Source organism: Homo sapiens, chromosome 8, assembly GCF_000001405.40.
Source record: "Homo sapiens chromosome 8, GRCh38.p14 Primary Assembly".
NCBI lineage: Eukaryota > Metazoa > Chordata > Mammalia > Primates > Hominidae > Homo > Homo sapiens.
The window spans coordinates 19,300,178-19,876,893 of record NC_000008.11 but is presented as its reverse complement, the minus strand read 5'-3'; the positions used below and the strand labels follow the sequence as shown (position 1 = coordinate 19,876,893).

The window sequence follows — 576,716 nt, the reverse complement described above, 5'->3', positions numbered from 1 at the left end:
TTAATCAAAAAGGAGATTGTCTAGGTAGGCCTAATCTAAGAAATGAGCCCTTTAACAGCAGAAAGTTTTCTCCAGTTGATTGCAAAAGGGGAAGACAGATTCAAAACCCAGGAAGGAACTGACATGCCATGACAGGCTTTGGAAATGGAGGGAGACAGGCAGAAAGGAGCTGAGAATGACCCCCTGGCTGACAGTCAGGAAGCAGGCACCTCAGTCCCACCACTGCAAGAAACTGGATTCTGCTAACAAACTGAACAATCTTGGACGCAGATTCTTCCCCAAAGCCTCCAGAGAAGTGCCCAGCCTGGTGGAGACTTGATCTCAGCCTTGCACTATTCTAACCTGAGAACCCAGTCAATCCCAGTCAGACCTCTGACCTACAGAACAGGTAATGCATCTGATACAGGTAATAAATAGGTGGTAATCTGTAATGCAGCAATAAAACTCTGATACTGGAGGTGATCTCAGGAAGCAGGAGTAAGGGAGTGGAGAGTGAAGAGGGAAAGAGGAAAGCTAATATAAGTATGCCTGATGGGAGGTTGTGGTTGGGAGCAATGAGAGCTTGATGATCCTGTGATCTCCTAAGAAGCATGCAGAATGCCATCCAGAATTATCCATCGAAAGCCGTGAGATGACAGCATCTACCTGCTGGCTCCACCCAGCTCAGACCCCCACCCCTACTTAGGTTAGGGGGACTTAATTACCGGCACTCAAAAGCTATCCTTGCAGCACAGTGTGGAAGTATCCAGAGTGGAGCAGGGGAAAAATGCAGAAAGATTTTTTTTTTCTAGCTGAAGGCTGGACATACAAAATCAGTCTGAGTTTGCACAGAATGTTCTAGAAAGCTGTAGTTGAAAATAGAATTAGGTGAAAGTCTAATGAATAGACTGGTTAAAATAAAATAGCAATAAAAATAAATAAGAAATAAAAATTCTAAAGAGTCAGGTCTGAGCCTCAGAGAGGAGAGGGGTCTCACTGAAAGGAGGCAAGTATGTGGACGTCAGGGTCAGAGTGGCCACTCCAGCCCCGAGATGACAGTGCAGCCTCTCTCCACTGCCCCTGGAGCTTCAGCCTTGTAGGAAACACTGTGTTAAACCAATGAACTCAAGGTGGGAATGCAAATTAGTTCAGCCACTGTGGAAAGCAATTTGGCAATTTCTCAAAGAATGTGAAACAGAATTACCATTTGACCCAGCAAGCAATCCCATTACTGGCTGTATACCCAAAGGAATGTAAATCGTTCTACCATAAACACACAGGCATGCATATGTTCATTGCAGCACTATTCACAATGGCAAAGACATGGAATCAACCTAGATGCCCATCAATGGCGGACTGGATTAAGGCAATGTAGTACTTATACACCATGGAATAATACACAGCCATAAAAAAAGAATGAGGTCATGTTTTTTGCAGCAACATGGATGGAGCTGGGGGCAATTATCCTAAGCAAACTAACACCGGAACAAAAAAACAAATACCACATGTTCTCACTTATAAGTGGGAGCTAAACATTCAGTACATATGGACACAAATAAGAGAACAACAGACACCGGGGCCTACGTGAGGGTGAAAGGTGGGAGATGGTGAGGATTGAAAAGCTACCTATCAGGCACTATGCTTATTACCTGGGTGGCGAAATAAGCTGTACACCCAAAATGTTCCACCCACCTTTTGGGCCACATTATTCTATGTATTATACCAAACTAGAATACAAGGCTGTTTCTACCCTCTAAGTTCATTTCACACTTAAACATATAGTGCTTTCAACTAGAAATAGATTTCAGGGTTATGGTGTACTAGCAAACCAAAATCATACAAAGCTTAGCATTGTTCACAAAGAATTAAATACCAGGATAGCTGGGGAAAGGTGATATTGGGCTGATTACCTGTATTTTCAAGTTTGCGAACTCTCCACAATTCATTTTGAGTAATCTAGAAACTTGTTAGCTTTTCCTCACTTGTGGCATATCTCTCTGGCTTCTGAAGTTGGAAGGGAATAGGAAAAGAATGGACAAAACAATCTGATCCCCAAATTTCTTGCTGACAAGTCTAGCTTCTTGTTCCAGGTCAGTCATCCTAATCTACACCTATTTTTAAAGCAGTAAGTCTGTTACTTCTCTTAATACTAAGCATTTAGACATCTTATCTTGAGTAATTGAACTTACATAGCAACTAAGACTTAATAAAGTCTCTGATAAAGCTTTATCTTTGTACCCTAAAGTGAGGTTGGTAAGCTTTTCTGAGCATCTTATCTTAAATTTGATTTCAATTTCAGTTTCAGCAATTTAGACTTGGTTTTTTAGGTGCTCCAATTACTCTTAAAATAATCTATTCACCATGCTGGGCTAGCATTCTCATTATATTTGAGCTTCATTCTAAGTACCTGGATTTATAACAAAGGAAAACAAGAAAGTGATAGTTCACTTCACAAAAGGTTGAACAAAGACAGCTTAAAATAGAGTTCCATTAAAATGACTTCAAACATTCTGCAACAAAGAACTTCCTGCAATACATCTAAAGGAGTATATTTTATTAATTCAAAGGCATACTTTTTTTAAATGTTTTGGCAACTATGAAATTGGGATGTATCTTACATTGCTGTTGGCCAGAGAGCATTTGTAATGTACAGATCTTTGCCTGTGTATGCACAAACATAAAAAATGCCAGCATCAAAACTTGTGGAGTGACTAAGTCTGACACAGCCTGATTTCTCCCTCTTTCACCACTGCCCTCCCCTTTTGAGAGCTCGCTCCAGATATAGGGGCCTGACTGAGGGTCTAGGTTTGGTTGTGCATCTTTGTACCATCAATTCAGTATGCTTGGAATGCATCTTCCTCCAATATCATTATAATCATCATTCTTATTCCAGTTGTGAAACCTGAAAATTTGAGACCGGTCTCAGTTAATTTAGAAAGTTTCTCTTGCCAAGGCTGAGGACACACACACACCCATGACGCAGCCTCAGGAAGTCCTGACAACATGTACCCAAGGTGATCGGGGCACAGTTTGGTTTCACACATTTTAGCAAGACATGAAACATCAGTCAATATAAGTAAGAAGTACGTTGGTTCCATCCAGAAAGGCGGGGACAACTTGAAGCAGGGAAGGGACTTCCAGATCACCGGTAGGTTGCATTCTTTGAGTTTCTGAGAAGCCTTTCCAGATCAGCATATGCATCTGTCTCAGTGAGCAGAGTGACTTTGAATAGAAATGGGGGGCAGACTTGCCTTGAGCAGTTCCCAGCTTGAATTTTCCTGTTAGCTTAGTGATTTTGGGGGCCCAAGATATTCTCCTCTCACACAATCTCAGCCTAAAATGTCTACTTAAACACATAAAGTAGCTGTCCAGTCTAGTCATTACATATCTGTACTCACTCACCACTATCTGAAATTTTTCTTGCTAGTTACTGATTGATTGACTGACTGACTGAATGATAGATTGATTGATTATCTCCCCTTCCCAGAATGCAAGCTCCTGCTGAGTTATTCTGCCTGCCTGTATCACTGCTGTATCCCTAACACCGAGAGCAATGCCTTGCACATGTGGTGCTTCACAAGCACGTGTGGAAAGTAAGAATATATGTCAACTTTATTTTAGTCCACATAATACATAATACGGGTGTTACCAAGACCAGTTTTTTTTTTTTTAATACTTAATTTTATTGAGTCAAAGGGAAAAAAAGGAGAAAACACAATTGAGCAGACCTGGCTGGTGTGGCAACTTGTGTTGTGTTAGATGTCAAGGAGAGAAACCCCTTGATATGGTTTGGCTGTGTCCCCACCCAAATCTCATCTCGAATTGTAATCCAAATTGTAATCCCCACGTGTGGAGGGAAGGACCTGGTGGGAGGTGATTGGATCATGGGGCAGTTTCTTTCATGCTGTTCTCATGATAGTGAGTGAGTTCTCATGAGATCTGGCTGTTTGATAAGTGTCTGGCACTTCCCCCTTCTCTCTGTCTCCTGCCGCCATGCAAGACTTGCCTTGCTTTCCCTTCACCTTTCGCCATGATTGTAAGTTTCCTGAGGCCTCTTCAGCCATGTGGAGTGTGAGTCAATTAAACCTCTTTTATTTATAAATTACCCAGTCTTGGGTAGTATACAGCAGTGTGAAAATGGACTAATATATCTTTCCCCATTTCCAGTTTTTAAGCCTCTTAATGCCAGTTTCTAAAGCTCCTCTCTGCTCTCTCTGCTTCATGGAAAGCAAGTCCATGTCTCTTTGTTCCATGTCTCAAGAAATAACCAGAAGTGAGCAAAATTCCTGCACACACATTTATTCATGAGTACAAGTGTTTTCGAGTGAATAAACATACACACATTAAGGGAGAGATTTCATAATCCCACCCAGTGACTGTGGAAGAAATGGAATGATTCCAAACAGCTCTATGGACCAGACCCACTTTTGGAAACAGGTGAGTTCTATGTGCAGATCTGAGTCAATGCCTGGGTCATTGTCTCAGAAAGCACAAAGTTCTATTTCTTATCACCATATCATGGAGCCAAATTCCCCCAATTTCCTCTACTGGGACAAAGGATATCCTTATATTTATATATAATGATCCTTTAATCACTGAGTAAATAAGTTCCCTTTTTTTCCAGAAGCTCTTTATTGTGTGCCAATTTAAGGGAATTGTAAAAGCCACATGTTAAAATTACAAATCTTAAAAACAGACAGGAAATCAATATTTCCCCTGGTCCAAGGAATGTGGCTTCAGAAATGTATATTACCATGTCTCTTTTGAGTCCTGAGAAGCCGAGGTTAAAAGAGCCTTGGGGTCACCCATCTGTGAGGAGTAGAGCTGGCAGCGAGGTCACCTGTCTCATACTTCCCTGTTCGTTCTAATTCTAATCCCAGCTGGTCCATATTTAGCCCAGATCTCGTCATTTACACATCTCATTTTTAAAACAGAGGCAAAAATACCTCTGCCATTAACCAATACCAAGTTACTCAGTATCAGCTATTTTTTTTAAGTTATGTTTGTTTGTTTGTTTATTTTGAGACAGGGTCTCACTCTGTCATGCAGAGTCGTGATCATGGCTCACTGCAGCCTCAACCTCCTAGGCTCAGCTGATCCTCCCGCCTCAGCCTCTTGAGTAGCTGGGACTTCATGCGCTCACCACTATGCCCAGCTAATTTTTTTTTTTTTTTTTTGTATTTTTTGTAGAGATGGGATCTTGTTATGTTGCCCAGGCTGGTCTCAAACTCCTGGGCTCAAGCAGTCCTCCTGCCTCAGCTTCCCAAAGTGCTGGGATTACAGGCGTGAGCCACCCTGCCTGGCCTTCTTTAGTTTCTATACTCACCAAATGCTTATTGTAAGCACCATGGTGATTTTCCTTTGTCTAGGTGGTTCACTGTTTTCACAGTATTGACAGCTGAAATGTCACTGAATCCATGAGAATGCCCCAGGCAATGAAAGAAAGAATGCAAAGTATGGCTGAGAGGGGTGGCCACCGGAAAGAAATATGGAAAACTCTGCCTCTGACCCTGACCCTGACCCTAACCCACAGAAAGAGACCAAGACACACAATTACCAATGCAGAGAAAAAAAAAAAATGGACTGGAAGAAAAAGCATCAGATAGTTCAAAGCAGAAATAGACAATGTTGGAAAAAATGTTGTTTGCTAAATGGAGCAAAGAGTAGGTGAGGCAGAGAGAGTGATGTGAGTGGGTGCATTAGAGGAAAGGAGAGACAGCTGTCAGGGAGTGGATGACAGGTGAGCTGAACATGAAGTCCAGGTGGCAGAGCAAGTTGGCAGAGGGAGCCGGGTGAGGAAGTGAGCAAATTGCAGGGGTCAGAAAGGACAGGCATTGATAAGGCAAGTATAGATGAGAGGCATTCAGAAACCACTGCTCAGTTGATCAGTCTTTTTTATTGCTTCAAGATCTAGCTTCAGTATCATGTAGAGCTAGTGGGGATGAAATTAGGTAAAACCGATTCAGTCCTCATAATCGTACTCCTTATAATCAGCATCAACTTAGAGTCCAAATTGTGTTGTCATAACCAATAGCATTTCTGTCTTCCAACATTGGTACTTTGTAATGAAGTCAGGTTAAGTCGGTAAGTAAACAGGGTGTGTCTGTACAAATGTGCTGGTTTTCCTTGAAGGCAAGTATTTATGAAAGCAGGAAGAGCTTACTGAATTCATCTCTGCTTTACAAAAGCAAAATATCAGTGAAAATGTACTGTAGCGGATAATTTGATTATTTCAGTTCAGCGTAGTCAGTATAGAAAGTTTATGGTTGCCTAAAATCTAGAGAAACAAATAATTTTCTCAGTAAAGATTGATCAGTTAGAGCTTCTCTTTCTTGTGAGGAAAGGCTACACAATTCAATGTAATCAGTCAGGTGAGTTTGGAAAAAGAAGAGGAAGCATTTTCCCTCTGAGAGGTAGAAAATGGTGCCACCTGCTGGTGTTCACATAAAACTTCATTTCTTTCCTTAGAGCGCGTAAGGAATAATTTAAAATATATATAAATGTATTTAATTTAAACTTTAAAAAGTAAAGCATAGAGCATATTTTAAAATCAAGTATAACTAAGTAACACATGGCCAAAAAACGTGGGCTATACCGTATCACAGTCTTTTCCTCCCCTTCCCATCTCCTGCTCTCCAGAGATTATCTCTTTTAACGTTTTTAACTGTGTTTTGTTACATTTAGCTTTATACATCATTTTGGTAATAAACTTAGACTGCTGCTTTTGAACTATAAATTGTAGACATTATCTCTTGATTTCATGTTATTATAAATGACTATATAGTTTTCCTTTTCCCCTACTCCCATCAAATTAAATATTCACTTTAACTTGTATTTAAAGCCAGCCAGGGCTTATATGACCACGTTGTGACATTACAGAATTTATTTATTACCTTTCTTTTACCCTTTGCTTTTCCTGAATTGCCTCTTTCTTCTCCCTTGTGTAATTTCCTGTTAACGTCATATTAATGTTTCCCATTGGCTGTATCATAGTCCTGTTAGTAGTTTTTCTCCAAATACATATATTTGGAGAAAAGATATTTTAGCATTGATAGAAAAAGATATTCTATCAATGATAGAAGATATTATGTTATTTCCATTATTGCCTGGAGACCTCTCTCCTTCTGGAACCTTCCCTCTACCTGCTCAAATCGGGACCTGTTGCTCTTGGGCCAACTCAGTTATCTGTCATCTTGGGACCCCTCTTGACCACCTTCCTGCAGTTCCCTCCTGAACCACGTTTTTGTCTTCTTTGAAGTATATCCTCTCACAACTTCTAAAAAAGTGAGACATGAGATGTGAGTTTCTTTGAGTCCTTGTAAGAATGAATATGTAATTATTCCACCATTACAATTGATTGACATTTTGCTGGCCGTACGATCACTAGTTGAAAAAAATCTCCCCAGGATTTTGAAGAAACGCTACCATTTTTCTTCTATTCGTGATACTATAGTCAATGGCTTTCTGTTTCCTGTTGCTTCAAAAGGATTTTTTTCTTCTTCTTTGGATGTGCTTAGCACCTCTCTTCTCATGTTCTGAAATGTCAGTTTGATTTTCTTTGTGTTGGGTCTATTCTGTTGAGCACTTGGTGGGTTCTTTTGATCCGAGGACTCACGCTATTCCATCCTGGGAAATGTTCTTGTATTCTTTTATTAATTTTCTCCCTACATTTCCCGTGTACTTTCTTTTCATAATTCCCATGGATGTTATGTTAGACCTCTTATATTGATCTTCTAATGTTCTCTTTTTCTAATTCCTGTTTTCCATTTTTTATCCTTTTGTTTGTTTGTCTGGGAATGTGCTATGTCTTTATCTTTTAATTCTTCTACCTTTTTTAAAACTTTGGCTACCATATACATTTTTAATTTCCAGGAGCTCTATTTATTCTCCTCAAGTTTCTATTTAATTGCATGCTATTCATAATATATAGATGCAATATCTTCACACATTTATTTGAGGATGTCATAGTAGTTTTTTAAAATGTTTTCTTCTGAGTCTTGCATTCGTCAGGCTTACTAACTTTTGAATTTCACTTCAAGGTCACTAGGCAGTGAGAGTCAGTTTCTTTGGAGAATTCCTAAATGTTTAATGTTTAACCTTTTCTCTTGGTCATTCAATTTCTCTGGATGCAAACTCATCAGTTTCTGACATGTGGTAGGCAGCTGTCATTTGTGGATAAGGACAGGAAAAGAGGTTTGGAAACTCTCACCAGTGCAATATGAAAATTTTCATTGGCTCCTATTATTTTGAGATTTTGCCCCACCTTTTTCCTTACCGTATCTGGTTTTTCCTTATTTGAGAGCCTCGCTAGTGATCTTTACAAAGTCTTCCTGCCTCCTGCAAGGTAGAGGTGGGTTTGGACGGTATCTAGGATGTAACTATTCATAAACAAACTTTCAATCAGCCCTTCATTTTTGGTCAGAACCTCACCTTACCTTCTTGGTACCTGGGTCTCAAATCCTAAGATTTTCACGGGTCTATAAAACACATAAGCTAACTACTCTCTGCATACTTATTTATAGATCAAGTTGTAGCCCTTTTTATTCATCTAAGAGAATTCCCACCACGTTTCTATCCACACCTATCTTCAGTAGATCTATTTAAATCTCATGTCCATTGCTATGCGCTCTTGCCCTTTTTCTTTGCTCTTGTGGGATTATATCTCTAAATCTATCTCTGTCTCTATCTCTATCTCTATCTGTACCTCAGCCTAGTTCTATGTCTGTATCTACCTATTCTTTGCCAATTTACAGGCAGGCCAGTAATGAAGGATTTATGCATATATCCACCCATCAAGTTTAACTAGAACCATTTCCTAAAACTAAATCAGATTAGTCATCTCCCTGATTCGAACCTTTTAGTGGCTTTGCATTCAATTGACCCACAGCCCTTTCCCTGCCTACCTCTCTGGCCTCATCTTTTGCCACTCCCTTTAAAAAATCTGCTACTAGCTTGAGCCCAGGAGTTTGAGACCAACGTAAGCAACATAGGGAGACCCCATCTCTACAAAAAATAAAAAATTAGCCAGGCATGGTGATGTACACCCATAGTCCCAGCTACTCAGAGAGCTGAGGCAGGAGGATTGATTGAGCCCAGGAATTCGAGGCTGCTGCAGTAAGCCATGATTACACCGCTACACTCCAGCATGAGCGACAGAGCAAGACCCTGTCTCAAAAAAAGAAAAAGAAAAAAAAATCTGCTACTGGAATCTTAAAACTGGAAGTCGCCTTAAAGATTAGCCAGTTGAGTTGTTTTTAAACTCTGCCTTGCAGATACCCAGAGATTTCGTAGAGATGCCAGACTCACTGCTGAAGGTTGTAGGTTGTAGGGGGTTGTGGTGGGGTGGTTACAGAAGTAGACAAAGAGTCATACTCTGGTGTCTTCCCTCAGTTGAGTCTGAACAGCTCCACTTTTATCAGTTTTATGAGCCAAATCTCTGCATAAAAAAGCTGCAGGCTGCAGTAAAATTAAAAACACAAAAACCATCCATCCAAACCACTTATTTTAAACATGAGCAATCTGGAGCCCAGGGAGGTGGTCAGATGACTTCCACATTCATGGTCAGTGGGGACAGAGCCAGGGCACTCAGTATGTCATTTGCTCTGTGATGCTGCCCACGAAAGAATCTAGCGGATGATGTGGGCTGCCCAAGCCTGCACTGGAACAGAAGAGGCACATTTATATCTTGATATGTTCACATAAGAGAAGATTTATCCATCACCTGCCATGCCAGCCACTGTTCTAGAATGCAGGGGTGGAGCAGTGAACACAGCACACATGGTGATCCACCCACCTTAGGCTCCCAAAGTGCTGGGATTACAGGCATGAACCACCGTGCCAGGCCAGAATTTTTTTTTTTTTTTTTTTTTTTTAGAAAAGCAGGCTGGGCATGGAGGCTCACACCTGCAATCCCAGCACTTTGGGAGGCCAAGGAGGGCAGATCACCTGACATCAGGAGTTCAAGACCAGCTTGGCCAACATGGCGAAACCCCATGTCTACTAAAACTACAAAAATTAGCCAGATGCGGTGGCACGTGCATATAGAATTGATTATGGTATAGGGCTTATCAGTGGACCAAACCTGGACCACTACTGCTTTTTGTAAATAAAGTTCTAATGGAACACAGCCATGCTCATTTATTAATGGATTGTCTATGGCTGCTTTTGCAACTATAAGTCATTGCACCAAAAATTGAAATTTAGGCTGGTTGTAGTGGCCCCTGCCAGTAATCCCAGCACTTTGGGAGGCTGAGGCAGGTAGTAGATTGCTTGAACTCAGGAGTTCGAGAAATTTGGCAAAATTGTGAAACCCCATCTTTACCTAAAATAAAAAAATAAAATAATAGAATATTAACCAGGTGTGGTGCCCTGCACCTGTGGTCCCAGCAACTCAGGAGGCTGAGGTGGGAGGATTGCCTGAGCCCAGGAGGCGGAGGTTGCAGTGAGCCAAGATTGTGCCCCTGTACTCCAGCCTGGGTGGCAGAGTGAGACCCCATCTCAAAAAACAAACAAACAAACGAAAAACCCAAAACACCATACATGCTGAAATGTAGACCCTCAAAGCCTAAAATATCTCATTATTTACAGGAGAAATTTGTTATATGCACAACATGAATGTATTCCACAAAACAAATGGTGGGTGGAAGAAGAGCACTCCCGTAAAATTCAGAAATAGTTAAAACTAATCTAGCAGTCAGAACAGTGAATACTTTTGGAGTAAGTTAGTGATTCTGCAGGGTGTGCCGAGGGCTTCTGAGGAGCTGAGAATGTTCTATTTTTTTATATGAATGCTGGTTACACAGTTGGGTTAAATTTGAAACTTTATTGGGTCATACGCTGCATAAGATTTGTGCAGTTTCAATATTATGTTTTAAGTTTACTTTTAAAACTCATTTGTTAAGGTGAGGCATAAAATCTCTTCTACTGTCTAAAAAACGGAAGGAGAGAAATTGCATTAAAGGCTAATTAAATATCAAGAATGTAGGTTTCCCAGAAGTATTTTATTTTCCTTATATGACTTCTTTCATGTCTTGTCCTGTCTTGTCCCTTCCTTCCTTCCTTCCTTTTCTTTCTTTCTTTTTCTTTCTTTCTTTCTTTCTCTTGCTTGCTTTCTTCCTTTCTTTCCTTCCTACCTTTCTTTCCTCTTCCCTCCCTCCCTCTTTCTTTCCTCTTTTCTTTTCTTTCCTTCCTTCCTTTCTCTTTCCTTTCTTCCCTTTTTTCCTTCCTTCCTCCCTTCCTTATCTCTCTTTCCCTCTTTCTTTCTTTCTTGCCTGCTTGCTTTCTTTCCTTCCTTCTTTCCTTCCTTCCTTCCTCACTCCCTCCCTTCCTTCCTTCCTCCCTTCCTTCCTTATCTCTCTCTCTTGTTCTTTCTTTCTCTTTCTTTCCTTCCTCCCTTCTGTCCTTCCTTTTCTCTTTCCTTTCTTCTCTTTCTTTCCTTTCCTTCCTTCCTCCTTCCCTCTCTCCCTCCCTTCCTTCCATCCTTCCTTCTCTGTTTCCCTCCCTCCCTTCCTTCCTTCGTGCCTTCCTTCCCTCCCTCCCTCCCTCCCTCCCTTCTTTCTTTCTTTCTTTCTTTCTTTCTTTCTTTCTTTCTCTTTCTTTCTCTTTTCCTTCCTTCCTCCCTCCCTCCCTCCCTCCCTCCCTCCCTCCCTCCATCCCTTCCTTCCTTCCTTCCTTCCCTCCTTGTATTTGGGGTACTAGGTGTATAAATCGATTATGAGAAAGAAAAAATTAACATTTCATTTCAGAGAGCTGTATAATTCTTTGAGGCTATGAAAATAACATATAATAAATTAACGACCCGAGGCAGATGTATTGTAATATAAAGAGTATTTCAGCTTCTAAAGCTCCCTGAAGTTACTTTTATGGCAAATTTCAGCACTTCTATTAAAATGTAATCTTTCTTTCATGCAGAAGAACAGTGAGTTCATGAGCTGCCAAGCAAGCCTTTATGTTTATGCAAATGGATTTGATATACTCTGAGAGGTTACATTTATGTCAAATTAGGGATTAGATGTTTCCTGAGGTTATAGTATTAGGAAAGTGGTTTAACTCCTTAGGTAGGCTTGGTAAATGATTTCCCTAAATCATTAGCAAAAAGAAGAAAACATTCATGCTTTCAATTTTTTGTTGCTTTCTCCTCTTGCTTCCATTCAGTCTTTCCTAACTAATCTCTTTTCTTTAAAGTGCTTTTCTTCTTTTTATTAAATTTTCTTCTGAGGCTACCACTTAACTCTTTCACAGTTTTTACAGTGTGGTTTCACTTGTGTATGTAAGGCTTTCTTTTTTCTTTTTTAAGGAAAAGGGTCTTGCTCTGTTGCCCAGGCTGGAGTACAGTGGTTCAATTGCAGCTCACTGCAGCCCCAACTTCCTGGGCTCAAACAATCCTCCTGCTTCAGCCTCCTCAATAAGTGGGACAACAGGCATGCGCCACCATACCTGGCTAATTTTTTAATTTTTGTAGAGATGGGGTCTTGCTATGTTGCCCAGGCTGGTCTTGAACTCCTGGGCTAAAGTGGTCCCCCTGCCTTGGCCTCCCAAAGTGCTGGGATTATGGGCATGAGCCACGGCACCTGGCCAGAAGACGAAAATATTTTTCATGTTACATTAGCATGTATTTCCTGAATTCTAATTTAATCACTCATTCAAGGAGGAAGAGACCAAAGCTTGGGAAATGCCAGTCAGAAGCATGAGGCTGCTACTTGGCCTTGGGAAGAAGTTAGGTAACTCACCCTAATCACCCACCGAGACTTCAGTTGCTACTGTTTGCCTGAGCCAAGGACATAGCTCCTGTCTTCAGAGGTGTCCTAGCATAAGCTGGATGACCCCTAGGGGGAATGGCATAGACCAATGGACAGTCCAATAGAACTATAATGTGAACCACAAATATGAGCCACATATGTAACTTTACATTTTCTAGAAGCCACATTAAAAACACGGAAATAAATAGGTAAACTTAATTTTAATAATATATTTTAACTCAACATATCTAAAATGTTATTTCAGTCTATAATGAATATAAAATAATTGAGATCATTTGTATCATTTTCTCCATAATGAGACTATGAAACCTAATGCATATTTTATGCTTGGCTCCCATCTTAACTTTGACTAGACTCACTTCAAGTGCTCAGTAGTCACTTCTGGCTAGCAGATGCTGTGTTGGACAGCACAGTTGTAGATTACAACACTGGGAGAAAAAGTGAGACCGGCCACAGGACTTCTAAAATCCTTTCCAGACAAGATTATTTAACCCTATCTACTTTGAGTATGGGGCTATTGTTTTTGTGGTTCTAATTGTATTTTGTTGAGAGAACAGAGTTGTTATTTCCTTGGTCATATGGACTGTCATTGTTCATTTTGTGTTACTATCACAGAACACTACAGATAAAATAAATACTACAGATAAATAAAAAAAAATTTATTTTCTTTCTCATACTGGAAGCTGGCAAGTCCAATATCAAGGTGCAGGCATCTGGCAAGGGACTTCTTGCTGTGTCTTCCCAGGCATCTGGCAAGGGACTTCTTGCTGTGTCTGGTAGAATGGCCAGAGAGCATAAGACAGTAAAAAAGCAAGAGAGGGTTGAACTCACTTTAATAATAAACCTAATTCTGTGATAATGACATTAATTCATTCGTAAGGGCTCTTCCCTCTGCCCTCATGGCCTAATCACCTCTTAAAATTCCCACCTCTCAACACTGTTGCATTGGCGATTACGTTTTCAACACATAAACTTCGGGGAATGCATTCAAAACATAGCATTCCACCCCTAGCCCCACAAATTTGTCCTTCTCACAATGCAAAATGCATTCATTCTATCCCAATAGCCCCCAGAATCTTAATTCATTCGAACATCAATTCAAAAGCCTGAAGTCCAAAGTCTCATCTAGCTCCAAAATGGGTGAGACTTAAGGCACCATTCATCCTGAGGCAACTTCCCTCTAGCAGTGAGCCTGTGACATCAAAATATGTTATCTACAAAATGAGTTATCTCCACTGTAAAATACAGTGGTGAGATAGATGTAGGATAGACCTTCCCATTTCATAAGGGAAGAATAGTCAAGAAGAAAGGGGTAAGTGGCCCCAACTAAGTATGAAAACCCAAAAGAGAAAACAAGTCTTAAAACTCCAGAATGGTCTGCTTTGACTCCATGTCCCATGTTCTGGACACACTGGAGTAGAGGTTGGACCCATAAGGCTCATACCACGCAGCAGCATTCACAGGTTGGAGTCTCTTGCTGTGCCTGCAGGTCTCCAAGGCAGTTCTGGGGTTGTGGGAGTGGTCTCACTCCCATGGCTCCACTAGGGATTGTCCTGGGGGGGCTGTCTGTGGGGGCTCTGACCCCACAGTTTCACTGGGCATTGCCCTCATAGGGGCTTTCTGTGGTGACTCTGACCCTATGACAAGTCTTACCCTGGGTCACCAGGCTGTCTGTGACATCCTTTGAAATGTAGGCAGAGGAAACCATGCCCCCAAGGTTCTTGCATTCTGCACGCCTGCAGAATTAGCGCCATGTGGACACTGCCAAGATTTATGATTCGTACCTTCCAGAGTAGTAGGTTGAGCTACACTGGAATCTACTTGAGCCACAACCAGGGTGGCTGAGGAGCACTGCACTGGAATGTGGAAGCAAAGCTCCGAGGTGGCTGTGGGCAATGAACCCATGGAGGGTACCCTGGTCTGTCCCCAACATTCATTCTACCCTCCTAGAGCTCTGGGCCTGTGATGGCAGGGGCAGCCCTGAAAGTCTTTGAAATGCCTTTGGAGTCATCCTCCCATTGTCTTGGTGATCCCTTTTATCCATATGAATCGCCTTAGCACACACCTGGTTCGCTCTCCTGAGCACACCTTTTCATTCTTTACATGGCCAGGCTGAAAACTCCATGCTGCTGCCCTTCTAATTATGAAATCCATCTTTAAGTTATTTCTTTCCTCTTCTATCTTACTGTATGAGGTTAAAAATAGCAATGCATCCCATCCCCTTGGGAATGTTACGTCATACCTGATCAGGCCACTGACCTAAACTACTGGGCTTGCAATTACATATACACTTATGAGTTAGACAGACACTTTGAGAGCCGAGGTTGTGGCAGGTTTCGCTCTGTCAGCTACTTCTCTGATTGCCGAGAGCTCAGGCTGTGATGGGCCTTGGAGCTTTGAAACATCCCTCCTTCCCCTTCCCACCACCACACTGCTACTGCCCTCTAGCATCAAGGGACCTTACGTCCTTCACGGATTTCCCCCACTGTCTTGGTCAATCCAGCTTCTCTGGAGAACCGCTCCTATCAAAGTACATCTCAAAATTTTATAATTAGGCTTTACTTTTCTTAGAGCCCTGCTTCCATCCTAACTGAGCAATTGGGAACCCACTCAGTATGTGGTTAACATACCTGGTCTATCAAGTGTATTCTCTGGGAGATCTATTTGCTATTTTCCCCATCTTTAACCATTGTGAACCAAAAGAGAAAAAAATCTCTCTATGTCAGTAAACCATGTGATTCCTGATATTGTGCTCTGATATCTCCTTATTTTAATCTCATAGAACACAATTCTACTGCCTTTATAATCAGAGATTATAAAATAACATGTTACCAAAAATGACAGATGTTACCAAAAAATAAAGGTTGAAATGACACATTGCATGGGATATATATTTGAATACATTTTAAAAAACATTTGTGTTAAATAACCACACCCCATGAAATCTGCTATCTTAATCATTTCTAAGTGCACAGTTCAGTGGTGTTGAGTATATTCATATTGCTATGCATCCCATCTCCAGAACTCCTCATCTTGAAAAACTGAAAGTTTATACCCATTGAACTAACAGTTTCCCATTCCCTTCCTTACCTGCTCCACCCAGCCAGCCCCTGGCAACCACCATTCTACTTTCTGTTTCTAGTCATTTGGTGATTCTAGGTGCCTCATATGAGTGGGATTGTATAGTATTTGTCTTTCTGTGACTGGCTTATTTCACCCAAAATAATGTTTCAAAGGTTTATCCATGTCATAGCATATGTCAGTGTTCTTCATTTTTAAGGGTATTTTACCACAAATTAAAATTAGGGGGTGGGGCAGAAGGACTGGATAGCATGGGAAAACCAATGAATCAATCATTCCATCTTAATGGCTTACAATAGAAACTTATTAAGCCATATGAAGGGGGAGAAAAATAGTCTCCCATCTTCTCTACTTAGCTCTTAGCTGATGGATCCCTGTAGCAAAAGACAGATTAACAAGACAAAAACAAACAAGCTTATTAAAATGTATATATCATATACATATGAGAGATACTCAAAAAATGAGTGATTATCAAAGAGGTAGCTTAGAACTCCAGCTTACATAGCAACTTCAACAAAGAATAACAAATGTTTTAGAATTGTGACAAGATAAAGGAAAGGGATTTTGAGCCTCCAGGGGCAAATAAATGGTTGACAAAGGAGAATTAGTAAAGCTTGTTATGTAAATTTCACTGGGTAGTCTCCAGGCTGATAAGGGTTTAAAGGTGTCTCTGGTGCTTAACCTTTGTCATTGGTAGAACGGGAAGGAGGGATACCCTTGTAAATTTATGTCCTGCTTTTAGACAAATAGAAGGAGGGCAGAGAGTTTTTCCTGTGTCTGTTTCTTCTCAATGCCTTCAACTCAAAATAATCTTTATGCTAAAAAGATATATTTTGAAGTGGTATATTCTGGTCTTTTACACATAAAAAGGAATAGAACACTGATACATACAAAACCATGGGTGAGCTGCAAAAACATTCTGTTAAGTGAAAGAAGCCAAACATAAAAGGCCACATGCGGTATGATTCCATTTATATAAAATATTCAGAATAAGCAAGTCGTGAAGACAGCAGACTGGTGATTGCCAAGGTATGGGGCAGGGGTCAAATGGGAAATGCCTGATTAATGGGTATGGGGATTGTTTAATGGGCATAAGCATTTCTTTTTGAGGTGAAGAAAGTGCCTTGGGATTAGATGGTGGTGATAGTTGCACAACTTTGTGAATAGACAAAAAAAATCACTGAACTGTACACTTTTTAAAGGATGAATTTTTATGGTATGCAGATTATATGCTAATTTTTAAAATGGTGTGATGGAAAAAATAGGGACATAAGGGAGACAGAGAAAGAGTTAACGTAGGGCATGGTTATGATTCTGACTGCTTTATTTGCTTTCCCTACTACTAACTGATACAGGCAGGAGGCAGACAAATTCCTAGGCAGTAAAACGTCCTCAGTGAATCCCAACCTTCAAGCTAAAAGACAACCTGAAGCCTGAAAACCAGGCTGCCAGTTTCAGGTAGAGTCCACAACCTAGAGTGAGAATGTCCTTGGTGTCTTTTAGCCAATCAAATGGTGCTTTTTTCTATTTTTTTTTCTTTTTTTAAATATATATATACTTTTATTATACTTTAAGTTCTAAGGTACATGTGTACAACTTGCAGGTTCGTTACATATGTATAAATGTGCCATGTTGGTGTGCTGCACCCATTAACTCGTCATTTACATTAGGTATTTCTTCTAATGCTATCCCTCCCCCATCCCGCCACCCCATGACAGGCCCCGGTGTGTGATGTTCCCCACCCTGTGTCTAAGTGTTCTCATTGTTAAATTCCCACCTGTGAGTGAGAACATGCAGTGTTTGGTTTTCTGTCCTTGCGATAGTTTGCTGAGAATGATGGTTTCCAGCTTCATCCATGTCTCTACAAAGGACATGAACTCATCATTTTTTATGGCTGCATAGTATTCCATGGTGTATATGTGCCACATTTTCTTAATCCAGTCTATCTTTGATGGACATTTGGGTTGGCTCTAAGTCTTTGCTATTGTGAATAGTGCCGCAATAAACATACGTGTGCATGTGTCTTTATAGTAGCATGATTTATAATCCTTTGGGTATATACCCAGTAATGGGATCACTGGGTCAAATGATATTTCTAGTTCTAGATCCTTGAGGAATCGCCACACTGTCTTCCACAATGGTTGAACTAGTTTACAGTCCCACCAATAGTGTAAAAGTGTTCCTATTTCTCCACATCCTCTGCAGCACCTATTGTTTCCTGACTTTTTAATGATCGCCATTCTAACTGGTGTGAGATGGTATCTCATTGTGGTTTTGATTTGTATTTCTCTGATGGCCAGTGATGATGAGCATTTTTTCATGTGTCTGTTGGCTGCATAAATGTCTTCTTTTGAGATGTGTCTGTTCATATCCTTCACCCACTTTTTGATGGGGTTGTTTGATTTTTTTCTTGTAAATTTGTTTAAGTTCTTTGTAGATTCTGGATATTAGCCCTTCGTCAGATGCGTGGATTGCAAAATTTTTCTCCCCAAATGGTGCTTTTTTCAGGCCTGCCCATGGACCAATTAGTATGCACTCCCCGATTCTGAGCCTATAAAACCCTCAGACTCAGCCACACACTGGGACTATCTGCCTTCAGGCTCCCTCTCACACAGACGGCTACCCACCTTGGGTCCCCTCTTGTTTTGAGAGCTTTTCTGTCACTCAAGACAATTCTTCCCAATCTTGCCCACTCTCTGGTGTCTGTATAGCTCATTTCTCTTGGATGCAGGACAAGGACATGGAGCCCACTGAATGGCAGGTGTGAAAAGAGCTGTAGCACTGTAGTCCTCCCACCCTCCACTGGTGCCAGATGGCTGCCCCATGTGACAGGAAGCGGTGACAGCAGAACTTGATCAGCCAAGGAGCCACAGGCCTGGGCAGGGCGGCAGGACCAAACAAGCTGGGACATGACCTGATTCGCCGAAGCTTGCAGATGATGGGAATGAATGAGCTGTAACGCAAATGAGCTGTAATGCTTCCTGAGGGCTCAAAGGAGACTTTGAGCCTAAAGTCCTAGCACTTTAGGAATCCCTGAGGAAAAGGCTGTAACACCCCTTGGGGCTCCGTGGTTGCTGGCATCTTCAAGCTTTCAGGCACTGCTGCATCCCCCTTATCCAGACATTGGCACCCAAGGCAGAAGCCGTTCAAGGCAGCCTGCAGACCAGTTGCAGGCTGAGTGAAGAGCTGGTGGGCATGGGATCCAGGCCAGGAGCACAAGCCGAATACAGCCTGCCAGGACAAGTGGGTGGAGGAAGCCAGGTGGTGAACCCAGAGCTGAGCAAGATCCCTGCATTGCCAGTCACAGAGGTTTCTGGCTGACACAGAGGCACCAAAAGGCTCCTGTGTCATAACCTTTGTGGAGATAAAGATCACCCACATGAGAACAACATTTATTAATCGAGAGCTCGCTCTCTATTGTAAGAGGCAGCCACCACAACAGCTTGTGCTTGGCAGAGACTCAAAGGCAGGCAGAGGAGTAGGAAAGCTTTATGGTAGGAAAAGAGGAGGGTGCATCCTGCTGGGAGCGGGCTGATCTGGGAATGGCTGGAAGCAGACTGACAAGAAGAGGTGCGTTCCACATGATCCATGAGGGTCAGTGTATTTGGCTTCCCCTGTTGACCCTAACTTGGAAGTGGGTGTCAAAAATGAGGGAGGGTCTGGATTCAGTCCTGAGCATTTGGAGCAGATCACTGTGGAGATGTGGATAGGCTCTCCAGGCTGGTGGCTGCTCACGGCCTTCCTGTGCTCACCAGTGAATTGAGACAATTCATTGGCCTGGAAACCCTCTTTATCATCTCTGGTCAACTGAATACCTTTCCTAGACAGAGAAACTTTATTCAGTATTTCTATAACAACTCCTATTGGTAATCATAGTAATAATTACAGTAACGATAAATAGCAATGACAATAATTACTTTTATATACTTATTAATATTTATAAAATTCTTATAATCTATACTTTAATTTACATTTCAGAATTTATATGACATACAGGGCGGGGCACAGTGGCTCACACCTGTATTCCTAGCCCTTTAGGAGGCTGAGGCGGGCAGATCACTTGAGGTCAGGAGTTTGATACCAGCCTGGCCAACATGGCAAAATCCCGCCTCCACTAAAAATACCAACATTAGCTGGGTGTGGTAGCATGTGCCTGTGGTCCCAGCTACTTGAGAGGCTGAGACAGGGGAATCACTTGAACCCAGGAGGCAGAGGTTGTAGTGAGCCGAGACTATGCCACTGAACTCCAGCTTGGGTGACAGAGCAAGACTCTCCCAAAAACAAAAACAAAATTTATATAACATATTTATGTATTATATAATTTATAGATAAATATTTTGTATTTTATATATAGTTTATGTATAATAAAGTTATATATTTATAGTACTTATATAATTATATATGTATTAATTACAATTGTTTATAAATAACAAAAATATTCTCATTACTATAAACCTCGTGAGTCACTCTCACACCTGACTCTGCATCCTGCACCTTCCAGCTGAGGACTCAGTCTCAGTTTTTAACCCTCTAGCTGCCCTTTCGCACCAACCCCGGCCCATTCCCACCCCCATTTCACCAGGCTCAGGTCTGGCCATCTGGGTGACCTTCATGGATTACATAAAAGCAGCCACCAGCTTGTTCCTGGCAAGGGATGCGAAAGTCTGTGTCCACAGAAGCCATCACAGGTGGTGAGGATACCCGGCCTTGGCTCCACTCACGTTGGGTCACATTTCTTGGCCCAAGGCTGGCGGAGAGTGCCCAGCGTGTGCCTGGCCTCCACCTTGGAGCTCCCTGGTTGGAATGGGTTGGAGGGGGCCGACCCCCACAGTCCAGGAGGCCTTGACTTTTTTTTTTTTCCAGAGGGCCCTGGGCCAGGGCCAGCTATGGGTGGGGGACAGTGGTGCCCTGCAAGATTGGACATTCTGAGCCCTGAACACTTCCTCCGTTGCCTCCCATTGGTGGAACCCTTTTGTGGACAGAGAGCTGTACTCAGCGTGTTTATTGCTCTAGCTACGACAACGAATAATCATAACAGCGATAGTTACAATCATGATGAGTGACAGTGACAAAAATAACTTCAGGCCTGGCATAGTGGCCCACACCTATAATCCTAGCACTTTAAGAGGTAGAGGTGGCCAGTTCTCTTGAATCCAGGAGTTGGAGACCAGCCTGGGCAACATGGTGAAACCCTGTCTCTATAAAACATTTTAAAATCAGTCGGGCATAATGGCATGTGCCAGTGGTCCCAGCTACTCAGAAGCTGAGGCAGGAGGATCGCTTAAGCCCAGGAGGCTGCCATGAGCCATGGTCGCGGCACTGCACTCCAGGGTGACTGTTACTCTGGGTGACAGAGCAAGACCCTGTCTCTAAAAAAATAAAAATAACTGTTCACGTTTATTTGTTTTTCACATGGATTTATCATTTATAACCCCTACAATTTATATTTAATGTTATAGAAGACTGTATTACAATTTCTGTGATTTCATATTTACAGATAAATATTTCTAATAACAATAACATTTTTCCCATAAACCTTGGGCCCCACCCCACCTGAGGAATGATTCTCTGTTTTACCCCCGCTGCCAGTCTGGGTCCCCGTGGGCCCCTCTCTAGGTTGGCCCTAGCCTCTCGTCTAAGGTGGCAGCCGGACAACTGGTCTCGACCCAGCAGCTCGAGGCCTTGAGCTAGTCCACTGTCTCAATGGGCTGTCCCTTGGCTACAGTCTAATGGGGACCCCTGGCCTAAGGCAGGCAGGGGCCTATCGATGTGAGTCTTTGGAGGTTGATGGACTGCAGAAGAGAGACCGAGCCTGGCAGACTGCTGGTCAACCCTGAGGATGCAGGGGGCTACCCATCCATCTCTGCTATCCCCACCGCTCCCCAACTTTGTCCCAGCCCAGGGTGCATCCTGGCAGGGTGGCGAGGAGGCGGGGCATTGAGTCGGGTTGCCAGGAGGGTACCTGATCACTGCCGCCCCACAGTGTGGCTCCGGGTCCGAAGTCCTAGGGATCGAGAGGGATGGATGCATAGATGCTTGGAGCCTCCATATGGGTGGACAAACCCTGGTGTCCAGGACTGACTTTCAATGGATTGCAGCGAGGGAGCTGTTCTGCTGCTTAGGAAACCCAGAGGCAGGTCTTACTAGCATCATTTTCCCCAGGAACCTGCATTTGGTGACGAGTGAGGGGCAGGTGTCTCTTTCTGGCAGTTCCCCTTTTCCCAGGAGGGACTCTACATCCAGATGGACCTAAGCGTAGGAGGAGGATGCTGTGCACGCAGGGTGCACCCCGCTGCCAGGTGAGGGGAATGTCTGGGACGAGATATCCAAGGTCAGTCAAGCCTCCTATGCACCGCTGTATCTTCTGCCTGCCTTAAGGTCATCCCGATGGTAGCTTTGCCTCATTCGTTACTCAGACAAGCAGACACCAAAAGCCTGAGCCTGCAGTTCCTTTGTTAGGGAGCAGGATTGCCATGGCAACAGTACATCTCCTGTAGGAGTCTAAATGTTACAGTGGTCCAAACCCAGCTCAAATGTTCCCTGTCACAGGGACTGGGAGCAAGAGTTGATTCCCTGAATGGATTTCAAAAAGCCAGCTCTTGGGTTCTTGAGAAAACAGCTCTGGGGGGTCACTTTGCATCTCAAAGGGCAAAGGATGTGTAATTGCAACCTTTTTAAAGTAACTATTCTAAGCGAGAGTCCAGGGGCCTATCTGCCTATCACCTGGTTTGGTCTGGAATAAATTTTGGTAGCATGGAGCTTTCTCAGGCAGGCATTTTAAGCGGGACTGGGGTCATGGCCTTAAGCTGCTGGTAGCCAAGCTAGAGTTTGGTCAGGTCTCTTAGTGCAGCGATTTGGATGGAGCCATTATGTGCTGAGAGGTCTGCAGTTTTCTCCCAGCTCCTTCTTTTTCTGCAAATTCAGTCTGAGTTTCCATTTTATTCTGTGGCCCTTTCCCTGCAGCCTCTTCACAGAGAAGTGGCACCACTGAATTTTAAAAAAGATGGTTAATCCTCTTTTAGCTAGTACCTACATTTTGGGGTATTAGAAAGTCTTGTTGTGATGTGCACTGCTCCTGAAACACTGAGCTGAGGAAGCTGTTCGTGATGGTTAATATTAGGTGTCAACTTGATTGCATTGAAGGATGCCTAGATAGCTGGTATTGTTTCTGGGTGTGTCTGTGAGGCTTTTGCCAGAGGAGATTAACATTTGAGTCAATGGATCGGGAGAGAAAGACCCACCCTCAAGCTGGGTAGACACCAGCGAGGGTAGAACAAAGTAGGCGGAAGGTGGGATAAGCTGACTTGCTGAGTCTTCTGGCTTTCATCTTTCTCCCGTGCTGGATGCTTCCTGCCTTTGGACATCAGACTCCAGGTTCTTTGGCCTTTGGACTCTTGGACTTACACCAGTGGTTGGTCATGGGCTCTCGGGCCTTTGGCCACAGACTGAAGGATGCACTGTTGGCCTCCCTGCTTTTGAGGCTTTTGGACTTGGACTGAGCCACTGTGGGCTTCCTTCTTCCTTGGCTCGCAGACGGCCTGCTGTGGAGCTTCACCTTCTGATCATGTCAGCTAATTCTCCTTAACAAACTCCCTTTCATATATACATCTATCCAATAGTTCGGTCCCTCTGAAGAACCCTAATAGTGTTAGAAAACCTAAAGGTGAGAGTGTTTAATTTGGGAGCTTTTAGGTGGCAGCACATCCCATCACTAAAAAAAGGATAGCTTATATATTTGTAATAAACTCATATTACACTAATAAACACTGCAAAACAAGCTAGTTGATATTTTTGAGATCAGATGTCTCTTATTTAAACCATCTTATTGATTTTAATATAGCTATAAAAAGGATCTTTATTTAGAAAAGATTTCTAAGACCTTTTATGCAGAGTAACTGCAAAACTTCTTAGCTCTTTCATTCTTAAATACTCCCTTGAAACAAATTTTATTGATGTTTGTCTTCTGTATAATTTCATGAAGAGCAAAAGGAAAATAAAATTAGCCTAATTAAAAAAAAAAATTAGCCTAATAGCTAATGTTGGCCAGCACTAACTACACTCAAGGCCCTCTCCCAAGCATTTCACGTGGAGCAACATTTCATCCTCCCAATAACCAGCAAGGGGAGGACCACTCAGCTCCGTTTTCAGACAAAGAGCTTGAGGCACACAGAAGTTACCTTGTCCACGGTCACATAGCAAGTAAGGGCAGGGCAAAGCCAGGATGCAAAGCCACACAAGGCCACCTGGCTCCAAAGCCCCTGGGTAGAAACCACTGGGCCACCCTGGCACAGCAGCAGGGACTTCCTGGAGCCAGACAGCAATGGGGAGGCTGCTCTGCCACACCTTGCCTCTCACCTCCACTTCCTGTCCTGGGCTTTTCAGCAGCCCTGAGCACCTCTCCTTCAGGGGACCATCAGTGGGAGAGGTCAGGCTCAAATTCATTTTTACATAAATGTTTTTGGTGTTAAAACTTCCCGAATGAGGCCAGGTATGGTGGCTCATGCCTGTTATACCAACACTTTGGGAGGCTGAGGTGGGATTGCTGGAGGCCAGATGTTTGAGACCCACCTGAGTAACATAGTGAGACCCTGTCTCTACATAAAATTAAAAAAAAATAGCTGAGCATGGTGGTGTATACTTGTAGTCCCAGCTACTTGGGAGGTTGGAGGCAGGAGGATTGCTTGAGGCCAGGAGTTTGAGGCTGCAGTGAGTTATGATCGTGCCACTGCACTCTAACCTGGGTGTAGAGTGAGACCTTGTTTCTAAAAAAGAGATCACCTGAATGAAAACGTCTAATATTATGTTGATATGCAATACCGACCAAAGCCTAACTATGGAAAATAAAATCTTAAGGTCATGGAAGACATATGTCTTTTAAGTAAGTATCTATATTAGTAAAATTCATTACTCAATTCAATTATGCTGGATTTTCCCCCTTGCTATATGCTTAGAAAAGAAGAAAAATGCACCCCTGTTCAAAAACTCATAAGAATTAAATTTTTAAAAACTTCAAATTTTAGGATGATTTTTATTTACAAAACAGATTGGTACTTTTGTTTTACAAAAATTACAAAAAATGACTCTTAAAAATAGAAATAGCTTCTCAGACTCTTGGGAACTACTTTTAAGCAACCAAGGAGTTAGAACTCAGATGGTTTTCTTCTTTGTAACAGCAACAATGACCACGGCTCTGTGCCATGGCAATCACTGCTGAGTGTCTTCTCCTACAATTACACAGGCCCGAGCTGTGTCTGGTGGAAAGGTCTCCACTCAGGTCAGAGTCTGAAGGAGCAAGATCTTCTCATTAATGCAGAACCTGTGCAGAACCACCATCAGATTCTCTCCACAGCGGGAGACCTGGCGCTCCATGGCCAGGCGAAAGTCCTCCTTCACGCCTTTGGTGATGCCTCGAGTTACAGTGTGGTGCCTGAGGTCAGCAATAGGGAAACAGACAAAGACCAGGGGTTAGCACCAGCATCGCTGATCGCTGCTACTTGGGTAGGAATAAAGCCTGCCCCATATCTAAGTATAATTTCAGATATTTTAAAAAGAACACAAGAATAGCTGCAACCAACCAAACATTCCAGCCCATTTCTCTTCAGAAAGACTTAAAACTAGACAGACATCTTTCTCACTCTATAAAAGGTTACTTCAAACATTTAATTGTTCAGTAAAATGCCACCTGCTTTGCCTTTGAATCAATGAAGCTCTGGTGTTATGCATCCCTACTGCTGACTGGTACACAATTCAGTTACTTAGGGCCAAATGGGTCCAGTCCACACTGGCTACAAAGAGCTCATGTCCAGCCCGGCCAGCAGACCCTCCAGAGGCAGCAGCAAGGAGGGAGGAGACCTGAATGAGCCAATCACCCAAGTGAGCTCCCACCATGGCCCCCGCAGCTGGTGCTCCCAGAAAGGTTCAGGGCTCCTGCACAGCCGGGGTCACAAGCACGTCTCTCTCCCCAGGACACCAGAATAGGGCAGCTCCTCTAAATGCTGTGCCCATCTAGACTCTCATATGTTGAAGAAAACGCAGCGGGAGGTGGGGTCCTGACACAAGAATGTGGCACAGGTCAGGAGAGAGAGGCAGAATCTCTGAGGGGCAGAGGGAGTGGACTGCGTGGTCCTGCGCTGTCTGGGCACTCAGGGGAGACCTGCACATGTGTGGAAGGGGTGGTGGGGACACAGGGAAAAATGTCTCTTAACTACACCCCAAAGGTTGTGCTTTAGAAAAAGAAATCACACATGAAATCCCAGGAAACGGAAGAAACAAAATGAAGAAACGAAAAGAAAAATCTAGCAAAAATCAGTCAGCTCAGTTAAGAGGAAGGGAGTTTTACCTACTAGTTCAGCAATTTGGTAGACTTAGACAAATAAAAGTCACCTCTGTTTCCCACCCTGATGCCTAATTTCCCTCACACAAAGTTATAAGGATTGAAAATGAAGATTTTTTTATGTTCTGGGCAAGATAAAAGTGTTAAAATTACTCTAAAATGTTTCTGTTTTTAAAAACTTGTATTAATGATCATATCAAATAAGGACAACAGGAGTCACCAAATTGTAAAACAACAGATGAAAAGAAAAAAAAAATCCAGCTTTGTTAGATAAGTAAAGCTATCACAGAACCTTCTAATGCCCATGGATGTTTTAAAGAACTACAGGGGAAAACAGCAGGGCCGTGGGGTAAATGCACACTTCTTTGTGACTATCTCTCGTCAAATCTGGATGGGTAGCTCAGTAGTTAGGACATAGCATCGGTGAGGTCCCGCTAGGATAGATGCAAACCATTTATGCTGCCCTGAGATACTGCTCTTCTGGGTCCCAGGCTGCAGCCTCAAACTGGAGCTGACCCTCTGACCAAGCGGAGGTTACTGGCACTTGCAGACAGTTAGCTAAAGGGCAAACCCTCCTTTTTTTTTCTTTCTTTCTTTCTTTTTTTTTTTTTGAGATGGCATCTTGCTATCTTGCTGTGTCACCCAGGCTGAAGTGCAGTGGCAATGATCTCAGCTCACTGCCACCTCTGCCTCCTGGGTTCAAGCAATTCTTGTGCCTCAGCCTCCCGAGTAGCTGGGATTACAGGCATATGCCACCAGGCCTGGCTAATAAACCCTGCTTTTAATACCACTAAAAATATAACTAAATGCTACATCCTGCAGATCAGGGTCCAATTTGTATTATCTCCATATATAAAGAGTGGCACAATTCAATTATATTTCTATTAGAAGCACTATCACTTTGGTAAGTTTGGATGAAAAAGAGAATTAGTAAGCTTTTGTGGTTTAAGAACAGGATAAACCAGCTAATAAATGTGGCATTTTAGCCTATCAAATATTTTCAATTCAGAAAGGTAAGGTCTGAAAAAACATCAGTAGCAGGAAAAAAAACACATTAGTGCCTATTTAGATACCAGGCAACTAATTGCTAATATGACCATAATGACTGGTCACTCATATGAGTATCCACAAATAAAAATGTACTTAAAATAAACGTCAGCATCCTTAAATATATATGACCGAAAGCCTTAACGTTTTATCAAAAGAGAATCATGGTGCACCTAAGCTAATGTGCACTTAATTGAATACAGATTTATATAGCTTTCATTGTTTTTTCCAGATCCATAATGATTTTTAAATCGAACACAAACACACTGGCAACTTATGGAAAAAAAATAAGAAATGTTACAATATTACAACCAGATGGTTTGCCAAAATGCGGAACAAATTAAAAAAGAAAGAAAGCATGAAAAAGAGCACTGAGGAACGAAGAGCTGAGAACCATGGGCAGCGAACATGTTGACAAACAGCACACTATGAGCGGGCGTTGATTCCACTTGGTACCTGTCAGCAGTCTGTATGCTGGGCTGAAGCACAGGTAAGAATTCCTGCTGCAGTAACCCCATGGGAGGGCTAGAAGGCCTTTAAAAAACAGCAAACAGCAGCATTCAAACACCCACACCGACTCACCCTGCACTGCAAAAACAACACTCCAGAGAAAATACACAAGACTAGAAGCAGACTAAACAGAAACTCATTAACCTCAACAAGCCCCTGGCCGTGGCTGGGTGTTTAAGGAGACTGGGGAGAAGCTAGCCAGCCCTCACTGCACCCGCTGCTGCTGGTGCGTGTCCAGAGGCGTCTCAGTTCCTGGTCCCAGAGCTCAGCCCCCTTTTGAGGTGGTATAAAAAGCGACCAGTGAGGAAGAGGATGATGGAATGCAGCTGAATGGCAATAGGGAGTAGGGGCAGCCTTTGAGAAGACACATTTTCAAAGCCAGCCTCTTTACTTTCCACTCTTCTCACGGTACACCAGTCCCAGCATTCAACCTGGTGATGTCTGGTAACCATCTTTAACAGGACTGAAGCCCCACCGGAGAGGCCCTTCCAAGAGGACTAAATGGTCTGGCAATGTTTTTGATTTAAAAAAAGGGTGAGTTTCAATTTCAAAAACGTATTGAGAACAGATGGGGGAAAATAAGAGTCCGGGACCCATGGCTGTGCAGAATTCTGTAACAACAAAGATTTAGTGTATTAGCTGGTGATCACCTCATAGAACATTATTATCCACCCTATTCAGAGTATAAGTAGGACATTGTTTTCCATTTTAATCCACTCTAATACAACTAAGATACTGCATTTATCAGCACAGAAACATTTCTCTATTTTAAAATACTTAAGAGCAAAAGGTCTGTATAACAGATTAAGAGCTTCTCCCTCCTTTGAGTGAAGCACCGGGTGCCCTCAGTGTTGGTACTGTACCTGCTTGCATCCCAGATGCCACAGCTAGGGCAGACTCACAGCCTTACCCCCGGGGAGAAGTGTACACTGCTCACAACATCTCTGCCACTCATCTGGAGGGACCACCCAAAAGGTCTGTAATGGCTTCAGAAAACTTGTTTGGAACCCAAAGGGAAAAGGAATTCAGATTGTTTAATAAAGATTCCAACCATTCCTCAGTTAGGAAGAGCTCTCTGGCTTAAGCAGTGTGCTTTCTACCATGTTAATTTAGGCATAAGTAATTAACCTTGAGATTCACACAGTGAAGACTGGGCAAATCCCTACGAGGTCAGATCACTAAGGAATAATCCCTATTCCTGCTTCCAAACTGATGAAACTGCAGCCTTCCTAAGAGGCTTGTCTTCTATAGAAAGTTAGAAGAAATTAAGGGTTGTATTGATCAAGGTGGGAGACCCTGGAGTTCTCCCTCACTAGTTAGAAGTGCATGATGGGTATCCTTTACACAAACAACTCCAAACACTCTTCCCTGTGATACTAGCTGGTACCCAACACTCCCCTTGCTCTCATTCCTCATCCTAGGGTTTGTCCACTTGGACTTATGTCACTCTTCAGCTCAGTAAAAACTGGTAGAAGAAGAAAGGTTCAGTACAATGAAGTCTGAGGTTCAACTGTTGATTTTTTGACAATCCATCTCTCACACCTGCACTAACAGTTAGGCATTATCTAGGTAAAGTGATAATCATCTGCAGGTTTAATCCTATGTACACAGACTTCGGTTCCACTATGGCTGTCTCTATATTAACTCGTATAGTGACTGCTGATGGGAATTAACTAAAAAGCTTGATTCAGGGTGTATTTGTATATCCAGTTTCAAAGTCTAGAAAACAAATCACAATACAAAAGGGGTTACCTGGGCTTCCGTATCCAAAGGTAATCTTTATCCCCAAACACTGTTAAGAATATTTTGAACAACATAGTTATTCTTCCCAAAGTTTCGATTCACGATCTTAGAAAAGTAAATGGGGATTGGAAGATGCCAGTCCTTGTCCATCCTGCTTAAGCAAACCAATGCAGAAAGGTCTCGTGTATTTTTAAAAAGAGCACTGTTCTTTTATTTTAAAAGTTTATAATTTAATAACACTTATAAGATGAAGGAGAAAAAACCACTTAATCTTTCCATTCTTGAGAATGGAGTCCACAAGACCCTATTCTTGCTAGACACAAAAAGAAATGTTTGCTACCAGCAAACTACTGAGGTTACAGAAATCTAAAATGAACATTTCTTACTTCTTTCCCTAGGCACTTCTAAGACTATCAAGATAGAACAAGATGTGGATTTTTGCTTTCAACCACTGAAAACTAGTTTATTCCACAACTGAGGGAAAAAGAAAAATGTTTTTAGTTTTAGCAGTACTTTCTTCTCATTCAGGATTCAGTCTCTTGCAGAAACTCTAACACTGACTTACAGACACACTGAATGTGCAGGAAGCAAAGGAGGAAGTATGAAAATAAAACTACACGTGGCATTTACAGCAGAGAGGATATATTACCCAAACTACAATGAGGATTGAAGGAGAGAAGCAAGATTTATGAGCTATTTAAAAATCATAAATGGTCACTAATTTGGCATTTTCATCTGGGCCAACCCGGAATTTTAGTAACATCTTGTGAGTTCAGGGGAGCATGGTGGAGACCAACCACTCCCACCATCATTTCTTGGGACAGGTGTGTTCTTAGAGGCACTATACCTGGCTATTAATACTTCGTTGTTATGTAAGTCATGAGGACTGCATAGGAGGGCTTCATAGGTAGTTTATAAATAAAAAGTCTGTAGTTTTTCCTAAAGAATTTTTCTAACCCAGCACAATTTTAATTAAGCACAGCTGTTTTGTTTGTTTGTTTTTTTTTTTGAGATGGAGTTTCACTCTTGTTGCCCAGGCTGGAGTGTAATGGCGCGACCTCGGCTCACTGCAACCTCCACCTCCTGGGTTCAAGCGGTTCTCCTGCCTCAGCCTCCCAAGTAGCTGGGATTACAGGTGCCCACTATCATGCCCACATAATTTTTTTTTTTTTTTTGTATTTTTAGTAGAGACGGGGTTTCACCATGTTGGCCAGGCTGGTCCTGAATTCCTGGCCTTAGGTGATCTGTCCTCCTTGGCCTCCCAAAGTGTTGAGATTACAGGCGTGAGCCACCATGCCTGGCCACACAACTGTTCTTAATTAAAGGCACTCTGTGACTAATCAGAAACTTATAGACTCACCCTATAAATTTTTGAAAGTAAAAGATATCATGAATGAGACTTTTGTCTAGTGAAAAAGTTGCAAATGTGACAAAAATACCCCAATTTAAGCAAAGTGTTTTAAGAAATGTAGTTAAGGAAATGCAAGTTTTTCAAAAGGTACCCAGAATCAAACTATCATAACAGAGACCAGGTTTAAAGTCCTTTGTATTAAATTTTTGATAGGTATAGACATTTACAAATACTTCATACAAAGACACAAAAGGTGAGCACTCAGCATGGAAGAGCAAAAGAGAACATGCTTACTTGATCAGCATTCCTTGATTGGGTAGTAATTCCAGATGAATTTTCCCACCTTCCTGAGTTCTCAAGTAGGCAAATTCCTCCAGCATATCAATATCTGCAGGCCAGATTCAGGTTAACCACATGTAAAAAAAGGTGCTAGTTTTCTCTGATGAGGAAATGGGGTCTCGGCAGTTGAGTAACTTGCCCATTGCCATCCCACTAAAAAAGGTGCCAGTTCTCTCTGATAAGGAAATGGGGTCTTGGCAGTTGAGTAACTTGCCCATTGCTACCCCACTAACTGCAGACTCCATATTTGAACCCAGATCTGTCTGATGCCAAAACCTGATTCTTATACCCACTAAACTCCCTCGCACAGATAACTCTTGGCATGAGATGTGCCAGGCTAAAGAGCATGAGGACAACATGTTTTCCATATCGATAATAATTAATACTACATGGTCACAAGAGCAAAATTTTTTTGTTTTCTTAATAAGAAATGAAAGAGGAGGTGAAAGTAGGGAGGATTCTTTGGTGTTACAGAACATAAAATTCATAAAAATCAAGTGATTACTTCTTCATAACTGGGGTGCAAGGGTTTATAGATGCATCAGAGGAGGAAGCTTCTGTGAGTCACCCAAATTTTATGCAATATGTCGATGACATTCATGTATGCATTTTTCTAGTGAAAAATTATGTAACTTTCATTAGATTCTCAAAAGATATCTGTCCCAAACCATGGTTAAAAACTATTACTTTGGCCTGGTATGGTAGTGCACACCTGTGGTCCTAGCTACTCAGAAGGCTGAGGTAGGAGGGTCTCTTGAGCCCAGGAGTTTAAGACTGCAGTGAGCTATGATCACACCACTACACTCCAGCCTGGGTGACACAGCAAGACCCCAACTCTAAAAAAAAACAAAATAAAAATAAAAACTATTGCTCTGAGCACCTGAACAAGAATATCATTTATATTCCTTGCAATTCAGAAATAATGTAATAAGATAAACAATGAAGTAAAAACACCCAAATTGATAACTAACCTTTAATTCAAAGGTCTTTCCCTAATAAGCAGTGTGAAATACAGCATTACCTAATGTCAGAAGCAGCTACTGTGCTGTGCAGCATCTCTGGTGGGTACTCATTGGTAGGTAAGACAGCTATGGCAGGGTGCCCTAACAAGTGATTGCAGGGCACAGCCACTGTCCCCAGAGGCTACAGGAGGCATTCTTTTGACAGATGGAAGAAGAGGAACTATTAGTATTATATTCCTTGACTAAACCGGGCAAGCTGGACCTATCAGCAACCTGTAGGCTATTACTGGAGGCATTTTGCGTACCTTCTTAGAAGTCACCTAGCAGTGGAAAATGGAAGAGGGTTGTAAGATTCCCAATTCCTTGAATCATGTCTTTCACGACTTTCAGAAGATCAACTGCCACAGCCCCAGTTTTAATCCCCATTCCTTCTCTTCGCTGCAAAATAGTAAAAATCATTATTTCTATCCAGAATGGTTCATTCTTTTTCTATCATGTATTCATTCTAAAGAAAATCAGAATGTGTTATGCTTAAACAAGAAAAAAGGATACTTGTAACGTAATTGAAAAAATTCTCATATTGGAAATTTCCTTGTTGGCAAATTTTATTGACAGCTTTCAGGAAAAGATTCTCGCCCCGTGGCCACTCTTGCTGAAGCAACACAATCACATGCCCCAATGCCATGTCGTCTCTGTTGTCTGTGAAAGCTCTAAGCTGCAAGACAAAGATTTATACAAGACAGAAGGAAAAGGAAGTCACAGGGTAATCTGAAATACAGCAAACATCACTTTCCAAAAATATGCTGTATATGCAAATGTGTGATAAACGTCATTAGAGTAAGAAGGAAACAAAGGCACAACGAAATGGCTGGTAAACATCACAGCTGCCTTCTAAGGAGGGTGGATTCTAACCAAAGAAGCCTCAGGCTCCCTCTGCACAGCTGCTGGCAGTGTGTAGATGGCAGTTGGACATGGGTGGGCCTGAAGCTTTTGCATATGAGAATCAGGGGCAGAGAACTCTGATTCATCCTGTGTAATGGAGAAATAAATCTGAAGATTTCTTTGAAAGGGAGCAGATGGGAGTAGGTGGGCAAGAGGCCATCCAGGAGAGAACTGTTTGTAGAGAACATGGGATTGCAGAGAAGGAAAGGTGGTGAGCCACAAGGAAATAAGCAGAAGTGTGAACTAAAGAAATGGTCAAAACAGTTTTTGTTTCAAATGAGCGGTTATGCATAAAATCACACTTTAAATTGTTTTTGTTGCCCTAAAAAAGTGATATGGATGATGAGTTAAGTGGGAGTTACTGCACTGAAGTGGAGACCCAATGTTTTACTCTCTGGCCAACAAACCTTCCAGAAACAATGAAGCCTCCCTGCTCTAAGGCTCTGCTCTACCTGTAGCCAAGGGCCTTGGCGTTCTTTCAAGTCCCGGAACTTTCCCAACTGTTGGGCTGTTACTGGTGTTGATCTCAACACCTAACATGCTTAATCTAGCACATCTTTACAATGACAAACTCATCATCCCTCCATGAACCTAACCGCAATTTGTATTCCCTTTCTTTGTAGCTAATATATTTATATTGATAAAATATTTACCAAACACTACAACAGTCAAGGTTATTTGCATATCTGTCCCACTATTACACTTTTTGAGGACGGGGAGAACTTCCTACTTCTCTTTGCCTAGCGCAGTCATTATTTAATATAGATTTGTTAATTAGTAGCCCATGTGCTTTTCTAACTGTTTGGGCCTGCCCTCAAAAGTACTAAAATAACAATCCTTAGCAAGGTTCTCAAGTTCTCGAGTCATGAGAATAATATTTGAAATTACATTTTTTTTCAAGCTAATCAACTTTAAGCTTACCTTAAAACAGGCTAACATTAAATGGAGGCAGTATGGCATGATAGCCTTGCTGGTACAAGGCAGGAGCTTCAGATCCGAACCTAACAGAAGTCCACAATGTTAGGTTAATGTATGTTATTATCAAAGATAACAGCTTTGAAAGGCAACTGTTTAAGATGCTTTCATTAACAACAACAAAAAAGAGAATATGCAACAGTCACACAATTTCAATTATATTTGAAACACAATTATACTTTGTGATGGTGAAATTGGCTTTTGATGGTCTCTAGATTTCATTTATCAATATTCTTTCCTAAACTTGCTTAAATACTTTTTATGAGAAAACATTTCAAATATACACAAAGTTATATAGAGAGAATATAACACTGGTGTGCTCACCACTCAGCTTCATGAAATGTTAATATCTTAATTTTAAACATTTCTAATATCAATAATCACAAAATCAGTTAAAGCCTATTGTGTATCCTTCTCTGATCCCATTCTCTTCCATCGCAGAGGTCGCCATAATTCTGAAGGCAGTGGTTGTCATTCCTATGACTGTTACACACGTAAACAACAATGGATTGTTCTGCATGCTTTCAGTCTACTATATAAATGGTGTCATTTTGTATGTATCCTTCTGCAAATTGCTTTTTTTACTCAACTTCATGTGGTTCAGATTTATCAACTGGTCAATATCAATACACATAGCTCTAGTTCATTCATTTTCAGTGTTATATAGTATTCTGTTGTCTGCATTCCTTTTACAGAGGATATTGACATTTCCAATTTTTCACTATTACAATGATAAATATACATTCTTACATATTCTTGTACATTTGTGGAAATAACTTTAAGCAATAGCTTTCAAAGCAAAATCCCAATCTTTCCTTTCTGGTCTGTGTTCTTTATGTCTGTTATCTTTCTCTACTCAGAGGCAAGATAGCAAGAAATAAATATTTTTCACATGGGATCCTGTACACACATACTTACATAATGTGATAGATCCAAAACAAAAGGTGCATGGAATAACAGTCTCTCTTCTTGTCTGAGATGTCGTCTTAAAATATTATTGAATTCTATCTCATTAAAAAAGAAAATTTCTGGTTGAAACTCATGACCCTGTAAATGAAAACTCACAGCTTGAAAAACACTCATCTAAGGTATACAACTAGGACGCGAGGTACATTTAATAATTAGGTAATGACATGTTCAACTTGGTCATGGGAAGTTGGTTTCCAGAATGGTTGCATGACTTTATACACCTTCCAGAAGCACGTGGCACTGTGTTCCTTCACATCCTCTTCAATTTTTGCATTCTGATGTGTGTGAAATGGTAGTTTATTGTTTTATTCTGAATTGCCCATATGACAAAAGGTTGAGAATCTTTCCAAATAGTTTTTGGCCATTTGGATTTCTGCTCCTGTGAATCTGTTCTTCCTGTCCTTTGCCTATTTTTCTATGGGGATTGGATAATTGCTTCCTATTGGTCTGAAGGAGCTCTTTCAAAACTCTAGATACTAAGTTTTTGTTGATTTTGTGTGATAGACAATTTTCTGGCAGCCTATGCCTTATCTTTTCACTTTGATTGTAACAGCCTTTGTTGGTATTTTAATTTTAATGTGATCAAATTTACTAATCTTTCTATTTTTAAATTTTCTTCTAAAAGTTTGGAAGTTTTGGAGTTTTTGCTGTCACATTTCAACCTTAAAATTTAAAGGATGTCTATGTAGTGTGAAGGAGGGGATCTCATTTTTTTATTGTCGTTTTTTACATTTGGATAATAAATTGTTCTAGTACCACTTATTGAATAAATTCATTCTTCCCCCACTGAATTTTAATGTCATCTATTTCTCAGTTTTCTATGCTGTTCCACTGGTCAACCCCTGTGCCAATACTACCCTGTCTTAAATTACTAAAGCTTTAAAATAAGTCTTGAAGTCAGCTAGGTCAGTCCTATCCACCTAATCAGTTTCTGGAAGGTATATAAAGTCATGCAGCCACTCTGGAAACTAACTTAGCATTACCAAGTTGAACATGTCATTACCTAATTATATGCCTTGCCTCCTAGTTGTACACCTTAGATTAGTGTTTCTCAAGCTGTGAGTCTTCATCTACAGGGTCATGAGTTTCAACCAGAAACTTTCTGTTCTGCAGAAATACTTAATTTTTGAAGAAGTCTGGGCTAGATTTTTTTTTTTGACCATTTGTTATAGAAAACTTCAAACATATACAACGTAATCTGCTCCAGCACCATTGGTTGAAAAGTCTTTCCTTTCCTTATTGAATTACTTTGATGCCTTCATCGAAAATCATTTGATCAAATCTATGCAGGTCTATTTCTGGATTCTCCATTCTTATGTCGATATTTTGTCAACTCTGTCTTGATTATTATGCTTGTATATTAAGTCTTGTTATTATGTAGTATAAGTCACTTAATTGTGTCTTTTTAAAACCTGTTTTGACTATTCTAGATTATGTAATATTTCCACTTACATTTTAGAATCACTTTGTGAACTTCTAGCAAAAAACCACCAAAAACCGTAAAGTCTGCTGTAATTTTGCTTGAAATTGCATTGAATCTACAGATACACGTGGGGAGAACTGGCACCATAATAATATTGAATCTTCTGATATAGAAACATGATCTGTCCATTTTCAAAAATCTTTAATTTTTCTCAGAAATGTTTTCTGATATTCAAAGTGGAGGTTTTGCATATCTTTCATTAAATTTACCTCTAAGTATTTTATGTTTTTTTGATGCTATTAGAAATAGTATCTTAAAAAATTCATTTTCTAATTGCTTATTAATAGCATACAAATTGAATTGATTTTTTATACACTAAAACGTCTTGGAATTTTTTTTTTTTTTTTTTTTTTTTTTTTGAGACAAGGTCTCACTCTGTCGCCTAGGCTGGAGTGCAGTGGTGCAATCTTGGCTCAATGAAACCTCCACCTCCCAGATTCAAGTGATTCTCCCACCTCAACCTCCTGAGTAGCTGGGATTAAAGGTGTGTGCCACTATACCTGGCTTATTTTTGTACTGTTAGTAGAGATGGGGTTTCACCATGTTGGCCAGGCTTGTCTCAAACTCCTGGCCTCAAGTGATCCACCTGCCTCGGCCTCCCAAAGTGTTGGGATTAGAGGTGTGAGCCACTGCGCCCAGCCTTGGGGATTTGTGGAGATTCCCTCAAGTTTTCTACATAGCCAAATATGTAACTGTGTTGGGTTTTTTGTTTTTGTTTTTTGAGACAGGGAAATCTTTCTCTGTCACCCAGGCTGGAGTGCAGTGACACAATCATAGCTCACCACAGCTTTGACCTCCTGGGCTCAAGCGATCCTCCTGCCTCAGCCTCTAGATAGCTGGAACTACAGGTGCACACCACTAAGCCTGACTGATTTTTAAATTTTTTGTAGAGACGGGATCTCACTTTGTTGCCCATGCTGGTTTGGGCTCCTGGGCTCAAGCAATCCACCTGCATCAGCCTCTCAAAGTGCGGGGATTACAGGCATAAGCCACCATGCCTGGCCAAATATGTAACTGTGAATAAAGGTACTCATATTTGTCAGATCTTTATGCCTTTATTCACTTTTCTTGCCTGCTGTACTGCCTAGAATCTCCAGATTATTGAACAGAAGTGGTGAGGGCAGACATCCTTGTATTGTTTCTAATCTTAGTGGGGGAAAGCATTCAATACTTCATAGTTAAGTTTGATGTTAAAAAATAGTTTCCTTCTATTCCTAGTTTGCTAAGATTTTTGTTATCATGAACTGATATTGAATTCTGTATGCATCTACTAAGACAGTCATGATTTTTCTCCTTCTGTCTGCTAATGGAGTGAATTACACTGATTTTTGTTTGTTTGGTTTTTTTTTTGAAACGGAGTCTCACTCTGTCGCCCAGGCTGGAGTGTAGTGGCGCAATCTCAGCTTACTGCAACCTCCGCCTCCCGGGTTCAAGCGATTCCCCTGCCTCAGCCTCCCGAGTAGCTGGGATTACAGGTGCCTGCCACCAGGCCTGGCTAATTTTTTGTATTTCTTAGTAGAGATGGAGTTTCACCATATTAGCAAGGATGGTCTCTATCTCCTGACCTCGTGATCCTCCTGCCTCGGCCTCCCAAAGTGCTGCAATTACAGGCATGAGCCACCATGCCTGGCCACTGATTTTTGTATGTTCAAACGCCTATGCATTCCTGGTATACCTGGTCATAATATATTGTCCTTCTATATTGCTGTATTCAATTTGCTAATATTTTGTTAAGGATTTGACACCTATTATAATTCATGATGGATACTGGCCTTTAAAGTTCTTTTCTTGTGATACTCTTGTTTGGTTTTACTATCAGGGTTATTGTGTCAGCCTTTAAAAATGAATTGGGACTCTTCCTCTATTTTCTGATAAGAGTTTGTGTAGAATTGGCACTATTTCTTCCTAAATTCTTGATAGAATTCACCAGTAAAGCCATTTGAACCTGAATTCTTTGTGGAAGGTTTTTGATAACAAATTTAATTTCCTTAATAGCTAAGGGAACATTCTGATTTATTTATTTTCTTTCTTTCTTTCTTTCTTGAACATTCTGATTTCTTTTCTTTCTTTTTGAGTCTGGTTGTGTTGACCAGGCTAGAGTGCAGTGGTGTGATCTCGGCTCACTGCAACCTCTGCCTCTCAGGTTCAAATGCTTCTCCCACCTCAGCCTCCTGAGTAGCTGAGACTACAGGTGTGTACCACCACACCCGGGTAATTTTTATATTTTTAGTAGAGATGGGGTTTCACCATGTTGCCCACACTGGTCTCGAACTTCTAGGCTCAAACGATCTGCCATCCTTGGCTTCCCAAAATGCTGGGATTACAGGCATGAGCTACTGTTCCTGGCAGAACATTCTGATTTTCTGTTTATTTTTTGTGTCAATTTTGGTAAATTGTGTTTAAGAAACTTTTTCATTTCATCTAAGTTGTTAAATTTATTGGCATAAAGTTTTTCATAATGTATTCCTTTACTGTCCTTTTGATTTCAGTAGGATTTGTAGTGACACTCCCTTTTTCATTTCTGATACTGGTAATTTATGTTCACCTTCCTCCTTATCGATCTTGTTAGGGGGTTATCAATTTTATAATATTTTTCAAAAAAAAAACTTCCAGTTTTATTAATGTTCTCTATTTTGTTTTCTATTTCATTGACTTCTGCTCTTAGCATTATTCTTTCCTGTCATCTATTTTCTTCAAGTTTAATTTATGTATCTTTTTCTAACAAACTCAGATCAGCTGTACATTTCATTTTTCAAGCAACACGAAGCTTGAGCTGAAGCTCAGAATGGTTTCAGAGGGATGTGCTGACAGATACCTCCTAATTAATCATCTACACATTTTTCTAGAATTGTAAAGACAGGAAAAAGAGTTCACTGAAATTTGTCAAAGAGATAACACACTCAGGAAGTGAAGAGAGCTTTGGAAGAAAGACATTTACAGCTGCTCATGAAATCAGAGCCAAGGAAAAACTTGGAAAGGGATTAACTTTTTATACAATTTGGCAAGCCCTGCAGCAGTATTATCTCATTAGGAACTGTAAAACATTGTTCAGCCTTGGGTCCTAAAACTATTTTTCTTTTCTTTTTAAAATTTTTTAAGAGATGGGGTCTCACTACATTGCCCAGGCTGGTCTCAAACTCCTGGGCTCAAAAGCTATCCTCCCGCCTCGACTTCCGAGTAGCTGAGATTACAAGTGTGAGCCACCGTGCCTGGCTTTCTAAAGCTATTTTTACAAAATAGTCATAAAACATGTCACTGTACCTTTTCTAAATTTGGGCTTTACTTTCGAGGGTTCCTCCTGGGATTTGCCTCCATCTTGAATGGGGAGTACCATGTAGCACATCAAATCAAGGACTTTTTCACATGTCATCTAAAGCAGAAAAGACCAAAAAGGAACTAACTTGAAGCTTTCTGAACTGAAATCAAATAAAGTACCAAAATATTTGCAGCATACAATCAGGCAATGTGTACATGGAAGTCTGTATTTCTACCTCTCTATGTGATCATTACCATTGCTCAATAGTGAATACAGAAAGAGTAAAGAATAAGACTCAAAGCTATGTACTAGACTTTAGAGGGAACACTAATCCATTCTTTGCTATTAAAAAAACAAAACTTAAAAATTAACCAAGCATTAAGTACTGAGGTGTTCAACAGCACAGCAGCAGCCAAAAGAAAGATGTCCCTGCCTGAAAGATACTGACTAACTCACTGCATAGAAAAACTAACAATAAAAAATGTAGCAGAGGTCTAAGGAGTATGATATAGAGCATAACTTAAAATGCAGGAGAAAATACACACAGGAGAAACTAGCAAGAAAAGCTTCAGGCAGGAAGGTTATCTTGACCTAAGCCTTAAAGAGAGGAAGGATTTGGAATGCAGAAAAGACGCCTTTCAGGCAGGAGAGAAAGACATGGGGAAGGGCTATATATGGGTTTAGGTGATTTACTTGAGGGCCAGCGGTTTGGTCTAGGACACAGATGAGACACTGGACGGATGCACTGCTGGTGGAGAGGAGCCTCGAGTGCCTCTGTGCAGGCTGCCCTTGATCCAGACAGTCTGCATCACCGCTCCCTCTCTATCTACTCAAATTCTCCTAACAACAGTCAGATTCCATGCAATGAGCCTTTTATCTGTGTCAAGCAAACCCTTTTGTTCTCTATTTTCCAGAGGAGGAATTGGAGCTTTTTTTTTTTCTTCTTTTATGCAAAAGGCCAGAGACATCTCTGGGTCTCTAGGTAATTTTTTATTTATTTATTTATTTTTGTACTTTAAGTTCTGGGATATATGTGCCGAACGTGTAGATTTGTTACATATATGTGTGCCTTGGTGGTTTGCTGCACCTATCAACCCGTCATCTAGGTTTTAAGTCTTGCATGCCTTAGGTATTTGTCCTAATGCTCTCCCTCTCCTTGCCCCCGACCCCCTGACAGGCCCCAGTGTGTGATGTTCCCCTGCCTGTGTCCATGTGTTCTCACTGTTGAACTCCTGGAAGTGGGGATTTAAACCCATGCTTCCCGACCCTTTTCATGTTGTGGCACATCCTGAAAGTAACCTGTGTGTGGCTGCTCAGGGTTGGCAGCAATTGACCTTGGGTGGCCCCAGCAGCCCTAGGTCATGGCTGACTGCCCCAAAAGCTGCAGGATCCATATATTGGCACCTCTAGAACCCACCTATGCCCACAGGGTTGTGAAGCTCTAGTTTAGAGAGATGAGCAGCCTGGTAGTTGAAAACTTGAACTCTGGAGTTGGATAGGCCTGGATGAGGTAACCTACCGATGTCACAGAGCTAGCCAGGACTTGTACTCCAGAGCTATGAGCTGCCATCCTTCGATGCCCATCTCCAGCCAATCTTTTCTATCAATCTTTCCTTGAGTCGTCTTTGGACCCAACAAAGAAAACACCCTTCCCTGAATGCCTATTGTGCCTATGACTGAGGACTATCAACTAATATTTGTTTTTTTCATTGTCTTATACAAACACTTATACTTTTTTCCCTAACTCAAACCATGTGCCCCTGAATTCAGGGTTCCCATATTCCCCACACCCTGCTTCTACTCCCCAGCCAACAGCGGGATTCAACACTGAGCACCAAGAAAACCAATACTTCAATTAAGTAGAAGGATGAAAGCAGTATTTTAGAAAGCAACGATTATAATTTTATAGGGTTGGAAAAAGGGTGATAGGCCAAAAACTTAGTTAAAAGGCATGGATTAGGGTGGTGACAATAGAAATACAAGGTAATATAGCAAAGAGATTAGTATCACACTGGAAGAATCAAAAGGATTCGCTAGAGTAAGAGTCCACCAAGACTTGAAAGTTTTGTGTCTAAGGGCCAGTACTATGGTCTGAATGTCTACATTCCCACCAAAATTTGTATGTTGAAACCTAACCCCCAATGTGAGGGCATCAGGAGGGACAGCCTTTGGGAGGTGAGTAGATGATGAGAGCAAAACCCTCATGAATGGGATTCGTGCCCTTATCAGAGCGACTCTACAGTGCTCTCTTGTCCCTTCTATGATCCGGGAAGCAGGACCTCACCAGACACTGAATCTGCTGATGCCTTCACCTTGGACTTCCCAGCCTCCAGAACTGTGAGGAATGAATTCCTATTGTTTACAAGCCTCCCACTTTATGGTATTTGGTTATAGCAACCCAAGCAGACAAAGACAGCCAGAGAACTAAGGACACTTACATCTGGACATATTGAGTCTGGGCTAAAGATGGGAAGTCAGGAATCAGGTCAGTCTGACACTGCCCATAGGCCTAATAGTGATGTACTCAGAGGTTGGAACTAAGCCCTCAAAGGAAATGAGTCTGTCTTGTTTAAGTTAGACAAGTCTGTCTTGTTCAGTAGTTTATATTCCCTACTACAATGAAGTTAGTATGCAGTATAGCTAATTCTACTTGAGATATGTATGTCGGTGTGAGTAAATACGTGCTGCCTTTTAAGTTCTTAAAAGGAATTAATTAAAACTTAGAGTTAAGTAACTGATGGATAATTATATAAATAATGGTGGAAAAGCATTTTCAATTTTGAATGCTTTACACATTCTCCAATTGTTCCTTTCTAAAGATCATAATGACAAATTAGTAATCATATTTCAAAGTTCAAGTTAAAAAACATTTAGGGATTTTAATCACAAAGTGATCAACAACATATAGAGGGCTGAGAAGAAATCAGTTTGTGTTATGCTGTGGCCTTGAGTTTATACAGTCCTTGCATACACAACAACACGGTTATCATTTTAACTGAATTCAAACACTTATTGTACTGTGGTAGGTGTCATGAGAGTTCAAAGATAAAAACATAGTCCCCACCCTGTAGTAGGAAGGGCTTGAAACCTCCTGGAGGAAACACACCCATTTATAAATCTGCCCCTATTGGGTATTATCACCATTTTTTTTTTTTTTTTGAGACAGAGTCTGGCTCTGTCACCCAGGCTGGAGTGCAGTGGCACAATCTTGGCTCACTGCAACCTCCACCTCCCAGGTTCAAGTGATTCTCCTTCCTCAGTCTCCCAAGTAGTTGGGATTACAGGTGCCCACCACCACACCCAGCTCATTTTTGTATTTTAATAGAGATGGGGTTTCACCATGTTGGCCAGGATGGTCTTAAACTCCTGACCTCAGGTGATGTGCTGGCCTCAGCCTCCCAAAGTCCTGGGATTATAGGTGTGAGCCACCACACCCGGGCGTGTTATTACCATTTAAAGAGAGAATCTGAAGTTTGAGTAAGCTAAATATAAATCTCCATTTCCCACTTAATAATGGCCTTGTGTTTCCAAGTACAACAGAAGAGACAAGAGTGTAATAATAATAAAAAGAAAAATAATAATAAAAAGAAAAATCCTCCAACAAATGGAACAATGAACAAGAAATGTAAAAAGTACTGATGCCTTATTTCAGGGAAGCTGTAGTAAAGAGAAAATTACGTAAAACAAAATCATTGTGATGTTCACTAGCAGATTAAGTAATAAATCTAGGCAGAAAGATCAAATTGAAATAAACGTGCACTGAATGAAAAGCCACGCTAGGGAAAGGAGAAAGGCCAGGTGGCCCCGTGCACCTGCGGCAGGCATGTATGTGTGCAGTACTCACTCTGTACTCCCCTAGCGCAAAGTGGCACGTCGCCAGCTGGATGAGCGCCCTCTGATGCTCCAGGGTCCCCTGCCCTGTGATCTGTGGCTGAGAAATGGATCCCTGGAGAGCTGCTAAGTGATGCAGGCTGGCTATCGCCTTTTTATATTGACCCTAAGAAAGATAGAATAGCAAGGAGGGGAAAAGCATCGCTGTTAAAAAAAGAAATTTAAAAAATACCGTTCCAGGGTTCACGAAGCAACGAGCAAGCAACTATACAAAGACGGTAGCTTGGTTTGATCATCTGAGGAAGAAACGGAGAATTGGCAATAGAATCAAATCAACTTAATTAAAGCCAGGTGGGAGTTCTTTCTGGCGGTACTTTATAAGGATGAAGATTTTTCTTTCTGGTCTTAGGTCTCGAGACTAAAGAAAATAACCAGGCCCTGTGATCCAGCACATTTGGATATAACATTTCTTTAGAAATATTTTACTACAAGCACCACTTCTCCTTTATGAAGGATGGAAGCAGCAACCTGCCCATTCCGACACCACCTCATTCGTGAATTATCGACTATCTCCATTCAAGGTCTAAGATGCTGGAGAACAGTACAGCCAGGCAGACTCCACCAGCAGAGAGAGGAGGGTGAGAAGTAATCCTCTTTTACCGAAAAGTAAAAATCTTACTTTTACAGAGAGGTGTGATTGGATATACCAAAAGTAACACAGAAGGTACAGGCTTGTCATTTTGGAGTTTTTGTTTCGTTTTGTTTTTGAGACAAGGTCTCACTGTCACCCAGGCTGGGGTGCAGTGGCGCTATCATGGTTCAGTGCAGTCTTGACTTCCTGGGCTCAAGTGATCCTCCCGCCTCAGCCTCCTGAGCAGCTGGAACTATAGGCACATGCCACCACACTTGGCTAAGTTTTTTATTTTGTAGAGACAGGGTCTCACTATGCTGCCAGGGCTAGTCTCGAACTCCTGGGCTCAAGCAATCCTCCCACCTCGGCCTCCCAAAGTGCTGGGATTACAGGCGTAAGCCACGACACCCGGCCGATAGTTACTTTGAAAGGAAAATGGACCATACCCCCTCAGCCACTGAAAACAGAACAGGTGTCAGGAGGCAGTGGACTAGCCCAAGAGGGAACATGACACATTCTGCATAGGAAAGCTGGTTTGCCACCATAGCCATGCTGTACAGACACAGGTACCTAAAATATGTATAATACTCTACCTGATAGATGATCATATCAGTGAGGAAGATTCTTAACCAAAGCCAAGTATCCGTCTTCCAGGCCAAGCAAATCCTTGTAAATTCTGAGTAAGAATTCAAGAACAAATTTACCAAATATATGCAGCAAAGAAGCAGAAAACAAACTAACAAATCCAGTAAGAGAGAAGAGAGACAACCTACCAAAAATGTATAGTAACTTTGACTTTGATTTCTAACACACTGCTCTAGAATTTCAAGTAGAGAAGAAACATACAACACTTATCAGTAATACACAAGCAATATTTTGTAGATGCTAACAACTTACTGAGCACATACCAGGTGCCAAGAACTGTTTAAAGTGCTTTTCATGTATTTCCTCATTTATCTTTTAAGCCACTTTGCTTTCCCCAAAACAAGGTCCCATTTTATTTTTATCTTATTTTTAGAGACATTCTCCCTGTCACCCAGGCTGGCAGTACAGTGGCCCTAACATGGGTCACTGCAGCCTCAACCTTCCGGCCTCAAGCAGTCCTCCTACCTCAGCTTCCTGAATAGCTGGCACTACAGACACATGCCATCACTCTTGGCTAAGTTTTGTTTTTGTTTTTTTATAGAGACGGGGTTTTGCCATATTGCCCAGGTTAGTCTCTAACTCCTGAGCTCAATGATCCACCTGCCTCAGCTTCCCAAAGCACTGGGATTACAGGCATGAGCCATCTTGCCTGGCCCATTTTATTTTGACCTAATTAAAATAACAAACATACAATGACACTAAAAGGTTTTATTCATTTTTAAAAAAATCAATTTCTAACTAAAGGAAAGATCCCCTCCAAAATTGTCACATATGTGTTCACAATCCCAAATGTAACAAAGAGAAACTGAACGGTGCTGAATTTACTTAGAAAAGATGACACAGCACATCTGGCCAAGGGCTCTGTATGACACATGACTGCAGCCAGGGGATGAATGTCCACGGGCTAAAAGTAAAATAAGGGGCCCCGATTCCAAAGTGTAGTAAGAATACCTTAGTTAGCAAACAGCTAGTGATTTCTAAGCAATGTCAAAATACCCAGTATACTCAAAGGAAAATAGGCTTCCTATAGTTTTTGGATTTTGAGTTTTTCAGACAATGGAGTTAATGCAGATAAAAACAGCAATATGGCTGGGCATGGTGGCTCACGCCTGTAATCCCAGCACTTTGGGAGGCCAAGGTGGGCGGATCACGTGGTCAGGAGTTCAAGACCAGCCTGATCAACACGATGAAACCCCGTCTCTACTAAAAATACAAAAAGTTAGCCGGGCATGGTCGCACGTGCCTGTAGTCCCAGCTACGAGGAAGGCTGAGGCAGAAGAACTGTTTGAACCCAGGAGGTGAGCGTTGCAGTGAGCCAAGATAACACCATTGTACTCCGGCCTGGGTGAAAAAGAGTGAGACTCCGTCTCAAAACAAGAAAAAAAAAATGCATGAACTACTGTAATCAACTTAATTTGCCGTAAGTGACCTGACATTTGAAGTAGCGTAATGATTTTATATAAAACATCAAACAGCACCAATGACATGCGCTTTCTTACCTTTGTCAAGGAATTCTAGGGAATAGAGCAACTCCCAGCTCTCCCTGGCCAATTTAAAGCTTTCTAACACTTCAGTGGAGTTAGCAAGTTCGGCTTTATTGACTACAATGTGACGATTTCTTCCTTTCGCCGAACAGTCTTCATCGTCTGAACTCTGCTTAAAGAATGTGGAGAACATGGTTAATTCAGTTATAAATATAGTCATATATGGAAACATATTATTGCTGCCAGTTTGGCCCGTGATATGAATTTTATATCAAAGGATACCACATACATACAATTTTTTTGAATTTAACAATTTAGCTTTGAAAATTAATTTTTTTTTGTCTTTATACTCTCACACATTCCATTTTTACTTCTAAAATTGAGTGAATTTTTTTTCTGATGTTAAATTCTTATGTTTGCTTATGGTGGTTTTAGAGCAAAGTTTAAAAATATCAATTTTATGAAAGTCAAAATTTAGATTTTTACATTGAGAGACACAGCTTAAACAGCACCTGTTTATAGTTTACTTTTTTTTCTAATACGTGACATGATTTAATTGGCTTCCAAATAATGGTTTGGCATGTACTGGGATAAAATTAAAGCCTGGGGCCGGGCGTGGCAGCTTATGCCTATATTCCCAGCACTTCGGGAGGCCGAGGAGGACAGATCACTTAAGGCCAGGAGTTTGAGACCAGCCTGGCCAACATGGCGAAACCCAGTCTCTATTAAAAATACAAAGTCAGCCGGGCATGGTGGCACGTGCCTGTAATCCTAGCTACTCAGGAGGTTGAGACACAAGAATTTCTTAAGCCCGGGAGGCAGAGGTTGCAGTGAGCAGAGACCGCACCACTGCACTCCAGCCTGGGCGACAGAGCAAGACTCTGTCTCAACAACAACAAAATTAAAGCCTGCGTCCTCTAAGAAATAATGTCAGAGAATAACTGTTAGTTATCTTTGGTTCACTGCGCATGACTCCCCTGCACTGGTCACCCCTCTCTCGCTCTCCTCCCCCAGTGCAAGGTCCTGGTCAGAAAGTACATTTGTCTGCACTTACCTAGTAAAGCCCTCTGTATTTTACAATACACATTTCTACTTTTCTTGCTCTTCATCTCAAGTAATATAAAGCCCACAGAAAAGAGAAGGCTACAGAGAAAGGCAATTATTGGAAATACCGCTGGGTAGAGTCAGATGTTTTGCCAAAAAAAAAAATGTAAAGGTAAAAGCAGCTCCACTGAATTTTATTTTGCTAAGAATTTTCTCAATCTTTTAATCCACCTAGGTCATTTTACTGATTTAATAACCCAAATGAAATTCTTCCTGCAGATCTTTACTCCACTAAGATCATTTAAAAATATGTGCAACTACATGTATACATATGTAACAAACCTGCACGTTGTGCACATGTACCCTAGAACTTAAAGTATAATAATGATAAAAGAAAACCTAAAAAATAAATAAATAAATAAAAATATGTGCAACTACTGTCACTAAAAGCTCCAATCCTCAAGCTCATCTCAGGTAAGGTGCGCAGGAAGCTGTCAGCACCTCCCTCCACTGCCCACCTTCCTTTCCACTTTCTGAGCTTGGTATCTTCCTGCTAGTCCCTGTTCTTGGTGACTTTTCCCTACCCCACTGTTCTGCTGCATGTTCTTATCCTCCCTAAGTAATGTTTTTGCATTGGGAAAAACACACCTTTTCCAATCAAAACCTGTCTACCAGGCCAGGTGTAGTGGCTTACCCCTGTAATCCCAGCAATTTTGGAGGCCAAGGTGGGAGGATTGCATGAACCCAGGAATTCAAGAACAGAGTAGGCAACATAGAAAGACCTTGTCTCCACCAAAAAAAAAAAAAACCACAACCGTATCTGCCAGGTACTGTTTCATCAGGGGCCTGTTCTTTGCCAAGTAACGGCAACCTAATATCATACACGAACACACATGGCGCGTCTGCTAGTGCTGCAGCTTACAGAAAACATTCCTGCCTCAACACGAGATCAGGAATTTATGAAAGGACCCCAGATGTGGTGGGACTAGTGTGAGTTCCAAATGTTTTTACATTTAAAGAAACTGATTTTGAAATGTGCAAGTACACTCTGAAGCACTGAGAGCGTGCTCTGAAGCAAGAATGCAGCAGGTGGGGGACAGATGCCCACAGGAGAGGCCTGTCCCAGCACCAGCCATTTATGACGTCACATGAGTCTGTGATGTCAGCTGGCTGGAGAACTGATGTGGGCCACCCCCCAACTCCAGTTGTGGGTTACCACCAGGGGCCAGTGTGATCAGATATCCTAATTACAAAAAGGAAGTCAGAAATCTGGATTGTTATGAGAAATGCTAGGTTTCTATTTTATTTTTTTATTTTTTATAGACGGGGTCTCCCTCTGTTGCTCGGGCTGGAGGGCGGTGGTGTGGTCATCACTCACTGGAACCTTGAACTCCTGAGCTCAAGGGATCTTCTCATCTCAGCCTCTGAAGCAGTTGGGATGATAGGTGCATGCCACCAGCCAGCTAGTTTTTTTTTTCATTTTTTATAGAGACGGGGTCTCACTATATTGCCCAGGTGGGTCTTAAACTCCTGGGCTGGTGATCCTCCTCTTTTGGCCCCCAAAGTGCTGGGATTACAGGCATGAGCCACTGCACCCAGCCTGGTTTCTAATTTTTAAATACTAGGTTATTTAAACAAACAAAACACTGTGAGCAAAGCAAGATATATGTGAGCTGAGCTCATGGGCCTTTAAGGTCTGGACCTGCATCAGGTTGGGGCAGACTCAGGGATAGAATGATAATCAGGACAAAATCAGTTAAGACCATGAAAACAAAAATGGATGGAAATTCCGCATTGGGTAGAAGGCCAGGTTATGAGAACAGGGCTTGCTAGATGAGTGCTTGACAGGCAAAAAAAACCGGAAGGAAGAACCGCTGGACCAGGTTTAAACAGCCATCCCATAGCCTGGACACCAAACCCAGGAGGGATCAATGAGAATTCCCTCCTTCACCAGATGCTCACCACACACCTGCTCCAGCCCAGGCACTACTCAGATGCCCAGGGTATGGTAGAGGACGAGGCAGAGAAAATGCTAGGCCCCACGGAGCTTGTACTCTAGTGAAGGAGGGACAGAGACAGTAAACCAGTCAGTGAATAAACAAGAAAAAACAGACAGCAAGGAGGATGCTGCAGAGAATTAAAAAAGAGGAATAAAAAGAGAGAACCAGACAGCTACTTCAGATGGGTGTTCAGGAGAAGCCTCAGAGGGAGACTCGTTTGGGCTGGGACCAAGTGACAAGGACCTAGCCAGGCAGAGATCCAAGGGAAAAGCACTGTAACCACAGAGCACAGCTTCAACGGGCAGAGGCTGGGAGGCAGGGACGGGCTCGGGGTACTGCCTGGTCAGGTTAGAGGACTGACGATTCTTCACATTCTCGGGCTTCTTGCATCTTTGTGCACACTTTTCCCTCTCAACAAAATCTACCTCCCAATTCCAACTGACAAAACCCTTCGCCTTTCAGCACTGATTTCAAATGTTGACCTCCTTCATGAAATCTTTTCTGCATCTGCCCATAGGCTGTTCCTGCTGCCCTGCCCACCTCAGAGCTTCCCATTCCGAGGCCAGTACCCCACACTGCACCCTGCTCTAGAGGTCCAATGCCATTTTGCTTTTGTTGTTTAAACTGAATCGATGCCATTCAGTCAAAACATGTATAAGGAACATATACCATGGGTTCTCCACCTCATCACTGACCTTTTGGGTGGTCCTGTACACTGTAAAGTGCTCAGCAGCAACCCTGGCCCCTCCCCACCAAGCTGTGACAACCAAAAATGTCTCCAGACATTGCCAAATGTCCCCTGAGGGCAAATCACCTCCAGTGGAGAACCACTGACTTAGTAATTATTAATATATCATACAATTTTAAAACCCAGGCTTTATCGATTTAGCTCCAAAGCCATATTTTACAAAGATTCATCTCTAGCAAAGCGTCCCATCCAATCTGTTAATAAGTATATTTGAAAGCCTTACCATGGTTTTTTCTCTTCCTTCAGCTAGTTTCCTCTTTTTATGGATGTGTTTATTACGATCAATTTCTACATCACCATACACATTCGATACATCTTCAAGAAGAACCAGTGGAACTTGGCTCGGGGCATTAGGACCTAAGGACGGGGAAAAACACCAACACTTACCAGTGCAGCAAGGAGGCCAGGCGCGGTGGCTCATGCCTGCAATCCCAGCCCTTTGGGAGGCTGAGGCAGGAGGATTGCCTGAGCTCGGGAGTTCAAAACCAGCCTGGGCAACATGGCGAAACCCCATCTCTACTAAAAATACAAAACATTAGCCGGGCATGGTAGCATGCGCCTGTTAATCCCGGCTACTCGGGAGGCTGAGGCAGGAGAATTGCTTGAACCCAGGAGGCGGAGGTTGCAGTGAGCCGAGATCACGCCACTGCACTCCAGCCTGGGCGACAGAGCGAGACTTAAAAAATAAATAAAATTAAAAAAAATTTAAAAATGCAGCTAGGAAAAGAATTCTTAAAATAAGGGAGAAGCTTACTCAACTGTCATGAGAAACGTCATTAAAAATACGTTCAGTGTGATCTCAATTAGGTAAACAAACAAGTATATGCACATAGAAAGAAAAGACTGTACAGATATATACCAAATTGTTAAAGATTCCCTGTCACTAATAGAATACAAGTGACGGTTCCTTCTTTGTATTTGTTATGTATCTGCACTTTTTATAATGATCATGAGTCATTAAAGTACCATAAAAGACTACCAAATTATACTTACATTATGGTTACAAATTCCAAACAAAATCTAAATATATGTAATATTATAAGGCAATACGTAAAAACGACCGCTGTATTATACTGGAAGGATTGTGGGTGATTTCACTCTTATTTCTATTTTTCAAATTTTCTACAGTATATTTATGCATATACTCTCTATATATAAAATGGATATTTTACTAAATAAATCTTTGCCTCTTGTGATGTCTTCATGAAATCTACTTAAATATGTTGTTACATCTGCTGTTTTTTTCTTTTTTTTTTTTGAGATGGAGTCTTGCTCTGTCACCCAGGCTGGAGTGCAAGGTGCGACCTCAGCTCACTGCAGCCTCTGCCTCCCGGGTTCAGGCGATTCTCCTGCCTCAGGTTCCCAAGTAGCTGGGATTACAGGTGCCTACAATCATGCCCAGCTAATATTTGTATTTTTAGTAGAGATGGGGTTTTACCATATTGGCCAGGCTGGTCTCAAACTCCTGACCTCAAGTGATTCACCGGCCTCACCTGCCAAAGTGCTGGGATTACAGGTGTGAGCCACAGCGCCCAGCCTGCTGTTATTTTCAAAATAGTGGCATTTGATATCTCTTTTTAGTTGTGCAGTACCATTACGCCCTTTGATATAGAAACTTTTAATGAAATATACTTACATAAAAACTACCAATTAAGCCAAACTAAACAAAACTAAATCGCCAACTATAAAAAGGACTGGTACTGCCCCACAGTTATTCGGATCCAGCAATACTGGATAAACACTTTCATTTTCCTTACCATCCCCACAGTATGAACTGGCTTTTTGGACACTCTAAAATTTGTAAACCAACCTTGGAAGAGAGATGGCTGTATGCTGTTGACATACTGGAATGCATTCTTAAAGAAGACCAGCATGGTGGAATACACCACTTGGTTTTTATATTTTGCATGTGCTTCACTATCAAAGTTGTTCATGTATCTGCAGAGATCCTTCATTCTATGCAAAATATCTCCATAGCTTCTAAAAAGGAAGGAATGATGAAACTTATTTGATTACTCTGGGCTGGTCAGCAAGAAGTCTAGAGAAAAGCTCTGGTGGTACCATTACATGTACCAAATGTTGCCCTAGGCATGTAAAACTATTCTTTATTGTCCAATATAAATGGTAACTTTTCCCTTCTGAATTAGGGTGGTGATCAAGATTTCATGACACAAACATGCTAAGTAGCTTCTCTTTTCTCTGAAGTATCTAGGAGACGTTCAAACACAACATCGTCTTAAGAGTTCATATTTCAGTTAGAAATCTGTTTTTCTTTTTTTTTTTCTTTTTTAGAGACAGGGTCTCACTCTGTCACCCAGGCTGGATTGCAGTGGTGTGATCTTGGCTCATCGTAGCCTCCACGTCCTGGGTTCAAGTGATTTTCTCACCTCAGCCTCCCGAGTAGCTGGGACTACAGGCACGCATCACCTCGCCTGGCTAATTTTTGTATTTTTAGTAGAGATGGGGTTTCACCATGTTGGCTAGGCTGGTCTCGAACTCCTGACCTCAAGTGATCTGCCCACCTCAGCCTCCCAAAGCACTGGGATTACAGATGTGAGCCATTGTGCCCAGTCAGAAATGTTTTGATAAAATGAAAAACCATCCTCTTTTGCATTGAGTGTCACAAAATTTGCCCAAAAACTATACCTACGCATTACACAGATTTAAAAAGCATGATTTTGTTTTTATAAGGATCCAAAAGAATCAATAGGCAATTCTGGAAATAAGCTATTTATTACCGTCTTCCTTTATCCATCTGCCATTCACATCTCATTCCAACAACATTCAAAATCTTAAACAACCTCTCCCAAGGGTCCACGATCTGGGATGATTTTTCCGTCAGCCCTTCTATTATGTACTTCTGAGAGCTACGTTTGCTAGGTGACATTAAATCAGATGTATCCTGGGCGCCTGAGATGTAAGAAAAAAGTAGCCTACAATTAACATTATGACTTACTGTTGACATGGTACCTGATAAAGAAAGTCTGACTCCCCATGAAAATGCACAGAGCACAGAATTCCAACATACTTATGTTTTGCTCAAGGACCGACAAGAGGCCACTGGTATAAGCAAGAAGTAATTTCCACTACTTCATCATGGTACATTTGTAATGTTCCATGCAATAACATTACAGCTCAGCCAGAAGACTGTTTTGATCAAGGGGTGGCATTGCTTCCAGAAAAGCCTCATCTTTTAGTATTTTTTTTCTAGATACCATCTTTTGAAACACTCCCAAACTGGTAAGTATCCAGAGGAGAATAATCAGAACATTGAGGGGTTTCTGAATTTTGCAATATTACTAAAGCCTATTTAAGTAAAAGTACAGGGTATTCCTACTTACCTTGATGCTGATTTTCTATTTGAGTAGACCTAGTGACATAATTGATATAAAATTCAGCTGCTTTGTTCAAGTACTTATACAATAAATTGGCAGGTAATCGAACATCATGGTTGTTAATTATTAGAGGAAGGACATCACAAACTGTTGGAGGAGAAAAAGAAGAAATAAATTAATTAGGTTGTCTACCCTAGAGTTCCGATAAATACAAAAGCTTTCAGAGTTCATTTGATGTAGTATCTAAAATATATAGGGGGAAAAATCCCTTATGACTCATGTATTCAAAATGTGCTGTGCAGAGAGACACCAGTGGCTGGAGTCAGGGAGGAAACACAGACACTTTTATGCTGTGGGTGAGGGTCCAGTTCTTCCATTGAATTCAGATGTTTATTACTATGCTTCATACTTACATATACAGCTATGCATATTCTTTCAGAGGTATCAAATCTTACATAACAAAAGTTTAGAAGTTGTTTAAAATGCTTTTTTTTTTTTTGAGACAGAGTCTCACTCAGTCACCAGGTTGGAGTACAGTGGCGCGATCTCGGCTTACTGCAACCTCCGCCTCCCAGTTTCAAGCGACTCTCCTGCCTCAACCTCCGTAGTAGCTGGGACTACAGGCGTGCGCCACCATGCCCAGCTAATTTTTGTATTTTTAGTAGAGACAGGTTTTCACCATGTTGGCCAGGATGGTCTCGATCTCTTGACCTCGTGATCCACCCACCTTGGCCTCCTTAAGTGCTAGGATTACAGGCGTGAGCCACCGCACCCAGCTAAAATGCTTCTAAATTAAAAAAAAAAGAACTTAAATGCCATAACACATAAAGCTCCTTTGCCTTTCATATATGAGCTTATCCCTGAACCAACACTTACCCCAGCATATTAATTTACCATAGAAGTAATAGAGAATACAATTTTCCTTACCAAATAATTTTCTAAAGCAGTTCACTGGAGATTCTTGTTCTTCAATAGTTTCAGCCTCTAATAGTGCCTCCCCAAGGCCAACCTATTTCAAAACAAAATTACTCATTTAAATGTGTTACAGCATAAGTTGTCAGAACTATATGAAGTAATGGGGTATTTTTTTTACTTATCACAGTTTGCATAATCAAACTTATCTGAGAAACAAATAATCACATTTTAAAGACTGGAAAATAAAAGAATGCACCAGCCACACACCCTAGAAGGCCAAATTCACCTGAACATCTGACCACTCTGTCTTGGTTATTCTCTTCATAATTAGCAAATTCTAATTAACGATGAACAAGAATTAACAAAATGTCTATAGAAATGTAAAGGAAGCAATGGAACTGGAGTTCAAATGATAATACAGAGGTAGAGAGATTTTCTAAGAAATAAAGAAACTAAGGTTATTCTCTACATGAAGATGTATCAATATAGACAAAACGTATCACGTTCAAGATAAGTTCTGAGGTGTAGCCAGTCATACAGTCTGGTGTAGAATGGACAGAAAAGTCAGAGTTTTAAGGCTACCTTTCCATTACCAATGCCTTAGCATAGTAGACGGTCCCTTACTCAAATCCACCAAGACACTGGTATCAACTTCCTTGTGACCACACAGGGATGCACCACAGGAGTGGAAAAGTGCGAAAGATTACATCACACAGAAGGTGAAAGGTCAGAGTTATGACCAGAAAGTGTGCTGGGCTGAACAGTGCCCCCCCAAATTCATATCCCCGCAGAACCTCAGAATGTGACCTCATAGACATCTTACCTTTTTTTTTAAAAAAAGTATCTTTGTAGATATAATTAATTAAGATGAGGTCATGGTGGATTAGAAAGGCCCTCAATCCAATGACTAGTGTCCTTATAACATGGCCATGTACACACACCTGTAATCCCAGCTACTCAGGAGGCTGTGGCATGAGAATTGGTAGAACCCAGGAGGCAGAGGATGCAGTGAGCCAAGATCATGCCACTGCACTGCTGCCTGGGCAACGGAGCAAGACTCTGCCTCAAAAAACAACGACAAAAAAGGCCATGTAAAGACAAAGGCACAAAAGAAAGAAGATCATGTGGTGATGGAGCAGAAATTGGAGGAGTGATGAAGCTGCCTGCCAGGGAATGCCAAAGATTGCTGACAACCATCAGAAGCCAGGGAGAGGTAAAGAAAGATTCTTCCCCAGAACCTTCAGAGGGAAAGTGCCTCTGCCAACACCTGACTTTTAGACTTCTAGCTTCCAGAATTGTGGGAGTCCTTCTGTTGTTTTAAGCTACCCAGTTTGTAGTACTTTGTTATGGCAACCCTAGGAGACTAACACAAGCAGGTATGGAAATGATTAACCCGGGCCAGACGCCAGAAAATGGCATGGGAAATAAGCCGCAGAGTATGAACGAATGGAGTGAATGGTTTGAAACCTGACACCTCACTGGCTATGGGAAGTTACTAAAACACAAAATGCTCAGTTTCGTCATCTGTAAAGTGGGATACTATTTACTTCAGGGGATTTAGGAAGATAGGAGATACCTAGCACTTTCCCATGCCTGCCAATAGCACTCGATAATTATTACAGATGAAGGAAAGGGGCAGGAATAGAATGAAAATAGTCTCCATAGGGCAGAAGCACAGGAAAAACGCATCTGTTAAGACTATAAACTCTACGCTAAATTCAAAAGCACATTGTAGAATACAACGGAAAAAGATTACTTTTTACCATATGGATTGCAATAAACAGTACTGTCAGAGCTTGGTGATTTTCCTGATAAAACAGCTTCTCCTGGAAACTTACAAAATATGGTGAAAAGAATGTCCTTTTAGCTTTACTAACAAAGAACCTTCTATTTCAGTTCAATCTTAACCAGTACTCTTCAGAAACTTCTGCTTTGTAGCTCCTCACCATACCGATGAATCTGTTGATGACCCATTGTATTTTATATTAAAAGAAGGGGAAGAATCAAATCTCACCCCATGCTGCACCACCGTTTCAGGGAAGCGCCTCAAAAGTAGAAGCAACATTTCTGATCGTTCTAACGTGTTGAAGCATTGTTCCGTGACCTTTAGTAACATTTCACACTGGACCCGACCAGGAAGAGTTTCAAATAAACCTGTACGAAACATATTTCACTTTTAAAAGTTTCTTGCGGACAGAAAAGACTGCAGCAACAGTGCTGAGTAAGGCATTTTCATGTACAGAACAGTAAACACTACATGTGAAATCAATGCAGTTAAGTTTCACCTACAACCTGGCAGCCTTTTGGAGCCAATAGTATCTGGCACAGGATGTTTGCTGAATAATGGTAAAATATTTGCAAGACTGATCAAATTCAAAAAACAATGATGTATGTGAATGGTCACAAGAATGCCTGTTGCAGGTTGAGATAGAGAGCATGTGCTTGTTGAAGTTCAAATGACCTATGCATCTACTTGCTATTTTATCTAGAGTTTGAAATCTTTGATTGACTACAGCAACATACAGAAGTTTAAAGAGAAAGCTTCTAAATTACTAAAAGCTTCTCTCCTGTTTTGTGGAGAGCTGGTTAATCTATAGCTGCTATCTGGTTATTGTAAAACCTGTTAAAAATATATACAATTAATTCCTCGTCTCACTGATAAATCCATATCCTTTAAAGAAGCTTAAAGGGTTCTAAGCAAGTCAAGGAACCGAGTGACATTATTATAGACTTTGGTTGCCAAGAATAAAACATACATATGGTTACCAATACCCCAGGTGTGACTTTTTTGTGTGTGAAATTACTATATATGATTTGGTATTCCCGAAATGGTAACTTATACACCATTATTCTTACTTCTTAAAAATTGGGTTTGTTTGTCCTGTGAATCGTTCCTTAATGCTGATGTAATAATGCTGATTTCTCTCCACACCACCGGCTGGTCTGGGAAATTCACAAACCTATTTTTAAAATAAATACATTAAATTAAAATGTCAAAGTCTATACAGTATCCAAAAGAAAAAACGTTAGCATTTGGTGAAAAAGTTTCCTTTATTCCAAGTGAATGCTTAGACGTGCCAAAACAAACCAAAATAAAAATGTAAAAATAAGAATTACTTGATTTATAAAAATGAGAGTACTCACATAAGTCTTTAGTGGGTTTTATAGGTGAAAAGACAAGTAACCATAACATAGAAAGAGCTTCTAAAAGTCAACAAGAATAAAACAAACTATTTGAAAGAAAAAATAGGCAAAGGCAAATCACAGAATACACACAGCCAAAGAGAACAGTTGAAACAATACTGAATCTTATTAACAGTATGAGTAGTACAAATTTTTTTTTAAAATAGCAAGATACCATTTTCTCCTATCACAGTGACAAGAACTAAAAAGAGACTAATAATATCCAGTGTTGGGAAGGGTATGGGAAAACACACTCTTTATACACCATTGGTGGTAATGTAGACTGGGATCGCACATTTTGGAGAGTAATTTCATAGCGTATCAAATTTTCAAATGCGCATAAACTTTGACTATGAAAATGTCTTAGAATCTATTCCACAGAAAAACACCAAAATATGACTACAAAATTGTTGACACACTGAATATAATTTCAAATAATTTAAAACTATCTATTTAAATGTCTACCAAGAAGAGAGTGTCTACGAAATACTACACAGGCATGAAAAGGAATGAAGTGGATCTCTACATACTGATATGGGAAGGGGTCCATGAGAGTGAGTAAAGGAAACATGCTGCAGGGCAAAGGTAGTATGGTCTTCTCACTTTTGTAACCCCTTCCCCCCAAAACCTTATTTATGTATTATGCATACATGTATAGATATACTGCCTACAAAACTTAACTCTGGTTCAGTTTAGGATGCACTTTCACTTTTTGTTCTCTATAACAAGTAGTGTTTGAATTTTTGTAATGAGCACATATTATTTCTAGAATAAATTATGAAACAGAAGTTTTAACAAGGATAAAACATAAGAATAATAATTAAACTCTTCTGCAAAAGCCATGTCAGCAATTTATGGCAGGCCTGGACTCCTTACTAGGTTTGCTTTAGGTATCGAAGATATAGATGAACTTGAAGATCTTCCCCCAACTCCCACTTCTGCAGAGAGAAACAAAACCTCATGGAGAGATTCAGTGCAGTAAAAGTGATGTCAAGCGTCCCACTCACATGTCGTACAGCAGCCTCCCGGCGGTGGCGGTCCGCTCTGCATTCCGCTCGATGGTGTACATCTCATACTGCAACACACATCAGGCACCCTGGTCACTCACCCCTGCCCAGAAGGCTCCCAGCTCATCCAGCATCGCTCGTTGGCCCTCCTGCAGGAAGGGAGGGCCTGAGAGTGAAGCTCCGCCTGGTGACACAGCGCCACATACATGGCAGACTTGCCATTGGGCTTAGAGTGTGACCCTGGGGTTCACCTGCAATCTCAGGCTCCCAGGATTAAGTAGGATAATATTTCCAAAGTCGCAGGCCCTGAACAAACTGCTGCCATTATGATGAATGAAGGAGCGAATGGCCTTTTGCTAGTGGCGATCATGTGCTGTCTAGGCCAGATGGCACGCTGAGCCCCAGGGACCTAAGCACACCCGACCTCAAGCGGGATCGGCCGTCTCTCAAGTGCTGGGGAGAGGGCTCCTGGAAGGTGTAGGAGCAAGGCGGGTGAAAGGTGTAGGAGCAAGGTGTAGGATGGGAGGGGAGAGAGGAGGGGGTGGGAGGGGAGAAAGCAGGGGGCCGGGCAGGAGGCGGCAGCCCCCAGGCAGGCGCAGCTCTGGGCCAGGGCAGCCCGGGCGACGGGAGCGCGCACCTCCACGCAGAGCGGCCGCATGCACAGCCGGGACCTCACCTGGATGTTAAAGTCTGCCGGGTAGAGGCTGCGGGCCGTGATCAGCCACGCCTTGGCTGCCCACAGGTCTTGCGGCACCAACTCCCGGGCTCGCTGCACCAGGAACTCGCAGTCCCCCTGGGCAGACATGACCCGAGCGCTCTCCAGCCGCCAGCCCGAAGCGGCCGGAACGTCCGGCTCTGGACTCTCAGCCGCCACGGCAGCCACCGCCGCCGCCGCCGCCACCGCGGGGGAGGCTACTGCGCATGTCTGGAGGCGCACGGAGGCTGGCAGAGTGGATCGGGAAAGCTTTTCCGGGTTTTGCGAGCAGTCTCCTCCCCTTGGCTCCTCGTTACCGCCCGGTCCCCTCCTCTTCTGAGAAGCCAGAGCAGTTGAACCGCTTCCAGGTCACCTCGAAAATGCGGAGAAGTGGATTTTCATTCCTGCGGGCTGCAGCGTGACCTTGGTGAAGTCAGGGAGCATGCGCGGGAGCGGGCAGGCGCCAGGCCTCTTCGCCATTTCCATCCTCTCTGGGTATTGCTCAGTTTGTCGGGGGCGGGGGCGGAGGCGGGGGCGGGGAGACGGGCGGTCCCGGGGAATGGGCGGTCCCTGGGCGTCCCCCCGGCGTGGAAGGTTGAGAAGAAGTTTGAGAGGAACAGCAGAGGGTCGGGGAGGCGGCGGGAAGCACTCTCCACCCGGGCCGGCCTGAAACACCTTCCCCGGGGGCCGCTGCCTGCGACTCACTCCCCGGGCTTCGATTTACGCGAAAACTCCTGGGGCTGGTGGGGGTGATCGTGCAAAGCGTGAGCTCCGGGGTTCCTTCTCTTTCCGAAATCCGTCCACGTTTTATTATTTCACCTTTATGCACCGGTTTCTCCAACAAACGTTTATTGAGCAACGAAGTACTTGGAAAGCGCTTTGGTGGATGCCGTCCGTGGGAGCTGCAAAGATGACTAAAACCCTGACCCAGCAAGGGTTTTATATGTTTTAAATGTTCTGGACGTGAAACCCACAGAAAGATAACTACGCTATTATTATAATTATCTCCTCCAGCCACAATCAATGTCCTTTTCACCAAAACTCCAGATTTGTTTTCCATCTAAGAGATGAAAAACATCTAGGAGATTCTCCATCTAAGAGATTCTCTTGCCTCAGCCTCTCGAGTGGCTGGGATTACAGGCGTCCACCACGACGCGCTAGCCCGGCCAATTTTTGTATTTTTAGTAGAGACGGGGTTTCACCATGTTGGCCAGGCTGGTCTGGAACTCCCGACCCCAGGTGATCCGCCCTCCTTCGCCTCCCAAAAGTGCTGAAATTACAGGCATGAGCCACCGTGCTGGGCTTCGAAGCACTGTTTAATATCTCCTACTTATGCACAGAACAGCATAACTGTATGATTACTTTATGGGCCAGGATTACTCAGTGATACAGTTATTTTGGGTTTGTAGAATAGAAGATGGTAGAAAATTGGATTTAAACGGAGTAGGATAATTTTTATGTTATAAAGTGTACAGCATAAAAGCAGATTGCTAGCTTGAATTGTTAAAATTATTTCATTGATGTTAATATATGAAGTGTAAGAATTTTCAAATGGTAAAAATGACTGATTTGGTCATTAAACTTTCTGGTTTTGGTCTTTACCAAAAATAAAAAAACAACTCCACACTTGTTCCTGAGCCTAGTGTTCTGTGGAATAACAATTGTAAATTAAGATTTTAAATTTAGAGGCTAAATAAGGAAATTCTGTTTTTGTTTGTTTGTTTGTTTTTGAGACACAGTCTTGCTCTGAAATCCAGACTGCCAGTGAGTGCAGCAGCTCGATCATGGATCACTGCAGCCTTGACCTCCCAGGCTCAAGCCATCCTCCTGTCTCAGCCTGTGGAGTAGCTGGGACTACAGGTGTGTGCCACCACATCTGGCTAATTTTAAATTTTTTTGTAGAGACACAGTCTCCCTATGTTGCTCAGGCAGTTCTTGAACTCCTGGGCTCAAGTGATCCTCCTGCTTCAGCCTCCCAAAGTGCTCGGATTACAGGCATGAGCCATTGCGCCCAGCCTCTGTATGTATTTTAGATGCCAACCTTGAGAGGGCCTCTAGACTTTTTGCCAGAATACAACGTAAGGTTTGTGGTTATTTTCTAGTCAGCTTCTTGATTTTGAATGGTCCCCAGCTAAACATTTCTCCTACAGTGTTATGCTGGCATCTCAAAGTACAGAAGGGAGGTAACACACCAAGTGAGTTTACATCTTTTGGCCTCCTTGCCATGATCTTGACTCACTGGAGACTTGAGGCGCCTAGCTCATGTTCTTCTCCATGACAACTTTTTTTTTTTTTTTTTTAAAGACGAGTTTTGCTCTTATTGTCCAGGCTAGAGTGCAGTGGCACAATCTCAGCTCACTGCAACCTCTGCCTTCCGGTTTCGAGTGATTCTACTGCCTCAGCATCCCAAGTCGCTGAGATTACAGGCGCCAGCCACCATGCCCAGCTAATTTTTTTTTTGTATTTTCAGTAGAGACGGGGTTTCACCATGTTGATCACGCTGGTCTTGAACTGCTGACCTCGTGATCCACCCACCTCGGCCTTCCAAAGTGCTGGGATTACAGGTGTGAACCACCACGCCGGCCCTTGACAACTTCTAAGTCACATAAAATGCCCTGCATCCAGCACCCGGCTTCAATTTCCGTGAGCTCAGTTCAGTGATCTGAATTAAACTCTACATTGCTTTTCCCCTTCCACTTCAAAATCTTCAAACTCCAAGTTTCCTCACATAACCTCTTAACTTCCCTGCCCTCAACTCTCTCCTTGGTTCTTTTTAATAATTTCCTCCTTTCCCTTCTCCCTGATTTTACCTTCATGGGCCTCTATCCCCTTGACACCTACATTTTCCCCTAAGTGCATCTGCCACCCTTTGGGCTTATTCCTCTCCCACTCATGCTAAACCCTGTGCTCAGACATTCAATATGTTCATGTCTTTGCCTTCTTATCCTGCCACTGTATCCACTATTTTTTTTTTTTTTTTTGAGACAGAGTCTTGCTCTCTCGTCCAGGCTGGAGTGCTGTGGCGCAATCTCAGCTTACTGCAACCTCCTCATCCTCGGTTCAAGTCATTCTTGTGCCTCAGCCTACCGAGTAGCTGAGATTACAGGCACAAGCCACCACACACGGCTAATTATTGTGTTTTTAGTACAGACAAGTTTTCGCCATGTTGGCCAGGCTGGTCTCAAACTCCTGGCCTCAAGCCATCCACCCTCCTCAGCATCCCAAACTGCTGGCATTACGGGTATGACCCACCGCACCCGGCCCTTAAACTCCAAGTTTGAATACCACAGCCCTATTTATCTTTCAAGACTGTACATCTGGTCATATATGTGTTTTTGTTTTGTTTTGCGTTGTGTTGTTTTTAAACAGTGTCTTTCTCTGTCACTCAGGCTGGAGTGCAGTGGCACGATCATGGCTCACTGCAGCTTCAACTTCCAGGCCCAAGCAATCCTCCCAGCTTAGCCTCCCAAGTAGCTGGGACTACAGGCGTGTGCCACCACACTTGGCTAATTTTTTAATTTTTTGTAGCAATAGGGTCTGATAATATTGCCTAGGTTGGTCTTGAACTCCTAAGCTCAAGCAATCCTCCTGCATAGGCCTCCCAAAGTGATGGGATTACAGGTATGAGCCAGCACAATGGGCCCAGATAAGTATTCTTTTTTTTTTTTTTTTTTTTTTTTTTTTGAGAGGGAGTCTCGCTCTGTCACCCAGGCTGGAGTGCAGTGGCATGACCTCAGCTCACTGCAACCTCTGCCTCCCAGGCTCAAGTGATTCTTCTGGCTCAACCTCCCGAGTATCTGGGACTACAGCCTTGCGCCAACACACCGGGCTAATTTTTGAATTTTAGTAGAGACAGAGTTTCACCATGATGGACAGGCTGCTCTGGAACTGCTGACCTCAAGTGATGCGCTCACCTCAGCCTCCCGAAGTGCTGGGATTACAGGCATGAGCTAACACGCCTGGCCTGTATATGTATTCTTAAAAACCCTTTGATGGTTTATAATTGTGCTTCCATGGGGTTTGCAGCTAGCTCTCTGCCCCATCATTTGCTAGGAGCCTCCACCCAGAAATGCTTTCAGTTCTTCAATGTAGTATGTTCTTTGTCGTTTCCACACATTCATGTGTACTATTCGCTAATATCACCTCTGTCCTGCCTAGAACACTGCCCCCTGCTGGTCTCGTTGGGCTAATTGAATTTCAGATAACACTTCTCAGGGAAACCTATTCTGCCCCTACCTCCCCGTTCCCCCAGTCCTTACGCTGTTTCATAACTGATGGTTTACCAGACAGTAAGCTCCATCAGGACATGGACCTGACCTGTCTTTTATGCTGTGGCTTTCCCAGCCCCTAAAACATGCCTGACACTTATTGATAGTAGGCTAGCAATAAAATTTAGGTGAATTTTAAATGTCTTGGCCCTTCCCTACAAATGTACATAAAGCCTCTAATTTTATACAAATTTCATTCTGTCTAGTTTCAAGGGATAAAGAGTCCCTTTTGTTCAAGGCCAAAATCCTCACCTGTGCTTCTAATCCCATACCCTTGGCTTCCTTAGGGAATCTGTTATCAGTTATCCCCACTCTGTAGTTTCTGTCTATTTCTCCTGGTACCTTCCAGTAGAGTATGTGTTTGTGTTGGATTACTGCTGTTTCCCATTGATTATAGTAGACATTGTATGCCCTGCTCAGATCGCCTTTGCCAGGCAGTACAACTACTCTCTACTGCTGTCAGTATTGGCTGCTAACTGCTCAGAACTGCTCCCTTCCGTAGAGAACTGCCCTTAGCTTCCTGGAGGAGTTAGCCACTCCCAAGGGGGTGATACATAGTAAAAAGGTTAGTGACCCTGCTTCAAAGGGGGCAAATGTGTGACATAATTTGTATTTCAAAGCCCTCCCTGGTGGATGGGGCCAAGGCTGGATCTGCCTGAGACCACACGCATGCTCAGCTCTTTCCTCTTCTGTACCCTTCTTCCCCACTTTGTAGGTTTTTCCTGACGAGCACTTTCTCAATAAATCATGTGCTCCCAGATCCCTGTCTCAGGCACTTCTAGGATGCCCAGAGACGATAGTTATTGCTGGACGGACATGAGGTGCTTCCATGAATCCTCTCTGTTCCAGATATAGCCCCTCCTGCATCGCTCATGTAACAGCAACTTTTTCCCCTTAGTTATCAGGATCAATTGTCTGACCAATAAAGTAACCCCTTTCTTTTGCACCTGTTAGTTCCATAGTATAAGAAGCCCAGAGCCGGGCATGATGGCTCACGCCTGTAATCCCAGCACTTTGGGAGGCTAAGGCAGGCAGATCATGAGGTCAGGAGATCAAGACCATCCTGGCTAACACGGTGAAATCCCATCTCTACTAAAAATACAAAAAATTAGCCGGGCATGGTGGCACACACTTGTAGTCCCAGCTACTTGGGAGGCTGAGGCAAGAGATTCGCTTGAACCTGGGAGGCGGAGGTTGCAGTGAGCCAAGATGATACCACTGCACTCCAGGCTGGGCAACAGAGCGAGACTCCATCTCAAACAAAGAAACAAACAAACAAAAGGAAGCCCAGATGCTCAGGAGGCAGTTTCACTTCCAATTCAATAGAACCAGGACTATGTTTCCTGTGGAAACCCTCCTCCCTTAGGAATTAGAGCTTCTTCCAAGTCTTCAGAGCACAAGATTGGGGAACATTCTGTTAGTGGGTTATTAGTATATTTTGAGAGGCTACTAGCTCCTTCCACCTTTGGTTGATTTAAAGCATGTACTTCTCCATAGGATGGTACCCAACCTCAAAGGATATGGCTTAGCTGACACCATAATTAAGCCTCCAGGAGACCGTATCTCACCATTCTCTCAGGCCAGTTACTTCTGGGTGATGAGAACAGGGTAAGACCAAGGAATTCCTTGAGTCTGTTCCCTTTGCTATATTTCTTTTGCCATAAAATGAGGTCTTAGGTCTGAAGTGATATTGTATGGGATACAATGGGCTATGGTTTGAATGTCTCCTCCAAATCTCATGGTGAAACTGAGCTCTCAGTTAGGCAATGTTGAGAGATGAGACCTATCAGAGGTGACTGGAACATGAGGGCTCTGCCCTTATGAATGGATACATCCATTCATGGATTTATTGGTTAATGGATTAATGGGTTATCATGGGAATTGAACTGGTGGCTTTATAAAAAGAGGCAGAGAGATTCAAGGTAGCACGCTCAGCCTCCTCACCATGCGATGCCCTGCACTGCCTTGGGACCCGTTAGGGAGTCTCCAGCAGCAAGTAGGCTCTTTCCAGAGGTGCCCCCTCAACCACAGACTTCCCAGTCTCCAGAACTGTAAGCAATAAAGTTCATTATAAATCACCCAGTTTCTGGTATTCTGTTATAAGCAACAGAAAACAAACTAAGTCACAAGGTAATGATTAACAGAAAACATATTAAGACACAGTGGTAATGAATAAGGTGTTCTGTACATGGATGAGTGGTGGTGTAACAGGCAGAAGTGTGATGGAGAATTATCTGAATCTATAATAGTATGAATTCCCATGAGGACAAATCATTGCCTCCTCCGCGATGGAAAAGGTCCAGTGTCATCAGCTTTCCACCAAGTGACTATCCAATCCTTCTGGGGAATGGTGCCATATTGAGGGTCTTGTTCTGGCTTCTTCCATTGACTGGGCGCTCAATAGTAGTTTTAGACATGTCATCCTTGGTGAAAGTAAGTCATGCTGAGCCCATACATAGCATCCCTGGTGCCATGGCTATTCTTTCCATGGACCCACTGAGCAAACCCCACATGGCTGGTGAAAGAGACTGACATCACAGGATGAGTCATCCTGTTTCCACCTGATTAATGAGATGCTTCTTTGCTATAGGTGTCCTCTGGGGGGGTTTTACAGAGAATGCAGCTGTTTTCACTCTTTGTGCCCATTTTAAGAGTCCACCTACTCCTCTCCTAGACCTCTTTGACACCAGTATTCCAATTTTGTTCTTTTGACATCCCTGACCTGTCAGACAAGTCTGTCAGCCACTGCCCTTGCCAAGGGAGAGCCATACTTCAGGATGTCTTTCCACAGTGGACCACCCAGATGAACTGCCCAAAGTCCTACCTACTGGAAATATTTCCCTTCATTGTGTTTTAGGGTTACCACTGAAGATGGCTGTCATTCAGAGGCTGCCTGCCTCCAGATGACCACATACCATGCACACCCTTCTGTATACCAGGTGCTCCCAAGAGGCTAAGATGTGAGTTCAGGGAAGGGTGGCGAGGCAGTAGATGTAGCCACGTGGCATTCTGAACCATGTTGATGAAATCTTGTGCTTTTCAGACCTGCTGAGGCCCTTTCATAAATATTGTATTTCCACTAAGTAATAGAATGCTGGTACTATAGTATAGTCGGAAGTATAGTTCCAACTTCATGGTGGGGTCATAAATGATATTTAAGATAATATCAAATTCATGCTGGGCAGCTGAGATCACATGTCAGTTGATAGTCTATGATCAGGGGTTCAGTCTCTACCAGGCTCCAATAACAGTCTAGGTTCTGGTGTTCAAATGGTCATGGTTTGGGTTTGCACTGTGATTCTTCTGTTAGCCATATCAGAGGCTCCAAACAGCGTCCCTGTCTGTCACAAGCATTTTGAATTCTATCGCATCTGTTACAGTAGTTGTAGAGGCTTATCCTGCTTTGAGCCCCACTCAACCGGCATTTGCTAGGGGAAAAGTTACATACCAGGTATCAGGAGCTATATTAATTTGTTTTTATTAAAAAAAATTTTTTTTAATTTTTCTAGAGACAGAGTCTCACTCTGTCATCCAGGCTGAAGTGCAGTGGCACTTTCATGACTGACTGCAGCCTCGAACTCCTGGGCTCAAGTGATCCTCCCACACCAGCCTCCTGAGTAGCCTGGACTTCAGGCACGTGTCACCATGCCTGGCTAAGTTTTAAAAATTTTTATTTTGTAGAGATGGGAGTCTTGCTATGTTGCCCAAGCTAGTCTCAAACTTCTGGCCTCAAGCAATCCTCCTGCCTTGGCCTCCCAAATTGCTGGGATTATAGGCACAAGCCACCATACCCAGTCTTAATTTGTTTTAGTATAAAGATACATATCTCACTTGAGCTCAGGAGTTTGAGACCATCCTAGGCAACATTGGGCGACCCCCGTCTCTATAAAAAATAATATAGGCCGGGGGTGGTGGCTCATGCCTGTAATCCCAACACTTTGGGAGGCCAAGGCGGGCAGATCACGAGGTCAGGAGTTCGAGACCAGCTTGGCCAATATGGTAAAACCCCGTCTCTGCTAAAAATACAAAAATTAGCTGGACGTGGTGGGGCACGCTTGTAGTCCCAGCTACTTGGGAGCCTGAGGCAGGAGAATCGCTTGAGCCCGGGAGGTGGAGGTTGCAGTGAGCTGTGATTGCACCACTGCATTCCAGCCTGGGTGACAGAGCAAGACCCTGTCTTAAAAAAAATAGCAAAAAATTACAAAAGGAAGATACACATCTAAACCAGCATCTGCAGCTGGCACCACCATCTGATTAAGGTTATGACATAGTTGTTCTCCAAGATCCATCTAGTTTTTTCAAGATGAATGCTCTGGTGTGTTAACTGAGATATCATGGGAGCCATTTACCACCCATCTTTCAGGGATCTGATGGTGGCATTAATCTCTGCAATTCCCCTTGAGGATACAGTGTTGCTTTTGGTTTACTATTTTGGCAACAGTGTTTCTACTCTTCTTACATAATAGTTCTACCCTTCCTATATAATAGCTCTCACATGGTTTGGCTGTGTCCGTGCCCAAAATCTCATCTTTAATTGTAATCCCCATAATGCCCACGTGTCAAGGGAGAGACCAGATGGAGGTAATTGAATCATGGGAGCTGTTTCCCCATGCTGTTCTCCTGATTGTGAGTGAGTTCTCGCAAGATCTGATGGTTTTATAAGTGTTTGGTAGTTCCTCCTGTGTTCATTCTCTCTCTTGCTGCCCTGTGAAGAGGGTGCCTTGCTTCCTCTTCACCTTCTACCATGATTACACGTTTCTTGAGGGCTCCCCAGCCATGCTGAACTGTGAGTCAATTAAACCTCTTTCTTTTATAAGTTACCCACTCTCGGGCAGTTCTTTATAGCAGTGTAAAAACAGACTAATACAAGCTCCTATTTTATTAGTCAGGGAATGGATGCGAGGATTCTTTTTGCTAGTTGTGAAATGTGTCTATGGGGAAATAATCACAGGATCATTTCCTGTGAGCATCATCGGACCCACTGTGAGATGGGCTTGGACCAAAACACACTTATCACCTGACCAGTAGACTAATGTGGTCAATATTAATTCAGAGTCAGTGTCTAATAACACGAGGAGGCCTGGGTTTTCCATTCCTTTAATGGCCAGTCACCCTGTTAAATGGCTGGAGGTCCCTCTGTGGAAGGTTTTGAGGATGATGTATGGTATGAAATTGTGATCAAGTTGCAGAGTCTTTCCTAAAAGGGATCTGGCCTCCACCTCAGCTAAGGAACTCTGGGTGTATGAACTGGCTGCAGTCTGGGAATTGGGTTCTTCCTACGATGGTCACTCAAGTCAGATTTCTGATCATTTGGCTTTGACTTTCTCTGATGTTATAAATCAAGTCATACATCTGTAGGCTGCCCATCTGTTGCTTTTGTAGGACCTTTATGATCCATTAGCTACTGCTACCAACTCTGAGAGCCAAAATGCTCTAGTTGCCACTGTATCCCTGTGACCTATTAGGGTTATTGCCTCTGATGGTCAAGTGCTGCCATGTGACTTCTACTATGCAAGAATCCCATTATTCCCATTGAAATCAGGAAGCCCAATTCTATGGCGGTATCTCATGCCAGCATCTCTGGCCCACAGAGGATAGCCAACACAAAAATTTTTATGGATGTTGATGCTTCCTTCAGTAATACATTTCTGGGCCCTCCTGGTGTGTATGGTAGGGGTTGGCTGAGCAGACTGCAGATAATGAATTCCCTCCAGCATTCCCATCTCATTAAGCCAGGGATATGGTTCGGCTCTGTTTCCCCACCCAAACCTCATCTCAAATTGTGATTCCCATAATCCCTGTGTGTCAAGGGAGGGACCTGGCAGGAGATGATTGGATCATGGGGGGCAGTTTCCCCCATGCTGTTCTCATGATGAGTATGTTCTCACCACATCTGATGGTTTTATAGGTGTTTGACAGTTCCTCTTGCGCTCATGCTTGCTCTCTCTCTCCTGCCACCTTGTAAGACATGCCTGCTTCCCCTTCCGCCATGAATGTAAGTTTCCTGAGGCCTCCCCAGGCATGTTGAGCTGTGAGTCAATTAAACTTCTTTTATAAATTACCCAGTCTTGGGCATTTCTTTATAGCAGTGTGAGAACTGACTAGTACAGCCACCATACTCGTTTCTCTAAAGCATGCTAGGAAAATTCCAGCATCTGTGTCTAGGTCATGTTTCAGCCTGGCTTGGAGCCATTTGGTACTCAACACTCATCTCAGGATCGAAGCAAGAGAGAGATCTGCAATTATTCTAACACATTCAATAGAATTCATAGTGTTTGTGACAAGTAGGGGTGCTGTGTGGAACCTCTGAAAAGGTCTAATAGGAGAATCACAGTGTAAGCCCATAGAGTTTGAGAACAAAAGCATGACCATTTGAAAAGCAGTTTCATGCCTGGGTATGGTGTCTCATGCCTATAATGTCAGCACTTTGGGAGGCCAAAGTGGAAGGTTTGCTTCAGACCAAGAGTTTGAAAGCAGCCTGGGCAACATAGCAAGACCCATCTCTACAAAAACAATTTTAAAATTAGCTAGATGCAGTAGCATGCACTTGTAAGCCCAGTTACTTGGGAGGCTGAGGGAGGAGGATTGCCCGGGAGTTCAAGGTTGCAGTGAGCTATAATCATGCAACTGCACTCTAGCCTGGGTAATAGAGCAAGACCTTGTCTCAAACAAACAAAAAACAGTTCCTAGATTGCTACTGGACATACTGAATCTGGAATTCCTGGAAAATGCGCTCATATTGATAAATTTGGCCCTAATTTTATAATTTGTCCCATTTGATCAATATCCTTATTGTCAATTCCAAGGGTCCTGTTAATACAAATTAGCAGAATCCTGCAACTCATTTGGCATACCCTGTACCTCTTCCTGGAATAGGTTTTATACTTCGCTTTCTGGGCTATACAGGAATTTCTTTTCCTTTTTAAAAAAAATTTTTTTTTACTTGGAAATAATTTCAAACTTACAGAAAATCTACATGAATAAAAATTGTATAAAAATTATTTATATACTTGCTATGAATTTAATCATGTCCCCCTCAAAGCAGACAGGTTGAAATCTAAACCCATAGTATCTCAGAATGTAACCTTATTTGGAAATAGGGTTTTTACAGAATTAAACAGATGTTTGACTTGAAGTCATTAGTGTGGGCCCTAATCTGATGTGTCCTTTTTCAAAGGGGAAATTTGGACACAGAGACAGGGAGAATGCCCTGTGAACATAAAGGCAGAGATCAATGTGACATGTCTATAAGTCAAGGAACCCCAAAGACTGCTAGCAAATCACCTAGAATCTAGGAAAGAAGCATGAACAGATTCTCTCCCACAGCCTTCAGAAGGAACCTTCCCTGCCAATGACTTGATCTCAGACTTCCACCCTGCAGAACAGAGACAAAAAATTTCTATTGTTTAAGCCGCCTAGTTCATAGAATTTTGTTATGGCATTCCTAGCAAACAAACAAATACATATCCTTTACCTGGATTCACTTATTATTACCTTTTAATTTCATTTGCTTTATTATTTGTGCAGATGCTCACTCTCTCTCCATAAATACGTATGTATGTATAATATTTATACTGAAAAATTTGAGAATAAATTTTATACATCATAGCTCTTTACTCCTAGACATTTCACAGTATATTTTATAAGAAAATGGATATATATTTATGTGTGTGTGTGTATATATATATATATATAAAATTTTTTTTTTTTTGAGACAGAATCTTGCTCTGTCACCCAGGCTGGAGTACAGTGCCATGATCTTGGCTCACTGCAACCTCCACCTCCCAGGTTAATGTGATTTTTCTGCCTCAGCCTCCCAAATAGCTGGGAGTACACACACCCACCACCACACCCAGCTAATTATTGTATTTTATCAAGATGGGGTTTCACCATGTTGGCCAGGTTGGTGTCAAACTCCTGGCCTCAAGTGACCCACCCCCCTCAGCCTCCTAAAGTGCTGGAATTACAAGCATGAACTACTGCGCCCAGCTGGAAGTGGATATTCTTCTACATAGCCACAATGTAATTATCAATGTCAGTAAATTTAACCTTAATAAAATAGTTTCACCCATCTACCATCTCTATTCCAATATTTTAATTCACCAATAATGTCTTTTACAGCATTTCCTCCTCTAGTGGAGTCCAGTTGTGGATCAGGTGTTACATTCACTTTTCCTTTAGTGTTTTTTCCACAGCCTCTTTTTTTTTTTGTCTTTTATGACTTCGATATTTTTGAAGAATGTAGTTTGACTTCATTTTCTTTTAAATAGAACGTTCTTCATTCTGGGCGTGTTCAATCCTTCCTCATTTTTAGATTCATTTGTGTATTCCTGGCTGGAATACCACATATTTGATATGTCCTTCTTAGGGTATCATATCTGAAGGCATAAAATGTCTATTTGCCCGTCATTGACAACATTTATTTTGTTCCCTTGTTCAAGGTGCTGTCTAATTTCTCCATTCTATAATTACTATTTTTTCCCTGGCAACACTAAGCAAACTACGGGAACACATTCTAAGTTCATACAAATAATCTGTCCTAGAATTTATCTCTTTTTATATGCCTGGAGACAATGAAGGATAATGAGGTGAATCTTGTAGAATAGGTATCCCAACCCTCAGCCACTTACAGCCTAGCAGCAGAGATAAGAAGTTCCTAGGAGGCCATGATAGAAGCTTTCTGATTTCAACCCATGCCTTGGTTGAAAGTTCAAGACACCAAGCTTATCTTTTTCAAAGCTGCCAATCTACTTATTGTTTGTCATACTGATTAAATAAGATTTCCCATGTCTTTTCTGCCCACTGTACTCCATTTCATGCCATGGCAGGCCATAAATTGAAATTATGCCTTTTTAACTTCAATTACATGGAAACACTCTGCTCTTATATGGCTCCTGCTCCACCACCTTTCACTAATTATATCTTTGATTTCACTAAATGTATCTTTATACATCGTATACTCCAAAACATAGACTAATGATTTTTTATGCTTTTGTCTTTTAAATCACGTGGAAATAAAAATTGGTGTTGCAAACTAAAGTTATAATAATACTGGCTTTACAATTAAACCAGATATTTATCTTTACCAGAGATCTTTATTTCTTTATGTGGCTTCAAGTTACTGTCTTTTGTTCTTTCACTTTAATCTCAAGTATTACCTTTGGCATTTATTTCAGGGCATGTCTAATGGTAGTGAATGCCCTCAGTTTTTGTTTATCTGGGAATGTCTTAATTTCTCCCTCATTTTTGAAGGACAGTTTTGCCTGACGTGGAATTCTTGTTGACACTTATTTTTCTTTCAACACTTTGAATGTACCAACCCACTACCTTCGGTTTCCAAGGTTTTCTGATGACAAATCTGTTGGTCATTTTATTGAGAATTACTTGTATTGGATGAATTATTTATTTTTTGATGCTTTTGAGATTTTTTTTATCTTTGGCTTTTGACAGATTATAATGCATTTTTGTATAGGTCTCTGAGTTTATCTTACTTGGAGTTAGTTGAACTTTTTAGATTTGTGGATTCACATACAACATCAAAGTTTTTGGCCATTATTTCTTGAAATAATCTCTCTCCGCCTTTCTCTGTTTCTCTCTTCTATTTCTGTAATTTCCACAATGCATATGCTTGTCCACCTGATGTATTTCCTCAAGTTCCTTGGGCTCTGTTCACTTTTCTTCCGTTTTTTTCTTACTTTTCCTCAGAGGCAATAATTCAATTCTCCTACATTCAAGTTTGTTGATTCTTTCTTCTGCCTGCTCTAGTCTGCCTTTAAATTCATCTAGTGAATTTTCTATTTGAGTTATAATTTTCAGTTGCAGAATTTCTTTTTTGTTCTGCTTTGATTTTTGTCTCTTCATTGATATTCCATACATATTTCTGACTTTGTCCACATCTTCCTTTAGCTCTTTGAGCATCTTTAAGACAGCTGTTTTATTAAAGTGTTTTTCTGGTAAGTCCACCATCTGAACTTCCTCAGGGATGGTTTCAGTCTATTTGTTTTACCTTTGAATAGGCAACACTTTCTAGTTTCTTTTTGTGTCTTTTAATGTTTTCATTAAAAACTGCATATTTGGATTTTATAATTTGGTAACTCTGGAAAACAGATTTTTCTCCTTTTTGCTTTTCTTCTGTTTGTTTTTGTTGGCTGTTTTTAAATTTTTTTTTTCAGTGGGGTATTACCCTCTGTGTGAGATCAGCCTGAGATGTAAACTGAAGGTCTTCTCACATCTTTTCTGAGCCTATGTCTCAGGCATGTTTAGTGAGTTTCTATATTCCCACAAATATGCAGTTGCTTTTGAATGTCCAATCTTAAATGCCTGGCCTCCAAAGGTAGAAAAAGGGGGAAATAAATGAGAAAAAAAAGGCATTGTCTTTGTCAAAGAAAATTTATGGAAGGCCATTATTTGGACTAAGCTTCTGCTCTAGTTCCCAGCAGACCCGGCCAAACCTAAATGGACTCACTCATGCTAAGTGCCACATAATCAAACTGAACTTTGAAAAAGGCCATTTTCCCAAGAAACAGAAGATTCAGAGCAATTAGTTGTACTGAGCCAGCATAATAAGAAAGTTCCTTCTAAACCCTGTAAGGAAAATCATCTGGAAATTGATGCAGGATTTTTCCTTGACCCCTTTGCAGGACTTGCAACAGGGGTGCCCCATTTACTCAGGCTTCCACACTCAACTCCTTGTGGGAGGGAGCACATGAGCGAATGAGTGTAGGAACTGGCTGGCTGCTTTGGCGCTGGCAGGAGCAAACTCCAGGCAGGCCTGCAGCAGCATCCAGATGGGGGTGCCTGTGACCCCAAAACCCCAGAGGGTATGTTACAGTGCTCTCTTAGCTTCACCATCTGAGGACAGCAGAGTGCTATCAGCTCAGTGGTCCCTTTGCCTCATTGCATGGGGTGGCGGCCCTCCACCAGTGAGAGCAAAGGGCTAGTGTGAGCCTTTTTGGGTACTGCACTTGGTGGGTCCCGAACTCTTGTCCAGTACCCAAGAAAAGTGAGGTCACGTGGACAACTGAAGGCTGGTGAATGCGAAGATTTTTACTGAGCAATGAAAGTGGCTCTCAGTAGAGAAGGGAGCTGGAAAGCAGATGGGAAGGGCAGGTCACTCTCCCCTGAAGTCAAGTTGACTTTCTACTTCTCTCCTCAGAAGTCAAGTTGACTCTTCGATGTCCAGCTGCTTCTCTGAAGTCAAGTCACCTCTCCCTGACATCCAGCCATTTTTTCTCCTTACTGACTGAATCTGGGGTCTTTATAGCCACAGGATGGGGGGCAGGGTGGGCCATATGTAGTTCTGTAAAAGGCAACATTCAGTTGGTAAAAAGACACTATTTAGAAAGAACGAATCAGGAGAGAGCAGGCAAATGGGTACAGAAGTTCTCACTTTGCGCCACAGGTTTCAGGCTTTTCGTCTTGAAGGTGGAGTTTCACTGGGGACCTGCCCTTGTTTTCCTAGAGTTTCTCTGCTTTCTGCCTCTATCAAAGTAACCAGTATGCTTTTTTGTTCGTTTGTTTGTTTTTTGTTTTTGTTTTTGTTTGAGACAGAGTCTCACCCTGTCACCCAGGCTATAGTGCAGTGGTGTGGTTTTGGTTTACTGCAACCTCCACGTCCTGGGTTCAAGTGATTCTTGTGCCTTAGCCTCCCAAGTAACTAGGATGACAGGTGTGTGCATTTTTGTATTTTTAGTAGAGATGGGGTTACGCTACATTGGTCAGGCTGGTCTCAAACTCCTGGCCTCAAATGGTCCACCTGTGTCGGACTCCCAGAGTGCTGGGAGGACAGGCATGAGTCACCATGCCTGGCCCAGTCTGCTTGTTATTCCTTGTTTTTGCTTTCAGCCCTTTTCTCCTTATAAAGCCAAGTCTCTCTGCTCAGCTCACCAGAGCATTTATTCTATTTTGTAGAATGAAATGCTTCCTGATTCTAGAGTCACAAGTATAAGCCAATTGGATCTTTAACTCTGTAGTTTTTGTCTTTTAACATCTCTTTAAATCCGCTGGTAGCCACTTTGGCTGGAGTGGTATTAAACAATGGCAGTGGGAGTTGCAACAGTGGCTGCCTGCCTCTGTGTCTGCTTCTCTGTAACCAGAAGCACCAGTCATGATTACAACACAGATCCCCAACATTTGGAGAACAAAGTCCTTATTGCCCACTCCATATCCTAAAAGCCACTCTAGGTACCCTAACACAGCTGCCTGCCACAGAGCTGGGGGTGGGACGATGCATAGTTGCTGCTGCACTAGGCTGAAATTGATCAAAATTAACCACACCTTCCCCTGGAAACTGCAAGCCTTTGAGTGGAGTATAGAATTCCCAAATAGTTTTATCAGACAGATTCTGCCAGTACAATCACTGTCTCTCTCAAGAGACAGATCCCTGGTGCTTCCTGCTCTGCCACCTCCCCTGACATTCCAAGCTTATTTAAACTTACATTCTTGTACAGTTCCTTTTAAATTATGTGTTGAAATTCTAATTTAACATTTATGAAAACTGACTCTAAGTTGCTGTGTGGAATTTAGAAGTGTTGAAAGTCATAGTTGGAAATTAATTTTTAATAACATTTTAAGGCCTTCTTCAAGTGATATTCCAGGTTAGGCAAGGACAAAAGAAGGCATGTTTCTGTGTATAAATAAGACATACATATACCATAAAATCTAGTAGAGAAAGGATTGGGATCCTGGGGAACTAAAGCTTTTGAGACTATTGTAAAACCATCAACTTGCCATTATCTTAAAAATAAGAAGATAATTTAAAAATTTAAGTTTTAATTTAATTTAGATTAAATTTAAGTTTAAATTTAATTTAAATTTAATTTAGATTAAAAATCTTAATTGTTGTAGAGTAGCATCTCTTGTGACAGAGTGATCAAGCAGAGTCCCAATAATGAAGAAAAATTACTTTCTGAAAGTTTAATGTTCCTCTTGTATTAGGCCTTATTTTATGGCTTCATCTTACTTTTAAATATGTTTTCTTTGACTCCCTGCATTATTTATACACTATCATATTTTTGTTATTTCCATTAGCTTGATTTATTTCTCCTATTAGATGGCATTTCTTTGAGAGCAATCATTGTTTTAATTTTTTATGCTATACACTATTGGGTACAGCTATTTGATTAATGTTTGATAATTACTTATTTTGGATACAGGAAATCTAACACCTTGAAACTTGTGATTTATCAGAACAAATACTTTTATTTAAGAAGCTGCTACATTAGTATGAGTTCTGATGAGAGTGAAGGAAGACATTCTTGATATAGAGAATGAGTTCCTAATTATGGCTCAAAGTTCTCTCTTTTGTTTCTTCTTGATCCTATTGGACATGTAAATAATTCACTGACATGTATATAAGTCAATAATTTGGTATTTTAAGTTTGGTACTAAGGCATTAAACAAAATAAATTAAACCATTGAAAATTGGAAAAGGACACTATTATTAAATTTTAGCTGTGGAACACCTTGTAATAGTTTGAGAATCACCACCGTAAATCATCCAAATACAGATTGAGCATCCCTAATCAAAAAATCTGAAATCCAAAATGTTCCAAAATGCAAAACTTCTTTGAGCACCAACATGACACCAGAGTGGAAAATTCTACACCTGACCTCATGTGATGGGTCACAGGCAAAACCTTGTTTAATGCACAAAATTATTCAAAATAGTATGTAAGATTACCTTTAGGCTATGTGTATAAGGTGTATATGAAACATAAGTGAATTTTGTGTTTACACTTGGGTCCTATTCCTGAGATCTCTCAGTATGTATATGCAAATATCCCAAAATAAAAAAAATCTTAAATTTGAAACAATTCTGATCCCAAGCATTTCAGATAAATGATACTCTACCTATATACCATACATTTAACAAGTCAGTATTCAAACTTATTTCCTGGACAGTGTCTTTTGCTAAAACCAATTGTTTTTATTCATTATAATTGTGTAACACTTAAACTTTCTGAAAATAATACATAATCATTATAGGAAATTAGAAAAGTACAGAAAAGCACAAGGAAGAAAATAAAATCACTCGTAATTCCATCATTCAGAAATAGTCATTATTGCCATTAGGGAGGATCCATGCAGTCCGTTTTAAAAATCTTTTTCTCCACTTATATTCTGTACTTTTAAAGGAAAAGACAAGTAATCCGATAGAAAAAATGGGCAAGAGTTTTGAATAGGCACTTCATAAAGGAGTATATCTAAATGGCCAATAAAGCTATGAGAAATAAGGAAAATACGCATTCAAATCTCAACAAGATATTGCTACACAACCATACTATGATTAAGGGTAACAATAACCAGTATTATTAAGGATATGAACAATGGAAACTCTCACTGTGCTCATGAGAGTGACAAATGGTTATAGGCAATTTGGCGATCTGTTAGATATAATCTATAAAAGCTGAAGATCTACATATCACTTCATCTGGTTATTCTACTCCTAATTCGCTCAACAGAGTTATACGCTCCCTGTGTGATGAAAGACATCTAGAAGAATGTTTGTAGTAGCATATTCCCCAACTGGAAACTAAATGTCCTTCAAGAGCAGAGTGAATGAAGACATTGTGGTATATTCATGTAACCCATTAGAAAGGCTTTTTCCATTCCAATGTGTATACAGCAATGAAAAACGATTACTAGGTACAACAAGAGGGATGAGCTTCACAACCAAAATGTTGCGTGAAAGAGCCCAAGAACAAAAGAACGTATATTATATGATTCCATTTACATAATGTTTGAACTCAAACCAAACTAAATTATAGCGTTTACTGATATAAATGCAAGTGATGAAACTATGAAGAATGGAAATGATTACAATCCTATCAGGAATGTGGTTCATTTGCAGAGAAGGGAGGGTATAGAGATTGGGAAGTAGAAGGAGGGCATTTTGGGGATGCCTGAAAGATTTTAGTTCTAGACTTGGGTGGTGGTAACAGATATTCATTTTGTGATAAATCAGCTATCCCCATTTTTTCTGCACACAGTTATTTATGTGTGTTATATGGAATAGTAGAGATGTTTAAAAGGAAATGATAGTATTGCAGTAGACATTGCTTTTAAATTTGCTCTTTTCAAAACCATCTCACTAACGTTTTCGACATTATTAAGTGTTCTACATTTTTACGGCTGCATATTATTTCCTTGAGTTGATAATTTAACAAGCTCCTTATTATATATGACATTTAGTTATTTCTAGTTTTTTAAAACTATATAATAGTTCGCTGAACATCTTTGTTTATACACCTTTTCAAACTTTCATGATAATTTCTTTGGACTAAATTCTTAAAAGTGAAGTCATTTAAGTAAAGATTTTTAGAAAGGTTTTTTGGAAAAAAACTTTAATATTAAATATTGCCAAATTACTCTCCAAACAAGTTATGACAAACTAGATTCCTATCAGCATTGTAGGAGAATGCTACTTCTCTCCATGCTCAACGACATTAGGTATTGCCATTTTATTTTTATCTTTTCCAATATCATCAATCACACTCTTATTTTTTACTTGAACTTGCATTTCCTTGACAATAAGCAAGTTTGAACATTAAAAAATATGTTTATTGCTCAATGTAGGTCTTCTATGAAATATCTTCGCTCATTTTTAAAGTGAGCTAAGTTTTTTCTTATTAATTTTTTAAAGATTATTAAATAAGAATATTAATCATTTGCTAACATAGATGGACTTTTTATAGTGTGCCTTTTAATCTTATGATGTTTTAGAAATAATGTTTTTGTTGTAAAACATGGATATAGATGACCAAACAAAATGAAAACATAGCTTAGTGAATTATTCTAAAGCAAACATCTTTGTAATTACTTCCCAGGTGGAGAAAGAGAAGTTTGTCTCCCACAAAGCCCCTATATGCTCATCTTTATCTCCCTCCTTCCCCCAACAAGTAACCACTACCTGACTTGTATAAAATAACTTCTTTTATAGTTTGAACACCCAAGCGTGCATCCATAAACACTGTGGTTTAGTATTATCCATTAAAAATTAATATATCCCCTTTATTTGTTATTTTGAAAATGGAATATAATTTGCACACCATAAAATTCACCCTTTTAAAGCATACAATTCAGTGTTTCTTAGCACATTCTCGCAGTTGTGCGCTCACAATCAATATCTAACTCCAGAACATTTTCATCACTCCCAAGAGAAACTCTGTACCCATTAGCAGCCACTTCCTATTCCCGTTTCACCCTGGCACTGACAACCATTAATCCTTCTGTCCCTAAGGATGTGTTTTTTCTGGATATTTCATATAATGGAATCATATGAAATGTGATTTTTGTATCTGGCTTCTTTCACTTAGCATAAAATTTTCAAGGCTTATCCATGTTATAATAAGTATTAGTACTTCATTCCTTTTTATGGCCAAATAATATTCCATGGCATGTATATACCATACTCTGTTTATCCATTCATCAACTATTGGACATTGGTGTTGTTTCCAGTCTTTGGCTAGTATGAATAATGCTCCTATGAACATTTGTGTACAAGTTTTTGTGTGAACTTGTGTTTTCATTTCTCTTGGATATATACTTAGGAATAGAATTGCTGGATCATATGAGAACTCTACAGCTAACTTTTGGAAGAACTGCTAAACTTTTTTTCAACAGCAGCTGCACTATTTTATATTCTCACTAGCAATCTACAAGGATTCTAATTTCTCTGCCAACTCTCATTATATTAGTATGTTGTTTAAGGTTCTTTTATTCTATACTGTCTCCCACCCCATTTCTTTGTTTTCTTAACAATGCATTTATTGAAGAAACCAGACTATTTGATCTGTAGAGCTTCTCACGATTTGGGTTTTATTAAATGCATACTTATGGTGAAATTTTAAGTGTCATCTAATTTCTGCAAATTGGCAGCTGTATTCAGAGACTGGGTCAGACTAGGTTTGATGTATTTGGCAAGACTGTAGATGGTTTTATCAAGAGGCACGTGATGTCTGACGGTCTCTCTGATGGTGATGTTAACAGCTGCGAATGCTTTGTGCCTAGATTTAATAATTCACTGGGGATTATGAAATGTTGCTCGTCAAATTCTATCACTTCTCTTTCACTTGTTGGCTAGAATATGCTCATAAATATAATTTTTGTTACTCTCGTGCTATAATTCATATAGGATGCAGCTCATACAGGAGTGGAAAATTACATGCTTGATTCGTGTCCTTTATTAATTAGATCTGCAAGACAACTGGTTTCCTATCAACCTCTGAAAGTGATTAATTTCGGTTTTAAAAATATTAATTAGTTAGTATTCTTTTTTTTTTTTTTTTTCTGAGATGGAGTTTTGCTCATTGCCCACGCTGGACTACAATGGCATGATCTTGGCTCACTGCAACCCCTGCCTCCCAGGTTCAAGTGATTCTCCTGCCTCAGCCTCCCAAGTAGTGGGGGTTACAGGCGCCCGCCACCATGCCCAGATAATTTTTTGTGTTTTTAGTAGAGATGGTGTTTCAGTATGTTGACTAGGCTGGTCTCGAACTCCTGACCTCAGGTGATCCACCCACCTCAGCCTCCCAAAGTGTTGGGATTACAGGCGTGAGCCACTGCACCCAGCCCAATTAGTTAGTATTCTTATGAACTCTCGGGTTTAAATTTATTTGATGGGTTTCAGATCGTTGCAATGATTAACCTTCTTGAGAGCCTATTGTCTTATCTTTGGCCAGGAGAATCCTCTTTGAGTTGGCTGCACAGAGTTATTCTGTCAATACTCTAGTAGTTTTTGACAGCTTCCTTTTTACCTGACGTATTAGTCCATTTTCATGCTGCTAATAAAGACATACCTAAGACTGGGTAATTTATAAAGAAAAAGAGGCTTAATGGACTTGCAGTTCCATGAGGCTGGGAAGACATCACAATCATGGCAGAAGGTGAAAGGCACGTCTTACATGGTGGCAGGCAAGAGAGAATGAGAACCAAGCAAAAGAGGTTTCCCCTTATAAAACCATCAGGTCTCGTGAGACTTATTCATCACCACGAGAACAGTATGGGGGACACAATCCCCATGATTCAATTACCTCCCACCAGTTCCCTCCCACAACATGTGGGGATTATAGGAGCTACAATTCGAGATGAGATTTGGGTGGGGACACTGCCAAACCATATCAACTGCTATAACAAGATATTCCAGAGTCATCTTCTACTGCTTCTCTTTTAGATCTGTTAGCGATTTTTTAAAGATGCCTTTTTTTGTTTGTTTCTTTTTGTATCATTTTGTATTTTCATGGGAACTGTCTTCCAGTGTCCACTGTCAAGGTGTTCTGCTGTTCTTTACTGTGGATTTCTGTTGGCTGTTCTGTGGTGTTGCTGTTCTCACCCTGTCAGATGCCCGGTGGCTTCTCTCTGTTTCTTCCTGCAAAGATGTCAATACCATACAGGTATTGTGGCTGTTGGTGGTTTGTCCTTATCTGCTTGAATTTTGGGGTTTGTGGGCATACCCTCTCACCCAGGTTTATTGTTAATGTTATCCGTGATTTTGCCATTGCTAAATAGTTTCTCTGTCTATTGTTACATGGCAATTCAGAAAGAACCCAAAGCTATGTCACGTCTGCCACTGCCACATTCCCAGAATCTTCTGTGGTGTTTTTGGACTTGCAGAAGTCTTAAATTTTAATGTAGTCAGATTTATCAATCTTTAATGTTATGGGTTTATGCTTCTGCTTGTATGCTTAGAGAGGCTTTCTCCACTCTAAACTCAGATAAGTAATCTCTCATACATTTTTAAGTACTTTATTGGGTTTTTTTTGTACATTAAAAATGTAATCCATCTGTAATTTATTTTGGTGTTTGGTGAGATTTAGGGATCTGATTTTATTTTTCCAAGTAGCCTTTTCCAAAACCATTTATTGGATTATCTCAGAACTGATTTAAAAGGCCTCATTTAATCTAGACTAAACACTCTTTGTAGTTAGGTCTGCTTTAACCTCTTGAATCATTTCCATCAGTCTGTCTTCCACACAGTTTTAACGACCAAACATTATAATTTTCCATGTCTGCTAAGTGTGAGAACCTTTCTTTTATTAATCCTTTCTAACATTTTAAAACCATTCCTTCCCATTTATTCTTTAAGATGAATAGCTGAAAAATTTCATCAATCCCATGGTTATTTTGACTGGAATGGCAAATAATTTGGAGAGAAATAATATTTTCATAACATTAGAATGTTTCCATTCAGGGAAATAGTATATTTCTTCATTTATTCTAGTCTTCTCTTATGGTCCTTGGTAAAATTGTCAATTTATTCCTATAAGTCCTCCAAATCTCTTTGTGAATAGAAAAATATAATCCATTATCTCCTTCTTCTGAGAGGCAGAATTTGTTCCAGAGTCTGGGCTGCTGATTCCCCAAATGGGGTTAAATGTTGCATTGCTCCCCAGCTGGAAACCTGCAGAGACAGAGAATAAACGAGGTATGGCCACTGTGAGCATGTGACTTGCAGCTCTCTAACTTCAGGGAGCATAACTGTGCAAGGGCCGGAGCTGCAGTGCTCTGATGTGCGCTGCAACATTTGCACCAGGCCGTGTTACTCAGAGGTTGCGCCAAGCCAATGACAGGGTGTGGCTGAGATGCTGAGGCAGACTCATTTCTAGGAGACAGACTTCAGCCAGCTGACTTTAGCTTGAGGACTTCTCAAAAGCTCTGCTGAGATTGCCTTAAATTGCATGGCCATGGCTGTTTGGGATGTTTCCACTCAATTTTTCTCCCCTATTTCCTTCACTTGCGTCCTCTTTCCTTGTGTCAGTCTGTCGATCTGGTGGATCTCTAGGCCTTCTTGGCTCCCCACCTATTTTCTCCCACAGGTGTTTTCTCTAATACAAGTCTTGTATGTTTAATACCATGTTTGTATCTACTTCTTAGAGTACCTGGACTAACACACGTGACTTTGCAATTTCGTATTTTAAAATGATTTTACTCTTAAAATTTAATAAAAACATATCATATGGTTAAAATGTTGTACCAGTAAGTAGTTTCTCCACAGTAGAAGAGCTAATAAGTAGTTGAGCTGGGCATCAAATACTAGCTTTTGGTCTAACTCAAAAGCCCATTCTCAGCTCACACATGTGGTTTACACTTTGAAGGGCAGTATTATCGGGTTGGCACAGAGACTCCATATTAACCAGGAGAAGCATTTAAGGTGGGAATGAGAAGTTGGGACTGGAGTCTGGGCAATTTGAGTGCTTGGCTAGGGCATTTAAGGAGCTGTGAATTCTGGGTGAGCAGTGGCCTGTCATTCTACTTAAAGCAGAGTCTAAGTTTGTTGGTGGCAAGGGAATTTAGCATTTCAAAAGGTAGTTTGGAAATACGTGTATACAGAGTGTCAAATGAATGCCTTTTGATGCCGCATTTGCACTTCTAGAAATTTATGTGAAGAAAATAATTAAGAATATACTCAGCTATGGTACTATAATAATGTTCAATAAACTGCTGTTTGAAATAATGCAAAGTTGGAAACAATGTAAATGTCTAACAATAGAAGATTTGGTTAAATAAGTGATGATCTATACAAGTGTGTAAAAACATTTGAAATGATGTTACATGAATGTAACTGCTGATGTGAAAAGTGTTTACAATATGCTTTTAAATGACGTATTTATTTACAGACAAGGGTTTCCCTACATTTCCCAGGCTGAAGTGCAGAGGTGCAATCACAGCTCACTGCAGCCTCGACTTCCCAGTCTCAGGTGAGCGTCCCCCTCAGCCTCCTGAGTAACTGGGACTACAAGTGTGTGCCACCACGCTCTGCTAATTTATTGTATTATTTTGTAGAGATGGGGTTTCTTCATGTTGCCCAAGCTGGTCTGGAACTTTTGGGCTCAAGAGGTCCACCCACCGTGGCCTCCCAAATTGTTGGGATTACAGATGTGAACCACCATGCCTGGGCACCATATGCTTTTTTTCTTCCAAAATCATTGTTGAATTAAAAAAAACCCTTTATTTTGAAATAAACTTATAAAAACATTGCAAAAACAGTAAAGATTTCTTTTCCTTAACCATTTTAAACGAAGTTGCCAACATGATGTCCCGATGGCCCTGAATACTTGTGTACTGTGGTTAGGTGTAGGTCATTCTCCTACCTAATCAACATACAACTATAAATATCAAGAAATTAACATTGATATCTGCATTAGGGTTCTCCAGCCTGGAAAAAACAAGGAAGGATTCTCCCCTAGAGCCTCCAGAGGGAGCTCAGCCCTGCTGACACACTGATTTTGGACTTCTGGACTGTAGAACTGTAGAGAAAACATTTCTGTTATTTTAAACCATGAAGCTTGTGATAATTTGTTACGGTAGCCTCAATAAACAAATATAATGTCCTTTCCTTGCTCTAGCCCTAGTATTAGCTATTTCTCAAGGAGCCCTGGTTCCTTGGTGTAGAATGTGTAATATACATGTACATCCATGAATTCACACTGATCTCTCTAGTTTCTACCTACAATCACAACTTTCACACCTGTCTTCTTTTTTCCCATATTAATACCTTCCTTCTCTAACAGTGAGAAACCACCTGGTTCTCAATATATTATTAGTTGAATCCCCCATATGTATGTAGATTAGCTCCCATTGTTACTGGTGGAGGGTGTCCAGGTTCTTGGTGTCTTTAACAAAACACACAAACAAAGCAAGGAAAGAATGAAGCAACAAAAACAGATTTATTGAAAACAAAACTACACTCCGCAGGGTAAAAGTGGGCTGAGCAAGCGGCTTAAGAGCCTGGTTACAGAATTTTCTGGGGTTTAAATACCCTCTAGAGATTTTCCATTGGTTACGTGGTGTACACCCAATGTAAATGAAGTAGTGGCCCTTGATCAGTCTGATTGGTTGTAGGGGGACCAATCAGAGGCTGAAGTGAAGTCACAAAGTTACACGCTATGCAAATGTCCGATTGGTTGCAGAAAGTGACCGACCAGAGGCTGAAGTACAGTTACAAAGTTATACTTCTATGCAAATGAAGGTTTGGCCTGTGACCAGCCCGATTGGTTGTGGGAGGGGACCAATCAGAGATACTTTGAAATTTTCATCTGCCACAGAGAAAAGGGGTGGTTTGCAAACGGAGTAGCCTCCGGTCCTTTTGTTACTTGGGCATGGAAAGTTAGGGTTTTCCTTTTGGTTTAGTTATAGGAAGTCAGTGTGAATCAGCCGTAGGTTCCCTGCCCCCAGACCCTATTCTCCTGCCTCACCATCACCACCAGTGCCCACCCCCTCACAGATGCTCTTCTCATCCTGCTTAGTCTTTAAATTCCTGTTTGGGAGCCGCCACGCAGCAGGCTGCCCCTCATGGTGGTGTCCTCCTCACTCAGTTGGATTATTTTTTTAATTTTTCTAATTTTTTAGTTAGTTTCTTTCTTTTTTTTTTTGAGGCAGGGTCTCACCCTGTTGCCCAGGCTGTAGTACAGTGGCACCATCTCAGATCTCAGCTCACTGCAACCTCTGCCTTCCAGGCTCAAGTGATCCTCCTACTTCACCCTCCGAAGTGGTTGGGGCTACGGGTGTGTGCCACCACGCCTGGATAATTTTTTTAATTTTTAATTTTTTGTAGAGGCAGAGGTCTCACTATATTGCCCAAGCTTATCTCGAACTCCTGGGCTAAAGCAATTCTCCCACTTCTGCCTCCCAGGGTGCTGGAATTATAGACATGAGCCACCGTGCCTGGCCCCACTTGAATTCTGACACTTTGCACGAGGCTGCCAATGTCACTCTCCACTCCTCTTCTACTCCTCCCCCTGCTGTCTCTGATGTACCCCATGCTGGGCTGCCACAGCCTGCCCTCCCTACCCTACCCTCACACTCAGCCACAGGGTGCCCCCCTCACTTGGTTCCACTTAATGATTTAATGATCTTGGACTCAGTTTTTCAGGAAGAAAAAGAAGAAGGAAAAGAGGAAAATAAAGGCAGAAAGGAAGACACCATCTACATTTTTAAGTGAAAAAAAAAGTCATACTCACATATTTGGGGGAAAATCTGTACAAGCAAAGAGAAAAATCTGGACATGCCTATGCTAAGATTATCCACAGTGACTGTCGCTGGGAGACTAGGTCTTGGGTTTACTTTCTTTCCTCTTTTTGCTGGACTTAATTTTCTTTTCTTCTCTTTGTCGTCCTCCCCCACCTTCTCCTTAAGAGGGGTGTTCAATGAGCACAATTTTTTTTTTTTTTTTTAGAGTCTCTCTCTGTTGCCCAGGCTGGAGTGCAGTGGTGCAATCTTGGCTAACTGCAACCTCCACGTCCCTGGTTGAAGGGATCCTCCTGCCCCAGCCTCCCGAGTAGCTGGGATTACAGGCATGCGTCACCACGCCCGGCTAATTTTTGTGTCACAGTCTGTTTTTGTAATAACTAAAATAACTAAAAACTTTATTTTTGAATATGAAAAACAGGGTCTATAATTAAACTCATTTTTTTTTCTGTCCTGTGTAGAGAGTAACTCAAATAGTATGGTTTTTAGGATTACTTGAGTTTTTCTTTTAACTTGAAAAATGGTTTTTGGAAGCTGGCCCACCCAGAAAATAATGCTGCTTACTTATTGTGTTAATTGCTTGAATCTGAGGGTGTATCTTTTTCTATCACTAACTGATATCTCTGACATTTTCCCAGCTGGTTTATTGATTCACTAAAAGATAAATCATTCATCTGTGCTGGGCAATGTGTAGAGTAAGAGAGAAAAATATAGAAAACAGGATTCTTGTTCTTTTTTATGCTCTCAAATTTAATACAATTTATTAACATTTTCACTTGTGTCAAGTAGAGCTGACTTGAATCTAGGCAAATACCAACCCAACTAAGAGCAAATACCAACCCAACTATAGCTCTTTACATTTCTACTCTGCAGATATTGGTGGGATGTATGTGGTTGATTGTAAGCAACCTGTTTTAGAAAGTTACATACATGCAAAAGCTTTGTGATATGTTATACTAATATAGCTCTGTAATATAGTTCCTGTTGCTCCAAATCTTTGTTTTCTTGAGTTACTTATGGTAGAATCAATTTCACTTTACATGTGGCTGTTGAAAACAGACTCCATTTAGAACGATTTATTCCATGAAGTCATGCTCTTTGCTCTTTGGAGCTTTCACCAGGGAAGTTTTATTTCTTTGTATTAGTGATTTTGGCCCGACGAAGCGTTTCTCCACTCTGACTGGTTTCTGAGTAAGCCACACTTGCCTGGGCCTTTTAGATTCCAGCTGTAGAAATTTTGAGCCTATTGAAAAATCGTTTCCTATTAACTCTGTAAAGGGAACCAAATGTGTAACACCCTTTAGCATTAGGTTTATATTTTTCTAGTACTTTTGTTTGGGTTCTTTTTTATCCTTGTGTCCAGTAACATTATTTGTAATGGTCCGTTTTCAGGGAGATTAATTACATTCTCGGTATATCTGCTTTCCTATTTAAAAATTTTCTTTCTGGAACAGGATTGGAAAATAATAGAAAACAGCTCACGCAGCTGCCTTAGTTACCAAGACAACAAAATGGAGAAATAACTGGCTGGTTGGCTTTTTTCTCTTTTTCTGAACTACCTTCCAAATACAGTCATCTCCTTCGTAAAAGCAACGTATCTGTTTGAAATAACTAGTTTGAGATTACTAGTTGATAGTTACTGTATTACTTTTGTCACAACAGTATTAAGTGCCCTGATTATAGTCTGAGGACAAAACAGTTTGTTTTTCTCCAAGTTTTCCTTTAAATTATTTAAAAAATTATATAGATAATACATTTATACATGTTCAGTATAAGAAAGTAAAACTTTACAGAGGTATAAAGAGTAAAAAGTGTAAGTCCTGCTTTCCAGGTCACTTATCTTGATAGATATGAACATATTGTAGTGAATATGATTTCAATAAATTGACTCTGAGTGAACTTCAGAGCAGTAATGTGTTCAGATCAGTAAGAACCATGTGTTAAATACAGATGTTAAAAGTTAAACATTTAAGAACCCCTGGCAGGGCATTGTGGCTCATGCCTGTTATCCCAGCACTTTGGGAGGCCAAGGCGGGTAGATCACATGAGGTCAGGAGTTTGAGACGAGCCTGGACAACATGGTGAAACCCTGTCTCTACTAAAAATAAAAACAATTAGCTAGGTGTGGTGGTGGGCTCCTGTAATCCCAGCTCCTTAGGAGGCTGAGGCAGGAGAATCTCTTGAACCTGGGAGGCGGAGGTTGCAGTGAGCCGAGATTGCACCATCGCACTCCAGCCTGGGCGACAAGAGCGAAACTCCATCTCATAATAATCATAATAAATACATAAGTAAATAACCCCCCCTTAACATTTATATAAGGAATATATGTTTCTTGTATAAAATTCAGAAAAAGACAAGCAAGAAAGTACAAATTACCCGTAATTGCAATACCCAGAAGTCACCCCCATTCAAATTTAGTTTCTAATTCTTTCAAGAGGATTAGTTTTTATTTTAAAGTCATACCAGATCATTAAATAAAAAATAAATATGTATTGCCATTCATAATAACAAAGCAAAAATAATAGCTGCTCTTATTAATACTTCCTATGTGTCAGCCCTGTAGTAAAAGCTTACATGCCTGTAAACACAACCATTTTGGGGTAACATTTGGCATATTAATTTGTGATCCATTCTTTCCTTTTGAATATAGGCATTTTTTTTTTTTTGAGACAGAGTTTCACTCTTGTTGCCCAGGCTGGAGTGCAATGGCGTGATCTCGGCTCACAGCAACCTCCGCTTCCTGGGTTCAAGCCATTCTCCTGCCTCAGCCTCCCAAGGAGCTGGGATTACAGGCATGTGCCACCACGCCTGGCTAATTTTGTATTTTTAGTAGAGATGGGGTTTCTCCATGTTGGTCAGGCTGGTCTCGAACTCCGGACCTCAGGCGATCCACCCGCCTCGGCCTCCGAAAGTGCTGGGATTACAGGCATGAGCCACCGCGCCCAGTCTATATAGGTATTTTGTAAAAGTATATAGTTATTGTTGTACTGTATAGACAATTAGAAGTCTAATTTTTGTTTAAAATTTTTCTGTGATTTATATATTATTGGAAATAATATATTTTTATATTACATTATCAGATAGCTTTTTAAGCATGCTTTTATTGGTTGTCTAATATTTCACTGAATGCATGTATGATTCATATATAATCATTTCCATGTTGTTGGACATTTATTATTTCTACCTTTTCATGTGGAGCTCTTTTTATATTATTATTCCTTAGAATAAATTACTTAGAATAAATTACTTCTAAAATCGATTTATCAGAAATGAATTTATATTATTATTATTATTATACGTTTTTAATATATTATTCCTTAGAATAAATTACTTCTTAAAATGGATTTATCAGAAATGAAATGATTGGGTCAAGGCTATGAATTGTTTTGGAGCTCTTGAATGTATTGCTAAATTGCCTTACCAAAGGGATACTGATTGATCCTGTCGTCATCATTACATAACAGCATTAGCGACTGTGTTTCCTATTCTTCTAATTTGATAGAAGCAAAATGACAACATGTATTTCGTTAGTTTCTCTTTGATTATGACTGAGTTTAGTTATTTATCCATGTTTACTAGTACTATTTCCTGTTTTAATGAATTTTTTTCTCTGTTATGATGCTGCATTTTATCCTAAAAATGTATGTCTTTTTTAAATCCCAAAAGTAATACACACTTATTTTAAAATTAAAACAATACAAAATGCAGATAAAAAACAGAACTTTCTCTCTTTTACTGCATCTCCTTAATCCAGGAGTGGAGGGGTATGTATATCTACATCTCCAGACCTTTCTCTAAGATAAGGAATTAAACCCTATCCGTTCTTTTTGATAGCGATGGAGGGGCTACGAGTTCGATATGGGTTCCTTTTCAAGCAAAGATAGTCACCTTTGTCTTATGTCCTTTATGTGTATATTTTCCATTTGTTGTTTACCTTTAAAGGTTAAACTAAATATTAATTATAATTCATTTTAAATTTTTTAAATTAGGCTTTTGTTGCTGTTGCAGTCAAATTTGCTCATCTTTTCCCTTGTGTTTTCATTTTTAATTCTTTTCACCTTACAATGGGCTTTTTCACCAAAAGGCTCACAAAATATTAAGTTCTGTCTTCTGCTAATATAAAATTGTGGTATATATTGTAAGATGATCTTCTGAAAGCTTTCTCCCCCCAAATGGTGAGTCATGTCCTCAAACGTTGGGCTGCATAATCCCGGTCTTTCTCAATGATTTGCAGTGCCTCCATCGTTCTATTTTAAGTTCAGAACTCTAAGAAGATCTTTCTCCAGTGTATCTTGTTTTATTGAGTTGTGTCATTTAATGTTATTTTTAAAAAGTGTTACATAAAAATAGGTCTGATATTTTAATAAGAGTAGATTTCCCTTTGTATAAAACACAGAAAAGTTTATGTATGCCTCCCTGGGAAATGTTTTTCCTCCAGAACTTGCCAAAATTTTTAAAAAGTGCTGTTAATATTTTATGATGTACATTAAATATGGATTAACATATAAAAATGAGATTACTCATTTTCTTATTTTCAGTTTAGAGCTTGAGTTCTGCTCAGATGTTTACTTCTCAGTGATGATGAGGCGGGGGACACAGCAGAGAGTTGGTACCTAATCAATACTGCTAATCTTGTTTTGCAGATGAAAAAACTAAGGACCTAACTAGGGTCTGTCTCATATGCATGACTGACTGCTATTATTGAAGAAAATTTGGCTTGCTTTCTTCCTCTGACTTTTGTAAACATCTCTTTTTAAGTATGAGAGTTAGAGCTTCTTGTTTCCTAATTCACAACACATCTTTTTCTCTTAAAGAATGGGTATCTAAATATTGCCATGTAAAAGTTTTAAGAGAATGTGGCATGTAGAGTGTCTAAATCATGTAAGAGCAGAGCTTAACTACAGCCAATTGAATTATGAGTGTTTAGATGTTCACATTCTCGTTCATTGATTAAAAACTTGATTTCAACATTTCAACTTGATTTCAACTGTGCCTAGCTGTGCAGCTAACATCTCAAATTATCTCTTATTATTTTTAAGTTGTGGTAAATATATGCAACATAAAATTTACCACATTGACCATTTTAAGTGTACATTTCAGTGGCATTAAGTATATTCACAATGTTGTACAGCCTTCACCATCATCCATCTCGAGAATCTTTTCATTATCCTACACAGAAAATGTACCATTAAATAAGTAGCTCCTCATTCTCTCCTCCTTAGTCCCTAATAACCTCTGTTCTACTTTTGTCTCTGTGTATTTCCCTATTCCATGTACCTCCTGTAAGTTAAATCATACAATATTTTCCCCTTAGTGTCTGTTTATTTCACTTAGCATAATGTTTTCAGGGTTCATTCATATAGTAGCAGGTATCACAATTTCATTTCTTTCATGGCTGAATAATATTCCATTATGTCTATACACCATATGTTGTTTATCCATTCATCTATTGATAAGCACAAAAGATGTTTCCACCTTTTGGCTATTGCAAATAATGCTACAGTGAACACTGAGTATCTGTTTGAGTCACTGTTCTCAATTGTTTTTATAAAATTTAAGTTCCGGGATACATGTGCAGAACGTGCAGGTTTGTTACCTAGGTATGTGTGTGCCATGGTGGTTTGCTGCACCTATCAACCCATTATCTAGCTTTTAAGCCCTGCATGGATTAGCTATTTGTCCTAATGTTCTCCCTCCCCTTGCCCCCCAGCCCCCAACAGGCCCTGCTGTGTGTTGTTCCCCTCCCTGTGTCCATATGTTCTCATTGTTCAGCTCCCACTTATGAGTGGGAACTTGTGGTATCTGGTTTTCTGTTCCTGTGTTAGTTTGCTGAGGATGGTGGTTTCTAGCTTCATCCATGTCCCTGCAAAGAACATGATCTCATTCCCTTTTATGGCTGCATAGTATTCCATCATGTATATGTACGACATTTTCTTTATCCAGTCTATAATTGATGGGCATTTGGGTTGGTTCCATGTCTTTGCTATTGTAAATAGTGCTGCAATAAACATGTGTGCATGTGTCTTTATAGTAGAATGATTCATATTCCTTTGGGTATATACCAAGTAATGGGATTGCTGGGTCAAATGGTATTTCTGGTTCTAGATCCTTGAGGAATCGCCACACTGCCTTCCACAGTGGTTGAACTAATTTACATTCCCACCAACAGTATAAAAGCGTTCCTATTTCTCCAAAGCTTCATCAGCATCTATTGTTTCTTGTCTTTTTAATAATTGCCATTCTTAGTGGCGTGAGATGGTATCTCATTGTGGTTTTGATTTGCATTTCTCTAATGATCAATGATGTTGAGCTTTTTTTTATCTGTTTGGCCACATAAATGTCTTCTTCTTCTTCTTTTTTTTTTTTTTTTTTTGAGACAGAGTCTTGCTCTGTTGCCCATGTTGGAGTGCAGTGGCACCATCTCGGCTCAATGCAACCTCTGCCTTCTGAGTTCAAGTGATTCTCCTGCCTCAGCCTCCTGAGTAGCTGGGATTACAGGCATGCACAACCATGCCCAGCTAACTTTTTGTATTTTTAGTAGAGACAGAGTTTCACCACGCTGGGAAGGCTGATCTCGAACTCCTCACCTCATGATCTGCCCGACTCAGCCTCCCAAAGTGCAGGGATTACAGGCATGAGCCAGTGTGCCCGGCCAGTGTATTTTTTTTGAGAAGTTGTCTGTTCATATCCTTTGACCACTTTTTGATAGGGTCAAAGGGTTTGTTTTTTTCTTGTAAATTTGTTTAGGTTCCTTGTAGATTCTGGATATTAGACCTTTGTCAGGTGGGTAGATTGCAAAAATTTTCTCCCATTCTGTAGGTTACCTGTTCACTCTGATGCGCATTTCTTTTGCTGTGCAGAAGCTCTTTAGTTTAATTAAATCCCATTTGTCAATTTTGGCTTTTTTTGTTTTTGCCAGGATACATTTAGATGGATACATTTAAGTCTTTAATCCATCTTGAGTTAATTTTTGTGTAAGGTGTAAGGAAGGGGTGCAGTTTCATTTTTCTGAATATGGCTAGCCAGTTTTCCCAGAACCATTTATTGAATAGGAGATCCTTTCCCCATTGCTTGCTTTTGTCAGGTTTGTCAAAGATCAGATGGTTGTAGATGTGTGGTGTTATTTCTGAGATCTCTGTTCTGTTCCACTGGTCTATATGTCTGTTTTGGTACCAGTACCATGCTGTTTTGGTTCTGGTAGCCTTGCAGTATAGTTTGAAGTGACATAGCATGATGCCTCCAGCTTTGTTCTTTTTATTTATAATTGTCTTGGCTATATGGGCTCTTTTTTGGTTCCATATGCAATTTAAAATAGTTTTTTCTAATTCTGTAAAGACTGTCAATGGTAGTTTGATAGGAATAGCATTGAATCTATAAATTACTTTGGGCAGTATGGCCATTTTCATGATATTGATTCTTCCTATCCATGAAGATGGAATGTTTTTCCATTTGTTTATGTCCTCTCTTATTTCCTTGAGCAGTGGTTTGTAGTTCTCCTTGAAGAGGTCCTTCACATCCCTTGTTAGCCATATTCCTAGGTATTTTATTCTCTTTGTAGCAATTGTGAATGTGAGTTCACTTACGATTTGGCTCTCTGCTTGTCTGTTGTTGGTACATAAGAATGCTTGTGATTTTTGCACATTGATTTTGTATCCTGACATTTTGCTGAAGTTGCTTATCAGCTTAAGAAGTTTTTGGACTGAGATGATGGGGTTTTCTAAATATACAATCATGTCATCTGCAAACAGACAATTTGACTTCTTCTCTTCCTATTTGACTACCCTTTATTTATTTCTCTTGTTTGATTGCCCTAGCCAGAACTTCCAATACTATGTTGAATAGGAGTGGTGAGAGAGGGCATCCTTGTCTCGGGCCAGTTTTCAAAGGGAATGCTTCAAGCTTTTGCCTATTCAGTACGATATTGGCTGTGGGCTTGTCTGAAATAGTTCTTATTATTTGGAGATATGTTCCATCAATACCAGGTTTATTGACTGTTCTCAGTTCTTTGGGGTATATACCTGAGAGAAGAATCGCTGGATCATATGGTAATTCTATGTTTAACTCTTTGAGGAACAAGTAACATTTTTTTTTCATAGCAGCTGTACTATTTTACACTCCCACTAGCAATGCACAAGAATTCCATTTTCTTCATATCCTGGCCAATATTTTGATTTGCATTTACTTAATGACTAATGATGTTAAACATCTTTTCATTGCTTATTAGCCACTATGTATTTTTCTTGGGGAAATGTCTGTTTAAGTCCCTTACCGCTCTGTGAATTGGGTTGTCTGGCTTGTTGTTGAGTTATACAAGTTCTTCATACATTGCAGATATTAATCCTTTATCAGGTACACGATTTGCAAATATTTTCTTCCACTCAGTGAGTTATTTTCTTATTCTTTTGTTGATGTCCTTTAAAGTACAAAAGTCTTAAAATTTGAAGTCCATTTTATTATTATTTTTGTTTGTTGCCTGTGGTTTTGGTGTTATAGCCAAGAAGTCACCACCAAATCCAAGTCATGAAGATTGTCTTCCAAGAGTTTTATAATTTACACTCTTCGATTTAGATCTTTGACCCATATTGAGTTAATTTTTTGTATATGCTGTAAAGCAAGTGTCCAACTTCATTCTTTTGCATGTGGATATCCAGGTTTCCCAGCATTGTTTGTTGAAAAAACTGTCTTTTCCTTATTGAATAATAAGGCGTTCTTGTCAAAAAATCAACTGACTACATTTTTAAGAGCTTTTTCCTGGGCTCTAGGTTCTATTCCATTGGTTTATATATATATTTTTATGCCAGTACCACACTGGGTTAATTACTGAAATTTTGTAGTAATTTTTGAAAAAGAAAGTGTGAGAACTCCGACTTTGTTCTTTTTCAAGCTTGTTTTGGCTCTTTGGTATCCCATGAGATTCCATAAGAATTTCAAGTTGGATTTTTCTATTTCTGAAAAAAAAAGTCCTTAGAATTTTGTAGTGTCTTTGTCTGGCTTTGGCAGTAGGGTAACACTGGCCTCATAGTTAGGAAATGTCTCCTTCTCTTAAATTTTCTGAAAGCGTTTAAGAAAGATTGGTGTTAATTCTTCTTAAATGTTTGGTAGAATTCACCAGTGAACCCATGTGGTCCTGGGTTTTTTTGTGTGTAATATTTATGATTACCAGTTGAATCTCCTTAGTATCTATATGTCTATTCAGATTTTCTGTTTCTTCATGGCTCAGTTTTGGTAGATTGTGTGTTTAGAAGAATTTGTCCACCTCATCTAGGTTATTCAATTTGTTGGCATACAATGGTTTATGGTATTCTTTTATCATTTTTATTTCTATAGAATCAGTAGTAATGCCTATTCATTTTCCTGTTACAATTGTATTATGATAAGAGCATGAAATACATTTTAAGGGAAAATTATTGAACTTAAATTTCTTATTATTAAATTCATGAAGTTTATAACTCAGGAGGGCAATCTTGGAACAAAAGTTTTGGAACCAAAATTCTCAAGTATCTTATGTCACAAAATAAAGTGCTTTTGTTGGTGGCTTGAGTCAGGATGAAAGGCTGGCTTTTAGTTTGAATTTTGCAGTGTTTCAAATACAGGAAATTTCTAGGTGTCACAGTTAAGACCCAATCTGACTTGGATGCAATTATATCCAAATGTGGCATTTCTGTTTTAGGAGTGATATCAGATGTGTCACATCCATGGATGTCATCAGTCTCCAGGTGATGAAGTAAGAAGGGTAGCATTTGCATAATTCATTGTATATTTAATTTATTACCCATTGTTTTATTTCTGCACTTACCTATAACTTGAATATGTATGGATACAAAGCCAATTCAATTTTTTTGGTAGTTCTTTAAGGCCTAGACAACAGATAACTGTCAATCAATAGATGTAAGGTCAAAAACTGCAAAACAATACTTTTATCTTTGATCATCACAGTAATAGTTTCTAGAAATTGGAAAGCATTTGAAAGAATTGAGAAAGCCAATATCCTTACGGTGGATGGAGAAAATCTTATTTTCTTAGTAGAGTTTAGAAGAGTCAATGGTATGATTTCAAACCAGTTCACATGATGGTATAAACTGGCATAATCGTTCAGTAAAGCAATATGGCAGTATCTTCAAGAGCTCTACAACTATTCATAATCTTGAGCCAATAATTTTATTGTTGATCAATACATTCTAAGAAATAATGCTAATTAAATATATAAAGATCTTGATATAAAAATAGAAAGACAGCTTTCTGTATAGTATTTTATAGTCCCCATAACATAATTGGTAAAGTTTAAGTAAAAGTATGGATTTGTTCACAGCTATAGAAGATTAAAATTAAATTTCATTAACAGGGCAACACACAGATGTTCAGGTACCTTATCCTCAGTCTACCTCCACAGTATTTTGTGAAGTGAAACATTAAGAAAAAAATAAAATTTATTTATCACTAGTGTTTCTATGTGATAATGTGGTCAGCAGTGTTTTGATGGCAAACTAAGATCTTTACATTAAGGAACAAAACATGAACTTATTTAGCAAGATAGAAAAGTAGAATGAGATATGAAAAAATAATTTCAGTATATAGTCTCTAAGGGTCATTTGAATCGGAAATTCTCTAGAACATTGATTTTGTCACAAGGGACATTTGTCAACCTCAGGAGACGTTTTTTGATTGTCTTGACTGGGGGTGGGGAGTGGGGGTGTGCTAGTGACATCTAGTGGTGGAAAGATCAGAGATGCTTGCTGCTAAACATTCTATGCTGGTACAGGACGGTCATCCACAGCTGCCCTGAATGGTCAGTAATGCTGAGGTCGAGAAACCAGCTCTAAAGAAAGTCATGCATATGCTTATGCTATCACAATTATTAATTTACAAGGATGAGAAGTCTCAAACAGGTAGATTTTGACTATGCTATTACTATGATCATGAGATGAAATTACAAGTGTGCTATATTTGAATTGCAGAAGGAAGGAAGTCCAGTATATGGATAATCAGTTACCAGAGACACATTCTATTCTCTACAAAGACTTCCTCTAATTCCACACCCACCACTAAATTATTCAAAATATAAAATTAGGACAAGTGTACAGTAGTATAAATGAGTTAACATCCATTTGCAAAGAGGTCTACATAAAAATATGTTGTCATAAGAGGTGTTACCCTCTCAGCTTTTTTTTTTAGTTTTTATTTTTTGAGATGGGGCCTCCCTCTGTCACCCAGGGTAGTGTAGTGGTGTGATCGTAGCTCACTGTAACCTTGAGCTCCTGTGTTCAGGGGATCCTCCTGCCTCAGCTTTCTGAGTACGGAGGACTGCAAGTGTGGACCACCACACCTGGCTAATAATTTTTTTTTTTTTTTAGGAGACAGGGATCTCGCTATGTTGCCCAGGCTAGTCTCGAACTCCTGGCCTCAAGTGATCCTCTCACCTCATTGTCCGGAGTAGCTGAGATTATAGTGGTGAACCACCATGCCTGGCACCCCCTCAGCTTTATTAAGGTATGATTGACAATTAAAAATGGCATATAATGTGATGCTTTGATATATGTATGCATTGTGAAATGATTAAATCAAGCTAATTAATATATCCATCACCTCACATGCTTATCATTTTCTCGTGGTAAGAACATTTAAGATCTAATCTCTTAGCAATTTCAAGTATACAATGCATTATTATTATAGTTACCATGCTATACAATAGATCTTCAGAACTTATTCATCCGTCTAACTGAAACTTAGTACTTTTTGCTGTTTGCTCTGAGAATCCTTGCTGGCGGCGTTTGCCCAGCATAACTTTGATAGGAACTACCTCGCTTTTAATTTGTCAGGAACTATCTCACTTCTGTTGTTATTTTCCCATTGCTCTAATATATTGACTTCGGAAACAAAAGACATCATTCTATTTATAGCATCCTGTTTTTAGTACTGGTATTTCCATTTAGAAAATATAGTAATTCTCAATCGCTGAAGATGTCAAATCCTAGCAAACGTAGAATTCCTACATTTGATGTTAACGTGGCTCTGGAAAAGTTGTTGGCTGAAAGAAGATTCATTTAATGAATCTGATTTTTTCCGAAATAGACGATTCAGATGATTCTGATGTTCATTCTGTTGAGAAATAACTCTAAGAACTGTTTTTATATTTTATTTTCACATTGAAAATCAGATTTACTTCAGCCTCAAGGAGCGTGTTTATGTAAAATTATATGAGTGCTGGCAGTGAGCTGCACTTTTTTTCGAAACGGTAAAAGCAACACCTCCCCAGTTCTCCTCCATAAGAGGTGTTTTTAATACCTAATATCATTATATTTGATACATACAATAATATGTAATGATATACACATCAGATATAAATATGTACATGATGATATAAGTAGATATTAGTAATGATGCATTAAATGAATACCCATAGCCTGCCACCCAACTTATGACTTAGGACATTACCAACACTGTAGGTTTCTATCTCCCCAAGAGGTAACCACTGTCTTGAACTTTAGATTTATTATTCCCATGCCTTATAAAAATAGTGAAATCATATATACATATCACTACATTGTATGCTGTTTTTGCTTTTCTTTTCCTATATAAAAATGGTATTAGAATGGAGGTAGTCTTTTGCAACTTGCTTTTCTTACTCAATATTTTTCATTTTATCACATGTAATTCATTCATGTTACTTCTGCATAACATTCCTTTGAGTACTTATTCCAAAATTTGGTTATGTTTTCCTGTTTATTATGTATATTATGTACACATTTAGGTCTGTTCGAGGCTAAATTGTTTTCCTCAAAATTGCATATGTTGAAGCTCTAACCCTCCCCAACCGTAGAATGTGACTGTATTGGAGATGGGACCTTCGAAAAGTTGATTAAGGCAGAATAAGGCGTTAGACTGGGCCCTAATCTAATCTGACTGGTATCCTTATAAGAAGAGGACATTGAGATTCACGGAGACACCAAGATTTGCACGTAGAGGAAAGACCCTGTGGGAACGCACCAAGAAGGCAGCCATCTGCAACCCAAGGAGGGAGGCCCCAGGAAAAGGCCCCTGCCGCCATCTTGATCCAGGACTTCCGCCATCTTGACCCAGGACTGCTACTCTCCCAAGCAGTGAGAAAAATCCATTTCTGTTGTTTAAGCCACTCAGCCTGTGGCATTTTGTTATGGCAGCTCCAGTAAGTGAATACAGGGTTGTATCTAGTTTTTAATGTTATGAACAATGCTGCTAAAAACATTTTAGTTTCTCTCCACATGTACCTCATACTTTCTTCTCCATATGCAAGAGTGGTACTGCTGGGTTGTCGAGTATACATATTTTTCTCTAGTAAGATAGTGCCTAAAAGTTTTCCACAGAAGTGTAAAATTTTAACATAACTCTACAATGTTGCGAATACTTAATATTGTCAGACTGAATTGTTGCTGTTCTTGATTTTTCTAAATTGAATTTTCTTTTTCTTCCTTACCTTGTTCATGGGTTCAGAAGTTATCTACCGTATTTCTTTTATTTTAGTGGTTACCTTTAGTATTTTACCTTACATCTTTTACATTTTTTTTTTGAGATGGAGTCTTGCTCTGTTGCCCAGGCTGGAGTGCAGTGGTGCGATCTCGGCTCACTGCAAGCTCTGCCTCCTGGGTTCACGCCATTCTCCTGCCTCAGCCTCCCCAGTAGCTAGGACTGCAGGCGCCAGCCACCACGCCCAGCAATTTTTTCCTGTATTTTTAGTAGAGATGGGGTCTCACCGTGTTAGCCAGGAAGGTCTCAATCTCCTGACCTTGTGATCCGTCCGCCTTGGCCTCCCAACGTGCTGGGATTACAGGCGTGAGCCACCGCGCCCGGCCAAAATTTTTTTTTAATATTTGTGGGTACATAGTAGGTGTATGTATTTATGGGACACATGAGATGTTCTGATACAGGCATGCAATGTGAAATAAGCACATCATGGAGAATGGAGTATCCATCCCCTCAAGCATTTATCCTTTGAGTTATAAACAATACAATTATACTCGTTAAGTTATTTTTAAATGTACAATTATTATTGGCTATAGTTATCCTGTTGTGATATCAAATAGTGAGTCTTATTCATTCTAATTTTTTGTACCCATTAACTATGCCTTCCTCCCCACCAGCCCCCCATTACCCTTCCCAGCCTTTGGCAACCATCCTTCTACTCTCTACGTCCGTGAGTTCAATTGTTTTGACTTTTAGATCCCACAAATAAGTGAGAACAGTGATGTTTGTCTTTCTGTGCCTGGCTTATTTCACTTAACATAATGATCTCCAGGTTTACTGTACATCTTTTAATCTAAAGTTAATCAGTGTCTTTCCCAGGATCATATAAGAGGCTTAGAACATTGTTGCAATCACACTTTCCCAACTTACATGGTACTGTTGTCTAGTGTTTTGTTTTAATTATGTTGTTTTAACTATGTTGCCCAGGCTAGATTCCAACTCCTGGGCTTAAGGAATCCTCCTACCTCAGCCTCCCAAGTAGCTGGGCCTATAGGTATGCATCACTGTACCTGGCTGTTTTTCTTTTTTTTAAATTTAAATACACACATCTTTCTCTGTTGCCCAGGCTGGAGTGCAGTGGTGTGATCACAGCTTACTACAGCCTTGCTTGAACTCTTGGACTCAAGTGATCCTCCTGCCTCATCTTCCCAAGTAGCTGAGACTACAGGCGTGCACCACCATGATGGGCTAATTTTTCTGTTTTTCACGGTAACTGGGTTTTGCCATGTTGCCCAGACTAGTCTCAAACTCCTGGGCTCAAGTAATCCAGTGCCTTGGCCTCCCAAAGTGCTGGGATTACAGACATGAGCCATCACGCCTGGGCTGTTTTCATTTTTTTCTTAACTTATGAAGCTAGACGCTATTATTCTATATAGGTAATATGTGCTTTAGATATACACATGTTTATCATTTTGTTTCTTTGTTCATTCATTCCTTCTTATATTTCACACTTTGCTCCTTCAGCTGGTTTTTGTTTTTGATTTTCTTTCATTTCTGAACATCTTTTAGAAGTACCATTAGTGAAGGTTCACTGGAGATAAATTCTGTTTTTGCTTATCTGAAAATGCCTTTCAGTTTTATTCTTGAAATACAGTTTTTTGGAGGTCATAATTCGAGGGCCATGGTGGTTTGCTGTCTGTATTTTTTATGTATTATTTGACATTTCAGTTCTCTGACTTCCATTTGTTGCTGTTAAGAAGACTGCTAACAGTCCGGTGATCATTCTGTATATGTATAGGTGACATTTTTTCTCACTGGGTGCTTTTTTTGAGATGGATCTTGCTCTGTCACCCAGGCTGGAGTGCAGTGGCATGATCTTGGCTCACTGCAACCTCCACCCTCCCTAGGTTCAAGCAATTGTCCTGTCTTAGCCTCTCAAGTAGCTGGGATTACAGGCACATATCACCACATCTGGCTAATTTTTTATATTTTTTGTAGAGACGGACGGGGTTTCACCATGTTGGCCAGGCTGATCTCAAACTCCTGACCTCAAGTGATCCACCAGCTCAGCCCCCAAAGTGCTGGAATTACAGGCATGAGCCACTCTGCCCGGCTTTACTGGGTGCTTTAATAGGATGACCTGGTATGTGAGTTTGCCTACGACAGCTGTTTTAAGTCTGTTTTCTTAGAACATCTATTAAGAATGCCCTCATTGACTCCAAAAAAAGTTCTAGTTTGGAGAATAAATAATATGGTTACCTCAGCATTTAAGATCTTTTTTTATCTTTCCTGTTCAGTTTCACTGAACTGTATCTGGAGTTAGGTTTATTTTAATTCATGACCCTTGATACATGGCATATTCTTTATTTCCCTTTTTTTCCTTGCAGCAACAACTTCTACTCTATCCTCATATGTGCTAATTCTCTCTTTAGCTATATCTAAATTGGCATTTTGCCCATCCATTGAGCCTTTAAAGCCAATTGATTATATTTTCAAAATCAATTCATTTAAAATAAATTATTGGCTCATTTATGATATGTTTTATTGCTTGTGCAATGCTCAGTTTTGTCTGTCTTTTATACAATCTTTTTTCTTCTTCATACAGATTTATTTTGTATTCTATATCTGATAATTCCAATATTAAATTCAGTTCTTTGGGTTATAAGTTATTTTTTCCTGGACTTTTTTTCATGCTGGCCTATTTCCTCATATGTTTGATGACTTTGCACCATGAACTTATATTTGATTGACTTTAATCAGTTGGAATCCTGAGGTCCTAAATCATGGAAGCTTTCCTCAGAAAGAATTTGTTTTACTTTCTGATGTGTGCCAGTGGGAGCTGCTAGTCTGGAACCACTTTAGACTGCTTCAAAAGACCCAGCTTAATGTGAGAGTCTCGGGTTTAGCTCCCAGACTTTGTGTTGAGCTCTAGGAATGTGGATTTTTCTGTTTTACCTTTCAGTTGTATTAGTTTCTGCTTCATGTACTTTGAAGTTCTGTTGTTTGATGCATGCACGTTTAGGATTGTTACGTCTTCTTGGCAAATTGATCCTTTAGCATTACGTAATACCCCTCTGAATCCCTGGTAATATTCCTTGTTCTGAAGCCTACTTCGTCTGCTGTTAGTATGGCCACTCTCACTTTTTTTTAGTTTGAGTTTGCATCTTATATCTTTTTCTACCCTTGTATTTTTAACCAATGTCTTTAAAGTTAGTTTCCTGTAGACAGCATAAAATTGGTTCTTGCTTTTTAAAAATTGTTCTAACAATCTGTCATGTAATTGAAGCTGATAGAGTTAATTTTTTCTATGGAATTTATATAGGAGAGGACTAAAATTTTTTGGTAGTATTGAAATAGTCACTTATTAATAATGAGATACATAAAAATTACTAAATTAGTCCACAGTATCAAAGTTCTAAATGTTGTCTAGCACATGATAGGTACTCAAAAAGCATGTATCACATGAAATGCTGAAAATGTTTAGGGTTACCTAGATTCAGCCAAATACATTTATTGAGCGCTTACTGTTTCCTAAACTGTATCAGGCGCCAGCCTAGTTGAAATAAAGAAAATATAGTACTGTGTTGACTTGCATTATTTCACCTTTCTTCCCGTTTCATTCTGAAATGATAGGTAGAAATGGGAGTGATAGAAGCAGTTTCTCAACAGCCCAGAATCTTAGAGGATAATTTGTGGCTGGCTTTTTTTTTTTGAGATGGAGTCTTGCTCTGTCGCCCAGGCTGGAGTGCAGTGGCGTGATCTTGGCTCACTGCAAGCTCCGCCTCCCGGGTTCATGCCATTCTTCTGCCCCAGCCTCCCGAGTAGCTGCAGTGACTGGTGTTTTAATTGCCCACAGCAATGTTTGCCCCTGGTTTTGATTGTAATTAGAAGCAGAATGTACTTTAAATAAATATTGATGCTTGATACGGAAGCTTTGCCTCAAATTTCCCCATTTCCACCCTCTTTCTCATCTCCCTGCTCCCATTTGACACTGCACTGGGACAGCAGCACCCTCATGTTGCTTGGTGTAACCGAAATGGCGGTGGGATTTGGAACTCAGAAGGTAGTTGTTAGAATCCTGGCTCAGCCATTAATTTGTTCTGGGAATTTCAGAACAAGTAGATTCAGATTGCTCAGCAACAAACACATAGAAGGCGCTAAGTCCTGACCCCTGTCCGATTAAAAAAATTATAAATCCAAGGATGATGTGAAACATACTTTTAAAGATAAAAAGAATCTGGATTATTTATTAGTGACTTCTTAGGAAATTGTTATTATGGAGAAATTTTAAACATCAAAAGTAAAGGGAATGGTATAATAGAACCCATGTTCTCATTATCAAAACATTTCGCCAATCTTTTTGCTTATCTCTAGCCCACCTTTTTTTTCCTTTTGTTTCCCAAAGCATTCTAAGGAAATAGATACCAAATAACAGGTACCAGGTCATTACACCTATAAATACTTCAGTATATAAGTAAATCTTTTAAAATTACATCTACTAAACTTTTCTTGGGTCCTACTCCCTCCTTATTAGATTAGGAAACTAAGAAGTTAGTGACTTGCCCAAGGCCATATAATTAAGTGGAAGAACTGGAGCGAGAACGTTAGTGTTCCTAATGCTTAATCCTGTATTCTTTCCCCATAACATGTTGGCTCTGAAGAACACCTATGTACTAACTGTCTTAGACTGTTCAGGCTGCTATAAGAATGTGGCTTACAAATAACACAAACTTATTTCTCACAACTCTGGCCGCTGAGAACTACAAGACGCAAGTGTCAGCAGATTTGGTGTCTGGTGAGGGCCTGCTTTTTGGTTCATAGATGGTACCTTCTAGAGGTGTCCTCGCATGGGGAAAGGGGTAAACAAGCTCCCTTGACCTCTTTTGTAAAGGCACTAATTTTATTCATCCATGAGGGCCCTGCCCTCGTGACCTAATCACCCTCCCTTTGGGTGCCACATCTCTTAATGCCATCACACTTGGGATCATGTTTCAATACAGGATTTTTGGGGAAATACAAATGTTCAGATCATAACACTAGCTAAAAAGAAAATTGCAATTAGATTCTCCACCAGTATCGTGTATCAGAATCATCTTAGACAATATTAGAAATGCAGGTTCCTGAGCCCCATCCCCAAAGGACCTCATTTCTTAGGGCTGAGCTGAAGCCAGCAGTGTGTTAGAGCCAACTTATTTCAGTTCCTGAGAGCCAACTATTAAATTTCAAGAATTTTATGAGCTCATTACTAAAAATCATTACAAATTAAATTGTAGAAGCTCACAGTTACATAAATTATGTTAAAAACAAGCATAATAAGTATACAAAACTCATCACTTCCTATTGACTTTACTACACGTTGCTATTATCTGTGCTTTTGAGGTTATGTCTATTACTTCTGTGTGGTGGAGATACTGATACTGGTGTGCTACTGTACATCTCTTCCCAACTTCACATGCACTGGTAGCTTGAAATTGGCCATGTGGGAATATTTACACCATGGCATTTGTCAAATACAACCAGGCTTGATTTATTGTTTTGTTGGTTATGTAGACAATGATGGAATAAATGTTAATAATGTAGATTAAACTTAAAGTGTGTCATGCCTGTGGTTGTTACATGATAAATAGTATAAACTTAAGGAAATTATTGTCCCAGTCTTCAAAAACTATCTTCCAGTTCATCAAAGAAGTCTCTCACATCATTAATAAGTCATGTGAGATTAAGAAATGATGCTTCATTTTTACTCATTAATGTAAACAAAATTATTATTATGATTTAAGAGACAAGGTCTTGCTCTGTCATCCAGGCTAGAGTGCAGCAGTATGAACTTAGTATTCTCAAGCTCCTGGACTGTAGCACTCCTGCTGCCTCAGCCTCCTGAGTAGCTGGGACTACAAGTATATTCCATGGTGCCTGGAGAAATTTAAAAAAAAAGTTTTTTAGAGACAGGGCCTCGCTACGTTGCTTAGGCTGATCTTGAACTCCTGGCCTCAAGTAATCCTTTCATCTGAGTAAACAAAATTATTACCCAACATTCAATTGGAACTATACTTGTTCATCTCTTGCAGCCATAGGCTGACTGCAGATACAAGAGTTTAGCAAAAGCCAACAAAAGCATTTTGTAAGATTTATTACATTTACAATAAAGAATATTGGATGTATTATTACTTGTAAATTAGGTCCTACACATTCTCTTATCAGTAATATTTTCTAGCATACCTCTATATAAAACCCTGGAAACTGCATTTCAAATTAGCATCTCAGATACACTCATGCATACTAAATTTGGAGAACCACTGTTTTAGTCATTGAACAAAAAAATCAGGATCACTTAATTTAGTCTCCAAAGGTTCTTCCTGATTTTTACTGAAAGCAAGATAGAGAACATGTTCTTTCAAATGCAGAGGCCTGTTTTTTAAATTTAAAAATTAATTTTAAAGTAGTTGTAGAGAGGTATAATTAACATACAAAAAATTGGCACACTTTAGCATACGCAAGTTGCTAAGCTTCGACATATGTATACCCCCGTGAAACCATCACCACAATCAAGATTGTGAATATATCCATCCCCCCTAAAAGTTTTCCAGTACCCCTTGGTAATTCTTTCCTTCCACGCCTTCTTACATACCCCATACCCAAGTAACCACTGATCTCCTTTCTGTCGCTATGTTAGTTTGCATTTTTTAGAATTTTGTATAAATGAAATCATACAATATGTGACTTTTTTGGTATGTTTATTTTTCTCAGCATAATGATTTTGAGACCTATCCTCGTTGGTGAGCGTCTGAGTAGTTAATTCCATTTTCTGATTGAGCAGTATCCCATTTTATTATATGCCACAATTTCTTTATTTACCTGCTAAGGACATTTGGGTTGTTTACAGTTTTTGCCTGTTACAGATAATACTGCTCATGATGCAGGGCAGGCAAATCCCAACACTGGGGCTTAGCGCAGGAGTGTTCTTGGCTTCACCCAGGAAAGTATTCAAGAGTGAGTAAGGCAGTGGTGTTAGACAGCAACTTTTATTGAAATGGCAGTGTACAGCAGTGGCAAATGTACAGCTCCTTGTGGAGCAGGGATACCCCATAGGCAGTGTGACCAGAGTAGCAGCCCAGAGGCAGGTCTGCACTGACATTTATACCCACTTTTAATGACATGCAAATTGAAGGATGCATTATGCAGCAATCTTTAGAAAATGGGTGGTAACTTCTGGGCCATTGGATTGTTGCCATGGAAGGGAGTGGTAACTTCCAGGTGTTGCCATGACAGTGGTAAACTGACATAACACAGTAGTGGGTGTGTCTAATGGAAAGCTGCTTCTGCCTCATTCTGTGTTTTAGCTAGTCCTCAACTCAGTCCAGTGTCCAAGCCCTATCTCTGTAGTCAAGTCCTACCTCCTGAGTCAAGTCCTTCCTCTTACCTCACAATGAACATTTGTGTTTAGATTTTTATATTGAAATGTATTTCCCTTTCTCTTAGATAAATATCTGGGAGTAGAATGGCTGGATCATATGGCTGATATGTGTTTAACTTTTTTTTTTTTTTTTTTTTTTTGAGACAGAGTCTCACTCTGTCACCCAGGCTGGAGTCCACTGGTGCAATCTCGGCTCACTGCAACCTCCACCTCCCCCAGGTTCAAGGGATTCTTCCTGCCTCGGCCTCCTGAGTAGCTGGTATTATAGGCGCCTGCCACCAAGCCCGGATAATTTTTGTATTTTTAATAGAGACGTAGTTTTGCCGTGTTGGCCAGGCTGGTCTCAGACTCTTGACCTCAGGTGATCTGCCCGTCTTGGCCTCCCAAAGTGCTGGGATTACAGGCGTGAGCCACTGCTCCCGGCTGATACGTGTTTAACTTTTTAAGAAACTACCACTCTGTTTTCCAAAATGGCAGAAATCAATTATTTTCTTCCCTGTCTCCCTCCGTCCTTTTCTTTCTTCCTCCTTTCTTAACCCCCACACCCCCGCAACTTATTTCTTTCTTTCTTTTGTGGTGGTGAGAAAGTATGAGTAATTAAGACTTTCATGTGAGCACTCCAAGCAAGCTAGTAATGTAACATAATTTATATCATTTAAGTAATTACTTAACATTTATTTAGTAGGAGTGGGAAAGTATTTTGTAGTAATGAACATTACCTAGAGTTAGAGTCACTTAATTTACTTCATTGGCTGATGATGAATTTGTTTAAATTTGTTTTCCACTTTTTCAGCAGTTCTAGTTTGCCCTTCCATTTCCTTTTGTGAGTTTCTGAACCAGACAACACCTTGGGAGGTATATTAAAGGGTTTAACATTTTGGATAATAAAAGATTCACTCACTTCTGTAAGTATTATGCCATGTATTATTTGGTTTTAGAATTTCAGTTGAAGGCAGCAAATTACTATTTAGCATGTATACATTGCCAAAATATTCAACAGAGTGTGTGTGTGTGTATGTGTGTGACTGTGTGCGTGCATGTGTGTGTGTGTGTGTGTGGTGGGGTGGTGTTTGTCTTCCAACTCCGAAATGCCTGTTTCAAGAGTAGTGAGACAATTACATTTTACTCGGGATAAGTGGGGCTGTATTTCCAATTTATTTTAGCGTTATGTGAGTTCCCCCTTATAGTTTCCTCTTATAGATTGTTGCTCTAAGAAGCTGCCTGGCAGACCTCTGCCTCTATCTGGCTCTGAATGTTCCCTTTGAAGAAAGAAAACCTAAAAGCTAAGACTAGGTATGCTATTATTATACAAGGAGACTTTTCAAAACCCCTAATCTAAACTAGCATAGCTTCAGTTCATTGCCAGTTAATTGTAACTAGAAATTCAGAGCCGCATCAAGGCATCTGCAAGGACATGCCCACAGGGAACCCTGACCAGAAAACATTTTTCTTTGTACGTGTGACAGCTTCTGACTTACTTCAAGATAAGGCATTATTTCCCACATTTTCTTGGAATGAGTTCGTTGGTGGCAGAACTGGAAGAGACGATGACCTAGCCAGTGCTATTGCTTACTGGAGCTTCAGGTAGCCCTCCCAGGAGGAGGTGGTTTCGGCAACCTCCTCCATCCTTGGGGAAAGAGGCAACAGGTGCAAATTCTCCCAGAAGTTACTGGACCAGTGCCCAATTCTTTGATGACTCGGCAATGTGGTGTTATTAAAATTTATTTTGTTATTTTATCTGTAATCACCATATTACTCTGAAAAATGTAACTTTTCATATAGCAGTAAAAGTTTATTATCCACCCCCAACACCCAGCCTTTTCCTGGGTGTTATTTTCCAGTGAATTGCAGAAGTTATGTAAAAGTCTTCAAAAAGCCCTTTATCAGCAAGGGAACAGTCTGTCTTTCTCTGCCCAATCAAGATAAAAGCTGTGTCTGAAGGGAAGCACTGTTTATAGGTCCTGGGACTGGTTGTCTTCCAAGATGCTAGTAAAAAAGAAAAAAAAAGTAGGAAGGAGAAGTATCTGTTCTGTGAGAGGGAAAAGAAACAAACACACAAAGAGCTTCCTTATTTTAGTTCTGTGAACACTGTTGATATGACTCTAGTTATTGGCTTAATAAAATGAGAGTACACAGATGGCACTAATTATCACCCCAATGAGAGTACAAAACATGGTATGATATGAGTAAAGAATGAAGCAAATGACTGAAGGAGTATATGCATTCATCGCCATCTTGTTGGCCTTTCCATTGTGATACTTCCTCACCCTTCTGACCACACATAGCACAGCAAAGGATCACTGGACTGGGAGTTGGGTGGGCAAATCCCAATTCTGAATTTATCTTGTTCTTAGAGGAAATATTAGAGATCAGTGGTTTCCTCCTATTTTCCTCCTATTATTCTTTCCTACCAAGAACCTATTTTTATTATTTCTGCCCTGTAAATAGGATGTTTTGAAAAATATTATTAGTTACCTCTTTTATCTCAGACTGTAAGGTATGGGAACCCCAGAGTTGTGTCCATGGGAAAGGTTGGCCTGAGTTTGAATCCTGACGTCATGGCTTACTAGCTGTATGACCTTGGGAATGTTCTATAACCTCTTTAAGCCTCAGTTTCTCTATAGGGTTGTGGCAAGTATATATTTATGGCTTAGAGCAGCGGTTCCCAATCTTCTTGGCACCAGGGACTGGTTTCGTGGAAAACAGTTTTTCCACGGGCAGGGGGTGGGGGATGAAATCTTCTACCTCAGATTATTAGGCATTAGTTAGATTCTCATAAACAGCCTACAACCTAGATCCCATGCATGTGCAATTCATGATAGGGTTCGTGCTCCTATGAGAATCTAATGCCACCGCAGATCTGACAGGAGGCAGAGCTCACGTGGTCATGCTCTCTTGCCTGCTGCTCACCTCCTGCTGTGCGGTCCAGTTCCTAACAGGCCAGAGACTGGTACTGGTTTGCAGCCTGGGGCTTGAGGACCCCTGGCTTAGAGCAGTGCCTGGAACATGGTGCAAGTCAAACTACAATAGTAATATGATGATGATGATGATGATGATGATGATGATACGGTTATTACTGCTATTATTGTTTGAACTAACCAGGGAGAAGGGTTGGCCCTTTTTAGAGTTGACTAGCAGTCCCACCTACACGTCCAAAAGAATATGGAAAACTGTGGTTTGAGTGGTGTTGCCGTATTGTTTAAGGACGTGTGGGAGTGAGCAACAGGAGTTTGGGTGCAGAGGTACTATTTTTCAGGTTGCTGAGGTCTACACTAATTTTTTGGGGGCTCTCAAGGTCAGAGAAGGGTTAGGGAGCAAAGTTAGAGTATTGCAGGTGGGGGAAAGTGACATAGAAAAAAAAAAAAGCAAGAAGGGGTCAAGGTATAGGTCAGATAGTCTGGGCTTCAAACTTCAGGGTTTGTTACCAGAGGGGGACTCTTACCTGCAGAAAACCATGTCCAACCATTAAAACTCCCTGTAAAACAAAGGTATTACTGCAAGAGAGTGCAGCTGGTGGAAGGCAGACACTCAAGGCAGGTCCAGACATGGTGAGCCCATCCTGCCCATGAACGGGCTGTGGTTCCTAACAGAGGGCACCATATTTGCTTAGGACAAACTCAGGTCTCTGTCATGGCCGATTGTAGGTTAAAGGTCTTGAGAGTCTATAACTGCAGGAGTGGGAAAAGTAGGGCTCATGATGTTTTTCCCATTTTTATTAACATTATTTCTCTATTCCATCTCTGATCCAAATATTTAACCAAACATTTACCGTCATTGAAGTATAATAAGTTTACCTGATATCTGATGGTGGTGATGCTAAAAGACAATCAGGATATGCAAATATACAGGATATATAAATATACAGGATATGCAAATATAGAGATACATATGCACTGTTCACTGCTTCTGCCTGCTTAATTCTGGGTTGGTTTCTAGGCCAAAAAACGCATGGTATGCTGGACACTCTGTGCTCAGTGACTCGGTCCCCATTCACATTCCAGAGTGTCCTGTGATGTCAACCGCGAATCAGCATAGGCTCATTGTGAAATGTCAGTGTAACCACATAGGTTTTATATGATTCTAGTAAAACTTTAATATTTACTTAGCTTTTTCAGCAGCATTGTGAGAAAATATGCCTCTTTTGTTGTTTTGAGGGCTCATAGATAGCTAAAGATACTTCTTGACAAACTCAATGGATACTATAGAATTTTTTTATCTTTTTTTGAGACGGAGTCTTGCTCTGTTGCCAGGCTGGAGTACAGTGGCGTGATCTCGGTCACTGCAGCGTTTGCCTCCAGGGTTCAAGCGATTCCCCTGCCTCAGCCTCCTGAGTAGCTGGGACTACAGGCACGTGCCACCACGTTGGGCTACTTTTTTTGTATTTTAGTAGAGATGGGGTTTCATCATATTGGCCAGGATGGTCTCAATCTCCTGACCTCGTGATCCGCACGCCTCGGCCTCCCACAATGCTAGGATTGCAGACATAAGCCACCACACCCCGCCTCAGAATTGTATACATGGAACCATTACCCACCTCTGGAAACTCTCTGACCACTGAGGCATCTCCCTTACTGGTTCTGGCTTTCCCATCATTCCTTCCCAGCATCCTTTACAGAATCCTCTAATGTAGGGGTATCCAATCTCCAGGCCATGGATGAGTATTGGTCTGTGGCCTATTAGGAACTGGGCTGCAGTCAGGAACAGCAGGAGGTGAGTGGTGAGTGGCGGGCCAGTGAGCAATGCTTCATCTGTATTTACAGCCACTCCCCATCACTCACATTACCACCTGAGCTCTGCCTCCTGTCAGATCAACAGCAGCATTAGATTCTCATAGGATCTCGAACCCTATTGTGAACTGCTCACGTGAGCTATCTAGGTTGTGAGCTCCTTATGAGAATCTAATGCCTGATGATCTGTCATTGTCTCTTGTCACCCCCAGATGGGACCATTTAGTTGCAGGAAAATGAGCTCAGGGCTCCCACTGATTCTACATTATGGTGAGTTGTATGATTATCTCATTATATATTACAATGTAATAATAATAGAAATAAAGTACACAATAAATGTAATGTGCTTGCATCATCTCAAAACCACCCCTGCCCCTGTGGTCCATGGAAAAATTCTCTTCCATGAAACCTGTCCCTGGTGCCAAAAAAGTTGGGGACCGCTGCTCAGATGCTCCCTGGATTGTGCTCTCGGCCACCACCTTGCACTGGATCTTCTCTCTCTAGTTGGTCTTTTCATTCTAATTATTTAAACAATTACATTTTTGTACATGGAGGACCTCCATTCTTTCTAGATCTCTAGCTCTAGCCTATCCTGAGTTCCAGATCTCTATTTCCAATTGATAACCAGACCTCTCCTCTGAGATATCGCACGGATTCCATCAAGGCTCAGCCACTTTTGCCATTGGTTTTTCCTGTTGGCTTAAACCAATCATAATTTATTTCCCTAGCCCTACTCAGAGCTGGGGCAGTGTTGATTCTCTCTTTTAGGGCCTCGTGGAGATGGGCTTTGAGCAAACTTAGGGCTCTTCCAGCAAGAAAGAAAGAATGTTGATTAAGCGACTAACAGTGTCTGCTCACATCCACAGATTTGCACCCTACTAAAATTCATATAATAAATTTTTTTCTGGCATAATAATTTTTTTTCTGGCATTCAAAGTCCCCCATTTCTAGACTCAGAACACTTTTAAAGTCTTGCCTTTCCTTTTAAATGTCCCACATGTTCTGGTCATTTTGGATCCTGTCCTTTGGATCAGGACTTGCCTAGGATTTCCCAATCTCTGCTTCAGTTACTTCTTGGGGACCACCTCCTATTTTCTCAGCCCATCCGAATTCTACTAACCTTTCAAGATCTCTTTCAAAAGCCACTTCTGGCTGGGTGCAGTGGCTTATGCCTGTAATCCCAGCACTTTGGGAGGCCGAGGCGAGCGGATCACGTGAGGTCAGGAGTTCGAGACCAGCCTGGCCAACATGACGAAACTCCATCTCTACTAAAAATACAAAAATTAGCTGGACGTGGTAGTGGGTACCTCTAATCTTAGCTACTGGGCAGGCTGAGGCAGGGGAATATGGAGGTAGACGTCGCAGTGAGCCGAGAATGCACCACTGCACTCCATCCTGGGTGACAGAATGAGACTCTGTCTCAAAAAAAAAAAAAAAAAAAAAAAAGCGTCAGTTCTAACGTGAAGCCATCTATGGACAATTCAGGGCTCTCTCTTTTTTCTACTTTTAATCCCTATATTTCCAGTCTTCTCTACTAGATTTTAGGTTTCTTGATAAAAACTATGCTTAGTCATTTGTGTGGTTCCCACTGTACTGGGCACACAGTAACTGCCTAACTTACTGTTGGATGAATAATGATTTGACTCGAACATTTTCTGGTTGTGTTTACAGAAAAAGCCAAACACATCTCATATAGCAAGGGAGGCATTACTGGCATCATCTGGTTTGAAGGCCAAATTTCTCCTCAATGGGACACGTTTGTGGCTATATACAGTGAATCCCCTCTGTGCAACAGGAAAGGAAATACCCTTGTTTCTGAAATTGGCAAAGCTTGTTTCCCACGTTATTGCCTTTGCCTGTCTTTTTCTTTTCTTGGCGGATAACGCACTTGTTGCTTTTCTTTAGACATTTCTTGTTTTTGGACGTATTGATACTGACTATACTCGCCCTTCCCTTCCTCAGGCTATTTTCCCTGTTCAGTGTTAATATTTTATACAGTAGCTCTTCTAGTATCCTTGAGTGTACCTTTATGCATCTTATTTCTACTATTGGTAATAAAGATTCTTATAATAATGTGTGTTGAAACATATTGTCTTATTAATGGAGAGTTTATCATAGTGTTTCATAGTGAAAGGGCACAGAGTAAGGTATGAAAGTGGGACAGGATTTTGTAGATATTGACTTAAATGATAAATATCTACTTTTTAAAGTGGTGCTAAAAATGCTTGGAAAGAAACAACAGTAATAATTTAAATAACCTATCCATCAGAATTTAAAAATTAAAGGTGGAGTAAAGGTTAGAAGACCTTTCTCTAAAATACTGAATTTTGAGTTATCAAAGGGAAACTATTTGAAAACTAGTTTTCCAATTGATAAATAAAGGTCTGGGTGAGCTAGATATGCACGTTGGTGAATTAGTGTAATTACTGTAGAAATAAAAGACACCGTTTTCAGCAGATCTGTGTTTAGATATCTGGATTTTATGTCAGGCAGATGCAGACCAGATCTAGATTAATCTCTGCTGCCCCACTCATCTTGTTTTCTGTACTAGTTCCCTCTGTTACCCTTTTGTTCTCTTCTATAGATTGGAGAAGTGACGACGCTGAGTGGACAGAAGTAGAATGAAAAACTCAACCTGTGAAGCACCCTGATGTACCAAATGACTTTTTTTTTTTCTTTTTGAGATGGAGTCTTGCTCTGTTGCCCAGGCTGGAGTGATCTTGGCTTACTGCAACCTCCGCCTCCCAGGTTCAAGTGATTCTCATGCCTCAGCCTCCCGAGTAGCTGGGATTACAGGTGCGCGCCCCCACGCCCGGCTGATGTTTGTATTTTTAGTAGAGACGGGGTTTCAACATGTTGGCCAGGCTGGTCTTGAGCTCCTGACTTCAGGTGATCCACCTGCCTCGGCCTCCCAAAGTGCTGGGATTATAGGCATGAGCCACTGCGCCTGGCCTGTACTAGATGACTTTTATGTGAGATCTCAGTTATGCAGTTGAAAGCGTTACACCAGAGAGCTGTGCCTGTTGTGCCATTTGGAGAAGAAAGCTCGGCAATGGTGCAGTGAGAGGGACACACGTTCCCCCTTTAGTCCTCCTCCTGGACTGAGCTGGAGAGAAACAGCACGAACAATGAAGAGTGTAAATTTGAAAATAGTAGGAAACAACTCGCTTATTTTAATGTGTATATTTAAAGGCGTTAATTCAAAACATCCAGAAGAAATTAAAAGCATCCCCTTTTCAGTCAGCAAATATTAACAAAGCCCCCACTATGTTTGAGTTGTGCTTATGGAATGAGGTCTTGAACATGTGTGACCTTTTTTTTCTAGAAGAGCAAAGTTGACCTCTCCAGGTCAAATGTTTATTTTACTCATTTAAAATAAAAAATTCATTTAGAAATATATTTCATATTTTCCATGTTCCTTAAGTAGACTCTATGGAATATAATTAGATCCTAGCTTAATGATTTACCACCCACAATAGTACTGTCTGGCCAGTATTTATGCTTGGGTACAACAATCCTCTTCCGTCTAATGAGCAGTCTCTAACTATACGGCACATTTGCTGTCATCTAAGAAATCAGATAACCCTGATTACTAGAACTGTATTTAAAGTAAGAGTCAACATGACATGAGTACGTGTCTTCGAAAATAATGTAATTGAGTTTTAATGAATGAGTTTCACAACTGTTCTTTCAGCTACTGAATGGCTCTGGGTCAAAGTTCTCAAAGACCCTGGTGAGGCTGAGAAGTCTAACCTTGAACTGTGTGAAGTATTTCTGTACCTAAAAATACCTATTCAAATATATTTGAAACAAGTTATTAAAGATATTAAACATATTGTACGTATCTTGCATTTTATAAATGTAAAAGTTTGCCACTTTATATATTGTTTTAGAATATATATTTTTATATGGGCTGCCCTATAAAAATGATGCCACGATGCCATATATTTTATTCCATTTTTTCCCTAAGGGGATAAAATCACTCTGACACCATGACTTGACTTATTTCCACAACTTTCTATATATTTCCTTACTATTACTGCATTATCAGCACCATATTAAGGTACACTTGTAATGTCCTTGTAAATTAAAATAACATATTTTGATTCTCAAATCATGTTTATGAAAAATGTTTAACCACATGACTAAAGCTAAACTCCATATAGAAACTTTTCTTTTTCTCACGACAGAGTCTTGCTCTATTGCCCAGGCTGGAGTGTGGGGGTGTGATCTCGGTTCACTGCAACCTCCCCTTCCAGGGTTCAAGCAATTCTCATGCCTCAGCCTCCTGAGTAGCTGGGATTACAGATGCCTGCCACCATGCCTGGCTAACTTTTGTATTTTTGAAGTAGAGATAGGGTTTCATCATGTTGGCCAGGCTGGTCTCAAACTCCTGACCTCAAGTGATCTGCCAGCCTCGGTCTCCCAAAGTGTTAGGATTACCGGTGTGAGCTACCATGCCCTGCCTTTTTTTTTTTTTGTAGTAATTATTATTATTATTTTAAAGAGTCTCTCTCTGTTGCCCAGACTAGAGTATAGTGGTGTGATCTTGGCTCACTTCAGCCTTGGCGTCCTGGGCTCAAGCGATCTTCCCTTCTCAGCCTCCCACGTAGCTGGGACTATGGCATATACCACCATACCTGGCTAAATTTAAAAAAATTTGTTTTGTAGAGAAAGGGTTTCACTATGTTGCCTAAGCTGGTCTCGAACTCCTGGCCTCAAGCAGTTTTCCAGCCTTAGCCTCCCAAAGTGCTGGGATTACAGGCATGAGCCACCATGCCTGGCCATACGTCTTAAAAATTGGTTTTTACACGTAGGTTTTGTGTTCAACCTGGTTGTTACTCTCCTTTGGTCTTTGAGGTGTAAAGGAACCCATCCTTCTATTAGGTTCACTGACTTCATTCTGCTAGACATTGTTAGGGCACTGGGGTTGCAGAGATGAGTTGGCCATTCTTTTCCCTCATACTCTGCTGCCTTTTCTAATGACGGACACTAAGTACCACCAATACTGCTTGATAATAGTGGCTTCCAAAGGGATAATCCAAAGGCTATTACACATCTACTTGCTTTTTTTTCCAGAAAAAAGTGTATCTTTTCTCACATTGTGTTACTTGGTTTCATAGTTTTATCACCTTTTCCGCTCTCTTACCATTTCATATATTAATTGTTGTCAAAATGTATAGGGGCACCAAACCCTTAGCTAGAACTGGCTTTATGAATTGATATGTATTGATACATACTGATATCACACATATTGTTGTGCACATTGCTATGCTTTTATATTACTATCCAAATGAAAAAATTTGGAAATGGTAACAAGGTACTGTTATAAGTTATAAGCCCCTAAAAAAGTAATTAATCCTGAAGTGAGCTCCCTCTTTTTTTTATTTGAGACAGAGTCTCATTCTGCCATCTCCGCTCACTGCAACCTCCGCCTCTCCGGTTCAAGTGATTCTGCTGCCTCAGCCTGCTGAGTAGTTGGGATTACAGGCATGCACCACCACACCTGGCTAATTTTTGTATTTTTAGTAGAGACAGCGTTTCATCATGTTGGCCAGGCTGGTCTCAAACTCCTGACCTCAGGCGATCCACTCACTTCGGCCTCCCAAAGTGCTGGGATTACAGGCGTGAGCCACCGCGCCCGGCCTCTATCTCTTTCTTTTAGATAACAGCTATAGAACCAATTGCAGCAACAAGGACGCCTCCTCCACCCTCCCCAAGCCTGTCCACATAGTCTAGAACCTGAGTCCAACCGTGTGTGTCTGTGGTGGGCCCTGGCAGTTACTGCTCAAGTCCTCTGGGCTGTCTTCCAGACCAGATTCCATGCTGAAACTGTATTTTCTAATTCTGCAGATATCACTGAGCAGAAGGACGGGAGATGCTTCAGGAGAGGAAAGAAAATCAATGCTTTGACAACACACCTGCCAATATAGGGAGGTGTAGGAATGCTTCGGTGGCAGTGGGAAGGCTCTGAAGAGGTTACTTGGTTACCCAAAGAGTGCTTGACTGTGAAGGTTCTAACCTTTACACAACTCATAACCAACGCCAGCCTCCATGTCCTGCCCTCCGTCTGCAAAATGGGGAGTATCATGATTTGCCTTAAGAGGGTGCTGTGTGATAATGTGGGAAGGAGCCTTGGCCAATGGCTTGTACCTATGTATGTGTGTACGTATGCTGTGTTAACTATTTATTACCTCCATTATGCAGCATTTTGGGGCAGTAGCAGAATAGACATATTTTTCATTCATTTGGAAAACACCCACTTCCCTGTTTCCCAAGTCTCAATTGAATTGCAGTGGGTATATTAGGTCACGAGGGTGAAGAGTTCACTCAGGGTGTGGGGTGGGGATAGGTCCACCTGGGGAGTCCAGGTGGGAAGCAAAACTTGCTTCAGGGATGCTTCCTGCAGGTAAGCAGGAGCTTAATGGAAACCGAGCTGCTTCAAGACTGTGCCTATAGCCTCAGGACTGCCTACCCTGTGCCCACAATAAAGTCTGGTGCGCCGGAATCTCCCAGATGGAGACTCTGAGCCAGGCAGTAGAAGGAGCCATGGCCAGGTAGTAGAAAGAGCACTGCCTCAGGAGTCATAGGACTGGTTTCCAGCTCCGGTTCTGCGGTGGCTCAGCCCTGGGGCCTCTGCAAGTTGCTTAACCGCATCTGCAGGTGATGACCTCTTCCAGTCTAACTGACTCCTCCTGAGTCCCCCTCAATTACACTGAAAATTGGCGATCCTATTTCCCAACTCCCTCTCCCACAGAGATGCGCTGGAGCACTTACAGATAAAAGGCGACCTGTGGCCCTGGAGGGTGCCTGCCTGTGTGTGCTGGAGGTGGCGGTGGATCTTTTATTACCCAACACTCCACTTGCCTTTTTAGCCTTTCCTCTCCCTCTTCTCTCCTGGCCTCCCAGTGGCCGTCAGGGGTCCCTGCAGACATCGCTTACCCACAGTGGTGCGGTGTGAGAGTTACAGGGGTTCCTGACCTTCGCTGTAAGTAAAAGCTCTCTAGGGGAGGCGTTATAGCTGACCAGGGCAGCAGAGACCGCGACTAAAGCGTGAATTCCCCGAAGTGCGATTTACAAAGTTTTTGCATGGAAGTCGGCGCTCGGCGGGGAGGGCAGCCAAGGGAACAGAGCGGGTGGAGCAGGGGGATGGGGAACTCTGTCCTGCAAGAGTAAGGACCCCATGGAGATTGGACACCTCTCTCCTGCAACTCGGGCCACGCCACAGTGTCCTAGTCTCTAAACTTCTCCGGCTCTTGGTGTCCAGTCACGCGTAAACCGCCCCTGGTGTCCGAGCGCGGCCCCTTCCGAGAGTGACAGGCTTCGGCCAGGGCGCCGCTCCGACGGGCGCAGGGACGCACTGCAGAGAGGCCGTGGGTGACGCGGAGGTACGCGGCCAACCGCGACCCCAGCCCGGCCTTGGCCGCCCCCGCCGGACCTACCCTGCGGCGGGGCGCCAGGCTTGGCCGCTGTTGCGCCCGCCCGCCCGAGCCGCCGCCGCCGCCGCTGCTCCCCGCCCCCGGGGTCCCTGGAGGCTCCGCGGCTGCCGGAGCGGGAGGTGGAGCCGAGTCCGCGGCGGCCGCGCAGGAGGGAAAGTTCAGCGACGGCGGCAGCGGCCGGAGCCGGGCCGGGCAGCTAGCAGGGCGCTTCGGGTGAGTCGGGTCCCCTCCCGGGCCAGCCGGGCGCGGTGTGCCGCGCGGGGGCGTCAGTGGCGCCGGCAGATCCCCACAGCCCCGCGCGCCTAGCTCGCGCCCGCCCACCCCGCGACCTCGGGGTGGCTCGTGCAGCTGCGGAGGACGGTGCCGCGCCTGGCCTCCCTCCGCCGCTGCCCGCCGGGGGCCCAGGGCACGGGCAGGGGCCGGGGACCGGCTTGGCAGGCGGAGGGCGCGGCGCCTCCAGGTGGGCGCGCGGGGACGCGGAGGGAGCTTCCAGGGAGGGTCCGGGGCCGCTGCGCTCCCGGGGTCGGTTTGGCTTCACCAGCGTTTCTCGTGGCCTTCCGCTGTCTGATTGCTTTCTGCAAAACCCACTGAAAAGTAGCCTTTCCACGTGCCGCGCGATGACTGCGGTTATTGTATTATTGTGGCTGGGATGGAGAGGGTGGAGGGGGCGTGACGAGGGTGGCCGGTGGGCAGCGCGCTCGCCTGCCCGGGACCGGGCTAGTGGGGGATGTGGCTGAGGGTCACCGCTGCCCGAACATGCCCAGGGGACGTGCGATCGGTGGGCAGAAGCTGTTCGAGGGCATGATCTTGGGGTGGGATGGGGGCTAGAAGGGCGGGGAGGAGAGGAAAGCTGTAGGAAGCGGAGGCAAAGTTGTTTGTTTCCGTCGCACTTCCTGCACCTGCATTCCTGTCAGAGATTTTGAAGTTATCTTTTCATCGATGAGCAAAGAATGGTGAGAAAGGAAGAGATGTTAACAGCACTGTGCCTGCCAAAACAGTGAGCCTCGGGAAATACTCATAAGTGAAATACTAATAAAAAGCATGGAGTGGTTAAATTTCACAAACTCCACTTTTCTTCTGGTTTCAAAGCCTTGGTGCAGTTTTTACTTAACGTCATTAGATACGTCTAGATAATAAAGGTAATGAAGTGTTCTTTCACGGTTTTTTTTTTTAAACTGGAAATTTAAATTTAATTCTGTAGGATTTCGTCGACATTGTTCCTACAAGAAAGTCAAATTACCTTGGTGTTACTTGCAACAGTGAGCATTAATAAGCCCTGTGCAGTGCTGAAATGTTGCTAATTGGAGGGAGAAAGGTCCTTCAAACTTGGAAATAGACGCAGAAAGGCAAGATGAATTTTTATGTAAGCCTTAGGCATAAAAGGCGACTTGAACACGTTTTGTAATAGTGCATAATACACAGGGGACTAGGTGTTGGGCTGCCGGAAGATGGTCAATTCCTAGAAAGCAAGAGACGGGCCATACCCATTGTAAGATCACCGTACATATTTAATAATTCGTCTGCCTTGAGCTGCCACACCATATGTACTCCACATAATACAATATCAAAATACTTTAATCCTGTTCATCTTTGTGTGCTAAATCTTATATGTCTATTTGTAAAATGTATTAGTGGGTTTTAAAGCAGAATCTCCGACATTTGGATTCATCCGTTTACATTACAGTGCAGTGAGCTTGTGTCTTTGCTGTTCCAGAGACCTGAGCTCCAGGCGGCTTCTTCCACTTATTAATTGCATGACCTTGGGCAAGTTACTTCCCCTTTCCTAGCCTTGGTGTCCTAATTTGTAAAATGCCAATAGTATTCCTCACCTTATAGAGATGTTTAGCAGGAGGAAATTACATTTGGGAACTTATCCTAGTGCCCCGAGCACACAGTATGCACTTCATAAATGTTGTCTTTTTTTTTTTTTTTTTTTTTTTTTGTCTTTCTTTACATTTAGGGATCCCCAACTCCAGCATGTTTCAACATTTAAAAAAAATTGTAAAAATTCCTTCTTCTTTGTAACCCTACTTTCTATTCATTTATCTATTGATTATTTATTGGAGAATCTCAGATACTGCCCAGTATAGGTGTTGAAAATAAGGAGTTGAAACTTTGGGGCAATACTTCAGCTTTTTCTTGTATCTTCCTAAGAATCCATCCTAAGTTCATATGATGATGAATGATACTTACCAATCTTCATGTTGCTCTAGCTCTGTTCTTAATGCCATGTTATTACATTAAAAAGAAATATCAGTAAGGTCTGCAAGGGTCCTCATCTTTCCTCTTTCCTCCATGTCTAACACAGTGCCTGGCAGGGCATAAGGACTAAATAAATATTTGTTGATTTAAAATACAGAATGTAATGAAGTTATTCTTTGGATCACATCCTTCTTTTAATAATTCCTGATGAAAGGACCTTGAGATTCTAAATGTTAGCCCTACTATATATTAGGGCTAATAGAGGTTATTACAGAGGCAAAGCTAGGGTAGACTTTATTACCTATTGATTTTGCATTCATGATGAAGCAGTCTTATAAAACCTATAAAGCCGGGTTGGAGAGGAGCTTCGCCACTAGGGGACCTCTTCAGCATAGTGTATCACCCCAGGCTGTCATTTATTACCATTATCCTGTCCTTTAAGGTAGCAAAGAAATTTAACTTCCTGGGTTCACGACATGGAATACTTTATTAGAAAAGGGCAACCTTGTGTCAAAAGCATTAGCCAAAGGCCTAAAAATAAATTAAAGTGGTCTTAAATGATGGATTTGGTACTGTTTTTAATAATTTTAGAGTTAAGGGCTTAAAAGAGATGTAAGAATTTGGATTTGTATTTTATATATCCTAATTTCCAAATATATGCTTTTTTAAACTTTGAAAATATATATGTATATGGTTTTCATCTAGGTATTTCAGTGGTTTTCTTTGTATGTCTTTGGTACAGCTTATTTTTATCTTTTAATGTGTTTAAAATGGTTTTATTTCCTAAATAGATATTTGTATCATTAACAGCAAAAAAGTTGTTTTTCAAGGAATTTTATCTGGCTAGCAGAAGCTTCTGGTTATCTGTCCTTTTTAAAAAATGTCTCACATCTATAATCCCAGCGCTTTGGGAGGCTGAGGCAGGCAGATACCTTGAGGTAAGGAGTTTGAGACCAGCCTGGCCAACAGGGCGAAACCCCACCTCTACTAAAAATACAAAAATTAGCTGGGCATGGTGGCACATGCCTGTAATCCTAGCTACCCGGGAGGCTGAGGCAGGAGAATCGCCTGAACCAGGGAGGCGGAGGTTGCATTGAGCTGAGATCAGGCCACTGCCCTCCAGCCTGGGCAACAGAGCGAGACTGAAAAAAGAAAATGGAGCCACATTGAATCTCACCTTTAAAAAGTGTTTTATCACATTCCAAGATGCATCACTGAAAGTCACCTTTCTTCTATGTGTTTTTGAGAAGACTTCTTATTTCTAAATTCTAATGTGAATGAAGTTAGTCGAGCTTGAGAATATTTATTGAACAACTCCAAGGTGTTTTTATTTGTTTGTGTTTTTATTTGCCAGAAATAATTTGCTATTTGGTAGAAAAATTACTGACAATGTATATAAACAAACATTATTACTGAAAATATTGCCATATTGTATGTAAATGAATGAGAACATTATATTTTCAGGTTTTCCATGAAACTTAATTCGAGTGACAAACTAAATACCTTTAATCTGTAAGTAAAATTAGAAACAGTTAGACCCAGGTGTGGTGGTCCCAGCTACTTGGGAGGCTGAGGTAGTAGGATTTCTGAAGCACTCAATATATCAAAACCACGCTAGGCAATATCTCAAGACCTTGTCTCAGAAGCAAATGGACAAAACCCAACGAAACCACAACAAAAACTAGCAACAGAGAAAAGTTTAGCCCATTGTAGGTCTTAAATCTTACCAGTGGTTTTCCTGTCTTATCTAGCAGAATGTCTCTGAGTTTGGAAAATTATCAGACATCCAATTCTGATATTTACATGGCAGGATTTTACGGTAAGACAATCTGGTTTTTTTTAAAAAATCAAGGTCTAGGTCAGTAATCTTAGGAGAACAGGGTAAGAGGAATAACTTTTGGATGAAGGTTGTAGAACATTTTAAATATCATTTCCCTCTGATTAAGCTAAATGTTTTGGATTACTTTTAGGATTCTGCGCACATGAAAAGGTTATAGAGATCCCATTTGCACAGACTAATGCTTCCCCAGAACTGCAAGAGTTTGGCTTATCCTCAAACCCCCAGCTAGCAAAGGCCATGGTGTCTCCCTGCCTCTCCTTCATCTTCGCAGACTGAAGCTGAGTCCACGCCAAGATGATAGGTACAAAGCTTTATGCAGGATGGGACAATTTAGTTTGGGCAAGAGCTCCAAGCTGAACAAGGTTATGGATGGCTGAGTTGAGAGGAAATGAATGAGTCTTTAAACTTGGGAGTCATTTTTAGGAACCAGCACTTGGGAGTTGTGCCTGCACAAAAATAATTGTTTGCTAGAATTTCATGTTTTGAACCTATGACTTAGGGAAACATTACTTTGCTGCACAGATAATTTTTATTGCTGTTTTTAGGCAATGCATAAAACATAACATTCAGTTACCCTGGAGTCATATTTGATAATTTGTTTCATTTTCACACACAAAGGACATTTGAGTTGATGGAAGAAAAGAGAAGCAGGAAATGGGGAGGAGGTAGATGTGATTTGTCCATTTATACTGAGGGCCAGCCTTGTTTTTGTATTCTTAAGGCACGTGGGCACACAGCACTGCAGCTTGATACTAGGAACTGGTTACTGGTGATTTTTGTGGTATGTTCATCTATTCTGTTAATAAAATTACTAAAATGGTGGTCTTTGACTTAGGCTGTGTGTTCTCACAAAAGTGACTTTCTACTTCTGTTTCTCAAATATTAGAAACGTGCTAAAGTTAACGCATCAGTCAATAGGTCAACATACGTACACAGGGCTGTGCTAGGAACCCCTTCGTCTGTGGTAGACTGTTCCATGTCGGGTGCTCAGCCTGGTCAACAGAGAGTGGGCTGAAGTTCCTGCAGGGCACACTTTGCGGCACAACCTGCATAAGTTTGTGTGACGCTCTTGTCTGTAAAAGTGGTTAGAACAGTGTCTGGAGCATAGGAAAGGTTATATATGTGTGTGTATATATTTTATATATCATATAAGATATATAGTATATATTATATAAGATATGAATATATACTCATATATGATATGTCATATAATATCATATAATATATAACATTTTATATTATATATAATATAATAATGTATATCATTTATCATCATCATCATATCATATAAAAATATATTGTTATATATTATATAACATTGTATATTTTATCTACTATAGACAATTTTTAAAAATGTTATGTAATATAAATATATAAATATACACATGTATTAGTCTGTTCTCACAATGATGTAAAGAACTACCTGAGACTGGGTAATTTATGAAGAAAAGAGGTTCAGTTGACTCACAGTTCCAAAGGTTGCACAGGGGGCATGGCTGGGGAGGCCTCAGGAAACTTACAATCATGGCAGAAAGTGAAGGAGAGGCAAGCACATCTTCACATGGCAACAGGAGAGAGAGAGCCAAGGGGGAAGTGCTACACACTTGCAAACAACCAGATCTCATGAGAACTCTATCACGAGAACAGCAAGGGGGAAGTCTGCCGCTATGATTCAGTCACCTCCCACAAGGCCCCTCCTTCCATATGTGGGGATTATAATTTGACATGAGATTTCGGTGGGGGCATAGAACCCAACCATATCAATATATAACTGTTGGTTGTTATTAATATTATCATTATTGACTGCATTGCTTTCAGAGTAGATCATTCTAGTAGTCGCAATAATCTGGAACAGAGGATTCAGGTAAACTTAGCGCTTATAATAATGTTTGCAAAGGTAAGTAATTCATTTAAGGTTTCTTGTTTCGCTTCTGTCACAATTCTCTTCCCATGATAAAAACGGTTAACACTGATGGAGCCCTTAAATATGTAGCAGGTACTCTGCTTAGTGTGGTATGTGAGTTCTTCATTTAATCAGCACAGCCACCTTAGGAACTGTGCACTCTTATCATCTGCGTTTTACGGATGAGAACGCTAAGATTTAGGAAGCAAGTCAAGGTCAGCTAGTAAGTGGTGTAGCTGGGCCTTAGTGCACGTCTGCCTGGCTCCAGGACCTGAGCTCATGACTTCTTTGCTGTCTTTTCCAGCATAAATACTCATTGAATTGGCAGCCTGGAAAAGGTCTTTGAGTTCTGACATGCAAACATTGATTTTCCTTACAGTATTGTATTTGTCTCCATTTCTGGGCATGATGGAGCAAGATAACAAAATAATTTTTATCAGAGGGTCTGCTTCAGCACTTTTAATGTATAGGTTTGTGTATGTAGCTTTTTCTAGCAGCTCAAAAATGCAATGTAGAGCAACATCTCTGTTTAACATCTAACTTCCGATCAAGGTGTTTGGCAGGCATGTTACAAGCAGAAAGTATGAATAAGATCGAGTGTGTGGGTTGCAGAATATTAAGGTATTAAGGCTGGAGTCAGCCATTCATGCATTCATCTATCAAACATTTTTATGCACCTGTTCTATGAAGGTACTCTGCCAGACACTGCAGGGAATACCAAGATGTGAAGACAGTGCAGGAGAGAGGAAGGGTTTGAGACTTTGGTGGTGGACAACCTGGGGTTTGAATCCCAGCTCTACTCCTTACTGACTAGGGGGACCTTGTTCCATTACTAAACATCTCTGAGGCTTAGCTTCCTCATGTGCAAAATGGGGATAATAACATCTTATAGGCTTGTTGCAAGAATTAAACGAAAGGTATAGGTAAGGTTCCGAGCCACCAGGAAGTAGTAGGTACCAACCAATAGCAGTGTCCGTTTTCTTCTTCTCATCTGTCTCCTCTCAACCTCTCCCTTCCCTTCCCTCTTCCCCGCTGCCCCCTACTGACAGAGTGGTGGTAGAGATAAAAGTATCTAAAATCCAAGGCCGAGTGTGATCAGTTCCTTTAGAATGTCGTTTTCTGGTTCTTCCACCAGAGGCTGGGACAAACCTGACAGCAGTGTAGGGTCCCTGTGACCCTTTGTTGTTACCTAAGCTGGCCAAAGAGGATGGCCAGGAGGCAAATGGCAGCTTGGAGCCCAAGAGAGGTACCTATGGTGTAGAATAAGGTTTGGGTACAAGGGGTAAGGGAGAAGCTATTTTAAGAAGAAGTCAAGAACTCAGGTCTCATGGAAGTTGGAACAAGTCAGAAATGAAGTTGGAGGTCAGCTGAACAGAAGCGGTTGGGGATCCAGGATGCAGGGGGATATAAGTGACCATTTCTTGAGGGGTCCAAGGCTGGGTCAGAGGCTCAGCTGTGCTGCACCAGCTGGATGGCTTCTGCTAAAAAGCTCAGAGGAGAGCTGCAGCCTGGTGCATCTCCAGATTGGTGCATTGCCTCTTATGGACTTCTGGCTCCCTGGCCTCCCACTGCAGGATTTTTCCAAAAGCAGTACATCCCCTGTCAGTGAGTAGCTAAGTCAAAATTATTAGTTGTCTGGCAATAACTACTGGAGCTCTTTAAGGGGTAGCTATTGTCACAGGAGAAATGAGCCTCTCCCTGACCCCCTCTGAGCTGGGGATTTGGTTAATTACATCCAGGTCTGTTTCACTATGATGCAGAGAGCCAGATCCATGGAGGCCTGTATAGGGCCCTGCTTGCAGTTCTGTAGACTAGCCTGTGTTGTTAGATCAGGGATGGTCTTTAGAGAGATGTTCCAAGTGGTTTTATGATACTGAGCCGCCTTGTTTGGTGACCAGGGTAGATGTGTGTGGTAGGGAGGGAAAGTGGATTTTACAAAATCATTACAGTTCAGAAACGTCTACCTCAGCCAGGAGCAGGAAGCCTTAACTCGTTATTTATTATGCCATGGCACATAGGCATAAACCAGCCCTTCTGTGAATAAGCAAACAGAACCTGCCCAGGTGCAAGAGAAGCTTGATTCAGGCTTTTTTTTTTAAAGCCAAAAATTTAAAAACAGTATCGAATTGGAGAAGAGTTTGTTTCAAGCAAGTTACTGTAATTTTCAAAAGCCCATTTTGTGGAACTAATACAGTGTATTAAAATGAATTGAACAAGCAAACTTAAAAAAAAAAAACACAGAAGGACAGCTTAGTGGGAAGAGGAATAGTCCTTGAAATGAAACCCAAGTTAGTTCAAATGGTTCTTGGGAATATTAGTATCATGAGTACATGCAAAGCACACAAATAAGTGAAAAAATCTCGGAATGAATGAACTGGATAAGGAAACAGCACCCCTGGTGAATGGGCCTGGGAGACGGAGTCATGCACAACGACCTCACTTTTTAACTCTGTGAACTTGGGCAAGTTCCTTAATGTTTTTTTTTTTTTGAGATGGAGTCTCACTCTGTCACCCAGGTTGGAGTGTGGTGGTGCGATCTCGGCTCACTGCAACCTCTGCCTCCCGGGTTCAAGCGATCCTCCTGCCTCAGTCTCCCAAGTAGCTGGGATTACAGGCACTCGCCACCACACCCGGCTAATTTTTGTATTTTTAGCAGAGTAGAGGATTCACCATGTTGGCCAGGTTGGTCTTGAACTCCTGACCTGAGGTGATCCACCCTCCTTGATCTCCCAAAGTGCTGGGTTTACAGATGTGAGCCACTGCGCTCAGCCTACTTAATTCTTTAGATTCCTGTTTCTCATCCATAAAATGGAATAATCATGCTTATTTTACTGAGGGGTTTGCTGAGTCATTGAGCTAATGTACGTAAATGCTACAGCACATGGTAAATCCTTAATATATGTGTCAACTGTTATGGCAGAGAGGGACGGGAAAGAAACATGGAAAAGAAAACGAGTGTCAAGGAGCATTGGGAAGATGAGGAGGAGCATGCTATATTTGCTTTAGGCCTTATATCTCCTATTTCTATTCTTAGTTTTTTAAATGTGTAAGTTCTAGATTATTATAATCAAATATATCTTGAATACCTACTGTGTACCTGTCGCTATGATAAGGTGCTTGGGTTTGGAAACTAATCCCAGAAATCCCTTGATATCTTTGAAGTTCTAGACTGACAGGAATGACTAGAACTTGCTGTTAAAGGATGAATTCCTAATGTCCCCTGGCTACTTTAATTAGTTACCGGAAAGGTAATAGTTTTTCTTTTATTATTTACCATCTGCTCTTTATACAAGAGGATAGGAAAGAAATACATCTTCTTGGACCTCCATACGTATAAGTAACTTAAAATTTCCAGGTTACCTTTGAGCAACTTATATGCATAGAAGTAAGATTTTTTTTGAGTACGTTTATGGCTACATAATGGGTGAACAAGGGAGGAGACTTGTATTTTGCAGGGATATTTCTTTGGATATACCTATGACCTCCAAGTTGTCTAAAGCATACTTTTTGGCAGGGAGATTTCTTTCATCTTTTAACTAAACTTATGGCCCATTTATTTCTGGGCCTGAATAACAGGAATAACAGGAGAAAGCTGAGTTTGAGTCTTTATCTTTCTTTTTTTCTTTTCTTTTTTTTTTTACTTCTCCTCCAGTTGGAGGTGTAGACAAGTTTCTACAGTAGGAAACTAGCTTGGTGGAGACAGAGCTCTGTAGCTGACTCACTCTGTAGCCCTGGGCAAGTTCTTAATCCATAAAGTAGGAATTTAATCAAATGCAAAGCAATGAAATTTGTGGACTGTGAATTGATTCATCAGTCCAGAGGGTGGCTGAAGCCGAAATCTGAGCAGAAAATAGTCACTTTGTTGGATCGAGTAAGCTGGTTCAACATTTTGGGTCTGGGGTGCTCTCAAAAATAGCTTTCCTTAGTAGAGAACATATTATTCACTTAAGTAACTAAAAATCCTGAGGGTTTTCCCCATTAATATATCTGGGTATAAAAAGGAATTTATCCAGCTTCACTGGACTTAGCTTTTTGCATTCTTCCAAGAATGAGTCTGCACCAGTGCTTGGGGCATTATTAGTGTGGATAACAGAGGCCTCAGGGAACGCCTCCTTAGACCCTGTATGTAGAACCAGTATCTTCACGTTTGGTGTTCTAATGGAAAATGAAGTTGGAAATACCGGCTTTTTTTTTTGCTTTCTCTCCTACTCAAGACATTGACCTCTTGAACCAACTGCAGGAATTATTTGCTGGCTAAGTACCAGGACTGCATTTTTCCCCTGTCGTCTCAAGATGATGAATTTTACTGGTGCACAGAGGGTAACCAGTGACTTTTTGCACTTTTCACCAAGGTGGGATGGGATGTGAATGTGGGACCCTTGTAAAATTGTCTGGTTGCTTGAAAGCATGAGGAGGGGCTTCTTTGGCTTGTGGAGCTGGCCACCCACTAAAGTGAAGGCATGTGGGAGGCATTGGCTCTTTAAACCCCTTTCCCTGGTGTCCACAAGCGATGGTTGTGTTATTCTTGGGGCAGATGACATGCCAGTGTGTGAAACCACCAAGTATCGCCCTTGCTCTCCATCGTGTAGGAAAGAAGGTCAGAGAATGAATGGCAAAGCTTTGAATAAAGCTGATCGTGTTTGTTTATTTAATGTACATGAGCTAGAAATCTTTGAAATGGCAAAATCATGCATTTGAAAGAGATACTTCATTTCTGGAGGACTTGTAGGCTTCATTTAATAATCTTGTCAATAACATGTTGGAGTTGGAATTAATGAGAGAACCAATGATTAGCAAAAATATATCAACAGAAATAATAGCATCTCTGAGATCATTTGATCTAACAACAGTATTTTGCAGAAATAATAGCAGGTTTGAGATGACCTGTACTATCTGTCTAATCTGAAGATGAGCAACAGAGGCTCAGAGAGGCTAAGTGACTTATCTAAGATGACCCAGCTACTTAGTGGAATGAATGATGTTGTTGAGAATAGAACCCAGGTTCCTTATTTTCATCAATCTGCACGTGATGGGCTCTGCAACATCATTAGGTACCATGGCCAATAGGCAGATAGTTTTAGGTGCCCCTTATAATAATGAACTACCAAGATGCCTACTCTCAGGTTGTTCAGAATCTAGTTTTGGACTTCTACTGTATGCCTGGCATTGTGCTTGATGCTGGAGTTACATAGATGAACAGACAGTGGATTCTGACCCCAGGAGCTCACAGGAGACTGAAATACAAGGAAAGGAATATATTACTACGCTAGGGCTTACTGACCCATGGAGCATCTGAAACTGGTCCAATTTTCCCATAGAACTGATGTTTATTGCTTCTTTTGAATAAACATAGAAAACTTAAGAAACTTCCATTTGTGTTATCTGAGTTCCTTTCTCAGAAAACCAACCCTCAGGTCTCCCAGATATTATCAAGGAGCTGAAACTTAACCAGATCACCAAGTCTGAGCAAACCCCAGACCATTCATCCATCGTAATTGCCTAAGTGACCACCTGCTTCCTGTTGGCCAACTCCCCTTCCTTACCCCTCCCTAATTCCTGTTTTCCGATGTGTACTTATATTCCTTCCCTGCTATATAAACCCCTAATTTTAGTGGGTCAGGGAGATGCCGTGTGATTAAAACCTTCTTCCCTTGCAATACGCGTTTTCTCTGAGATCGACTTTCTGTGCTGTGAGCAGCAGGACCTGGACATGACCCCCTGGCATTTCAGTCACAGATATTCCCTGGGGATGGTGAGCCCTCACTGCGTACTTCAAGGCAGAGGGATGTATTTTTATTTCCTGTTTATTTTACAACATCAGAAATGGAAATGGTGGCAAAAAGCTTCATGAATCAAATGGACTCTAAATGACCTTAGCTTCATCTGTGCACATCCAGCTAGTGAATTAAAGTTTGAAATCCTTTTTTCTCTGTACTTCAAATCTATGATCTTCCTGGAAACACTTGGTAAGATTAGTTCTGAGGAGTTTCTTTAGGGGCACAAGTGAAAAATTGGATTGTATGCCTTGATTTGATAATTTACACATTGTGAGCATGTATCAAAAACCAAATGTACCCCATAAGTATGTACAATTATTATGTATCAAAAGTGGGATTGTATGTACCCAAAGAGAGATAAGATGTGGATATGGGTATCATTGTATCTAAGTCAAGGGGTGAATAGTTGGTTTTTCAGTTAAATTAAGGCTCGTTTTTCTTCTGGTAATCTGGAAATGGCAGCAGATTAGGAAGTTTTACTATGTGCTAAACCCTATTTGAAGTATTTTATTTGTAGAATTTATTTTTTCAACACATACAAAAATACTTGAAGAACTGAGATTCACATCGATGGAATACTTCGGGTCAGACGACTATGACAGGCTGAACCAGCATTGGAACAAATGTCTGTCTGTCTCTAAAGCTTTTACTCCCAAGATTGCTATGGTACCTTTATGGGTACCAAGAGTAATACGTTACGTGGCAGTGGATGTTTTAGCTGTGTTTACATTGTATTTGGACCAAATTATAGACTCCTGGAGTATAGGGACCATAGTTTACACAATTTTATAATGTCTTCCCAAAAGTGTGGCAAGTATAGTACAGTGTGTAGACACAGAAGGTTCTTGATAAAGGTGTATGGAAAGAGTAAATGTAGCAATTTAATAGTCAACATGGTGAGTAAAAACTGTGTTCGTGAATAGACAAATCACATTCAAGGATCCCCATATTTGAGTGTAAATCTGACCTTGGAGAAACCAAACAGAAAACTCACCTTTAGAAATCTCTTTTATTATAATTTTCAGTTTATAAGCATGCCTGTTTTCAACTATATTCCTACATACTATGTGTTTTCTTAAAAGTTACCTATAAATAAATTATATATTCATACTCTTGTGGCAGGCTGGCTGGATTTAATAGGGGCAGGAAGGCTTCCAACATGTTACGTGTTCTTGAAGGTAATAAAAAGGAGGACTAATTACCTAGCTGAAACGATTATAAGGGACGTGTTGGACATCTGGACTCTCTGGGATTCTGACATCAGCAAAAGTGGTTAAGAAAATATGGTTTTTGAGAAACAGCAAAGACCATCTATTTGAACCAAGTTGTTTTATTCAATCTATGACGTGGGTGTATCTGTGGTCCGCTGAGCATGAGGACAGGACTAAATAATGCATTGAGCTTCTGTGGTTGAAGTGGCAATTTTAAAGAACGTGGCTGGTGTTCACAGTTGGAGTCTGTGAGGTCTTACTTTTAATGATTATACCTTTCCCGTAGCCATCTGTCTTTCTTTTTAATAAGCAATACTCCTTATCGAGCCTGATTTGTGCACATTGATTGCACCATTATACTTGTTAAATATTAAAGAGTTTTTTTTCTCGTGTGAAGTCTAATTAGGCAAAGTATTCAGGGCAAGCCTGGCATTACCATTCAGAATAATAGTCTGGTCATAACATACCTCAGCTTTCTGGATCATTTGTCTTTTTTTTTCCTTTCTTATTAGAGTGCCAGTGTAGCAAATATATTGCATAAAAATTTGATGAAGGATTCAGTGCTATTGGGCCATTAAGAGAAATTATGCTACAAAGATTATGAAACCTCTAAAAAATGTGTGGAGAAATTTATCATCTATAGTTTGCATTTTTTATGAATCAGACTTCTGAAAAGATATATAGAATAGTTACTTGATGGCATTAATTTTATTCAATGGAGCCATCTTAAAGTTGCTTTAAATCATAAAAATATAAATTACAATGATGTTGGGAAGAAGAAAATAGCAATCAATAAGTAGTTACATTTTATACATGCTGATGATGAAAAGAGTATTTTTAGATATCAAACCACCATCACTGAAAGTCCATGTGGTGAACCCTTACTTACTTTCTCAACTTATCTGTTCTGTGCAGTCTAATTCAAAAGTATATTCGCATCGCTGATTTAGCTGCAAGTATTTTGTCTGTATAGGGCCAAAAGTAAGATTATGACTCACTCTAGTATCTTTGATAAGTTATCTGATATCATTTTGAGATGATCATCATAATGAATATGGTCCTTTCTTGAGATGTTCATAGTACTTTCTCATTTGTGCACACACACTCAGGCATACACATACACATGTAATCTGGGCTGACTGTCATGAACCACATTAGGAATAGGACCAGTTTATTGCTGCGTACTCTCAGGAATAAAAGCTTCCACTCCATACGTTTCATGTAATGTATGGTTATCGGACTAATAGATTTTTCCCTCTCAGTGGTTCCAGCAGCTCATGTTGGGGTTTTGAAAGTGGCTTTATCCCTTCACAATTGCAAATAGCAACAGTGTTCCTTTCCATTTATGCATTATGGAAATCAGCGTGTGTGTATCTCCCTAAAGTGAGAGTTTATTGTGAGTTGTTTTTGAATGTGGTCAAATCAAAATGAGATCTGGCTCTGAATGAAAACAGGGAAATAAAGATCAAACAAGGGAAGGGAATGTATAGATCATCTAGTCCAGTGTTTCTGCACCACAGAAGGAGAAGCCAAAGCTCAGAGAGGCAAAGAGGCTTCTCAGAGTTCACGTGGTTGCCAGTGGCAGAAGTGGAACAGGAGCTAGGCTCATTCCCTGTGCATTTTCTACAGTACAGTGGAGGCCCCTGATAGACGATGACATTTGGACCATTTCCCAGTTTCCAGACCCTTCACAGATATAATGTATTTTGGCCTGTAGGTTAGAAAGATGTTGAAGGAAGGATAGTTGCCTACGGCCTGCTGAAGACAGGGTTGGGATCATCTGCATCTGTCTAGGGTGATATTTTTTCATTGGCATATTGTTAGAAGCTGAAATCTCAATGATGAAAATTCCCAGGGCAGCCTTTGAGAATTTCAGGGTTCAGTAGCTAGTCAGAGAGGGCAGCAAACAGCTGTCGTGGGGGATGCATTGGCTGCAGCTGGGCCAGACCAGGTCTCAGCGGAGGAGTTGGGTGTTCTGTTTCAGAGGCCTGGCATCTTGCATATTCAGCCTGCAAGGGCAGTGATCAGGTCTTAAGTAAATCACCTAGCCAAGAGAGGCCCCACGGTTGAAAAGGACCCAAGAGATAAACAGGTTAATTTACCTTTGTAGGTAACTGTCACGGCAACTTGAATATTCAGTTTATACGGCACTGTGGTTTGGCACATTGGGTCTGAAGTCTAAGATGTCTGGGTTAGACCAGCTGCCATTTACTAGCTGTGGAATTTTGGCAAGTTACTTTACCACTTTGAGCCTCAGTTGTTTTGTCTATAAAATGGGAATGATAGCAAACATTTATATTGTGCTCACTGTGTGCCAAGCGCTGTCTCAGTTGTTTTGTCTGTAAAATGGGCATTATAACATTTATATTTTGCCTAGTGTATGCCAGTTGCTTTAGGAGAAAACCCTGTGAGGCAGGCACTACCATTATCCTCTCTTTATAGTGAGGAAACTGAGGCCCAAAGGGGCTTAATGTCTTGCTCAAGGTTACGCAGCTGTTCAGGGTTGAGCAGGGATTTGAATCTTGGCAGTCTGTTGCTTTTTATCACTTTCCTATGCGGCCTGTTGATAGGATTAAGATTATTGTGAGGATCGAATGGGATAAGCACACCAGAAATATTAGCTCTCATCATTATTAATTATAATAAAGCTAGCATTACCTTAATAACAAGAATAAAATCCATATGATCAGCCGTTTCTTTTCCTGTAGACAAGTTCCTTAAGTAAGAAGCCAGATCATAATTAGAAAGTTGCTTTGGCAATTACTGAAGTAATGTGAAAAGAATTCAGAAGCCTTTATTAAATGTCCCTATAGTTCATGGAGCCTTGGTCTAGCCGAGTAGACTGCCAGCAGGATCAGCTCCCCGACTCTTTTGGCTAAGACTCCCTTTTTTTTTTTTTTTTTTTGATGGAGTCTCACTCTTTCGCCCAGGCTGGAATTCAGTGGTGCAATCTCGGCTCACTGCAACCTCCGCTTCCCGGCTTCAAGCGATTCTTCTGACTCAGCCTCCAGAGTAGCTGGAATTACAGGTGTGTGCCACCACGCCCGGCTAATTTTTGTATTTTTAGTAGAGACGGGATTTCACCATCTTGGCTGGGCTGGTCTCAAACTCCTGACCTCGTGATCCATCCGCCTCAGCCTGCCAAAGTGCTGGAATTACAGGCGTAAGCCACTGTGCCCGGCTAAGACTCCCTTTTCACCTCTGAGGGCTTGCAGACTTTTCCTACTATAGGGAGCTCTGGAGTACCAGTGACCAACTCTGTGATGGTTTTCTCTGATCTATCCATGCAGATGATTAAAGTAGATTAGATAGGTTATGGGCATTGTCTGTGCCACTGGACTGCCACTGTAGAATTGTCTAAGAACAACACCCCAGTCTTGGAGGAAATCCTTCAACCTACGCACAAAAGTCAGTTTTTGACTTGCTTCCTCCATTTTGTTGAGTTCATGACCTCATTCTCAGAGTGTGATCTTATTTCCAAGTTGCTTTGCTATGGAGTTTAGATATTATCTTGTGTCTCTTCTTTTGCTTAGTTTTAAATTTATAAATTGTGAATACATATGTGGGTATGTAACATGTGCATCCATTTTAACTTATGATAATAAAGCAAATAACTATCCATAAGCATCTAGAACATTCCTTTGAAACCCTTCACATGTGCTTCCTGGTCATATTTCCTTCCTACCTCCCACTCCCTCACCCCAGGGGTAACTGCTTTTTCAAATATTGTTAACTATTTCCTTCCTTTTCTTTCAAGCTTTACCAGAAATGTGCATCCACAAATAATTTGTTTTTGTTCCAGTTCAACAGGCTGTTGAATGGGAAAATTTGACTAACCCTTCAAGATATATTATATAACAGTTACTAAAATAAGTTGCAAGAAAGACCCCAGTGGAATTTTTCAAATGAAATATCCAAACACCAGGCTCAAGCTCTTGAAAATCCTCCTCACTCTGAAGATACAGTAAAACACTGGTACTGGATGTGTGAGGGGATTTATTTGAAGAAGCCTCTGCTGTGCGCCCGTCACTGTCCTTTCATCCTGGAGGAAGGGTTGTGGGGGTGCTGCCCCCACCCCAAGCCTAGAGAGAGCAGCTGCTTTGAGGCTGCCTGGACAGCAGACTCTGTGTCCCTTGGGACTTGGAGTGTGGCAGGCTGTCATGTGACTCGGGTGAGACACTTTGGTGGCAGAGTGAAGGGGAGCAGCTGGGATAGGGCCTCCCCGCTGCCAAGCGTGTTGGAGAGATTTGTGTGTGCTTCCTGTGGACCAGATGTGGCCCAGGTGGGATGGAGAGCCAGGCTGGAACAATTTGGCCTCTGCCCAGGAGGCACAGGCAGCGGAGAGCTTGTGGAGTGAATTTTAGGGGCTGCAGGGGTAGGGTTGGGGGCAGTACAAACAGAAGACTTAAATGCATCATCCACATCACAGGGATTTTGGTTAAAGGGGCCCAGCAGGGAGCCCCTGGAAAACCTACAAAAGTACCCATAAGAAAGAGAGAACATTGGTTTGAGTATCTGCTGGTCTACAGGATGTGAAGCCATTTGCACTAGTGAGGATTAAGTTTCCCTGCATATAAATGAAAGAACAACGGTAACACAAAATAGGAGTTTACTTCTTTCTTACATAGAATAAGTCAAGAAGTAGGCAATTTGGGAATGGGGTGGTGGTTCCACACAGTTATTAGGAACAAGTCTTCTACTTCACTGCTCCCACATCCTAGGAATAGATTCCTCGTGCTCATGGCGCAAGAGAGCTGCTAAAGCTCCAGCCATCACATCACGTTCCAGGCATAGAAGGAAAGGAAGGGCAGAGGAACGGTCTGCCCCCTCCTATTTAAGGAGACTTTTGGGATGCCCCACCTAACATTTTTGCTTATTAGCCAGGGTTCACTTGTGTGGTCATGCCTAGCTCTAAGAGAAGCCAGGAAATATAAACTTATTGCTGTGATTCTTTTTGTGAAGAGGAAGGGGATATAGTGAGGCAGCCAGCATTTTCATGGCAGTGGCAGTCATGTGGTCTTTCTTCATCATGTGTTTCAAACCCAGAGAGAAGAGTAACAGCAGCTAAAAGGTGGGTAGAAAAGAGAGAAGAAGCCTACAGGCTACCTGTACAGATCCTAGCTGGGGATGCAGCAGGAAGTCTTACTGTTTGTTTGATCTTCTTTAGAGTCAATGTCATACATTGACTTGAACGTTCTATTTTCTGAATCACAATTATTTTTTGTGACTTAAAAGTAACTTTAGGACTTTCTGTTACCTACAAGTGGCCAGAAAATTACAGGGCCTACTAGATTTTTCCTTGAGTAGCACGATAGAAGCATACCCCCTAAATATCATATATATTTCAACTTGATAAGGTCTTTATTGTACATAACCACCATGCTGTTTTCATACCTAAAAATTATCATTCTTTAAAAATTACTGAATACCCAGACCATGTTTAAATTGTCCTTATCTCAAAAAGTATCTCTTTTTGTTTGATTAATGTTGTATAGGAGGGCCTCACATTGCATTTGATTGTTTAGTCTCTGAAGTCTCTTGTAATTGAAAGTCCTCTTCCTCATATTGTCATTTACTTGTTTTGTGTCTTCTATATTTTCTATCAACGTTACTTATATCTAGAGGTTTAATTAAATGGAGGTTCATTTTTTTCAGACAAAAATAATTCATAGTTTATATGAATAATTATTTTTGCTCCTATCGCTGCACAGTGTCTTATGGTTCTGCTTTTAGTGATGCTTGGCCAGCCCTTAACTTTAAAACTTCCTTATGTTTTTATTTTGTGTATTTGTGTCTTAAAATTTTTTTATCATGGTAAAATATACATAGTATAAAATTCATTATTTTTACCATTTTTAGGTGAACATTTCAGTGGCATTAAGTGCATTCATGTTGTTATGTAACCATCACGAATGTTCATCTCCTGAACTTTTTTCATGTCTCCAAACTGAAACTCATACCTATTTAACTATAATTCCTCATTCCTTCATCCTCCAGCCCCTGACAACCACCATTCTACCTTCTGTCTGTATAAATTTGACCAATTTAAGAACTTCATATACATGGAATCATATAGTGATTTGTCCTTTTGTGAATGGTTTATTTCACTTACTGTAATGTCTTCAAGGTTCATCCATGTTGTAGCATGCGTCAGAATTTTCTTTCTTTTTAAAGCAGAATAATATTCCACTCTATGTCTTGCTTTCTTATTTCCCCATTAGGAAAAATATGTTTTTCTTTATGGAGATGAGATCCTGCTCTGTCACTCAGGAGTACAGTAGTGTGATCATAGCTCACTGCAGCCTCGAATTCTTGGGCTCAAGTGATCCTCTTGCTTCAGCCTCTCGAGTAGCTGAGAATTACAGGTGCAAACCATGGCGCCTGGCTACTTCATTTTTTATTGTTGCAAAATACACATAACAAAATTTATCATCTTAACCATTTTTAAGTGTACAGTTCATTGGTAATAAATACATTCATGTTATGCAACTATCACCACTGCCCATCTCCAGAACTCTTTTAATATTGTCAAACTGAAACTCTGTATCCATTAAACAATTAACTGTGTGTTTATCCATCTCCTAGCCCCTGGCATTCTACTTTCTGTCTTTATGATTTTGACCACTCTAAGTACCTCATATAAGTAGAATCATAATATTTTGTGTATCCTTTTATTTTGAAGTGAAAATAGCATTTAGCTAGATTTAGAACTATCTATGTGATGATCTCAGTCTTTAAGTTAGAGCCTTAGTACATTTACATTTATTGTGATTACTGCTACTTATGTGCCTTATTTATTCTACTTCTTTTATGTTTCATTTTCTCTCCTTCTTTTCCTTCCTTTGAATTGAGTGCTTTTTTTTTCTTTTTCCAATTTTTTTCTTCTACTGGTTTGGAAGTTACACATTCTATTGTTTTTCCAGTTGTTCTCTTAGAAATTTTTCCGTATGTGTGTAACTTAACAAAGTCTACAATTAACCACTAATCAATATATTTATGTTTCTTTTTCCTAAAAGAAAGTATTAGAAAACTGTGATCCCCACCTGTTTAGTATTTTTGCCTTATCTATCTTGTAAATTGACAAATTAGATATTATTGCTATTGTACTAAATGGTGAGCATTCATTTGGGTTTAACCCCATTTATGTATTTTTTTTTCCCAGTCACAGTTTCTTCTTGCCTCCTAGACTCTTTCTGGGAGATATATACTTCCCGAAATACATTATTTAGAAGTTCTTTTAGTAAGGGCCTGTTGGAAGTAAACTCTCCTAGTTTTATTTATCTGACAGTAACTTCATTTTATTCTAAGCTTTCAAAGATAGTTTCATTAGGTGTAAAATTCTAGGTTGGAAGTTATTAACTTTCAGTACTTAAAATATAGTATTTAACTGGCTTTTGAGAAGTCAGTTTTAAATTGAATTGATATTTATAGAAACATGCCTTTTTTATCTGGCTGCTTTAAATATCTTTGTTTTTCCTATCTCTACTCTCTCCTTTCTGCTTTTATTTTTAATGTGGTGAGTGAGGATTTTTTTTTTATCCTGTTCAGAGTTTTGTGAGATTCCTGAACTCAAGGATAATTGTCTTTCATCAATCTTGGAAAATTCTCAGCCATTATTTCTTTGAAAATAACCTCTTTCCCCAATGTTTCTGGTGTTTCCTTCTGGAACTCTAGTGAGATGTGCTGTAGAGTTCCTCTCTGTTCCTTAAATCTAGTTCATATTTCTATCTTTTTTCTCCCTCTGTGCTGTTCGCTGGGTAATTTTTTCAGCTCTATTTTCTGTTTTACAAATTCTCTTTTTAACCATGTCCAATACAACATGTAGACCATCTATTCGGTTTCTAATGTCAACGTACAGACATACTGTGCGTAAGAACTGTTCAGTTAATGGCTTTTTGAAAAGTAATGCCACTCTTTGGATGATTCCTGGTTTTATTTTTTTTTTTTTTGGTTTTGGGACCTAATGACTTTCTCAGTCCCAAGCACATGAGATAAAACCCTATAGGAAGTGATATTTAGACATTAGAAATTCAGGAAAAGACATAGTCAGCAGTGTGTGAGAGACTATCCTATAGAAACTTTTTCTGTAAAGGGCTGGATAATAAATAAATATTTTAGGCTATTGTGGGCCATTCAGTGTAAGTTACAACTACTCAAGTCTGTCGTCATAGGAAAAAAGCAGCCATAGACTACAAGTAAATGAATGATATTCTAATAAAACTTTATTTATAAAAACAAGCGGGCTATAGTTTTCTGACCCCTGCTAAGGAAATTTGAATTCTGCTTTGTGTTGGGATGAATTAAAACATTTGCTGTGCACACATTGCAAACAAAAGACAAGAAGAGATGGCTGTTGTACATCTCTTTAGTTTGTTGTGATCGCACTATTTCCGTAAGTTTTGAAGCATTTTTTTGCCTTAAATGTGTTTTCCTGTGTTGCAATATTATTTTTACATGCAGATTGAATGTGAAATACCCATAAACTTACCAAATGTTGAAAATTGATAAAACACATTGATAAAATTGATTGTATAAAAAGAAGAAAAAAGCCTTTATGTACTTTGTATTTTTTCTATGCTATATATTTGTTCACTTTTGAATTGTTTTTAGGATTTGAATTTGTTTTTAATGTTCAATTGACATATTATTCTACCTGTCAAGGTTGTCTGGATGTCTTCCATGGAGATAGAATGTATTATAATTTTTCTCCATTGAAGTTATTGGAACTATTTTTATATTTAACAATTTTTCATGTAAAGTTGTTAAATAAGGGTCAGATCTTCTGTCTTTCAATACATAAAATTTTATTTTTTTAAGTCTATCTGATAGTTCTTCATAGTCTCTTTGTCTTTTGCCATACACTTAAAGATAAAACATTTTTATAGTTTTTCTTTGATAGTTCCAATATCTGCAATTTTTGTGCATGTAATTTTGCAGCATGGTTTTTTTTCTGTTACTTGCTCATGACAGCTTTCCCTCCTGAGAATTTTGTGGTATTTTGATTTGAGCTTATGGTCATTGGAATGTTATCTGTGGGAATGTTAATGTGAGAATTTTTTGAGGCCTATATTTAAAGTGTATTTGTTCAGAGAGGACTTATATTTATTTCTTGGAGGCATCTGGGAGTACTGTCATTCCAAGGTGTTTCAAAATGAAATCTTTGATATGGAAATTTTGGGGCCCCAGAGTGCCAATTTCAGCCTATACCTGTGTGAAGGAGGCCTTATATATATTAGGCATTCTCAGGGCACCTCTTTTTCATTTTTCACCCAGAGCCAATGCTGAGATGGGCAAGCATCTCCACTTGCTTTCTTGAATCATATTTTTCTAATTTACCTCCTAAGGCTGCTGCATTTTGGGGGTTCTCAGTTCTGTGCATGGGATCTCTTCTGGCACTCTGGCCCCAGCATATGCCCTAGACATTGCCCCTTGTCCCTTCTAAGTGGCTCACTACCATTGATTTCCTGGATAGCAAGATCAAACCTGATCTTTCTTATCTGTTTGGATCCATGCTTTCCTGTTATTTCAGGGCTCTGACAGTTTTCCTTATTTACCCATCATCTCAACCGTGCATTCAGATATACATTTATAATGTATATGTATATTTATAATATACATACACACATATATACATATACACATATATGTATATATTATGTGCGTGTTTTGACATTCAGTAACTTTATGTATTTTGTACAGGTTTTCTTCAGCTATCCGGTCTGCCATATTACTGGCAATGGAAGTCTGTGTTTTCTTCTTCCTCAGATTTTTCTGTGACCTCTCAGACATTCAGCCAAGAGTCAACACTAATAGAAGAAGAGAAGAGTACTTCAGAATTCTTCTCTTTCTTGTGTTAAAAGAAAAACTTCAGACAAGTTAAATTTAGTGGAGTTTATTTGTGCAAAGAATAATTCATGAACCAGGCAGCACCTTGAAGTAGTAGAGGTTCAGAGAGCTCAGCCCAGCAATGTGCGCAGGCAATATATATGGACAGAGAAAGGAAGTATAGGCACAGCTTGATTAGTCATGGCTGGGCATTTGTCTTATTTGGGTGCAATATCATGAGGCATTTACCTTATGATCTGATTCATTGGCAGCCTGTGATTGGCTGAAGCTTGGCTGCTGTGATTGGCTGAGACTCAGCTTTTTGTTACAAGAATATTCTCTTAAGTTATGTGGCAGTTTGCTGTGTAAGGATTCAAAGTATTGAAGCAGATTTAGGCCAACTTCATCCAGTTTAACACTTGGTACAAGGTGTAGATTTCAGGTTGTGTACAGGAGGCTGATACTTTGAAATTTTTTATCTCTGATTCACATACCTTGATTCTGAGATGGAAGTGATATGGGGAGTGGCCATTCAGGTTCTGTTATAATTCCCAGAGCCTGGCACTAGCCTGGTCCCTCTCCATCCCTTGATTGAGGAGCCTCAGCGTTCATTGTTGGGGGGTGAACAGATAGCCCTGGCTCCCTGGTGTGCCATGAAGCAGCTGGGTACACTTCTTAGAGTGCATTCTGGCCTCCTCTATGGTTTGGGCTTGCACTCCTGGGCTTGGTCATGAATTCTAAGCTGGAGATAAGCTGTTCCTTCCTTTTCAGTATTCAGGGATGGCAGCAGAGGTTCCCTTCTGGCTACTTTCATGTACAATACGGAAAAAAAAAGGGCCTTAATGACAACAAATAAAACTCATATGAGCAGAAGCAAAATGTAGAATTCTCACCTTAGCTAGTCTGCCTTGGGAAAGGTCAGTGCACATGTAGACGTCTTTCAGGCAAAGAGAAAAGCATGCATAATTTAGCACGGGCATTCTTTTAGCAGCAGAAGGACATAGACCACTCGGCACACAGAGTGCATTGTGCATTGCCTTTGTTACCCTCTGATTAAAATTCTGTCTTAGCAGTTGTGGAGGAGGTGAGCGATAATCCATATTGGCGTAAAACTTCATATGTCACACAGCTGCTGGCTCCTAACTCAGAAAGTTTGAGACAATGGTGTTGATTTGGTAGTTATCCTGCATAGGGAATTGATTTATTCTTACTAATAGAAAATATAGGTTTTTGAAGTAGGCAATAATGGAATCTCTTTTATGCTTAAATAGAATTCCACATTAATAATTGGTGGAGTGTGGGCCTTGGCTGTGATCTTGCAATGTGAACATACCACAAGGAGCAAGTTCCAAATTGACAAGAGTGCTTTATAAAATGTGAACTTGGAATATAGGGATGGGATTTTATTCTTATTTAACTCATATTTCTGAGATACCTTCCATATAAAGCACTGCTATGTAAAACAAAAGAAACAGAAAACAATATTTTGTTACATTGATACTGATTGTTCTTTTCACTTCTGTCCAGAAGTTCTACTCTTTATCAAATTATTTATTAATCCTCAGAAATCCTCTTTCAGCACTGTACCATTTCTAATATAACAGGGTAAAGGGATGAGTTAGTAGTATAATCCTTTGAAATTATAAGTACTCCATTTTTCACCATTTATATTTTATTCCCTTTGTATTGCAAAATAAATTTGAGACATTGACATGTTCTACTTTTAAAAAGAACAAATCAAGAACAACATATCCATTATCATCAAAGTTACAAAATAGATAAATTAGAAAATTATTTGCATTCTAAAAAACCACAACAACAATTAAACTGCCCTTTGTAGGATGCAGCAATGCAAAGTAATACAGAGGGTGATTCATATGGCAAGGGAATGGATTTTGAAATGACGTAATTTATAAAGATCCATATATGTAACTTTTCTGCAACTTGATCTATTGCCTAAAGTGTCTGTGGATACTTCTCACTTCTCTGTATGTTGTTTTAACTCATAAACCTTGATGCTGTTTTCCTGTTTATTTTTTTAACACATACTCATCGAGCCACTACCATGTGCCAGGTGCTGTGCTGGTGATATGGGGTGAAAGTCCCATGAAGACACATATATGGCTGCTTTTTATTCTATTTTCAGGATCAGGGAAGACAATATCAAGTGAAAGGTCAACTATCGGTGAGTCAGAATTTCATGTTCTTGTTTTCAAGAGATGGTCCTTGAACACAGCGACTGATCCTGGTGCATATTTTATGGCAGCTGATAAATAAAGTTAACCACAGTAGACATTGATTGATTTTAATTGGATGTATTTTATTGTAGAAATACTGTTAAGAAGCTCTTTAACTTCTGCATGTCAGGAAATTAAAAATAGTGTTTTTGAGGACAGATTTTTCTTGTTAGTTAATGTTCATCAAAGACAGCAGGAGAAACACAACCGTTATGCTAGTTTATTTGATAACGTGCCGTTTTAAGCACACTAATTTCTAGAAAAAAGGGAGAACTGATTACAGCCAGATTGATTCACATTGCAACTTTAGCTTACGTTACCTAATTCTCTTAACTTGGAGGATTTAGAATTGATTGTAAGAAAGCATTTGGCCAATGACACATTTTTAGAAATGGTCTTGTTTTCTGCGTGCTATCAACTCATTATGCAGATCAAAGCTCTAATGCCATACATAATTGAAATGCCAAAGATAGAGTTGCAGCACGGCCTGACAGCTTGGTTATTATTTGACTCAATATTTTAATTTATGTTCTAAATTATTAACCATGGCAACAGTTTAAAAGAGTTCTCAATATACAATTATAGAGGATGCTGGCAAGTAAGTATCTGCTGTTTCTTGATCAAGAATTAGAGCCTGAGATGGAATTATTTTCTATTGTGGTAAAATATACATAGTGCAACTATTTTAAAGTGTACAGTTTGGTGGCATTAAGTACCTTCAAGTGGTTGTGCAACCATCTTCTATCCACAGATCTCTTTCAGGAGCTTATTTTTATTGCGGTTGTTTGGAGGTGTTGTGTTCAAGATGGAGATGCATTAGGGGAAAGTGGCATCAGTTTCTCAGGTGTTAGTTTGTAAGATGATGTGTCAGTAAACAGCCATATTTATTTATTTATTTGAGATGGAGTCTCGCTCTCGTCCAGGCTAGAATGCAGTGGTGTAATCTCGGCTCACTGCACCCTCCACCTCCCGGGTTCCAGGGAGTCTCGTGCCTTAGCCTCCCAAGAAGCTGGGATTACAGGCATGGGCCACCACGCCTGCCTAATTTTTGTATTTTTGGTAGAGACACAGTTTTATTATGTTGGCCAGGCTGGCCTCGAACTCCTGACCTTAGGTGATCCGCCTGCCTCAGTCTGCCAAAGTGCTGGGATTACAGGCATGAGCCACTGCGGCTGGCCAAGGAGCTTATTTTTATTGCTGGTTGTTTGGAGGTGCTGTGTTTGAGTGAGCCTAATGGAGTTGCATTATGAAAAAGTGGCGTCACAAGTTTCTCAGGTTTTAGGTTGTAAGATGATATGTCAGGAAACAGCCATCTTTAGCAGCTGTTTAGGCTCATGATTCCTTTTCTTTCACAGAGCCTCACACCCCCTAATTCCAGTGGGGATCCCTGTCCTGGTTAATTCTCCATTCTCTGACGCTTCAAGGAGTTCCCCACCTCTCCTCCCAGGGTGTTTGCCAGCTGTCCTCGTGGCATGAAGAATGCAGGAGGACGCATTCTGTTCTGCCCAAGCTTGGGGCAGGGAGAGCTGGTTTCAGCTCTGGCCAGTGGCCATTGGAGTCTGGTTTGCAAGATGATTAGAGTGATGGAACACAAGAGAGCTATTTCAGTGTTACTGACAAATACCAGGGACTTATTAAAGGACATTCTACTCTAAGAACACAGTCAGAGGGATGATCAGGGGCCATTTCGCTCCTATCCAGGAGCCAGGCAACTCCGTCACTGGATGGACCTGGGAGGGGTGGCTGTCACCTGGGAGGTGGGCATCACCCCTGTAGCTCTGCACACAACGACAGACAGCAGGCAGCTGAGAATGATGGCCTAGTTATTCCTTCCGGTGGGTTCACCTTACATACTTTTTTGCTTATCCTTAAGTACATTTTTCTTTATTGGAAAAAGTCCATTCAGAATAGCAGGCCACTTAAACATCATAATTCCAACCTCAGCATGGACATAATACCAGTTTAACAATACAGAACATTTTTAGTCACCTAGCATAAGCAATTTCTTTATTAGCAGCTTGACTAGGAGTCCTGCAGTGTGCAAATTCTGTTAGTGGCCGCATTTTCAAATCCCACCGCAGCCAGCCAGGGAGCTACGTGTCCTATTCCCCGAGTGTTGTTCTATCTTGGTCTTCATGATCTCTTGGTTGGTTCTGAGCATTCTGATTTAGGAACGGGGACATTGAGTGTAAAGAAGGGAGTGTGATGGCTTTTAATGTGATTTTGACTTTGCATTTCTCAAGGAATGAGCTTTCTGCTTTTCTGTAACTCAGGCAGATGAGAGTCGTGATTATAGATTGGGGATCTTGAAACATTGCATGGGCGCTATCAGTAAGATTGTAAAGGTCTCTAGTCTGGTGGGCTCCACTGTCACCCTTTGTCTGAGATCGCTCCCTCTGAACATGGAATGGCAGGTGACATCAGCACCCTACTTCTGCTGGTGAGCTGATTTCTCTTGCTGAGAGCTGAAGGTGCTGGGGAAATGAAAAATGATGCTTTCTCACAAAAAGGTGACAGTTCCCCAGTAAAGGAGGATGGGAACTTCTTCATGGGACCCCGTTCAGCTCTTCCTTCTAACTGCTGTGGAGCCCAGGAATCCTCCAGGCTCAAGGTCATATGGGACCACCCTTCTCTGTGTGGTCAAAGCAGAGGATAAATGAGGGGGAAGGGCATTCTTGTGGCATTCGTAGCATGTTCTCCATGTCTTCTGTGGCAGATTATTTCTGGGCCAGGAAGTGCAGGAGAAAAACAATGTTAGATCAAAATGAAATGAATTAAAGCCTTTCAATTGGCCTTGGTGAGGTCCTAGGCTCTCTAAGTTAAAAGGAACCTGTATCTACTCTAACTAGCCCTCTGATCCTTGAAACCTCTCTACAGCATCCCAGGTTGTCCGGTCTGTGTTTGAATACTCCTGGGACAGCAAACTCACTACTTCACAAGGCAGACCATTCTGCATCTGTATGGCTCAATCTGGAAGTGTTTTACAGCTTCCACCCATTGGTCTTAAATTCTACCCTTAGAGGAATGAGGAACCATGCATAGGAATGGTTGCTAGTTTGCATGTGAGCACTGTCTGCAAATATACACGCAATCACTTAACAAGTAAGCAAGCAAACAAACAAATGAATAAGCAAGTATTAGAGTGAGCTGAGAGTCCTTCTTAACTCCATTATTTAATTCCTTTGGTTTAATGTGCTCAGAGACTTCTGAGTGTATGTATTAATTTTCAAAAGACATGACTTTCTTTCCTTACAACAATGGTGCATTTCAGTCTTCACTTAGTTGTATCTAGTAGGTCACATTTAACTGGTTTATATTGTTAAGGACTTATCCACGGAATATTTTGTGAGAAGAAATAATAGGAAATTTGTGATAATTTCCTTGGGGAAATATATCAGCTTAAAAAACAGTAGGAACCTTTGAAAATTTTCCCTTAGTAAACTTGTTTAGTAACATATTTGTAACCCATAGCTCCTTAGAAATCAGACTGCCTGCTTGAAGGACAATTTTATTTTAATTTCACCTTCTCAAAGGTCTTATGCCAAAGGTGGGTGAGTTACGCCTTTTGGGGGTTGAGGAAAAGGTTACCATTTTTTTCCACAGTGCAGTCATACACACCTAAAAATGTTCGAGAATTTTTGGTAGAAATTCTAAGAAAGTATTAAAACTCGAGAAATGAATTAACAAGCCACCTTTTTATGCAGAGGCAGCGTGCCTCTGCATTGAATGAATAGTACTTTATTCCTACAACTGCATAAATCGTGGGCTGAAATGTGGAATGAACATGTGGCCTGGAAATCAATGAGAGTGTGTGTGCGTGTGTACTCAGATTAGAACAAGTCTGTGCAAATAGGATTATAAGTCTGACCTAAACTCACAGAACCCTGAAATAGAAGAGTTTAAAATGAAATTCTATCTTCAGCTCACACCAGTGAGTTGAAGCATTTCTTTGAGCTTCTCAAACAGATCCTTCTTACTGTATGTAGCATTAATAATTTCTATTGCACAAAGAATGCTTGATATTTTAGCCTGCATTCTTATTCACTTTTTATTTTTAGAGCTGACCTGTAGATGTGTTAATTTTTTCCATAAAAATTGTTAAACCGTGGCTGTGGAAAAATGAGCCTACTTCTTTTGAATCATGTAGAAATTATCATAGTGTTTCCTTTGTGTGAGTCACAGTTAGATTTTACATAGAAGAATTTTCTTAATCCTCATAACAACCCTACGAGATTTTACAGATGAGGAAACGGAGGCACCGAATGTCTAAATGACTTGCCCAGGTCATGCTGCTGGTAAGTGCTGGAGCCCAGATTTAAGCCCTGGCAGCCTGGTCCCTGAGTGTGGGTTCTTAATCATTACATGACACAGCCTCTCAGAGCATCGCGCGTAGAACTCCAGTCGCACTTGGAATGACATCTTGCTGCTCTATTAAGATAAGGCTAGTCTCTTAAAGAGACTCAGCAATAATTTTAGTTGTTTAAGGAAATATATGTTTATTTCCCTCTCATGTGGTCTGAGGGGAGCATTCCAGGTGAGCAGGCCTAGGAGGCCTCAGGGCAGAGGCAGGACTTTTGCTAACTTTCCACTGGAGACAACTGAGGCCCACCTTGGTCCCAGGGTTATACCTACGTGTCAGGAAGGATGGGAAATGTCACCCAGCCATGGTGTTAGGGAAAAAGGGAGGACACATTTTGATGGGCAACCATCAACCATGACCAAAAAGGAGAATATCACCGTCTTGATAGAAACAATTTGTGGCCAATTGCAGTGGCTCACACCTATAATCCCTTGGGAGGTTGAGGCGGTTGGATCGCTTCAGCCCAGGAGTTCGAGACCAGCCTGGGCAACATGTTGAAACCCCATCTCTACACAAAATACAAAAATTTAGCCAGCTGTGATGACACGCGCCTGTAGTCTCAGCTGCTTGGGAAGCTGAGTTGGAAGGATGACTTGAGCCTGGGAGGTGGAGGTTGCAGTGAAAGCCGTGATCATACCACTGCACTCCAGCCTGAGTGATAGAGCCAGACCCTGTCTAAAACCAAACCAAACCAAACCAAACCAAACCAAACCAAATCAAACAAAACAAAACACAATTTTGTAATTACTAGGTGCAGCCTGTCAACTAAAGAAAATAGTTAAAGGGAGAAGTCACTCCTAATTCCACTGGACATTTTTTTTCTCCTTCATGCTGCTCATCATCCACTCCTTTCCATAAGCCCTCTGATTTCCTTTTGGGGAATCACATCTCTTCCCGATAAGGAAAGTCTGGTGTGATTGAAAAGCAGGTCGGGTGCCTTCCCTCAGCCCCAGGAATGGATGTGTGACCCAGGCTGGACCAATAGCAAGCTTCTTCCCAGGGATTTGAATTTTGAGGGGAATAAAAGTGCTGGAGTTTATTCATTCCTGGAAGTGGCACCTTGACTAGTAACTCTGTATGAGGATGTTCCTAAGGTTGCTGTCTAGAAGCTTCTAGAACTGCCTTAGTTCTCACTGACTCACAGGTGTGGCTCCTCAGCTTTCAGTCCTCTGAGCTCTCAGTGTCCTAATAAAACCCCTTTTGTTGAAGTTAGTCAGAATCCGTTCCTGTTGTTTGCCACTAATGATTTTTAACGGATATACTTGCTATCCAGAGGAAATTTCTGCCAAAGTTTGATGTTTTCCTTCCATTGTCTTCTAGTATATTTTTTTCATAGTCAGTATTATATTGTTCATATGACTTTATACTCATTCTAAAAATATTTGTACATGGTGACTATAGTTAATAATAGTGTATTGTATCTTTTTTAATTGCTGAGAGAGTAGATCTTAAATGTTCTCACCACCAAAAATGATAAGCATGTGAGGTGATGATATGTTAATTAGCTTGACTTAACCATTTTACAATATATTCATGTATCAAAACATCATGTTGTACTCTGTAAATGTGTACAATTTTTGTCAGCTATACAAAGGAAAAGAAACAAAAAGTAAACATGAAAACAAAAACATAAAAATGAATATTTTTTCATTTCACAACAGTAGTTGTATAATATTAGATTGTATGAATGTTCTGTATTTATCAAGGTAGTTAACAATTTTTTGTGTCATAAACATGTTTTTTTAATTACGTATCATTTTAGAACCATAGGGCTATTTCATTTATCAAAGGCTCTATATATTATTGTTTTAAAATTTAATGTTAACTTATCTTAAAGTCTGTAACTATTTACAATAACTTTTTTATCCAAATACATGGAGCTTATATTATTTCCAATATACAGGCGATGCAGGCAGAATTATCAGTATTTTGTTAGGAAATTCAAGGCCGCATGACTTTCCCTAGGTAATATGGCCACAGAGACTTTGCAAAAAAATTTAAGCCTTCAGAACACAGAGGATTTTAAGTGAAACTACTCTGAATGATACTATAATTGTGGCTCCATGTCATTGTACATTTGTCCAGACCCATAGAATGTACAATACCGAGAGTGAAGCCTGAATTATGGACTTTGGGTGATAATGATGTGTCCATGTAAGTTCAAGTGTAACAAATGCACCACTCTGCTAGGGTATGTGAGTAATGGGGGAGGCTGTGTATGTGTTGGGGGTAGAGGGTATATGGGAAATCTGTGTATCTTCCTTTCAATTTTGCTGTGAACCTAAAACTGCTCTAAAAAAGTGAAGTCTTTGGCCAGGCTTTACAGGCTTTGGTGGCCCACTCCTGTAATCCCAGCACTTTGGGAGGCTGAGTCATGTGGATCACGAGGTCAGGAGTTCGAAACCAGCCTGGCCAACATGATGAAAGCCCGTCTTTACTAAAAATACAAAAACTAGCTGGGCATGGTGGTGGCCTTCTGTAATCCCAGCTATTAGGGAGGCTGAGGCAGGAGAATCGCTTGAAACCGGAAGGCAGAGGTTTCAGTGAGCCGAGATCACGCCACTGCACTCCAGACTGGGCAAAAAGAGTGAAACTCCATCTCAAAAAAAAAAAAAAAAGAAAAAAGAAAAAAGAAAAAAGGTGAAGTCTTTAATGAAATTCAGGTATTTTTATGCATTGGGTTCCATCTTATTTACCAAGCTACTTTCCAGAGCCACACTGGGTGCCCCCTTGCCTTGGGCAGCCAGGACGCAGATTCTTATAGCTATGCCTTCCAAAACTCAGCCATCTCTTTAGAATGGAGGGTGGGCTGCACTAGCAAAGCGCTCGCCAAGGCTTAGTGCCTTGGACTTCCGCACCTGCCTGAAAATGGACAGTTATCCATAGTGTCAGAGGGAGACTCGGTGCTTACTTCTGATCTTCTGTAGTTTTTTTGGGTAAGGATGAACCCTGCATCAGGTTAAACAGCAATAGTTAGAGATGAGTAGATGGAGGCATGGGCAGGAGCAAGGTTGGAGCTCATGAGTCAGACAGCCACAATGAAGCCAGGGAGGAGAGATCAGGGGCAGCAGGGCTCTCAGAGATGCTGAGGGCGCAGCTCTCTGCTTACGTGGGATGGTGGATAGTCATCCATCACCAGCCAAAGAAGAGAATGCGGGGCCACCAAGCACATGTGGCACTCTGTGTTTCCCACTCCACTCTCCCTGAAAGGTCATGACACATGGCAACAACACGCAGAGGATGCACTGTGTCTGTGCATGAAACCCACAAGGCTGTGGGACTCAAGTATCTGAGCAGAACAGATTTCTATTTGCAACTTGTATTGACTTCATTGCACCTTCGTTGTATCTTGTGAATCCTTATGTATTAGCTGAGGGTGCAACAGCAGGCAGAATAATGGTCTCCCAAAGGCGGCCATGTCCTAATCCTTGTCATTGTAATCTGTTATTATATGCAGCAAAAGGGAGTTTGATGTGATGAAGGGAGGGATCTTGAGATGGAGAAATTATCCTGGGTTATCTGGGTGGGTTCAGTATCACAGACTTCTTGAAAGAATCAGAGAAAGAGAGGTGGTGATGAAGGCAGAGAACCAAAGTGATGCCGTGTGAGAAAAACTCAGCCAGCCATTGCTGGCTTTGGAGATGGATTCAGGAGCCACCAACCACAGCCTCTGGAAAAGGCATGGAAATGGATTTTCTGGACACTGGAAAAAGCAAAGAAATAGATTCTCCTAGAGCCTCCAGAGGGAATGCAGCTCTCCTGAGCCCTAGATTTTAGCCCAGTGAGATGCATTTTGGACTTCTGACCTCCAGCATTTTAAGATGATACACTTGGGTGGTTTTAGGCTGCCAGGTTTGAGGTAGTTTGTAGTCGCAGCCCTGGGAAACTGATACAAATGTGCTGCTGGGCAGCGGTGGTCTTGCTTTCCTGGACAACTCGTGCTCAGCTTATTGGATATTGGAAAATCAGCATGGAGATTTTATACAAAATCTCTACTTTAGGGAGGATTTAGGCACAAATCTGAGAGCCAGAAAATCCTAGGGTTTTCGAAATGAGAGATTTGAGGCCTCCCCTCCTTGAAATAAATGGTAATATGTTACTACTTCTATTGATTGAAAAAAGTTTCCTAATCTTTAAAAATAGACCCTTTGGTTAAGCAGGGAACTATAGGTCAGAGCTCTGTTTTCAAGCAAACTGTTTATATTTTCATTTGAATTTGGGACCAGGACTGTCTACAGATTGTAATATAGCCACTTGCATTTTCCAGAGTGTTTTTAGCATTTTCTCATGTACGGTACCATCAAATGGTGCAATGTATCACTAGACTTCATTATAAGCTTTTCAAAGGAGGCACTTTTTCCAAAAAGTACATCCTAGTGTGGGAGGAACTAGCCATGACCTCTGTGTCCTTGTACCAGAAAGCAAACCTGTTGCTGTGCCTTCCTCTTCATGCCTTCATCTTATGTCTCTGTCCCAGCAACTTCCGTTCCTTAGTGGATCATTTTATAAATTCCATTCCCTTTTTCTTCTTTTGATATCCTGACAACTAACAAAGTCAACTAGTCATGTGGTTTGTGGCAAACACTGATTTATTCTTTTTTCAGAATGGTACCTTGCATTTGAATAACGTGAAAGTGATGTGACATTTTACATGATGTAAGTGTAATTACACTTTCTAAGAATCCGCACCTCAAGATGTTTTGGGTTTCTATTACGGCCCACTTGTCTTTCGTTAGCACGTTAACAATATTAAACACACACATATGATATTGTTTTCATTTATTTGGGTGTATACCCCAAATATAAGTTCCTTCAAATATAAGGGCTTGAAAATAAGGGAAATAAGACTGATCTTAAATTTTAGTATCAATCCGTTGGGTCTTTGGGCCAGAGCCCAAAATAAGGTGAAGATTTCCCAGGACAGAGGCTTGAGGGTAATCTGAGAAAATAAATTAGCATATACAAATAGAGGAGGCTTGCTCTAAAAAGTGGAGATGATTGAAAAGGGAGAATCTTGAGACTTTGGAATCACTTATCTAATCTTTGTCCCTAGAATAAAGATCGGTGGCAGGTAGTAGTGACAGCCAAGGAAATCCAAATAGCCTAGTTGCCCTGAAAACATTTGGGAAATCGTTGTACTTGCTTCTGTTTTGGTTTTCCCAACAACGTTCTGATATTTGCTGGGCTTTACCTGTTGCAGATCTTGCTACCTGGGGAGAATATACTGGTCCCCAACATGTTAATTCCTATTGCAAAAGAGGAGCTGGTGCTGTAGTCATACCCAGCACTTTGGGCTTGGTTAATGTGAGTCTCTCCGAGGGATGACCCTGCCCTCGGTGAGAGTGCAAGGCCAGTGCCCATCCATGACTCTGGTCAATGCGCCAGGGCTGTGAGGTCCCCTGCAGAGTGGCCAGCTGGATTGAATTTGGTGGACCACATGCTCCCATCTGTCCCCTTCTCCAGTAACCACCCATGACCCTAGGCTGGGGAGACCATGTGCAAATGGTGTTGACTTTTGTGGCCAGACCTGGATTTGCATCTTGGCTCTGAAACCTAATACCTATTTGAGTTGACTTTGCTGGGCCTCTGTTTTTGTATCTGGAAACTGAAGAGAACACCTACATTGTAGGGTACCTGGCAGAAAGTAAGCATCCAAGAAATTATAACTATTATTTTAATTTTAATTAGCTAAAGGCATCATAAAACATTGCAAAAAGCTAATCGATTAATTCATTTATTTAAATAAAAAATACTGATGGAGGCCCTTTATGTGCCATACACTATACTGTGTACATTTTAGGGGAGAGAGCAGTCAATGGGAGAGGCAGGGCGGTCTCAAGCGCCAATTTCTTTTGCTTCCTTCTTGGTTTTAATGTTCTTTTTCTCATCTAATTAGGAAAAAAAGATAGATAACTAAATGCTTATTTTAAACAAATTTGAAATGTAAGCAAAAGGTTTCTATTGAATTTAAACCAACATGAATTAATCAGTTTTAAATCACAGAAAAAAAAATTCAATATGAAATTTCTTTTTTTTGCTTGAGTCGAAGACTTACTAGGTATTGGGAGCTGACACAGTAAATGTTTTACTGTAGCAACATTTTAGATTTGAATCTTTACATTGGCTACACCTGGGAATTTGTTTTTTTAGCAATTAATTTTTCTTTTGAAATTAATATGAAAGGAATACATTTAATGATCCATAGAAGTATTGACTTTATGTAAAGGAACAGCTAAAGCCAATTAGCATGTTTTAATTTGCATATATCGTGCAGTTCATTAGGCATAAATGTGTTCTCAGCATAATGCGTGATATTTCTCAAGTATGTGATATGATGAGAAGACTTTGGCGGTCTTTTCAAATTTAACATTTTCCATGACAGACAGAATTCTGTGTTTGTCATGGAATGTGGTATTTTAGTGTGAAGTGGCCCAATTTAAATGCTTTTAGCTAGAAGCCATTTCTCCCTCCTCTGAACTCTCTTGAGCACCCCAGCTATGGCTCATGTGCTTGTCATGGTCCATCAGGCTTTATGATTATTCCTCCGAGTTTCTTATCTCCCCCTGATACATGAGAACCATGTGCGGACTAGGATCGTGTCTCATGTGTTGTTGTCTGTGCCTATGTGTTTTGGGTAAAATATTTTTGAAGTTGCAGATTTCAGAGTGCAAACAGTGATTTCTGTACTTTGTTGATTAGAATCCTTCTATACATGGTGGGTGGAGTAGGCAGAGGGCTTGAGGTCTTGGCTGGGGACTTGGGCTTGTTGCATGGGCCTGGAGATCAGTTTCACAGTCTCCGGGATGTTGTTCACAGCAGGTTTTGGAAATGGTGGTGACAGGACTAGGACTCAAGAGAAAAATCTGGCAGATATCTCCAATGTGGTTCTGGGGTATGAGCCTTGAACTGAGAACCCAATGGGGAACATTTCAAGGTGACTGAATTCCAGCAGAAAAGGAGAGGGCTGGCTATACTGTTTGGTCACTGATTCTTGGATCTCATGTTTATTGTCACCTAGTGTGGTCCGGGAAACAGTGCTTTAAAACCCAGTGTGTGTTTTCTTCTCTGTCCTGGCTGTGCAGCTCCTATAGGAGATGAGATCTGAGGTCTCAGGGCCTCTGCACAGGGCCGTCCTTACCACTTCAGCAGGCCCCCTTGGGGACAGGTATCTGGCTCAGATTCTTCATCAGGGGCTTCGTTGTGATGTTTTAAAACATGCAACCAAAACCCTCCTCTGGGATGCTGCTTGGCCAGGACATTCTTGGGCATGAGCCAGCAGCACCAGAGTCATCCAGAGAGCGATGGAGGAAAGCTTTTTCCCTTTTGGGCTCTGAGAACAAGCAAGTGGATGGGAGGTAGAGGGGAGGGAGGGTGGAGAGAGAGAATCAGCATGATGTCTTCCCATGCCACGCCTGGCACAGCCACACTCCTTAGCCCTGTCCGGGGAAGGGAGCCACTCCTCGAAACTACCTCCCAAGACATGTAATGCATACAGTTCTACCAGGAGAGGTTGATTCTCTTGGATTGAACAGTGTCTCTCCAGGTAGGATAAATGTGATATTTTAGTGTGAAGTGGCCCAATTTAAATGCTTTTAGCTAGAAGCCATTTCTCCCTCCTCTGAACTCTTTTGAGCACCCCAGCTATGGCTTATGTGCTTGTCATGGTCCATCAGGCTTTATGATTATTCCTCCGAGTTTCTTATCTCTCCCTGATACATGAGAACCATGTGTGGACTGGGATCGCGTCTTATTTATCTCTCTTATTATTAAGCACGCTGCCTCCCTACATCACTAGGGATTGACTTTGGCTGCCTGTAATGGAAAACCTAAAATGCTGGCATGAATTGCGGGGTTTCACTTCTCTTGTGCTAGGAGAAGGACAGGGGTAGTGGCTCCAGACTGGCACAGTGGCTCTTCCATGTCACCAGTGCCCTTTAGCTTTCTCCTCTGCCTTTCTCATCATTCTCAGGTTTGCAAAATGGCTCTTGTACCTCTGTGATTACATCCACCTTCCAGGAAGTCTAAAGGGCAAAAAGTGAGGTCAAAAGGGATGAGCCAGCCTAGTGTGCTCCTTCTATTATTAGAAAAATGATAGCTTTCTTGGAAGACCCTAACTAGTGAGCTTCAGCTTATGTCTCACTGGCCAGAAGTATGCCATGTGGCAATACTTAGCTGCAGGGGATCTAGGCGAGGGAGGTGTTTTTTCATTGTTGTTTTCTCATGAGGAAGAATGTATGGCTGCCTGGAGCAAAATTGGGGTGCTACTCATAAAGAAGAGAGGTGAATGTAGGCAGCTGGCATTGTCTGGCATCCTCCCACGTAGAAATGACTCAGACAGACACTTGCAGAATGAGTGGCTTTAACTGTGGACGTGAAGCTTTATACCAAGAGGGGAAGATCAAGGTCTAGAATCCCAGTAAGAAACAACACAGGGATTTTTTGCTGATTTGCTCCTACCATCATCACACAACTATTTTGGACATTTAGCTCCTGGCATCCATTGTCTTGTTGTTTTTTTCTGAAAACGATGGGAGATTCCTACATCAAGACCTTTGTGATGTTTAATGTACCCAGGTTCTGAGGCCTCCTGAGTTTTGGTTGGTCATAACAGAGACAGATTGAAGAATGTGTGCCTATTTCCAGACATACCCCTTAGATAATGACAAATATCGGCATAAGAAGATCCACTTGTCAACCTCGCATCACAGGGAGTACAGGGAGTCTGTGCCAGGCATGGGAAAGAATTCTAGCTTTTTCTCACTCACTTTCATCCTACCTTCCAAAAAAATGCATGCAATGTGGCAAGATAAAATATAAATCAGAAAGACAAATGAGTCCAAGAGAAAACAAGGATGGGAAGTGATAATTTGAGCCAGGGTTGAAGTATAAGTTACTGTTTTGTATAGTGTATGTGTATATTGTATATGTGTGGTATCAGGTCCTGTGTACTTCGTAGAAATAGGGTACAAATTTAGCTCTCAGGTTTTAGCAGTCAGCAGGTGGAGGGAAAGACTCTGTTACACAGTTCGCAGTGTCTACAAGACAGAGATAGATGGTTACTTAAGGGAAGCTTAACTCTTTACAACGGTGAGAGATCTTGCAGGGCGTATGTTAATAGCCATAATACGTCAGGACATCTTAGCATGATGGGGAATTTGGGTTACAGGAATCCAGATGAGAGAGGAAGTTCATTCCTGTGGTCTGAGAGGGCTTCACGGTCGTGGTGATCCTTGCAGAAGAGGCAAGGGTAGAGTGGATGCAAATAAGTCCTGTTTGGCCAGAGCAGAGCTTTGTGTGTGGGAGGCATGGGAGGCAATTTGGGTGGATTTAGAGATGGCTAAATGGCAAACAACTGCAAACTGGGTAATGTTTTGGGCCGGGGAAGTGACATGATCAAAGCAATGTTTTTAAAAAATGACTAAGTGTTCATGATGGGAAAGCATTGCATATAATAATTATCAGTTCATATGAAATAGAAACAGTACATTGATGGCAAGAAAAAAGAAAAGAGAATGTGTTTTAAAAACACAGATTCACTTGCTGCAACTGTGCGTTTTGTTGCTATAGCATAAGAACTGTGCAAATTCAATCTTTGGCTTCTAGTTTTTAAATAGGAAAATGGAGGAGAAATAGAAAGCCTGTGGCCAGGCTCGGTGGCTCACGCCTGTAAACTCAGCACTTTGGGAGGCTGAGGTGGGTGGATCACTTGAGTTCAGGAGTTCAAGACTAGCCTGGCCAACATGGTACAACCCCATCTCTACTAAAAATACAAAAATACAAAAATTAGAGGGGTGTGGCAGCAGGCACCTGTAATCCCAGCTACTTGGGAGGCTGAGGCAAGGAGAATCACTTGAACCTGGGAGGTAGAGGTTGCAGTGAGCTGAGATTGTGCCACTGCCTTCCAGCCTGGGTGACAGCATGAGACTCTGTCTCAAAAAGAAGGCCTGTTATGCTTTGGACCTTTTAGGTATCATAAAAAGGGACTCTGGGCCCCAAGGAGAAAGTCTGCAGAGGCCCCAGCCCATGATGCCCAGCCCTGCGATGGCTTGATGGCGGATGGTGGATGGGGCAGGGGTAGTTATAGGGCATCTTGGCCTGTGGATCCTTGGTGCCTGCCTCTGAGCAGTGCCTGAGGCTAGCCTAGACTAGGTTAGCAATGCCGCAGACTAGTCTAGACTAGGGTTGCAGTGCCTGAGGCTAGCCTGGACCAGGGTTACAGTGCCTGAGCCTAGCCAAGACTAGGGTTACAGTGCAAGAAACTAAAAATAGTCTCTAGTCTTGCAGAACATAACCTACAGAAAAAAGCTATGGGTTCACAGTCACTGGACAACCAAGCTGGGGTTGTTAAACTGAGTCCCATTCAGGAGCTCAGGGCAGTGGGTCCTGGGAACCGGAGACCCGAATAGGGCGTATTAGCTGTTTGATTCTATCTTAATGTCTAAACCACATAAAGGGGCAGCATGAGGGAATTTCTGGAGTGGTGGGACCATTCGTTATGGTTCTGTGGTGGTAGATACATGACTCATTGCATTTGTCAAAACCTGTATAGCTGAACATGTGGAGTCTCAAGGCTTGGTGGTGAATTCACTGCTTTGGAAGGTTACTTGTCTACCACCTTCCTAAGTAACCTTTTGGTGTGGCTATGTTATGTGTCTGTACTCCACAGAAGATATTTTCTGCAGTCATAAGAAGAAAGTAATAGTTCACAGCTACATAGGCTATGTCAGTGGTGACAAAGGAACTTGTTTGCACCTTGCCTCTGTCACACGAGGTTAATGATAATACATATGCCTTTTAACTGGTGTGGCTTCACTAAGATGGAGACTGCAGAGGCACTGAGCATTGTGCGTAGGACTCAGTAAAAGTTAATTCCATTCCTCCTCTCTGCCAAAAGCAACTATTTCTTAAAATGATAATTTTACAAGAAACTAACACCTGCATAGTGCTTATCACATGCATTATCTCATTTAGTTTTCACAGCAATCCTGTGAATTAAATATGAATTTTTGCCTCGTTTATCCCCACTAAGGCTTAGAAGTTTAAGTCCTTTGCCTAATGCCATGCAACAACTGAGTGGGGAGCTGTGGCTCTAGTGTAGGATTGCAGACCCTTAGTCATATATAATTATAACTCTATTTGGAGAACTTGCAGAAAAGGATGAGGTCAACTTTAATTCTCTATGCTATTTGTGTATTTGGAGGTTGAAGGAAGTATAAGAAATTGCAAAAGGGAAATATTAATTTTTTTTTTTTGAGAAAAAGTCTCACTCCGTCACCCAGGTTGGAGTGCGGTGGTACGATCTTGGCCCACTACAACTTCTGCCTCCCATGTTCCCGTGATTCTCATGCCTCAGTCTCCTGAGTAGCTGGGATTATAGGTGTGCACCACCTCATCTGGCTAATTTTTTTTTTTTTTTTTTTTTTTTTTTTTTGTAGAGAGGGTTTTACCATGTTGGCCAGGCTGGCCTTGAACTCCTGGCATCAAGTGATCTGTCTGCCTCAGCCTCCCAAAGTACTGGGATTACAGGCATGAGCCACTGTGCCCAGCTGGAAATATATTTTTTTTTTAAAAAGGGAAAAGTTTGTACTGTATTATCAAAGAAGAAATGGTTTTGGTTGAGATAAAAGATAAACCATGTATAGAACAAATATGTAATAAAAAGCCAAGATTGACAACACAGGAAGATCATATCTTCTATTAGGCAAGATAAAGTATATTTAGAAGTATACTCCCTACCACACAGGATATGCCGAGTGCACAGAGAGAGGTACAAAGGCGGTGCTCAGAGCATGGAGGGAGGGGAGTTGGCGTATGACTTTCCCCCTGTGTCTCCCCTAGAAGACAAAAGCTTTATTTTGGGACGGGAGCAAGATTACAAGCTAGATTCAGGACTGTGTTAGAGGAAAGGGCGGGATTATTGAAGGATTGGCAGGATCACTGAAAATGCCATTTCCTTGGTTTCTGGGGATAAACTGCCTGCCCAAGACTGAGGCTTAATCAGAATAAGAGAACAACCTCCGACCCTCATTCCCTACTACAAGGCTGACAAGCATGGATTGACAAGTAATATGCAGGAAAGAGACTTTCTCTGAGACATGGTGCACAGGAAAGACTGAAGTCTGAGAGTGCAGCAGTCACTGGAAAATAGACTTGGCAATCAGCCCTTGCCCTGAACACAGGGTATCACTAGAGGAATGTGAGGCTGGCAGGTCACTGAGAGTAACCACAGAGACAACAAACCTCCAAGTCAGCCCAACTCCTAGTTAGATCAACTCAAACCCTTACACTAGACACCTAGCAGAACTAGCAGAAGGAAAGATGTGCCCATTTCCAGGCATTAAAATGTATTTACCCCCATCTTTATTCTCCCACACTTTCAATATAAAAATTACTAGGCATGCAAAAAGGCAAGAAAAAGATAAAATCGTTCTATTATAGAGACACATGCACCTAAATGTTCATCACAGCCCTATTTACAACAGCAAAGACATGGAATCAACCCAGATGACCATCAACAGTAGACTGGATAAAGAAAATGTGGTACATACACACCATGAAATACTATGCAGCCATAAAAAGGAATGAGGTCATGTCCTTTGCAGCAACATTGGTGGAGGTGGAGGACATTATCCTAAGTAAACCAACACAGGAACAGAATAGCAAATCCCATATGTTCTCACTTATAAGTGGGAGCTAAATATTGAGTACTGATATGGTTTGGCTCTGTGTCCCCACCCAAATCTCATTTTGAATTGTGCTCCCATAATTCCCACGTGTTGTGGGAGGGACCTAGTGGGAAATAATTTGAATCATGGGGGCAGTTTCCCCCATACTGTTCTCGTGGTAGTGAATAAGTCTCACGAGATCTGATGGTTTTATCAGGGGTTTCCACTTTTGCATCTTCCTCATTTACTTTTGCTGCCACCATGTAAGAAGTACCTTTCACCTCCCACCATGATTCTGAGGCTTCCCCGGCCATGTGGAACTATAAGTCCAATTAAACCTCTTTTTCTTCCCAGTCTTAGGTATGTCTTTATCAGCAGCATAAAAACGGACTAATACAAGTACACAAGAATACAAAGAAAAGAACAGCAGACACTGGGGCCCACTTGAGGGTAGAGGATGGAAGGAGGATGTGGATCAAAAGCCTACTTATCAGGTATTACGCTTATTACCTGGGTATTGAAATAATCTGTATACTGAACCCCTGCAACATGCAATTTACCCATATAACAAACCTGCAGACGTACTCCTGAAACTAAAAGTTAGAAAACAGAAAAAAAAAAAAATATCCCAGGAGACAAAGCAGTCATCGGGACCAGACTCAGACATGTCACAGATGTTGGAACCACCTGATAGGGGGCTTAAAATAACTATGATTAATAAGCTAAAGGCTCTAATAGAAAAGGTAGGCAATGCACAAGAATGAATGAGTTAATAGAAATTACCCAAACTAAAACACAAAGAGAAAAAATTTTTAAAAAGGAAAAACAAGAATAAAACCAAACGCCTCAGAGCTCTGGGGTAAAATCAGTCTAACATATAGTTTATTGGAATTCCAGAAGGAGACTGGAGAGAGAGAATAGAGATGGGAAAATATTTAAAGAAATGGTGGCTGAGAAGTTTCCCAAAGTAATGACAGACACCAAATTACAGATCCGAGAGGCTCAGGGGGTTACCAGGCAGGATAATTACAACAAAAAAAAAACATACCCAGGTATGTTATACTCCAACAGTTGTAAACAAAAGAGAAAGACAAAATTATAATTCAGCCAGAGGAAAGGAAGCTAAGTATAGGCTGCTTTTCAAGGAGAAAAATTAGAGGGCTGGAGTTAGGTTACACAGCAGACAACAAAAGTTTGAAATTATTGGAGCAAGAGATCAACAGGAGTGGGGAATAATTGGATAAGGTTTATAGATGAGAAAATTAGCCTTTGAAAGGAGAAACAGCTCCTTCTTTTAAAAGACAAGATCAAAAGAAGAAGGGTGAAGCTGGAGAGTGCTTTGGGTGCAGAGAGGAGGATGTGGAGGTGAACTCATTCCAGTGCCATGCATCCATTGAGTAAAGTAGGACACAGGTCTTCAGCAGGATCAGAGAAAGGCATTTCCTAAACGTGTTCTGTGGTTTCCTTTCACCACAGCTTGGCTTCTCTCTTTCTTCCAGTCCCCTTCTCCATCTGGGGCTGCCCTGGCAAAATACCACAAACTTCATAGTAGCAAAAACGTATTGAAATTAATTTCAACTGAAATGTGTGGTCTTGCAGATCTCGAGGCTGGATGTCTGGAATTAAGGTGTCCTCAGGGCGAGATCCCCTCTGAAACCCATAGGGGGTCCTTCCTTGCCACTTTCTAGCTTCTTGTCGCTTGCCAGCAATCTTTGGTGTTTCTTGGCTTGCAGCTGCAGCAGTCCAGTGTCTGCCTTTTTCATCACATGACATTCTGTGTGTGTCTCTGTGTTCTCATAAGGATACCATTCACATGGGATCCAGGGGCCCACTTGCTCCGGTATGGCCTCATCTTAACTAACCACATCTGAAGCAACCTTATTTCCAAAAAAGGATGCATTGTGAGCTACTGTGGGTGAGGACTTCCACCTATCTTTTTTAGTGGGGACACAATTCAACGCATAACACTTACTAAGTCTTCATCCCTCTTTATACAATTTTCTTCTAGGGAAATCCAACTCACTCTCTGAAGTGCACTTGAGTCCTGCCTCCTACCTGAAGCCTTTCATAATGGAATTCCCTCCTCTCAGCACTCTGTCATGCCCTTCAAACAAGTTATATCTTTTATGTGGTTCGCTATTCCTGTCTGCCCAGCGCGGCTCACCATCCTGAGAGTGGAAATGATTCAGCTGCTCTGTGCACCCTTCACAGGGTCCAGAGGCACTTCCTAGTGAGATGATTTAGGATCTTGCAGTACAGAGAAAACCATTACAATCAGAGGAAATGGGGATGGAGAGTAATCAGGCAATGTTTTCTGAAAGAGGTGAGATAAAGCACTGGAAAGATGGGAGGAAGAGAGAATATTCCAGGCTGTTTTGTGAAAATAGTATTTTTTCGTTTTGAGGGTAAGATTGTAACCATGCTTCCTTACAATGATGTTTTAGAATGTTCTGCATAGGGTCCACCAGGAGCCTTAACATCAGTCAGGATTGGGTTCATTGTTTCCAACTGCACTTGGATGTTTCTTGCCAAGCTTGGCCCTCTGCACATTTTAGATATTCCATCTCTGTTAACTGTCTATGCCTTTAGCTGCCTCAGTGAGATGCTCATCTGTCTTTAGCAAGGTAACAGGTGCTGTCCATCCATGCATTTTGGTTCTGTTGTGTTCTGGTGCTGTTTTGGCCAGGAAGGCACTGCATTTTAAGAAACGCAGTGGTTGGCATTTCTTTTGTGTAATGGCGGTAGTTAGAGTGCAGAGACTTGGTGGCAATAAGGAAGAGATTTGCAGGGATGATTTTAGGATATGCTGAGTTTGGTAGAAGCACAGCAAGGCCTACTTGGGCCCTTGGAGAACAAGCAGAGTGAATGTTCAGGAAGAGAGTACTCAGTGGCTAGAGGTAGGCACCATGAGTTTAAAATGCTGCCATTATATTCTTTTCCTGGTTCCCTACTACAGACAGCTAAAATCTCTAGGTACTTCCATCCTCCAACTGTTCCTGTGAAGCTTGGTACAACAATGAGCATGAGTTTTAGTGTTGAAGAGCTCTGAGTTCTGGCCAGGCGCGGTGGCTCACGCCTGTAATCCCAGCACTTTGGGAGGCTGAGGTGGGCGGATCACGAGGTCAGGAGATCGAGACCATCCTGGCTAACATGATGAAACCCCATCTCTACTAAAAATACAAAAAATTAGCCGGGCGTGGCGGCGCGAACCTGTAGTCCCAGCTACTCAGGAGGCTGAGGCAGGAGAATGCCGTGAACCTGGGAGGCGGAGCTTGCAGTGAGCCGAGATCGCGCCACTGCACTCCAGCCTGGATGACAGAGCGAGACTCTGTCTCAAAAGAAAAAAATAAAAGAGCTCTGAGTTCTAACCCCGGCTTCACCACTTATTATTTCTGTGATGCTGGGCGTGCTGCTTCCACATCTGTCCAATGGGTTTAGCACCACCTTTAGAGTTAGTGGGAAGGTTCAATGAGATAAGATATTAAGATAATTGAAAAGTGACCATCCCAGTAGTGCCTGGCATGTTGGAGGTGCCACACACTGTTCGTTTATCCTTTCCTAGTTTTGAAGAGTATGGGACACCACGACAAAGAGGAGTGAAGTGGCTACAGGTGGGCATGTCAATGAAGGCTGGAATGGAAGTGAATTATTGGGATGATGCTCTGGTCACCTGTGAGATGTCATATTGAGATTCCCTTCTTCAGCTGCAGGCATCTGCCAGGTGTTAGGCTTTTTGCTTCTCAATGTTCATTCTTTTATAGCCTAAGATCCATTTGGCAAGTACATTTCTGAAATATATTAATTTTTACATGGATAATAATGCTGATTTAGGGGGTTATACTGTAAAAGCTTCCATATAAGTTTGCTTTATTTGCCATGTTCCCTTAAATAGACGCCACGCTGTTGAAATACATTAATTCCTGCTACTTGGCACACAGGGTTTGGTCTCCTATATTTCATCACCAAAGTGAATTGTCTTAAAATTTATTGTTGAACTTGTTACACTCTCTTCCTTTGTCTCTTTTTCTACTTCTTCCTTGCCCCACCCTCCTGCAGGAGGGAAATGTTTTCCACTGCTTTAAAATTGATTAATAAATATTTCAGGATAAAAATATCGGTTTTAAAACTTTCAGCTTCTATCTTTTTTTCCTCCCAGCACAACTCGACTATCACTGTTGATGACTGCTTACTTTCTATTGGGCCTGACTTAGCAAAAGGACTATGAATTATCCTTTAAAGACATATAAAAATCTAAAGCTATGTTGCCTTTGGAAATATATTTATATTTAAAGCATAAATTAAGAAAAAAATGAATATGTAAAGGTTGACCAAACAGTTCTAGAATAGCAGCAGGGGGTGGGTGGGGCAATGAACCACAGGGCCAATCTTCCTTGAAGCATGTGGAGACTGTCTTACTAATCCTTCTTTCAGGCAGTACTTTTGAGGAAAAAAAAAATCAGAGAGGAGCATACGGTAGTGATGCAATCGAATAAAGAAAGAGAATGTGAAAGAGACAATCTAGGCTGTGTTTACCAGCACCTCCTTGGCCTTCATGTATAAATATAACAGGAGCGCAAATGCTTATGATGATTTCAGGAGCATTGCCTCTGAAACTGGCAAACAGTAATGGTAAGAAGTAATTATAGGGTTTCTACTCAATTTCACACATTATGCAAGAAGTGTTAAAGGAAGGATTTTTACCCTTCAAACATGTTCTCATTTCTTTTTTTTTCCATCCAGAAAAGTACAGAGAGTAATAAAACAAGAACTCGTGGACCACTCCCTACCCTAGAACTAATACATATTAACATTGTGCCCTGTTTGCTTCAGATTTGTTTTTAAATGAAAGAAATAAAATATTTCTGACCAATGTACTCTTTGTTCCTCTCCCTTCCCTCCTCAGAAGAAGCCACGATTGTGAACTTGGTGTGTTTCGTGTCACCAAGCATAGCGTTGTTAAGGCGATCTATTTCTTTTACAGGAACCATCCTTTTTTCAGATGATTTCACTGCTTTATCATAGGTGCTATAAAACAAACTAGATGACTGCAGCAATCTTGCTGAACTGACTCTCAGCTGGTAATTAGTTCTTGACAAATGGATTATAGACCCTATTCACTCCCCATATATAGTCATGCTGTGTTAATTTTTAATTATGCGTTTTATGGAATGACAGAGAAAATTATAATTAATTTATGGCTTTTTGGGTTTCTTTTTCTCTAACATTTTGAATCAGAAGTCACAGATAATTTCCAGGGATACGGATGAAACTGGTTTTGTTGCAGTGTTTTCCTAGAAGTATTTCTTAAGGAGGAAAAATTAAGCCTGTGGGGAGTAAATATTTCACACATGTCTTGCCTCCTTCCAAGCTGTGAAATGAAAGTAAGAAGTAATTAGTCATTTACATCTGCTGTGGACCCAACCCAGCTTTGACTTTGCATCTGGTCTGGTTGCAGACTGGAGCAAATGTTCTGTAGGGGCCTTTAGGAGTGGAAGGCACTCAGTCCCAGAGTGCCCTAGAGCTCTGTCCTGCGTCCACTTACAATCTTACCTGACCTGCCTGTCATCCTGCGCTGTGCATTAGACATACCTGGGGGACTTGGAAAACTCCCCATGCCACACCCAGACAATGACATCAGACTCTGGGCGGGGGGGCAGGCTCAAACCTCCATAGTGCCTAATGCCCTCGTGGTGATACCACTGAGTGCCAAGTTGAGAAGCACCACTTGGAAAGCAACAAGCTATTTTGGCCTTCCTCTAGGTTCCAGAAGTCACCAAGGGCTTTCCAGCCTCAGGAGCACTTGCTGTTCCCTCTGTAGGAACCACTTCATTCTCTCAGTTCATTTCTCCTGAGAAAGGCCTTCCTTGATCATCCTTTCTAAAACAGATCCCCACCCTTCACCAGCTAACCCAAAGCATGACATCCTACTTATTTCCTTGCTAGCCCTAGACTTTTGTGAAATCATCTGTTAATTTGTTTGCTTTCTATTGTCTCTTCCTCCCTTCACTAGAATATAAGCCCCTTGAAGGCAGGCCTGATGCCTACGACAGTGCCTGGTATAATATATACATATAACGTATTTGTTAAATGAGAATGAATTCTGATATCAAGATGCATTGAAGGGATACTGAGCATAGGCTTGAGTCCTTTTTCTAAGACCTGGAGAAGAGTTAGCTTCTTTCCAGCATAGCTGTACCCACCTCTTGGCAAGTATGTAATCGGAACACAGGCTGGCAGCTCGTTCTTGAATCCAGCCCTGTTCCTGTTTCCTGATCTTGCCCTCAGCATCTCCAAATGAGTAATAATAATAATAACCATAAAAATACAGACATAAATATGATAATAGTCAGCTTTAAGGTACATTCATGTACTTTATCTAATGTGATCTTTCCTGTGGAATGGGGATGATCATACAGATGGTGAAACAGGCTCTGAGCAGTTAAATGACACGTGCAAGTCCACATATGTGGTACATGATGGAATTAGAATTTGTACCTCCTTGGGACACCATGAGAGGGACAAGAGAGGGCACCAGACCTTCCAGGAATAGGGAGCACTCACCTGCCCCTCCACTCAGTGCTAACAACGGCACTTTTTCCTCCTGAAGCTCTGTGTTCTTGTTGGTTTAAACAGTCCCGGGGAGTGGACAGAACGGCCAGTGGAATGGGGAGAGGATGGAGCAGTAATGAGGAGGAAGTCTTCCCCATCTCCTGCCTTGCACATTTGGAACCTGGTGCTGAGTCCTCAGCTCATATTTGCTGAGTTCTTTTAATGGAAGGGTTCACACATACCTTGAGGATGTGATCTTCCTAACTCGCTGTGACCCAGCAGGCAGCAGGTTTTGTAGCTGAGTAGTTGGAGCTATGCTGCTTTATTTCACTTGGTTGGCTTGTGAGGACAGCCTCCCCTCCACAGTGTGCCGCTGTGAATATATTACTCATAATGGAACCCATGTGACTTTCAGGAAAATATCCTAAAATCTGGGGTAGCTGTTAATCAATGGATCAGTTTTGACATGGCTACTGATGATAGAGGTGAAAATACCTCACGCTGATGGGCATCCCAGGTGATGCAGTGGGCTCCTAGGTGCTGAGTCTGCTGGAATGTCCCATAACTCAGACCTACGTGCTGTGCACATTTCTTTGCATGTAAGAAACATTTGCATAATTTCACCATTAGAATGTCAAAATAAAACAGGGCAATGTGACCAGTTACCTTGACCTCAGAACCAAATTAAACTGCTTTCCTCCCGTTCTCAGTTCCCCCTCCTTAGCACCTGTCTGTGTTCCTTCCTCTGCTCAGCTCATCCTTTCTCAGGGTGGAGCAGCAGTGTTTTTTTGTTGTTTATATCTAATATAGTTTTTCTTTTTTGAGATGGAGTCTCGCTCCGTCACCCAGGCTGGAGTGCAGTGGCGCCATCTCAGCTCACTGCAACCTCTGCCTCCCCCTCCTTGGGTTCAAGCGATTCTCCAGCCTTAGCCTCCCAAGTAGCTGGGACTACAGGCATGCGCCATCACGCCCGGCTACTTTTTGTATTTTTAGTAGAGACAGGGTTTCACCATCTTGGCCAGGCTGATCTCGATCTCCTGACCTCAAGTGATCCACACACATCAGCCTCCCAAAATGTTGGGATTACAGGTGTGAGCCACCACACCCGGCCTTATAGCTAATATAGTTTAGGGGTTTTTTTGTGGATTAAAAAAAGCATATTAGTTAAACATATACTGTTTATCTAGTCTTCCATTGCGTGTAGCTCTTGTAGAGGGTGATTTAATACCCTGATTGGCCTGGGACAATCTCAATTTGTGTCAGTGGTCCCAACAGTTATTAATAGTGACTTCTTTTACTCTAGGCATGTACTGGTTCAAATGATAAATTGTAGAGGATTTCTACTCCAGAATGATTTTCTCCCTAATTCCTTCCTTTTGATCAATGACTTTAAATAAAAATGGCTGCATGTCTGATACTGTATTATTTACATGCAGTTCTATTCGGGGTATCAGAAATAACTAGTAAAGAGGTTGGCTACTGTGGTTTTATCGGGTCCCTTAGTTCACAGAGCTATTAATTGAGATTTAAAAGTTGTAATTTGTTATGCCTAATTATAGAACACTTATGGATGTAGAACTGCTTGATCTGTCAACCAATCAAGAATTTCCTGGCTTTAGCACCAGTATTTCCATGGACACTGTTGGTGTTTTCAAATCCTGTTTACACCCCATGCTACTTTTCTCTTGAGCTACCTTCTGGAGTTACCTGACTTGGATTGTCTTGGTGAATAGATCAGAAAGGCAGTAACCTCCTACTAGATGAATCCCTGGGTGCTGGTAAGAGCTTCCCGGCCTCTCTCCTTCCCCCATCTCACATATCCTTAGTGTTACCAGCTTCCCTTATGTGAAATATTTTTAGCTCTAGGACTGTCCTGGTGTCGATTTTGATCAGATACGAGGCCAAAGAGGTGTAGTTGCTCACACCTGTAATCTCAGCACTTTGGGAGGCCAGGCAGGGAGAATCACTTGAGGACATGAGTTCAAAACCAGCCTGGGCAACATAGCAAGATCCTGTCTCTACAAAAGATTTAAAAAAATGTAGCCAGGCATGGTGGTGCATGCCTGTAGTGCCAGCTACTAGGGAGGCTTGGTGAGGAGGATTGCTTGAGCCGGGAGTGCCCACACCTGATGTCTGGGGTTTGGGCTTCACACACAAGGAGGAGCCTGACCTGCAGATGCTCTGGTAGGTATCCCACTGCCAACATTTATTATTGCTATTTACTTGTTCCCCATTAAAATGATTCCTCTTCTTCCCTTGTGGTTGGAGGCTAAAGAGATGTCCTTCTGGGTGTTTTGTGGACTTGGGGCTAGGAAAAGGCACTCCTTTAAACCTGATTCAGTGTATTCCAGTGTCTGATTTTAGTGCCTGTGTTATTCAATTCCTTGACCTCATGGGCTGCCGTGGCTCCACTGCTCTCTTAGGTTTCCCCAGCCTCCGCCGCAGTTTTCCTTTTAGGAAGTAACACTTCCTTTGAGGATGTGGAGGAAATTCTCTTTATGACAATACAGATACAGATTGAGCCTGGCTTCAGTTCACAAACCACAGGGACAATGACTGCCTTTTTGTAAAATACCTTTAGAGCATGAAGCAGAATTCTCCCTAATCTAAATGAATTAACTATGACATTGGGGAAGGCTTGGTGAGTTCACAAAGACATAAGGCCTCACACAGCTGTCCCCCGTTGTCATCCTTGCATGCTATTTGCTTTGTAAGGGCCCTGTATGATTGGGAGGTGGAGAAATCTATTTTAGTTTTTATTTGATCTGATTAGTATTTTTCCATGTCTGGGTTTATTTGTAGCTACTGCACCTCCAGATTTTTTTGCCTTTGTCTTCATGTTGGAGGGGAGGTTCGGGGATTCAGATAATCAAGTAATACAAGGTAATTGAAGATAATCGAGGAAATGAAAGAAAATGAAAATTAGTCGTGCCCTGTCATTCGATTATTCAGCTTTAACTAGCATCAACATTCTGGAATGTTGCTTTACTTTTATGTTTATGGTTGTATTTATATATTAAACATCTATTCATAATATGTCATGTACAATTTTTGAAACTCTAGCCTTACATTTTTTTCTCTGGATTTTTTTTTGAGACTGGGTCTCGCTCTGTTGCCTAGGCTGGAGTGAAGTAGTGCGATCTCAGCTCACTGCAGCCTCCCCCTCCCCGGCTCAGGCAATCCTCCCACCTCAGGCTTCCGAGTAGTTGGGACTATGGGCATGCACCACCATGCCCGGCTAATTTTTTGTATTTTTTGTAGAGATGGTGTTTCATCATATTGCCTAAGCTGGTCTTGAGCTCCTGGGCTTAAGCCTCCTGCCTCCTGCCTCAGCCTCCCAAAGTGTTAGGATTACAAGTATGAGCCACTGTGCCCAGCCTTCCCTGGATTTTAAAATTCAAATGATGAGCTTTTTCCTTCTAAATATTATTCAAAAACATGTCATTGAATGGATGCATAAAAATGCATTAGAAAATAATTATTGAACATTTAAATTGTTTCCAGTTTTTCCCTGAGTTAATGGAATTCTTGATGTAAGTCTTTGCATAAATAGCTACCCTTGAGTTACTATCCTTAAGGTAGAATTACTGATTTACTTTCTATTTGTTTTTCCCCCAAGTTTATTGAAGTATAATTGGCAAAAATTACATACAGTTAAGGTGTACAATGTGATGCTTTGGTATATGTTGTGAAATGATTACCATAATCAAGCTAATTATCACCTCACATAGTACCTTTTTGTGGTGCAAATACTTAAGATCTACCCTCTTAGCACATTTTAAGTGGGCAATACGTGTATTAACTACAGTCACTATGATGTAGGTTACCAGAACTTATTCATCTTGTAATGGAAAGTTTGCATCATTTAAGCAAAATCTCCCCATTTCCCAACTCTGTTTTCACACAGTAACTACCCTTTTAGTCTGTTTGAGTTCAACTTTTAAAACTTCCATATTGAAATGAGATTGAGCAATGTTTTTCTTTCCATGTCTAGGTTGTTTCACTTAGCATAATGTCCTCCAGGTTCATCCTTGTTATCACAAATGGCAGGATTTTCTACTTTTTTAAGGTAAATAATATTCTGTTTTATGTATATATCACATTTTCTCCATCCATCCATCCATTTATCCACCCATCCATCCATCCATCCGTCTATGGGTACTTAAATTGTTTCCATATCTTATTGTGAATAATGCTGCAGTGAAAATAGTGCAGGTATCTCTTTGAAAAAGTGATTTTATTTCCTTGTGTATATACCCAGAAGTGAGAGTGCTGGATCATAGAGTAGTTCCATTTTTAATTTTTGAAGAACCTCAATACTGTTTTCCATAATGGCTATACCAATTTACACTCCTATCAACAATGTATATGGATTCCCTTTTCTCCAAGTCCTCGACAACACTTGATATTTTTGACTTTTTCATCACAGCCATCTTAAGGTGTGAAGTGATAGATGACTGTGGTTTTGATATGCAAGAAATTTATTTTTAAAAAGTATTAATGGTACTTTGGAAAAATTCAAAATTTCTTCTCCATCTAACAATATAATATCGGCCTGGAAGGGTCTGTGATTCAAATGCCCTGTTACCTTTCTTCTTTCTCCTTTGGCAGCACATTCGTTTAGTGCCTTGTTTTTCCAGGGACTGGGGGAAATGGAAGAGAGGAAAGGAGGGAGAGAAGAGAATAAGAATGATCCATGTAATTATGTAATTAACCATCAAGCTTGGTTAATTCAGAGCATTCTCATTCTTTCATTCATTCAAAACTTTAAAAAGTAAGATCTCCCATGTGCAGTGTAGTGTGTTAGGCTTACTGAGTGGGGCTGGAAGAGCAAATCAGACATAGATGATACCCTCAAGGGTCTGACAGCTCTCAGGAAAGATGTCACTGCCAGATATGCACCCGTACTATGTAAGAGGCTCCTGAGAGCTGCGTGTAGGATAAGGGAGGAAAGCCAGTGCATGGGCAGTTTCCTAAAAAACACTGTTAATTGTAACGTACTTTGTAGAGAACTAAACTTAATCACAAAAATTACTTGGTGTAGAATATGTTGTTCTGAGTGAATGAATCTGATAACTTTGTATCAATCAGGGAGACATGCAGACCATGAGAGGATTTCTTGTATTGATTAAACTTTGTTTTACTGTGGAAGGTGCTGTGCAGTCAGTAGTAACCAACTCTCCAGTTACCTGAAGGTCTGAGGAGCACTAAAAACAAAGAGAGGGCTGGGCATGGTGGCTCACACCCACCGGTAATCCCAGCACTTTGGGAGGCCCAGGCGGGTGGATCATGAGGTCAGGAGATCAAGACCATCCTGGCTAACATGGTGAAAACCTGTCTGTACTAAAAATACAGAAAATTAGCCGGGCTTGGTGGCAGGTGCCTGTAGTCCCAGCTACTCAGGAGGCTGAGGCAGGAGAATGGCATGAACCTGGAAGGCAGAGCTTGCAGTGAGCTGAGATCCCGCCGCTGCACTCTAGCCTGGGTGACAGAGTGAGATGGCGTCTCAAAACCAACCAACCAACAAACCAAGAGAGGTCAGCCTGTTCTTATTATGTAACAACTTCGAGTGGCTCAAATCCCAAGTCACATGCCACGTCAATGGCTCCTTCTGAACAAGGGCTGAGCTGCCATGGGTCTAGTTGAGAAGGAAAAGCTCTCGATTTCAGGGTCTTGGGTTATTTTGGTAATAGATCAGAAGACAGTAGCATCCTATTGGAGGGACACTAGTGAGCACTTCCCAATGACCTCCCTTCTTCCCCTGCCTCAGACATCCATAGGGTTACAGGTTTCCCTTTTGAGCTTGAATTCTGTCCACGGTGATCATGTTGATCAGATGAGATATAAAGGGAAGTGAACCCACACCAGGAAGGGGGCTAAGAGGGGTGTAGGGGAAGAAGTGGATCTAGTCATTGGCCCTGGTCTAAGTGGGGGCTACTGGGTGGGGGGCTGGGCTACACTGATTCCCTTTAGGGGAGACCCTGAAACCCAGAGCTTTTCCTTCTGCACTAGATCCATGGCAGCTCAGCCCTTGTCCAGAAGGAGTCATTGACATGGTATGTGACTTGAGTCTTGAGGACGAGGTCTGGTATAGACACATGGAACTGGGTGATGGATGGGAGAAGATGGGTGTCTGGCCAACAGAGCAGTCTGTGACAAGGACTGAGATGGAGCATTCCAGGTGCATGCAGGGGACAACCAGTGCTTAGTTTGGCTGGAGGGTTTTGCTTGGGAAGGGGAGTGCTGGAAAGGTGGGAAAGGGCTGGGAGCAGATGCAGGTTGAAGAATTTGAATTTTAAAAAATTAATTAAGTTTTTTTTTAGAGACATAGACCCTGACACCTAAACTGGAGTGCAGTGGTGTGATTATAGCTCACTGCAGCCTTCAACTCCTGGGCTGAATTGATCCTCCAGCCTCAGCCTCCCAAGTAGCTGGGACTACAGGTGTATCCTCAACTAATATTTAAATTTTAATTTTATTGTAGAGATGAGGTCTCACTATGTTGCCCAGGCTGGTCTCAGAAGGAATCCTTCTGCCTCAGCCTCCCAAAGCATTGGGATTACAGGTGTGAGCCATTGCACCTGGCCCAGAGTTTGGCTCTAGGGATCCACTGAATACCTTTGGGAAGGGCTGTGAGGGGCTCAGAGCTCCACTGTAGAGAGATTCATCTTGCAATGGTGGTGTGATGGATGGTGAAGAGGAGGGATCAGAAACAAGGGCATCTGTTAGGAGGCTATAATGATGGTTCAAGCAGTATTTAATGTAACAGGTAGGCACTTATGAAGCCAATCAAATGTTTGCCAGACCTGTAAGAATCTCAGTTCCTAAAGGAAATAATTCTCAAATAAAGGAGCAATTTGGGGATGGCATATAATAAGAATTTTCATTAATGAATCAACAAAGCTGCTTTAAGATGAGTATATCTGTGTTTATTCATTTGTGCAGTGTATATTAGTTTGTTCTACTTGATATTATCATCTTGTAGTGGTTAAAAGCATGGATTCTGGAACCAGATTGAGTGGATTGAAAGTCGAGTCTTACCACTTATTAGCCACAAGATCTTGGGTAAATTACTTAAACTTTCTGGGCTTCAGTACGTGACATGTAGGATGCGCTGCATAGATATTAACATTGTCATCATCATTATCCTTGTGATCATCGTCATCATTATCCAGTAACATTTATTCATAACTTAATTGTCTATGTAGGGTCTTTTCAGGATCTTAGGTGTACCCCTGAGGAATTGCATTTGGCTAAGAGTGACAGACCTTCCACTGTGTGGTCTTAAACTCCAAGGGTTAATTTTCAGAACATAACAAGAAGACTGGAGGTACACAGTTGCTGGCACTGCTTTGGTGTCTTAAGATATCAGAGTAGGCTTGGTGCAGTGGCTCACACCTGTAATCCTAGCACTTGGGGAGGCCAAGGTGGGCAGATCACTCAAGGTCAGGAGTTTGAGGCCAGCCTGGCCAACATGGTGAAACCCCTTGTCTACTAAAAATACAAAAATTAGCTTGGTGTGGTGGCACATCTGTAATCCTAGCTAGCCAGGAGGCTGAGGCACGAGAATTACTTGAACCTGGGAGGCTGAAGTTGCAGTGCATGGAGATCACCCCACTGCACTCCAGCCTGGGCAACAGAGTGAGACTCTGTATCAAAAAAAAAAAAAAAAAAAACGGATAATAGATGAACTGAAATTTTCTTGGTCTCCTTCCTTCATGAACTCAAGATGATTGCTGCAGCTCCAGCCATCATTTCTGTCTTGATGGCATAAGAGGGAAGGGTGGAAGGTCAGAAAGGCACCTGCAAGCTGAATAAGCTCTCTTTACATTCCTTCCTGCAAACCCCACCTAAGGACTTCCACTGACATTTCATTGGCTATCCCTGTTTTCAGTGGATATTGGGAAAGGTAATTTCTCCAAAAATTTTGCCCCCTTCAAAAATACAAATGTTCTGTTACTAAGAGAAAGGGAAGGATGGATATGATATGGGAAACTAGGGGCTACTGCCACACTGCAGGAAAGTGACCTCAAGGGTTTCAAAGAATTTTATAGAGGTTGATTGCCTTTTCTTGGACAGACAGATTTTGGTGGTCTATTTGTTTCATTTTTAGCATATGTTAAGATTTGCCTTTAAGAAGTTTGTTCAAGAGAGGAAGGACAATTACAGAAAGAGATAGGAACATCGGATGTTTTCAGTTCAATCAATTGTAGGTGCAGGGATAGAGGGAGAGACTTGGTTCACATTCATAGATACCACCATGGATCATGCACTAAGTCCTCCCTGATTAATGGTGAGGAAGGCTGTGTCATACGGTCCGTATCCTTTCTATCATATTTTCACCCATAACTACTTTGTCAATAATATAAAAACACCTTAGTACCATTATGAGAGGCATAAAAGGAAGGCTATTAGCCTGATTTTGTAGATAGGAAAGATCACTGGGCCAGGTTTATTAATAAGGAAGGACACCATGGCAACACATTATAATGACTTCCTAACCTCAAGTCACAGTCGAAGTTGAAAGCAAACCTGTGAGTGCTGTCTAGGAAGATCACACACCCGGAAATAGGAGGTTTGGTTTCTAGGCCCAGGTCTGCAGTAAACAATTTATATTACTAAAAAAAAAACCTGACTTAACATCATTGTGCCTTATTTCTTATTTTAAAATGGGAAATAATACTTACCTAAGTTTTTTTTTTTCTTTTTTTTTTTTTTGAGACGGAGTCTCACTCTGTTACCCAGGCTGGAGTGCAGTGGTGTGATCTCAGCTCACTGCAACCTCTGTCTCCTGGGTTCAAGTGATTCTCCTGCCTCAGCCTCCTGAGTAGCTGGGACTACAGGCACGCGCCACCATGCCCAGCTAAGTTTTGTATTTTTTAGTAGAGACAGGGTTTCATCATGTTGGCCAGGCTGGTCTCAAACTCCTGACTTCGTGATCTGTCCCCTCTTCGGCCTCCCAGAGGGCTGGGATTACAGGCTGAGCCACCGTGCCCAGCCCCTAAGTTCTTTTAAAAATTTTGATGAAATACACTGAACATAAAATTTACAGTGTTAACAGTGTTTAAGTGTACAATTCAGTGGCAATAGGTAGATTCACATTCTTTTGTAACCATCACTGCCATCCATTTCTAGAACTCTTCATCTTGCAAAATTGAAACTGTACCCATTAAACAAGAACTCCTGTTCCTCATTAACCATCTCCTGGCAACTGTAATTTTACTTTCTAGCTCAATGGACCTGACTACTTCAGGGACCTCATGTGAGTAACATCATATAATTTTTGCCCTTTAGTGATGGGCTTATTTTACTCAGCATCAGATCCTCATGGTTCACTTGTGTTATAGCTTGTTTCCAAATTTCCTTCCTTTTTAAGGCTGAGTAATATTCCACTTCATGATCAGAGCATTTTATGTATCTCTTCATTTGTTGATGGACAGTTGGGTTGTTTCCACCTTTTGGCTGTTGCAAATAATGCTACTATGAACATGGGTGTACAGAAATCTCTTTGAGATCCTGCTTTCAATTCTTTTGGGTATACACTTGGCCTTGTGGGTTCTGCATCTGTGGATTCAACCAACTGTGACCTGAAAATATTTGAAAAAATAAAACAAGAAAAATAGCAATGAGTCATTAAAAAACTAAAAATAAAAAACGAGGCTGGGCGCGGTGGCTCATGCCTGTAGTCCCAGCATGGGAGGCAAAGGCAGGCAGATTGCTTGAGTTTGAGACCAGACTGGGTAACATAGTGAGACCTCATCTCAAAAAAACAAAGCAAAAAAAAGAAAAAAAGAAAAAAGCAATACACTGCAACAATTATTTACATAGCCTTTACATTGCGTCAGGTATTATGAGTAATCTAGAGATGTTTAAAAAATAAGGGAGGATGTTCCTAGGTCACATGCAAATCCTATGGCATTTTATGGAAGAGACTTGTGCATTCAAGGATTTTGGTATCTGTGGGGAGTCCTGGAACCAGTCCCCCATAGATAATGAGGGATGATTGTATACTTAGAAGCAAAATTGCTGGATCATATGGTAAATCAATGATTTTTTTTTGTGGGTTATCCATTCTCTTTTCCATAGCAGCTGCACCATTTTGCATTCCTACCGGTGATTCACAAGAATTCCAATTTCTCCACATCTTTGCTAACACTTGTTATTTTCTGATCTTAAAAAAATAGTAGCCATCCTACTAAGTGTGAGGTACATAGGTAAGTTTTAAAGCAGTATCAGTAGTGCCTCCAGATTAACTTCTTTGAGAATCACTGCTCCTCTGCTTAATTCTTCGGCCTTATTGGGCAAGTTACCTTAGCCTGTGAGCCTCCGTGTCCTCTTCTGTACAATGTAAATGTCTGTAAAAAACAATTGTTATGGGTATTAATGAGATAGTAGCTTGTGCTATGTGCTTATTCAAATATTAGTTTATTTTCCCATGAGAGCAAAAGCATGAACAAGTGTGCATCGTATTCATAGTTAATATTCTCAATGTTCACAGCTGTTGGTTTCCTCCCATATCCTAACCCCAAACACAATGTTTCCAAAGTGTATGATGGAAAGAGCGTTGGTTCTGGGGCCAGAAGGCAAGGAACTGAAATCCAGCTTTCTGACTTTCTGGTTGAGGGACCTTGGACAAATTTCTTATTTTTTAAAAATCTGTATGAAGAGCATATCAAGGGGACCTCATGGGACTGCTTTGTCCAGTGACTTCTCCCTGCTTCCCCAGCAGCCTTCTCACTTCCCATTCACTCTTCAGCCCCCGCAGTGGAGCTCCCATGAATAACACTGTGACCCTTCTCACCATGACTTTCTAATTGACAAATCCGAGGATGCACTTACTTAACTTTTTGGCAGCATTTCAGTGTTTACTTCTCTATTCTTGATCTTCCTCCTTGCTTCCTGGGACACCATCTCTTTCCCCTTTCAATAGCTCTCTTTTGCAGTCGTATTTCTCACCCTCTTCTAATTCACGTTACCCTCTCTGGGTGGGACGTTACCCACCACCTCTCTCTAATGACCTTCCAATCTCTGTTTCTAGGCCTCTTTTTCTGAACTCCAGAGTCCTGTTTACCACTGCCTCTTGAGCTCCTTCAAGTCCACATGTCCCACAGTGGACTCATTGCCTCTGACTCTGCTCGGTCCCAGCAAGGGCCCTGAAGCCGCTGGACCCATAGCATGGAGCTTGCTGGGTACCTTGTACAGGGGGGCTCTGGGCTACTCACTCCCTCACTCCCCAGGTAGCATTTGGTCCAGTCTCTAGATTTTTCCAGCCATTTATCTTGCTTTTCTTCTGTTTTAGCTCTGCCCGGCCCTGAGATTTGGTGCCCAGTCATCTTACAAGGGTAGTGGCCAGACTTTCCCCAGGTGCTAATGTGACTTGTGGTTCTGTCTGGACATTTTCCCTGAACAGCCCCGTACTGTTCTTCTGCCTGAATTTCCATCATGATCAACCCCACTGTTCATCATCTGCCAAAGCCATAGACCTGGATGTCATTCTGGACTCCTTCTTGACCCTCTTGCTTGCAACCCTCAGTTCAGGGTCAGTAAGACCATGAAACTGCCTCTATGGCTCCCAAGTGCTTGCCTCTGATGTGTCTTCACTACCATTTTTCCTCTTCATGGTGGTCATCTCTCTCCATTGCTATTGCCTCTTATTTGGTCTCTTTGTCTCCATCCTTGCCTCTTTCTGGCCATCCTCCACTCTCCTGCTAGATCTGACAATGCTCTTACCTACTTGAAACTCACACTTCCCGTTCTTGTGGGAATAAAGGAGAAATTCCTATGGATGGCACACACAGGCCCTCTGCCATCTGTCCTTACCATCTTTACCTCCTGCCTTGCAACCCCTCACATGTCACTTTTGAGCTACACCAAATCACGTGGGGTTGCTTTTCATGCTAGTATTCATTGGCATGCACTGTTTTCTGCCTGGGAGGCTCTGCCTATACTTGTCTTTCTGGGAAATGCCCACTCAGCGTTTAAGATTCAGCACCATCTAAGCTTTCTCTGTAACAGTGAGAACAGTCGACACTGTGTGTGGTTCCTGTGTACCGACCCCCATTCTAGATGCCCCACATGAACTTGTGTGCTGAAGCCTTGCAACAGCCCTGTGTGGTACCTGTAGGTAGGCACCATTACTATCCCTCTCATTTAACAGTTGGGAAACTGAGGCATAGAGAGGCTGAATGTCTTGCTCGGAGTCACACAGCTAGCAAGTAGCAAGCTGCGGTCTGAAACTGGGGAGCCCCATTCTAGAGTTTGGGTTCATAACCACTGTAGCTACTGTGGTTTTTCAGCCACAGGTGGTTGCTTCCTCCTTGCACTTCCCTGCCCCCACTTCCCTTTATGTACATCTGCATCGTGGTGTTTCATATGCCCTGTTCCAATTATGTATTAAATGTTGTTCTCTCCTGCTAAACAGTGAGCCCCTTGAGGGAAGGCCTGCCTTTAATTCATGCTTATATCCCTGGAACGAAGAGTTGGTTGTTTTCAGTTGTTTGCATGACTTAAAAAAATATGACACACATTATCTTGCTTTACTGTAAGATGCTACAGTGGTGTTTGAGGCAAATTGCATAAAATGTAAGTTGGATTGGGGACAGAATCTTTTTCACATTGTCAAGTTCCCCAAAGTCCTGATGGCAGTAACCTAGACTGCTGGATGTCTAATTATTCATGATGTCCTGGAGAAAGGCAGAATTCAGCCATAGCCGTAAGCATTCCTGCCTATCCAATTTGTTTTTAAAAGACGATTTGTAGGACTATGTCTTCATACATGTTTTTGCTACTGGTCTTGGGTCTTTAAAGTTTTTAAAAATTTATATTCAGAGTGTTTTCCTGTTCATTTTTTATTTGATTAAGAAAGAACTATAAATAAACCTTAACAATACCATCGTTTTTCATGAGCGCTAATGGCTTTGTGACAGGATGATGGCTTGTGTAGTGTAGTGTTTGATTTTTTTTCTTCCTCCAATGTTGTTTGGCTGGATCATTTAGAAATATTACAAAATCTCCTGCGCTGAAGGAGAAAGCTTTTGACTCCTTTTTGACTCCACAAACTCTTAAACAACATGTGCATGATATCACATGAAAGCTTAGTAACTTTCGGAGGCCTTTCTAAATTACCCATGTTCCTTTGTCTTGACATTGTTGCTTTTCTCTTAAATTCACAATCTCTACTCCAATCTGCAGTACAGCCTCTAAAATGATGTTAGAAATCTAAACGCCATGTTTTTATTTCATCATGCTTTAATTTTACTTTGAATTAAAATATGCATTTCTTAGGTTATTTTCCTGGAGTCAATTGGAGCATTTTAGGCTTAGAAGGGATATTTGACAGTATTTAGTCCAACTTCCTTGTTATAGAAGGAAGAAGTTGAGGCCAGGAGAGAGATTGTGAAGTGCACTCTGGCCGCACAGCTAATTAGTGGCAGAGTAGAGATAAGACCCAGGATGAGACCCACAGGCTAAAATTTGCTATTTGAGTTATTTCCCCCTCATAGGCTTTCAGGAATGAAACCATCCAGAAATGAGTGGGAAGACCTAAGAAACGTCCACGTTTTATTTTTTTAATGAAGATCTTACAATTCAAATTATTTCCAGTTCTGTAGAAGCTTGAAATGAAGTCAGTGGTTTTAGGAAAATAATAACAATGCACTGTGAAAATATATTGAATTTCACATTGATGTGAAATTATGTAGGGAGATTTTGTTGGAGCTTAACATTATTGTGAACAATGTTGGGTGCTGTTCAAATACTAGAATCTCTCAGCATCCAAATACAAAGTGAGCAGAGGAGGAGTGAGCTGTAGATGGGGGGCCTGTGCTGCCTCATGACCCCTCAGCATCTGTCTCCGGGGCTTGTTGAATGGAAAGGGTCTGGGCCGTTTTGCAGACATGGGGCCTCTGTGTGCCATCTTTGCTGCAGAGGCAGCATGGAACAAACTTTTGGGGACCTTATGCATTAGTGCATTGGATCATTTTAGAAAATAACCTGCAGTATTGGACCTGTTTCTTTTCTTTCTTCTTTTTATTAATGTGCTTTACCTTCAGGTAGCTGCCTGCATTTCCTTAAGGGCAGACTGGGAATAGCTGAGCAACTAAAGAAGGGCTCAGAAGCCCTTATTAAGGTAGTTGATCAATTCTAGAAGTTTATTTAGCATTAAGGGAACCCATGCCCTTTCCTATTCTAGAAGGCCTCGTGAGCACTAACTGAGTATTTCCAAAAGCTGTAGTGCAGTATGCAACACCTATAAATATAGTGTGTGTAGGCTTAGGAAAGCCATGGCGTTTGCCAGTCCTGGCTCCAATCCTAAGTCAGCAACACTGCGATCTTCATTATGTGCAATTTTCTCTATTTTGTTTAACTTTTTAACTTTTTGAAAAATTAATTAAAGGAATTGAGCTTTCTAAGGTTGGTTGTTAAGGATAATTCAACAATGTATTTTGGAATGCGAGACTTGAAATGAGGGTAAATCTCTCTACAGAACAAGAAGCTTCCAGGGAGGACTGTCATTATACTGTACTTACTACACTTATGTGGGTAGCTGCCAAAAGCATAATCATTTTCTGGAACACTGTGTTCTCTCTTTAGTTTGTACATCTGTTGTATCTTTGTAGCCAAAAGGAAGTGGAAAGTTGTGAAAATATCAGGTGAGTTTGGGCCAGTTAGTTATTTCAAGTCACAAACTTCCTTTTGCCTGATTAAATTAAATATTCACTTAATCTTATAATTCTTATAATGTAAACTCAATAATATAAGTATTATGTATATAGTATTCAATCTTAAAAAAAGATTAAAATTGCTGTATTTGATGATATGGATGAACCTGGATGGCATTATGGTAAGTGAAATAAACCAGACATGGAAAGAAAAAAAAATTCACTTAATGTTATATGGTTGCTCCAGGAAACATTTTTAAATAGAAAATATGTATTGAGATCCTCAGAGTGTGTGTTAACTTATTATGGCAAAAACCGTAATTACTTTTGCACCAACCTAATAGTTACCGAATTCAAGAAGGGGAAGGTAGCAGATACCAGTGGAGACTGGCTTGTCCCGAGAAAGCTGGAGTTAGGTGAATATTGAGTGTGGGTGGTCAGGGCTTGGGTTGGTGTCAGGGCACAGTTGGATGAACTGGTATCAAAACTGGTTGATCACAAACAGGTAAGAACTAAAGCTCTGTATGTGAACAGGGGCTCCCTGTAGACAGGTCCAGAGAAAATCTTGGATAGGGAGCTGAGTCAGTTGGGTGGGCAGCAGGTAAGGCGTGATCAAGATTGAAGACATGAGAGGAGGCTGCATTAGTCATGGCCCATGCAATAAAATAGGAGCACTTTAATGAAAGTACTTAGTTACAAAGATCTTTAGAAGATGCGAAAAGCCAAATAGGGGTGATAAACTCACCCAGATATTAACAGTAGCAGGAAACCGTTACTATGACAAAGGCTGGTAGAACAGAGAGAGGATGGTGGTACCACAGGTGAAGAACTGCATCTGCATGGGGGTGTTCAGAAGCACCTGGGACTGTAGAGGGAAGGTCTGTCTGCTGGGAGTTGGAATCATGGAGAAGAAAAGGCCACTGCTGGAGATATCACCACAAGCAGAGAAAGGCAGGGGAGGAAATTCTCTGGCTTCCTCTGGTCCTCCAGTCTTCCACTTAAACCCAGCTGGAGCCAGTTGGCAAATAAGCCTGGAAAAGGTAGTTTGCAGGTGAAGGGTAGGGAATGAGTCAAAGAGCAAATAGGCAAATGACTGGCACATAGGCACAAGGCTGGGTCAGGGATGGAGCGAGACTCCTGGCAGGTGTGCTGATGGGGGCTGATGGCATCATGGATTTCACCTGGGTAGCAGAGCAAGCCTGCGAGAATGTTGAAGGCCTCAGAGCATCAGATGCATTGCATTTTCCCAGGCTTCTGCCAGTGCCCTCATCTGCCTGAGAGCCCTTCCTGTGCCAGGTGACAGTGCTTATTCTCCAGCCTGTTGGAAGCTCAGCCAGATTCTGGGGAGGTTAAGGATCTAGGCACTCTTTTTTTAGATTTCTATTGCCACGTGAAGCCTCAGCAGCTAGACTTTTGACCAGAGCTCCACCAAACCCTCTTGAAATTGTTGAAACGTTCTGGAAGGAAGATGGAAATTTCCATTACCATGATTATAAAATAAAGTTCTGTATTAAAAAAGCTCATTTTCTGCCTTTATGTCCTGGATGGCCACAGAAGCAACAGCCATGTGAGTTAGTCACATACATTTTTAGCCATGAATGAGGATGTCTTCTGTTCCTTGTCCCACTTCCTGTCACTCGATAAAGAAAAATGATCATTTTCATCCTCCCCATCATCATCATCACCATCTATCTCCCTTACCATGAGCGTAGACATTGAACACACCAGGTAGAACATTGTGTTATCTTCATTGCAGAGAAGGGAGGAGCTATTTGTTACAATGGTAACTATGCTTTAAGACAGTAGCTCAGTGGTTCTCCAACTTTAGTGTGAATTAGAAGCACCTGAAGGGCAGGTAACATTGCAGGAGGCTCTCCCAGCCCCTTAAGTTCTCCCACTCCATTTTTGTTTTAGTAGGTGATATGGTTTGGCTGTGTCCCCACCTAAATCTCATCTCTAATTGTAATCCCTATAATTCCTGTGTGTCGAGGGAGGGACCAGGTGGGAGGTGATTGGATCATGGGGGCGGTTCCTCCATGCTGTTCTCGTGATAGTGAGTGAGTTCTCAGGATATCTGATGGTTTTCCAAGGCAGTTTTCCCTACTCTTGCTTGCTCTTTCTCTTCTGCTACTTTGCGAAGAACTATGTGTTTGTTTCCCCTTCTGCCATGATTCTAAGCTTCCTCAGGCCTCCCCAGTCATGAAGAACTGTAAGTCAATTAAACCTCTTTTCTTTAGAAATTACCCAGTCTTGGGCAGTTCTTTGTAGCAGTGTGAAAACGGTGCAATACAGTAGGTCTGGGTGGGGGCTGGAGATGTGCATTTCTCACAAATTTCCAGATGATGCTGTTGCTGCCAGCCCAGCGACACACTTGGAGAATCACTACTTCAGTGTGTGGCTCTTACAGTGTTCCAGACCCGTATAGTTAGCTCCATCTTACAGCAGAGGAGCTGAGGCTTAAAGAGGCTGAGTCACTAGTTCACAGCCACAAGGCTAGGAAGCAGGCATGGAATGTCATGGCTTGGGTCAGCTGTCGATGTCCCCTAGGCCGTCTGTGAATGAAAGTCAAGCCTGCGTTATCGTCAGGGCTGTGGAGCTGCAGGACTGGGTGCTGCCCCACTCAGTGGGCCAGGCTGTTAACCACCTGTGGAGTTAGTTGTTTGGTCTAACAGGCCTAGTGATTTTCTTAAGTTCTTTTCTAATGAGAAGGCAATTGGTGTTTGTTTTTGTTTTGTTTTGTTTGTTTTAAGAAATTGGGCCCTGTTTGATTAGTGGTATTTTCCCTTTTGGTCCAAATGACCCTGGTAGCTGAGGTTGGCTGTGTTGTCAAAAACAGTGAGATCTAGAAGCCCTGCTCAGCGGTGTTTGGGAGGAGGCCTGTGCATCGTTGGCTGAAATTTATGGGGAACTTCCCAGGAACCCAGCTTGACCCCTTTGCTCACCACCTGCTGCCTGGAGCATTACCCCCACACTCAGACCTATCTGTTTTCTCCTTCGGGCGTGGCCTCTTGCCTTGGCTGACATTTCATTTTATGATAAGCCGCAGAGAGTTTTATTTGTGTTTTTCTTCTTTTCTTTGAGACTAGGTCTCACTCTGTTGTCCAAGCTTGAGTGCAGTGGTGCAATTGCCACTCACTGCAGCCTTGAACTCCTGGATTCAAGCAATCTTCCTCTCTTGGCCTTCCTAAGTGCTGGCATTACAGACATGAGCCACAGTGCCCAGTGCCATGGAGATTTTTAATAAGGCAATCTTTATTAATGGTTGCTGTGGTCATTGCCAGTGACCTTCACAGAGTCGTGAAATCTTTTGCTTATCCCTGATCTCAGACATCTGAACAACAAACTCTAATTTCCCAAATTACCCGTTGAGCAAAGTAGTCCTTAGGAAGACCTAGGCTTGCAGGATAGAAAGGGTGGGATAACACACCCCCTCCTTCCATGCGGAGTTTCAATCACATATTATTAATTCAGAGTATCGTTATTGCTCCATCTGCAAACTGCAAATGTGAATTCCAGCCATGTATTTTTAAACAGCTCTATTATGATCAAGCAAATTTGAACCTCTCATGTAGTTTATTACAAGTGGGCTTTGGTTATAGAGGAAAAAAATCTGTTTTATATATGTTTTCTATTTTGTCATTTTTGGTAAGCTGTAGTCAAACTCTGAGTTAGGAGAAAGATGAGCTCTTTGACTATTTAATAGTTCTATATATCACACTTGTGGTAGCTTTTGTCATTTTTTTTTCTTAGCAGAAACAGAATGTTAAGGCCCAAAGTAGAGATATCTAAGTCCTGGGAGCAGGATGATATTAGAAATACTGATGAATTTATAATAGTATGGAGAATTAATCTGGATAACGAAGATTTTAAAATAGCATTACTTGGCTATAAATGCAGTTAATGTTGCCTTCTGGAAGGAAAAGAGGTAAAATTATATCTTCTGTTACTTTAGCAATTGATTTGAAAAGTATTCATGTATTAATTGTCCACTCAATATTAGGAAATGTATTAGAATATAACTGCTTTGAACCTTTTCCAAAAAAGTTTTATCCAGATTGTAGTAAATTTATACCTGCAGTTGTCTCTACAATATAGTGTTTTATTTGTTGAGTCCTGTTAAAATTCAACACATTTAGTTTGAAACTCAAATTGGCTTTAATGATTAGTGATTCATGAACTGGGCATCATTTCATCTAAAGATGCAGAAAAGGGACTCTGGATCAGGCATTGGCGGTTGGTTTTTAAAAGGTGGCTTGAGCAGGAACAAGAAAACAGCATAGCGCAAAAAAGCAGATTGTTAATATCAGGTTACTCTACGTCACTTTCCTTGTAAGGGTTCAAGCACAGGGGACTTCTTTATGCTAAAACTTGCTGTTTGGGGATTTAACTAGCATCTCTCTCTCTTGATTTCTCAGGTCAGATAAATAGCTTAGTTTTGGTTTGGTGATGTGGAACTTTAGCATGAGTGACTCTATTTTGGTTGGATCTGTTGAAGCCTAGAGCAGGAGCTCAGTCTAAATCAATGGCCTCCTATAAATCTTAATAGTTTAATACATAGAAAATTCTCAGCATCTTTCTCATAGAATTTTTAAGCAGAAGCCAGAATCTTTTATAGTCGTGTGTATCAGTTATTTATTGCTGTGTAGCAAACCTCTTCAAAACAGTGGCTCAAAACAACAGTTATTGAGTTCGGAAATAGGCAACTTGGGCATGGCTAGGCATGGAAGGTTTGGGTTCCATGCAGTGTCAGCTGGGACCGTTCAGGGGGCTGGAGAATCCTCTTTCAAGATGGCTGCTCAAAAGGCTGTTGACCAGAGCTCAGTTGGGGTCCAGGGCCGGGGTCCTGGTTCCTCTCCAAATGGCCCTCTTCATGTAGAACACGCCATGGGCTGCCTGGACCTTGTCATACCATGGTAGCTGGGTTATAAGAGTGATTGTTCCAGGAGAACCAGGTGGAGAACTATAATACAGTCTTTTATGACATCGTCTTGGAAGGCACATGGCATCGCTACTGCTGTGCTGTACTCCTTGGCCCAGATTGCAGAGGACGGGGCAATAGGAGATGGATTAAGAGGAGAATCAAAGATTTTGGTATGTTTTAAAACTGCCATACTCCATTAGAAGCCTCTCATTAACATTTACCCTAGCCAAACTGTGGCTTCTAAATGAAAGACTGATCACTTGTTGCTAAGGTGACACTGCACTGTTATCCATAATTACGTGGACATGCATGGCTGCACGTCCAGATAGGAATCAATTTTGTCCCAGTTAGGCGAGTCCTGAGCAGTGTTCATTATCTTCGGACCATGGTGCATGTGGAGGAGGTTGGCGAGGGCAGTTCTGTTGGGATGGTAGGGATGGAAGTCAGACTGCTGGGCTGCTGGGAACAACTGGGAGATGATGATCTGGAAGCAGCAGGTGTAGACGATGCTCTCAGAGTGCTTAGCTGAGACAGGAAAGAGGGAGAAGGATACAGTGGGCTGAGAGAGCTTTCATATTCCTATCTATTTTATCAGCTTTTTCTTTTTTTAAAATAAAGATGAGAGAATAGGGTGAAGGGAAGGAGTCAATGCAAAGTATAAGGTGGCATTGTTTCTATCATGTATGTGACATAATTTCTGGATTTTAAGTGCAGGGCTCCTGGCACAGCACATATACAATGGGCACTGGTTAAACATTTGCTTTAGAACAAAGGAATTCCACCTTTAGAAAAATGTCACTTAGCAATTGCCCACCACCTGCGTGACCCCTTGCCTTCCCCTTCAGGGTGTGGCCACTTGTCTACCATTTTGTTTTATATTAGACCAAAGAGATTTTTTTTTACAGAATCAATCTCCCATGTGGATGGATGCTGCAGCAACCCTGGTGACGTCCCTATAGGTATGAATTGTTCTCCTCACCCTGATCTCAAAGATCTTACCAATCAACTCCATCTATTTCCCTAAATTACCCATTGAGGAAAGCAGCCCATGGGAAGACACAGGGCTTCAAGAAGGCCCCACCGATGTCTCCAGGGACCAAATACTGATCTAGTCAGAGAGTTGTTCACTCTGGGGGTGTCAACTGGCCATGTGTAAAATGGGAAATGAACACCTACTTCAGAGGGATGTTTTGAGAGGAGGGCTGTGAGATTGATGACTCCTATAAAGTAGATTCTAAACGGTAAATTGTACCTTGCAAACCACAACACGGATGTAAGAAACTGATTATTTGTCATCCTGTAAGTCAGTGGCTGTTTATGTGTTCTCAGAAACTTGATTCTTTTTCCTCTGAGGGTTATACAGTATCTGCTTCAGTCACTTTTCCATTTACTGACTTCTACAAGAAATTGTCCTGGAAGTGTCAGCCATTGAAAAACAGCAATAATTTTTGCTTCATGATCTACAGTTGTAATGGACATAGTAATAATAGTATTGTCTTTATGTAGTCTTTTTCTTTATAAGGAGTAAAGATCAAAGACTAGAGTTGATAATAGGTGAATGGAGTTTCATTTCTGGAACTGCATGTCTTTAAAAGCCAAATTTTCTCTGACATGTGAGAAATGGTTGATATTTCAGGAATTATATTAGTGTGGTAATGGACCAAGGCATACAACATGGACGGAGTAACATAATCCAGTTTATACTTTGTGCTAATTAACTTCTATGTGAAAAGAACTTCCATTTTAGTTAATTTCATTTTTTTTTAGTAATTTGCATCACATCTGTACGGCATTGTACATTGAGATTGTTGTGATATGCACATATATAATATATTTTAGTGGGGCATCTCTTTTGGAGCAGCTATACTCTTTTTCTAAAGCAAAACTTCTGATGGGTCAGAGGATGAGACATTGATTACCTAAGTTTTTCTGCCTAGTAGAGGAAGTGTGTGTGTTTAAGTGATCATAGATAGAGATTGATGGTTAAATGTCTTGCTGAGGAATTTGTCAAGAGGTTGGTAGGATGACCAACTAGAGAAAAAGCTCATTGGTGGTTTTGAGGTCTCGATGTATTGACTGCATTGTGGTAAAACAAACGTCACAAATACACTCTCATACTGTGCACATTTTTTGCAGTTCTTAATGCAAACAAGCCCCAAGACCATGAATAGATCCAAACCGCAATCATAACATTTAAGTTATACAGGGCATTTGAAAAACAGATCTTTGTTGCTTGTGTTTCCTAGCATATGGGCATCTATATTGTGTATGATTTGGTCCTGATGGAAAGCTCTGTGCCAAGGCTGAGAGGGAACCATTACGTTAAACTGTTGGCCATGGAGTCAGAGAAGGAGAGAGAGATGTGCCCCACCAGAAGTCCTATCTCTAGTCCAGCAACCATGATGACTCTGTGACGTCACCTGTTACTTTCCCAGGGCAGTCAGAGGATGGATGGTATCCCTGTCTGGGGTGGTTCTGAATGTTCCCTTCTGAGGTTGTTAAATTTCTGAATGTTCCCTCCCTGTCCAGCTTCTATTATTTTATCCTATCTAGGCACAAGGGAGAGGTGGTGAAAAGCTCCAGTTTGCAGAGGAATTGAAGTTCTATGTGGCCAATGTTTATGCCCAGTGGAGTTTGTTTTTTGGTGGCTATTATTTCAGTTCCTGGGACTTGCCTTCTATGTGTAGTCTTGGTAGGAGGCAGGCATTGGCTCTGCCTAGGCACAGACAAACCCCCAAGGACAGCCAGCTGGGTGCATTTCACTGGAACTTTGAAACTGGAGCGAGCAGTGCAAAGAGGAAGGTCAGTTAGAATGCGTTGGTGGCTGTGGCAGCAAGACTCCTGTAGCTCCTGAGACCTGGTGGGCTTCTTTGAGCCCCCTGAATGCTGTCTCCTATAGATAAAGTGAGAGTGAGCTTTTTCTATTCTTCTAGTTTTTTTTCCTCTAAGCTGGTAAGTGTTCAGTCCATCCGTTGTTATCAAGAGTCCTGGCTGACATGGAGACCACCCTGTGTGTCCCCTGCATGGCCATTTGTTTTTAACTCTCTTTGGCTCTGCTTTTGGGGGGTCCTTGTCAGTCCGCTGGCTGGAGAGCAAAGCAGAACCCTGAAGTTCCCATTTCCATCGGCCAAGGTTGATTCACTGGAGAAAAAGAATTAACTGTGCCCTTGACTGTGCTGTGTAGTCATTTGTGTAAAGGCAGCTATCACTGTAATCTTCCTACTTGAGGAACACGTCACAGTCCACCAAGAGTGTGTACTTACGCGATTGTTTCGATACATGAGTATGGGTAGATGGCACTACCCAAGTTTTACAAGTGATCAGGTGGCCTTAATGAAGTTAAGTCATTTGCCTGAGGTTGTACGGCTATTAACTAGCAGAAGTAGAACTTAAACTCAAGCCTCCTTACTCCAAAACTACCTCTTCCCACTCCTTCTCGTTGGTATGTCAAAGTTAGCCTGGTGGCAAAATGCGCTTCCTTGAAATACCTGCCTGTCAGATTCAGAATATGAATGATGGCCTAGAAGCAGGATCTGTACTGAGGGAGGGACCATCGTTCCATCTCATCTGAATCCATCAGGGGCACCTTCAGCCTGAGAACCCAGCTCTCAAAATCATATTAAGGTTGATAGTTCAGGGCACTGTACTTTGAAACCGTTCCTTTTAAAGAACCATGTAACACTAAGAACTAGTTAATGCTAATTAGGAGCATCCTCAAATAATTTTTTTCTTGTTTTATTTCTTTGTTTCTTGTTTTGTTTTTGGGGCAGGGTCTTCCTCTGTCTCCCATGCTGGAGTGCAGTGGTGCAATCGTGACTCACTGCAGCCTCTGGCAATCCTCCCATCTCAGCCTCCTGGTTAGCTGGGACCACAGGCACATGACACCAAGCCCAGCTCATTTTTGTAGAGACAGGGTTTTGCCATGTTGCCCAGACTGGTCTCAAACTCCTGGGCTGATGGGACATAACTGCCTTATGTGCTCATTGCTGGTAAGTTAGAAAATAGAAATAAAAAGAAGAAAAAACTCCCATTATCTTGCCAACTGGGAATAAGCACTTTAACATATTTGTTCAGGCCTTGCTTCGTCAGGTTTTTATTGCCATGTATTGGGTACTGTTCTTAGCATTTTTACATACCTGATCTCCTCATGCTTTCCCAAGTTCAAATTTCAAAGTTTGTGCTCTTTACCATAGTCATAAATGCACCTGTTACAAATGTATAGTTATTTAATGTGAACTTAATAAGATAGATTGAGGGCAAAATCTGTGAGTGCTGTTACAGTAGAAAGTGTGGGAACAGGGATGGATCCAGGTTTTGTGGAGCCTGAAATTCACACATTTTTTTAAAGAAAGCATACAACATGGATATGAAATTACATACCAAAGTGAATATTTACTTAGAATGAGAAAAGAAAAGTGAACAAATGACTGACACTTTGGAGATTCACGTTCTTTTTTTCTTCTGAGCTCTTTTTAGGTGGTTGGCCAGAAAGGCTTACACGGAGAGGCTTTTTGATTGGAACCTGGCTTTTCTTCCCTTTCCAGAACTCCATGCACTCCCAGGGGCAGCACAGGGAGGGGCCCTGCTGTTTAAGCTTCTTTGGCCTCCCAGGAGGAGTGGGAGGGAGGGTGGCTCGATACCTTCAGGGAGCAATCCCTGGGTCCCAGGGGAGTGAGGAGGGGAGGAGGCATCTGTTCCCTTTTTCTCTTTGGAACTGAGAGCCCTGGGGTTATGGGGAGTCACCCCAGCAGGAGTGAGACAATTCCTATCCCACTGCAAGATAGTATAAAATATTTATTGATATTTTATTCTCATAATCTTATGTTTATTTTTATTAGGTCTACAGTCTCATATGGTGAATGTTTGGGAGCAGAGATAGTTATTTTCCAAATCTTAACCCGTTGCTTCAATACCTTTGTCAATGAACGTACCTTTTCCCATTGATTTGAAATGCCACCTTTACCATATAATAAATTATTTATTCTTAGATCTGTTTCAGGATTTTCTGTTCTCTTGCATTGATCTGCCTGTCTGTTGCTAGATTATTACTGAATCATTGAGCTTTATTATGTATTTTTTTTTTGAGATGGAGTCAAGTTCTGTTGCCTGGGCTAGAGTGCAATGGCACTATCTCTGCTCCCTGCAATCTCCGCCTCCCAGGCTCATACGATTCTCCTGCTTCAGCCTCCCAAGTAGCTGGGATTACAGGTGTGTGCCGCCATACCCGGCTAATTTTTATATTTTTAGTATAGACGGGGTTTCACCATGTTGGGGATGTTGGTTTTGAACTCCTGACCTCAGATGATCCACCTGCCTTGGCCTTCCAAAGTGCTGGGATTACAGGCATGAGCCACCACTCCTGGCCTTACTACATATTTTTATATTTGGTAGAATGTGGTCTTGCCCTCTGTCCCTCAATAGCTTTTCCTTAAAAAAAAAAATACTTTCTTGACTTTTCTTACATTTATTACACTATGAAAGCTTAAGAATCATTTTTGCCAAGCTGTAGAAAAAATCCTTTTGGGATTTAATTAGATTAATATTCATTTTACATAAATTTTGAAAGACTTGAGATCTATATAATAAATTACTTTCCAGGTATATGGTCTGTCTATTCCATTTTCCTTTCATGTGCTTGGTATTTTTTGTGTGTTTTTGGCAAATTTTTAATGTTCAGTTCTAGGTAGTTATTTTTAATATCAGTTACGAAAGGGACTGTATAGCCCTCTTCCACAATCTTTTCTAACTGGCTGCCATTGGTGTGTGGAAAGGCTATTTTTAAAAGAACTTGACACCTTACCAAACTCTTAGTAATTCTAATGGTTTTTAAATTGTCAGAGCTTTTTTTGCCTTGCTTCTACTTTCTGAAACCCATTTTTAGAGTGGTTTCTCATGACCAAGATCCTGATAAAATGCCATGACAACTGGCCCCCAGGCTGTGGGAGGTGGCGAGGGTCATGTGGCTATAGGCAGGCTTCCTAATCACAGTGATCGTGGTTGAGCAAAGTAGAGTAAAGGTGATGCCGCACAGACCTTGTAGAATTTTACACATCGTGGAAAAGCCTGACCAAGTGTGAACTCTGTAGCACAGATTGAACCATAGCACAGATCAAATCCTAACACCTGATCTGACATTTCATTCCATTATGTCCTGTGATCGCACACAGTTGCCTATCTGTTCCCGTCCATCCTGTCTGGCAATGGCAAATCACGGTCTCCAGGGTCATTTAAAGGGATGCTGTGTTCAGGGTGAACTCGTTCTACCTGCTCTTTGGTTTACGAAGGACTGCAGCGAAGTGAACTAGCGATGGATAAGTACAGGTAATTGGGATTTCATATATGGTCATGGGGTTGCTTGACAGCGGTCTGCAGTTGGACCTGTGAGGGCTGCTGACTGCAGTGTCCTGGCCCTGATTGCAGAACAGGATAGTGTTATCTGTGCTGGCCGGAAAGGCTGCTTAAAACCAGACCTCAAACTTGGGCAGACGGGCTTGTTCTGGGATCCGCAGCCTTGCTCAGGCTGTGCATTGGTGTGGCCCCGAATTGCACGGAGGTGAGTAACCCAAGACTTGTGTCAATGGCTTCCTTGTGGTTTTGGCTGTTGTTGCCTGAATATTTTACACAATCTTTGGGCTCTGAAGTCCCAGTGTACATCAGTGAGTGCTCTCCTTAGGTGGAAACCCTGGGAGTAGAGTACTGACAGCAAAGACCGGGAAAGACCATACGTCCCCGGGCAGGGGTGACAACAGGTGTCATCTTTTTGATCTCGTGTGTGGGTGAGTGGCAGAGGGAAGTTTCCTTTATTGGGTGTGAAATTTGCTGCAACTTTCTGTTTGGGGAGTGCTGGGAGCTGTTTTGTTTCTAATTAAGAAGAGCCCTAGGAAGGGAGGTAAGTGAGCTTGCCAACTCATTAGCAAACACTCTGATTAGACCTTCTGGGCACATTGCCTAGCGGCCCAAAGCAGGGAGAGGAGAGACAGGCTCGCTCCTAACACTTGCTGGACCCGAGGCAGGAGTACAAACAGAGGCTCACATTCCATGTGTCTAAGTAGCTGTTTCCAAGTTCTAAGTCAAGCTCTCTAAAAATCAGGTCCTATACTGCCATCCTGGTAAATAAACACGACCTTCACAACAACCTGGAAGCCAGGCTCCAATGTAGAATTCTCAGACTCCTCAAGTTTCTTGTCCAAAATCTTTCTGTGGTACAGGGAGACATCCCTGGCCACAGGTCCCAAGTCTGTCTACACCTCTGCAGACAACCTCTCTTATGCAAACTGGTGAAGTGCTTCACCCTTGAGAAAATGGACACTGGCAGGTAAAGCAGCAGGCCCAGGGAGACCTGGAGTGTGACCCAGAAGGTGGGGTGGTGTCCAGGTGAACATGTCTTGGGGGCCCTGTGAACTCTGCCCTATGACATGGTGTGGCTAGAGAAGGTGTGAGCAGTGCCTTCTGAGCATGGTGCTCAGGGCACGGGCCCAGACTCTGGCCCAGCCTGGCATTCCCAGGGCAGGGGACAGAGATGGGAGGAGTTGAGGGAGCAAGTGGGAACTTGGAAGCACATCCAGGCCAGATGAGGTGCTGCAAGTGCCGAGGTCAGGCACTTCAAGCGTAGGAACCCTTGGACGTACCAAATTATGGTTTTAGAAATGTCTGTTTGTTATTTTTAGATTTGGGCAGTATGTCGCCTGCAGATTTACCACTTACCTGATGCAGACCCAGGAGACTTGTCTTGTATCTGCTCTGACCTCTCTCCTCCCAGGTCCCTAGGTCCCCAGTTCTTCCTTTTAATGTTGTGCTGGTGGCGACAGAAGTCTGCTGTGATGGAGGAGCCAGCGATGGGGATGGGGGCGCGAAGGACAGATGCACCATTTCCCCCTTTGCCTCTCTCTCCCGCTGCATTTATGGATCTGCTGGTCTAGTTCTCATTCTTTGCCTCAACCTCTTACACATATCCAATTCCTGCCTTTCTACTGTTTCCATTCTTACTCTGTTCCTTTCCTTGCTGTGAATTTCTTCCTATTGCTTGGTGTTGGTGGCTTGGCAGGGGCAGTGGGGGCTCTGCAGGGAGGTGGGAGATGCTTTCCTAGTATCCCAATGAGCTTCTATGACCTTGTGATAGTAGTAAGGTCGTCCCTTCATATCTTCAGGGGATTGGTTCCAGGAGTTTTGGGGATACTGAAATCTGGATGCCCAAGTCCCTTGTATAACATGGAGTAGTATTGGTGTGTAACCTACACACATCGTCTTGTATACAGTCTGTACAGTCACACGCAGTTTTCATCAACAAGGGACCACATATACAACTGTGGTCCCATAAGATAATGGGGCATATGTAGAAACCTGACATATGGCACTAAATAGTGGCATTGCAGATCAAGTAGGAAAAATGGTTGATATTCAGTAATGGTTCTGGGATATTTGTTTTTCCATGTGAAAACATATACATAAATAAAAACCTAATACCGTGTAGGTTTGTGTGAGTACATTTTGATGTTCACGTGCTGATGAAATTGCCTAATGATAGATCTCTCAGACCTATCACAGTCATTCGGTGACACATGACTACTTTAAATCACCTCTTAGATTACTTGTAATACCTAACACAGTGTAAGAGCTATGTAAATAGTTGTTATACTGTATTTAAAATTTGCACTATTCTCTTTTTTTGTGGGGGGGGGGGGGGGTGGGGCGAGGGTGCAGATTCTTCCTTTGTTGCCCAGGCTGGAGTGCAGTGGTGTGATCTCTGCTGACTGCAACCTCCACCTCCTGGGTTCAAGTGATTGTCCTGCCTCAGCCTCCCAGGTAGCTGGGATTACAGGCACCCGCCACCACACCCGGCTGATTTTTATATTTTTAGTACAGGCAGGGTTTTGCCACGTTGGCCAGGCTGGTCTTGAACTTCTGACCTCAGGTGATCCACCTGCCTTGGCCTCCCAAAGCGCTGGGATTACAGACATGAGCCACCATTCCAGGCCTATATTTGCACTATTTTTAATTTTTGTCTTTTTAATTTTTATTTTTCCAAATATTTTTTATCTGTGGTTGGTTGAGTCCATGGATGCAGAGGAGCCCATGGATGCAGGGGGCCAACTATACTATTTCAGGTAGTTTACAAGTGAAATAGGCTTTTGGAGGTTGACATAGAAATCTATAACATTATTCCTGTGGGGAAGTATATTTCCAATTTCAAACAAGTAATTTGTTAAGTAAACTTTCAGAACTAAAGTTTGTCGTGGCTATTTTTAGAATTTTGCTACTGGAAGGGTGCTTTGTCCATTATAACCTGTAAATGAATTGAATCTACTCTAAGCCGGTATGTAGGCCCCCTTCCAGCTCAGAAGGTCTATGAATTCAGTGCACATTCCTCACTTTTATAGGGTAGGAAATTGAGATGAGAGTGTGTGAAGTTATTTCTATAAAGCCGCAGGTAAAGTGTTGCCGGGACTCTGGCTTCCTCTTCCACCCTCTTGTATGTCAGAACCTAAGAGTGGCGTTTTCATAACCCAAGGAATTTGGGCACCAGCACCTGTTTGTGGGTAGCTGGTGAATATTGATGGCACATGACTGTCTTGAGTCACAGCAGGTGGTGCCGGACCTTCCTTTGTGCACAGGTTGAAAGGCGATTTGAAGAAGAATAGCGAGTATCCTAGCTTTTTAAAGGTGGCTACAGGGGTATTTGATCAGCATTGTCAGCATCCTGCGTCAGTACCTTAAAATGAGATTGATCTGTATATGGGTTAAGTTGTTGGAATTTTCCCTTTGTGTTTTATTTTATTTTATTTTTTATTTTTTGAGGCAGGATCTCCCTCTGTTGCCCAGGCTGGAGTACAGTGGCATGATCATGGCTCATTGCAGCCTCGACCTCCCTGAGCTCAAGCCAGTTCTCTCACCTCAGCCTCCCAAGTAGCTGGGACTAGAGATGCACATCACCAAACCCCACTAATTTTTGTATTTTGTTTGTAGAAACGGGGGTTTATCATGTTGCCCAGGCTGGCCTCGAACTCCTGAGCTCAAGCGATCCACGTTACTCGGCCTCCCAAAGTGCTGGGATAAGAGGTGTGAGCCACTGCACCCAAGAGGAAGTTTCTTATGGCTTTGCTGCTGTCTTGAATTTCCTTACCTTTAAGAAGAGTTCCTGTACATAGAATAATTATGAAAGTTTTTCAAGTCTTTATGAAATTTTTCTACACTATTGATTGCATAACGTTTGTAAGACTGTTTCCTTATTCATAGAATAGGGATAATGATATCTCCTACTTAATCTTTATGTCAGGATTAAGTGATACCAGAGGAGACAGTCAAGCTCCCAGCATGGGATGGCCGTTAGTGAGTAACCACTAATTGCATTGGTTTCTATTATTGTTGTAGTTACTGTCATTATAATGAGGGCTTCCTGGTCTTACCTGCTTGGTGTCACTTACCAGGTCTTGTCCTTTTGGATGCCTCCTCCCTCATTTGGACATACTTCCTATTACTCCAGACGAATCTGTTTCATGTGCTGAAGCTCTCCCCTTCGTGGGTCAAAACGTATGGAATTTCTGCTTTGTAAAAAAAAATTCATAAGATTTTGATTAGTTACATTGCAGGATCTAGTTGTGATTCCACTCTGCTGCCTTGAGGTCCCACCAGTGATGACTTTATTGTTGACATTTTCCTTTACACTGTTTGTCTTGGACTTTCTTCTCTGCTTAATGAGCTGGGGACACAGGGACATTCCTGGAGCCTATTTACATTTTCTATTACGTGCCTGACTTGCATTTACGTCAGACATAATCAGTAACTGCTTAGCTATGAGGACAAAATGAGTTCTACCTTTCTGTAATAGTTACCCTTCCTGGTGACTTATCCTGGAATCATTTTTGTACTCTGTCGTTGGTTATTTGAAGAATTCTCAGTCTGGAGTCCCAATCCGAAAACTTTGCCTGTTTGTTAGGTTTCAGTATTACATGCTAATTCTAAAGAGCCCTCTATGCAGAGATGTCTGGATACTTCTTGTTAGGCCTTTTTGCCCCGGTATGCTGAGTGTTAAGGTTAATAGTGATTCCCTAAAACTTGGGATTAGTCCCTGAGAAAACAATTTAGGAAACATATTTGCAGTATGACTAAGTAGCATTTAGTGGGGTAATTTTTTTTTTTGTTTGTTTGAGATAAGAGTCTCAGGGTGGCCAAGGCTAGAATGCAGTGGCACGATTCTGCTCACTGCAGCTTCCACCTCCTGGGCTCAAGCATGTCAGCCTCCCAAGTAGCTGGGATTATAGGTGCCCACCACCACATCCAGCTAATTTTTTGTTTTTCAGTAGAGTTGGGGAATCACCATGTTGGCCAGTAATTGTTTTATTGAAAAACAGTCTTCTAATTGTTTTTCAGACAATTTGAAAATTGCAGTCATCTGTGACCTTTAACATTCCCTAAAAATTCCTACCTATGCCCCTGCTGAATTTCTGCTTTACCTATTTCCCTAGTCCAGAAACTCTCTGGCTTTACCTTTCTCCTCAACCTTCAACATCTCACCTTTCCTTAATATCAGCTGGTGACCCTGCTTCTTACTTCGCTGAAGTAAAAACATTATGAAGACAGTATTTACATTCAATACTAAATTTACAAACCTATCCACATCTGAACTTATAGACTGATTTCCTTCTAGCTAAAATGTGCATACTCTGGCCCTGCACATGCCAAAGCCCTGCCCTTTTTGGGTGCTAGCTCCTGTCCTTCTCACTTACTGAAGGTCATTGTTCTAATGTTGGTTAATCTGTCCTGGTACCATTAGTTTTTCTTCTCTACTGTGTCATCTCATCAGCATACAGAAATATCTTTCATCTTACAAAATGTACTCGCGGCTGGGCATGGTGGCTCACACCTGTAATCCCAGCACTTTGGGAGGCCGAGGTGGGAGGATGACTTGAGGTCAGGACTTCAAGACCAGCCTAGCCAACATGGCAAAATGCTGTCTCTGTAAAAGATATAAAAAAATTAGCTAGGCGTGGTGGTGCATGCCTGTGGTCCCAGCTACTCAGGAGACTGAGGTGGAAGGATCACTTGAGCCCAAAAACTCAAGGCTGCAGTGAGTAGAGATTATAAGACTGTATTCCATCCTGGGTGACAGAGTGAGACTCTGTTTTAGGAGGAAAAAAAAAAGCATTCTCAAAGCCACCTCTGTTTAGCTTCTGGTGCATTCTTTCTTCCCTTTTACTGAAAGAATTTTCTACACTCCCTCTCCTTTCTTTTCTTGATCCTCTTTAGTTTGACTTTTGTCTCTAGTCCTCTACGAGACTGGTCTTGTCAATGCTACTAATAACTCTTTCATTGTCAAATCCATTGGTTGGTTGCTCTCAGTTCTAATCGGGCTTCATTTATCAGTAGTGTTTGACATGATGGTTCACTCCTTTCTTCTTGATTTTCTTCCTTTGGTTCCAGTACCGAGCCTCCCAGTTGTCTTCCTGAAAGATCCTTCCAATCCTGTCTGGGTTGATGGTTTCTCTTCCTCTTGCCAATGTCTAAACAGTGGACAATGCTTGTGCGGCTCCCGAGGCTTTTTCCTCCTGCTGCTTAATTTATAGGTGTTCTTACCAAGTTCCATGACTGTTTCTGCAAATGTTGATTTTTGGTCTTAATTTCTTCCTCTGTTCCTTCTTATACTACACAGCATGTATTACATCTTTTGGTATCATTCCACAAGTTACTGAGGCTGAATTTATTATAATCGTTCAGTCTTTATTCTTTGTTCTTCAGATAGAATAGTTTCTGTTGATGTTCAAGTACTGACTTTTCTTGACTGTTACCTCCATTCTGCTTCAAGACGATTCCGTGAATTTTGGATTTCAGATATTCTGGTTTTCAGTTCTATAATTTCCACTGGGTTCTTTTTTATAGTTCCTGTTTCCCTGCTGGGAATGCCCAGCTTTCCATTTATTTCAAGAGCATTTGCCTTATGGAACATAGCTAAAATAGCTGCTCTAAAGCCTTCACTTGATAATTCTAACATCTGGGTCATGTTGGAGTTGGCATCCGTTGATTGTCTTTTCCGTTGGAAACTGGTGACATTTCTCCATTTCTTTGTGCCTTGAGTAATTTTGCATTGTCCTGAACATTGTGAATGTTATCTTGTGTAAACTCTGGTTCCTTTTGTAATCTGGGAGTTTTTTTTGTTTTGTTTTGTTTTTTAAATCAGACAACCACCATCCATCGTGGTTAGGTTCAGGCTGCAAGTAGTTCTGTCTCGATCTCTATTGGTGGTGTTTCCAGTGTGAGTTGAGATTTTTAAAGCCCTGGCTTTCCACTTTGGGTCTGTCCTGAAATTGTATCACCAGGGATTACTTTGAGATTTGGGCCCTGGTGTGAATCTTGGTTCAGTCCTCAGGTCTCTGTTATATCGCTTTGAGTGTGTCCTGCCCGCATGTGACTTGGATGAACCTGAGACCTTGGGCAGAGTGGGGTGGAGGTTCATATATAGAATTAGGGCGCAGGGCACAGTGGCTTACACTTGTAATCCTAGCATTTTAGGAGGCTGAGGTGGATCACGAGGTTAGGAGTTTGAGACCAGCCTGGCCAACACAGTGAAACCCTGTCTCTACTAAAAATTAAAAAAATTAGCTGGATGTGGTGGCACGTGCCTGTAATCCCAGCTACTCAGGAGGCTGAGGCAGGAGAATCACTTGAACTCAGGAGGCGGAGGTGATAGGGAGCCAAGATCGCGCCACTGTACTCACTCCAGCCTTGGTGTCAGAGGAGACTCTGTCTGGGGGGAGGGATGGGAGGGAGAAGAATTAGAGGATCTCTCTCTCCAGCTCTCTCCTCTCTGTGGTTCCACTCATTTTCTGATTCATAAGAATCCCTTTTCCTCTTTGATTTCTGTAAGATTTATCTGATTGTGGACCTCTGTGACTGGTGCCCACCCTTGGGGCAAGGCCGTTAGAGAAGTAGGAGCAGGGAAAGTGGGGGAAGGAAATTAACCCTATCTTAGGTTACTTTGCCAACATTTGACTCCTCTCTACATCCTGCCTGATTTTGTTTTGTTTTCCTAGTTCTCAGGTAGTTGCTGTTTATATTTTGTTGAGAATTTCTAGTTGTGAGCAGAGGAAGAATGGCTGGGCACTTACCATGATAGCTCCATGACTTTAAATACCCTATTGGCAACTCTCAGATTTACCTGTGTTGCCTGGACCTCTCACCAGACTTTTATTTCTTGCCTGGATTTCTTCCCAGAACTCAGTATCTTCATCTAGATGATGTCAATTGAGCATCTCAACTTTGAGTCTCAAGATGGATTCTTGACCTCCTGCCTTGGTCTTCCCCGACTTCAAGATGGGCAATGCCCTGCTTTCATTGTTCAGGCCAGAAACTCTGGATTCATCCATGACCCCTCTCATTCTCTCATACCCAAATCTAAGCCATTAGCTACTTATGATTTTTTTTTTCAAAATATATCTACAACCAGACAACTTCTTCGCGTTTCCAGGGGATCATTTCTCACATACAGAGCCATCACTGCCTCCTAACTGCCCTCCCTGCTCCCAATTATTTCCCTTCAGTCTATTCTTCACCTCACGGTAAGTTAGAAGGTAAGTTAGATTCTGTCAAGCTTTATTTCACACCACTGCCCTCCACCAATCACTGCTTACCTATCACTGCGGATAAAGGCCAGGGTCCTGGAGTGACTTCTGCGGTGGTAGGGTCATCTCTCCCCATTGCCCATTCCTGCCTTTTCCCACTGTTCTTCTCCCTCCTCTGGCTCTAAACACCCAGCTTCTGCAGTCGCCTTCACCTTTGAATCTGACATTGTCCTGCCTCAGGGTCTTTTTCCTTCTTCCGTCTTCCCCCCTGCCACCATATCTGCAGGATTATCTCTCACTCAACTTCTGATCTCTGCTGAGATACCACCTCCATTCCTCTTGATCCCCTCTTATTGTGCATTATTCACTGCATTCATCAGACCTCCCTTAAAATTTTTTTTTTTGAGACACAGTCACACTTTGTGACCCAGGCTGGAGCGCAGTGGCACTGTCTTAGCTCACTGCAACCTCCACCTCCCAGGTTCGAACAATTCTCCTGCCTCAGCCTCCTGAGTAGCTGTCACTACAGTTGTCCGCCACCACACCTGGCTAATTCTTTTTTCGTATTTTTAGTAAAGACGGGATTTTGCCATGTTGGCCAGGCTGGTCTTGAAGTCCTGACCTTAAGTGATCTGCCTGCCTTGGCCTCCCAAAGTGTTGGGATGACAGGTGTGAGCCACTTCCCAACCAGATCTGACTTCTTAGATATCTCTGTGCCTTCTGCCCTTCACCTAAGCTCTTAGATGACAAGTTCTCTGCATTTATCTTTTCAGTAATATATTTTGGGTGCCTAGAATAGTGCCTGGCACAGGATAGGCACTCACTAAATATTTGTTGGTTGAGTGCACCAAAAGACAAACAATATTTTCAGAGTACTTCTTCACAAAAAGGAATTTCATAGGGTTAATTTCTATTCTTTTAAAACTCTGTTTCAAAAGAACGCTGCAGAAATTGTATGGTAACAAGTGTGCTAAGATGTTGACATCCACACACCCACCTTTGGGGTATGGAACATTAGCACGTGGTAGAAGCAGACAAATTCATTTCTAACTCTTACCTACTGGAACTGGGTTGCTTGTTTCCCATCAGATCATTTCTCAGGATAGCGATGGGAATTAAAGATGGAAATACACGTGGCTTTCACTCTTTTCTCCTGTGGTGCATCTTGAAGACAGACAAGAGTGGTGTGTAACAGTGTGGAAGCCAGCTGAGACCACATAGTGCCTAGCAACTTTGGTCTCATTATCCCTGCCGTCTTGGTTTGCTGTGACCAGATCTCATGATGATGAATGATAAAGAGCTGTCGCATGCATCTACAGTCCTGAGCATGAGCAAGTTGAAACAATCGTTGTTCCTAGAGTCTTCACCTTCTCCACTTTCAGTGCCTTTGAAACACAGCCAGGTTAGTTGTGAAGCTGCAGTAGTTACGTAGCACCAATACTCAAACCTGGAATCCCAGTGAAGGCTCTGAGTCCCATATCCCCTTTGTTCCTTGCATCGGAGTCCATTTTTAGTGCAGTGGATGAATGGCTGTGTGGGTCCTTCTCAGAAAGGACAATGGTCACAGCGGGTGTGTGTTCTCACTGCTGGTGTGTGTAAGACGACATTTGCCCCTTGTTCTAAGGCTACATTATAAATTAGGAAATGTTTTGAGATGGCTCTTTGATTTCACTTCGAACTCTGAAAAGAGGGCCTTGGAAAGAGGATGTTGAGACTTCTAGAAGCAGTGAGATACAGTGGTTAAAACTCAGAGGTTTCCATTGGCTAAACAGTGAAACTCTAATCACTCAGTAGCATGAACCCAGACTGAAGCAGCTTCAAGTGATGAATAACTGATGTAGCCTGTTTTTTTATTTTTATTTTTTGAGTGCAGTATTTTCTTGTTCACTAACTTTTCTACAAATCATTTTCAGGCTTTTTCATCTTGGTGTGACAGTATAAAAAATAAGTTTCTTTTTGATAAGAGCAGCAGCTAAATACTATGGTTGGAATTCGGAATGTTGGTTTATGAACTATTAAAAAGATGCTTTTCATTTATGTTACCAGTGTAAGGCATTATATAAATGTCATCTATAAGTGACTGGAAAGAAGGAAAATAATGCAAGGGTTTTCTGCTATTAAGCATTTATATTAGATAGTCAATAGTATTCTTTAGCTGTCCAGGTTGAATGGTGGTTTCCAGCATCCTAAAGGCATTCAGGGAAATACTTTGCAGTCTTGTTAAAGCGATGCTGAATATGTCTGAGATATGACTCACTCCTTACGGTGAAAGGTGGGAGAAGAGAAACATTGCCAGGCATCTCCCTGGCTGTATGGAAGCCAGAGTGTTTATGAACACTCAATTTTTTTTGTTCATTTATTAATCTAATGGGTATTGCATGTTCTTCTCTGTTCCTGCTACTGTGTTAGGCGTCTAAGGAAGAGTTCTCCTCTGATACATAGAGTATTTGATATACAGAGAAGCTGATGGAGAGATGGGAAAGCCGAAGAAATTCCATGAGCTTGATGGAAAAAATTGCCATGTGTGGGAGGCAGGAACCTTGACAGAAAGAGAGGGAGACAAAGAATCTGAGCACATTGCTTTAAGATACTGATGCCCTATGCAGCTCAAGTATATCATGAGCCTTAACACTATTTGTACCAAATTCTATGTAAATGTACCACTTTATGTTGCTTTTAAGGAAATGGAAGCGTTATTTATAATAGCTTTTTTAAAAAACATCTAACTGCCCCAATGAGTAGAACAGTTAATTATGGTGCATATGTGGTACATTCATGAGATGGAATTCTCTGCAGTCATTAAAAGTTATATTGCAAAAGAATATTTAATGGCTTGGGGATATCCTCATTATATAATAAGTGGGAAAAAAGCCAATAAAACAGTAGGATCTCAATTTGGTAAATCTATATTCTCAATTTAGAGCAAGTTGACTCCCCTAAGTTTGTAGCTCCCCCCACCACCCCGCACTCCCAATCCTTTTACCCTGCTCTACTCTTTACTTCGTCCCTACTACCTTTTAACATACTTGACATTTACTTGTCTTTATCAATGACTTTTGTGTTTCTCTCCTAATAGAATATAAGTTGCGGGAGGGCAGGGAAGTTTGTCTGTTTTTCTCACTATATGTCCCAGAAGCCTAGAACAACATTTGGGGTGTAGCAGATTCTGATAAATACTGTACTTGGTGAATAAATGAGTGAAGGAAATGTGGTTGGATTATGATATTGGTGGGTGTTAACTTTATAAATTTTACTTGTGGGTTTTCCATATTTTCCATAATAAAAATGGGTTACCTCTGTAATTGGAGCTTGAAAACAACATTGTTGCCTGTGAATTTGTCGTGTACACCTAACTAGTTCATCCATAGGGAATGGCTGAATAGAGGATTGAAGAGAGCAGAATCAAAGCCTTCCAGTTGCAGGCAGAGAATATTGTCGAGGGCCATCTTAGAACCTTCAGGGTCTGGCATGGGTTCTGTGCTTAGCTGACTGCTGGGTTTTGAGCCTGTCCTTGCCTTTTCTATTCCCCATTCCACCCTGGCTCTTTCCAACACCCTTCAGGCCAGTCAGTTGACTTAACTCTTCCTGCCCTCCACTCTGGGCTAATTCTGGTAATAACCATCTCCAAGTCTGGCTTCTGTCTCCTTTCTAGGCTGCACTTTTTCTGGTCACCATTTCAAATTTTGTTTTCGTCTAATGTCAGTTTGAGTTTTGACTTCCTTTTAAGGTCTTCTGTAACTACTCTGGCCTTGTCCTCCCTTAAGTCCCCATGGCACTTGTGGAGTAGGCCAAGCACACAGTGCAGTTCTTGGAGCTGGGCTTCAGGGGAGTCATATTTACAATGGACATTAACCAAAGGGGCCAAAAGCTACTTGTGCCGGAAGCCAAGTAGAATCTGGCTCAATCTATTTTAGGACAGAAACCATAGAAATGCTTTAAGCACATATGCTGTACTTGTCTCATGTGTTATCTTTTTTCTACAAGCAAATGACAAGCTGCTTGAGAGAAGGTTTCTATTTTCTCTTTTTTTTTTTTTTTTTTTTTTTGTCTTCAGTAGTGCATAATCAGTTCTGGTCTGAGGGTTGATATCACCTACTTATTAGTCGGTTGATCCTTGGTTTCCTGTGTATAAAATAAATGTCATTTCTGACCCTTCAGAGATGGCATAAGAATAATATAGGGGCAGTGATTCCAGCACCTTAGAAGGCATTATGTATGTATGTACATATATATTTAATGACATTTTCTTATTAACATTTAAAAAGCTAATAAACTAAAGTGAAATGTTCAGGATATAACTTGGCTGCAGTAATCTTCTGTTGTTAAAATGGTACAATTTTTATTCAGGGGATACAGATTGATTTTTGGGAAGGAGGATTTTATGTAACAGATTATTCAATTCCACAAAAGCTCACTGAGATTCTACTAGTTATAAGGTACTGCAATGGGCACTGAAGGAGACTGTGGAGGTCATTTAAAAATAGTCCCTGAACTCTCCAAAGTGGGATTATAAGTGCAAAAACAGTGCCCAGGATGAGTAGGAAAGCCACATTACAGATTGAAAGAAGGAAGAAGTTGCATGCGATCTGGGGACAGGCAAATGTGCAGGGAGTAGGGGACATGGCAATGAACTACAGAATTAGGAATTTTGGTAGGTAGGAGTAGGTAGACCTGGGATAATTGAAGAATTCCAGGTGGAAATAATAAAATATAAAAGAAATGGGAAAGGAGGCATTTTGAGGGGAGAGTGAGTTGTTTGTCCACAGGACTGCAGGAGACATGCAGGTGAGGGGCTGGGAGATGAAACTGAAAGGTAAGTTTGAATAGTATCTGGAGGGCCTTCATGCTGCAATAAGCTGTTTTCAGCATGCAAATTAATGTTGCCACAACATTAGAAATGGCTTCTGAAAGACATGGTTTACAGCTGGGCACAGTGGCCCATGCCTGTAATCCCAGCACTTTGGCAGGCCAAGGCCAGTGAATTATTGGAGGTCAGGAGTTTGAGACCAGCCTGGCCAATGTGGTGAAACCCCCATCTCTACTAAAAAAAACAAAACAAAAACAAACAAACAAAAAACTGGCCAGGCATGGTGGCAGGCACCTATTAATCCCAGCTACTCAGGAGGCTGAAGGAGGAGAATCGCTTGAACCTGGGAGGGAGAAGTTGCAGTGAAGGAAGGTCGTGCCACTGCACTCCAGCCTGGGTGACAGAGGGAGACTCCATCTCCAAAATAAAAACCAAACAAACAACAACAAAAAAATTAGAAACGGTTTACAGTTTTTATTTGGTTTGGTAGAGTAACCATGTGCTTTGAATGTTTGTAGTTTTTATGATAGTGTCCTCCATCTCGGGATGAAATTTATTAAGCAAGGGTACATATTAATAAAATTGAAGAGAAAGTTGTTTGCTTCCAGAAACATAGATGGTAGTCATTTTCCTCTTCTGTGGTTGCATGTCTGCTGGGTTAGACTAGTGCTTGCATTTGCAAATCTACTCAAATTCCTATTGGGGAAATGGAGGTAAATTTTCAATGATTAAATTATTTTCTCAAAGCCAAATAGCAAATGATCAACATACTTTTGAATGAAATCCACATGTCTAGACTCCAAGAAGCCTGCTGTATCTGAGACCTTTTGTTTTACACAGAATTTGTTTGAGAGCCTGTAAATATTCATCTGTAATAAGTTGTTTTTCTGCAGAAGCATTTTGGTGAGAAATGAATACTTTGATCACTGGAAATTCATAGATTATTACAGTATTTCAAAAGGTTTCCTAGTATTTCAAGAAGGGTGTTCCTTATCCAACGTGATTGATCCCATTTTCCCATTTTAAATAAATTGGCAGGCCGGGCACAGTGGCTCACTCCTGTAATCCCAGCACTTTGTGAGGCCTAGTCTGGTGGATCACCTGAGGTCAGGAGTTCAAGACCAGCCTGGGCAACATGGTGAGACCCCATCTCCTAATAATCCAAAAATCAGCCAGGCATGGTGGCGCTCGCCTTTAATGCCAGCTACTTGGGAGGCTGAGGCAGGAGAATTGCTTGAACTGAGGAGGTGGAGGTTGTAGTGAGCCAAGATCATGCCACTACATTCCAACCTGTGTGACAGAGCAAGACTTGGTCTCAAAAATGAAAATAAAATAGATTGGCATTTTAGATGTATACAGCTAGGAATCTTTGGGTTTGAGTTTACTCATGAAGTAATTGATCAGTTATTTAAGAATACTTTTTTCTTATGTTACTTAAGGATTCAACTTCTTAATAATTTTTTAGTTTTTAAATTCTAAAATTACAAAAACAAAGGCTCATGTGGAATGATTGCCTTTTTTGATAAAGTTGTGTGTGTGTGTGTGTGTAACCGTGCATGTATGTGCAAGACAGAGATTGAGCTATGAGTGGCTAAGGAAGCTGAGGGGTGTCTGTCCCCAAACTTTGTCCCTGAGGTGACTGCAGAGATGAGGGTGCAATTAAAGGAACAGAGGAAAGCAGTGATGAGATGCTGTGTGATTTTACCATTCCTTTTTTGCATTTTTGAACAAAATATAGGAAAAATCTATGAAAACTATTTTTCATTGTGTAGATGACCATGTTTCATATTTGGGAGCCAGTTGTATTTCTCTCTCTGGAAAAGTTAAAGGATGTAATATATGCTGGTCAAGTTTTTATATTCTTACTTTCTAGCTTCTTCTAATATTTGAATGGTTAGGTTTCCTTCAGTTCAACTTCACTATGCTCATTTTCACAGTTGTGATCTGCGCTTTAATTCTATTTCTTCTTAAAATATTTAGTTGGAGGAAATTCCATGATCGTTCATTGAGTTTAATACTTTTTTATATGCTTTATCAGATTTTTGAATTCTTACCAGTATGTAATACCCTTATAATGAAAATATGTGGATGGTATAATCTTACATTACATTTTCTGTGGCTTAAGTTAGTGATTTATGGCCTATGATTTTTACATTTTTGATCACGAAGCAGCAAATGACCTTTGCAGCTCTTTGAAAGCTCTCCTGATCTGAGGAAGAGACGTTAGTCTTAGGGTTTCAAGTACCTTCTCCTTACTGCCGTTTTGTGGTCATGTTGCATTAAGGGCCTTGACTTGTTCATAATTCATCAGCCTTGGTTCAAAGGGGGTGGAACACGACTGACTCTCTCATTGCAGTTCATTGTTCTCTTACCGTTGTGAGAAGTCATAATTAAATCACTTCACTCTTTAAGCACTAAGGTAGAATAGAAATAATGTCTTGATTTTTGTTTTTTGAGACAGGGTCTTGCTCTATTGCTCAGGCTGGAGTGCAGTGGTGTGATCTCAGCTCACTTCAGCCTCAACCTCCTGGGCTCAAGCAGTCCCCCTAACCTCAGCCTCCTGAGTAGCTGGAATGAGGGGCATGTGCCACAACACCCAGCTAATTTTTGTATTTTTTTTTTTTTTTTTTTGGTAGAGATGGGGTTTCGCCATGTTTGGCAGGCTGGTCTCAAACTCCAGAGCTCAAGCGATCCACCCACTTCTGCCTCACAACTTGCTGGGATTACAGGCATGAGCCTGTGCACCTGGCTGAAATTATGTCTTTTGATATTGTGATGAGATTTCTTTCCCTTTCTTTCTTTCTTTCTTTCTTTCTTTCTTTCTTTCTTTCTTTCTTTCTTTCTTTCTTCCTTCCTTCCTTCCTTCCTTCCTTTCTTTCTTTCTTTCTTTCTTTCTTTCTTTCTTTCTTTCTTTCTTTCTTTCTTTCTTTCTTTCTTTCTTTCTTTTTCTCTCTCTCTCTGTCTCTCCCTTCCTCCCTTCCTCCCTTCCTCACTTCCTCTCTCTCTTTCTTTCTTTCTTTCTTTCTTTCTTTCTTTCTTTCTTTCTTTCTTTCTTTCTCTCTCTCTCTCTCTCTCTCTCTTTCTTTCTTTCTTTCTTTCTTTCTTTCTTTCTTTCTTTCTTTCTTTCTTCTTTCTTTCTTGTTTCTTGTGTTTCTTTCTTGTCTTTCTTTGTGTCTTTTCTCTCTTTCTCTCCCGGGACAGTCTTGGTTTGTCAATTAGGCTGGAGTGCAGTAGCACAATATCGGCTCACTGTAACCTCTGCCTCCTGGGTTGAAGCTATCCGCCCACCTCCTCTCCCTCCTGAGTAGCTGGGATTACAGGCACTCACCACCACACCTGGCTAATCTTTATATTTTTTAGTAGAGACAGGGTTTCATCATGATGGCCAGGCTGGTCTGAACTCCTGACCTGAAGTGATTCACCCGCCTCAGCCTCCAAAAGTGCTGGGATTACAGGTGTGAGCAACCACACCTGGCTGAGAAAATGTTAATAGATGAATTGGGTGAAGTAGCTAAATAGAATAGGAAGAAGTAGAAGAGACAGGGTTTTCTTCATGGGAGCTGGAGCAAGTTGTTTGATTTTGTCTGGGCTTCTATTCCTCTAGTTATAATATGAGGACAATAGATGGTTTTAATTTCCCTACAGCACTCAGATTTTAAGGTCTGACGGTGAAAGTTGTGGCAAGAACACTGTTAGAATACCTTGTTCCTTTTCTAGCATTCAAATCCAGCTTCCGTGGAGCACCCTCCTTTCACCAGTGTTGTACAGGAACAAAGGGAAAAATCTTGAAGTCTGCCTGGATTTAAACTAGACAAACAACTTGAAATAACTCCAAAAAGATTAAAAATAACCCAAATCTGGACTGCCATGTGAGAGCTGTGATGAAGAAAGTCTAAAACAATGAGGAATCTTCAACTAGAAAAAAGATGGAGAAAATAAGAAGCCTGGAAAATCGACAATGTGGTTAGATGAATGTAGGTCCATTGATCTTGTCCTGGGAGGTGAGACTAAGAGGAAGTTGAAATGTTAACTGTAAATGAATAGAGAATGTGTTCTGTTTACGTAGCGAAGAACACATTTTTAGTTATTCATTATCCCAGGTGTAATTAACCAAACCCTTCTATTATGAATTAAGAGAGAGGAATGGGGAAAATTGACGTCCTTTGTCAGGCTTAGAAGACCACATCTTCCTAGGGTACAAGTTCATCTTTGGTTCTGGTCGCAGAACCAAGTTCTGTGCTGGGTGGACTGTGGTTTTGCCCCAGGCTTGCAAGTCAGTGATGACATGGGAAAGTCCGTGGCTTCCTGGGCCTGATGTTGGGAAAAGGCATGGTGAGTCATCCTCAGGGAGATTTCAACACAGGCTGTGAATAAAGAGCATTTATTCCGTCAAATGTTTACCCGCAGCCTGAGTACCTTTGAGGCAGTTGCCTCTTACTCCTTCTGAGTTTTGGCCCCGGACGTTATCTTAGGAAGCAAGCTGTTCATAAACAGACATTTGTAACCACTTAAAATACTGTGTTGGAAGCCCAAAAGAGCCGTGGCATTTAATGTAACTTGGCTGTGAATACTTCTACAAAGAAGTTTGTCTTTTTAATCCCTGGATTTACCTATCAGTATATTTTGAAGCTGAGTAAAAATGGTATTTTTTTCTTTGATTTTGTATAAATTTAAGGGGTACGACACCGTCTGCACTAAAAATACAAAAATTAGCCAAGCGTGGTGGCACATGCCTGTAATCCCACCTACTCAGGAGGTTGATGGAGAAGAATCGCTTGAACTTGGGAGTTAGAGGTTGCAGTGAGCCAAGGTCATCTCAGTGCACTCCAGCCTGGGCAACAAGAGTGAAACTCCCTCTCAAAAAATAAATAGAGTACAAGTGCATTTTTGTTACATGAATGTACTACATAGTGGTAAGTCTGTACTTTTACTGTAGCCATCACCCAAATAGTATACATTGTACCCATTACGTAATTTGTTGTCTCTCACCCCCCATCCTCCCATTAGTAATCTCCAATGTCTATTGTTTTACACTCTGTATCCATGTATATACATTATTTAGCTCACACTTATAAGCGAGAAAATGCAGTATTTGACCTGTGTCTGATTTATTTCACTTGAGATAATTACCTCCAGTTCCAACTATGTTGCTACAAAAGACATTATTTCATTCTTTTTTTGTGGCTGAGTAGTATTCCATTGTGTATATGTGTGTATGTGTGTATGTGTGTGTGTGTGTGTGTTTGTGTGTTTGTGTGTGTGTACATACATCCACACTGCATTTTCTTTAAGCATACGTTGGTGAATACTTAGATTCCATATCTTTGCTGTTGTGAACGGTGCTGGGATAAACATAGGAGGGCAGGTGTCTTTTTAATGTAATGATTTTTCCTTTGGGTAGATACCCAGTAGTGGGATTGCTGGTTCAAATGGTAGTTGTATTTTTAGTTCTTTGAGAAGTCTCCATACTGTCTTCCTTGAAGGCTGTACTAATTTACATTCCCACCAGCAGTATAGAAGTGTTGCCTTTTCTGCACCTCCTCGCCAACGTCTGTTATTTTTTGACTCTTTAATAGTAGCCATTCTGACTGCTGTAAGGTGATCTCATTGTGGTTTTAGTTTGCAAAATGCCATTTATTCATCCTGCAATCCTGTAAAACTAGTAATGTCTCAATTCCATTCCTAGATTTACAGCTTTGAAAAACACGTTCAACATAAAATGTGAGTCTAAGGAACATTTAGGAGAGGATATCAATATCAAGAAGTAATGGCAAATAAACTCTTTCCAGGAGCCTGGGCCGAGCCATTGTGTGGGCACCTGGCAGGGTGTGGAGGGTTTCCTGGCCTACCCCTGGCCCGCGCTTTCACCAGCTGGGAGTCGGCCTGTCTGCTGGTAATTGGAAAAGATTTCTCTGTGAAGATGGTGTCACTTCTACTCTTTGTACAAGAGTGACATTTGTCTGTTTTAAAACTGCCAGGGTCTGGCATCTGAACCCACATCTGAAGGTCATGTTGGGACCATATCAAACATGAAGAGGAGAGAATTGTGGGATGGAGGAGAAGGGCTGCATTATCTATCTGGCTCTTATCTGTTCTCATGCCTGAGATTCCTTCTTGATGAATTGAAACTGTTTGCACAATAGAAATGTAGTATTGCGTTTTCCTCAAGTTATTCCAGGTAATACATTTGTCTCTTTAAGTATGTTGTATGTACTTTTCCCTAGTGTCTGTCTTCCTCCCCAATTGGTAATCATTCCTCAAATCTTTGTACAGGATGTGAATTTGAAGCTTAAGGAGGTACCACTGTACCCAGGCTGTCAGCTCTAGAATTGCCTGTTTCTTCCCTGTGGAAGCATGAATGCTACGCTCTTTGGAACAGAGTTGCTTGTAGGAACCTCTCGTGCTAGGGGGAAAGGAAAATTGGGATGTTAGTCATTGACTGCTTTAAACTTAAAATTTGCTCTGAATATATTTACTTGTAGTGAGTGATTTTTCAGTAAGTTTTATTTTTAGATTTTGGCGAGAAGAGGACTTAAGAGCACCCAAAGAAAACAGGGTTTTCGTAGTATTGTATCCTTCAACCATCGTAGGAAGGGGAGAAAAAAACCTCAGGTACAATTAAGTACAAGCCTGACCCTAGGGTCATGGAAGATGGAAAAATCCATCTTCACAAGTGTAGTTATCTTTTTTAATAGACTGCTGTTCCATGGAAATGTTTCTCCAACTGGGCATGGTAGAGGCAGAGTGGCATGACTCTTGAATGCCACAAAGGGATCTGGGGCATTGTGGAGGCAGTGATCATGACTAATGAGGAACGCAATAGATTGATAGAGAGCATCCTGCATTGTTCTTTGCAACCCCTTCCAGGCATTTGTAGCACTAGCACTTTTTTCCCCCTTTCCTTTTCCTTGCATCATTACAGATGTGCCTGACACTGCAAACAGATGTTTGGGTTTCTGCCTTTGACATAGCCTCATTGTTTCATGGGAGTGGTTGAAGGCTCAGAGTAGCTGGATGTGTGGCATGACCTCCTGAATGGGGGGAGAATAGGACAGCTGTGCTAGTGCCCCAGCTGATGGGTGTGCTGTCTCTCCACTGCTCAGAGTGGATGGTGAAGACAGAGCCAAAGGTGAGCATTACCAGTGTGGACCACTGTTGCCCAAAGATGGAAACAGGACAAATATGTCTTTCAGATTTGTTTACCACACACACCCTAGCATCCACTTAGCAGGCACAGATGTTTCACTTCAGGATTTAAAGGTTTCCTATCAGCAAAGAGGAAATAATAGAATGGGAGGTCTTCCTAAGAAAGGAGTACACTGCTTCCTAGTAAAGCATAGTTAACTATTTAGGTTGCATCCAATTATTAGATGATGTGAACCTTTTTCACCCAAACATCAGCCTAACAGTTTAACTTTGATTCTTACATCAGTAGGAGTGTTAAGAACATAAAACCTTGTTGTAATTGTTTTGGTTGCTGGATTTCAGATATTTTTCTTTCTTTTTTAGAGGCAAGAATCTTTCTCTGTCGCCCAGACTGGAGTGCAGTGGTGTGATCTCGGCTCACTGCAACCTCTGCCTCTGGGTTCATGTGATTTCCTGCCTCAGCCTCCTGAGTAGCTGAGATTACAGGTGCACACTACCACGCCTGGCTAGTTTTGTATTTGTAGTGGAGATGGGGTTTCACCATGTTGATCACCTGCCTTGGCCTCCCAAGGTGCTGGGATTACCAGTGTGAGCCCCACCGCACCTAGCCTCAGTTGCTGGATTTCAATAAAGAGCTGAAGCTGCTGAAGATGCGGGGGGGGGGGGGGGTGGGGGGGGGTGGGGGCAACTGTAATAGTGGGAAAGGGGTTGCTGCTGGTAGGGATGGTTAAAAATACCTCAGCTCTTATCCCAGGATAGTGAACACCAGGAAGGGGAATGACTGCTATGGAAATAGGCTTCACCAAATCTTGAACTATTAGGATGAAGGAGAAGTCTTGGTCAAAATAAGTTGAGGTTATATACGAGGAGAAACTGTTCACATAGAGGCCCAGACACTGGTGAACTGGTGGGAGAAATAGAAAGGCAAGGCATATCCGTGATTTGAAATGAGTGGCACATCTGTAAGCAGCTTCTACTGGAAATGAAGACCTTACCTGACCTTCTGGATTCATGGAAAGGAATGGCCATATCCTCCCATGTGAACAGAATATTCCATGTGCTTGTCCCATTGTCATAAAGAGCATGGCATAGATGATCATGAATGAAGATCTGGGATGGCTATCCTATGTCCCATGCAATCCGGGCCACAAGTCACTTGTATTACTTAAACTCCACATAGCGGGAATAGTACTGTATTACAGAACATTTGAAAGGTCCTGGAGCAGCTATGGGCCAGAATACCAACCCTCATACAAGCACTGTGGGTTTGGTGCATTCCTTAGATTGAAGACAGTTTTTCATTGAGAGTTTTTACCTTCATTTAATAAATCCCTTTCGTCAGTGCCATGCAGGAGAACTTAGGACTTTGCAGCATTCCATTCAGGAACTGGGCCAGGTGACAGCAGTAGGTGACTCATCTTCACATGCTCTAGGCAGAGTCCCTGCCCAGTTTCCAGGCCATTGCAAGGCTGGAGAGATGAGGCTCTGGGAGAGGCCTTGTGGCTCCTGGGTGACAGAACTGAATGGTCCTCCTGGGAGTGGTGGCTTACGCCTCTAATCCCAACACTTTGGGAGGCTGAGGTGGGCAGATCACAAGGTCAGGAGATCAAGACCATCCTGGCCAACATGGTGAAATCCCGTCTCTACTAAAAAAAAAAAAAAAATTAGCCAGGTGTGGTGGCATGCACCTGTAGACCCAGCTACTTGGGAGGGTGAAGCAGGAGATTCGCTTGAACCCAGGAGGCAGAGGTTGCAATGAGCTGAGATGGCACCACTGCACTCCAGCCTGGGCGACAGAGCAAGACTCTGCCTCAAAAAACAAAAACAAAACAAACAAACAAACCTGAACGGTCCTTGTGCCATAGAATGAGGTCATTCTGGAGGTTTTGGGAATGTACACCCATGTAAGAACCTTGTGTTTTCCTGTGTGTAGAGAGTGTGTCCTTTTGGACAAAGGAGCCACTGATGTTCTAGGGACTGGTGATTTTCATCTACCATGTCATTGCCTTTAATATCAGGGATCATGGGGAGGTAGGCTCTGAGAATGTGCCTGTAACAACTGGAGCTTTTGTGAGTAAGAGGGGAGTGTTTCCTTGCTACCTAGTGGGTCCTGCATGGTGGCACACAAATTAACTCAGAACCCCAGACTCTTTAGATGTACCAGGACCAGAAGTTTCTGGTTGGGGCTACAGTTACCCCCAAATCACCTGGCTACGGCAAAGCATTGGTATTCCTCCCAATTTTTGAAGATGATAATCTTCTAGAGGCTGTGGCACCATAGTGTTACAGAGAGGTTACAGGGTTGAGTCTTATTTCTGCCACTCATCAGCAGTGACAGAAGGTATAATTATCCCCAATTTACAGATGAAGAAATTAAGGCTTAGGGGGATTAAGTAATTTGCTTGAGGTTGTGCAGTTAAGATCTTGGACTGTAACTCAAGTTTGTCTGGTCCCCAGACTGCACTCTTTCATCTGCTCCATCCTCTCATCTTTTTTGGTGAGGCAGACATTTATTGAATTTTCTCTGATCCCATGGCAGGATATATGGAATAATATAGAATGCCCTGTATCGATGTGGGTATGGAATTGTGGACAAGAATGTGAACTCTGAAGCCCCACAGATTGACCATTAAGTCATGGCTTCGCCACATCCTAGTTGTAAGACTGGGCAGTTGACTTAACTTCCCCGTGCGTCAGTTTCCCCATCTATAAGACTGGGACAATAATAGTACTACCTTGTACTTCTTAGAGTAGTAAATGAACTACTACAAAGAAAGCGGCTAGAGTCTAGCATATAATAAGTATTCGGTAAATGTGAGGCAGTATTTTTGCCATGATTTGCTGCCATCTCTTCAGGCAAGAGGATAAGTAGGCAATCTGGGATTAGCAGGAAGCAGCGATCTCCCCTGGGAGATGCACTGCTGGAGGGTTATGTGCTTTGGTCACAGTCTGGGCAGACAGTGCTCTGAGCTGCATGCCAGGCAGGTGCTCTTAAGCAACAACAGGAAAAGCTGGATGACCTGCCAGCCTTTAGCCAATAATGTAGGCAGAGATTCATGGGATGTGTATTCTATACTCATATGTAAAAGAGAAGATGAGAATTTAAGCTGATACCTGATTTTGTTGAAAAGCACTTTCGTGGTAACTTATGTGATCCAGGCAGATTCAATTCAAATATTTTTAGAGTCACTTCCAGTACAGAGACAGAAACTCTGGGGGATTCATATGACTAATTTTCTATGCCTGGGAAATAGTCAGTTCTGTCGGAAACACACACAGTTTGTCACAAAAGCCTTTGGAGAAGAGTTTGAATTGGCAATGAGAATTCATGTCTTGGGTTGATGCAAAGAGAGTGTGGACAGCACCTAGGATAAGGGAAGGAGCCCAAGTAAGAATCTGACATAGTTGGGATGAAGAAAGTGTTGCTTGAAATCAAGAGTGACCAATGGGAAATAATGCAAGACACAGGCAAAATGGAGCTGAGTTAGTCTTGCTTTCTAATATGGATCTAATGTGGTGGACAAAGAAATGCTACGTATACTGAGCTTATGTGAGATACCCTGATTAAACTTGGCCAAAATACATGTATCCCTCTAATGGTACATCAAACTTTAAAATGTCAATATCATCCTATAGAAAATGTACATGGTAAAGACATGTAAGGTGGTGGGTGGGTTGGGGGGAGCCCTGCCTTTTCAGTGAGAATTTAACAAGAGATTTCATTACTTAGATGACTGGGAAAAAAAACATTTATGAAGCTGGTTATTCACAGCTCCAACAGGTGTAACTAGCTACCAGGTACTGGCTTTTGAATATCATGCCCCAAAGACCTATTTAACTTAGAAAGATTTACCAGATAAGTGTTGGAAGATAAACACTATGTATCACTTTTCAGCCTCAATTCCCTTAAAGTAGTTGAAGCTTGCTGAATGTCATAGCTAATGAAAATATGGAGAAGCATAGCTGTTGCTTGTGGTGGTGGTGGTGTTTTTTGTTGTTGTTGTTGTTTTGAGACAGGGCCTTGCTTTGTCACCCAGGCTGGAGTGCAGTGTCGCGATCTCAGCTCACTGTAACCTCTGCCCCCCAGGTTCAAGTGATTCTCGTGCCTCAGCCTCCCAAGTAGCTGGGACTACAGGTGTGCACCACCATGCACAGCTAACTTTTGTGATTTCATTAGAGATGGGGTTTCTCCATGTTGGCCAGGCTGGTCTCAAACTCCTGACCTCAGGTGATCCACCTGCCTTGGCCTGCCAGAGTGCTGGGATTACAGGCATGAACCACCATGCCCGGCCTCTTGTTTGGTTTTTGAGATTCCTCTCTTTGACTTTTCTTAGTAACTATTATCTTGAAACATAGTTAAAGTATGGTTGGTGAAATAATAAATTATATTAATCACCTTGGGCTTACAAAATACCATAACAGATGTATTTTCTCAATTTGGGGGTTGGGAAGTCCAAGATCAAGGTGCTAGCTTATTTGGTTCCTCTTGGGGGCTTCCAGACAGCTACCTCCTGGCTGTGTGTGCACATGGCCTTTGCTTTATAAGGGCACTAATTCTGTTATAAGGGCACACCCTCATGACCTCATCTAGCCCTAATCACTTTCCAAAGGCCCCATCTCCAAATCTATCACATTGGGGGGTTAGGGCTTTAACAGGACTTTTTTTTTTTTTTTTTTTTTTGGAAGGAGGGTGAGAGGGCACACATATTCAGTCTAGAGTAATTAATTATTCTATCACTATTCTGCCTGAATAATGATTTCAAGGTTGAAAGAGACCTTAAAATATCAGCTAGTTAGACCACCAAGCTGATGCCTGAGTCTTCTCTGCCCCCAGGCCATCTAACAATGGCCTGGAAACCCCATCGGGGGTGCCCAAGGTGCTCTGTTGGACCCTCCACTTATTTTCCCAGTGGAAAAGTGGAGGTCCTTAAGATTGCCTATAAAAACCCATATAATTTCCTCCCGCATGCTACGTCTGTCCTCATCTCCTAGCACTTCTTGTTTTGCCCCAGGGTCTTACAACACTGTCTAGAACATTCTTTCCTCAGATTTGTTTTGCCCTTATTCTTAAGATGTTTTCTGACATAGTACCAATGCTAGATTGAGATTTACTTTTTCTCTTCACATGGAAGGTATTTTATACTGGATTTTGACTTCCATTGTGGCTCTTGAGAAATGGGGCTGTTGTTCCTTTAAAGATAATCCATCTTTTCATTCTATTTGTGTATTTGTCTTTGGTGTTCTGTGGTGTCTATGATATATTAGGTATGGTGAGTTTGTTATTGGATCTTCTGCAACTTTAGATTGATGTTTTTTGTCAATTCTAGAAAATATCCAACCATTATTTCTTCACATCTTGCCTCTGATCCATTCTTTCCTTTTCTCATAGAAATTCGATTGGATCTGTTAGACATGTTTGACATCCTCACGTCTTTCAGTTTATCTTTCAGTTTATCTTTCAGTTTATCTTTCAGTTTATCTTTCAGTTTATCTTTCAGTTTATCATCTTTCAGTTTATCTGTGTCTTTCTCTGGTTTATTCTGGATTTCTACAGCTCTATCTCCAAGTGCACAAATTGTCTCTTCAGCTGTGTCTAGTTTAGTAATAAAAAAATTCTTTGTTTTAAGTTTTACTTATTTTACATGGTTTTATTTGTTTTCCTTTTTTTTTTTTTTTTTAATGAGATGGAGTCTTACTCTGTTGCCTGGGCTGGAGTGCAGTGGCATGATTTCGGCTCACTGCAACCTCTGCCTCCTGGGAGGTGATTCTCCTGCCTCAGCCTCCTGAATAGCTGGGACTACAGGCATGTGCCACCAAGCTGAGCTAATTTTTGTATTTTTAATAGAAACAGGGTTTCACCATGTTGGCCAGGCTGGTCTGGAACTCCTGACCTTGTGATCCACGCGCCTTGGCCTCCCAAAGTGCTGGGATAACAGGCGTGAGCCACTGCATCTGGCCTACATGGTTTGATTTCTAAAAGTTCTATTTAGCTATTTTTAAAAGCTGCTTATTTTTAATAGTTTCTTATTTCATACTCACTTTATAAATTGCTACTTTTTATTTCTTTTAGACATGATTGTTTGATATTTCATGTTTGATAATTCTAATGTTTGAAGTCTTTGCTGATCTCGTGTGTGTGTGTGGGGGGGGGGCGTAGTTTCTCCTGGTTCTTGGTCACTGTGTGTGTGTGCATGCGCGTACACGTGTGTGTTTTAAGTGTAAATTCAGTTTCCTGAATATTTACCTGTGGGGCCTCTTTGAGGTCAAGATCGAAGGTGGGTTCCTCTATAGAAAGTTTGTTTGCTACTGCTAAGTTTCTTCTGGCACTAGCATCCTGGAATCACCTTAAAATTATTTTTTTTGGCTTGAGGTTTTTCAGGCCATATAAAAATGGTGAATTGGACTAGAGGTCCTATATGAGGGCTAGGTTTTGATTCCAGACTTTTAGGATAGATCTTTTTCCCTCTGTTTGCTCACAGGATTTGAGAGAATCAAATTTTCTTGCAGTTTCTGAGAGACAGCCATGCTGCTTGTTGATGTAACATTGTGCAGATTAGCAAAAGGCAATCCTATCTTCAGACACTTTGTTGCTATTGGTCAGAAACTTTTCATAACATGAGAGTCCATGATGACTGAAGTGAATGGAGTTCCCAGAGTTGTGTGAAGCACAAGTTGCCCTCACCTAGGCTTGTGATGTACCCCCTTCCATTCTGCCCTATCAAATCCTGCTCAACCTCCAAAGTTTAACTGAAATACTCTATCCTCTGAGAAGACACCCGTGAATCCCCCAATTCTAACCCCAAATGGTCCCCTCCTTTCAATTAGCATAGTAGTGGCACATTGATCACAAATTTCTACCTTTTGTTATTATTTTTAAGTCTCCTATTACCAGACTGAGAGCTGCATGTTTTATTCATATTTCTATGTTCCATAGCCTCGAAGAGATAGTTGGAATATTTTTGTACAATAAGTGAAAAAAATTTTTCACTTTTCACAAATTTTTCACAAAGAATTAAAAAAGACTAGCAGCTGGGTTGGTGGCTCATGCCTGTAATCCCAGAACTTTGAGAGGCTGAGGGCAGGTCACTTGAGGACAGGAGTTTGAGACTATAGCATAGGCAACATGGCAAAACTCTGTCTCTGCAAATATATATATATATATATGTGTGTGTGTGTGTGTGTGTATATATATGTGCATATAGATGTATATGTAAAAATTAGTGGGGAATGGTGGCACATGCCTTAGTTCCAGCTACTTGGGAGGCTGAGATGGGAGGATTGATTGAGCCAAGGAGGTCAAGGCTGCAGTGAGCCATGATAGTGCCACTGCACTCCAGCCTGCACAACAGAGTGAGACCCTACCTCAAAAGAAAAATAACACCCAACTAGCAAATAGGAAGGTGCATCGTGACTGTATAGTTGAGAAAGACTGTCAGAGTGGGTAAGAGCCTTCTCTTGAGTGATGGCATACCGTGTCATAAAGGGCTTGGATTTGTTGGTGTCTCAGTGCCTGAAGTGTAGAGTAGCTTGGCAGAACTTTCATCCTATCATCACGGAGTCAGAGATGTCTTCTACAGAGGAAAATCTTTGCACCATTCCAGGAAAATGACTTCTGCTAATCACTATTTTCCAAAGAGCGATTAGGCCATGGTGTTCTACAAAAATGACTTCCCTAACATTTATTGGCTTATTACTCAATGTATTTTGATACCCATTTTTTAAATAAAGGAATGTATGTCAGTCTTTCTTCCTTTTTAATTCTGGTCTACCATCAGGTGATTTTAGAATTTTTTTTTTTAGTAGAACTAGGGGAATACTTTCTTTGAAATCTTGATTACTAATATTTTGCTTTATTCGATACTTATGAAAAATTTTACTTTAAAAAATTACCTGACTTAGGCTGGGCACAGTGGCTCATGCCTGTAATCCTAGCACTTTGAGAGACCAAGGCCGGGAGGATTGCTTGAGCTCAGGAGTTCAAGACTAGCCGGGGCAACATAGCAAAACCCTGTCTCTACCAAAAATACAAAAAATTAGCTGGGCGTGTGGTGCATGCCTGTAGTCCCAGCTACTTGGGAGCCTGAGGTGGGAGGATAGCTTGAGCTCTGGAGGCAGAGGTTCAAGTGAGCTGACATCACAACACTGCACTCCAGCCTGAGTTATAGAGCAAAACCCCCTCTCAAAAATAATTACCTAATTTAAATATTTAAACACCCTACAACATCCTCATTTTAAACATGGGGAAACCAAGGAAAACATAATTTATCCTGGTCACTCAACCATTAAGGAGTTGGGGCTGCTGTGATCTGGATTTAAGTTCACCTGATTCGAAAGCTTTTCTCTTTCCAGTGCGTCACACACATTCAGACTTAATGGTAGGATTTGGGCAGATATTAAAGGTTAAACATTGAGTCTGTTGGAACTCCTTCCCTTCCTATTTGAAATTCAAAGCTTGTTACCATGCTAACTGGACATGACCTTGTAAGAAAGTGATTGAGCATTTCCAGTTTCTGTTGTTTATTTTGAATTTGGAGAAACAGCTGGAAAATGTTATGTTCAGTGACTATTACTGACTTACTGACTCACATCGATGTCATAATGTGGAGGTCCTCAAGCACTCTGAAAGCAGTCAGTTCGTGTGTTTTCAGTGATGATTGAATAAGGCAGCTTTTCATGCAGTGGGCACACCTTAGGCGTTGCAGGATCAGCTTTGGACTTTCAGGGTCCCTGTGGGAGGAGGCTGGGATTTGCTTTCTGTGAACCTAGCATGGTTTCCTTGCAAGGAAGGGGAGAGGGGAATGGAGGCATGTCAGACAGTGAACACCTATAGTCATCCTCCTATACTTTATGATAACTAAGGGGAGATGTGGGTAGGTATTGGATAGAAGGATTTGATGCTCAAGAGAAATGTACAGAAATGTACAGCTGAAGATTTTTTTTTTTTTTAAGACAAGGTATCATTCATTCACCCATGCTGGAGTGCAGTGGCAAAATCACGGTTCACCGATTGTAGCCTTGATCCCCTGGGCTTAAGCAATCCCTCCGCCTCAGCCTCACAAGTAGCTGGGACTACAGATGTGTGTCACCACACCCACAAATTTTTTTAACTTTTTGTAGAAATGGGATCTCACCATGTTGCCCAGACTGGTCTCTAACTCCTGGGGTCAAGTGATCCATACCTCTTGGCCTCCCAAAGTGCTGGGATTACAGGCATGAGCCACTGCACCTGGCCGCAGCTGAAGATTGTGATTTGGTTCTCAACACATATAGATGAGACTTACAGCTATGGGATTGGATGAGGGTGCAGGGTAGGCCCCTGAGGCACACAACAGGCCATGAGAAAGGAGTCTGAGGGGGACAATGGGACCAGTGTCCAAGGAGACAGGAGGGTGGGGCCTCTGAAATCCAGAGAGGGGAGGATTGCTGCCTGTAGGGATACTCAGCGATGTCAACAGCGCTGTGTGCTCAGCCTCCCTTAGAAGGATAGGAGAACTGAGAAAGCTACAAGGACAGGAGGTGACCATCCATTGGGAATGTGGGTTGAAGGGAAGCAAAATCGAGGGGACAGAAGTCTCCTGGTTGGGTTAACTGAGTGGATACTGGTTCCATCAAGAGAGACAGTGATTCTAGGAGGGGGGAGTTGGTTCGAACTGTGGCAGTGGGTTCAGTTTTCATCAGTTCATAATTCACTTTGATGGTTTTCATTACAAGTGTATGCTTATGCCTCCCAAACTTATAAGTAGTTATATATAAAGAGAGGAGGGCAAAGCAGATACTTGGTTACTGGAAAATTTGAGGGTAGAGGGAAAGAGCGTGTAAGGAAAGCTGGAAGGCCACAGAGATCCTAGTCAATAGAAGCTGGGCTCATCTGGTAAACCGAGGATGAGAGGGAGTTTGGAGGAAAGTCAGTAGTTTCCGTTGCTGCGGAGAAGTCAAGTATGTTAATAGCAGAGAAATATCTATTGATTTTGGCAAAGACGATTACTGAAGAGTGGTGGGGTCAAAATTCAATTAACACAGGGATTTTAAGTGGAACAGCAGGAGGTGGGGAAAGCACAGATTGCTGTTTCCCAAAGTCTACTGTAAATAGAGGAGCAGTGGATAGAGAAGGAGATGGTCAAAGAGATGGGGCTCATTATGTTTTGTGGTGTCTGTATGCTGATGGAAAGAGGCAATAGACAGAAGGAAGGCTGACAATACCAGAGAGGATGAATTGAAGGAGTGACCTTATGGAAGAGGTAGGAGGTAGATGGGAAGACAGACAGTTCATCTAGTGAATTAGAAGGGATGGAGGTAAAGACAGGTGGGGATGCATCTATTTCTAGATATGCATCCATGGTCATGGTCCATGAATATTTGAATTTGTATATACTGTCACATAAAGTTATATCAACTCCCCCTCCTTGATCTTGGTCACCAAATATTTACCTTAAGGAAAGTTATTATTAATCAACCTCATACCAGTGAGAATGGCTATTAAAAAGTAAAAAGCAGGCCTGATATGGTGGCTCATGCCTGTAATCTTAGTACTTTGGGAGGCCTAGGCAGGTGGATTGCTTGAGCCCTAAAGTTTAAGAGCAGCCTGGGCAACATGGTGAAACCCCATCTCTACAAAAGAAAAAAATAAATAAAAATAAATATTTAAAATTAGCTGGGTGTGGTGGTGTACACGTGTAGTTCCAGCTATTCAGGAGGCTGGAGCAGGGGATTGCTTGAGCCCAGGCGGTGAAGGTTGCAGTGAGCGGAGATCACGCCACTGTACTCTAGTCTGGGTGGCAGAGTGAGAGCCTGTCTAAAAAAAGTCAAAACAAAACAAAACAAAAAAAAACAGACAGCGAGGTTGTAGAGAAAAGGAAACACATTAATTGCTGGTAAAAATGTAAATTAGTTAACCACAGTGGAAAGCAGTTTGGAGATTTCTGAAAGAACTTCAAAACACTATTTAACCCAGTAATCTCATTACTGAGTATATACCCAAAGAAATAAAAATCATTCTACCATAAATGCACATGCATATGAATGTTCATTGCAGCACTATTCACAATAGCGAAGACATGAAATTAACATAGATGCCCATCAACAGTGGACTAGATAAAGAAAATGTGGTACATACATACCATGGAATACAGTGCATCCATAAAAAAAACAAAATCCTATCCTTTGCAGCAACAAGTATGGAGCTGGAGGCCCTTATCCTAAGTGAATTAATGCAGGAACAGAAAACCAAGTACTGCATGTTCTCGCTTACAAGTGGGAGCTAAACGTTGAGTACACATGAACACAAAGATAGAAACAATAGACACTGGGGCCTAACTGAAGGTGGATGATGGGTGGAAGATGAAGATAAAAAAACTATTGGGTGCGAGCCTTGTTACCTTGGTGACGAAATAATCTGTGTACAGAATGTCTGCAACAGGCTGTTTACCCATGTAAGAGACATGTACATGTACCCCTGAACCTAAAATAAAAGTTGGAGAAAATTAAATAGAAAATGAAAAAAAACAGGAAAGGTATTATTACCCTCATTTTGCCATGCAGTGGCATTGACAAAATCCAGAATTTTGTAAAGTTTTATTGGAACATGATCTATGGCTAGTTCTGTACTACAATGGCAAAACCTGAACTGCCCACCATCTGACCCTTTTCAGAAAAGCTTTCTGACCCCTATACAGTTGATCACATCAAGGCCCAGAGGAAATGTTCACTTCTGAAGACCGCACCTCCATGCTAATCTCTGAGCCCACCTTTTCTTTGTCCCTTGGTGTTCTCCTGATGCTGTAAACTCTTAGAATTATCTGGTGATGCCTCTTTCCAGCACTTTGAACAGTTAAAATTGCTAAGGACACGGGAGCAACTCGTGACTCTTCACCTGAGTCCTGGAAGTGCAGGTTTAGGCCACTTTAGTTTTTAGTCACTTTTCTAAGAAGCCAAGACTCACTTCCTGGCCAAAATCATTACCAAAACCCTCATGTATTCCTCATTCCAAACAAAAGAAATGAACCGGTTTTGTTTCCTTGCTTTGCATTTCCTCAGTGCTTAAGCGTGTTGTTTCAGTCTCACACACACTGTCTGCTATGGCTGGTCTCCTGGGAGCGTCCCCACTGTGCTGGCCTCTGGCATGCTGTCTCCACACCTGATGGTCTTGGGAACCAGGACCACGTTGACCCCGTCATCAGCATCTTCTGTTCGACCATTGCTGAGCATATTGTTGGTGCCCATTGGATTGCATTTGATTTAGCTGAAAAAAATTAAGAGCTTCACTATTGCTCACTTATGCATAAAATAATGTACTAATTACTAGGTGTTCTCTCATTCTTGAAACTAGAACCCCTCCTGGATCTTTTGAAATCGACTTTGAATTGTTGACCAAATTTGAGAGCGTAGTATTTACATCTCTTTATTTCACACTGCTCACAGTTTTCAAGAGAAAAAATCTAAATCTATTTCTTTGTCTAGCTTTCAAATACTTCTGAAGGGGCTAAGATTTTAATAGTTTCAATTTGATTCTACAACCTCATTGATCAGATTATACTTTTATTTAGTTTTATGTATTGCCTGGTGCCTTGCTACTCAAAATGTCATCTCTCCAACAGGAGTATCCTTATTAGAAATGCATAATCTGAGTCTCACCCCAGAGCAACTGAATCGTTTTAACAAGATTGTTGGTGATGCTCATCATACACATGAAAGTTTGGGAAGTACTGTTTTGGCCTGCTGACCCTGCATTTCAGAAAAACATACTGAAATAGGGCCCTACCTCACAGACCTTTTATGTTTTATGTATTATGAAGATGTGGTTTCATATGTTATGGTGAATGTATTCCCTACCAGAAAAATTTTACTGGTTTTCTGTTATTAGAGCTTACAATTAAGAGATACATAATGCCTCCCCCCGTGGTTTTTTTTTTTTTTTTTTTTTTTTTTGCTACTTGGAATGCATTTAATTTCTTCCTTTAATTAGAAATAAAGCCTAAAATTTCTACTCTTTTTAACAAGAGTCTTGGCTAATCTGTAGTAAACGAACAACCTCAACCCTCACCCATGGCAGTAGGCTTGATAGTGGGTTTTGGGGTGTATGGATATTTTATCATTCCCCTTTGATTATTTTGGAAATTGCATGTATTCGTAACTGTGAATTCTGTATAGAATTAAGTTGTCTTTTCCATCTTTTTGAGTACTTGGAAAAACTAAGGGATTAATTACACAAGTAAACACATAGGACTAAGACAACATTTCTTTAAAAATACATGATATACAGCAGCATTCATGTTGTCCTTCTTCCTAATTAATTCCAGAAGGCAGAGTAAAAAAACACTGGATTTATTATTTTTTGCACAGATCACGCTCATGTATAGAATACCAAAGATTCAGGGAGAATAAATCTTCTGGTTTCCATCTTTTAGCCAAGCAGTCCCTTCCTTAGAGTGACTACTCTTAGAAGCTTTCTGTGGGTACTTTCATAGCTAATATCTACACTAGGAGGTTCTTTGTAGTCATACCTAAGAAGATGGCCACCAACTTTGTGATCCTGGGCAAGTGACTAAACCTCCTTGTGCCTCCATTTTTCTCATCTGCAAAATGGGAATATTAGAATCACTGAGAGGAACAAACGAAATAATTGAGATAATTCATGTACATTGCTAACAATTATTGGCACACAGAATACAGTAGGCAAATATCAACTATTAATGTTATATGTGAGTCTGTCTTCACTTTACTGTATGGACATACACAGTAGAGTACTATTATATATTTAAATACTTTGCTTTTTTACACCTACCCATATGAGATCTTCAACACTGTAGAGTCTGATTTATTAGGTATAGAGCTACTGCATTTGTTCTGAAGTCTCTACTGTATTCCGTTTCATGGATATAATTTATCCACTTCTCTGTTAATGGACATTAAGGTGTTCACATTCTTTTTGTTTGTTTCTTTGAGACAGGGTCCCACTCTGTCACGCAGGCTGGAGTGCAGTTGGCGCCACCATGGCTCACTATACCCTCAGTTGCTCCAGGCTCAGGTGATCCTCCCACCTCAGCCTTCTGAGTACCTGGGACTACAGGTACCACCATGCCCAGCTAATTTTAGTACTTTTTGTAGAGACGGGGTTTCACCATGTGGCCCAGGCTAGTCTGGAACTCCTGGGCTCAGGCAATCCTCCTGCCTTGGCCTCCCAGAATGCTGGGATGACAGGTATCAGCCACAGTGTCGAGCCAGGTTGTTTCCATTCTTAGGATTTCATAAAAAGCCTTGGTGAAATCGATGTGTACATGTGGAGATGTATCTGTAAAGGAACTTTCTAGAAATTGAATGTAGAAATGGTCAAAGTGTAGGCTCTAATTTTATATATTGATGAATTGCTCTTCACAGAATGATACACTCCTTCCAGCAGAGAATGAGAGTGCCTGTTTTTGACAGTTTGCCTCTAACATTAATGTTTAAAATGCAGTTTTGTTCAGCAATAGTAAAAATACCCATCCATACTTGGAAATTTGATTAATGTTGCTAGATTCTTTGGAACAGATTGAGTGGTAGGGAGATAACACTTAATGCTTTATTCTTAAGTGTTGGAAGGAGCAAGTAAGTGGTCTAGTGAGCTGTTTTTAGAGGAACTGTATAATATGTAACACATTGTCATTATATTCACTAACTCCCAAAGTATTCTTGAGATATTGAAACAAAACAAAGAGCTTGAATAGAAACCCTGAGCAACAATGTATTTACTTTCCACTTGCAGCAGAACTTGGCCTTTCAGATGCTCCTTGAAGTGCCTTGGCTTAGCAGTACTGTCTCTTGTGCCCAGGGTCTGAGATTGGCACAACACAGAGTGCCTTTCTTTTATTCAAATGTCTCATTATGCAAATTATTGCTGCCAGCCAAACTGCCCATATAGCTTTTGTTTTGGATGTAGGTGAAAGTTTATTCCAAATACTTTCAAATGATAATATAATATCCTAAGTAAACCAGTCCCAAAGCTTGTATCAGCATCTAATATCCTGTATCGTATGACTTGCACTTGGTAATGTTGGGGTAATTGAAGATATTTGCAATTTCTTTATCTGTGTTACATTTTGTAAATTATGCAGCCATTGAATTTTACAGAGTTCCTAATACACCGCTCTGTTGAAAGAAAACTCCGATCTGTGGTAAGAATTAGGATTAGCACTGAGATGCACATTTGTAATCCATTTGGCAGGTGATCACTGGGCTCTCTTAGAGTATTCAGATGAGCTGAGGAATTGAAAGAGGAGGAGCAAAAATAACATGCCAAGATACAGATAAACACATGGCCACTTTTATTTTTTATTTGCTTAAATATTTTTTGAGAGAGGATCTTGCTCTGTCGCCCAGGGTGGAGTGCAGTGGCATGATTCCAACTCAATACATCCTTGAACTCCTGACCTCAAGTGATCTTCTTGCTTTGACCTCTCACAGTGTTGGGAATACAGGGATGAGCCATTGTGTGTAGCCTCGTGTAGCCATTTTTAGTCACTGGGGTATAAAATCAGGAAATACTTGTTGGATAGCAGGTGTAATGGACATGGCACCTGGTCAGGGTGAGAAGCTGTGAGTTGTCAGCTAACCTCTCCCAGCCTGATAGGAAGGCCCTAGCTGCTTCAGTCCTTCAGAAGCTGACCTTCAGGGTGGCCTGTGATGCTGCACTTAAGCGGGCTTCTTATTTAGGGGACCACTAGGCTTACAGGTGCTCGGTGGTAAGCTGAGCCACTCAGCCGTGTAGCTTTCACCATGTTTTACAGGCCAAAGGAGGTCATGCATGTATTCTTGGTGTAGAGCTGAGCACCAAAACTATTTATTCAGGATTGTTGTTATTTCTCCTTAGCAACTTGGCAAGATCTGGACACTGAGGAGGTGTGTCTCTTATCCCCCTCTTTAGAATGCAGGTCAACGCAATAGATGGTGGTAAGCTTCACAGTAGGTACCATTTATGGAGCTCTTACTATCGGCTAGGTCTTTTTGTCAATTGTTAACTGTAATAGGAGATGGATATTTATAGACCCCTTTTATAGATAAATTGAGTCTGAGAGTTTTAAGTATTAATAACATGTGCCAACAAGTAAGGGGGCAACACTGAGATTCATAGACGGGGCTTTCTTGTACTAAAGGTGGCGTTTCCTTATCCACTATGGTATTCTGTCAGCTAAAAATAAAAGTGCCTATACCAATATAAGGGGCTGTCACATCCGTTGGACACTATTGTTTCTTCTAAAAAGGACTCATTATTACTCCTAGTTCCACTACCCTTAATGTAATTATGATCCGTTTTCATGTTGCAAATGATTTTCAGTATCTCTTCAAATTATCTTTGTTACTTCTCTGAAAATCCAGGCTTAATTTATTGACAAGTTGTCAGAATTGCCCTTTAACTTTTCAGTGATCAGCAAAATCACACAGGATCTTTCTTCAGCCTCTGGGGATGGCTGGAGCTTTGTCTCTTTCTCTCTCGGCAAGGTCATTGTCTAATTCTCTTACGATCCAGATACATGCCAGGCAGTGTTCTTATTTTACACACACTTATCTTGTATTTCTAGTATTTTTCTCTTGTCAGTCTACTGAGTAATATCGATTTTTGTCTTCATTAATTCTTCCCATCACTGCCAATCTTCTTCACTCTTTGTGTTCAACATCTCTTTTAAAGTGTCGTTCAATAGGCTTATTCTAGATGTGTTGATTTCTCACTCATTTCTTGTTATTTTTCTTTTAATTAAAAGGCTTATTGTATTTTCTATAACATGCTTTTCCCTCTCTTTGGAGGGCGTATTGTTAGCTCTCTGGTGGGATTCTTTTTACCGTTTACCCATTCCTTTTATCCTCATTTTTTTCTAGGCTGTGTGGAGTTTGGAGTTGGTGTGGGGTGGACAGAGAGAGCCCAGGCCAGCACTGCCCTGGGGGAACCAGTGGGTAATGTCAGGGCCAGGGCTACATTTGATCATCCAGGCTGCTGCCATATCATTCACTTGCTACCTGTTCCAGCCACTTCTGCCAACATCAATCACAGCTTTCCCCCTGTGCTTGCAAGTCAGGCAGTGCCCACAGCATCAGTGACCCAGGAGTCCAGTCTTTCATAATGGACTTACAGCTTCCATTCGTTGGTAGGCAAGCTGCGCTTTGAACCAGGAATTTAGTACCCACGATCTCAACCTTACGCCCACCCTTCGAGGTTCCTTGTTATCTGTGTTTGACAGCTGCGGAAATGGATGCTCTGGGAGGTTAAGAACCTTGCCAAGGAGCACACAGCTTGTAAGTGGCTGCACTGGGATTCTACCTCCTGTCTGTGTGACTTCAAAATCTAGACAATTTCCACCACAGCAGCTTGTTCTCTGACAAAGGGAATTTGGTGCTTGAGTGTTGTTTTATAGCTTTTGTTATCTTCAGTTGGACAGTATTCTCCATGTCTTCATTAGAGGATGTCTTGGCTATGTCCCACTGTTGTATGTTAATACCGTTGCATCATGCTGCCTAAAGTTACTCATTTTTCCCTGTTTGACTTATTAATAATCCAGCACATTGTTCCCTTTGTTCATTGTATTAGAATCAAATAACTGGTGAATCCTGTTGCCCGGCCTCCTGCCTTGGTGAGAGCAGGCCTAAATTAATTATAATGTTTTGCTCTGACAGTCTAATCATATCAAAATCAAGGTTATTGATGATTTTATTTTTAATGAATTGAACTTTGATGATTAAAAGACTTTTACATAGATCCTTTCATTTTTATCAAAACTGGATTTTTACTCTTAAATTTGTTTCTTGGCCAGACAGAGGCTCCTGCTATTTACACAGGAATATTATTAATACCTGGCTGATGGCATGTTGGGATAAGACTTTTATGGATATAGGATATGCCTCAGTTTCATAAAATATTTAGAATGATTTTTTTGTATCTGCAGTACAAGATCTTAGGTTAGGTACCTGAGGTCATTTTTAGTTCTGTAATTCTGGTTTAGAAGAAGCTTTGGCTTGATGAGATGACTAGCTATGTTTCCTCTTTTTTTTTTTTTTTTTTTTTTTTTTTGAGACGGAGTCTCGCTCTGTTACCCAGGCTGGAGTGCAGTAGCACCATCTCGGCTCACTGCAACCTCTGCCTCCCGGGTTCAAGCAATTCTCCTGTCTCAGTCTCCCAAGTAGCTGGGATTACAGGCGCATGCCACTATGCCCAGCTAATTTTTGTATTTTTAGTAGAGATGGGGTTTTACCATGTTGGCCAGGCTGGTCTGGAACTCCTGACCTCAGGTGATTCACCCACCTCAGCCTCCCAAAGTACCGGGATTACAGGCGTGAGCCACTGCACCCCGCCCCTCATTACCTTTTTTTTTTTTTGAGAGGTTAAGAACTGTTTTTCAGGTGTATTTTTTTCTGATTAAGAAATTAATATTTGTGAAAACAAAAAAGAAATATACTAATTATGGAAAATGTAGAAAATCCAGAAATATATGAAGAATAAAATAAGTTACCTATAATTTTACCTACTAGTAACGTTACAATGATGATCACTATTAATTATTTTGGTATATTTGCCTTTAATCCGTGTGTGTGCACTGTGTGCACACATATTGGCAAACTTGAGACTCCAACACATTAACATATATCACAAATTTTCTATTAAAAACTCATAAACATAATTTTAATGTTAGACAATATTTTATAAAATCTATATGCCATAACTTAGCATTCTCCAATGTTAGGCATGTAAATTACAATTTTATGAACAATGCTCCTATGTACACATGACTGCATAGACATCTTTGTCCACATTTATGACTGTTTGATTTAGATTGATTCCTCAAAGTAAAATTACTAGGTCAAAAAGTAAGACCACCTTAAATATACTTCATACTTGCCAAATTACTGCTAAATTGTTTACCCGAGTGACTGAGCCAATTTCCACTGCAGCCAGCAGCAGATGGAAGCCTGGACTCAATATTCTCCAACAGGCATTGTGTGCTATCCTGGTTAATTTGATCAGCAAAAACTAATGTTTTCTCAAGTCTCAGTTCTTTATCAGTGAATTTATTAAACTTCAGAAAATCTGTGTATTAACATTTTCACTACTTTAAAGAAACTTTCCACACTTTTTTTTTTTTTTTAAGATGGTGTCTCACTCTCTTGTCCAGGCTGGAGTGCAGTGGTGCAGTCTTGGCTTACTGCAACCTCTGTGTCCCAGGCTCAAGCAACTCTTTTGTCTTAGCCTCCCAAGTAGCTGGGATTACAGGTGCACACTATCACACCCAGCTAATTTTTTGTATTTTTAGTAGACACAGGGTTTCACCATGTTGGCCAGGCTAGTCTTGGACTCCCGACCTCAAGTCATCCTACTGCCTTGGCCTCCCAAAGTGATGAGATTACAGGCATGAGCCACTGTGCCTGGTGAAAGCTCCCTACTTTTTAATCTATTGAAGTCTAGTATGTTTCTTACAGCTTGTAAAACATCTTTATAGATTAGGAATATTGACACTTTATTATATTAGCTGAAAGCATTGTCCTAGTTGGTTATTATTGACTTTTTAAAATTATTTTTTAATGTTTAATTTGCTGATTTTTATTCAGTATTTTAATTTACTGTATTAATAGTTCATAATATACTATATAACATATAACTTACTATATAAAGGTAAATTTACTAATTCAATTTATTAATTTTAATTTTTAAGTAGTCGTGTATATTTTATGTGTGTGATTCCTGCCATCATTTTAGAAAATCTCCCATCCAGAAGGTTGGTCACAATTTAACTGTATTTTCTTCCAGCTCCTGTAATGGGATTTAAAAACTTTAACTGTATTATTTACATGAAATTTATTTTGAATTATATTTTGAAATGGAGAAAAATCTGACTTGATTTTTCTTCTATAGATAATCTTTTGACTGACCCAGCAATTTTTTTGTTGTTGTTGAATAAGCCTTTGTGTCCCCACCACAGCCATTTTTTTTTTTTTTTGTGACAGGGTCTCACTTTGTCACCCAGGCCGGAGTGCAGTGGTGAAAGCACAGCAGCTCATTGCACCCTCAATCTCCTGGGCCCAAACGATCCTCTCACCTCAGCCTCCCGAGTAGCTGGGACTACAGGTGTGTGTGTGCCACCATGCCCAGCTAGTTTTGTTTTGTTTTGTTTTGTTTTTGTAGAGAAGGCATTTCACCTTTTTGCCCAGGCTGGTCTCAAACTCCTGAGCTCAAGTGATCCACCCTCCTTGGCCTCCCAAAGTCCTGGGATTACAGGCATGAGCCACTACTCTCAGCTTCCCCATAGCCTTTTGTCATCACTTCATCATGTATTAATGTCTTTTATAGCTTAGGGTCTGTTTCTGTGCTATTTAGTTTTGTTGATCTGTTTCATATTTACCCTAGAATGATACTCTGTTATTGTAGCTTTATGTTTTATTTCTTGAAGTTGTATTCTTCCTCCTTACAATTATTTTCTAGAACTTAGTCATTGTAACCGTTTTACTTTATATGAGTCAGAGTCATTTTGCAAGATTCATTCTCTTCTGTCTTCTCTGATCTCTACCCTTCCTACAGCAAAAACAAACAAAATAAAAACTAAAGGGAAACACAGATGTCTCTAAGATTTCTCTTGGAATTGTGTAAAGCTAACAAAATGATTCAGGCAGAATGGAACTCTGTTTTAGTGCCTATTTAACAAGCCATTTTCCTTTCAAACAGAAGCCTCTTAGTTTTCAGTACTCTTCCTAACTGATGTCCAGTTAGACACAGACATCAGGCGTTGCCCAAATATCTCCCAAGGAAGAGGTGATTGGACTACATGGTTTTTACACCTATAAAGGGTTGTAAAATAAACCAAAGAGGAAGATGAGGCAGAAACCTCATGGAGCCCACAAAGCTGAAAATATTTAAGTATCTGTCCCTTCGCAGAAAAAAATTGCTGAGGACACTGTGTAGCAAAGCCCCGGCCAACAACCAGAAGGCATTTGGGGGTCACCTGGTAATTATGAGCCATCACTTTGCTTTCAGTCACTTTCTGCCTCTTCTGTACATTATCTAGGAAGGTGTGTGTTTTGTAAATGCATTTAAGGCAGTCTTATGGGAGGATATGAGTGAATGCCTACAGGTTTTGTTTCTTTCTTTGTTTTCACCCTCGTATTTCAATATGTTTCATACATTTAAAAAGGTATGTTGAGTGTGTGTTGTGAAACATTTTTTACAATGTACTTCTTTTTGAAAGATCGTGTCCACTCCTGTGGACATCTTGTTTTAATGGAGTTTCCCATGCAGTAGGACTGGTATGGTTGCAGCTGTCCAGATAAAAACATTTGAAGAGCTCCAAAATGAGAGTTCTCCCAGGTTCGCCCTGCTGCTCCAAGTCTCAGCAGCAGCCTCTTTTAGGAGGCATCTTCTGAACTAGATTAAGGCAGCTTGTAAATCTGATGTGATTTGGTTTATTATCCAACTAACTTCCATCTGTTATCACTGGAGAAAGCCCAGACTCCCCAGGACGGGTAGGGATTGTGGGCATAGAGGGATTGGGTGAGGCTGGCGTTGTGGTACCTGGAAAAGCTTGAACACTTGAAGGTCTTGTTGGGAGGAGAAGTGAAGGGGAGAGAGAGGGTTGGTTTAAAAAAAAAAAAAAAAAAAAAAAAAAAGACCAGTCACCATTATTGGTAATACAGGTAGATTCCGCATCCCTGGGAGACTTGAGAACTCCATGGAAGGAGAGACCTAATAGAAATGGATTACAAAATGATCCTGCTTTGTGTTTAAGCAGCCTGAGTCTCACAGGATCAGTCTGAACTCTAATGGGTTTCTCTATGGTTTCATTCCTCTGTCTTAGAAAATGATTGTTCAGGCACTGAATCCAGCCTTTTGGATAATCTGAAAGGAAAAAAAAAACAACCAAAACTTAAGTCTTAAGCTCATAATTCTACTTTCTGAAATACAGAGTGTGTTTGCTAAAGATTTCATAATCTTTTTTCAAGTGTAGAATTGTTTAAGAATAGTGTAAGGGCCTGCAGAGTTTGGTTAATAGAATTTATAGCATGCGAGTCAGGCAAAGACCAAATTTCATGGAAAAACTTCTGAAGCAAAGTTGTTAGAAATTCAGATTAGATTCAAGTGTGCCAGATCAACTACTGAGAAATGCTATATAGTGCTTCCCTGTTAGAAGAATCTGCTTAGAATTAATGTTGTTATTTTCTTATGTAGTGGAGAACTGATTTTGAGTTTGAGTCCAAGTACATTTTCCAGATGTAATCATTTTACCTAAGTAAATGAAAATATGGCTGTGTTTGGGACTCAAAGTTACATTGAGAATGTCTTTAGCAGCAGTTTGATGTTCAGTCAAGAATACTCTAGCAGCTGAATTCCAAGGAGTCTGGAGAATTTCAGGAATCAAGGAGAAAACAGTGAGATTTGAGAGTTGGGAGATTTACATGTGTGGGATCATGTGCTTTAAATTTGTTGCATAGTCATTTTCCATACATGTGTAATATATGTAAATGTACATATGTATAAATACATTTCATAAAGTGAGCAAAATATACAAATATTACACTGATGTGTGGCTGGCAAGTGCTAGAGGTTGAGATGGGAGATGTTAATAAGCTATTTGCTCACTACAGTATCATTGAGGGAAATAAAATACCTTATATATCTTTGTTATTTCCCCCCAGGTGCATTGAACATTGAAAGGTCTCATCAGCAGGTGGGATCGTTTACTGAGCTTGGTTGAATGGGCATGGTGGTGCGCCTGTAGTCCCAGCTACTTGGGAGGCCGAGGTGGGAGAATCACCTGAGCCCAGGGAGGTCTGGGCTGCAATGGACAGTGATTGTACCACTGCATTCCAGCCTGAGAGACGGAATGAAACTGTCTCATTAAAAAAACAAACAAAAACAAAACAAAACAAAACTGTTCTTAAAAGTGAGTGTTCCAAAGAGCATTTTAGATAATGCAAATGGATATATCGTTATAAATTCAGGAGACTCCTTAATATTTTGCCATTTGTTTATGATGACATGGAGCGGGTCAGAGCAGTTGCACGTTGTGGATGGCCTGATTAAGAAAAGCAGCTCTCTTCCCCTTGAGGTGGAAGAAGAGAGGGAAGCTTTGTCAAATGTTAAATTACCTGCCCCATCTTCCTGACTCCCAAGACTTGGTATGATACATAGTTTTCAATATTCATTACCCATTTTGAGTATCTCCTCCCTGGTCCTGCTATGGAACTATGTGCCCTGACCAAGAGTGATGGGGGTACCCTAGTTTTGTGACAGACCTGTTTCCACATTGTTTCACATGTGATACAGTAGATTTTAGCAACTCTTTGGCTTCTTCCTGGCAGTGGTTAATGGTGCAATGAAAATATTAGAAAATAAAAACCATTCTGTGGAAAATTGGGAGCAAAATTCTCATTAATCCAAAAACAACAATAGCTAGCATATTTCCCCCAGACCCCATGATGTAGACATGTTTGTCTCTCATTGTTTAAATACAACCCTTCTTAACCAAGGGCAAGCATGCTGTGCCTTTCTCCTCTCCCATTTGGACATAAAGCCTGTTATTGTTGATTGTTCTGTGGTTGGGTCACTTGAAAATGAGATTTCATTTAAGTAGAACATTTTCATTACAGGATAACAGGCCTCTTTAATTTTGTACTTTTAGAGGGGCTAGGGAAACATTCATATTTACTGTCAATTTTCCCCTTCAGAGTCCTGAAGAGGCAGGGGAGGAGTCGTTAGAGAAGAGGTGATCATGATATACCTCTTTATTGGTGAGCCATAAAAAAACAGAAAAAGAACACAGAAAGTAGGCATTTACAGTAGTAAAAGCCTTTTGCAAATTATGTATGTGGTAGTTTTAACTGACCTTGGAAGTTGTAACTTTGATGTGCAAAGTAAGTCTCGGTGTATGCTTTTACATCAGAATGTGGCCTTTAAGAATAATGATCATCTATTGAATTTACAAAATACCTTCCCACAGGCCTAGTTCAGCTCTTTCTTGGTGGGGAGCAAATGAATTGACACTCTGTCTCTAGCCTTAGGGAAGTTACCACCCAGTGACTATAGAACAGGATTCTATTCCCGTTCTGTTCTCACTTATATGATCACTTCTTTCAAAGATCTCATAGAACTATTTAAATTCCAGTTGGGTTAGTCTTTTGTGCATTTCGATTTTATTTAATTATAATACATTTTAAATATTTCTTTGCCCCTTATTGTTAGCCTTTTCACTTGTTCCCTTTCTGATTCATCCAGTTCCTTTTACCTTATCTTAGCAAAATATTGTAATGCTGCTGAGAACCAGAAATAACTAGAACAATTAACTGAGAGTAATCTTACAGGGCAGGAAAAAGAAGGCGAGGTCCAAGGTTAGGTTGAACCCAAAGACAAGTGGGCACCGATGGGTGTGATCGCCACTTGGGGCAGTGCTTTTCTTCCCTTCTGGGTGGGCTTGTCTGTTGCCCATTTTCCGCTCTGCTTTTTGGAGCAGCAGACACAGTTGAGGCAGGGAGGGCAGCCTCTCAAGCCCAACCTCTCTCAGGAGCGGACATTTGAGCTGAGACCTGAAGGGTGAGGTGGATGTGGCTGTCCTAAGGAGGCAGGGAAGGGAGTTTCAATACAAAGGAGGGCCTGGGAAGCTAGAAATGAGTCTCCTAGCTTATTTTAGACAGTCGTTGGTTTCAAGAGACTAACAGTTTAGGTTGGTTGTCAAGGTTTTTCTATACCTTCATCGAAACTTCCTCATATCAGTTGACAAAAGCCAGTGAGCTGCTCAGTGGACCCACTGCTGCTTCCTTCGGTTTAACCAGCACTTTCGACCTGAGATCTGCTCCAGCTGACCTTGAAGGGACCTGTTTAACCCATCCTGTGGCTAACCTCAACTAATATCAGCGCTGGGCACTCACTTCTTCTATGTTTGTTTAAAAAAAAAAAAAAAAACTGGTCAGGCTGATTTCGAGAACATTCTCGTACAACGAGTATAATTCTCAGGTTGTAATTTCCCTTGTCAGTTACGAATGATCCTCAGAAGTCAGTCCTGCAACAGCAGTGACAAACTGATTCCTGGTTATTTGCCAATTACCTTTTTAAAACTTAGGCTCAGTTTTATAATTAGATCAGCCCTGAAGGGAAACTCCTTACTAGATGTGCTGCATTAGACTTAATTTGCATGGAATATTAACAGTATCTGGAGGCTTACTTTCCCTTGTATGCATGTGACCACATAACTGTTCGGCTAACATTAAGTTTTAAGTGCTTTTATTTTAAATATCAGCCTTCGGGGGGAATAATCAAGACCTAACAGAAGGGAAAATTAGGCTTATGACATTATCATACAAAAAAGAGAACATTATAAACCGGAAAGAGAAACAGTAAAATAAAAATCTTCCCAAGTGCATATGGTAAATAAAAAAGAATGATTGCTGTGATTACTAAAACGACCAACTCCAAATTGAGAAAATAAAGGCTTTTGGTTGAAAAGAAGGGGGTGGTTTGATTCCCTACCAACTAGAAAAGGGAAAGTCTCTTGAAGCAGAGCAATTTCCTTGAGACTTTATTTTTATTTATTTATTTATTTTGAGATGGAGTCTCTATCGCCCAGGCTGGAGTGCAATGGTGCGATCTCCACTCACTACAACCTCTGCCTCCTGGGTTCAAGCGATTCTCCTGCCTCAGCCTCCTGAGTAGTAAAGTGAGGGATTACAGGTGGAGACCACCATGTCTGGCTAATTGTTCTATTTTTTTTTTTTTTAGTAGAGAACAGGGTTTCTCCATGTTGGCCAGGCTGATCTCGAATTCCTGACCTCAGGTGATCTGCCTTCCTTGGCCTCCCAAAGTGCGATTACAAGCTTGAGCCACCATGCCTGGCCTCCTTAAGACTCTTTAATGAAAATAGATGATGTAGCATGTCCTTGCTTTCTTCAGTGTGAAACAATTGTCTCAAGGATTTTGATTGACCTGTGAAAGCATCCACATTGAAATGGTATTACATAAGGTAAAAAACGTTACAAAACTCGGGAGAAGGAAGACTCTAAAGTTATTCCTATTGATTGAATAGGGAATTCTAGAAGGATGTTACCAAGTTCTCACTCCATTTGGGGACAGCACTACCGACTGTATGTGACACCAGGGTAGTTTTACTGGTGTGAACATCGATTTTGGAAAGACAGGTCTTGTTCAGGTGTATGAAAAATAATTATGCCTTTGTGGGACTTGTCAACACTTTTCAGAGACAGAGCAGCATAGAATATAAAAAACTGTCCACCATTTTCTATGAAGTGACTCCAATTATATAAAGTGGTGCTGATTATAGGGGTACTATTTTCTCTTGGATTTTGGTATCGCTTACACAGTCGTTTCCTCTTAAACACAAGGGATATGCTCCCAGATTCTCATTGGATGCCTGAAGCCACAGATAGTCCCAAACCCTAATATATATTATAGTGTTTTTTTGAATATATACTTATCTATGATAAAGTTTATCAGGCACAGTTAGAGATTACCAACAATAACCAATAATAAAATGGAATAGTTATAACAATATACTGTAATAAAAGTTACGTGAAACTGATCTCTCTCTCTCTAACTCTCTCAAAATACCTTATTGTATTGTACTCGCCTGTTTACTGACCATGGTTAACCTGAGGTAATGGAAACTGCAGAAAGTGAACCGCTGATAAGCGGGACTACGGCATATAGTTAATGGGAATACTACCGTAAAATCTGAGGAATGGTGTGTGAAGCCTTTGAAAAATGAATGAACAGGCTCATGCCTGTAATCTCAGCACATTGGAAGATCAAGGCAGGTGGATCATCTGAGGTCAGGAGTTCGAGACCAGCCTGGCCAACATGGTGAAACCCTGTCTCTACTAAAACTACAAAAAAATGAGCCGGGCATGGTCTTGCATGCCTGTAATCCCAGCTACTCAGGAGGCCGAGGCAGGAGAATTGCTTGAACCCGGGAGGCAGAGGTTGCAATGAACGGAGATCACGCCACTACACACCAGCCTGGGCAACAGAGCAAGACTCCGTCTCAAAAAACAAAACGAAAAGCTGAAAAGGGAAGTGGAAAGACTTCCTAAATGCCCGCTTTGGATGCCTCACAACTGTGTCCCTCTGCCCATCCCTCCTTTATGAAACAACCTCAATATGCCGAAAAAGTGGAGCTGATCTTGAAATGCCTGTGAATGGTGAGGGGAGGAGCAGTTAAGTATCTGGTGAGACTACAGACAAGGGGGAGGCAACAAGGAAGTTGGACACAGAAGCAGCCGAGGTTCACCCCTAAGCCCCTGACACTAACAGATGCCACATGTATGCGGCGGTTCAGATCTGCCATTTAGGGCAACAGGCCTAGATCAAAGCGTTGAGGAAAAACACCAGTAGGCAGGTAGGACTTGGTGTCTAAAGTGAGGGCAACACACATCAGGAGATGCTGTAGGCAAGAGTAGACACTGAGGAAGTTGGACAGAAAAGCAGCTCAAACACATCCCTGCCCTTGGCCTTGCACGGGCCTACTCGCCAAGGAGTTCAGACAGGTGCCCAGAGGCTTTTCCACCAGTGTGGGCTCAGGAGAGGACGGGTAGCTGTCTTCTCCCTCCCTCTCCTCCTGGTCCCCTCTGCCCTGATGGCCAGGCCCAGGGCACGGCAGTGAAGGAGGAGGTAAACAGATCTTATTTATTATTGAAAGCAAAGGACCATAACCACTTAATTACACAATCATTTAGAAATTTGCTGTACTTAAAACGTACAACATTTACTTAAAACATTTAACATGACCTGTCTTTCCAAAATCGATATGACAGAGTCCTGACTCAGATGGTGTCTGATTAGCGCTACTGCTTTTAAAGTGTTATCATCATTATATTACATTGTGTTCTCACTTAAATATGACAGCTGTCTTAGCTTGGGCTTCCATCACAAAATACCATAGGCCGAGTGGTTATGCAAGAGAATTTTCTCATAGGTCTAGAGGCTGGAAGTCCAAGATGAAGGCGTGCGCCACTTTGCTTCCTGGTAAGGGCTCTCTTATTGGCTTGTAGATGACTGCCTTCTCTCTGTGTCTCCATATGGCTGAAAGAGAAAGCAAGCTCTGTTGTCTCATCTTTTTTAAAAAAAATATTGAGACAGGTCTCACTCTGTTGCCCAGGCTGGAATACAGTGGTGCAATCATGGCTCACTGCAGCCTAGACCTCCTGGGCTCAAGTGATCCACCCATGTCAGCCTCCTGAGTAGCTGGGACTACCGGTGTGCATCACCATATCAAGTTCATTTTTTAATGTTTTGGAGAGACAGGGTCTCATTGTGTTTCCCAGGCTGGTCTGGAACTCTTTGGCTCAAATGATCCTCTTGCCTCGGCCTCTCTCTGCTGGGATTACAGGCATGAGCCACCACACCTGGCCTCTTGTATTTCTTCTTGTAAGGGCGCTAATCCCATCACGAACATCCCACCACATGATCTCATGTAAACCTAGTCACCTGCCAAAGGCCCCATTTTCAAATACCATCACACTAAGGAGTTAAGGCTTCAACATAGGAATTTTGGGAGGAAATAATCCAGTCCATAGCAACAGTTTTTGAGCCACAGACGTTTTATGTGTATGAAAGTAATATGTTTTCAAAATGAACAAATATGACGTAAAGTGTCCTAGGTTTACTTAACTTTTAGGTAAAATTATAAATTTACTAGCTTATTTTGTGTTTATGAAAAATTAAACCAAACAAACTCCCAAGTCCCAGGAGGGGCTTTATGGGTTTTCCGTAGACCTTTAGGCATCATCCCTGGAGGCTGTGTTACTGTTAAGTGAAAGTAGGAAGGCACGAACCCTCGGTTGGGAAAGAAGTCTGGTCCCTGGGGAGGAGGTTAGTGCAGCAAGGTTGGGCCCCAGTCTCAGAAGAGCTTTGCATGCCACCAGTTTGGCATGCCACCAGTTGTCCAGAAAGAAGGGTTTGAACCCCTGTTTGACTCAAGAACCAAGGCATGTGTATCAGTTTCTCAGGGTTGCTATAACAAATCACTACAAGCTAGATGGTTTAAAACAACTGAAATTTACCGTCTCACAGTCCTGGAGGTTAGAAGTCTGAAATCTGAAATCTGAAAGCTAAAAGTCTGGAGGGCAATTCTCCCTGTTAAAACCCATAGGGGAAAACTCTCCCTTGCCTCCTCCCAGCTTCCAACGGTGGGATTCCTTGCTTTGCAGCTGCATCTCTGCAGTCTCTCTTTGCTGTCACATTTTCACATTGTGTTAAGAGGACAATAGCCATATGGAATTAAGGACCTGCCCTATCTCAGTATAACCTTGTCTTAAGTCATTATATCTGCGATGAGCCTATTTTCAAATAAGATGTGAAGTTTTGGGGCTGAGACTTTAACATATCTTCTTTGGGGTACCACCATTCGGCCCTTAATTGTATGGTAGCAAGCTTTATGTCTGTAGTGTGGGTGAGAGTAGTATGGTTGTCAAGCAGTAGGGTAAGAAAGGGAAGGAAAGGATCACAAAAATCAAATGACTCATACTGTATTAGATACTTGGAACTCTCCAGCCTCGAGACTCAATGATAAAGATTCACCGACGACCTGGGGAAGCCCTCTTAATTCGGCAGGGATAATCAAGTACCTCCTGTGCCAGAGGTCCCTCACTGGAAATGTTTAAAAAGTTACATCATTTATTCTTACCAGCCCCCAAACTCCCTTTTAAAAAGCCCTCAGCTGGGCACGGTGGCTCAGCATTTTGACACTTGTGATCTCAGCATTTTGGCAGGCTGAGGTGGGCAGATCCCTTGAGCCCAAGAGTTTGAGACCAGCCTGAGCAACATGGGGAAACCTCGTCTCTACCAAAAAAAAAAAAAAAAGAAAAAAAAATTAGCTGGGTGTGGTGGTGCAAGCCTGTAGTCCCAGCTACTTGAGAGGCTAAGGCAGGAGGATCAATGAGCCTGGGAGGTTGAGGCTGCAGTGAGCTGTGACCGTTCCACTGCACTCCAGCCTGGATGACAGAGTGTGATTGTGTCAAATAAAAGTAAAAGACTCAGCAGAATGTACTCACTCTGCTTAGGTTGAAAGGAAGTTACAACTTTCCTTTCCTGGGGAGAGTTTTCTTAGCACTGCTGAGATGTGAGTATTTCAGTGTTTTACTTGAAGTTTCTTATGTTCGATGTTGCCATATGAAATACAGGGATGGCTGCAGTGATCGCTGTAGATAGCTGCGGGTTAAGAACAGAAGTAATTAAACTTACCGTCCAAAATGCAGCAATTAAAAACCGAGGAAAGGTATTCCAAATGTTATGCTTATTTCTGACGAATGCTTTTTTGATGCTTCCCTTAAATGCTTTGCCATTTGGTTTGGAAGACTTTCTAGGCATCTTTGCCACCTAATTATGGACTATTTCCAAAGCTTTTGAAGAGGTGCCGTAAACGGCAGATAGATAGTTGAGAAAGCGCTTGTTTTTACATGGTTTGATCTTGCTCATTAAGGATTGGAATGTAAAATGGGCCATTTAACAATCTAAGATCCTTGCCAATAATTTTCCAAGGCAGATGTGTTATGTGATTTTGATTATGTAAAGTTACCACATCATAAAGTCATAACTGTGGAAAGTTCACATTTGCAAAAAATGTGAAATTGGGTGATTTCTCTTTCTTCAAGAATTTGGTTTTTGCACTTTGTTTTCCAAACCTTTGTAGAGTTAATGAGCATCAAAAGTATTATGTAAACAAGAAGGTGTAAAATGTAGCTTTGAAATATAGTAAGAAAATATCTTCCACTATTTGAAAATTCAGGCCATAGCAGGTGTAATAACCTACAGCAAAAAGCTTCTTCCTATTTTTCTCTTGTCCCAGATTGCATAAAAAATGTGAGAGAACATCTGGATAAGCTATAGAAGAAGGAAATGCCAGGCCCCTCCCTGCTGCCCTGGCCCACACCTTTTAGTGTCTTAGAAATAGCACAAAGTAATTTAGGACTGCACACTTGTTTAAATCTGAGAAGCTTTGCAAAACACAGTCAAATCCAGAAATGCTAAAGAAAGTGCCTTTATGAGGCTCCTAGTCAACAGAATACAATTTTTATTTTATACTTAAGGTGTCCTCATGCTGTACTAAAAAAGTTCATTTTGGCATATTAGTGAAGGGACACATTTTGACTTGGCTTTTTCAATTGCAAAGTATTTTGGGTAGTAAGTAATATCAGCCTTTCCTTCAGCAATAGGAATTAGTAGTTTTAAAGAATTTTGTTCTCACTGGAGCCCTCCAATTTGATTGGCTGAAGTTTCTGAAAATGACAATTGCAGGCTGAATTCTGGAGGTTTATGAAGACTTGTTTTCTATTTTAGTCTAGAAAAGATACATTTGGGTTAAAATGTAAGCTACAGCTATTAGACACATCCAAGAGACCCGCCTGTTAGAATGTCTGGAATCTAAAACACAGCACCAGCAAGGATGTGGAGCAACAGAAACTCCATTCATTGCTGGTGGGAGTGCAAAATGGTATAGCCACTTGGGAAGACAGTTTGGCAGTTTTTTTTTTCCAAAGCTAAACATAGTCTTAGCATATAAGCGAGCAATCAAGATCATTGATATTTCAACATAAGTTGAAAACTTAGGTGCACACAAAAATCTCATGAAATGCTTATAGCAACTTTATTCATAATTGCCAAAATTTGGAAGTAACCAAAATGTCCTTCAGGAGATGCATGGATAGACCAACAGTGGTGTGGTCATACAAATGGTCTGTTACAAGTGTGCTAACATTAGATACATATCATTATACAATTGTCAAAACCCAGCGAGCTCCAATGAAAACAATGGACTTTAGTTAATAACATGTCAATATTGGCTCGTCAGTTGTAACAAATGTACCAAACGGATACAAGATGGAAATAAAAGGGGGAAACTGTAGGGAGGCGGGTGTCTGGGAAATCTCCATAGTTTATGATCACTTTTTTGGTAACCCTAAAACTGTTCTTAGTCTGTTTTTCAAAAAGAGCCATTAAGGTGTGAGAAGACCTGGAGGAAGCTTGAATGCATATTGTAGTGAAAGAAGCCAGTCTGAAAAAGCTACTATGTAGTTCCAACTATATGACATTCTGGAAAAGATAAAACTATAGAGACAGCAAAATGATCAGTGGTTTTGGTGGTTTTGTGGGGGAGGGATAAAATAGTTGAAGAACAGGGGATGTTTAGAGCAGTAACATTATGCTGCCTGATACTGTAATGGTGGGTACACCTCATTATACATTTGGCAGAACCCACAGAATTGTATACCACAAAGAGTGAATCCTAATGTAAAGTTAATAATAGTGTGTCCATATTGGTTCATCAGTTGTAACAAATATACCACACCAATGCATGATGTTAATAATGGGGGAAACTGATGGGGGTGGTTGGGAATATATGGGAACTCTGTACTTTTTCTCTCACTTCTCCTGTAAGTCTAAAATTGCTCTAAAAATTAAACTCTATTAATTTTTTTAAATTAGCAAGAAATTATATGAAACTCAAGTTTCAGTCTTTACAAATAAAATTTTACTAGAACACACACACATACACACACACACACACACACACACACACACACACACACACACACACACAGAGACGTGGGAACTTGGATGGCTAATCTTCTCTGGCAACCTAACTGTGGCTACCCACAACTGTGCACAGTCAAAGCTGGAAAGTCTTCATTCGGCCCGTGTTGGCCTGGATGGGTAGAGGCCTGCCCAGTTTTTCCACGTTGCTCTGCCATAGCATCCATGGGGCTACACTCATTCTATGTTGAGATCTTTAGGATGTCGGACTCCCCTGATCCCTGAGTCTCTTGTTGACTTACACACAACTTTGATTCTATGCCTGGCCTACTGGGCGTCTCAGAATTTCTCATCTTTAAAATGAGACTCACGTGCTTACTCCTTCTCTGTCATTTTTTCTAATTCAATTTGCATACCCCACAGGGATGCTTTTGAGAGAATGATACATTAGAAGCATAGGTTTCCTTACTGGACAAAATGGAGCTCCTGAAAGAAGGGCTTGATTGAGATGAGTGGATTTGGAGCTGATGTCAAATCAGGTTAGTAGCATTTTGAGGCATAGGTACTTTTACAGCTGGAAAACAACCATAATTAATTATTTGATGCAGTTTTATGCCATTAGGGCTGGAGTAGGGGGCTGGTGTCAAAGTCCACAAATCTCCAAGTTTAACAATGTATATAACATAATGGAAATAATCTGAGTTGTAAAGGCAGATATGCCTCGGTTTGCATTTCACATCTCCAATACCAGGCAGCTGAGTGCCTTTAGGCAGGAGTTGAGCCTCTCTGAAGCTTAGTTTCCATATCTATGAAATGGGAACAGCTATACCTGCTTCATAGTTACCTACGAGGATTCAAACAGACAACACATAACAAATGTCTTATATGGGTCCTGGCATAGCACCAGTTACAGCTTCTGAACAGGTTTCATTTTGAGTACAATGAACTGCCAGTTTTGTTTTTTCCTTCTTGAATGTCTCAGAAGAAAGTCTAATCTGTCCTACTTTTGTCCTAACTCAGATGACCAGGAAAACGTTTTTTAATGTCAAACTAAACGGTTTTTTTCGATTTAAGTCTCTTTCATTTGTCCTGTATCCTCTGGGCATGCTCTCAAAAGTCTTTACAGAAGGTGGCAATTAAACTACTCTCTTGATTTCCCGTAGATTGAATAACTCCAATTACTTGGACCTATTAGAATAAGAGCTGTTTAATATTCCTTTGAGAATGTGCCTTCCCTCTCTCCAGTTTCTCCTTGGTCTCTTAGAAATAAGTGGACCAAAATGGAATACAGTCTTTCCTATGGGACTGACTGACACAGAGGGTGCCAGAAAGATCACTTCCCAGGCCTTTGCATGCTGTGTTTGGTTTACTTTGTCTTTTTGTGTTCTTTTTCTTTTCCTCCCCCCATATTGTTGACTCCTATCCTGACCTTCTGTTTGTCCTGCTTTTCTTTTTTTGTCCTTAAAAAATATTGCTTATTGGAATTCGGTACAGTGGTCATGCATGTAATCCCAGCACTTTGGGAGACTGAAGCGAAGAGATTGCTTGAGCCAGGAGTTCAGGACTAGCCTGGGCAGCATGGCGAGACCCAAAAAACAAAAAAAAAAAGCCTATTGATTAAGACTGAAAGCTCTGGAATTGGACTCCTTGGGTTTGAATCCTACCTCTATTACTTAGCAACAGCGTCCTTGCTCAATTCACTTAAATTTTCTGAAGCTTAGTTTCCCGATCTGTAAAATGCAGTGAACACTGTTGATACGGTTTGGCTCTGTGTCCCCACCCAAATCTCATCTCAAATTGTAATCCCCATGTATCAAGGGAGGGACCTGGTGGGAGGTCACTGGATCATGTGGGCAGTTTCCCTCATGCTATTCTCATAATAGTGAGGGAGTCCTCATGAGAGCTGATGGTCTTAAAAGTGGCAGTTTCCCTTGAGCCTTCTCGCTCCTGCCACCATGTAAGATGTACCTTACTTCTCCTTGGCCTTGCGCCATGATTACAAGTTTCCTGAGGCCTCCCCAGCCATGTGGAACTGTGAGTCTATTAACCTCTTTCCTTTGTAAATCACCCAGTCTTGGGTAGTATCTTTATAGCAGTGTGAGAACTGACTAATACAACAGTATCTACTGCAAAGGTGTAAGGACTTAATGTATTGATGTATGTAAAGTTCTCAGAGCAATGTCAGCACACAGTGCTCAACAAATACTAGCTCCTTTTTATCTTATTTTGAAATCATTTTAGACTCGCAAGAAGTTGAAAAAAATAGTACAGAGAGTTCCCAGGTTCCTTCTCCCAGCTTTCTCCAGTGATAACATCTTTCATAGTTATAGTACTTTATCAAGACCAAGACATGGATATTGTTTCAACACTATTAACTGAACTACTGACTGTATTCAGATTTCACTAGTTTTTTCATCCTGCTTTATTTTTTTAAAGGTAGGAGGTCTTGCTCTGTCACCCAGGTGCTGCAGTGCAGTGGTGTAACCATAGCTCACTGCAGCCTCGAACTCCTAGGCTCAAGTGATCCTCCCACCTGAGCCTCCAACGTAGCTGGGACTATAGGTGCATGCCACCATACCTGGCTAATTTTTTTATTACGTTTTTCGAGACAGGTCTCGCTTTGTTGCCCAGGCTGGCCTTGAACTCCTGGCCTCAAGTGATCCTTCTGCTTCAGCCTCTCTTAAGTTCTGGGATTACAGGTGTGAATCACCATGCCTGGCCTTATGCTTGCTTTTTTGTGTTTGTGTGTGTGTATAGTTTTATGAAATGTTATTACCTCTCTAGATGTGTGTAACTACTGCCAGAGTAGGGATACCAAGTTGTTCCATTTCCAGGAACTAACTTCCTTGTGCAATCTTTTTATAGTTACGCCCTCTTTTCATCCCTAACTCGCTCCCCTTCCAGCAGCCGTGGATCCATCCATGCTCCGTCAGTTTTTGAGAATGCCACATAAGTGGAATCTTAACTTTGGAGATTGATCTTTTTCACTCTCTATAATCTTGAGATCCATCCATCTGGTTTGTGTATTAGTGGTTGATTGCTTTTTGTTGCCAATTAGTATATATGCCATTAAATGGATGGATGGTAGTTTGTTTACTCTCTGAAAGACATTTGGGTTGGTGTCAGTTTCTTGGCTATTACAAATAAAGCTGCTGCGAAAACTGATGTACATTTTATGTGAGAATGTTTTCATTTCTTGAGGATAAATACCCAAGGGTATGACTGCTGAGTCATATGCTAGCTGTAAGTTTAACTTTTTAAAAAACTGTCAAATTGTTTCCGTTAGTGGTTGTACATTTCACATTCCCACCAGCAATGTGTGAGGGACCCAGTTCCTCTACATGCTTGCCAAAATTTAGTATTATCACTATTTTTTATTCTTGCCATTCTAATAGGTGTGTAGTGGTATCTCATTGAGGTTTTAATTTGTGTTTTCCTCTGGCTAAGGATGTACTTACTCACCACCCATATTCTCTTTGGTGAAGGTCTGTCTGTTCAAGTCTTTTGCACACTAAAAAACTTAGATTGTTTACTATTTAGTTTAGCAAGTTATTTAAATATACTGAAAGCAAGTCCTTAGTCAGACATGTATTTTGCAGACATGTTCTCACTTTCTGTTGATTATCTTTTCATCCTATTCCCAAGATACTTTGTGGAAAACAAATTTATAATGAATTGAAATTTTTATGTTACTGATCATGCTTTCAGTGTCATGCCTAAGATTTCTTTGCCTAACCCTAAGTTACAAGGATTTTCTATGTTTTTTCTAAAGGTTTTATATTTTTACATTTACCATTTTACATTGAGATCTAGGATCCATTTTGATCTAATTTTTGTTAAAGGTGTGGTTTAGATTGTAAATTTTTTTTTTCCTTCCCCTTTGGGCCTCAGGATAGCCAGTTGTTCCGACACCATTTCTTGAAAACAGTCTCCTTCCTCCATTCAGTTGCTTTTTAAATCTTTGTTAAAAAATAAATGTGCTGGCCATTCTTACGTAAAGCTATTTCTGGGTTCTGTAATCTGTTCCATTGATCTATGGACCTTTTTCTCTGCAAATACCATGCTGTGTTGATTACTATAGTTACACAGTAAGTCTTAAAACTGGGTATTGTGATTCCTCTGACTTTATTCTTCTTTTTCAAAATTGTTTTAACTTTTTAGTTCTGTTTCCTTTCCATATAAATTTTAGAAGAAGCCTGTGTATATCTACAAAAAATCTTGCTAGGATTATCTGTTAATTTAAATGTTAATACTTTCTTCATCCTGTATGTGTTTTATTGTCTCAGTTTAAAGCTCTTTAAATCTTTGCAAATAACTTTTGAAAAGGCTTTAGAGATTATTTAGCCTGATTGCAACATTTTACTATGGAGAAAATGTAGACTTTTTTTGGGGACAGATTGAGTGAAGTTAGGTGACTTGCCCAAGATTACCCAGGAAACTAACTGGCTTAGGATGAATTCCCCAGCCTCAAACTCCTTGTTCTGTAGGATTTTCCACTTGCCTTAAGGCCCCCTCTCTTAAGCCTACTGAATCTTACTTCTTTTTCGTACATTTTCTAGTTTGTTTAAAGAGATTGTTTAGAATTTCACTGTTGTGTTGCAGAGACAGCATGATCCGCTATAGTATAGAGTCAGCTTGGGAACTTGTTAAAACTGCAGATTCCTATACTCCAGCCCTGGATATTCTAATTCAGTAAGCAAGGTGTGAGGCTCAGGCACCTCAAATTACTGTGATAGAAGTGAGCTGTGGGCCACCTTTTGAGAAACCTGGGATGATAAAAGAGAAACACAGGCCTTGGAGTCAGATAGACCTGGAGTCAACTCCTGACTTTTTAATTTACTTATATAATAGCTCTATGCTTCAGTTTCTTCATGTATAAAATGAGGAGAATGACATTTGTTTTACGTTTTCTTACTGTTTAAACACAGCATGTATGAAGTTTGTAGCATTAAACTTGGTACCCCAAATCAGTGAATGCTACTTCCTTTCTTTTCTTCCTCCTTAATAGACTGCAGTTTAATGCCTATTGGAGGAAGAAACAGCGTGATGTGTGTCACAGACCACCCCACGTCCCTCCTGGTCACTGGGAAGACTATACTTTACAGTCCCTCTCCATCTAGGTAGGGTTGTGATACTCTTTCTGGCCAATGGAATGTGAATGGAACTGACTCGTGTCCCTTCCTGGCTGAGATGGTTCAGTCGTTGATTAGGCTTATCTTTTGTTCCTCTGCATCTACTAGCTGGGTGATAGCAGGATGACAGTGAAGCAAGAAGATGGTGAAACCGGCTGGGTGCAGTGGCTCACGCCTGTAATCCCGGCATTTTGGGAGGCCGAGGTGGGCGGGTCACGAGGTCAGGAGATTGAGACCATCCTGGCCAATATGGTGAAACCCCATTTCTACTAAAAATAGAAAAATTAGCTGGGCGTGGTGGTGTATGCCTATAATGCCAGCTACTTGGGAGGCTGAGGCAGGAGAATCGCTTGAACCCGGGAGGCGGAAGTTGCAGTGAGCTGAGATCTCGCCACTGCACTCCAGCCTGGGCAACAGAGCGAGACTCTGTCTCAAGAAAAGAAAAAAAAAAAACAAGAAGATGGTAAAAGTACAAGATGGAAGGAAGTAGCCTGATCCTCTGAGTCACCATTTGGGGGAGACTCCAAACTCCATTAACACATGAGAGTGATTCAAAAGAGAACTAAAGCTTTGTTGTTTTAAACCACTGAGATTTGGGGGCATGTGTGCAGTACTTAGTGTTAATTACTCCAATTAATATACTGTGTTGGCTATTTTTAAACACTTAAAATTATCTTTTGAATATTATCTTTGTTCTATGTTCTAAATGCTTTATGGTTTATACTAGCTACAGGAAGTACATAAAGACATGTAAGCAGTTCAGTAGGAGATAAAAGCATGATGAGATCTTCACTGGTGGAGAATACAAAATTTTTTAAATCCAGAATATTTTTGTGGGTTTTATGTATATAATCTCAAACATCAGAGGCAGGTCTCTTAGCCAGGTGAAAGTCAAGATAATAATCCCTTGACAATAAGGGCTATCAGGAACCAGAGGTAGTAGATGGTAGATAATCTCAGAGGGGCTACACTGTTGAAGAGGTGGTCCAAATAGTCTAGGGACCGATGGTGGGCATTCTACCACTAGGAGAATGGTGCTGGGCACTAGAAGAAAAGACAAAGGGTTTAGCACGTAATTTACTATGCCACTGCTCATTATAAAATAGAAGATTCTTGTGTTCCATGGAGTAGCTGCCCGGGGACCGGATCTAAAATATTTCGCCATTTGCCTCCAGTGATCTCCTAGACCTTGTAAGATGAGCCTCCTTCATAGGCACAGGCTTAAGTACATGATTCATTAATACAAGAGAGAAATCATCTTAGGTCATTAGATCATTAAGAGGGACCATTATTTCCCCACTTTCAGTGAATAGATGAAAAGCCCATTCTGGCTTAGAGATTTCCCCTCCGAAAGGATTTATTATCAATAGGTCCTAAGTAGTTTCTGATTCATGAATTCTTTAAAAGTTTATTGGTTAATATCCAAACACCTGGGGATTTTCCAGTCATCTTTCTGTTATTCTGGCTCAATTTTACTGAGGTCTGTGAACCTACTCTGTGTAATTTCAATTCTTAGAGATTTGTTAAGTACTGCTTTCTGGCCCAGCATGTAGTTAATTGTTGTAAACATTCTATTTACTCTTGAAAATAATTCACATTCTACAGTTGGTGGATATAGTATTGAAGAGTGTTAATAGTATTGTTCAATTCTTAAAAAATGTGACAGGATATTTTATGCTGTTTATGAGATTGACTTCTCAAATTCAGGTTATAGAGAGGTTAAAAGCAAAAGTATAGAAACATTTTTGTTCAAAATATCTTCACAGATTGTTTTTCCTGTTTCCTCTGTGAACCCCAGAGAAAGGTATATTAAAATATCTATGATTAAGGATTATTATTACTTCTCCCTTTAATTCATCCACTTTTTTCTTTGTCTCAAGGACATGTTATTATATGCATACAGCTTTAGAATTGCTATATCAATCTGATGACAGTGGTTCTTCCCTTAAAGTCTAGTTTGATTAAGCTTTCCCAGTTTCTGTTTGGTTAGTATTTGCATATGTTTTTTAACCCTTTACTGTCAAATATTCTATATCCTTATGTTGAAGGTATGCCTCTTTTTTATTTACTTTACTTTAAGTTCTGGGATACATGTGTGGAATGTGCAGGTTTGTTACCTACGTATACATGTGCCAGGGTGGTTTGCAGTACCTATCAACCCGTCATCTAAGCAGCATACTTCAATTTTATTTTATCTACTGTGTCAATCTTTGTCTTGTAATTGGGGTATCTATTGGCCTTTAATAGAATTACAGATTTAGCTTTCAATCTACCATCTTACTACTTAATTTCTATTTTTCTCACCCATTTCTTGTTTCTTTTTTTCTCCTTTCTTGCCTTATTTTCAGTTAAGTATTACTTTTTTATTTCCCCCCTCTTTATTAGCTTATTAATTACACATTATTTTACATTCTTGTAGTGGTTACATTAGAGAGTGTGTATTTATCTTTGACTTACTAAAGGCTAATTTAAAGTAGTACTTTTACCACTTCCTGGACAATGCAAGGGCTTTAAAATACTTTTAACTCCATTTATACCCCTTTCAAATTTATATGCTACTATCCTGAATAACTTCTAGGTAACAGTAAAATGTAGTAATAGGAATGGGAAGTGATGAATCTTGAATATTTAATCCTTGTTTTGAAATATAATTTAATTATAAGTTCATACGATTTCTTTTAAACAATGGTTACATTTAACAACTGGCTTGTAAAATTCCTGAAAATTTAATAGTTGTCTCTCATGAACCAATAAGATCTGGGTCAAGTACACTATTGAGTGAAGTCATTCCACAGAATTGTAGCCAAGTTTAATAAAGATAGTGCTTGGAATTACATCTCAACCTTCAAACATGGATATATTTAGGATCCCTAAACAATAAAACAACCACCGTGTTTAGTCAAGTTCAACAAATAGGGACAAATTTTAATGATGACCTGGAGGAAGACATTGAGAAGTTTTGTAAATGTGAAACAATGGAGTGCATTATACCTGTATTATAAAAATATTACATAACCGTGTTCCACTGTGCTTTTCTTCCAAATTCTGTTAACCAGTGGCCATTTTGTAGCTTGAAATTGGCCACAATGGACTATTTACTTTATGGAAGTATCGACTACATACCAGGACTTGAGTTATTGTTTGTTGTGTAGGCTTAAGAAAAATGATGAAGAAAATTGAAGATTAAACTTAATAGTATCTGTTGTCTGTAGCATTACATTGTGAATAGCACAAAAAATTGTGGAAAATATTCTCATATCAGAAACAATTATCTGACTTAGCAAAGGAATCACTCTTGCCATTGATGAGTGAATGATGTGTTGTTTTACTCTTTTATTTTTATTTTTTAGAGACAGCGTCTTGTTCTGTTGCCCAGGCTGGGGTGCTGTGGTGTGATCATGGCTCACTGCAGCCTCAACCTCATGGTCTTAGGAGATCCTCCTGTCTCACCCTCCTGAGTAGCTGGGACTGCAGGTGCTTGCCACCACACCTGGCTAATGTAAAAAAATATTTTTTGTAGAGACTGGGTCTTGCCACGTTGCCCAGGCTGGTCTTGAACTCCTGGCCTCAATCCTCCTGCCTTGGCCTCCCAAAGTGCTTGGATTACACATAACAGCCACTGTGCCTGGACATTATTTCTAATAATATATTATTAGAAGAAAATATCAACAAGTATTCATGTTGGAAGTACACTTGTTCATATGCAAACATAGGTTTTCTATAGATACAATAATTGTATAAAAATTAACAAATCAATTGGTTATATGAAATTTAGGATGTGTGACACATGCCTAGCTCAGTAAAATTTATAATAAACTTGTGTACAAAATTCAAGATTTGCAGGGTTTTTTTTCCCCTCATCAATCTGGCTGTTAAACATTTGCCAGCACACCTCTGACCTCACTCCTTCAAAAATGCAGGCAAAAGTTTTATCATTGTGTCAACTGACTTTCTTAAGAATCCTAGAATGAAAATTAAACAGACGTCACTAACTTAAATACAGTAGTTACTTCTTTATCACTTCTAGCATTCATTTCTTTATTATGGTTTTCCTGATAAAGAACTCAGACTAGTTGTTCATTTTTCATTTTCGTAAAAATGACCAAGACCTCTAACTTCTCACAACATTTTTACGGTGTTAAGTTTCTATTTTTTCAGAATGCAAAATAGATGATTCCCACTGTTCTTCTAGCAGATTTGGGGTGTGAGAGTATCTCACAGCCCCCACTTAAGGGATCCATGTTCCCTCTGATGCTCCTGGTTGGACTTGAGAAGGAGCATCTGGTAACTTTCAGTCCGTGGCTACATACCAGAGTGTTAATATTCTTTCTCACCCACTACCCTTAACTGAGGATATCTTAAAAATAAAAGCTAATTTTTTAAAATTTAAAAAAGGGGTTGGGCATGGTGGCTCATGCCTGTAATCCCAGTGCTTTGGGAGGCCAAGGTGGGAGGATTGTTTAAGCCAGGAGTTGAAGACCTACCTGGGCAACGTAGTGAGACCCCCATCTCAACAATACAAAAACATAAATTAGCCAGGCCTGGTGGTGGATGCTGTAGTCCCAGCTCCTCAGGTGGCTGAGGTGGGAGGATCGCTTGAGCATGGGAGGTGGAGACAGCAGTGACCTATGATCGTGCCACTGTACTCCAGCCAGCCTGGGCAACAGAGCAAGACCCTTTCTCAAGAAAAAAAAAAAAAGATTCTTTTCCAGCCCTTGGAAATCCTCTGTACTGAATGATGATAGTGTTTTAATGAGTACTCGTTGTAGGTCAGACACAGTATTTCGCACTTTTTTTTTTTTTTTTTTTTTTTTTGAGACAGAGTCTCACTCTGTTGCCCAGGCTGGAGTGCAGTGGTGCAATCTTGGCTAACTGCAACCTCTGCCTCTCGGGTTCAAGCAATTCTCCTGCCTCAGCCTCCCGAGTAACTGGGTTTACAGGCATGTACCTCAACTCCTGGCTAATTTTTTTGTATTTTTAGTAGAGACGGGGTTTCCCCACATTGGCCAGGTTGGTCTTGAACTCCTGGCCTCAAGTGATCAGCCTGCCTTGGCCTTCCAAAGTGTTGGGATTACAGGTGTGAGCCACTATGCCCAGCCTGCTTTCTTCTTATAGAAGTTTCCTGGTTAATCTCTTCGGGTAGGTCCCATTATTCTCCTCCTTTTAGAAATTAGAGAACTAGAATTTAGAAGGATAATTTGCCCAGCGTCTCAAGTGACCAGGCTGGGATTTGAGCCCGAGTTAATCTGGCACCATGACCACTGCATTATACTGCCTCTTGTCAACAAGTCTGATGTTACTCTCTAATCTCTCAAGTAACTTCCCTGGCCTCTGCCTCCCTTTTTGTTATCAATGTTTATTCAGTATTTGGAACTCAAAGTCTGAGGACAGGACTGTTTTGTTATTGTGACACGAATGTGTTCAACAGTTCAAAACTGTGTTTTGAACAAGAAGAAAGTTAAATTTTGGAAACACTCCTTCGTCTTCCTTACCCTATGTGACAACAATCACTGAGCCCTGACTCTATGCCTAGAATGTCTCTTGAACCTGCCCCTAGTCTGGCACCAGTCCTTCTCAGTTGGGTAACTGCTGGAACCTTCTGCTTGTTTCCACACCTCCAGTCTTCACCTCTCCAGCCCAGCCACATCATGGACTCAGAATGAGCATTTAAAACTATGTCACAAATAAGGTCTTTGCGACTCCATTGCACTTAGGACATGGCTCCATCCCTTCGCAGAGGTTCCCAGCCTCCTCTATAGACTCGCTCCCTTCCACACTCCTGTAGGCATCTCAAATTCCAGCCATATTGTATTCCTCACAGGTTCCAAACTCTGCCATGCTTTCTCATGTCTGTGCTTTTTTTCAAGGCCCACCCCCCCCCGACCCTGTCTAGAATGCTCTTTTCCTGTCTCCCATTTCTTACCTCACCTGCACTCCTACCTGCCCTTCCTGACTCAGATTTGAGTCTGAGTAGTCTAATGTGATTAGATGCTCCTTCCCTTTGCTCCTCTGTAGTGCCCTGTACACGCTTTCTCATAGCCCACTGCCTTCTGATTTATGGCAGGGGAAATAATCTGTGACTTCTCTAAGAGGGCAGGGTTTGTAGCCCCATCATAGAGCCTGACAGTTCTGAGGCACGTGTGCATTTATGCTGGAGGAAGGGGGCATGAGAGATTTGCCTGTTTTATCACCTGCCCTCCATCCCATTAAAATTTCTCTTCTCTTACAGCGGTAGAGAATTCAGTGTGGAAGAAAATGGATGATGGTGATAATTACATTATGTAAATCCAGCAGGAAGGAGAAATTTAGAAGGCACTTAGAGATGCAGCTGTGCCTGGAGAAAGTGCTAGCCCCGGCCTTGGGAGAGTCATGTCCCCCGTCTGAACTGTGGTTTCTAGGACAGGGAGAAGCTGGGTGCCATGATTGCTAAGGTTTTCTTTTCTTTTTTTTCTCTTTCTTTCTTTCTTTCTTTCTTTTTTTTTTTTTTTTTTTTTTTTTTTGATGGAGTATTCCTCTGTCACCCAGGCTACAGTGTAGTGGCATGATCTTGGCTCATTCCCCTTCCAGGTTAAAACGATTCTCCTGCCTCACTCTTCTGAGTAGCTGGGATTATAGGTGGCCACCACTGAGCCTGGCTAATTTTTATATTTTAGTAGAGTTGTGACTTCACCATGTTGGCTAGGCTGGTCTTGAACTCCTGACCTCAAGTGATTCACCCACCTCAGCCTCCCAAAATTGTGGGATTACAGGTATGAGCCACTGGGCCCTGCCAATTACTAAGGTTTTCTTAGGTCTATGCATGCCAGCCCTACAGTCATAGTACATAGTCCTCTGTGTCATAATTTTCAGGGTATATATTTTGCCGAGACATAGATCTTCCTGAGCAACCTGGAATCTGATTATTTCTCAGCAACAATGAGTACAAATCTCATTTGAAGCGTACAGGCATAGCCAGTTGCAGTAATATTGTCTGTAATCACAGTGCTTTGTCGGGGGGGTGAGGCAGAAGGACCACTTGAGGCCAGGACTTTGAGACCAGCCTGGGCGATGTAGTGAAACCCCATCTCTACAGGAAAAAAAAAAATCAGCCGGAAGTGGTGGCAAGGGCCTGTAATCCTAGCTGCTTGGGGGCTGAGGTGGGAGGATTGCTTGAGCCCAGGAGTTTGAGGGTGCAGTGAACTATGATCACACCACTGCTCTCTAGCCTGGGTGATGGAGAGAGAATCTGTCTCTAAAAAATAAAAAAGCATATAGGAATATAATGACTTTTATTAAGTTCCTCTTTTAAAAGCCTATCTATTCTTCCTTCAAGGTATTAATTAAATGACATGTTAACATAAATCAGCACAATTTTATTTTAAGATATCCTAACATGTCAAAATATATAAATTAAAATGAATGCAAAGTAATTCAATGAAAATACTTTGGGAAGCTACTCCCATGAGTCTGCCTTCGCTTAAAATATTTTTGGAACTTCTTGTTCAGAATTATCCTGGGGCACTTGGCACATTCTTTTTTCTAGCAGTGGTAAATGTATATCTCTGTAGGACAGATTTATGAACAAAATGGGTAATTGAACTGTGTTTTGTGTTTATTAATTTACTCTGCTTATGAAAGTAATATATGTTTGGAGAGCATAGAATAAAGAAAAGATGAACACAGTCTATATTCGGGTTAAACATTGTGTTAGGGTGTTCTTGCATTGCTGTAAAGGAATACCTGAGACTAGGTATTTCTTTTTAAAGAAAAGAGGTTTAATTCAGGAGTCCTCAACCACTGGGCCACAGACTCGTACTCATCCATGGCCTGCTAGGAACCAGGCCCCATAGAAGGTGAACGGCAGGCGAGTGAGCGAAACTTCATTTGTATTTACAGCCGCTCCCCATCACTTGCATCACTGCTTAAGCTCTGCCTCCTGTCAGATAATTGGCGACATTAGATTCTCATAGAAGTGTTAACCCTATTGTGAACTGCACATGTCAAGGATCTAGGTTGTGCGCTCCTTATGAGATTGTAATGCCTGATGATCTGTCATTGTCTCTCATCAACCCCAGATGGGACTGTCTAGTTACAGGAAAACAAGCTCAGGGCTCCCAATAATTCAACATTATGGTGAGTTGTGTAATTATTTTCTTATATGTTACAATGTGGTAATAATAGAAATAAAGTGCACAGTACGTGAAATGAGTTTGAATCATCCCCAAATCATCTCCCCCAACCCTGCCCCACCCCCGTGGGAAAAGTGTCTTCCACGAAACCATTCCTTGGTGCCAAAAAGGTTGGGGACCGCTGGCTTAATTGGCTCACAGTTCTGCTGATTGTACGTGGATGGCACTGGCCTCTGCTCAGCATATGAGGAGGCCTCAGGGAGCTTTTACTTACGGTGGAAGGTGAGGCAGGAGCAGATACATCACATGGTGAGAGTAGAAGCGAGAGAGAGAGAGAGAATGAGGGGGGAGGTACCACACACTTTTAAACAACCAGATCTTGCAAGGACAGTACCATGGGATTGGTCCTAAATCATTCATAGCAAATCTGCCCCCATGATCCAGTCACCTTCCAGGAGGCCCCACCTCCAACATTGCAGATTACATTTCAACATGAGATTTGGGGGCGCAAATGTCTAAACTATATCAAATATTAGCCAGTCCTTGGATGAAAATAAAAATCATGGGGTTTTGGAGCCTGAAGGTGACAGGAGGGTCAGGATTCTACAATTTTTTTTTCTATGACCCCTCATCAGTACCTTGGGATGGTATTTGTCTGGGTCTGAGTGTCTGGATGCCTGAATTTGAGGAAGCTGTGTCTTCTAATGCCATGTTTTCGTTTATCTTGGACTTGAGGCTTTCTCTTATTTAAAAATAGCAACAAGTAGCATAAAGAAATAACTAAAGATCTTCCCTAATTTAACCAGAGTATTTCTTTTTCTAGTTTTAAAAATATCTCATATGAATATTTAAGATAAATTGAGGTCCTACTATATACATCTTGTGCCTTTCCTCTTTTGCCTAGTATTGTATGATAACACTGCCACATCATTAAATGTATTTCAAAACTTTTTTTTAAATGGGTGCATTTTATTCAATCTTGTATATCCACAGTGTCTTGGTAATTTTCCTATTGTCTTCTTAAGAGTTGATGATATGGATATGCCTATTTGGCTGTAACATCTATGATAAAAGTATTATAATTAAAATACCTGTTTGATAAATTAAGACTTCTTCATACAAATGAAATTTTTATTAATGAGGTTGACGTTTTTCACATGTTCTTTGTCCTGTTAAATGGTCTTTTGATTCATATTCTGGATTGTTTGATATAAATGTTGTCATTCATCTTTTCTTCTCATTTGCATTTTCTGGATACATCTTGCTCCTCTTCTTGTTTTTGATTGCTGAGTCACTTGACTTTAGATCTGTCTTGTAAACAGCATATAATTGGATGTTGAAAATCTTTGTCTTTGTTAGGGATGTTTAACCTATTCATGTTCATCACATTTCATAGTTCTAATATGTTTTCCAGTTGGAAAAATTTTTCTACTTTAAATGTTTCTTATAATTCTCTATTGCTTTAGTTATATGGCTTATATTTTTGTTTTCTTACGATTTGGAAGACACACATCTGGTACCTATTCTGTTGGTGCTGATTTTGTAGTTTTTAAAAATAAAATTGGTTTGTTTGACTCAAAGTAGCTCTGAAGTTAATCTCAAAGAGAGGGTTCAAAAGAAGTCACGAGCATTCTTGGAATAAGTGTCTGTCCTCCCAGGACGCCACTTGGAAGGGCAAATTCCTTTGGATGGAAATCGTTATTTATCAGTTGATTGATGGAGATGGAGTCTCACTTTGTCCCCCAGGCTGGAGTACAGTGGCACAATCCGGGCTCACTGCAACCTCTGCCTCCCGGGTTCAACTGATTCTCCTGTCTCAACCTCCGAGTAGCTGGGATTACAGGTGCACGCCAGCATGCCTGGTTAATTTTTGTATTTTTAGGAGGGATGGGGTTTCACCATGTTGACCAGGCTGGTCTTAAACTCCTGACCTCAAATACCCATTCGACCTCCCAAAGTGTGTTGATATTTTTACAATGAAAAATAGTGTTTTACATTAAAGTCAGTTTGTTGAGCATTTCTTCACCAGTTTTACCTTTTGGATACTTCAACACTTGTTTAAAATTGAAATATCACTGCAAAACTCTTTAGCTGGGCTTCTTTCTCTGTTACACATCCTGTCTTCTGGTTACCCCTCACTGTGTCTGTAGTACAATGTGTAGAAGTAACCAGCCAGTGGCCAGCAAGGGCAGCACCGTGTAGCAGAAATGCTCTGAATTGTTGTGTCTTTAGTCACTTTCCTTCTTGCCTTCAGTTTGCACATCTGTAAATTGAAGAGTTTGGAACACATAAACTATGTCACTTCTAGTTTCAACCTTCTCTGATCAGAGTTTATTAAACACCTATTTGAATAACTTCAGTACCAGGCCCTATATAGAATGAGAAGCATAAAACCAATCTCTGTTGAAAAAGAAAATATCCTAAGCTGATGAAAAAAAATTTTTTATCTTGATCCATGTGATGGTTATAGAAGAGTATAACATGTAAAAACTCATTGAGCTGTATCTTTAAGATGATTGTACTTTACTCATCTGTGTATTGATAACTCAGTAAACAGGAAAACTAGAAAACTGAACATCCCCAACCCACCAAAAAGAAGAACAGAAACTGGCTAACTGACAATATGTTTAAACATTGTGTTATGAGGCAGGATGGTATAATGGCGAATCCACAAAAAGTAGACAATGAGTTTAAAAGCTAACATTACATATTAGCCTTGGAATTTTGCGTACATTATTTAGCCTTTCGAGTCTCAGTTTTTGATTTTTTAGTAAAAGTAAGATTTGTAATAATGACTTTATCAGGCAGTCAGGAGTATTGAATGAGTTATCAGGCATATAAAGTACTTGGCATATAATAGGTGATCAATACACGTTTTTAAAAGGGGGCATTAAGAGTATTACACAAATGTGACAGATTTCAAAGAACTAAAAGATTCTACATCATTCTTTTAGTAGATTAAAGGCTTTGGGATCTTCCACAACAATGAAACTTGTTAACTTTGACACGGCATTTTCCAGAGTCACTTGATCGTAGAAACTGTTTTTCTAAATATCACCTCTCAGGAATAATTAATGCATTAGTTGACATCTGGGACTTCCCTAACTCAGGAGTCCTCAACCACTGGATGGACACTGGTATACAAGTGTTCTCCCCAAATAAAATCACCCTAAAATAAATACAGCCCAGAAATCTCAGTGCGAAAGAGAATATGAAGAAAAAGCTACGGTCATAATTTTGCTGGTGACATTGCAAGTTGCTAATACCTCTTTTGGAGAGCCATTTATAATAATAAAAGTGATTTATAATAAAAGTCACAGGGGCTGATTATGGTCTTAAACGTGTTAACCCTACTTTTCAGATTATAGCCTAAGGAAAGAGCTCCAGTAGGAACAAACAAAATTTATTTCTTTAAAAATGGTTGACTTGGTTATAATCATGTGTGGAAACAACGAGCTGAAAGATGGCTAATTGAACTGCTTTAGCAAAACAATGGAATATTGTACCATTAAAAATGACAGATATCTGGACTCAGTAGATAAATGCAGACATCAAGCAAAAAGTTAGAAAATAGTGTGCGCATGGTGAACGCAACCAAAGAAAACCGGTCTGTGCGATGATAAAGGTTACTAGTGAATTTGGTAAATATGGTTTGATGTAGGAAAGGGATGATCTATATTTTAACTTTTGGTTTATCATAGAATAATTGCTAAATAACTCAATAAAAACAAAGCACTAAATAGAAACATAAATTATATGTTCTGAGCTAGAACAGGATGTTTTTGAAAATAGGTGAGAGTATGTAAAATACAGAATAGAAATAAAGAGCTGACATATAGGTAGAATTATAGAAAAATAGACATGGTACACCTTGAAATTTTTAAGAGTTTTGTCTCACCAATGTATTGTGAAAGTAGTTATCACACATGAGAAGTGTTTTTCTGGAAAGAATTTTCAATTCAGTGAAAACCCCAAAATATGGATATGAAAATTCATGAGACAAGTTGTTCTTAAAGATACCAAGTTCCCTGTCAGCTGTGCTTTTTTTTTTTTTTTTTTTTTTTTTTTTTTTTTTCCAGCTGCTTTTCCTCTCTTCTTTTGTGATAAAGGAGAAGGTTTTACGGGTGCTGAAATGGTTTACAACTGCCTTATTTAGTTGCTCTCTCGCTTTTATGTCTCCCCAAAGGGTCACAAAATCTATCCGTTTAAAAAGAGAAAATGGTGTGTTTTTAGTGCAAAGAGAGAATAGCCACTTTAAAGAACGAATAAGAATTAGAAATACACGGAATCTCGCAACTTTAGCCACCATGTAGTAGGACTTTGGATCATCTCAGATGTCGGAAGCTACACAAGGAGAATGGAATGAGCTTCTGGGTGGGGGCTGCCTCCTTTTCACTCCTTGAAAGCCCAAATTAACTCTTGCGTGCTTATCACGTGAAAAAGATGGTTAGAGTGCCTAGCAGAACAGGGAAGTCACTGGTTGCGGGACCCTCCTCCTTTTTCTTGGGCCTTTATGGGTGATCCTTGTGAACAGATGATCTTGAGGAAATAGTGAAGAATCTTGCAAGGTATGGCGGGGATGGGGAGGTGTCTGGGTGTTTGAGGGGATGAAGAACACTGTGTATCTGAAATGTATTACGTTCATGGAGAATTTTTTTTTTCAATTAGTTTTTTTTTTTGAGACAGGGATTCATCCTGCCATCCAGGCTGGAGTGCAGTGGTGCGATCTTGGCTCACTGCAACCTCAGCCTCCCAGGCTCAAGCAATTCTCTCGCCTCAGGCACCTGAGTAGCTAGAATTACAGGCATGTGCCATCACGCTCTGCTAAATTTTGTATTTTTAGTAGAGACAGGATTTTGCCATGTTGCCTAGGCAGGTCTCGAGCTCCTGGCCTCAAGTGATCCATCTGCCTTAGCCTCCTAAAATGATGGGATTATAGGCGTGAACCACTGTGCTGGTCTCATGGAGAATTTTTAATCCAAGTTGTAAAATGCAGGAAGTATTCCTCAAAAGAGGACCAGCAGAATCACAAAGCTGGATGGAGTCTTAGAATTAATCAATTAGTTCAAATCCTTAATTTTCACCATAAAGGCAACAGATCCAAGCAGGAGACATGGCTTGCCCACGTTTACAGTCATCAGTGAGGACTTGACCAAAACCGATTCTGCTGATTTCCGGTCATATTTTTTTTCCTCCCATAATTCCCCTTGCCTTCCACCATCACTTTACTACTTACCGTTTCTGCTGCTACCATGCAAAAGATTAGCATTCAGACTTAGAACTGTAGCTATGCAATGAAGAAAGAGTCTTTTTAAGCCATCAGAGGTATGAGTCAGCATACAGGATCCTGTTCATGAAGAAGAGGGCCAGAAGTTTAATTTCAAGAGTTCGACTCTGCATTCAGACCACCTGGGTTTGTATCCCAGCTCCACCACTGGGATGGTGGGTGACACTAAGCAAGTTATTTAATGTTCCTGAATAGTAGGTGTCCTTATCTGTAACATAGAGAGTGAAGATTATATACGTCTCTTAGCTTCTTAGGTGAGAATTAAATAGGATAATCCATTAGATTGGGGCGTGGTTTACAGCAAGTGCCCAATAAATGCTAGCTAGCTATTTTTACTACTGTGAAGGAAGTTATAACTATTTCTGTCAAACCTTAAACCGGGTGTGGTGGTGCACACCTCTAATCCCAGCTACCTTAAAAAAATCTTAAGGAAATAAGAATTATATATTTTGGAGGAGATGAATGTTAACTAGGCACAGTCTTTAAGTGCTCAGAATGACTTTTTCAGTTTTGTGAAACCTGCTGAATTCCCCTGATCCTGAAATCTGCCTCTGGTAGTCTCCTGTGTCTAGTATAGCTTATATTTTCTGTAGCTTTTCATGCAACAGGTGTCTTAATTACTCACAATTTTAACTATGCCTTGTTTTTCTGAAACGGGAAAAGTTCTCTTGTCCCCTTCGCAGGGCGTGCGACAGGGGGAGCGGCTCGCTGCTTCAGTGCCCCGCTGCTCAAAGCTCTAGAGGGGCATACAGACGGGCAGGCTGCGGGGCTCCCGCCCCACGTCTCGGGGTGGACGTTGACAGCTCCGGAAGCCGCAGTGGGCATGTGCTACCATGTGCTCTTTTAGTTTTGCCGTCTGTAGGCGGCTTGTGTTAACCTGCTCGGTTAGATCCTCCACCTTGTCTCAAGGACAGAGGGCTTTCCGTATCCCGGTTTCTTGCCTTGGTGTACAGGAAGAATCAGATCACATGTGGGCTTTGCAGAATGGGTGCAAGGTTTTATTGAGTGGAAGTAGCTCAGCGAAAGTCAGAAGTGGGTAGAGTGGGAGGGCTTTCCTCGGGAGCTGGGCCACTCGGTGGCCTGGGCTTTCCTCGGACTGCCCCAGCCAAACTCTGCATTGTTCTCCTTCTGCTGGTTGGTGGCCTGCTGGCGCCTGCCGGTGCGTTCCTGTGGTTGTCCAGCGCCTGTGTGTTCCTCCACCGATGTGCTCCTCTCGATGTCCACCTGCCCCTGTCTCTGCCTTGCTGGGGTCTCGGGAGTTTTTATAGGCACAGGATGGGTTGTGGCAGGCCAGAGTGGTCTTGGGAAATGCAACATTTGGGCAGGAAATGCCTGTCCTCACCGAGGTCCGTGGGGGTTGGAATCCTAGCCAGGGACCACGCCTTCACCTCTACCCAGCACTTCCCTTCCCCTCTTCTGTATCTTTTTTTTTTTTTTTTTTTTTTGAGACGGAGTCGTACTCTGTCGCCCAGGATGGAGTTCAGTGGCACAATTTTGGCTCACTGGAACCTCCGCCTCCTTGGTTCAAGCAATTCTCCTGCCTCAGCCTCCTGAGTAGCTGGGGTTACAGGTACCCGCAACCACGCCTGGCTAATTTTTGTATTTTTAGTAGAGACGGGGTTTTAGCTGGGGTTACAGGCACCCTCAACCACGCCCGGCTAACTTTTGTATTTTTAGTAGAGACGGGGTTTCACCATCTTAGCCAGGCTGATCGTCTTGAACTCCTGACCTCGTGATCCACCCACCTCGGCCTCCCAAACTGCTGGGATTACAGGCGTGAGCCACCGTGCCCGGCCTCTTCCATGTTATTTAAAAGGACCATGCTCCTCCCGTCCCAGCACGTCCTTTCCGTATCATTTAGATATTTTCCACATTGTATAGCTTTATTAAGGTATAATTAATACACAATAAACTCACGTATTTAAATCAGGCAATTTGATTTGTTTTGACATATGTATACACATATGAAACTATTACCAAAATCGAAAATATATACATCCCCAGAAAAGGTTTCATGTGCCCGTCAGTAATCTGACCCTCCTGCTTCTCTGGGTCCTTCTTTGCCCCTCTCACCCCCCAACCCCCATCCCCAGGTGAACACCGATGTGCTGGAATTGTATATGAATGGAATCATACAGTATGTATTCTATTTGTTGGGTTTCTTTTCCTTGGCATAATTACGATCCATGCTGATATGTGTATCAATAGATCATTCCTTTTTATTGCTGAGTATTCCAATGATGTTTTCTTTGTTAACTGTTTATCCTTGTCTTGCTTACCTGGCTATGGTGTGGAATGAAAACACATTGAAATGATTTAAAAATATTTATTGAGGAAACATCTGTGTTTCCCATCTATATTTTTAAACTTCATTATCTAGTATGCATAGCAAATAATATACAGCAATTGTAGGATCCCTGAGGGCAATATCCATTTACATTCTGTATGCATAAATCTTTTTAAATGACATCTATAAGCAATATTACTATATATTTATTTGTATCTTGAGATTAGAATTGTTTTCTTGCCTCCCTCAATCTCAATATAAAAAAAAAAGCATCCTTCCATCAGCCTAACCCAATGGATTGATTGAATAAATTTAATTATATAAATATTTACACAAAGTTTTCATTTTCATGGTGAAAGATTCATTCTGTTAACGTTAGTCTTTTCTGGAAAATGTGGACAGTATGTTCTCAATTCCCTTGCAGTTGGAGCATAACACAAAATAAACTCAGAAATTGATACAGAAAAAGTAATACATTTGCAAGATAATGAGAGACCATTTGGGAGGCAAGTCCATTTTTGCAGTGACTGTCTACCTTCATCATAGTATCTCTCAACTGTTGACATTCCTGCATCTGGGAAGGAAGAAGATAAAAATTACCATTCAAAATGCCTGTTCTAGTTTGGTGAAAGATTTAATTTCTTCATCTATCACAGTGTCACCAGGCCTATGACTACTATAGATCAAGCCTCAGTGCCAGAAATACAGAGACTTGGCAGAGTACAGGGTAGAATTTAGCCAGAGGGAATTGTAAAGAAGCCAGAGAAAACAAACTTTACTCATTCTGCATCTCAAACTTGTGTTCTGGGCAGTTGTCCTAAGTGTTGTCTTTGCCCGAAAAGGCTGGGAATGTGGTAATTTTAAAAACTGAGCCAGTAATGGAGATGCATGTAGTGACCTTAAAGATGCTGTGGAGATTGTAGTAGCACATAGATGTTTATTAGAATAATAAAAAGTAAGTGCAGTTTCTCTACTGGAAGGTAACTTGGGAGATGGTCTGTTCCATACTTTGATTTTGCAGGTGACTTGCTCAAGGGTCACACAATTATTTCATGGCAGAACCGGGACTGAACTTGGTATTTCTGAACCACACACCTCTGCCCTCCCCATACCGCTACTTCCATTGTTGTGTTGGAGTAGGTGTGTTGGTGTATAAGGTGTGGGAATGTATAATTTGTTATGTTGGGCTGCCCCGTATAGGTGTCCCTGTTGCCTGGGATCATGCATCCTAGACGAGCTATTCTTGATCATTGTATCATCTTTGGGGGTGAGTTTACTTTTCTGAATGAAGGGTTGTGCCTGCCTAACTCAGCCAGCTATGCGATGGAAAGGCCACAATGAGAGGTGACATTTGGCTAATGAAGTAACCATGGTTGTTCTATGATTGTTTAACTACTCTTCATCAGTTAGCCTGCTGAAATCTTTATACTCTGGAAGTCTACAACTTTAAGCATTATAGTAGTTCTCTTTTTAAGCTTCTCTTCCCTAGTCTTAACATCTAAGTCTCAGTGCTGTCTGCATTTTCATCATTAATCGGTGTAGCTTATTACCATCTGTAACATATCTTCCTACACACAGGGATTCTTGGCTAGGAGTGAGAAGACAACAGATAAAGATCATCCTCCCTCACTGAGAATCACAGACTTAGTCCAACCTCTTCATTTTACAGATTGGGAAGTGGAGACTCACAGGAGTTAAGAACTTGCCTAAGATCTCACAGTAACTCATTTAAGATGTAAAGCCAAATTTTGTGTTCTGGACAGGATTAAGTGCAGCTGATATCCCTGAAACACTGTTCAGGCCTCATTAGGCTCTGTGATGGCATCTAGCACCAGCTGAGCAGCTGTAGTGTCTAATAAGGGCAGGGCTAGCCCAGAAGGATTTACTGGAAAAGGGTGTCTAATAAAATGAACAATTGCATGTGGAGTGTAACTATGGCACTGCAGACCGTTTGCTGGAAAATAGCTCTTTTACGGAGGTCCATCAGCTGTCTGTATCTTCACTGATTGAGGAGAAAAATTGTGTTATTGGTCTCACAGCCAATGACAAACAGAAGCAATTTACTTTATTTTCAAGAGACTAGTTATAATGCGGATCCTCTCCAGCCTAAATTGGTCAGTGCTTTTTTATGCTATAATAGCTTATCATTTATATCTCCAGTTAGCTTGTGATGGGAATCACTTCATTGTCGATTATGTTAGTGGTTCCCATGTTGACAATGTGAAAACAGTTCAACTCCAGACCACGCAGGGTCCCTACTGGAGGCACTTGGTAAATCTTTTTTTTTTTTTTTGAGACGGAGTCTTGCTCTGTCGCCCAGGCTGGAGTGCCGTGGCGCGTTCTCAGCTCGCTGCACACTCTGCCTCCTGATTTCATGCCATTCTCCTGCCTCAGCCTCCAGAGTAGCTGGGACTACAGGCGCCTGCCACCATGCCCGGCTAATTTTTTGTATTTTTAGTACAGACAGGGTTTCCCCGTATTAGCCAGGATGATCTCGATCTCCTGACCTTGTGATCCACCCGTCTCCGCCTCCCAAAGTGCTGGGATTACAGGTGTGAGCCACCGTGCCCGGCTACACTTGGTAAATCTTTAAAGTATAAGGAAAATAATATTGGGTATCCTTTAAGGCAATAATGGACTGGTACCTTTTTAAAGAGACTTCAAGTAATTTAGTAGCATAATTTTGTTATCTGAGATTATCTCTATTTATTGAGGTAAGAAATTGAAGTGAAGAAAAGCAGGGTGACCCACTTGAGTGAAAGGATTAAAATGAAAAAGGAATTAAAAATAGATATGTTTCCGTTGAGTCTGCATCCTGTAGTCTTAAGACCAGGACACCAAGATCCTCTTTTTCATTTGACAAAATAACAGAAAAGTAATCTTTTAGGGGAAGAACTCATGACCTTTAAAATCAGTTGTGTTCTAAAACATACTATTTGCAGTAAAATTATTTAATGTAGAAGGAATGTGGTTAAGGATATTGTATAGTAACACACAATTTATCATGTGTGACATCCAAGAGGCCTTTCTTTTCTGAGACATATCTTGAGAAAGATGATAATTTTAGAAGTTGTCTGTATAGTTCCTGACCCTATCCCTGCTCTATCCTCCAGTGCCATAACATAAGGGACTTCACTGATTTAAAGAAATAAAAAAGTTACCATTAAGATTTAAATATAAATTTTGTGTATATATAAAATTAGCCACATATGCACAAAGAAGATCTCACTGGGAACTTCTAGTTGGCAGACACATATCTCATCTCGTGGTGTTTTTCATTTGTTATTTTAGGCATGCTGATGGTGAAGAGGGTTTTTAGCCTTTTTATTTTTCACATTTTGAGAATCAGTGTGTCTGACACAGACATGGTTTAGATGGTCTAAAGATTTAAAGTTTTAAATAGATGCAGGTGAGTAAGCCTTGGAACTTAAGGCAGCTGGATGGATATTTTCACACCATTGGGTCCATTGTGTTTTTGAAGCCCTTTGGACATTAAAATGTGGAGAACTTTCACTTATTAGTTGTACATTAAATAGGATGAATTCCTAGATGGTTAAAATATTATTGATCTCAATGTACTCATTTTCACCATTTTTAATTGCTCTTTTCAGTAGATGATTTTTGGTAGGCTTCTTTTAACATGATTAAAAGCAGGTTTATTTATAGAGGACTGCTAATTGATGTCTGCCAAACTCCATTTCTTTGGGGGTGGGGAAGGGTGGACTTCCCAATCTTTAGAGTCCCAACTGAAAAACTTGCAAAACCAAGTCTAGGATTTTTCCATGGATGGTTTCTCAGCCGCTCTCACGCACATCCTGCCTCCTCTTACTCGGTTCTTACTGTAACTGACACTGGTGATGACACATGAGCTCTTCCATAATGCTCACTCGGAATCCTCACTCTCTGTGCCAAGCTATGGAGAACATACTAGGCATTGGAGGACAGGGGAGGGGACTGAGACCCGGATACAAGAACGAGTGAATGAATGAATTTATTAATTATTTATTTATTGGAGACAGAGTCTCACTCTCTCCCCCAGGCTGGAGTGCAGTGGCACCGTCTCAGCTCACTGCGACCTCCACCTCCTAGATTCCAGTCATTCTCATGCCTCAGTCTCCTGAGTAGCTGGGATTACAGGTGCCTGCCACCATGCCCGGCTAATTTTTGTATTTTTAGTTGAGACGGGGTTTCACCATGTTGGCCAGGCTGACATAAGAATTTAGACAGAGGGATGTCATTGTCACTGTCTGAATTGGGCAAAGCAAGGTTTTGTAACTATTCTAACTGCAGTCGCTTTCCTGGATTTAGTTTTTGCTTTTGGCAAATACTTATTGTCTATTTCTTTGACATTCAGAAAGTGTGAGTTTTTGTCATTATGGTTTCTTATGAGGGAATTATAGGGGATCAGGGTGGGCTGTGTTCCTGAGGCCAACATGGCAGCCTTAGGTTGCTGGCAGCACATATACCTAGCTACCACTTCCATGCAGCTGTGTTATGTAAGCCCCATACTTACTTTTTTTTTTTTTTTTTTTTGAGACAGAGTCTTGCTCTGTCGCCCAGGCTGGAGGGCAGTGGCGCGATCTTGGCTCACTGCAAGCTCCGCCTCCCGGGTTCATGCCATTCTCCCGCCTCAACCTCCTGAGTAGCTGAGACTACAGGCACCTGCCATCGTGCGCGGCTAATTTTTTTTTTTTTTTTTTTTAAAGTAGAGACGGGGTTTCACTGTGTTAGCCAGGATGGTCTTGATCTCCTGACATTGTGATCTGCCCGCCTCGGCCTCCCAAAGTGCTGGGATTACACGCATGAGCCACCGTACCTGGCCGCCCCATACTTAATTTCAAAGAATCATACATGAAGGCTAAGTCCTGTAGGTGAAGGTGTGTTGCAAAGTCAACAGAGCAAAGGCTCGCTTTCCTTTGTAGAGTTTGGTTTTGAAAGTTAGAAAGATCCTGACTTCACCACGTATGAGCCTAGTAGGTTACTTAACACCTTTGAGCCTCATTTCTGTGTTTGTAAAGTGGAAATATTAATGCACATATCCATAGCATTGTTGTGGTTGGAATGAGTTCATGTGTAACATAGCTTGTGTGGTGTATGGACACATTATGGATGTGCTGTTGATGTTCCTTCTCTTTTCTTCCTATAGAGCGTCTGTCCAGTTGAACATACCCACTTCTCATTAGCTGGTAGTATACCTGCAGGTCACCTCCTGGAATTTTCCAAGATGCTATTCCCCTTCCACCCTGATTACCAAGGGGGTCTTGGCAGTGGGTTTGCCTTCTAGTCTCTTCATTTTTCAGTTACTAGCTTGAGATGACTCTTCTCTGGAGGAATATGATGCTTGGAACGGCTAAGGAGACATGTACTTTCCAGAGCTGAAGAGCAGACTTTTAATAAGTACCTTCACTGGAAAAAGAGGGAGGAGCTGAGCCATGCCGTGGCTCCGAACCTGCAGTTTGGTATTGCTAGTACCACACACTCCAGGGCTCGATGTATGTTACTGTGTGTAGATGAGAAAACTGTGAACAGTTCTTCAAGTTGCTGGAGTAAGAAAGTACAAATTAGATTATTAATGATTATGTGGAGGTACCAGCTGACAGTCTATTTGTTTTCATTGTTAAAACAAGTGTGGTTTTGGATTATGTAGATTTCCCCCCTTTTTACTTAGATGGCCAAGGGTATTCATGAAGGATATCCATAAAGACCATGCCAGTGATGGAGCCTCCAGATCTGCTGCCTGCAAGCTAAAACACAGAAAAGAAAATTTAAGTGGTTGGGAATCAGAATGTGAGATGGATTGGAAGCCAAATTATAAGCTTATTTCAACTCTTGGCCTGCAGGCGCTGAAGTAACATTATTTGTTGTCGGGGACAGAAAACAACTCAGATTCGGGTCCAAGTGATTATTCCACTTAGGCATTGCTGCGTTGCTGCCAACTGCAATTTGGTGTAGACATAGATTGATTGGCCAGGCAGAGGCGGAAGTGGGTGGTGGGAGCCGCGCAGGCACCGCAGTAGAGGACCGAGTTGGGGCCAAGAGCTGGCCCTAGGCAGTCGGCAACCCTCTCCAACAGTAAACCCACAGTGAACTGGGGTGAGAGTGGGTGGGTACAAAATAGACTCTAAACCTCTATAGTGATACACCTCACACTTCAGCTGACTTTGTTCATGTCAGTGAGTCAGAGAAAACCTTTGGAGAGGTGTTTGGAGGCCATCCCCATGGAGGAACTGGGGACCAGCTGTCTTTAGACCTGAGACTTAGCAATTTTCCTTTGGCGCTTTCTGGGCCTGTTTTTCTTTTCTTTCTTTCTTTCTACTTTTTTTTTTTTTTAATTCCTGCATGTGAAATGGGAGCAATTCTGTGTGTGTGTGTGTGTGTGTGTGTGTGTGTGTGTGTGTGTATACACACAGTAATAGCAAATTGTATGTTTGTATATATGAATATATTTGTGTATGTATGTATATATATATATAAAAATAGCAAATACATATATAGATGGATATTTGCTGTTATTCGAATAATAAAGACAGATGGGATAAAAATCCTGACAACTCGGGAAGGAGGACTGTGCCTTCGTTAATTGAAGACAACATTATTGACATGAAATTAACTGGAAGGGCTTAGTCCCTTTCCAGAGTATTTTCCCCTTGCCCTTCATTCCAGAGTATTTTGCTTGCACCTCTTTCCCATTCTGCTTTTATCTAGTTGACACATCGGTTTCCTCCATTGATATTCCTAAAAGGAAGGGACGGCTGGGGCCCGTTGTCACTCCCTGCAAGGCGCAATCTCCAGGCAGGGGCAGGGCAGGTCTGGGGGCTTCACGCCCCCCAGGGAGCGGGTCACCCGGTGGGACTCGCGCCCGCCCTCTCCTTGGGTGTCGTGTTCCCTGGGACGCGCCCACCGTTCTCCCTGGGGAGCGGGAGGCTCCAGGCGCGGCTGGGGCGCTGTGGGCAGATGCGCTCGGTCCTCACCAGCGGCGTTGTGCGGCGAACCCTGCGGTGCTTCGGGAAGGCGGTCGTTCCTCCCTGCTCCCACCGTTTTCCAGCGTGTGCGCTCTTACCTTCTCTGGGGAAAAAAGGAAATTTTTTATTTTTTAACATTTCATTTCATGAAACCGTTTTTTTTAAGTGGTGGCGCTGAACACAGTCCTTGCAGAGGGGGGCAGCACTTTCCCTCCTGACCCCAACCTGGAAACCCCAGTGTGACTTCAGCGCTGTCAGAGCATTGGAAGCAGAGCTGCGAGTTAGGAAGCGGCTCGCTGGCAGCTGGGCACGTTTCTTTCCTGCGAGATCGGCTTTTTTGATTTGCTCTTTTTCACATGAAAATGTTCAGCTTCATTTTTAGACACCTTTAGACATGGTTATCACTGTTTAAAGCCTTGATTTTTTTTTAAACAAATAGTTTGCATTTTATTCATTGAAACAGGGAGAGAACAAATACCATCCTGCTTTTTGGGGTAATACTTTCAGATGCATTGTATTTTATATACTAAGTGATTTAAAATGTTCCCATTTTGTAATACCACATACATTTAAGACATGGAAATTTACAAGGGTTGCCTTTTGTTTTTATTTTATTTTAGCTGCCTTCCTATTTCAAGGAAAGACGCCAAGGTAATTTTGACCCAGAGGAGCAATGATGTAGCCACCTCCTAACCTTCCCTTCTTGAACCCCCAGGTAAGTGAGCATTTTCACTCAAGAAACAAACCTTTGCATGGTCTGCTTTGTGTTCAATATTCTGGATGTGTTTGAAATGTATGAAATTTCATTCTACTGTCAATAGCTTGATTAGTAACAAGTTATTACTTCAAGAGAATGATACTTCTTCCAAAATAATACAATTACTTGGCTCCATTGAATCCTTTTCATTCACTTTTTAAAGGCTGTAACATCTACATCTACATCTAACTTTCCCAACTTTTTAAGGATTTATCTCTTCTCAGAGTGGCAAGTGACTTAAACCAATCATAGAGCTGGAAGAGCTACATCTTTTTGAAACAGTTCGCTTACATAGGGACATTTGTTCTCCCATTGGAAATTGGGACAGAATACTGAGCTTTTTAAAATAGTCACCCTGTCATCAAATAGGTACTCTAATTTTGACTTTGCTAGAAAATAATTATTTAAATACCATGGTTTTGGAAATTGAAGAATGAGCTTTCTTTCTGACATATGGTGTCTTAGAGGGACACTGTCTAGAGCTCTTTGAGAATAGTGCCCTTACGGATTGGAAGCTTGGTTTTAGTCCGGGGACAAATGAAAATCTCTGGAATGTTGTTTTAGTTCTGCTCTTGTAACCAGTAATTTTGAGTTTCTATGCAATAAGATGTTTTATTACATCTGATAAGACTAAACTTAAAAAATACAAAATAAAACAAGTACTGTAAAATATCATTAATGTTGACATGCGATGGTATGAAACAGGAAGCTGTATATATGGTTCCAAGCTTCAGCAGAGAGTCTTTTTTTTTTCTAGAAGTAATTCAATAGGCATAAAAATGAAAATAGGTAAGCTGCACTCAGCATATACATATCTTCAGAAAGCCCCCTTCACCTTCCTCCTTCATTTAACAAATGTCTATAGAGGTTTGCTTGATGGTTTTGCTTTTTTTTTTTTTCCAAAAACTTTTGTCACACTATTAAGATAAAATAATGGAAGCCAGAGTAGTTAATGATTTGATTTTGCATTAATGAACTGCCCTGTACTTAAATGAGGGTGTGTGGAGTTTCATAAAGAACTGTATTTCAGTTACTAACAATAGAAAAAATAAAAAAAACCTTGGCTGAAAGTTAATAATACAAACAAAAATAACTGAAGGAGAATTCCTCCCAAATCCTTTCCTAAGTAGAAAGTCAAGTGGTTAAGAGGCTTAAGTAATTCAGGGTCAACTTGAAGGGCGTATGGAACTGTCCTAATCTTGGGCCTTGTGATGTTTAATGTTTTTGAGAATTACTTGGATGATACAAAAGAGAGCAATGTCATTACAACCCCATGTAGACCATAATTAGTAAGACCTTGAGATAATGCCAGAAAACAGTCAAAATAAACTTTACAAAATAGAGAAGTAGGCTGGGTGCGGTGGCTCACTCCTATAATCCCAGCACTTTGGGAGACCGAAGCAGGTGGATCACAAGGTCAAGAGTTCGAGACCAGCCTGGCCAATATGGTGAAACCCCATCTCTACTGTAAATATAAAAATTAGCCAGGCATGGTGGTGCATACCTGTAACCCAGCTACTAGGGAAGATGAGGCAGAAGAATCGCTTGAACAGGGGAGGTGGAGGTTGCAGTGAGCCAAGATGACGCCATTGCACTCCAGCCTGGGCAACAGCAAACTCTGTCTCTAAATGAATGAATGAATGAATGAATGAATGGTGAGCAGCAATTGACCAAGAATGAACCATGGTGGAGCAAGCTCTATGAAGGATATGTTTAACACACAAGGCTATCCCTACTGCACAACTTATGGCCTAATGCTACTAAATGTTTGAATGGAACAATTAACTCCCCTTGCTGGGATCCTGTGATTGCCAAGCATGCACTGGGTGTGGGGTAGGTTTGTCTGCCCAAAAAGAAAGGAAACAACTCATTTGCTGTCTTCTCAATGTGCACGTTGGTTTCTTTCAAGTCTGGTGAAGTTCTGCTGCTGAAGGATGTTCAAGCCCTGAGTCTATAAAAGTAAGGAGCAGTTCTGGGAAAACAAGGGCTTCCCAGGTTCCCCAAGTGTTCCCTGTCCTGCTACTGTGGTAGCTTTAACTTTAGAGCAGAAACATCCTATAACTTTGCATTTGCCCAAGTAGACCTTAATCAGCTTTGGACTACTTATTTATTTATTCTTTCTTTCCTTCTTTCCTTCCTCCTTTCCTTTCTCTCTCTTTCTTTCTTTCCCTTTCCTTCTTTCTTTCCTTCTTTTTCTTTCTTTTCTTTCTTTCTTTCTTTCTTTCTTTCTTTCTTTCTTTCTTTCTTTCTTTCTTTTTCTTTCTTTCTTTCTTTTCTTTTTCTTTTTCTTTCTTCCTTTCCTTCCTTCCTTCCTTTCTTTCCTTTTTCCTTGGCCTCCCAAAGTGCTGGGATTACAGGTGTGAGCCACCATGCTTGGCCTCTGCTCACAATTTTTACGGCCACCTTGTATCTTGTCACTGCTCACTGATATATTTCCTGCCTCTCCCTACCACGAAATGGAACCACATTTCCAAATCCTTAATTGCTTTCCTCCTATCAAAGAAAAGATGTGCTGTTGGCTCTCCATGCTCCTGTCCCCTGATGCTAGCTCTCTGTGCTCCCCCTCCCCTGACACTAGCTCTCTGTGCTCCCCCTCCCCGACCTGTGCTTTTGTCTCCACCTGTTCCTGTCTCCCACCTCTGGCCCTTCTGCTCACTCCTCCCCAGCTGTCACTCCTTGAAGCTGTGTTGGTGTCCACACTCTCTCTACCTAGCATACTTTCTTCTCATCACTGACCAGGGAGCTTCAAACCTCACCTCAATGGTAGTGTGTTCCTGTACTCTAGCTTGAGGACCAGTGCCTGGCTCTTATAAGGCACCAAACAAAAGAATGAATGAGCGAGTGAATGAATGGAAAAGTGAATAAAGGGATGTCTCCTACCTGAAGATGGCTCCACTTAGTCCTCTGGCACCACCCACATTCTTCTTATGGGCACGTGTCATTGCATTGTCATTATTGTTTGCGCAGTCGTCTCCTGAACTCACCCCTGAGCAGGGCGCAGAACTTTCCTTTCCCATTTTGGTGATCCAGCTCCTTCTGGAGCATCTGGGGGTAAAAACTGTTTGTAGACACATAAGCTTATAGGCCCTTTGCAGTTCCGCTAGTCTGTGAAGCATGACTAGCAAATAACATAAAATAGTAGCTGACGCAATCATTTTTGGAAGGAAGCAGATGTTATAAGTAAATAATAATATAAAACTCTAATGTACTAACTGGGCAAGTTGCTCCTATTTGAAAAGCCAGAGAAAAGTAACAGTTTGGATTTTATAAAGTGGCCTTCCTTTGGATGTGTTTTAGACTTTTAAAATATTTTCGTTGAATGGAATGAGGGGTGCCATAAAGTCTGTAAGCTTTTAATCAGTGTCACCTTTCACTGCTTCAATTTTAATTTATACTCCTGGGCCACCATTGGTTTTCTGCAGATGAGGCTACTCCAGGAGGTTCATACTGGCACATGAATGGGTATCCGGTGATGCATGCCTTCCAGTAGGTTTTTATTTCCTGTTGATTGACCCTTAATCAGGTGTTGTTGCTGTCTTTCCCATTCTGTTTTGAGCTCTGCTATTGGGATTCCCTTTTCATTGAGTTGGGTTCTACCTCCAAGCCTGTGCTTCACCTTCTCTCCTCCATGTCTTATTCTGCTGTCCCATATCTGCAGTGCCTTCCCCTTCCTCTTGACCCTCCAGATTCTCACTCCATGCCTGAGACTTATCTTGGGAGGCAGGTAAGGGGGGAGCCTTTGCTGAGCCCCAGGCTGGGATGGGGCTGGGCCATTGTGTGCCTCTCTCTATTGCCTTATTTTCCCTATTGTTCATAATTATTTACTGGTTAGATGTTTGCCCTTTGGCCATCTGGCCCTCAAACTAGGCATGGTCTCTGCATTTTTAGCATCTAGCATATGTATGTTCCTACTTCACAAACAAAGGTTTGAAGGAGTTGCTGGTGTCTGAAGACCCTCATCAGAAGCTAGCAATGTTATCATCATTTGCTGCACATTTGACGGTGTACCAGCCTTTCCCCTACTTCCTTTTAACATCTGTATTTTCTCTGCTGCCTTGGAGGCAAGGGATCGGACTCCGGCACTTTGCCTGCTTAGTTAAATTAATTGTTTAAAAATAAGTGAAGGCTGAGTGCTGTGGCTCACACCTGTAATCGGAACACTCTGGGAGGTGAGGTGGGAGGATCACTTGAGCTCAGGAGTTCAAGGCCAGCCTGGGAAACATAGTGAGAAGACCCCATCTCTACAAAAATAAATAAATAAATAAAATTAGCTAGGCTTGGTGGCTCATGCCTGTAGTCCCAGCTACTTGGGAGCAAAGGCGGGAGGATTGCTTGAGCCCAGGAGACTGAGTCTGCAGTGAGCTATGATCACATCACTGCACTCTAGCTTGGGTGACACAGCAAGACCTCCTCTCCAAAAAAAAAAAAAAAAAAAAAAAAAAAGAAAGAAGATAGAGGCAGCCCCAACCCAATATCCATTAACAGATGAATGGATACACGAAATGCAGTATGTATATCCATACAATGGAATATTTTTCAGCCTTAAAAAGGAGAGAAATTCTGACACCTACTAAAATATGGATGCAGTTTGAGACATGATGCTTTGTGAAATTAGCCAGTCGCAGTATGACAAATACTGTGTGATTCCACTAATATGTGGTCCCTAGAGTGGTCACATTTATAGAGACAGAAAATAGAATGAGAGGTGTCAGGGGCTGTGGGAGGCAAGAATGGGCACTTGTTTAATGGGTACGGAGTTACAGTTATGCAAGATGAAAAAGATGTGGAGTTTGGTTGCATAACAGTGAATGAATTTAGCAGTAGAAAACTGTGACTGTATTTAATGCTACTGGACTGTATACTTAAAAATGGTTAAGATGGTAAATTTCATTACATGAATTTTACAATTAAAAATAAAAAGTCAAAGTGTCTATTTTTATAATGATTATCCTTTAAAAGTAAAAATAATTGAAAGGAATTAGATTTTTTAGAGTTCATGGTTTGAGCTTTATTTTTCCTTTGCTTAGATTTTTAAATCACTTTTTATTCCAAAATGTGTTATGTATGAAAAAATGTATTTACAGTGGTAAGATCTTTGGGACTTAATTTTAGACTTTGTTGTCTTTTTTTTTTTTCTTACAATTTGTGGCCTATATTTGCAGTTAAAACATGATTCAGAATTACTCTCTTTCTCACTTGTTTTTCTTCAGCAAAGATAATAGGATCTTTTTGCTTATCAGAAATACTTGTATGATACTTAAAAATTACTTTTGTGATTAAGAGCAGAAATGTTTGTTCTGTCACAAGCAGAGGGCGTGACACACTCCAGGGTTTGATTTGATTGTTCATAAGAAGCCAACTGCTTTAGGCTTTTTCATTTTCCCCCTCATCACACTAACAGTCCTTTCTTGTGGAAAATCATGACTCTAAAACTGTCAATATCACACTGGTGTCTGAAAGAATGCAATTTCAGAATGTTCAGCTGACACATAGGAAGTAGCTCTCTTTTCAGTCAGTTTCTGACCCACAATGTGATACCTTTCCTGAGGAACTGAAAATGAGGCTGGGCACGGTGGCTCACACCTATAATCTCAACACTCTGGAAGGCCAAGGCAGACAAATTGCTTGAGCTCAGGAGTTCAAGACCAACCGAGGCAACATGACAAGACCCCTGTCTCTATAAAAATATTTTTAAAAATTAGCTCGGTGTGGTGGCATGTGCCTGTAGTCACAGCCACTTGGGAGGCTAGAGTCGGAGGATCCCTTGAGCCAGAAAGGTTGAGACTGTAGTGAGCTGAGATCACATCACTGGACTATAGCCTGGGTGACAGAGTGAGACCCTGTCTCAAAAAAAAAAAAAAAAAAAATACATTAACTGAAAATGAGAAAGGGAGGCAAGAATCTGATGGAGTTGTGCAGAGAAGTCTGGAATAAGAGAGGGAGTGAAAATTAGAGTGGAGGGTAGACAAAGGAAAGAATTATAACCTCTGGAAACAAACAGTTCAATTGTTACTTAAATTTTTGTTTTTGAAACAGGGTCCTGCCTTGGCCTCCCAAAGTGCTGGGATTACAGGTGTGAGCCACCATGTCTGGCCAGATTTTTTTTTTTAACATTACAAATATGATCATATAGTCAAGTCCCCCAGAGAAAAGAAAATTCATCTCTTCCACTGGGCACATATCTAATCCAAGCTGATACTTTAATTTTTTCATGAAAATCATATTTAAGTTCTTAAAATAAATGGTAATTTGAAATATTAGTGTTTACCCTTAAATGTTTTAATAAAGAGTTGTATGTTCTGAACTCACAAACATATATTGAGACTTGTTACTGCGTGTTGGACTTTAAATGTGCTTTGTGGTTACCAAGTACCAATTCTTGGATTGGAATCCAGTCTCTGGTGAAAGTCTCAGTCATCCACAGAGAAATGAGAAAAATAGCATGTTGTTCTCAAAGAGCTAATACTCGCTCTAAAGGGATAACCTTTACTTTGAGGTTCTAGCCTTTTTTTCTTAATAAAATTTAAAACGGGATGGTTAACAAAATTAATGATAGTTAAGTTTTAAAATTTTATTAGTAAAATAAAATGCCGATTTTTATTTAGGATTCTTAGGTACAAGAAACAGAAATCAATGAGGCTTACTTAAGCAGGAAAGGAATCTATTGGAAGAATGTCCAACAGAATTGATGGGGAGCCCGCAGACACAAAATCTCATATACGATAAAAACTTGCAGACAGGGCTACTTCTATCATCAAATGTGTTTTCTAACTTTATAACACGTGTGAATAGCCAACCTTAGGCCAAGCCTGGAGGGTAGGTATATAAAAGGAGTAAAGGTCCTGACAGTAGGAAAATGGATTGAATTAAAATTAAAGTCCGGGTGTGGTGGCTCATGCCTATAATCCCTGCACTGTGGAAGGCCAAGGTGGGTGGATCACCTGAGGTCAGGAGTTCGAGACCAGCCTGGCTGACATGGTGAAACCCTGTCTCTAGTAAAAATAAAAAAAAAAAAAAATTAGCCAGGCCTGGTGGCGTGTACCTGTAATCCCAACTACTTGGGAAGCTGAGGCAGGAGAATCGCTTGAACCTGGGAGGTGGAGGTTGCAGTGAGCAGAGATCACGCCATTGCACTCCTTGTGACTAATTTGAGTCACGACCTAAAGTTGGAATGAAGACGGTGCCTGGGTGTGGACTAGCTAATTGCATGTGGGCAGCTTGAGTTCTTTCTTTGGTAAATGGTCACCTAACTTTTCTTCCTTTGAGGTCCTTGTGTGTTTGAGTCTCAATGTTATTGTTCGTCTCACTGTAATTTGATACCACGTACTTTAACTCATATTTTTAGTATTGAGTGCCGGATTACACATATTAGGTATTCCTTGATTTCTCTCCATCATTTGGCACTTTGACCACTGTCCTTGAGACTCTCACTTCCCTTGCCTTATTTCTATATTGTGACAATAAACTCTGGTAGTTTTTTCATACACCTCTAGCTGTTTCTTCATAATCTCCTTTTCCGTGCCTTAAATACTGATGTTCTCTAGCAGTCCATGTTTTTCTGTTCTTCTCATTCTCTTTCACCTGTGTAGTTGCTTCTGTTGTAAGTGGTGAACTTTTATCCAAACTGCTGACGTCAAATATGTACCCTCAGCTCAAACCACTCCTCTGAGATGCACACTCCTGACCATCTTCATGGCATATTCCACCAGCACCCTCAATTCATGATGTCCCCAGCTGAGTTCTGATATTCTGTCTCCAAGTCACCATTCCAGTCCTTCTCCTTCCATCCTGAAGCAGCCTAGAGGGAGAGACAGGGAAGGAAAATTAAGTTTCAGCACAAGGTTGAGAAGGGTCTTGAGACAGATGGGCTTGTGGAGCAATAAGTGGGCTCTCATCCAGCCCTCAAGGGAAGGAATGTAGGAATCAGTCCCAAAAAGTGATGCTTGAGCAGAATTCTTGGAGCATGTGTAGGAATTTTCTGGGCAGAATGAGAGGAGCTGCACAGTGTCCTTTAACCTCAAGGATCTTTTTCTCTGTACTGAGTCTTCAGCTCATTTGATTTAAGATGAAAACCACCCTTCCTGATGTTATTCATACCCTGTAAAGAAATCTACAGACTTCCTCAAAAGAACAAATCATTGTACATTAATGGGAGCTGGGGCTTCCCAGCATGCAAAGGGTCATCTAGAACCTGCAGATGGCCCTAGTGTAGTCCGTGGGCCATCTGCAGCTATCTTCTGGGGCACTTGAGAGCCATTGGGCCCCAGGCCCCACTCCAGACCTACAGAGCAGAATCATTTGAGGAGCCTAGCTGTTGTGGTGCCCCAGGAGGACCACAAAATGATGCAGACTTCACTTGCATATGGTGAACCTTACCAGTAAGGTCCCTATATATCTTGTTCATTTAAGTTTGGTATCTTCAGTTCTTTTCACTGTTCCTGCACATCACTTAGTGCACAGTCTTCAGCAGGCTGATGACTGAGAACTTGCGTTTATGTGCTTTGGTACCATCACACTATTGATTGACAGTGAACATCCTGTCATTAAGCCCACGTATTTCTGATACATATCGTACATTCTTTAGCTGTGGTGCAGGCATCCTATTTAGTTACTGAAGCAGTTAGCTTCTTGTACTCCAGAGTGCCACATAGACATTTTACTTACTGAAAATATTTGGAAATAATTTCAAATTACAGATGTTCTTTGACTTAATGATGCTGTTATATCTGGATAAGCCTATTGTAAGTCAAAAATATTGTAAGTCAAAAAGCATTTAATACCCTGTTAAACCCAATGTAAAGTAGAAAAATTGTAATTTGAACCACTGTAGTGGGGTATGGTCTGTATAAGAAAGTTGCAAAAATAAGAATAGTACAAAGAACTTATGTGTTCTTTACTTAGATTGACCTGTTGTTAACATTTTACATCATTTCCCTTTTTTTAAATTTTTTTTTCATTAGAGACAGGGTCTGTCTTTGTCCCCCAGGCCAGAGTGCAGTGGTGCAGTGGCACAGTGGTGCGATCTTGGCTCACTGCAGCCTCTGCCTTCCAGGCTCATGAGATCCTCCCACCCTAGCCTCCTAAGTAGCTGGGACAGCAGGTGTGTACCACTACATCTGCCTAAATTTTTTGTATCTTTTGTAGAGACTGAGTTTTGCCATGGTGCCCACGCTGGTCTCAAACTCCTGGGCTCAAGTGATCCACCTGCCTTGAAGTCCTGGAATGCTGGGATTACAGGCATGGGCCACTATACCCTGCTCATTTGCTTTTTATCCATGCTATTTGTCTCTTTGTTCCCCCTCATGTATATACGTACATAAATAAATATATATACTATTTTATCTGAACCATTTGAGAATAAGTGTATACATCATAGCCCTTTCCTGCTAAGTGGTATATTTCCTAAGAATAAGGATATTTTCTTATATAACAAAAGTGCAAGTATCAGCATCAGTAAACTTAACATTTATTTGAATTTGCCTAATGTACTGGGTTCTGGTTTTGTAAATTGACTTAATGTCCTTTAAACTATTTTCCCCTCTAGTACTAACATCAGGGATTGCATTTAGTTATTACGTCTCTATATTCCTTTAACCTGAAGCATTTTCATAGCGTTTCTTTGTCTTTTGTGAAAATGTTTTTGAAGTACACAATCTTTTTTTTTCTTTTAAAGGCTGTTTTTCATTTTGGGTTAGATGAGTGATTCTTGTAATTGGATTCAGGTTATACATGCTGAACAGGAATTCTACATAAATGATGTGTTCTTATCAAGGTATCACATCTATTCCTCATTGACAGTGTTAATTTTGATGATGCAATTAAGGTGATGGCAGATTTTTAAAAATACTATAATATAGCAAATACTGTAATATATTAAATACTAAATATAGCTACATTTTCTCCCTAAAACTAATAAGAATTGCTTTTATCCCTTTATATTATTTTATCTTTATATTTACATTTTTTTTTGTGGAGAGGAATCTCACTATGTTGCCCAAGCTTGTCTGAAACTCCTGGGCTTAAGCGATCCTCCTGCCTCAGCCTCCCAAAGTGCTGGACTACAGGTTTGAGCCACTCCACACAGCCTAAATGCTTATTTTTTATCCCTATCAGTCAATTACTAGTCCACAATGAAATTAGCATTCTTTAACTCTCCTTTCTACAATTAAGATGGTTTGGCTTGTAGCCAAAGTTCCTACCTAATCTTTGTTACACGGTTGGACTTCAGTTGAATAAATTGAAGATGGATGAATATAAACGCCCAAAAAGGACTATAAGTGACTATCACTGATTTTTTACAGTATACTTATATTTTGTCTCATGGTGAATTATTTTGAATAGCTCACACTTCTAAGTTTAAAATGAAAATTGAAGTCTATTGGTCTTTAGCTTATAGACTGTACTTAGGGTGTATTTAAGTAATTCTTCCCTTCTGTCCTTGAACCTCCAGACATAAAGGGAGCAGTAGGCATAAAATGTGGGGAGCTGACCATCTGCCGGTCCGGTCCTGACCTTCCACTAGTAGTGAGACCAATCCAGCTCTTGCTGCTGCTGTGGCTTTGTGAGGAGGTGGGTCCAGGTCCTGATCTCTTCTTCTAAATATCAGCTCTGTGAAAAAGAACCCTTCCTATTCTCTGCCCTATTTTGGAGATTGACCAAGAGGTATAGTTGAGAGGTTCTTCACCGTTCTTGGTTCACGGTGCCATTAGTGTCTCATTAATTTTTCCAGTATCCCTTGAACAAAGGAAATACCTAATGGCTAAAAATTAAGTAGTTAGGGCTGGGCATAGTGGCTCACACCTTTAATCCTAGCACTTTGGGAGGCCAAGGTGGGCAGATCACTTGAGGTCACGAGTTCAAAACCAGCCTGGCCAACATGGTGAAACCCCGTCTCTACTAAAAATACAAAAAATTAGCCAGGTGTGGTGGTGGACACCTGTAATCCCAGCTACATGAGAGGCTGAAGCAGGAGAATTGCTTGAACCCAGAAGGTGGAAGTTGCAGTGAGCCGAGATCGCGCCAATGCACTCCAGCCTGGGCGACAGAGCGAGACTCCATCTCCAAAAAAAAAAAAAAAAAAAAAAAAAAGTAGTTAGGTCCACCAGCTATGAGTATTTATGTCCTATTGACTTAGAAGCTGTTTGAGAAAATAATACAATAAATTGGAAAAAATAATAGTTTGATCTCATTCTCAACCACAGTGAGCAGTGGGATGTGTGCATCTCTTGAGCACTGCGCGATGTCTCAACCTTGGAATTAGATTAGGCACCACCTCATTTTGTGCAGCAATTGCATTCATTACAGAAACCACTAAAAGGGCAGTTGTGCAAAGATAAGATATCGCCAAAAGGAATGTAGCTCAATCTAATGTTGACTGTATGATGTCCAATAGATGTCTACTATTACTACGTTCTGCCACAAAGTTAAAATATCTCAAAGTGCCTCTGTGAATTCCCTTTGATGCCTCAGCGTACCTCAGTGCGCAGTTTAGTAATCATCCATTTAGTTAAAAGAAATTTTCTGGGATGATTTGCAGTCGTGTCGCCCACAGCCACTCAAATATGTGTCTTAATGGCAGGTTAGGGGTTAAATAACTAAAGAGAGAGATGACAACGTCACCAAACTTGGGCAGGAGGCAGAGATAATAAGATGACATTTCAACCTAATTGGTAGGATGTGACAATTCTTTCTTTCATTTATAATATGTCTAACCTAGAGAGGTCTGATTTTAACTTCTTGGGCAGTATTGCATCATGTCTGCTCATCAGTGAAGAAGAGAATGACTGTTTAACTACACTATGTATGTGATAAGATTTTCTTACTTAACCTTTTTGGTTTTTTTCACATATTCTTTCCACAAACTGCCTATTTTCTGTGGATTAATGATTTGGCTGCAACATATTTTGTAATTATCCACTTCAGGCATTAGAAGGATGCTGTAAATCTTCTCAAAACCAGGACTGTACTAACATACCTTTTTGTAACAAGCTACAATCAAATTAGCTCAAATTAGCTAAATCCTAGTAGAAATGAGATCTAGTTGATAAGATTATTTTAATTTCAGTTACTTGAGCTTTGGGTATGAAAAAACTTTCCTAGACTGTGCACGGTGGCTAACACCTATAATCCCAGCACTTTTGGAGGCCAAGGTGGGAAGGTCACTTGAGGTCGGGAGTTCAAGACCAGCTTGGCCAACCCAACGTGATTAAACTCCATCTCTACTAAAAATACAAAAATTAGCCAGATGTGGTGGTGCACTCCCGTAGTACCAGCTACTCAGGAGGCTTAGGCAGGATAATTGTTTGAACCTGGGAGACGGAGGTTGCAGTGAGCTAAGATCGTGCCAGTGCACTCCAGCCTGGGTGACAAAGCAAGACTCCATCTCAAAAACAAACAAACAAAAACCTTCCTAAAAGGAACTGGGGGACATGTTGAAAAATTAGGTAGCTTTAGAATGATAACTAGAAGCTGCCTGCTTTACCTAGTCTGACGTTTTCAGAGGAGAGGATGTTGGCAGATGGTTTTCTCCTCAAAGAAACGCCCACTGCTTTACCCAGCCTACTGCAAATGAATAGAAATCAGGGATCATAACACCCTAGACAATCCTAGAAAGAATGGAATAGCATGGCATATGGGAAAGGACCACAAACATAGTCAGCCGATCTTTGCTGTCAAGAGCTCCGTGACCCTGGGATAGGCTTGTCCTGTGACATAAAGGATGTTCACCATTCCTGGGCCCACTCAGTGATTGTGTCAACCAGAATGCTTCCCCACCCCCACACATTTTCAAACACCCCTCAACTACTATGCATTGAGTAATGTGTCAGGCTCCAATCCAGTACTTAATGAACAGATGAGCAAACTGAGACTCAGAGACGTAAAAAGAGGAGCTAAGGTAGTATATGGAAGTACAGCTAGGATCTGGGTCTTCTGCCCTCTCGCATCCCCCATATCCTGTCTTGAACTCATGTCATGCACAGAGCAGCTGGAATAATTTCTTTCAGTGCCAACCTTGCAAAAAAATTGACAAAAATCCAATTAACTTGATATTTATTTGGATTCCTAGATCTAGAATGAAAGCTTCATGAAGGCGGGGGTTCTTATCTCTTGTTCACTGCTGTATTTCCAGCTCCTGAAATACTGCCTGGTGTATAAGAGGACCTCAGTAAATTTGTCTATTGAGTGCATGGGCACACTGCAATTTATGGGCAATGCTCACGAGTGATATTTACATTTAGGTAATCAGTATTTGTATAGGATATAAATCACTGAATTCTTTCTGAGTTTGCTTGGATGAACTTACTTCACAAGTTACTTGGAATCAAATAATACTCTACAGAAAAAATCATATTTGCAATGAGTTCTCACTGGCTAGAATATGATATTAGGAGTATTAATATGATACTGATAACTTTGTCATTGCCAATTGAATACCCTGCCTATGGCATTTTTCATTGGTGTGTATGTATATATATGTGTTTGTGTGAGTATATGTATATATCTTTTTTTTTCTTTTTTTTGCTGAGGGGATGGGGGACAGGGTTTCATTCTTGTCACCTAGGCTAGAGTGTAATGGTGTGATTTCTGCTTACTGAAACCTACCTCCCCACCCCATACTGAAGCAATTGTCCTGCCTCAGTCTCCCAAGTAGCTGGGACTGTAGGCATGCATCACCTTGCCCAGCTAACTTTTGTATTCTTTATAGAGACGGCGTTTTGCAACGTTGACCAGGCTGGTCTCAAACTCCTGAGCTCAGGTGATCTGCCCACCTCAGCCTCCCAAAGCACTGGGATTACAGCCGTGAGCCACCATTGCTGGACTGTTATTGTATATTTGTAATGCTGATCACAAAGGTATCACAAATATGAAACCCATCATAGCTGGAAGTTTATTACTTGTGTTAAGAATTTAAAATTCTGACTCTCCAAAGGAGAAACAAGAAGAAGAAAGCCTTCCCCTTTGATAACTGTGGCATTCCAGGCCCCGTAGGTTGGAGAGTACCAGTTTCTCTTGTAATGCAGGAGTATCTATGCCCTTGCCACTAGCTGTTCATGTAGAATAATATCATAAAGGGCATCTGTATGTAATAAGGTACTTATAGGTTTGTGGTATTGCTAAGAACATGAAAATGTCTGGTAACCTTATTCCAGGAAATTTAGTGATGTGTGCATAGTCTCATCTTCATTCATAACTTGATAGTTATTAGTCATGACTTAGGTTTGTTTATATTGGGACCAAGTTAGAAAAGGATTGAGATGTTTGGAGCCCCATCCTAGGTGGGGGAGGGTGGGACACAGCATCCTTACCACCCATGACATTTCTCAACTTAGGAACAATGGCCTCACCCAGTAGCCTTTGAGAAGCACTGCATTTGGGGAAAATCTGATTCCAAGTTTTGCTTACAGCTCACTACCAGTCGTAGACTAAGCCAGTGTTTCTGAACCTTTGATTTGGAGCTTTAATAAAACTACAGATGCCCAAGCCTATTCCCAGAGTTTCTGATTCTGTGTGTCTTGGGCAGTGCCAGTTACCTGCAATTTTGAAAAGCATCCCAGGAGATCGTAATGAGTCTGTGAATGGAGTCAGTTTGCAGCGATTGCTGTTTTTGGTCCTGCAGCCCTGACTGTGCAGCCGTGTGCAGTCAGCAAAGCCCTAAGGCCAATAACTCAAACACATTTTTAAGTGAATGTTTGCACCATACTGACCTTCCAGGAAACCTCTTGAAATCATTATTGAAGGACAAGCACATGAGACCAGCGTTTCCCAGAGTGTTTCCTGGAGATTACTAGAGTTGTGAGATATTTTTCAAAGAAGAATTTCGTGATCAAATAAGTTTGGGAAAATACTATGTAATGGATTCCTCTCTGGTAGGGTACGATGTACCTGAGCCTAGGACGATTCTGGGAGTTCTAAAGTAAAGACTTGTTTTGTTTAACCTCTGGGTTCCCAGTTTTCTTCTCCACAGAATCCATTTCCAGCTGGACATTTCTCAACCTTCTTAGGTACAATATCCCACCCAGCAGTCTATGAGAAGTACTGCATTTTGGGAAAAATCAGGAAAACCTGATTCCAAGTCTGACTTACACTTCATTGCCAGTCATAGACTAAGCCAGTGTTTCTCACCCTTTGATTTGGAGCTTTAAAAAAATCTACAGATGCTCAAGCCCATCCCCAGAGTTTCTGATTCTGTGTGTCTGGGGTGGTGCCAGTTACCTGCAATTTTGAAAAGTGTCCCAGGGGATCTTATATGTTTTAGAGGTTGAGAATCACTACATTAGGAAGAGTTGTCTAAGTTCTTCTTCTTCTTTTTTTTTTTTTTTTCTATAAGACTACGGTGCGTGTCTCCACTGTGTTTTTGTTTGTGTTTTCTGAGATGGAGTCTTGCTCTGTTGCCCAGGCTGGAGTGCAGTGGCATGATCTTGGCTCACTGCAGCCTCCCCATCACAGGTTCAAGCGACTCTTCTGCTTCAGCCTCCCAAGTAGCTGGGATTACACTCACCACCACGCCCGGATAATTTTTGTGTTTTTAGTAGAGACGGGGTTTTGCTATGTTGGCCAGGCTAGTCTCGAACTCCTGACCTCATGTGATCTGCCCGCCTTGCCCTCCCAAAGTGCTGGGATTACAGGCATGAACCACCACACCCAGCCCCATTTTACAACTCTTTTTGATGTTAAGCATGTTTCCTAGAGGGAATTGGTTTCATGTTGAAAGAAAACTGAGGTGATATGGGGACTCTGAGGTCCTTAGCCTCCTGGGGGCTCTGCCTGCTGTTCCCAGCCTGGGCATCGGCACAGTTCCATTGCAAATCTGGACTTGCAGGTTAATTTGAGATGTAAAGAAGCGGTAAAGAGGGGCAGCACTGTTGAAGGGGTTTCCTGAGCTCCTCAGGGCAGATGCTACTGGGACCTGGAACTCTGGTTGGAAAATACAAATGATAATTTGGTAACATGGAGGTTGAATTGAAGCTTTCTTGGAGAAACGTTCTTTGTATGGGTTCTTCTCATTTTACACCTCATGGCCTAACACCTTCTAGAATCTCCATTCCTCAGCACCATGCTGTGAGAAGCCAGGCAGGAAGTGGCACAGTAAGATTAATGGGTTTTTACAATTACCAATCAGGGAATTAATAGGGAGATAGTAAAGGGGTGTATCACAGCCACAGGCTTCTCTGATGGTTGTTTTCCAAGAAAGAGCTCAAATGACAACATCCAAGGCTGAGATGAAGTCGGAGGAATCTACCTATGCTGTGGAGATTGTCTCATCACTTGTGGAAAATGCTCAGGTAGCTGTAGGTTTAATCAGAGGCAAGAGAATTAAGGTTGTGCTTTTGTGGCCCATGAGTGCTTTGATGAGGACGTTTGTGTCTTTCCTTCTTTCGGTCCCGTGTGGTCACTCACCTTGCCACAGAAGTTATGCCAGGATTTACTAGAGAGTGTCAACTCAACCAGCAAGCGGCTCCTTCGGCTTAACTTGTGGTTGGAGGAGAGAACCTTTGTGGGGCTGCGTTCTCTTAGCAGTGCTCAGAAGTGACTTGCCTGAGGGTGGACCAGAAGAAAGGAAAGGTGAGCCAAGCACTGTGAGTGTTCAAGCACTATGTAATCTATTTTACGTATGTAATTCTCTCATGTATTCTCTTTAATAACCCTGGGAAGTACTTCTTAGCAGTGCTTTATGGAATAGATGAGACCCAGCGGTTCAGGGAGATAAGATAACTTGTCCAGGGTTACACAGCTAGACAGTGATAGGACTAGAATTCAGACTTAAGTCTATTTGGGTTCTAAAGTCCACTTTGAGGTCCCCCTGCCCCATCCTGCTGTCTACGGTTGGTACCCAGGACAGTGTCACCATCCCTTGCTTCAGAGTATCTACTTTGCTGTTGGTCTGGATGACAAGCCCTTAATTCTGTTAGGAGAAAAATCATAAAGAGATGCTTTATAACTGCCTTATAACTGATGGTTTAATGCTTACTTTGTACTGCTATCAGCCTTGCACTGCAGCTGTCAGCAGTCATTCTAGGACATACTGTGAAAGAAAACAATATCATAGCCAGTTAGAGGATCCCTGCATTCATCTTCGCTAAGTGTATTTAGATTATACTTTTGATTTCTGAATAGTCAATTAATGGTATTTATTAGCAATACTTTATGCCTAGAATTTAGTGGCGTTAGCTAGAATTTTATAATGGCATAAACAGTATCCTGGAGGAAATAGGATATCACCATGTAATACAAAGCTAACATTAGTAAAATAAATATTAATCCAAGGTTAACCATTAGCCTAAGCTTTCTCTTAATTCAAATTCCAAGCTAAGTCTTACTGTGTCAAAAAAAAATATTTCAGCCCAGTTTGACATTCTAATGTGAAAATCACCATAGACTTGCAAAGGCCCAGTATGAGTAATATTAACTGGCTGCATAACTTAATTACAGAGTACCAATAACATTGCCTGGGACCACAGGATTCTAAGCTTTCAGGCTTAGGGATCACAAGATTTCTCAAATGTTAGCTCTGGGAGGTGATTGTTTAGTTAGACTATTACGTTCTGCAGATGAAAAAACAGCAGAGGTAGGTGATCTTTCAAAAGTCACAAGTCTGGGTGGATCACAGAAATGGCCTCTTTACTACTTACTTTGTTACTTCAGTGTTGCCTTTAATTGGAGTATTTTTAAGAAACACTTGGGCTGAGTCTATGAATGTAGCAGACTATTAGATGTGGCCCAGTTTGTGCTTATGTGTTATTCAATCTCAACTGAGCAACATAAACATGCCGCAAAGGCTGCAGGGTGCATAGAGTGATGGCTGTCAGTATTCAGCCTCATTGGTCTGACTTCTCTCAAACCCAAAGTATGAGTATGTGGGCAACAGATTTGGGAAGCATTTGAAATATTATTCTAATTGCTCAGTTACTGCAGAGCAATCATTATTTTTTTGTTGGCAGTTCCAACCCCAAAGTGCAGGCTTTGTGGCTGATGCAAGGTAGCAGTGAGAAGAAGAATGAAGAGTATAAGCTGAAACTTAGTGTTTGAAAATGAGCATAATCCTGAGGAATGCTTGTCATCAGAGTAATGGTTGATGATGTTAATGAAAATTGAATGTACTTCTCTGCTGCTATGTTGTTGTGAATTATACTTGCTTATTAGTAGAAAATACTGAGATTTGGTAGCCTAACACATTTTGGGAGAGTGTCAGTTAGAATGGAATCAAATGACTGTACTTTTAATGCCAGAAGCTGATCTGGTACTATATATAGGCCATAATTTTGCATCAGATCCAATGCAGCTTAGGATTTTTTCTTCTCAAGACATTCCCAGATAAACAAAAACTGAGGGAGTTTGTTACCCTTAGACCTGTCCTACAAGAAATCCAAAGGAACTTCTGAGGGCTGAAATGAAAAGATACTAGAGAATAACTCAAAGATGTACAAAGAAAAAAGTACTATCACTGTAGATAAATACATGGACAATTATAAAACCTAGCATTGTTGTAGCAATGGCTTGGAACTCTACTTTTTGTCTTCTACATGATTTAAGAGAATAATGGATTTTTTTTTAAAAAAAGGTATTGGTTTATGTTTTTGGATACATAATATACGAGGATATAATATTTCTCCTTAGCTTTACTGAGGTATGATTGACAAATAAAAATTGCATGTGTTTAAAGTGTAAAAAGAAAAAGAATTTTTTTCTCCAGTGTATATATGTGTCCCTGACAGTGGTTGTCAGTGGTCTAATTTGGCTATTAGCCCATTCCATTTACTGGGACTTCAAGCTAAGAAATTATTTGAGGTACTTCAAAATGGGACTTGTTGAAATGGCTGTCTTTCTCCAAGTGAGCCTGTCATTTGGTGCTCTTTTTACTACAATTAATAGCAAACCCAGTTCATACTGGCTCTAGCAAATAAGAGAATCTGTTGTTGGCTTATATACATACACAGGGGCTACTGATTTCTAGGATACCTTAGTCCAGGGACTCAGATAGCTTGGCTTTGCTTTTTATGGTGGCTTCCTTTTTAGACAATGATAAAAAAAAGTCTGTAGCATCTCTAAATTTAAGTCAAGCTGAAGAGTGAGCATGCCTCTCTATGTCTTTCCAGCTGATCCCAAGATTGACTCTCATTGGCTTTGACTGGGTCATGTGTCTATCTTTAAACCAATCTCTTTGACAGGGTGGATTGAATTACTCAACTGACCAGCTCTTAGTCATGTGTATCACTCCTGAAGCCAGATGATTTTCTTCACAGCTGAACTACAGAAAATGTTGGTTTTACTAGGTGCTCTCAGGCTCTTTAAATAAAAATACCAGGACTTTGAGGGGAAATAAGCAATAAAGGTTCTTTTCCTCAACTTGGACCATACAGTTTTGCTAATGTACATTGTAAGTTTTATATTATCTAAGTAGTCTTTCATTGGAAGTGTTGATTTATTTTTTCCTTACCAGGTTTGTCTGTTGGTGTCTTTGAATTATCTGTGAATACTTTAATCATGTTCTTCTAATATGCTGCATTCACCAGGACAGTATTTAAAATCCCAGTGAATGGAGGAATATAGTCACTTGCAGTGCCTAGTTATAGCCACGGCCCTCCTGAGAAAGGGCCAAGTTACAGAACGTTACTATCTGCAAGGTGATACATATAATCTGTCTATCTATAAATTATATATTTTTTGTCCCAGCAGTTCTAGGACTCATTTGGGTAACAGAGATAGCTCAGATACAGCCTGGGCTGGTAGGTGATCATCTTTAAGAAAAATTGCAACCTTTACATCTGAATTATTTTCCTGTTAACTAAGATGAATAATTTTCTAAATTGAGAAAGTCAGAATAAATTTGTTAATCCTTTGAAATTATAGTGAGCTCACCATTTAAAAATACCTACAACAGCAGCTTTCCGTCTACATGTTAAGAGACTAATGTAACCATATCAAGATAATCCGTTTTTATTCTCTGCTTTATGGGCCTTGGGTCCCCAGAAAGTGAAATTATGAGTATGTATTAATATGTTGCTGATACTCTGTAGCTGATGTATTTTACATGTTCATTCTAGGAGTTAGAGAAGCCCAGACTTCAATTAAAATATTTTTATACAGTAAGTGCCAGTTTTTTTTGTTTTGTTTTGTTTTGTTTTTAGACAGAGTCTCACTCTGTCACCAGGCTGGAGTGCAGTGGCACGATCTCGGCTCACTGCAACCTCCGACTCCCTGGTTCAAGCGATTCTCCTGCCTAAGCCTCCCGAGTGACAGGTTTTAAAAACAAAACAAAATTTGTGTTTCACAATTAATATGTTGCACAATTCTGCCACAAATATAACATTTTAATTTGGGGAGTTTAAGAGGACATTATTTGAACTTTATCCTTAGTTTTACTAATTGCAAAGTAGGTGAGAGGGGATATCAAAATAGCATAATTGAGTATGAAACTATGAGTCAGGCCTGAATATGCTATTTATATCTGGCAGTATTACCTGCTCTCCTATTGCTCCCCAATCCTAGCTGCTTTTAAGATTTTATATTTGATTTTCACAGTTTTACTGTGATGGCTTTTAGGTATATTTTATTTATATTTCTCCTAATTGTGGTTCATGGAGCTTGTTGGATCTCAGGCTTGATACCTTTCATCAGTTTTGGAAAACTCCTTGTAGCTATCTGTGTAGCCGTTGCTTCTTTCTCATTATTCTCTTTTCCTCTTGGAATAATAGTTACACGTACATTACTTTTTCCTGTCTTAAATGTGACTTAAGCTGTTTCTCATATTTTCAATTCTTTGTTTTTCTCTCTGTGCTTCTGATTAGATTTTCTTCTGCTGACACCTGTTTCACTCCAATAAAACTTTTCTGTGTCTATCCTTTTAAACCTATCTATTGAGTTTTTAATGTAATTATTGTATTTCAGTTTTCCTCTTTTTTATAGAAGCTAGGTATCTGGTAAGATTCTCTATCTTTAATATATTTTCTTGAACACAGTAATTGTAGTTATAGTAAAATGCTATTTTGATGAATAAAATATCTAGATTACCAGTGAGTCTGTGTATTACCAGTTTTGTATCTTGGTTTTGGTCATTTGATCTTGTTTTCTATCAGGCTTTGTAATTTTTTATTAAGTGCCTGATACTGTATGTGAACATTTTTAGGCTCTCTGGATGCTGTTCTATTCCTCCAAGGAAGATCTATTTCTTTTCTGTTGGCAGTAGGATAAAGCTATTCATCTAGATTAAATCAACCATTATGATAATTGGAGTGAAGTTTCAAGTTAGTCTGTTTTCATTTGGTTTGTTTCTAAGGTATAAGCCATTGAGAGTCTCAGCAGAAAGCCTGAAGTATTTACCAGGACTCTGTCCATACTAGGCCCTAAATGTCAACTCTTAAGTTGAGTGCCATGGTCATAAAGTCAGCTTAGCGTTTTAGCCTCTTAGCAGAAGCTTTCTGTTTATTTTCTCCTCCTTTTACAACTCACAGCTTTGGAGTGCAAAGGCTGGAAAGAATGTTGGGTTCATTTTTCTGAAGCTGTCTTTTCTCTCGGATCTTTGTGCCTCACATTCTGGCTGCATTGGAAGTCCTAGATTTCATTTTTCAGCTCCTCATCCCAGTAAGACTGCTCCAGGCTTTGGGCTGCAGCTGTCTGCTCGTCCAGTGCAACCTGGCCAGGAATTAGTGAATGCTCTGAAAAGAGCAAGCAGTAGAAAGGAGGGTCTCACTTCAGGGTGTTTTCCTTAACCCCTCAAGTTTTGTGTGCCTTTATTGAAGACCAAAGTCTGCAAACAGCAAACAGCAGCTATTTCTCCTCCTCTTCCTCCTCCTCCTTTCTGTCCTTTCCCTTCCTTCTTCTTCATCCAGCTTTTGTAATTGTTCTCAGCGGGAGACTTAGTGTGATATTACCATTACTTTTTGTAATTCTTGTGCAATCCAAGTTTTTCCATGACTGCAATACATATGGTAGTATTATCTATTTGTATCAAGGTTTTCCTATGGGAAAAGAGGGTAGGCAAATACCATAACTGTTTTTAGGTTAAAATCATGGTATATGCTATTAGCATTCATCCTTTAACTTTCTGTTTATTCAGTGTTGAACATGCTAGAACCTAAGGACAATGCTGTGAACTAAATAGGCATAATCCCTGCCCTTGGCTGAGGATCTTATAGTATGGTAGAGACAAATACCTATGTGTCCGTCTCTATCTCTACTTAAATCTACATTTTTATATAATTACATGTTATTGTAAGAGCTACAAAGGAAAAGTAAAATGAATTATGAAAGAGACTTAGAAGAGTGACTTAATTTACACCAGGGGAAAGGTTTTAGAGAATGTGCCCCTTTGGAAGTGTTGGCTGAGACCTGTAGTGAAAAGCAATTACCCAGAGCCTTCTAGAAGAAACAGCACATGTGCTGCAGACCCTGTCAGCCAAGAAGTTGGTTCATTTAAAGAACTGAAAAGATGCCAGTGAGGCTTTCAGCAGTGTAGAGGACATGGAGGGAGTGGGAACAGAGGAAAGTGACGTGAGCTGAATTTGGAGCTGGGGCCAGATCAAAGTGGGCCTTTTAGTCCATGCTGAGGATTTTGGAATTTCTCCTAAGTGACATGGGAAGCCGTCGCAGGATTTTGAGTATGGCACTTTCATGGTTGAAAGTTATCACTCTGGACTGGGTGTGGTGGATAGGCTCAAGTTCATTTTTACATAAATGTTTTGGTGTTAAAACTTCCTGAATGAGTCAGGGTGCTGTGACTCATTACTGGATTCCTAGCACTTAAGGATGTGAGGCAGGAGGATCACTTGAGGCTAGGAGTTTGAGACCAGCGTGGTCAACGTAGCAAGAACTCCAAGAGAAAGTATGATGTAAGGAAGGAGAGGGTGGTTTGCAGGGTCGACGTGGTCTTGATATCAGATAGGATGAAGACTCAAAAATGTTGGGATTTGGCAATATGGAAATCAGGGGTGACCTTGGGAAGGACAGTTTGAGTGGAGTGGTAGAGGCAGACGTCAGAAGGTCAGACTGAGTCAGACTGAGGAATCGGGAGAGAGAAAATAGAGACAGCTTGGGTCAGTGCCTTTTTAAGAAACTTGGTATAGGTCTAGAGGGAGGTGGGTAGCGCAGTTTAGAGTAGTATCTAACACACCCACAAATGTAAGTTCATAGCGAATACAGGGATGGTAGGATCTGCAGTAAAGCAGTTCAGAATCTAATCATTTTGCTTGTGTATTAAAGCACAGGCTAAGCTACCCCCAAATACAGTCACTTAAATAAAAGTTAATATTTTTCACTTAAAGTCAACAGAGGATGATTCACTCCACACGCAAGAGAGGCTATAGGAAAATAAATGTCTTCTTCCTCCAGGCAGCAGGATCACAGGTGGCTGATTCCTAAGTACAGGAAGGATGTACACAAAGTCCCAGAGCATGACAAATGGTCACTCCAGTGAGCCATCCTAAAGTCCTCTCACTTGACTTTGTGCTGGCCTAGCTCACATAATAGGGCTGGACTTTTGAGAGTGATAATGCTAGAAATGGTGATAAATATTTATTTTAAATGCAAATGGCATAGTGACTAGCTAGGGGGATAGAATTTGATGATGGCATCATTGGTAGCCCACATGTTACCTTATGCCTCAGGGACGACCTGCGGTGCCACCTGCGCCTGGACCACGAAGGTTGCAGCTGATCTGGAACATGTTCCAGCCCATCTGCTGAGTGAAAGCAAGCTGTGGTGCTGGAGTAATTTTTTCCATTGCTCCAGTCAGTGTGGCTACACCTATGGGATCCAGTTATTCCGCATGCCAACTATCTCTTTATTTTGCTTTTGAATTAACTGTGGCAGAGGGCTGGACTGATGTCTCATGTGATGTGATGCCAATAGTTTGGCTCAGCCATTGGCTGTGAGTGCTATAGGGGACCTGGGAGGCATCTCAGCCGCCTCTCTAACTTTACAGTTTTACAGTTAAAGACACAGTATTAACTCCAAAGTTGCTGCAGCTTCTTACTCAAGTCAGACGGCTGGAAAGCAGCAAGTCCTGGACCCAAACCCATGCCTTGTTATTTTAAACCCAATGGGAGTGTGTCTTATTTGCCCTTATATTTTCGTTGTCTGGCATGCTAACCTGATACCTACTAGATGCAACAGGATGGTTGGAGTTGCTAATTAAAATTTTCCTTTCTTGTCTATTTTTAATTTTTTTTTTTTTTGAGATAGGGTCTTGCTGTCACTGAGGCTGGAGTGCGGTAATGCAATTGCAGATCACTATAACCTTGAATTCCTAGGCTCAAGAAATCCTCTCACTTCAGCCTCCTGGGTAGCTGGGACTACAGATGTGCGCCACCATACTAGGCTTTTTTTTTTTTTGTAGAGGTGGGGTCGGGCTTCGTTGTCTAGGTGCTGCTCTCAAACCCCTGGCCTCAAGCCGTCCCCCTGCCTTGACCTCCCAAAGCGCTGGGATTACAGGCCTGAGCCACTATGCCTGGCTACTAATTGAGATTTTCTTATGCCACACGACTCATCCCCAGCAGTAGAGCTAGTATCGCGTGGAGAACAAAATTATGAATTCTCCAAGGCCAAGCACAACTCTCAGTCTATTTCTAGGTGCAAGAAGGGGCACTGGTTTGTCAGGCTTTGATGAACGACACATAAGAGGAGATCTTCTTTCTTTGTGAATAAATACATGTTACCCTCTCTCTCTTTCCCAAAGGGGAGCAGAGTCTAAGGGGGTTTGGATGTTTCCATGCTTTTGAGGTGGGTGTGGAGGGCGAGAGGGTTGCTCATGTAATTTGCGGGGTGTCTAAGAGGGGGGTAAGCGAGCTGTGTGTTTTCTTATTGGATGGCCAGTGATTGCACTTGCTGACCTGCCCCAGTGCTAATGGAGAGCAGTAAGGTGTGGCAGTATAACCAGTTGCACAGGAAACAAGTCAGCCTCCTCAAATTCATGATCTCTGAGAGATACACTAGTAGGACCCCACTCACAAGCGGGCCCAAGTATTGGCTCTGGCCTGCAGAGGTAAGACTGATGGGGCAATCAGCAGGTGGGTTAGAAAGGCTGTCATATCACAGCAGGGTAGCATGGGGCTGCCTGTCGGGGGTCTGCTGGATAATGTGGTGAGATCTAATGAGAGATCATTAGTGCCCAGAGGAGGGGACTGAGGTCCCTGCCAGCAAGACTCGTTGGGGGTCTCCATCCATATCATCTGTGATGACCACCGAGAAGGTGACAGCAATCTTATCACCACTGCAGCAGGTTCATGTGAAAGATTAGGAATAGGCCGGGTGCAATGGCTCAAGCTTGTAATCCTAGCACTCTGAGAGGCTGAGGCGACTGGATCATCTGAGGTCAGGACTTTGAGACCAGCCTGGCCAACATAATGAAACCCCGTCTCTACTAAAAATACAAAAATTAGCCAGGTGTGAAGGTGTGCCTGTAATCCCAGTATTGGGGAGGCTGAGGCAGGAGAATCTCATGAACCTGGGAGGTGGAGGTTGCACTGAGCTGAGATTACCCCACTGCACTCCAGCCTGGGCGATAGAGCAAGACTCTGTCTCAAGAAAACAAGACAACAAAAAAAGTGTAGGGATAGCAACAAAGAAATGACTGCTCACTACTGAGGGAAACATCCTCTCCAGCCTCTCTGGGCTCTATCATCAGAGGAGCCTGCACAGAGAACAGGGATGGGGTGTGGCTAGCAGACAGCACCCACTCCCGTCTCTCGGCCCACCTACCTCTTCCTGTCTGAGCCATTAGACCACCTGCTTGGCCTGCTCTGCAGAAAGGAAGGGGAACTTAGAATTGGGCATAAGATTGAAATGTGTACCTTTTTTAAAGAAGAAGTCTTTTTATTATTAAAATATCTCAAAAGATAGAAAAGTATGGTACAATGAACTCTCATGAACCTATCACTCAACTTCATTGATGATTAACATTTTTCCAATCTTACTTCATCTAAGCCTCCGCAACTTTTATTTTGTTTCTTGAAAAAAATCAGGGGAATATTTTAAAGTAAATCCAAGCCGTTCTGCTCTTTCACACGTAAATACTTTTGTTTATACTTCTAACAGATGAAAACATTTTTTGATAAGCCATTATACTATTACTACTTCTAACAAAATTTCTCAGTATCCTAGAATACCCAGTGAATATTCAAATTATTACAGTTGTTTCAAAGGTTTTGTTTTGTTTTGTTTTAACACTTGCTTTTCTGATGTTTGTTTGATGGAGGAGCAGGATTATTTTTCCTATTGAAAGTTTTACCTGCTTAACGATTACTTCCAAAAGATGTCTATTTAATGTGTTTCTCTATCTCTGGTATTACCTGCAAGCTAGTAGGTAGATTTAGAAACTTGATTAGATTCAGCTTCAGTTATTTTTAGGCAAGAATACTTAATAGGTGGTGCTGTATATACTGGACTATTTTCATAACCCAAAAAATTAAGTGTTCTGGGATGGACTGAGAATTAAGGTTGCTAACTTCCCAGGAGGAAAAGGCGACAACCAGAGTGCAGCTAGTGGTAGCAATTATTGGAAAAAATAAAACCACAATGTTCAGCCTCTTCAGATACCCTGGTTATAGAGGAGAGGTGTAATGGAATTTTAAAATTGCATTTTGCACTAGAGATCCAAATTCAATAACTGTGTGAGTTGGCAGACAAGGCAGTTTTGAGAACCAGTCCCACAGCTCTAAAACGGTCATATTATGGAGAGGAGAGAGGAATTTTTTTTTTTTTTGAGACGGAGTCTCGCTCTGTTGTCAGGCTGGAGTGCAGTGGCGCTATCTCACCTCACTGCAACCTCCACTTCCAGGGTTCAAGAGATTCTCCTGCCTCAGCCTCCCGAGTAGCTGAGACTACAGGTACCCGCTACCATGTCCAGCTAATTTTTGTGTTTTTAGTAGAGACGGGATTTCACCACATGGGCCAGGGTGGTCTTGATCTCCTCAGGAGACCTCGTGATCTGCCCGTTTCAGCCTCCCAAAGTGTTGGGATTACAGGTGTGAGCCACCACATCTGGCCGGAGAGAGGATTTTAAGAGATTTTAGACAGTCTGCCATCTTATCCCAAACCTTGTGGAATGGCAGTAGGGCTCCTTGAAGCACAGTTCCATGGTGTACAGGGCTGGAGGGCACTGCCAGGGTCGGACTCCTGAACCTCAGGCAGCACGAGGTGGGCTGGCTGTGGCTTTAGTGCCAGTTCCACACCATATGTGTGGCTGCCCTGTTACTGTCCACCTGCTCTGCCAGCATTTGTTGTGCAAAATGAGGCTATGTATTTATTGTTCCTGCATGATAGGTGAGCCTCTTGTGAAAGAGCAGCATAGCTTTTTGGTTCTGTCTGATAAACTGGGCTGCATGGAGGAACCCTATGAGCAAGAGGCTGGAAATGGATGGCAGATTCCAAGAGGCTGTGGAAGTTGTTGCAAGAGACCATTGGCACTAGGTTGCATTTGCTGGGTCTGGAGGACCTGCAGGAGAGATGGTTTCCAGGACTGAGAATCTCCAAGTCCCCAGTAGAGCAGCTCATACAAGAAAGAATGAACTTTAAACATCTGCCAGCTGGGTGCAGTGGCTTGTGCCTGTAATTCCAATAGTTTGGGAGGCCAGGGCTGGAGAATGTCTTAAGGCTAGGAGTTTAAAACCAACCAACCTGGATAGCATTGCAAGATGCCATCTCTACAAAACCAGCCAGGCATCATGGTGCACTTGTATTCCCAGCTTATCTGGAGGCTGTGGCGGGAGGATTGCTTGAGCTCAGGAATTTAAGGCTGCAGTGAGCCGTCATAGCATCACTGCAATCAAGCCTGAGTAACAGAGACTTTTTCTCTAAAAATTAAAATAAGTATCTGCCAGGCCCAAAGAATGGATTGCCAGCTTATGATGGAACCAGTCCTCTTAAGGACTCTTACTCCTTTTCTTCTACCTGCTTTATCCCCAGCACCTTGAGGGAGCTAGCAGTTGTAAAGAGAGAAGCCTTATACATCCCCTTCCTGAAACTAGCCTATCACTGGAAGGAGAGATGGAACTCTTAGGTTTGCAGTATTGATCATTAAGAGAGATTGGTATGGGAGGCCGAGGTGGGCAGAGCACTTGAGGTCAGAAGTTCGAGACCAGCCTGGCCAACATGGTGAAACCCTGTATCTACTAAAAATACAAAAATTACCTGGATGTGGTGATTCACACCTATAATACCAGCTACATGGGAAGCTGAGGTAGGAGAATGGCTTGAACCTGGGAGGCAGAGGTTACAGTGAGCAGAGATCGCACCACTACATTCCAGCCTGGGCAACGGAGTGAGACTTAGTGTCCAAAAAAAAAAAAAATTGGAATATTTCATGACTTAAGTGACTCTTAGTCAACTAAGAGTGAACAGAAAGGTCCTGGCACCTGCCAAGGTTTTCATCCAGTGCCGAGGAAGGCCACCCGCCCACTGCTGGATTTTTAAAGGGCCAGAGGGAGAATAAGATGATTCGTTTGATCACTTTCCAGCAGTTGTGCTTGTTCAACATTCTGGTTGCTATGACAGTCAGTTGATGTTTGAATGAAGAAGTGGGTAAGGGCTAATTTGCAGGGTACAGCTGGATGAGGAGAGGATGAACCAAGCTGACTTAATCTTTTTCATGTCTTGAGATCAAAGTAAAACCTCCGAATGCTACCGCCATGGGAGTGTATCCTTTTAAATGATCTGCTGGCAGGAGGTGAAAAACCCACTTCCAGTTCATTTCATCCTTTGTCCCCTGTGTATTTGTTATTTGGTATCATTTCCACCAGTTGTAACAAGTATAATTTTGATTCTGAATCCCTCGTACTGCCTTCTTGCTTTTCAAATACGATATTTAGGATTTTTGGGACTGCAGCAATTTTCTGGAGAAAGTACTCAATTATATCTCATTACGGATTATTTATCTTCACTGGAACAGAGTGAAAAATAGTCTCTTTTGTGTTTTGTGGATGTTCATGAAAAATCTTACTGTCAATTATCAGTGACCCCAGATAATACACATTAAATGTGTAAACATTTAATAGTGCTGTGAAATGCCATTAGCGTTTGCTATCCAATTTCCACCTTTAGCATGGGAATCGTGCCTTGCAACATTATCCAACCAAAGGAAAAAATAGTAATTTTATTTGCAGGTGGGTAGATAGAATTAGTTTGAACTACTAGAATAATTTATTGTAGTTGCTGAGTTAAAACTTCTTTGTGAGTAGTATGTACCCAGAAAGTGGTTTATTTGCTGGCCAAGGAAGCCTTTCCCTTCATTGGTACGTAAGCCTTGGCCATAGGTAAGGCTAGTTTATCTGAACAGACTCTTGAGTCCTGTTGCTTTTTGCTTTCTTGATTTCTCATGTTAACCTGTTCTGAAAATTACTGTAAGTTTTCTCTTAGAATCAGTGTTAAGCCTCCAATACTGCTGTTGTTTCACTGAATATCCATGAAGAATGACAAGGAAAGGTGAACATTAATGGCACAAATTTCAACATTTTCATTCTTTTCATCTAGGGAGATAGAGTTTGATAGGTAGATAAACATGTAAATCTTCTGGAGAAGTGGCTCTGGTGTTACAGGTTGAGGAGATGGAACTCTAAAAGTTTAAAAAGCATATGAAAACATGATTATTTTAGGGGAAGTATGTAAATATTTTTGTTGTTGTTGCCGATGTTTTTCTGGTTGACTGGCAGACTTTGCTGTTCTCAACATGAGAAAAACACTTGAAGGTGGCTGATGTTTTCTATCCATTGAAAATAGGAAATGATTGGCAAGTTCCATTGATGTGGGAACCCCTCAGAAAGAATGTAATGACTTATTTGATGAAAATGAGGCAGGCAGTTTTAATCCAAATAATTGGAAATAAATCCATCTTATCTTTGTAGGCCCTACAGAAAACTTACAGTAACTTCTTTTAGGAAATTCAGGCATGTCATACATTAGCTTTCCAGGCAGCCCTTGTCTGATAGCAAAGAGGGCAGAGGTTTCTGTTCCCATTTTGCTGAGGGACTGTAGGTTTGCTTTAAAGCTCTGAAAAGTCAGTGGCTGAAATAGCTGAGGCCATTTTTCAGTGGGCTTTGGCTGGGAAAGCTGAAACTAATGCCTTTCTCTGTGACTTTCCAATATAATTTTTTTCAGATATTGGTAACTTTCATCCAGAGTTACTTTCAAAAACCCCTTTCTGCTTTAGCCATTAACTTAAAATATGTGTAGATCCTTTTTAGTATAAATGCCGTATTAGCCATATTAGTTGGGGAGAAAGAGTGGCAGCTGACAGCGACTCTTTCCCTGGTTCTGTTTTTTTTTTTTGTTTTTGTTTTTGTTTTGGTGGGGGGCTACTCTTAATTGCTTTCTGGACTTTGGCCAGATAGGCACCAGGCTTAAGTCAGTAACAATTCTCAGGTGCCCCCCACTCTAGAATTCTAGGACTCCCTGAATCATAGGTGTTTAGGTAGGGACTAGCTCCTGTAGGATAGCAGGTTTGTCAGATGAGTGTCTTAGTTATATCGGATACGGAGTTTCAAAAATCAGAGACCTGTAATCCCAGTGCTTTGGGAGGTTGTGGCAGGCAGATTGCTTGAGCCCAGGAGTTTGAGACCAGCCTGGGCAACATAGCAAAACCTCATCTTTACAAAAAATACAAAAATAGCTAGGTGTGGTGACACACTTCTTTGGTTCCAGTTACTTGGGAGGCTGAGGTGGGAGATCACCTGAGCCTGGGAGGTTGAGGCTGCAGTGATTGTGCCACTGCACTTCTGCCTGGGTGACAAAGCAAGAACCTGTCTCAAAAATAAATAAATACATAAATCAGAGGCATCTCTGTACGTTTTGTTGTTGTTGTTTGTTGTTTTTGTTTGTTTGTTTGTTTTTTGAGATGGAGTCTTGCTCCATTGCCCAGGCTGGCTGCTATGCAATAGCGTGATCTCGGCTCACTGCAACCTGTGCCTCCTGGGTTCAAGCCTCAGCTTGATTCTTGTGCTTCAGCCTCCCAAGTAGCTGGGATTACAGGCACCTGCCACCACACTTGGCTAATTTTTGTGTTTTTAGTAGACATGGGGTTTCACCATGTTGGCCGAGCTGGTCTCGAACTCCTACCCTCGTGATCTGCCCACTTCGGCCTCCCAAAGTGCTGGCATTACAGGCTTGAGCCGCCAAACCCGGCCTGTACATGTCTTAAATTAGAACAACCCTCCCAGCGTGTGCCACTGTCCTGAATGCCTTGGAAACCCTGCAGCCATGGAGTCAGAGGTACCACTCCTTTCTGTCCCTGTCCTCATTACCTCTTGCTCTCTGTTTGTGTCCGGATTAGGTTATGGCTCCTTTTAGGTGTTAATGAGGAGTGTACTATTGAGACAGCTGGAATGGCTTCTGTACCTTTGTAGGGGGAGAATACAATTCTTTGTTGGATTGGTTAAATAATCCTTTCAAGTGTTCAAGCATTCAAATTATAGCCATCAGCAAAAATATGCTTAAAGAAAATTGGCTTCCCATAATTAAAATGATTAAAACGAATATTAAGCCTTGGGAAACAGCCAACACTTTTTGTTTCTTACCTTTCTAATGAGGTATAACTTACATAAAGTACAAAAATCTTAAGTATACAGTTCAGCAGAGTTTTACATATGAATATATCTGTTTAATCACCACACAAATCAAGATGTAGACCACTTCTAGAACCAAAAAAAAAAAATAGGCCCCCAATCTACCCTCCCTTCCATTTAACATCCCCTGCCCCAAAGCGTGCCACTATTTGGACCTCTAATCTAATCAGACATCTTGGATTACTTTTGCCTGCTCTTGAACTTCATACAAATAGCATCATAGAGTATATCTTCCTTTATGTGTGACTTCTTTAATTGTGTCTCTGAGATTGATCTGTATGGCTGCATGTAGCAGTAGTTTGTTCTATTTGGTTGCTGTGAAGTATTGTATGAATATAGTATAATTTATCCATTCTACTGTTGATGGATAATTTAGTTTATCCAGTTTTGGACTATTAGGGATAAAATTTCTAAATATCCTTGTTCGTGCTTTCTGGTGGACATGTCTGTTCTTGACTTACTGGGTCATAGCATAGGCCTAGGTTTATCTTTAGAACACACTGATAAACAGAGTTACAGATTGGTTATATCAATTTCGACTCTACCAGCAATGTATGTGAGCTCCAGTTGCTCCACATCCTTGAAAGCATTTGGTATTGTCAACAACCAACTCGTAATGCTAAAAAAAAGTGCTAGCTCTAATTTAAAAGTAGATTTTTTTTTTTCATCTCCAGAACTCAGATACTTCTTCTCAAGTGAAGTTTTAATTCACCAGGTGGCAATATTCAGTACTGGGTTCAAAAAGCTTTATTGTATCACAAGGTCTATAAAAGGACAAAGCATCACTCCTGCTTTGATGAGTTTACTGTATTTCACTAGGGTGTCAGAGAGAATAGTCCATCAGCAGTGTGAGTCAAGTTATGATCAAGTGCCATGATCAATAGCCTCTCAAACCTATCTTAACAGCAGGATCCAGTCCCCACCCTAAATAGTCAAGCACATTATGCTTGTCTGTAGCATCTTTTCAGTTTTCCTCTAGCACTGTGCTGTCATTAACTGTGTACTTTTCAGGATATTCCCACTACGCCCATCTGGCTAATGGTAGCACTGTGTACTCCATATCTGTCTCCTTAAAAGCTCTCTCATTTCTTTTCTACATTATCAGAATTGATTGCCCCATATCTTGCTTTTGACTCAGGTAAATGAAGTTGCAGTGTTAAAATTGCATCATGGTTCATTTATGTTACCTCCTCCTGGAAGTATTTTTATTTTAATAATGGATTCTGGGACACATAGTGTCTTAGCTACAAGGAATTAGCCTTGATGGTTGGATGTTTGATCTGTTGAGGCTAAGGGAGAATTTTGAAAGGAAGTCTTGATAAATATCCCCATATAAAAAGCTGTCTATTCTACCTACATTTAAAGGTAGCTCTAACAGGGAGCTATGGAAATGGCTAAAAATTGAGACAGAAATTTCAAATTACTGCAATGCGAGGTTGTATTGGCACCATATATCTGTTGGTTTGGACCATTTCATTCTGGATGTATTGACTGAATAGAATCTCATATTTTTTGAAGTTTTATATATATTGCCACTTTAGACTTTAGATTCCAGCAGATTTTTCTTTATATACACTATAAAATTAAAGAATTTAAAGTCCTTTTGTTTTTCACAGTTAATATAGTACTGAGTATGGAAATCCAAATGATTATTTGATGTTTATTTAAATTTGGGATAATCCTGATCCACCATCAGAGCCTATATTGCACCCATCTGATCAGAATTCTTATACAGCCATGCACCGCATAATGATGTCTGGGTCAATGATGAATCACATATATGATGGTGGTCCCATAAGATTATAATACCATATTTTCCCTATGCCTTTTCTATTTTTTGATATGTTTAGATACACAAATACTTACCCTTGTGTTACAATTGTATTCAATACAGTAACATGCTTTACAGGTTTACAGCCTAGGAGCAATAGGCTATACCATATAGCCTAGGTGTATAGTAGGCTCTACCATCTAGGTTTGTGTCAGTACAATATATGATGTTTGCATGATTAAATAACCTAAGAGTGTGTTTCTCAGAATGTATTCCCATTGTTAAGTGACTGTATAACAAATCAAGATATCTCTACATTGCAAAAACCAATGTTTGAATGAAAACATATGGTGGATGATTACATCCAATTTGATTTTTTTTCATTTGTTGAGACTAAAACATATATACATACCTGAGCTACTTTTAGAGAACTCAGTGAAGTTACATCATTTTCATAGTTATGTTTTATACATCTTTCATTAAATTCATTTCTAGGTACTTTATATTTTTGATGACATAGTAAATGGTATCTTTTTAACATTTCATTTTCTAACTCTTTGTGCTTATATTAAAATAGAATTGATTTTTCCACATTGTGTTTTACATCTAACAACGTTGTTAAACTCTTATTAATTCTGATATTTTATATGTGTTTTCATTTGGATTTTGGATTTTTCCTATTTTCTACGTATAGAAAATAGACACATCAGTAAATAATGACATTCTAATTTTGTCTTTTCTAATTCTTATATTTTCACATTTATTTTCCTTGCCTTATTGCATAGGCTTAGATCTTGAGTACAGAGTTTAAGAAAAGTGATGGTAGTGGGTATCCTTATAATCCAGATCGCAAAAGAAGAAGTTTTAACGTTTCCCCAATAAGTGTAATGTCTATGGTAGAGTTGTTGTAAATACCCTTCATCAGATTAAGGAAGTAGCCTTCTATTTCTGGTGGATGATGAGTTTTATCATACACTTTGTCTGTCACACTGCCTCTTAAATGTGGAAAATGGCAGTCCTGACTCACTCTCATTAACATAATATTTTGGATTGACTTTTATTACTTAGGTTGGGTTCTAGGCTGATCCTTCTACTCTTTTTCCTGGCTAACGACTGCTGGAAGAATTGACGTTTACAGTCACCTAAGTCTCCCTCTTTGTACTGGTGTACATGTGGTTCTGAGCAAGTACTGGCTCATGATCAGCTCAGGACATCTGGGGTTTTTGTTTTGCCATTTTTTACTCCATCAGGTCTAGGCTTGAGTCTTTTCAGTTGAACCAATCTGTGCCCTAAGCCTGTGTTTTGCCATTAGCCCTAAAGGTGACTGAGTGTTTGCATTGACCAGTGAAAACTCACGCATTAGGAGGGGAGGAAACCCGAGTATGAGTGAATTGGGGATATTATCTTATCCTTCTGCAGGCAGCACAGAGCTGTGCAGAGGGCTCTGAGCCAGGATCCACATACCTGGAGTCTCCTGGCTTTCTCATGGCAAGGGCCTCACCCTTGAGAACCTTTGCCTTTTCATCCTTAGAAAAAGGGGGGTTGGCTGTAAGTACTCATCAAGGGCTGCTTTTGCTCTAAGACTCCGTGAATCGTTGAGGGGTAGCCTGTTGTTATCCTCTTTTATGTTATCCCTTTAACCCTGAAGGAGTTGAGAATTTTAATCTTGTATTTTCAGATGGGGAACTCCCTTACAGAGACATCAAGCAAGGGGCTTCAAATCCTAACAAGAATGGAGCACCTTGTTTTAGATCTGACCTGCAAAATGGAGATTGAATATATTTAATTATACTTATTTAAAATGCAAAAACCTATTTTCTTAGAAACGGAAACATCTTTTTTGGTAACTAATATTTATTGTACCAGGTTTTTTATAATGTGTAGCACATATTAAGCAGTCCATTAAGTGTGCGTGTTGGTTTCCTGTGGCTGCTGTGACAAATGACCATAAACATAAGGCTTTTAAGCTTATTTAACCTTATGGTTTTAACAAAAAAATTTATTTTCTCATGGTTCTAAAGACTAGATATTCAAATGAAGTTGTCAGCAGGGCCACGCTTCCTCTGAAGACTCCAGGAGAGAACAAATTCTTTGTTTCTTTTAGCTCCTGGTGGCTCTAGATCACATCATTCCAGTCTCTGATCATGGTCACATTGCTCCTTCCTCTTCTGTGTCAAAACTCCCTCTGCCTCTCTCTTACAAGAATACATGTGATGACATTTAGGACCCATCCAGATAATCCAGGATAAATTCCTCCTCTCAAGGTAATGAACTCTATTATATCTTTTTGCCATGCAAGGTAATATTCACTCTTTTTGCCATAGAAGACAAAAGGTTTTATGGATTAGGAGACAGATACATCTTTTTCGAGGCCACCAGCCATCCTATTTACAACGTGGAAGCTGTTACTATATTTTGATGATGATGTAACTCAAGGTAACTAGAAATGGGCATTTAAAGACTAGATCAGCCTTGAAGTTTTTTGTTTTTGTTTTTGTTTGAGATGGAGCCTTGCTCTGTTGCCCAGGCTGGAGTGCAGTGGCACGATCTCGGCTCACTGCAACCTCTGCCTCCTGGGTTCAAGCGATTCTGCTGCCTCAGCCTCCCAAGTAGCTGGGATTACAGATGTGCACCAGGCTAATTTTTGCATTTTTAGTAGAGACAGCGTTTCACCGTGTTGGCCAGGCTGGTCTTGAACACCTGACCTCAGATGATCCACCCACCTTGGCCTCCCAAAGTGCTGGGATTACAGGTGTGAGCCACTGTGCCCGGCCTGAAGTTCTTTAATGTAAGAATAGAGGTGCTCTGTTTTCAGTAGTACAACCAATGAAGCTGGAGAGAATACTTGGCTATCTCTCAAATTTATCCTTTGAACTTCTTGTTTATTTTTATAAAATTGATCATCAGAGGATCTTGAGTTGGAAAGATATCTCTAACTACCTGAGATGAATGAATGTCATAAATATAGGTCAAGAGATTTAATTTTTAAAAATTACATGATAGTTGAGGACTTTATTAGTTTTGTAGTCTGCCAAGTAGGCAGTCCTGCTACACTGCCTGGAGAGGTGACAGTTTATGCCAGAGGAGACTGAGGGGAGTCCTTTATTTTACCTTTACTTACTCAATCTGGGAGTCAGATTAAAATTTTTTTCTATGGTGTTTTTTGACTTTTAGAACTTTTCCGAAAGTTGGATTTTGGAAAAAGGTGGAAAGTGTTTTATGAAAGTTGGATTTCAGAAACACTTCGAAAGTCTGTAAAGTGATACATAATCTGTTCTCTCTATATACAGTAGGAAAAGGATATTTTTCAGCAAGGATGCTTGTAACCTTCAAACTTCGGCCAAATTTGTAATATAGTGGGCACTTTCAGTCCCTGAAATGCAGTGGATTCATTGAGGTCCTTTTATATGCAAAGCACAGCACAGCATGATGGAGCATGATGGAAGTGACCTAGATATGTTCACTCACTTGTCACTCATTTATTCTACCAATATTTACTGAATCCCTGCTGTGTGCCTGGCACTGTTCTAGGAGCTTGAGAAACTGTGCTGAACAACCCAGATAAAGGTTTTGCTTTCATGGGGCTTACATTCTCATGGGGCAAGGTAGCCAATTAAAAAACCACAGAAATACTACAGAAAAAGTGCTATGCAGAGAATTAGAATGAAATGTGCTACAGAGTGAGCAAGGGCGTCTTTCGATTGGATGATCCAAGAAGGCCTCTTGAAGGAGGTGATTTTAAGATGAATTCTGATTGGACACAAAGGAGTGAGTGCTGTGGATGCACTGCACAGGTTGCATAAGCATATAGGGCCGCTCTTCCAGGTCCCCAAGGCAAGAATGAGTGTGGGCAGCTTCGAGGAGCCAAAATGTGGAACATTGTGGCTGAGGAACCTGTGGTGGGAAATTAGGTTACAAAGGACAGTTAGGACCTGTCACCTAGTTCTGTGGTTCCCAACCTGGGCTTCCCATTAGAAATATCTTGCAGGAACTTTAAAAAAAAAAAAAAAATACCTGAACCTCACCTGAGAAAAACGAAATTGAAATTTCTGAGGATGGGACTAGGCATCCATTTTTGTGGCTGTTTTTATTTTGTTTTGTTTTGTGCCCAGAGGGATTCTAATCTAACAGGAAACCAGCATGGGTAATTCAGGATATTGAAAAAGTAGAAAACGTAGATTTTGTTTGAAAATCAACGGGTTGTCTTTAAAGTCCTTTAAAGTAGGGAGTGATATGACCTGGTTTCCTCTTTTAAAAGTTTGCGAAATGTTCTGTGCGTTAAGTTCAGTGAAAGAAGCGTTTTAACTGAAGTTTTAAAGCAGTATCCTGTGGGAGCACCGACAGTGGAAGGATCAAGTCAGGACAGGGCAGTGCTCAGTGGTGGAAATCTGAAGGATTATCTGAAGGAGTAGGTGTGGTGTGGAGAGCCGTGGAGACAGAACGTCCAGCTTCAGAAACAGCCGCAGCGTGGTGTGTGAGTGTGCGTGGCTGAGGGAGGAGGCCAGTGTGGTGGGAGTCTAGGGTTGGGGAGGACATGCCTGGGGGAGGGGCTGAAGGGGAGGTTGGAGGCCTTTGAGTGTTACGCAAGGAAGGCTAGACTGTATGAGTCGCTGGGAGTTAGTGAAGACATTTGAGGCTTAGAGGGATCTGAGCAGACTTGTGTTAGGAGGCTGGATCCGCTGACTTTGAAGGGTGGATTAAAGATCTGAGTGGAGGTGGAGACTGCTTAGAAAGCTACCATGGTAGTCACAATGTAGTTTGTGAATGAGTAACTGAAGTAAGGCAGGGGCTGTGGGAATAGGAGGAAGCAGGCATATTCAAGAGCGGTGATGGTGACCATCAGAATGGGTTCTTTTGACACAGATGTGGAGGCAATGGGTGGGCACTGATAGAGTGGGAGTGGGTAAAGGCGACTCCAGGTCAGCCATGACTTGCCAGTTGTCTCTGCTGAAAATAATATTTTTCTATTTAAAAAATTTTTAAGTTCCAGGTTACACGTGCAGGATATACAGGTTTGTTACATAGGTCAATGTGTGTCATAGTGGTTTGCTGCACCTGTCAACCCATCACCTAAGTATTAATCCCAACATGCTTTAGCTATTGTTCCTGATGCTCTCCCTCCCCCTGACCCTCCTGACAGACCCGATTGTGTGTCGTTCCCCTCCCTGTGTCCATATGTTCTCATTGTTCAACTCCCACTTAGTAGTGAGAATATGCAGTGTTTGCCTTTCTGTTCCTGCATTAGTTTGCTAAGGTTAATGGCTTCTAGCTCCGTCCATGTCCCTGTAAAGGACATGATCTCCTTTCTTTTTATGGCTGCATAGTATTCCATGGTGTGTATGTACCACATTTTCTTTATCCAGTCTATCATTGATGGGCATTTGGGTTGATTCTATGTCTTTGCTATTGTGAATAGTACTGTAATGAACATACATGTGCATGTATCTTTATAATAGAATGATTTATATTCCTTGGGTATATACCCAGTAATGGGATTGCTTGGTCAAATGATATTTCTGGTTTTAGATCTTTGAGGAATCATCACACTGTCATCCACAATGGTTGAACTAATTTACATTCCTACCACCAGTGTAAGAGCGTTCCTGTTTCTCCAAAGCCTTGCCAGTATTTTTTGTTTCTTGACTGTAATAATCACCATTCTGACTGGCATGAGGTGGTATCTCATTGTGGTTTTGGTTTGCATTTCTCTAATGATAAGTGATGTTGAGCTTTTCTTCATATGTTTCTTGTCTTCTTTGAAAAGTGTCTGTGTCCTTTGCCTACTTTTTAATAGGGTTGTTTATTTTTTTGTTGTAAATTTGTTTAAGACTCTGGATATTAGACCTTTGTCAGATGGATAAGTTGCAGAATTTTTCCCCATTCTGTAGATTGTCTGTTTGCTCTGATGGTAGTTTTTTTTTTTTTTCTGTGCAGAAGCTGTTTAATTGAACCCCATTTGTCAGTTTTTGCTTTTGATGAAATTGCTTTTGACATTTTTGTTATGAAATAGTTGCCCATGCCTATATCCTGAATGGTATTGCCTAGCAAAAATAGTATTTTTTTGTTTCTAAGTCATTACTATTCTATGTAAAAGGGCACTTCAAAATGACTTCTTTGCCTTAGCCTGAAGAATTTTTATGAAATAAGCAAGTCAGCTTTCAATGACCATGAAGAGCCTTTTCAAGGTTGAAGATTCAAGATAATATCTTTAAGCCTGGGTTCTATTTGATATAGCCCATCAGGGCCCAAGCCTCTGGTTTGGCTGTGGGGGGTCTGTGGGGGTGGCAGGATGGTGGTGCTCAGAGTGGGACCACAGCAGCTTTCCTCCCCCAGGACCCATACTTGTCAGGTGATGCCTCAGTGCAGGCTTGGTAGGAGCTCCATCCAGAGGGAGTAGGAGAAGGTGGAAGCCACGGTGGAGGATAGGGGAAGGTCAAGGGCATTCTAGAGGTTCAAGGGTGAGAAATGCAGGCATGATCAGGCCGCATGCTGAAATAGCAATCCCTCCCCACCCATCTGGGCCTGGCTTGGGCTCAGGTGTTCCTCTTACCTCTTACCCTCCTGGCCCCACTGACTTCTCCTCTTCTCCCTGTAATCACTGCTGCTTCCACTGGCCTTCCTCACTATTGGTTCACTGCCAGTAGAATTAGCTTCACAGCATATTCCCTTTGTGCTTGTTCTTGTGCTAGTTTCTAGTAACAAGGTCAGAGGGGTAAAAGAATCATTCTCTGTATGCCCCCTGCCCCTTCTGCCATGTACTTGTTTTCCCCTTGTAAAGGGAGAGAAGGCCTGCACGTGGATCTTAATCATCACACCTGCTGCAGGACAGGCCAAGGCCGCCTTTAGCAGCAGGTATAAGCCACAGTTAGATTTGAATTTTTTCACAGGATCTGGGATAGAGCAGAGGGCTTGCAAGTGAAGAGCCTGGTGGGGCCTCGGAGAGGGACTCATACATAGGAAACAACCTCCACCATTATTTTTCATCTGTTTCTTATTCTCCTAGCTTCCTGTGCTTGTTGGTCATGAAGCACTTATCCAACCTATGTCCAAATCAAGCTCTGAAATTTACACGTTTGTTTTCTGTCATTTTCATTATAAGACCAAAAATATGTACAAAAATGTTCATAAACCATAAATGTAGAGGTTAATGAATAATTTGAAAGTAGATACCTATATAACACAGAAGATTGACAGATTGTCCATAACCTTCCATGAGTCCCTTCCTGATCACACTCCTTTCCTCTCCCACAGACACCTAGTCTTCTCATTTTTATGATAATTGCCTTGCTTTAAAAAAATCTCACCACTCTTTTGATAATTATTTATGGTTATCACTGAATTATATATAAATGAAGTCAGCCTTTGTATGTTCTTTTGAGTCTTGCTGCTTTGTTCTATATTAGGTTTGTAAGATGCATTTATTCTGCTGTGTGTAGCTGTGGCTTCTTAGATTTTGCTGCTGTATAGTGAAGTATTTGATTGAATGAAAATATGAGTGTGTTTATCCACCTTAGGGTTGTTAACAGTTTTGGGAATATAGATTTTGCAGCTGTGAATATTCCTATGCCTGCATTCCAGTGCATACCAGCATGCCTTTCTCTATCAACCCAGAAGTGGAATTGCTGGCTCCTGGAATACGCATCTCTGCATCTGTCCTGTGTTCCAAGTGGTGTTACATCTTTGTCAGCACTTAGTAGTGTCATACTTTGTTTTGTTGCAGAATGAAGGTGTGTATTCATATCTCTTTGTGGTTTTATTTTGCTTTTCTCTGTTTGCTCGTAAGGTTGATTCCTTTTTCCTGTTTGTGGTCACACGGATTTCCCCTTGTGTGTGTGAAGTGGGTCATTTTTCCATCGTGTTGTGTATCTATTGAATTGTTTGCAGAATTCTTATGCTTTCAGGATCGAAGTCTTCTGTTGGTTATACATGTGACTGATCTCTTTCCTACTCTGTGGCATGTCTTTTAACTCTCTTTATGGTGGTTCTTAATAAACAGAAAGTTTTTAATTTTGATGTAGTCATATTCGTCAGCCACTTCATAAGGTTGTTGCCTTTTGTGCCTTTTTAAAGAAGTCCTTTCCTAGCTCAAGGTCATGAATATATTTTATAAATTAAATTTTAAAAGCTTTAGAGTTTAATCTTGCAGTCTTTAAGCTTAAAGTCCATCTGAAATTATTATGTGTGGTGTGAGGTAAAGATTGAAATGAATTTTTTTATTTGGATACTCTAGTTCCATTTAGTGAAACCACTTCACCCTCTTTGTTCAGTCCCCCAAGGTCCGTGCAGGTTACATTCTACTTACTACCTATGCAACATACCAAAAATGTTTATAAGTGGGGGTCTATTTCCAAGTGTTCTAGTCAGTGCCGTTTGTCTATTCTATACCAGTAGCACACTGGTTTAATTACTGCGTCTTCTTAAGTGAGTCTTAATATCTGAGAGAACAGCCTGGTACTTCAAGAGAGTCTTAATTATAGTTGGCCCTTTGCATTTCCATATGCAATTTTACAATCAACTTAGTCAAGTTCCACACCACCTCACATAAAGTCTTGGGGTTTTTATTGGCATTGTATTGATTCTATAAGTTCATTTGGAGAGAACCAACATCTTTACAATGTTGTCTTTCTCTACTGAAGTTTTATTGTTTTCTTCCTCAGAGGTTTCTGCATGTCTTTTGTTAGATTTATTGCTAGGCACTTTTTGATACAGTTTCAGATGGTATCTTTTTTTTGGATTTCATTTTCGGTTTGCTTTTATATACATAGAAATTTAGTTTTTCTACATTGCTAATTGGTTTCCCTACATTGCTGAACTCTACTATTCTAACAGCTTATCTGTGAATGTATTTGGATATCATATCATTTCTGAATAACGACAGTTGTTTCTTCCTTTCCAATCCTTGTACCATTTATTTACTTATGCCTTAATACACTGGCTAGGTTTTAATTTGATGTTGAATGTTGAATAGAAGTGCGGATGGTAGGCATCTTTGTCTTGCTTCTGATTTCAAATGGAAATTGTCAGCATTTAAGTATGATGTTTGCGGTAGTATTTTTGTATGGTAGATAATCTAATGGGAAAGAAGTGACCTTCTCTTCTTACTTCTCTAAGAGTTTTAAATCATGGATGTTCAATTTTATCAGCTATATTTTCTGCATTTATTGAAAAAATTATAATCAACTTGGTCATGATATATATTACTGGATTTGGTTTGCTAAAATTGTGGGGCTTTGTATCCATGTTCATGAGAGACATTAGTTTGTAATTTCCATTTCAGATACCATCTTTGTTGTTAAAATAGAGCATTGAAATGTTTAATTTCATTCTGAAGTTCCCTGAGGAATAAAAATTAAGCTTTTTTGTTGTGAAAGCCACAGTTGCTTTGAAATAGAACTGTTTACCTATGCATGTAGTTCAAGGAACATCAAATATTTGGAAATGATCTTCCTTTGGGAAAGTTCAAATTATGTTCAGAATATTTCCAGTTTAGCTAATAATGAGAAAAATTCCTTTATATAAATTGTTTCATGGAAAAAATACCTCTTTGCAAAATATCTTCCCAAGAATGTTGATGACGTGTAGGTAATGGCCTCATCCCTGAAACCATTTTTTTAATAACTGGATTTAAAACTTGTTCAGTATTCTATTTAAATCTCTAAATTAAATGTCAGTGTGAAAAGAATTTTTCTCTCTTGGATAACCCATGACACTAATAGTTTAAGCGTTGAGTCAGTAGTTGAGTAGTGCATTTTCTAAGAATAGTTTTTACTTTTGGAAGCAAAAAATAAGTCTTTTAAGTTTAAAAAGTAAACATCTAGATTAAACCCACATGATATAAAATACAGGATATAATTTCGATTTATGTTAATTAGCTTTCCAAATCCATAGATACTTTTTCTGTATTAACATACCCTTTTCAAGAATGTTCAGAAATCTCCTGGAAACCCTAATAGTATAACTTTCTCAACTATAGGGACCCTTAAATCCCTAACTGTAAAGAAGAAGTTTCTAAAATAGTGTTAAGAAGGGCAAAGAGCCAAGTTCCAGCCATGAAGAGGGTTCCTACTTTGGAGGAATGGCTGAAATGTAAAACATGATACTGGCAATCAAATCACATTGGATATGTTAAAGAGCCATGAATCCACAAAAAAACCCAAAGTGAATGTAAAAGTGTGCCAAAAGGTAGCTTAAATGTATACTTGAGCTGTTAATAACACTTGTAGTAAACATGATAAACATTCATCAAATGGTAGCTTCACAACATTCTGTGGTGGTGATCAGCTGATTCAGGAAATAGTAGAATTTTAGAATGAGATGAGACAAAAGCAGCCATGCAGTACAATTTCCTTGTCCAAGAGATGAGATGAGTGACGTTACTAAAATCAGAAAGGCATTTATTATTAGAGTTGGGACTGTATTTGTTTACTTGTTTATGTTTTCATTTTTACATGTCTTTTGTTAGATTTATTGCTAGGCACCTTTTGATATGGTTTCAAACAGTATCACAAGTTTCTTGAAAAGCTACCACGTGTGAGATACTGTTGTATGTACTGAGAAGAATGGCGTGGTGAACAAACGAAGTTCCTTCCTCATGGGGTTTATGTTTCAGGATAGGAGATTGACAACAAACAAAGAGCTTTATAATAACATGATAGGTATGAAGAAGTGGCAAGAAGAAAAATAAAGCAAGGAAAGGAAACAGAGTTGACAGGGGGTGCTGTTTGGGTAGAATGGTCAAGAGGAAGTTAGTGAGATGACCTTTGAGCAAAGCCTGAATAAAATACAGGAATAGGCCTTGTGGATACTTAGGGGAAGAATGTCCCAGAAAAAGAGAAAGTACAAATGCTGGTGTGTCCCCAAAACAACGAATAGGCCTGTGTGGCTAACAAGGCAGCAGGGGAAGTGTGGGGGCTTTGAGGTGGGAAATGAGGCTGGGTGCAGGGTCTTTTAGGGGCCTGGAGGCCCTGGTCCAGGATTTGGGATGTATTGAATGGGAGACGTTGGAGAGTCTGGAGCTGGAACATAACAAAATCTGACTTTAGTTTTGCAAGGATCCCTCTGCTGCCATATAATAGTCTGAAGAGAGACAAATATAGAAAAGAGGAATAGTAGTGAGGAGGCAACTACAGTTTTAAGGCAAGAGATCAAGGACAAGGGAATTATGGGTAGACAGGGATTCCGGGTAGACCAGGAGATTCTGGGTAGGATGAGGTTGTGACAGCTCAGTGGTTTCCTGATGTGTCTAGAAGAGGCAACTAAATTTACAGAATTGGATCTGGGGTGCAAGGGAAATTCCAGGCACCTCAACAGTGATGCCAATCCCTTTTCACCTGAATAAAGCATTTTAGAATATGTTCCCAAGATTGAATTTTGCTTTTCTTCTCTGAAGGATGTTCCAGTTGAGGTTGAAGACTTTTTTTTTTTTTTTTGGCTGGGCAGAGAGTATGATCCTTCTCATCTGCAGTGGTGTGGTTTGTTTATAGCACACCTGCCTACAGGTGTCTCTAACTTTGTATCTGATTTACTTTAAATGTCTACACCGGGTTCAATTTTAGTTTACATCTGGAAACTTCATCCTGTTGTACTTTAATGTCTGTTGACCTGAAAATTGCTAGGTCTTTCTGAGATTAAATTTGCTTCAAGATACATGGTGCATTAATATGACTCTGGAAGCTCTGGGTGTTGGCACTGGAGAAATTATCCTAGGAGAGAAAAAAAAAAGGAGAATCTATTATAGCTTGTGCCTGCTTGCAGCAGATAGAAGCTTGCATACAGAACAGTCCCAATAATGCTGTGTTCTGATTGTGCCAACTCATTAAATTGACTAGAGCACAACACTATTGGTCAGCAGTCTTGGTTGCCGTGGTGCCGTGACACTGAATATTGACTCTGAATTGATGCCAAAGCCAAATCCATTGGATTTCATTATCACTGATTGTCATCCATTATTTCCCCCTTTAAAATAAAAGGAACAGATGTTAAAGTAGGATTTTGTTCCATAATAAAATCATCTTTTTTTTTTTTTTCTTTTGAGAGATGGAGTTTCACTCTTGTTGCCTAGGCTGGAGTGCAAATGGTGCAATTTCGGCTCACTGCAACCTCTGCCTCCTAGGTTCAAGCGATTCTCCTGCCTCAGCCTCCCGAGTAGCTGGGATTACAGGCATACACCACCATGCCCAGCTAACTTTTTGTATTTTTAGTAGAGACAGTGTTTCACCACGTTGGTCATGTTGGTCTTTTCCTGACCTCAGGTAATCCGCCCACCTCAGCCTCCCACAGTGTTGGGATTACAGGCATGAACCACCCTGCCCGGCCAAAATCATCCTTTTTATGTTGTTTGTTAATGCAAATGTTGCTTGCGCTTGTCATCACAACTTTCAGTGTTATCGTTCTTATCTTCGAGGGTAAAAAAACACACCACAGAATGCCGGTTCCTGATGGCTGTTTTAAAAATGGGACTCGAGAAGCCAAATAAAGAGGATCATTTTACTTCTTCAGTTTCTGTGACTGTGCTGAGTTACCAAGGGGATGAATGTGTGGAGTTGGGGTGTTTCCACGGAGTTGCATTTCAGTCACTCACATACCAGGCTGAATATTTCCCACAAGACAAGCATGCTATATTTTTAGGCACAGGCAATTAAGGTGACGATAGATTTCATTTTATAAGCAATTGTGAGTAGAAATAGATCTCAATAATCCTGGAACCTAACCACCCGTAACATGCTAAGTGAAGTCTGAAGATGTATAGTTGGGAGCAATAAACAGCATTGTAACCACAGAGATGTGCTTTGATGCTCACAGGTGTTTCCAGTTGAGCCAGTGTCAAGTTCTTGTTTTTTTGTTTGTTTATTTTTTTCTAAATATATCGGAATTATGCTTCAGTGTATTGGATATGCTTCAAATAGGTCAGAAAGTACTATGGGAAGCACGTGAAATCTCGAAAAGTTTGGGAGTTATAGCCCTTTAAAGTGGACCTCTCTTACTGCATCTGATAGTTTGTCATTTTCTTTCTTCAAACTCTACCTCCTTCGCCTGCATCACAACAAACATTCCTGGTTCTCTTTTGTAGGCAGTTGCCTCCATTTGATATTGATGGTCCCCCTTAGAGAGCTGCTTTTAACTCCTATAACTGACCCTTCTTTTTCTTTTCTTTTCTTTTTTTTAATTTTTTTGAAACAGAGTCTTGCTCTGTCACCCAGGCTGGAGTGCAATGGCGCGATCTCGGCTCATTTCAAACTCTGCCTCCTGGGTTCAAGCTATTTTCCTGCCTCAGCCTCCTGACTAGTGGGAACTACAGGCGCTCAGCACCACGCCCGGCTAATTTTTGTATTTTTAGTAGAGACAAGGTTTCACCATGTTGGCTAGGATGGTCTCGATCTCCTGACCACGTGATTCACCCCCGCTCGGCGTCCCTAAATGCTGGGATTACAGGCATGAGCCACCACGCCCGGCTCATTTCTTTCTTTCTTCTTTTCTTTCCTTTATCTTTTTTTGAGACAGAGTCTCCCTCTGTCACCCAGGCTGCAATGCAGTGGCGGGATCTTGGCTCACTGCAACTGCCGCCTCCCAGGTTCAAGTGATTATCCTGTCTCAGCCTCCTGAGTAGCTGGGACTACAGGTGTGTGCCACCACACCCAGCTAATTTTTGTATTTTTAGTAGAGACGGGGTTTCACCATGTAGGGCAGGCTGGTCTTGAACTCCTGACCTCAGGTGATTCACTGGCCTCAGCCTCCCAAAGTGCTGGAATTTTAGGCATGAGCCACTGCATCCAGCCTATATAACTGCCTTTTCTGATGTTATCATTGTATCTGAAAATTTTATGCTTACAGTTATTTCCTGGTATATCAGTTTTGGAAACTGTCAGTTTGCTCAATATGGTTGCATCGCATTTTTAGTTCCTCTATTTAAGTAACTTAATAGTATATTTCTATTTTATATCTTCCTTCATTACCCAGAGGTGGCATCACTTGGTCCCTGACTTAGAAGGTGAGGATCTTGGCCCTGCATTATTTCCTGTAGCTCCTCTCACCGTCTGCCTCTGTTATGTGTACCTGACTCTCCAGGTACCAAAAATGATAACACCGATTTGATAAGTTAACCAACTTATTTTCCTTCAGAGCTTTGAAGACATTGCTCCATTGACTTTTGATGTGCAGTGTTGCTGATGATAAATCTGTTACCAGTCCACTCTCCTTCCCTTGCAGATAACTTGTACTTTTTCTTTGGAACCCTTTAGGATATTGTTTTTTTCTTTTGAGTTCTGAAATTTCCCTGTATTATGTTCAGCTGTGGGCTTTGTTTTTTCATTCGTTCTCTATTATTCTCTTACTAATTTTCTCTCATTTTTCTTCTTCACTTTTTCTGGGGCTCCAACTGGATGTTGAACAATGGACAAACTGGAAATTAGATGGTTATCTTTTCTTATTTTTCTCTATTCTGAAAGATATCTTCAGGTTTATCTTCCAAGCTTTTATTGATTCTGGGTGTGTGTGTGTGTGTGTGTGTGTTCTACGAGTTCTTTCTTGTTCGGTGATTATTTTCCTCATGACATTCTGTACTTATTTTGTCAATGCAATGTTTTCTCAGCTCTCTGAGAACAATAATTACATTTCAGAAACCTCTTATTTCCTTTGACCTTTCTATTATCTTTGGGGTCCCATTTGTTTCTCTTTTACATTGAAATTTAAAATCCCTCACTGGTTTTGTGCCTTAATCATCCTTGGGTGTCTGCTCATTCATAAGAAGTAATAGAAAGGCTGACATATTTTTTTATATATATATATATATATGTATTTATATACATAAATGTATTTTTATATATATATATGGTTTGAGCTTTTTGTATATAAATGGTTTAAGCTTTTTGTATATAAATTGTTTGAGCTTTTTGACTGGCAGGCTTTGTTTTGAGTGATAGGAGTTTGGGATAGGCGAGAGAAGCTCTTGCATTTTGGGCCTCCCAAATGCCAGAAGATAGAGTGCTTTCTTATCAGGTACTGATTCCCCACTCACAGGCATTTAGTGAAATTTTGGTTCACTCATATTGGAAGAAGCCACATTTTTGCCCCTCTGTCTTGCCTTTTAGTTCCTTTAGGGTACCATTTAATAAACAGAAGGTTTTTTTCAATTTTATTTTAGTGTGGTTCAGTGGACCAATCTTTGGGGTTAGTGCTTTTTCTGTCTTGTTTAGGGAATCTCTTTTTAACCTGAGGTCATGAAGGTATTATCTTACACTTGTTTTTAGAAATGTTGTTTTGTTTCTCACATAGAGGTCTTCTGTCTGTCTGGAATTGATTCTTGTGTGAGGCCAGGCTCAAATTTCTGTACTAAAAACAAATGGGCACAAAACTATATTTCTTTAACAAAAACGATAACATAAAAATCAAATGCACAGTGGAGGCAGACGTCATGTGCTTGAGCCTTCCTTATGTTCTCCAGGGTGTGTCTTCCATGTATCCTGAGCACAGTCTTCCCTGCCTCTGTTTTTCCCCAGGGCCTCTCATCAGCCACTCTCCTGTTCTTAGTACGTTTTTGAAGGAGTACCTGTTTGCAGTTCACTTGGGAGGGTGAATGGGAAAGGAAAAGTTCTTTACATTCTGTTCTTATAAGCATTCTGTTTAGCTACAGTTAGACTTTCTTTTCATGACACTTTTTACACAAGGAAACTAATACTTTTTAACAGTGCAATCTGTTGCAAAGAAAAATTGAAAACATCAGCAATACAAATTTTCATCTCAGTATTGAAGTGCCATCCACATTTTGAATGTCGTCATGTTTTTAATGTATAAAAAGTCCATCTTTAATTTCCCTGAAAAGTGATGGGAGCTTGCAAGTATGTATCTTGAAACTGAGCTGAGCTTGCTTTAAAAGTCATCTTTCTTATCCATAGAAGGATGTTTCTATTAGACAAAAAAAAGAAACTTGGTCTCGGAGTGATAATTTTCTGCATGCAGGTCTGTTGGAAGGGAAAAATGCAGCTGGAAGGAATTGAGTTGTCAAATTAGCATTTTACCTTTAAGGAGTGGCCCATTTTCACTTTTAATATTATTCCAGAAAAGAAAACTCTACACCCTCTTCTGGTAATATTTAATATACTTCACTGTAAGTAAATTTTCCTTATGTGATATCTTAAGTCCACTTTCTTACTGTGTTTGAAATGGAAACAGAGAAATTAGGCCAACCATCTTGTGTCTATAATAATTCTTCATCTACTCAATGGCCATTATTAAATCCCTCATTAGTCTTCTTTTCATGGTATAATCTAATCTGTTTGTTTAGCTCTTTTAAGCCAGTTTCCAAATCCTCTAATTACTATTTTTTATCCCATCTGAAATCTCTCCATGTCATTTATAAATTATGATTTGTAGACTAAAAAATTGATGTAATTCTTTTGCCAGGGTATGATCCAGTGCTAGTTAACCTAAAGGAATGATACCCTATTTTAGAGAGTTATTCCAACCAAGACTTCTAACCTGAATTTTTTTCATGATGGAAAGATTTTTGAACTTACGGTTATATAGGACAATTGGAACACATTTGTTTATCTCTTTGTCCTCCTAAGACTACTGAACATGATAGGTAAAAAATAAGATATAAATTCCTAGGGACAAAGAAAATGTGACATGAGGCTTAGTGGGTGAGAATGTCAACAAATTTTTGGGAGATGGCAAGCAAATTGTTGAGTGGGAATTGGATTAGCAGAAGGGAGAGTACCGAAAGCCAAGTGCCCACTGGGAGGAAAGCCAACCCAAAGCAGATTGATTGGTGGTCAGAACTAGGAAAGCTTCAGACTTGGAACTGTAAGCAAACCAGACTGGATCTATTTGCTTGCACGCAATAGGAAGCCGAACGCTGAAGCATGGTTCTTCCAGGGAGAGAAGTTTATTGCCAGTGAACCGACAGGGAGACAGGAGGAAATGCTCTAATCTGTCTCACCCTACTGACTTTGCCACCCAATTGAGGGAGAGATTTTGCAAGTGGAGTTTCGGGTCTGCACAGAGATTGGCTTGAAGGGAAGGGGTTGGTAAGGGCCTTTGGGCATGTGCTGTTGTCCTGACATGCTTCATGGGCTGCTTGCTCAGAAAATGGTGGAATGAGCATGATCTGAAGGTGGAGTTTCCGGCTCTCTGAGGTCAAAGGTCACTCATCAATGAGCAAGTCTTTCCTACTCAGACTGCTGTCTGCCATGTTGGTTCCAGCTGGTGTCAGCCTGTTATCCGACTTTGTTGTAAATAAGGGAATTGTAACATACTCTTTTCTTCTTCAGTTGTTTTTTTCTTCATTGTTCTGCAAAACAAACTCTTGAAATTTTGCTGGTTAATAGCTTTTCTAACCCTGGGGCGTGGTTTCAGAACCACAAGCTCTGCCAGAAGACAGATGTGAAGGGTGAGGCCAAAACTGGTGATTGCTGGGAAGTCAGAATAAGGAGTAGTGGGAGCCCATTCTAACCACGTGTCTGGACAAATACCCTTGCAGGTATGTTTTCCAGAAGCCTTGGACTTGGAAACAGTAGATACAAATGAGAGTAGGGGTAAAGCATGCTAGAGAAAATAGGAGTTTTCTGTGAAAATCTGTATGGAATGGTGCTATCTTCCTTCTAAGCACCCAGAACTCTGACAATGGGGCTTATCTTCCACCATGCCAGGATTAGAGGATTCACATCTGAGAAAGACCAGTTGAAGACATTTGAAGGCCCCTGCCCCCCGAAATAAAATGGCTATGTCCTCACCCAGTGACATCACTTAAATGCACAGTTTTAGATTTCAGGGTAGACAGTGAAGGATCACTATACATTTGAGGATCGTCACCAAGATGAAGGAATGAGACCAAATAAATAAGCAGGAAAGACGTCTCAGAGGAAATAAGGGGAAAAGCGGGGAAGAAAAAAACTTCAAAAACCTATAATTGGTATTCTGTGAGACATTAGAGAAGATATTGCATCCATGAAAGAGGGCTTGGAAATGAGAAGCATGATGACAGAAATTAAAAATTCAGTGAGGAGTTGGACTGTGAATGAAATTGCCCAGAAAGTAGAATAAAAGCACAGAGATGGAAAACATGGCAGAGGAGGATACAAGAGGCTCACTTTAAGAAGTCCAAAATCTGTTTTTCTAATGAGTTTCACAGACAGGTGCAGTGCTGTACATCTGTTGTCCTGGCTGTTTGAGAAGCTGAGGTGGGAGAATTGCTTGAGCTCAGGAGTTTGAGGCCAGCCTGGGCAACACAACAAGACTCCTTCGCTTAAAAACAAAAACCTAAAAAAGCAAAGTTTCAGAAAGAGAATGAAGAAAATGCAGAAGAGACAACTACACAAAAATGCTACAGAATTGAAAAATATGAATTTCCATGTGGAAAGAGTACATTAAGTGCCCAGCACAATGAATGGAAGAAAAAAGACCAACTCCAGGACACATCTATTGAAGTCTGAATTAAAAACAAAAAGAGATTTCCCAAAAATGTTTAACAGAGAAAAGGTAGGTCGCATACAAAGGCTCAGCAAACATTCCAGCATCTGACTTCTTAGCAACAGTGGAACCTAGAAGAAATACAGCTGTACTTTCCAAATCTCAGGGAACATGATCACCAATCTGAAGCCTTTACCTGGTCAAACTGTCAGCCAAATGCAACGGTAGAATAGGGATATTTTCAGACAGAAATGCAAGGTCTCAAAAATTAGCCTCCTCTGCACCCTTTCTTGGGAAGTTTCTGGAGAAGGTGAGTGAATACGCCAAAAAAAAAAAAAAAAAAAAAAAAGTAGGAAATTGGGGAAAGTGAAGAAAGTTTCCTGATGGGGAGAAAAGGGGAAGTTTCAGGGTGACCTTTGAACATCACCTGTGTCAGGCCTGGAGAACAGGCTGTCTTGATTGGACCAGGGGATGAAGAGACCAGGAAGGATGGCCTGAGGAAAAAAACAAAAGAAATTGGAAAAAGTACCTAATTGTTTATCTATCAGTTTTCTAGTTCTGTGTTAGAGTGTGGGGAAAATTAATGTTAGATACATAGAGAAATCAACCAAATGAAAAATTGAAGCAGTTATTAATAGCAAGAAAAAACAAAAAGTTGTCTAAGAAAACTATAATGACAGTGCATCATTGGGCTTAGTTAGGAACAATATTTAAGACAAAATACTGTTATATAAATAGTATTATTGTTACTAAAAATTGTAATGGTTAAATTGATTGGATTTTCGAGGGGAGAGGATGGAGAGGAAAAGTGTGTTGAAAAAGTAAGAGAACTAAATCCTGATCTTCCACACTGGGATACCAATTGCTATTAAAAAAAAAAAGGATAAGCAGCTAGTCTTGCTGGCTTATGCGTGTAATCCCAGCAGTTTGAGAGGCTGAGGCAGGAGGACTACTTGATGTCAGGAGTTGGAGACCAACATGGGCAACATAGTGAGACACTATCTCTGTAAAATTTCAAAGAGTATAAGGCATGGTGGCATGCACCTGTAGTCTCAGCTACTTGGGAGGCTGAGGCAGGAGGATCGTTTGAGCCTGGGAGGCGGGAGCTGCAGTGAGCTGTGACTGCACCACTCTACTGTAGAAGGGCAAAAGGGCAAGGACCTCTCTCAAATAAAGGGATAAGCATGGCAGTTGAAGAACGTTACCTAAAATATGAAGATAAATACTAAAGAAAACAGCTAAAAGAGTTGAAAGTGTCTTTTGATCATTTGGACTCAGGGAAGTTGGAGAGGGCAAAAGGCTGCTATTTTTAATTGTCAGTCTTATAGTACCATTTGATTTTAAAATCATGTGCTTGATAAAAGTTAAAATAAATCCATGTATATAAAAGTATATTTACACATGTAAAATTTTAACATATTTCACAAAATGTTTTAAAAATAATATTTGAGAAAAACTAACAGCAGTGAGTTTTTGGAATATATTGAAAAGTAATCTATTGTTTAGTTTCATGTGAATAATGCATTTCACAAAATATTTTTTAAAAATAATACTTGAGAAAAACAGCAGTGAGTTTTTGGAATATATTGAAAAATAATCTATTTTTTAGTCTCATATGAATCATGAGTTTAGAGTCATGGTTGGTTTGATATTTGATATTGGAATTTGTCAGAGCTTTATTATTCACACTTACTGTCTAACTTAATTTTTAATATTAAGCAATTTTAGTGTCTAACTTTATTTTCAATATTAAGCATTAGAAAAAAGTGCCAGAATCATTAGAATTCAGATTTGCTATCCTTGAGGAAAATTCCAGTTGGACTGAAATGGGCAAGTTGCCTCTCCTCTCTTTAATAATTAGTGTTTGGCTGAAATATAATCCAAATTCAATATTTAGTTGAAACATTTAATACTTAATCCAATAATAGTCTACTTCCAGCTTTGGACATTTCCAGACTTTCAACCTCACAGAGTTAATGTGAGCGATGTTACATCACTCGTATGAATCACTTAATACAATGCCGGGAATATGGTGGGAACTTAGGAAAATGGCAGCTGCTCTCTCCTCTTTCCCATCAATAACTACCAACCCCCTGGCAACACACCCAAATCCCTCAGGGTCTGGCAGTGGCCATCTGGTCCTCATCACCTTTTATGTAAATGTTACTCTTTCTTTCACTTCTCAGTATTACTTGCTAGTAAGGAATTTATTGTACAAATCAGTGATCCATCTCCCTTTTTCCAAGTTTTTAACTATTATACTTGATATAAGTGAAAGTTTCTAGAGTATACTTTATTGTATTCTACGGTATTAGTCTGTTCTCACACTACTAATAAAGATATACCCGAGACTGGGTAATTTGTAAAGAAAGAGATTTAGTGGACTCACAGTTCCACATGGCTGGGAGGCCTCACAATCATGGTGAAAAGCTAAAGGCACGTCTTACATGGTGACAGGCAAGTGCAAAGAAACGAGAGCCAAGCGAAGGGGGAAACCCCTTACAAAACCACTAGATCTCGTGAGACTTATTCATTACCATGAGAACAGTATGGGGAAACCACCCCCATGATTCAGTTATCTCCCACTGGGTCTCTCCCACAAAACATGGGAATTAAGGGACCTACAATTCAAGATGAGAATTGAGTGAGGACACAGCCAAGCCATGTCATTCACAAAACACTGAAATGCATTCTGATTCCAGTTAGTTATCAGACTTGGACCATAGATGACCAGTTAGAGCTTTTACTTGTCACTTACTTGGCTGTGTGTTATATTACACCTCAAAAATACCAGCAAAGGAGGAGCAGACTTTTAACAAAACACTGCTGGCATTTTTGCTTTGTCCTGTGGCATCATGGAGCCCTTCGTGTCCTGGCCTTTTTTTCTTGCTGGAAAGACTGAGGATATCACTTTATATTTGTTATATTCTTGGGTATAGAAAACCCAGGAGAGTCTACTGTGAGACACTGGTAAGTTCTCAGACGGTGTTTCTGGAAAATCACTGTCAGGTATTTCTAGAGAAGACGCATCTGATGGATGATTCAGCTACTCTCAGCTCCCTCTGCGAAGAGCATCTTGACAGTGAAGAGATATTGTGAAGCCATAGGATCATTCTGCACCCTGAACCTTATGTGACACTGATCCGGGGACCTCAGTTGTGGTGGCAGGATCTGAGCTTGGTCTAGATTCAAACTCTGTAAAGAGGAGCCTTCCTAGTCACCTGTGTTTGCTTTTTAGGTTTCATCTGAGTTTGGAGGGGTTTCATATAGGTTTTTGTTTATTACATTTCTGTGCTAGTAGCAACAAGAATATTTATTGTACATTTCAGATATTCCCAAGAATGGGTAGGGGGAAGAAACAATATTCATGAGAATACTGACTTGGGAGAGTGGATGTGGCTGTGCAGCATCAGATGGTATTCCAAGTATTTATTTTCTAAATAATTTGATGCCACATTTGTTTAAGAAACTTGTAGTTAGCTTTGTGTTCCATCCTTAATTCTTAGTGATACTTCCCTATTTCATTGAAGAGTAGTGAGGCATAGTTATTTCAATGTTCTATTGAGGTCCATGACCACAAAGTCCTTAATATTCCAGAGAGGTTAATTACCACTTGATGATTATAGTAGGAATAAGATTGACAGATGGGTATTGTGTTGCCATTTTGGAGAAGGGAAAATAAAAGCCGTAATATTGAAGCACAGCCCTCTAGGCATATATGAAAGCCATGTTCAACTTACTTACAAAAACACGATTAATCATGTTTTATGTATTTATATACTTGACAGATAAATATCAGTGAATATGGAAATTGGGCAAAGCATACTAAAAATATATTCTGCTGAATTTATCTGCATATATCTATTTGTGCTATTGAATTGACTGTGTAAAATATATTGAGTCTTGTTTCCTTATAAAACTTCCTTCTTGTTTTAAGTGAAAAGGACTATTAAAATTTGATCTAATGGTATGACAACTGTATGACCTAAATTTTCTTGGGCTATCTGTGGAGGAATCACACACTATAACTATACATGCAGTTTGCAAATTGTGAGCTTTATTTTATTTTTTGTGCATTGTTTTGCTGTTTTAGAAAAATAAACTTATATATGTATACACATATAGCATATAACTTATATATAATATATAGTATATAACTATTATATATACATAATATATGTATACATATATTAATATATATAGATATATAATGTGTGTGTTTACAAATATATATATATATCCTTTTCTCAGCAGGTCTCATTAACGTCATCTAACTTTAGTTGCCTGGAGACTTGGGAGGAAAAGTTATAGTTTCGCATTAACCATTTCCTTACGTTTTTTCTCCCTTATTGTTTTACTACTTTATCTTTTTAGCATACTCATTCATTGACCCAGAGACATTTATTGAATGCATATTATGTTTGAAACACCATACTAGGCATTGAGGAGGAATAAAAATGTAAGACAGAGTCTTTGCTATCAGGACACTTGCCATCTGCTTTTTCATCTGACAGAAATCAATGATCATGTTTTATGCTTTTTCTACATCAGTTATTATCAAAGACAAAAGTTATAGGCATGAGGTGGCTTTGCCAAGATAAGTCTGCAGGAAAATTTTCCCCATCTCATTTTTCGTGAAAGGGTTATCTATGAATTTAAATGTTCAATTAAACGTTAATTGTTTTATAGAAAAATAATGATTTTTCTGGGATTTCATTCATCTCATTTCTGCTCAACCACAAGGACATCCTCATTTCACTACAGTAGGAGATACCAAGTATGGCAGCCACCTAACTGCTATGAACAGGCCTCCCTGGTGACAGGCAAGACTGGGTCAAGTCCAGAGATAGGATTTTAACAGTTTTATTGGAGGAAAATATATTTTCTAGCTTCCAGGGTGACATGGAGTGACTTCACTGTGCTTCAGAACAACTCCCAGGAGTCGCTGTGTCGTCGTGATTTATCCTGGTCTTTGGAGCTAAGTTATTGGAAAAAAAAAAAATGTCTGAAAGGATGGACTGACTGGCTTCTCCCCTGGTTCCCATTTTTTCTTTGAAAACTTCTCCTTTTTGAAAGGAAAGGAACTTCTGGTGTCCTGTGTGTAAACGATAGCCTCTTCCTTTGTTGTCTTCTTGGGGAACTTTTTTTATATCTCAGATACACAGCTTTTACTTGGAGAATGATGATGTCTGTATTTTTCCAGCAAGATAAATGAAAATTGGACCAATTATGCAGTTAAAACTGTACAAAAGAATCATTTAAACTTACAGCTACTAGAGGTTTATTAATTCACCCCTGGAATTTAGCATAGCTAAGCTCAGCATAGGTATGGGGCCCTGTTCCACATTACTTTAAGAATTATAACAAAATATTTGGATAAGGCAGTTTCAAATCCTCTCCAGAATTCTGAACACCAGAGAGGTTAAAAAGCAAAAGGGTCATTCAATCAGGTGGATATCTGTTCGGAGTTATCTTTGGTTTCATTTAATGGACTTTTCAAGTAGTTAAAGAAAACACACGAAATTGTTAGCTTTTTCCTTCAGCATTGGAGAAAAAAATAAAAATGTCATACTCTTAAACATCTAAGTTTCATGTTTAGTATGTTCAGTATTTCAATAATAAAAGTTATTCATTGATTTGTTCCCAATGTCTTTTAAACTACATAGATATTTTTAAATAGTAGAGATTAGTTCTATTAAATTATATTTCCTTAAGATTGGATTAGAGAAAGAAAACTGTGGTCTCAGTGGTGGTGGCACATATTCCAGCTGTCTGCTCAGTTTTATTTTGTTGCCTCTGGCAAGGAACAGATTTGTTATTCAGGCTCTGTCTAAATCTATAGTTTGACAGCCATGTCCTTGTGGTCACCAAACTATTCTTTTCCCATAAACTAAACAGCAGCAAAACAACTTGTTTAAAAAAAAAAAAAAGTTATGTCCCCACAATAGAAAACCCATTACATTAGCAGCATCAGGCTATGATGTATTTCGTGAGGGAAGAACAAGTGTCTTTATGTCTCTCTCCTAAAACTCTAAGCTGATCAGGAAGAATTTAATACTGGCACCGTCTTTTCCTCTTTAGAAAAATTAACAAATGTTAATGATCGACTGGTAAAAGGTCGTATTTTGTTTTTGGACTTGTTTCAGGGGTCCCCAAGGCCATCTACATTTTGAGTCCTACTAGGAGGACTCAGGATCAGCATTTAGTTGCACTTACAGTTATTATTAATTGCAGTGAAATAGCAAGAATGCATACAGTGTCACCAAGGGAAAAAGAGATGAGTGTAGTCTGGAGGAATCCATGTATAGCTTCCTGTGCACTGTACATGAAAGGCTACATAAAGAGTGCACCTTCCCCAGCTGGGAAACATGCAGCCACATGTATGCAGTTTCTGCCTGTGGAACCCCACTGGAGACTGTGAGTTTAGGGTTCATATTAGGAAGATAGTCACTTAGGCATTCTCTGTGTAGCAACCCCTGCCAAATACCAGGCTCTCAGAAAGAAAGTAGGGGCTCACTGTAAATCACAGTTTCTACAAACAGTCTAGGCACAGCAAAACAACCTTATCAGTTAGAGAACTCTTCACATACGTATAGAGAACTTTTTACAAGCCCCGTTCCCAGACATTGTCAAGGGCGGATCTTGCAGGACTTTCTAAGGAAAGCCTCAGGCGTGCTATGTTAACACTTTCCTGCACAGAACTGCAATTCATCTTGGTAAACAGTTTGCAAAAATACACTGAACCTGAAGTATAGGATGGGGGAGGGCAATGTGATCATTTCTCTGAGCTATCAAGATTAGGCTTCACATTTGATAAGGGCATCTGGAGCTGAAAATGATAGTATCTGGGGATTCTGTATATAATATACATCTAGTTTTGAAAACTCCGTGAGCCTAGTATTTGTTAGTTATAACTCAGTCATAATCTGGGTTATATTTTGCATATGTAACTGACTGCTTCCAAAGTTATGACTTAGGTTTCATACAATTTAAATTGAGTCTTACTGTTGGTAGCTTAGTCTAGACCATGCTCTCTGCTTGTTGATAGCTCATACCTCTCTGATATTTCATTATTGAAGTAGGAAAACCCAAATGAATTTATCAGGAAACAATTGGAATCTACAGAAGGGCTTCTTAAAATGCTTACAATGTTACTTTCATAAAATTAACCCCACTGCTTTAGAGCCATTTATGCCGTTAAAACAACTTATGAATTATGTTTTCTTCTTGTTTTGTTTTGCGTGACAGCTATCCTAAAAAAAAATGATGGGGTTTTGGATAGATGAATTAATAAAAATGATTAGATAATGAAGAGATGGCTGGCAGAAGTGGCCGCCTATTTACCTTCCTACTAGGAGTCAAATGTGTTTTGCATCTCTACACAGATTCTTAAAACTCCCCCATAGAAATTAATCATCATCTCTTGTTTTGGTAACTCCATTAGGATTTCTCAGGGTGTCACTCAGAACCTGGGAGGTTGAAAAGAGTCGGGGCAGCAGGCGCTTGTGCAGGAAAGGAGAAAAATAGACCGAGGGCTCTGGGACTGGGAGACTGTCACATGGAACCCCACTATGGAGCCTCTTGTTTAAAATATTTAATGATTCCTTTGCCGCTAATACTGTTCCAGTCTTCTGTGAAATAAACATTCTTCCCTTCTTATTATGGCTTAAGTGACACAGTCCTGGTTTGACGGACAGTGTTTTCTTTATAGGGAATTTCAATGGCTTTCCTTTGAGCTTAACTAACAGGCTTCAGTGAATAATAACCCTGTGTGTGTGTGTGTGTGTGTGTGTGTGTGTGTGTGTTTCTTGTGCTGTCTCTCTTCTTTCTTTAGTACTTGGAATGAAATTTTGTCTAAATCAAGGAGCTCACAGAAGAAAGCATTTGGAAAACAATTCCTTGTCATTTATTCTTTTTGCTTCCATCAAGAACTAGACAATCTCCTTGGTTAGAGAATATTTTTTATCATAAGATCTATCCATGCCAAAGTTTTCTCTTCTTTTGTGTAAACACATCTTGCCTCCATTCCAGTATTTGGTGATAACTGAAGACCTTTTCTGTGAAATGTTATGAGATTCAAATAAGAACTGCCAGGAGCAATATTTGACATGATCCTACAGGGATTTTTATTTAACAGTGGCCCTTCATTCTTCTATTGCACACAGTTATTTTAAGAATAGGAAAATAGAAACATTGAAGAATTACATGTTTTATTACAAAATACATTTATTAAGATAAACACTGAAAGCTTACAAAAGCCAAACTAACAATAGTAAAAATTACTTAATAAAGAATGTATCAGCCAGGCCAGGTGCAGTGGCTCAGGCCTGTAATCCCAGGACTTTTGGAGGCCAACACAGGGTGCATCACCTGAGGTCAGGAGCTGGAGACCTGCCTGGCCAATGTGGTGAATTCCTGTCTCTACTAAAAAAAAAAAAAAAAAAAAAAAAAATTGGCTGAGCACGGTGGCTCACACCTGTAATCCCAGCACTTTGGGAGGCTGAGGCAGGCGGATCATGAGGTCAGGAGATCGAGACCATCCTGGCTAACATAGTGAAACCCCATCTCTACTAAAAATACAAAAAAAATTAGCCGGGTGTGGTGGCAAGTGCCTGTAGTCCCACCTGCTCGGGAGGCTGAGGCAGGAGAATGGCATGAACCCAGGAGGCAGAGCTTGCAGTGAGCCGAGATCACGCCAGTGCACTCCAGCCTAGGTGACTAAGCAAGACTCCGTCTCAAAAAAAAAAAAAAAAAAAAAATTAGCCAAGTTTGGTGGCATGTGCCTGTGGTTCCAGCTACTTGGGAGGCTGAGGCTAGAGTTTCTCCCTTACCTGGGAGGCAAAGGTTGCAGTGAGCTGCGATCATGCCACTGCATTCTAGCCTGGGGGACACAGCAAGACTCCATTAAAAAAAAAAATTATCACCCAGAGAAAATACATTAGTATAATTTTGCCACATGCATCATGAGCATAATTTATAGTGAAGGTGATAAAGAGTTAAGATGTCATTCTTTCTTTAAATGACCTACAGTCTGGGGACAGGGTAGGGGCTTGGAGAGTGTTGAGAGAACTGGCAGCTATAGCTCAGTGGAGGAGTGCTACCTCAGGGCATTTAACCTAGACTCACATGAGTCATCCTGGCAGGTGACATCCATGCTGATACTGAAGGATGTATGGGGATTATTCCAGCAAAGGGAGAAAGATGATCCGGTGGAGGGAGAGGAAAGGCTTCCTGGGCAAAGGGAGCAGGGTGAACAAAGCTCTCCAGGCAAGAAGACAGCGTGACCCATTGAGAAATCCACAGCATATAGCACTGTGGCTGAAGCGTAGAATCTAGGACGTAAGGGCTGAGAGTTGAGGCAGGAGAAGGAAGTAGAGATCAGATCACAAAGAACCTGGCCCACCACATTAAGACATTTGAAATTTTTCCTTATGTTGCTTTTCCTTCCAGTCTCTTACTGATACATAAGGGTCTCTGCTAAGTTATAATCCCAGTGCAAGCATTTATTCAAAACAAGTGTTTATAAGCAGATACTGTGTGTCAGAAACTGTGAACTCAAATTTTAGTCACTTTTGTATCCACACAGTGAGCCGATGGGGTACGAATCCAGGGAGCAAGAGGAGGGGTGTAGAAGACCTACTTTATAATCCCGACCCAGGTAACACTAAAGAATAAATACTGTTTTCCATGTTACCATGCAGTCCCTTTAATAGCCTTTTTAACGTCTGCATGATAATTCAGCAGACAGAAGGGGCATAATTAACTGGATAGGACATGATGTTCTGGTCACGTATTTAGGTCATTAGACTATTTTGGAAGCAAGGAAACAATTCCAAAATAATATGAAGCACTGGGGTATTGTAAAACACATGCCATGGGAATAGCCATTTTTTTCAGGATTAGGGACAACTGGAATGATGTTGTTTAGCGTTAGGAATTCATGATCTTTAGTCTTTTGTGGCTCTGCTACTCTCTCTGTGTCTTTGGGTAACCTCCACTAACTAGTTGACTAGTTCTCTCAGTATTTCTTCTTTCAAGAGGGAGGAGTCTGATGGAGCCAGCTACTCACCCCAACTCCTCTCAGGCAGAACTTTCTTTCCAGGCTACCTCATAGGTATCTCCCCTCCTGTCCCCCTCCCTCCAAGGCCATGTCACTGCCCATCTGTGTTTAATAGCCTAGAACTCCCCTCAGCAGGGGTGTAGGAGGGGCATCGCCTCTGGAAGGGGGTGGAGAATCACAGTCAATGTGGCCAACATTTTTAGTGTCACTTGTTTCCATTTTTTTCTCAAGGATAAATATTGCTGTGTCACATATCACTGTGCATACTCCTGTTGTGGCCTGACAGTGCAGTATTTAGTAGGACTGCCACCTCCTTTAATCTGGAAAGTATACATTTATCAGGACAGTCTTGGTTGCATTATATTGCTTGGCTCTTTTTCTACTTAACAATTCTCCTGATATTCATGACTTTCAGAGAAGCCTTGCTTTAAATTCCCTTCCAGTCAAAAACGTACTTATTCAGTGCTTTCTATATGCCAGGCCCTGTGCTGAGGACAGAGGTTACGGTAGAATATAGGACTTGGAAGATCCCTGTTCTAATGGACTTAGCTTTCTTGAAGGGAAGGCAGATAATAAATAAGAACATTAATAAGATTAATTTCAGATAGTTTCTTTCTATGAAGGTCAAAAGGTACACACTTGTAGTTATGTAGAATGAGCAAATTTGGATATCTAATACATATGAGGACTACAGTTGATGATATTGTGTACTGCAAGTTTGCTAAGGGTGTAGATGTTAGGGATTCCTAACCACACACACACACAACCCACTGACTCTGTGAGGTGTGTAAATTTGCTTGACTATAGTAATCATTTCACTTGGTATATGTATATCAAAACATCAAGCTGTACATGTTAAATATATACACTAAAAATATAAAAAGAAAATATAACAAAATGTGATACAGAGTGTCTGGTGGTGAAGTTGTAGTTTCTCCTGTATGCCCAGCACAAGGTCTTTTGGGAGAAACCATCTCAGCTGACACCTAACAGAAGAGAAGGAGCCAGGAGGGACAACATCTCAGGATGAGCGGTCCAGGCAGAGCAAATGGACACACACTAGCTCAGCGGCAAGGTTGACCTTGGTAGGCTCAGTGAGGAGACACAGAGTCTGGGGGCAGGGGTATCTAGGAAGCAACGGAACCAGGATAGGAGGCCTACTTTATAACCTTGACCCAGATGTGCAGAGTGAAGTCCACAAATCCTGCTGTTTCAATTGATCTTCCAGCCATCTCCAGCTTGTCTTGCCCAAAGTATAAGTCATGGCTGTTTCTTCCCAGCCTGTACCTCCCCCGGTCTCCCTCAGTTCAAGAAACTAAACCTTTATGCACCGAATGTTGGCTGATGTTATCCTGAAGGCCTCCTCCTTCTCACTTCCCCATGCAAATTACCCAGTCCTTTAATCCTGCGTTCGACATGAGGTCAGGTTCATACATTGCTCTCTACTTTTGTTGCCCCCATTCTCATTCCAATTACAAGTATCTTTTGCCTGCATCATTGCTTTGGCCTCCTAGCTGATTTTCTACCACAGTGAAATGTCTGTTCATGTCTTCTGCCCATTTTCTAATTATATGACTTTTTTTTTATGTTGTTGAATCTTGAGGGTTTTTATTTTTCCCTTTTCAGACAGGATCTTGCTCTGTCACACAGGATGGAGTACAATCATAGCTCACTACAGCCTCCAACTCCTAGGCTCAAGCAATCTTCCTGCCTCAGCCTTTCAAGTAGCTAGGGGACTACAGGCACATGCCACCATGCCTGGCTCACTTTTATTTTCTCTTTTTCATTTTTTGTAGCAGTATCATCTTGCTTTGTTGCCCAGGCTGATCTTGAACTCCTGGCCTCAAGCATCCTCCTGCCTCAGCCTCCCAAAACACTGGGATTAGAGGTATGAGCCACTGCACTCCACCAAGTGTTCTTTATATCTGACTAAAGGTTGGTGCTAGTCCTTTGTTAGATACATAGTTGGCAAATATTTTCCCCAGTCCATAGCTTATCTTTTCATTATCTTAACAAAGAATTTTGCAGAGCAAAAGTTTTTAATGAAGTCCAATGTATGTTTCTTTGATAGTTCTTATGCTTTTGGTGTCAAGTCAAATAGTACTTTGTCTACTCTTAGATCTCAAAGATTTTGTCCTATGTTTTTTCCTAAAAGTTTTAAAAGTTTAATCTCTTACATTTAACTCTGGGATGCATTTTAATTTTTGTATGAGGTGTGAGACTTAGGTTGATGTTCCTTTTTCTTTTGTTTGCTTATGGATTTGTCAACTGAAGGATCACTGGGTTTATAAATTTGGAAAGGGGAGCTTTATTTCGCATAAAGGGTTGCAGCCTGCAGGCTTCCCATCCTGTAGGCTTGGAAGGGTAGTCTCTGGCAGAAGCCAAAAGCAGACACTTTGAGTGAGGGGTAAAGGGAACAGGAATTTATGCTGAGTGGGGTGGTCAAATGTACATATTGAATAATAAGTCATGAATATTTATGAAAGGAGAAAGAAGCAATTGAGATTTATGCCTCTTCAAGGTTCACATGCTTTAAAAAATGGCAGCCTTACCATAATCGAAGGGTGGAGTTTTCAGCCCTCTGAAGCCACGAAGACCGTTTACTGCACACCCTCTGTGAGTCAGACAAACTGGCTTAGAGACTGACATTTTAGGAGGGGGATGAATTGTGGAACTGGTGAGCTGTCCCATCAAAACTGCAAAGAAGGAGGGGGAGTGTAGTTACAGCCTCAAATGATTGGCTCAAGGTAATAAAGAAACAAATTAACCATTTCTTGTTTTCCAGAGCTAGTTTCTGCTTACTCATGAGGAAAGAATTCTGCTTAAAGGTTAATAAGGAAGGGACATACTGAGGTGTGTCTGACCTCCCTTGCTGTCATGGCTAGGAACTCAGATTTTTAAGGTTTCTCTGGGATCCCATTGGCCAAGAGGAGATCAGTTTGTCGGTTGGAGGGGGATTTAGGATTTTATTTTTGATTCTCAGATTGGATATTCACTTGCTCCAGAACCAGCACCATTTGTTGAAAAGGCTGTTTACCCCCGTTGAATTACTTCTGTACCTTTGTGAAAAAGCAGTTGGACGTAGCAGTTGTACCTATTTCTGGGTTCTCTATTCTACTTTGTTGTTCTGTATATCTATCTCTCTGCCACTACTTCTGCCAGTCTCAACTGCTGTAGCTGTATAATAATTCTTGAAACTAGTAGACTGATTTCTCCCACTTCATTTTTCTTTTTGAAATTATTTGCTGTTCTAGCTCTTTTGCTTTCTTACGTAGATTCTATAATCTTCATATGTACAAAGCAATCTTGCTGAGATTTTTTATAGGAGTTATATTAAATTTATATATCAATTTGAAGAGAATTTATTTCCTGTTGAGTCATGTAACTCCTGATTACATTTTCCAATCCATGCATCTATTCATTTAGATTTTTAAATTTTCATCTGTGTCTTGTAGTTTTCAGCACATAAGGCATGTACATATCTTGTTAGATTTATACCTAAGTATTTAAATTTTTTTTAGTGATTATAAATGCTCTTGTATTTTTAATTTCAGTGTCCATATGTTGATTGCTATGTGTGGAGATGCATTTGTTTTTTTTAACATTTTTTACAAAATTTTGAAGTTCAGAGCAAAATGAAGAAGGTACAAAGATTTTCCATATACCCCTTGCCTTTACGCATGTGTAGCCTCCCCTGTTAACAACATTCCCAACCAGAGTGATATATTTGTTAAATTGATGAATCTACATTTTACATCATCATCACCCAAAGTTTATAGTTTACATTATGCAATTAAGTGTCATATATTGATCTTATATCCTTTGTTCCTGCTGGACTCACTCACTTACTCAAGGAGTTTTTTGTAGATTACTTGGCATTGCCTATATAGATCATGTCTTCTGCAAAAATGGACAGTTTTACTTCTTCCTTTCTAATCTGTATGCCTTTTCTTTTTCTTCACTTGCATTGGCTAGAACTTCCAGTACTAGATCTATCAAAAGTTGTGAAAATTAACATCCTTGCTTTGTTCCCAGTCTGAAAGGAATGTATTTAGTATTTCACCATTAAGTATAATGTTAGTTGTAGGTTTATTGTAGATATTCCTTATCCAGTGGAGGAAATTCCCTCTATTCTTGCTTTTCTGAGAGTTTTAAATTGTGAATGGATGTTGAAGTTTTTCAAATGTTTTTTGACATCAGTTGATAAGATCATGTGATTTTTTTCCTTCTATGGCTTGCTAATATGGTGTATTACATCAGATTAAATGGATGGGTTCAATTCATCATCTTACAATCAGAATCATATTTAGTTTTTAAATTTCTGAAAATTGACTTGGAGCACTACCTGAATTGGTTGATCATTGTTTAAATGATTTTAAATATTCAAAGTTTTATTGTTATTAATGGACATTTAATTGAACTAGTGATTTTGAGAACTAGTTTATATAAGTGTATTTTGTCTAAACCCTCCAGTCAGGAGAGTTCAACTGGTAAATCACCCCTTATAGAGAGATCCTTTTAAAATAGTCATCAACTTTTAACTAATTTTTCACTGCTCTTTTGGAGTAGAAGTTGTTAATGGCTAAGTTATCTTGAGCCGTTAGTTTTAGAAATAGCTTAAGGGACATCTTGGATGATGAATCCTTCTTTGAGGTGCTAGAAGAACACGCTGAAATTTTCAGGCTTCTAGAGAGCCAGATTTCATAAAATTAAACATAGGAAATAATATTTCTTTTCTATTTTTTTTTCAAATGTTGTCATTTATATGTCAGTAGCAGGCACAGGGATGATAATTTGGAAATAGGTTTAAAATGTTTAAATGTGTTAGGAACCTATTTCTTCACATTCTTTCTCTCAGCACAGATGGTTTTAAGCCTTTGCTTTTCTTTCCAAATACTCCCTGATACTCACTGCTAACTCTGTCTTTTTATTTACTTCAACCTGGCAACATCTTTTGGTGGTGTCAGCCACCACATATATTTCGGCAGTGGTCAGGGATTTGAAGCTTCTTCTGGGAGGAAATATGGCGAAGTGCAATGGATAGACACAAAATATATGGTTATAATCACCAAGGCTGTTTGGATTACAAACTCCCCACTTGACTTGAAGAAAAAAGATTGCCAAATGCAAGATTAGTTCTAACAAACTGCTTATGACGATTATTTTATTTCTTCTAGGCATTTTTACGCCTCTTTAAACTGTCATTCACTGAGCATTTTAGACGTGTGTGAGAGAGTTTAGGTCACTTGGGGCTTTCTCGTTTCTGATTCGGTTTTCGATTCCCGTCTGCTTTTAGTCATGCCAAGAAATAGTTCTTGGTGGATTTCATTTAATTTTCCCTGGCCCCTGGCTGAATGGTACCTGCAGGGTCATGATTGGTGTGTTTTCCCCACTTGTGCACCACCATCTACAGCAATGCAGCCGATGGGTGTCCGATTCCCCAGGAATCTGCTTCTTGATTAAATAAGTACTCTTACACAGATTTTTTTTTTCTTGAGATGGAGTCTCACTCTGTCACTCAGGCTAGAGTGCAGTAGTGGGATCTCAGCTCACTGCAGCCTCTGCCTCCTGGGTTCAAGCTATTCTGCTGCCTCAGCCTCCTGAGTAGCTGGTACTAAAGGCACCTGCCACACCTGGCTAATTTCTGTATTTTTTTGGTAGAGATGAGGTGTCACAGTGTTGGCCAGGCTAGTCTCGAACTCCTGACCTGAAGTGATCCACATGCCTTGGCCTCCCAAAGTGCTGGAATTACAGATGTGAACCACCACACCCGGCCTCATATGCAACTTAATATTACATTGAACTATGAACTTGCTAACATCAAGTATTCTTTCAAACTTTATACTATTTGTCACACATCACTGAATATATTTTTAATATTATACTTATTTTAAATTTAGATTTTGAAAGGAAATAAGACCAAATTCTGCATCTGAGTACCTCAGAACAATTGATTTGGCATGGGGGGAAGGTAGGGAGAGACATGCCAAAAAATCTGGGGAGATTATTTTGGTGTAATAGTAAAGATTCTCTTTTTCTTCCCCTCATGGTTTTAAACATCTTATTATTTTGACCCTTTTAAAAAATCTAAGCTTTGTTTTCCATGTATTCCCAATTAGACTGCATATGTTTTGGAGAAAAAGAACTGTAAAAAGCTCTTCTATATGCCTACAGCAATGAGCATTATGATCAGTATATTATGGGAGCTCAACATACTGAAACTAAGCGTTATTCTGCATTGTCGATGCTGTTAATACACAGAAAGAGGAAGAGCCATTCCTTGCTCTCAAAGAGCTTACAGCCTATTAGGAGGATGTGAAGTACATGAAAAGATATGATCAAAAATATTCTATATGAGCCATAGAAAGGTTAAACTCTAGTGCTTGAAGACCAAGCAGGATAGAAGGTACACTAGCGAAGAAAATCTTCATGAACCATTTGATATTGATAAGTCTTGGAAGAGTAGGATTTGGAAAAGCATAAATTAAAAATAGGGAAATTAAATTAAATTAGGATAAATTAAAAATAGGGACTCATGGCTTATGACTGTAATCCTAATGCTTTGGGAGGCCAGGGCAGGAGGATCACTTGAGGCCAGGAGTTTGAGACCAGCCTGGGCAACATAGCAAGACCCCATCTCTATAAAAATAAAAATAAAAAAATTAGCTAGGTGTGGTGGTATGTACCTGTAGGTCTAGCTACTCAAGAGGCTGAAGTGAGAGGATCGCTTGATCCCAAAAGTTTGAGGCTGTGGTGAGCTATGACATCGTCACCACACTCCAGCCTGGGTGACAGAGGGAGACCTTGTCTCTCAAAAACAAAAACAAAAACAAAAACGTCAAACTGCTTTAAGACTAAACAGGATAGAATATACAGTAGAAAAGAAAAGCTTCATGAAAAGTTTGACATTTAATATTTAAGATAAGTCTTAAGGAGCAGAATTAGGAAAGGAAAATAAAAGTTGGGGTAGAAGAAGAGAGGACTATTTTAGACAAAGATGACAGTGTTGATCGGATGGGATGTATGGCAGTTGGAAAATACTGAGTCCGGTGGATAAGCAGCTTGTTTTGTAGTTCACCTGTAGTACAGAGAAGTGGGGTATGTGTAAACATTTCCTTTGGTGTAGATGGATCTGAATCTAGCATTTTAGGTGACTCCTCGCTCTCTGTACCTTCTCGCCAAGGGTTAACCAGCCTGAACATGTGTATCTGTGATGAGGAAGAGCTCACTACCTCTTCAGGCACCTTCTGCCATCTGAGTACTCGTATGACTGGAATATGGTAGGAGCCAAGGCTAGAAGGCAGGGAGAGGGCCACATTAGAAAGACTTTGAGGGTCAGTGTGAGGACTTTCCAGGTCATTATTTTTGAAAATCATGATTGAAGCCATGGTTTAGTAAAACTATAATGGCAGCTGTGGTGAGGATTTGGAGTGGGAAGACTGGTTAGGGAGCTCTTTTGTCATGATAGGAACCTAAAGCAGAGAGATGTTTAAGGGAATAGAAAAGAGAAGACAGACATAAAAGGCTTTTGTAACACGGCTCATGTTTTTGAAAATACCGGGCTCATATGTCCTCATCCCCAGTCACCCCTAATTGTTCCTCACTGCCCTGCAGCTTTGCATCCATTGAAACTGGGATAATTGTTGTTTTGGGAGGAGGGTGGGTATAGCTTGGATAAAGAAGCCATGGCTGCTGGGCTTCCAGGATCAAAATGAGATTGTTTTAAGGTCCAGAGCGAGACAATAATGTGCAAACAAACATGTTTTTTTTTTTTAATTTCCAAAAGCTAAACTTGTTGAGAGACAGAAAGAAACAGCGACGAAGGCTCTGTGCTCTCCTACCAGCCAAGACCAACAGAGCCTAGAATTTACAGTACACCATGGCATTCATGCAGGATATGATGTCAGGACTATTTTCCTTAGAATAGGAAAGAAAAACTCAACCAGCAGGCAGGAAGTAGAGAGATTCAGAAGGGCCAGGCTCCTCTTTTCCCTTCCAGAAGCCCAAGCATCCAGGGAAAAGGGAAGGGGCAGGCAGGAGAAACCCAGAGGCCCCATCTGCTGGAAAGACATTGAGCTTTGGACTGGGCAGTACCTGCATCTGGCCAAAAGGAACCACTGGATCACAGTGAGTAGAGCAGAACAGGCTATGATGGGTGGTGTGCTCCCTGCAGACTGGGGACGTGAAAGCCAAGTTGAATTTGCTTGCAAACAACAAAGTTCTTTTGTTCCACCGAAGTCACAGTTGATAAAAAAATTTCACCTTGGCTATACTCTGAAGAGGTGAGGTGTTGAGGGCTCCTGCCTTGAAGTCATGAGATTCTATGTCAATTTTCCTTGCACCTGAGAAGCTGAGACCCAGAGAACTTTAGTGATTTGCCAAGGTTACTTAGTTGGTAAGCGGTGGTGTTAGAAACAGGACTTGGAGATGCCATTGCATTGTAAATTTTGATAGTATTTTGTAAATAAGGGAACTTAAATAAATGAAGTGATCCACTCAAAGCTGTGGCTCCAGCTAGGACTGAGCTGGGTGTTCTGCCTCCTGCCCTGCAATTTCTTTAGCAGTCCAGAATATGTCTCATGGGAATGGCAATATTAACGTCCATCCCATTTGACTTACATTGACTTTTTAAATTATGTGGAGCTATGAGTGAAAATTCTGGCAGACTGATTATGTTACATTCTTTTTAAGAAGCTTGTGCTTTTGGGGTTTCAATGTTTCCAACTCTAAAATAAAGATGATAGATATCTGCCTCCCTTGGTGGAATGTCATGAGGATTTAGAAAATAGCTCTATCTCTGAAGAGTTTCAAGCTCCCTGGAATTAGTCTAAGGTTTTAATTTTTCTTTTAATCATCAAGATGTTTTCATGTAATAGGAAATGGAAGCCTTAGCAAGAAACCACGGGTTCAGATTCTTAGGTATTCACACTTGAAGTGTCAGGCTTGAAGATCAGCTGATACTGATTGACTGATGACAGTTTCTGTGGGGAGTGGCAGAGAACCCCCTGTAGGTTCAAGGCAGTGGGGCTAGAGGCAGTAACTCCACACACTCCAGATTGCAGGGAAATATTTGTGTTGAACAAAACTTCTGTTGCTCATTTCGTGTGACTCTTTTTTCCTCACCAGTCCCTTTCTCATTAGAAAGTCTGTGACTTCAGGTAAATAGTCTTACTAACTTCATGGACAATCAACTTTTTCCTTTTCTATTCCTTTATGAGATAAGGTCTTGCTCTGTTGTCCAGGCTGAAGGGCAGTGGCACAATCATAGCTCGCTATAGCCCCGATCTCTTGGGTTCAAGCGATCCTCCAGCCTCAGCCACTTGAATAACTGGGACTCGAGCTGCGAGCCACTGTGCCCGGTGAACAATTTACTTTTTTCTGCTGTGCTATCGGTTTTACATTTTTTTAGAAGTAAGAGTTTAGCGACTGAATTCTAGTAAAGTTTACATGTCATGATTATAATGCATAAATGTAGAGACTAAGTCATAAATGCAAAATCTGTTACTCATCTATGTTAATGAAGCAAAGAGTTATAGATATTATAAAATTATATATACACTTACATATATACACATACACACTCATGTACAGTCAGTACTTGTGTGCGTGTGTGTGTGTGTGTGTGTGTGTGTGTATGTGTACACATTCATGGATATTGAATGGATTCAACCAACCATGGATTGAATTTTTTTTGTTTTGTTTTGTTTTGTTTTGTTTTGTTTTTTCAGCCAGAGTCTCGCTCTGTTGCCCAGGCTGGAGTGCAGTGGCGTGATCTTGGCTCACTGCAACCTCTGCCTCCTGGGTTCATGCAATTTTCATGCCTCAGCCCCCGAGTAGCTGGGATTACAGGCACGCACCACTATGCCTGGCTAATTATTTTGTATTTTTAGTAGAGACAGAGTTTCATCATGTTGACCAGGCTGGACTCCAACTCCTGAGCTCAGGCAAGAGCTCACCTCAGCCTTCCTAAGTGCTAGGATTACAGGCGTGAGCCACTGTGTTGGGCTGAGACTATTTTAAAAAATAAAATATGAGAAATAATTGTAAAAATTATACAAATAATAGTACAATAGCTATTTACATAGCATCACATTGTGTTAGGTTATTATAAATAATGTAGAGATGATTTAAAGTATACAGGAGGATGTGCTTAGGTTATACACAAGTACTGCACCATTTTGCATAAGGGAGCTGTGCATACATGGATTTTAGTATCCATGGAGGAGTCCTGGAATCTGTCCCTCATGGATACCAAGCGACAACTCTGTGTGTGTGGGTGTATGTGTGTGTGTATTTGAAGTTTTAATGAATAGACACATTTTCCCTTACCACTTTTTCATTCACTGCTATTTTGATATTGATACGTATTTGATAACTATTCCTGATATTTATTAGTAATGGGGAAAGGGTTGCAGTAATGATGAATGAAATGTTATTAAGAGCCCAAACGTCAAAGTCAAGTGAAACAGGAGATAAGAGCTTCTTCTTGATTTAGCTCCTACTTGTTTGCCACCAGCCTTGAGTAGGATTCCAGGAGCCAGGAGGAAGAGCTGATGCCCAGTAGTGGTCAAGGCCCACAGGTCTGGTCAGTTGCACAAATGCCCTGGTCTTCTCCCTGATACACACCCTTCCAACTACTGCTCACTCACTCTCACTCTTCTGCTATGCAGTTAAACTTCTGGAAAAATTTCTGCATATTCATTGTCTCCATTTCCTTCCCACTCTGTCTTTAATTCACTCTTCTTTCGCACTCAACAACTCACCAAAAAAGCTTTTAAGTTACCGTTGACCCCCACGTTGCTCAACTCACCGAGCTTTGTTGCAGTTCTCAGCTTACTTGATTTCTCGGCAGCATCTGACGTTGCTGTCCACTGAATCCTTCTTTTTAAAGGTATATTCAAATTTTGAGACTTCAAAATTTTGTGAATGACAGCCCCATCTACTCGCCATTTGGTTTAATAAATAAAATCTTAACATTAACAACCATTACTCATAGACCTTCTGAAGGCTGTGTGCCCTTCCCCAGTCACATCCCACTTCTTCCATCTCAAGAGAGAACTACCATCCTAGCCTTAGCGTTTGGGGTATCTAGGGGTTTGATATCTTTATTTTCTACATCTGAGTTCTGTCAGTTCCCTCCAGCCAAAGACTGTTAGGCACACTCTGTAGTTGGACACGCTGGGTTTATTATTTGTTGCTGCAAAGGAGAATGCATACCATGGGAAGTCGTGAGGTATCCTAGTAAGAGGGTGTTGAGGGAGAACCCATCATACAGATTTGGGTCTTGGTTGGATGATTTGGGGGTGGGTTTAAGGAAGGAGAGATTTGCTCTAGATTGGATCTCCTCAGAAAGAGTAATTCTCACATAAGGTATCTCAGTAAATCTTACTATGGGGGTCTAGAATGAGGATAAAGTTGTAATTAGTAAAGAGGCAGTCACTTTGGCCAAGAAAAGGGGGTGTTTGGTATTTTGCGGGTGACATGTTGACCTTGTTTTTGTCTGTGTTTAGACAAAATTATGGAGTGGCCTTGTTTTGTCTCTCTTTATCACTTGTGTGAGGCTGGTTTTCTTTGAGATGGTTTATGTCTAATAGCGGAATAACATGACCTTGCCGTGACTGTCAGGCAAGCTTCTGAATATCAAGGGCTGCTTGCTTTTTTTTTTTCTTTTTCTTTCTCAGTCCTGAACGAGTCGGAAAATGGTGTTCGGGCAGATGGAGACACAAATATTGGCTAATTTGGAGAACATGACCGGGATACGTGGCAAAAATGGGCTACAGAATTAGCCAGGCTACCTCAGTCAGTTCTGGATAGCCCTGTGTCAAACCTACTCAGGCAGAGCCTCAGCCCCCAAGTTCATAACAATGTGGGTCATCTCCAGAAGTTCCTTCTCCAGCTGCTTTGCAGGCTTATTTCCTCTTCCTGGCTGTTTGATGTTGGAGTTCCTATAGACTCAGCACCACCTTTTCTTCCCACTCGATTTTCTCCCTGAGTTTATCTCCTTCAGTCTTACGGTTTGATTCCTATCAATATGCCAGTGGCCCTGAATCTACCTCTCTGGCGTACAGCTCTTCTTTTCTCTGACTTGCTTAGTCACCATCTCCGCCTGGATGCTTCAGAGGCACTTGAGCTTAACTTGTCTAAGCCCACACTCATAATCTCCTCCCCAAATTTGATATTTTTGGTTTTCTACAGCCTGACCCTGCTACTTCAGCTCAGCACCCCACACTCCAGCTATGCTGACCTGCCTGCGTGGTTCTCATGCGTAATGTCGCTTCCAAGCCTATGCCACTCAGTTACTTCTACCAGAAAGCCTCTTTTATCCTTTATTTTTTTGACATGGAGTCTCACTTTGTCACCCAGGCTAGAGTGCAGTGGCACGATCTCAGCTCACTTTAACCTCTGCCTCGCAGGTTCAAGCGATTTTCCGTCCTCAGCCTCTGGAGTAGCTGGGACTGTAGCCACCCACCACCATGCCTGGCTAATTTTTCTATTTTTAGGAGTTGGAGGGGCGGGGTTGGTTCACCATATTGGCCTGGCTGGTCTTGAACTCCTGGGCTCAAGTGATCCACCCTCCTCAGCCTCCCAAAGTGCTGAGATTACAGGTGTGAGCCACTGTTCCTGGCCCTCTTTTATCCTCTCTTCCTGGCTAACCTTCTCCTCCAAGACCTAGCTGAGGTGTCATCTCCTGCAGAAAGCTGTTTCTGAATGCGTGAGGTTAGGTTGAATATTCCTCATCTATGTCCCCTTTGTTCCTTTTGTTCCTCTGTCCTAGCAGTTAGTTGATTGATTTATCCTTTCATGGATCTGTTACTGCCAGTGTACTTCAAACTCCTTAAGGTCAAGAATGCTGTCTTACTTATCTTGATATCGTGAGCTTTACCTGTCTTTAGCTACATAGTATATAGGTATAGATAGATATAGATAGGTGGGTAGATATGTAGTGAGTCATATAGATACGGATATCTAAGATCCTGAATGAGACTTTAACATAGCATTTAACGTAGGTACTGAGTAAATGTTTGTTAAACCGAAGGTTGTCTAAAGATTTTGTTAGCATTTTTTGTACTCCTGGAATGGCCAGAGCTTTGATAATTTTAGTTGCAAAAAAGTGAGCCAAGTACTTTTTCTGTTGTATTTTGCTATACTCATGAAATACCTGTTGGAGAAGTAGTCGTTTGTTTGAAGTTTGGTAAAGGATGGAGCTTTTTCTATTAAATTACGTGATGTTTTTAGAAATGGTTTATTTTTGTTTCTGATTGATCGCCATTGGATTGTGGCTCCTTTAAGTAATATCTTTATCAGTCAAATAAGCATTTCTCTTTTACCTACAATTTTTATATATAAATTATTATTATTATTTTGAAACAGAGTCTCGCTCTGTCACCAAGCTGGAGTGCAGTGGCACAATCTTGGCTCACTGCAACCTCCGCCTCCCAGGTTCAAGTGATTATCCTGCCTCGGTCTCCCGAGTAGCTGGCACTACAGGCGCGTACCACCATGCCCAGCTAATTTTTGTATTTTTAGTAGTGATGAAGTTTCACCATGTTGGCTAGGATGGTCTCATTCTCTTCACCTTGTGATCTGCCTGCCTCAGCTTCCCAAAGTGCTGGGATTATAGGCGTAAGCCACTGTGCCTGGCCTTTATCTATAAATCTTAAAAGTTAAGGGCCCTTGAGTAATAGCTGTTCTGCCCCTCTAGTTAAGGAAATGCAAGCCCCTGAATGGAAACCAGGGCTCCTGCCTCCCAATCCCATGTCCCTTTCCCTAGACTCAGTTGGATTTCATGAGAGAGGTGGGTTTGAACAAAGCGTAGCGGGAGGTAGGATATGACAGCATTGGGCCTTGTGGAGCTGGGCAGCCTTTTCCTTTTTTAACTTTTTATTTGAAAATAATTACGGATTTATAGGAAGTTGTAAAGGTCTGAAGTATTCCTCAGCTAGTTTCCCCATTCTTGCACATATGATAAAATGGAATGGTAAATGCGCACTAGACCTAGTTTCTGGTTTGGATATTGCACTACGGTTATATAGGACAGAGCAGTGGAGCAGCACTGACGCTGGCAGTAATCCCTCAGGGAGCAGCAAAATAGAGCCACCCCTGGCCTCACGTAGCTGGCACTGCCAAGGTGCTGGTTCTAGGGCCTCAGTTCAGAGGTTGTGCCTCTGTAGACTAGGACATTCATGTACCTCAAATGTGCTCCGAGGGCAGGCTGCTTTCTCTCTGTTGTCACTTGGCAACTTTTCTCTAGGTCATTTATTCCAGCTTTGTGCACAAGGCTTATGGTGGGCTCTACTTTTTTTTTTTTTTTTTTTTTTTTTTTTTTTTTTGGGACAAGTTTCCCTCTGTCAGCCAGACTGGCATGCAGTGGCATGATCTCAGCTCACTGCAGCCTCTGCCTGCTGGGTTCAAGCGATTCTCCTACCTCAGCCTCCTGAGTAGCAGGGACTATAGACATGCACCACCAGGCCCAGCTAATTTTTTTTTTCTTTTTTGTATTTTTTAGTAGAGGTGGGGCTTCACCATGTTAGCCAGGCTGGTCTTGAACTCCTGATCTCAAATGATCCGCCGGCCTCAGCCTCCCAAAGTGCTGAGATTACAGGAATGGGCCACCATGCCCAGCCATTCTGCAGGTTTTTAGTGCCAGTAGAAACAAAAATAAAGGCAGTAATGATGCCTCCCACAATGAGTGTTTTAGTTTTAACTCTGCAAGCCATTTTCACGTTTGTTTAAAGAAAATTGACATTAGTTTTTCATCAATTTGGCAACAGGGATTGCCCTGGAAGGAGAGCCAGGCCTGGCAGATATATATTGGACAAAGAACACAAAGTTTCCATACTGAAGGGGCATGCTTGCTTTTCTGAATTGCTGGAAATAAAGATGTAACAGAGTAGTAAATCATAAGCAATGCTGTGGTCAGTTTGTGCTAGGCACTATTTCTCAATTTCCTTGGCTGGTCCTCAGAGATACTGTTCTGGTTTACAAGTGTCTGTAGTGGGGATGGTCTCTGTCTCTCTCTCTCTGTGTCTCTCTTTCTCTCTTTATTTCCAGCATCTTTTGCCTGATTCTTAGGCTGAGGCTGTGGGATGTTCCATAAAGGTACACCTTGTTTTGTTATGTTCTTGTTTATGTCTGTTCTGTCATTGAGCGGGGAAGCTGGAAATAAACATCTTGGGGGCTTAGGCAATCAATGGTCCCAGTCCTCTGTAGCTAAGGGCTTACAAACCTTATCACATTAGAGGCTTTTAATAGGGATAAGCAATGTTTATTAAAAGCTGAAGCCTCCTTAGACTCACCACTCCACAGGATAATTGCATTTATATCAATCTTGAGACTCATTAACTTAGAGTCAAGAAAAAAAAATCCCAACTCTTCCTACTATATGGAAGGAACTAATATTAAAAAAATTAGGACTATGACAAGGCTCATTGTATTTTCACCTTGCCCTGGGAAATATGTAAAGGGTTTGAAAGCTAAAAGAAACAGACTAGAAAAACAAAATCTAGAAAAAAAAATTAGGCATGGTTGATTAAATGGTGAGTTTTGAGTTCTCTATTTTTTCGTCTTTTTATTAAAATAACATGCATCGTTAATAGCGGAATTGGAGTGGGGATGGTGGGAATGGAAAATCTTAATTAGATCTGTGGCAGTGTTTTTTCAGAGACAGGATCTCACTCTGTTGCCCAGGCTGGGGTGAGATGGTGTGATCCTTGCTGTAGCATTGAACTCCTGGGCTCAAGCGATCCTCCTGCCTCATCCTTCCAAGGAGCTAGGACTACAGGAATGTACCACAATGCCCAGCTAATTTTTATGTTTTAGAGATGGGGTCTTGCTGTGTTGCCCAGGCTTGTCTCAAACTCCTGGCCTTAAGTGATCCCCCCACCTCAGCTTCCCACAGCACTGGGATTACAGGTGTGAGCTACTGTGCCTGGCCCTGCTGCATATTTTATATCCATGATGATTTGGGTATTCTCCCAAGTTTTTCCATCTCTACCTAACAAATAATACTCAACTTGAAAGGCTCTGCAGAAGCTTCTGTGATTCTTCCAAACAGATGATCTTTCTCTCCTCTGAACTACGGCATTGTTTTGTTTATATCGCGAATGACTGATCACATTCCCTTGACATAAACATTGTTTTTAGAACTGTCCTTGCCACTCCCCATTACCCTGGTGAGGACAGGGATCTCAGCTGACCCTTCGGTTTGTCTCCTGTGATAATTGGTATGGTCCCTTCCATGCAGTAAGCATTTAATAGATATTTGATGATTACGTGAATACAATTCACATTGTTTATAACATTATTTACTGAATGCTAGAAAAGTTGTTTTCTGTTTTAATAGTACAATGTAGCCTGGGTGTGAATAGTACCATGTAGCCTGGGCGTGGTGGCTCCTGCCTGTAATCTCACCACTTTGGGAGGCCAAGGTGGGTGGATCGCTGGAGCCCAGGAGTCCAAGACCAACCTGGACAACATTGCAAGACTACGTCTCCACAAAAAGTAAAAAAAAAAAATTAGCTGGGCATCATGTCATGCATCTGTAGTCCCTGCTCCTCCAGAGGCCGAGGTGGGAGGATGGCTTGAGTCCTGGAGTTCAAGACTGCAGTGACCCATGATCGCGCCCTTGCACTTCAGCCTAGGTGACAGAGTGAGAACCTGTCTCCAAATAAGTAAGTAAAAATAGTACTGTGTGATAATGCTGTTGAGGAACATCTTACATGCCACCTTTCCTATAGAGCGAGGTGGGTGTGGCATGAGAAGGTGGTGCCCCGCCCCTCTTTCACAGGTGCTTGCTTCAGTGTAGGTCACTGTTACGTGAGATGGAACTCTGATGGTCTTGTTCCTTGTAGATTTTTGCAATGCAGTGGTGGTAATGTCCGCAATTGTTGCAGCTTCACACGAGTGTATTCAAAAGGATCATATTCCAACTTATCTTTCACATGGAGGCATTTTATGCCTCTCCTAGGCAGCCTTGAACTGAGCCTTGTTATATGTCAGGATAGTAGCATGCAGTTTGAAGAGGGAATCAGGAAACTCCGCTCACCACAGACATCTTGCAGCCTTACTTTGGGAAGAATCTTTTATTGTTTAAATTTTTTTTTGAGCCTTGGGAATGTGTCTAGTACCAGTAGCTGAAATTAGAACGTTAGTGTATTGAATCATATTTTGAGCTACTGGAAAATTGCAATTTAAAAATAACTTAGGAGGTTTTGAGATTTCTCCCAAATGTGCTTGCTGCCACTTGAAGAGTGACTTTGCAGGTCAGAACTTCACCAAGGTGTACCCAGAGTCCTTCTGGTAAGTTGCTGGTGCAGAAAAATGCTTCTGCTGCTTGCAGCCCCATGTGTACAACTATGGAATCTATTGTCCCCAGACCTAATGTCCTCCTCCACTGTGCCAGGACACTGGGCTAAGCATTTTACATACATCGCCTTTTAAAATCTCCCAGGATCCCTAATGGAATCTGTACCACTTAGTTTAAATGGCATTTTAGAGAGAGTTTTTCAAATTTACTATGGTTTTCTTTTCTTAAAATAAATGGATCTGGAGAGGTAAGAACGTGAGTTATTTTGATTTAAAATTTGGAAAGTGCAAATTTAGAGGCAAGAGATGAAGAGTCTCGAGTTCTGAGTTCTGGTTCTTACTGTGCTTTCTACCAGCTCTGTACCTGTGTATACACACCAACCATTTATTTCTTGGTGGTAGTTTTCTCATCAGCAAAGTGATGTCCATGCCACATTTCTCTCACTAATACGGTTTTGACCTTAATTTAGCTCACACTGATTTCATATTAACTCTGTTACAGGCACTATGCTGAGTACGTCATGAGGACTCTATAAGACAAGCCTTTCTGTGCTCCTCAGGTCTGGGAGACAAAGGCTTCAAGAAACCAAACAACTGCAGGGCTCAAATGGTCTCAACCTCAGAGCCTGTAATGTCAACCACTGCATTGACTGCTAGGAGAAAGGGAAATACAAGATGTGGAAGCAACTTACAACGTCAGAACAAATGGACACATGAAGTCTTACCACGACGCAGGGATTGGTAGAGCAGATGCTTGCCTGTGCAGTAATTTGAAGAATGCCAGCAGAGCTCTGTTTTCAAAGTCCCCCTCTCTTATCTTCCATTCCTGCAGGCAGAGCAAAGTTTGCAGGTCCATGAAACCAAACTTGTCTTTCTCCTAGAACTTCTCTTGTGTGTGTTATTTTTCAGTGGCAGCTCCATCCTCAGAAATGTACATGTTAAACCCTGGCGCTATTCTTCTTCTTCTTGTTTTTATTTTTTTTGGAGACGGAGTCTAGTAGTGTGATCTCGGCTCACTGCAGCCTCCGCCTCCCATGTACAAGCAATTCTCCTGCCTCAGCCTCCTGAATAGCTGGGATTACAAGCGCACACCACCAAGCTTGGATAATTTTTGTGTTTTTAGTAGAGATGGGTTTCTACCATGTTGGCCAGGCTGTTCTCAAACTCCTGACCTCAAGTGATGTACCCACTTCAGCCTCCCAGAGTGCTAGGATTACAGACGTAAGTCACCGTGCCGGCCCCCTGGGCCCTACTCTTGATGGATAGCTTTTTTTTCTCCTCATGTAATTGGTGTACTTCCTCTGTCTTTAGTGCTGTAGCCTGGGTTTAAGTCTTCCCTGGCCTTTATTTAGAACATTGTAATAGCCTCATATCTAGTGTCCCCAGTGCCAGTCTTTCCTCTCCAGTTCATGTCAACACTGCTTATTTGCTAAAATTCAATTCTGATCGTGTGAGTCTGTTGTTTAAAATCTTAGACAGCTGGCTAGCCGTTACCTATAGGATGAAATTTCATCCTATCAGTTTCAATTTTCTGCCTTGAAATGAGGGGCCCTTTGCTATGATGTCTCCCCGCACACCTCCCTTTTGCCCTTACGCTCCAGGACGGTGTGTTGAAAGGGCATTCTGCATTTCCAGATTAACCTATCAGTGCTTTTCCTCATGGTGAACACACATCTGCGAAAGCACCTCTGTAGATTGTAGAGAAGCCATGTGGCATGGTGCTTAAGAGCACAGACAACACCGGACTAGAGACCCCGATTTGCTGTGGCATTTGGACATGTTAATAACCTCTGTCTCAACGTCCTTGTCTGTCTGCAAAATGGTTATAATATTAACAGAACCTACCTCATAGGAGGTATCAGAAAGTTAAAAGGAAGATGGAGATAGCATGGGGTTATAATTATGAGAGGAAAGTCTACTGAAAGAGAATGGAAAGTTTTAAGACTGATGCAGAGGGAACATATTAGTGGAATGTTCAACAGTGTTAAACTGTAAAACTTGGATTAAATAATTGTCATGTGGCATCTATCTGTGCATAGAAACAGGACAATTTCTACTGTGCGTACATTTCTTTACAGGCATGAAATCTTGAAATGTTTTTTAGCTAATGCCATAATAATCAGTTAACTCCCTAGTAGAGATTGCTGACTACAAGATAGGATTGGCGGCAGGCGCCAGGAGTGAGGGACTCCAGGAGAGGGACTCATAGGCCTGGGGAGGCTGGAGCCACAGCCTTAAAAATATTGTCTGCAATATTATCTGTAGGTCTTACTTTTACCAAAAATAACAATGCAGCTTGCATTTATGTGTTATTGGGCTTCCTCTTGTTATTTTTCCCTACATTTTTTATTCCATTTTTCTGTTCAGTTAGATGGCACAAAGAGAGAAGCCTTGGTTGATGTAGCTTCATGGAGTTTCTAAAATAATTCTGCACAATACGTGCATTCTGTAGTCCCGTTCTATAATAACCACTTTCTAAAAGAAAGCCCCTCATTTGTGTGCTCATATCTTTTTGTAGGTGGGGAAGGAAGAGGAGAGCTGAGAGGAGTTAGGCTGTTTATTTTGTCTTAACTAAAAGTAACAGTTTCATTCTTAACCCCTCTCACCTAGAACACGCCAGCAAAACACCTCCATGAACTCATCAGAGTGGGTGCCGGCATTGCCACAGTGGGTGCTGGCACCTTTCAGTGTAGGAATGTTCCCAGATATCCTTCCTTGGGGACTGTGCTGGTGGGGAATGAGGAGGCCACTGTGCAGATCCATTCTTCCATAATGCCTGTGGCAGACCAGGCTTCTCCATCATGCTGGCTGGTGCCAAGGATTGTGGGTGGAGAGACCAGAATGCCACCCCTGGGAGAAGGGAGCATACAGCAGCCATTAGGTGACTGCAAGTGCCCAAGAAGACAAGCTTTAATTACTAGTTTGTCACTTTTGGCACCAAAGCAGAGTGTCTCACCCAGGGGAGCCTGAGATGGAGAGGAGGGAGAGTGTCACATGTATCCTCCAACTCTCGCCTTCGGATCAAAGCATGATTTGGCACTTCACGAGACAGCTATCGGCACCAGTGATTCTGTTTAGAGGTGATGTTTTGTCCTATTTCCAGGGTTCTCTGCTGCGTGTTTTCTTAACTTGGCTGCTCTTTCTCTTTTGCCCTGCTGTGGACATCGCCTTCCCCTGTGCTGGTGTTGTTTAATTCTCTGTATATTGAAAAGCTCTGTCTACTTTTTGCAACGTAAGGCTGATTGAAGCAGATCATTGTGATGGTGCTTCAGGATATGGGGGCCTACTAGCTGTGTGGGCAAGTCACCCAGTCCTGCTGAATCCTGGTTTCCTAATCTAGGAGAATGGGGATCAACAACTTGTAACTAAAGTTATTATGAGGTTTAAGTGAGACAACAGGTGATGGAGAAGGTCCAAGGATTCTCCAGCAGTACTTGGTAGACCCCCACCCCCAGGGCTGCCCGAGAGGACTAGGTCACTACCTTAGACTCAAAGTGAACACTTTTACCTGTATCTTTTAATGAATTGGGCTTTCCATAATGTTTGTTCTTGGAGAGCTGTGTCTAAAGAATGTTTTAAAACCATCAGCTGGTACCTGGTCAAGGCATTGGGTAAATATTGTTTCTCATCGTCAGTTCCCCCCTTCTACCTGCTCATAATGTACAAGGATCATTTTATCAGGAAGGAGAGAGCTTCGTTTTTCTTCTTTCTGTGCTTCTTTTCACTGTAAATAAATAAAGTTGAGCCTGTTTCGCTAATGGAGCCACCTTAGCCTTCCCAACACAGAGTGTGGTGATTCACACCTCTGATCGTGCCTTGTGGCTGATGTCTACACTCAGCATCTCTGCCTGCAATCTGCTTAGGGCCTGTGCTGACGGCCTAGCTGGAAGTGAAGCAGCTACATTGTCTGGGGTATATACCCTGGGGTTCCTCGTGGTGTACCAGGAAAACTGAGGACACGGACACACATGAGGAGTTTAGGAGCAGAGGTTTAATAGGCAGAAGAGGAAAAGAGAAACTGCTCTCTCTACAGAGAAAGGAGTCTCAGAGCAGAAAAAGGACTGAGTGGCAGAGACTGCACAGGATTTTATAGTCTGGTTTGAGGAGGCAGTCTCTGATTTACATAGGGCTCACAGATTGGTTTGATCAGGTATGATGTTTACATAGTGTGTGGGGAAGGTTGGTCACCCCACCCTAATATTATTATGCAAATAGCTTTCCAGTTGATTGGTGCCATTTTGTCTGGTCCTTACAGTACAGGTTGCTGATAAAGAGAAGGGAAGATGGAGCTGCCATCTTGAATACTTCTAGTCCTTAGTTCCTGCTGTTAATCATCCATGCAAACTCCCAGCTTGCTTATGTATGTCTGGGGCTCCACTTTTCAGGCTGCTCTTAGTTAGAAAATGATTTGGGGCTGCTTTTCATTTAAAAGAAAGCCTTACTGAGGACTCCCATACCCTTACTATTTGCCTAAGTGATTGCTTCTTAACTCCTGTATCAGAAAGTACTTGGCTGGGGAGTGTTGCTCATTTTTAAATTAGTCCCCTCTTTGTTAATTAACAGCATGCATTTCTCTAGAAGCTGTGTGATGCTACCTCAGACCCTGATCTCTCCAGGTGCTTACTTTCCTGAGTCTTGGAGTCTCCCCAGTGCCAGGGCTGGTTTCTGCCTGCACAGAAGAATGTTAGTTTGACACATGGCCATTACATGGGCATCTACTTTTGCAGTGCTCTAGAGGAAAGAAGAGAGAACTGAGTGTGATATGGTTTGGCTGTGTCTCCACCCAAATCTCATCTTGAATTGTAGCTCCTATAATTCCCACATGTTGTGGGAGGGACCTGGTGGGAGATAATTGAATCATGGGTGTGGTTTCCCCTATAATGTTCTCCTGATAGTGAATAAGTCTCAGGAGATCTGATGTTTTTGTCAGGGGAAACCCCTTTGGCTTGGCTCTCATTCTCTCTTGAGTGCTGCCTTGTAAGACGAACTGTTCCCCTTCTGCCATGATTGTGAGGCCTCCCCAGCCATGTGGAACTGTGAGTCCATTAAGCCTCTTTTTCTTTATAAATGACCCACTCTCGGGCACGTCTTTATCAGCAGTATGAAAACAGACTAATACACAGTGTTTTGCAGGAGAGCCTTCCACAGTGATCACTTTAACCCTTCTAGAGATATTCTCTTTTTCTTCTTTTCTTTTTTTTGAGATGGAGTTTCACTCTTGTTGACTATGCTGGAGTACAGTGGTGCAATCTCGGCTCACGGCAACCTCTGCCTCCCAGATTCAAGCGATTCTCCTGCCTCAGCCTCCCGAGCAACTGGGATTACAGGCATGTGCCACCACACCCAGCTAATTTTGTATTTTTAGTAGAGATGGTTTTTCTCCATGTTGGTCAGGCTGCTGATCTCGAACTCCCAAACTCAGGTGATCTTCCCACCTCGGCCTCCCAAAGTGCTGGGATTACAGATGTGAGTCACCATGCCTGGCCCTCTTTTTCTTCTTTCAAAGAACATTTCTTAGTTGCTTAAAAATTCTACTTGCCGTGATGCTTTTTAGTTGAGATGCTTCGAACTTGATATGTGAGTATAAACTCCTGGCGTCTTACACCCACATATCAGGTTTGAGGCATCTCAACTAAAAACCAACCACCTCTCCAGGTGGGCAGTGGGTCATGGCCAAAGTAGGGAATGGAGAACAGGAAATAAATGTGGCTGCAGATTCCAGCTGGAAATGGAAACTCCAGGAGCAAAGGCAGCACTTGAACCACTGAGACTGCCGTGGCCGCTGTGTTCACCTCGATCCCCAGAAAGCAGCCACTTCCAGCATCTCACCCCCTCCTGGGGGCTCCCATCATGGAAGCCTAAGGGCCAGGCCCAAGGAGTAATGGGTGACATTCCCCCAGCCCACCCAGAGCCTGGTCTGTGGAGGCCACACGGCTGGAGGGTCTGGTGGAATCACTTAGAAACACTTGAATGTTGCGAAGATATTCTGCCTGGCCCTAGTTGCAGGGACAGAGCAAGGCTCACACCGGGATGGGGATTATTTGTCAGGATAGTGTGAGTTTGCCTAGCTGTTGAGAGATGTGTAAATGCAGATCACGGCTACATGGGGGTACAAAACATTTTAACTAGAGAAGCAGTGATTCATGCCACGTTTGAGGGGCCAGGCAAGCTCATAAATAATATTTATGAGTTCAGAAACAAGAAAAATTGGACACGCTGGGTGTAGAATGAGGAGCAGGTCTCAGCAAGCAGTTTGAGATTATGAAGCGGGTTGAACAGTATAGCGTAGTGGGTAAGAATCAGACGGAGCTGGGTTTGAAGCTGGGCTCTGCTACTTGCCAGCTGAACATCTGGGTCAAGTTACTTCATTGCTTTAAGCTTCAGTTTCTGTTTCTTTAATGGGGTTAATAAGATGTAGCTCATAGGATCGTTTTGAGGATTAAATGAGATAATATTTGTGAAGTGCTTTGTATGATGTCTGGCCCCAACGTAAATGCTCACTAAGTGCTTGTAATTATGAACGAGGGGAGGGTGTTGGAAGGCTGGTTTCATGCGGTTCTCAGTTTGGGGTGAGAACCGGCACCAAGAGCCCCAAAAGACTCCGGGAGTCAGGTCTCCTTGCGGGGTTTGGCAGCTGACTCAGCCCCACATGTGTGCTTGAGATGTCTTACAGCTGGAAGAAGCGTCTTTATTCTGTACACCTGGCTTGAGTAGCATCTTCTTATGCCAGTGTCCTGCCCTCATTGCACCTTCTGGGGTCCATGACCACCACCCATGCCAACTACCTGCCTTAGGTCTTCCTGAAGCAAGGGTGGCAGTTGTAAGGAATGGGACTAGACGGTCTGGCATAGACAGGAAGCCCCTCTCCATCAAGCCTCCTCTCTAAAAGTTTGCCAGCAAATTAAAAATCAAAATAAAAAAAAAATAGGACTTGAGTCTGTTTCTTGACCTTTTGGTGCTTGTGGTTGTGATCAGTGTGCTTTCATTTTCTGATTAGCAGGTGCCAGCTTCTTTTTGCCACATTTCCCTTTTTCTGCTTCAAGGCAGGGAAATTGAATCAGAATTCTTTTACTTAGTTATTTATTTTTTTGATTTACACTTATGTGTTTATTCTCAGTTGCTTTTCTATTGAGAATTCTTTTAAAAGACCAACGAGGAGTTGAGGGGATGGAGGATCCCTCCCAACTAGGGAATTCCTGACTGTGAAGTCATTTGCAAGCCCATTCCCCTGGGCTGGGTCAGTGCTGGTCCCTGGAGAACACGCCCTCTGAGTCTGCAGATAGGGGGACCTCACAGGGAAGACTCAAGGAGCATCTTGAAGGCTGAGCCTAAGTCTTTTGGGTGAGGAAGGAAGGGAAGTGGGTTGTGGGTGGAGTCCCGGCAGTTTGGTCACATGGCCTGACAGCAGGTGCTGAGGACCTGAGATAGAGATAGTGGGGTCCAGAGGCAGGAAAGGACATGGCCTGACAGCAGGTGCTAGGGACCTGAGATAGAGACAGTGGGGTCCAGAGGCAGGAAAGGCACTCTGAGGCTGGGTTCCCGAAGGAATGGGGGATCAAGGCATGATCCTGGCACTGGGGACCTGGAATCAGTTGTGGCAAGAGCCCTGCCCCAAGGACACTTGTAATGCAGTCAGAAGATCAACTACTGGAAACCTGGAGCTAGGTATCTGTGGGCTCCAGGATGGTCCATCAGGGTGAGACAATATTATTTAAAAATATTTTACGCTTTATTATTTTAGATATATTGTAAATACATAATACTACATTATAAAGCTTGTATTTAATATTTTATTTTTATTTTCTTTTGGAGACGGAGTTTCACTCTGTCCCCCAGGCTGGAGTACAGTGGAGTGATCTCAGCTCACTGCAACCTCCACCTCCCAGGTTCAAGTGATTTTCCTTCCTCAGCCTCCCAAGCAGCTGGGACTACAGGCATGAGCCACCATGCCAGGCTAATTCTCTTCTGTATTTTTTTTTTTTTGGTAGAGACGGGGTTTCACCATGTTGGCCAGTCTGGTCTCAAACTCCTAACCTCAAGGGATCTGCCCACCTCAGCCTCCCTAAGCACTAGGATTACAGGCGAGAGCCACTGTGCCTGGCCTGTATATAATTTTTAAATAGATACATGTATATATATATATATATATATATATATATATATATAGTCTCTGTTCAAAAGTCATATGATGCCTGAAATGTGCTATTTTTGTTTAATTAATGTTTGGAGACAGCTGGTCTTGAGTATTGAGGAAAGAGGAGGAAAAGCAGCAAAACTGCTAGGGCCACCAAGGCAGCTGTCCACACAGATTGCTGTCTGTGTGAAACCCGAGCCAGTACCTGTGCTAAGTAGCTCGGTGTCAGGGCTGGAGGGGGTCAGGGAAGAAGGCTTCAGATCCTTCCACAGCCAACTCCAAACTCTTGGCATTTAATTGTTGACTCCCCAGTGGGACCCCTGTCCTCTCGCTGGGATTTGGCTCAAGCACCTCTTAGTGCATACACAGTAATACTGATCTGCTTTAGTTGCTGTCAGGAACGTAGCAGAAGATAAAGCACTTGGCCCATAGATAGATGCTAATGAAAGTCTCAATGGAAAAAAGAAACCTGCATTCCAGAAAGATCTCTGACACCTGAAAACCCTGCTCTGAAACTTCTGGGTGGATGTGGTTTGGGGAGATGATGAGCTATTATGCTCATTTTCAGGTCATTTTGGCTTCTTTGAAAGTATAGTTATGTGATGTGTAACATTTTGTCAGTGGACCGAATACATGTGGGTGGTTCTATAATTATAATACTATATTTTTACTGTACCCTTTCTTTGTCTAGATGTGTTTAGATACACAAATACCATAGTGTTACAGTTGACTGCAGTATTTATTATAGCCACATGTGGTACAGGTTTGTTAGCCTAGAAGCAATAGGCTATACCATATGGCCCAGGTGTGCGGTAGGTCTACCATCTAGCTTTGTGAAAATACACTCCATGATCTTCACACAACAACAAAATTGCCTGATGATGCATCTCTCAGAACATTTTTCTTTCATTAAGCAATGGCATAACTGTGCCTCAGCCCTAAACTAATTAAGTGTGTATAAGAGATAGATTATTGTGGATTCTAGCAGTTGTAGGTGTTGGTTGTATATACTCATTTTCTTTAACAGCAGGCAGATGGCACAAAATATATATATATATATATATATATATAGAGAGAGAGAGAGAGAGAGAGTGAGAGAGAGAAAATTCTATGAACAGAATGTACTGGGTGTAGGAATTGGGAGCGTTAGGGTCTTTCAATCATTATAGTGGCTTTCGTGTGTCTTCCGTTACATTTTGCGGTATTTTCCTTTGATCTTAAGACCTTTGCTGTCCTCTTTTCTCCCACATTGTCGCTATCCTCCTATGTCCTGGGTGCTACCACCCACCTCTAATATTCAGTGTCTAGTGCATGGTCTTGGTAGGAGATGATGGAGCCTTGAGTAGGGTGGTGGTGGAGGTAGAGATGCAAGAACTGATTTGAGATACTTTTGGAACAGGAAGCATGTTGACATGGTGATGAGTCAATGGCAGAAGATGATGGAGAAGGAAGGGCTAGGGATGGTTTTCCTGCCTCTGGCTTAAGCAGCTTGGTGGGTTGTGCTGCCGTTGGCTGCAAAGACAATGACTGGAAGGGAAGCAGAGCTGCTGTGCTTCATCACTTCTCAGTTAACTTGGCCCGTGTGCTGTAATAGTCAGCTACTTCTACACAACACACCATTGTTGACTCTGGTTTCTGGAAACAGTGTTCCTCTGTTTTAACTTTACAGATTTCCTAAAGTCCCTGACACTTAAAGAAAACATTTTTGGATTAATGACCATTGTTCAAGAATAAAATCTCGGAGGGCTTTGGTAGAAAGCATATTGGGCTTCAAGTCAAAGATGGGTTTGAGTCCGATTTCTATATCTTGCAGGTTGTGTGGTTTTAGACAAGTCGCATAACTTCTCTGAGCCTTATTTTCTCAAACGGAGAACTGATTATAGTAATGTATTTCTGATGGCACAAGATTATTGCATCATAGGAGGTAAGACATATTAAAACATTTTATAAAATGAAAAATAGTGTATGGTTGAGAGATAGCATTTTTATGTAAATCTGAAGTCTGTGACCCTGTGAATTAGTTATCTATCTGTTGGAATGTAATAAATTATTCCAAAACTTTAGCTTAAAGTAACAAACATTTATTATCTCACAAGGTCTTAGGGTCAGGAGTCTGGGAGCAGCTTAGCTGGATAGTTTTCGTTCAGGGTTGCAATCAAGCTCTCTGGTTGCAGTCATCTCAGGCCTTACCTGTAGCTGCAGAACGCATTTTCAAGCTCTTTCAGGGGGTTGCCGGCAGGCCTGCCTCTGTTCCTTGCTAGCTGTCGGTCAGCTGGAGGCTTCAGTTCCTCATCCATGGGCCCCTCCACAAGGCTGCTCACAACACAGCAGCTTGCTTGGGAGAGAGGGCACCCAAGACAGAAGCTGCCCCCTTTTACAACTTAATCTCACAAATGCCATACCACTTCTTCTGCCATATTGGTTGGTCACTGATAGGGTTTGGTTCTGTGTCCCCACCCAAATCTCATTTTGAATTGTAATCCCCAGTATTGAGGGAGGGACCTGGTGGGAGATGATTGGATCATGGAGGGCAGATTTCCCACTTGCTGTTCTCATCATAGTGAGTGAGTTTTCGCAAGATCTGGTTGTTTAAAAAGTGTGTAACACTTCCCCCTTCTGTCTCTTCTGCTGCCATGTGAAGATATGCTTGGTTTCCCTTCCACCATGATTGTAAGTTTCCTGAGGCCTCCCCAGCCATGCCTCCTGTACAGCTGTGGAACTGTGAGTCAATTAAACCTCTTTTCTTTATAAATTACCCAGTCTCAGGTAGTTCTTCATAGCAGTGTGAGAACAGACTAATACAGTCACTCACATCAAGACCCCAGTACAGTGTGGGAGCAGACACACAGTGGTATGAATACCAGGAGGCAGGGACCATTGAGGGCCATCTTGGAACCTGGCTATCACACCCTGCCTACAGGAATTCAACTGGGGTAGAGGGAATTCTAAATGAAGCCATATGTTCAAATAAAGTTTACAGTGCTGACTTTATATCCATTTTTGAGAGCATTTGAAAACTCTGAATAAGAATCCTTTCCACACACCTCCAGGATGGTATGTTTATCCGAGAGATATGACTTGAGTTTATGTTCTGTTGGTACAGCTAATCCTTTGATTGAAGGTTAGTTTGTGCCCTTGCTGTCAAAGAGCTGATTGTATGTGCCCAAGTGGAATAGACTCGCACTGCGGCATTAGGGCTTTGGTCTACCACTTCCTGACCCCATAGACACTGCTTGTTTTTTTCTCCATCAAGCCTTTTGGCTGTGTCTGCACACGGGGTGGAGATGTCTTGCAGAATTTATTGCCACTCCTTGAATAGTTGCCTTTATCACTTACAAGGCCTGTCATTGTAGCATGTAGTGCTGCCTGCCCTGGCCTTGCCATGAAGCCACTGTCCTTTCTGCCTGCTGCTGACCCTGACAGCGTGTCATCAGCAGGGCTTGTCCTTGAGTCTTTCTTGATTTATGAGCTTCTTGTGGACATTAGTAGGCATATCTTGGCAGAGTACACAGCTCTCGTGACCAAAACGTTCACTGAAATCTGCAGAGTGAAATGCTTACACTCAAACTGAGAGCAACTTCTGTCCTAGTCATAGAAATCCCGGTATGCACTGGCCACATTTCGTTTAAGTCTTAGGCTGTGAAACAAACCTGACCTGCCTTTGTTTTACCTTCTGAGATGAAATGGTAAACAGTATCTGTAACTACTTGGATATCTTATCTTGACAAATATTGATGACACATAACATTTATCTTAAACTTCTGTCGTTTTAAAATGTATTATATTTGTACTTTTCAGATCCTCCCATCTCCCACTCCTCACCCATACGTTTGGTCGGTGGGAACATGACATTAACACTTTATATCTATTTTAATGGTATTTGTCTGTTTGGGGCTCAGATTATAGTTATTTGAAAGGACGTTAGTTCCTCTACAAGCTAGTAAATTTGTTGAGGCTGGGATTTGTTCTTGGTTCACCTTTTCATCTCCTGGAACTTTTTATACAGTGCATTGAACATACTAAGTGCTTAGTGCCTATTTGTTGTATGGATGAATAAAGACAGAATCCTAGATAGAGTGGACTGAGACTGTCGTCTATTGTTTATTCATTGCTGTGTTATTTGGAGGTTGTTTCTGGGTCTCAGATCGGAGTGAGTCCTACAAGCATTGCTCTGCAGGAGTGTTTTGCTTTCACAGAAGACCATGAAGAAGCCTTCTCCCATTGTTTTGTTGCCCAGAGATTGTAAGAATGGCAGGAAAGGCATTGCGCTTGGATATCTCCTTCATTCTAATCAAGAAATCCACAGTTTCAGATGTGATGCATCACAGTTCCATCCCTGGGGATTTGGCCAGGGATAGGAAAGTATTAGGCAAAACAATTAGTAAGGATGAACATTTAAAAATGGCAGTGTCAAGAAACCTGATGAGCATAAGGATTTTCTACAATTAAAAAAACAAAAAACGGGAATTATGTATCTCCCTTCTTCCAGGGGTCCTAAAATTTGTTGTTGACAGGGACTCCTTGCTCCCTACTCTCTCTGTCCCACAGCCACCCCCAAGAGATTGACCTGGTCTAAAAATGTGGGTGCCTTTCTAAGTTCTTAAAATAGTAGCTCAATGCTGCTGTGATCACATAAAGCTGTATTTTCACTGTCATCTCTAACTTCTAGTAGTGCTTGGTAATTACACGTTGCTTTCCATCTGCAAGTCTGTGAACATATAAATTTTAACTCTTTAATTCTCCCACTGTTGCTCAGAGAAGGAGATTGCACAGAGATTTTGTGGCTTAGGTATGTATTGGTCCAGTTATGTCTCATCAAGGTGTTTTTTTCCTGAAGGTGGCAGAGGTGGTGACACCCATTTTTTTTTTTTTTTTTTTTTTTTTTTGAGACAGAGTCTTGCACTGTTGCCCAGGCTGGAGTGCAGTGGTGCAATCTCAGCTCATTGCAACCTCTGCCTCCCGGGTTCAAGCGATTCTCGTGCCTCAGCCTCCACATTAGCTAGGATTACAGGCTGCACGCACCACGATACCTGACTAATTTTTGTATTTTTAGTAGAGGCGGGGTTTTACCATGTTGGCCGGCTGGTCTTGAACTCCTGACCTTAAATGATCTGCCAGTCTTGGCCTCCCAAAGTGCTGGGATTACAGGTGTGAGCCACCGTGCCCGGCCAACACCCACTTTTAAGAATGATGTTTTGTGCTACCGAAGGAAAAACATGAAGTCTTCACAGAAGCAAGAATCCGAAGGGTAAAAGCCTCTTCTGACTTCAGGAAGCAGATACTCCCAGCCTCTTCAGTATAACCAGTTTTTAAGCGTTTGATTACAGATGAGATTGCTGGAACGGTTCAGAGATATTTTGTCTGTTAAAGAATGGAATTTTGTTTCCGACACACGTTATCTGCTTCTGACGTTTCAAAGGAAAAATTCATTGCTGCCTCCTTGGCAGCAGTTCTTATGACTTTTTGTTATTTCTATTAAAAATGCCCATCCTTCCTAAAAATCTGTCTTTTCCACTTTTTCTTCTTTTCTCCAAAGAGTGGAATACCAAATAACTTTGAAATTTATACTAGTGAATTTCAAAAGCCAAACTAGATCTTGAAGAAAATTATAGAACAGAACAAAAAGATATTCCAGTTTTAAATTTTCAAATCACCGATTTAGTTTTTAAATAGTGTTCAGTTAGCCAACATGCTTTTCATCTTTTATGCAAATACAACCATTTTATTAGAAAACCCTGAGAGAAAAACAGCATAATTTAAGTTTCCACAACACAACAAAATGTGTTGACTACTCCATTTTTGTTTCTTGATTTGCTTGTTTTGTCTTTAACGACAATCTTTTTAAAGTAGGAGTGTTGAAAGTGGCAGAATAGCACGATAACATGTCTTCACTGGTAATTTAATTCTTGGATATAATGAGTTTATCTAAGAGACTTCATTAGAAACAGCAAGGTGCCTGAACACCAAAGCTGAGCTGTTTTCAATCACAGAATTACAGTAATTATATAAATCCCAAGATTTTCATCAGATGGAAAAGGCTTCCAGGGCTAAACATGCACTTTAAACTTAGCACTAATAACTGTGTGTTGTTCTAAATTACAGTAGAGAGAATCCTTGGGCTGAAGGAAATATTAGAATGTTAAGTGTTGAATTTCTCAGAAAAGTTGAGAAATAAACTATTTTGATGGCATAGTGATATCACTAAAAGGCACATCTCCTGGGTAATAGAAGAGGAACTGTTGTGTAGACATAGTGCATAGCAAGTGAATATTCAAGTAAAGGAGGTTGTTAACATTCTGTCTTTGAGAGGAACATCTCTCTCTTTTCTCCCAAGGGTCCTGAACGTGTGAATTGACTGGGCTGAGCTCTTCTTCTCATCGGTAAATAGGATAGACTACCAGTAAATGAGATGATTATTGGCCCAGAATCTGGCTTTCTGAGTCGGGTGAAGACTATATAAAGAATAATTTAGTTATCATGAGGATCACTTAAAATGACAAGTTTTTATAAAATGGCAAAGGCATGATACCCTCAGGGATCTTGTTTGTGAGTGAAGTGATATAGAAAGATGCATCTAGGAGGGCCGGGCACGGCGGCTCACGCCTGTAATCCCAGCACTTTGGGAGGCCGAGGCGGGCGGATCACAAGGTCAGGAGATAGAGACCATCCTGGCCAACATGGTGAAACCCCGTCTCTACTAAAATACAAAAACATTAGCCAGGGGTGGTGATGCGTGCCTGTAGTCCCAGCTACTCAGGAGGCTGAGGCAGGGGAATCGCTTGAACCCAGGAGGCAGAGATGGCAGTGAGCAGAGATCGCGCCACTGCATTCCAGCCTGGCGATGAGCGAGACTCTGTCTCGACAAAGAGAAAAAAAGAAAGATGCATTTAGGAAGGTTTCATTAAAATGTCCCTAGACAAGAAATTCTATTTGGTCTATTTTCCATTAATCATTCTTTTTTTTTTTTTTTTTTTTTTTTCTGGCTAAGATGGGTAGGGGAAGACAAGGAAAAGGGATTAAGGAAGGAGAACATCTGAAGAGGAGTGTGCTGTGGAAATGTCCATGATGAGTGGAGGAACAGGAAGGGTGACCCCAGGGGGAAATGGAGAAGGCAGGCAGACTGGCTTCTCATTTGTTGAGATTGAGAGTTGAGGTGCAGAGCATGTGAAAAGTCCTGGGACCCGTCTGAGTATTTCTTATGAACTATCAGGACACAGAATTCCTCATAGACACTGGAGCAGAGATATAACTGGGATTTGGGTCCCAACAGGACAGTATTTCTGAATCTGATCTCTCTTCTTCTCCCATCCTCATCCCTTCTATGATAAATTCATCTCCTGTCTGTAAGCAGCATCAAAGAGTTAGCTGGAACCATTGTCCCCTGATCCCTTCTGGATGTGTTACCATCCACATTTATTATTTGTATATTTGAACCTCTGGGTGCTTCCCCAGTTCCTGATCAGAAAGCTCAGAACCATGTCGATCCTCTTTCAGGCCTGCTCTAAGTGAGTGCACACAGGTGAACACATGTGGGCTCACCTGGCTGCATCCACGCCTGCTGGCAGGCTTAGTTCATTCTTGCTGCTCTAAAGGAATACCTGAAGCTGCGTAACTTAAAAAGAAAAGAGGTTTATCTGGCTCACAGTTCTGCAGGCTGTACAGGAAGCATGGCACCAGCATCTGCTTCTGATGAAAGCCTCAGGCTGCTTCCACTCATGGTGGAAGGTGACGGTCAGCAGGCATTATATGGTGGGAGCAGGAGGGAGTGGGGATAGAGAGAGACAAAGAGCCAGGCTCTTTTCAACAAGGAGTTCTCATGGGAGCTAAGAGTGCCAACTCACTCCAGCAAGAATGGCACTAAGCTATGCCTGAGGGATCCACTCCCATGATCTAAACACTTCCCACCAGGCCCCACCTCCCAACACTGGGGATCATATTTCAGCATAAGACTTGGAGGGGACAAACAAACACAGCACAGTCTCCGGCCAAGTAGTCCGCTGCCAGCAACTCCAGTGTCATTAACATTTTTGCTTTTCTCCCTTTAACCATCAGGACTTGCGCCACTATGCAGAAATTACCAGATACAGAAAAATAGAAGTAGAAAGATGACTCTTAATCTTTCCATCTGGAGAGAATTATTGTTCAGATTTTGCCATTTTCCTTCCAATCTTTTTTCTCTGTCCTTTGTTGCTTATTTGCGTTACACTGCAGATGTGCGTTTGTGTTCTGATTTATACACATTTAACAATATTTAATCATCTATCATAGGCATTTGCCATAACTCTCACAGGAGATCTATTGGATATTGATTGCCGTAGGGAACATGAGGGAGTCGTTGTCTTGATTAAGTGTTGATGTCATTTGTGTTTCTTCCCAGGTCCCCTCTTGCTGTTGGCTGCACATCAGGAAGGCTGTGATGGGAATGAAGGTGAAAACTTGGAGATTTCACTTCAGTCATTGCTTCTGCCTGCAAGATCATCCTTTAAAAGTAGAGAAGCTGCTCTGTGTGGTGGTTAACTCCAAGAGGCAGAACTCGTTCTAGAAGGAAATGGATGCAAGCAGCTCCGGGGGCCCCAAACGCATGCTTCCTGTGGTCTAGCCCAGGGAAGCCCTTCCGTGGGGGCCCCGGCTTTGAGGGATGCCACCGGTTCTGGACGCATGGCTGATTCCTGAATGATGATGGTTCGCCGGGGGCTGCTTGCGTGGATTTCCCGGGTGGTGGTTTTGCTGGTGCTCCTCTGCTGTGCTATCTCTGTCCTGTACATGTTGGCCTGCACCCCAAAAGGTGACGAGGAGCAGCTGGCACTGCCCAGGGCCAACAGCCCCACGGGGAAGGAGGGGTACCAGGCCGTCCTTCAGGAGTGGGAGGAGCAGCACCGCAACTACGTGAGCAGCCTGAAGCGGCAGATCGCACAGCTCAAGGAGGAGCTGCAGGAGAGGAGTGAGCAGCTCAGGAATGGGCAGTACCAAGCCAGCGATGCTGCTGGCCTGGGTCTGGACAGGAGCCCCCCAGAGAAAACCCAGGCCGACCTCCTGGCCTTCCTGCACTCGCAGGTGGACAAGGCAGAGGTGAATGCTGGCGTCAAGCTGGCCACAGAGTATGCAGCAGTGCCTTTCGATAGCTTTACTCTACAGAAGGTGTACCAGCTGGAGACTGGCCTTACCCGCCACCCCGAGGAGAAGCCTGTGAGGAAGGACAAGCGGGATGAGTTGGTGGAAGCCATTGAATCAGCCTTGGAGACCCTGAACAGTCCTGCAGAGAACAGCCCCAATCACCGTCCTTACACGGCCTCTGATTTCATAGAAGGTTAGCATTTTGTGAATTGGGGGGAAAGGAGAAGAAAAGGAATTGGGGGTTCCTGGCACCCAGGCAGGTTCCAGCTCCAGGAGGCTGGCAGCTGGCTCTGGGATGGCTGGCGGAAAGTTTTATGTGTGTGACACCAAAAGGTACGGCATGGCTTTTTATTTTTCAGAAACATCTGTTTCCACTTACTTTCTCATGGAAACCACGGTCATTGAGTGGACAGTTTCATTGTTCCTTGGCAGAAGAAGGTAGAACTTCTTCCTTTCATTTTAAAAATAGATAAACATAAAACTTTGAAACCCAAATAAAATATGACAGGGCACTTCTAGTAACTGAGCTTGGTTAGCAAGCTCATGAACAGAATAATAACACGCACATATTATTGCACTTACATGTGCCAGCCACACTTATTCTTTTCCCATGAAATGACCCCATTAGGGAATGAGGAAATGGAGGTGTAATTTAATTAATTAAATAGCTAAAGTTGCTCAGCTAACAAGTGACAGAACCAGGATTTGAACCCTGGAAGTCTTAACTCCAGAGTCCATGTCCTTAACCTCTACATTATATCATACAGATTGTCAGAGCACATGGAAACTAGTGAGATGACGGCTCATCTTTTTTTTCACGGGCGTAGGACAGCCTAGTATTAATTTGTGTTTGTGTCTAATTTTAGAAGACAGCAGCCTTGTCCAGTTTCTTGGAAGTTAATGTCTTTTTAACTTATCTATTGTTACTGGTTCAAAAATCAACTAATAATTTGGGAAAAGAAGTACCTTCAAGGACATCTAGTTCTTTCCCCATTTCTGAAAAGAATATAATTCATCTGGCCGGGTGCAGTGGCTCGCGCCTGTAATCCCAGCACTTTGGGAGGCCCAGGCAGGCGGATCATGAGGTCGGGAGATCGAGACCATCCTGGCTAACACGGTGAAACCCCATCTCTACTAAAAATACAAAAAATTAGCCGGGCCTGGTGGCGGGCGCCTGTAGACCCAGCTACTTGGGAGGCTGAGGCAGGAGAATGGCGTGAACCCAGGAGGCAGAGCTTGCAGTGAGCCGAGATCACACCACTGCACTCCAGCCTGGGTGACAGAGAGAGACTCCGTCTCAAAAAATAATAATAATTCATCTTGCCCAGAAATATAGCTGTGTCCACCTAACACCACTCACTGCTTTGGTTATACAACCACTGTCTCATGGGCCTACAGGCAAAACTGACTCTCTTCCATCAAATCAAAAAGCCTCCTGCTGCTGTTCATGCCTGTGTTCTTTGGACACTTTCTTCTTTTATGCTTTTTTAGACTTGATAAGTGAACCATAAGTTGATGCAATTTTAGTGTATCATCAGTTTTATGTGCCTAGAGCCAGGTAAAGAAATCTTTTACAAGATCATCTTTGGTGTGAGATTAAAAAAAAAAAAAAACTCATTCATATGAAACAGTAAAAATGTCTAGAATGTTCAGGAGCTAACCTGTATAAGCACATGGTAAGCACACAGTAAGAGTTCAAAATTAGAATCATGATAATGCAACATCACATTTTATAGTACTTTACAGTTTATAAAGCATTTCCACATGTATTAGTTTACTAGCCGACCCTCAGGGAAAATCATTAAACATCATTAAAAAAAAAAATCCTGGTTGTCACTCTCCCTGGGGTGTGCTACATAGAGCTGCCCACATACAGAGCAGTTTCAAAAGAACTTGATTGCAAATCAGTGTCTGCAATTTGGAATGTGTGACCTTGTGATGTTCAATCTGCATTCATATTTGAAATCTATCTGCTATTCTATGCACAGTAGTTTAACACGTAAGGCCTATCTTTCTCAATCAGCAGTGACACCAGCCTCTTGCCCCTCAGTATATTTGCTCTGAGGCTTGGCTGACCTTCTTTTAGAGACACATTATAGCTACTCAGTATTGATTTCGTGGGCAGCACACAGCTTTTTAAAGGCAGACAGACCCACATGTGTCTTCCATATTTGGTGAAAGTCTAGTCAACTGTTTTCGTTGATGAGTAAATAAAGGCAAATACTTTAAATATATTTATAGAGATTGAACTATGATGAGCAGTTTATTTCATTTTGAAAAATATTATCAATACCACAAGATTGTGGAGGCAATCTTTGATAGTCACAGGAAGCAGAGCCTTAGGAAAGATTCTACTAGTCAGAGGAAGCTGCAGGTGTGATAGAATTAAGTGCAGTATAAGGGGCCAGCTTTGAGAATAGTGATGTTTCAGAACAAAGTGGGATTCCTGGCACTACAAGAATTCTATCATCAACTGGGTGACCATTTGACCAGGTGGTTATAAATGATGATCCTAGCTTCAGAGAGGTGATTGGACTGAATTACATTTGGGGACCTTTTCAATCCTGGTTCACAATTCTTTGATCCACACCTAGTTAAGGAGAAAGAAGGGAATGGAAAGGTCTGGTTTGAGATTTGTGTTCTGTAATGAGCTACAGCAAGTGACAGGATTTTATAAGGGTGAAATTTATCTTAAAAATAACTTCTTTGGGTTCCTAACCTTAGAGTGATTTGAGGTTTTGGGTTTCAGTAATCCATGGTTGAGGCAATTTCTCAAAATCCATGGGAAAAGTTGGTTAGAAACAGGAGTTCTCCACACTTTGAGAGTTCCAAACGGAGAAGAAATTTGGTGAACCATGTAGTAGTATAACAAAGATGGGGATTCTTTGTATTTAAAAAATAACAAGAAAAGTTCAAGGCATGCTTGCAGATGATCCTAGTTATGTAACACTTCAGGCTAATTGTGAGAGAAGTGGCATGATCACGCAAGCTTGAGAAGGTATGATTTTGACTAAGACCCTTAGGCTCCTTGAGACTCAGTTTCCTAATCCACCAACAAGAGACTGAACATATATGTTCTCTGTCGCCCTTCCCAGCCCAGCCTTCTGGTCTCTCTTGTCTGCAAAATACAAAGCTTTTCTCCATAGCTTTGCCAAGCAACCATCTCTCAGAGATGCTCTGCCATCCAGCCTGCCGGGTGACCCAGGCAGGACAAGCCACCTCCCCTTTGGGATCCTCTTCTATAAAAGGAAGCAATCAGATATGTTACTTATAAGGTCTGGTCTGTCTGTGGCCACTTTCTACAGTTCTGCGAAGCTTGCAGAGGGAAAATATCAGACAGATGTCTAATTTATCTATATTGATTTCATTATTATCTATCCTCAAAACACAGAGGAAGTGATTTTTTGTCTCTCTTTTCCCTTTCCCCAGATGTTCCATTGGCACTGATTTTTGTGTTGGATTCTTACGTAATCGCAGTAATTTTTTACAACCATCTGGGAAGAGAAGTGAGAGTAGAGATGGAATCAAATCCTGTGCTTCACTGTTTGTCTCAAGTACACAGAAAATCCCTCTTTATGTTGTTTAGTTATTCCTTCAGGATGGGATATACAAACTAATCCTGAGATCTAAGTGGCACATATTTTGGCTCTGATTTCCTGTTTTTAAATAGATCCCTTGGACATAAGTTTGACATCATCCCATCAAACAAATTAGCTTTCCGAACTCTCTTTCACAATCCAAACATCTGATAATGTGACCCCTATGTGAGGCATTTGTGTCTACCATTTCCATGGGTTTGCTCTTCTGTCACCAGCCTGTGTGGCTCATCCTCCTCCAGCCTCTGCAGGGTTAGTAGTGTGGTGAGAGTGGGTCAGATGCAAAAGGCTTGATTTTGAGATGAGATGGAACCTAAGCTATGTTCCACAGAAAAGTGAAGGCTTTGAGGGTGCTGTGGTTTGAATGTGTCCCCTCCAAAGTTCAGATGTTGCCAACGTGATAGCATTAAGTGTTGGGGCCTTTAAAAGATGATTATTAGGCCATGAGGGCTCCTCTGTCATATATATAAGGGATTAAGGCCCATGTAAGAGAGGTTCTGTGTAGCATTTGCTAGCTTGCCCTTATTCTTTTTTTTTTTTTTTTTTTTTTTGAGACGGAGTCTCGCTTTGTCACACAGGCTGCAGGCTGATTCTATCTCAGCTCACTTCAACCTCTGTCTCCCAGTTTCGGGGGATTCTCCTGCCTCAGCCTCCTTAGCAGGTGGGACTACAGGCACGTGCCACTATGCTTGGTTAATTTTTGTATTTTTAGTAGAGATGGGCTTTCCCCATGTTGGCCAGGCTGGTCTCGAACTCCTGACCTCAAGTGATCGGCCCATCTCAGCCTCCCAAAGTGCTGGGATTACAGGCGTGAGCCACCGTGCCCGGCCTCTGCCCTTATGCCTTTTATCCTGGGAGGACACTGCATTCCTCTCCTCTGGAGGATACAGCCCTTACCAGACAACTGAACCTGCCTGGGCCTTGATCTTGGACTTCCCGGCCTCCGTAATTGTGAGAAAATAAATTTCTGTTCTTTGTAAATAACCCAGCCCCAGGTAGTTTATAGCAGCACACAATGGACTAAGAGGGCACCTTGAGATACGTTTTAAAGCAAAGACACAGGGAGATAGCTATAAACACACATTAGCAGGTTGTACAGTCAATGCCAACCTCCTGTACTCTTCAACAAACACCTCACGGGGATAGTGAGTTTTTTACTTCACTTGTCGGTGTATCACTAAGTAGCCTGTAAGGAATGCTCTGTGACCACTTTGCTAAAGCTTCTCTGGATGAGTCAAATAGAATTTGAGGTCCTGCATGTTTGGTGAGCAATATGCTGGGGATGTTAGCGGACAGGAAATGGGTCCTTATGTCAGTGTGCCATTTCAGTGATAGCAACTTTGTGACTTGTGGTGGAAATCATAAGACAGCCTTTCAGGTGCATTCTGGGCATTTGAGAGGTATGTGGACATCTTGGTGCAGAAATAAGGAAGAGTGGGGATTCTCCTTAGTGGTGGGTCACACTTGTACTTGGGGTGTAGTGGGAGGAGACTCACAGGCAGGACAGCAAAAGGCCATCAGGGTGTGAGTTGGGCTTGGGAACTCTGAGCCAGAATCCCCAGGGAAGCAAGGGTGGCAGAACCGGGGTCCTTCTGACTACTGTCACCCCACTGTGTTCTGGAACAACCCAGTGGTTTATTCTTCAGTGTGGAGTAGGCCTGTGTGATAGAAGGTTCCTCTCTCACCAGGCCCCTCTATCCTTTTACTGCTTTCAAATATCTCCATGCGTTTGCTGATGCTTTAAGTCCCTATAAGGAAGGATAAATGCTTTTCATTCCAAAATTTGAGATAAGAGACTTAAAAGCAAATACATGGCTTGAGGCTGTACTTTGTAGAATGAATCCCTCCTTGTGGTGATGGTGAGAAAAGAGTGGCCCAGTCTTGGATTTCTAGCAACTGCCGGGAATCCAGTACCCAGGCACTCCATCAGGATCCTGCAACCTGAAGAGCCCCATGCTAGAATTAATGTTCATGTGTCTCAGAATTGACATTCTTAATCATGTTTAAGGGGCCCCACATTTTCATTTTACACTGGGCCCTGCAAACTGTGTAGCTGGTCCTACCTCCGAGGTGGAGGGGACAGAAGGGAGAGGTCAAGGAAAAGGAACATGGAATTATGAGTCTCACAGTACATTCCTGATAACTTTGATGAGGACCAGCTCTTTTGACCATGGACTGGGGCAGATGGAGCCTCTGCACAGAGCATTTTGTTGCAATTGCAGAAGCTGGCAAATCAGGCCTTGTGTTGTGGTGATTTTGCTGTCAATTGTATTATCCTTATTCAAAACAGTTTAGTTCCCAGGGAAAAAAACGTTATTTGTTTGTTTTTATTATTTATTTGTTTTTGGGTGGAAGGTTGCACTCATTCACCATACATTATGTGAGTGCTCACTATGTTCCAAGAACTGTGTTAGGCCCCAGACACACAAAGCTGAGTGAGGCTCAGTCCTTATTTCAAGAATTTTGCGGTCTGGTGGTAGATGCAGACACTTTAAAAGACAGTTATGACAGCATATGGTAAATGCCATGATAGAGATAAGCCTTGGAGATTTTGTGACTGTAATAAAGGGGCATCTACGCAAGCCCAGAGTATAGGACAGGCTTCCTAGAAGATATGGGTCGGTCAGAGGATTTGGGGATTTTTAATTTTAATTTTGTTCTGTTTGTTTGTTTGTTTGTTTTTGAGACAGGGTCTCACTCTGTTGCTCAGGCTGGAGTGCAGTGGCACGATCATGGCTCATTGTAGCCTCAACTTCCTGGGCTCAAGTGATTCCTCCACCTCGGCTTTTGGAGCAGCTGGGCTACAGGTGTGTACCACCATGTCCAGCCAATTTTTTAAACCTTTTGATAGAGATGGGGTCTCACTGTATTTCGCAGGCTGGTCTTGAGCTCCTGGCCTCAAGTGATCCTCCCACCTTGGCATCCCAAAGCATTGAGATTACAGGCATAAGCCACTGCATCTGGCCCTTTTTGTTTCCTTAATAGAGATATCACTGTTCTTCCTGGCTTATGTTTCCTATTAAGAATATGTTATGAGAGAAAATTTGTGATGTTATGGGAGGTCAAAGATGAAGGAACTTGAGTTTATCTGGAGTGGGCAGGAAAGGCTCAGGGGAAAGAGGGGTTCTGGCTGCGTTGTACACAAATTGGAAGGACATGTGTTCTGTGTGAGTTGAAGCTGCTGCAGGCTTAGGAGGGGAGATGGAAAGACTCAGGGGAAAGAGGGGTTCTGGCTGGGTTGTACACAAATTGGAAGGACATGTGTTCTCCGTGAGTTGAAGCTGCTGCAGGCTTAGGAGGGGAGATGGGCAGGCAAAGAGCGCCCTGCACATGAATGGTGCCTCCCCATTAGTATGGCAGGCAGTGCTGCTCAGCCTCTCCCATCTCACCCGTGTTGGGTAGGAGGCATTGTTGGGAAAGGATGGAAGTTTTTTAATCAGCCTCCCAGTTTTTCATCAGTTACGGTTGTGGATGTGGTCCTGCACCGAGGCTTAATCAACATGTGTGTATGGATACTGGTCATGTGTGCAGAATGTCCCCAGCTGTTTTGGGGCTAGAAAAGGAGGAGAAAGCCAGGTCTCAGGCTTGAAAGACCTGGTAACCTGCCTCAGGGAGGAGACAGAACTCTGAATTGTGAACCCACAATTCTGAGACAGGTCTCAGTTAATTTAGAAAGTTTATTTTGTCACGGTCGTGGATACGTGCCCGTTGACACAGCCTGAGGAGGTTCTGATGACATATGCCCAAGGTGGTCAGGGCACAGTTTGGCTTTATACATTTTAGGGAGACATGAGACATCAATCAACATATGTAGGATGAACATTGGTTCGGTCTGGAAAGACAGGACAACTCAAAGCAAAGGTGGTAAGACTCAAAGCGGGGAGGGGGCTTCCCGGTCTTAGGTATGTAAGGGACAAATGGCTGTATTCTTTTGAGTTTCTGATTAGCCTCTCCAAAGTAGGCAATCAGATATGCATTTATCTCAGGGAGCAGAGGGGTGACTTTGAATACATTAGGGAGGCAGGTTGGTCCTGAGCAGTTCACAGTTTGACTTTTCTCTTTAGCTTAGTAATTTGGAGGCCCGAGGATTTATTTTCCTTTCACAGAATGATCCAGGATTTTTAGGTTGCTCTTACTGTATTTTTTATTTCTAGCATTTCCATGTGATTCTTACTTCCATCTCTATGCAGAAGTGACCCATATAATTGTTGTCCACTTTTCCATTAGAGCCTTTAACATATTATTCATGGTTGTTTTAAATTCTCCGTCAGATAGCTCCAGCATCTGTATCATACCTGAGTCTGGTTCTCATGATTGCTTTGTGTCTTGATGTGGTCGGGGGAGGTAGGAGATGAGTAGTCAGGAGGGGGCTGGGTTTGAGGTTTGTTGTTGCTGTAGTTACCACAGACTTCAAATCCCTTTTGAGATACCTTGTGTTTGGGGTAGAGGTTGTTTTCCCTGAGTATTGTCTGTTCAGCCCTGCAATTGAGGTCTACTCACTGCTCTGTATTTCAGAGAAGGTCTCTGTACTTCTCTCCTCTCTCACTCCCAGCAATATTCTGCTGTTTCTTGTTATTCACAGCTTACCAGCTTAACTGTCTGTGCAGGGCAGGAGGGAAGTGGGGTTGTCTCTGATTTTTCTGATAAAATCTCAGTCCTAGGCAGGTACCACGTCACTGGGTCTTAGGGTATTTTCCTGTCCCCACTCCGCCTTCCTCAGCTGCACTTAGTTTTCACCAGTTCCCTAAGGTGAGAATATTTGTTGATCTTTCCCCACCAATAAGGTTTTTGCTCCATAGAGGGGAGGCGGGAGGGGGAGGGTCCGGGAAGAGTGTTTTGCCCCTCCCAGGGAGCTCCTGTCCCCTCCCGCCGGCTGCACAGCATGGTCGGTGTCCTAAGGTTCTTTCTGATCATTTTTATTAGCACCCATTGGGGTTCCTGGAGAAAGAGCTTGCGAAAGGAAGCTCCACTTCTTGGAACCACAAAGGGCTTCACTGCCCTACTCATCTGCACTGAGCCTTGCTTAGGTCGTTGATTTCTTTTTACCATTAGCTGAGTGTATCTGCCCCACCAAGCAAGGGCTCATATCTCTTTTCTCCCTGCCAGCACCTGTGACTCCTCAGATTCTGAGCCAGCTGTTTGCTCCGTGACTTCACCTCTCTACTAAGTTCCAAAAAAGTCTTGGATTCTAAGGTTATGTGGTTCTTTTTCGTGGTAAGGGATGCTTCTTTCAGCTCATTATATCTTGGAGCAGAAACAGAAGTCTGAAACTCCTTTATAAAATCATACTTTAAAACCTATTGATTAGTTTGTCTACTTACACTGCTCTACAAATGAATAACGTCTTCCCACAACCTCACAACCTAGTTCCAACCATCAAGCAGAGTCCCATAGCTTAAAAGAACTGAGGTGTGTTGTTTTTACTCATGAGTGGGAATGTTGTGGTAACACCCCAAATCTGGAAGTCCCTTATTAGAAGATTTACTTTTGAATATGAAAGCCTCGGATCCCGTGATCTGATCTGTGTTCTATGGTGGTGATTTAAAGAAACGGCGTTCTTTTTAAAAACCCTATCTTTTACCAGATACATATTCTTTGAGTTTTAATGTTATGAGTAGTGTTGGGCCCTTGGATTTCTTCTCCCAAATGCCATATTATCTTAAAAAGTAAGGCTGTTCTTATTGTGGAAATTTGTAGTTAACAAGCATACTGCTCCAAATTGGTGGTGTTGAATCAGCCCCCTCTTCCTCATTGCCGGAATACGGGGTCATTATTTTCCGAACTTTCTTCCTTTCACCTTAGTCAGCCTAGAACCCCTTTTATCCCATTCCAGTTTTGACACAAGTCCTATGTTAGCTGGAGGAAGGGAGTTAAAATGGGTATTGGTTGGAGAGGCAAAGGTAATATCTTGTTCCTTCCAGAACTGTCTACCTTTTCCCTATATTTCCCTTCCTCCTGCAGGCCTGGAGACACAGCACTGGCTGAAGTGTCCCCCGCTTCTCTCTTTATCATCACCTCACACAAACCCTTGGTTCAGAAATAAAGCCAAGACTTTAAACCCTGAGGAGGCTACACATTCTCTTCCGAATCTTGTGCTTCTTTTTCTGGCAGACTTCCTTTGCCAGTCAGTAGCTTCTGCTTCCTTTGTTTCTCTGCACCTATCCTTGCCATCTGGAGCTTGTGCCCTAAGGACCCATCAGTAGTGACTTAGAGCTCCCTCCTCTCCAGCCTCCTCCCTGTCTTGTGGGGAGGGATAGTCCCTCTCTCACTGATCCCTGCGAGGTGTCATTCTGACTTTCAAAGTTAGAACTGTGGATGGATTTCACAGTTACATCCCTGGATCAATGCATACAGCCCTATAAATGCCATACTGCAGGCATACGATGGGTTAAAGAGGTTTTTATGGGCTGGTCTGAGGACTTCACCACAACAGACAATATTGTTTCTGTGCTTTCTGAGTAACTTACAAATGAATATTGGAACAGGACCCATTTGTAAATAGAGGACTGCCTCCCTGTATTTCCTGGCATTGTAAATTTCACTGTCAGAAGCTTCCAATGTTTCTCTACACCGTAAGTCAGAATCAATCTGATTTACCTAAAGAAGGGGAACATGTGGATGGCCCTGATGAGGTTATTTTGATTGCAAGCAAGAGATAGGGTCTAGGACGCATTCTTCCTCCCTCTCCACCTGTTTCCATTGAGATTGCTTATCAGAAGTCAACATCCGTGGAGACATTTGGGCTTGTTGTTCTTCGGAGTGAGTATCTGCTGAGCCTTTGCCTAGATGACTTTATTCCCATTACATCTCATATAGGAGCTGAGGTGGGAGAGGGTTAAACACAAGAAGAGGGGCTCCATCATGCAAATAGCTGCCTAAATCCTACCCGACCCTCCTGCCCCCCGCCCCCCGCCCATTTTCTGTTTTTACTGTGAACATAGGGTGGAGGGAAGAAATGGACTTTCTAACGTTGGAGTGTTCCATCTGGTTTCTCAATGCTATGGAAAATGCAGCTGTCAGAGGTGACTTCATCTGAAGGTTTCCATAGGCAGGGTGCTGATTGTAAAGAACAGAACCAGAGGAAATTAAATTGCAGGAGGAGGTACTCAGGTTAAGTGCAACTCAAAACTTTGTTAAGTGTAGGAATAGATGTGTAATGGGACAGAATGAGATTTGTGCTTCGAGATTGTTAAAGACTTGGATATTCAGTGTTCTTTGTTCATTGGATGTGACTTAGGCATTCTCAGTGCTGGAGATGGACAGAGTTAGACAATATAGTCCCTGCCTCTCACAAGCCCCAGAGCCCAAATGAAGGGGCACCCATGTACACAGGTAAGGACAGCACAGGGTCATGTATTAAACAAGTGTACAGAACAGAGAGAATTGGTCATGGAGTGGAATGATCAGGAAGGGCATCACAGGGAAGGCTACTCTTGAGCATGTTTTGCAAGATGTGTAGAATTGGTGTAGGCCAAAGATGTGTGTGTGTTGTGGAGGAGGGGAGTGTTTTGGGAGCAGGAGTAACTAACATGGGCAAAACATGGAGGTATGCACAAGCTGGTTGATCTGGAGATCCATAGGTAACCAGTTAGTGCTGGCGCATCAAGGAGGAACATAATAGGTTTAGATAGAAGAAGAGGGCATGGCAAGGTGATAAACCTGAAGAATTAAGCAGGGCCAAGATTACTATGCATTTTGTGTGCTACCTAAGTGTAGGTTATTCAATGGTTTGTTGACCATTTTAAATGTCGTGGCTAGATTTGTTTTCTAGCTGGGTCACTCGGATAGCAGGATAGAGGATTACATTGGAGGCAGGTTTGGAAAATAGTTTGGCAGTTTCTCAAAATGTTAAACACAGAGTAGCCATGTGACCTGCAGTTCCACTCCTAGATGTGTGTGTGTGTGTGTGTGTGTGTGTGTGTGTGTATAAACACACATACGTATATATACTGATGAGAAATGAAAACACACATTAACTTAAAAACTCCTATGTGAATATTCATGGTAGCTTTGTTCATAATAGCCAAAAAGTGGAAACAACCCAAATGTCCATCAGTGGATGGATCAATAAACAGAATGTGGAATTGCATGCAATAGAAGATTATTTGGCCATAGAAAGAAATGAATTACTGATAACATGCTGCAGCATAAATGGTCCTTGAGAAAATTACATCAAGTTAAAAACCAGATGTCAAAGACTACATGTCCTATAATTCCATGTCTGTGAAATGTCCAGCATAGGCAAATCAGCAGAGACAGAGAATAGACGAGTGTTTGCCTAGGGTTCTGGGGGTTGGAGGAGTTGGTGGAGATGGGGAGTGACTGTGAATACTTAGTTTCTTTTGGAGAAGACGCAATAGTCTCTAAAAATAGATTGTGGTGATGGTTGCACAAACCTGGTAACACATACAAAAATTAGCTTGTCTGCTTTAAAGGGGTGAATTGTGTGACGTGAATTTTAACTCAATAAATAAATAACACAATCTCTGTCCCCCTCCCCCAAAAAAGAGTGGAAACTGGGAGACTAATGAAAAGGCTTTAAAAATAGTTGAGGTGACCGAAGAGCTCCTGAGTGGAAGCTGTTGCTGTGAAATAGAAGGTTGGGGGAGGCTGAATGTGTTCAGGAGAGAGTAATTCTTTAGCTTTAATTTAGTATTTTGGGCTCTTCCATAGACATTTCACAAAAGTGTTTAATAAAGAATCTGTTGCAAACATATTTACAGATGTTTTTTTTTTTTTTCAAAAAAAGAATTTTAGGCAGCTATCGAATTTATTGATGTCGATTCTCTTTCTCACTTATGTCAGTGCTTGATCGTAACCTTGTCATGGAAGACACAAATATGCCATACACTGGACAGGCGAGGCAGGGCACAAACTAAAAGAAAGAAGACTTAAATCTTATTTTTACCATAAGATTAGTTTAACAGACAAAACTATGAAAAATCTGTTCATATTATTCCTGATCATAGTCAACAGATTACTATAAAGATGAATTTCCAGTTTGGGAATAATGTTTTAAATACGATATCAGTAGTTTGAGGCTAAACATTCAAGCCTAATAACTGGCAGCATTATGCCATTGCTAGGCTGGTGGCTACGGGCCAGTGGCGTGGACCAGCAAGACCAGAGCATGGCTGGGCTTCCAGCTGGTGTTGAATGGAACATGCCCTTATCCTGAAAGCCTTTAGGGCAAAATCTAAGTCAGACTGGGGCATCGGACATGACACAGGTGAGGCTTGGCCCAGGTTGGCAGGCTAGCTCCAGCAGGGTAGATGGCACAGAGTTTAAGAGGACGTGAATTGATGTTTGAAGTTCATACTAGACATTAGTAAAAATGCAGAAAAATGCCTTCTGAATCAGGAGATCAGGAGTAGCGTGCAGGAAACTGAAGAGGTAGATGAAATTTACCATCCTGGGATAATTACTCAACAAACATTCACCAAATGTCTACTACATCCCAGGCATAGCCCAGCAGTATGCTGGTTGATTTCATCGTGAGGGCTTCAACCAAATGTCTACTATGTCCCAGGCATAGCCTAGCAGTATGCTGGTTGATCTCATTGTGAGGGCTGTGTGCTGTTGACCTTAGATACGTGCTTCTCTGAAAAGAAGAGCCTTCTCGCATATAGTTAGCATTTTGTTACTTAAATCCTGTAAATTTATAGACATTTTCCAAAGGATTCTCACTAGTTACCAATGTTCCCATGAGTGGCATTGTAAACACATTTTTCATTTTCAAGTTCATGGCTGAACCTACTTAAGTTATGAATATGTTTATGGTCAATAAATAGAGCTTATTAATAGCACAGAGTGTACTTTGGCCTTCCATCCATGTCTAAAGAAATCATTAATCTCTGTAACCTCTACCCACATACTAATTTGCACTGCAATGCTTGAAAAATTGCTAATTCTGTGGACTCATGTAAAGTGTGTGGAATGTAAATGTATGTCTTAGTACCCTTGAATTATGTACCGAATTTATTAGAAATCAGTTGTGTCGTTTGCAAATTACTGCACAACATCGAAACACACATGAAATGCTAAGAGTGAAATGTGAAAAGACCTTGCTTTGTTTGGTTCAAGATGCATATGAGCATGACATAAATTCTTGCTGAAACTTAAACCCAAGCAAACATCATGAAAGATACATGAGCAAAAGATGAACGGATCACAAAAGAGATACAGATATCTGATATACAAATAAAAAACTGTTTACTTTTTCTTACCTAATAAAGTTTAAAACAAATGTAAAATACGAATTTTCACAATTTTATAAATGATGACACATATTGTTAGGAGCAGGTGAAATGAAAATTTATATTTAGTATTAAGAGCATAAACTGTTTCTATCATTCTGTAAAGTAATTTGTATCAAGAACGTTCAAAATATTCATAGCTTTTTCCAGTATTTTCCTTTCTGAAAGCTGATTCTCAGAAATGTCCATGAATATTTATATCATAGAAGTATTTATAATAATGAAAAATGAGAAGCAATTAGTTGTCTAACAATAGGAGACTGGTAAAATTTTGCGGTATCGTTATAGTAGAATATTGTACGGTAAACAAAAATCATTTATTCAGTAAATATTAACATAGGACAAAGGCTATCATTTTAATTGTGAAAATAATTATAAAGTTTTTATCTAGCTATGTAAAGAAAAAAGATCGAGGGGATGAAAACACTGTAGCAAAGCATTGGTTTTTTTTTTTTTCCTGAGTGGTAGAATTATGAGTGATGCTGTGTTTTCCAGATACTTTCTTTGGAAATTCTGTTGCTGTTATACTTTGCAATAAGATATGGCAGTGCTTGAATCATGTTGACATGACTAGAAAATAAATTAGCATTTGATTCTAAACGTGACAGAATAGGGTAATTGAAACAGTCCCAGGTTTCGAGGTGGTAGTTTCAGGGGACTTCCTTCCTGCTGCCTGGGAATCACCTGGAGAATCCAGAAAGAGAAAAATAAAATTACAGGTAACTTCTAGGTCTCAATCAGTCTTTACCCTAAATACCAAGGCTGGAGCAGGCAGCCTGTAAAGGTGAGGGTTTTTTGGGGAAGGAGATGATGGGCCCTGTGGAAGAAGTTACAGCAAAGCCTCATTGTGTCCTGGGCTCCACTTCTCCTGCATTGTGATGGAGACTACAGGTGTCCAAGCTGGAGAGAACCAATCAGCATATAGCACTAAGCTGGTGTGGATTTATCAGTTGGCTCTGCAGAAAAGGTGGTTTCGCATGCTCCTGGCCTCTAAGCAAGAGTTTGGTGGAACCAGAGGTTCTGGTGTTCTCCGTCAGAGTCCCTTTCCTGGTGGCATCTTATGATGCTTTCTTTTTTCCCCTTCCCAGTACTCCCAGGAGATGAATAGGAGTTTTCAAGGACAAGAGGAAAAAGAACAAAACACCTCTTCTTCCTTCCCTTGATGAAAGACCCTACTGTCAAAAGTGCCTTTTGTTTTTTTAAACCTGTCTCTCTCTTTTCCTCTCTTTCCCAAAATACTGTTTTGCAGTCAGTCTGTGAAAACCAGTGTGAGTCGCAGAAGCAGCTTCTCGTGTGCAGCCTTCCATCTGTAGCTTGGTCTGTATTATGTGCTGTATTTTTAGAATGCCTAAATTAGTGATGTTCCATGCGCTATTTAAAGAGGAGCTGGGAAGTCGGGGGAAGAGCAGGGCTATTGATCAGGATTGGCTTCTGAATGTTGCTGGCTGTTATACTCGAATCCCAGAGTTAGAAATATTTGGGGGCCATCAAAAGAACAGATGGTCCAGGAAGGCAGCTGGCCCATGTGGTAATTAGTCTATGAAGGCAATTGGTCATTTTCTGAGCTTGGAGCAGAATTTTGCTTTTCTTGGTACCATTCAAGGTGTAGAAGGAGACTTTGGTTAGAACACACAGGGCTAGAAAATGTGTGTAAACATACCATTCCAGCTGATAGATGTCAGCTCAGCTTGGCTTCCTAACAAAAGGTTCCTAACAAGAAAGTTGAAGGAGAGATTTTTGGTTTTAATTTAAAATTGGAGACACACAGCTATGTTTAACAGGGCTAAGGAAAGATGTCATCGTGAAGACAGCCAGTGAAAAGACAATATGGGACCCTCGATGGTGCAAAGATTCCTTATGCTCCATTTTCATACCATTTGTGTCCTGTGATTGTCGATTAATTCATCAGGGTCTCCCCCTAGACTTAAATGAGGGACCCTTTCTCATACCACTTTGTAGCCCTAATATTAAGCACGTTGCCTGGTACATAAACGTTGATTAAATGTTTGTTGAATGAATAAATGAAATCACAGAGGGGATAGGAAGAAGACCACAGGTTGAGGGATTGGCCTCAGAAGGAAGAAGGAAAATGCTTCCTTTGAGACCAGAGGAAAGGATGGCTCTGGCGAGTGATGAGTAAATTTTTGTTTGATTTTTTTCCTTTGAGAGAGAGACTAAGCATTTAAAGTCTAACAATATGACAATAATCACCATAATTGGTGGTTGATAAACATTGGATAGTGATGATTTCCTATGACTATTTCATTCTTCCCTATCTGTATTTTGATTTTACTCTGTAAAATAGAAGGGCAATTTATTTGTAGGTTTGGTATTTCTGTTGTAATAATCATACTGATTTTCTCACTGGATTCACTTTTCATCTTCTCTCTCTTCTAGGGACACCCTGTGTCTGACTAGGGACTCACACTATGCTCTTTGCAATTAACCCTTCTTAGGTGCCCTGGTCTCCCCATCTCTCATCTCCATTTTCTACCTGTAGGAGATACATCTTTTGCCCTTCAAATGGGGGCCGTTGTTTCTTCTTGGACTTATTTGCGCATAATAATAACTGCATATTATTCATTTTCAAGGATCCTGAGTTTATATAAAATGAAAACCCTGTATTCTGCTGTGACTCATGAGCAGGGAAAATTGATGAGACAATCCCATCCCGATGCTGTTGTCTTCTCTTCACTGTTTAACTGATTGTGTCAGGTATACAGGGTTCTTAGCTTCTCTTTTCCTGAGTTTATTTCTCTGTGAAACTGACATTATTAATAATCTACCCTGTCGGGTTGTTATAAACTATATATGGGTCTTTACACATGTCATTATAGCAGTGCCTGGCCCAATAAAATGTTAGTAATTATTACTGCTTTTGTTATTTGTTGGTGGAAATTTGCGGAGAGCATTTTTATACCCCTAGAAATTGTTTACACTCCTTCCCTGGCTCTTCATACCCTTCTGAATAGCAGTTGATTTTCTCTGAGATACCGTTAAGTAGTCATGGGTTCATTTCCCTTTATGGAATCATTTCCAAAACACTGCTTAATATAAACAAAATTATAAAAGTAAACATTGTTCAGTGAAGAAGGGCTCTTTACAAAGTTAGAATTCTGATCTAACTATATATATATATATATATATATATATATATATATATATATATATGTATATATAAATATATATAATGAGATGGAGTCTCGCTCTGTTGCTCAGACTGGAGTGCAGTGGCATGAGCTCAGCTCACTGCAATCTCTGCCTGCCAGATTCAAGCGATTCTCCTGCCTCAGCCTCCGGAGTAACTGGGATTATAGGTGCACACCACCACACCTGCCTAATTTTTGTATTTTCAATAGAGATGGAGTTTCACTATTTTGGCCAGGCTGGTCTCGAGCTCCTGACCTTAGGTGATCCACCCACCTCGTCCTCCCAAAGTGCTGGGATTACAGGCATGAGCCACTGAGCCCAGCCCCCTGTACTAATACTATGATTATCAGCAGTCATATTGCAAACCCCCATAGTGTATCACTGTGTGCTTACAGTATGTGAGGTGAGAGGGTGTCTCTTGGGAGGTGTATTATATGAAGAATTTTGGATCTAGGGTTAATATCAATATCACTTCACAGTTTTTTTAGCATATCTTGAAGTGAGAATTTTCATTCTCAGTTCATTCTTTGGGCTGCTGTGTTTCCATTCTAAACCCCCAAGCTGCCTTTGACTAGAGAGCTCAATGATTTCATGATACCTACAGCCCTTTTCTAATTAGAAATCCTATTAGAAGATGGATGGCATGGGAAGGATATCTCAGTCTGCATATGGAAACACCCTTTTTTGTGGAAAACTACCATGAATAGTTGACTTGTACCAAGCACCTTAGCTGAAGGTGCAGGCGAGTTTGTAAGAGAGGTGGCTTTTCGGCTGTTGGAGTTTATCAACAGTTGAGTCTTTCAAAGTCTGACATTTTTCTTCTCCAGAATCTTATCCATTTTTCTTATTGACTTTCTGTCCATTATGTTAATAGCGATTAGATTCTAGTTTGTCAGGCTCAGAGCTCATGTGTCTCGCCCTTTGCAGTAGGTGTGGGCTCCACCATCGTGTTGACATGTGGGCCGTGTCCTGGAACCTCCCTGTCATGGACACTGGGCATCCTGTGCTCTTTGAATCTGGGGTTGGTTTGACTAAGCATGAACAGCAGTAAGAGAAAGACGACATTTTATTTCCAGACACCATCGCTGCTGTTGGGAGGTGAAATGTTCTCATTTGGGTGTTGGTGGGAGTGAAATTGTTTGTCTTTTTAAAGCAATGCTGTGTTCTAGGATATTAACATGACATATGAGTCTCTGGAGCAGAATGTGAGTAAATGTTAAAGCAAAAGCTTTTGGGGATAAAATTTAAGCTCTTTAGAGTTGTCAGCTTGAGAAAAAATTGAGGCAATTCTTCAGAAGGGAAGCATTATATAAAAGCATGAGTTGGCATCTGAATGTAGGTTAACTTTCTTCCCCAAAAATAACAGCTAAAGGATTTCTGTTTGCCTTGGCTTCCTAAGAGGACAGGTAGTAAATCCTGCTATCCATTGACACAAGCATGAAAGAGTAGGCAGCCTTTTTGGTTACCTTTTCTTCAAGTGTTGTTGGGCAGCTACTGTGCGCCAGGTACTGTCCCAGGCAATGGGGAGCCAGGAGTGAAAACTGAGACAAAATCTACGTTGCAGGGCTTGTGTTCTAGTTGAGGAGATGATAAACATGAACCTAAGTAAGCAAATTCCATAGCTGAGTAAAGGGGATTCCCTTTAGAGGAACAATCAATGCGTTTAAGGGGGCTGGGGGCTTCAGTGGACGATAATACAATCTGAAATAAGACAGTCAATGTAGGTCTCATTGAGTAGGTGATATTGGAGCAGAAACTTGAAGAGAAAGAGGTGGCCACCCATGCCTATACCTGAAGGAAGAGAGTTTCCAGATGGAAGGAACAGCTAGTGTGCAAGCTCTGGGCAGGAATGCTTCGAGGGGCAGTGTGCAGGGGCAGAGCCAGTGAGGGAGAGAAAAGGAGGAGATGAGGTCTGAGAAGTAGGGGAGGGGCATGTCATGTGAGCCTCATAGACCCGGGTGAGGATTTGGCTTTTACCCTCAGTGAGATGGGAAGACCCAGTTTTAGAAGGGTTTTTCTGGAGGTTGTGTTGAGAATAGACTTGGGGAGGTAGGGCAGAAGCTCAGAGACCACCATTAGGCAGCCATGACAGTTACCAGGCAGCAGGTGAGAGTGGCTGGACCAAGGTGGTAACAAGTGACAACCAAAATGAGTGATTGAGGCTTGTCACCAATCATCAAGGCTCATTAAGCCAGCCTAAAGGCACACCTGGGAAAAACACAAGTCATAGAAGCATCTGTGGCTGTTTTTTTTGTTTTTTTTTTCTCCCAAAGAGACTCTCAGGAGGTTTAGTATTTACATATTTTTCTTAAAACCCTTAAGTGGCAGCTGAGTACGGTGGCTCACGCCTGTAATCCCAGCACTTCGGGAGGCCAAGGTGGGTGGATCACCCAAGGTCAGGAGTTTGAGACCAGCATGATCAACATGGAGAAACCCTGTCTTTACTAAAAATACAAAATTAGCCAGATGTGGTGGCGTGTGCCTGTGATCCCAGCTACTTGGGAAGTTGAGGCAGAAGATTTGCTTGAACCTGGTAGGCAGAGGTTGTGCTGAGCCGAGATCATGCCATTGTACTTCAGCCTGGGCAGCAAGAGTGAAACTCTGTCAAAAAAAAAAAAAAAAAAAAAAAAAAGCAAGCTGAGGTGGCAGTGAGACTTTAGTTAGTGCCCAGTAAATCTATGTTTTACATAAGATAAGGTGAATATTTGAAGTAAAAGGGAATGGAGGAAGCAGATGTCTCTGGGAGGGGTGAAGGAATGATTAATCTCATCTTGTCTTTGTTCTGTACCTAGTAAATAAGCTAGTAGGCTTTCTAAAAGGGCTGGCTGCTGTTTAGCCCTTAGGGAAGAAAGCCTAATAGCTGTTAGGAGCTGTTAACATCAACAGGGGTGTCCTATCTCCTATCCCATTATGCCCCTGAATTCAGCTTCCAGGGTTTCTCTGGGGATCCCTTGGCCAAGACGGGGTCTGTTGAGTGACTTGGGGGCTTAGGATTTTATTTTTATCTCTCACAGTGGAGGGGGTTAGAAGTGCCTAGTCGGAATCTGGACATATTTTGAAGGTAGGAGCAGCATGGTTTACTAATGGATTAACAAGAGAAAGAGAAGAGTCGGGGATGACTTAGTAGATTTCAGCCTGTGCCGAACACACAAGAGTGTGTTGTGATTGACCGAGATGGGAAGACGCTGGATGGGGTATATGTGTGTGTAATTTAAAAATAAATACACTTACAGAAGACACATTCTGGGCAAGTAGATGCTGTGTAACTGATGGTGGCCATCATTGGTTGTATTATATGACTTGGGCTGCCATAACAGGGCATCACAATCTGAAAGCCTGAGACAAGAGAAGTTTATTTTCTCACCCACTGGCAGGCTGGAAGTTCAAGGTGAAAGTGCCAGCAGGTCTGGTTTTTTCGGAGGGCTCTCTCCTTGGCTTGCATAGGACCACCCCCTCTCACTGTGTCCTCAGTGAGGACAGGTCAAAAATGACTCTTCCTTTGTGAGTGCACGTCTCTGGTGTCTCTCCTGTGTGTCCAAATGTCCTCCTTTTATTAGGACACCGGTCAGATTGGATTAGGACCCACCAGAGCAGCCCCATTGTAACTTAATAACTTACTTAAAAGCCCACAAAAGTACTTCTTGGTATTCTCCAAACACAATAACATTCTGAGGTACTAGGGATTAGAGTTTCAACATGTGAATTTTGGGGAGACACACTTCAGCCCACAAATTGGCCAACTTTGGTATCTGGGAATCTGGAGGAATTGCGTGATTACACTGTCCTGCAACCAGGCAACTTGACTCCTGAAATGAGAATGCCAGTAACGTTTCCTTTCTCTTACCTGCTGTCATGTAAGACATGCCTTTGCTTCTCCTTTGCCTTCTGCCGTGATTGTGAGGCCTCCCCAGCCATGTGGAACTGTGAGTGCATTAAACCTCTTTCCTTTATAAATTAAAATAAATAAATATCATTTCTTACTGTAGTCTACCCTTATCCTCGAGTTGTATGTTCCAAGACCCCCAGTGGACACCTGAAACTGAATAGTACCAACCCCTCTTTATACTAAGCTTTCCTCATTCTTCTCATAGATCTTAGCAACTGCAGCATGTGATTTTTTTCTTATTCGGTGGAGAATGTTCATCTTTTTACTTAGAGGAAGCTCTTTATGGCTTCTCTTTGGTGTATCTGAATTGCTATATCACTCCCCTTGTGCTTAGGGGCCATTATTAAGTAAAATAAAAGTGACATGAACATAAGCGCAGTAATACCACAATATTTGATCTGATCACTGTGACAGCTCCTAAGAGACTAATGGGGTGGAGGGAGGGCTGTTTGGGGGATAGTGTCCACTGCCTAGGTATGCAGGACAAAGTGATGATTCACATCCTGGACAGGATGGACTGTTTATTTCTGGAATTTTCCATTTAATATTTTTGGACCTCAATTGACTGCTGGTAACTGAAACCATGAAAAGCAAAATAGTCGGTAAGTGGGGACAGCTATCTGTCAGATTGAGGTATATGTCTATTAAAGGACAATACATTGGAAGAAAGGCTGTTGCTACATATTCACTTAATTTAGTCAATAGTAATTTATTATTTGCCGTCAGACATGGTTGAAACAAAGATGAAGAAATGAGAGTTTCCCAGCTGGCCCTGGGCTGCACAGATGAGTAAACAGATGATCAGTGATGGTGATAAGGTATGGTTTTAGATTACAGAGATTACATAATTGTTGTATGGGGCATGTAGGAAGGAAGGCCATCAGATCCACTCTTGTAGGGTGTGGAAAGGATTGATCCCTGGAGGAAGATATTCTGAGCTAAGTCTAGAGAGATAGAAGGGAACAGGACAGAGAGGAGCAAAAGTAGACTGGGGATGGCCAGTATAGGCTGTGGGGACCAATAGTGGTGGTATGCAGAGCCCTAGGGCAGGGCAGAGCTTGGTGAATTCATAAGGCTAAAATCCATTTTGGCTGGAGCATTGAGTTTGGGGTCAGGGCATGTTGAGATGAAACTTGGGGATATCACTGAGAACCAGACATAATGAAGTGCTTTAACTTCACATGCCTTTGGGCTTTGTCTTAATGAAACCAGGGAGCCATTGAAGGGCTTAAACAGAAGGGTGACATTATTAGAATTATATTTAGAAATATTGCTTTGTCTGCTCTGTTGAGAATGTATTGGAGGGACTCAGCCTAGAGGGACAAAGAGCTGTTGTTGTAATTCCAGGCTGAGACGTTACCAGCTTCATTTGTGGTAGCAGAATTAGGGATAAGAGAAGTGGGTGATTCCAGAGACCCTGAGGGATCAGAACCCATGGGGCTTGGTAATTGATCAGATAATAAATAATAGTAAACATCTATGTGAATGTCACTGTATACTGGATGTGGGATGGAGAGGGAGGTGTGAAGGATGAAGCTCAGCTCATTTAATGCTAATGCCACTCACTGCTCCTCAGAAGAGGAAGAACTAGACCAGGAGAGATGATCAGCTTAGTTGTAGGGGTGACTTTGAGCTGTCTCTGGGACACATAAAGGGAGAGGGCCAAGACAGTTGGAATATGGGTTTGGAGCTCAAAATAAAAATCAAATTTGGAGCTAAGGGGTTAGGACTTATTGATGCAAATTTAAACTGTGGAGATGGATGAGATTTTCCGTAGAAACATTGAGAGTGAAAAGCGATCTGTGATCGGAACTTTGAGGACCACCCACAATTATGTTATAGGCAGAGGAAGGGCACCCGTGATGGAAATTATAAAGGAACAGCCAAAGAGGGAGGCAGAAAGTCAGAAGGATTTGGTAACTCAAAACACAAGGAGAGAAAGCGGCTTTAGATGGAGAGTGTGGGCATTAGCATCGAATATTGAGAAAGGCAGTACGAGATAAGAATTTACAGGATCTATTGGATGTAGCAGAAGAAGTCATTGCTGGCCTGGATTGGGGAGAGAACATCATCAGTGGAGTGGTAGGGGCAGAAATAAGGTTGCCGTGGGACAAGAAAAGGAAAAAGTCCTCTGATGTTGGTTACAGAGCCTAAAACGGCACTGTCCAGCACAGTGCTGCTCCCTGCATGTGCTTATTTTAAACAAAAATTAATTAAAATCATATACAATTAAAAATGTATGTCCTCAATTTCACTAGCCACATTTCAAGTGTACAGTAGCCGTTTGACAAAATGGATTAAGAACATGTCCATTATCACCGAACATTCTGTTTCCCAGCGCTGATCTAGGTGCTCAGCGCTGAAAGAGAGGAAGGAAATGGTAGGAGCGGTAGCTGTGCTGAGCTCTAGTGTGTATACTCAGGAGTAGGGCTGTGTGTGTATTTAATCGGAGTCATGAGCGATTTGATGGAAAGAGCTGATAACGTGAAAGCATCGGTGTGTTTGCCTATGTCCTATTGAGTAGCTGCAGTATATGGAAAAAAAAGCCCCCTGCACTCCTGCCAGCATTTTGAAACCCTTAAATTATTTTGAGTACTTCTAAGTATTCAAAAGTTGCTTCAGTTGAGAAAATACTGTTTTATCTCTGTATCTCCATAAGTTTTAGCTTTGCACATAAGATGGGTTTGATACATGTTTGTTGGCTTAAGTCTGGGTTACTCTGGGATGTGTTCTAGTCCTGTCACCTGTGGTATAATCACAGCAACATGAGCTCAGCACTTTTTTCTATGGCCCGGGTAGAAAAGCCAGAGAGGGAGGCATTGAGGATACAGAAACGACTATGATGTCATTTTGATTATAAAATTTTGACCATAAGGATGTGTGCTTATCTCCAGTTTGGGACTTTGTTTTCACAGGGTGGTTCTAGGGTGTTCTTAAGTGTGTCCCCACTGTGATTTTGAGCTCAAGAGGAGGTTTGGGTAGACTTTGATGAAGATCTTGGGCAGGGTACTTAGCTAAAGACCTGTGATCTTTATATAAAGTCACTCCTGTCCACAGGTGTTTATCGAGCACCTGCTAAGCACCTTCCCATTTGTTAGGCCCTAGGATGTAGTCAAGATTTTTGAATAAGATGTAATTTCTACTCTGAGTTGGGAAAATGAGACGTCGTAGACACATGAAGATTAAAACAGGACCGTGACTAGCAAGGTGCCAACCAGGAGTATGGGGCAGACTATAAGGACAGACACCCAGGGCACAGAGGTCGATGGGCACAAGGCATTCAGGAAATGAGAAGACTGGCACGGTGGCAAAATAAAGTTAGAAAGGAGTAAGATGTGACTGGAAAGATGAAGGATGGTTTTATTAGCCGCACATAAGAACTGGTCATTGTAAAGCTAATGCCTGATTAATTACAGCCTTTAAAACTTGGAAAAAGACTTACACTGTGATATTTCCAGCAGTAGACAACATTTTAGGCACTTGGACGGGCAGATGACCTCATGCAATTGGAACTTGAGAAGTACACAGACCTAGGATCCCTCACTCTCGTAGGAGAGCCAAAACAGCAGGGCACAAGAGGGGAATGAGTCGATATTGCCTGGTGTTGATGCCGGGTGGAAACTTTAGAGTAACTGTTTAGAAAGAAGAAATATTCCTCGTTTTTCCTCCCAGTGTTGTTGGTGTGGCTTCTAATCTTAAAGGCAACTCACTGCTGGAGTGAGCCTGGTAGGGATAGGAAATGAGAAGAGAAATGAGCCCTTGTCTGTAAATACACGTTTTACTTCTTCATTGCTGGACACTCCAGATCACTGAACCTCAGGGAACTAGAAATTCCCAATGATGGGTCAGCAACTATGCTCTTTGCTAGGTTTGTTTAAAATACTCAAAGGAAAAGAAATTGTTCTATTGTAAAGACGCAGGCACCCATATGTTCATTGCAGCACTACTCACAACAGCGAAGACATGGAATCAACCTAAATGCCCATCAACAGTAGACTGGATAAAGAAAATGTGGTATGTACATACCATGGCGTACTATGCAGCCATAAAAAAGCACAAGATCATGTCCTTTGCAGGAACCTGGATGGAGCTGGAGACCACTCCAGCTCTAAGCAAACTAATGCAAAAACAGAAGACCAAATACTGCGTGTTCTCACCAATAAGTGGTAGCTAAATGATGAAAACACATGGACACATAGAGGGCAACAACACACACTGGTGCCTACCTCTGAGGGTGGAGGATGGGAGGAAGGAGAGGACCAGGAAAAATAATAGGTACTAGGCTTAATACTGGGGTGATGAAATAATCTGTACAATAAATTCCTGGGGCAGAAGTTTACCTATATAACAAACCTGCACATGTATCCCTGAACTTCAAATAAAAGCAAAAAATAAAAATAAAATACATGACTTGTTTCCTATTCAGAATTTAAGAAGGAAGGCAACTGAAATATGCATTGTTGTAGTTATTTGTAATTCAAACAAAAGAAAATAAGCTTACCATGTTGAGAACAGTTATTTTAGGGTTCTGTACTCTACAAAGAGGTATCTGTCATCCCAATATTTATATCACACTTGGGTTTTTAATGGAATCCCAGTATACAGGGAAAAGTTCTTTCCTGAAGACAGGCATTAGTGTGATCTACGGAGAGGAATCTTTTTTTTTTTTTTTTTTTCTAAGTTCTTTCCTGAAGACAGGCATTAGTGTGATCTACGGAGAGGAATCTTTTTTTTTTTTTTTTTCTAAGTCAAGAAATACGGCTTTTCCTTCAGGCTCTTGTTAAATCACACAGCTTCTGAAGGAACTTAATGAGGAATCCTAACAGTCGGGGCTTTCTGTGTATCTGCATGAACATCCTTAATTCTGGGTATTTGCCTGGTTAGAACAGCACTTCTTATACCTTTCATGTGGCATCACAATTCCCCCAAGCCTTCAATACTGTAGTTAAAACATAATAAGCATATGAAGGAGAATAAGACAGAACTAATGAGGACCATTAAATAGTATCCAGGTTTGATAATAATAATGAAAGAAAAAGAATAACCACAGCTGTGTCAAATTATTAACACTGATAAAACCAAAGGCCAGCCTGGACTACTGGCCGCCAATGGCTCTTTGAGAATCCTGGTTCTCACCATGGATAGAGTCCTTAATGGACTTTTTCCCATAGTCTATCCAGAGCACAGACTCTCATCCAAAGACAATGGAGTGTGTTTCTTTATAGCTGTGGCCGTTGAGATGTTTTAGTCTGCGTTGGTGACAGCTGTAATGATTCCAGCTTCATATAAGGGAAGAGACGGTGTCCTGGGCCCAGAAGACAACTTTTCCACAAGTTACGCAGATGGCTCCCTGCTCTGAATTGTATTTTCTCCTATTTCTTTCAAGTCTGCTTCATCGCATCATAACAATGCATGTATCATAATAGCAGTCATTAATAAGACCATGTAACCTTTGGTGTTTTAACTTTGCATTCTGTGTCTATAGGATCATCAAATAAGTCACTCTCCAGTCATTCAAGAACTCATCCTGCTTCTCAGTATTTCTTCTGCATGTTGGATGGTGTTTTTCCTACCATCCAAACATTAGCAACCTAAAATGACATGACAAGATCCCTTTAAGGAGGGTAGTGAATGCAGAGGTCTGGAAAGTTCTTGATATCAATGTTGTTTACTTTGTTTCATTTGAATATTGCCCTTCAAGGGATAAGTAGCTTCGTCACATTAGGCTTTGGCAACATTAATGCTTTTTTACTGAAGCAATTTATAGCAGTGGAGCAATTCAGCAGTGGAGAAAGGGGGGGTCATTATTTTTATCATCACTTAACTCCTAGAATTGCTTTGAAGAGGAGCAATATGTTATTAGCGAAGTACCAGTGTCCCATGACTGCCTGTGAATGATGTTACCTCCTTGCAGGAATCACTGGATTATGGAATCATTGAAATCATACTCCCTCAAGTGATACTTTGCAACCTGGGCTGTACGTTAGTTAGTCTCTTGGGGAGTCGAGGCTACACCACAGAATAATTAAATCGGAATCTCTGGGAGTGGGACCCAGACATCAGTACCTTTTTTTTTTTTTTTTTTTTTTTTTGAGACGGAGTCTCGCTCTGTCGCCCAGGCTGGAGTGCAGTGGTGCGATCTCGGCTCACTGCAAGCTCCGCCTCCTGGGTTGAGGCCATTCTCCTGCCTCAGCCTCCCGAGTAGCTGGGACTACAGGTGCCCGCCACCACACCCGGCCAATTTTTTGTATTTTTAGTAGAGACGGGGTTTCACCATGTTAGCCAGGATGGTCTCGATCTCCTGACCTCGTGATCCACCCGCCTTGGCCTCCCAAAGTGCTGAGATTACAGGCGTGAGCCACCGCACCCGGCCCAGACATGAGTATTTTTAAAGCTCCCCAAATGATTCCACTGTGTAACCACAGTTGCACACTGCTGTTTAACGGGAACCACCAGACCTAGAGCTAGAATCACCTGACATCTAATAGTTCTCAAGCTTGTGCCTCTTCAGGAGGTGGGGTCCCTGGAAACTGTGTTACTCTTCATCAAACATCATGAAATATATTTGACTGTCTAACTGGCGCATGGCTTCTTAGTAGTTTGGACGTGTATGGGAGGAACCGAAGTCTTTCTTCCCACACTCCCAAATAGTATTCTAGCTGACATCCATCAAGTGCTTGAAATGTTTTGTGTATTGTTCTAAGTGCTACATATGTATTTCAGTCCTCACAACCACCCTGTGAGGTAGCTATTGTATTACGATCATTCTTATTTTAGAAGTGAAGACATAGATGCAAAGAAAGGTTAAGCACCTTGCCCAAAATGACACAGCTGGGGCTCACACCCGGCTCTAGAGCCTGCCCTTCCTTTTAATTGGGATATGAAGACCATTTAGTTTTAAGATAATTACTAATAAGTTAGAGTTTATGTCTCCCAAGTTAACCAGTTACATAACCAAGGCGCATTTTTATATTAGAGAGTATGCCAAGAAGTTAAATTAAAGATAACTATCAGTGGGTACTTAATCAGGGGTCTTTGTTTATTTGCTTGATTTTATGGCCAAAGTAAGAGTGTGCTATCGTCCGCTGGAAAAGTTTTCTAGGCTGAATTCATTATAGCCGTGCTCAGTTGTGTGGGATTTTGGGGTCTTAGCCACCCATTTGTCCACGTGTTTAGTGGACCCAGAACTTTTTTCTGAGGAAAATCTTTGTCCTACACAGGGAACCCCCACTGCCCAGCTCTATGGGGAGCCTGAGTGGCCTTATGTTCCAGCGCATGCCTGGAGTGGCATAAGAGGATGTTGCTAACACTGAAAGTGCAGTAACTGATAATGGTGGCATCTGCTCTTGATGGACAGCATAGCATATTTACATGTTGTGAACTTGTCAGAGAACATACAGCAAAACTTCTGCCTGCCAGTAATGATCAATTACATGTGTTCCAGTTATTGCTGCATTACAAATCATCTTGGAATTTTAGTGAGTTATTATTACCATTTTCATATGCTGACAGATTCTGCAACTGGGTCAGGAATTCAGAAAGGACACATGGGGATGGCTTGTCCCTGCCCCAGCAGGCTCGGGACCTCATGGGAAGGCCTCATGGGAAAGTCTTGAGGGGAGTGAGTCAACAGCTGAGGTCTAGAATCATCTGAAGGCTTGCTCACTCACATGTCCGGCATCTGGACTGCTGTGACATGAGCACTGGGACTGCTGGCTGGAGTTCCCATGTGTATCCTGTCCATGTTGTGTGGCTTTTTCACCATGTGGCACCCTTGGGGTAGTTGCACTTCTTACATAGAAGTCTGGGTTCCAAAACAAAATATTCCAGCAAACAAGGTGGAAGCTGTGTTGCCTCACTCTCTTCTCTTAGGTCATGCAGTTATAGGCCCCTGTGATTCAAGAGGAGGGGACATTGCCAAAGAATTTGGGCGTCATGACTGATTTGAAAAAAAATATTGGGGAGGCTGGATGTGGTGACTCACACATGTAACCCCAGCACTTTGGGAGGGTGAGGTGGGTGGATCACCTGAGGTCAGGAGTTCCAGACCAGCTTGGCCAACATGGCGAAACCCCATCTCTACTAAAAATAGAATATATTAGCCAGGCGTGGTGGTGGGCACCTGTAATCCCAGCTACTTGGGGGAGGCTGAGGCAGGAGAATCGCTTGAACTCGGAAGGCAGAGATTGCAGTGAGCCGAGATCTTGCCATTGAACTCTACCTAGGCAACAAGAGTGAATCTCCATCTCAAAAAACCAAAAACAAACAAAAAACTGGGGGAGTACACTCAAATTGGCTATGTATTATCTATTCCTATAGGCCAAGTTTTAAAAAATTTCTTAAACTATCATCTGAAAAATGGCCATATTCAGTTGACATCTTATTCAATTGTTTTTATTCTTTAGAGAGGTACAACCTCAGTCATAGGATACATTAATAAAGTTACTGTAGGAATTTTGTAGGGGCGGTGGCTGTCAAAATCCTAAGATTACAATTGTCTTTCTTCTGTTTCATTGCTTCTCGTGGACATGGCAAGTCATGTTTCATTTAGTATCTGTGTTGTTGTGGAAATGGAGGCTTTGAGAATTGACTTTGCCCAAAGTCTTAGAGTAAGTTAATGGTCAAATGGAATGGAAATTCAGTTCTCTCTTTCTCACGTGCCAGGCTGTCTCTGTAAGGCCATTGCTTGGCTTTGTCATCTGAGCTGTCACTCTATGACTTGCCACAACACAGGAGTTTAGCGTGACCAAAACATAGTTTGGCGTTCTGAGCAGATTATTCTGTGAAAAAGGATGTTCCTGTTGGGTTGACAAACCTCATCTTCAGTATTTAAGTTGTTTGCTTGTGTGCTTTTCACCTCAAAGGAAACCACTTTTTACTTACTCGTTGTGTGTCATTATCTTCCCTTGGTGATCAGTGGAGGGTGTGTCTGTGTTTGTGTCTGTGTTTCCAAGGTTGTGGAGGGAAGTGTGGCACAAGATTGATGCTTCTGACTGAAAGCTGTTCTCCGGGGGCTTTCCTTCAAAACTTTATGGTGATTGGAACATACTTTTGTACAGCTTAATATTCAGATTGTTACAGATTTTGTTTTAGCTGTAGGGATTGTCTGAACATAGAAGCAAACCACCAAACCAAGATCCAAACAGACCCCAAAACCCTCGTGGTGGCAAATGGTGAGACCTCCTTATGTGACTCACAGGCTGCCTTCTTGGCCCTTCAGCTTCAGGTCTTACTGCATTCTCTACCTGGTCTATTTCCCAGACTTTCTCGGCTTCTGCATTTTTCTGATTGTGCCATATTCTTCCTCCATACTCTTGTACACTCTGGTCAAGTGGCCTGGAGAATCTTCCTCATCCAACCCCTGTTAAGTGTGCCTGCTCTACAGCTCCTCCTTCTTAACTTAGAGACTCCCCTGTCTGGGTGCCCTTCTCAAAATCTCCCCAGCAGAGTTAGGGATTTCTCGCAGTGCACCCCTGGCCCTGACCACGGTGTTATAGCTGCTCACTTCTGTTTCTGTGCTGCAAATTTGAGCCCTTTCCATAGCAAGGTCTATGTTTTTATTCATCTTTGTATATTCTAGTCTGTTACCAAAAATGGAAGTTGCTTTCTTTTTTTTTTCTTTTTTTTTTTTTTTTTCTGAGACAGAGTTTCACTCTTATTGCCCAGGCTGGAATGCAATGGTGCGATCTCAGCTCACTGCAACCTCCGCCTCCCAGGTTCAAGTGATTCTCCTACCTAGCCTCCTGAGTAGCTGGGATTACAGGCCTGTGCCACCACACCTGGCTAATTTTGTATTTTTAGTAAAGACGGGGTTTTGCCATGTTGGTTAGGCTGGTCTCGAACTCCCGACCTCAATTGATCCACCCACCTCGGGCCTCCCAAAGTGTTGGGATTATAGGTGTGAGCCACCACACCTGGCCGGAAGGTGCTTATTGATGGGTCCTTGAGTGAATAAGTTATTGGATTGATGGGTCAGCCGAAGCATATCTCTCCATTCACTATCATCTGGGCTTTAGTCACTGCCCTTAAGACCCTACAATGATTGCAAGAAATGATATGTTATTTCGATTCCACTTAAAACACTACCTGCTCTATACATTTCCAAATATAAATAAATAAATAATAAATAAGTAAATTTTAAAAATACTGCCAAAGTTTTGATAATAGTTTCCAACTTTCTTTATATTGGAAAGTAGATATTCAAAGGGTAGAGGAAGAATTGGGTCTACAAATGTGCTTTTCACATAGATTGTTTTCCTAGGTTGGTGGGAGTGTTGGTTTCTTTCCCTTTTGAAGACTTCCATGGAGCCCACAGAGACAAGAAATCCAGGCTTTGTTATAGCACCTGTTTAGCTGGCATTGGTCGTAGCTTATCTCTCATCAGAAGCTCCATGGATCTGGACCATTGTTATTATTTATTGTAATGGCTAGTTCTTTTTTACTAAGATTTACTAAAGGCTTACAATGTACCAGTTTGAGATAAATGAATGGTTTCCAAAAGCTAGTCCTCAGACCTCAATTTAATAGGCCCAAGAACCTGTATTTTCTCAAGCTTACCAGTTTCTACTGGCATAGATGAATACAGGTCAATTCATTTTATTATAGTAGAAAATTGTGACCTGTTTTCTGGGCTTATAATTCTTTTCTTGATCTTCAGCTTGCTGTGGTTTCTCTGTCATTTAGAAGTTCCACAGAAATACATATATATTTTCCCCAAATATCCAGTGGATTAAACTTTATAGCCTATTTGTAAAGCTAAAATGAATTTCCACCACTAATTAATTAGATGAGTCATTCCAACAAAACCAATGCTTCTAAGAGACACTACTTTTGACTTTTCTTGAAGTACAAAGCAGTTGATGTTGAGGCTTTGAACAGATACTGTGGTCTAATTTTTAAGACTAGGAAGTGGGAAACCTGAGTCATTAAATATCTTATTTAAGGTGGTAGAAAGTCAGTGGTGAAGCCAGGGTTAGGCTGCAAGTCTGTACCATGGGTGTTGGTCAACCACAGAAGGCTGTCTGGAAGAGCCAGGAGACTCTGTGTGTCTGGGAAGGACCCTGTGATAATCATGTTAGTGACGGCGGATGGTGATGTAGGTGTTATACAAGGCAGGGTTTTACAACTAGAACAGATGATTGGGAGGGGAGATGAAAGGTCATGGTAAGTGACAAAGGGCTTTCGGGTTAATCATTTGAAATTTTCAGTTGATATTATGCATTAGAAATGGGTTTTTCAAGCAATATCAAAAAAATCCTCTAGCAATCTTGCTAAAACATTGCCTTGACCCGAATATTACATATGCTAATTTGTATATCCTGAGGCTTTTTACCAGAATATCAAAAATCTTTACATCTCTGGGTCCACAGTGGCGACTTGAAAAAACTAGCAATTGCATTCTGCTTTCAAGCATATTTAATGCCGGTAGAGCAAGTGAAGTACTTGCTATGGAGTCCTGACCTGTTTGACTGAGAGCAGTAATACATTAAATGATTGATGGAACAAAGTAGAATGACATGATAATAATAGTAAGAACAATTATTATAGTTATTTCTAACATCACTGAGTACTTCCTATGTATCAGGCATGAATGTTTTACATATATTTATTTAATCTTCAAAGTAACCCTATGAAGAAGTATTATTCCATATTTTAAATATAAAGAAATTGATATCAATGAATGAGTATTATATTATCTTACTCTTCAAAGATGAGTTTTAAGACTTTTCTGATATGCTTTGGAAAGTTGATAAGCTTTTTGAAGCATCTTTATGTTTTTCTATTCTCAAGTCAGTCTCAAAAAGAAAGGAAGAACAGAAAAGAAAGAAGAGTTAAAACATCCTTTTGATTGCCGAGTTGATTCACCTTGAAAGAGCTGTACTTTGACATTGGTCTCAGATTCTTACTCGTGTGCCCTTTGGTCTGGGAGCATAGCATTTGCAACCTTGAATTGGTTACTTTAACTTTTTCAAAATGAGTAAATGGCTTACCTCTTTGAAAGATACTTCAAAATCAAGATAATATTTGTGAACAGGGTTTGAAAAATGGACGTGAGTCAGAGTGATGGAAATTTCAGTTAGACTGCACATCCTCTACTTTGGTGGTAAGTTGCATATGGACGAGGTCAATGGTTGGCCAAAGACAATAGCTTGGTCACACATTCCTTGGTCTTTGACCTTTTGGTTCCTGCTTATTGCTTCTGCCTGTATCTTAAGTTTTGTGCTTTCCCACGACATCCTGGATATACATTCGAATGTGTTTGCAGAGGAAGTCCTACAGCTGTTTGGAAACTGGCCCTAATAATGGCAGCTGTGACTTCCCCTCCTTGCATGTTGTTTGTTCTGGAATCTTTGTAGAACTCCCTAATATCTTTGCCTCTACCCTTGCTGACTGGCCTCTTAAACTCCATTGAGTCCAAGTAGGCATCCTGCAAGTGTAATTTCTAACCCTTGGTGTCTTAAGGTAAGATGATGGGAATAGATGGATCTGCCATTTCTTCATTAGAAACCCACAGTTCTTCAACAATAGGAAGTGAAGGTGAAAAAGAGATCTGTGGAGTTGTTTTGAGCAGCCTGATATCTGGGTCCAGCCAGCTCTAGAGACAGCATTGAGGGAGAAAAGTGCAGAGGCCCAGTTTCCAGGACAGCTTCATTCTGGGGCTGTTGATCACCTGGAGCAAGTTAGACTTAAACATCCTCAGAATCTGTTTCTTCCCCATCTCTTCCGTTGAGTTTTCTCACTTCAGCCTTGTTGTTTACTCTCACTGCATCTAAGCTTTCACCCTTTCCTGTCCTTGTACTCTACCTTTCCTTAGGCTCCTCTGCTCCTCTCTCAACCTGGACCCCATAATGTAACCCCTCTGTTACCGGTGGAAGAGATAGGAGTTACCCTGAGTTACCGGCGTCGAACCCCTACAGGTCCACAGCAACTTCAGTCCTTGCCGCCTCAGAAGAAAGAATTCGACTGAGGGGCATGAAGCAGAAAAACAGACTAAGGCAAGTTTCAGAACAGGAATGGAAGTTCATTTTAAAAGGCTTTAGAACAGGAACGAAAGGAACATTCACTTGAAAGAGACCCAAGTGGGTACCTGAGGGTCCAAGAGAGAAAAGAGAGCAAAAGAAGACAGGAATGAAAAAAAAGAAAAGGAGGGAGGGAGACCTTTAAACTTGATCCTGGGATTTTATAGGCTCGCCTCTTCCCCATGATTCACCCCTTAGGGTAGGCTTTCCGCATGCGCAGTGTTCTCCTTACCCTTTGGCATTGAGCAAGCGCAGTGCGTTTAGTGAGTGATACGCATGCCCATTGGAGGCTTTCTTCCCTTTTCCGGTGGAGTGTGCCCCAAGATCATACTTCACCTTTTTTTTTCTCTCTCTCTCCCCTCTCTCTCCTTTTGTTTTGTTGTTTTGTTTTGAGACAGAGTCTTGCTCTGTTGCTCAGGCTGGAGTGCAGTGGTGTGATCTTGGCTCACTGAAACCTCCACCTCCCAGGTTCAAGCGACTCTCGTGCCTCAGCCTCCCAAGTAGCTGGGATGATGGGTACCCACCACCACGCCCAGCTAATTTTTGTATTTTTAGTAGAAACGGGGTTTCACCACATTGGCCAGGCTAGTCTGGAACTCCTGACCTCAGGTGATCCGCCCACCTCAGCCTCCGAAAGTGTTGGGATTATAGGCGTGAACCACCACGTCCAGCGCATTTTTGTCTCTTAACACATGTTCCCAGGACATTGCTTCTCCTTAGGGCCTGCGTTCAGTTAGCATTTTGATGTTAACGGGTGTGGATCATCAGGAAGTGGCCTCTCTGTGGCACTGCCAAATTTTCATTTTTAGAGAGGCAATGAGATGATTGCCGAATCATCCCCTTACATTTCTAGGGTAGAGCCCTCTCCTGCCCCGCTCATGCCCAGCTACCTGTTAACACTTCCGCCACTCGCTTCCCAGTGCCTGCCTTCCTTGCCCTCACACCTGTCTGCAGAGTCCAGTCCAAGCTCAGTGAGTCACCGTCTTGTTTCCTCTGTTGCCTGTGTTCCTCACGCTGCTGGAGAGAAGTCACTGAATGCGCGTGCTGATGTCAGTGCAAATTCATGCTCTCTGGCCTCGCTGCCTGCACCTCTGCGTTGTTTCCCACATCCTTACTCATCTCCGTGCTCACTGTCCCATCCCAGCCTCCAGCACTCCTCATAAACCCATTATTCTACTTTTAATTCCCTCATTCTGTTTCACCAAGAAATTAACGACTTAGCGCCATGAGCTCCTGTGGTTCCTTGCCCCAAGCTTTCTCTATTTGTATCCCTAGCCTTCTGCTCCATCCCCATTGTGGGAACTAGGTAACCCTTCTTTGTCTGATACCAAGTACTTTGCGGGGTTGTAGGTCCCATCCACCTCTCACCTTCTCACTCCGTCCCTGCATCTGTATTATCCATTTCTATTTGTTCCTTTTTATCAGCATATGAAGGAAGTATGTTGCTTTTTCCAATATTTTTAAAAAACATTCTGTCAACTCGGTAATTCCTCTGATTTCTACCCTATTGCATTTATTCCCTTTTTAGCCAAGCACCTTCCCTTTCTTCTTCCCTCCCTCCCTTTCTCCTTCTGTGAAGCAAATATTCATTAGGGTTGCAGACACCAAGTTCTGGTTTCACAGAGTGTACCTTCCCATGGCAGGAAGAGTAACGCATAGATAAGCAGTAAACACATTCAGATAATGTGCGATGAAAAACCCAGAATGGGGTCGTGTGAAAAGGTAACAGAGAGTGTCTGTGGGATGGTGGGGGGCTTCAGAGACTGAGAGTAGGTAAAGCCTCATTGAGGAGGTGGCTTCAGGGCGGAGACCTACATGGTAGGAAGGATGTAGCCGTGCCAGACCTGGGGAAGTGTCCCAGACAGAGCAGAAAGAAAGGGCAGAGGTTCTGAAGTGGGAATAAACTTGACATTTTCAAGGAATTGAAGGAAAAACACTCAACTCACTGCTGCCCCTTCATCCCTTATCATTTTTCAAATCTATCCCAGGCTGTCTTACACCCCTGAAACTTATTGATAAGACTACCTGTGGATGGTCTCCTCCTTGCCCCATCCAGAGGGCTATTTCTTTTTTCTTTTCTTTCTCTTTCTTTTTTTGAGACAGGGTGTTGCTCTGTCACCCAGGCTGCAGTGCAGTGGTGCACACACAGCTTACTGTAGCCTCGATCTCCTGGGCTCAAGGGATCCTCATGCCTGCACCGCCTAAGTAGCTGGGACTACAGGTGCACAGCACCATGCCCTGCTAATTTTTACATTTTTTTCTAGAGACAAGGTCTTGCTGTGTTTCCCAGACTGCTCTCGAACTCTTGGCCTCAAGTGATCCTTGCACCTCAGCCTCCCAAAGTGCTAGGATTACAAGTATGAGCCACCGCACTCAGGGCAGTGGGCCAATTTCATCCTTATCTTAGTTAACCTTGGTGCAGTGGTTGGCACTGTTGAGCAGGCCCTCACTTATCTGTTGGGTTCCTTGATGCTGCTGTCTTCTGCCCCTCTGAGTGCTTCTGTCATTGGGACTTCTCAGTGACCCTTGCACATCCATGCACTGTGCACCTGAAGGTTTGGCATATCCTGAGCCTGCATCCTGAGCTCATTCTTCTTAATCTACAGACTCTTCCTGGCTGACCTGACCCACATCCACAGCTTCAGCTTACACAGTGGGGATGTCTAAATCTGTATGTCTACAAAAGGCTTGCCCGCCAAGCTTCCAATCTACTCATACACCTCTTCAAATCAGCCCGTCCAAAGCTTAGCTCATAATCCCTGTCTCACCTGTAACTCGAGTCAGCCTCCTTTTCTCCCTCTCCCTCACCTGCCATGACATTTTCTAACAACATTCTCTCAAGCTTTTTTCCACCTCCATTGCCACCATCTTAGTTCAGGCTCTTGTCATTTCCTGCTAAACCATCGTGGTTCTTTCCTTGTTGCTCTCTGATCTCGTTCCCTGCCATCATCCACCTGCGCCCCACACTGCTCTAAGGTGAATATCCTGAAAGATCTCACCTCTCCCATGCTAAAACGCTGACCCGGCTCCCCTTTCCTCTAGGACAGGTTTGCACCTGTGAAGGTGACTTAGGGGATCCACATGATGTGACCCCTCGTCCCGCTCCACGTCGGCCTTTCCAGCATTCTCCCATCCCCCCATTCGTGTCTGCCTGTTGCACTCCAGCCTTGCCGAACTGCCTCAAGGTGGCCAAACATAACAAGCTGGTTTTTCTTACCTTTGCTTCCACGATTATCTTTCCTTAAAATGCTCGCTCTGATGTTGTTGTCTTGGCCAACACATGCTCAGTCTTCAGTTCTGGTAAAAAAACATCTGCTATCAAACTGTCCAGACCCTCCAGTAGGTGGAGATGCCCTCCTTTTTGTTCCCTTATACCATGGGCAGACTCTGTTAAGCATTTATCATCTGAGTCCTGTTCTGTTTACCTGTCTTTCTCTCTAGAATGTGAATCCTGAAAGCACAGTGATTTTATCATGTTCATCTTTTTTATTTTTATTTTATGAGACAGGGTTTCACTCTGTTGCTGAGGCTGGAGTGCAGCAGCGCAATCACAGCTCACTGCAGCCTCCAACTCCTGGGTTTAAGTGATCCTCCTACCTCAGCCTCCTGACTATCTGGGACTACAGGGGCATACAACCATGCCTGGCTAATTTTTAGTATTTTTTGTGGAGACAGGATTTCACCATGTTGCCCAGGCTGATCTGGAACTCCTAGGCTCAAGTGATCCACCTGCCTTGGCCTCCCAAAATTCTGGGATTGCAGGCATGAGCCACCCTGCCTGGACCATGTTTATATCTCTGATATAGAATACAATCCATCATTAATATTAGCCATGCGAAAAAAATTAATAAAAAAAAAAACTAACCAGGTCATTTGCATTTGAACTCCGCGAGGCTGGCAGGCCACTTGAGGAGGAACCCAGGCTTCTACTTCAGTGCTGGAATCCTAACCTGCCTTCATTTTCTACTCATTGTTGATTGCCTGATGGTCTTCATGAGGTGAGAAATACATTGCAGTTCTCTGCAAGGGAAGAAGGGCTCTGAAAAGGAAGTCAACTGCTAGTACTGGCCAGGTGAGGTGGCTCACGCCTGTAATCCCAGCACTTTGGGGGGCCGAGGTAGGTGGATCATGAGGTCCGGAGATGGAGACCATCCTGGCAGACATGGTGAAACCCTGTCTCTACTTAAAAAATAAAAAAAATTAGCCAGTCATGGTGGCGGGCTCCTGTAGTCCCAGCTACTCAGGAGGCTGAGGCAGGAGAATACTGTGAAACCGAGAGTCAGAGCTTGCAGTGAGCCGAGATCGCACCACTGCACTCCAGCCTGGGTGACAGAGTGAGACTCCGTCTCAAAAAAAAAAAAAAAAAAAAAAAAAAAGTCAGCTGCTAGTACCAATGGTGAAATGAGAAGGCACTCTAAGTGAGTTCTTAGACATTTCTGATGGATTAGGAACCAGATACTGGATTTGTCAGCCTGCATCTATGACATAAACAAATACACAACAAATGCAGTGTAGAGAAATAAGAAAAGGGGTTGTATGAATTTCTTCAGCAAGTCTACCAGTCGCTGCAACTATTTCTTATCAGGTAAAAGAAACTTTCAGTGGCAGCTGAAACAGAAATAAAACCAGTGAGGACAAGTCCAGAGCCACTGAACATAGGTGAACTGTGATGCACGGGAAAGTAGGGACATTTCTGTGGCCCCACATGTGAAGACAGCCTTCAAGTAGATAATTTCTGTTGCATTTCATGGGGTGAGTGATTTGCCTTCTAGCGTCTGAGCATGTGAGGATTTATAGCAGTCTTAGGACATCTCTTCCACAAATGTCACAAGTTTACTACTTTACCTATAAAAACAGCTGACAGGTGATGGCACTGTAATAGTGTCTCATTTATCTCATGTGATCTGGGAATGCGATATGCCATCTGAGCAGAATTTTCTGGATAAGTGAGACAACAAAATAGTATAAAAAATAAAAAATACTATTTTAGAGTAAAATACTAAGCATTTACCGGTTCCTTTTTTGAACAGAGTAAGCAGAATGTGTGTTTATGGTGCAAAGCGTAAACAGATTTGTGCTATTGCGGGGATGTCTTCATAGGCAATTTACATGGCTGAAGTGTTTTTTCTTTATCTTAAATGATCATCGCTTCTCAGCCTTTTGGCTAAGATGAAGTATATTAAATGATTTCAGACACTGATAATTAAAAGAAAGTAGTGTTTTGCCCTCTCCCTTCTGTCAGTTGGTTGCCTGACAGTATTTACCACTCTCAGCATTTCTGCCTGTTACAGATTTTCTTTTCCCAAATATTCTTTGTTTTCTTGTTGAACATGTATATTTTTTTTCCATTAAAAATCCCCCCTTTCAAAATTTACCCTTTTCAGTGTGTTGGAGATTGGAACTTCAGATAGCTTTTACTTAAACAACTGTCAAAATTCTATGGTAAGGTTAAAGGAATTCTGTAAGGGTAGGTGTGAGGGTTATCTCTGGGTACAGTGAGTTTTGCTACAGACTTTACCTTGTTTATTCTGACTTCTTGGATGCTCTTTTCATGATCTGGATTCTTTTCTATGTGCTGAGTTATCTTCTTCTGCATATGAAAAGTGACTCCAGGGGGTAAATCCTTCAGTGGGGGTTTATCCCAGGCCTTCATTGACCAGTTAGGCTAACACAAGCGTATCACATCTTCTCTGGGTCTCATTTTGCTCATCTGTGAAATGGTAAGCCTGGACAGGGGGATGCCCAAGATCTTTTCATGTTGTCAGGTGCCCAAACAGTAGTTTAGGAAGAGAGTTTAAAGCTCTAAGACAGAAGTGCCTGAAGAAGAGAGACGGCTTTGCATTGAGAATGTCCTGGGAATCTTCCCATAGCAGAAGGATCAGATTTAAAAGGGGAAGGTGGAAGCATAGACATGTGCATGGGCTGTGTCTGTGAGAAACTGCTAGACTTTTTCAGAGGACAGCAGTTATGGTGGTCAATACGTATAGCATTCACCATTTAAAGCATTTTTTAGTGGACAGTTCAGTGGCCTTAAGTACATTGACATTCTTGCGCATCCATCACCACCATCCATCTTCAGAGTACTTTCATCTTCTCAAACAGAAACTCTGTACCCATTAGACACTCACTCCCCAGTCCCTGCTTCCCCAGCCCCTGGCAACCTCTATTCTACACTCTGTCTCTCTGAACTTGACTACTCTAAGTACCTCCTATCAGCGGGATCTTACAGTATTTGTCTTTTTGTGACTGGCGCATTTCACTTAGCATAATGTCTGCACGATTCATCCATGTTGTAGCATGTATCCGAATTTCCATGCTTGTTAAGGCAGAATGGTACTCTGTTGTATGGGTGGACCACATTTTGTTTATCCATTTATCTGTTGATGGGGGTGTGAGTTGTTTTTATCTTTTGGCTTTTGTGAATAATGCTGCTGTGATCATGAGTTCATAAGTATCTGTTAGGACCCCTGTTTTTAATTCTTTGGGATATAGACCTAGAAATACATAGAATTGCTGAATCATATGGTATTTCTATGTTTAACTTTGTGAGGAAGTACCAAACTGCATTCCGCAGTGGCTGCACCATGTTGCTTCCCGCCGGTAGTGCACAGGATTCCAGTTTCTGCAACTGGAGAAAGTTGTCGGCAGTCCCTAACCTTCTTGGCACCAGGCACCAGTTTTGTGGAAGACAATTCCACAACAAGGGGAAGGTGGTGGTTTTGGGATGAAACTGTTACATCTCAGATCATCAGGCATTATTTCAATTCTCATAAGGAGCATACGCCCTACATCCTTTACATGTGCAGTTCACAGTAGGGTGTTAAGAATGTAATTCTGACAGCAGGCAGAGCTCAGGCAGTCATGCTCACTCACCCACTGCTCCCCTCCTTCTCGGCAGCACAGTTCTGAACAGGCCACGGACTGGTACCATTCCGTGGCTTGGGGACCCCTGGAATCAGTAGTTATATGTGCTTAATATAAACCAGCTTGATTGGTGCCCAGATTTTGTAAAAGGCAAGAACAAGACTTGAAACTAGTACAGTAGGTGGGGCCCTGATTACGGAGCATCTTGAAGGCTGGACTGTGGTATCGATACTTTATTCTGTGGTATGGGATGCTGGCGAGAACTTTGAGCTAGGGAGATGTGGGGTTTGAGTGGTGCTGTGAACACATAAGGGCCAAAATATATATGTGTGGGACCGACTGGGCCCCAGAGGCCAGGATGTGGGTTGGCAGATGCTTCTTGTTATCCAGCTGGGAGACCTTGGCTCCATGTAGGAAGGTAGGGAAGGCAGGGATGAATGTGGAGACTGAGAATGAATGTGGGTGAATGGGGACTGTTGAGAATGAGTGTAATGTGTAACGTTTTGCAGGCAGAAAGTTTAAAGAGAAATTCTGCATAGGCTCAGTAGTGTGACATCTGTCACAACCCGTCTGCACGCATGTCAGTGGGGGCGGGGAATCTGAGTCAGGAGTGGTGCCTTTCTTATCCCTTGTCAAGGTCCTCAGTTGAAGACAGGGCACAGAGAGGGGTCTGCACCTGGTTAGCTCCTGGCCTACTGAAGGAATAGACATTTGTGTGAATAGATTACAGATCTCTGTCTTGGATACATGGAGATGTCCCCACCTAGTTGGGGGTCTTAGATCCTGGCCCATTGAGTAGGAAAAGACCGGCATTGGGATACTTGCACAAGGAGTAATTACACCAAACTCAAAGAAAGCTTAGCATTTATGGAAGGGAGGAAAGACACGGAGGTGCCAGGTAGGGTGTTTAAACAAAGATCTAAGCTAGCTCCAAAGTCCTGATTTTGATCTTTAATTTGCATAGTGCACGAAATGATGCTGTTCTGCACAAGATGACAAGGAAGATGTTTGTGGGGCTGCTTTGCTTTGTACTTGCCATTTGCATGTGTCAGCTTACTGGCTGAAAAACCATTCCTGCCTTGGAATACTTTCCCTTCCCTCACCACCCCTCCCCCCATGCCCAAGTTTGCTCTGTTCCTTTGTGTTTCCACCAATAAAGAGCTCCAGGAGGCAAAAGGATTTTTTTAGGTGTCGTCCTTTGTGTTTAAAGAAGACCAACTGAAAGTTGCTCCCTCTGTGCAGGGATGGGAATGTGTGCCTGTGGGTATGGTGGGTGGATGGCTGGGTATGGCTTTTGCTGGACTTAGGTTGCAAGAGAGTTTTAAATAACGTTTTTAAAAGAGATGAAATTGTGCTATTCACAATAGCGAAGCCATAGAATCAACCTAGATGCCCATCAGCAGTGGACTGGATAAAGAAAATGTGATACTTGTATACCATGGAGTACTACACAGCCATGAAAAAAAGAATGAAATCATGTTCTTTGGAGTAACAGGAATGCAGCTGGAGGCCGTTATTCTAAGTGAATGCAGAAACCGGAAACCAAATAACACATGTTCTCACTTGTAAGTGGGAGGTAAACATTGAGTACACATGGGCACAATGAAGGGAACGTTAGACACTGGGGCCTAACTCAGGGTGGAGAGTAGGAGGAGGGTGAGGATTGGAAAACCACCTATTGGGTACTATGCTCTATGCTGTTTAGCTGGGTGACAAAATTATCTGTACACTAAACCCCTGCAACATGCAGTTTACTTGTGTAACAAACCTACACATGTTCCTTCTGAACCTAAAAGTTGAAAAAAAAAAGAAAACTGATGAAATTAAGGGATCCCAAATCAGATTGATAGGATATAATGAAAATAATTAGCAGAGTATAGAGAAACCAGCTAAAAAATGGATGTAATGACTGTTGCAAGGCATGGTATGTGGAAGACAGAAAGCAGCATAAATTGTGGTGTGTGGGGTGAGCCTGGGTGCTGTGACCTTCCTGATGGGCAGTGTGCCATACCTGGAACCACTGACCATGGCTGGGGATCTCTGTCACCCTGGGCTGATGATGCAGGCACCTCCAAGGCAGCTGGCATTCTGTATTCATAGGAGTTGTTATGAATAAGATTTACTGCATTCTCTAGGTTCTTCATAAATAGATGTCCATCTCTTGAGACAGGTTTAGGTATATTGCTATCTGTATTTTCATCTCTGTGGATTTTGATTTTTAAAAGTTAATGATTCTTAACCTGCCTCTGAGTAAATGACTTCATTGGGAAAAAAAAATCATTCCTCTGCCTGCATACATTTTTATCTGTACGTTAAACTGTCAGCTGCATTTTCTGTGTTTATGACTGTGTGGAGAAGTTATGCTACTGACATGAATAACAGAAACTCAACGAGATGCAGTCACCCACACGGGGAGACCTGTTTCAGTTGTGCAGATATGGCCTCTGTGGCGAATATGGCTCCTCTGCAGTTAGGCCCTCTCTGGTGAATGTGGATGCTTTGCAGATACACCGCCTGTGACAAACGTGGCTGCTGTGCAGATACCATCTGTGGTGAATGTGGCCGCTGTGCAGATACACCCTCCACGGCGAATGTGGCTGCTGTGTGGATAGGCCCTCCATGGCAAATGTCGTTGCTGTGCAGCTATCCTGTCCATGGTGAATGCGGCTGCTGTGCAGATGCGCCCTCTGTGATTAACGTGGGTGCTGTGCGGATACACCCTCCATGGTAAATGTGGCTGCTGTGTGGATACGCCCTCCATGGTGAATGTGGCTGCTGTGCAGATACACCCTCCATGGCTAATGTGGCTGCTGTGGGGATACGCCCTCCATGGTGAATGTGGCTGCTGTGCAGATACGCCCTCCATGGTGAATGTGGCCGCTGTGCGGATACGCCCTCCATGGTGAATGTGTGTGCTGTGCGGATACGCCCCCCATGGTGAATGTGGCCGCTGTGCGGATACGCCCCCCATGGTGAATGTGGCCGCTGTGCGGATACGCCCCCCATGGTGAATGTGGCCGCTGTGCGGATACGCCCCCCATGGTGAATGTGGCCGCTGTGCGGATACGCCCCCCATGGTGAATGTGGCCGCTGTGCGGATACGCCCCCCATGGTGAATGTGGCTGCTGTGCGGATAGGCCCTCCTTGGTGAATGTGGCTGCTGTGCAGTTATGCCCTGCATAGTGAATATGGGTGCTGTGTGGATACACCCTCCATGGTGAATGTGGCTGCTTTCAGACTCAGCCCCACCTCATTTGGGCCCTGGGAGTTGGTGGTTCACCTTGTGATCCCAGACAGCATCAGAGATGGGAAAAGAGCCTGTTGCCTCAGTGAGCACTACATTCCTGAAGGAATGAACCGTCTTTGAAGGGAAACACTTAACGTTTTCAAAGAAGTCCTTTGAGCTTTCTAAGAAATGAACCTTCTTTTCTTCCATGGCTTTTCCCTCTGGGACTTTGAAATCTTTTCCAACATGAGCTCAGCAAAACTCTCAGCTTGCCTGACTTTGAGGGCAGTCAAGCAGGATACCCTTTTACTCAACGCATTGGTGAAGGCTTCCAAAGGGAACTTAGTCCTTGTAATTCCTCCGTGTCTCGGCCTTTAAATAGCTGTGTTCACTGCTGGGGAACTGTGGGTTTGGGTTTTCAGGTGGGGCTGTGAGGACAGCAGGGAGACACGAGACTACCTTGGAAACTCACAGGACCACACTCCTCTCTGTGGCACCTCAAAGAAATCCAATCTTTGAACAGGATCAAAGAGGCTATAAAACCAGTGCTATAGGATGAAAAGCTCCCAGAAGGCAAAAAACAGAGAAGAGAACTTGCGAGGAAGACATGTAGTTCCCACAAAAGAGAAGAAGAGGGAGAGTGAGCAAGAAAAAAGGAGGGGTTTGTGAGAGACCTTGAGAAACTGTAACTGACTCTAGGCAGGAGAGAAATCTATTTATGTACCTTTCAAACTGTATTCCATTGCCGTGTCACTGTAACTGAAACTCCACACAGTGTCACTTGTCAGATTTCTCCCTGGAGATTGATTTCTGTAGCCAGTCAGTGACTGGGAGGTGCATTCTTGGTTCACTGTGGGGATTAAGGAGACATGAATAGAATCCATGGTACTGTCATTCACCCTCATCCTGGGGGATACATTCCAAGACAACAGTGGATGCCCAGAAGCATAGAGAGTTCTGAACCCTAGCTATTGTATGTTTTTCCCCATACATACATACCTGGGATAATGTTTAATTTATAAATTAAGCCCCCAGAAAGAGATTAACAACAATAACCAATAACAAAAGAGAATAATCATAACAATATAAGGTAATAAAAGGTATGTAAACATGGTCTCTTTCTCTCTCTCTCTCTCTGTGTCTCCCTGATTCTCTCTCACTCTCAAAAGGTATTGTACTTCAGGTAACTGAAATGGCAGAAAGTGAAACTAGAAAATGGGGACTGCTGTATAACCCAAAAGCTTTTCTGATTTGTTGGGTTTTACCTTTGTAATGTGTGTGTGTGTATGTGTGTGTGTTTCCTGACTGTAGAGAAAACATTCATAATACCAGAGACAGTGGAAGGAAATGGATCTTTAGGCATGAGGGAAATCATTTGATCCTTACATTGGGAAATTCTGTCACCTAGACCCTAGGGAGGCTTGTTCTGAGAGGGCAGCTGAGATGCTGAGTTCATATCTTCAACCTGACAAGTGACACTCTGTGGAGTTTCAGCCACAGTGACATGGGATGAGACACAGTTTGCACGGTCCCTAGACTTCTCTCCTGCCTCTCTACCTTCTCAGAGAAAGGGGAGTTGTGAAGATGGCTAACATTTATCGAGGGTTTATTGCATGCCTTGTACTGTTCTAACTTCTTTCACATACAAAAACATTCACTCCTCACAGTAACCTTTGGGGAAAATGAGGCACAGGAGCATGAAGTAATTTTTCAAAGCAAACCTGTGGGGCCAGGATTTGAACCCAGGCAGTTTGGCTTGATAGTTTGTGCTCTGATTCCCTGAGTCATGCTGTTTAGAGATGGGAAGGAAGATATGAAACTAAATATCATGTATTGATACCACTGTACTGAATATTTTATGTGTTATTTTAATGCTTCTAGAAGCTTCCAGAGGGTCCCCCAACCCATGTGACCAGAACTGAGCTACTCCCAGGGGTCCCAAATAGATTACTATGGTCAGTTCATCTGAAATGGACATAACTTCTTTCCTTTTTTTTTTTTTTTTTTTTTTTTTGAGATAAAGTTTCGCTCTGTTGCCCATACTGGAGTGAAGTGGTACAAACTTGGCTCACTCCAACCTCTGCCTCCCGAGTTCAAGCGATTCTCCTGCCTCAGCCTCCCAAGTAGCCAGGGTTACAGGCGCACAACATGACGCTCTACTAACTTTTGTATTAGTAGAGATGGGGTTTCACCATAGTGACCAGGCTGTTCTCAGACTCTTAACCTCAGGTGATATGCCCACCTCAGTCTCTCAAAGTACTGGGTTTATAGGCATGAGCCACTGCGCCCAGGCTGAAGTGGTTTAATTTCTAAGACATAATTTTATTGCTGATTTTTAAAATTAAGTATAATTATTTTAATATTCTTCAAATCATATTGCAGGAAATTTGGATACTAGAAGAAAAGAAAAAAACACATAATCCCACTCTATATCATAGTCAGTCTTATTTTGGCCTGTTTCCTAAAAATCCTTTTGCAAATGCCTCTGTATCCTATGAATACAGTTTGTATCCAGCATTTCAAGCTTTTTCCCATGTTTTTATGCAGTCTTCATAACTGTGATTTTAAAATTCATGCTATTTTGACTTCTTTTGGAATTTTTTAATTGGGAGCATTTTGAATTTTCGAATAATTGTTGGAGAGATTTCATCTTAAACACTTTTTAAAGGCATTCTGTGCTAGATCTCGGTTGAAAAACACTCAGCAGCCAAGGTTAATTTTTAGAACTATCTTTCCTTGTTTTTCTCTTAACAGGGATCTACCGAACAGAAAGGGACAAAGGGACATTGTATGAGCTCACCTTCAAAGGGGACCACAAACACGAATTCAAACGGCTCATCTTATTTCGACCATTCGGCCCCATCATGAAAGTGAAAAATGAAAAGCTCAACATGGCCAACACGCTTATCAATGTTATCGTGCCTCTAGCAAAAAGGGTGGACAAGTTCCGGCAGTTCATGCAGAATTTCAGGTTGGTTTGTTCGCACGTGTTTATCTTCCTCCGCATGATGTGTGTTAGAACACTGATATCATTTCCCGTCATCTCCTTCATTTCCCCTGCCGAGTACAAAGCCTCCTTTCTCTTATTCAGCTCTGTTTTCTCCACGTAAAGTTTATCATTTGTATTTGCCTTTCCCTAGAGCAATTAGAAAACTGCCTTACAAGCATATTGACCTTCAGAAGTGAAAAGCAGGAAGGACTGGGTTTTCACCAGGATCTACAAAGATGACTGAATGCCTGTTATGTTCATTCTGACTTGCGGAGGGGCTCAGGTTTGGGGATAGCAGGAACCAAGACTCCCAGGCAAGTGAGCAGCCTTGAGTCTTGAGGAGGAGAGAGGAGCTGGTGGTGGCAGAGCCCACGTTGACAGTTGGCGAGCTATGCAAGGTGTTCTTGATTGGCTCTAGGCTGCCTTCACCTGCTGTCCTGTTCTAGTGGTGGCTGCAATGCATTGAATCCAAATCTATCTTTTATTGTAACCTGCATCATCTTAGACTTAAGTGTAGAATTATACCAAGAAGGTTTCAAGCCCACATTTTTGTAGCTACTCAATGAGACTAAGCTGGGTTTCATTTTTCAGGCCTGCTGATGAAGTTTTTAGATGTGTGCCTTTAAGCCCTTGATTGTGCGGTGTTGGATCTTAGAAGCTGTGATGGCTCAGATGCACATATTGGCTGAGGATAACCAGCTAAGTGATTTCACCAGCTTGTTTTAAACATAGAAAATCCTACTGTCTAATTATAAATCTTGAAAGATCAAGCTGATTTTTTATTTCTTTTTTTTTGAGATGGAGTCTTACTCTGTCACCCAGGCTGGAGTGCAGTGGCACGAACTCTGCTCACTGCAACCTTCACCTCCCAGGTTCAGGTAATTCTCCTGCCTCAGCTTCCCAAGTAGCTGGGATTACAGATGCCCATTACCATGCCCGGCTAATTTTTGCATTTTTAGTAGAGACCGGGTTTCGCCATTTTGGCCGGGCTAGTCTTGAACTCCTGATCTCAGGTGATCTGCTCACCTCGGCCTCTCAAAATGCTGGGATTACAGGCGTGAGCCACCGTGCCCAGCCTTGATTTTTAATCTTAGTAAATTTACATTATTGAAAGGCATAATGTTCAGTATAAGGGTGTGGTTGATACCTTTCAAAATTCTGGTTCATGAGCGTACTCTGTTTGAATTTAAAGGATAACCCACTTATAACTAAGTTTTTTGAAGATTAGAATCAAATAGTCTTAGACCTTTGAGGTCATCTGGTCTAATCTTCCCTTAATTGAGACTGTCTTTCTGACGTAGGGTTCTCTAGGCAATGTGTGTGTGCACCAGGAAGCTGCCTACATTACTAGTCAAGCTGCTGCTTTGTTGATCATCTCTGGATAGGAAGTTCTTTATTGTTTATGCCTGAAGTCGGCTTCCATGTCTTTTCTGCCTGGTGGGTCTAATTCTAGCCTCTGGAGGACTGAACAAGTCTATTTCTTCTTAAACATCATAAGTTTTCAAATATTTGAAGGTGGTCATCACAACTCCCCTAGTCTTTTCTTTCCAAGGTATAGCAGTTCTCAATTCCCTTAGCTTTTTCATATTCCCTAGTTCGTAAATTTCTTTTAATTAGCTGGAGCTTGCCTTTAGCCATGATGTAATCCAAAGTAGAGTGGGCTAATAGATTGATCTTTTCCCAGTTTGTAGAATACTCCTTTGTGCATGATCGCATAATTGTTTGCAGTGTTCCTCTGGCTCCAGTCCTGAAGTGAGTGTTTTTATAGTTTTGGCTTCTTTCAACCTTCTTTTAGTGTTTTTGCTCTCTTTCTCTGTAGGTTTTCCCTTTGGAATGGCACAGTGCCGCTGGTTGATTAAACATTACATCTCCAGAATGACTGAACCTGCGGCGTTCTGAATGCAGTTGTTGAACCTGAATGTGGTTTGCATTAGGCATTAAGTGAAATCATTACTCTCAGCAGCTAGAATGCCCATTTCTAGGACGAGGTTATCGCAAGTTCATTTGGCAAAGAAGCTGCCTATGTCTTACTGGGTTCAGGGTCCTGAGCTTTGATTCTCTGAGTCCTTGGACATGTTAGGCTTGCTGAGGTGGTGCTTACACTAAAGAAGTATCTGCTCGGTGAAAGGACAAGTCCTCACTGTAGGACTCCTGGGCCTGAAATAGCAGGATTCTCTTGGGTATATATGAACAGCTATTTCCTTAGTGTCAGCAGAATTTTAAGCAATTAACAATAGCAATAAAACAGGAAAACAGGAAGGGAAGTTTCATTGAGAATAGTCAAATGAGTAGCTTACAAGCCTCAAAACGGGTGAAATGAAACGTGATTCCAGTTAATGTTTTAAAAGAACACAAAAATCCCAGGGCAGTTTGCCTTGAGCTGATTCATCTCAGCCCACCATATGGACTTTTACTATTTGGATGTCCCTTGCTCGTGGAGGTAGGAAGGGATGGGTGGCGGAAGACTTGTGACCTGGAGAGGATGTTTTGAGAGCCTTTTGCATGTGCTAGACATGCTACCAAGGTGCAGGGGATCAGAAGATGAATTGAAGATGCGGTGCCTACTTTCACTAATAGCAGAAGCTGCAAATGCAGAGCCAGGCGCTGTGGCAGAGATACAGACAGGGGACAATGGGACACAAAGAGAATCTGGCCAGGACAGCTGACACTGGAGCAGGAGGCTGAGTAGGGAGTTTATGTCACAGTCAAGGCATTTCTGAGACTGTTGATGTCTCTGAAAAACTGGGATGCGAGAGGGTAAATACCTGTGGGTATTTAATGCTTCATAAAACCTTATTAAAGATGGCATTTCAAACCCAAAGAAGGGGTTATTCAGGGCATGGTGTCAGGACAACTAGCCAAACATAGCAGAAAAAAATGTGATTCTTATTTCACACCAAAAAAGCAAAGTAAACTCCAATTAAATAATTAAATGCAATTAACATGACCATAAAGTTACTGGGAGAAAATATAAAGGGCTGCTTAATAAATATTTGATGTTGTCTTTATAAATTCCTTTCCATCCCCAGACTGGAGACTGTGAACTGTGGTTGACACTGAGGATGACACTGGAAGCGATTTGTATTTCCTTTTTTGCCTCTGTTTTCTAAATATTTATATAGCTACCATATGTTTTATATTTTGTTTAAAGATTCAGTGAAAGATTATTTTTGGATTTTATAATTTAAACATGACTTTTTAGTTTGTAAAAGGTAATACTTGGCTATTATAAGATGTTTAAGCAGTGTAGAACAGCACGAGGAATAAATTATTTAAAAAGTCACTCCAGGTCTCACCTCCTAGAATTAACCCTTATTAACATGAGTTGAACATCACTTTGGGCAATTTTCTTTGCATATCTGCAGATAGAAGAATTGCTTGCCAGCTGGGAATAAGTCAGTGCAACATGAGATATACTATACATTCTATTTCTACTTATAGAATTAAAATGTATCTTGCTTAAATTTATAGAAAAAAACCGGAAGTATAATAAAGGATTTGCTGAACTTTAAGAAAATGTGTCTTCACTGTGAGAGACATTAGTTCCCAAGAGATCTCGCTGAAGTTAAAAAGTGATTTTTGCAAAACAAAAAGTGGTTGGAAATATTTTTTTTTTTTACTACATTTTGTAAGTTTGATTGAAACATTTCAGTACAAAACGAAATCAGCACAGCTACACTTTCTGCCTTCTGTGTCTCATCTTCTGATTTTTGTTAGCAATCATTTATTTATTTATTTTGAGACAGAGTCTCACTGTCACCCAGGCTGGAGTGCAGTGGCAGAACCTTAGCTCACCACAGCCTCCATCTCCCAGGTTCAAGCGATTCTCCTGCCTCAGCCTCCCGAGTAGCTGGGATTACAGGCATGTACCACCACACCTGGCTAATTTTTGTATTTTTAGTAGAGACTGGGTTTCACCACGTTGGTCAGGCTGGTCTCAAACTCCTGACGTCAAGTGATCTGACCACCTTGGCCTCCCAAAGTGCTGGGATTACAGGCGTCAGCCACGTGCCTGGCTGCAATCTGTTACTGTGACCTTGACAGGGTTACAACCTTTACATTCTACTTTATAACTACAGTTTCTGCAGTTCTGGATTTAAGTGGATTTAATGTATTCATCAGCAGTCCTCTTCCAATAGCTTTCCATTCCTGAGTTCTTAGTTGGCTATATTGTATGGTCAAGAAATTTTTTCAAGAAACGTCGCAAGTGTTTGAGAATGGAGTATATACTTGTTGTCATCGTGGACAGTCAGCTTAGCTGGGCTTAAAATTCATGGGACACACTGTCATTCCTCAGGACTTTGTAGATATTCTGGCATTAAATGATCTGGTGAAGTGTAAGACCACTTTACTTTGTCTCTCTCGTAAACGGCTTTTGCCAGAATGCCTGAAAAATTCCTTCATTAGTCTTTAATCACATTCACTTAATCAGGATATGTCTCATCTCAGCTTCTATTGTTTCCTCCCTCCCTCCCTCCCTACCTTCCTTCTTTCTCATGGAGGAGTATCACTCTGTCACCCAGGCTGGAGTGCAGTGGCACATTCTTGGCTCACTGCAACCTCTGCCTCCCAGGTTCAAGTGCTTCTCGTACCTCAGCCTCCCGAGTAGCTGGGACTACAGGTGCATGACACGACGCCCAGCTGCTTTTGGTACTTTTAGTAGAGATTGGGTTTCACCATGTTCGCCAGGCTGGTCTTGAACTCCTGACCTCAGGGGATCTGCCCACCTCAGCCTCCCAAAATGCTGGGATTATAAGTGTGAGCCACCACACCTGGCCAACGTCTGTTGTTCTTTAACTGATTTTCCTGTAGTACAGTTTCCTGTTTTGCTTTGTGGGTTCTTTCAGGGAAATTTTTGGATGCTTTATTTTTGAGTTCTGTTTGCTTCATTTATTGGATTCTCTGTTTCATGGACACAATTATATATTTTACAGGTCTTCTCCATTTATTAGCATCTCTGTTTTTTTAACACCCTTAGTCTTTTATCTGCTTTTACTTAAACCTTTATTGTGTCAGTAATTTGATTTTCTGACATATCTATTCTGTACCTTCCTATTTCTAATGCATTACTTCTGTGCATTTTGGCTGTTGATTTATTTTCCGAGCACACAGTGTGCCTGCTAATGTTATTCTGTTGTTTTATTGTTTTCTCTTTGGACTTTTTAAAAATTAAATTCATATTCTTGTTAATAAAGTGTGAAACATGTCTAAGAAATTTTCTTCTGTTTGAGTTACATTTTCTTTCAGACCCATTTTTTCTCTTGCTTTAGATGCTATTTCTTAACTTTTTCTTTTAATTTTATTCTGATTCTTGGGATGTGGTTGCTATGATTTCTTTTTTATCTTTTCTCATTACGTGCAGGGGACTACCCAGCCTTCTGTTTGCTCGAACATAGTTTGGGTGGATTCTCCTTGGCTCTCTCCTCATCTTGACTGAGAATTGTTGTGCATATTTTGAGGACAGGGTATTTCTCTGTTTAGTTTATTTGTAGTGTAAAAGCTGGGTGGAGGAGAGGAAGAACCCCCAGGGGCTTTGTGCAGCCTTTGTTGAAGTTCCCTTTTCTTGTGGCTCTTCTGAGCCCTGGGATGGATATGTGAGTTTTGCCCGGCTCGCTTGGTGTAGGGGGAATTAATTGTTTTCCCAAGGGGTAGAGGTATCATACTTGGCTCTCATAATGGCCTTCAAGTAAGGGTTGAGGCCTGGGACATCACAAAGAGTCAGTCCCACTTACTCACGTCTCCAGCTCACTTGCTCACTTGCTCATCTTCAGCAGCTCTTTCCACGCCTACCAGTCAGAGGAAAAAGGAAAGTTTTGGCTCTGTTTCTATCGCTTCTGTGGGATGTGGGGGAGATGCATATATGTCATCAGCTCTCAGCATGTCTCATCCCTTCTCCTCTAACTCTTCAGATAAAAGATCTTGACTAAATGTGATTAGCTTTTTTCCTTTGCTTATGTCAAATCTCCCCTTCCCTGCTTTTTTTTTTTTTCCCCCAGGGGTTAGTTCACAAGTAATTAGGATGGAATTACCTTCCCTCTCCACTTTCATTAAAATTTGTAGAAATACCAAAATAGCCTGCTGTGGCTCTTCCTGCTGCTGGTGCCAAGGTCCTAGGTGGAAGCCAAGGTCTCTTGTGTCTTCCCTAGGTCCCCCAGGCTGCCTTCTCTCACCTGAATCTGTGTCTCCTCTGTTTTCTCGCCAACGAGCTTCCCTTTTGGAGGCGGTCAGTGGGGCCAGGAGCCACAGGAAGCTAATGTAGAAACTTCCATTTCTTTCCTTGGTCTCCACTCTGTTGAAATTGACAGCAGAAGATTATGTCTCCCTCATTGGTCATTTATTGGTGGCAAAATTGTTGCCATTTTCAACTATTTTTGGCACACAGTTTGCAATGATTGCTATTTCAGATTAATGTATTTAAAGCATTATCCTTCCCATGCATCACCTTTAAAATATCAACACCCTTTGCTCTCATACAGTTGGTTGAGGAATCTTTTATGTGTTGCTTCATATATCTCAGCTTTAGTATCTTCTGTAAAAGGAAAATCTTGGTCCAGATGGGCCCTATCGCCTTGCAGTTCTATGCGGATTATTATCAGGGGCAGGTTTTTCCACATCAGCATCAATTTGTTAATTATTTACCTAGAAAAGACTTGCATGGCTTCAACTTACAATAAATATGTCTTCTTGGACAGAAGGAAGAGATGTGGAGCCTGGAATTCCCAAGAAAGAGCAGCCCTGGTCACAAGGCACAAAGCGGTCTTGGGGAAGGCTAGGTCTGCAGAAAACAGCTCACCCGGCGTACTGGCCAGGCACGGGTATATTCTGGAAGGAGGCAAAGGCCACGTCTTTGTGCTCTAGAACGGTGCTTGGGGTGATCCATGGGGACAAAATTTATTCCTGGGTGCACACAGTGTGTGCACTAAGTTATTTATTGTCATTATTATTTCTTCTCATTATAGTCATCTCACCTACTCTCAAAAAGTATTTGTGTTTTAAAAAATACAAGTTTAATAAAACGATTTTTATAAAGTTCAATGAACAAGGACTCAATAACAATATGGGAAGAGGGACAGGTCCACCTAGAAATTGGGACTAATAGAAAATTGGAACTTGTCAAAAACACTAGGTTTCAGGACATCCCAACAGGCAAGGAGAAAGGGGTAAAACAAAGGCCAGAGTCCTCCAGCTGTTCATATTTAATGAAGAGAAGTCTGTCATCTGTTGGGTGAGATGAGGTTTCTCCTAGCACCCAGACCCTAAGGGCCTTCATTTAAGAAGCATTGAACCACCAAATAAATGATATTCCTCAGATTTACAAGAAATCATGATGCTAAAGCTTGACACTAAAGCTTGAGTATTGTTATCTCTGAGTAAGAATAAAAGCCCCACTGCACCCCTTGATAGCAATAAAGACTGCTCTGTTCTTGGTGCTGTAGGGCTATGTATGTGCTGTGTGAGTCCTTTTTTTTTATTATTTTTTATTTTTTTTTGAAGACAGGGTCTCTAAAAAAGCTCAGTAGCCCAGTCTGGTGTGCAGTGGTGCCATCATGGCTCACTGCAGCCTCAAACTCCTGGGCTCCAGTGATCCTCCCCCCTCAGACTCCTGAGTAGCTGGGGCTACGGATGCATGCCACCACATCCAGCCAGATTTTTTGTAGAGACAAAGTCTTGCTCTGTTGCCCAGGCTGGTTTCAAACTCCTGACCTCAAGTGATCATCTGTAAAGATCACTTTACAGCCTGCCTCAGCCTCCCAAAGTGTTGGGATTACAGGCGTGAGCTACTGTACCTGCAAATGACTTCATTTTTGTTTGTGGAAATCAAATGCCTGGAACTGTGGCAGGCTCCTTCACTCCTGCTGTCATTGTCCTGGCTGATGTGGGACCCTCACAGGCTTCACGTGAAGTTTCTTCTCCCCCGGATGCCCCACCCGCCTCCCTTGGGTCTCTGCAGTCTCTACCTGTGGCTGGTAACAGAGGGAGCTCACCAGGGAAAGTTTGCTTTAAATGTAGCTCCTGCTGTTTTTCTGTTTCCTTTTTGTCCAGTCACATATTGGCTTAAACCTACTTACTCTTCCTCTTCCTCTCCTCCTCCTCCTCCTATTCCTCCTCCTCCTTCTCCTCCTCCCTCTCCTCCCCCCTCTCCTCCCCTGTTCCTCCCCCTCTTCCTCCCTGCCCCCTCCCCCTCCCTCTTCCTCCCGCTCTTTCTCCCCTCCCCCTCTCCCTCTTCCTCACTCTCCCCCTTCTCCCTCTCCTCCTCCTCCTTTTCCCCCTCCACCTCCTCCTCTTCTCCCTCCTCTTCCCCTTCCTCCTCCCCCTCCTCCTCCCCCTCCTCCCCCTCTTTCTTCTTTCTTCTTCCACCCCATTTTGCCCTTGAAACTATTCTCAAATTTGGTTTTCGGCTGCTTTGTTTCTTACCTTCCATATTCTAGATTTTAAGCCAGCCGGTTACTTCATTGTCTGTTTTGTTTGTGATAGCAGGAAGAACTTCATAATAACAAAGCTATAGATTTTCTTTGGTCTTTATCTCTGAGCCTCTCTGAGGGGAAAAAGGCAGAATTTTTATGGAAAATATTCTTCACTTTGCTTTAAAAAAAATCTTTCTCAATTCCAAGTTTACTTGATTTTTTTATTTTGACTGCTTCCAGCTAGACTGAGAACCCTTTTTCATGTTGCTATATTCCTCCTCAGACTTGACTGGTAATTTTTGTCTTAATGTTCTCTTTCTAACATTTATGATATTTTAATACAGTATCAAGGAAATCTTGTACTTGAATTTTCTATAGCAGTTCTCTTTTATTCATTTTTTTGGCCTAGAACCATTAAGGTGGTTCTGAAAATTTCAGGAAAATTATTTTAAAGCAGTAAGTGTAGAGTCTCGGAAATTGAAATGAGCCTGGAATGTTATAGTGAGGCTGGTATATATGACAGAAAGGCCTCAGGTCAGCAAATGTTGGATCATGATAGAGATTCCCAGTTTCTTTGTGTTCCCCAACAGGAAAATGATGTCTTTTGCATAGTCTAGTTCTCCTGCCATCCTTAAGCCCCTCTACCTCTCCCATAGGCCATTTCACTTTGTACAACAGAGCTGCAAGTTGGATGGCTAATGGGTTTGAGAGATGCTAATCTATATCATTCATGTATTTAGATAACGGTTTCTCTTTGAAGACTTAATAGAAGTTGGTTTTGATTTCACTTGAGCCAGGGGTTATGTATGAACATCCATCCAAGAGTAAAAAATGACCAAATGGAAAATGATCTCATTTTCTATTTTGAAATGGACAGTCAGGAAAATAGGTCCCAATTGCTTGATTGAGAGTCAAAATTCACTCATTTCTTAACACTGATCAGACTACTCAAATGATGGAATAGAATAATTATATATTAATAAATTTATCTCGACACAGGGGAGGGGAGATGACCCTCCAAACCAAAGGAAGAATACTGATTTTAAAGCCAGGTTTTACTTAGCCCCACTAACTCTGTTCCTTATTTCCAGTTCCTTTGTGCCAAGGAATTTCTTCTTGTAACCACAGAAGACTACAGATAGAGTTTGGGAACATCAGGTCTTTTACATGTCATTTCATTTGCATGGGACACTACTTAAAGCCTAAATAGGTATTCATCACATACCTGAACATTTGAGTAGCAAATTGACTCAGGAAAGAATGGTGATGTGATTTCCTTGCATCTGTGTCTTTCTCAGCTGTGAAAGCCCTGCCTCTGCCCTTGTTCATGTGCGGGGTGGCTACTCACCTATCAAGGCTCAGCCTGGATCCCCCTCCTCCTCAGTCCCCCTTTCCCTGGCACCCAGTGGAAATAACCGTGCTCTCCTCTCAGCCTTTTAGTTCATTTTACCTCTGTTACCGTGGTTATTCCATCCTGCATTATATTATGGCTCTTTAGTTGTCTGTTTCTTCCAAAAAACTATAAAGTTCCTGCAGTAGGGAGGGTGACCAGTTGTCCCAATTTGCTTGGGACTGAGAAATTTTCTCGGATATAGGATTTCCATTGCTAAAATCTGGAAAATCGCAGGAAAACCTGGTTGATTGGTTCTACTACAAAGACCATACATGGTCATCCTTTGTAACTCTTCCTACAATGAGGATAATTAATTGCACCCAAAGGTGCCCAGTAAGTGTTTATTATTGAATCCACGATTCCCTAGACCACATAATATGAGTTATAAAGAGAGGTATCCTTAACTGCAAGAAACACAATTTTTCCCACTCTCTCTCTCCCCTACTCTGGCAAGATCTCCAACCTTCTCTGGCCCTCTCAGTCTTTCTAGGTATCCTCAGTGATAACTCACACATGTGCAGATGTTAAGTTCAACCTCCACTGGCTGTACAAGCATCAGTTGTTTGAAGCAAACCCATGCTTCTGACAACAGCCAGAGGGGCTATCACTCCCTAATGGCATGAGGCTGCTGCTGCTACCGTACCCACCACCAGCATGTCTATCACACTAACACCATTACATTCCCCAAAAGTCCTGGCTTGAGCTCCCAGTATCCTCATAGTTTTGTTTGCTGTAAAGAAAGCCTCACGTTTTTTGTAGCTTTGTCTCTCTAGGACTCACAGGTGAGTCCACAAAAGCTGGTTGGAGAACAGGACCCACCCTAGGGGTGTGCATCACTTTGACAACCACACTCCCTCTCTGACAAGTCAGTTTTTATTACTGAGCTTGTTTCTCCGTCAAGACAGTGGTCGAGAACCAAGGCTATTTTGTACACCCACCTCCCCCTGCTCTGGGACATCTGGCAAGGTCTGGAGATCTGTTTGGTTGTCACATCTGGGATAGGTGGGTGCTCCAGGGATGCTGCCACACATCCTATTGTGTACATCACAGCACCTCCCACAATAGTTAGTGGGTCTAAACTGTTAGCAGTGCAGAGGTTGAAAAAGACTTCTTTAGGATGAGTTATCACCCTAAGGGTACAACCCCTCCTCAAATCAGGCCTCAGATCAGCCTGTCACCAGTCCATCATATCTGCCCATTCTATCTGTCTGGTTCCCATCAGAAACTCAGGTTGAACAGTCCTTCCCCACAGCCTATTTACGTTTGGAGTTTTCTTGTGGCTTTTCCCTTCCACCTGGCCATACCAGTCCCCCAGCTTTGTAGTGGGGTCCTAGACAGTGAGTTCAAAGCTGTCAGACTTAACAGATGCATTCCTCATGTGGCTCAGGTGACCTGGGGAGCTGACTACCAGGCAGGTGCTTAGGAAACCTGGCTTTTGTGCCTTGCTGCCTCCATAGCTCTGTCAGGTCATTGGAACTCCTTCCCTCACCTGTATGCTAAGGCTACGAACAACGGCCCTCCACAGGGCAGGCGTGCAGATTCATAACAGAACTCAAAGACCATGAAGGGCTTTTGGCTCTTGGGAAACAGAAATATAGGTGTCTAAGTGACTGTGATACATGTTTTGTGATAGGAAATACATCTTAATTAGCCTCTGTACTCTCCATACTCTCTTGTTACAATATGTGGGGGAAGAACTGGTTTATGGGTTTATGGGTTTATGGGTTTATTTTTGTTGTTGTTTTAAGAAAAAACATCCTAAAAAGAGTCTTTGTGGAATACAAACAGAATATTCAGGCCGGACATGGCGGCTCACACCTTTAATCCCAGCACTTTGGGAGGCCAAGGCGAGTGGCTCACCCGAGGTCAGGAGTTCGAGACCAGCCTGGCCAACATGGTGAAACCCTGTCTCCACTGAAAATACAAAAATTAGCTGGGCATGATGGCACACACCTGTGGTCCCAGCTGCTCGGGAAGTTAGGGTGGGAGGATCACTTGAACCTGGGAGGTTGATGCTTTGGTGAGCCAAGATGGCACCGTTGCCTGGGTGAGAGAGCGAGACTCTCTCTCAGTAACTGAATGAGTGAATGAATGAATGAATGAATGAATGAATTTTCAGGCTTCCAGGTTCAGGCAGAAGAATGACCCAGTGGGAATGGGGAGCTCGTGCACGGAGACTATGGGAAAATGATGAGCTCCCTGGAGGGATCTTAGGAAGTTGGAGTTTCCTGAGATTCATGGCAAAGGCTTCGTAGACAATTTTACCAAGGTGTTTATAGAGAAGTGCTATCAGAGGCAAGTAAGTCAGCCCAAGGGACCCAGGTACCATGTGTCCAGGTATGAATAACCGTGCAAAGCCCGGAGTTTGAATACGTAACGAATACCATTTTCCTCCTTTCTCATGCATTTTACTTACTTACTTACTTATTTATTTTGAGATGGAGTCTCGCTCTGTCGCCCAGGCTGGAGTGCACTGGCACCATCTCAGCTCACTGTAACCTCTAGCTCCCAGGTTCAAGTCATTCTCCTCCCTCGGCCTCCCAAATAGCTGCTATTACAGGCCTGTATCACCAGGCCTGACTAATTTTTGTATTTTTAATAGACATGGGGTTTCACCATGTTGGCCAGGGTGGTCTTGAACTCCTGACCTCAAGTGATCCTCCTGCCTCGGCCTCTCAAAGTGCTGAGATTATAGGCATGAGCCACCACGCCCAGCTTACTTTACTTTTTAAACTTTTGCCTCCAAACCAAAAACATATGGACACATTCACTCACATACACACTCTCACACACACACCTTTCCAGTGGATGGAGTTTACTCAGAATTATTTAGAGGAAAACAAAGATCATTCAGCCGGCCAGCCATGGTTTTTCATGGTATGAGACTCATATTCTTGTAAAGTACTTGTTAGTTATATTACAGATAGTTTCAGTTTTGCACAGTACATGGAGAACTCAAGGGCAGACATGTCTTACTCATTTCTTAAGATCCACTGGTAGAGTATCTGGTCCATGATATGTTGTCACCAAGTGTTTGTTGAATGAATGAAAGAGAAGAGTACACGAATGAATGCAACGGAACCTTGGAGGTAGACCTCACAACAAATTCTACTTTGCCTTTTTTAAGACGCCTCACCTAGTCACAGCATCTGTCTTATTGCTTAAAAACAGGAAGTTCTTTGAATGGATTTAAAAATACCAGAGAGGGAGACAGCAAAGATGTTATTAGAAAAATGAGAATGCTTTTTCTTCACACTTAGCAGGTGACCCTCTCCTGATTCTAGGATGGATTTTTCCCACTGCATGCACAAATTTCAAGCAATTTTTCTGGCACTTGGCCCTGTGTGTGTGCTTGTATTCTACCGTGGCAGAGGAAGTTAAGGCATTGTCTGGGAAGTTTGCAAAAGGGATCTTTTATGTACAGAGGATTTCATTGTTGATTGGTGATGATTCAGTCTGCAGGGACTGTGGCTAAGTGGGAGCTCCTGGTTTCAAAACATATCGTTACATCCTAGGCCTCTATTCCCTGTCCTTTGTCTGCTTTTAAATCTCTGCCATTGCTCTGGGTTCCTGAGGTGCTCTTTCTTCCACCAGAAAGAGACAGAATTCTCAGAATCAAACCTGTGACCAGAGTGAGCCCTGCATGCGTCTTGCCTGGGTCAGTATCATCTTCCCTATTTCTTCCATCTGGAATTCTCTTCTTTCTTACCTCTGCCTTTCTAAACTTTATCCCTCCTTCACTGACCCCAGCCATTCCACCCCACAGCATTTGCTGTACCTTCTCAATTCCCTGTTCTTTATATCAGTGCCATGAGATGTCTGATGGTTTTAATTGAGCTCATTTGATTTCCTAAGTAAGTGTTATGAGGGCAAGAACCGTGTCTTCTATTGCTGTGGATTTATCCCAGCAACCCCAGGAAGGCGGTCATTTCTTTTAGGTGTCATCATTAAAAGCATTGAACAAACTGGCCTCTGCATTTAGAGCTCAAGGATCTTTAGAAATTATGATGTGGATTATTGCTTGGGGGTTAGGGTAAGTAGCCAACACTGAGATAAAAGAAACCAAATGGAAGCACATGTAAAATATCAATATCACAAAATATCCTACCAGTAGAACCTTTCCATTAACTTGTTTCCAGAAACTCAGGTTAAAATTACACACATACACGTATGCAGTTGGCCCACTGTATCCAAGGGTACCACACCCTCCGATTCAAGCAATCAAGGACTGGAAATATTCCAAAAAACAAAACAGGAATGGCTGCGTCTGTACTGAATATGCACAAACTTTTTTTTCCTTGTCATTATTCCCTAGATGATACAGAACAAAAACACTTTACATAGCATTTACATTGCGTTGGGTGTTAAAAGTAATCTGGAAATGATTTAAAGTCTACAAGAGGATGTATGTAGGTTATATCCCAATATCACACCATGTTATAAGACAGGGGGCCCCAACTCCTGGTCCACACACCATTACTGGTCTGTGGCCTGTTAGGAACTAGGCCACACAGCAGGAGGTGAGTAGCTGGTAAGTGAGCATTACCACCTGAGTGCCACCTCTTGTCAGATCAGCTGTAGCATTAGATTCTTATAGGAGGGTGAACCTTATTGTGAACCGCAGATGTAAGGGATCTAGGTTGTGTGTTCCTTATGAGACTCTAATGCTTGATGATCTGAGATGGAACAGTTTCATGCTGAAACCATAAGCCCACCTCCACCCCCACCCCCAGTGTGGAAAAATTGTCTTCCATGAAACTGGTCCCTGATGCTGCAAAATTTGGGGGCTGCTGATATAAGGGCCATGAACATCTGGATTTTGGTATCCCCAGGGGGTTTCTGGAATCAGTCCCTCATGGATAGTAATATGGTTTAGCTATATCCCCACCCACATCTCAGCTTGAATTGTAATCTCCATGTGTCAAGGGCAGGGCCAGGTGGAGATCATTGAATCACGAGTGCAGTTTCTCTCATACTGTTCTTGTGGTAGTGAATAAGTCTCACAAGATCTGATGGTTTTATAAATGGGAATCCCCCTGCACAAGCTCTCTTGCCTGCCACCATGTAAGATGTGCCTTTGATCCTCCTTTGCCTTCTGCCATGATTGTGAGACCTCCCCATCCATGTGGAACTGTGAGTCCATTAAACCTCTTTCCTTTATAAATGACCCAGTCTTGGGTATGTCTTTATTAGCAGCATGAGAATAGACTAATACAGATACTGAGGGGAAACTGTACACATGTGTACATAATATATGCATATATGTGTACATAAACAGTGATTTACGCACTTGCATATATTTACATATCTACACATACATACATTTACATGCACATATATTCACATTTACACATACACACCTGCGTTTACATACATACACATATACATAAATGAACTAAACCGTCAGCAGAGGACCTTCCCAGGTTAGCCACTGCTTTCTCTTGAGAGGACAGGACATGGGCAAAACACAAATAGCTGATGTGGGAAAGCAGGTCAGGACCAGGCCAGAGCTAGAGGTCTGGCCCCAGGAGGGTGCAGCCGAATGGTGGTTTTGTCAGAAAGCTGGAGCATGAGGTGCTCGGTGCCTGGGATCGTTAGAGTCACGGAGAGGAGAAATGGGGACATGGTGAAGGTGATGATATCTGCTTGGGAAGGGTGAACTTCAGTGACTGTTCTGCCTTGCCATTTCCTCAGATAGTCATAACATTGGGTGCTTCCAAGGCACTCTAGAGTCCTAAACAGGAGAATGACTGTTGACCTTTGCTCATTCAGTCTTTAAGACTCTGTGTTTGGCCCACATAAGAAAAGAGAGTCATGGGCAAGGATTCTAGTCTCATCCTCTCTGGACTTTAGCTTTCTCATCTTTCGTACTTCATAGTCTTTTTTTTTTTTTATACTTTAAGTTTTAGGGTACATGTGCACAATGTGCAGGTTTGTTACATATGTATACATGTGCCATGTTGGTGTGCTGCACCCACTAACTCGTCATTTACATTAGGCATATATCCTAATGCTATCCCTCCCCCCTCCCCCAACGCCACAACAGTCCCCAGAGTGTGATGTTCCCCTTCCTGTGTCCGTGTGTTCTCATTGTTCAATTCCCACCTATGAGTGAGAACATGCAGTGTTTGGTTTTTTGTCCTTATGATAGTTTGCTGAGAATGATGGTTTCCAGTTTCATCCATGTCCCTACAAAGGACATGAGCTCTTCATTTTTTTATGGCTGCATAGTATTCCATGGTGTATATGTGCCACATTTTCTTAATCCACTCTGTCATTGTTGGACATTTGGGTTGGTTCCAAGTCTTTGCTATTGTGAATAGTGCCGCAATAAACATACATGTGCATGTGTCTTTATAGCAGCATGATTTATAGTCCTTTGGGTATATATCCAGTAATGGGATGGCTGGGTCAAACGGTATTTCTAGTTCTAGATCCCTGAGGAATCGCCACACTGACTTCCACAATGGTTGAACTAGTTTACATTCCCACCAACAGTGTAAAAAGTGTTCCTATTTCTCCACATCCTCTCCAGCACCTGTTGTTTCCTGACTTTTTAATGATCACCATTCTAACTGGTGTGAGATGGTATCTCATTGTGGTTTTGATTTGCATTTCTCTGATTGCCAGGGATGATGATCATTTTTTCATGTGTTTTTGGCTGCATAAATGTCTTCTTTTGAGAAGTGTCTGTTCATATCCTTCGCCCACTTTTTGATGGGGTTGTTTGTTTTTTCTTGTAAATTTGTTGGAGTTCATTGTAGATTCTGGATATTAGCCCTTTGTCAGATGAGTAGGTTGCAAAAATTTTCTCCCATTCTGTAGGTTGCCTGTTCACTCTGATGGTAGTTTCTTTTGCTGTGCAGAAGCTCTTTAGTTTAATTAGATCCCATTTGTCAATTTTGGCTTTTGTTGCCATTGCTTTTGGTGTTTTAGACATGAAGTCCTTGCCCATGCCTATGTCCTGAATCGTATTGTCTAGGTTTTCTTCTAGGGTTTTTATGGTTTTAGGTCTAACATGTAAGTCTTTAATCCATCTTGAATTCATTTTTGTATAAGGTGTAAGGAAGGGATCCAGTTTCAGCTTTCTACATATGGCTAGCCAGTTTTCCCAGCACCATTTATTAAGTAGGGAATCCTTTCCCCATTTCTTGTTTTTGTCAGGTTTGTCAAAGATCAGATGGTTGTAGATATGCTGCATTATTTCTGAGGGCTCTGTTCTGTTCCATTGATCTATATCTCTGTTTTGGTACCACTACCATGCTGTTTTGGTGACTGTAGCCTTGTGGTATAGTTTGAAGTCAGGTAGTGTGATGCCTCCGGCTTTGATCTTTTGGCTTAGGATTGACTTGGCGATGCAGGCTCTTTTTTGGTTCCATATGAACTTTAGAGTAGTTTTTTCCAATTCTGTGAAGAAAGTCATTGGTAGCTTGATGGGGATGGCATTGAATCTACAAATTACCTTGGGCAGTATGACCATTTTCACGATATTGATTCTTCCTACCCATGAGCATGGAATGTTCTTCCATTTGGTTGTATCCTCTTTTATTTCATTGAGCAGTGGTTTGTAGTTCTCCTTGAAGAGGTCCTTCATATTCCTTGTAAGTTGGATTCCTAGGTATTTTATTCTCTTTGAAGCAATTGTGACTGGGAGTTCACTCATGATTGGGCTCTCTGTTTGTCTGTTATTGGTGTATAAGAATGCTTGTGATTTTTGTACATTGATTTTATATCCTGAGACTTTGCTGAAGTTGCTTATCAGCTTAGGGAGATTTTGGGCTGAGACAATGGGGTTTTCTAGATATACAATCATGTCATCTGCAAACAGGGACAATTTGACTTCCTCTTTTCCTAATTGAATGCCCTTTATTTCCTTCTCCTGCCTAATTGCCCTGGCCAGAACTTCCAACACTATGTTGAATAGGAGTGGTGAGAGAGGGCATCCCTGTCTTGTGCCAGTTTTCAAAGGGAATGCTTCCAGTTTTTGCCCATTCAATATGATATTGGCTGTGTGTTTGTCATAGATAGCTCTTATTATTTTGAAATACGTCCCATCAATACCTAATTTATTGAGAGTTTTTAGCATGAAGGGTTGTTGAATTTTGTCAAAGGCCTTTTCTGCATCTATTGAGATAATCATGTGGTTTTTGTCTTTGGTTCTGTTTATATGCTGGATTACATTTATTGATTTGCATATATTGAACCAGCCTTGCATCCCAGGGATGAAGCCCACTTGATCATGGTGGATAAGCTTTTTGATGTGCTGCTGAATTCGGTTTGCCAGTATTTTATTGAGGATTTTTGCATCAATGTTCATCAAGGATATTGGTCTAAAATAGTCTTTTTATGGGGTAAGAACCAGGGACCCCAAGGACCCAATTCCATGACACTGTCTAGGCCCGGTGGGCTAGGACTGTGGCAGATTGGACCTGAGGTGCCTTGCATCAGAGTTTTGATTTACTGCATGTTTAAATTTCCTTGTTGTCCCGATAAGATGAATACAAATACAGATAGTTGGAATGGCCAACCAGAAAGGTTCTGGATTCCCATCTCGGCTCTCCTGGAAGTTTACCTAGTTTCCTTCAAGACCCTTTTGCACTTTACAAAAAGGTATTGGTTTGTGCTGTGCCTGTCAGTGTGAAAACAGGTGCCAGACATGCATGTGTTTTGTTTTCCAGGGAGATGTGCATTGAGCAGGATGGGAGAGTCCATCTCACTGTTGTTTACTTTGGGAAAGAAGAAATAAATGAAGTCAAAGGAATACTTGAAAACACTTCCAAGTGAGTACAATACGGAGCTGTCATAAGGAATCCTGGTAACTGAGCTCAGAAGCACACATCCAAGGCTGAAACTTCTGCTTAATTTTATTTTCCTTTACACTGTGGGTGAACTGGGATGGATTGATTGCTGGCTGTGTTCAGGGAAAAGTCTGCACTCCTCTTCCGCAGGAGACTACCCTGTCTGACACTGGTTTTCAATGTGCATGGGTGATGACTTTGACATTGGAGATAAACTGCGCACAGCAGGGGTGAGGGGAGTGTGAGCTCCTTTGAGCTTCCATATAACTGGGTGTCATCATTTTTAGCACTATAGATGTGGGGACTTCTTTATGTTGCAGAGTAGGAATTAGGGAGAGCACAGCTGGGCAGTGAGCTCCGTCTCAGCCACAGCTTCAGAGCCTAAGAGTGAAGTCTATGCTCAGATCTCATCCACTTAGCAAACAGTCTCACCCTTTGGGCTTTCATTCGTTAAGTATTTTAAGACATTCAGGGGAAACCAGACGTGGTGGCCAAGGCAGGATCCTTGATCAAACTTACTCAGTTGAGTACAAATTATTTAACCAAAAACTTGAGACCTCCAGTTGTACATTTATACCTAGTTGATCAATTGCATGGGGAATAAATGTATTCAAAAGCAGCATAGATGGATTTTTTTCCCTATAAAAATAAATGAATAAGTAATCCCCATGGCATCTTCTACCAGTATGTAAGCCAGAATGGCGCTGCACGCTGGCCTGTAGTTTGCCCTGGAGGTTTGCAGGGGGGCAATTTGAGTAATCAGGTGGGTGGTTTCTGTGCAAGTGAAGGTTTGAGTATGGCCAGTGGTACTCAGGGGCAGACATAGTCTGAGTAGATCCATATCATTTAGATATAAACAGTGTCCTCTGTTTTGAGTTTCTGGTAAATGGTAATAGGATGATAGTCGAAGGGTAAGATTCTAAGACTGAGTGTACTTTTTATTTTTATGCTTTGTTACTAGTTTTGTATTAATGGGCCCAAGATCTGAATGCTAGTTATAATTATTCAAGCATTCTTAAGCAGGAGATCAGCAAACTACAGCCCACTGGCCAAATTTTGTCTTGCACCTGTCTTTGTAAATAAAGTTTTACTGGAATGCAGGCATGCCCGTTTGTTTACATATTATTTGTGGCTGCCTTTGTCTACAGCTGTGCAGCTGAGTAGTCACCACAAAGACTGTGTGACTCACAAAGCCTAAACTGTTTACTGTCTGGCTCTTTACAGACAAATTGTGCCCATCCCTGCTCTAAAGCAATAATGAGTGCTTAAGAGTTTAAAACCAGCAACAACTTAAAGCTATGGCCTGTGTCTAAGATCAAATAGAATAAAATAATCGAATATCCTAAATGCAGGTGACATAGAAATTCCTCGACTCCAGTACATTACAAATGTTCTCACCTCTGCTTAGAAACGAAGAACATGAATGATATAAATTCATGTCCTCTGCCCAGTGGGTAGGTTTTAACGTCTCTGTCAATGTCAATTCCTAGATAGGGGTTCTTTAAAGTTTCCCGGATGATTCTAAAGTGAAGCCACAATTGAGAACAATTGTATCAGAAGGTGGTAGTCCACCTGGGGGCTGCTCCCTTAAGTGCAGCCAGCTGGCTGCCCCCCGACCCCCGCCCCGGCCAAGAGATTTTAAGCAGCTCCCCAGGTGACTCTGAAGTACAGCTGGGCTTCACAGCCTCCTTCCTATGGGTATGGCAGATTTCCAGCACATCAAAGAATGACCAGGCATTTGCTGACGGTTACACGTAACCACATTTAAATGAGTCCCATGGATAAGTAGAAGGACAGTTTAGACCCCTTGTAGTGACTGGAATGCTTAAGGCTATACCTTTATCAATACATTCTTCTCCATATCAAATTACCTGGCAAGGTGAATTCTCAACCAGAAGGTAGCTTGCTGAGGAAAGAATGCATAGAATCTGATTAAGAAAAGTAAAATCATTTGAGTGGTAGAGATGGTTTGCCTCAAACTTTGGCAAACATCTAGTCATCAATCTACCCAATTCACTTCATGCTAGAGACCAGGTTGGTTGGTGTTTAAAGTAACGCTATGTAAACTTTGGCAAAATTAACCCGAACTTCTTAAATTGTGTATGTATATACCTATACCTGGTATATGTATTAGTTGTATATGTATATACCTATACCTATACCTGGTTGACTAGTTGCATAGGGAATAAAATAAATAATTTTTTGGTGTTGATCTCCTCATTCTGTTAACCAGTGATATCTGTAGTGTTGATGTCACTGATGCTTTGGGCCATGTCCTGCCCTCTCTTATGGTGTTGCTGGTCAGGCCACCTCTCCTAGGAATGCCCAGACCTCTGCAGCCAGCCTGAGTTGACTTCACAGTACCATACCACACTCTACCTTCCAGATCAATCTTCCTACCTCCCTCACTGCCTTAGCCTGGTCCCCAGATGGGCTGTTGCTTCTAATCCTGTCTTTACGACTCACTGCTCCCTAGCCAAACTGGGAGCAGAATTTGATCTTTGTCTGCACTCCCATTATTCTCTTCTTTTGGGAGTTCCTTCCACCCTCCTTTTTGTTAATTCAAACCTCAACCCCCATCACTCCCCACCTAAGTTCCCACCTCTGGAGCTCTTTCTGACTTCCAGTCCTTTTCTCTGAATTCCAACTATACTCACTTTCTGCACCTCTAAATCTGGCACTTGGTGCGCGATTTGATGATTTACATTTCTTCCTGTTGTCCTAAGTCTGCAACTAGATTATAACCTGCTCAATAAGTGGTACTGTGTCTCATGACTCCTTAATTCCAGCACTTAGCACAACACCATACGGAGAAAATGTTCAAGGTTTCTTCATCAAGAGAAAAATAATGCCAGGTATATAGTAAATTTGTGCACATAGTAATGTGTTTTGTATATTTTTGAGACAAGGTCTTGCTCTGTCGCCCAGACTAGAGTGCAGTGGTGTGATCATACCTCACTGCACCCTCCAACTCCTGGGCTCACATGGTCTTCCCAACTTAGCCTCCTTAGTAGCTGGGACTACAAGCATGTGCCACCATGCCCGGCTAATTTTTATATATAGTTTTTGTAGAGCCAGTGTCTCCCTATGTTTCCCAGGCTGGTTTCAAACCCCTGGCCTTGAGCAATCCTCTTGCCTCATCCTCCCAAAGTTCTGGGATTATGGGTGTGATCCTCTACACCCAGCCTCCCATAGTAATCTATATATGAGCTTATACATGAAACTTTATTTAAACATTTTTAAATTATTTTTAAGGTGATAAAGCTTTTGTTCAGAGGTATCTTATTTCTGAATAATGTAACTTGCATAAATTATAGTATTTAATATTCATTACCTGATGAGATAGACACTGTTTTGGGCTCTACTTCACATGTAAAGACACTGAGGCTTAATGAGGTCGTTACTCAGGCTGTGATCCCTGCCAGATGGGAGAGCCAGAATCAGAGCCTCCTGTTAAGGTCTAGACTCACAGTGTTAGCATACCACCACCTGTTCACTCTAATATGCTCGCTCCTAAAACCCATAGTTGTTAGTTGAAAGTAGTAAGATTTATAGTCACACTAAATGAAATTTATGTTATTTGGAAATCAGTATTGTGATTAAGCTGTTTTAAATCCAGCTAAATGCATGTACTTTAATATCTTTTTAAAAATCTTGTTTAGTGACCAGTATGCAATATTTCACACTCTCTCTCCCTAGTTTATTCTTAGTCAGTTGAGCTTTACATTTCAGTTGATTGCTATAGATCAGTGTTCTGCAAACACCAGTTTGTGATTTATTAGAGGGTTGTGAAATCGATTTTGTGGCTTATGTCCAATTTTTAAAAAGTGAAGTAGGATAGGATAGAAAATATCAGAGTGAAGCACAAGTAGTAAGGATAAATATTCTTTCATGAAAGTTTAATTTCAATGTGTGTGCGTGTGTGTGTGTGTGCTGCATAAGGATGCGTAATATATTCCTTTATAAGGATCATGGTCAAAATGTTTAAAAGCTACTAACATAGACAGAAATACAAATCGATTCTCAATATCTGATTCTTATTCTGTAGATTTTTCCAAGCTTCAGTTAATCTCAGATGAGCTCACTGGTTCTTCATTATTAACATGCTTTGGAATAACCTGTGGTGCTTTTAAAAATGCAGACTCCTGGGACCCAGGCCCAGAAATCCTGAATCAGTGGGCCTGAGATGAAGCCTGGGAACCATCACTGAACTAGTTCCACATGTGTTGCTGATGTGGGTGGTTCATGGACCATACTGTGAGAAATGCTGCTTTAGATACTCGCTTGGAGCTATGTAATAGGAATTTTTTTTTTTTTTTTGATTCAGAGTCTCACTTTTTTACCAGGCTGGAGTGCAGTGGCACAGTCTCGGCTCCCTGCAACCTCCACCTCTTGGGTTCAAGCAATTCTCCTGCCTCAGCCTCCCAGGTAGCTAGGACTATAGGCGCACGCCACCACACCCAGCGAATTCTTGTATTTTTAGAAGAGATGGGGTTTCACCAAGTTGGCCAGGATGGTCTCGATCTCTTGACCTTGTGATCCGCCCACCTCGGCCTCCCAAAGTCCTGGGATTACAGGCGTGAGCAACCGCGCCTGGCCAAAAAGTTATTTTAATGTAACTGATAGATGAATTGGCATTGACCACATTGTAAGTTGACATTTACTACATTACAAGTTCATCTTTGCCCAGGAGCAAGGACATGAAAGCATCCTTCAGAGGAATCATCTCTGAGATTGAGATGCTAGAAATGAGACACTGCCCTGCCAGAGTGTATGTGATGCTAGGAGAGGGTTGTTGTCGTTATCAGGGACCCACCTTGCAATGTTTGTGTCAGCATTTCACACCTCTTTCAAATGATTTGACAGATACCCCCAGGAAGATTATTTTCTGGGGGAAATGGTTTGTTCCAGGCTTTTTGTTTGTCCATTTTCAGAAATTTGAGCAGCATTGTTGATTTGCTTTTTTTTTTTTCTTAAACAAGGATTTTTAGATAACCATCTCATTTGCTAAAATGAAATAAGCTGCACAGTAGATCCCTCCCAAGCAGATAATTAGTCTCGGACCCTGGGAAACAGGGACAGGGAGTAGCACCTTGCAGATGAAGGCAGTATCTCAGGCCTCTGACCATCTCACCTGGCATTTGCCAGAGGCTTTGCTAAGCGTGATTCTGCTTTGTGTGCCAACTCTTTGTGGAGATGTGCCTGCATTCTGAATTGTTTACTGGGGATTTGAATATGCTATATAAATTATGATGTAAAAATGTTAATTTCCTGAGTATGATTATTATATTTTTCTAATGAACCAGGAGAGTATCTTGCTTCTTGGGAGATGCATGTCTTCAAGGGTGAAGTTGTCATGATGTCTGAAACTAACTCTCAAATCCTTCAGAGAGAGAAAAAAAGCAAATGTGGTAAAATGTTAACACTTAGTGAATCTAGCCAAGGGTATGTGGGCACTTATTATACTATTCTTATAGCTTTTCTGAAGGTTTAGAATTTCTCCAAATAAAAATGTGGGGAAAATATATTATGAAAAACAATTAAATGATATTAGTGCATGCAGTGGAATAGAATGCACTGTTTAAAAGAAGAAGAGTCAGAGCAGTGAAAATGGAGTAAAGGCCTCTGCAAACACTCCTCTCTACAAAAGCAGTAAGAAAATTGGAAAAAAATAGAATCACTTTTCTCAGAACTCTAAAAATTAACCAAAGTTTGCAACAATCTGGAGAGCATTTATCCAAGAAACATGGATGAATTTTGGTGTGAAAGGGAGCTTTATGGAGGTTTAACTTGCTCTATTCCCATCCCTGACTCCAGCTCTCTGGTAAGCTGGAAATTCAACAGCCCACAAGCACAGTGATCACCACAGCCTGGCAGCCAGTGGTGAAACAAAATGGGGTTGGAGATATTTAAAGCAGGTGTGTCCAATCTTTTGGCTTCTCTGGGCCACACTGAAATAAGAAGAATTGTGTTGGGCCACACATAAAATATACTAATACTAATGATACCTGAAGAGCTAAAAATAAAATCTCGTAATGTTTAAAGAAAGTTTATGATGTTGTGTTGGGTTGCATTCAAAGCTGTCCTGGGCCACATGCATTGGACAAGCTTGCTTTAAAACATCACAACCAGAGAGTTGTCACTATTTGAACTGTCCGGAGGTTCCTCGGAAGACACCACTCACAAGGTTGTCTTTATTTGACCTGACTCAGAGCTCTTCCAATGCAGAAAGTATTTTCTTCAGGGAGAGCATTTGTCTAAAACAATTATAGGAAGTGTTTAACTTTGTGGCTGCCCGAGGCAGTGGTTAAGAGTTGGGGCAAACAATAGACTAATCAAAAAGCTTAAAAGGAAATACTGGGAGATTAGATATTCATAGGGCCTTTGAAAAGCTCCAGCACATTCCTGAAAACCTAAGGACCATGTACCTCTCTAGGGCTATGCTCCTACTTAAAACCCATGTATGTCCTAAGCTCCCACTTGTGGCTGACCTTCAGGCTCTGTGGAAGCAAGAAGTAAAGGATAAATAAGGCATTGATTGCCTGGCTGAGTGCTGAAGGTGTATCCCAATATGCAAACAGAATCCCTCAGCGAAATCAGAGAGACTTACTGGTTCCAGTCATTTAAGGAAAATGTTGTCCACTCATTAGCTGACCATTAAGTGGTCGCACAATAAAGAATTGAGACTTTATAGAATTAGTTCAGAAAAGTCACTAAACAAACAACAAAAAACCTGGGAGAAGGAGGAGATTCTACTTTCTAGGCTTACCATAATACATTTTTTTAAATGTTCAATTTTTAGCAAAAATTATGAGGCATGTGAAGAAACTAAGGCTCATGCACGAGAAAAAAAAAATCGGTCATTAGAACTTGTCCTTAAAGAAGCTTAGATGTTTGACTTAATAGACAAAAATTTTTAATCAGTTGTATTAAGTATATTCACAAAAGTAAAAACACATTTAAAGAACTGAAGTATATGAAAAACATGCTATACTAAATACAGAATATCAACAAGGAAGTAGAAACTATTTAAAAGAACCAAATAGAAATTGTAGTGTTGAAAACTACAATAACAAAAACGAAAAATTAATAAGGCAGAGGAGGCTTAACAGCAGGTTTGAAGAAGCAGAAGAAATAATTGGCAAACTTCAAGATAAGCCAACTGCAATGACTCAGTCTCAGAAAAAAACAGAAAAAAGAATGAAGAAAATGAACAAACCTGAGATTCATGGGATACCATCAAGCATACAAACATATGAATAATGGGAGTCAAGAAGGGGATAGAGAAGGGCACCTAAAAATATTTGAAGAAATAATGGCTAAAAATTTCTCAAATTTGATGGAAAACATTAATCTACATATCTAATAATCTTAACTCCAAATAGAATAAATTCATAGAAATCCACATTAAACTTATAATCACATTTTTGAAATCCAAAGACAGAGAAAGAGAAGCAACTCATCCAGTACAATGGATCCTTGATAAGATTAATAGCTGAATTCTCATCAGAAACAATGGAGGCCAGAAAGTGGGATAACATTTTCAAAGTGAGAAAAAGATTTCAACTAATAATTCTGTTATCAGCAAAACCATTCCTTACAAATGAAGGCAAAATTAGGACATTCCCAGATAAACAAATAAAGAGACTTCATCACTAATAAACATGCCCTGTATGAAATACTAAGAGGAGTCCTTGGGGCGGACATGAAAGGACACTAGACAAATCCACATGAAGACGTAAAGATTGCCAGTGAAGTAACTACATAGGCAAATATAAACGATAGTATAAATGTATTTTTGTTTGTGACTCTTTTTTTTGTGCTGATTTAAAAGACAGCTTCATAGAAAAAAATTATAAATCTGTGTTGATGGGCACACAGTGCACAAAGATGTAATATTAATACAATAACAGCACAGGAATGGAGAGGGAACAGAGGAATACAAAATCTAACTAGACTTATAACAAGCAAATGGATTGATTTAATTAAAAAAAAAAAGAAAAAAGAACTTTCCACAGAGGAAAGCCCAGGCTTCGCTGCTGATTTCTACCAAGTGTTTAAAGAATTAACACTAGTGTGTCAAAAACTCTTCCAAAAAAATTGGAAGAGGAGAGAACACTTTCCAACTTACTCTTTGAAGCCAGCATTACCCTGATAACCTAACCAGACAAAGACAGAACAAGGAAAGAAAACTATAGATCAGTATCCCTATGAATATAAATGCAAAACCCTCAACAAAACACTAGCAAACTGAATCCAACAACATAAAAAAAAAGAATTATATGCAATTACCAAGTGTGATTTTTTTTTCAGGAATGCAAGTTTGGCTCAATATACGAAAATCAATGAAATATGCCATATTAATAGACTCAAGGACAAAAATCACATGACCATCTCAATATGCATAGGAAAAGCATTTGTTAAAAATCCAACATCCTTTTATGATAAAAATCCTCAAACTAGGACTAGAAGAGAACTTCTTTAACCTAATAAAGGACACATACAAAAAACCATCTATGAAAAACATCATACTTAATGGTGAAATACTGAATGTTCTCCCCATAAGATCAAGAACAAGACAAAGGTGTCTGCTTTCACTATTCAATATTGTACTGGGTGTTCTAGCCAGGACAGTTGGATAAGAAAAAGAAATAACAGTCATCCAGATTGGAAAGGAAAAAGTAAATGCTATTCACAGATGATATAATCTTCTATATAGAAAATTACAAGGAATCCACAAAACTATTAGAGCTAAGAACAAATTCAGTAAAGTTGTGAGGTACAAGATCAATATACAAAGGTTAATTGTATTTCTATACACGAGCAATAAACAATCTGAAAATGAAATTAAGAAAACAATTTTCATAGTAATATAAAAAAGGTTTAGAAACATAGAAATGAATGTAATAAAAAAGTGCAAGAATTTTATGCTGAAAACTACAACACAACTTTGAAAGGAATTAAAGAAGGCCTAAATAAATGGAAAGACATCCCATGTTCATTAATATTCTTCAAATGACAGTACTCAGTCAGTCGATCTATAGTTTCAGTACAATCCCTATTAAAATCCAAGATGACTTTCTTGTAGATATGGACAAGCTGATTCTAAAACTCACGTGGAAATGCAAGGGCCCAAAATAGCCAGAACAATCTTAACAGAACAAAATTGGAGGACTCATACTCTCAATTTCAAAACTTATTATAAAATTACAGTAGTTAAGACTTTGCTACTGCTATAAAAATATAGATCAATGGATGGAAAGCAGAGTTCGGAAATAAACCTATACATTTATGGTCATTTGATTTTTAACAAGGGTACCAGATCATCATATGGGGGAAAGAATCATCTTTTTAAGAACGGTTCTGGGATGACTGGATATTCATGTGCAGAGAACGAAAGTTGTTTTCTGTAGTTGATAGGTATACATCCACTATATATACAAAACTTGAAGTCAAAATGGATCAACGACTTAAATGTAAGAGCTATAATTATCAAAGTTTTAAGAGAAAACATAGGTGTAAGTCTTCATGACCTTGGATTAGGCAGTGATTTCTTAGGTGTGACTTTTAAACCCTAGCAACTAGAGAATAAGCAGATAAGTTGAACTTTATCAAAATTAAAAACTTTTGTGCTACCATAAAAGTGAAAAGACAGCTTATATAATGGGATAAAATATTTGCAAATCATAATCTGATAAGGGTCTATATTCAATAACTAGAGAGAGAATTTAACAGTAAAAAGACAACCCAATTTAAAAATGAACAAAAGACTTGGATGTACATTTCTCCAAAGATGATACACAAGTGGCCAATAAGCACAGCAGGACAAGATGGTCAACATCATTAGTCACTAGAAAAATGCAAATGAAACCTACAATGCAAACTACACTCACCGGGATGGCTGTAATCCACAAGTCAATTACAAGTGTCTCTGAGGAGGCAGAGAAATTGGAACTCTTGTCTATTGCTCTTGGGAATGAAAAATGGTGCAGCCACTGTGGAAAACAGTGTGGCAGTTCCTTACATGGTTAAACGTAGTATTATTATCTGACTCAGCAGTTCTGATCCCAGGTATATACCCAAAAGAACAGAAAGTAAGTATTGAAACAAATAACTGTACATGAATGTTCATAGCTGCATTATTCACAATATCCAAAAGGTAGAAACAACTCAAATATCTATCAGCTGATGAATGAAAAGCAAAATATAACATAAGCACACAATGGAATATTATTCAGACATAAAGAGAATGAAGTACTAATGTATGCTGCAATGGGATGAACCTCAAAAACATTGTGATAAATGAAAGTAGCCAGATGTAAAAGGTCAATAATGGCCAGGTGCCAGTGGCTCACGCCTGTTATCCCAGCCTTTTGGGAGGCTGAGGCAGGCAGATCACCTGAGGTCAGGCGTTTGAGACCAGCCTGGCCAACATGGTGAAACCCCATATCTACTAAAAATATAAAAATTAGCCAGGTGTGGTGGCTCACACCTGTAATCCCAGGTACTGGGGAGGCTGAGGCAGGAGAATCACTTGAAACCAGGAGGTGGAGGTTGTGGTGAACCAAGATTGCACCACTGTACTCCAGCCTGGGTGACAGAGTAGGACTCTGTCTCAAAAGAAAAACAACAACAACAAAAAAGGTTGATAATGTATAATCCCATTTATAGGAAATATTCTTTATACATAAATCCATGAAGACAGAAAGTAGATTAAGAGTTGCCAGGGGCTGGGGATATGAGGGGATTAGAACTGACTGTTTCTTGGGTATAGGATTTCCTTTTGGGGTGATGAAAACATTTTGTAACTAGAAAGAGGTGACGGTTTACAGCATCGCGAATGTACTAAATGACACTGATTTATACACTTTAAAATTTTATGTTGTGTGAATTTTAACTCAATAAAAAGTATACATATAAATACACAGCATGCATACACACACACACACACACACACACACACACACACACACACACACACACACATATCATGTCTTATGTGAGAAGGGTGTTTTGTCCTAATCAATGTCTTAAACACCTTGTGTCCTCTGCAGAGCCAGGCATACTTTCCCTCTGTGGAACCAAATTGAACGTGCTGCTGTATAGTAGTTTATTTAAGACATAAAAGAAGCATCGTACTTAATGATGTAAAAGCACAGTATCCACTATTCGCCAGTCCTTATGTAGGGCAGCTTACCCAGGCTTTTTGAGGAAAGTCTCTGATATGGTTTGGCTGTGTTCCCACCGAAGTCTCATCTTGAACTGTAGCTCCCGTAATTCCCACGTGTTGTGGGAGGGACCTGGCGAGAGAGCATTTAATCATGGGGGCATTTTCCCCCACACAGTTCTCATGGTGGTGAATAAGTCTCACGAGATCTGATGGTTTTACAAGGGGAGATCTCTTTTGCTTGGTTCTCATTCTCCCTCACCTGCCGCCACGTAAGATGTGACTTTGCTCCTCTTCTGCCTTCCGCCATGAATGTGAGGCCTCCCCAGCCACATGGAACTGTGAGGCAATTAAACTTCTTTCCTTTAGAAATTACCCAGTCTTCGATATGTCTTTATTAGCAGTGTGAAAACAGACTGATACAGACTCCGATGCTGGTGTACATTCGGGTATTGTGTGGGAAACGGAGGGATGCATGCCTCAGGGTGCAGGGCAAGACAGGAGCTGGGAATTATCCATCCAGACTTTACAGAGCAAGGAGAAATGGCACATGCAATGAGCTAAGTCTGAGGATGGAGGCCACCTGCAGGGGATCCAGAGGAGAAGGAGGAAGGATTGTGTCCTCCTAAGGTAGCAACCTTGAGCCTCTGCCCAGGTTCTTTATGTGTCTTATCCTACACCTACGATGAGACTGCTTCCCTCACCTGGGGCACAGGGAGATACACTGATTAGGAAGAAGGCTTCCCTTCCTCACTTGCCTTGTGCACAGTTACTCACACTTCCCTGTGGCAAAGGTGCATGAGGGCTTGGCATGGTGTTAAGATTGCCACCCTCTAATTTTCTTTCTTTTTTTTTTTGAAGTGGAGTCTTGCTGTGTTGCCCAGGCTGGAGTGCAGTGGCGCGATCTCGGCTAACGGCAAGCTTCGCCCACTGGGTTCACACCATTCTTTTGCCTCAGCCTCCCAAGTAGCTGGGACTACAGGTGCCCGCCACCATGCCTGGCTAATTTTTTGGATTTTTAGTAGAGACAGGGTTTCACCGTGTTAGCCAGGATGGTCTCGATCTCCTGACCTCGTGATCCGCCCGCCTCGGCCTCCCAAAGTGCTGGGATTACAAGCATGAGCCACCACACCCGGCTGCCACCCCCTAATTTTCTAAGGAAACTCCATGCTGGAGGCCTCATGCCAGATGTTTGAATCTCACCATTTTCCTGTGCATCGGCAAATTTGTTTGGTGCCCGCTGAAGCTGGCTTTGATTTCTCGATTCAAAACACAAGCAAACAAAACAAAATTGTATGCATTCGGTGGGCAAGAAAAGACAATCTGAGGATGTAGCCTGGAAGATGGTGAATTCTAATCAGCTGATGCCTGCATTGTGACCATTCTGAGATTCAGAGATGTTCATTTGCTCTTCTTAATGAACTGTGCCTCATGCTCACATGAACTTTTAGAACCGATGGAAAGGCAAAAATGAAGTTCCTAAAGAAACTTGCTAAAACAGGCTTAAAGAAGCTCAGAATCTAGGCAATTCTAAATTAATTATTTAAAGTGCCTACTATGAAAAATTGGATGATAACATGTTCAGCTTTAAATTCTTCACTGTATTCCAATATCTTCAAGAAGTAGAGCTCATAAGTGATTTCAGTATTTAGAGCTGTGAGATTTAAAATCATACATTGGATATAATACTAGTTTTCTATGTAAATTTTTAAAGATTTTTTACAATGAAAGGCTATTGTGAGAAGCGTTACATGAAGAGACTATCCTTGCAGTTGTGGGGAAAAGTCTATATTAGAGTAAATCATATTAGACAGGAAGATCTATCGTTTTTAATCCAGTAATTCTGGGAAATGCAAGTCAATTAGGGAAATTAAATCTCCTGTAGAAACAGTAGCTTTGTCAGGTCATTATAACCTCTATAAAAATGACTCTGTGTAACTTAGAGGAGTCTCCGTGCACCAGATTTATTATATAAAAACAGGAATTGACTGGGAAATGGAAGAGTTTTGTCAGTTGATAATACAATTCAAGAAAAGAAAAAGAAATAATTATAAGCAAATCATGTGATGTTAGTGGAACTGCACGTTCAGTTTCATAACAGGAAGTTATGTAATATAAAATGTAGTGCCCCCATCCTACCGTAATAAATGCACATTTCTTTGCCATTGCTTTAGGGTAACACTAAACATTGTATTTCTTTGTATGAGTAACTTCAACTTTGAACCATATTGCAGTGTATTTTTCTCATCTCTTTTCTGTTATTTACATATTTTTCATCTTCTTAAAAGCTTGGGTTTGTGCCTGTCCTTCAGAATCCATTGGTCACAGCCTCTTTCTGATGTTGGAGGTGGGTGTATATACACAAGGGAGGGGTTTCTCTGGTGCCCATCTGAGTGGGCTGAGCTTTCTTTGGCAGGGAGGCATCTCCATGCAGCACCCTCCTCAGGACAGATCTGAAATGTGCCTGTGTTTTCCATTTGTTCAGCTCTTGATTCGTCCAGTGGATATTGGTCACCCCGTGTGTGCCGTTTACTGCACAGTGCTGGATAATCTCTGAAGGTAGAAAAAAAGTAAGGCAATTGCTGTCCTTGAAGCCTGTGGAGTCTGCTAGAGCCCCTCATACAGATCTGTGCAAGCAAAGGCACTTGAAGGCACCAGGACACAGAGGGACAGAGGCAGGGCTGGGTCAAATGTTGGGAGCTCAGAGTGCGCACTGTAAGTTTGCGGCGAGGCACAGGAGGGGCGGTGATTCTTGACATGGGCCTTAAAGACCGAGTGATGTTCGCAGGAGTAGATGCAGAGCGCGTATTTGAGGGAAGAGAACAGTGAGAAGATAGGATGCCCCAGCCATGCCCACACCTTGGTGAGTCGTCTGTTATGTAAACCAAAAAGAGACTGAGGGAAGGCTCAGTCTATCCGAGTTTTATTTAGCCGAGGTTGAGGATGCACCTAGGAAAATCACAAACCACAGGAGCATCTGCAACCTCTGCTTTTTCCAAAGGGGAAAGAGCTAGGAGGAGGACGAACAAAGGGATGGAGAGCAGGCAGTGAGGTAGATGCTTCCACTCTTGTGAGGCTCTGATTAGCCTCAGTAATTCTCTGTTTTACATGCAAAAAGAGGGAACAGAGGAAAAAATCGATTCTGCATTGCCTCATGCTCAGTAAATCTACATTTTACATCTGAAAAAATGAACACACATAAAAGGAGGGAGTCACGAAAATGAGACTGTGACACGGGGTTGTGAAGTTACAGCTACTGTCAGTGAACAGCAGGAAAATGGTTTTTTGGTTTGTTTGTGTTTTTGAGATGGAATGTAGCTCTGTTGCCCAAGTTAGAGCACAATGGCACGATCTCGGCTCACAGCAACCTCCATTTCCCAGATTCAAGCGATTCTCCTGCCTCAGCCTCCCAAGTAGTGAGGACTACAGGCGCCACCACCACGCCTGGCTAATTCTGTATTTTTAATAGAAATGGGGTTTCACCATGTTGGTCAGTTCAGTCTCGAACTCCTGACCTCAAGTGATCTGCCTGTCTCGGCCTCCCAAAGTGCTAGAATTACAAGCATGAGCCACTGCACCTGGTCAGGAGAACAGTCTTGGTGACTCAGTTCTCAAGCTTAATTCTCCTTTTGGCATGGTGAGTTTGGGGTCCTGAGATTCTATTTTTCTTTCACAATCGGAATCATCTGCTCCTGGCTGGTTACTTGGAAGGGGGGAAGCAGGACAGAGAATAAAGCAGCATGCCTGCCTGGCAACCACTACAGTCTGCATTTGGGGGCTGCAGCCTCATGGCCATGGTGCGGACCTTCCCAAACCACACCATCACACTACGTTGGGCACATCAGTGATTTGAGTTGAAGTGTGTCATTGTGTTTGAATGGTTCTGCTGCCTTTCAATCCACTGTTGAGCAGGGGGCACTCTAGTCTAGTGATGGAGTCCCTGCCCAATGAGCACTGCTTCAAAATGAGGATATGGGGCATTGATAAGTGGCCTGACTACTTGAAGAAGCCAATTCCTCCTCATCTTGTCATATCCTGTTCTAGAGCCCACATGGCCAGTACTGGTAAGTTTCAGATGAGGAGGCTGCCCCACTTCTAGGCCCAGGAGGTTTGGCAAAGACAGGAAGTTGTCTTGATTTTTTTTCATGGTTTTTCCAGTTCAGTCCTCTTTTTTGGCAGAGGGTCTTGGTAATTATCAGAGGCTCTTCCTGATGGCAAGAGAGGAGTTGGAGGGGTTCTTTCAGATCACTGGTTTATTGGAAAAAAGCCTTGGGTTGAGGAATCAGGAAGGAAAATTGTACCATTATTCATCCTCAGACGGACCCCTAGCTGAGCATAATGACCTGGCAGCCACCCTGGGAAACACAGATGGATGACAGAGTTAGCACTCTGGGCCTTCTCCAGTGTCTGTGACTGCCTGATGGTGCTTCCCAAGCCAGCAGTGACTCTGTCCCCACCCTGCCTTCTGTGCACACTCATGTTCAGCTCTCTCATCAGGACCTGGTGAGTGGTCAGGGCTTCAGAGCAGCTCTAACATGGACCCATACTGCCAAGCCAGCAATGTTGCCTTCTGGCCAGTGTTGATCAGGGTGGATGAAAGTCCCAGGCAAAGCTAGATCAGGGCAGAGTCCTGCGTGGGGCAGGGAGAACAGGCAAGCCGAGGTGTCTGGTGCTGTGTGTGTGTGCGCCGGCCCCCATATGGTCCACATGGAAACAGTGCGTGGACAGAGCTGGGTACCACTTCCCAGGGCTTTCTGTGCAGCCTGTGGACACATGAAGTGAATTCAAAATGCATATTCAGATTGGGTAGTGCCATGGATATAACATGCATTGTCTTTTCCTTGTAGAAAGGTTGCATGAAGAGAAAGGAAGCAAATTGCCTTTTGCATTAGGCCATATAAAGTGTTCCCCAGCATCCATTTGCCTGAATTTTCTTTCTCTAGAAGCAACACATCATGGAAGCATAGGGATTTACATTTTAAGGCTTAAAAAAAAAGTTCTTCCAAATTAAGGTCATGTCAGACACTAGGTACCTTAAGTTCTTCCCACCCCTTTTCCCATGACTATGACAGGAAGCCCATCCTGTACCCAATCCTCTGTTGCAGCAGAGGAGAGAACAGCATTTATTAGCAACAGCTCAAGCCAGGGTTAGGGGATTCATGCACAGAATAAACTAGATTAACTTGTGCATTAGGTAAGCATGCACACCACCAAATTACCACTCTTCCCTCTAAATTTGTAGCACTGTCTCTACCGTTCACTCAGCAGTTAATCAATCACTTGTAGACTCGTCATTTCTTTCATGCTGTTTCCTCAGTTTCTAACACTGTCTTGTATTCTTATTTAATTACTCAACATGATTTAACTTTTGTAAATATTTGGCCTATCTATACAAATGGACTGTAGGCTGTTCAAGGGGGAGATTCTTGATGTCGCAGCTCATTTAATGCAGCCTATTAAGAGCCTATGTTCTTCTTCCCTTGGCAAAAGTCACTTGCTGTTGTTCAGGTATTTTTGTAGTTGAACTCTCCTGTAGTAGATCCTAGAAACCCTCCTGGAGAAGGTACCTGAATTATGAGTCAGGTGCAACCTGAGTGAGGAAGGACTTGCTCATACATTGTGTTTGTGCTCTGAAAGTTAGAAGATATCCCTGTATAATGGGGAGGAAGAGGTCCCAAAAGATAGGAACCTGGAAACAGCGAAGAAAGAGAATTGCTACTGGCTGTATATATTAAATACATAGAAAGTTAAAGCAAGATGGACTCCAGGATCAGGTGCCTTTAGATGAACAGGTAAAAATCCAGGCATCTCCCATGGGTAAACCTTTCCTGGAAACTGACCAAACCGGGAAGGGAAAAATGGGTTGACCTGACTTACAGGAGCTGGGGCTGCAGACACCTCTAAGAGACATGAAGGTGCTCGCAGTGACCTCACACCATCTGAATGTCTTTGGAGACGGGAGGATAGCGTGTCCTTGACTGGTGCCATACCTAATACTGAAAAGGTTTTGAGCATAACTTCAATGCAACACACAGAAAATGTGCAATGGGGGCACCCCCCCAGAGAAAAGACTCAAGATAAAGTTCTGAAAGAGGAAGAGAATCCCTGCAAATGTAGAGTGGTGCTGAAGTGAATGCAGGATCATAGGAAAAATAGAGTCTTGTCCAGGTGTGGTATCTCATGCCTGTAATCCTAGCACTTTGGGAGGCCGAGGCAGTAGTACCGCATGAAGCCAAGAGTTGGGCAACAAAGTGAGACTCTGTCTCTATAAAAAATTTTTAAGAATTAGCTGGGCATGGTAGCATGCACTTGTAGTCCCAGCTACTTGGGACTTGGCTGAGAGAAGAGGATTGCTTGAGCCCAGGAGTTTGAGGCTGTAGTGAGCTATGATCATGCCACTGCACTCCAGCCTGGGTGACAGAGCAAGACCCTGTCTCTAAAAGAAAAAGTGTATTATATACAAGTATATATAATGTACATATGTAAAGTAAGTTTTTTTAACCAAAGAAAAATAGCGTCTTAGTGTGTAAAGGGGAATTTGAGCTCTGTAACCACTGGATTTTGTACCTGGAAACAGAGACAAAAGGGGTAGAGTGACTTGCCTCAAATCCATCAGAGGCACAGCTAGGTTTAGAATGATTCATACATTCATACACTCATTCAGAAACATCTGTTGAACACTTATGGGGCCCCAGGCACAGTTCTAGTCCTGGATCCAGGTTTCCAGACTCCTAGACCAGTGCTCTACCCATCATGAGGCCTCCTAACCTGATCCAAATCTGAAAGGCATGTTTGGCATCAAACTCTGACATGGGCTCACTGATCCCTAAGATAAGAATCCAAGCTCACTCCCAGATCCAAAAGAAGAAGATGAGTCAAGGAGGGAGTCGCAGAACTAGTTTTACTGATTCAATTCCAGATACAAATACAACTTAGCATTTTAAAAGTTTATGACTCTATGTTTGCGTTGGCCTTTACCCGAGACGGGTACTTGGAATGCAAACTTTACAAACTGGAAATGAGTTTCTGTACCTTTTGGAAAGAAACAGTAGAGAGAAGTTGGGGCATGGGGATAGGCCAGGTAGCTGGTAGGACGGGGAGTGTGAGAGGAAAGGAAGCCATTAGGAAAAGAAGGGTGTCGTTGACAGGAAAAGGGATTTGCTAGGCTGAAAGAAGACTGAAGGTGGTTCTCTAGTATTATCTGGTAGAAGACAATACCTGTCCCACTGGGCATGGAATGAATTCGTGGAACGTTAGCTTAAGACAGGCCCCATTTCAGAAGGTTCTGCTGTCCCTGGGAAAGAACAACGAATGCGAGAAACATCCTGGCTTCACTGCCTGGGGCCTGGGAATCCTTGCCCATGCTAATCACAGCAATAGCTGATGCTTACAGAGTGCTGTATACTCTTGGCACTGTTTATCTCACTAATAACCCTGTGGGATAGTGAAGGAAGGTGTTACTACACCTATTTAGCAGATGAGGCAACTGAGGTTCAGGAAGATTCATGGGCTGGCCTAGATCACAGAGCTATCTGTAGGAGAGCCAGGCCTGAAACAGTCCTCTTCTAACTGCAAGTTGGTCATTTTTCCTGCCATGCTGTGCTGCTTTACCCGAGGATGCGGAAGGAATCTGGGTTTAAATCTGTTTGGAGGAAAGATTCACATCAAGAACATTTTGCCTGGCTCCTGGATGTGAATGCAGATGAAAAGATGCTAAGTGGGGCCATTGCAATGTGATCTTATTTCCTTGGCTCAGTGGCCTCATTCGGTTGGCTCAGGATGCACGAAGATTTTCCAGGGTTGTGTTTCTAGTCTTACCTGGTTCAAGTTTTCTCCATCACAAAGAATAGTCATTAATGATGACAAGAGTGTTTTCAATACGGGGAAACTGCCAGAGAAACAAGGAAGAAATTAGTGTTAAAACTCCACTAGGTGTTCTTGGTACCTTCGATCCCAGTGAGTATCCTGTGAGTCTGGGCCGTTCTGTAACTTCTTGGGGAGTCCCAGTGCCCTCAGGTTACAAAAGAAATGGGTCAAGATGTGGATGGGCCCTGATTACATATTTTCTCAGGGGATGCTGCCAACATGTGGGAATGTGAGTGACAGTACCTGGTCTTGCCTTTCAGAGCTGCCAACTTCAGGAACTTTACCTTCATCCAGCTGAATGGAGAATTTTCTCGGGGAAAGGGACTTGATGTTGGAGCCCGCTTCTGGAAGGGAAGCAACGTCCTTCTCTTTTTCTGTGATGTGGACATCTACTTCACATCTGAATTCCTCAATACGTGTAGGCTGAATACACAGCCAGGTATGGATCATCTCTCTGTCACGCTCAGGTGGCCCCCAGCCCTCTCGGGCCCATGTGTCGTCCTCTTGATGGGTCAGTCACTCTGATGTCCTGCTTCTGAATCAGCCTGTTTTACTTCAATAGCAAAGAAAAGGAAAACCATCTGTATTAGTCTGTTCTCACGCGGCTAATAAAGACACACCTGAGACTGGGTAATTTATAAAGGAAAGAGGTTTAATGGACTCATAGTTCTGCATGGCTGGGGAGGCCTCACAATCATGGAAGAAGGTGAAGGAGGAGCAAAGGGAAGTCTATCATGGCAGCAGGCGAGACAGTGTGTGTAAGGGAACTCCCATGTACAAAACCATCAAATCTCTTGAGACTTATTTACTATCATGAGTACAGCATGGGAAAACCTGTCCCCATCATTCAGTTACCTCCCACCAGGTCCCTTCCAGGATATCTGGGGATTATGGGAGCTACAATTCAAGATGAGATTTGGGTGGGGACACAGCCAAACCACGTCACCATCTGGTTTGACTTCTCCTTTGAGGCCACATCATGGGCCTGTCAGCCACCATAATTCTGGGACTCTTTTCCCAAGTTCATGTCCATAACCCCTCTTCCGTCTGCAACTGGGAGGTCAGCTTTCATGAACATTCCCAGGAGAAAGCGAGGTGGGGAGGAGGTGGAGCTGGAAAACTGCCAACCCTAAAGAGAAAGGAGTACCTTTGGGCAGTTACCTAGGGTAGAAGAGCTATTCGCACAAAGAACCCACAGTACTAAAATGACTTTCACAGACTCCACTCATAGGCAAGGCTGCTATTGAGCTGATGAACACTGGCACAGCCATGCCAGTTGCTAAAATACAGAAATTCTTTTGTGTAAATTGATAAAGAGCAACCACCCTGGACACTCTAAGTCTAGTCCAACTGCCCAAAGTCACCCTGACCCAAAGTCAACCATTTAAGATGATCCCATGAGCCAGCAAGTAAAGGGTTAATGTTTGGCGGGGCTGGGGCACCAGGACTCTCTTTCACACCCCCTCCCAAGGCGTGATGCCCAGTGCTTGGTCATGGTCTGTCAGTATTCCAAATATCATTCCTGCGCTGGGAGATCAGAAATATTTGCAGATATGACTGTCTGGTCCACTTGGTGCTGCACTTCTAAGACCCATTTTAGAGTTGAGTCAAGGGAAAAGGAAAAGTGGCTGCAGGCCGGGCGCAGTGGCTCATGCCTGTAATCCCAGCACTTTGGGAGGCCGAGGCGGGTGGATCATTTGAGATCAGGAGTTTGAGACCAGCCTGACCAACATGGTGAAACCCCATCTCTACTAAAATAAAAAAATTGGCCGGGTGTGGTGGCGGGCACCTGTAATCTCAGCTACTCAAGAGGCTGAGGCAGTAGAATCACTTGAACCCAGGAGGCAGAGATTGCAATGAGCCAAGATTGTGCCACTCTATTGCAGCCTGGGTGACAGTGAGACTGCCTCTCAAAGAAAAAAAAAGTGGGTGCAAATATCTGGGGTGTTTCAGAGGGCCAAATGTCAAGGAACAAACCTACTACTTGGATCTGTCACTTTAAGTGAATGTTTGTTTTCTGGTTTGTAGGGAAGAAGGTATTTTATCCAGTTCTTTTCAGTCAGTACAATCCTGGCATAATATACGGCCACCATGATGCAGTCCCTCCCTTGGAACAGCAGCTGGTGAGTAATTACCCTGCAGATGGCTCTGTGTGGCTCTGTTTAGTGTCTGTCATTACCAGGGGTACCTGACCATGAGCAAAGGTGAGTAGAAATCTGTGCAATGATTCCCTTAGTAGTTTTTACGTTTGGCAGATGTGCTGGCCTCTGCTCCCGGCGCCTCGTTGATTAAAAGTGCTTGCAATATTTAAAGTGGAAAATAAATGGAAGCAGTACTTTACAGAGAGGTAATTTCACACCTTCATAGTTTCCATCACTGGTTTTTGGAAACTGGTATTGTTGCATTATGGATGCAGTACAGTTTCTCTTGATTTTTGCAAAATCCTACAAGGTAACAAAGGTGAGATTTATGTTCCCATTTGACAGAAATCAGAATGGGGTGGCTCACCCCAGAGAGGGCCAGAGCAATTCCCTGGACCTTGCAGGCAAATAAGGTCTTTGTGAATTTGAAGTGGAAACTCCCAGTGTGCTCCCAGTGCCCTTCCCGTCATGCCACCGTTCCCTTCCCATCATGCCACTGTTCCCACACATCACAGTGTTTGGGTAGACGTTAGCATTAAAGGTGTCACTGGCAAGGTGGCTCTCAAAGGAATATTGGAAGGACTTCTCTGCTAAGATCCTGGCTGCACAGGTGATGGATAGTGGATGCACACAGCCCCCAAGGGTCCCTGTAGGGTGAGATGTCTCTGTTGTCACAGGCAGTTAGTCCACTTTGCAGAGAAGCAATGCAAGCAGCAGGAGGAAAGGCAAGCCAGAAGAGGATCTCTGTGTCTTCTGGGCATGGCCCCCATGGATGGAATTTCCCGGTATTGTTGACAGCATTGGCAGAGAGGGAAAAGGCCCTTCTCCCACCTCAAGTTGGGCTGTGATTTTTTCCTGCGGGGAGATGAGCCAGGTTTGTCTGAAGCTGTGTTCTGGCCCAGGCTGTATCTCATGGTGGCCTTCCCATCTGAGGGACGTCTGTTCTTCTTTGCTGTGGGTAGCTCTGCCTCTTGCTAAAGAAAATCCATGCTTCTTCCCACTGAGGACCCCTTAGGGTGGAGGAAGGACATCTGCTGTGGGAACCTGAAGACACGATAGCACCAGGCCTCTGATGCTTCCGTACAATGGGAGAGTAAACTGATTTCCATCCAAAACCCATGTTCTGGATGCGTTTGAGGATTGACTTTGTGTGTAAGCTTCTAGAAATAGCAAAACCTGTTGTTTCCAGCCCCATCCTGTGCCTTTCATCCTCTCTCCCCAAGTTAACCTCTGGCAACTGATATTATGATATTTTCCAGAAAGTTTCAACTTTGGGGCCCTCAGGTTGGACAATGTCATGTCTTATATCCTAGCATGGCTTCATTTTGGGGTGCACCAGGTTTACTAATAATACAGTTCTCTTTTCCCCTAGTGGAATTGCAATACCACAGATATACTGTGTATCTGTTTTTGTAGTGTATCTGTATCTGTGCTTTATACATAAAAACAGTAAGAGTTTTTCACGTCTTAAGAATCAGTTTTCAGCTGGGTTTGGTGGCTCATGTCTTTAATGCCAGCACTTTGGGAGGCCGAGATGGGCAGATCACTTGAGGCCAGGAGTTTGAGACCAGCCTAGCCAATGTGTCAAAACCCATCTCTACTAAAAAATAAAAAATTAGGCGTGCATAGTGGCACACACCTACAGTCCCAGCTACTAGGCAGGTTGAAAATCGCTTGAGCCTGGGAGGCAGAGGCTGTAGTGAGCTGAGATCGCACCACTGCACTCCATCCTGGGTGATGGAGTGAGACCCTGTCTCAAAGAAAAAAAAAAAGTGAGTTTTCATCTATAGTCATGTGTTACTTAACAATAGAGAGATGTCATGTATCGTCAGGCAATTTCATCATTGTGCAAACATCATACAGCGCACTTATGCAATCCTACATAACATAGCCAACTACACACGTAGGCTGTATGGTACAGGCTGTTGCTCCTAGGTTACAAACCTGTACAGCATGTGACTGTCCTGAATACTACAGGCAATTGAAGCACGATGGTATTCAGTATCTAAACATAGAAATGGCACAGGAAAAATATGGTATAAAAGATTTTAAAAATGGTTCCCATGAGTGGAGCTTGTAATACAGGACTAGAATTTGCTCTGGGTGAGTAAATGAGTGGATGGTGAGTGAATGTGAAGGCCTGTGACATTACTGTCCACTACTGTGGACTTTATAACCACTGTAGACTTAGGTGACACTAAACTTATTTTTTAAAAGTTTTCCTTGGCCGGGTGTGGTGGCCCACACCTGTAATCCCAGCACTTTGGGAGGCCGAAGCAGGTGAATCATGAGGTCAGGAGTTCGAGACCAGCCTGGCTAACATGATGAAACCCCATCTCTACTAAAAATTCAAAAATTAGCTGGGCATGGTGGTATGCGCCTGTAATCCCAACTACTCCACAGGCTGAGGCAGGAGAATCACTTAAACCCGGGAGGCAGAGGTTGCAGTGAGCCGAGATCGTGCCACTGCACTCCAGCCTGGGCAACAGAGCAAGACTCTGTCTCAGAAAAAAAAAAAAAAAAAAAAAGTTTTCATTTCTTTAATAATAAGTTAACCTTGCCTTCCTGGGTGATCACCATCTCATATGCAGCCTGTTGTTGACGGAAATGTTGTTAGGCAGCACATGAGTTACACTTACAAGAAAATGTTTTTAAATCTTTTACATCAGATTTTTCCTGTACCTTTTCTATGTTCAGATACACAAATACCATTGTGTTACAATTGCTTATGCTTACAGTTGTGTCGTTAAGCAGCACGTATCACCCTCATTGACAGAGAAACTTCTCGCTTCCTTTCCCAGAGTTCTAAGCTTCTAATTGGATTGAAAGGGAAACAGGATATAGGATTTATTTTCTTTCTGCCAATCAAAGTTAAAGTTCCTTTGGGTTTAAGTAATGTGTTGTTTTGCATTTGACATAGAATGTGATTAACATTTCCATTTCAAATTCATAAAGACCTTATTTGCTTGCAAGGAATTGTTTTCGTTTTACAATCCAAAAGATTTTTCTTTGTATTATTATTCCTGCAGGGTAGGAGTTGCGAAGGGAATCAGAGGCACAGTGCAGTTAGGCAAGTTTCTCACATCCTCAGAATTAGTGGTGAAAGCAGAAACCACTCAGATTCCCTGTGTCCATTGTTGCCACAGGCTGTGAATTATCCTGCAGCCTCTGACATTTACTTCCAAATGCAATTTTGACCTTTCCTAGACCACAGAAGTCTGATATTTTAGAGTTCAGTATTTATGACTATTTAGTTTGGTGAAACAGCAATTCTTCTCCTTGAGATGAAGGACTCCCCCTTCCCAAAAGAAGAGTATGCTTATGTTTTTTACTGGACAAACCAGTTCTTGAGTGCTCGCTGCCTACGGGGGACTGGCCTAGGTGCGAGAGGAGAAGTCAGAAGAAATGAAACGCTTTCATTACTTGGTAGTAATTTGTGAGAGTGTTTCCTCACTTTCTTCTTTTTATAGAGGTGAACTGGCTTGTTCAGGATTGTACAGCTAGCTAGTGGCAGAGCTCAGGGCAAGAGATTTCCTTCTATCAGTACAGAGGCAAGAGATTTGCTTAGGATCTAGATGAGAACTGACGTATGAAGGAAAAGTCTTGACAAAAATTCCAAAGGAGAACTTGAAACTATAGAAAGTAATAGAATGGAGATGGATTATTTAGGTGGGGAGAAGATGTAAAATTAAAAGTAATGGTTGGAGATGGATCAGTTAGTAATGACTTCCTACTAAGGGTACGTTCTGACTCAGTCTTGAAAGAGATGGTACCTATATATTAATTACTACATCCTTGATAGCCTTCTTGGAATACATCAGTATCAAAGGTGAAGGGAGAACAGAGATCCAGAATGCTGCTCTAATGAAAGTTAGTTTTGCAAACAAAAGACAATCTTTACTAGCAGCCTTTGAAATAGGATCACATTAGTCAATGTATGTTATTCCTTCTTGTGACTGTTGCCACTGTCATTTGATAGTGTTTTGCCTGCAGACAAAAGCAAGAAACCACATTTATGATAGTGTGTGTGTGTGTGTGTGTGTATGTGTGTGTTTTGACTACTGTTTTTTCCTTGTATGTATAGACCAGCAGTAATTCATATTAAGTGAAACTATGGGATTTTATACTAACATTTAAATTTTTTTAGTTTAAACCATGAGATAAAACTTGCTGGTGCTTTCATGTGTAGAAACAGTTCGCTGAGAAAGGAATGACTATAATTTAAACAAACATTAACTTTAGACGTTTCACATTCCTGGTTCAAGCTTTGCCAGTTCCTGTTTAGGTCACTGCAGGAGCCTCCTACCACTTCTATCTTAAGCCTCCTTCCCTCCCCTAGACTCCGGTTTTTTGTTCACCCTCTGCCAGAGATAGGTTTCTAAATCACAGATTCATTCAGTTTTTTAAGCAATCTTTGGGCACAGAGCCAGAGATGTGCTGGTAAATATTTAACAACCTGCTCTCTGAAGAGGGGGTGCAGGAGAAAGACCTGATTTATAGCATTTGCCAATTTCCATGGTGTAAATACTCCCACCGTGGCCTATTTCAGGCTACCAGCATGACGTCACTGAACACAAGGTTGGGAAGAGATTTGTCCAATCCTTGTGAGCTGGTGCAAGCTGGCTCCAGCACAGCACTGCAAGCCCTGAGCCCTTGTTGGGATTCATTGTCTTCCACAGACCAACTCTCAAATGGATGCAGAGAAAATATCTGTAAACCCCAGAACCTGGCACATGGTACCAGCTCCATAGTCACCCAAGCCAGCCTTGTTGCCAGGTGAGCACACCTGCTCAGTCTCCCTGGCTGTCTCTGCTCCTCAAGGCCACCTCCTTATCATTTCTAATGCCCACGGCATCCGACATGCACATCTTAGTCTGCCATGTGGTCTTACCCGTCAGTTAAATCTGATGACTTTGTGATACTGTTCAGTGTGTGCATAGCATGCTGGCTTCTGTCCTTGCCCTCTCTCTGGTCACACCCTTGACCTCTCTACCTCCCTTCAGAAAGTATTTTACTATTGCAGTTCAGTTGAAACCTTTTTGTAAATTGCCAAATGAGCATGGCACATCCTATGCATCCTTGCATTCTGTTTCTATTTATTCAGGAAACATACACCCGCTGAATACCAAAATTAATGTGAACAGAGGCCCTTTATGGAGCCTTTCCAGAAGCCAGTCCGGTGCCCACGTTATCTCACGTAATACTCAATAAGGGGAAGAGGTGCTATTATTCTCATTTCACAGATGAGGAATTGAGGGCCAGATGCCTGTAGCGGCTAAGTGGCAGGGGTGAGAACTCGAGTGCCACACTATGTGACCGCACCTGGGCTGAGGATGCTGGGCAACAGGGGATACATCCTTTGCCCTCAAAGCGCTTCATGGGGGCAACGAGGGCATTTAGTTTTAGATGATAGGTTCCTGGAAATGGCAGAACCTGGATGACTCCTTGTCCAGCATGATTCCCTTGAAGACACAATGTGTTTTCTATGAAAACACCTAGAAAAGACTTACAGGAAATTGTGAATAAGTGCAAATACATCTGGAAGGAGATGGCCTTTGACTGTGTTCTTAAATGAGTCTTCTAAAGCTGTGGATGTAGGATACCTTATTTCTCAAGATGTGGAACTGTCCCCGGAGTCTTAGAATTGTTTTGGGCTTGGCAACATTGGCTGGGTGATCTTGGGCAAGTCATTCTGTCTTCATACTAAGAAGCCACAAGAAGAGGGCATGCAGCCCTCCTGGCACCCTGTGCAGCATGATCACTGAGCCCTCAGGGCCCAGATAGTAAGGAATGGACAGCCTGGGCTGGGGGCCCCCAGCCTGGACACAGACGTCCTCATAGCTCAGGGAGTCTTCTCCTCCCAGGCCAGAAACTGCTATGTAATTGACATGACCCAATACAAGATGAAAATGTGAGCCCCTGATCAAAAGGTATTACAAATTTCACAACAGTGACAGCAGGCCTTGGGGCCTTCCATGTATGGGGGCCCTGTGCAGCTACATGGGTCACTTTGTAAGCCGGCCCTGCTAACGGGCGTTGCTGTGAATGCAAGGTAGACCAGACGCAGCCTCAGTGCTGAGGAGAGACTCTGATTGAAAGGAGGCGCTCTGCCTGAGTAGTTGCTATTTATTTTATTTTAGGGTCCAGATTGCTTCATGGGCAAGTGGCCAAGTCGGCACCATTAAACCAGACAGGCACTGACCACGGCCCCAGCTCACATGCAGCTGCAGGGCGGCTGCCTTCCCACATCTTTGGGGAGAGATGCTGATTTGTGCTTTGTGTTTTGGTCCTAATAGAAAATAATCATCCCTGTCACGTGAATCGTCCACAGAGCTGTGGCTCTGGAAACTTCCTGTGAGAGAGCAGGGCTGACAACTGTCCTTTTGTGGTACATTCATGCCCTGCAGTGCTCTGCTGGGATCTCAGGTGGGGAGGAAGTGGGTGCTGCAGAGAGAGTTGAGAGGAGGCCAGCTATCAGAGGACATTTTAGAAAATGAGGATAGCAGGCTGGGTGCGGTGGCCCATGCCTGTGATCCCAGCACTTTAGGAGGCTGAGGCAGGTGGATCACCTGAGGTCAGGAGTTCGAGACCAGCCTGGCCAACATGGCAAAACCCCTTCTTTACTAAAAATATAAAAAATGTAGCCGGGCATGGTGGTACGTGCCTGTAATCCCAGCTACTCGGGAGGCTGAGGCACGAGAATTGCTTGAACCCAGGAGGCGGAGGTTGCAGTGAGCCGAGGTCACACCACTGCACTCCAGCCTGGGCAACACAGCAAGACTCCGTCAAAAAAAAAAAAAAAAAGGAGGATAGTGCTTGGAAACAGATCAGTGAAATCCAGAACAGGAGGAATAGATGTTTTTCTTTTAAAGTCTCCTCTTTATCTTAGGGTTCCTTCCTCCTCTATTGTAGCAGACATCATTGGTGCATCACTTGTCAGTGCTTGAACAGAATGGTGGAGCTTCTCACACTTGCAGCAAAGTTTCTAAGAAGTCACACACTCCACCTTAGACCCCAGGGAGGTGAAAACATTTTTGTCTCTTGGTCCAGAGCCACAGGATTCTGAGAGGTTCTCACCACTGCATTTCCCAGGCCTTTGCTGGGCCACTTGCTGGCGAACATCTTGCAACGTGTCTGTTTCCACTGGCTTGGAACCATCTCTGCCCTAGGGACGGCTCTTGGTTCATTCATTGAGGAAGTATTTACTGAGTACCTGCTGTGTGCTGGACAATGTTCTGGGTGCTGGAGATGTAGTCGTGAACAAGAACAAGCCCTGAGCTTACATTCACCAGGGCTAGTGACTGAAGACAGTCAGCAAACAGAGAAGCAGATGCATCAACGGGATCATTTCAGAAGCCAGAATTGTTACAGAGAAAATAAACCAGGGGTCCAGTGCAGCAAGTGGCATTAGGGTGGCAGGTGCATAACATGGGCCAGGAGGGTCAGGACGACCACTCTGAATAGTGACATTGGAGCACAGCTTAGTGGTGTGTGGGGAAAGGGTGACCCAGGCAGGAAGGACTGCAAGTATCTGGCCTTGGAGACCTGTGAGCATGGAGAATCCAAGAGGGAGAAAATGGGCCTTATATAGGGCAGAAGGATAAGAAGAAATGAGATGGCTGACGATTAGGGAACCCTTGCAGGGCTTCACATGGGAACGTGATATAATCGGATGTGTGCTTGAGGGCACACACTCCCGCCAGACTGCTATTGAGCGCGTCCTTCCAGTTAGCGACCCAGCACAGCTGTGGGTGGTGGAACCTCGACTGAGGGAACTCCGTCTTGCCCTGAAATTACATGCTGTGGGCATGACCAGATGAGTTTCCACAAAGGGCTAAATTTCAACAAGCTCTTCAGATAGTGGCTTTTTGTGGCTTGCCAACTTCCAAACTGACTTTAATAAATGTTTACACAACTCACTCCCCAGCTCATAAGCCAGACTGCCTCCATCACGCTGTTCCCATGTGAGGGTCCCCCTTCACCTTGTTCAACCTCGAAAGGCCCTACATCAGTGCAGCCCAGAGTCTCTGGATGCCTCCCTCTTGTCTTCCTTCCCAAGGCTTGGCCAATTGTTTTTCCTGTTCGGAGCGTTCCTTTTTAAATTCCATGTGATCCTCAGCGAAATATTTGAAGATTGGATACTGGCACTTCTCTTTGACTCCATTTTTACCCATAAGCTTAGGGAACTTGTCTAGGTTGCCAGCAGAAGGAATATTAGTCTATTCGCTGCAATGGAAACCATGTACCTGGTAAGGCGGGGATGGAACAAAGTCCATATTTTAAAAAATGACTCCGTGGAGACTTTTCCAGACTTTGCCGCCTTACAAAATCTTTCCAGTTGATACTAATGAAATTGACTTGTCATTTGGGAGATACTGTATAACGGTCCCGTACTCTGAAGTAGAACTTGAGAATACTTGCTGGGGACAACTTTAAGCAACAGAAACTCTCTTGGTTCTACTTTCCTTGAGCAGTCCTGATGCTTGCAGGAGAGGGTGGCAGCAGGTCCCCATTCCCTGTGGAATGTAAGTGACATGGTGGAAGTGACATCTACCTGTAGATTGTAGTGAAAGTAAGACAGTTTCATATGTTACAGAGTTAAAGAACATTTAAGATTCATCAGCCCTTCTGCAAGCCATTTATCAAATATAATTAGCCTGTGGTGAAACTTCAGGAAGGGGGAAGATGTGATAAACACTTGGATGTGAAAGCTGAAAGACACCTAAGGGATGAGTGAATTTAACCCCCTTGTTTTATAAGGAAAAAAAAATAGATGCATGAAGAAGTGAAGGAGGCTGCCTGAAGTGAAAAAGCCAGCCAGTGGTCACATTGGGCCAAGACTCTGATGCTTCTCCCCTCTCATGTACCGTTTCTAATTAACGATGAACAGAACCAGATGTCCCCAACAAAATCTATACAAATCCAAGTGGGGAAAGAGGAACCTGCTGCTGCCCTCTCTACCTTTCCCCAGAGGACAGGATGTGGGGGTGTCCTTTCACCTAAGCACCTATGTTAACTGCAAGAATGAATTATGAAAAATAACTAAGATCTCAAAACTGTTCCCAGAGTTCTCTCAGCTGAATACGTGTTTGTGTATATGTGTTTGTGTGTGTGTTTCTCTCTCTCTCTCTCTCTCTATATATATATATATGTACACATGCAGTTTTGAAAAGCCTTGCTGTTTCAGCAAATATATTGGAAATTTACTTGCAGAGTAAGAGACTGGGCAGTGTCTGGATGGCCTCTCCGCAGCCCTGCAGGCTGGCACCACGGTAGATGCTTTTGGGAGCAGTTTGGTTTTAAAATAGCGTGAAGATGAATGGACAGAGTCTTTCTTCAGAAGCTGGACTTCTAGTGCCCTTTTCCTCAGCAAGCGAGAGTTAACAGAGTTGGAGAGCTGGTAACATACTGAAGTCTCTCAGATATTTCTTTTTATTCCCCAAGGGAGTCCTGTGAGTGGACCGTGCCAGGGCAGCTGAATTCTGAGTTGTTCTCTATCCCTTTTCTCAACTTCCTGAGCCCTTTGCTGGCTCGCTGCCCAGGCTTGTGTAAGGGGCCCAAGCCTCCGATTCTCGCTGGCACTGGTGTGGGGCCAGGCACGTAGGTGGCTTTTCCACGGCACTGCTCAAAGACTGGCTCTCCCGGTTTTTGTTTTTGATTGTGTGTGTGTGTGTGTGTGTGTGTGTGTTTTCATATCTATGCCCTAGAAACATTCCAGCCAGAGGTGCCAAAAATCACAAGACCTTGTTTTGGGACTGGTGTGTGTACTGTATTCCTGACTGTCTGCAAGGACTCAAATCCATCTGCGTTTCCTGCACCAGTGGAGGCTGTTTATCAGTGATGGGATGGGCTCCACACTCCACGGTGGCTCACAGGAGTTTGTGAACACTCTATTTTTGTCCACCCTAAACTTTCCCCTCAAATGACAGTGCTTTTCTTGCAGGTCATAAAGAAGGAAACTGGATTTTGGAGAGACTTTGGATTTGGGATGACGTGTCAGTATCGGTCAGACTTCATCAATATAGGTAGGACAAATCTGCATCTCTACTGCCACCCAGAGGCCACGGGCCCATGTAGGCCTTGAAGGAATCAAGTAGGGTTTCCAAGGAGTCTGGTTGGGAAGGTGGTACCATTGCCTTCAAAAAAAAAAAAAAAAAAAAAAAAAAAAAGCTATTCCAGACTAGGTGCGGTGGCTCACACCTGTAATCCCAGTGCTTTGGGAGGTTAGAGGAGGGGGGATCACTTGAGGCCAGGAGTTCAAGACCAACTTGGACAACATAGCGATTCTCCTAAAGAGAATCACTCCAAAAAGAAAATCAAATGCTGTTCCTGATGTCATAGACTCAGGGCTGGACCAAGAGGGGGCCTGGTAGTAGGTGGCATTTTAGCCCCTATGATCTCCACCAGCACCTCTCAGTCATTCCAAATAAGACACACAATCTGAGATTAAAGGCTGCTTATTGCATCCAGGCAGCTTTGCAGCAAGTCTTCCAGTGCCTCCTCCCAGCGGGGTCCTGGCTGCTCTGCCCTCTCCTGTAGAACATCCTAAGCCTCCCAGTAAGGGTATGAGGGAAATAGGGGAACTGGGAGGAAGCACATATTCAAAAAGACCCACATTTCTCTCTGCTAACCTTCAAAATTCCAAATGTCACTTTAAGCTCTGACTAAATGTGCAGTTGCTGCCAATACACACACACACACACACACACACACACACACACACACACACACAATTCATATACACAAATGTCCACATGCACACACAATTCATATACACAAATGCCCACATGCGCACACAATTCATATACACAAATGTCCACATGCGCACACAATTCATATACACAAATGTCCACATGTGCACACAATTCATATACACAAATGTCCACATGCACACACAATTCATACACAAATATGCACATGCGCACGCCTGTGGTTTTCTAGAGCACAGAGAGAAAAGGCCCTTGGGATCTAGGTGAGGAGACCAAGCATGTCAAAGGGAAAGAGATCCTCCCAGGCCTCACAGCAGGTAAGAGGCAGAGTCAGGATGAGAATAGAGGCCTCCTGTCCCCCTTGGAAATGCCACCCCACCTTCCCATAGCAATACTGACTCTTGGATCTCGAAAGAGATAGAGTTGCAGATTATGCACGACCTGGGTATGAATGAACAGTCCCGAAACGTTGATCTCAGGTGCAGGGGCTCAGCTGCGATGGAGTCAGGGGGACCGTGCCCTCAGGGTGTGGCATGGAGCGTCCCATCCCCAGGCTCCCCACGAGCTGCTGGTCTCGCTGGCTTCTAGGCACCTCCCCCTCAGGTCCAAGACCTAAAGCTACTCACTTTAAAATCAGGGACGAGGGGTAGACCCACGATTGTTTTGTTCAGAGATGACATGAACTACAAGGACTACAGAACCCCCCAAGGAAATCACCAGGTTAAAGATTTAAAAAAAAAATGTTGAAGTCAAGTCCTGTTGGAAGGAGCAGAGCACCCAGGATGCAGGTCTCTGAGTGGTGGGTGCCCTGCAGACACTCAACAACTAACAGCAGGTGTTCTTGGACATCTCTGAGAGAAATATTCCTAAATGGTTATGTGCAAATCAGCTTCCCAAAAAGGACATTTAAAAATTTTCTAGGCCGAGCGTGGTGGCTCATGCCTGTATTCCCAGCACTCTGGGAGGCCAAGGTGGGCAGATCACTTGAGGCCAGGAGTTCAAGACCAGTCTGGCCAAAACGGTGAAACCCCGTCTCTACTAAAAACACAAAAGTTACCCAGGCATGGTGACATGTGCCTGTTGTCCTAGCTACTTGGGAGGCTGAGGCAGGAGAATCACTTGAACCCAGTAGGTGGAGATTGCAGTGAGCCGAGAGGCACTGCAAGCCCCTCGTTTCTTCTCTGTTTGCAGTGGCAGGAGAAGGCCACCTCCTCACAGAAGCACAAGAATCTGCATTCAGAGGTTTCAAGCTGAAAAGTGGGGATGGTGTAGAAGCTCTTTTTTTTTTTTTTTTTTTTTTTTTTTACGAAACCTCTATTTTTAATTATTATGCGCATGTTTATGGGGTACATGTGATGTTTTGATACAGGCATACAATGTGTAATCATCACATCAGGGTCATGGGAGGTATCCATCATTTCAATTATTTATCATATTTATCAGTCTTCTAGCTATTTTTAAATATACAATAAATTGTTAACAATAGCTAATTCATAATCACAATAAGTCTGTCAGTAATAATGCTACCGAATACTAGATCTTATTTTTGTACCCATTAACCACGAGGCTGGGGCTGTTCATTAGCATTGCTGATAACTCTTGAATGCAGGCAAATGCTTGGAATTTTCTTGGAGGTCCTGTCATCTGAAGAAGTCGGTGCTGTCTGCCATAAAAGTCGTCTTTGTTGGGGAATTCTCGGGGCTTCTGACCCAGGTGGACACTCTCGTACCTTGGAGGGGTGGTGGTGAAGCACGCATCCCCCCCAGTCATGTCTTAATGAAAAGTTTGTGCTTGTTGCAACTCAGGGAAGCAAAACAGATCAGTGCAGTGTGATTCAACAGTGTGTTCTGTCCCGACAGGTGGGTTTGATCTGGACATCAAAGGCTGGGGCGGAGAGGATGTGCACCTTTATCGCAAGTATCTCCACAGCAACCTCATAGTGGTACGGACGCCTGTGCGAGGACTCTTCCACCTCTGGCATGAGAAGCGCTGCATGGACGAGCTGACCCCCGAGCAGTACAAGATGTGCATGCAGTCCAAGGCCATGAACGAGGCATCCCACGGCCAGCTGGGCATGCTGGTGTTCAGGCACGAGATAGAGGCTCACCTTCGCAAACAGAAACAGAAGACAAGTAGCAAAAAAACATGAACTCCCAGAGAAGGATTGTGGGAGACACTTTTTCTTTCCTTTTGCAATTACTGAAAGTGGCTGCAACAGAGAAAAGACTTCCATAAAGGACGACAAAAGAATTGGACTGATGGGTCAGAGATGAGAAAGCCTCCGATTTCTCTCTGTTGGGCTTTTTACAACAGAAATCAAAATCTCCGCTTTGCCTGCAAAAGTAACCCAGTTGCACCCTGTGAAGTGTCTGACAAAGGCAGAATGCTTGTGAGATTATAAGCCTAATGGTGTGGAGGTTTTGATGGTGTTTACAACACACTGAGACCTGTTGTTTTGTGTGCTCATTGAAATATTCATGATTTAAGAGCAGTTTTGTAAAAAATTCATTAGCATGAAAGGCAAGCATATTTCTCCTCATATGAATGAGCCTATCAGCAGGGCTCTAGTTTCTAGGAATGCTAAAATATCAGAAGGCAGGAGAGGAGATAGGCTTATTATGATACTAGTGAGTACATTAAGTAAAATAAAATGGACCAGAAAAGAAAAGAAACCATAAATATCGTGTCATATTTTCCCCAAGATTAACCAAAAATAATCTGCTTATCTTTTTGGTTGTCCTTTTAACTGTCTCCGTTTTTTTCTTTTATTTAAAAATGCACTTTTTTTCCCTTGTGAGTTATAGTCTGCTTATTTAATTACCACTTTGCAAGCCTTACAAGAGAGCACAAGTTGGCCTACATTTTTATATTTTTTAAGAAGATACTTTGAGATGCATTATGAGAACTTTCAGTTCAAAGCATCAAATTGATGCCATATCCAAGGACATGCCAAATGCTGATTCTGTCAGGCACTGAATGTCAGGCATTGAGACATAGGGAAGGAATGGTTTGTACTAATACAGACGTACAGATACTTTCTCTGAAGAGTATTTTCGAAGAGGAGCAACTGAACACTGGAGGAAAAGAAAATGACACTTTCTGCTTTACAGAAAAGGAAACTCATTCAGACTGGTGATATCGTGATGTACCTAAAAGTCAGAAACCACATTTTCTCCTCAGAAGTAGGGACCGCTTTCTTACCTGTTTAAATAAACCAAAGTATACCGTGTGAACCAAACAATCTCTTTTCAAAACAGGGTGCTCCTCCTGGCTTCTGGCTTCCATAAGAAGAAATGGAGAAAAAAATATATATATATATATTGTGAAAGATCAATCCATCTGCCAGAATCTAGTGGGATGGAAGTTTTTGCTACATGTTATCCACCCCAGGCCAGGTGGAAGTAACTGAATTATTTTTTAAATTAAGCAGTTCTACTCGATCACCAAGATGCTTCTGAAAATTGCATTTTATTACCATTTCAAACTATTTTTTAAAAATAAATACAGTTAACATAGAGTGGTTTCTTCATTCATGTGAAAATTATTAGCCAGCACCAGATGCATGAGCTAATTATCTCTTTGAGTCCTTGCTTCTGTTTGCTCACAGTAAACTCATTGTTTAAAAGCTTCAAGAACATTCAAGCTGTTGGTGTGTTAAAAAATGCATTGTATTGATTTGTACTGGTAGTTTATGAAATTTAATTAAAACACAGGCCATGAATGGAAGGTGGTATTGCACAGCTAATAAAATATGATTTGTGGATATGACTGCTTTGTGGAGTAAGAATGTCATTTTGTTTAGTTTTTGGAAATAGTATATTGTGCATGGACCATGGTTTCTCAGCCTTGGCACTACTGACACGTTAGACTAGATAACTCTTTGCTGTGGAGGGCTGTCTTCTATACTGTGGGATGTTTAACCACATCCCGAGCCTATACCCACTAGAGGCCAGGAGCATCTCCCACCCAGTTTTGACAATCAGATTGTCTCCAGTCATGCTCAAATGTCCTCTGAGGGGAAATCACCCCTGGTTAAGAACCACGGGGCTAGAGGGAGAAGAGAACCATAATGAAAAACCTGAATTATTAATACATTAACTTGTCTGTTTTCATTAGAGGAAATTGAGAAATGATTTCCAAGGCCCCTTTCAACTCTGTGCTTAATATTGTCACGTGTGGCTGGGCACTGTGGTTAATGCCTGTAATCCCAGCACCTTGGGAGGTCAAAGTGGGAGGATCGCTTGAGCCTGGGAGTTTGAGACCAGCCTGGGCAACATAGTGAGACCCTGTCTCTACAAAAAAATACATAATTAGGTGTGGTGGTACACACCTGTAGTCCCATATACTCAGGAGGCTGAGGTGGGAGGATCACTTGAGTCCAGGAGGTCAAGGCTGCAGTGGTGAGCCCTGATTGCACCACTGCACTCCAGCCTGGGTAACAGAGTGAGACCTGGTCTCAAATATATATACTTTTTTCTGTGCTCTGATGATACTAGTAACTTCAGGGCATGTGTTTGGCCTGTCTCTGGCATGGTTCTGATGGATTTGTGGTGAGTGCCCTGCATGCTCTTGTCCATATCCTCCCAGCGTAAGAAGGATGGGTGTCTAATGAGGCTGGCAGTGGCAATCCAATATTCTGACTGTGGAACTGGACAGGTCTGAGAGTCTCACAGGTGGTCCCATCCGGGCTGCACTCTGTGGGCTCATCAGCCATTTTTGTGCTTGTTTACATTTCATATCACAGATGCCCAAGACAGTGGTGAAGAATTTTTTTCCTTTCCAACTTTTTAGGAGGTTCCTGTGCTGATTTGTCACATGGGTAAAATGCGTGTTGCGGGGGTCTGGTGTGCAGATTCTTCGGTCACCCAGGTAATAACTGCAGCACGTATTTTTCAGTCCTCACCCTCCTCCCACAGTCCACCCTCAAGTAGGCCCCGGTGTCTTTTGTTCCCTTCTTTGTGTTCATGGGTTCTTAGCATTTAGCTCCCACTTGTAAGTAAGAACATGCAGTGTTTGGTTTTCTGTTCTTGTGTTGATTCGTTTAGGAGAATAGTCTCCTGTTCCATCCATGTTGCTGCAAAAGACATTATTTTTTTCTTTTTTATGGCTGTGTAGTTAAGAATTAAGAATTGGGTTTTTTAAAGTTGTGGAGAGTAGCTGATGAGGAGATGGGACAGCATAATATTCAACTACGGTATTTCTTTTTCAAAGCTTATTCAGGTAAAACAGTTTCATTAAAGGGTAGAGGCCCTCTTTAGCAACATGCTAGTGGAGAATACCCCCCTTTGCCTGCCCAAGACATACAGAAAAGAAGGATTGTAGAAGGTCCCACGAAAACATTAGAATTAGGAGGCTGGAATTTAAACTTAGCAAAGGAAAGCAGTATCGGAACAGTGGTTTCAAGAACCCAGTCACGTCGCACATTCTCAAGGATGCTGCTGAGAAAACAGTGAGTCTTGGGCTTGCCTAAGGCCCCTTCCAACTCTGCATGCTCTCTCTGTTCCTATCCCTAAATTGTCCAGTGACCAGCACAGGTTATCTTACTGAGCTGGGCTTTCTAATACAGTGGAGGTCTCCTCCAGGCGGTGGTGTACTGGTACAGCCTCGTGGGAGCCAGTTTTCAGCACTTCTTTCCAGTCCTCACTCCGTGTTGACAGGGTGGTAGCTTGAAATCCATCACGGTGGAAGTATTTACACCATGGAAACTGGCAATTGGCAAATGCTGCCAATCAGCCATCCTTACCACCTCTGGGCCCCTAGGCCTGGCCCATTGTTAAATTATATCCACATATCATTGCCTCTAAGTGACATACCTGGGCTACCTGGGCTGTTTTCTCTGCAGTGATCTACTTCCTAGCCCCTCTTTGTATTTATAAATGTGGTTGACTGCCCCTTTCCACATCACTGATGAAGATCAGGCCTAGGAAAATAGCTACCCGGAATCTAATTTTAGTAATGTTTTTGTTTCAGGAAAAATCGTCTTATCTAATTTTACGTAATAGGGGTTCAGCGCAGTAGAGTAGTTGATATCATGGTTTTTCCAGCCAGACAACCTGGGTTCAGATTCCAGTTATTTTATTTGCAATTTACAGGATCTTAAAGGAGTTGCTAGATGTCTTCATACCTTGATGTCCTCATTCAGGGTGATGGATTCAATCCTTGTATATCATGCAGTTGTTTTAAAGATTAAATGGGTTCATATGTATGAAGCACTTAGGAAACATCAGGCACACGGTAGGTGTTGTTAGTATTCAGCACACAATTCCACATGTACAAATGTGTATCTGGCAGTGTCTGTTAAGCTTCTCGGTATGCCCAGTGCTGCTTGGATATAATCAGATGGCTATTATAGGCAATACAGTAAAGATGATGAAGCCGTCATGTACACTGTTGTTCTTTTTGTCATTCTCAAAACTTAATCTATCTGAAGGAGAAGGGTTACTAGGAGTGTGAAATTTAATGGGTAATTTCTACCTTACAATCCACGCTCAGTAATATGGAGTTGATACCCTCCTAGGGAGCTGGGAGACTTTACAGGTTTTTTAAGTCAGGAGCATAGCTAGGAACCTTATGTTCATTACTTCAAACTTCTAAGCTAGATAATATCATTACTTGGATTTTCCAGGTGCAGAGAATGAGGATCAGAAATGTTGAAGAGTTTGCCCAGAGATCCAGCTAGCAAATAGCCAGCTTCAGGGCTGATAGGACCGTCATTGTCCCTGACCATGACCCGTCACATGGCCAGCTCCAGATGGATTGGAAGGTCTGCGGGAACTAGCTTTGGCCTAGGGTAAGTCGCCAGCCTGTTGTTTTTGATTCTCGTTTCTCACCATTTCTCTGCTCTCTAGTCCCACCTGAGAAATCACGTAACAAGGAAAGAAAGCTTGCTAACACAGGGATGGAGGAACAGCTAAGGCATCTGGCCACCCCACTCCAGCCACTGTGCAATGACCGGCAGTGTTAGGACTCCATATGGGATCAAAGCCCTGGAATCTGGCTCTCATGCAGGATTCCAACATGTTACATTGAAAGAGTGATGGCCGGGCGCGGTGGCTCACGCCTGTAATCCCAACACTTTGGGAGGCCGAGGCGGGTGGATCATGAGGTCAGGAGTTCAAGACCAGCCTGGCCAAGATGGTGAAACCCCGTCTCTACTGAAAATAAAAAAGAGTTAGCCGGGCTTGGTGGTGGGTGCCTGTAATCCCAGCTACTTGGGAGGCTGAGGCAGAGAATTGTTTGAACCCGGGAGGCAAAGGTTGCTGTGAGCTGAGATCGCGCCACTGCACTCCAGCCTGGGTGACAGAGTGAGACTCCATCTCAAAAAAAAAAAAAAAAAGAAAAGAAAAAATGATTTGAGTAGGAGGGGACAGCAGGTGGGAATACTTGCTTTTTTTAAAAAAAGACTTGATAACTGTTTGTGAGAATTGCTGATAAGAGACAATGACCTTGGGCAGTTTCTTAGCAGGGCAGGGGTGTTTTACTCCCCACACACATCAAATGACTGGCAGCTTTGTGTGATCCATATTCTGATTAGCTTTATATTTTAATTCAAAGCTGTTTCTCCTGGCAGGGCTCCGTGCTTTGCTGTTGCTGCCAAAAACTATGGGGATGGTGCCAGTTGGTTGGGGGGTTTTGATGGTAGTTTTTTCCAACACACAGAATATGTTCTTTCCTGTCAGCAGAGGTGCCTTTCAAACTGTGCATTACTGATCCTTTGAACATGCCCTCTGGAGTAGTCACCCCGAGTGTCTCCTCGGCTGTGTCTGGCATATCTGCTATTCTAGCAAGAAGGTGGACAGAACCATAGGGGAGGAGGGGCAGGGCAGAGCCGCCTTGGGGAAGGTCACAGGCTGGGAAGGGCAGGCATTGCTGTGGGGAGAGAAGTAGGGCTGTGCTCCTTCAAGACCCTTCTGCAGCCTCCACAGTCGCCCCAGGGACTCAGTGAGGGCCAGCCATCCATGGCAGCCTCCGTCCGGGACTCACCCGGCACAGAGTGAGCCGACTCTCTGCAGGTCAACTGGCAAATGAATGTATTGTGTGGTTCGTCATTATATACCTTACTCTTCAGAAGTTTCCCCTTCCTTCTTAAAATTGATCCCAGAAATTCTAGGAAACAAGGGTGGGGGATAAACAGCCCAGTGGTCACATAAACTGAGTTGGCAAAGGGGAAGGCTGGAGTGCAAGGATCCTGGCTTTGTTGGACTCATAATTCACTAGGAAAAGGAAAATGCAATTACCCAATTACTATTTATGGAGAGCTGGCTTTCTTTTCTCTCTTTTTTTTTTCTTTCTAAAGACAGGGTCTCACTCTGTCGCCCAGGCTGGAGTGCATTGGTACAATCATAGCTCACTGTAGCCTCGAACTCTTGGGCTCACGTGATCCTGTGGCTTCAGCTTCCTGAGTAGCTGGGACTACAGGCACATGCCAACCACACCTGGCTAATTTTTGTATGTTTTGTAGAGATGTGGGTTCTCACTATGTGGGCCAGGCGGGTCTCAAAATCCTGGGCTCAAATGGTCTTCCTGTGTCAGCTTCCCAAGGAGCAGGGATTTCAGGTATAAGCCACCATGCTGGGCCCATGGAGCGCTTACTCTATGCCAGATATTTAACATATTTCTTTCCTAATCGTCAGAACCCAGGTGACTTTAGTAACGACTGTCTGAGAAATGAAATTGAAGCTCAGACAGGCTTAGTTACTGTTTTTCTTTAACGACTCCACACAGCTAGTTATGGTATACCCAGGACCGCACCCCAAACCTGCTGGGCCTGCTCTCTACTATACTGAGCAGCCTGATTATCAAATAATGTGTTTTTACCACAATTAAAACAGGGTACTTTTATCATTTAAGCTTCCTGACAATTGTCAGTCTGGGGAAGCAGTGGGAAGCCTAAAGATCTTTGCATAGGGAGAGAAGGTAGGATGGGAAGTAGCTAGACATGTAAAAGTGGTACTAAAATCCACCTGGAGGCAGTGAAGTGCAGAATTAACATTGCTGAAAATTTAATCACTGATGGGAAAAGGACAGATGCAAGAGCTCTCCCAAAATACAACAGAAAAGAAGGGAGAGATGAAAACAATGGGGGTGAGAATACCAAATGAAAAGCAAAGAAAAATCCAACATTTATAGCTATTCCCAAGGAAGAGAAAAGCTAAATTCAAACAGATTATTTAAAGATACAGTCGTTGAAAACGTATGTTCTAAAACAAAACAAAACAAACCCTGTGAATTGCAGCCTGAAAGGAAAGCATGTACCACGTTCTGGATAAATATGAAAGCAAAGAGGCCCCATGGAAACATATCCATGCATAGCCCATGCATTTGTGTCTTCTCTCACCAAATAGCAGGAGCCCCAAAATATGTATGTGTGGGCCATAAACATGTTAGAACTCCAGTGCATTAAGAAAACTGCCTTTACAAAAGGTGGCAGTTGCAAAACTTTAAGCCATGAATTTTTCTTTTTTTAATCTAAAAGCAGATTTCATGTCATATTAGCAAAGGATGCTTAATTCCAAAGCATTAGCTCAGATAGGCAATTTTGGGTGGAAATGTCCCGGAGGTATTTTTGGTGACCTGACTGACCATTGCCCATCTACTTTTTTCTTTCTCTGATCCTTTTTTTCCTAACTTGCCCTGTGTTTTCTCCATTTTTAGGGTAAGCTTTGGGCCAGAAAGCACCTTTTTTTTTTTTAGACGGACTTTTGCTCTGTCACCAGGCTGGAGTGCAGTGGTCTCGGCTCACTGCAACCTCCGGCTCACTGCAACCTCCGACTCACTGCAACCTCTGACTCCCAAGCTATCTCCTGCCTCAGCCTCCTGAGTAGCTGGAATTACAAGGCATGTGCCACCAAGCCCAGCTAATTTTTGTATTTTTTTTTTTTTTTTTTTTTTAGTAGAGACGGGGTTTCACCATGTTGGCCAGGATGGTCCCGATCTCCTGACCTCGTGATCCACTTGCCTTGGCCTCCCAAAATGCTGGGATTACAGGCATGAGCCACCGTGCCCAGCCAGAAAACACTTTTTCAGACTGACTAGCACTGCTGGTGACACTCAGGGCCAAGCGACCTTCCTTGTGCATCCTACTGCAGCAGGGTAGGGCAGGAGGCCAGAAGCAGGGTCCTTGCAAGTGACCTGATAGGTCTGTGAGCATCTGGCAATACGGTGGCAGCCAGAAAATCTTACATGACTGTGGGCGGGAGATTCCAGAATTGTGGGAGAGAAGAATCTAGATGGGCAGGAGTATTTGGCCACAGTCCCAGTGAGTCAGGGTCTGCAGACCAGAGCCCCTAGGCTTGAGAACCAGGACAGTAACATGAAAGCAGCATTCCTAGACCCAGAAACCTTGCGCAGGCAGGTCAAGGAGCTGGGCTTGCAGAGGCAACAGGAGGAGGAGACCAGGGTCAGAGTTTGGACATCTTCACCTCAGACCGTAACTCAGGGTAAATGTAGGCAGGACAGAGACCACAGCACTGCTCGGATGACCATTCAGGCCTCCTGAATTCCATTCGGTTGAATTCAGTTTCTGAAATCTGTAAACCATTCTCCTTCCCTAAGAATTTCAAGTGTCATTCGTGCCATCATATCATCCAACACTGGACAGTGTATTCCTCTATCAATCAGCAACCAACAGGATAAACTAGTCCGGAACCCACATCTGCTCCCCTGTGTAATATTGGGTGAATTCAGTTGGGTGACTTCCTGTTTTCTAAATCTTCCTTTAATAGGATGTTGCTTTGTGTAGTTATATCTGGATATGGCCACAATTATTTCCTACAAGATAACTGTAGGCACAGGGGGGTATTGGATTTTTTTTTCCCCCAGCACGTAGTCTTGCTTTGTAGCCAGACTGGAGTACAGTGGTGTGATCTCGGCTCACTGCAACTTTCGCCTCCCAGGTTCAAGCAATTCTCCTGCTTCAGCCTCCAGAGTAGCTGAGATTACAGGTGCATGCCACCGTCCCCGGCTAATTTTTGTATTTTGAGTAGAGACGGGGTTTCACCATGTTGGCCAGGCTGGTCTTGAACTCCTGAACTCATGATCCACCCACTTTGGCCTCCCAAATTGATGGGATTGCAGGCATGAGCAACTGCACCTGGCCAGTACTGGAATCTTACATCTTCCTAATTATTAGTGGTGACAAGTGGGTACTTTCCATTCATTCCAGTGAGAAGCACTAGAACCTTAAAATTTCAGAATTGGATGAAAATAACAAAGATCACCCAGTTGAATCATATTTTTTTTTGTTCAGAAGCAAAAACTGAGGCTCAGAGACAAACTGTCCTGTCCAAGATTATACAGAAAATGGTAGGAAGAGTTGAGAAGTTTCTCAATAATGCCATGACTGTTGAATCATAGGAACAAAAGCCAAGAGATGGATCCTTACAATAGTTTAACAATATAAACCACATGGAACATTTCAAGAAAGAGTTAAACAATGATCTATGTTTAAAAGCTATCTCTACCTGGCATAGTATCTCACATCTATAATCCTAGCACTTTGGGGGTTTGAGGCAGGAGGATCGCTTGAGGCTGAAGTGAGCTGTGATCGCACTACTGCATGCCAGCCAGGGTGTCAGAACAAGACTCTGTCTCTAAAAATAATAATCACCATCATCTTTCTCATTAGAACACACATGCCAACCATCCCCTTCTCTGGCTACATTTTATAGTCAATGAGTGCTGTACGCAACCAACAAGCTTGTAACAACACTGCTGTATCATTCTGCTTTTATTAGAAGGCAATGTAAAAGAGTATTGACCTACACAGTTAGGCCAGAGGTACTAGCCAATCTCCATCCTCCAAGAAAAATGATCTCCAGTGGCTCAGAGCCACCTCAGTCCCTGTCCAGAGGCCGTTCGCCTGACTGGGACTGGACTGAGGTGGGCGGGGGTTCCAGGAGGGCATAAGATTCCTGACGGGACAAATATGTGTGCCAGGGCTAAACAGAACTGGCTGGAATGTTTTTCTTACCTCCCATTTCTACTTCATTATGAAAATGGTGGACTGGGCAGCAGTGAATGGGTCGATCTTGTGTGTCAGGTTATGTAATTACATAAACGACTGTATTAGCTTTCTGGGGCTATAGTAACAAGTCAGCATGAACTCAGCATGAACTAAGCAGCTTAAAACAACAGACATTTATTCTTCCAGTTCTGGAGTCTGGAATTCTGAAGTCAGGGCCATGCTTCCTTCTAAGGCTTGTGGGGAACCTGTCCCATGCCTCTCTGCTGGCTTCTGCTGGTGGCCGGAGATCCTTGGTGTCCCTTCCCTTCCGGCTGCATCACTCCAACTTGCCTCTTGTCCCCTGGTCTTCTTCCCACTGCATTTGTGTCTATTACCAAAACTCTCTCTTCTCCTAAGGATGCCAGTCATTGGATTTGGGGCCCACCCTAATCCAATGTGACCTCATCTTGACTATATCTGCAAAGACCCTATTTCCAAACAAGGTCCCATTCACGGGGATGGGGGTTAAGACTTCACCATATATTTTGGGGGAACACAATTCAACCACAAGTAGCATCCAAACAGCCTGCTTATTCTGTTCTTGTCTAAGCACTTCTGATAAAAAATAAAAAAATACATGTACAGATGCTTTATCCTTTTGGTGCACTATAGAGTATATCCAGGGGAGGCCAGGCCAGCCCCGGCCCCATTCTCCCGAACAAGAAAACAAACTCAGCGATGTTTGCTCACTTTCCTGCAGGTCCATCTGTATTTTCATGCATGTTAAGCCTCTCATTCAATTTACATTCATGACTTCTGTTTTTCTATGTCTCTCATGTCCTGGTTCCAACATGTACAATAAGTGAGGTGTGTTTTAAGCATCATCTCAGCCAGGAAAGGCTTTTGCTACCATTCCAAAGCCAACATGAAACTTCGAAACTTCATGTCAACAGGCCCCTGAAACCTCCTGAGATGATACAGAGGGAGTGCAGGGGTCATATGATAGATATTCGTTTTCAAGTACACCTTAATTTCTAAAAGTTTTCCATTTCTTCATTTGTTTTATTTTATGTACATCATTAAGGTCATACCCTTCATGACAGGTACTTGCTGAAATTGAGACTCTTCTCCCTTTTGAGCAGAGGTCATTTTCTCTTGACATTGAATTCCAGTATTTGTGCAGAAAAGAGGTGTCAATGAGGACTCCATGGATACTTTACTTTCAGTTGATCAGTATTGGCTCTGCTGCAGGGTGATTTTGGCTTCACACATAAATGTTGCAGTGGCATTTGTCCAGGGGAAAGCCCGCTTGGAGGCTGTAGGATGACCCTGATGGAGGCTGTCACTCAAACAGCTCCAGGTAGTCAGGCAGCTGGTCCTGCTGACCACAGGGATAGAGAAGGAGCTCCTTCCCCAGGGAAGTGATGGGTTCCTCCTGTCAATCAGAAGGCACGGGGTCAGATAGTGTAAGTAGTGACCACATGCTCTTCCTACTTCCTCAGAGGACATCACTAGCTGCCTACCCATGATTTACACAAAGCTTTTGTGGTTTATGATCATCTTAAAAGGCATTTTTCTTATCTACATGTGACCAGGTACTCCTTTCCCTTCAGGGCTTGAATTCTAACTTAAGGCCTATGAATTCTCATAGGTCAGGGGTCCCCAACCCCAGGGCCATGGACCAGTACCAGTCTGTGGCCTGTTAGAACTGGGCTGTATAGCAGGAGGTGAGCAGTGGAGTGAAGCTTCATCTGTATTTACATCTGCTCCCTGTCATTCACATTATCGCCTGAGCTCTGCCTCCTGTCAGATCAGTAGCAGCATTAGATTTTCATAGGAACACAAACCTTATTGTGAACTGTGCATGGGAGGGATCTCAGTTGTGCGCTCCTTAGGAAAATCTAATGCCTGATGATCTGTCACAGTCCCCCATCACCTCCAGATGGGACTGTCTAGTTGCAGGAAAACAAGTTCGGGGCTCCCACTGATTCTACACTATGTTGAACTGTATAATTATTTCATTATATATAACAATGTAATAATAAAATGCACAATCAATGTAATGTGCTTAAATCATCCTGAAACCATCCCCCAACACTGAGTCCATGGAGAAATTGTCATCCAGGAAACTGGTGTCACAAAGTTTGGGGATTGCTGTCATATGTGATCCATGTGGGTACAGCTTTTATTTTTTTGTTTTAGCATTTCCCGTATTCTCTGCCCCAGTGGGGTTCCCTGAGTATTTAAGGAAGAACTAGGTTCTAAGATAAATGAAATGTGATTAACAATCCTGATTATCAGGAAGAATTATCAAAGACAAGCCCCCACCCCTGTCCCCTCCCCAGTACTTGTCTCAGTCCTTTTCTTTGTAATTGTCATTCATTGTTAGAGCTGCTACAGGACAGTAACTCAGAAGGCAAATTAAGTTTATGCATTGCTTCACCTTGTGATATTCCACCAAATCCGCCAAGGTGGCATGCTGTAGCTGGTCCACGCCCAGGAAGCTGTAGGCGTCTGCAGAGGCATCGATGAGGAAATGTTTACAGCCGTCCTCCGACAGATAGGACAGGGCATAGCCTTTGATCCTTTCACTGACTCGGATGAGAAAACTGCCGGGCATGCCTGTGCTCAGAAGAAGTTCATTTGCTTTCTTGAGTGTGAGAATTCCTGTGGCAAAGCAAAAAAAGGCAGGTATTTCAGCCAAATCATTCCAGAAAATCCCCTCTGTTAAATCCAGCTGCATGGATATAGAGTCAATGACGCCTAAATAAGACACAATAAGAGCAATTTTAAGTCTGTTTTGGGCTTCTTAGGAATACGGAATATTCTTCTGGTATTTGCTAATTAGACATGAACAGGTTATAGAGGCAAACTGTATAAAAATCATGTATAGAGGTATACATGAGAGCTTAAATGTCAACCTTAAAAGAAGAATATATTTCTGGGCCAGGCGTGGTGGCTCACGCCTGTAATCCCAGCACTTTGAGAGGCCGAGGTGGGTGGATCACGAGGTCAGGAGATCGAGACCATCCTGACTAATACGGTGAAACCCCATGTCTACTAAAAATACAAAAAATTAGCCGGGCGTTTTGGCGAGCACCTGTAGTCCCAGCTACTCAGGAGGCTGAGGCAGGAGAATGGTGTGAACCCAGGAAACGGAGCTTGCAGTGAGCCGAGATCATGCCACTGCACTCCCTCCAGCCTGGGCAACAGAGCAAGACTCCATCTCAAAAAACAAAACAAAAAAAAAAGGAATATATTTCTACTTATACACCCATTTAGAGCAACACACAGGTGTTAGACGGTTTATAAGGGTCTAACAGAACGCCTTGATGGTCATCCTGGGAATGTTAGATCTGGGAGGGGATTTAAAGATACTCTCCCTAGGCTACCTCAGTTTACCAACAAGGACTCAATGGCCTGGGGAGTGATTTGACTTGGTCTAGGACAGTGGTTCTCAACCACTCGGACAAAGGTGTCCGAGAGACATCTTTGGTTGTCATGGATGGAGGATGGGGTTAGAGGTCAGGGATGTTGCTAAACAGCCTATGAGACACAGAACAGCCCCACACTGCAGAGAATTATCCAGCCCCAGATAGCAGTAGTGCTGAAATTGAGACTCCCTGGTGTGGGAGGCTCAGTAATTTAGTGACAGAGCCAAGTCAGACTCAGTTCTACTCAGTTCTATAAAGTACCTTAGCCTGTAGCTATTGCTAAATGACACTACACTGGCATTTAAAGGAATAAAACTATATGTGTGTCTTTATATACACATATGAAGTTATATATAGACATAGCTTAGATGCCTCAGGAATTCACACTCTTACTCCAGACCAGCCTTTTCCCCAGTTAGTCCAAACTCATGAGGTCTGACTCATGTTCCAAATTTTTTATTCCCATCATAATCCATCAATGAATAGATAATGCTGTAAAACTCACAGAGTAGAAACGCATCTTGGAAAGATGGGGAAGTCAATGAATTATTCAGTGAGCTGAGATCTGGGAGGGAGGAGCAGCGTTCTACGCGTGCCCTTTTTCATTTCAGCAAAGCTCTTGCCTTCTCTTGTTGGCTCCCTGTTGATACTCAGTACCTTATTATCAGGAAAACAAAACAATAACAGAACCACCTCAGGAAAAGGCAAGGGGCTGCCATAGCCCTTTTGTCTTGTTAGTACAGCTAATTGAGAAGTGAACTCTCTCCAGAGTAAAATAAAACCATGTCTGTTCTCTTTTCTGTAAACAGACCCTTGAATGACAGGAGGATTTTAAAAATTGTCTGTTTTCTTCTAGCCAAGATCATCCAACCAGACCTTCTCCTGCTTCCTATTTAGGAGAACACAGACCCCAGGTGTCCCACTGCAGAGTCCCAGTGTATGAAGGTCAACCCAGTGTGAGACCTCCAGGTAAGAGCTGGGAGTGGGTGAAAAGGCCAGTCTCCCCGACTTGCAGATAGTCAACATCCTCGAAACAGACCAGGGCCTTGCTCCTAGGGGCAGTGGCTCTATTACACTCATTCCCAGCAGACGACTGATGCACATGCATTGCATGTATCATGTCCAGTCGCTTTTCCACCCCTTCCCTGCTGAGACAGACCCATGGAACACCGTAGGTACCATGGACACAGAAAGCCTCTTGGTTCAGATGCTCCACTATCCCCATGAGGTACTCAAATCATGGCTAAGTTCCAACAGATACGGGCTGCTCCTTCTGTTTGTCTATTTCCCCTTCCTAAGCATACCTGGTCCCATTGATAAATTACAAATGACAACCATACGTTGAAACAAGGCGCCAGGTACCAGCCCATGCGGGGACTGCACATGGCAAATCTCTAAAGACACTGTATGAGACTGACTCCGAAACCCAGGGATGTTTTCAATGACCCTGAAAAGTCCCCTTCAGAAACAAGGAGCCACGACCGGAGGAGAAGCAGCATCTTGGAAAAAGATCTCTCCCTCCTCCTAGGCTGACGGCTCACTATGAAATTCCAGGCTGTTTCAACAGATGGGGCAGGTGTTACAATTTATGACATCTGGAAATTATCCAGATGAATCTGGATTCCTAAAATTAAAGCTATTCTGGAAATTTATAACCAAACCTCGGCTAAGTAAGGTCAAATTCCTTTTAAAATGAGGTCGTAGTGACTGTAACTGAAACTTTCCAAAAGCCCCTTAGCCTTACGCATAGATCTTGGTGCCATCTAATCTCCTGGGACACCAGGACCCAATCAATCATGTTGATGGCAAAGCACAGGTCATAGTGGAGACTCCTTGTACACCATGGGACAGAGGGCAGGTTCCAAAGGGCAGTGCCCTGGAGCCTAGGCTTTGAATGATCCAAGTGGTAGTTTGTCTTTGCTTTTTTTGCTTTGTAAGAGGATTACTATTCCTTAATAGCAAACTGGCTTGGTGCAGCTAAATACACAGGTCAATGTACAGTTTGTCATGAATCCATCTGTCATGAATCCATCAGGGGCACTGTGTGCATTTGGGGTGTCCTGGCTGTGATTACTGCCAAGCAATGAGGTTCATCTGCTGGGATAGGGAATTCTTGAGCACAAAACCAAAATCTAATGTTAGATATTGATTACTGAGGACTTATTCCACGTTTTCTTTTTTTTAAACAGTCACTCAAGCTGCAGTGCAGTGGTGCGATCTCGGCTCACTGCAACTTCTGACTCCTGGGTTCAAGCGATTCTCATGCCTTAGCCTCCTGTGTAGCTGGGATTACAGGAGCCCACTACCATGCCCAGCTAATTTTTGTATTTTTAGCAGAGATAGGGTTTTACCATGTTGGCCAGGCAGGTCTCAAACTCCTGGCCTCAAATGATCTGCCCACCTCGGCCTCCCAAAGTGCTGGGATGATAGTGGGATGATAGGCGTGAGCCACTGCACCCGGCCTCAGTCAACCTAACGGTACTTGTCCCCTGCATTGCCCTTTGCACAACTCTAAGAATTCTGAAGCAGGGGTCTTCATCCCAGCCCCTAAAGGCTATGACACATTGGTGCTGCTTCCCTCTGACCTGCCCTCTCTGCACAGCTTAAAGAAACCAAACCTGATGTCATAGGAGGATTTCTGTGCTAGAGAAAAGCAGTAATTTTTATTTGTTTTTTTAAGACAGGGTCTTACTCCATTGCCCAAGCTGGAGCAGTGTGGCACAATCTCAGCTCACTGCAGCCTCAACCTCCTGGGTACCTGGGACTGCAAGCACGTGCCACCATGCCTGGCCAATTTTCATAGAGATGGGGTTTCGCCATGTTGCCCAGGTTGGAATATTTTAGGCTATCAGTTTAGTGACCTATATCTTCACCCAGGCAACAGTCTGTTGATTTTAGAGTTGAATCCAGGCCAGGACTGGCAGAACTCTGGCAGCCCACAAGAAAGTAGATGTCACTGCGTGAGGTCTGATGGGCAGTGTCTGGCCCTGAAGAGCCTGGGGCAGAGCAGGAACTGAAACTCCTGAGCCTACACCCTACAAAACAGCAGCAGCACAAGGGTCCGTCGCAGCTGGAGGAGGTCCCACTCCTCTCTGTGTGTGATAATGAAAATATTGCCACATGTGCTACTGAACTCTGAAATAGGGCTTGTGATTCATTTTGATGGGAAAAGCCACATGTGTTTAGGGGCTACCCTAACTGGACAGCGTAGCTCTAAACCTCTCTAGAATAAACATTTTGCCCAGGAAAGGCCCCGGGGAAACATTTTTTGCATAGGAGATGGTAAACAGACCCAAGAGCCCAGAAGTAACTCAAACACCAGCAGGCTCTGGTTGGAAATCCAAGTGGCAGGGACTGCCCCACAGGGCAGTTCAATGGTATTTTTCTCCACAGCTTCCTCCTGGAAAACTCCTACTCACTCTGCAAGATTCAACTCCAGAACATGACGTGTCCTGATCCTAGTCTAGGCAGTCAGTCTCAGTTTCTCCTAGACCTGCTGAGCACCTGCTCCCACCTCCATCTGAGCACTCAAGTGGTCAATGCAGGGTTTCACCTGTACTTACCTCCATCTGTGTACTCAGCTAGTTTTCCCCTCCATCCAAGAATCCTCCAAGAATTCACAGAACCTTCTGCCATGACTGTCCTGCCCTCCCCCACTTCCATGTGAGCTCCTAGAGGCCAACTACTCCATCTTATTTATTTTTACACACTCAGCACCTGCCACTTAGAAGATGACCGAAAAAGAGTTTAATGAATGCTTGTGTCTTATAATCAAGTCTGAAACTTCCTTCTGTGGGACACTTCCGTGCAGCCACTGCCTCTATTCTAAGAATTGTGATCATAGGGACAAGAGATGCATTTCATTTTTCTTTGAAGTGCCACGAGGTCTAATATTATTTGGGTACATCTGTACAACTTCCTGTGTCTGGAAAATGTGTTTAAAAATCAGATGAAAGATGGCCAAATAAAGTTTGTATCACCTCCTTTTATCCTCACCGCAACCCTACATAGATATATTGTTATTATCCTCAAATAATTGGTGAGAAAACTTGCAAACCCTGCTTAAGGTCATTTGGGTAGGTCAGGAGAAGCACTGGAATTGGACCCAGGCTGGCTGACCTCAGAGCCCCTGCTCTCACCCATTCTCTCAGACAGAACACCTGCTTTGCCCTGGCATACCACACTGTTCAATGTGCTTCCACTGCATTTTAGAGTTGCTTCCTCTAAAAAGCAGAGCTGATATTATCGTCATCTGTATTTTATAGATGAGGAAACTAACGCAGAAAAGGCAAGTGCCCAAGCTTGCAGGATTAGCAAATGACACTTCCAGGGCTCTTGTCTCTTATTCTGGGGTTTTGCTTTTAACTCACTATGCTTTTTAACCCACTAGGCTCATGGAATTTTCCTGGAATGAGCCGAAAATAAAATGAGTCTTTATTTCACAAAGGGGTGTTCATTTCTCACCTTGGCAACTTAAAGAAGATGCATTTTTGATTGGTTACGTATGTGTAGTATGCCTTGATGTGGGGACAGTGCATCATGGACTCTTCCAACATCTGAGCTTAGCATTCATGCTGCTGAGGACTGAGAAGCTCCTTAATGAGTCAAGGATCAGAACTATTAGCGTTATTCATCCTCACTTCATTATCTTAAATGGCTAACGCTTATTAACTAGGGCTTATTATGTGCCACACAGTTCTTCATGCTTTACAAATATTACCAACAAATTACATGCACATATTGAGGCAGGAACAACCCTACTGATCTGCATTATACAGATCAGGGACAGAAGGACAGAGTCATGTGACTGCCTAAAGCCACACAAGTAATTAATGGGGAGACTCAGATTTGAAGCCAGGCACTGTGGCCCCAGGGACATGCTCTTAACCACTACTTACTTACTTACTTTCCCTTGGCATAAAGAAGTCAGGCATCATGATCTGGCTGTGTCAGAAGAAACTGTCCAGAAAGCATGTGATGGTACAAAAATAAAAAAGCATGTGATGGCCATGGCCAGATGCCGTGTCTCATGCCCATAATCCCAGCACTTTGGGAGGCTGACGCGGGAGGATCACTTGAGACCAGGAGTTTGAGACTAGCCTGGGCAACATGGCAAGACCCCATCTCTACAAAGAACAACAAAAACTATTAGCTGGGTGTGGTGGTGTACACCTGCATTTCCAGCTTGGCAAGACCCCATCTCTACAAAGAACAACAAAAACTATTAGCTGGGTGTGGTGGTATACACCTGCATTTCCAGCTTGGCAAGACCCCATCTCTACAAAGAACAACAAAAACTATTAGCTGGGTGTGGTGGTGTACACCTGCATTTCCAGCTTGGCAAGACCCCATCTCTACAAAGAACAACAAAAACTATTAGCTGGGTGTGGTGGTGTACACCTGCATTTCCAGCTTGGCAAGACCCCATCTCTACAAAGAACAACAAAAACTATTAGCTGGGTGTGGTGGTGTACACCTGCATTTCCAGCTTGGCAAGACCCCATCTCTACAAAGAACAACAAAAACTATTAGCTGGGTGTGGTGGTATACACCTGCATTTCCAGCTTGGCAAGACCCCATCTCTACAAAGAACAACAAAAAGTATCATCTGGGTGTGGTGGTATACACCTGCATTCCCAGCTGTTCAGGAGCCTGAAGTGGGAGAATCACCTGAGCCCAGACAGTCAAGGCTGCAGTGAGTTGTGATCACCCCACTGCATTCCAACCTGAGTGACAGAGCAACACCCTGTCTTTTTTTTAAAAAAAGCATGTGATAACAAATGTTTGATGACAAACACATGGCTTTTAAAATACTAAATTAAACAGTAGAACCCCTTTTCTATTCAAAATTCCAAGTGAAACCCCCAAAGCAGACTCTCTCTTCTTAGGTTCTCACACACCCACTGTACCTGCCCCTTGCCTCTGAGGCCCCTCTAGGCAACCTCAGGACTCCAAGAGCAGGACAGGGAACTACAAGGGTCCAGTCCTGGGCATGTGTAGTGGGAAGCTTGGGGCTCCCGGGCACAGCCACTGCCATCCTCTGATAGTGTCAGGATGAGGACTCAAGTGCATCATCTGCAAAAACCCAAGTAAGAGCCTGGAGCTAATGGGCTATTCCCCACATTACTGGCAAACACAGTGACATTTTTGCAGGAAGCCTGCTGCACTAATTTATGAGAAAAGTCAGCTTCTTCCAGGAAAAAGCCAGCATTACATAGAATGTTCTGCAGAAAAGCTAGCTCTTCCCAAATCCGAATTAATGTGTGTAGTTTTAGCCTCTTTGTTTCATCTTCTCCAGCTGCTTTACAATCTGAACAAATACTAGGCAATTTTATAGGGGGACCATGGAGGATAATTTGGACAAAACGTGCTTTGCTTTAATGACATTAATGTAGGTGAAGCCTTCATACTAAAAGGAGCCCTGCCTGGGAATGGACTTCCAGCTGTCCTTCTCTGCCACACACCGGCAGTGATATATGATTGTTGCTGGCCACAGCCTCTCCACGCCATAAAATGTGTGAGTCATCCATGTAAATGAGGCAGGATATATGTGTCATCTGAGGTTTAAGAACAAAAAGGCTTTGAGAAATCACATAAATAACTACTCTGTGCTCAGTGAAGACAGAAGCTTGAAAATCCCTTTGTGACAGGTGGGCAGAATATTGATAGCCCCACAATTAAGAAATCTCCATTCTTCAGCAAAATAGTAGAAGGATAGATGATCACTTAGGGGTAGTGACTCAGGTCTGCTAAGATCTTAGACAGAAAGAAATTTTGGGAAGCCTCCATGAGCCCTTCTTAATGCAACCTATTCAGTGACATATGCTCTGTTGGGGGTGGTATCTGGTCCCCGTTTTGAAGGAGCTGTGTATGACAAACTGTCAGGAGTAGAAGAAGGGAAGTTGGGAGGAGTGGGACACAGGATTCCACCTTAAAACCATCTCTAGGGAACAACAATTCCAGAGAATACCTCCAAGAGGTTCAGAGTGACCCTCTGAAGAGTCAGTAGGATGTATCAAAAAATGGAAGAAATCAAAATAGCTGAAGTGTGGCCAGGCGTGGTGGCTCAGGCCTGTAATCCCAGCACTTTGGGAGGCCAAGGTGGGTGGATCACTTGAAGTCAGAAGTTCAAGACCAGCCTGGCCAACATGGTCTCTACTAAAAATACAAAACTTAGCAGGGTGTGGTGGCCCATGCCTTGTAATTCCAACTACCTGGGAGGCAGAGGCAGGAGAATCATTTGAACCTGGGAGGTGGAGGCTACAGTGAGCTGAGATCGCATCACTGCACTCTAGCCTGGGTAGTGGAGCAAGACTCTGTCTCAAAAAAAAAAAAAACAAAAAAACAGCTGAAGTGTGAACTATATTGCTATCCCACCAAAGTAAAAAGGATGTGCTTGCTAAGTAGATTAAAATATAAAATACTGGGACCAAAGCACGAGGAGGGTAGGTTCAGTTGTATGCCATGACAGCAAAAGACAGCCACAAGAAACAAATCAAGATGGAAAGATTTCATCAACAGTCTAATTACATCCACATTTGAGTAAGAGTGTTCATTAAATTTCAGAGGAATAATGATCAACTATTGATACATAAAGCAAATATGTGAATTTTTGTCTAAATCATAAACTTGTTTATACACAGATTTCTTTTTACCCATCTTCCCACTCCCAGTCCCTGCCAGTTTCTGAGCTGCAATAAACTGCTGTATTTTTAGCAGAAGTAGGAAAATGTTGATAGAATGAAGAAATGAACCTGTGGGTTTCTGGACAGAACTTCAGATCTCAATTTTATTTATTCTTTGGCCCTGTCTTGGGGAACTTTAAAAGCATGTTAGTGGGTAAAATGAATTATGTATCTACACACTTTGGAGACTCATAATCTGAAGCCAGAATAACTGGGATGACTCTTCAGTCAGCAGGATGTTAAATTTGGCCAGAAGGACTTTCCAACATTACTTACTTAGTTTACAAATATTACAGACTGTAAGGTCTTTCTTAATGTTGGAATCTGGCTATCAGATGCAAGAATAAAATGAATAAAACAAGGATTGCATGTGAAGGTCAAGACAGTCCGGAACTGAAAAAATGGGTGTTCAAGGACAATGGGATAAGAAGAGATAAAGGGTGACAAAATCAGGCAGACTTAAGCAATTACAATATTTAGAAGATCATTAATCTAGAAAATGGTGGCTATTCCTTTAGCAATGCTAAGACTCACCCCTGTCTCTTTGCACCATCCCTCCCAAACCCAAGCTCAACCTTAACCTGCAATGTCCTGGCAAACTTACCCAAAAAACTTCATTCTCTGTTGGTGAGGGTGTTGACCCTCTGTCCTTCCAAATTACTGTTGCCTTCTGAGGTGACCTCCTAGCTTTTAAAGACAGGCCCTAAATAAACACTTGTAGAAATAACATAGGGCAGTTTTTGCAGTAATTACAATCTATTTTACTGAAGTGCTGCTTAGTTACACTGTTACTCAAAATGATACGAAAAGAAAGGGGAACAGGAGAGATGAACTTAAACTGCACAAATCTGATAAACCAAAATAACAAACACCACCTATTAGGTACTGTTCTAAGCACTTTACATATCAGCTGATTTACTTTATAAAAACAACCCTATGACATAGATGTATTAGTATTATCCTCATTTTACAGAGAAGAAAATCCAACTCAAACCTAGGTAATCTAGTGATTACATTTTAAAAATCCCTCCTCCTTAATTTTTTCCCCCTTTTGGCAGCCAGACATTAAAGACTAGGGCATTCAAAAATAATTGCATATATGCGGAAAATTATGACTATTCATGGCCATGTAAAGATACAGGCTAAAAAAGAAGCTGTGAAGACTGTAAGTTTATACCTCAGGCTGATCCTTGACATAGAGAAAGCCTATAACAATAAAAACAAAAAAAAATAGTAAACCTTCGGGAAGAGGAAGAATCACATTCCCAGAGTTACCGCATTATTACATTCAAATACCCAGTTTTCAGCAAAAAGTCACAACGCATGAAAATAAAAAGGAAAATATGGCCCATTCAAAGGAAAACAAATCAGAAACTGTCACTGAAAAAGACCCAATGACAGATCTACTCAAAGACTTTACGTATGCACAAAATGTAAGTATAAAGAGAAAACCTAAAATAAAAAAAAAAAAACCAAGAACAAATCCTAGAACTGAAAGTATAACTAAAATGAAAAATTCACTAGAGGAATTCACAGGCAGATTTAAGCAGGGAGAAGAAAGAATCACTGAACTTGAAGATAGGACAATGGATGTTACTGAGTTTGAGGAACAGAAAGAACAAAATAAAGAAAAGTGAACACAGCCTACCAGACCTACGGAACAGCATCAAATGACCCAATATACATTTTGTGGAACTATCAGAAGGAGAAGGGGGCAGAGAGAGTATTTGAAGAAATAATGAAAACTTCCCAAATTTGATGCAAGACATTATATAAACATCCAAGAAATTCAATGAAATCCAAGTGAGATGAACTTAAAGAGACCCACACTGACACATAATACAATCAAATTGTCAAAAGACAAAGATTGGCCAGGCATGGTGGCAAGTGCCTATAGTCCCAACTACTTGACAGGGCTGAGGCAGGAGAATTGCTTGAACCTGGGAGGTCAAGGCTGTAGCGAGTCAAGATCACTCCACTGTACTCCAGCCAGGATGACAGAGTGAGACCCTGTCTCAAAAAAAAAAAAAAAAAAAAAAAAAGAATCTTAAAAGCAGCAAGAGAGAAAAGAGAGAGAAGCAACTCATCACATACAAAGGATGGTCAATAAGATTATCCCCAGATTTCTCATCAGTAATTTTGGAGGACAGACAGCAGTGGGCCAATAAAGATGCTCCTCAACTTATGATGGCAGTACATCCTGATAAACCCAGCATAAGTTGAGAATATTATCAGTCAAAAATGCACTTAATACACCTAACTTACAGAACGTCATAATTTGCCTAGCCTACCTTAAACATGGTCAGAATATTTACATTACCCTACAGTTTGGCAAAATCATCTAACACAAAGACTATTTTATAAGCGTTGAATATCCCATGTAATTTATTGAATATTGTATTGAAAGTGAAAAACACAATGGTTGAACAGGTACTTGAAGTATGGTTTTTACGGAATGTGTATCACGTTCACACCATCATAAGGTAGAAAAATCTTAAGTCAAACCATTGTAAGTGGAGGACTATCTGCATATTCAAAATACTGAAAGAAAAATAACTGTCAATCAAGAATCCTACTGATTCTTGATTCTTTTGGCCAATCCTGGCAAAACTGTCCTTTAAAAGTGAGATGCAAATTAAGACATTTCTGGGTAAACAAAAGCTAAGGAAGTTTGTTACCACTAAACCTGCCATGCAAGAAATGTCCAAGGATGTTACATGGTGAAATGAAAGGATGCAGACAGTAACTCAAAGCCAAATAAAGAAACAAGTAACTCAATAAAGGTAAATACATAGGCAATTATAAAAGCTAGTATTATAGTAACATGGTTACTATCAAAATTAATCCAGCAGCATATCAACAGGATTATATACCATACCAAGTAGGAGGAATGCAAGATGGTACAATATATGAAAATCGATCAATGTAACACACCGTATTAACAGGATAAATGAAAAAAAAATACATGCTCATCTCAATTAATGCAGAAAAAGCATCCGACAACATGCAATACCCTATCATGATAAAAACTCAGCAAACTAGGAAGAGAAGGAAAGTCCCTCAACATAGTAAAGGCCATGTATGAAAAACCCACAGCAAACATCATACTTATGTTGAATGACATTTCTTCTAACATCAGGAATAAGGTAGGGATGCCCACTTTTGCCATTTCTATTCAACTATTCCTGTAAGTTCTAGCTATAGCTGTTAGATAAAATAAATAAAAGGTATTCAAATTAGAAAAGAAGTTAAATTATCTCTGTTGTCAGATGATACAATCGTCTATGTAGAAAACCAGAAAGATTCCACAAAAAACTGTTAAAACTAATAAATGAATTAAGCAAAGTGGCAGGATACACAGACAACACACAAAAATCAGTTGCATTTCTATACACTAACAACACTCTGAGAAGGAAATTACAAATCAAATTCCATTTACATTATCATCAAAAAGAATACTTAGAAATTAACCAAGGAAGTGAAAGACTTATACAATAAAAACTATAAAACACTGATGACTGGACACAGTGGCTCATGCTTGTAATCCCAGAACTTTGGGAGGCTGAAGCAGGTGGATCACTTGAGGTCAGGAGTTCAAGACCAGCCTGGCCAACATAGTGAAATCCTGTCTCTACTAAAAATACAAAAATTAGCCAGGCATGGTGGTGGTTGCCTTTAATTCCAGCTACTCAGGAGGCTGAGATGGGAGAATTGATCGAACTTGAGAGGTGGAGGTTGCAGTGAGCAAAGATCATACCACTGCACTTCAGCATTCCAGCCTAGGCAACAGAGCAAGACTCCGTCTAAAAAAAAAAAAAACTACAAAACATTGCTGAGATAAAGAAGACATAAGTAAATAAAAACACATCCCATGTTCCTGGATTAGAAGACTTAAGACAACAATACTATGCAAAATGATATACAGATTCAATGCAATCCCTACCAAAATCCCAACATTTTTTGTAGAAATAGAAAAACCCATCCAAAAATTCATGTGGAATCTTGAGACCCCAAATAATCAAAACACTCCCGAAAAAGAAGAAAAAACAGGAAGACGTCACACATACTCATTTCAAAACTTACTACAATGCTACAGTAATCAAAACAGTGTGGTACTGGCATACAGACAGACTTATAGACCAATAGATTATAATAAAAAACTCAGAAATAAAAATGCATAGACATGGTCAAATGATTTTTGACAAAGGTGCTAACACCATTCAGTAGGGAAAGGGCAGTCATTTCAACAAATGGTGCTGGTAAAATTGCATAACCGCATGTGAAAGAATGAAGTTGGACCCTTATCTAACATCATATATAAAAATTAACTCAAAAGGGATCAAAGACTTAAATGTAAGACCTAAAACTGGAACACTTTTAGAAGAAAACAGAGGGCCAAATCTTCACAACATTGGATTTGGCAGTGATTTCTTAGATATGACACCAAAGGCACGAGCAACACAAGAAAAAAAGAGGCAAATCGAATTTCATGAAAATTAAAGCATTTTATACATCAAAAGACACTCTCAACAGAGTAAAAAGGCAACTCATAAAACAGGCGAAAATATTTTTAAATTAGATATCTAATAAAGGATTGATACCCAGAATATACTGTATAGAAAACTCTCATAATTCAACAAGAACCCAATCCAAAACTGGGCAAAGAGTTCAAGTAAACATTTGTCAAAGAAGATATACAAATGGCCAATAAGCAAATGAAAAGGTGCTCAACATTACTAGTCATTAGGGAAATGCAACTCAAAACCGTAATGACATATGACCTCACACCCACTAGGATGGTTGCTATGAAAGAGAGAGAGAAAAAAAGGATAACAGGCACAGTGACTCATGCCTGTAATCTCAGTTCTTTGGGAGGCTGAGGAGGGAGGAATGCTTGAGGCCAGGAATTTGAGACCAGCCTGAGCAACACAGTGAGATCCTGTCTCTACAAAAAATAAAAAAATTAGCCAGTCATGGTACTGGAACTTGTAGTTCCAGCTGCTCGGGAGGCTGAGGTGGGAAGATTACTTGAGCCTAGGAGTTTGAGACTGCAGTGAGCTCTAAGTGTGCCACTGCGCTCCAGCCTAGGCAACAGAGCAAGACCCTGTCTCTTAAAAGAGAAAAAAGGAAAAAGAAAAATAACAAGTGCTGGCAAGGATGTGGAGAAGCTGAAATTCTTGTGCACTGCTGGTGGGAAGGTAAAATTAGTATGGCATAGCCACTGTTGGTGGGAAGGTAAAATAGTATAGCATAGCCACTATGGAAAACAGTATGGCCAGTTTCTATAAAGTTCAACCGTAGAATTACCCTATAATCCTGAAATTCCACCTCTGGGTAAATACCCAAAAGAACTGAAAGCAGAGTCTGGAAGAGCTATTTCTACACCTGTGTTCTCAGCAGCACTATTCACAATACCTGAAACATGGAAGCAACTCAAGAGTGCATCAACAGATAATGGGTAAGCAAACTGTGGCCCATCCATAGAAGGGAGTATTATTCTGATTTGAAAAGGGAGGAAATTCTGACATGCACAACAACATGAGTAAATCTTGAGGACATGACACTAAATGAAATAAGCCACTCACAGAAAGACAAATACTGTACAGTTCTACTTATATGAGGTATTTAGAATAGTCAGATTCATAGAGAAAGCACCATGGTAGTTGCCAGGGGCTGGGGGTTGGTGGTGAATGGAGCATTATTAAATGGGTAGTTTCAGTTTTACAAGGTGAAATAACTTCTGCAGATGGATGGTGGTAATAGCTGTAGAAATTTTTTTTTTTTTTTTTTTAAGGCAGGGTCTGTCTTCCAAGCTGGAGTGCATGGCGTGATCTTGGCTCACTGCAACCTCTGTCTCCTAGACTCAAGCGATCCTCCTGCCTTAGCCTCCCAGGCAGCTGGGACTACAGGCATGCACCGCCATGCCTGGCAATATTTTTTTTTTTTTTTTTTTTGGAGAGATGGGGTGTTGCCATGTTTTTTTTGTAGAGATGGAATTTGCCATGTTTAAGTTGCTGATCTCAAACTCCTGGGCTCAAAGGATCCGCCTTCCTTGGCCTCCCAAAGTGCTGGGATTATAGATGGGAGCCACCACACATGACCAGTTGTACAGTATTATGGATATATTTAACACTGAATGGTACACTTAAAAACGGTTGTCCCAGCCATTTGGCAGGCTGAGTAGGGTGGATCACCTGAGGTCAGGGGTTCGAGACCAGCCTGGCCAACATGATGAAACCCCATCTCTACTAAAAATACACAAGTTAGCAGGGCATGGTGGCAAGCCCCTGTAATCCCAGCTACTCAGGAGGCTGAGGCAGGAGAATTGCTTGAACCTGGGAGGCAGAGGTTGTAGTATGCCAAGATCGTGCCACTGCACTCCAGCCTGGGCAACAAGAGCGAGACTCCATCTCAAAACAACAACCAAAACAACAAAGAACTGTGAAGGTGGTAATTTGTATATAGTGCATACTTTTACATAATAAATAGAGTCTCCATGTCTATTCTATGCAAAAATAAAATATGGGTGGATTGTGCATGATACAACAAGCAGAAACTATAAAGGAAAAATAGCTAAATTTAACCTCATTGAAATGAAAAACTTATCTCCCTTAAAATGTGTCAAAAGACTTAAAAGACAAGTCACAAACTAGGAGAATATATATGTAACCCATATAATTGACAAAGGATCAGTCTCCAGAATATGTAAAATCCTATAGGTCAATATAAAAAATCAATTCATTAGAAAAATCGTCAAAAGATCTGTATAAGTAATTACAGAAGACCTACTCATCCAGCCAGTAATATATGAGCTCAGTCTCACTATAAATTAGTACAAATTAAAATAAGAAGATTCCATTGTGAGGAATGGAAAATGAGAATCTGGCAGTATCAAGAACTGGCAAGTACATAGGGAAACAAATTCTCAAGTACAGCTGGTAGGAGTATATACTGGTATAATCAGTTTCGTGGGCATGTAGCAATATGCAGTGTAACTAAAGATGCACATATCCTACCTCCTAGGAGTTCTGATTCTAGATATATACTCTGAAGAAATGATCATATGTGTTTACAGCGAGACATGTTCAAGGGTGTATACATCATCTTCTGTAAGAGCAAAAAAGTTATAGCAAATGTAGGAGAGATGAATAATGATACGTGTGTAATATATGTGTGTGTATATATATATAATGTATATAATAAAACACTGCATGATAGGTAAAATGAATGAGCCTGTCTATGTGTATAAGCAAGGACAAATCCCAGGAACAATGTTGGGGGAAAACAATATGTGTAACATGATCCCATTTAAATGTTAAACACAATACTGTATATTTTTATTACAATATATATGTTTACAGCATATAAAATATGGATGGAAATCACAGCTTCAGAAGAGCAGTGAAGGATACAAGGAAAGGAAATGGGATTAAAAAGAAAACTAACAAAGGGGACCTTAATTCTATATGGCAGATTTTCTTTTCTGAGATGGAGTCTTACTCTGCTCCCAGGCTGGAGTACAGTGGCTCCATCTAGGCTGACTGCCAGCTCCGCCTCCTGCGTTCAAGCAATTCTCCTGCCTCAGCCTCCCAAGTAGCTGGAACTACAGGTGCCTGCCACCACATCCAGGTCATGTTTGGATTTTTAATAGAGACGGGGTCTTGACATGTTAGCCAGGCTGGTCTCGAACTCCTGACCTCAAGTGATCTACCTGCCTTAGCCTCTCAAAAGCACTGGGATTACAGGTATGAGCCACCATGCCCGCCCTGGCAAGTTTTACTTCTTAAGAAAAACAGATATGAAGTAAATATGGCTGTTAATATTCATTACACCTGGAGAACAGATACAACATTTGTTATATCACTGGTGTTGTATTTTTCTTGGTACTTTGTGTTTAAAATATTCCATAAGAAAAATCATTTTTTAATGAAGTAAAGGGAAAAAATTAAAATTTGTATGATCTTTCATGCCTGTGGTTTTGAGGATTTCTGAGATGATTTTGCCTGATTACATTCTGAGAACTTAAATCTAGCTTCATTAAGGAGACAACTAACTGCTCATCTGAATGTTGTCTATAGCAAGCAGACCAGCACAGTCTCACCAAGAAAGTTGCCTTCATGCTTAATTTTATGGGTCAACTTGACTGGGCCATGGTCCCAGATATTTGGTCAAAAGTTATTCTGGATGTCTCTGGGAAGGATTTTTTGGACGAGATTTGTTTTATATTTTATTATTATTATTTTGAGACAGAGTAGCACTCTGTTGCCCAGGCCTGGAGTGCAATGGCACAATCTCAGCTCGCTATAACCTGTGCCTCCTGGGTTCAAGCAATTCTCCTGCCTCAGCCTCCCGAGTAGCTAGAATTACAAGTGTGCACCACCATGTCCAGCTAGTTTTTGTATTTTTAGTAGAGATTGGGTTTTGCCCCATTGGTCAGGCTGGTCTCAAACTCCTGACCTCAAGTGATCCGCCTGCCTCGGCCTTCCAAAGTGCTGTGATTATAGACATGAGCCACTGTGCCTGGTCTTGGATGAGATTTAAATGGGAGGACTTGGAGTAAAGCAGATTACCCTCCATAATGTGTGTGGGCTTCGTCCAGTCAGTTGAAGGCCTTCCTACGTCAAAGGCTGACCTCCCCCTGAGCAGGAAGGGATGCTGCCAGCAGGGGGCATTTGGATGGGAATAGCCATTCCTCCCCGCATCTCCAGCCTTCCCTCCTACCTTGTCAGATTTGGGACTTACCAAGCCTCTGTAATCACGTGAGTCAATTCCTTAAGAAGTCAGCCAAAGGAAGGTGTGCAGGAAGAGCAACTGCAAGAACCCTAAGGTAGGGACAAGTGTGGTGTGTCTGAGGGATGGAAGGGAGGCCTGGAGAGGTGACCGAGGCAGGTACAGTGGCTTGAGATGGGACTGGAGCAATAGACAGGGGCAGATCAAGTAGGCATTGTGGATCACAGGGAGGAGTTTGGAACTTTTTCATTGTAAATCTTAAATTTACAATTGTATAAATTTATGGGATACCAACTGATGTTATGATATATGAACCCAATGTGGAATAATTAAATCAAACTAATTAACACATCCATCACCTAAAATACTTAGCATTTTTTTTCTGGTGAGAACATTAGAAATTTACTCTTTTGGCACTTTTGAAACACACAATACTCTATTAACTACATTTATCATGCTGTGAAATAGAACACTCTGTTCTCTTCTCTGCTTCCCTAACCCTCCCCATCCCCTATGTTCCTTCTCTCCATTGATAGCCCAGCCACCTTCCTCCCAGCCACAAAAGCCAGAAATCCCAGTCTTCAATCACTTTGTCCTCTCCTACCCACTCACATCCTTACCTTGAGCTTAATTGAGAGAAAAAGATGAAAGCATAAAACTTTGTGGAGTGAAAAATTAGGCAACCAAAATAGCATCTTATGAAGGGTAACTCATGGTGGATGTGACAAAGAAAAGATGATAAACCTATAAAGGGCTACCATCCTAATATTTCAGAACAGGCTTCCCGGTGATAAGCGATTATATTTCAAAGAGATAAGATGTGATGCATATTCTCTTTATCATGAAAATGTGAAACTGTATCTTCTTGAAACTGAAAATAAAGATGTATACTGACTATATGGCTATGTAATGGTTATTAATTATACAGTTTTATTTTGCTTATGAGTCTGAAAAATATGTGTACAAGTGAAAATAAATTGATAAGAATGCAAGTTATTTTACGTAAAACTCAAGAGTCATATTTTTTAACCAAACCTCCAACTCGATTTTTAGTCTCTGTCTTCCTAGCTTTCAGCCTTTCAAACAGAACTGCCTGTTAAAGTACCAGGGCTTTTAATAACAACCATCATTTTCCATTTCTTACTCCCTGCTGTTAAAAAAACTACCCTTCTTATAATCAGAGATGACAGCATCTTCTGTCCAAAGATACAGAAACTACAAAGTGGCTGATTTCCTCGGTGCTTATTTTAAAAAGGAAAGCAAGGCATTATTAGACAGCTGAGACAGCCGCGGCTAATGCATAATTGGCCCATGTTCTTTCTGTTCATCTTTGACACCATCATCTCTCTCTCATTGTCTTCAAGCAGAAAGGAAGGAGGCTTGCAACCTCATCCTGGGAAGGAGAGGGGACTCCTCTGAGATGGATACTTAACAAAGTCTGAATCACCAAAGAACACATACTTCCAAGAGACGCCAGACAGTTCTTCTGTGACGTTCTGACCACACAAGCAGCGCTTTAGGAGAAAGCCTGTCACAAATAGCTATTCCTTTTAGAAGAGTTTCCCATGATATGTGTTTGGGAGTTTCCTTTTTGTGGGTATATTTCTGTGTGAGATGATACTACTTTGAGGAAAGATGCCTTAAACATAATGCAAACCAAGACATGCTTAGGACAAACATACTCTGGGAGGGGACTGTATTTTTGTTTTAAAGCACCTTTTGTTGTCCATATAGCCAATTAGTCCAATTCAACCACAGACCTTATGGAAGTCAACTAAGGCAAGAAGCCACTCACTTTTCTTGAGATCCAAGAAACAGAGGGGCCTGTGAAGTATCTGCTGGGTGGAAGAGGGGCTTGAATCAAGTTTCTTGGGTCAAATACAGAAAATGTTTACTAGCTGATATCTGCTCAGGATCCAACCACCTATGTTACACACTCAACTACATACTGGAAGCAAGGAATCAAAACTACAGAAGTTTTCACTTCCAAGACCACAAAGTTCAACTCCTTCATTTAACAGATGGGGAAAATGAGGCTTAAATTGATTTCCTACGGAAAAAGTAATGATTTGTTCAAGGTTGCTCAGCCAGTGTCCTGTCCAGCACATTCCCACACCCATGACTGTGTGTCCCTCGGTGAAAGGAAGACGTGGCCATTTGATGGAAGTCACAAACAAGCACCCTAGTGGTAAGTCACCAGGAATGCCTCTTTGCCCTCCCATCTGATGCATTTTATTTGTGGTGATAAGTCTGCCCCACAGTGCATACAGTGCCCATGAATGCTGACTGCTTTCTAAACAGTCATGAGAATGCAGCTTACTGAGGCGTCTTTGAAAAACTGCTTTGTGAAATAATCTGAAAGACTCTTTTTGGGCAGCACCAATAAATGGAAGCTTTTATTCTGGCTTCCTGGTAGATTAGCACAGCTTCATCCGCCCTAAGACGAAACACCATTGAGGAAATCTCTGCACTCACCATGGAACCAGGGGGCTATGGTGTCTGAGGTTTTCTGGTAGCCCGCTCGAAGTGGTAGCTGCTCCTCTTTAAACCACCGGATGATGTCCTCTTGGGCAGAGCTGGACAGTGTCCTCACCACTCCCTGATTTCTGTTATTTATAAAAGTTTTTCAAGTTAGATTTAACTAATTTGAAAATAATGCCCTCAAAAGTCATATATATATATATATATATACACACACACATACATATACATGCATATATATACATGCATGTCTGTAGACACCAGAGGTGCTTTATACATGCAAATATATATACATATATATATATATACACATGTGTGTGTGGGGGTGGGGGGAGAGAGAGAATGGGAGGGAGAGGGAATTATACACATTTCCAGATCTAATTCAATGACCTCAGCTAACAGGAGGCTGGAGCCCTGACACACTACCATTATACACCTCCTCAAGGGCAGAAGAGGAAGGAATATAAATCTGTCACTTGTGCTTCCAGTCTTAAAGGGCTAGTTATAGAAATGAGCCACTGCTGTGTTAACACACAGATTTAAGTTCATTTGTATAGGAATTATAAGCTCCATTAACTTCCAATTAACATCTGAGAAAATAAGCATTAAAAGGCAAAATACACTTTTACCCCAGCACATTTTCCTGGAAAGCAGGTATTTGCAAACAATAGAAATCAAATGCAATAAGATAGATTTCTTTCCTAATGTTTGCATTATTTGATTTTCTCTTCTCTTTCCACTAACCTCCCTGACTTGCTTTATCCTCTTCCACACTTTGATGACATTTAGTTCTGCTAAAAAAAAAAAAAAGTAAAGAAATACAAAGTAAAAGGAAGAAGAGTATTTGAAGTTTGAAAAGACAAAGATACAGGCAGCAGAATCATTTTGAAATAGATTCAGTAGCAGAACCTAAGTTCTAGGATGTAAGTCAATTTCTACTACAAAGAGTAACCTTGCAATGTAATAAACAGACTTCCAAGTCCTACTCAACAGCGTACTAATTTTGAGCAGAATTCAATTTAAACACAACAACACCACTGCAGTCAGTGAACTATCCTGTCTGTAGAGGCACCTGCTGGGAGACAAGCGTCTATCTGAGCCAATGAGATGTGCTCTCCAGCCACTCTCCAAAAACAGATGCTGATGGGGTCCAATATCAGCTCCATCCCCTCCCACCACTAAAGCCAAGGAAGTATCCATTCCCTGCAGGGATGCACTAGGAGACACACTTGTCTGGGTCATTAAAACAGTCTTCTGTACTGGAGTCCCTGACCAGCTTTCCCACACAGCCCCTGTACCCTCCTTGAGTTCTTCCTCAGGTCCATCAGGGAGGGAGAGCTGTGTAAATCATAGAGCCCTTGGGAGAGCTGCAGCAAGCCTGGACTTGGAGCGCCCTCTAGTGCTGAGATGGCTGCAGTGGTCACAGGCTCAGGAAACAATTTAAGAATTCTAAGTTGCTTTAGAATTTCTGGAAGGGCCTCTGAAAGACAGGCACAAATAAAGCCAGGCTGTGGAGAGTGGAATAAAAGCCTAATCCTTAAATGTGCAGATATTGTCACACATACACAAGCATCAAGAAGACTCAGGACAATATGACCTCACCAAGTGTACAAAATAAGATACCACAGGTCAAGCCTAAAGTCATAGAGATGTGTGATCTCTGAAACAATTCAAAATAGCTGTTTTAAGAAAGCTCAACAAACTTCAAGAAAGAACAGAGTCAATTCAAAAATTTATCAGGGAAATGTAGCAGAAAGACTGAAGTAATTTTAAAAAATCAAATCCTGGAGCCGAAAAATGCAATGAATAAAATGAAAAATGCAATAGAGGGTTTCAACAGTACACTTATTAGTGAGCCAGAAGACAGGCTATTTGAAAATACACAGAGATAAAAAAGAAAACAATGACATGAAGAAAGCTTATGGGGTCTGTGGGACAACATCAAAAGAGTAAATATTGGAGTTATTAAAGAGGGAATTCAGGAAGACAAAGGGGTTAAATGCTTATGCAAAGAAATAATAACAGAAAACTTTCCAAACCTGGAAAAAAATTAATAGCCAAGCATAGGATGATCGAAGGTCACCAGTCAGATTCAACCTACATAGGAATACCCCAAGACATATTATAATCAAACCCTCAGAGTGCAGAGACAAATAGAGGATCCTAAAAGCAGCTAAAGAAAAGCAGCAAATAACATGTAAGACAGATCCAATACACCCAGCAGCAGACTTCTCAGAAGAAACCGTATAGGCCAGAAAGAAGTGAGATGATACATGCTGAGACTGAAGGAAAAAAAAAATGCAACCCAGAATACTGCACACAGCAAAGTATTCCTTCAGAAAAGGAAAGAGAAAGATTTTTCCACACAAACAAAAGCTGAGGGAATTTACCACTACCAGACTTGGCCTATAAGAAATGCTAAAAAATAGTTCTTCAAACATAAACTGGATGCTAACATGATTTTTGTTATAATACTATCATCATGATGTGTAAACCACTTATATCTTTAATATAAAGATATGAAGACTAAAAACGAACTTAATATGAAGACTAAAAAATGAACTATCAAAAATAACTTTAATAACAAGATAGGTAATATAAAAATGTAAGTCATCACTCAAAAATACAAAATGCAAGGAGAGAATGGAGGTAAAGTGTACAGTTTTTTTGTTTCTTTCCTTCACAAAGTTTGTAAGTCTCTAAAATAACTTGTTATAACTATAGGATGTTTTTGTAAGTCTCATGGTAACCACAAAGCAAAAATCTATAACAGATACACCAAAGATAAAAAGGAACCAAAATGTACTACTAGAGAAAAGTGCCTAACCACAAAGACTATAAGAGAAGAAAGGATCTACAGAATAACTAGAAAATAAGAAGGAAAATTGCCATAGTAAGCCCTTACATATCAATAATTACCTTGCATATCAATGGATAAATTCTCCAATTAAAAGGCATAGAGTGGCTAAATAAAAATGAAACAATACCAAATTATACATTGCCTGCAAGGGGCTAACTTCACCTGTAAGGACATGCATAGTCTGGAAGGGAAAGAATGGGGAAAAAACATTGTATGCAAATGGAAACCAAAAGACAACAGGAGTAGCTATATTTATATCATATAAAGCAGACCTGAAGCTGAAAACTGTAAGAAGAGACAAAGAAGGCCAGTATACAATAATAAAGAGTTCAATACAGCAAGAACAGTTATAAATATATATGTACTCAATTAACATGGAAGCACCTAAATTTAGAAAGCAAATATTAATATACCTACATAGAAAGACTGCAATACAACAATAGTAGAGGACTTCAACACCCCACTTTCTACAATGAACAGATCATACCGACAGAAAATCAACAATTAAACCACACTCTAGAATGTACCTAACAGACAATTATAGACTATTCTAATCAACCAGCTGCAGAATACACAGTATCTCAACAGCAAATAGAATACTCTCTAGGAATATGTTAGGCCACAAAACAATTCTTAAATTGTTTTAAGTTAAAACTTATCAAGAAATCAGTAATAGGAGGAAAACTAGAAACAAATATGTGGAAATTAAACATGCACCTGAACAACCAATGGGTCAATAAATAAATTTCAGAAACCAAAAATGTTCTTGAGACGAATGAAAATGAAAACAACATACCAAATCCTATGGGATACAGCAAAAGCAGTTCTAAGAGTGATGTTTATTCCAATAAACACACATATCAAAAAAGTAGAAAGATATCAAATAAGTAATTTTATTGTTGTACCACAAGAACTAGAAAAACAAGAACTTGATGCAACATTAGTTGAAGGAAATATAACAAAGATCAGAGCATAAATAGATAAAATAGAGACTACAGAACTGTGCAAAATATGAATGAAATGAAGAGTGGTTTTAATAACAAAACTCACATAAGTTTAGCTACACAAAGAAAAAGAGATGACTCAAATAAATAAAATCAGAGATGAAAAAGGAGACATCACAACTGATACCACAGAAATAAAAAGATCACTAGAGACTATTATCAACAACTGTATGTCAACAAAATGGAAAACTTGGAAGTAAATCAATAAATTCCTGGACACATACAACCTACCAAAATTCACTCATGAAAAAACAGAAAACTTAACAGACCAATAATGACTAACGAGACTGAATCATTAATAAAGTGTCCTATCAAAAAAAGCCCAGGACCTGATGGATTCACTACCAAATCCTATCAATCATTTAAAGAAATACTAATACCAATTCTTCTCAAACTACTGCAAAAAACTGAAGTTGGAGGAATTCTTCCTAACTCATTCTATGAAGTCAGCATTACCTTGATATCAAAACCAGACAAAGACACAACAAAAAAAGAAATCTAGAGGCCAATATTCCTGATGATGATGAACATAGATACAAAAATCCACAACAAAATACTAGCAAACCAAATCCAACAGCACATCAAAAACATCCTTCACCATGTTCAAAGGAAATTCATCTCAGGGACGCAAGGATGGTTCAACATAAACGAATCAATGAACATGACACATCACATTAACAGAATAAAAGACAAAGACCACAAGATCATCTCAACAGACACAGGTAAAGCATTTACTAAAATTCAATATCCCTTCATGATAAAACCTTTAAACACATTAAGTACAGAAGGAATGTACCTCAACCCAATACAGGTCATATATGACAAAATCACAGTTTACATGCTGAAAGAGGAAAAATGGAAAGTTTTTCCTTTAAAACTTGGAACAAAACAAGAATGTCCACTTTCATCACTTTTATTCAACATAGTACTGAAAGTCCTAGGCACAGGAATGAGTCAAGAGAAAGCAATGAAGCACATCCAAATTGGAAAAGAGGAACTCAAATTGTCTGTTTGCAGATGACCTGATCTTACATACAGAAAACCCTAGAAGCTGCACCAAAAAACTCTTAGTCCTGATAAAATTCAGGGAAATTGTAGTATATGAAATAAACTTACAAAAATCAGTAGCATCTCTATGCATCAACAATGGACTAACAAAAAAAAAAAAAAGCAATTTTATTTACAATAGCAAAATAAAATAAAATAAAATAACTAGGAATAAATTTAACCAAGGAGGTGAAATGTCTTTACAAGAAAAACTATAAAACACTAATGAAAGGCAACAAAAAAATAGACATCCCATGTCCATGGATTAGAAAAATTAATAGTCAAAATGGCTGTACTACCCAAAAAGATCTGATTCAATGTAATTCCTATCAAAATACCAATGATATCTTTCACAGAAAAAGAAAAAACTTTCAAAATTTCTATGCAACCAGAAAAGACTACTACGAATTGCCAGAACAATTTGTAGCATAAGGAACAAAGCTGGGAGGCATCACACTAAATGACTTTAAAATATACTACAAATCTATAGTAATCAAAACAGCATGGTGCTGGCATAAAAACACACACATAAACAATGAAACAGAATAAAGAACCCAGAAATAAATCCACACATTTACAGTCAACTGATTTTCAATAAAAGCACCAAGAACACCTACTGGAGAAAGGATAGTCTCTTCAATATATGGTACTGAGAAAACTAGATAGTGACATGTATAAGAATGAAACTACCTACTCTTGCTATGTGCAAAAATCAGCTCAAAATGGATTAAAGACTTGAATATATGAGGCCATGAAGCTACCAAAAGAAAATACTGGGGAAACACTTGAGGACATCAGTCTGAGCAAGGATTTTTATTTTTAATTTGTTCATAGGGATGACTGTCTCCCTATGTTGCTCAGGCTTCTCTCAAACTCCTGGCCTCAAGCAATCCTCCCACCCCAGCCTCCCAAAGTGCTGGGATTATAGGTATGAGCCACCACGCCTAGCCCCAGATTTTTAAAAAGTAACACCTCAAAAGCACAGGCAACCGAAGAAAAATAGACAAATGGGATTATATCAAGCTAAAAAGGATTCTGCTGCAGCAAAGGAAACAATCAACAGAGTAAAGAGACAAGTTACAGAAAGGGAGAAAATATTCATAAACTATGTATCTGACAAAGCATCAATATAGGAACTCAAACTCAATAGCAAAAAAACAAATAATCCAAATAAGAAAAAACCTCAATAGGCATTTCTCAAAAGAAGACATACGAATGACCAACAGGTGTACGAAAAAAATGCCCAATACCACTAATCAGGGAAATGCACATCAAAACCACAATATCACCTTGCCCAGTTTTTTATTTTTGGTTATCAAAAAGACAAACCAAAAACAAATGCTGGTGAGAATCTAGAGAAAGGAGAACTCTCATAGCCTGCTAGTAAGAATATAAATTAGTATACCATTATAGACAACCATATGAAGTTTCTCAAAAAATTAAAAGTAGAACAAAAGCTCCAACAATCCCACTACTGGGTCTACGTCAAAAGGAAATGAAATCAGTATGTCAAAGAGATACTTGCACTCCCATGTTTATTGCAGCACTATTCACAATAGCCAAGATATGGAATCAACCTAGTTGTCCAACAATGAATCAATCAAGAAAATGTGGTGTATATACACAATAGAATATTATTCAGACATAAAAAGTATAATATCCTGTCATTTGCAATAAAAAAAATTGCTGGTGAGAATCTGGAGAAAGGAGAACTCTCATTGCCTGATGGTAGGAATATAAATTAGCATACCATCATAAACAACGGTATGAAGTTCCTCAAAAAAATTAAAGAGAACAAAAGATCCATAAAAAGAATAATGTCCTGTCATTTGCAACAAAATGGATGAACTAGAGGACATTGTTAAGTGAAATAAGCCAAACACAGAAGGACAAACACTGCATGACCTCACTCTTCTGTGGAATCAAAAAGGTTGATCTTTTTTGTTGTTGTTGAGACAGAGTCTCACTCTGTCATCCAGGCTGGAGTGCAGTGGTGTGATCTTGGCTCACAACAGCCTTCGCCTCCTGGGTTCAAGTGATTCTCCTGCCTCAGCCTCCAGTGTAGCTGGAATTACAGGTGCACGCCACACCAGGCTTATTTTTGTATTTTTAGTAAATACGGGGTTTCACCATGTTGGTCGGGCTGGTCTCGAACTCCTGACCTCATGATCCACCCACCTCGGCCTCTCAAAGTGCTGGGATTGCAGGCATAAGCCACCACACCCAGCCAGGTTGATCTTATAGAAGTATGGAACAGTGGTTAGCAGAGGCTGGGGAGAGTAGGGGGGATGGTAAATAGGGAGAGGTTGGTCAACTGGCGCAGTTACAGTGAGACAGCAGAAATAAGTTCTGCTGCTCTACTGCACAGCACGGTAACCACAGTCAACAGTAATGTACTACATACTTCAAAACAGCCAAAAGATAGGATTTTGAATGTTCTCACCACAAAGAAATGACAAGTGTTTGAGGTGATTCATATGTGAGTTATACTGATTTGATCACTACACAATATATATATATGTATCAAAACATCACACTGTATCCCATAAATACATACAATTATTGTGTCAATTAAAAACAAAATACAATTTATGAAACACAACCACCACAATCAAGTTTCGATGAACTACTAGTATTGTAATTGACCAACTTATGGTTCTTTACGCTTTTTATAACATGTGCTTCTGAGTTACGTGTGACATACTGTCAGATATATATATATATAGTTGTACATATGCATGTATGTGTATATATTATCCCTAATGATTTTCGGAGCATTTTCGAGAAAATATCCTATAATATTTACTTCCCTGGGAGGCAGACACTGCACACATACGAAGTTATATTATACATTCTCTTACTAGCTTCCAAATTAGGCTCTTTTTTGGGAAGTCCTTGGAGATCGAGCAAAACTCCACAGACACTGTAGGAGCCGGTCTGTCTTTTCCTGGGGTGGCTCTGAGGTGACCTCTGCCATCCCTGTGTCAAGTCCCAGCCCTAAAACCACCCAGTCTGACTCACAAAAAGCACTTCATGCAGTGTCTTCAGTTGGAAAAAATGAGCTAACTGAGCACAGCTGAAAATAGGAATTGCCCTTTTTTAAAGACCACCTTCATTGCTGTCAATCAAATATACTGTCCTTCAAAATGCTGTGGGACAGGGACATCTACAAGTCATTTCCATGCTACCTTTGGAAGAGACGGTGAACAGGAGTTAGCTGCAAAAACATCCCTGCTGAGGCTCTGTCGCCAACGTGCGGACAGACAAGCTCCAGCACTTAGAGCCGTGTGCACCTTTGTCAGCTGTTCTCACAATTAAGAGACTCCTATTTCCTGACTACATTTCTTGCTTTGTTGTCGGTAAGAGAAGAATCATTACCCAAACGATCACTTTGGAGATCATGGTCTTTACTGTAATTATTTCCACTTACTCCACTGAGTTCCACGTTGGTCCCCACTTCCCGAAACGGAACTTTCCAGTAGAGTAAGTAGAAATAATTACAGCAAAGAAAAACATCCGCCTTTGTGTTTCCCCTGAGGTCATCACTCCTGTTTAAAGACAACCTTGAAGATAACTACGACTCCAAGCAGGAGAAGAGTCTTATTTTTCATTTCTCCATAATCTTAGAGAAGTATTTCAAATTATTTTTAGTTTTTATTTCAGAATGCAAGGCTTTAGACAATTCTGTTTCTTTCAATCAACATTTGATTTTAATACTTCTTTCTAAATACTAGGATGTTAAAAATAAGATCAATAACCAGAAAAAAATTTAGAATCAGCAAACATAAGGGATGGGGGTTTAATAGCATCATTGCACTTTTCTACAGTTTTTCCAGAACAAATGGTTCTTCCTAATTCTTCCACAGCCTAGCAGACAATGGTATCTCCACCACCAAATAGACAATTCATCTAAAAAAGGAGGCTTTCCAAATTCTTAAAAGAGGAACTTGGCTATGTATCCGTGAATGAGAATTACCATCAAACCTTTAATCCTTGGCAGTGAAAATGTACTCCCACTGATCACACGAAAGTCAGCAAGCCTTTGGGTTCCTACTTTGATAATCTTTGACTAAGGGTGATCTTGGGCATCAGTGAAACCCCACTTGTTTCCTCTTCTCCCCTCACTGGCTCACCGGCTGCCTCTGGGGGGGAGGGGGGCGGGGGAGGGAAAGGGGAGAGTGGGGTAGGGACACGGGAAGTTCTCTCATTCCATGCACAGCTTTACTATTTCACTGGGTATACTAAGTATAACAGCTATGGACATTTGACAGCTAAAAAAGGGAGGAATGCCCGCCCAGATCACCCAGGAAGAAGGCTTAGACATGAACCTGAGCTACTTACACAGGCTGCCAGTTGGCCCTCCACACCCCATGGCAGCTCATACAATTCCCCTTTAATTTCAACGCTTATTCAAAGCCCATTGCAATGTTTATGCATAAACCCATCTGTGTGGCTTCTTACCTAAGAGGTTTTTGAGGATATGCCCCTGAGTTTAGGAACTGAGGCTTGGGTGGAAGGGGAGGTCTTTCTGGTTTCTGCGGAACACGCAAGGGGCTTTGCAGCCTCTCACCGCCTCTTCCTTTCTGGGCCCCGAGGGATAACCTCTTGTAGTCTTCTCGTGCTTGTTTAGCCAAGGAGCGTCTCTTCTCATCAGCTGCTTTGGATTTTCGCACTGGAAAAACAACGGGGTCGGAGAAAACCCTCATCAGCCCACAGAGCAGGTGAGAAGGCTCAGCATTCATTGCACAACGGGCAGCAGCGCAGGTTCTCAGCAGTTTGTTGTCTGCTTATAATAAGGAACAATCATTATCAACACCTATGATCCAGGCCATTAGGGCTTGCCCAGCGTTCGCTGCAGGATTCCTCTCTTCATACAGGACTGGGGGTTTTCTGAGAGGGAGAGAAAAGGAAGAGGAGGAAGAAGGGATGAGAGAGAAGTAGAGAAAGTGTGCAAGAATTTCCTGCAGTTGGCAAGACCAAGTGAGGATCCCCCGCCTGAGCATGGGTTCAAGCTGGCAGGGGTGCTGAGTAATAAGAGGCAATTGTCACGCCCTGCATGACTTATGTTCAGATGCAGTGTGCTTGACTCACTAGCAGAGATCAGGACTACTCAGTGGCATGGGGCTGTGCATAGGGTGAAGGAGCAGAGAGCAGGACAGAATGAGAAGCAACCTGACAGACAAAAAATTAAAGGGATGCTTAACCACAGGTAATTGTAGGACACATTAGTACACAAAAAAGTACCCCAAGTCTGCCTTTTAATATTACAGTCACTAGTGACTTAATGAGAGAAATAAATCCTGAGAAATGCATCATAAGGCAACTGTAACACAAGAGTATTTGTGTGTCTAAATACCCCCAACATAAGGCCGGGCACAGTGGCTCATACCTGTAATACCTGCACTTTGAGAGGCCAAGGTCGGTGGGTCACCTGAGGTCAGGAGCTTGAGACTAGCCTGGCCAACATGGTGAAACCCCAACTCTACTACAAATACAAAAAATTAGCTGAGCATGGTGGCAGGCGCCTGTAATCCTAGCTACTGGGGAGGCTGAGGCGGGAGAATCCCTTGAAACCAGGAGGCGGAGGTTGCAGTGAACTGAGATCACACCATCGCACTCCAGCCTGGGTGACAAGAGCGAAACTCCATCTCAAAAAAATAAAAATAATCAATACCCCCAACATAGCAAAGGTATAGTAAAAATATGGTATAGAGGACAAAAAAAAATGGTGCCTCTACATAAGGCACTTACCATGAATGGAGCTTGCAGGACTGGAAGTTGCTCTGGGATGAGTCAGTGAGTGAGTGCTCAGTGAATGTTAAGACCTAGGACATTACTACACACTGATGTTGACTTTGTAAACACTTTACACTTAGGCTACACTACATTTATAAAATTTATTTTAAAAATGTATGCAACCCATTATTTTGGGGTTTTATTATTATTTTTTGGTTTTCTGTATGTGTGTGTCTGTGTTTTTTTTGTTTTGTTTTGTTTTGTTTTTGAGACTCAGTCTTGCTACATTGCCCAGGCTGAAGTGCAGTGGTACGATCTCGGCTCACTGCAACCTCCGCCTCCCTGGTTCAAGCAATTCTCCTGCCTCAGCCTCCTGAGTAGCTGGGACTACAGGTGTACGCCACCACAACCAGCTAATTTTTGTATTTTTAGTAGAGATGGAGTTTCACCATGTTGGCCAGGCTGGTCTTGAACTCATGACCTGAAGTGATCCACCCACCTTGGCCTCCCAAAAGGCTGGGATTACAGGAGTGAGACACAGTGCCTGGCCTAAAAACTATATGCGACCCATCGTTGACCAAAACATCATACAGCGCATGACTACTTTGTAAAACAGAATTTTTTGTTATAGCAATGAGACTCAAATGCAGAATGTAAAAATGATTTTTATTGACTATATTTACACTTCAGGCAGTATTGGTCAAATCCTGTTATACTTGACTTCAAAGAGACACCCAAAATATTCCCTTATGCTAGGATTTCAGTGCATAGTACAAAGAGCCTACTGGATCTTGCAAATATTTTCATTTCACAGTAGTTGTCATTTAAATGGCATTGGTTGTAATGGGACTGCAGATCAATGTAGGATCTCAACATCCTGCAAATATAGCCATACCTGCTGTCTTCCTCAAGCCACCTCAGGTTGATCTAGCAGTTCAGATTTCTCTGAGTCAGATGGAAACACTAATTCTTTCACAAACCTAATTCTTCTAGCATTCTGGAGCATCCTCTCCTCTGCCTTCAGTTGCATGGGCTTATTCTTCTCCTATGAGTTTTCTCACCCATTCTGCTCACTCAAATAGGAGTCAAGGCTGGGTCACAGGCAGGAGCGGGATGCTAACACATCCAGCCTGGTATTCCTGTGTGCTTCTGATTACAAAGTTAAAATGTATTCACTATCAAAAATTTAGGGGAAAAAAAATCCAAAACACAATATTAAATTACAAGAAAAACATTCAAATAAATAATCTTGAATCTCACCTTTCCAAGAAAACTAATGTTTACATGTTATTATAACCTTCCAGTTCTTTTCCTTCAGATACTTAGACATTTCTAAATAGCGAAGCTTTTCATTCTATTTCATGGTGTTTTTTCTTCCCCAAGCTAATGAGATATAAACAGTCTAAGATCATTAAACACTCTCCAAAACCTATTTTCCATAGCTATATATCATGCTATTTGATAAATTACATCATAATTTTGGTGATACAGAAATAAATGGAGAACGAGTCTGCTGTTCAAAAGTAGCCTGTAAGCATTTGAGTAATAAGTTAGTAATAACATTTGAGTGGTAACTTACTGTGAACATATCTCTCAACAACCCACATTAAGCGCTTTCTAGATTGATCACATTATTAAGGGAGAGAATCAGCTGAGAGCCTGGAAGGTGCTATGGAGACCTCTGGGTACTCACGAGATGCCTGCCATTCCGAGTCTTCTTTCCAGCTCTTACAAATCTGCTTCGTTCTCTCTTCTTCTATTTGATTTATTTCTTCATCTTGTTTTTTCTTCATAGATTCTTTCTTCTGTTTAAAAACAAAACAAAAAAAAACAAAAACAAAACAAAACAAAAAAAGAACCTTGGTGAGCAAATCCAGCAGTTTCCTGAAGGACGGGGTACCCGGCACAGCTGACTTCTATCTAACTCTCTGGCCCACTAGGAAGGATCAAGTGTGGACTTTGGAGTCAGTAAGACCTGAAGTAAGACTGACCATTGCTAGCTAGTGTGTAACTCCAGGAGCAACAAATGAACCTCTCTTGGGCTGTTTCCCCATAAGAAAGATGAGAAAAAAATATTTCTTAGGGTTATATTGAGGATTAGATAACTTAAGAAGTCCCTGGCACAGTGTATAACATATAGTAAGAAAAAATATTCCTTTTCCTCAGACACAGTACTTAGCTGCTTCAAACTGACTCCCTGAAGGATGTAAACACACTATTACATAGAACTAGCATCAACCTACTTTACAGTAGCTGACAGACTCCACAGAAGAAATGCACATTCCCAGAGCAATCTCAGCTGAATCTCTCCCCCGAGTCATGTGTCCCAAAATGTGGTACTTACTACATGATTTTAAGTGTTTCAAAAGAAATATATATCATTATTATTTTTTTAAGATGGAGCCTCACTCCTTCGCCCAGGCTGGAGTACAGTGGTATAATCTCGGCTCACTGTAACCTCTGCCTCCCAGGTTCAAGCGATTCTCCTGCCTCAGCCTCCTGAGTAGCTGGGATTACAGGCAAGTGCCATCACACTTGGGTAATTTTTGTATTTTTTGAAGAGATGGAGTTTCACCATGTTGGCCAGGCTGGTCTCGAACTTCTGACCTCAAGTGATCCACTGCCTCAGCCTCCCAAAGTGCTGTGATTACAGGCATGAGCCACCACACCCTGCCAGAATATGTATTTTTTTGTTTCAAAAAAAAAAAAAAACAGAAAAATATTTTTCAAAAGCATCTTTTGAGAAGGGAGAAATACTTTCAAAATGTAAATATTCCTTTAAAAGGAGAATTAGGTTTTTAAAACTTAGGGTAAAATTCCACATAACAAAATTTACCACCTTAACCATTTTTTAGTGTACTGTTTTCTGGCATTAAGAGCATTCAACGGAAATCATTTTAAACGAAAGAGAAATGAACAAACCAAATCACTTAGACCTGAAAAGTACTTTGCTTATTTGGACACAACCTTCTGAGTGCTCACAAGACGACTGAATTTACAGTTTGGTGGACTAATAAAAGCCTTGGTTAGCTAAGCAATAAAACAAACTGAAATGGCCAGAAAGGGCTGCCTGTGCCCACCTCTCTATCACAAGTGACAAGCTTTTTAATTTTGTGCTTTCCCACAGAAATGTAAAGACTTCCTTGCTATTATGTCACCACAACGTAAAGTATAAACATTAATATTGTGAAACTTGTTTCTGATCGCTCTGGGCAGTCATAAATCACAGTTCAAGTAATCATCATTCATAAATTGTGCTTCACTGCAGATGTAACTAAACTTCTGTGCATTTACTGTTTTCATTTTTTTTTCCTTACACTGTTTTCCTGCCTAGAGCTAAGCTCCTTTTGTTTGCCAACATTTGAAAATCCAAAGGACAGCTTTGATGTTTGAAAGGACTGTTAAAATTTGCCATCCTTTGATTGAAGCTGTTTGCCAGCCCAAGATAGATACATGTGCTGCTAGCAATTTCTAAGCTTAAACAGAAAAAGCTTCAAAGTGGAGCTTTGTTCATCCTTCCACATGCATACGTGTTTATTTTTAAACGGTTAGGAAACATATAGTGAAAACATCAAGCTATGATCATCATGGATATTGTTGCTGAGGATAAGCAAGAAATTTGGAACATGACATGATTCTACCTAAGAAAAAATATTAATAATAACAGATGTAGTACTTGGTTGATGTTACTCAAATGTCTAACAGAGCTATATTTAATAAATCTACTCCTTTAATCTGCATGTAATTATGTACATGCACAGTGGAAAAGAAGAAAAATTAACGAGTTTCACAGAGTAATAGCAGATGAGATCTGCTATTACCCATCTATATACGGCCCTGACCACCGTATTTATTCAAGAAAGCTAGAAAACGTAAGGAACTTGTCCTGCGTCTCTGAGAGAATTTTACTTTTATCAAAATCTGTAATGGTTTACTTTCTCTATTCAGAAGACCATCATTTCCTTTTCAGCAGTGTTTTGCTGGAAGCATGTTGGACCAGGACTCAGGACTGTCAGCCAGGCATGGGGAAATCCAGGTGATGGCTTGGAGTGGAGGGGCGGAGGGGCCGAGGCTGGATGCTAATCCAGATGCCCAGGGTGGAAGGTGTGGAGACCCAGATGTGTGGTGTGAGCTGTGAAAATGTGTTCAGCTAACAGTACCAGAAAACAAGGGCACGCTGGGCCCATATAGAAAGCCGCTGGGCCCGTTCAGAAAGCCTCTTGTCCAGCCTGTTGATGGAAGCACTTAGAATGCCTCCCCACCAATTCCTTCATCAGAGCCTCACAAGTGTCCCCAAAGGAGGATGCCTCTGTTTTATCACCTTTGTTCTACAGAGAAGCTTAGCAAGCTGGCTCATTCATTCTCTCAAATGATCAGCCCTTTCCCCACCATGCCAAGTGAGGTAGTGCCTCTGTGTCTTTGACTTGCTGTTCCCTCTGCCTGGAACAGACATCCACATGGCTTAGACATCCACATTGCTCCTTCCCTCTTTCCTTCAGGTCTCTGCTCCAATACTGCCTTCCCAGAGTGGCCTTCTCTGACTACCTGTCCCATCCCAATTCCATCCTCCCAGGATTCTTCAGTTCCCTCATACTGCTTTATTTTCCTCTGCAGTGCTTAATAAGTGATTACCTGTCCTCATAGATATGTTTATCATCTCTCTCTCCCATGAAGAATATAAGCTCCCTGAAGGCAGGAATTTTGTCTGATTTTTTCATAAAATGTGTCTCTAACTCCCATAACAGTGCCTAGTGTGTAGTAGACACTCAATAAATGTTGCTTGGATGAATATACGATCCTTTGTCTTCCTCAGCTGTCCCCATTTAAAATGACATAGTGAGATCTAAGCAGAATTAATGAAAATGTCCTTTAGATCCCCTATTGCTGCTGTTTTAGAAAGAAGTATGTATTGTATCAGCAGTATGCACACAGGACTACAGTTCCACAACTTCATCCTGATTTCTTGAAGTCTTAAAAATGCAAGTTCATGCATGTCCCTTCAGAGGAATCATGGAATTCATGGCATGGTCCACAGGAACACAGGTCCCTGGCCTGACCTCCACCACAGCCCGATCTCAGGAACCTTCTCTTCACAGGCTCACATCTTACGCTGCTGTTTCAGACTCTCGGTAGGTCAAATCCTACTACAGCTTCCAAGTACCAGTCTATGCCTCATTTATTTTGAGCAATTTATGACATGATAGCAAGCTCACACGACGGAGGAAGCAGGGCTTGGCCTGGAGGGAGAATGTCACATCTAGATGGACGTGAGAGAGGGCTGAGTGCCAGAAGGGGTTCCAGGCATGGTGGATGTGGAGGACACAGCAGCTGCTCACCCTCAAGGGACAGGTTCAGAAACAAAGAGCACAGAAGTAACTCGATCTGAATTCACTCTTTCTGCCAAGTGTAATGCTCCATTTATCACTGTCTGAAATCAGTCTTCCCTCCATGTCTGCAGCAGCCTGGGATGCCGCCTCTATGTTAGATCTTCTGGGAGGAGTTTAGCTAATACAACTTGGCATCTGTTCTTTCCATGACATTCAACACTTCCCGAACTCCAGATAAACGGGTAAAGATGCAGAACTGTGTTTGCAGCTTTTAGGACAGATTTCCCATCCTGCTGCTTAATTTCATTTCTGCATGAGATTAATTAACTAATCTGTGAAACATTAGTGGAAATGCCTAGGTATGCAGCCCCCGGAGGACAGAAGGGAAGTCTTTTACCTGGTGAAATGCATATGCCTTCATACGATTGATTGAATCTGCCAACATTTGTTGAATATTTCTTGAAGAACTGGAGAGTGACTAAAAATTAAACGAAACACATTTATGGCATTTGGAGCTGCAGTGCAGTTTCATAAGATAATCTGTCAATGTTTCCCTGGTTTCCCTAATGCTGCCCCCGCCCCTACAGATGGATCCACCCAAGGCTCCCACTGGCACCTGAGTTCCTGGGCCGATCCTGACTACAGCAACGGGCATGTGAATCCTCAGTATCCCCACTCAGTAGGGCTTAGAAAGGAATTGTTGCCCAAGAGCGAGGAGCTGGTGGTTTGGTATATTTTGCTCCCATTTAGTTGGCCCTGGAGGGCCCTGGGGATAACTTCCAGCCATCAACATTACCCCCTATTTAAATTCTCTTCTTGCTTAATCTCTGCATACCCTGTTTTAGTGCAGGCCAAAGAAATGCCTTAGTCTCTGGATTTAACTATATGATGCCTTGCAGACATGCCTGGAGCACAAGTTTGGTGCGTGGGAGCCCTGCCCAGTTTCCCTGCCTGGCCCACAATTCTCCTCTTTTCCTGCCCTTGTCACCCAGTATCTATGTTTCTCCTGCTCTAGATGGATTTCCCATGAGGCAACCTCCCCACTGGGGTTCCCAGATTCATTGCCTAAAGTCCCTGGTGTCATTCCTGCCTGCCGCAGGCCAACCCTCTGGCATCACAAGTATGCCAGCAAATCACAATGGGTGCTTCTTAAGACACAGGCCCCCATCAGTCCCTGGCTGGAGTGCAGAGCCTAAGCTAAGTCCCAACATGGGTAGTCAAATGTCCTGAGTACCCAGATATACCTACCCACAACCCACATTACCGCAAAGTATATGCCTTGTGTCTGAGTTCTTAATTTTGGCATACATCGGAAATTGTCACTAAAATTTCAGCAAAAGGTTGGTGCCACCATTCAGAAGGAGTACAGAGGATCATTACTGCACCATGCAATAAACCAGTGGCTTTCTCAATCTTCCCCTTTTCTCAAAGTGGCTGGCATGTGGCTACCCCACTATACCGCATTTCCCAAATGCCTCAGCGGTTGTCTTAACATAATGCAGTTGACAACAGGCATTTGCCATTTCTCCCCAGGCCCACTTGAAACCTCCTTCACACACTCCTGCAGGCCACTTCCACCTTCCTTTGGGCTGGAATGGTGACAGCAGCAGTGCTACTACCAAAGATAGCAGATACTTAGACTACAAAAGCCTGAGTCCCTGAATGACTGTGTGGAGCAGAGCCCTCCTGAACTAGAACACCTATTCTGGACTGTCTGAAGACAAATAAATAACTTTTATTGTATTTTTGGCCATGGCATTTGGGGACTATTTCCTTCAAAAGTTTAGCCTATCAACTGATAAAACTGGTCACAACAGTTGCTGGAGGCATGTTTCAAGCTCTCTGCTGAGGTTTTATAATTAATCATAGGTGGTGAGATTAATGCTAATTCCGCTAATGAGCACTAATGCATACTGAAGACGTATTATGACCCGGCACCATGTTAGTGTCTTAGTATTATTTTTACTCCACACAACATCTGTGATGGATGGGCAACATAATGGGCAATTTTCAGATGAGGAAACCAAGTCTCAGGTGAGTTGTGGAGCTTGCTCAGCACCAGACAGCTGGTTTGTGCCAGAGTTTATGCTTTTTCCACTATGTTGACATTGTAGTGATAAGAAAATGAGATGCGGGTCAACAGATATCTAATGCTTATTCCTTGGCAAACTAATGAATCCTGTAGGTTTCACAATTGCTATTTACCATATTCTCATTGTTTTCTTATTTTAATATTATAAAAGTATACTTTGCTGCTCTGCGTCTAAACTTAGAACAGTAACCAGTTCCTCTATTTGGGAACAGAGTGAACTGTTCCCACAAGTTTCATGTAAGCGCGTCTGCTCAAAAGTCCAAGATGACTTTTAAAATCTCTGAGTGCATTTCCACCACCAGGAAGGAGAGCTTTAAAAACAGGCCCACTCTCTCTTTCTTTGATGATATAAGATCTTTGGGGCACCGTTTTGCAAAAAGGATGTTTCTTATATTTGAAAATTAGGAGGCAGGTAACCCTTCTTTCTTAATACTCCCGCAAGTATTGCAGAGAATGTTTCAAATATGCTATGTTTATTACTTGGCAAACTAATGAATCCTGTAGGTTTCACAATTGCTACTTATCATACTTTCATTTTTTTCTCATTTTAATATTATAAAAGGATACTTCGCTGCTCTACATCTAAAATAGAACAGACGCAGAGCAGCTGTTGCAGAATCAGACAGATCTGGACTTATGAAACTGGAGTTCTGGACCAAGGTTTTGTCCGCAGCACATTTGCTGTCCTTAGTCTTTGAGCTTTAAAACACACTCTTAGTTGCTTCCTGAATTAGCATTAAGCTAATAGGCATCTGATGGTTATCTTCTAATCCATGTATTCAAAAGTGTTGTCTATTTTGTCAGTTTCCCCTCAATATCCCGCCAATTACTGTCATCTGTATGGGTACAGTGCTTTGAACACAATGCGTGAGTTATCCTCCATCCCTCAGTTATTCCTTAAACTGAACAGTTCATCTCATGTACACATGAACCAGGTATTTTTACTACTTGCTTTCTTTAAATTATCTTACATTTTTTCCTATCATCATTGTATACCTTTTCTTACTAGTACTTTCAGCATGCTCACTGCCTTTGCATGTGTCAGATCTGACGCGGTTATGAATTATGTTAAAATAATATGAAGCACAGACACGTACTCCAGACAGTGTGCATGGAAGTGATGTCACTGGGCACTAAAGTGACAGTGGTTGCTGCCAACACCATCCACTCATGGTAGTTGGAGATGATTGATGATTTTCCTTTTCTTTGAAATTTTAGGTTTTGTCTTTAGTATACCAAAACTCACAAGCTTGTTCTTGAGTAGAATTTTAGCATAAAAACTCATTAGGCCCATGCGTGGTGGCTCATGCCTGTAATCCCAGCACTTTGAGAGGCCAAGTTGGGTGGATCACCTGAGGTCAGGAGTTCGAGACCCGTCTGGCCCACATGGTGAAACCCCATCTCTACTAAAAATACAAAAATTAGCTGGCATGGTGGTGCATGGTGGCACATGCCTGTTAATCCCAGTTATTCGGGAGGCTGAGACAGGAGAATCACTTGGACCTGGGAGGCAGAGGTTACAGTGAGCTAAGATTGTGCCACTGAACTCTAGCCTGGTGACCGTGAGACTCCGTGTCAAAAAAAAAAAAAAAAAAATTAGTTGAAAAACCACTCGAGAGATGAATCCTTCTATTTAAACACTTCTATTCAATGTGTCTAAAACATACTGTAAACTCTAAAGCTATTCACACATACTAAGAACCACATTTATAAAAATTCTACTTTTCAAGGTGAACCAAGATTTTGCCATTATTCTAAAGGGTTAAAATAACATGAAAAACTTAAAACTTGCAGAAAGCAGGCTCATTTAGATACACTTACACGTTCTACAAATCCATGATATGCACAAGTAATAGAGTGAAAATGTGGGATCCAAAAGTTATTTCCTTTATTAAAAAAAAAAAAAAAAAAAAACAGCTAGAGGCCAGGTGTGGTGGCTCACGCCTGTAATCCCAGCACTTTGGGAGTCTGAGGTGGGCAAATCACAAGCTCAAGAGATCCAGACCATCCTGGCCAACATGGTGAAACCCCATTTCTACTAAAAATACAAAAATTAGCCGGGCGTGATGATGCGCACCTGGAGTCCCAGCTACTCAGGAGGCTGAGGCAAGAGAATTGCTTGAACCCAGGAGGCAGAGGATGCAGTGTGTCAAGATGCTGCCACTGTACTCCAGCCTAGGTGACAGAGCAAGACTCCGTCTCAAAAAAAAAAAAAAAAAACTAGATGATTAATGGACTCAAAAGTAATGACTTATGATGGCAATATCAGAGGGTATACCTCAGTAATACCACTGCCTCTTTGAAGCACTCCTAGAGGCAGGATGAAGAGGCTTTTCAAAGAGGGTACCATGTCCTCTCTGAAGCTTCCATATGCTGCTATGACCCAGGAAATATACTCTTTAGTTATCTCTATACCAAAAAAGGGAAGAAAATGACCCTCCTACCTGTATAATTTTTGCTTATAAAGCACTTTGAAGTCTAATACATCATTGACCTTCATATTAGGTGTCAAAATAGGCCTTATCCCTTTACCAAAGAGGTAAGGTAACCTGTTTTATTGGTCATTGTGTTTTTGTTCTTGAGACAGAGTCTCGCTCTGTTCCCAGGCTGAAGTGCGGTGGCATGATCAGGGCTCACTGCAGCCTCAACTTCCTGGGCTCAAGTGATCCTCCCACCTCAGTCCCCCAAAGTAGCTGGGACTACAAGCATGCACTACCACACCTGGCTAAATTTTTTTTAATTTTAGTAGAGACAAGGTCTCACTATATTGCCCAGGCTGGTTTCAAACTCCTGAGCTCAAGTGACGCTCCCACCTCAGCCTCCCAAAGTGCTGAGATTATAGGTGTGAGCCGCCACACCTGGCCTAAGTTGACCTGTTAATAGGTAGGAGGACAGGGACCCAAATGCATGTCATCTCCACGTCTGAAGCCTGCTCCTTCCTCAGGGTCTCCCAGAGAGAACATATGTATGCTCTTACGCATAACAGCCACTACGGTCATCATCCATCTGCCACATTACAGAAATTCTTACAGCTGCTGGAGCTCTATGAGCAGAGTTAAAGCAATCTTATCTGCCTCATATCTGCTCTATTTAAACATAAAAACTGCCATGAATATTTATGCAAAAGCTTCCAAAAAAGAAAAACTGAAAGCTAATAACATCAGAAGCTAGTGGACTTCCTGCAGACATCAAGTCAGAATAACCCTCTGTAATCAGTGAAAATCCCAAATGGATCTGGGGGTGTACCCCATCTGATTGGCCAAAAGATAGTATGAAAAATAATAACTACCGTTAAACTTAGAAGTATGACAGTTCAAATCTACATAAGCAACTGGGTTACAAAAAGGTGCTGCTGACAACATCAGTATTACATGGTTACAAAATATGCTTCCCCCAGAGTCTGTCTGTCAAATGAGAAGAATTATGTTCACTTTTCAAACTGCTTTGAGAAACAGTTGATACTGGCTTCTAACTTAATATTCCCTTTGTTTATAAGTAGGGTTATAGGCTGGAGGCGGTGGCTCAGGCCTGTAATCCCAGCACTTTGGAAAGCTGAGGCAGGCGGATCACCTGAGATCAGGAGTTCAAGACCAGCCTGGCCAACATGGTGAAACCCCATCTCTACGAAAGTACAAAAATTAGCCAGGCATGATGGTGGGTGCCTGTAATCGCAGCTACTCAGGAGGCTGAGGCAGAAGAATCGCTTGAACCCGAGAGGCAGAGGTTGCAGTGAGCCAAGATCTCACCACTGCACTCCAGCCTGGGCGACAGAGCAAGACTCCATCTCAAAATAATAATAATAATGGTAGGGTTGTACAGTCAAACAAATGCCAAGTGTCTTTAATTCCAAATAAACCAGAAAGCTCCAACAAACAGAACATTGTCAGGACTCAATTTTTATGGTAAAGATGAAAATGAAGAATTAATAGCATAAAATCAAGAGTTTATTTTTGTTTTTGTTTTTGTTTTTTTTTGTTTTGTTTTTTGAGTCAGAGTCTCACTCTGTTGCCCAGGCTGGAATACAGTGGTGCGATCTCAGCTCACTGCAAGCTCCGCCTCCTGGGTTCACGCCATTCTCCTGCCTCAGCCTCCCGAGTAGCTGGGACTACAGGCGCCTGCCAGCACGCCTGGCTAATTTTTTGTATTTTTAATAGAGACGGGGTTTCACCGTGTTAGCCAGGATGGTCTCCATCTCCTGACCTTGTGATCCACCCGCCTCGGCCTCCCAAAGTGCTGGGATTACAGGCATGAGCCACTGTGCCCAGCAGAGATCTAGTTTCACTATTAATCAAGATAGAATGAATTCAAATACTCTGAGAATCAGTGGTCTATAGCTCACCCATTTTGCCAACCAGGTCATTGAAATAATCAGATCATCCTCTTCTCAGCAATTTTAAACAAAAAGGCAGTTTCCCAATGATGACTATAATATTAAGTTTCTGAGCATACTGGGATTTACCTTTTTGCTTCTAAAATAACAGGAGAGGCAGAATAATGGAACTCTGCTTCAATAAAGTTATAAAGAATAAGAGAGACAGGAGAGATTTTCCTAAGGCCAAGTAGACTAACAGACAAAAAGCGGGACAGTAAATTTTATTGCTAAAAATATGGTACAAACTCCTTGTAGAGTGATTTTACTGACACATGAATTAGGACAATGGAAACCCGAGAAAATCTTTTCCTTATTTTTCTAATATTGTTCCAAGCAAAATCCACGCACAGAGACTACTGAATACCCCGACTTGAAAGTACAGCAGACTCCAATATGATGTGAGATTTTATGGCACATGTTTCACTAAACATTGTCGGCTGCTGCGGTGGCTCAGACCTGTAATCCCAGCACTTTGGGAGGCCCAGTCAGAAGATTGTTTGCACCCAGGAGTTTGAGACCAGCCTGGGCAACATGGTGAAACCCTGTCTTTACAGAAAATACAAAAGTGGGCTGGGCGTGGTTGTGTGCGCCTGTAGTTCCAGCTACTCGGGAGGCGAGGGTGGGAGGATCACCTGAGCCTGGGGAGGTCAGGGCTACAGTGAGCCAGGATCTCACCACTGCATTCCAGCCTGGGAGACAGAGTAACGCTCTGTCTCAAAAACAAAACAAAACAATAAAGAGCAACAACAACTAAAAACATTGTCTTTGGTGTCCTAGTTTATTATGAGCACGTTAGAGCACAGAACGTCAGTCATATTCGATGAACAATAGCTGACTCCTATTGCACCATCCCCTAAAACACCACTAAGCAATGCACAAACAACAGAACTGGGCAGCAACATCTTTGAAAAATGCAGTGATGCAGAGCTGGTGCAGGTTGCTTGGGCAAAGCATTCACATGCGAGGGAGTTTCAAAGGCCACTCTTACATTCTCATCCAGGGAGACGCCTGAAATAGGATCCATGAAGGAGCAAAAGACAAGCAAGAGAAATAAAGGAATTGTGAAATATAAAGTGTAAGCATAAAATAATAAAGGATTGTTGAGAAAATATTCAGAATCTTAAAAACATGATTAAAAAAACATGATTGATACAGGAAGTCCTGATGAAATGGAACACAAAACTTAACTACAAATAATAATAGAAAAATAATAGGCTAGGCACAGTGGCTCACGCCTATAATGCCAGCACTTTGGGAGGCCAAGGTGGGCAGGTCACTTGAGGTCAGGAGTTTGAGACCAGCCTGGCCAACATGGTGAAGCCCCGTCTCTACTAAAAATACAAAAGTTAGCTGGGCGTGGTGATGGGCACCTGTAATCCCAGCTACTCAGGAGGCTGAGGCAGGAGAATCACTTGAACACTGGAGGTAGAGAGCGAGACTGTATCTCAAGAAATAATAATAACAACAATAGAAAACTATATTCATATCATATGTAATGCTTTACAAAACACTTTTATGTATATTATTTCATTTGATTCTCACATTAACCCAATGGCATGTAGCTACTTTAATGTCCATTTTATGGATTGGGAAACTTAGCCTCAGAGAGGTTGAACAACTGACCTTGAAGTGGTCAACAAATCTCCCGACTCAGGAATCTAGAATACTACTTTTAATGAGTTCAATAAGTGAATCAATGCTAATATCTCCCACAATGCAGCTGTACATTATGAAGTTGGTAACAAAATTGAGTAAACCCTTAAGACTAGAAATATGTTTTTCTCTTTTCTAATTTCTATCAATCTTTTTATTTTAGAAATTTTGATTATTTGTTTGCTTTTAAAAAGCACAACAGCTTAAGTGAATTTTAAGGTGCTAGCATTTTGTGATTCTATCTTATATAAGATTTTATTCTACAAATTACCTACCGTGAAATTCTATTACAGTTACACAGAAACTACTTGGGTAGTTGTGTAGCCCTCTGATTAGGGCTCCACTCTTGAATTAATAAGATATGCACAATTAATTACTTATCTGTTTTTACCTGGTATGTCCAATGCTTTATTTCTCACAAAAATTATATTGAAATGCTTCCTTCATGTATACTAGAATGGAATATACATCAAGGCAAATGACTCCTAGCTTGGAATAGGATTATTCCCCTTTTGTCTCTTTATCCGATTCAATCCTCGAAATTCTAGCTTGTGTTTCGGAAGCACATGATCTCTATTTACCATGGTAGTCCTTGTTCTAAGGTGTGAACCCCCTTGCCTCCCAGAGACTCACAATATGGCTGTCTGCAGTCAGAACCAGGCAATGCCACACTGGTTCTGCTAACCCCAGGAACGAGGTATCTACTCTGGGGTAGTATGCAGGCTTCTCAACCCCGCCTACTCACCAAGCTCGGTACTCACCTCCGCTTAAATCACCTTAAAGTGTTATTTTGCTAATACTGCTTTTCACTCTTAACCTGAAGCGCAAGTGACAGAAAACCAAAAACTTTTGTTGCTATTCAATAACACTTTGAGATGAATGAGAATCCTAGAAATAATTCAGCATATTCTTTTCTATTCTTTCAAAGACGTCTTCTGATCTCAGTAACTCTCTTCTGAATCTCTCCTTTTAAAAGGCAAACCACTGAAGTCCAGTTTTACAGAACTGATCGTTCCGGAGTGGACAGCGCTCTTAATTTTAGTTTGAAAGAAAGGTATAGAAGACGGAAAATTTAAGTGGAAGTTTCATATTATATCTTAAAATCATTTTACAGGTTGCTACTTAAATGCTCTCTACTCATGGAAACATAACACTATGAGTTACAATAACACTTAAAAATATAAGTGAACTGTAATCCCAGCACTTTGGGAGGCAGGGGCAAGAGGATCACTTGAGCCCAGAAGTTCAAGAGCAGCCTGGGCAACATGGTGAGACCCCTGTCTCTACAAGGAATAAAAAAATTAGCTGGGCATGGGAGCATGCATCTGTAATCCAAGCTTCTTGGGAGGCTGAGGAAGGAGGATCACCTGAGCCCAGGGGTTTCAGGCTGTAGTGACTCATTATTGCACCGTGGCACTCCAGCCTGGGTGACACAGCAAGATCCTGTTTCTAAAAATACACACACACACGCACACAAAAACTGAAAACCACCATAGTTTCAGTGTCAAGTTTACAACTAAAATGTACACTTTAGTGGCGTGTTTTTGTGATCATTAGTTGTTATAGAAAAATGACTGACTTAAAAACAGGTGTCAGAGCCTTGGGGCAGTGTGGAAAGCATGCACACGTGTGTTGTGTGTGCATGTATGCATGCAATGTGTGGCATGTGTTTGCCTGTGTGGTGGAGGTGGAGAGGTAAGAGGCCTCATCTGTAACTCCACCTGGTTAAAGAATATGTCACAGGGAAGACTTTTGCTCAAGGCTTTTTAATCTGCCAGCTACAAGGCTTTATTTTTTTGTGCGTGTAATACTTTGAATCCCAGATGTTTGGTTCTAATTTTTTTATCTCCTGTTTTGCAGTGTGGCCCACTCTGAAGGCCATTTCTGTAAAAATAATGAAGAATTCTCTGGAGATAAAATCTAAAAGTGAGCAGATATAGTTTTATTCAAGGTCCCTTTCAGGGGCAAGGACAGTCAGTACTGATTAATGAGTTCCAAGCCTGCAAATTACATATAAGCGGAGAAACACAGAGGAGCTTATTTTTCAGTTGGCAGAGTCTGCCATTCTCCCAACCACACGCAGAACAACTCTGAGTGGGGACGGGGGACATCACTGCATTCAGATGGCTATCCACATAGAGGGTCTCTAAGGGTCTCTTCAGCTGCAGGGGACTCGCAGTTCATACCCAAACTCCCCTAGGTAGGGTGAGTCGGTTCACACAGCATGCCACTGTCTTTTTCTCTGAGTCCCATTAACTCCCCATTACATTCATCCTTGCCTGGGAATGGCATCTGCTCTGAACGTGCGTGTCTCAAAACCTGGCAGGAGGACAGAGAAATCCAGCTATTCCCCAGCACCTCCAGTTCAGTGTAGGCACCCAGTAACTCTGCGTGTTCGCTGTGATCCATGGAGAACCACAACACTGACTCGGTATTAAGCAGAGCATCACTTCAGAGGTTCCTCGGCTGCATCACCACTGCCAAAAAGTAAGGACAAGCCAGCTATTTTACAGAGGGCAACAGCTTTGCAGAATAAAAACCATATACTCAGTTCTAACCTAGATGTTACTTCAGCCTCCTCCTGAGCTTGGAAAATCCAGCCAGACAGCCCTCTTTTGCCTCCAACTCTTCATATGAAGAATGCGAAGGACGAAGCCTGGCCTCCTGATAAGAACAATATCTTTTATTGCTCTACATACTTGCCAGAGGATGTGGGTTGGGGGTGAGAGAACGGCATCCTGTAATTGAAGGATTTCAGGAGGCAATTGTTGCTGCTTCCATCAGACAATACTGGGCAAGCTGCTTTCTCCTATTTATACATTTTATCGGCTTCCTTTGTAAAGAGTCAGTGTTGCTAAATTTAACATCTACAGAAGAAACGGATCCCTTACTGCCCCAGTTCCCTACCTTTTTGGCATCGGCGACTGATTTTGTGGAAGACAATTTTTCCATAGATAGGGGGCGCCAGAGGGATGGCTTCGGGATGATTCAAGTGCATTACATTTATTGTGCACTTTATTTCTATAATTATTACATACTCATCATAATTCATAATGCAGAATCAGTGGCTTGCTTTCCTTCAACTAGAGTGTCCCATCTGAGGGTAATGGGAGGCAGTGACAGATCGTCAGGCATTAGATTCTCATGAGGAGCATGCAACCTAGATCCCTCACATGAGCAGTTCACAAGAGGATTCATGCTCCTATGAGAATCTAATGCTGCTGATGATCTGACAGGAGGCGGGGCCCAGGGAGTAATGCTGGCTTGCTTGCCTGCTGCTCACCTCCTGCCATGTGGCCTGGTTCCTAACAGATCACAGACCAATGGTACCCCAGGGATAGGGGCTCCTGCCTTATAGGATACTGCCCCAAGTATCAGGGCTGCCTGTAAGGACTGAAACTTCCATTCCCTAACTAGAGGTTTTCTACTGTGTTGGGTGCTATGGTTTCCAGGTATCTGGTACTTGTTCAGGCAGTCTTACTTTTGGATATTTATTCGGTATAATAAAAATTTTAAACCAACAAAAATATATCCTTTGAAAATCTTCTGTAAAGATTGTCATGCGTGCATAGAAAGATACTCTGAGACTGGACCTTAAGGTTTCCAAAGCCTGTAGCAGCCATCAAACAATTCTCAGATTCCCAAGATTTGCTTCTCATGGCTATCAGGGTGAAGCAGAAATTCTTCACTCTTAGAACTGGGGCAAGTCTTCCATTCTTCTGTAAGGGATCTCCTTGAATGAAGCCATTTACTAATGAAGATATAACTTGGGTTACACTGGTATAAAATCACATCCAAATGCAAACCTACAGATTGCGTGGTTTGGCGTTCTGGTTAAAACCACAGAAACTGTTGCATGGCAGGAAGGTACAGCTCTCTACATTTTTATATGTGAGAAGATTAGCTATTACCCAGGTGGACCAAAAGATATGTTTTGAGTCTCCAAGGGGAGGGCTGTAGTGAAAACCAGCTCAGGATAGGAATGCCACTTGACCAAAGAATACATCATCTGTGCCTTATTTACAGAAATAAAATTGAGTTGACTTTGCCACATACCACTGTGTTTGCCTATCACACTCCTGCCTAACTGCTGCTCAAATACAAAAGTCTAGACCTCGTGGTATGGCTTATTCGCTGAAACGGTATGGCAACCCTTCTTGACAGCTAGTAGTGATAAGAAAAAACATTCTTTCTGTTGTACAGGCATCGAGTGTTGCTTTAAGATCTGCATGTGTAGAGCTAGAGTGAAACTACTGAGAAGTCACCTCAGCAAACAGAGTCCATCTGTACCGTGAACTCCTAGGACTCCATGTGGCTGCCTGCAGCCCTGTTGACAAGGATATGAGGTCCTGTCCTGGCTCATCAGGAGAGAGTGCTGCAATTGATTAGTCATGTCTGTCCCAGGGGCAGCATAGGAAGTACCTGCACCTGGGCTCTATGATCACTAAACAATTTAAAAGTCTCTCATTTTATAGATTAAGAAAACAAAAGACCTGCAGAGACAAAGTCAAAATGAAAATCCAGTTCTTCTGACCACTTGCTCTCATTATATTACCATAGCTCAAAAATGGACTGAAGGCCCACCATTCCTTATCAACAATTTTAAAATCCAAAAAGGTCTGAAAATATGTAACTCCTATCAGGGAGGATCCTAACTTGAACTAACGAGGCTATTTACAGTAACTACAGCATTTGTTTACAGAGTGTTGACCCAGACCTTGCTGGGAGGCATTATATATTACATAGTACATGCACAGTATTTCTTTTATAAAAATCTGGGAAAAAAAAGCTGAAATCTGAAACACTTCTGGGCCCAGATGTATTGGATAAGGGGTGGCAGGCCTATACTACTGACCCGACAGCCTACAGGGGTATGGTAGCTGTCATGGCCTTAAAAGATACCCACGCCCTAATCTGAAACTTGTAAATCTGTTATGTTATGCAGGAAAAGGAGCTCCTCAGACATTAATTACCAGCTATGGACCTTAAAATGAGATTATCCAGGATTAACTGTGGGCCCAATCTAATCACAGGCGCTCTTCGAAAGCAAAGAACTTTCTCCAGCTGGAGTCAAAGAGAGACAGCAGAAGAAGAAGTAAGAGAGAACTTCTAAGCAGGAGAAGGACTCAATCTGCCATTGCTTGAGGGGCCACTCGGAAAGCATAAGGAATGCAGGCGGCTCCAGGTACAAAGATTGGCCCCTGGTTGATGCCCAGCAAGGAATCAGGGCCTCCCACTGATTCATTTGGCCAACAATGTGAATATACCTGTAAGCGGATTCTTCTCCAGGGCCTCCAGATAAGAGCCCATCATGGCTGACATCTTGATTTCAGCCTCTTAAGACCCTAATCAGAGAACCTAGTCCTGCTATGTCAGACTTCCCACCTGAGGAGCTGGGAGATAACACATGGGTACTAGGGTAAGCCACAAAGAAAACTAATACATGGAACAAGCCTGACTCTTCTTCCATAAGGTGACCTGTTAGCATCTACTCAAACTTACCTTTCTTCGTCCCAGACAAAGCACTTTACCCCATCAGACTGTTCCCCTGCATTCTCCCTCCCCGACACATGAGGCTTTGCACTTTCTTACCACTGACATTTCGCCGGCCAGGACTGCAGAGTCCTTTCTCCCAGGCCTCTCTGCCTTTCTCTGTCACCCACTCCATCCCTGCCTTCCACAAACCAGTGAACAGGCCACTGGCCTCCTAGAACGTGATTAAATCCTGCCCTACAGAGCACTCACTGCTGCTCTTTTCAGAGGTTAAAACTCCTGAAAGATGAAAACCTCATCTTATGCCTTCCTCGTGGCGCTGTAATGCCTATCATTACACAGATTAAACCTTGACGGATATTTGCTCAGAGAATGACTGATGCAGCCCAACAAGCCCAACAGTGCTGGGCACTGAAGTGTGCAGCCCCTGGGTAGGAGACGGTCACACAGGGGAAGGACAATGTCTAGTGCTCTTAATTAAAATAACCCCTTACATTTGTACTGGGATTTCCAGTTTTCAAAGAATTTCCAAATATGTTATCTCATGTCATTTTTTACTACCTAATCTTTTTTTTTCCACCAAAAACCCATGAGATAAACAAGGCAAGTTTTTAAAAAATCCCAGTTTTTGTTTGTTGGAGACAGAGTCTTTCTCTGTCGCCAAGCCTAGAGTGCAATGGTGTGACCACAGCTCACTGAAACCTCAACCTCCCAGGCTCAAGCAATCCTCCCTCCTCGGCCACTGGAGTAGCTGGAACTACAGGTGTGCACCAGCATGTCCTGCTATTTTTTTCTTTTTTTTAATTTCTGTAGAGACAGTGTCTTGCTATGTTGCCAGGGCTGGTCTCGAAATCTTGGGCTCAAGTAATCCACCTGCCTCGGCCTCCCAAAGTGCTGGGATTGCAGGCATGAGCCACTACACCTGGTTTTAATTCCCACTTTTGATAGATGAGAAAACAGAGGTTGCAGAGGTTTATGAGATTTGCACAGCTAGCATAGGTAACCAGTCCAGCAGTACAAATACAACCCTCTCGCAGTGCAGGGCAGAGAGGCTGCTCTAAAAATCTAAGGCACACAGAGACGGAAGCAGCGTGCTAGAGCTGTGAGCTCTGCAAAAACACCACCGAGGTGAATGAGACTGGCTCAAGGTGTCCCGGAAAGTAGATTTAATCCTGTCTATTTCTCCACTGTTCCCTGACTCCCTCCTCTTTCCCTTTCTCCATGTTTTCTTATGGAAAAAGCTTTTCTGTTTAATTTAAAGCCCAGAATATCTGGTTTAAAGTATCACTGCTAGTGGAGGGGAAAAGCCCAAAAACTCTAATCCCAGCAGTGTGATCGTTAAGGTGCAGACGTGATTACCTTCCCGGGGGCAGATAATAAGAGGGACCTGAATAAGGTAGAAGACCCAGCTCCCCCTGTGAATCAAACCATTGCCCTCGGAACAGGATCCCCCCACTCGGAACAGGAATAAAAATACCTGTTTCACACCTCCTACAGTTGTGAGGATGAAGTAACATGTTGAATGTACATCTTTCCAAATGTGTAGAGGGCTATCTATAACCACTATCATCCCAATGACCAGCACTAAGGCAAATCTGCCCGTTTCACCAAATAGCATCCAAGCTCCCAGCTATCCTCTTACCATGTGTAGCTTTCTTCCCTTGAGGCTGGCCTCAGCATTCTATTAACCTGATTTTATCCTATTCAAAATTCTAGTGAGTAAAGAGGAAGGATAATGAAGAAGTAACTGTAGGATTTACCCCAAGTTCTACATAAGCTCAAAGAGGACTCTGACTACATGTTTGCTTCAATCCTTCCTTCCATGAGATAATCACAGCAGAGTTGAAAAAACACTACTGATACAAATGCAGAAATCCAGTGTATCCTGATGTGTATAAGACTGAATACTCTCATGCCCAAACCCAACCCTGATATTTTTCCATTATTTGGACTTCTTCTGGCAGCAACTGATAAATCAGTACAAATAAAAAGGGTAATTGTTAACTAGAAGCACTACTTCCTAGAAGAAACTGACTCCTCCACAAGAGATTCCACAATGCTGAATACACATCAATATTTGGGTTGAATTTAATTTTCACCCATTCTCCACAGCCCTCGGGAGATTTTAGATCAGACTGGTAAGAAGTGCATTCTGACTCAGGTCTGGAGTATTTTTTTAGAAAATGGGGCACAGTTTCTCGTGATGATCTTTTTTTTTTTTTTTTTGTTAAGACAAGGTTTTGCTCTGTCACCCGGGCTAGAGTTGGGTAGCGTGATCATAGCTCGCTGCAACTTCTGCCTCCTCAGCTAAAGTGATCTCCCACCCCAGCCTCCCAAGCAGCTGGGACTACAGGTGCATGCCACCATGCCTGACTAATTTTTGTGTTTTTTATAGAGACAGGGTTTCGCCATGTTGCCCAGACTGGTGTTGAACTCCTGGCTTCAAGTGATCCATCTGCCTCGGCCTCCCAAAGTGCAGGCATTACAGATGTGAGTCACAGCACCTGGACTCTAGTGATGACCTTTCATTGGAAATTTACTACAAATCTAACAAGACAGCTTTACTTTAATAAATTTATAGCTGATTTCCCTTGAATATTGTTTATAATCCTGGAAGACTGATTGTTCTTTAAATCTCCCCAGAGTTACTCAGATAAGGATTATGGTCACTAACTTCAATAAAAACTGCTTGAAGATTTTTTATAGCAAATGTTGGGCCTTGCATATACAATGCAATTTTGAAGACATGACAATATACTTTTAGATATTAGAGTTAAAATAAACTGTAGCGGAAATTCAGAAATCTTTAATCCTTACTGTGCAAATCTGAATTGCATTTTAGAAACAAGTGAGATGCATCCTAAACCTCCAGTCTAGCTTTCTCACCAGAAACCACAGTTCTCTTCTAAAGGAGAAGGCCTGGGGGCAGTGATGAATTCTGTTTTAAATATGTCATAGTTACGATGAGAGTGGGGATTAAAGTAGACATACAAAAATGAGGGCATTCTAACTGTAATTTTGGGGTTAATCACTTAATCTCTTTGAACATTTGTTTCTTCATCTGTACAAAAGAAATGGTATTGTATTGTTTGTTTCACAGGATTATTGTGAAAAGACTTAACTCCATGAGAAAAAGTGTTGTGAACTCCAAATCACATGTATAAGATCAGCCTGACTGGGTGCAGTGGCTCACACCTGTAATTCCAGCACTCTGGGAGGCTGAGACAGGAGGATCACTCGAGCCCAGGAGTTCAAGACCAGCCTGGGCAACACAGTGAAACCCTGTTTCTACCAAAAGTTTAAAAACTAGCCAGACATGTGCCTGTAGTCCTAGCTACTCAGGAGGCTGAGGCTGAAGGATAACCTGAGCCCAGGAGTTGGAGGTTACAGTAGCTTATGATTGTGCCACTGTATTCCAGCCTGGTTGATAGAGCAAGACCCTGTCTCAAAAAAAAAAAAAAAAAAAAAAGAAAGAAAGAAAGAAAAGAACAAAATCAGCGTGTATCCACCACTACCACTTCTGCAAGTAGCCTGGGAAATCCTGACACATCTCAACCAGAATCACCTTCTCCTTTAGCATCAGCTCTTTCTCCAGACACGCCTGTCCATCCTGATGACATCTCATTCTCCCAGGCATCCAAGCTTAGAAACCTGGGTCATGCTACCTTGTTCCTCCACCCTCTCTGATGCAAGAATGATCCCTCCTTTTCAAAATATAAACCTGATCAGCTCAACCCTTTGCTCGATAATCACTGACAATTTCCAATTGTTCCTGAAAAGAGTCAAAACACGTAAGTAGCCCCCAAGACCCTGTCTTGCCTGGCCCTGCCCCACCCCCCGACAATGCTTTCCCTGCTTCTGCACTCCAGTCACACTGGCCCCTTTGGTTCCTCCAAAGCCCACTTTCCCTCCAGCTATGGAGCCTTTGCCACACTGTTCCTCAGCTGGAACTGCCAGCCCTAGGGGCCATGTCCTCTGCAAAGCCATCCTTGGCTCCTCGGAGCTGCCCCAGTGCTAATGTAATTGGGGTGAACAGAAACCTATCCCTTAAGTCACAGCACTTGTTATTGTTTGAAATTATATGTTATGTGATGTCTCTCTCTCCCTCCCCAACCAAAATATCATGAGAGCAGTGATTCCGTTTTACTCCAGTATCATAACCTCAATACTTAGCACCTATTGGGTACTCAAAATATGTTATGAGTAAATCAATCAACCTTGGGATCCTCTCCTCACTGTCGATACATTTAAGCTAAGAAAAATGTATAGGGGCTGGGCACAGTGGCTTACACCTGTAATCCCAGAACTTTGGGTGGCTGAGGTGGGAGGATCACCTGAGGCCAGGAGTTTAAGACCAGCCTGGGCAATACAGCGAGATCCCATCACTATAAAAAATTGTTAAAATTGGCTGGGGGTGGTGGCCTGTGCCTGTAGTCCCAGCTACTAGAGAGGCTGGGACAGGAGTATTGCTTGAGCCCAGGAGTTCAAGGCAGCAGTGAGCTATGATTGCACCACTGCACTGCAGCCTCGGGGAGAGGGAGACCCTGCCTCAAAAAGAAAAAAAAAAAAAAAAAAGAAAGTTTATAGGGAAGAGGAAAGTGAGCTAACTAAATATCTGATATGTGTTTGGAGGTACTGAAATAAGTGCCCAGTATTGAATACCTGTGATGGTTAATATTGAGTGTCAACTTGATGGACTGAAGGATGCAAAATATTGTTCCTAGGTGTGTCTGTGAGGGTGTTGCCAAAGGAAATTAACATTTGAGTCAGTGGACTGGGAAAGGCAGATCCACCCTCAATCTGGGTGGGCACCATCTAATTAGCTGCCAGTGTGGCTAGAATAAAAGCTGGCAGAAGAACGTGGAAGGACTAGACCTTCTGAGTCTTCCACCCTCCATCTTTCTCCTGTGCTGGATGCTTCCTCACCTCGAACATCGAACTCCAAGTTCTTCAGCTTTTGGACTCTTGGATTTATGCCAGTGGTTTGCCAGGGGCTCTAAGGCCTTCGGCCACAGACTGAAGGCTGCACTGTCGGCTTCCCTGCTTTTGAGGTTTGGGGACTTGTACCGGCTTGCTGGCTCCTCAGCTTGCAGATGGCCTATTGTGGGACTTCACCTTGTGATCGTGTGAGTCAATACTCCTTAATAAACTCCCTTTCATATATACGTCTATCCTATTAGTCCTGTCCCTCTAAAGAACCCTGACCAATACAATACCTCACTTACTCATCAAAAAATCCTACCAGATTGTACTGGTTTTCCACTGCTGCTGTAACAAATTACAATAAACTCAGTGCTTATGAACAACACAAATTATGGTACATTTCGGTAGGTCAGAGACCCAACCTTGGGCCAACATCAAGGTGTCAACAGAGCTGCGTGACTTCCATAGACTTAAAGAGAATCCGATTCCTTGCCTCTTCCAACTTCTAGAAGCTGCCTCCATTCCTTGCTTCACGTATGGTCTCTTCCTCCATCATCAAAGCCAGGAACATCACATGTCTCTGATCATTATCCTATAGCCACATCTCCCTCTGACCTCAACCAGGAAAGAGTCTCTGCTTTAAGGACTCATGCGATTAAGCTGGGCCTGCCTGGATATTCAAGGATAATCTTCCATCTCAACGTCCTTAACCATGGTCCCAGAGGCAGAGTCCCCTGTTCCATGTAAAGTAACGTGTTCGTGGGTCTGAGAGATCTAAATGTGGATATATTTGCCATTATTCTGCCTAACAAATAGATTGTTTATCCCCTTTTGATAGAGGGAGAAACTCAAGAGCTAAAATCTACAGCACGAGGAGGTGAGGGATGCAGGATTCAAATTATTTCTGGTTTTCCAGAAAGTGGGTCTGTCTCTCTAAAATGGTTGCTTCTCCATTTTAATAACTATTTAATAATTAGGGTAGCATAATGAAACATTTCTGAGAAAGTCAATGAGAAGTAACTGCATTCACTACCCAGGGCTGCTGCAATGAATGGCCATAAACTTGGTGACTTAAAACAACAGATATTTACTCTCTCACAGTTCTGGAGACTAGAGTCAGAAATCAAGGCTGTGCAGGGCTATGCCCCCTCTTCCAGCTTCCGGTGGCTCCCATCTTGTGGCAGCATAACTCTGCTTTCTGCCTCTTTCTTCACTCGGCCTTCTTCTCAGTGTTTCTGTCTGATATGGTTTGGCTGTGTCCCCACCCAAATCTCATCTTGAATTGTAACTCCCACAATTCCCATGTGTTGTGGGAGGAACCTGGTGGGAGGCAGTTAAATCATGGGGGTGGGTCTTTCCCATGGTGTTCTTGTGATAGTGAGTGGGTCTCATGAGATCTGATGGTTTTATAAATGGGAATTTCCCTGCGCAAGCTCTCTTGTCTGCTGCCATGTTAGACGTGCCTTTCACCTTCCACAGTGATTGTGAGGCCTCCCCAGCTACATGGAACTGTAAGTCCATTAAACCTCTTTGTTTTGTAAACTGCCCAATCTTGGGTATGTCTTTATCAGCAGCATGAAAACAGACTAGTACACTCTCTCTCACATTTTCCTTGGCTCTCCTCTTATAAGGACACTTGTCTTGGGATTTAGGATCCACCCTAAATCCAGGGTGATCTCATCTTGAGATCCTTTACTTTAATTACATCTGCAAAGATCTATTTCCAAATAAGCTCACATTCTGAGGTTCTAGGTGGACATAAATTTCGGGGGATAAATATTCAGACCACTATAGTGACATATACACAACTTACAATAAAAATATAAATGTACCATCGAGTCAGTTGTCTGAGAGGTAGCAGACGACCTCTTTAAAGGCTCACACTAGCTGTGAAATCAGGCTCCTCGCTGTGTGGCCTGCTGTCAGAGTGAACTTCAGCAAATACCACAGGAGCCCCTGACAGCATCTTCTCTGACACAGGGAAAGATAAAAAGCAGGAATATAAAAACCTGTCACCCATCTATTTCCATATTCCTTCTATCTGAATATTTCTTTCTCCCCTGCCCCCATCTCTTTCCATATGTCAGTTTAGCAGGCACCTAAGGAAGGCAACAGTGCCACTCTCAATATAATATTTATGAGATGGTTAAAGAATAATAACTGTGGTATCTATTTTAATTTCCATTTTAATCTTTTGTCCTACTTTTGAAAAAAAAAGGTCTAAAAAAGTACTGTAATTCAAGCACAAATATAAGCATACATACTTAATACTTTTTTTTAAGACTTAGGGTCTCACTTGGTCCCCCAGGCTACAGTACAGTGGTGTAATCAGGACTCACTGCAGCCTCAAATTCCTGGGCTCAATCGATCCTCCTGCCTCAGCCTCCTGAGTTGCTAGGACTACAGGCATGCACCACCATGCTTGGCTGTTTTTTTTTAATTTTTTGTAGAGATGGGGGTCTCACTGTCTCTGCAGGATTATGCCCAGGCTTGTCTGGAACTCCTGGCCTCAAAAGGGATCCTCCTGCCTCGGCCTCCAAAAGCACTGAGATTACAAGTGTGAGCAAACACACTCAGCTGCATAATTAATACTCTGGAAGGAGCTTTCTTGTTATTACTGTTGTTCTTGGTTGGAGGGGTGTGGGAAGGGGAGCCGTGTTGGGGGAGTTTAGTGTTACACATGCTGAGTGCAAAGCACACCTGGGGAGGACGGGAGGCCTCAATGAGGATGTGGGGAGCATGTCCAGGGCTGACCTTGAGATGAAAAACCAAATTTAGAATTTTCTCTTCCTAAATATTTTGAGCCTCATATTTGTAGCCCTTCATAAAAAGCTTCTTCATAGCCCTCATATTAATGACACAACCAAACATGAGAGTTAAGAATTAAGGAGTTAGTAGTTAATATTTAAGGAATAGCCTGGGGGTCCTGCAGACCTGGGTTTGAATAAGACCTTGGGCAGGTTGCTTAACCACACCTAGCCTCAGTTTCCCCAGCTGTAAAATGGACAAATGTCTCTAGTTCATGTTATTGTGAGGATTACATGAGACACTCAGCAGTGTGCTTTGCTGTGGAATAACCCCTGACCATGTTAGTTATCAGAGTCTCACTAGGTCCTAGGAGGAGGCAGGAGATACCTGTATTCCCATATGATAGCCTCAAAGAAGTCAAAAGCACACACAGCCAGTGCTGCAGGGCTGGAGACATAAATGGAAATCAAACAACTGCAAATCCCTGTTAATTCTCAGTGTAATTAAATTCCTGGTAGAATAATAAGGTGTTTCATTGTTCTCCCAAACTATAATCCAACCAGCAAATTATGTTTGAGTTTTTTAAACCATCTGAACCATAAGAGAATTCATACCAATTCTGAGTATAAAATTTCTATTATGTTGGGGAGGTAACTGTCCCCAAGTCACAGGCAGAGCCAATGAAGCCCAACAGGCACTGATGTTTAGAATCCGCAACAAAAAGGCTAAGACTCAGTAGAATGTAATCTAAATCATGAACAGGCCAAATCTGCCCCTCAGCCTGTGCTTGAAAATAAAGTTTTATTGGAACACAGCCATGCTCATTCATTTGTGTATAGCTGTGACAAAGATGGCATGGCCCATAAAGCCTAAACCATTTACTATGTTGCACTTTACAGAAAATGTTTGCCAACCTCTGCTGTAACAGAAGACATATAATGGGGCAGCATTGAGGAGAACCTGAAAATATCTTAAAATGCCAAATTGCATTCCTAGCGTTCTTGTTACTTTCAGTCTCATGAAATAGGGGTGCTTTATTTTCCATGATGTAGCATGGAAGGTAAATCCCCCAAGTGACATGAGCAAGAGGATCTTTTTTTTTTTGAGATGGAGTCTCGCTCTGTCGCCCAGGCTGGAGTGCTGGAGTGCAGTGTCGCAATCTCGGCTCACTGCAAGCTCCACCTCCCAGGTTCACGCCGTTCTCCTGCCTCAGCCTCCCGAGTAGCTGGGACTGCAGGCGCCCGCCACCACGCCCAGCTAATTTTTTTTTTTGTATTTTTAGTAGACACGGGGTTTCACCGTGTTAGCCAGGATGGTCTCGATCTCCTGACCTCGTGATCCGCCCGCCTTGGCCTCCCAAAGTGCTGGGATTACAGGCATGAGCCACCGTGCCTGCCCTGGAGGATCTTAAAGTTAGGAGGCATTTCTCCCAAGAAAGCCACTGGAGGATCCTGACACTCAGCCACAGTAGTCTCTGTGGCCTCAATAGCTTTTTCTCCCCCATGATGAAATTCCGCACGTCTACAGACAGTAAGGACTCACTCGGATTTTCTCTTCTTCCAGGGTTGGTGCTGGCCTCGATCCTTGCTCCAGTTCCTCCTTTTCTGCCACTTTCTTCCAGATGTCTTTAGTCTGCTGGTTATCCGGAGCCTGCAGATCATGGTACTGTGATTTTGTTTTCAAGCTATTGGTGAATTCTTCAGAGTGAGTTTTTCTGAAGAGAGGCAAAAGTGAAATTCTCAAAAAACATTCTTCAACAGGAAGAGCCTTTCCAAAGCATATGTCGACATTCAAATTATGTGAAAAACAGTAACTGACACCACTTACTGAGTGCTTCTAACATGCTGGGCCCTTTGCTAGGTGTGTAAAGACGTTAACTTCATCCTCATCACAACCCTGTGAGGAAGGCATTGTCATCCTCACTTTGTTATAAGAGCTCCAAGAAATTTTGTAATTCATCCAAGACCACATAGTGGTACAGCCAAGATCTGAACCCTGGTCTGCTCAACTCCTGGTTTAGAAGTTAACCTATTAGAACCACACCGTCTGCTTCCAATCGATGATTAAATAATTCCTTTATCTTCATATGTCCATGGATAGTTTTAAAGTTACAGGCACTAGTGGGCAGCATCCCAGCCCTTGAAAGTCCAATGCACCATCCACTGTGCCACAGAGTCTGCTTTGCATCCCTAGCCCTTGGGAACTGAACGGTGGTCCTCATGTCTGTCCCAATTTCCACTTCACCACCTCAGGGTAAGGCTGTCAACATCACTGCCCAGAGCCAGAGGAGGACACCCAGAGCACCCCAGGTACCCAGCAGAGGAGCGCCATCACCTGCCTCAGTTTCCCTCCGAGTTACCTTCCTACATCTGCAGTTGATGTCACTTCCCTATTGAAAAACCTCACCGTCCAGAGAATAAGTTCCAAACTCCTAAATCTGGCCTCTGAAGCAGTTGTCCAAGTGTATTCCAAATGCTCAGAAGACCTCATCATTCCCCAAAGAACCATCCGTAGTCAAGTCTAGGGATCTTGGTTAAGCCCTCTGCCTGCACTTTCCTTCCTGGCCTTCTGTAGCTGGAAAACCACTCCTTTCAAGGTTTGGTTCAGATTTCACCTCGTCTGTGGATCAGAATGATAGGTTCCCACCTATGCTTGGTAAACTTTCTGTTTGTACCTTAATTATAGCACAAATCACAGCCTGCACTGGCCGCAGTGAGCTGTGCATATGTCTACTTCTCCTCCTAGACTGGAAGCTCCCTGTTTCTCTTTGAATTCCCAGTACCTTGCACTGGGTAGGCACCTAAAGAGCCTGATTATCCAGCCGCCTGTATCTAAGTGATCTCCTTGGAAGGCCTGAAGCTTGCACAGTCACTGCATTTCTCACATATGTTCCTGATACTCAGCTGCGTCGGCCTGCATTGCTCTAACATGACTCTAGTGCAGCCACGGGTGATCACTGGGGAACTCATACACTCATACAGATCAAAACTGGAATGACAAGCAGGGAGATGAAGCAGCTGATTTGACAGCACTAAAGATTTTCATGAGGTCTTTAGTGCTATCAAAGACTTTAGATCAAAAGTCTAAATCAACCTTCTAAAGAGATCCAAAAGGTCTTTAGACCAAAAGTCTAAATCAACCTTCCAAAGAGATCCAAAGTGACTTTTGTGACCCTCCAACCCAACCCTACTCTCCCACCTGATACTGTGAGCAAGAGGTGTGTTTGCAATGTTTTCTAAAGTCTGGAGAGTCTTTAAGTCTCTGGTTGGTTTGCAGATCTCATACCTGGGCTCTTCTGCCTCCTGTTCTGCTTTCAGCCGGGCCCTCTCAGCAATAATTTCATTACAGAGCACATCATAGGGTTTATCTAGATGGTGTTCGCCCATCACCCATACCCAGACTTCCTTATCAGCTCCAAGTTTCCAATGAACCGATTTGCCATTCTCTGCAAACAAACACACAAACAAAAAATTCAGATTGAACAAATATCTTTAGTCACAGATTACTGTTTCCATCACTAAAGTATTTTGGGTCTTTGAAAATATATATATATATATCAGATGAGACAAAGAACTTCCAACTGCTCAGGAACATCTGTAGGTAGCAATGGCAGTGGTGGCAGTGAGAGGCAGCTTCAGTGAAAATATTTGTTTTAAAAATATTAGGGGTATGTTTTTTGCCCGTGCTTTTTTTTTTTTTTTTTTTTTTGACAGTCTCACACTGTTGCCCAGGCTGGAGTGCAGTGGCATGATCTTGGCTCACTGCAACCTCCGCCTCTGGGTTCAAGCCGTTCCCCACCTCAGCCTCCCAAGTAGCTGGGATTACAGGCACCTGCCACCATGCCCAGCTAATTTTTGTATTTTTAGTAGAGACAGGGTTTCACCATTACAGGCATCTGCCACCACGACCAGCTAATTTTTGTATTTTTAGTAGAGACAGGATTTCACCATCTTGGCCAGGCTGGTCTTGAACTCCTGACCTCGTGATCCACCCACCTCAGCCTGCCAAAGTGCTGGGATTACAGGTGTGAGTCACTGCGCCTGGCTGCATGTGCCTATTTTATAAATGAAGAAACTGAAATGGGAAGCAAGCATTCATTGTTTGCATTATCCTTTAGGGTAACAGAGCTAGCACTTCACACCATAAATTCTTACATCTAACTATCTCCCTGTAACCCAGAATTCCACAGCTGCTCAAGGGTGTGGCATTTGTACTACATTCACAGGCTTCATAGGTGGGTAAAAAGCAGGTTTTATTATTTTATTTATATTGTATTTTATTTGTATTTATTATTTTATTTTAGAAATGGTGTCTTGCTCTGTCACTCAGGCTGGAGTGCAGTGGTGAGCTCATAGTAGTTAGGAATGCAGGCATGCATTACCATGCCCAGCTAATTTTTAAAATTTTTTGTAGAGACAGGGCTTTGCTTTGTTGCCCAGGCTGGTCTCAAACTTCTGGCTTCAAGCAATCCTCTTGCCTCAGATAAGGAGGTATTTTAGATTTAGACCACCTTGAGTTCAAATCCTAGCCCTGTCACTTACGAGCTATGTGACTTGGACAACTTTCTTAAACTCTTTAGACTCAATTTCCTCATCTGCAAAATGGGAATACCAATATTTACTACCTAGGGTTGCTGTGGGCAGGCAGGCTACCTGTGCCAAGTTCTTCCCCTAGTGCCTGCCACATAACAGGAGTTCAATAGAGGTTAACTGCTATCATTGCTAGCCTATTATTTACTTATATGGCTGCCTCAGAGATTCACACCAGCCTGTGAGAAGATAATATAACCAGGTAGTATGATACTTGGTGAAGCTACTTAAATAACCCTTGTTTACAATTGGCCTCCAGGTTAGATTATATCCTAGTGCTCCTGAAATGCGGCCACATCGGTCATGCTCCCTTAAACCGGGGGCAGGTGGAGCGTACCTAGGAGAGGCCAACAGAGACCATCCCTGAGTCTGTCAGGCCTACCCAGGGCAACTGTGGGCCAAAGGTGGACCTCTAGTCAAGACCCCAAACTAGCAGTGGTGCTGACTGCATGGAAGAGGGCACCTGGCTGGTGTGTGTGCTGGGCCCTGTTTGATGAGCAAAACATCCACACTGGGATTGTGTCTTGTCCTCTCACACTAAGTCAAAGGAGGTTTCCAATTAAGGTGTCTTCTGTCCAACGTATTCTTGACTTTTGTACTGTGGCCTTGGGATACATTACCAAAGCAGGCTGCTCAAAGCCAGGCTCGTGCTTTCTTTTGACCCTTTCTACCCTTCTTGGTACAGTGGACACTCCTGCAGTATGTTCTAAACAGAGACGCTGGGCAGAGGGAACAGACTCAGACTCTGCACTACCAAAGAATTCCCATTTACTGTTTTCACTGTGGAGAAACAGCAAATGTGGCCTCCAGGTAAGGAGGGGAAGGTCAATCCCACCATGCCCAAATGGGGCTGGGCACCAGTGCCAGCTCCTGGCAAGCTCTTTGTCTGTTTGACATAATGCCAGATGGTTTGTTAACTTTAGAAAGCTGTCATACCTCATAAAACTCCCTTTATTACACTCTCTCAGGCCAACTAATAATATTTTTTTTATGTCAGCCTCTCAGCCTTCACCTAAGTAGTTCTCTGTCGGTATTTTTTTTTTGACAGCAAGAGGAAGATGCCCAGAAAGATGGCAAGTGGCACTGTGCCAGGGGAAGAAAAAGGAAGAGCAGAGGGATTCCAGCACCTCAGCTAGGACAGCCCAGAACAGCTCCAGAACAGCCTCCAGGGGCTACGGGCAGGGCAGGAACTCTTAGGGAAAAGGGGCATTGCTGCAGGTGGGGAGAGAAATCCTAGGACTGCATGTGAGCAGTTGGGGCTTCAAAGCTAAACACAGAGAAGAGAGCAAAGGAGAGGAGCAGAGTCAAGAAAGCTTTAAAGGAGGTAACAGAGAGAACACAGTGACCATAAAGAAGCAGTGGCTCTTGGCAAGAAGAAAGAGAATGAGATGGGAAATGTCAGAGTTAGTGAGATGCTGAAAAACGGGCTCTTGACAGAGTGGCACTGACAATGGTCTCTCTGCTGACTTTTCACCTCTAAGAGCTCTTCAATGAGCTCAGAGAGTGGGGATACTGGAGGAGCTTCAAGTGGTTCCATGAACTCCCTGAAGCTGTAGGAGGAGGGGGAAGTTGTTCTAGTATAATGAGTGTTAGCTGGGATACCCTCGGCTTCACATCAGATGAGGGGATGACTCTCAAGGCCTTCGTAGTAGTTCATTCTACAAGGCAGAAAATGAGTTTTTGCTATTAGCAAGATGTAGAGCTAGATGCTGCAGGTGATACAGGAATGAAAGGGATGAAAGAGATGTGCCCATTCCCCTGCAAGTAACCTAGAGTCTACAAGAGAAGGAGCAAGACATTAGGTGATGCATTTAATGAATTTTCATCACATATCTAATACGTGTCAGGCACTGAGGTAGACACAGTGTATTAGTCCATTTTCAAGTTGCTGATAAAGACATACCCAAGACTGGGCAATTTGCAAAAGAAAGAGTTTAATTACTTAAAGTTTCATGACTAGGGAAGCTTCACAATCATGGCAGAAGGCAAGGAGGAGCTACTTGCACCTGTAACGTCTTACATGGATGGCAGCAGGCAAAGGGAGAGTAAGAAAGATGCAAAAGTGGAAACCCCTGATAAAACCTTCAGATCTCAGAAGACTTATTCACTACCATGAGAACAGTATGGGGGAAACTGCCCCCATGATTCAATTGCCTCCCACCAGGTCCCTCCCACAACATGTGGGAATTATGGGAGTACAATTCAAGATGAGATTTGGGTGGGGATACAGATCCAAACCATATCACACAAGTAAACACTTAGGACAAGATGGTCTAGTCCCTGTCCTCAGGAAACTAACATTCTAGTAGTCCCTGTCCTCAGGAGACTAACATTCTAGTAGTCCCTGTCCTCAGGAGACTAACATTCTAGTTGTGGAAAGCAGACATGGATACTTAATTAATTCTAAAATTATTAGAACTTCAAAAGCTGGTGGGGGTGGTGTTAAAGGATGCTATGGGAATGCTTAAAAAAAAGAACTAAGTCCCTGGAGGGCCAGGGCAGCATACATTATAACCACAGTGGATTTTCTACTAAGTCCAGTGAGGATTCAGGGGATGGAGAGATTGCTCTGTAAAGACAGAAGAGAAATACGACAAGTTCTTTGTACTGAGTATGGGAGGATGGATATGGAATTTAGACAGAGAGTGAGGGTGTGTTTGACGCTGGATGCAAAGAACAACATGACCAAAGAACAGAGAAGGGAATCAGCAGGCAGCCATGGGCAATAGGAAATGAGGGTCTCCACCAGGGCCGAGAGGGGCACCAGAAGTCACCTGCACGTGTGTGGCATAGGCTGACCATCACACAGGGGAGCAGAGAGCCATGTGGCACAGGGTCCCACACACCTGGCTAAGGGACTGAAATTTAGGACCTGTACTGCAGCTGAGCCAGAAAGCTAGAGCAAAATCCCAGTTTTACCCCTGACAAGTTATGAGACCATGCATACATCAATTTATGTCTCCAAGCCTGAGTTCCTTCTATAGTAAACAGAGGTAAGAAAGTCCTACCTCACAGGCCTGCTAGGTGACAAATGCTCACAGTGTATTATTTTCACATTCTTTATCTGAGTGGCCAATGAAGAATGCACGAATATTTCTGAGCAGATGGTGCAAGGATTGGATCAGAAAGTGATTGAGGAAGCTCTGCTCCGCATGTCAGTATATACAGGATGGACCAGGGTGGCATGTGGTGGGTATTCAGTCAGCATTTGGGGAGAGAATGGGGAGAGACTAGGGGTCAAAAGACCAGGAGTGAGGCAGTCAGGTCCTAAATAGGGCAGGCATAGGAAATGACAGTATTCAAGAATTTAGGAAGGTTCAGGCCACTGGATTTAAGGAAGGACTCAAAGATGATGCCAGAATCCTGAAACTCGCTAACTGGGAACACAGCAGCGGACAGGCAGAAGTAGTGACAAGAAAATTCATTTGCTTAAGGAGTAAAAAAAAAAACAAGCTGTTTTGGAAGCGTAGACTACGTTATTTTTACTTTTACTAGAAATCCATATGAGGACTTTCAATCGACATCTGGAATCCAGAATTGGAGTCCAGAAGTGAGGCCGAGATTAGCCATGTAGACTTGGGAATGACTCTATAGGTGGCGTTATTGAAGCCACTGGTACAGATGAGCTCATAGAGAGAATGAAGCCAAGAAGAGAACCTTGGAAAAGCAGGTGCTTTATTCAGAGGGCAGAAGAAAGGGGAGGGAAAAGAGAGTCCTGATTGACAATAAACAAACGAAAAACATGGAGGATTCTGATGCCCCAAATAACCAAACAGTGGAGGAGACCAGGGAGAATGTCCTGCCATGTTGCTGAGAGAGGAAAGGGACAGGGCAGTGTCAAGCCCTGCTGAGATGAAGCGGAGGATGATATAGACTGAGAAAGCTCTCAGGCAGCCTCGGACTTCAGAGAGACTCATTCTGGGGACGCCAGTGGGGCAGGCTACAAAGGCGGGATGGAAGGGATGGTGAGAACTGGTGTCGGCAGTCAGCGTGTGCTCTGGCGTTTATTGTGAAGAGGAAAAGGAGGATTCCCTGTTATTGGTTCAGCAAGTATTTACTGAGTGTCTGCTACATTCCCACCACTGCTCCATAGACCCAAGGGACAGAAAGAGTACTTCAAGAGCACAGTTGGCTGAACGATTTCTTTAAATGGGGGAAACACAGGCAGGGAGTATACCTGGGGTGTTGGAAGAGGCGGGAGTAAGGATGTCAAGGGTGACACCCAGGGAATGATGGATAGAAGGAGGTGCAGGTGAAGAACAAAGCATTGACAAGGAGTTGAGGAAAGCTCCAGTCTGGTAAGAGAAGTTGAAAATGGAGATACACAGAACCCCATTTCTGTAAGCAGTGTACTTCCTTAAGTGTGCTTTCTTAAGGTACATTTCAGGGAGCCTAATGGGGCATGCACGTGTCTTTTCCTAGTTGAATACCGCCCAGGCATTCTGCATTTTCTGTCTGCTTCACCTTAAAATTACACGCACTCTTTAATCAGAGGTGAGTGAAGGAGGGAGCTTTTTATAGCACTTCGTTTAATTACAGGGTTTCTCTTTCCAGTCCTTGAATCATGTTTATACACTGCAGGACTCTTCATGTTTGCTATCTTGGGGGTTTCTTGAAGTGTTTTTCTAAAACCAACTTTTCTAGAAAGGCGGGTCAGTCCTGCTCAGAACAACACTGCCAAGTAGAGATACATCCACACTTCATTCTGCAGAGAAATCTCTAAGATCTGAGAGACATTTCCCCCTAGGGCCTCCTCTAACTAGGCAGTATTGAAAAACATCAGATAAAAGTGGGGTGACACATGTCCCTGGCAAGGAGATGGCCGGGCTTGGTCCAGTCCTAGATTGCAGCATGATGCCACTCACAGCACTGTTGAGTTGGATTTATTCCCAGGTGATGGGCTCGACAGGGGCACCTGAGGGTGAGATGTGGGCATCAGTGTGGATTAGCTCCTCGGGGGCAGTGAATGCCAGCCTTAGATTCAGCTAAGGTGGAGATCAAGGGCTAAGACTCACCTTTGAGGAGTCAGCTCTTGGTCTCCACCCCCACTGGATTCAACCTGATGGGCAATCACAGTAAAAGACGTGTGTGCGAGAGGGGGGAGAGGCAGGCACACATGCTCTCACACACACTACACACACACACACTCACACATACACACACACGATGTGGGGGAAGAGAACAGAGAGAAAGGGAAGGAGAATCATGTACTTTATCCCCACAAAGAAAAGACCAAAGACTGAGCCAACAGCTGCAAAAGAGAGTCAACACCAGGGCCTCCTATGAGGTAGAGGGGACAGTGGTAGCAACGTTCCATATTAACTACAGTGGGGTCTCATCAGGGCTGATGGAAGCAAGGTGCCCACCAACACCAAGGTTGTTACCATGCTGGCAGACTCCCAGAAACCACTGCCATATTGTCCCAAGTGGATCTTCCTTCCCTCTGGCCTCTCCTTTGGGACACCCCGGTTCCCCTCAACTGACCCAGAAACCAGAAGACAAATGCCTGACTGGCAGGGCCCACATCCCTTCCAACTGGTTGATGCCCATGCCCTATCTGTCACTAAATATCAGCTCAGGTGATTACTCACCTATTTTGCAATGAGGAAGTTGAGGCTCAAGGAAGTTAAATAACTTGCCCAAGATCACAGAGCTAGTAAACACTGAGAACAGAATTCAAAACCGTTCTGCATGAGTGATGGCAAAACTTGTTTAGGCCAGCTTACCTCATACAGTCCAAACTGAAATGCTTTGGAGGGTGAAAATGGAGCAATTGAAAAGGGACGCTGGGGTGGCAACCACACACAGGACCCCACTGGGCAAGCAGGGATGTGAAGTTGCCATCATGTTCTTTCCCAGCTCCACAGAGCGGCAGGGTGATGAAAACGCTAGGTCTAGCCCCGTATTCATTTTAATGAAGGCCAAGGCCCATTTCTATCAGAACTTCCTGAAATGATTCAAACTGTTGCTTTCCCCATTATTTCCTATATTTGTTAGCATACGTAACAATCCTGAAGTTATTAATATCAAAGTGGATTTTTAAACATTTTAATAAATTTTTATGCTTATTTAGAGATGAGGAGAGAAAGAAAGTTGGGGAACCTGCATGGCACTACAGCCTAGGGAAGCAGAGGGCAGTATAGAAACGAGAGAACCTCCGCTGGAAAAGCAGATGGAAGAACTAGAAAATAGAGAGAGGACATCAGTGAAGCCCATGGCTCAAGGAAGTTGACAGTGTTACCCAAAAAAGATGTTCGCCACGCAGCTAGGAAGCCAATCCCAGTTTAATTATAAAGCCCAGAGTTGGGGGAACAGAAAAGTGGGGCTCAGGGCCAGTAGTTCAGGACAGACTTGGAGTTGAACTGTATCTGAGTTCAAATCCTAACTCTACCACTGACTCATGCAAATTATGTCTCTAAGTATGTTTCCTTATTTGTAACAATAAAGGGGGCAAGATTTACCTGACCGGATCCTTGTGAGGATTAAATGAAATCATATGAATACAAATCTTATGCTTGGCACATCCTAACAGAACAGTATCTTGGTAGTGGGAAATCTCTATGGAATGGGACTGATGAAGCAAAACCCAAGGCATCAGAGACTAGGTGGGTGAGTGAGGGTCAGGGAGGAAACAGCGTGGCTCCTGGAGTTCTGGTTTTGGTGACTGGGAACAGAGCAATACCACCCATCATCATAGAGAGTAAAAGGCAGGACCAGCAGACGCCGGAGGGAGTTGGAGTGATGCTGGTGAATTGGGTTTTGCATCAAGCTTGCAAGGCTTACAGGTCTTCTGAACGGAGGTGCTCACCAGGCAACCAACACTCGGGTGAGAGGTCTGGCTTGGCAATCTGGGTTTGAGTCACTGGCATGAAGGTGATGTTTCACGTTTAAAGGTTATAAGAGTTGCCCTAGGGAGATAATCAGAACTTTCACCTTACCCTAGGATCTGCGAACCCCTGAGAGTCTATGAATGAGCTTCAGGGAGTCTATGAACATTGTGAGATTATACACAGAATGGTGTCTCTGTGCATTTTCCTAGCTCTAAGCTTTCAGTAAATTTTCAAAGGAGTCTATGATCCCCCAGCCTCATCTCAAAACCACAAACCACCAGTGCAGTGTGAGGCACCCCCTGGGGAATACAGATATTCAAGATGAAGGCAGAGAAGAAAAAAGAAACAGGGAGAGAGCAAGACACTCGTGACTGGGCGGCAACTCCAAGAGAGAGACACCAAGAGGCATCTAGAGTCAGAGGCGGCTGAGGAATTGATCAAGATAAGGAAGGAATCCAGCAGGTGATGCCCCTGTGCTGATAGCCCTACTGCATGCAGTGAGTTCAAAAGGGAAAGACAGGGAGGCAAACACTGTCAATGGCATGAACCAATGGCCTTAACATTATTTCACAAAAATAGAGGGAAAGCTTTTCATAAAGGATCTGCCCCCTTGGGAACAATGAGAACGCAGCAAAAAAAGCTGTATGAATCCAAGTCTGTTTCAAGGGCACACAGAGGAGCCCCTTCCGCACCTTGCACAGCAACCAGATCTCAGCCCATTGCATTAGGTTTCCATCAACTTGACATAGACCCCATGAAACAAGTGCTGGGAAACACGCTGCTAAGCGAAGGCGTCTTCTGTTTGCGTTACCCAATAAAATCACCCAAGAAGAAGGCTCTGTGGCAGATTCCTGACGCGAGCACATGTTTTAGATGTGCGCAAGGCGCCTTCACATAAAAGTCACTGTCATTAAGGTCCAGTGAAGGTAGCTTCAGACAAAAGTCACTGTCATTAAGCTCCAGTTAAGCTCTACGTGTAGTTTATTTGTTTACAGTGCTGGCTTTGGGAGAATGAGACCCAGGATCTATTCCAGCTGTGTCACTTACTGTTTGCCCTGGCCAAGTTAATGAACGTCCCTGAGCTTGACTTTCCTCATCTGTGAAAAGTGAATAGCAACACACACTTCAGGCTTAGCTGTGATTATTTAGTGAGACAATATACTTAATCTCAATGCTCAGGGTCTGATACCCAGTTAAGCGTATTGAATGCTGGCTGGTGCTACCATTATAGCATGCAGAAATGTGTACCACATCCATAACTATCACTTTTCTAGTAGCCACATTAAAAAAATCAAAAGGAGGCCGGGTGCCCTGGCTCACACCTGTAATCCCAGCCCTTCGGAAGGCCGAGGCAGGTGGATCACCTAAGGTCAGGAATTTGAGACCAGCCTAGCCAACATGGTGAAACCCCATCTCTACTAATAATACAAAAATTAGCTGGGTGTGCTGGCGCACACCTGTAACTCCAACTACTTGGGAGGCTGAGAAAGGAGAATCGCTAGAATTTAGGAGGCAGAGGTTGCAGTGAGCTGAGATCATGCCTCTGTACTCCAACCTGGGAGACAGAGCAAGAGACTCTGTCTCAAAAAAAAAAAAAAATCAAAAGGAACAGGTGAAATTAAGTATTTTACTTTACCCAAGATATACAAAATATCATCAGTTCCATATATAAGGAATATACAATTATTAATGTGGCATTATCTTTTCCTTCTACCAAGTCTTTGAAATCCGGTAGTTTACATGTATAGCACACCTCAATCCAGACTAGCCTCATTTCCTGTGCTCAAGAGCCACATGTGGCTTGTGGTGACTGCACTGGACGGTGCGGCTGTAGACCTCTAGCTACCCCAGCAAGCAGAGTAGATCCATACGTCTCTCCCTAAGTATCACATTCTCCCACTACAGAAATCAGAAATGATCTTCTCATATAGTACTAAGTTAAATTCACATGCTGATAGTTTTTCAGCCCCTTCTACTTCAGCCTTCAGATTACTAACAAGTAGACAAGTCGGGCACGGTGGGTCATGCGTGTAATCCCAGCACTTTGGGAGGCGGAGGTGGGTGGATCACTTGAGGTCAGGAGTTCAAGACCAGGCTGGCCAACATGGTGAAACCCTGTCTCTACTGAAAATACAAAAATTAGCTGGGCATGGTAGCAGGTGCTTATAATCCCAGCTAGTCACTCAGGAGGCTGAGGCAGGAGAATCGCTTGAACCTGGGAGGCAGAGGTTGCAGTGAGTTGAAATGTCACACCACTGCACTGCAGCTAGGGAGACAGAGGTTGCAGTGAGTTGAAATCTCACACCACTGCACTGCAGCTTGGGAGACAGAGCAAGACTCTGTCTTTAAAAAAAAAAAAAAAAAAAAAGAATAATAGACAAGTTTCTGTGATGCACAATACACAACAATTTTAGTGATGATCCCCAAACACTAAGCACAGGGGTCTGTGTATTCGTAGTGAAAAATGACCAGATGACAATGAAGGAACTTCTAAGTGATAAGCTAGAGGGGGTCAAGGAATGGCAGGGGTGGCCTATGATGTTTTTAATGAAATGAACAACCTTCAAAACCACCGTGTGGCTAAGAACTGCTAAGAAAAAGCAGCACTTAGCTCAGTACTAACCAGAAAGGCGGGAGAAGGGGAGGCAGGGAGCACAAGCCTTCAGGGATCAGATGCACGAGTGACCTGTCAACCCACAAGGGTCATGGGCTTAGCAGGTCTGCAGCACAGATAAGCACCTCTGGCAGCACCAGCCATGACAGCATTGCTTTGGACGGTCTATGGCTTTATCTTCAAAGACAGCGCAAGATGAAAGAGAAGTGATGGGATTTTAGGGGAAGTGGGAGTAACTTTTTCCCTTTCTGTAGTCAGAAGAGGAACTAATTTAATGCAAAATATATTTTTCCAAGTTTTCAATTTAAGGGAGTAATACACTTTTGACGTGAGATATTGATAGAACTTTCCCCACTTATATTAACATACTTTTCTCATGATCATTTGACTAACAAAGTTAACACAGGGTTTCTGAGAGGTAGATTCAAAACCCTACAAGCGAGAAATGTAAGCAAAGAAACTGAAATTATTATTTTAAGTCATCACAAGGAGACCAATTCAGCAAACACGAGAAACCCAAAGTCTAACAGAGTCTGGGCCATTGACTCTAGTGGCAAGAACCCTTTGGCTGCTAGTCCCCAAGGTCACCCCATCACACTAATATATGTTATGTTCACAGTGAACATGGTGCCCAGAAGAGACCCAATTATATCTGAAAAACTCTGACTGGGGAATCCAAGAAGGTGCATAAACCAGTTTAGAAAGAAAAAGAGTTATGTTTCAGTTTGGCCATGTTATTTGTTGGAGGAAAAGTTGTATTTTGGATAGTGCAGAATAATGTAAAATCCAACAGAACTGGGCATCTATTGGTGGTATAACCTTGCATATATTACTCAACTTATCTAAGTTTCATGGCCAGCTTCAGTGGCTCAGGCCTGTAATCCCAGCACTTTGGGAGGCCCAGGTGGGCAGATCGTTTGAGGTCTGGGGTTCAAGACCAGCCTGGCCAACATGGAGAAACCCCACCTCTACTAAAAATTCAAAAATTAGCTGGGTGTGGTGGCACATGCCTGTAATCCCAGCTACTTGGGAGGCTGAGGCAGGAGAATTGCTTGAACCCGGGAGACGAAGGTTGCATTGAGCCAAGATTGTACCACTGCACTCCAACCAGGGCGACAGAGTGAGACTCCATCTCAAACAAACAAACAAGCAAAAAAAAAAATGAACTTCTCTAAGTCTCATCATCTGTAAAACAGGACTGTCACTGCTGACTTTGCAGAAGTTTTGTGAAGGTTAGGCATTATATGCATAAATGTGCTTCACATAGTGTCTGAAACAGGAGGTGTTTCATAAATAGTTGTATTGATCATAACAAGAGGAAATGACATATTTCTGTTTATTTCCTTGTCATGATAAAGGCATCACTGGAAAAAAGTTTTAATAAAAGACAGTAAAAAGTAAAGGACGCTACACTGACCTCCTTTGTGAACCTGGGCATATACCAGGGATGCAAGAGAGATTCATTTTCTCAATCTTTGAAACCATATGTGATTTTACAAAATTTTATTTTCCTGGTTTAATGAAACATGAAAAGAGACGGTCTTAGATGCCTCTGCAAGTGACCTTGAAAAGTGTGCTGTGTTTTCACAACTTTGGTATTCACCCATGACAGACTTCGCATGTAAACAGCAAGGCGGGGGTGTGGGGGTTAGTGAGAACGGAGTGAGGAGGGTGGACAATGTGTATTTTTCTGTGTCTGTATGTGTATATGCTTTAAGTCTTTTTTTTTTTTTTTTTTTTTTTGACACACAGTCTCACTCTGTCACCCAGGGTGGAGTGCAGAGGTGTGATTTCAGTTCAGTGTGGCCTCGATCTCCTGAGCTCAAGCAATTACACCACCTCAGCCTCCCAAGTAGTTGGGACTATAGGCATGTACCACCATGCCCAGCTAATTTTTTATTTTTCCTAAAGAAAAGGTCTCACTATATTTCCAGGCTGGTCAGAACTCCTGGACTCAAGTGATCCTCCTACCTCGGCCACCCAAAGTGCTGCAATGACAGGCATGAGCCACTGCACCTTGTCTGCTTTAAGTCTTAATGTACAAAGATTTCCTCCCCCATGGTCTCAAAAGAACCCTCTCAAACTACCAGAGATTCCTTTGATAACGAGGAAAAGTTTACATCTGAGAAACTCATTCACACTAAAAAAAGATAGTATTATGATTTTTTTCCTTATAGCAATTCCTTACATTTTAACAGGAGGTGTTCCCTAAAAAGATACCTCAAAGAAAAATCTCTGAGGTCTAAGAAATGCAAACACAATTGCTATAAATATACTGACACAAGAACTTTGTGTTCTAGTAGTAGCATATTAGGAACCAGTAACAATAAAGGAGATAGAAACCTTTCTTAATACCCCTCAAATCAAACCTCATAGGTGACTTTTTAATACAGCTTCAGGTTAGTCTGGTTTCAAGTAAAAGATTTCCTCATAGCTATGCAACTCCATGGTGAATGCTGTGTGTGTGTGTGTAGACTTCAGGTGGACATACTGCACTATTAGATTCTCAATAACATTTAGGATTCATCTGCCAAACTGGAACTTGCACCTGCTTTGCTTGTGACTAGTGTGAAATTGTCAAAGCAAGCCAGGAGCTGTTCTACCAACACATCCACAGAAGAAACGTGGATAAGTTTACCTTTCTTTGGTCTGGGTTTCACTGGCAGGGACTCCTTTCTTTCCATAGCTGCTTCTCTTTCTTTCCATCGTCGGATCTGTTCCTCTCTCATCTTGAAGAACAGGATCTGTTTCTGTTCTTCGCTGAGCTCTGCCAGTAGATCAGGATCTATGTACATCTCCGACAGTATCTGTTTCAGCATCTTTGCACTTCTGAAGTCTTTTATACTTGTGGCAAAAGTTCCTGAAACTGGCCTCCAGGTGTCCCTCCACCTGTGCTGGCACTTGGGCGTTTCCACGAAACTTCCCAAACAGCTCACAATCCTGGCTGACTGGGACAATAATTCAGCAAACTGGCTACTCAGACCTGGCACCAAATGTCCTGTCCAAAATGCTGTTCACTGAACCTGCAGAGAGAAAGAGCCCACATTCAGGCAGCGTGTTAAAATGTGTGGACACTGGCTAGGACGGGTTTAAAAAAAAAAGCTAGGAGGAAACACAGTATCACTTTTCAGTTCAGAGAGAAAAGAGAAGAAGAAAATCTGAGGCACACTTTGTTAAGAGTTTGTATAACCTCTATCCTGTAATTTCTAAAGATACTCTGTCAAAAAAAAAAAGAAAACAAACCCTAACTTTATACAGGTCAATCTCAGGCAAACAAAAAAAGTTCACAGAGGTTTGTCCAGCTCCCAACTAAGCAAACACATTATTACCCCAGAGCCTAACAAACCACCAACTGTGTGGCTGAAAAAAGAAAGAAAAAAAAAAGTCACAGGAAGAAATTAAAAGGCTCTCTGCAAAGTACCTATTTCAAAAGAAAATACCACTTTTGATATGTCACAGAGTAACTCATCCCAAACCAAACCAAAATAGAGCCATGCTCAAGGAAGAAAAAGGAAGAAATAAAAACTAGACCACCATGCATTTTCTGCAATTTCCCTAAAAAGTAGCATTAAATAAACAAAATTATGTACTTTCCTCTTCACAAAAGGATAATGTAATTTCCAGATAACCTACTAGAGCCATGAAAATCAGGGCAGGTGCAAGAGAGAACATCCATCTACATTCTGGAAGGTCACCGAGTTTTAGGTGTGCTTTTTCCAGATAACCTAGTTTAATAAAATCTAAATGGACAGACCAGATAAACTAGGGGGATGAAGAGGTCATTAGGTTCATAACAAAGGATCCTTCATTTATATGACTTTACCGCATGGCTCCTTGAAAGAGAAACCATAAAGCGAGAGTGCACAGTGGCCTCCTAGAAGTTCTCCTGTGGTTGGAAATCCTACTGAGGTTTCATTCTACTTTCCACATTTCTATTTTAAAATATTGGCTTAAAAATATTACCACACTGTCATACTTTCTCTCTCTATTTTTAAACAATTTCTAAGTCCCATAAACCATCATACTTTTGTAATCAGCAGGAAACTATGTAAATATATCTATTCTGGAAAACAAAAGACTTTGGATTCGATGTAATAAGATATAAGAAAAAAAACTTACTACAACTTTTCAGAATCACATGTGTCCTAAGAAATTGACCAATAGGCCAGGCGGGGTGGCTCACGCCTGTAATCCCAGCACTTTGGGAGGCCAAAGAGGGGGGATCACGAGGTCAGGAGTTCGAGACCAGTCTGACCAGTATGACCAACATCTCTACTAAAAAAACAAAAAATACAGAAATTAGCTGGGCATGGTGGTGGGTGCCTGTAATCCCAGCTACTCAAGAGGCTGAGACAGGAGATCGCTTGAACCTAGGACGCAGAGGTTGCAGTGAGCCGAGATCGCGCCACTACACTCCAGCCTGGGCAACAGAGGGAGACTCTGTCTCAAAAATAAAAAAAGAAAAAAAAAAGAAATTGACCAATAATTTGTTATTTATAATAACACCTCAATAATCTTACCACCTTGCCATGTGCTCTCAAATACGTTGTTTCTCCATACTATGTTCAAACAGTCTTAAACTTCAGACAAGTCACTTAGCTATATTATGACCATCGTAGTGTTGTTGGTTTCTCTTCGTTCACCTTGTCATTGATACAGTTAGATTTGTAATGCCCCTCTCACCATCTGGGGGCCTCCTTCAGCTTCCCGTCTTCCTCCTCTTCCGTGCAAAGTAGTTCCTTGATTTACACCTGTCTTTTGAGACAAGCACGCTCAACAGCTAGGCTACCACAGAGTGGTGTGCATACTCAGCTCTTAGATTCGCTGACTGTTCATTGTGAAGCCAGGCCCTTGATGAAACTACACCTATCCCTACTGACTGCAACCTATCATCTCGGCAGCATTCAACTACCAGAATCCAAATGGAACCAAACATTAAGAGAAAAATTTTAAAGGACTAAAAGTAATATCACGCCCTTCCCAGATCCACTTGCCAACTTTGTATTTTGCATTGAGATACCCTTAAAGGCTTGAACAGCCAAAAAAAAAAAAAAAAAAAAAAATGGATGTCTTGTCAAGATTTCTTGACTTTTGACTTTTTGTTTCTAGCAGCTTCTCAAAGGGTGGAGCCAATGAAATCCACAAGCTCCAAGATAAAGTGGTAAGAAAGGAGACAGAATGACTCCTTGACATTCCAGTAAATGTCCTTAAGTTCAATGGTTGGTTTTCGCAGAAATCACACACGGCAGAAGATGAACAGTTCAGCTGGGGTTGAGACTTCTGCTGTGTTCCCCATTTTGAATGCAGCGAATCCTATTCAAGGCATGGGTAGATCCTAGAATCTAAAACCCTTAAAGTGTCAAAGTCATATTCCTCCAGTCTCCCCCGCCCTGCATATTCCTGATAACACAGCTAACACTTCTTGTACCAGGCACCATCTTAATTAAGCACTCTACATGTGTTAACTCACTTAATCTTCACAATAACCCTTGGAGTCCAGCCCATCACTATGCCCATCTCACAGATTAGGAAGATAGAGCACAGGTCAGCAGCTGGTAAGCGGCAGAGCCGGGCAGTCCAGCTCTAACTCAGCTTCACTGTAATACACAACACAGAGGCCTTTTTGTGAGTTTATTTGTGTGCCCAGAATCAGAACAGCAGGATGTGGTGCCATGTATGAAATTTCAGAATGGAAGCCAGCAAATTCCTGCAGCAACAGAAACGCTGAACTGATGGTGCTTGACACAGGGCAGAAGCCTCCTCCTGGTCAACTGTAGCTAAGCTTAGGGGAGGCCAGGTGCACACACCCCAGCCAGGAAGGACAGCAAGGAACCGACTGTCACACTGACCCAGGTGTGGACATTGCTTACCCACGTATTCACCAGACACTTAGTCCCATTTCCCCTTGCACTTAGTCATCCACTTCGTCTCTACAATTTCCCCTTCCAAACAAACACTAAGAACAGCACAAAAAGCACAGCCTCTCACATGTGCAAGGAGGTTCATGGCACCTCTGTGATGAAATTCTCACATTATTTCCATTTTTATGTTGTTTTGTTTTACTTTTTATAGCAAACGTGGATTTCTAACATTAAAATTAACTAGTTCATCTTGAAGGAAAGACACTGGCTTCCTTGTGCCTCCAAGAATACTTGGGGGACCCAGCCGACAACTATCTGTGGTCAGGCCGTTGACGATGTGGCCATTCTGCCACTGCTGAATGGTACTGGTGTAAATCACCTGTCCCCCTCACCCTCTAATTCCCAACCCCTAACCCCCGCTCCAAGGCTTTCTCAGACCCCAACTCAAGCTCAGCACAGTACACCCAAGACACCCAGAGGCACTCCAGCCTCAACTCCCAGCTCCGCCTCTAGTGAGCGGTGTGACTCTGTGCTGTCACCTCACCTCCTTGGGACTCAGTTTCCTCATCTGTGAAACGAGGACTGGTTCAGTCTGTGACTTCTAATGTGTGGGTATCTGACATAATCTACTGTGAAGCGAAGGAGCCTGGTGGAGCCAGGGTAGAAGAAATAGAAATCAGGAAATTAACTAACTAGGGCTTTCCTACTTTCACTCCCTGACAAGGAAGTAATCATTGCTGATACTGATTCAAACTCAGAGGACTTTCCCATACTATATCAAGGGCAGCAAATCTCCGGTTATTCAAGATCCAACAAAGGAATAGCTCAGCTAACACAGCCCCTTTCTTAAAAGAGAGAAATGATAAGCAACAAGCCCACACCTGCTATTTATTCTGAACACCAATTGCTAAAAGGTCAGAGAATCCGTTGTTTTCCATGATACCATAGATTTGGCCTGATTCTCACACCTTCACACTGTTCTACAATACAACTGTCTTTTGAATAACTCTGAGACCTAAACAAAATACAATTTTAAAAGGCCTTAGATACAGGCTAAATCATAAAAATAGTAGGCGGGCACAGTGGTTCTACATGTAATCCCAACACTTTGGGAGGTGGACATGGGTGGATTGCTGGAGCTCAGGAGTTCAAGACCTGCTTGGGCAACATGGCAAAACTCCGTCTCTACATAAAGTATAAAAATTAGCCAGGCGTGGTGGCCCGCACCTATAGTCCCACCTACTTGGGAGGTTGAGGTGGGGGGATCTCTTGAGTTGGAGAGTTTGAGGCTACAGTGAGCCGAGATCGCACCACTGCACCACAGCCTGGGTGACAGAAGGAGACCCTGTCTCAAAAATTAAAAACATTAGGTCGGTGCAAAAGTTATTGTGTTTTACATGGCCAAAAAAAAAGTAACTGCGGTTTTTTTTACGTAAAAACCGCAATTACTTTTGCACCGACCTAATAAAATAAAAAATAAATAAAAGTATTGTGGTATGGACAGTGTAACTATAACATTAACAATACAGTTTGAATTCTAATTCTTTTAAAACAGCCAGCTCTGTGGTCCAACTTTGTTTTCTTATTGAAACTTTATCTTATTCATCTACCAGCAAAAGGGCTGTTTTTGAGGATGAAACAAATTACCAGAGATGACAGCAGTTTGTAAATATATACTATTCTTCAGAAATTTGAGATTACTGTACACACAGATTTAGTATACATAGAGAATTCCACTCATATGCCAAATCTATGCCCCTGTATGCTTTCCACTTATTTATTCACTATTTTAAAATAATCGTACCCAAGTCGTTGTTTCTATTAAACCAGCAATCAAACGAAAGCCTTTGGAGCGATGAGGAGCATCTGTTTGAAAGGGGGAGGTGCCACGCTTGCTGCTTCTCTAAGCTCCCTGGGAAGGGAGAGACAACTCAGAAAACCTACAAACTGTAGCTCCTTCCGGTGCCCGCGTGACCCCCGAGTCCAGGAGCGGGCAGGGGCGCCGCTTGGCTGAGCGCACTGGGCACCCGGTCTGGGTCTGGGCCAGCCCCGCCGCTGCAGCCCGAGGGAGGCGGCGCTGCACTGGCCTCCGCGCGCTCCCAGACCCCACGTGGGGGCGCCCCTGGGTGCCGGTGCGCGGGGAACGTGCTGCGGGGGTGCTGCGCCAGCTGCCACCGTTTCCCGGGACTTCCCTCCTGGAAGATTTCCATGCGCAAGTCGAGGACGTGCTCCTGCTAGGAGTCTAGAAACTCTAGGCCAGCCCGGACCCTCCCGGGGCCTGCACTCCCCGCGGGTGGAAGCACGCGCCGCGTGTCCCTGCCGGATTCCAGAACTTCCCCGAAGGTCCTCAGCCCCGGCAGACCCTCTCCCTCGAAGTTCCCCCGCCACCCCCTGCAAGCCCCCAGGCCCCGGGGACCGCCGCTCACCTAGCCAGCGGCTCCAGACACCGGACACCGGACACCGGACACCGGACACCCGCCGCGGCCGCTCTCGCCGCCCAACCCCGCACCTGAGCCCGCCCCGGGCGCCGCGAAGGGGTGGAGGCGGGGGTGAGGCTTCCGCCCGCCCGCTCTGGCCCCTGCGCCTCCCATGCACCCATGCAACCTCCGAGGAAATTCCCTTCCCCCTACTCCCACCCCACGCACACTCTCCCCAAAGCCTCGCCCCACCCCCAGCACCTACCAGTGCTGGGCGCCCCTGGGCAGGGTGGCTCGATCACCCGCCACATCCACTTGGCCGCCAGAAGCCGTCGGGGAAGGGAGGGAGGGAAAGGCAGAGGCGTCCCAAGCGGCGCAGGCGGGCTGAGCAAATACTCCGGCCCGGACGCAAAACAGCTCTTGTAGCCGTCCCGCCCGCGCCGCCCCGCCGCGCCCACATGCCGGGGTGACTGGCGGGGCGCAATCGCGGCCCCACCCGGGCGCCTGGAGGCTCTCCAGGGCCACTCGTCGGCGAGGCTGCGTGGCCTGCGCATCTCGGGCCGCCTGGCCCGCGCGCTGTCCCCGAGCTGCGGTAGTCCGGGGTAGGCTTGTCCTCTCCTCTCTTAGTTCATGAGACAGGGATCTGCAGTCTGTGATCTCTTGGGGACTGCAGGACTTAGATTAAATCTGCAGATCTGGGCCTTTCCACGTTTCAGAGCTCGGGGTTCCTTGCTAGGTGTAGGGTAGGAGGGTGCGCAGGCCCCACTTGTTCACTCTGCTTGGGTGCTGCAGGCCAAGGCGACTCTGGAGCTTTTTTTTTTTTTCTTTTGTTGACATTAAGTAAATGATCAAACTCTTTGGCACTTGTCGGTACACGTGTGGCTTTGTAGGACAAGATGAAGGAAGGAAAAGGCTGGAAGGAAGGAGACCGCAGTCAACACAGACAGGTGGAGAAAATGAAAGAAAACTGGGGGAAAAGTTAAGATGCTGAAAGGAGTCTTGAGGATTGCAACAAGAACAGGTTGGCTTGGTGCCTGAAGACGTCAGGGAGGAGCTGGCAGTCCACAGTTAGAGGAAATCTTGGAGGAAAATTGAGCAGAAGCACAGTGGAAAGGCATTTCCACTGGAGGGCATTTTCCATCCTAGAGGAGCATGTGGAAGAAAACCGCCTGCTTTGGTGAACCCCAGATTTTGTGTATTGGGAGAGATGTAATAAACAGTAAACACCAGTAGTCCTCTCCACGGACTACCTGACCTCTTTAGGAGCCTGACCTGCTGGATTCAAACACAAAATGGCATTTCCCTGCCTCTCCAAACTGCAGAAGCTGTGCAGAGTTACATCAAGCCTCGGGGCAGGCGGCATTGTCAGGAAATAAGACCCAGCTATTTAGGAACAATTCCAGGAATCCCATCAGGGAGGAATTTCTGGTGTAAGGCTTAGTTCCTACTGCAGTTTAAATGATAGCATATGGGGTGCTTTAGGCTGGAGTGGGATTGGCCCCTGGAAAGCTGCTATGACGAGGTCAGAATGAATCCTAGCCCTGCATGGATGCATCAGTTGAACCATACAGGGTGGTTTATCAGTTAGGAAAAATCCCACAGGACACTGTGACAGCCTACCTTCCTCACACCCAGTCTCTCTCCAGGTCCTGGCAAGTCCTTCCTTATAACAGCTTTATCACTGTGCTACTAACCTCTGTACCTCACTTTCCTCCTCTAGATAAAGAGTGTCTGCCTCGGTAAGTTGTCAAGAGGGTTAAATGAGATGCTACATGCAAAGAGATTAGAAGAGCTCTTGGCATGTGGTGAGTGTTCAAACACATTCACTCAGATCAGTTCATATCACATTAAGGTACTGGAATTCCACATTCCTGCCATCTCACCCTAGGCTGTGGGTTCTGCCCACCATGCCACCTACCTTCCAAGTCATTCCCAGGGATCCTATCCTCCTGGTATTCACATCCTTGCATAGCTCCCTGCCACTTTGTAAAGGTTGGTATGCTTGACCAATAGAACCCGGCAGAAGTGATGATGGTCTGCCACTTCAGAGATTAGGTAAGGAAACACCTTGGTGCTTCTATCTTGAAATAATATTGACAGCCCAAAGGAACGCACGCTGTACACAAATAATGCAAACAACTCAGAACCCAGACTCTCTTCCCTTTTCTCTCATCTGCCCATTTCCATCCTTCTTGTCTCGTGGCTCTTTCCTATATTTGCCATGAACTCTTCTTCTTCTCTTATTTTTATAGTTTCTTCTCCATCCTCTTCACTTGGTCTCCCCTCTCCTCTATCACCTTCTCTTTTTGTTTCCTTTCTGCTGACTCCTGGAATTTCCTCTTTTAATTGGCATGGTCTGGAAGAGAAAAGGTAGATGTTTTTCCCTTAATTTCAAAAGTAGACAATTCGAATTTTTTTTTTTTTTTTTTTTTTTGAGATGGAGTTTCACTCTTTTTGCCCAGGCTTGGAGTGCAGTGATGCAATCTTGGTTCACTGCAACCTCGGCCTCCTGAGTTCAAGTGATTCTCCTGCCTCAGCCTCCCAAGTAGCTAGGATTATAGGCACCTGTCACCACAACTGGCTAACTTTGTATTTTGTTTTTGTTTTTTTTTTTTGTTTGTTTGTTTTTTAGTAGAGACTAAGTTTGACCATGTTGGCCAGGCTGGTCTCAAACTCCTTACCTCAGGTGATCTGCCTACCTTGGCCCCCCAAAGTGCTGGGTTACATGCGTGAGCCACTGCGCCTGGCCAAGAATGTTTTATAATGCTCTAAAAAAAAATCAGGTGGCCTATTACTTGTGGGGCCTTCAGTTACTTTTTCCCTCCCTTTGGGCCAGTACTCTCAGAGGAAAACATTTCCCCCCTCCATGATCTAGGATGTGTTATAGGGACGAATGTGGGGAAGACTGCTGACAGGGGCTGGCCACTGACGAGTCACAGACATGGAACATGGTAGCACCAACATGTGTTCAGGAATGCTCTGCTGCAGCGTTCACTGCCAGAACTTAAAGAGAAAGCTAAACATCTATTTATTGGTTACTAATATTTTTAATTTGTCATTTATTCGTGGTAATGAATACCATGAAACAAATAGCCTACATTTTAATGGATGTGTTCCTTGGCCTTCCTTTTGGACTGTTGCTTAGGAGCCCTGCTGCCCAGGGCTGTCAAGTAAAATGGCATAGCATGGCCCTTGTACAACTGTGGGTGGGCAGGGGACAAGCACAGAGATCACTATGTGTAAGGCGCCCCCTGGAGTTGTGCAACACTGCCAGCCCTATTGTTGCCAGAAAGACAGGATAAGCCACTTTGCACTTTTTCTGAGATAAAGATTAATCCTTATTTCAGTTCTACAGACAATGAAAATTGCCTTCATATGTTTTCTTTATAAAATAGAGTATTTTTCCTGTCATATTTTATGATCAGCATCAGAAACCTCAACCACTTTTTAACTGTTAGAGCAGGTATACACTTGTACCACAGTGAATGTAACGTACAAATGAAAGAAAAATACAAAAACATTTAAACTTTACTAAAAACTGATCAAATCTCAAAATAAATCTTAATCAGTTCATCAATCATTAAAAATATATTTAGGGTCTGCTGTGTTTTCAGCTCTCTGTGAGCAGTTAGATTTGATTTTGAACTATTTTCATTTGTGTATGGTTCTGTATGGGCCTTTATTTCTTCATCTTCATAAACACCAAGATAAATTATTGGTCTTTACATTCATCTTTGAATCAATTACATTACTGTAATATTTAATGTTTTTCCAAGAGTTACCTTTATGGAGTTCTTTCTCTAAAATCCACACTCTGAGTTGCTAATTAGACATTTCTGGTCTCTCATATGTGTGTGTGTATATATATATATACATATATATATGTGTGTGTGTGTGTGTGTATGTGTATGTGTATATATGTATGTGTGTGTATGTATGTATGTGTGTATATATATGTTTTAGATGGAGTCTCGCTCTGTCTCCAGGCTGGAGTGTGGTGGCACGATCTTGGCTCACTGCAACCTCCACCTACCGGGTTCAAGTGATTCTCCTGCCTTAGCCTCCAGAGTAGCTGAGACTACAGGTGTGTGCCACCACGCCTGGCTAATTTTTTGTATTTTTAGCAGAGGCAGGATTTCTCCATGTTGGTCAGGCTGGTCTCAATCTCCTGACCTCGTGATCTGCATGCCTCAGCCTCCCAAAGTGCTGGGATTACAGGTGTAAGCCACCATGCCCGGTGGTTTCTTATATTTCTGTAATACAGTGACAAGCAGCCCGTGTCTCAGAGAACTGCTCACCTCAAACTTATGGGTGGAATTGGACAGTCGCTATCCCAACGATATGGGACATCTGCAGTGGCCTATGGTAACCAGTGCTTTTTTATGGGTCAAAGCTCTGAGAAAGGAGCAGAAGCAAACTTTTTCTAATATTCTGGTGTTCCTTGGATCTTCCCAGGCAGTTTTGATAAGGTCTACTAGACTCATAAAATCAAATCTCATCTCTTTTTTGGACCAGATTCAGAAATGCGTTTCCATTTCCTAGCTTCTCTCTTACAGGCAATCTTTGCAAAAAGTGCACAAATCCCTTTTAGTTTTATAAGGAATTTTCTGCAAATGAGTACAGCAGTTCTCAAGTACATATTAAAATAACCCAGGGAGATTTTCTTTGTAACATTTGCCTCTTTGTCTACTCCTCCAAGGAGTTATTTGATTGGGATGAGATGGAGCGCAGATATCAGCATTTTTTCAAAGCATCCAAGGGGATACTAATGTGTGGCCAAGGTTGAGAGCCACTAAAATATATGGAAATAAAGTTAATTGGCTATGAGAAATGTTGAAAAAGCAGTAATGGCACTTCCTGGACTTTACTGAAACATATATAAGGCTAGATAATCATCTTCTTCATTCTGGTTTTTGAGTGAGTTCCTAAACTCAGTCTGAGATAGACTTTCCACCAAACCCAGACTGTCATTTAATAGGATGGGAATGAAATGAGATGCATAAGATGACAGTGTCTGGCTTATTATGGGATGCGCAACATACACAAGTTTTACTTCTTTCCTTCCTTCCACTTCTTCCTGGTTTTGAAACCCCCGACATTCCCTCTGGCCCTTTAGCTGAGGAAGGCATTTCCCTCTTTGGCACCAAAGGCTCGCCCACTCCCACACACACCCCATGCATGGCTCCAAGTGTCCTCCAGATTTCTCTAACTGGAAGTTGAAGTGCATTCTGCCCTTTGGTAAAGTAAGACACTTTGCCTCTTCCTCTAAGTGTATGTTTGAATCAGAGCCAGCTTATGGCCTCTTCGATAAGTGCCATTGTTTAAGTTTGAAACAGAGTTGGTTTTGACTGGTGTGTTGGTATTTTAAGGACAATTAAATGTATACAACACCTGGCATAGCTTCTAGTGAAAGGGCATGGCCCATAGATGACAGATCATTCTACACAAATAGAGAAATATGAAAGAGGGTAGCTCCCTGAACCCTTCACAGAGAGGGTTCTAGATTCATAGAAATTATATTGCCACATTCACCAATTTAAATATCACAGAACTAGTCAGTGGCATACAGAATTAAAACAAAGACTTTCTGATGCCTAATCTCTTTACATAGTTATTACACTACGTTAACTTAACTAGCTCATTTACCTTACTGAATTTGAGAGTGAAAGTGAAGCAAGTCACCATCGGGTCTCTCTTCTAACAGACAGCACCTATGTCTCTTGATGGAGAGCAGATGGGAGCTACCTCCAAAGCTGCACTGGTTCATGGCCGGCTGGATGTGTAGATGACTCGGCTCCAGTTTCTACTCAGTCCTGGGTTCAGAGTTGAAGACCTGCAAGTCACACACAAGCTTTTGAGCCTGAACAAAGCAACAACTCTTTTTTTTTTTTTTTTTTTTGACTGGGTTTTACTCTATCACCCAGGCTGGAGTGCAGTGGCTTGATAACTGCTCACTGCAGCCTCAACCTCCCAAGCTCAAACGCTCCTCCCAAGTAGCTAAGACCACAGGCATGTGCCACCAGGCCTGGCTAATTTTTTTTTTTTTTTTTTTTTGAGACGGAGTCTCGCTCTGTCGCCCAGGCCGGACTGCGGACTGCAGTGGCGCAATCTCGGCTCACTGCAAGCTCTGCCTCCCGGGTTCACGCCATTCTCCTGCCTCAGCCTCCCGAGTAGCTGGGACTACAGGCGCCCGCCACCGCGCCCGGCTAATTTTTTGTATTTTTAGTAGAGACGGGGTTTCACCTTGTTAGCCAGGATGGTCTCGATCTCCTGACCTCATGATCCACCCGCCTCGGCCTCCTAAAGTGCTGGGATTACAGGCGTGAACCACCGCGCCCGGCCTAATTTTTTATTTTTTGTAGAGATGGGGTTTTGCCATGTTGGCCAGCCTGGTCTTGAACTCCTGGCCTTAAGCCATCCTCCTACCTCAGCCTCCCAGAGCACTGGATTACAGGTGTGAGCCACCGCACCCAGTGTGTGACTCATCTTAAGTACAATAAGAAGGTATTGATGGAAAACCAAACAATTCCAAGTGATTCTTTTAGATCAAATTCTGACCCAGAGAGGAAATATAAAGAAAAAACAAGGAAGAAGAAAATGAGAAGAGACAGAGGAATCAATACCAGAAGGATAAAAAGAATGGAGGAGATTTTTTAAAAGAAATCTGTAATATAGTTGATTTTATAAGTGAGCTTCACTTTAGTACGTTCCTGTAGAGTCTCAAATCCACACTTCTTTTTAATAGAGAAATGGTTCACACAAGAGAGAAAGGAAGAATGCCTCTGGGCTTCAGAAATTATCTTGAGAGTCTTTAATGAAAGAAGAATTCCTGCCCAATACTGAACTTAAAAGTATGAATTTCATTGTTAGTTTTGGTATGTGGCAAGCAGAGTTTCCAAATTGTTTGAATAAACAGTCTCATTAAATGCCCAGGAACAAAAGACTCCAATCTTACTTTTTTTTTTTTAAGACAGTATTTCCTAGTTAGATTCCAAGGAAGAAACATGTCACTAAAGATTTACATGACACTTAATGCTCCAATACTGTTTCTAGTCCTCTGAGTGAACTACAAATGATAATGACACCATAAATCTGTGCAGATTAACTTTGCAAAGAACTTTCAGACTATTACTTCCTTCTGTCCTCATAATATGTTTGGTGAGGCAGGCCCTTGTGATCCTCAATTGACACACAAAGACGCTTGGGTACAGGGAGTATCAATGACTTGCCTAGGTTTACATAGTAACTTGGGCAGTTGGGGAACCAGGGCTGGGACTCAAGACCTCTAACGTGCAGTCTAAGGCTCTTTCTGCTACACCATGCTGTCCCCAGCACACCCTCATTTTCCCAGTTACATTGCATGTATCAGGAAGGCTGGAACTTAACCTCATTATATTTCTGTTCCCAGAGCCTAGCTCAGTGCATGGTATACAGTGAGTACTTAACATATGTTTGTTGAACAAATGAATGCATGTAAATTTGGGTTAGCCTAGAGAGAGCCAGAGCCTTCCTGATTAACCTGAGTAAGCTCACTTTTGGAAATTAAGCCTAAGTGGCTCTGTAACTTAATAGCTATTAATATGTTCTATAGAATACCTTAACCTCAGGCATGGTTCCTGTAGCCTGAGTGTTCTAAGATGAGATGCTATTCTGTATAAAAGGAGGAGGTGATCTGATGGAGATGATGTTATTATCCTGTCACAGAATCATATGCTTTTATTTTATTTATTTTTCTTTTTTTTGAGACTGAGTCTCGCTCTGTCGCCCAGGCTGATATTCAGTGGCACCATTTCGGTTCATTGCAACCTCTGCCTCCTGGGTTCAAGCAATCCTTGTGCCTCAGCCTCCCGAGTAGCTGGGACTACAGGTGTGTGCCACCTCACCCAGCTGAATTTTGTATTGTTGGTAGAGACAGGGTTTCACTATATTGGCCAGGCTTGTCTCGAACTCCTGACCCCAGGTGATCCGCCTGCCTCAGCCTCCCAAAGTGCTGGGATTACAGGCGTGAGCCACCGTGCCCGGCCTGAGACACCATGCCCGTCCTATTTTTATTTTCTCTTGAAGTTTTATTATTTTTCCAATTATTATTCATTACATGCAGTGATATATATATATTTTATCCCTAAAATGTGAGTGATACTGATTTGAGTAACCATTGTGTTGAAATACAGCATTTCTAGAACTCTGACACAGTGATTAGTATTTACATGATTCATCTTACAACTTTAGTAATATGCCGTCTTGAATTATTATTCAATCATTTCATTATTCTTGATTCCCCAACTAGATTGTAAATTACTTTAGACCATGACTTGTGTATTTATTTTATTTATTGTATATTCCCCTCATGCCTAATGAAGGACTGACTGCACAAAGATGAATTTCAGAGTGTCTAAATCAAAGGATGTAGAATTCTCTTGACACTTTAGAGTAGTTTGAAAATGTTTGTAAGATAATTTTCTTTTTAATTTATATTGATCCAACTAAACAAATACTATAGTTAGAATGAAATGTTTTATTAAATTCTTCATAGTCTTTCATAAAAGCCATATATATACATACACATATACATATACATATGTGTGTGTGTGTATGTGTGTGTGTGTGTGTGTGTGTGTGTGTGTATATGTGTATATATATATATATATATATATAGTTTTGTTTTGTTTTGTTTTGTTTCATTTGAGTCAGAGTCTCACTCCTGTTTCCCCACTGGAGTGCAGTGGCACAACCTAGGCTCACTTCAGTCTCAACTTTCCAAGATCAGATTATCCTCCCACCTCAGCCTCCCAAGTAGCTGGGACCACAGGCATGTACCAATATGCCCAGCTAATTTTTTGTACTTTTTGTAGAGATGGGGTTTCACCATGTTGCCCAAAGTGCTCTGGAGCTCACGGGCTCAATAGATCTGTACGCTTTGGCCTCCCAAAGTGCTGGGATTACAGGCATGAGCCACTGTGCCTGGCCAGTAGCTATATATTTTTATAATAAAACTTTTTTTTTTCCTAGGGCAAACGATAGAGACAGAATTGAGGGTGCTACTTCTAGAATGTTTGAGTCAAAAAGCCATACATGGCTCTCCTCTTCCTTCCCTTCCTGCATTTCTTCTCTTCTTGCTTTTCATCTCTTCGTACTCACATGATATGCTTGGAACACACAGGGGTGTAGTTTCCATTGATCACGTGAAAGGAAAATGAATGATTGCTTCTGCTTGTTCATCGAACATGTGGTAAGCCTCTGTTAGTGCTGGGGGAAAATGAAAGGAAACAGTCCCTGATGGTAGTGAGCATAATATCTAAAAGGGTAAAATGTCGTGAATGAAAATAATTATAATGCTTTAAATAAAGAAGTAGAAAGTATAAGTGCCAAAAAGGCCACAGAGATGAAGTTGTGGGCATTCAGGAGGAGAGACATTACATCAACATGGAAGGATCAGTAGGGTTTTCATGGAGGATGTGGTATTTCAGATGGGTCTTCAAGGAGGAATCTGACATAGACAAGCAGAAATGAGACACAAGGCATTCCAGGCAAAGAGATTCTAAGAACAAAGGCTTAGAGATAAGAAAGATGGCCTTATATAGAGAACTGTGATTCTAGGGTGATGAAGAGGAGTTAGGAATGATATGGCCAGTGGGATTCTTTAAGATTAGACTGAAAGGAGCCAGGAAAGCAGGACCAAAATTATATACTTTTCTCATTCACTATTGGTGAGCTTTTAGAGGGGAGTACTGTATTTTAGAAAGATTAATCTGGCAGTACCTGAACAAGGAGAGATTGAAGGCAAAGTGAACATGTTCAAAACAAGGGCTTAAATTACAGTGAGAGGAATAAAAAGGAGGAAGAAAATTGATATAATTTAGATAATACTGGAGGTGGAGGCTGGTTTGGATCATGGGAGCGGATCCCTCATGACTTGGTGCTATCTTCAAGATAGTGAGTCAGTTCTTGCGTTATCTGGTCATTTAAAAGTGCGTGGTACCTCCCCCATCACCCCACTCTCTCTCTCTTCATCCTGCTTTCACTGCCATGTAATGTGCCTGTGGTCCCACTTCACCTCCACCATGAGTAAAAGCCCCCTGAGGCCTCCCCAGAAGCTGAGCGATGTTGGCCCCATGCTTCCTGCAAAGCCTGCAGAACCCTGAGCCAATTAAACTTCTTTTTGTTATAAATTGCCCAGACTCAGGTATTTCTTTATAGCCAGACAAGAGCGGTCTGATACAAGGATACAAAATAGACTGATGAATAGAACTGCAATGCTTCCGTACTAGTGAGGAATGGGGAGGGAGGGCCAGTGCTAGGAAGACCACAGAACCAGTTTCAGCTCCCATGCTTTAAGTTAATATGGTAGAGACCTCTACTACAATACCAAACAGCCGCTGCATTATCTTGTCATTTGGGCTTATGGGAACTTTGAAGGCAAAACAGGTGAACTGGCCTATGACCAACACAATTATGTCTCCTTCTTTTGCTTGAATTTCTAATTTCCTTGTTGGCTGGTGAAACCATCTCCCTCCAGAACATTAGGGGCCTCTTACAAAGCTACATGATCCTGCATCAACACTACTGCTAAATTTTTTATGTAATCCTATGACTGTTGTTATCCAACTCAGCCATCTCACTTACCCAAGCCCAGAACAGCCTCAGGGGTCCTAGAAAATCCCACGGTCAATTGAGTCAAACATCAAGAAGGCTGGCATGGGGAGAGACTAAGGGAGAAAAATGGAGCCTCAATTAGAAGGCCATTTTATGTATCTGCTTGTGCTCACCTTCTTTGAGTCTATGACTAAAATCTCCACATCAACTCTCTAAACACAGAATGTTCTGGAAAGAAATCTAATCTGCACACCAAAAGTTGTCCTGACATTATATTTTATGGTCTCTTCATCTTATAAATGGTAAACTCCACTGGTTATCATAAAATTTATTTTAACTTCCCCTTCTTCACATACCTTCTTATGAGAATGGGAGAAATTCATGGGGCAGAGTCACAGAGTCACAGGGACAGTTGGGATTGTGCATGAGGCTGAACACATAAAATTTTAAGGCTCTAGGATTTGGGGAACATTCTCTTAATAAGAAGTTTTTAGTAGTCTGCCTGATCTTTCCAATTTGGATAAGTCATCGTTTGCTGCATTACAAACACTCAAAACCTAGTGGCTTTAAATGGTAATACTGCACTATTTCTCATGAGTCTGTGGGTCAGCTGAGTGCTGGTCTTGCCTGGTCTCAGTCCCATTCTAGCTCCCCTAGAAGCTGGAACAGGCTGGAATTATCAGGCCTCTCCCTGCACGTGGTCTTTCATTCTCAAGGAGTCCAGGCTGGCTCTTTTATATTTTCACATTGTAGTGGCAGCATTTCAGGAGGACAAGCCCCGAAGCAACACATGTACCAATGTCCTCTTGGCTGAGGCAAGCCATGTGGGCTAAGTCTAGAGTCAATTAGGAGAGGACCATACAATGACATGGATGCTGAAAAGTGTGATTTATTGAGGCCTGTTGGTGCAACAGTCTACCAGACAGTCTAATATAGAATTCTCAGCATATGAACAACATGCCCTGGGATGCTCAATTTTTTACAAGAATTTATTCTCTGGTGTCCTGGGATGATTTTTTTCTGCAGATGTAGAGTGTCTGGACAACTCATAAATTAGACAAACTACTCTGGGGCTTTCTGCAGGGATCTGCCTATTCTTCTCCTCCCTTCCCTCCCTCCCTCCCTCCCTCTTCCCTTCCCTTCCCTTCCTTCCTTCCTTTCATTCCTTCTTTCCTTCTTTTCCTTCCTCTGTTCTTTCCTTCGTTCCTTCCTCCCTCCCTTCCTCTCTTCCTTTCTACCTTCTACCCTCTCTCCCCCTTCCTTCTTTCCTTCCTCATTCCTTTCCTCTCATCCTTCCTTCCTTCCTTCCTTCCCTTCTTCCCTTCCTTTCCTTCCCCTCTTCTTTCCTTCCTCCCTCCCTTCCTCTCTTCCTTTCTACCTCCTACCCTCTCTCCCTTCCTTCCTTCCTTCTTTCCTTCCTCATTCACTTCTTCTCTTCCTTCCTCCCTCCCTCCCCTCCCCTCCCTTCCCTTTCCTTCCTTTCTTCCTTCCTTCCTTCCTTTCTTTTTTCCTTCCCTCTTTCCTTACTCCCTTTCTTCCTCTCTTCCTTTCTCCCTCCCACCTTTTCTTCCTTCCTTCCTGCTTTTCTTTCTGTTGTTTTTTTTTCATGGAATCATTTGAATATTTGAGCCCCGTTATTAGGATTAATCCCTCAAACCCTTTATTTGACAAATATAGAAAATGAGGACCAAGAAAGGCAATGACTTGCCAGGCTAATTTAGAGGACATTAAAAACTAGAATTCAGATCTTTCAAGCATCACTCTAGTGAACTTTGCACAAGTAAATTACCTCCCTCTTCATGTCCCGTGCATACCTGATCTCCAGTTGTCTTTTTTTATGTTAAATTATACATTTGAGGACTTCTTATCTAATGTTTCATTTAGTTTTCCATGTTTCTAATTATTTTATTTGGCATTTCCTCTACTTTTCAATACTGAGAATGTTCCTTTATTAGTTCATAATTTTGAAATAATTTCATTTTTATCACTTCTAACATTAAATTAACTATTGGAGACACTAAAGAGAAATGGCCCCAAACCTGATCTTATAGCACTGAACCAGATGTGTTCCCAAAACTATGTTCCCTCCTGTTTATTACTAACTTTTATTTACCTTGTTTTAACTGCTATTCTGACTGCAAGACTATGGTCTAATACTTGATAATTTTTTTTCCAGGAAAAAAAGTTACCACTTTCCATCAACCAACCCACAACTTGTAGCTATAAGTAAATTCAAAGTAGCATCTTTTATTGATTTTATTTTTCATCAAGCCTAAAGGTACAATTTAACAAACAATGAAATGCCATATAGGAGTTAGACTTTTAAGTTCTTCTTTCTGCTGTGTCTTTTCTGTGAGTCAGAATTTCCCAGAACATAAGCCATTATGTGGGAATAGGTTAGGCATCTCTGGAAACCACATCAACACCATTAGCTTGTGCTACCGGATTTAAAGCAGGAAGTAACTTGGGCATTAGGACAGCAGGTCCCTGAACAAGTCATATATTTATATACATATATATACATATACATATGGTTCATGTTGAAAACAAAACAAAACCAAACAAAACCCTACTTATTACCTACCTCCTGAGTTCTAATGCTAGTTCCATGAGGGGCCTGTCACCCACAGTTTGCTTTGAGTTTCATCATGATCAACACCATCACTGATATCGTTTGGATATTTGTCCCCTCCAATCTCACGTTGAAATTTACCCAGTGTTGGAGGTGGGGCCTGGTGGTAGGTGTTTGGGTCATGGAGGTGATCCCTCATGTCTTGGTGTTGTCCTCACGATCTTGAGTTCTAAAGAGATCTGGTTGTTTAAAAGTGTGTGGCACCTGCCACCGCCAACATCTGTCTCTTGCTACTGATCTCATCATGTGACATGCAAACTTCTGCTTCACCTTCCGCCATGAGTAAAAGCTCCCTGAGGCCTCCCCAGAAGCCAAGCAGAAGAAGCTTTTGCCATGCTTCCTGTCTGGCCTGCAGACAGAAATGTGAGCCAATTAAATCTCTTTTATTTATAAATTGCCCAGTCTCAGGTATTTCTTTATAGCAATGCAAGAATGGCCTAAGACAATCATCATAATCATTATTAGCCATAGAATTCTCCTTGTCATCAATAACAAAATTTTTGTTCAGGCCCAAGTATATTTGAAGGGAATGAAGAGAAGAAAGGGGGCTACACTCAGAGTGACGTCAGGGTGTTTTCTTGGCTCACCTGAGTCAATTTCAACTCATAAGAAATAAAGGTTAGCTATTTTACCATGTTCTCCTTACATCTGATAGTCTTTGGAAAATTGTGCTTGATTTTGAGTGC

General features: G+C 41.7%; 3 protein-coding genes and 5 long non-coding RNA genes across 107 annotated transcripts, besides 25 other annotated features; 2 read left to right on the top strand and 6 right to left on the bottom strand.

The window, feature by feature from the left end:
- Window positions 15,976-16,702: an enhancer, noted in NCBI's record as "NANOG hESC enhancer chr8:19717703-19718429 (GRCh37/hg19 assembly coordinates)". NCBI's record gives its function as "activates a minimal SCP1, AML or CMV promoter by ChIP-STARR-seq in primed H9 embryonic stem cells {active_cell/tissue: H9 hESC(primed)}" and the evidence as "EXISTENCE:reporter gene assay evidence [ECO:0000049][PMID:30033119]".
- Window positions 19,190-22,997, bottom strand: LOC124901901 (uncharacterized). Its single transcript, XR_007060843.1, has 2 exons — window positions 21,781-22,997; window positions 19,190-19,638 (listed from the first exon to the last, which is right to left on the bottom strand). It is a non-coding gene; the product is annotated as an uncharacterized LOC124901901 (long non-coding RNA).
- Window positions 20,081-20,580: an enhancer, noted in NCBI's record as "H3K4me1 hESC enhancer chr8:19713825-19714324 (GRCh37/hg19 assembly coordinates)". NCBI's record gives its function as "activates a minimal SCP1, AML or CMV promoter by ChIP-STARR-seq in primed H9 embryonic stem cells {active_cell/tissue: H9 hESC(primed)}" and the evidence as "EXISTENCE:reporter gene assay evidence [ECO:0000049][PMID:30033119]".
- A 1,829-nt stretch (window positions 22,998-24,826) lies between the features above and the next one.
- INTS10 (integrator complex subunit 10) lies at window positions 24,827-59,478 on the bottom strand. Of its 33 annotated transcripts, NR_148458.2 has the most exons (19): window positions 59,228-59,478; window positions 58,552-58,619; window positions 57,218-57,321; window positions 56,376-56,515; window positions 54,374-54,455; window positions 53,453-53,593; window positions 52,850-53,021; window positions 51,922-52,091; window positions 50,335-50,468; window positions 46,335-46,488; window positions 44,784-44,866; window positions 43,573-43,725; window positions 39,734-39,842; window positions 33,967-34,046; window positions 32,656-32,818; window positions 31,097-31,190; window positions 29,461-29,602; window positions 27,655-27,732; window positions 24,827-25,245 (listed from the first exon to the last, which is right to left on the bottom strand). NR_148458.2 is itself a non-coding variant. In NM_001353511.2 (18 exons), exons 2-18 carry the CDS (start codon window positions 58,611-58,613, stop codon window positions 25,089-25,091), a joined length of 2,076 nt encoding a protein of 691 aa, NP_001340440.1. In that variant the 5' UTR covers window positions 58,614-58,700; window positions 59,228-59,478; the 3' UTR covers window positions 24,827-25,088. The 33 variants fall into 33 exon arrangements, 24 of the variants coding, with proteins under 24 accessions (NP_001340440.1, NP_001340442.1, NP_001340443.1 ...); NR_148456.2 differs by lacking the exons at window positions 27,655-27,732; window positions 29,461-29,602 and adding an exon at window positions 34,939-35,067; NR_148457.2 differs by lacking the exon at window positions 51,922-52,091.
- Window positions 32,866-32,965: an enhancer, noted in NCBI's record as "active region_27063". NCBI's record gives its function as "activates an Ori minimal core promoter by ATAC-STARR-seq in GM12878 lymphoblastoid cells {active_cell/tissue: GM12878}" and the evidence as "EXISTENCE:reporter gene assay evidence [ECO:0000049][PMID:35858748]".
- Window positions 58,538-58,627: an enhancer, noted in NCBI's record as "active region_27062". NCBI's record gives its function as "activates an Ori minimal core promoter by ATAC-STARR-seq in GM12878 lymphoblastoid cells {active_cell/tissue: GM12878}" and the evidence as "EXISTENCE:reporter gene assay evidence [ECO:0000049][PMID:35858748]".
- Window positions 58,838-58,927: an enhancer, noted in NCBI's record as "active region_27061". NCBI's record gives its function as "activates an Ori minimal core promoter by ATAC-STARR-seq in GM12878 lymphoblastoid cells {active_cell/tissue: GM12878}" and the evidence as "EXISTENCE:reporter gene assay evidence [ECO:0000049][PMID:35858748]".
- Window positions 59,108-59,237: a silencer, noted in NCBI's record as "silent region_18970". NCBI's record gives its function as "represses an Ori minimal core promoter by ATAC-STARR-seq in GM12878 lymphoblastoid cells {active_cell/tissue: GM12878}" and the evidence as "EXISTENCE:reporter gene assay evidence [ECO:0000049][PMID:35858748]".
- Window positions 59,428-59,487: an enhancer, noted in NCBI's record as "active region_27060". NCBI's record gives its function as "activates an Ori minimal core promoter by ATAC-STARR-seq in GM12878 lymphoblastoid cells {active_cell/tissue: GM12878}" and the evidence as "EXISTENCE:reporter gene assay evidence [ECO:0000049][PMID:35858748]".
- Window positions 59,528-59,607: an enhancer, noted in NCBI's record as "active region_27059". NCBI's record gives its function as "activates an Ori minimal core promoter by ATAC-STARR-seq in GM12878 lymphoblastoid cells {active_cell/tissue: GM12878}" and the evidence as "EXISTENCE:reporter gene assay evidence [ECO:0000049][PMID:35858748]".
- Window positions 59,758-59,897: a silencer, noted in NCBI's record as "silent region_18969". NCBI's record gives its function as "represses an Ori minimal core promoter by ATAC-STARR-seq in GM12878 lymphoblastoid cells {active_cell/tissue: GM12878}" and the evidence as "EXISTENCE:reporter gene assay evidence [ECO:0000049][PMID:35858748]".
- Window positions 63,786-64,364: an enhancer, noted in NCBI's record as "OCT4-NANOG hESC enhancer chr8:19670041-19670619 (GRCh37/hg19 assembly coordinates)". NCBI's record gives its function as "activates a minimal SCP1, AML or CMV promoter by ChIP-STARR-seq in naive H9 embryonic stem cells {active_cell/tissue: H9 hESC(naive)}" and the evidence as "EXISTENCE:reporter gene assay evidence [ECO:0000049][PMID:30033119]".
- Window positions 87,829-88,029: a silencer, noted in NCBI's record as "peak6933 fragment used in MPRA reporter construct". NCBI's record gives its function as "represses an SCP1 promoter by STARR-seq MPRAs in K562 erythroleukemia cells {active_cell/tissue: K562}" and the evidence as "EXISTENCE:reporter gene assay evidence [ECO:0000049][PMID:32103011]".
- Window positions 90,570-90,770: a silencer, noted in NCBI's record as "peak6932 fragment used in MPRA reporter construct". NCBI's record gives its function as "represses an SCP1 promoter by STARR-seq MPRAs in K562 erythroleukemia cells {active_cell/tissue: K562}" and the evidence as "EXISTENCE:reporter gene assay evidence [ECO:0000049][PMID:32103011]".
- LOC107986920 (uncharacterized) lies at window positions 97,926-115,891 on the top strand. The gene is made up of 3 exons (XR_001745821.2): window positions 97,926-97,965; window positions 99,227-99,640; window positions 114,641-115,891. It is a non-coding gene; the product is annotated as an uncharacterized LOC107986920 (long non-coding RNA).
- Window positions 115,892-118,985: 3,094 nt separating this feature from the next.
- On the top strand, window positions 118,986-472,733 carry CSGALNACT1 (chondroitin sulfate N-acetylgalactosaminyltransferase 1). 61 transcript variants are annotated; one of them, XM_047421964.1, is made up of 12 exons: window positions 118,986-119,044; window positions 275,029-275,123; window positions 285,616-285,734; window positions 288,871-289,018; window positions 291,574-291,728; window positions 370,764-371,693; window positions 418,252-418,468; window positions 436,963-437,064; window positions 456,376-456,554; window positions 458,144-458,238; window positions 468,200-468,281; window positions 470,825-472,733. In XM_047421964.1, exons 6-12 carry the CDS (start codon window positions 371,060-371,062, stop codon window positions 471,112-471,114), a joined length of 1,599 nt encoding a protein of 532 aa, XP_047277920.1. In that variant the 5' UTR covers window positions 118,986-119,044; window positions 275,029-275,123; window positions 285,616-285,734; window positions 288,871-289,018; window positions 291,574-291,728; window positions 370,764-371,059; the 3' UTR covers window positions 471,115-472,733. The 61 variants fall into 61 exon arrangements, 53 of the variants coding, with proteins under 53 accessions (XP_047277920.1, NP_001341409.1, XP_047277925.1 ...); NR_148902.2 differs by lacking the exons at window positions 118,986-119,044; window positions 285,616-285,734; window positions 288,871-289,018 and adding exons at window positions 274,665-274,902; window positions 419,078-419,364; window positions 467,470-467,656; XM_011544578.3 differs by lacking the exon at window positions 118,986-119,044 and adding an exon at window positions 274,665-274,902.
- Window positions 144,173-145,372: an enhancer, noted in NCBI's record as "BRD4-independent group 4 enhancer chr8:19589033-19590232 (GRCh37/hg19 assembly coordinates)". NCBI's record gives its function as "activates an origin of replication core promoter dependent on BRD2, P300/CBP, MED14 and CDK7 cofactors, and independent of BRD4, by STARR-seq in HCT116 cells {active_cell/tissue: HCT116}" and the evidence as "EXISTENCE:reporter gene assay evidence [ECO:0000049][PMID:35650434]".
- Window positions 168,795-168,874: an enhancer, noted in NCBI's record as "active region_27058". NCBI's record gives its function as "activates an Ori minimal core promoter by ATAC-STARR-seq in GM12878 lymphoblastoid cells {active_cell/tissue: GM12878}" and the evidence as "EXISTENCE:reporter gene assay evidence [ECO:0000049][PMID:35858748]".
- Window positions 187,332-198,349, bottom strand: CSGALNACT1-AS1 (CSGALNACT1 antisense RNA 1). The gene is made up of 2 exons (XR_007060841.1): window positions 198,067-198,349; window positions 187,332-188,170 (listed from the first exon to the last, which is right to left on the bottom strand). It is a non-coding gene; the product is annotated as a CSGALNACT1 antisense RNA 1 (long non-coding RNA).
- Window positions 196,999-197,599: an enhancer, noted in NCBI's record as "OCT4-NANOG hESC enhancer chr8:19536806-19537406 (GRCh37/hg19 assembly coordinates)". NCBI's record gives its function as "activates a minimal SCP1, AML or CMV promoter by ChIP-STARR-seq in naive H9 embryonic stem cells {active_cell/tissue: H9 hESC(naive)}" and the evidence as "EXISTENCE:reporter gene assay evidence [ECO:0000049][PMID:30033119]".
- Window positions 211,138-212,337: an enhancer, noted in NCBI's record as "BRD4-independent group 4 enhancer chr8:19522068-19523267 (GRCh37/hg19 assembly coordinates)". NCBI's record gives its function as "activates an origin of replication core promoter dependent on BRD2, P300/CBP, MED14 and CDK7 cofactors, and independent of BRD4, by STARR-seq in HCT116 cells {active_cell/tissue: HCT116}" and the evidence as "EXISTENCE:reporter gene assay evidence [ECO:0000049][PMID:35650434]".
- Window positions 226,308-235,743, bottom strand: LOC124901900 (uncharacterized). Its single transcript, XR_007060842.1, has 3 exons — window positions 235,671-235,743; window positions 227,650-227,721; window positions 226,308-226,388 (listed from the first exon to the last, which is right to left on the bottom strand). It is a non-coding gene; the product is annotated as an uncharacterized LOC124901900 (long non-coding RNA).
- Window positions 236,568-237,112: an enhancer, noted in NCBI's record as "OCT4-NANOG hESC enhancer chr8:19497293-19497837 (GRCh37/hg19 assembly coordinates)". NCBI's record gives its function as "activates a minimal SCP1, AML or CMV promoter by ChIP-STARR-seq in naive H9 embryonic stem cells {active_cell/tissue: H9 hESC(naive)}" and the evidence as "EXISTENCE:reporter gene assay evidence [ECO:0000049][PMID:30033119]".
- Window positions 297,444-298,643: an enhancer, noted in NCBI's record as "CDK7 strongly-dependent group 2 enhancer chr8:19435762-19436961 (GRCh37/hg19 assembly coordinates)". NCBI's record gives its function as "activates an origin of replication core promoter dependent on BRD2, BRD4, P300/CBP, MED14 and CDK7 cofactors, with strong dependence on CDK7, by STARR-seq in HCT116 cells {active_cell/tissue: HCT116}" and the evidence as "EXISTENCE:reporter gene assay evidence [ECO:0000049][PMID:35650434]".
- Window positions 339,023-340,222: an enhancer, noted in NCBI's record as "MED14-independent group 3 enhancer chr8:19394183-19395382 (GRCh37/hg19 assembly coordinates)". NCBI's record gives its function as "activates an origin of replication core promoter dependent on BRD2, BRD4, P300/CBP and CDK7 cofactors, and independent of MED14, by STARR-seq in HCT116 cells {active_cell/tissue: HCT116}" and the evidence as "EXISTENCE:reporter gene assay evidence [ECO:0000049][PMID:35650434]".
- Window positions 468,346-468,405: an enhancer, noted in NCBI's record as "active region_27057". NCBI's record gives its function as "activates an Ori minimal core promoter by ATAC-STARR-seq in GM12878 lymphoblastoid cells {active_cell/tissue: GM12878}" and the evidence as "EXISTENCE:reporter gene assay evidence [ECO:0000049][PMID:35858748]".
- Window positions 470,432-470,932: an enhancer, noted in NCBI's record as "H3K4me1 hESC enhancer chr8:19263473-19263973 (GRCh37/hg19 assembly coordinates)". NCBI's record gives its function as "activates a minimal SCP1, AML or CMV promoter by ChIP-STARR-seq in naive H9 embryonic stem cells {active_cell/tissue: H9 hESC(naive)}" and the evidence as "EXISTENCE:reporter gene assay evidence [ECO:0000049][PMID:30033119]".
- Window positions 470,933-471,433: an enhancer, noted in NCBI's record as "H3K4me1 hESC enhancer chr8:19262972-19263472 (GRCh37/hg19 assembly coordinates)". NCBI's record gives its function as "activates a minimal SCP1, AML or CMV promoter by ChIP-STARR-seq in naive H9 embryonic stem cells {active_cell/tissue: H9 hESC(naive)}" and the evidence as "EXISTENCE:reporter gene assay evidence [ECO:0000049][PMID:30033119]".
- Window positions 472,734-480,675: 7,942 nt separating the features above from the next.
- Window positions 480,676-563,201, bottom strand: SH2D4A (SH2 domain containing 4A). Of its 8 annotated transcripts, none has more exons than NM_022071.4 (10): window positions 563,071-563,201; window positions 557,166-557,550; window positions 543,780-543,939; window positions 542,037-542,208; window positions 519,611-519,691; window positions 515,580-515,691; window positions 512,612-512,822; window positions 503,234-503,364; window positions 483,353-483,576; window positions 480,676-482,344 (listed from the first exon to the last, which is right to left on the bottom strand). In NM_022071.4, the coding sequence occupies exons 2-10, from the start codon at window positions 557,344-557,346 to the stop codon at window positions 482,252-482,254; spliced, it is 1,365 nt and encodes a 454-aa protein (NP_071354.2). In that variant the 5' UTR covers window positions 557,347-557,550; window positions 563,071-563,201; the 3' UTR covers window positions 480,676-482,251. The 8 variants fall into 8 exon arrangements, 7 of the variants coding, with proteins under 7 accessions (NP_071354.2, NP_001167630.1, NP_001350039.1 ...); NM_001174159.2 differs by lacking the exon at window positions 563,071-563,201 and adding an exon at window positions 562,815-562,899; NR_156444.2 differs by lacking the exon at window positions 503,234-503,364.
- Window positions 490,797-490,886: an enhancer, noted in NCBI's record as "active region_27056". NCBI's record gives its function as "activates an Ori minimal core promoter by ATAC-STARR-seq in GM12878 lymphoblastoid cells {active_cell/tissue: GM12878}" and the evidence as "EXISTENCE:reporter gene assay evidence [ECO:0000049][PMID:35858748]".
- Window positions 490,907-491,006: an enhancer, noted in NCBI's record as "active region_27055". NCBI's record gives its function as "activates an Ori minimal core promoter by ATAC-STARR-seq in GM12878 lymphoblastoid cells {active_cell/tissue: GM12878}" and the evidence as "EXISTENCE:reporter gene assay evidence [ECO:0000049][PMID:35858748]".
- Window positions 504,237-504,398: a silencer, noted in NCBI's record as "fragment chr8:19230007-19230168 (GRCh37/hg19 assembly coordinates)". NCBI's record gives its function as "represses an EF-1alpha promoter that drives an FKBP-Casp9 reporter gene in an ReSE screen in K562 erythroleukemia cells {active_cell/tissue: K562}" and the evidence as "EXISTENCE:reporter gene assay evidence [ECO:0000049][PMID:32094911]".
- A 1,868-nt stretch (window positions 563,202-565,069) lies between the features above and the next one.
- On the bottom strand, window positions 565,070-576,371 carry LOC105379306 (uncharacterized). The gene is made up of 4 exons (XR_949550.3): window positions 575,983-576,371; window positions 573,429-573,511; window positions 568,452-568,638; window positions 565,070-565,161 (listed from the first exon to the last, which is right to left on the bottom strand). It is a non-coding gene; the product is annotated as an uncharacterized LOC105379306 (long non-coding RNA).
- Between the last annotated feature and the right edge of the window lie 345 nt (window positions 576,372-576,716).

Coding starts and splice junctions, on each gene's coding strand:
- INTS10 (NM_001353505.2), bottom strand. CDS start 59,356: ATGTCTGCCCAGGGGGACTGCGAGTTCCTGGTGCAGCGAGCCCGGGAG. Junction 54,456..56,375: donor AAACGGTGGTGCAGCATGGG/GTGAGATTTGAT, acceptor GTTTTGAAATAG/GTTGGCCTTGGGGAGGCACT. Junction 32,819..33,966: donor TAATGTTAGCCTGTTTTAAG/GTAAGCTTAAAG, acceptor TTTGTCTTGCAG/CTTAGAGCTTTCACAGACAA.
- CSGALNACT1 (NM_001354476.2), top strand. CDS start 371,060: ATGATGATGGTTCGCCGGGGGCTGCTTGCGTGGATTTCCCGGGTGGTG. Junction 418,469..436,962: donor CAGTTCATGCAGAATTTCAG/GTTGGTTTGTTC, acceptor TTTGTTTTCCAG/GGAGATGTGCATTGAGCAGG. Junction 468,282..470,824: donor GTCAGACTTCATCAATATAG/GTAGGACAAATC, acceptor CTGTCCCGACAG/GTGGGTTTGATCTGGACATC.
- SH2D4A (NM_022071.4), bottom strand. CDS start 557,346: ATGCTGAAACAGATACTGTCGGAGATGTACATAGATCCTGATCTACTG. Junction 519,692..542,036: donor TGGAAGAAGAGAAAATCCGA/GTGAGTCCTTAC, acceptor TTTAATTTTTAG/TCACTCTCCAGTTCTTCAAG. Junction 503,365..512,611: donor TATCCTCAAAAACCTCTTAG/GTAAGAAGCCAC, acceptor TATAAATAACAG/AAATCAGGGAGTGGTGAGGA.